Here is a 487,587-nt window from a genome sequence, read left to right on the forward strand (position 1 = left end):
TTCTTCTCTTTCTCTTTCCTCCTTCTCTTTCCTTTTCCTCCCTCTCTTTCCGTTCTTCTGTTATTGTGTCTAAGACTCCTTTGACGAATACTTCATCATAATCTCTACTTTCAACAATTTTCTGTTTTAAATCGACTATTTTCAAATCTGCAGTCACATGAACTCCCAGTTCAGCCGCGAGATTTTGCAAATCTTCTTAACGAGCTCTTCCCAAGTAAGACATTGTTTCTATGTTTAAAATTAACGAACAGTATGTTCTTTATACTTCCTCAAAATAGCTCAAATCAATTACTTTAATTAATTAATGCAGTCAGGAATCACGAAATTAAATGCACTCTGTTAAATACGTATACCTCAAAAATGAAATATTTAAATTATATGAAGTTCATTCTCTCTACCACATTAATTGTGACTAAAATAAGAATAACGATATAGAGCAATATATATATCTACCGTCTGGACAACTAAAATGAATATTAAAAATAATATCCAATACGGTAATAAAATAAGACAATTGAATATTAATAGGAAGTAATAATCTGGTATCGCTAATATTGCGTTCAGTGATGAACTAATAACATAAAGCAATCCAATATTAACAGAAAGTAATAATCTGTTATCACTAATATTATGTTCAGTGATGAAGTAATAATCTGTTATCACTAATATTATGTTCAGTGATGAAGTAATAAAATAAAAATACGCACGATTATTCGATCTCGGTCGGTGCCTCCAAAATAATTAAGACTGTAATACTTCTTTGGCAATATGAAGCAATTCCAATGATGGAACACAGAAAAAAACTTTATTTAACACTCAAATGGCGAGATACAAAAAAAAAAAAAAAAAAAAGAATTCTAACATTTTAAAAATAAATAACATTCTTCGTGCGAGAGTCGCACGTGGCACTCGAGTCTGCTTCCAAATATTGCCATTCACAAATACCTTAATGTTCATCTATTTAAATTATTTAAACTACAAGATTTTAATAATATTTAAAGCTGTTACACCCTGGTTGGCGCTGTTAAGAAACATGCGCCAAAGACTTCAGTTCTCATCTGAAACTTTGCAGCATATTTGATGATATCCCAGTTGAACGCAATTTTATGAGCTATGCCTGATTTTTTTACTCACCATTTAATGAGAGCCAGCAGTAAATAAATTTACATGCTATAAGAAAGGGTATATGGAAACCCTAAACAGATGTTAACATGAAATCTTACACTTTGGATGGCTTCGAGTCGGGACTTCCCGATTTGGAATTGCAAATCAGCAAATCGGCTTAGGGTGTTTCTAAATGAATATCGGGGTTTTAACGCTTTGTAGTATTTATTAGGTAAAACTTAAAATTATAATAAATACATGAAATGAAATTGCAACTCAAGCAGTGTCCAGTTCTTCCCAAACGTTGATTAGTGTTTTGCGGTATAATTGTTGCAACAGCTGCCTCAATTCTGTTTCTTAGGTCGGGTAGGTCAGCTGGTAATGGAGGCACATACGCACGATCCTTTATAAACTCAACACTCTCTTCACTAACCCTTGGTCGTCCCGTACTCTTCCTTTTGCAAAGGCAGCCGGTATTTTCAAACTGATGATACCATCTACGGATGTTATTATCATTTGCGGGATCCCATCTGAACTTGATCCGGAACGCACGTTGCACAGTAACTATAGGTTCGGTCTCTGCAAAGTGCAGAACACAAAAAGGTTTCTTTCCGCTAGTCGCCATTTTTGCTTCTGTGATATGTGCAGACCAACAAACAGAACTGTTCTCTTTCATTTCATGTATTAATCATGATTTTAAGTTTTAAATAAATACTATAAACGAAAATCGGGGTTTAGCGTTAAAACCCCGATATTCATTTAGAAACACCCTATATATGGCCCCACGATCAGCAAGCATCAACCAGTAATGAATTAATTAGAAGAAAAACACCATAACTTATAACCTTACTCAAGTGAAATCAGAGCATTGTGTTTGAAAATTAAATCCGTATTTCTCAATATAACAAATCTCTTCCCTTCAATACTTAAATACTTCTTCTTCTAAGAATACAACACATAGTACAATAAAACTCCTCGTAGTGGCTACTTTCTTAAAATGACCTTCTTTGAAAGTAAATGGTATTTCTAAAATCATTAACTAGCATGAATACTGAATATCATCTTTCTAAAATGATCCCTATCGCAGAAAACCCAAATCGTCTGAAATCATGGATGGTCGTTTTAGAGAAGGCTGATTCACTGGCACATATAAAATAAAATACAGAAATGTGTTGACATTCTTTTCTCCTTAACGGTAAAATGTTAAGAGTCAGCTATATTTTATTCTTTTATAGTCTCAACCTTTCGAACCGCTAATAGCGAAAATAAAATAACGATTTTAAGTGAAGCTTACTGTAATAAATTGTTCTATTCTTCCGTTTACGACTGATTGAGTTACAGGTTGATTACTCAATTTACTGAGAGTATTAAAAGTTATTTGAGTCATTAATGACAAAACAGTTTTATGTTTCTTTCAATATAAACAAATTTCAGTAGATAATTATCGCTTCTGAACCTCAGATAAAAAAGAAAATATTAACTGTGCATGTAACTTCATAATAGCCGCTTCAGAAACTTCAGAAAGTTAAAATGTAAACAAAAGACATGCCATTAAATGATGAAATGTTTTACCAACGCAATTGTCTGCGCAGCTATAAAATTAGAGCACGGAAAGTGATGTAAACTGCTCTAATTTGAGTGAAATTTATATTGGTGACAGTAAGAAATAGAAGAATTTATCATAGCATCTCGAAAATCGTTTTGAAACTGATGTTCAACTAAAACGTTTAATAGCACAAAACAAGAAACAATTAAACGGCATGTAAGAATTTTACTGCCTTTAGATTTATTATTCGACGCAGATGGTATTGCATAAGAACAGTCAAGGAAAATTTGTATAGCGACGTACAAGTGAAATACAATGTACTCTAAAACCCACAGCAACGGTTTAAAATGATTTTGCTTTAAATTTAAAATTTTCTTTCGGTTTAATGCCTTTAAAATATAAGGGATGATTGAAAATTGTCGATTAGGACCTTGTCGACTAGCAATTCGTCAATATCTTCAAAAGACAGGTCATCGAATTCTTCTTCACCAACTGTGTGTGCCATTGTAACGATACTGGGAAATTCGGTCGCATTAAGGATCATGGGATCTGTGCTTTACACAATGTGGCCAGACTGTTTTCTGTCATGCATTCGGAGATGCTGGTTTTAACTCAGAATTGCTGATTAATGCAGTTAATATTTATCTTCTCAATGCTAATACAACTTGATTGATACAATCCATAATTTGTATGATTGTCATTGATATTATGGCTATATATGTGTTATATATTGTTATATGTAATCTCATCGATGTGTGGGCATCAGTGACAGTTAGTAATTCATCAACCAATTTGTCCAAGCCTGTTGGAATGTTCGCTTTATGTAGTATGTTTTAAATATTGCAATTATGCCTTGGTGTAACAGTTTTGATAAAGATGTAGTATTAGGTGACAGAAATAAAATTCGTTCGTTTGAATGTTAAAACATTCAATTGACAGGATTGGTGCATTGTCAAGAATCAGAAGAAGTTTAAATTTGAGAACTTTCCTATAACATCTGTCATCTGAAACGACATCTCTGTTAAACCATTCTATAAAGATAATAAAATTCTATAAAGATAACAGAGGTCACCAGGTCTTCTTATTTGGCACCCAGTGAACAGGCAGTTTATTGATAGCGATAGCTACACCTTTCACTGAACGTGGATTTAGCGCTCAGTTTACCAATAGTATGTTCAACATACGATCTCCTGAATCGTTGGAGCAAAATAATTAGGTTGTAAGATCTTTAGCTAACTTAAAACCACGAACAGTTTTCTGCGGTTTGGCTGTTGGGCATTCGTTTCCAGATGAGAAACCTTTCATCTGCATTCCACACTTGATGGGAAGTATATTTTCCATCTTCTGTAATTTTATCAAATTCCTGCGGGAATGCTGCAGCAGCCAATTCATCGGCCAATGTTGTTTCCCCGTAAATTTTTAAGTTATAAAAAGTATGTCTTTTAAGAAAGTTTTCAAGACCCGTATTTGCAGAAAATTCTTATTTTCCGTTTAAATTAAGTGCACGTCTCCTATTCTTTAATTCTGTCCATGAATTCTAAGTGCTGTTTACTTAACGTCATTTACACCTACTAGCTCTCTTTTCTGTGACTCATACATATTACCATATTAAGAAATGAAAGATCTAAATATAATATAGTGTATTCCACCTTCGCACCAATGGTACACAGGAATATTCCCTGACTCCCTGCTGGAAATCAAATACGATCATGGCTCTCAGACTGCTCTGATTAGGGCCACCTTAAATGTCTTTCCTTTGATAGTGGCAGAAAAATCCACCCCGCTTGTAAGAAATGCTGTGACTATTCGACTTCACCGGATCACATACTCAGTTGCATCGGACTTTCTAAGGGGAACTTGACATTCGTGCCAGCACTGTTAATGACTTTTTGGCGGTCAACAACCTTCTGGAGCTGATCTGATATATGTCAGATCTTTCGAGGATAAGCAACAACAACCATATTACTAGAGCCTTTTCATTTAGCAGTATCTCTTGTATATGATGACGAATTGACATTTGCTCCGCATTTGTTCCAGAACATATTGACTTCCTACTTCCACCTTCATTTTCTAAATAGATATGATGGCCTCATGGCCTTTATGAAGGCCTATTATTTGCTGGCGGAAGACGGAGACATCGTCTATTTACCGTAGTCAGTTTTGATGGCTTCTTTAATCTTATCTTAGGGTACTACATATGTGTAGTCGTTTTCTATTATTCATTTGGCAGTAGGCAGGCATATTATTTTAATTTACATACTTACACTGACAAGTTCTATGATTATATACATAATAATACATATAACAGGATACGGTATAGAATGCAATAGAATTAACACAATAAAACACAATACGTTAAGTACGTTAAATACATACAGCTGTTACATAAATGTATAGGTAAATTAATAAATGCTTTTTTTTTAAATTGTGTGTAATATATGTGCATCAAACAAGTATATATACAGGGTGGTAATAAAAAACTTCCCTGATTTATGAATGCCTAGTGGCTTATCCTTTTAACCAATGGAAATGAAATTTCAGATGAGGTTGTAATGATTTTAAAAAATAGAGCTTTCACGGTTGCGGTTACGTTGGAAACATTTCGAAATTTTTTAATCGCAACACCCTCTTTTTTCCAGCGCAAATTGATCAACCTAATGGAAAACCATAAAGGACGTTGGAATGATACGTATGACGAAAACTAACGACGTAAAACATTTGAAAAGAAGAGACCTGTAAAGGAGCACTAACAACTCAAGGGAGGAAAAGGAAAAAAAAAAAAAAAAAAAAAAAGCTTTTATTCGAATTATAAAGTTTTCAAAGGGTACATTTTTGCTTACGATAACGCACTGTATGTAGGACATTGTTGATAACAACACTAATGACAAGGATGACGAACATAATATTGCAGGAGGAATCTATACAACTCTATTTTTTATGGCATCTTTCAATTCTGACAATTCTCGTGGATTTGATGTGTACAACTTAGACTGCAGATAACCCCAGCAATCTATCAGATTGAGTTGGGTGTCGCGGTGGCTATGAAATTACAAAGTAACGAGATATCTGGATGCTAGTTCTGGAGTTATCTGAAATCTAAGATGTACACAAACGTAAAGTTGTTGAAGTCATAAACCGTGAACTTTCACAAATTCCTCCTGCAATGTTACGTTCGTCATTGTTGTGAACATTCTCCTGCATGCAATGCGTTATCGTCTGCGAAAGTTGCAATACAAGTTTTTTTCTCTTCGCCTCTCTTGTGTTGTCATTTGTGCTTTACAATGCTATTCTTTGTAAATGTTTTAGGTCATTAATTTTCGATATATGTGCATCGCTCGAACCCATTTATGAGTTTTAAGTGCACTAATCAATTTGCGCATAAAAAAATTGGTGTTGCTGTTCGAAAATTTCGAAATGTTTTCACTATAACCGTAATCGTGAAAACTCTATTGTTTTAAATCATCGCAATCTCGAGCGCATAACCTTCAAATAACAATACCTGAAATTTCATTTCGATTGGTTAAGCTTATATGCCTCTACGGGTTCATATAATCAGAGAAGGTCTTTTATGACCATCCTGTATACCGTGTTTACTCGCATAATAGTCGCATCTTCGTTTTGAAGCAGACGACATCGTCAAAATATATTCCCCGCATAAAAGTCGCAATCGCGTATTTGACCTTCATCTAGAAAACAGAAAATTACTAGCGGTACTCTTTCCAGAACTAGTACTCCTAATGGATTCATCTATTCTGTCACTCCCATCTCAATGGTCAGTCCATAGCGTGATAAAGAATTGCCTACTTGGATACATCTTGGATACATTGTTACTGGCAGGATGGGAGAGCTCCCTGGAGAAGGATTTCTTATCCCTCCCCCTCATTTTAAAGCTTTCATCTCGTTCTTCATTAAAGAAAGTACGCATGGGCTCTAAATTTATTGGGCTGCACATATCTAAAGTTACAGAAATATAATCTTTGCCGATATTTTGTTTTGCGGTGAATTTCGTGCTGGTGTGTTTTGAACATCTTTTTCTTTTCCTCGAATAAAGGAAAGTTTAGCTAGAATAATAGTTATACGGCGAGATTTAAACTGAAGATTATTGAATATTCTGAAAAGAATGAAAAGAGAGCTGATGAAAGAGAATGGAATGTAAGTGAAAAATCAAAGGATGCAGAAAATCCAAAAAGTCGCTAAAAGAACCAAATGTAAATAGGCGAGCATTCAGAGGACTAAATCATGGAATTTTCCCATGATAGAAAAAAAACTGCTTTCTTTTATGCAAAATGAGTTACAAAATGATGGATGTGCGGCATATCCAACGCTTTAGATGGAAGATAAAATGACATTTTATAGAATGACGGAGATTCTTCAGACACCGATTCACATGACAGTAATGTTTTAGCATTAGAGTGTACAATATTGTGTAATAGATTTCTACGCATAATAGTCACTCCTAAACTTTCACTAAGGAAAACTGGCAAAAAAAGTGAGACTATTTCGCGAGTAAACACGATTTATACAGAACATATGATGGTTATTCGATATGTACTATTAAGTTAAGTGGTGATTATGAGGAATTTCGAATATTAAACATTAGGTTATGCTAATAATGCTGATAAATTCGTAGGAATAAAAATAATGTATAAAATTATCATGTGGTAAATGTCGTTAGATGTACCATTAGAGGGTGTTTTATGTGCATGATAGGACGCATTAATTCCAATATCCATGAGTTTAAGTCACATTAGTTCAATAGGCTCTTTATGCTCTAAAGATATTAAGATACTATTGCACTCTGTCGTATCCCAAGTTAAATTGTTACGCAGCATAACACGTGCTGGAAGAGCACATCTATTATCTTGCCATGCAAACTTTCGGTATCAGGCGAGGTTTCATGCGCAGGTCTTGGAACGTCCTCCACGAAGGCATCCCTCCGCTTAGGCAGATAGCCCTAGCGTGCTTTGCTATAATTAAATAAACCAATCATGCGCAGGTATCTCCAGAATGCTTGCAGAATGTCATTCGGGTACTTTGTTAGCATTTGCAGTCCTTCTGTTTGTTGTTTAGCAATTAAGTACAGCTGTACCTTTTTACACGAATTTGATTTAACATGAATTGAAAGCAAATATGTCATTCTCTTTTTACGCATGTCATTTGCATTTAAGCCAATATTTCTTAGAAATTTTGGGGGGCCTAAATTCCGAGAAAAACAATTTTTTGTTTGTGACACAGTAGTACGCCTACGCGTGAAGAGACTGCATAACAGTTAGTGAAGGAGAATGAAGCTTCTTCCCACGGCCAATACTTAAACTTCATGCATTACTTTTTACTTTTGTTTCCAAGCTGTTCGCATTTAGAATTTGGAATTTAAACAGATGCTTTGTACATTCCAGAGACATTTAACATGTAACTCTCTTTCACACAGAAAGCAACTTTAGTGAAATTTATGCACATATAAATTTATTAATTTTGCCAAACTCAATAAACTACAAGTTTGCACAAGTTTCATAACTTCGTAAGGTATCTCACTTTGGAATTCTAAGTTAATGTTGGAAGAACCTAAGAACTGATAAGCGAATAATCGATACAGTTCGATGGCAGGAAACAACAAGAGAGAAGGGTAACTAACCCTTTATTATTTCGATAAGATTTAACAAAACTCCGCCTGGGAGTGTACAAGTAAAGCCCGCACTTTGGACTTGAACTTAAAAGACTAAGAATTAAACTAAAACTAAGATTAACTAAATAAGTATAGTCAAAGCTATCAAGGTTCAATTAGAGTTGGCCCCTTAACTTATTTTACTACGAAGCTTAGCAAGGGCCTGAGTACGGCCGAGCGTAGAAGCAGCTTTGAGAGAGAGAGCGGCCAAAAAGGCAGACGCGCGTAGTTCAGAAACTCTGATTCTCTCTCTGTCTCAGTAAGTAACTTCGTGGTTTAAATACCGCTCCTTCTCATTAAATATTCAACAAATTCCAAAACTACGTTCTGGCCGGAAGTAGTAAGTTGAAGTTAAGAATTTGACAGGAAAGGAACTTTAACTTAAAATTTAACTGTTAATAAAATTAACATAATCCTTACATAGCTTCCGACCAGACTTTAAATACTCGAAAAATAAGGTTTCAAAACGACCTTGTTTAAGACTTTAAAGTCTGAAAACTTACTCCAGCTACACTCTTCCAACTTTTAAATTAACTAAATGACTTTAAAGTTTCGTTTTTAGGGCCAACTTTACAACAATTCTAAAAGCTAGACTAAAGGTAGGAAACATAAAATTTACAATGTGTCCTTTCTGGACATTATATCTTGACATATATCTTCTTCCTACATAGATTCTTTATTCTGCTAGACTTATGTCAGGTCTTGATCCTTCCATATCTGGAAGGAAATGTCATTAGTAATGCATTTTACAAAACTTTAAATCCTAACTTTACGCTTTTATTTCATCACTTGGCTCTTATGCACTTTCATTCATACTACAGTTTTATTTCACCCATGCTCTCCAGCAAATGTACTGAAATGTACTTAGGGTCTTCTATGTTGTGTTACCGCGAACAAAACTACCGCTACGCAACACCTAACTTTGTTAAATTTGACACACTAGACCTGCCAAGACTCCCTACACGAAAACTGTTTTCTACTGTAGGAAGCAAAAGCTTATATTTTACTTTTAAACGTGTTAACTGGAGAGCCTAACATTAAACACATATATATAAACATTCCATTCTTCCATAACTCCCATACACAGAAATAAAAATTTATTTTCTATGTCATTCTAATCTTTACGATATTTCAACACAAAGATCAAACATTTCTACACGAACATGAACATTTAAATATTTACACATCACTTTTGAATTAATTCATTTTACATCAACAGTCATAGTTGCTTAATTACACTTTACCAATATTTACACGAAATCTTAACTTTACGTTAACAGATTTTAGTATTCCAATAGTCTTCCGACTAAACTTATTCACAATTTACTTCTCGCAACTTGCGAGTTCTTAACAAAACGTATTTACCGCTAGTAGCTTCTCGCCAAATTACTAACATAAAAATCTATGCTTACGAACATTTACAATCAAAATATCGCTATCTGCGATTTAAGTTTTCTAAACATATTTAGCAACTTATAACAAGATGATATAATTTAAACTTCAAAGAAAAATTAGCAAAGAAATTTTCACTTATTTTATCTGTATTCCTGCATCCTGTCATTACAGAACTGTTCAAATGTAAAAAACCTGATGACCTCCAATCTTCTTCTCGATGTTTGATGTTCCGTTCCGTTTAGTTCCAGTGCTTTCCTTTTTTCCCCTTATGTAGGAATCTGGGACTCTTGCGGGAAGGTTGTGGATTCTGGAATGCCAATTTCCTTTTTCTCTCCGGTGGTGCTATCCGTTTTTCAGGGTCTTTGAATCTTCTCTTGGCCCTTCTAACTTGTTGCTCCGGCACGGTTGTGTCTACTGGTCTTTTCTGGCTTTTCGATCTCCACGCTGGTCCTCCTTGGGTCTCCCTTGTAGTTGTTGATGCTGGAAACTGTGCTTTACGTCTAGTTTTAATTCGTCGTTGAATTTTCTCCTTTCCTGGAACCTTGTCAGCAGGCTTCTCTCTTGTGGTCGATGGCACTTGAGTTTTTGCAGCATCATCGGTTCTGACTCGTTGATCTGTCGGTGCTAACTTTCTCCTTTTTTGTGCGCTTGTAGCATTAGTGGTATGGGTTTCCCTGGTCGAAGTTTGCTGGCTCTGCTTTCTTTTTTGTATTGGGGGACTCTAGCTGTACTCCTGAGCTGGCGAGCTTCTCTCCTTACTTCCAGGATCCTGTAATAAATCCTGCAATATTTTAAAGTCAGTGCGGCTGTAATAAAGTTTTAACTGATCGATATTTGCCACCAGTTGTTGGCCATTTTCGGCCTTTAAATAAAACGTGGCTTCTCTTATTCTTTCCACCATGTACGACCCTTCAAACCTGGGCTCAAACTTCGCAACTCTGTTTTCTGGTGATGACGATAACGAATATTTCAACTTAAGAACTTTTTGTCCCACTTTATATTCCAATTCCCTTCTATTTCTATAATAATAAACTTTTTGTTTTTGTCTTACTATATCAGAACTTTTAATTGCTTCGTCAATAATTTTTTGAACGTCTTTTAACTTGAATTCTTCTTGTCGCTGTTGTACAAAGAATAGCTTATCCAACGGCGTTATGATTTTTCTTCCTAAAAATAACTCCGCGGGGTTTTTCTGCGTAGTATCGTGCTTTGCGATTCTCAAGGCAAAACCTAACTCATTGACACAGCTGTCCCAGCGGTCATGAAAATTTTTCACATATCCCCTGATAATTTTTACAATATTCTTATTTACGCGTTCCGCTATATTCGACTGCGGTCTATATGGTACCATTTTTAGATGGCGTATGCCAAGTCCTGTGCACAAATTTTTAAATATACTGCTAACAAACTGTTTTCCGTTATCTGATATTACTTTTAGTGGGGCCCCGTATTTTAATATATATTTATTTAAGAACGAATCTGCAACTATTTTAGCTGAAGCTCGTTTAAGAGGGTCTATTTTTACCCATTTTGAAAAATGGTCAACGATTGTTAAAAGATCTCTGTGTTTATTTATTTTTGTCCTAGGGTAGGGTCCTAGCAAATCTATTCCAACTATTTCGTTTGGAAAAGTGGTCTTTATGTTTTTTAAATACCCGGCCGGGCTGTAATTAACATCGTTTATTAATTGGCACATATGACACGACTTAACATACGCCGTAACAACTTTCTGTAACTGCGGAAAATAAACCGCTTCGCGTACCCTCTTTAGTGTTTTTCGTATTCCGAAATGTGCGGCAGAAGGTAGATTGTGCAACTCCTCTAAGATACTTAAACGTAGACTCGCTGGGATTACTGGTCGGTATTCCTGATTTTCATTAGTTACCTTTGTGTAAAATAACAATTTGTCGATTATTTCGTAATGCTTTGCCCTATTGCGAATAGCCGTTAAATCTATATGTTCAAATTTTTCAGGGTCTTCCAGGTATGCTTAAATATCTTTAAACTCTGGGTCCTTTTTTAATTCTTGGATTATTGTTTCACGGGATTCAATAATGCTTGAGGTGAGCATGGCACACTTGATTGTGTTTCCCTCTTCATCAATTTTTATTCGCGAAAGGGCATCGGCGACCAAGTTTTCCTTTCCCGGAGTGTGTTTTATAATTAAGTTGAACTCTTGTAATTTTAAAGTCCAACGTATCAAGCGAGGCGATAAATGTTTTCCTGAATACAAGCGACCCACTGCCGCATGATCTGAGTAGACCGTTATCGGTGAACTTCCGAAGTAGACACGAAACTTCTGAACTGCTAATAACACAGCGAACGTTTCTCGCTCAGTAGTGGAATAGTTCCTTTGAGTATCATTCAAGGTTTTCGAAAAGAAAGCTATAGGTTGCCCATTTTGGGAGAGCACCGCTCCAACTGCATAATCAGATGCATCCGCTGAAACTTCTAGACCTTGCTCGCCTTCTGGGAATTTAAGGACTGGGGCATTGATTAGGGCATTCTTTAGTTGTTCAAACGCGGTGTTCGCTTCGGCTGTCCAAGAAAATCTACTTTTCTTTCTTTTTAGCACTAGAAGAGGCTCAACTATTTTCGCAAAGTCTTTTATGAACATTCTATAATAGGAACATAAGCCCAAAAATGAAGACAATTTCTTAGCCGTATTTGGGGAAGGATAATTTTTAATTGACTTAATTTTTGAATCATCAGTCTCTATTCCCTTATTAGAGATTTTGTACCCGAGGTATCGTAATTCCTTCGCCGCGAACTTGCATTTTCTTGCATTTATTTTGAAACCGGCCTCGTTAAGTAAGGCAAAAACTTCTTCCAAATGTTTCAAATGTTCCTCTAATGTTTCGCTGGTAACTATGATATCGTCAAGATAAATAATTGTACTTTTACCTAAAACTGGCTTTAAGACTATGTCCATAGCTTTTTGGAACGTAGCTGGCGCTCCGCTCAAACCGTTGAAAGGGCATTCTTAAAAAGGCATAGACTCCTGACTTTGTTATAAACGCGGTCTTCTGGACATCCTCCGGCTTGACTGCGATTTGAAAGTAACCCGACGTGAGGTCTAAGGTTGTCATGAATTTAGTCGAGCGAATGTTTCTAATTATTTCGTCAATTATTGGTAGGGGATATGTGGGATATTTTTTTATACTGTTCAACTTACGATAATCAACTGCAAACCTATACGCGTTCGGGTGTTCAGGTGGTAGTCCGTTCTTTTTTTTACAAAGGACCACCGGACTTGCGTACGAACTCGTGCTAGGCACGATTATTTTGTTTTGTAGCATTTTTTCAATATGCTTCTCTATAATTTTTTCTTTAGTTTTGTCATACCTGTATGGTTTCGACCGGACTGGAGGGGCATTCCCAGTGTCTATGGCATGACTAACTACCTGACAAAAACCAGGTTTGTCGTTAAACAAAAAATTGAATTTCCTTACCAGTCCTTCAATCTTCTTTTCCTCTTCAAGCTTCAAATGTTCTAGATGCAATTCCGGCATGGAAACGTCATCTTCTACCGGGTCCATGTGCACCTGAAACGTAGAATTCTGAAAATTAAGATTTGCGCCGGATGCGCGTAAAAAATCGACCCCCAATATCACTGATGTGAGTAAATTTTTCACGACTAAAAAATTAATTTTTATGACCTCGTTTTTAATCTGAACATGCAGTGCGGTTTTCCCCAAACATACGCACTGTTTGCCTTGGGCGGCAATAACTTTTTGCCCCGTCGCTTTAAACAGTCTGTAACGACGAAAATGTTTTTTGAAAAAATTTTCCGATAGGAATGAACATTGTGCCCCTGTGTCCAGGAGTGCAGTGGTTCATACATTATTTACCAAAATCTGTACCTCCGGCATAGCAAGATTTTGTACTACGACTGTATTTAAACAAATTTTTGAGGAGTCTTATGTCCCACTCGGTGACCGTTGCCCCTTCTCGATCACCGGTTTGCGTTTAAATTCTGGTTACCTGCCGCCTCTTTTCGCTGATTTTTATATCCACCGCCCTTAGATTTATCTACGCTCTTGTTATTAAACTTTTCACATATTCCCGTCTGCCGATACGCCTTGTACTGAACTTGCGGTTTCTTTTGGAGAGTAAATCTTGAGTACTGGCCAAACGGACTTGCACGCGCTTTCTCTGAGTTTCTTCTACTTTGAAATTTCATTGCAAGCTGGAATAGAATTTCCAATGTTTGCGGATTACGCACTTCGAGAAAATCTTGCGCTGACGGTAGAAGACGTGGCAGAATTATTTCAATAATTTCTTTATCGGGCTTTTTCCCGTATAATAGATTTAAAATATGAACTTTTCTTAAAATGAATTCCGTCAAATCCTCGAAACCGCCTTGGTATTTGCTATATAATTCTAATTCAAGCTTCGCACGATCTTTAACAACTGGAAATGCTTTTATTAATGCAGATTTGAAATTTTCCAGTTATATGATTTAGATCCTGGGTCCCCCAACAAGAACTTCCCTATACTCTTCTTCCAGCTAAGGGCTTGACCTTTTAAGGCTGTCGTAGCGATGATCACTTTTTGTAGCTGATTCACAGGGTGTAAGGTGAAATGTAGGTCTAGTTGCTCCAAAAATGTCAGGACTGAGCCCTTGCCATCAAAAGTGGCTGTTGGTTTCATGGCTGCATGCAGCGTTTCCACGAGGAATCCAAACCCTTCTACTGGATTCGTGGATGTTGTAGGGACCTGAAAGGTCGGAGGGGTCAACGTAAACTTCCCGGATTCTAACGACATGCTCCGTTTAGAATTCTTTTCGGGCGCCAATTGTAAGGTACCTCACTTTGGAATTCTAAGTTAATGTTGGAAGAACCTAAGAACTGATAAGCGAATAATCGATAGAGTTCGATGACAGGAAACAACAAGAGAGAAGGGTAACTAACCCTTTATTATTTCGATAAGATTTAACAAAACTCCGCCTGGGAGTGTACAAGTAAAGCCCGCACTTTGGACTTGAACTTAAAAGACTAAGAATTAAACTGAAACTAAGATTAACTAAATAAGTATAGCCAAAGCTATCAAGGTTCAATTAAAGTTGGCCCCTTAACTTATTTTAATACGAAGCTTATCAAGGGCCTGAGTACGGCCGAGCATAATAACAGCTTTGAGAGAGAGAGCGGCCAAAAAGGCAGACGCGCGTAGTTCAGAAACTCTGATTCTCTCTCTGTCTCAGTAAGTAACTTCGTGGTTTAAACACCGCTCCTTCTCATTAAGTATTCAGCAAATTCCAAAACTACGTTCTGGCCGGAAGTAGTAAGTTGAAGTTAAGAATTTGACAGGAAAGGAACTTAAAATTTAACTGTTAATAAAATTAACATAATCCTTACAACTTTTTACATTAAAAATAACTGTAATTTCCGTAGCCCTTATAAAATATCACATGATTAACCTATTATTTAACAGAAAAGAAAGGATTTCTTTGGAACTTAAAATTAAAATTTTAGATCATCTTGCACTTTGCAGATGGACAATGTGGCTACGCCTTGTACCACCTACGGAGTTGGACTTGTGGCTACGCCTACAAGAAGTCATGAAGTACATTAAGGAACAAACCCATAATGGTGCAACCTAGTATAAATACTATAAGGATTTTGTTAGGATTTTAAATAAAGACACTGAAGCCCAATTCTCTGCTCGTGTAAATGGGGACTTCTTAAAAGTCTTTTCCAAAAGTGAAAACGATCATCGGATCATTTTATTACGAAGTCTATGGATGACAAACAAATTGATTACTATGCAGTTAGTCAAAAATTCGAGAAACCGATAAAGGTTAAAATAAAAAGTCTTCCGATGGATCTGTCTAAGGATGAGGTCGAGGAGGAAATTAATAACTTAGGTTTAAATAAAAAAAGTTTAAAAAAAAGTGGCTAAGTTTATCAGGTTCTGTGTTCCTCCTTACTTGCTTTGGGAACATTAACTGTCCTCACTCGGAACAGGGAGCTTACTAAAGCTATGTTCAATAAATTTGGGAAGTAGACAATACACACAGGAAGGGTATACGAAACCCTTTATTTTTCTCTCTTTGCAATGATTTCCGGACTTCGGAATACAGAGACCAACCACTTGTGGTCTGAACGTAAGAATATAAAAATATTAGCTAAACTCTAACTAACTAACTTTGGATTAATCAAACAAGTGCCTAACTCCAAGATTGGCCGTATATTAACAAAAAGCCGTATGTAGTACAGAGAACTGCTAACACTACGATACGTTTAAAATTATCAAGAGGATTAAACCTCTGGCCTTGAAGGCAACCAGCAACCGAGTAAAACTACTACGGCAAGCGGCCTGCTTCTAGTAACTCCTTCGAAATACCCTTATATGCGGTCAGGTCGTAAATTTAGAATCCCTTTTTTCACAGGGGGGCTGAAAAGTAGGGAGTAATCTTGCTCGGGGTCTTGGGGGTCGTTTAAACATCTAACTTCTCCACATTCAGTTTTATACAGAGGAAAATACAAATTGAATTCTTCGAATGAATGCAGTTTTGTACAATGAAAATGTATTACTTAATGATAAACTGTAAGATAAATAACATCTTTTTTTAAAGCCATAGGTGTAGAAAGACAGATATTTGTTACACGAATGAATTTGTAGTAAATATTGAGTTTTTCATTTCGAATGCTATGTTCCATGTATGCGAAGTAGCTGAGTATGTGAGATAATAGTCATAACCGAATGGCTTTCAACCTTTTCACGGCTAAGGACTGTTTCTCAATTACATTGTGGTCGCTGCGTTTTGGTTAATTTTCTAATGACATATAACCAATAATTGTTTTTATTTGAGACTTATGAATAAAATAACGCAAACTAGACTGCCGAAAATTCTTAAGAAGGAAGTTAAATAATACTGAAAGATACATTATTGATGCACTTTTGTGTTTTATATGTAGTAGTATTAACTACTACTATAATCCTTAAATGAAATCCTTAAATTATATATATCTATGTATAGGTATATATAAATGGAACCATATATAGAACAAGGTATAAAATATCTTTATTATACAATGTTCATTACCATACGTATATTTACGTAATATCAATATAAATGGTTAGTTAGGTTTCGTACATATATAATTTATTTTTATATTTTGTATTTTTTGTATTAGATTCAGTATTGTATACGTATCTGAAGTTTAATTTGTTCTCTTTTTGGGTTACGACTTTAAGTGAGAAAGAATTGTTAGGGCCTTCATAGGAATTACATTATATACAATCAGTTAGGATCCTACTTTTCCTTTCTTTTAATCATTATATATATTGAAATATTACTTGATAAGTATACGTAAAATATAGCAGTTTTTAAGCTACTTATATCTATTGTTTGGTCTGGTTTCTTTGATTATAGCAAAGCATTCGACTGTTATTTGCCTAAGGGTAAGGGTGCCTCGTGGAGAACTTTCTAAGCAAAACTGACTCTTATGCACGTTACACGTGGGGAAAACCTCGAAAACGCCAATACAGCCATCCCCGTCGATCCGGATTCGAACCCCGGATCGATTTGCCAGGTTTTACAGCTCAGCCGCTAGTGAGCTACACACACACACATCCACATATATACATTAAATAGTATTTACATGTCGTTTATAAAGTATAATTGAGTGCAATTTAATCATAAAGAGAAAATATTCTACGGAATTACTTCACTTCGTAGACTTTCTGCTAAGCTTCACCATATTTCTGAAAGAGAATCTCAATGCTAGTTCCATTTCCAAGCTGTTTATGTACCTTATTTTTCATGCTTTGAATTATATTTAGAAAATTATTTCACTTGGGTATAGCTGAAAATGCAGTTTTTTTATTGAAGAATTTAAGGGTAAGAAGAGAGTTATGCCCTTTTCTAATTATTCTTGAAACATTTAAATTTTTTTAAAAAAAAAGCGCACATTAATACGGATCACTGAACTAAAGTGCTCGATACAGGACAGATTAATTAGCTACTAAATTTTGATTTTCATTGAGTAAAAATGAATTTATCTGCATTCTATAAGAAAGTAAATATTCAAAAAATGTTTTTTTTTTTTCCTATTCTCGCAGTCATAATATTTTTCTTAAATATTCAGCTAATTCATATTCAAATATTCCAATCCATTAGAATTAATAATAAATCGATACAGTAAATAAATAATTAAAATCAATTAAATGGAATTTTAATTGATTTTAATTGCCATTTTCCCTCTGATAAACCCCTCTTCAGAGTTTAATAGCATCGATCAGCTTTTGTTGGAGGTTCATTTTTCTTTATGGTATGCTTACGTTATATATGTATGTATTATGCATTGCTCATACTCGTCAATTGCAGCTTTTAATATCTTTTGGAAAAAAATCAATATGAGAATCCAGAAAATGATTCTTAGTGACGCTAAAACTATTATTACTAGGCACTGTTATGCCACAGTGTTTAAAAAAAAATCCCATTTTTTAAAGGTAGATTCTATGCTCATATCCTAGTCTAAAATTAAAAGCTGCGAGTCAAAATTAAGGGGGTTGCTCTTAGAAAGCCTCAATTAAAAGTAGTTATATGAAATGTTAATCAATACTTATAATCTTACGGATTAAACACTTATTCTCTATTTGATCACGTGTATGGCAAACAGATATTCGTCATTCATAAAGAAAAGAAAGGTGAATCAAAATTAGTTTTCAAGCCCTATCGCATACATTAGCAATACTTATTCTCGTAATAACAGATACGTATGTGTTATTCTCTTCGTAATTTTCAGTACATATATTTATATTTATAATTAAGAAATGAAAGCAGCGTCAAACAGCTGTGAAAATTATATTTTAAAATTATTATTTAGAAATGCGCTTATAATGGTTTTTATATTTACGAAAGATACTTCCCGTTTACTCAGGCTCACTGTATTCAAGTCGATAGGACCAATTGAATGGAAAGATCGATTAATTCATTCCCAAGTTTCAAATCGGATGAATGGACTCGCGAGTAAAATGGCACATTAAAATACGGTCACTGAACTACAGTGAGCTATGAAAATTTTAACAAAGGCTTCGTACTTTATCTTATGAAAACAAAATATCAGAATTTAATTAAATGTTTCACTTATTAGAAAAATAAAATATAAATATTTGTGAATAAAAAGAAATTATCTTTAAAAAAATAAAATTTAAATGAAAAAAATAAAAGAATTACAAAATATTGCAGAAATTACATAAAATGGCGAATAAACTTATTCGGCACAAGCTCGCTAAATGTAAAACAGATTGTACAGTCAGAAAGCTCGCCTTGTCACACAAATGTACTGTTCATCGGGTTTAAAGGTTATTCAGACTAATGTGCGAAGTTCAGTGAGTAACTTGTATTTTCCTTTGAATGTATAAACTAGCCAAAAAACACTTTAAAAAAAATATATATATCCCCTTATGATCCCTGACACAGCCGTTTACTTTCCCCTTCCGTAATTAACGTCAGTCTCCTGCTCTTGACCGCATTTGCCACGCCACCACTCCTTCCTCTCTCTTGCTTGGCAAAAAGCCACAACTTAAGTACTTGGCGTTCGCAAGACAAATTTGCATAAATAAGTTAAAGCTTTTAATTCTGGCCGGAAGTAGAAAATAAGAAGTGATAGTAAAGATTTAAAATAAAATAAACGTTAGTAAAACTTAGGATCCTTACAAGTTACATAGGCTCAAAACAAAAGCTCCAATGCCTATTTTCCAAATGCAGCACTAAAATGATCACGGCGTTGAACGTATATATGAAATTAAGAATTTAATATTTTTTAATGTTTCTATTGCACAGTTTAAAGTTAAAGGAGGAGTGTTTCAATGCCACACTTGTGAACATTTTAACCATTCGCCGGAAGTTTGCAATCTTAGGCAGTGGTGTGCAGGCTCGCACAAATCGGAAAACTGTATTGCTAAACGCATAGGAACCGTCAAATGCTGTAACTGTAGCCAAATAGGTCACACTGCCAACTACAGGGGTTGTTGTAAATTTCCTAGTAATCCCCCCCCCAAAAAAACCCGATTGAAAACAAAACCCAGAATGAAAACGTTATTCAGGACTCAAATAGACTCAAGCCAGGTACCTCTTCCACTCTTCCTGGTATATCATATTCCTGCGGTTCTCAACCTTTTGACTAACGCGTACCATCTAAACAAAAATTGGAAAACTTTAGTACCAACACTACAAAGTACTACTACCACCACCACTCTTGAACCACGCAATATCGAGAGTGTTAGAGACAAAATCAGAAAGTTGGGGTTTTAATATTTGAATTTAATGGTTAAAAATACTTTACTTCTTTGCGTACCACCTATTTTTCTCTTGCGTACCACCAGTGGTACGCGTACTACCGGTTGAGAACCTCTGGCATATGCCAATGTTGTGGAAGGGAATATTCTCAAAAGTGCAAGTAGTAATAATAAGAAATTCTCTGCTCAGCCAGTTTTCTGCACGTTTTTTGATGTTTTCAATAATATTATGAAATTTATAGATGAACTTAAAAATTTATGTAGTCACTCTTTACTGTTATTAAAAAAGTAGCTGCTAGATTATATGAAATACACGAGATAGAAAATTCTTGTTGATAAGCTTTTCGTACCTTTTTCAACATTCGTAGATGTTCTCGATCTCCTAGCTTAACTGTTAATGAATAATTCTATTTATCAATCTTTGTCTATTGTTATATGGAATGCAAGTGGATTGCCTCGTAAGATTAATGAATTACGAGATTTTATAAATGTGTATACCCCCGATATTATGTTCCAACAGGAACACAGGCTAGTGCGGCCCATTCATTGTTTATTGTAAATTATAATGTGCACATCTCACAGAGAGTTCCATGATCGGCGGAATAATCTATTGGAAGGCACGGCAATTATTATCAAGGGCTGCATTCCTCATTATTTGATTACAATTCCACAGCTTTTAGCTGTTGAGGCCGCAGCTATTACACTTACAATAAACACTGCTGTGGCATACACTTTTATCTCCACTTATCCCAAACTTGTCACACATGTCAGAATCTCACACTTGTCACTGCTGACTTGCGAACCTTACTTACCCTTGGCAACCGCCTTATTATAGGTGGAGACCAAATTGCACAGCACAGAGCGTGGAACTGTTACAACCCCAATGCATATAGACGCATAATTCATGACCTGGCCAACTCGGCTGTTTTACGCATTGCAGCTGCACACACCCCAACACGGTATAGTTCTGGGTCCTGTGGTATTATACACTTCTTCCTGCTTAGAAATACTAGTGATCCACTGGATATTTCTATGCTGGATGAACTATCTTCTGACCATAACCTGATCAGAATTACCATGGACGTCAGATATTATATAACACCACACAAGAGAGCCGTTACCATAGAGTGGGTGGCTTACGACAAAGCTCCAAACAACATTCACTATACCTTACAAACAGTGCATACGGAGAGTGACATTGATAGCTCGATTAATGAATTCACGAATGCTATTATCTCTGCCCGTAAAAATAATTCCAAGGAAATCTCGTAGCCAAAGCCTGCTAGGATTTGGGAGCTGAAATATCTGGTTAAAAGGGGAAATGCAGCAAGAAGGACCTTTCTACGCACCAGACATCCAGATGATAAATCAAGATTTAGTAGACTGAATGGTGCAGTTAGGTCTCTTTCTAATGCACAAGCAGAATTCAGCTAGGCTAACTACATTGAATCACTTTCCATGGATTATTATTCCGTTTGGAAAGTAGTTTCTGGGCATGAAAGATGCAACTATAAACATTCCGCCCCTTAAAGGCCCCTACAGGATCCACTGCACTGAAACTGAGAAAGCAGAACTTTTAGCTATGCACCTGGAATCTCAGTTTATCATTAACAATATTCACGACGTAATAACAGAACGCACAGCCTCTGACTTTCATAACAGGTATTCAACAAATACACTCACGAACAACATAGTTTTCAGTTCGTCTGTCGGAAGTACATGGCTGCATCAAAAAACTCAAACCCAAGAAAAGTCCTGGTATGGACGAAGTTACGAATAAGATGTTGAATCACTTTTCACTCAAGATCGTAATCTTAGTCACCAAAACTTCAATGTTGCACCACTGTGGCAATATTTTCCATCTGACTGGAAGCCTGCGTCGCTTACGGTTATTTTCCAGCCGAATAAATCTACCTTTAAAAGGGGAAAAAATCCCTGAATCATATCGCCCTATCAGTCTACTCCCCTGTCTTAGCAAGCTTATGGAAGCGGTCATATTGAAAAGAGTCCGGGATCACCTGGAGGAAAATAGAATTATTATTCCCCAACAATTTGGATTTCGGAGTAATCTGTCCAAGACGCATTAGCTCTACAAAATAGTCGAGCATGTTTCCCTGGGTCTTCAAACTAAGAATGTTACTGGCGGACTATTCATCGATATAGTCAAGACCTTCGATCGTGTCTGGTTGGACGCACTCATCTACAAAATACGCAATCTGGGTTTCCCAGATTACTTAAGACACATAATTAAATCCTTCCTAACAGGTAGACACTTTACTTGTAGTAGACAGGTACTTGTACAGGTAGACACTTTACTTAACTTGTAGGTGTTAGAGAGACTAACGCCTCTCTAACACCTACTCCACACGCCGAGTTATATCTGCAGGCGTTCAGCAAGGGTCACTTTCAGGACCCACACTATTTAACATATATGTGCACGACATTCCTCCCACACCCAAAACTGCACTAGCAATATACGCTGATGATACAACGATCTTTGCCCAATGTGCATCTGTTAGTTCAGTTATATTCAGGCACTGGAGACCTGGCTACCCAATAGAAAATTCAAGTGAATATTAACAAGGCAGTTGCTATACTCTTCACCAGAAGGAATAGAATTATAAAAAACCTACAATTCTGTTGATCTACTCTGCCCTGGGCTAAGCCAGTCCCTTATCTTGGGGTGATCCTCACTAAAACTCTTTCATGGACCCCACACATTACATCTGTTATCAAAGTTATCAAAATGTTCCGTGTACGTAAAGCTCAACACTTTCCTATAATTGCACGAAACAGTATTTTATTTATCGACAAAAACTTACTCATTTATAAAGCTATTTTGCGTCCCATGCTCTGCTGTTATGCCTGCCCGGTTTGGGCTTACTCCTGCAAGACCAGCAGGAAAAAATTACAGACTGCTCAAAATTGTATTTTACTACAGATCACAAATGTCCCCCTGATATTTTAGAAATAATAAGATTCATGAGGAACTTAAAATTCTTCAAATCAGAACCTATTTTTATCATCTAGCAAAAACCTTTTATACCAGACAGCGCAATTTATTTAATCCTGTAATACATATTTATAATTATGACTATAATGATTCACGAAATAGCAAAAGACCCATGTATATTCTCAGTAAACAAGTTATATGTGAATAAGTTGTTTTTGTATATTGTATTATATATTTTTACAGCTTGTAAACCTGTATATAGTTATTCTACATCACTACTAGCTCATAGCATTCACACTTGTCATCAGTGGTTCGACGGCATTCTAGCTTACACTGTCGTAAATCCTTCTAAATTTTTGTTTTAGGGTAAAAAAGTTACATTAGTAAAAATCTCAGATTTCTTATTTTCTTCAAGTTATGGCCTTAATCTATTTCGAAAATTTTAACTTAGTTACAAAAGGGATAGTGCGCTATGCACAGGCACCCTGGTGTGTAACACATTTACACTGGATGGATAAACAGAGACCTATTTGCCCTCAAAATCTGTCTGGGCGGCAAAATGTCTGATGCCGGCCTTGACTGTATGTAAAAGATGCATACATGATACGATTTCAGTTCGTAGAAACATTCGACAGCATTGTTAACTGAAATACTCAGAAATATTCCTGAAATTGACTCTTAATTACATGTATGCTTAAATTTTTACTATGCTATATAAATGCTAGTAATTTTTTATTTAATTTTGAGTACACTTCTGTTATAACTTAGATTAATTTGCGCGTTATATTTTCCCCGTTATATCGGTAGCTTTTATCTCTCCAGAAAACTTCGTTCGTTTCGGTTTCGATTTGGCTGAACGCCAGAAGAAACTTAATCTTGCAACTGTGTTTTTCTTGTTTTGTAATAGAATGCAAAAGTCATTAGAGTACATGTAAGAATTAATATAAAAAAAATTGCAACTTAGGATCTACGGCAAAATTATCGCGCATCTAGCACCGATTGCGTTGCGCCCTTGAAATGGCGAAGGTCAGTAGCCGTGGTGAATCAAATAATAACCAATCAAAAAGCACTTTAATGCGAAAATAAACGGCAAGAAAATTCGGAAGGCGTTGCACCGGTCAGTTGGACTCAATATCCTCTTATAAACTGGGTTGTCCTTGGATTTAGAAAACGAGGTTTGTCTGAAGAAAAGTGCCGAGCCTTCTTTTCCTCGGGAATCGAGAATTAAAAAAAGCGAAATTTGATTTGTCAGTTTCTTGGAATCGGTGCGCTTCTTTTGAAGGAGAACCAGTTAACTTCTACTTCTTCCAGCTGTTGAGGCAAAAACACGAAACTGAAACCGTAACGAGGGCAATTAGCAACAGATGAAACAACAACAACAACTCACTTTTTTTTCCCTCCCTCGCGCGCGTTCTCCAATTTAAAAGCCAAATGATTTCTTTTACCAGGTACGTAACATATGGAGTATATAAGAGATTAGAAACATCTTTCTAATAAATATGAGTAGCCATTTGCGCGGTTAGCCACCTAAAATAGTAATTATAAAAAAAGAAAGAATAGATAATGATTTTAATAAGTCTAGCTAGTTTGTTTTCATAAAAACATTTAATATTTCTAATCAAACATCTCATGATTTAAATGCATTATTATTTATATCAATCATATTAAAAGAAGTAAAAATATTCTTAAGAAGTGCCTTTTTTGCTTAAAATCGCTTAGTTTGTTACTCAGTAACAGACAGATTAATGAAAGTTAAATATCTATCACTTAACTGAATGGCAACAGACTGGTGCGTGGAGGATAAAAGTATTTTATTTCCGGCAGTGGCAACGCATTACCTTTCAATATTCGAGGTTTCTGATTAAAATTGAAAGATAAATTGTATTGCATTTTGCCTTTGGTAGACGGTTGCACGTATTTTGGCGAGCGATACGACTTATGGTAAACTCATTGCTGGACAGGTTATTTATGGTAACCGATACTTTTGTCATTTTATTTAAAAAGTAATGCGTTTTTTTATGCATAAATTCCGTGTTTTAAATATTATTTATGGCTTCTAAATATTAAAAATCAATTTAATTTTGCATTTTTATTTGAAATAAAAATTTTATTGTTTATGATATTTTATATAATTTTATGTTGTGGATGATGTGATCACCTTGCTTTAAAAGTAATTAGTTTTAATATCTATAAATTTAATCTAATGTTTTAAACATTATTCATGGCTCTTAAATATTAAAATACAATTTAATTTTGCTTTTTTTTAAAAAATGATTTTATTGTGTATGACCATTTAAATAATTTTAACTTTTTTCGTGATGTAATCAGCTCCCTGATTGATTACAGAATATTTGTGCATTAACGAGCTGTAATCAGCTCCCTGATTGGTTACAGAATATTTGTACATTAACGAGCTGTAATCAGCTCCCTGATTGGTTACAGAATATTTGTGCATTAACGAGCTGTAATCAGCTCCTTGATTGGTTACAGAATATTTGTACATTAACGAGCAGTAATCAGCTCCCTGATTGGTTACAGAATATTTGTGCATTAACGAGCTGTAATCAGCTCCCTGATTGGTTACAGAATATTTGTACATTAACGAGCTGTAATCAGCTCCTTGATTGGTTACAGAATATTTGTACATTAACGAGCAGTAATCAGCTCCCTGATTGGTTACAGAATATTTGTGCATTAACGAGCTGTAATCAGCTCCCTGATTGGTTACTGAATATTTGTACATAACCGCGCCATTTTAAAACTTTATTATTCATCTCTTTGAATTCCTTAGATTTCACAGGGAATGGATATGTCCCTTTCAAAGAAAAATGATGTTATTGGTAAGTACCAAGAATTATTGGTATCGGAATCAAAAAATTGTCCTTTGAGACCTTATTTTGACCAACCTGGCTTTCCTAATCAAAGATTTATTTATAAATTGTTACAAGGGTTAGAGGAAATTTATTTTTAATTTTTGGAGGAAACCTCGCTAATTGCTTCTTCAATGTAGTGTGAGAAATGTGAATCACAGATGAAGATCGTTAAAAGAGCCGATTCTGATGACGGCCGTATATGGTATTGTGGTTACGATGGCAGAAATAACCGCTGTAACGATAAAAAGAATGGTATTAGACATTTCTCCTTTTTTACCGGCAGTCTATTGTTTTATTGGCAGTTTATTGCTGTCATTTTAGCTCTAGTGTACGAAACGTTCTTATTTACTTATTTTAAAGTATTTGAATTTAAGTAATATTTTAATTCTTTTAAACGTTGGCATGATGGTTTTTAATTCGATATTCAATTTAAGTAATATTTTAATCCAATTAAAAGTTGACGCAATGTTTTTATAGCGGTGTACGAAACGTTCTTATTTACTTATTTTAAAGTATTTGAATTTAAGTAATATTTTAAGTCTTTTAAACGTTGGCATGATGATTTTTAATTCGATATTCAATTTAAGTAATATTTTAATCCAATTAAAAGTTGACGCAATGTTTTTATAGCGGTGTTTTTATTCTATTTCTTTGCTATATGAAAGTAATAATGTAACCTTACTTTAGTATTTTATACTCGTAGTAAATGTATTTATTTACATTTGCCAGCCATCTTAAAAAACAAAGTTTTCAAAACAAAATTAATCCATTATTTTTAACGATATTTATTTTTTTATGGTTTCGAATACTTTACTACGCGCAAAATACGTAAAAACAGCGCTTTTCAATATGGCTGACGATTGTATAAACCGCGCCAACAATTGCGCCAAAGTAAATTGCCAAAAATCCGTACAACAGTCTACCAAAGTAGCACCAATTACATTTTGGTTTTTGAATCAATTATCATGTATCGAAAGGACAACATTTTCACAGAAGACCAAAATGATTTCGAACCGCGAAGTCTGTGTAGTTTTGCTCTAACATGTCAGCAACATATTACCTGTTTGAAAGTAATCTAAGACTATGCGTGAAATAAAGTGCCCCTTCTCTATGTTCGCCGAAACTATCCTGTCCTGCTTTGAGAGATTACTGTAATGTGGAATAATAGCTATATAATAATACTATTTAAAGTTGGCTTTTAACGAAGTAAAAAAGAAACGAATGTGACCATCCACAGTTCCAGATGATTTTAGCCTTTTTTAGAGACGATCTTCTAGATTAGTTCAGTATAGTGTTACGTGTGTTCCCAAAAATAATGGTCACTTTCAAAGGTTAGGAAAGTGATTGCCACGAGAGGATAGTATATATTGTTAGGAATTTTCTACATATGTAAATAATTTTAGTGACAATATACGTAAATTGTAGTATTTCTTGTATAATGTAACATAAATGCCGAATCCGAAAGTTCGCTGGGAAAAATGAGGTTACAGGGTTACATTGAGGTAAATGGCGAACTCGAATTGGACAAGAAATCGCCAAATGTATCCAAACTTGGCCTACGTTTAGAGATTTTGATCCGATCCCTACGTAACTGTAATTAGTCTATTCCTTATATAACTGTACTGTATCTGGCTCTATGTAACTGTACCGGCAATTTCGAGAAATCGAAGGTACTGGAAATGTCTTGGCCACCGGAGGAAAACTATAGAAGACCGGAAAGATCATCAGTTTTCAATTTAGTTCAGAGTTGAGTTCGGAGTTCAGCTCATAGTATTGAGTCACTGTACGAGCTTACGCATTTGAGGCTTTTGTACTGCCTCGTGTTTAACGCTCTTAGTAGTTTGCGTAGTGGTAATTGCTGATTGTTCTTTTTTTTTTTTTTCTCCCAGAATTGTAAAGTGTTTCTTTTGGGAAAATAAATTTCATCAAGCTGTCGTCAGTTATGTGTGCATTCAATCCATTACGAATCCGTACGCACGTAACAATATTAACTTCTAATATTAGGACATTCTGAAATGCCTCTCGAACGAACTGCAGTGAAACTTGTCTAAGACGGTTACAGACGATTCTTCTCAACAGTTACAGACGATTTTGGTCTTGTGTGCTATGAGAAGATTCTCACCGAGTTATAAATCTGAGGACTAATGTATACTCGGACGTTGACCTTGATAGTTCACACCTCTTGACGTTATAATTATAGCTCAGACAATAAAAGTGTAGCAACCTCATGTAAAATGTATTTCGAGACTTAATGTATCATCGTAAACTAGATGTAGTAATTACAAGGTTATAAATTTTGTGAATTACACGATATCTGTCTTTTTACTTGGGTACCTTTACAGTATAACTGGAAAGTGACTGGCATCAATGTAAAATTTATTCAGACCGACGCTATGTACGCTGGAGGGCCCTGTGTATGTAACAAAAGTTTTCCATTATTTAAAAATACACAATAATATTTATAAAAATCCGAGCTTAATTAGGTATATTTCTAAATTATTAATAAGAAATTTGAACCGCCACCCGCCAGGGAAAACAACTGAGAAATATTGAATTTAACTCTCTCTCTCTCTCTCTATATATATATATATATATGTTATATATTAAAATAAGGCACAGAGGTCACTTTTAATTAGAGCATAATCATAGTTCTTTCTGTCTCATTTAATTATTTCTAAACATTTCAAGTTCTGTATTTGATGAGCATGGATCATTATCGTAGTAATCGTTTCCAACTTCCTAGACTTCTTGTACGTCTTGACGATATGATGTCATCATTTTAAAATTTGACATCCTAAAATTGTTTCAGTATTTAAATATTCATTAATTCCATATGTGCCATACTAATGGTTTCTTCCTGTCTTCTTCGTATCATACATTTGACATATCTGATATTTCTTATCATGTTGCTTAATTTCAGTACCATTTTCTTTTTAATTTAAAACCTGGCTCAGAAATTCATAAGACATATTAAAGAGACATAAGTTCCATAGACGAAGGGTAGGAAGTATATCAAAATTGTAGATAACTTAGCCGCAAAGTGTTTCCAGGGTGCACCACGAAGATGTGGGTCTACCAATGTAACATAAATGCCGAATCCGAAAGTTCGCTGGGAAAAATGAGGTTACAGGGTTACATTGAGGTAAATGGCGAACTCGAATTGGACAAGAAATCGCCAAATGTATCCAAACTTGGCCTACGTTTAGAGATTTTGATCCGATCCCTACGTAACTGTAATTAGTCTATTCCTTATATAACTGTACTGTATCTGGCTCTATGTAACTGTACCGGCAATTTCGAGCATTCAGTCAATTAGTAATTAATTAGCTAATTAAGTCAATTAGCTAATTAATTGACTGAATGCACAGCATTCAGTCAATTAATTAGCTCTGTTGAACATCCATTAGCACCTTAAATTTTGAAATGTCAAGAATTCCTGAGCTCTCACTTTAAAGGGAAACAAATCGTTCTCCAGTGGGTGCCTGGTCGTTGTGGCCTTTGGGGCAATGAACAAGCGGACTTCTCTGCAAAAAGAAGTGCCAGCTTACCACAACATTCTGATAAAGTCATTTCGTCATTGGAGAATAAAACTTTTAAAAAACATTATTTTCGCCTAATATCTTAACGAAATCATCAGACACGTACAGCCTTAAAAAGTTGGAGAATGTTAAGTCATTTTCTTATTCCCTATAGCCCAAGACGCAATAAAGTTGCGGCTTTCCGTCTGTCTACAGGACATAATTGCCTTGCCACCCACCCGCACCGCATAGGCTTTTCAAGCGATCCTACTTACCCACTTTGGGATTTTGCAGAAGAAATGACACCTGCAGGACAGGGACCACCTGCTCCGATGTGGGGCTCTTCGTGGTCTTACAGAAAAAGAGATACTGGGCAAGTACTCTCTTTAAGCATTGACTTCGGTCTTTTTGTTCTTAGTTCTATTGTTCGTAACTTCTGTTTTCAAGATTTTAGTTCCATGTAATTTCTTGCCTAACCACTGGAACCCACCCACTCTCCCCAAAAAAAAGTCTGATGTGTACACCACATATCTTCTTTGTATGAAATATTAAATTATATGCATTTTTTCCTGAATTTCATTTAACTTCTTGAATTGAATTAAATCTACTTCGCCGATAGCGCATAAACCACAACAGAAAAAAAAAGCGCTTTTTAAAATTCACTATATTTATTTACCATGGCGATACTTTGGCAGTAGGTTCACTTAACATCTCATTCATTTTATAACTCAGAATGCAAAAAAATAATTTATCTGAAGAATTATCTAATCGTTCCACATGTTCTATTCAAATACTATAATAAATTTAAAACGATGTATCAAAGAAATTAAACAAATACAAAATAAACAGTTTTTCACATACGATACAGCACAGCTTACCTTGTGCGCATGCGCTACTCGCAAACATTGTCCTCTGTCCGAAACAAACTGGCGACAATATTTGCTGCTAATACGAAACACTTATTTCCTCGAATTTCATTACAGATGTATTTCTCATTCAATTATTTCAATTCTCACATCGCAGCAAAGCAAAAATAATGAAAGATGGTTGCGATTGAAGGTGGTATATTAGTTGATCTGACTCCAAAATTGAATGAAACAGCATTCAATATAAAAATATATTTTATTATACACACAGGACTAAGACTCGTACCGGGAGCATTGCGTAGCGATCTCTTTACTCCAACGGCGCCGGCCAAAAAGAGGCTGTGAGGTGAGACAGAAGTTGTGACGTAACAGGACAGATATTGTTGCGCGTCTTGCTGATTGGCTGCAGAGTATGCCCCCAGTGACGAAGTCACGATTATAAATTACAATAAATATTTACAATATATACAGAAAATAATGATATAATAGTGCAATATAGAATATGAAGTATACACTAAAATAAAAATATACTGTACGTGGTATAGATACAGTAGAAACATATGCATAATACAAAACGTTATAGTATAGGTTTCTACTCAAGGAATGTAGTCTGTGAATAAATGCTTTGGAAATCGGATTTTACGCCCACTTTTAGTGGTAGACGTTTTATTAAAGCATAGTGGGGATAAAGTTGAACTGGAGGTAAAGATGAGGTATGAGTAACGTCATCTGGCAGGAGGTAAGCAGGTTTTACGCGATCAATTGAAACTGTAGTACGTTTGCCATTTACATCAATAATCAAATTCTCATCATTTCTGTCAACGATTAAATGAGGTCCAGTATAAGGTGGTGTCAATGCAGGATAACTTTATCAGATATGTGATCTTAAAAATATGTGAGAACAAGTTTTTAATGAGGGATTGGTGAACATTTTAGGACTACCGTGTAAGGCAGTAGAAATAGGATTTAAAGATCTCATTATTTGAAGTAAACTATTTACATATGCAGAATTTAAGGTCTGATTTATGGCATCACTCGTTTCTACATAGGAAGGTAATCTTAATGTTGTGTCATAGACAAGTTGAACAGAAGTTGCTTTGACATCATCTTTAATAGCTGAGCGTATGCCTAAGACGACAAGTGGAAGAGTGTCAATCCATTGTGCGGTGCCCACCAGCGGCCGAGCGGTAAAGACGCTGAACACTGGTAGTTCGGTCCGAGGTTCGAATCCCGCGAACGGGCTGGCTGCATGAGCGTTTTCGTGGTTTTCCCCATGTGTAACGTGTATACGAGCCAGTTTACCTTAGAAAGTCCTCCACGAAGGCATTCCTCCCTTTAGGCAGATAGCCCTCGTGTGCTTTGCCATAATTAAATAATCCAATTTGTTTACGTACCTCGTATTAGAATGGCGCCGACATGGATGACGCAATTTCGACATTAAATATACTTAATAAATTCAGTCGACTCTTGTTGTATTTAAATCAAACTGAAGACATTTAATGATATAACATTCACACGTAAACATTTAGTAATAATTCAGGAGTACAGATAAGCATAAAATAAAAATTACAACAGTTACATGCCAGCTACGCTTTTAGCGACCGAATCCTACGAGCGACAAATCTCAAAAGCGTGTTGCCAACGCAGGGCAACGAAAAGGTAGAAATTAATTCGATAGGCGTGGCAGTGAACACAGTCCAAAATCCATTGTGCGGTGCTATGTGTTTTAAGGGCTGTCTTGAGATGCCGATGGAAGCGTTCGATAATTCCATTTGACTAGGGGTGGTATGCAGAGGTTCGAATACTGTTACAGCCCAGTGTGCGAGTAAGTTCTCTAAAAAGATTAAATTCAAAATTTTTACCCTGGTCAGATGTAATTGTAACTGGGCATCCAAATCTTGATATCCAGCCACGTACTAATGCACGAGCAGCTGTTTCCGCAGTCATATCTGTTGTTGGAATAACTTTCAGCCATCTTGTGTCTATGATAGTCATGCAAAACTATTTTCTGTCAGATGGAGGTAGAGGGCCTATAAAATCTATATGTATGTGTGCAAAACAAGCATCGGGTTCAGCAAATGTGCCGATAGGTGACAGGTGACGGAAGACGGGGACACCTGATGTCTAACAAAGGTAAGCAGGTATATGTCCCACGTCCTCCACTATCTTGAACCGGCAGCTCCCGAGTCCCAGGAGGCCTTCACCGGAAATGCATTTGCTTCTCTGTAAAGTCGCATGAACGAACAGGGACCTGGATGATGTTACATGAATACGTTAGCTGCATGAATATAAGCTATTAGAATGCGTTGGTGATGCTCTTGGGCGCACGTTGCCAAAATTCTTAGATACATTAACAAATACTAATAATAATACGCATACCTACAAAATAATACATATACATACAAAATAATAATAATATATAAAATGCTAATATTAATAATAGTCATACTAGTACCAATAATAATAACAATAATTCTTAAATGCATGAAATATGATCCAGCAATAAAATACATTAATACATTGGATACACTATAAAGTTACATGAATACATTAGTTATGTACTTGCCAGCTTGATTACGGCAAGACATACCTTAGAGCTGTTTACATTCATTATTTGGGGCTTGCTTTATTTGAATACATACATGCGTTGTTATAATAGATACATCCTTATGTTATGAATACCGTTTGTACATTTAAATACTATTTAGTTATACACTTGAACACTTGATTGCAATAAAAACATAATAGATACATAATTATATTATGAATACCGTTTATACATTTAAATACTTGTTATATACTTAAATACTTGATTGCAATAAAAACATTTGATTAGTTGATTACATTATCCTATATACATTAGTTATGAGTACTTAGTATGGTTTTTGACACTTATATATATTGTTGCGTTCTTTCTTACTTCTGACACCAGTTGTTACGTTATTTTCTACCTTCACGTTCGTACGAGGTTCGTGAGGATTTGGAGTGAATAACGACAACACTTGATGAAGTATCGAAACACACTTTATTGGCCAGTATTGTGAGGACAGCTTCAAAACACGTTTCTACAGTCGGCGATGAACTACTATAAACACGCTGACACGATCAGCGACGCAGCCTCCAGGTTATCAGGCTATCACAGTGGAGACAGCTTCACGGCAAAGCACTAGAGTACAGCTTCCGACTCTGCTTGGTCGTTCTCGGAACTTCGCGTACTCTCGAGACTCTCCATGCTACAACTCGCGATGTACTCGACGACACACAGAGCACAGCTCCCGACTCTTCGGTTCAGTCGTTCCCGGAGCTCAACACGCTCTCTCGACCATGCACTAACCGCGATACACTAAGACACTCCTTCGGTGCACTCGACGACCTACTCGGCACTCGCTGCCCGGCTCTCAACTTGATCGATTCCGCACGTTTCGCTAAACGAGGCACACTCGATACTAACTATATCGCACTCGCACTCTAGACGAGGCACACTCTCACTAACTGACTGCGGACCAGCAGGGTTTATATAGCTTTGGGCTTGTGTTCGAGAACATTCTGGGCTAAACCAGCAAGAATTCGTTCCAGAAGGTTCTCCATCCGTCCATGGTATATCGCAATTTTGTCGCCAAATAGTGCCAAATGGGTGATTTCTCGCCAAATGTGGCAAACCTGCCTTCCTTTAACCCTAAAACTGCTTTGCGGGGAAGCTATCTCACCGCACCTGTACATTTCGTAACAATATGTACAATAATTCTTGAATACATAAAAGTACGTATGTATCGTAGTTTACATTCAATGCATAAATTCATGTAAGCTTTGAATATTTATATACCTCACTGGATTACTTGATTAATTATTTTTACTGCTGCAATTCTGGCACTAGTGGCACTGTCGCTGGTGGAGTAAAGCATAAATTTGCTCTTACAAAACGCCACAGAAACTTTTCAGGAAGAAAATTGACATAGATCTTACTTAGTTCGTGGGCACAATAACTAGTCCTGATGACATTGGCAGGTTAATGATGTTGTAGATTCTCTGTCGTAGGGCTTTAGTTCTCAATATAAACCAGTTATTGTGCCGATAGGAGATTTGGTGTGTTTGGCGATTTTAGCTCGTTGATATTGATCACAGCTCCGCATAAAAGATTTTATTTCTTTTCTCATGCCTGCCCATACAAAACGTTTAGCGATTAAATCGATGGAGGCTGAGATACCTGGATGGAAAAAAAAAATGTAAAGTTTTGAAAGCTGTTAATCTCATAGACTGAGTAACAAAAGGACAGGGATGTTTTTGTGACATGTCACAATACAGATGAATATCCTCGAGAGGAAAATAATGTTTCTCTAATTTTAGAGAGGATATATTTGATGCAAAGAGTTGTTGAAGTTCTTCATCGCTTGATTGTGCAGCAGCGAATTTTTGAAAATCGATCACAGTAGAGGAAATATCATCTATCTCAATTCGGGAAAGTGTAACGGCGACAATATTATCAGAGCCTTTAGTATATTCAGTATGAGTAGTAAACTGGGAGATAAAATCCAAATGTCGTAATTGGCGAGGACTGCATTTATCAGGATGTTGCTGGAAGGCAAATTTAAGCGGTTTCTAATCAGTATAAATGATAAAATTTCTCCCTTCAAGCATATGTCAGAATTGTTTTACTGAAGAATACATAGCATAGAGTTCACGGTCTAGACCAATTCCTTTGAGATTTACTTAGTTTAGCTAAATAGAAAGTTATAGGTTCCCCCTGTTGTTTAACAAGTTTTATGAGCGAGCCGCCGATTACTACATCAAACGCATCGACCCATAGACTTAATTGTGCACCGGGCATGGGATGCTGTAACAGAGTTGCTTTAGCGATACCTTCCTTAGACGCTTTGAAGGCGAGTGTTGCTTCATAGTCCCATTGTAATTGCTCAGTAGAAGCTTTGGAATGAGGATGTCTCTTTTTATTTGTGTGGCCTTCAAGGAATTTGACTAACGGTGAGTCTATGAGCAGCTTTGGGAATACAACGTCTATAAAAATTAAATAAACCTAAGAATCTGCGTAATTGTGCGAGAGAGTGGGGCTGAGGAAAATCTAGGATGTATTTGACACGATAAAGGAGGGGTTCAATTCCTTCTTCCGATAACTTAAATCCTAGGAAATCTACGGTAGATTTATTAGGTTCTATGTTCCTCCTTACTTGCTTAGGGAACATTGACTGTCCTGACTCGGAACAGGGAGCTCACTAAAGCTATGTTCAATAAATTTGGGAAGTAGACAATACACACGGGAAGGGTATACGAAACCCTTTATTTTTTTCTCTTTGCAATGATTTCCAGACTTCGGAATACAGAGACCAACCACTTGTGGTCTGAACGTAAGAATATAAAAATATTAACTAAACTCTAACTAAACTTAACTTTGGATTAATCAAACAAGTGCCTACTTCAAGATTGGCCGTATATTAGCAAAAAGCCGTATGTAGTACAGAGAACTGCTAACACTACGATACGTTTAAAATTATCAAGAGGATTAAACCTCTGGCCTTGAAGGCAACCAGCAACCGAGTAAAACTACTATGGCAAGCGGCCTGCTTCTAATAGCTCCTTCCTCTCTCTTGCTTGGCTAAAAGCCACAACTTAAGTACTTGGCGTTCGCAAGACAAATTTGCATAAATAAGTTAAAGCTTTTAATTCTGGCCGGAAGTAGAAAATAAGAAGTGATAGTAAAGATTTAAAATAAAATAAACGTTAGTAAAACTTAAGATCCTTACAGATTGACCAAATTTGCATTTTTCTACATTTATACATAGACCATATTCCTGAAGTTTAGAAAATGGCAGGTTTAAATGTTATAAGTGTTCTTGCTCATTTTTAGAAGCTACAAATAAATCATCAATAAATGCGTAAACAAAAGGCAAGTCTCTAGTGACTTCATCGATAAACCGTTGAAAGGTTGAGGAAGCATTACAAAGACAAAACTGCATTCACAAACTTTCAAACAAACCAAAATGAGTACATATAGCTGTTTTATGTACATCATCCGGATTTATGGGAATTTGGTGATACGCTTTTACGAGATCAATCTGAGGTAAAATCAGCTATGCAAGGAATAGGATATTTTTCTGTCAACAGTCTGTGCATTAAGAGATCGATAGTCGCCAACAGGTCTCCAGTCAATCTTTCTTGGGCACCATGTGCAAGGGCGATGAATAGGGGCTTTTTGAAGGTCTCATATGACCCAATTGAATCATACGCTAAAATTCAATTTTTGCAATTTTGAGGCGGTCAGGAGCTATTGTGTTTCACAGGTTGATCGGGATCTGGTAATTTAGTAATATCAGAATACTGTAACAATATTTTACCAAATACATTACAGAAGACTTTACAGAAAAAATATTACAATTTGGCAGGTACTTTAAAATTTGTAGTTAAATCAATTAGACGCTTGTTACGTAAATCAGGAGATAAGTTAAAGTAATATAAAAAATCTGCACCTATGATTAAGCATGTAACATTGCAAATATAAAAAGAGAAAGTAAAATTGTGTCTTAAACTAAAATTAACAGTTATTGTTTTGCGGCCATACACATTAATGGACGAACCATTAGCAGCACGAAAGGTTTGAAGTACTGGTGCCTTCAGTTCATATTTATTTGCAACAATTAAACTGGCATCATTCCCGGAATCTATTAGAAAACATCTACCTGTTGATTGGTCACTAATGAAAAGACGACGCTATGTGTGAGGATGGGAAGAGTCGGTCGCCTCTACTCTTCCGATTTCAAGTTTACCTTGTGGGAACATGGGAGAAACACATTTTTTTTTGCACTATGCTTGAATTCCCGATGATACCACCACAAAATTTTGTCACGCGATTTGGAACGCTCGCGGCCAGAAAAATTGGTACGAGATGAACTCCTGGAACGACGAAGTTTGGACACTTTTTTTCGAAGAGCTTTGATTTCTTCACGAAGTTGAGCTGAAGAAGAACAATTGGCATTCGCCGAAGAAGATTCGTTATTAGAGGCAATGGCGGATATATTGGTGTTGTTCATAGCTAAAATTCGATCAGCTACCTTCGCAGCTTTATCCGAAGTAATAGGAGAGATGGAAGCTAAAATAGTCCGAACAGGAACAGGCATCGCCTGATTAAAGAGTTCAAATAAAAGTGAATCGTCTATGTTGTGATTATCTACGCGACGTTTCATAATGCGGAAAAGTTCGTTAGGTTTTCTATCTCCGAAGCTTTCGCTTGCTAGCAGCTGACGAATCTCTTAAGTCTTGGATTCCGAACATCTTTCTATAACTTTTCAGATTCAGATTTCAGATCATCATATGGGTTAACTTTACCAGGATGAATGATGACATCACGAACAACAGTTGCAATATTAGCTGGTAAGTGAGCTACGACGTAGTTGAATTTTCTCTTTTGCTCCATTATCGGTTTGGGAGCAGCTAGTTCAAAAGTAGATTCCAACATGTAAAAACAAAGAGGTGGATCAACTTGAATAAAAGGAGGAATCACCACAGCAAAAGTTTAGGTTTCGGCCATTTTTCAGGTGGAACACGCTCCAGCGGGAAGAATCAAAACCAGAAGTATCCGTTACTGTAAAGGAATTTTCATCCGAAATCACCATTGAGGGATGGTTGCTATTGAAGGTGGTATATTAGTTGATCTGACTCCATAATTGAATGAAACAGCATTCAATATAAAACTATATTTTATGTTTAATAAAATATATTTTTATCACACAGGAATAAGACTCGTACCGGGAGCATTGCGTAGCGATCGTTTTACTCCAAATTTCTTGCCAAAAAGAGGCTGTGAGGCAAGACAGAAGTTGTGACGTAATAGGACAGATATTGTTGCGCCTCTTGCTGATTGGCTACAATAATAAAAACACGAAATATCTTCTTTACAAATTTAAAGATATAGAGAAAAACATAAAACACCAAATACAGTTAAAAATTAAAAAAAAAAAAAAAAAAAAAAAAAAAAAAATTCTTAAGTTAAAATTACAGTTTCTACGCAAAAACAAACATTCGACCAGCGGGGAAGAAGACAGATTTTTCTTTGCATAAAATTGAAAGTTTACTTTTGGTCTCACTCGGCAAAAAGACACTGAAGGCATAGAAACTGATTTAATTTGTTGTGGACGCTGCGCTGAATCAATATATGGGATAATTTAATACCTTAAATTATAATTAAGTATAATTTAATTCGCAGTAATAAAAGGAGACGTTACTTTGTTGTTGGGAAGCTTAGTTTCTCTAGATTAGCAGGAAATCCACTATTCTGCTAAGTTTCAAATGTAAACAAATATGGCTGCTATGGTAAAAAGAAATAGGCTTAGTCGCATTTAAATGACTTTTAAATTGTTGATATTCTACAATAATATGCAGATTAACCAAAGGCATAAAAACCTTAACCGGAAGACAAGAACAACATAATTCAATAATTTTTAAGGCAAAAAATGCACAGTTCACCAACATATAAGAAGAAAATAAAAACTAAGCTCACGGAGCCGAGTAACAGAGTGAACGAGTAACGAGTAACATATACTTTTCGTGCGGCCGATTGCAACCAAAAAAAGAGGTGCACATATACAAATCATGTACAATCCCACATACAAAATTTTAACGTTATAAGGCTACTCGTTTTTGAGTTATGCGAGATACATACTTACATACTTACCTACGTACGTACGTACAGACGCCATGAAAAAAATCTTTTTAAAATTCATTTTAAATCAGTTTTATAATTCGTTTGGGGGAAAATAATCCTTTATTCTGTCATTACGTACAGATGTCACCTAAAAACATCGTTAAATTGCATTCGATACCGATCAAAATGGATATTTTCGTTGAAATATGGTAACCGGAATTTTTCGTGATTACAGTACTTCCTTTACTTCGTACAAGGAACCAAAAAATTGAAGAAACTTTTAACACACTCTTTCCAAGCCGTTCTAGTCTGCGTTTAAACTTGTTAAACTGGACTTAGGATAACCGGATAAAGTAATTTAGGTAATTTAGATACATTTACACTGTAATCTGTGATTATTAATAAAAATAAAGACATTATATTACAAAGAAATCTTCCACGGGGATTATTACTCCTAAGAACATAAAGAAACATCGGTATTAGGCATTATTGACAACCAAATTCTCTAAACTGTCTACCTCTAGAGAAAGCTAAAATTGTTTGGCACGATGGTTTCATTGTATTAAGAAGTTCGTATGTTACTTTTTTAATAAATAAAAGAATAAAATTATAAGATATTTAAAAAATAAGGGGGGAATTTAAAACCTCTAATGGTACTTTTCGTTGTAATTAAGGAACAAGGAATATAATTATATTCGTTATAATTATTTCGTTATAATTAAGGTTATAATTATAACAAGGGATAAATTGTAAAGTATCATTTGTTTAATTATTTAAACTTTATTTTAATTTAATATTAATTTACTCATTTTCATTTAGTTTTTATGATATTTTAATTCATTATTTATTGAGTATTATTAGCTAAATTTATTAATATTTCTATCCCTTTATATTTTATTTAATCTTTCATTATTTGTTGCGAACTGTGGCCCAGGGCCAGGACGAGGGGGAGGCAGGTGAGGCACTTGCCTTAGGTGAACAAATAGAAGGGGCGCCAAATTAGCTATTCGATTAAAAATTCAGATTTTTATTTATAAAACTTCTGATTTTTAACTTTTAATTTCGGAATACATCAGTGAATATTAAAAGAATTTTTTTTATAAGCTATCCAGCTAAAAAAGGGAAAAGAAAAACTAATAGCATTAATTTATTCTCAAAAGACATGCGCTTTCACACTAGTGTATATAATATTTAACATTAAAATTTGTTATTGCTTTAAGGAACTAATTACACTTTCTGTAACGAATTGTATAGACTAAACTTTCATAGAAAATGTTATACTGCCGATATTAGGTGTTCTTTGCTGTCTCTCATTAGTTTGACTTCTTTACTTAGTCATAACAAACTTGCCAAAGTCCACTAACTGATCATGAAACGGCGACATCACTACTGAGTTTTGCAATTTCGTGAACCGCCTTTTGGAATAGCTTTTTTTTTTTTTTTTTTTTTTTTTTTTTCCGTGAAATTTTCCAATAAACGAGGCGCATGAATCGAAGTTTTGGGCTTGTATTCACACTCATGTTGCACGGGAACTGTGTGGATTGTTTCATTTCTACTTCTAAAAACCATGCTTTTTCAATAATTCCGGACACAAAAGCAGCTACAAGCTTAGAACTTTTAAAAATAATTCACAATTATAATTTAGTTCAGTCCTAGTCGAATTTGGAAGCAGCGTTAAGAATTTTTTTAACGTTGCCACTTATACAGCTAGTGGCGAAAGAAGCTTTAGCAAACTTAAAATAGTAAAGAAAGAACTATATGAGATCTTCACTAGGCCAAGAAAATCTTTCAAACACTGCCATTCTCTTTATAAAAATGAGTTTAGTAATCAAATAGACATTGAAAAAAATATTGATGACTGTGCTTCTTTAAAAGCAAGTAAAATTAAATTATAAATATGCTTGAAAAGTTTATGCCATAAATTTTGAGCGGATTTTATTTGTACTACTTAATATTATTTGCCTTTTTCAAAAAGCATATTTTTAATGTTTTCAATTTCAAAATTGTTAATCATTACATATGTTTCACTTTGTGGAATATGCAAAGTTATAATTAAATGTTACTGTAAGAGTTATTGTATTTTCACTTGAAATAGTTCCTTTTAATGAGCATAAAATATATATAAATATAGTTAATTTGTTCTATATGTATGATTACATGTATATATACGCAATAATGCACATATATATATATGCAATAAACGCAAGGAAATGATGGAACACTGTTGATGCATAATAACTATATAGGGTAGATCCATACTTAAGAATTCCGATTGCGCAGTATGCCAACACGTTGAGTTCGCAATATCCAAAAAACCCGGCAATTTAATTCCATTTTTATTTGCAATGGATATTTGTGGTCACAGTTCGATTTGCACTCCATCAGTGCCTATTCAAAAGCATTTACATTTTTGATATTATTGCAATAGGAAGCAGCATAGCGAAATTACGTTATTAGAACAGAGACAAAAGCTGAAGTGTGTAGTTATGCAATATGGAAGCCCATGAAGAGAAAGGTTTTGGTCTGAGTTAAGAGTATCAATTCCCAATTATTACGTCATCAGCGCTGCGCCATGGACCTTATAAGAAATAGACTAACCCAGTGGGCGGGGCGCGCATCACCGACATGTCCGCAAGAAAGAGTAGGGACGATCTGGTTTACTTTAACATTGAAACCTATGGCGTTTGTATCACATAATTTTTTTTAATTATTAAATGTGATACGTTGTATAGTGATGAGATTATGAAAGCCACAGTTTTTTCTAAATAGGATTTAATATATCTCATTAGAGCACTTTTTACTGCATTTCGCGCATTTTTTTTCACGCTTAATTCTTGTACAAACATCTTTACTTTGGTAAAACGGTAAAAACTATAGGCACAAAATTTAAGAACATAATTTTGCGTACAAATACCGTAAAATTTAATAAGATTGATAGCACGTGATGCTTTGAAATAAATAAGGTAAAATAAAATAAGAACTGATAACTTTTTTTAAAAACTTTAATGACCGTTTCCAGACAGTGATTTTCAAAACTATAATAACATTACAAAACAATCATTTATTTGATTACATCATCATTAACTTCTTAACATTAAAGTGGAATATTTATTTTGGTAATTTATAAAATTCGGAGCATAAAATTTTCTGAGTGTAATGAAGGGGGGAAAAAGGTAAAATAAAATCTAGAAGCATTCAGATTTTATATTACGCCCAAAAGGAACTTTTTTTAACGTTTTGTGTGTTACCTATATTTATTGAATATCATGTTCTTCGTCCGTAAACCACATACATTTGACAACGGCATATCTTTAGAATTTCCGCACTGGAGATAAAACTGTTATTTTCCGTACAGTGCTCTCTCTGAACTCGTTGAGTTTGTTAAACAAAAATTCGTTAAAGTTTTACAAAATATGAAATAGATTAAAAGAAATTCGAAATTCAGCCGTCCAGATGCCCATGTTCGGGTGGAGGATTACATTATTCAAAATTTGATGGCCTCTAGATACTGTCGTTTTTGTCACAGAACGAGAAACATACATGTAGTCATGCAGATTCTTCTTTATTTAATTTCTTTAAATATAATACAGGGCGATAGTATTTGGTAACAACAATTTACAAGGAGACACGGCCATTTATAGTAAAACAGCGTAAAATGCCGCTCCGAAACTAACAACCTTTCTAGACTACCGCCCCTATGAGCAAATATATTAAATTAACAGTAAATAAAAAAAATCTTAAGCAGAACTAAAAATAAATTTAAAAAATAATCACTATAAAATACAAGCAAAATTAATTATTACGGTTAAATACAATTTTAATATTAGAATTAAATGTATAAAAATTATTAAGGAGTCAAAAGTGTTTATCACTATGATGTATTATGAAATATAATTGAAATGAAATTCCTTTGTAGAAATTGTGTTATAATATTCATCTATAATTTTAAAAAAGTAGCACAATTTAGAATTTTAAACAAAACTTTCAAAAATTCGTTTTTAAATATTTTAGTACTTTTTGCTTATTTACATCAATAAAAAGCATAATAATTGCTTGTTTGAAATTTTCTATTAGTTAAGATTTAAAATATTATTTTCTAAAAGAAGTAGTTATAAATTTCCTTACAGTATAGGGAAAAGCTAAAAAAATATCCAGCCCTGAAAGCATGCAATAGCTTTATAATTATTTGGAACGTTAATTATGCTTGTTAAGTATGCTAAATTTTTAAAAATCAATCTCAATTTCAAAAATAAAAATATGGAGAAATTCTAATTTGTGAAATGAGAAGCTACAACCAGCTTTTTCTTGACAGTTATACACGCTGCAATAGGCAACCACTGTTAAATATCTGCAAGTCGTCCCTACTCCTCCGGATGTGATCAAGTTGACAGCCGGGAATGCCTCAGAAGAGGGAGAAGGTCCATGCGCTGCGCAGGCCATGCAAAAAGGAATGATCTAGAAATGGCGCCTTCGAGAGAAGTTATTACGATTTTTGGAACCGGGAGGGAGAATTAATGTTTTACCCGTTAGTTTAAATTATAATTTTGATTTACATATTCTTTTATCTTATATATATTGCGCATGTTTGTATAATGTTATGTTTTCAAACATATTTAGTATTATTTATTTATTCTCCCCCACGCTCCACAAATTAGGTGAATAAATAATCTTCCATTGTATACAGGGGCGCACATTTACTGCTTTGCCACAGGTGAAAAAATATGCAGGCACGGCTGAAATAATAGGTAGCGCCCCTACCTATTATTTCACATATCAATTTCTTTTGCCATTCTTGATGGCATTCTATAGAGTTCCAGCATTTTTAATTTTAGAAATTAAGTCCTGACTGTAATATTAGAACAAGTTTAGAGATTTTTTACGTACCAGGATAAAGCATACATCTTTAGTAAAATAAGCAAATAAAAATACCTGAAAAATTTTATAAAGGTGCGATAAAAAGGCAGTAAAACATCTAATCAATTTTTAAATTATATAACATGCCTTCATAAAACATGATGGGACTTTGCAGCCCTCGATTAGCTGCTGATTCCACAACAGATAAAACTGCGTAATATTAATAAATTTAAGTAAGAGTAAAAAATGTAGGCACAATTTAGCTTGGATCTTTCTTATTGCTTAGGATGATTTTATAAACTGCACTTAAAAATAATGTTATGCTATATAAAGCAAGCAGCAATTTCTCAGTTTCTTTCAGGCAAAAAGCTCAGTGACAAGTCACAAAAAGCCACTACACACACACACACACGCGGGGGGGGGGGGAAACCGAAAGGTTTCAGCTTTTAAATTACGCCCAAAGAGACTTTTTTTAATGTTTTGTGTGTTACCTTTATTTATTAAATATCATGTTCTACGTACTCAAACTATAAAATTCAGTTCAATAGCAATATCGCAAATTAATTTTAAATTGAGCATATCTTTAGAATTTCCGGTACACAGTCTCGCGCGCTGGAGATAAAAATGTGTTTTCTTTCTCCGTACAGTGTTGCCATTGCTCGCTTTGAAGTCATTTAGTTTTTTAATCAAAAATTTGTTGAAGTGTTACAAAATATGAAATCGATAATAAAACAAATTTCAAATTAAAATTAGGTCTCATATTCTGTGGAAGGTTACGTTATTCAAATTTTGATGGCTCTAGGTACCGTTATTTTATCATAATGCGAGAAACATGCATACATTTATGTAGATTCTTCATTATTTAATTTCTTTAAATATAATACAGGGCGATAATATTTGGTGGCAAAAATTTGAAAAGTGATTCGCCGTTTATAGTTTTCAACGCGAACGGCCAAAACGAAATGAATAATCCTTCAGGGCAAATTGTCCCCTTTTCCTTCTCCAAACAGAATGAGCGCTGAAAAAAGGTAAATCAGTTATTTATTTTGTAACTCTATAATATATCAAGAAAATATGTAAAACGCTTGATTCTAATAATAATTTACGACCTTTCGAACCCAGAGAAGTTTCCATTTTCTGTTTCTAGTTTTTCCAAAATTTTATTAAATATGTTTAACATTAGTTCTATGAATGGTTTGAATCGAATGTTCTCTATTTTTGAGTTTGAAAATAAACATTTTCGTAAATTTCTACTATGCATAAATGCCAGCGGAATTCGTAACATAAAATGATACTTATAACTGAGCCGCTGATTTCCACCAGTATCAACATTATTTATGATAGTTTTCTCCTTTTATCTTTCACTAAGATCAGGGCTTAATTTCTAAAATTTGAAGTGCCGAAGCCTTATGTAAGACCATCAGGAAAGAGGAACAAGAGTAAAATAAATAAATTGGCCAATAAAATCATTACTAATTTTAAAATTAAATAATTAATTATTACCAGATTAATCAATAATTATTAAATTAATTTAAATAATTAATATTTGTATTGTTATTTAATTAATCGTTGTTGTTCAGTTAATTAATAATTAAATATTAAAATAAGTAAATGATTAAAATTAAATTAAATAATAAAATTTAATAAGCGATTTCTAATAAAATTTTATTGCTAAGAATAAAATTTTTGAGATCAGATTTCTACTGAAACTGTTATTCAGTTACATAATACAAGTGCTGGAGCCTTCTTTAGGGCTCCTTTGCGCTCTATGAGCTCCGGCGCTATTTAAGCTCTGACTAAGTTGAATTAATACTGGATTTATATACTTGATTTGCTGATTATGCTTCGAAATATACTATAGTTCGATTTGTATAAATCAAGTAAAGCTAAATTATGACCATAGATTTGATGAATATATGCATTTCATTATTTTACATGTTACGCAACCAGATTCCGAAGGCTTGTAATTCGAACTTCCATTTATGAATATAATTTTTTAAAAATTTGGTATTCAGCAGCATGTCCTTAATGAAAAGTCAGGATTCTACCCTGGCTAAACCCGTTATATCTTGTAGCCCATTTAGGGACATAATCAACGATTGCACTTCCCTAACAACGACTGTTCCATTGTAAATCGCGAGTACTTGATACCGAATCAACGGATGCCATCGCTCGACCAGGGTGATCAGTTCTAGTACTTTCAAGGAACGAAGAATTTGACCGTTCCTTAAGAAGCTGTAATTAATTTATTGCAGTGCTTAAATTGCGCCGGAGCCCACCGGAGCGCGGCTCCGGTACTTCTTAATTTTTAAAATAAATTACAATTCCAGCCGGAGCGCACCGGAGCCCTAAATAAGATGTGCTCCGGTACTTCTTTTTATACAACTGAGCCACAATTTCAAGGAAAAAAAATTTAGAATTTCTAACATTTTAGTTAACAATAAGCAGATCTTGCAACACTTTATTTCCTTAGAAATACGAACTCATGAGAACATGAGACGTTCAAGTCCCTTCACTCACATGCGGAAACCTTTCCCTTTAAGAAGGGCAATAAATTTTGGGGAGTTTGTTTAGGAATGCGTAAATTTCTCGCCATGCCATCGTATCTAGTGTATTGTTGTCGATGGTTATAGTTATCCTCGCAAGAAGGAAAATTTGAGTTCTTAAATGTGCGTTAAGTGACAGCGAGTACAATAAGAGTGAAATACTGAGATAAACTACTCAAGCCCATCCTTCTTCCCACAGTATCCACTAATGTAACCAAATGCGGAGGGGGGGGGGCGAAAAGGGTAACCAGCAACTTTACATTCATCCTTAGGAGTCAGATTCAGGACTTATTTTACCCCTGACATACTGCTTGATGGCTATAATTATATCAGCAAAGAGCCGCGGTTAAAGAAAACGTTCTCTCTCACCAAGAATTCCCTCATGCTTTGCTTCCACCCACTCCTACCCTCATTCTGTTTCACCCTATTTTTAGCATTATCTGAATTTTCATCAGCTATATTTTAAGTATATTTAATTTTTGTGATGATAAAAGAACTTTTTCCCCCTACGATCAGAGCTTAAATTGCGCCGGCTTCCGGCTTCTTAGCTTTTGTAATAAATCATAATTCTAGCCGGAGCGCACCGAAGCCCTAAATAAGAAGGCTGCAGCATTTCTTTTATGTAATTGAATAACAATTTCAGTGGAAATTTGATCTCGAAAATATTATTTTTAGCAATAAAATTATATTAAAAATTGCTTATTAAATTTTAATTTATCTCTTTACATTTAATTTAATTTTAATCATTTAATTACGTTAATCTTTAATTATTTCAATAAATAAATAATTAATTATTTAATAATTATCAATTAAATCATAATTAATTAATTATATAATAATTATTGATTAAATAACAATTTATAAACATTAATTAATTTGATAATAATTAACTATTCAATTTTAAAATTATTAATGAGTTTTATAGTCATTTTATTTATTTATTTACTCTCGTTCCTTTTTGCTGACAGTCTTCCATAGGGCTCCGGTACTTCTAATTTTAGAAATTAAGCCCTGATTTATTGCCTTTTCGACTTGTGCGTGGGATTTTTCTCTCCTTAAATGTCTAAATTTCTGTTCAAAGGTTTGATTTCCAGAAAAATCCCAAGCATGCATTCAGATACTATAAAAATTTTGCTAAGACTTCGAAAAATTTTATGAGATGAAAAGAATTTTCTGTCGTAATTGTGGTTCAATTTCATAAAATAATTGTGGTATCCTCTCTTATTTAAGGCTGCAGAGCGCTGCAGTTTAAAATTATGATTTATCTCAGACACTAAGAATTGGCTAAGGATTAAATTAAATTGTGAATTAATCTATATAAGCATATTAGCTTACCTTATTTATACGTATTATATTAATTAATAAATTCTACTACACCAAAATTTAATTTAAAGTTTTAATTAGTCTGTTTTGGTAGGTGCTGCCATCTATCAGCTTCAATTAAAAGCAAAAAGAAATGTGGCAAAATTCCAGCTGTAGGTTGACAGTTCATTAGAAGACTCTATTGATGCTTTCGATCCTTGAAGAACAGGAGATTTCGTTTTTTGACACCTTCAAATAAACATATTCTTATTTATATATTATTATTTATACCGCCTTTCTGTCAAAATTAAATTAATATCCTCTTTTAAAATAGCAATTTGCTCTTTATCAACAGTCCATAAAAAAGAGCTAACTACATACACTGATAGTTAGTACTTAAAATTTTTTTATATAATTATTTGTTAGGTTATAAAATAAAATATATATGTTCTTTTGGAAATCTTCCGTTTCTATGGGCATTGCATTTACTTCGTTTCGTGGCGCCATCTGTATACGAACCCAGCAGATAATTTTTTGAATTGACTAATATGATTTAACTTATATCAGTGGTTCTCAACCTTTTCTCTCTAGCGTACCCCTCAATACATTCCAGATTCTGCTCCGTGCAGCCCTAAGGCCTCCGGGTGCACTTCTCAGGGGCTTCTCGGCAGCAACAGCAAAATGAAAGAAATAAAAACTCAGTAGTAAAATTAAAGAACAAGGAACGAAAGCAAAATATTTAGAAACTATAATTTTGAAAGCAGAAATTTCGCGTCTTCTCTAGCAAACGGTGCTTTTTCATTCCTTGGAACTACATACAGTAAGACTCCGCTTAACGCTATTTCGCTTAGCGCTGTTTCGGTTTAACGCTCTTTTATTTGAATCATGGGATTCCCCGAAATTGCACGCAGCGTCTATGTAAAGAAGGAAAGGTTTCATAGACGTAATGTAAACCAATTTGCTATTATGGGGCCACTGGAAAGCGGATGGAAAATTCGCGTTTTGGGAAAAACTACTATATCATGAATGCTGTAGAAACCATAAATCTTTCTTGGAATGAGGTAACAGAAAAATGTTTGAAAGTTGTGTGGAAGAAGATCTAAGCAAGGGAGGTGACTGTGGACACTCTGTCGATAAAAATGAAATAGTGGAATCAGCGAAACAAACCGGTTTAGATGAAGTAAATGTAGAAGATGTCGAAGAAATAGTGCAAGAAATAGCAGCAAATCTTTCTAATGATGAGCTCAAGGAATTAGCGGAATAAGAACACAAAAATATTGAAAGTAGTGATTCTGAAGAAGAGCAAAAATCACTTTTAACAGCGTTTCTAAAATCCAGTTTGAGCACTATAGCAGAATTTATGGGCCAATTTATTGAAAATGACTCAAATTTTGACAGGAGTTCAAAGGCAAGACGGGGTGTTATGGATGTGTTATCCACTTACCAACAACTTACAGAGCGCAAAAGGAAAACGTAAATTACATTAGATGCCTTCTCGATAAAAAGGCAGAAAACTGGAAATACAGAAGAGACTGAATGATCTGAAATGTAAACATATTGACTTAGAATTTTATTAATTTTTATATGTATATTCATTTATTACGTTTCTATATTTGTAAGAAATAGATTTTTGTTTTATTGTTATAAAAACATAGTTAATAAATTTAGTGGTAAAATACCTGACCAATTTTCTACCCATCTCCCCTAACCCCATTATTTACATGATGAGATAACTTCGTTTAACGCTGTTTCATATTACGCTCTACTTTGATGGAACATAAGCTTCTTGCTCATTCTCGATCTTTCGAGAGTTCCTGAAGACCACATGAAGCTTCTTGAAACTTAGCCTTTTAGAAATACAAATTGCTAACCAATTTGGAGTCATTTCACAGTGAATATTCATAGTGATAAATATTGTGGTTTCTTCGCGATTTTTGCACAAGTTTTATGTGAGTTTCATTCTTCGTGAGGACTTTGTGGTGGCGTAATTAATGAAATTTAACTGCGTAGCTAGCTTATCAGTGAAAGACATTAATAAAAGAACACATTTTATAAAATCGTGACTTCTTAAAAATAGACTCCGTATACTAACGTGTGAACAAAATTACAGGGTGATCAGCGAATAAGCCCTGATTTCAAAATTAAATATCTCTGCAACAAAGATCGATAGAATTATGCGGCAAACTGTACGTTTATTAGCAAAACTGTAAAAATGGTGTACAAAAGTTTAGAAAATTTAGTTAAGTAAATCATTAACAGATGGCACTCTGCGCTTAAAACTCTTTCTCTGAAAGGAGTCTAAAAGAACAATAAAGTGAAGCGGGAGTAGCGGGATTGTTTCGATAGGCAGTGTATTTCAATGCGTTCCACAGAAAGAAGTCACAAGGACTTAGATCGGGAGAATATGGAGGCCAAGCAATTCCTGTGTTAGCAAATGCGGATAATCTAACGCAATTACTCTATTCCCAAAGTATTCATGAAGAAAGGGAAAAACTTTATATGCTCGATGTGGTCGAGCCTCATCTTGCATAAACTAATCGACACCTGGTCGATCCTCCAACGCTAGTTGAGTGCTGACAAACTGTTCCAAAATCGTAACGTAACGTTCAGTAGTTATCGTTTCTCGTACGAAAAAGCGTCCGATAATGCCTCTGGCGCATACCGAAGCCCATGCAGTAACTTTAGGCGAATGCAGTGCTTCCTCTTCACACAAATGAGGATTTTCGGAACACCAAACTCTCCAGATTTGTTTATTAACAATTTCATTCAAATGAAAAATGTGTCTCATCTGTGAACCAGATGCAGCTCACATCAAATCTGTCGTTGTCGATCATTGTTAGAATCTGATTCGCAAAGTCAACCCTTTGTTGCACACCTTTCATGATGACTTTGGATTTTGTATGGAAACTATTGTTTAATTTTTTAATTTTTTTTTTATTTTTATTTTTATTTATTTATTTTTTTTTTTTTTTCTGCGTTCTTGTGTACTTTAAACCTGTCTCTGATGCAATCCGTCGGATGCTTTTCCTAGGATTTTGGTGAACAATTCTAGAAACTTTGGCTGCATTTTCAGGAGTGACTACAGTTTGCCTAGGCCCAACATTTTCTTTCGATCATTAGCCACGCTGCCAGTCCGTTCGAATTTCGCGAAGAGCATGCGAATGATTTTCGCATCGGGTCCAACTGGAACATTGAATCGGTTTTGAAAACTGCGACGTGTTGCCGTAGGACTGTGAAATACTGTGAAATTCCAGAACAACAACAACAACAACAACAAAAAAAAAAAAAAAAAAAGGGTTGTTTAATGGAATACATTATTTTACTTTCTACGCTTGCCTCTTTTCACTAGCCAACAGTCGTACTGATCACTTTCAAGGTTTCTCAAGAAATTTCAGTAAACTATGGAGATTTAAAATTTACTCCTTAATATGAATTAGGAAATGCAAGACCCTGTCGATTGTTTTTCTGTTCCTTTCATTTAAAATAAGTGACTAAATGGCCATAATACGTTCGAAATTGGCCCCTGTAGCCCACGGGAAAAGGTTAAAGGCTATTGATAGGTCAATGCGATTACAGCGCCCTCTGTTGACGATTTTCGTAACTAAATTTTCTAAACTTTTGTACACCATTTTTACAGTTTTGCTAATAAACGTACAGTTTATCACATAATTCTGTCGATCTTTGTTGTAGAGATATTTAATTTTGAAATCAGGGCTTATTCGCTGATCACCCTGTATGAAGCCGCCGTGAGTCCCTCCTATTGATCACTAAAGTAAGATGGTTGTCTCGAGGAAACGCGTTGCCACATTTGATAAAATTTCACGTGCCCTTAGTAGCATTTTTAATAAATCATACCTCTAATACTGGCGGCAATTTAAAATGGCCATGACGGGGTGTATTAAATGGCGTATTGGCCAAAATTTTTATGAAATCTGAGCGAAATGAATCTACCATTGTTAGACAATACCATAGTTTTCCATTCAAACATCAGAGTGCCTCTTTTTAAGAAAATACTTAGGTATTTAATTGAAAAATCCGTGTTAGAAGAAAATAACATCAAAACTCAAGAAAATATTCCGATGTATCTGGAAGCTTTGAAAGGTCCGTTTGAACTTCGGCGCAGAAGCTTCGATGGGTAATGAATAAGTTAGAACGAATAAGAAAAACTATATAACTCCACAGAATATAAGATTCTGATAAATTTGGTGTCTCACAGTTTACAGCAAACTAAAAATCTTGTTTCAAAACCATAGTGTACTCGCTGCGTACAAGATGAATTCAAAATTTTGTGTCAGAAAATAAAATTAATGCTGCTGTTCCCAACTGCATATCTCTGTATTGCAGGAATCTCCGTATATACAGGTACCGAAACAATTTACAAAATCTATAGGGGTTGAACAAAAATACATAAACACCGAAATAAAAATATATTCTGTGACTAATACGGTGTAGGAAAACCATTGGCTTTCAAAACAGCTTGCAGTCTTCTTGAAATGGATAAATAGAAGTCTTGCATGCTTTGCAAGGGATTCTTAAAGCGTTGGAAATTTCAGTTAACGATGATGGCGGCAGATAGATCGCACGCAGATTTCTCTCAAAAATAGCCCACAAAAGCTCAATAATATTGATATCTGGTAACTGTGGTATCCATGTGATGTGAAAGTTTCCCCTTACGCTCAAAAAACCAGTTCTAGATGATGTGAACTGAGTGAACAAGAGCTCTGTTGTCTTGGAATATGCCTTCACCATTGGGGAATAAAAATTATACCATGGGTGCACGTGATCAGCCAAATGGTCACATAATCCTTGGCAGTAATGTGACCTTGAACAGTAATGATGGGTCCCATGTCACGATTTGGCTTCCCTAAACCATAACCGAATTCCCGCCACATTTCACTCCCGGCAGCAAGCAGTCGCTATCATACGCTTGGAACGGCGTACGCCAGATGTAAACTCGCCCAGAAGTCGGGAACAGTGTGAAGCAAAACTCATCTGATCAAATAACAATCTTCCATTGTTCTGCAGTTCAGGTTTTATGACATTGGCATAACTTTCTCCACTTACAGGCATTTTGATCACTGATGAGTGGTTTTTGAATTGCAGCTCGCCCCAAGATACCCTGTTTGTGGAGCTTCCTTCATATCGTTTTGCTGCTGACGGGGATCGCGAGTGTGACATTCAGTTCAGCAGTCACTTTTGCGTCTGCAGTCCTCTTATTTTTCATCACAATCCTCTTCAATGATCGTTTGTCATGATCATTCAGTGCGCATTTTAGTCCGTGCTGTGATTTAACGAATGCGGTTTTTCTGCTTTCCTTGTTATGAGTTAAAAATGTTAGATACGTTTTTTTTAATGGCCGAGCGCTTCATTTAATAGCCATTAGCTTTTCGCCACTACAAGGGCCGAAAGTGGCGGCCATTTCATTATGGAATCACCTAATAGGTGGTCACCGTTGCCTTCTATGAAGAGACGGACAATGCCTTCTCCGGGATTCCAAGTCCTGGCCACTAACCACTATACCGGCTGGGCGGCAAAATCTTAGATTTTGAGCCTCTTGAAACACCAAACACTTCAGGTACCTTGGTTACGGAAGCACCTACCATTAATATTTGCTTATATCATTTGTTCCTTTATTTTATATTTGTACATAACAAAATTGTTTATATTTTTATAGTTTATACAAGTTTTATAGTTTATACATTTTCTGTATAAAACTTATTAATATGGCAAAGAGGCAACTGTGTTTTTGCATTTTTTTCAAAAACTTCCAACTACCTTTATTACGGTACAACGTTAAAAAATACCGAATACTAGTAATGTATTTTTGGTCTGATATTGCAGTCATTGGTAAAACAATTTATTTAATTTATTGAACACCATTTAGATATTGCACAACATTTAGATATCTCCTTATTTTACGTTCCCTTTACTATCTATGCATTTCTTTATTAATGTAATACTATTCTTAAACATCATTAATTTGTAAAGCATAGGATATGGCTAAAGAACTCCGCTAGAGCAGTTAATTCTAAATAGGGTTCCGCAAGCCAAAAAGTTTGGGAACCGCTGCTTTAATACGTCTTTGTAATGTAGAGTCCCCCTAACAGCTTTTCAGAACGAAAACTCCTCCCTCAACCCCTTAGAATATTCCCGCAATTTACTGTACTACTCTGTTGTTTAATGCTATAAAATTAAAAGACCGCGATAATAAGGTCAGGAAAATGTAATGAAACAGGCTATTTATAGCATTATTTGTTTTTAATTAGCATTGTCATAACACATATTTTAAGCTAAACTATGACATTATTAATGTAGCATAATTAATTTTAATATAAGTTTTTCTAAAACAGAAAGGAAAAAAATTAGTGAATTGATGAATTTGATTATTAATGAGATCTAGGTTTTTAATAAAGCTTTAAGCATTCTTGATATAGTGTTGTACCACAGTCAAATATTAAACTTATAATTATATTAAAATAATTTATGATAGCTTCATATACAGGGTGATTCTAAATTTGTTTACAAATTAAGAAGGATGATAATACTCATCCAGATGAGCAATAATTATCATAGAACATCCAGATGAACAATAATTATCAGGTAACAGAGTGGGTTATATATATATCCACTCTGTTACCTGGCTCAGTGATCTCAGTTTCTTTACTCTTATATGTTTGTAAATTGCATATTTTTTGCTTTAAAAATGATTGAATTACGTTGTTCTTATCATCCGGTTAAGGTTTTTATGCCTTTAGTAAATCTGTATGCAATATTTTTAGAATTATCAACAATTTTAAAGTTGTTTAAGTGCCGCTAAGCCTAATAATTTTTTTGATGACGGCCATTGCTTGTTTACATTTGTAACAGCAGAGTAGTATATTTTTTGCCAATCTAGAGAAACGTAGCTTCGCAACAACAAAGATAACGCCTTTATTTATTATTGCCAATTAAATCATGCTTAATCCTTGCTGGAATTTTTTCGAGGAAATAAGTGTTTAAGATTTACTTCGTAATTTTTAATATTTGTAATTTTGAGTTTTTATGTATTTTTGCCTTCTCGCGAAGTGAGAACTGAACTAATTGAATGAGAAATACTGAATCGTCTGTGAAAAACTGTTTCTTTTTTGTTTTGTTTGCTTAATTTCTTTTATACATCATTTTAGATTTATTATAGTATTTGAATAGAACATGTGGTAACGATTAGATAATTCTTCAAATGATATAAATTTTGTACATGTAACCCTGCTAGCGCCAGAGTGTCGCTATGGTAAACAAATATAGTGAACTCTAAAGAGTGCATTTATTCTGTTATGGTTCATGCGCTGTCTACGAAGTATATTTAAATCAATCCAATAAGTTTAAACTAAATGCAAGAAAAAAGGCATATAATTTAATATTCCTTACAAGAAATTCATGTGGTGTTCACATCAGATTTTTTTCATTTAAACAGACATTATATTTAACAGAAGAAACAAAAAAATAATGTAAAACAAATCTCCACACTCAAACAAATTTGAATGCAATATAAATTTAAAGAAAGACAGCTATATAACTCATTTGATGATTCTCTCAATGTTAAAAATATCTCTTATTGGCTGCCAGTCGTTTTATATGACTCGCTGTGACAAAGCCGGAAAGGGAGAGGTTACTTACGATGAGTATGGAATCAAGCTATATGAATGGCATGGGTACAACTGCTTACCCCTTATTAAGCCATTGCATATCCTCAGGTCTACGCGTACCAGAGATTAAGAACCTAATTTATGTTCTCAATTCTTATAATTATCATGCAAGCGGCCTAGTCAGTGTTGTCACCGAACGAGACAAAAGACCATTGGTCTTTCAAATCATATCTACAGCGAAACTTCTATTGCCATTCAAGTTATAATTTGAGTAAAACCCCCCATCCCTAAGATCACTGAAAGTAAAAACCTTGTGCCCTTAAAAAATACTTTTGAGATCATAAATTAATATGATCTCAAAAGTATTGCTTACTTTCAGTGATCTTAGGGATGGGGGATTTTACTCAAATTATTGAGATCATAAATTAGTATTGAAAGTAAACTTTGTAAGGCCTGCAAACTTTGTGCCCTTAAAAAAGACCAAAACTGTTTGGAAAAGTCAGTGGTCGCAAAGAAGATTTACCATACGAACAATTTAACAAATTGGGCGATTTAAAAGTAATGCATCCTCCACAATTTAAATTAAATGCATATGCATATATAATTTATTATATACCCAGCTGTTAATTACTGGCATTTGCAGCATTATTGTAATTAATAAATGATATTTCTCAAGCCATATATTACTTACTTGACGCAGAAACTTCACTTCTAAGTATAATTTTAAAAAAGGTCTATACTGAAATTTCTTCTTAATGATTTGTCTCAAATAAATATCTATCCCAATTTACCAGTAGATCCATTTACTGGAATGTACAGGATATGTTATGTTTCTTTCGCACTACTGAAACAAAAATTGAGGTGAAGCTAATTAATATGAAACCTCTTGCTAATTGATATGAAATGAAGGTAATAAATGTGAAATCCCTGCGTGCCTAACACTATCATCTCTAATTGATTAAACCCAAATAAACATCAATATTAAATATCAGCTGTTTAAGGTCAGCAGAAAAATCGTCTGAAATTGTAGGCGAACCTTGGTGAAAGCTCTCTATATTTAATTAAAATGAAACATGCTATTTATTAGTCCTACTAGTTTATATATTTACTCGTTACGTTAACCTTGTCTATAAAAAGCTCTTCGTAATTCATATCTTAAAGAGTATTGAGACGTTTTTCCTTCAGCCTACGCATGGCAGAGAGCTTTTCGATTTGAATAAGTCCAAGAAGTGTCGAAATCACCAGGCAGCATTATATTTTAACTTTTTCACCATTTCTGCCAGAACTAGAAAAAGGAGCTCCGATCATTCAGACTTGTTGCTATTGTTGTTACTTACGCTCATTTGTCTCACAGTAACATCAGCCCAAGCCCATGAAAATTCCTGATGGTAAGGAGCGCAAGATACGCCTGCCTTTAGCAACAGCCTTGAGCACCTTGCAGGTGATAGTGCGATTTAGCCCAATGCTCAGTGTTTTATCCATTGGATCATTGCTGCGTAATAGAGATAATAGCAATTAAATCTAAATTTTGCGTTGAATCAATAGAAACGCATATCACTTTTCAAATTGTTGCTACCAGTTCAATTTTTTATTTAATTATTTTAACACAGACATTGAAATCAAAGCAAACAGGGGAAGAAGGATTAATTCAGGAATTAACATAAATTAAATTATATATGGTAGTCAGGGCTTCTCGCGAGCTAATATTAATAATGCAGGTCTTCTGAAATTTCAACAATCTCGTTTTCTTTTTAATGGATATTTCTACTGGATTAATTAAAAAAGTTTAATGTTTCTTCAGGTCAGAATTCGAAAAATCTGAATACGAAACATTAGCAAAAATTCGAATTTTTGAATTTCGAATATTTTCCAAGACTCGTGGGATTCAACTATTTAAATGTTCCATTTATAAAAAATAATGATTCTTTTTTTTTTTTTTTTTTTTTTTTTTTTTTGGTATAAAATTTACATAACAGCGATATGTTTTCAATGTTTTTTTTTTAACATTTACTTCAGGCTTCTGCAAGGGGAAATGTTTTTTTTTTTTAATTTGAAAGTTTGAAAAACCATCGGTTTAGGGTACTGTGGCGGATTTTCAAGTTTAAGACGAAACAGTTCAATAATCTAAGTTAAAGAGAAAATAGTTTGATAATAACTAAAAGTTGACGAGTTTGAGATGGTCAGACTCAAAAAAGCGCTGATATTGAAAAGGAATGAGAGTGCTCTAACTTGATTTCGAATCAAATTAAAGCCTAGCTTGAGAAACCTAAAGTAAACTTGTATTTTTCATTCTGGTAAAATATGCAAGTCGATCAGAAAATCTACTTTTCTAATAAGAAGAAATAAATTCTTGTGTATGAGATGTAAACTATACTGAAGTACGTTCTTTGCCAAGGAATATTTATTTATTTATCACCATTGAGAAGGCTTCTGGCCTAAGGTGCATACCAAACAGAATAGTACCTGCTCAGCGGGAGATCAAGTACAATCCAGCAGCCGCCGCCACCAGGGTAGGGCTGTACCTTTTTTTCTTTTTAACAAAGTCAGAGAGTACACATAGTGGTAGTATTTCATAAACAAAGATAATTTGCATTCATATGCTACATATAATTCAGAGTTATAAATTGGTACCTAGTATAATAAAAACAAAGTTGCTGATTAAATTTTACAAATACTTAATAAATGAACAAAAAAAAAATATTCTATACAATAATCGTGTAAAATGTATCGTGTTAAAAATACTCTATTTCATTCAGGGGGGATGTAGAGGCAGTTGAGGAAGGGGCCCATCTCGAGAAGGACCTCGCTGTGCGTAAATACTAATAAGGCTGGACTTCTCGCTGAATCAATACTTTTGTACTTTAAATTTTTGAAATCTTGCTCATGCACTGAAATTCCATCTCAGCATTTTAATAAAACACCGCAAAAATCGCAGCTATAATTCTTTTGTCAAAATGTCTAGAATTTTACAATCGAATTGATGCTGCTCATTTGCCATCAAACCAAAGGAATTTGAAACCGATATTGAAGTTTTATACTTCAGACGTATTGATCCGTCAGCGGTCTCATTAAATAATTTTCATTTGCGCCACCGAAGTGGGAGATTACTAAAAGTCCGATGGATATTGTTAGTTCAGTATCAAAAAGGCCAACCAAATTATCCATACAAGACAATCGTAATTGATTTTTTCAGTTTGTTTCCGGATGTGACGCTTCTTATTTTCCTACTTTTTGATATAAATATTTTCTTTTTTTCCTATTTTTATTTTATTTGGTAGTAGAGATTCAGCATATTGCTTTCAGTTGGCTGTGAGAGGTATTAATTTTGTGTAAGAGAAGATGATAAATATTTAAACGAATTTTATAATATTTCTGCAATTATTGAACGCAAAATGATACAAATAAGAAAGTATGAAAATAACCTCCCCCCCCCCCAGAGTTACGATCTTATATCAAACGATGAAATGTATCTACGAATTTTTATATTTTATATTTTTAAAACTTTAAAAGACTAAGAAGATAACTTTCAATATGCTATTAGTTTATAACTATAATTTTCAGTTTGCAAGTTTGTTATTATTATTCTCATATCTATCATCATCATTTCCTGCCTGAAAGACACAGACTTTGATTGTCTTCGAAATATAATTCGTATATAAACTTTATTTACTTTCTACATTAATTAAGGCTAATATCTTGTACATGTATATATAGACGTATCCCACTGGATTTAATTACTATTATCATTTACTTTTTTGTTCATTTTGCTTTATAAAAAATTTAAGTTAAATACACTAGTGAAAATTCTTGTTCCTTTTGTTTTACATTTGAATAGTCAAAAAACTCTAAAACATAAAGATTTGTAATAATTTGAGTTTACATAGTACAGGGTGTCTATAATTAAAATGCCTATTTCAAAGCTGCCTACATTGCGAAACCAATGATCAGAAAATTGTCGAATTTCTTTCAGCGAAAAACAAATTAAAAAAAGTTTTAATTAGCTTTCCCAGAGGGCGTTTTACTTTGGAAACCTGTAGTAAAAATGTAAATCTTACATCATGCAGCAGCTGTTATAAAACCTAGAAGCATTCTCGGAGACTTTGTTTTCAATGTGCTTGGTACTCACAATGAGAATAAGTTTAAGAGATCTTTTAGTAAAATTATCTTACCAAATCAATAATTCCGCAGTAGCTGCTCTACGGACATTTCGGTCTTTGAAGAGAATTCTAAGGGTGGCTTGGCAAATGCGGTCAAGAGCAGGAGACAGACGTTAATTACGGAAGAGGAAAGTAAACGGCTGTGTCAGGGATCATAAGGGGAGATATATTTTAAAAAAAAAGTGTTTTTAGGTCTCATTCAGTATCAGTATATCAGTATATCATTAACGTAATTAATGAAAGCCATTTGAAACCAAAATAGGATTTGCATTAGTAAATTATAGTTAAGAATAATGGCCCCCATTGTTCTGATTATTACTGGAATAATTTAAAGATTAAATCCGATAGTATCTTAAGATGTTTTTGCAGTTGGAAAAACAAGAATATAAATCATTTTGATTCACCTTTCTTTACTTTATGAATGACAAATATCTGTTTGCCATACACGTGATCAAATAGGGAATAAGTGTTTAATCCGTAAGATTATAAGTATTGATTAACATTTCCTATAACTACTTCTAATTGATACTTTCTAAGAGCAACCCCCTTAATTTTGACTCGCAGCTTCTAATTTTAGACTAAAATATGAGCATAGAATCTACCTTTAAACAACGGGATTTTTTTTAAACACTGTGGCATGAGAGTGCATAGTAATAATAGTTTTAGCGTCGCTAAGAATCATTTTCTGGATTCTCATATTAATTTTTTTCCAAAAAATATTAAAAGCTGCAATTGACGAGTATGAGCAATGCATAATACATACATATATAACGTTAGCATACCATAAAGAAAAATGAACCTCCAACAAAAGCTGATCGACTGCTATTGAACTCTAAAGAGGGATTTATCAGAGGGAAAGTGGCAATTAAAATCAATTAAAATTCCATTTAATTGATTTTAAATATTTATTTACTGTATCGATTTATTACTTATTGTAATGGATTGGAATATCTGAATATGAATTAGCTGAATATTTAAGAAAAATATTATGACTGCGAGAATAGGAAAAAAAAAATTTCTTGAATATTTACTTTCTTATAGAGTGCAGATGAATTAATTTTTACTCAACGAATATCAAAATTTAGTAGCTAATTAATCTGTCCTGTATCGAGCACTTTAGTTCAGTGATCCGTATTAATATGCGCTTTTTTAAAAAAAATTTAAATGCTTCAAGAATAATTAGAAAAGGGCATAATTCTCTTCTTACCCTTAAATTCTTCAATAAAAAAATTTCATTTTCAGCTATAACCAAGGGAAATAATTTTCTAAATATAATTCAAAGTATGAAAAATAAGGTACATAAACAGCTTGGAAATGGAACTAGCATTGAGATTCTCTTTAAGAAATATGGTGAAGCTTAACAAAAAGTCTACGAAGTGAAGTAATTCCGTAGAATATTTTCTAACTCTTTATGATTAAATTGCACTCAATTATACTTTATAAACGACATGTAAATACTATTTAATGTATATGTGTGGATGTGTGTGTGTGTGTTAGTGGCTGAGCTGTAAAGTCGTTTAACTCTGGCAGGTCGATCCGGGGTTCGATTCCGGATCGACGGGGATGGCTGTATTGGCGTTTTCGAGGTTTTCCCCACGTGTAACGTGCATAAGAGTCAGTTTTGCTTAGAAAGTTCTTCACGAGGCACCCTTACCCTTAGGCAAATAACCGTCGAATGCTTTGCTATAATCAAACAAACCAGACCAAACAATAGCCATATAAATAAGTAGCTTAAAAAACTGCTATATTTTATGCATACTTATCAAGTATCAGTATTTCAATATATATAATGATTAAAAGAAAGGAAAAGTCGGATCCTTACTGATTGTATATAATGTAATCCCTATGAAGGCCCTAACAATTCTTTCCCACTTAAAGTCGTAACCCAAAAAGAGAATAAATTAAACTTCAGATACGTATACAATAAATACTGAGTCTAATACAAAATATAAAAATAAATTATATATGTACGAAACTAACTAACTATTTATATTGATAATACGTAAATATACGTATGGTAATGAACATTGTATAATAAAGATATTTTATACCTTGTTCTATATTTGGTTCCATTTATATATACCTATACATAGATATATATAATTTAAGGATTCCATTTAAGGATTATAGTAGTAGTTAATACTACTACATACATACTAAAACACAAAAGTGCATCAATAATGTATCTTTCAGTATTATTTAACTTCCTTCTTAAGAATTTTCGGCAGTCTAGTTTGCGTTATTTTATTCATAAGTCTCAAATAAAAACAATTATTGGTTATATGTCATTAGAAAATTAACCAAAACGCAGCGACCACAATGTAATTGAGAAACAGTCCTTAGCCGTGAAAAGGTTAAAAGACATTCGGTTATGACTATTATCTCACATACTCAGCTACTTCGCATACATGGAACATAGCATTCGAAATGAAAAACTCAATATTTACTACAAATTCATTCGTGTAACAAATATCTGTCTTTCTACACCTATGGCTTTAAAAAAAGATGTTATTTATCTTACAGTTTATCGTTAAGTAATACATTTTCATTGTACAAAATTGCATTCATTCGAAGAATTCAATTTGTATTTTTCTCTGTATAAAACTGAATGTAGAGAAGTTAGATGTTTAAACGACCCCCACATTTTCTCAAGACCACGAGCAAGATTATTCCCTACTTTTTAGCCCTCCTGTGAAAAAAGGGGTTCTAAATTTACGACCTGACCGCATATGAGGGTATTTCAATTCTAAGATATCCAATGAATGTTCAAAACCTTCGGAAAACGAAAACGAATTAAGAAAGTTGATCATTTTCTGTTCGTCCTGGAAGAGAAAGAAAACCTGTTCCTGCAGAAGCAATACAGGTTGTTGCGCTTCAGGTGGTAGAGGACCCACAGCTTATGCACATTCAATAGGCTAGCATCAGTATTGAATAGCAGAGGCGCATTTGACAATTAGAAGATCCGTACTCTATCTCAGAGGTTCCACTGCATTCACCAAAGTGAGGTTTGGTGTGGATTTTCTGCGTCATTTATTCTCGGCACGTACTTCTTCTAGGAGCTAAATTTCACAGGTGTAGTGACATGTTCCATCACTGGGCAGTGATATGCGTCGCTGTTAGAGAACGAAATTTTGCAAACACGTCAGTGCCTGGCACGCACAGTCTTTATGCATCTTGCATAAAGACTCCACGTGTGGAGTTCCTCCACACATTGCACGGGGTCTTACAGTGGCGTAGCGAGCATAATTGGCGCCCGAGGCAAAATACCTCTTTGGCCCCCCCTTCTCTCCCGAAAAAAACACAGTGATATGATGAAAATCTTGTTTGGAGACCATTTGGCGCCCCTCTGCGAGCGGCGCCCGGGGCATCATACACCCCCTTGCCCACCCCTTCGCTACGCCACTGGGGTCTTACGAATATTCGTAAACGTCATTCTACAGAACAACGTCTCATTAGCCAGCACTTTCGCAATGTGTGGCTTCTCCGATTCCCAGGCCTCAATCCAAACGATTTTGGGGGGCTGGAGACATTTGAAACATCTGGTAAGTCGTCAAAATCCAAGAATTTAACCTGATCTTAAAGCCAACATTTCACGCCATGTGCTAAACATTTCCCAGTACAGACTTTGGTCAACTATGGAACTTTGGTCATCTTGCGATTTCCGATGTTAGCTGAAAATAGTGACCATCATGTGGAACATGATTTTTGTAACGAAACTGATAAAATTATTGTAAAGGTGTGGCTAAATGTATAATTTATTAATATAATGTCCTCTGGTGGTGCTATTTGTAACTTTTTCTTTCGTTGAAAGAAATTCACATCCCCTCATTAAGTCCGCCACAAAATTTCATAATTTTGTAATCACTAGTTTCGCTTGCAGGCAGCTTTGAAATAGGGTTTTTTAATTATAGACACCCTATACATAAAGAAAAGGTGTAGCTTTTTCATGCCATGTAAACAGCAGAATCGAGATAGATGCCATTTAGAAGTAGAATTAAAAATAAGTAAATTTGCATAACTTTTAAATTAAAAATTTAAATATATAAATAAAGCGCGGGAAATGAAAAAGAAGAAAATACGAGCAAATTTTATAAATGATCAGAATAAAAATCAAAAACAGTTAAAAAGGAAATTATGCATTCATAAATATTTCTGCACTTTAATAAACATTTCCATAGACATATTGAAAGCAGAACTTTTATAAATAAAAAGTTCTTAATACTTGATCTTCGGGTCAGTTTTTCGCTCATGTGTTAATGTTCTTTAATTAAAAAACGCCATGCCAGTTTGAGGCAATTTATAAATTCTTTTGTTCGAATCTGATTGGAATCTATTTGGAATAGCACTGTAAATTGGTAATATTTGACCAGTGGCGTAGCGAGGGGGAGGCAAGGGGGTGCATGATGCCCCGGGCGCCGCTCGTACAGGGGCGCCAAGTGGTCTCCAAACAAGATTTTCCGGAAAATTTCAGTTTTAATTTTGATCGATTTCTGGAAAATATATTTAAAATTAATAACTATTATAATTAATTATTTGTCTGATAAAATGTGTAATAAAATCTTTGCAGTACATCAACCAAAACGTTTTTCCTGACCACTTTATTTCTCCAAAGTAGAGGTATATTTTTTTAAAACGAAATGCACGTATATATTCCGCTTTTTATTTTAAAACAATTTCTCAAACATATCCACTTTCCAAAATCCGATTCCATAATCTGGAAATGACATTTTAGGAAAATCCTAATGCTTCCGCTACAATGGATTGCGTTTGACTCTCCTGTAAACGACTGATGGCCTTCCTGGCTACCGATTCAACTAAGTCATCTTGCTGAGACATCGTATATTCACTGCTACGAAGCATTCAACGCATGTCAATTGTTTTTAATCTCCTATTACAAAAGGAATACTGCAAGTCGCTCCTTACTCCTTATCTAAAACTCATAGATTTCGACGTCACAGACTAAATTCGCATATTCCCAACTTGTAAACGTTATAATTTTCCTTTATAATCTCTTCAATTTCATTTTGTTGAAAACGGTTGTCCATTATATGGTTATTTCATACCGAACCCACAATATCCCCTAATTATGCCCACAAGCGGCCGAGCAGCAAAGACGCAGAACACTGGTAGTTCGGTCCGAGGTTCGAATCCCGCGAACGGGCTGGCTGCATGGGCGTTTTCGTGGTTTTCCCCATGTGTAACGTGTATACGAGCCAGTTTCCCTTAGAAAGTTCTCCACCAAGGCATCCCTCCTCTTAGGCAGATAGCCCTCGAGGCTTTGCCATAATCACACACACACAGTATAAAACATCTAAAAAGAAAGGATGTCTGAACATGGAATCAATGTTCAGTCACGGAAGTGAAACATTGTCATCTTTTGGCCAACTTAAAATATAAAAATTTCTCAACTCGGAATATTTTTTTCAAAGAGTATGATCATTATTTTTACAAGTCCAGAAGCTTCTTAATATATTCCTTCTAACTTAAGATATGCATTTCAAATTGACAAACACTGAACTCTTACAGCATTTTGAGAAGGAATTTTTAAGTTATGAGATATAGCAAGTAAAATCATGTGCACCAGGAAATATTGACATGAATTCCAAATAATAATCCAACTTAACATTATTTGGATTATTATTTGGAATTTGATATATTCAATTTAACTGAAGATACGTATTTCAAACTGACATTACTTTACTTTACTTAGAGTTCTTACAGATCTTTGAGTACATCTAATAATTAATTTTTCACAGATATCAAAAACATTTTGCATAAATGTGGATTCTTAATGTGATCCCACCATTTACCGCAGACCTTTATAATCACTGCTATATTTGAACTTAACACCGCCATAATTTTTTAACAAGCTACAGAATTTTTAACTACACAGAAAAATATCCACATTGTAATGTAATATTTTAAATTCACTATAGAGCCATATTTGTATAAAACATCTAGGCCCACCAGCGGCCGAGCGGTAAAGTCGCTGAACACTGGTAGTTCGGTCCGAGGTTCGAATCCCGCGAACGGGCTGGCTGCATGGGCGTTTTCGTGGTTTTCCCCATGTGTAACGTGTATACGAGCCAGTTTCCCTTAGAAAGACCTCCACGAAGACATCCCTCCCTTTAGGTAGATAGCCCTCGTGTGCTTTGCCATAATTGAATAATCCTAACCCCTAATCCCCTAACTGTTTTGAGCACTGAATGTGAATGCATGACGTTACTCCGCAGTAGAAAAGAAACAGAACTTAAAACTCCACTACAGATCTATGGAGTAAATGTTTTTCTAAGCCTAAGAGTCGCACTTCAAATACTACTTACTACTTCATTATCAAATGCTAACTATGAACGTTCTTTCAGCAAATTAAAATAAATTTTCACATATTTACATTCAGCGATGGGACAAAATCCCCTAAGTCATCTAGCACTTTTAAGTGTGGAAAGAGAAAAATTAGAAAGGGTCGACTTTGATGAAGTAAATGATAAATTTGCTTCATCCAAGGTAAGAAAAATGTATACATAATAATTAATTGTATCCATGTATTATATTATTATTAATAAATATAAGTGCCCGACCAAGTCGAGGTGCACGTGACTGAAGCGAGATGAGGGCAAATTAAAATTTTTAAGTTGGCTGGTTGTGTGTCTGACAATTTTAGATCTTTGGCCCTCCAATCACGAATGTGTCCAGTTGGCTATGTCCTTTTGCATGCTAGGTCATACGAAACGTTTCTGTATCAGTTTCTTCGAAGCCTTGATGCCAGGATGTGACAGACGATGTAACTGACTAAAAATGGCATGGCGAAATCCGGAAGGAACATAAGGTCGAAATCTTGAATCCTGAACTTCACAATAAAGTGATTTTCCAGTCGACAGCTGCTCAGGCTGCAAGTTGAGATTGGTGGAAGATTTGCTTTTCAAGAGGGTTTGCAGTTTTGAATCTCGGTGTTGTTCATCCGCAAGGGCAGCTAACTTTACTGGCGAAGGAACGGCTAGTTCTTCAATACGAGACAAGGTGTCTGCAACAATATTCTGCAAACCCTCAATATAACGGATAGCTGTTGAAAATTGCCCTATGAATTCTAGGTGTCTCATTTGAGGAGAAGTTTTATTCTGTTGAAACGCATAGGTTAAGGGTTTGTGATCTGTGAAGATCATGAAAACGCGTCCCTCTAGCATATGTTGAAAATATTTGACAGCTTCATAAATTGCTAATAATTCGCAATCGTGAGTGCTATATCTGGTTTGTGCTGGTGAGAGTTTTTTAGAAAAATATGAGTCTCCATAATTCTTCATCTTTCTGTTGTAAAACTGCTCGTATACCTGTTGTTGATACGTCAACGTGTAGAGGTTATTTTTTGGAAGCAGAAGAGATGAAAAATATGCAATTCCTTCGCCGGGAATCGAAACGCGGACCTCTGGAATACCGGCCCAGCGTGCTACCGTTACACCACGAAGGCACGCTAGGGAAGTGGTAAAAATAGCTTATAATGTATATAATATATCGTGTATAATGCGACTGGTGTTTTTAGGGAACCCAATCGCCAAATCCTAGGTGTGGAGAATCCTCATCCAACACCCCTTTCAGTTCGGGCGTCACTGTAGTGACATTAGGACTTTTGGGAGCAAAAGAGATTGAAAAATTAGCAACCGCCTTCGCCGGGAATCGAATCTCGGACCTCTGGAGTACCGGCACAGCATGCAGAACTACTACACCACGAAGGCACGCTAGGAAAGCGGAAGAAATACCTTATAAACGTAGAGTGATAATGGTTTAAATGCGGAAGGATACTGCAGATTTGTTGCCGAAATTAAATCCTTTTTGCATTTTTGGAACGCTTCGCGAGATTCTGTGGTCCAGGTTATAAAGCGTTTATCGCTTTTCTTGCTTCCAACCGAAAAAGAATTCAGAGGTGATTGTATGGTTGCTGCATGAGGTAAGAAACGTCGATAAAAATTGAGCATAGCAAGAAATAATCTTAAGTCCTTCATTGTAGATGGTTCGGACATATCGCGGATAGCGGTGACTCTGGAACGGGTCGAACGCCATCAGCGGAAATTTCATGCCCAAGAAAGGATACTCTTGATTGGCCAAAAACGCAATTGTAAGGATTAAGACTGACACCGTACCTTTGAAAACGTTCAAAAACTGTTCTCAAATGTGATGTGTTCTTGCTCTGAAGACAAGGCGATTAAGACGTCATCAAAATAAGGTACACGAAAGTCGAGGCCGATTAACACCTGATTCATGAAGCGATGTAACGTTTGAGCAGCATTGCATAAGCCGAAAGTCATGACCGGAAACTCAAATAGTCCAAAAGGCGTAATAACCCCAGTTTCAGCTGGGTTAACGGGCACTTGGTGATACGCCCGCTCAAGATCAAGGGTTGTAAAAATAGCTTTTCCCTCTAAAACTTGCATACAGTTTTGAATGTGCGGGACTGGGTAACGATCAGGAATGGTAGCTGCATTTAACCGGCGATAATCGCCACTTACCATTTAGATGGAACGGACTGGCCCATGAACTTTTTGAAGGACGACAAATTCCCTGTTCCATCATGTATTAAAATTCCTCTTTGGTGGCTTTAAGCTTGTCCGGAGGTAAGCGTCTAGGTTTAGCGGCAATTGGCGGTCCGTTAGTTTCAATATAATGTAGTACATCGTTCTTGGGTTCGGAAATACCCATAACTGTGCGCGTGATTGTAGGGAATTCTCTGAGAAGTTGATGCCATGGGGAGTTACTCGAAATCAGTTTAATGCTCAAATATTGACTATTGCGAATTACTCCCGGATAAGTTAAGTTGGTTGCGGAATCTATCGAACGGCGATTCTTAAGATCGACAAGCAAAGAAAATTTTTGTGAAAAGTAAGCACTAATAATAGGACAGTAGCTAATAATGAATGGCTATTTGGAAGTTGCAGCGCAATCCTAAATCAACAGATATCAGGCGTTCACCAAAAGTTTGAATAGGTGTTCCATTTGCTACATAAAGTTGTAACTTGGTAAGGCGCTTTTGTTCGTGAAAATGTGGTGAAATGACAGAAATATCAGCCCCGGTGTCTAGAAGAAACCTTAAGCACGAAATTCTCTTCTATGACGAAAAGGCGTGCAAGATTCCGGTCGCTGTCATATATGACTTCAAGCAACGGCCCTTCTCGTTTCCCTGGTCGTTATAACGACACACGGTGGGTGGCATTTGTTTGCCTTGTTTCCAAATTTGTGGTGGTAAAAAACAAATACCCGGAAGAGGGATTTCATAACGTTTCCTCAGTGGGCTACGACGTGTATTTCGACCACGTGATGTGGAGCGGTTGCGCGAAAAGCTTCAGCTTGAATGGCTACTAACTGAGCAACCTGTTTGAAAAAGTCATCAATTTGAGCCTGTAACGCCACAATACCTGACCCAGGAGCCTGCACTGCGTGTATTTGCGCAGGAATGGCCAGCTTGTGAATTTTATCAGCGATTTCGGGAAGATTTTTAAGTGGCTCGCTACTGGCCGCTAAAATGGTTTGCATATTAGATGGGAGTCTATTCATCCATAATGTTTTAAGAATGTTATCCGTTAGGTTACCGGCGACTAAGTCTGACATTTTAGACAGCAATTGAGAAGGCCTTATATCACCCAACTGTAAATCGTGCAACAACTGCTGGATTTTAACTGTCTCGGATTCTTCATAAACAGAAATTAATTTTTTTAAAGATGTGTATTTGTCCGTCGTCGGTGGATTCAAAATTATTTCACGAGCTGATTGAAGTACCTCTGATGCTAACACGGCGATCGCTGTATAAAATCGAGTTTCGTTGGCAGTAATGTGACTCAATTTAAACTGCGCATCCAATTGAATGAACCATAACGATGGGTCTCGGCGACAAAAAGGTGGTGGCTTAACTGCCACTCGCGCCAATTGTGAAGCAGCACCGTTGTCAACCACTTTAGATCAATCAAATATGCACAGTAATAATATGTATAGAAAAATAATATTTATATAGTGACACAGTTTCTTTGTACTTGAAATCAGAGAAACTGGCGGCTCAAATGCAGCAGACGATACATATATCCGCTGAAATTATGACAAAAATATGTTGACTCATTGGAATATGGTACAACGCTTGAAATCACATGTGAAATGTCTTATTTGAATCCCATCACACTGGGTAACTTACTGCTGTTCAGAATTTTGATATATAAACTCCATATTTGTGCAACATTGAAGATTGCTATTCGTAATAAATACGGGTCACCAATTATGGTAGTACAATTTTTTGAGACTGATCGTTAAATAATTATAACAATTGAATAGAATAAATATTATTTTGTTTTTGGTTGCTATGGGTTACCAGACTGACAGAGTTGAGTTGTAGTAGGAAAGTTGCCACATATCTATTTATTTATCTATAATGTATATTAAACTTTTAATTGTTTAAAAACACTTATATAAATATGTAAAATAAATAACACCTTTTTAACTAATTCTAGATCATCGTATGTCTGATTTTTTCGCCGACACAGATGCATTTCCAAATTCAAGGATAATGTAGTTAGGTAGTGACTATTCTTAATATATTTTTGAGTATTTTATGGCAGATTCAGCATTTTATTATTATTTGCATTATTTTCTTATTACGAATCTATTCTATACATTATATTACTGAAAGTGTTTTTTTTGGGGGGGGGCGCCAAAAAGGTATTTTGCCCCGGGCGGCAGTTATGCTTGCTACGCCACTGTATTTGACTTCTTAAATTAGTAGTATTTAGTTTTAGTTTTGTTTTATTAAAAAGCTGTTTTACGACTACTAAAAAAAATAGTAAAAAGTATTATGGCGGCTCTTGGAAGATTTAGTAGCGGCTTTCGATTATTCCTGAATTCTCTCATGCAGCTATTGGCCCCCCGCTCTGGCTTTTCAAACAGATCGTGTGCGATCAGCAAACAGCTGTTAGCGACTCGAACAAATGAAAACGGTCTCCATGTGTCAGAAAATAATTTTCAAGGGCTTTTTGAGAGTTTAATTATTAGCAGTAGCTTTGAGAGGGGAAAGCAAAATATGCTTTCCAGTAAAATTTGAAAGTGATTACTTCCTTGGACTATGTACATGTAAAACATTTGCAGGGAACTATATAGGGGGTTCGCGTGAGTGATTTGAAAAATTTGTTTTTAGTTTGAAAGCCTTTGTTAACCCAAAGGGTCATTAGTTCCCAATGGGATATTAATCTCGAAACAGCATTTTCACTAAATCACACAGAATCACTAAAATGACATGTCACTTTTCAAGTTGCTGCCACCGAATATTATCGCCCTGTATCATATTTAAAGAAATTTTAAGAATCTGCATGAATGTATGTATGTGTCTCGCATTGTGAAAAAATAACGGTACCTAGAGTCATCCAATTTTGAATAACGTAGTCTTCCACCGAATATGGGCACCTGGAAGCCCGAATTTTGAATTTCGCAATTGTTTTATTATCTATTTCCTATTTTGTAAAACTTTAACGAATTTTTGGTTAACAAACTCAACGATTTCAAAGTGAGCAGTGGCAACACTGATTTTTATCTCCAGCCGTGCGAGATTGTTAATCGGAAATTCTAAAGATATGCTACTTTTAAATATTTTATGATTTTATTGTTGAATCGAATTTTATGTGGCGTAAGCGATAAGAAGGCGATATTTAATAAACAAAGTAAACACGCAAAACATTAACAATAAAGACAAAGTTTTGTAAAGCCATCTTAGTAAAAAAAACTTAACATTGTTAACATGATAAACAGATTGATTGGGGGGGGGGCATTAGGAGAAACGATTGGTGGGGGGCAAAAAGAAAGAAAATAAAAAATATATACCAACACTTAACGCTCCATCAGGAATTCTAAGTGTATACTGTTATGCTGGTTTTAAAGTTTTATAATTTTGCTGTTGAATTGTACATGGTGTAAAATTTTTAAGAAAATAATGCTTAAAGATAAAGCTAAAAAGACAAAAAAGGGGGGTTAGTAGAAGTGAGTCTAACAGCAGACGGGTAGATTGCGAGCTCAGCGAGAGCGTAAAAACCTTAACAAACCCTTTAAGGTAACTGTTAAGATCTGAAAACCTTTTTTTTTTTGTTTGTTTGTTTATGTTTGTTTACTTATTCTAAGAAAAAAAACATACTTTGCGTGTCGTAATCAGACTTCGATTCTGTATAATTTACTTGTTCATGTCAGCAAATTTAACAATAATATATAATTAAAGTAATTGGCATATAACTAGATAAGCATATATTAATTAACATAGTAATTAATACAGTAGTAACAGTAATTAGCATATAATTAGGTACTATAGTAAAACTTTTAATTGCAATGTTATGGGTTATTGAAGAGTACAGAAAGTGAACTAAAGCAATTACATCTGTAAGAGGTTTTGTTGAATCTCAGATCTCAGATGTAGATCTATAAAAAGCAGTTTTTTTTTCGACCCACTTCAGCAGAAAAAAATGAGTTAGTTACTTGTAAACCTTTTTAGTGTCGTAGTAGACACTGCGCCTATATCGTTGACAGAAAGATTTGATCGGTTAAGCCGATGATTTGATGTGTTTAGTGTTATTTGCCAGATTAAGGACTTGCGCAAAAATACTAAGTATCTGAACAGTAATTGTAAAAGAAGCTTATAGATGCTCTAAGTGAGCCGAAATAAACTCAGATGGTATAAATGCCTTAGATTTTTCTGATGCATTAGAAGTGCTATCCCTCGCGTTATCACCAATTGTCAACAGTTTGACAGTACTTCAGTACATTTGCGACAAGAATTTGGAAGTAACTTTCCAAAATGTGTCAGTTGCGCTGAGAATTTGTTTGTACATATGCCAATGCAATGATAAGTCATAATAATTTATGAGACAGTCTGAATGCTATAGAAATAGAAAATATAATATTAAAAAGGATCCCGGTAGGAGACCCGTCATCCCCAGCTTGCGGGGAACTTCGAAATTTTTTAAACCGGACCTCATTTTATTAACTACATTAATGTTGAAGTAGTCGAAAATCATGAAACAAACGGATTACAAATTGAATGCATATTAATTTATATCAGTTGTTAAAAAGTGATATCCGTAAGAAATAAAATTAAGATTCAAAGAATATGTACTTTATAAAAATTACGAAATCTAACTTTTCATGCGATACTCTGGTCTCTATAATTATATTTAGGAAAATTTTATGCATATTTTAAAAGATAAAACCGCAATTTATTATTATAAATGACTGAAAAAACTATTCCTGCAATGAAATGCTCTTACCTGAATTTTTATAAGTACTTTGCGAAAACAAGAAGGGTTTGTATGTAAGGTCTGGTATGTTAAAAAGTTCGTTTCTTTTTAAACATTCGATATATAATTTCTTTAAAAATAATAAATGGCGATAATATTTAGTGACAACATCCTTTTATTTGCGTTGACATGTATTTCTTTATATTCGCTATATTTCTCTAAAAAAAGTACATAGCGATAACATTTAGTGGTAAAATCCTTTTAGAGAATTTCATTTAAAAAGTTAATTTTCATCATTTTTAATTGAAAAGTGATACCAAGCATATTAGAATAAATGGAGTAAGCCTTTACCGTATGCCCCGTGCAATGAAAATAAAACCATGAAACGTCACGGAATGACGTGACGACTTATCATGGCCGCTGCCATAAGCGCACTTCTGGTTAGTTTAGTTTGCATTCTAATCGGTGTTGTCTACATGTTAGCTTTCATCACTGAATGTTTATGATTTTCTTACTCTACTTTTGATATTAACATAAATAATTTTCTACTTAATTCATAGAAAGATCACAAGGATTGCAGGTAACTGTTCAAAATTCAATAAAATCTTGGTATATGAAAATGTGTAAACGGTAACTATACGACAGGGCAAAAATCTAAAATACCGGTGGAAATTTCAATAGTATTTTACGCAAATTTTGCTTAAAGACACTTTTCTTAGCCTCCGGCCATTTATATTTGCTCTCATAGTCAGTGTAATTTTGTTTAACAATATGTTTCGTAGTTTTATCCGTACGCTGTATGGCGGCCTGATAAGTGGTGACGTCACGTTGTTGACATTTCCTTTGCTTCATTTTTGTGACATCATACTTAATTCATCTATTCTAAACTCCTTGAGTCATAACAGAAGAAAAATGAAGATCTAGACTCATGTAGCACCTCTGGTGCCTAATAATATTAAGAAGCTCTTTTATTGTTTTTAAATCTCAGAGATTTTAACCAGTCAGGTATTTCAAATTTGGCAAAAATCAATAGAATTTTATTTAAAATTTACCCCAGAATAAGGCCTAACTATAATTTTTTTTTGCCTAACTATAAATTGTGCATTAATATATTTCTGTTCCGTTTAATCACATGTTGATTAATTTGAAAGCTGATTTAAAGATGGCAATAATCAGAGAATCTGTTATTTTGCAAAACTGCGTGAAAGATACACTGAAAATCTTATATTTTGTGCAATAAACTTATCATATGAAATAAATATTATCGCCATGCTACATTTCTAATGTAACACAACACAAGTTAACAATCCAAAACGTTTTAAGAAACTTCACTAAAGACATTAGCATTAAAATGCTTTCATAATAATAGAATTATTTATTAATGCATATTTGTGGTATTAGACTAAAGTTCAGAATCTTCGAATTTTACGTGGTTTATTTTTTACAACATGTTAACGGAAATAAGAATAATTTTTCTTATAAAATCCTCCAAGAAGGCATCTCTTATGATAATGTGAGTTCTGAGTATTCAATATAACATTCAGAGTCATCTTTCGTTATAATTTTATGAGTAAAATATGAAAGTTATAGGGTTATAACTTTCAGATGTTTTTACCTTAATCAGTTAGTGAACCAATCAGTCGAATTATACGAACTGAGTTTTGGTTTTCCCCACGTGGAACGTAAATATGATCCAGTTCAGAATCCTCCACGTAGAATATCCCTTTCTTTAAGAAAAATAACTTGTGTTATTTGTAATAATCAGAGAAAATCAAACAATCAGAAAAAATTCAAGCAAATAGAAAAAAGCTGATGTGTACATCACATGACTTCCTTGTACGGAATATTAAATTTAACGCATTTTTTCTTATATTTCATTTCAACTTATTTCCTAGAATTTCAATTAATTCAGTTCTCACTTAGCGGCAAGGCAAAAATATTTTCATTAAAAGTTGAAAGATATAGAAAAGCATGAAACAATAAGTTAAAACAATTAAAAGAATTTGCAATTAAAATTACAGTTTCTACGCAAAAACAAGCAATTAGGCCAGCAGTCAAGAAGGCAGATTTTTCGGTGCACAAAACTAAAAGGTGCAGAAAGACTTAATTCACTATTCTGCTAAGTTTCAAATGTAAACAAACAAACAAAAACAAAAAAAAAAAAAAAAAAAAAAAGCCGCATTTAGGAAACTCTTAAATTGTTGATAATTCTACAAATATTGCATGCAGATTGACTAAAGGCATAAAACCCTCAACCGGAAGATAAGAACAGCATAATTGAATTATTTTTAAAACAAAAAGTATACAATTTTCTAAGAAATAAGAATTAAAAAAAAAAAAAAAAAAAAAAAAAAAAAAAAAAAAAACCCGAGCTCACGGAGCCGAGTAATAGAGTAGGTATCTCTCTCTCTATATATATTTATACACTTTTTGTACGGCCGATTGCAACCAGAAAGGGAGGTGCACAACTACATGGTATAGCAGTCCTATACACAAAATTTCAACGTTCTGAGGCTACTCGTTTTTTGAGTTATGCGAGCTACATACATACGTACGTACGTACAGACGCCACGAAAAAAATCTCTTCTGAATCCATTTTAAATCACTTTTATAATTCGTTTTGGGGAAAAGAGCCCTGTATGCTGTTGTTACGTACAGCTGTCACGCAAAAACATCGTTAAATTGCATTGGATAGCGTACAAAAGGGCTATTTTCGTTGAAATATGGTACCCGGAATTTTTCGTGATTACGGTACTTCCTTTACTTCGTACCAAAGTAGTAAAAAGTATCAAACTATGGTTAGAAAGCTCTTCACTCTTTGTTCTTTGAATTACCGTTTGACTAATTACCCTTTGAACTAACACAATTACCCTTTTGAATAAAAGTTAAAAATAATGATAGAAGAAATAATCTATTGTAATCTGTATATATTTCTACAGAGTTTTGTTAGTATATTTATTTTTGCTGCAGACGGTACACACTGCGCAGAAAGTAAAATTAGAGATTTTTATAATCCAGATATACATTTTTTGACGTTAAAACTTATTTTAGTATTTATGATTATGACATAAGCATATATTATGACATAAGCATTAATAGCGTCTACAGCATAAAATGTTAACACACACTACTGTTAAGAAGCACAACTTATTCTTAAATGATTAACTATGAAAACAAGAAACACTGCGGAAGTGAAACTTCCTAGTTAAACTAACAGGAATTTTTACTTTTCACGTTGTCAAAACAATAACACCTGATTTTAGGAATTAAAAATTTCTTCTTCAGCTGTTATTTCAGCTTGTAATTAACCCAGTTTCTTAATGCCTAATATAATTTATTCCCATGAAATCGAAGCAGGTTTTCTGTAATTTTTCCAAATCAAAGTGAAAGATTGATAAGATCTAGAAAGGTGAGGAGATTGCCGCTTGTGTTAGTTATTGAGTTTTTTTTTGTGTGTTTCCAAAAGACTGCGGTCGATGATTATATGATATCATACATAACAATTTGCCCGCAAGCACACAGTCTGTAATTTGCTCTAGCTGTTCCAAACGATTAGATCTTGAATTCATATCGCCTGAACGTGATGTGGCAGTTAAATAATTGCGTCTTTTTTTTTTAATTCTTAGATACCCACTTATTATTCATATCAGGCGAAATATTACTAAGAACTAAACGCATTCTGATGCTGGGTACACTTCCAAGATACTTCTGGCATCATTTCTAACATTGATGGAGTCGTTCTGCACACTAATATCATATCAGGATCACTACATAACTGCTAAACAGTACTTTTTTATATGACTGGACGGGGCCGTCCAGACTGTATAGTGGTTAGGGGAGGCGACTGCGATACCAAAGGGCCCGGGCTCGAATCTTGGAGAAGGCATGGTTGTAACTGTTCGCCCTTTCATAGGAAGCAGAGGTAATAAGCATAGCTCATTGGTATAAGTCCGCGTCGTTGATAAGCTACTTTACGTTACTTTAGGCTACTTGTTGGCTGCTACTTTAAAACTCACTTTTCATTTTCGACTCCTCGCACTACCCGGTCCAGACACAGCACCGTCATGCGCCCATAGGTCTAAGTATCATCGAGCCGGACACCTTGCCTGTTAACAGTGACATCCAGACGAAAGAGATATTAATTGATTGACTGATTGAGGAAGCAAATATGGCGAACCTATTAGGTGCCTCAACAATAAAGTGACCACCACTTTTGGGCTTAGTAGTTGCCAAGCTGAAGTCGGCTGAGAGCCCGTCATTGGTTAAAAAAAAATGATCGGGCAATACTTTGCCAAGGCGTAAATCTCCATGATGATGTCCTGGTGTAAAGGTGCTTGCGCGTTTGTAAAAGTTTTCGGCTGTATGAACACAGACTGACCTACGTGGCATCTTTATGACGGGGCTTAATAATGAAAGGCGTACTATCATATTATTCAAACATCAGCTGCAAGGTATTAAGTAACCAGTTGTTTTATGGTTCGAACCTTTACTGTCCCTTTTCCCTTTCCGGTTTTCTGCCAGAATGCAAATTTTAGCTCGCGTATATTTAAGGTTTGAGATTGCTCAAGTCACAGCGTGTTCCGCCTGTTGAAGTCAACATTACTAGTTGATATTCTACGAGAGCATTCTTATCCAAGGCGTTGCTTTATTCTTGCAAATACTGCTGTCATGCTGCTGTAGGTTAGAGTCAGCTTGCGCGTTTAAATAGTCTATGTGTAGCCTTTGGCTAACTAAAACTTAAAATTAACTTTAATTTTAAATTCTGTTTTTGATTTCACACCATAAATGGTCGCTGGCACAGGACGTCGACAGCGGTCGACATGCAATAGATATCGACATAATATAGAAAAATTATAAATAACAACGAAAGCATTTGTTAATAAAAGGGAAAGAATAATTAAAAGTGAAAGAATTTGATTAAATTATTATTTTGGGAGGAAATTTGTGCGGGATCGATCCAGTAGAAGATTTTTTAGTATCAGAAGTGCGTAAAGATATCTTATTAGATATTGTAATGTTAATATATTTTTCTTGGAATGTAGGTTTCATTTAAAGAAATAATATTGTGATAACCTGCAGTTTTTTTCATGCCTGCTTTTAATTTTATATATTCTTTTGTAACCACGTCCTTTGAAAATTAAATTATTTGCATAATTTTCTTTTTCGAATTTTGGGATGAAAAGATTGTGGTAAAAGGGGGGATCCATGAGGGAATGTGGTATATAAATATGGTGTGTATATATACATAGATACATAATATGTGTGTGTCATATGTGTACGTAATATGTGTTAAGAGTCAAAGTTTGTTGTGATGAACCTCAAGGTGTTGAAAGTTTGTCTCATCACATCTGTTAGTTCTCCCTACTTAAAATCACACAAAAAGGGGATTATGCTGTTTAAAAAAAAAAAAAAAAAAAAAAAGTTTCTTTCAGTTTTAATTATTCGTCTATCGGACAGCAATATGTTTTGACCGCCGGAAATAAAATAGTATTTTCACTTATGCGCCAGGTTGTTGCTATTCAGTAAAGTCTAAGATATTTAACTTTCAAATTTAATTTTCAAGGCTATTGAGTAAAAAACTAAGCAATTTAAAAGCAACGAACACAGTTTTTAAGAATAAATTTGCTGTTTTTTATGTGATTGATTTAAATAAAAATGCATTAAGAATATGAGATGTCTAATTAGAGATATTAAATATTTTTATGAAATTACACTTGTTAGACTAATTAAAATCATTGTATACTTTTTTTTATGATAACTATTTTAGGCGGCTGGCTGCACAAGCAACTAATGTTCAAAGAAATAACATAGCGACAATCTTAAATATATAAACAAACTTAATTAATCCTCTGGTGCGATGTTAAAAGCTGAATCCTTTCAGATTTTTGTTTTGTTAGTCCAAAGGGGCAATTTGCCCAGAGGGACTATTAATTTCGTTTTGGCAATTTGTGTTGATTCACTATAAGCATTGTTTCACTTTTCAAATTGTTGCCACCAAATATTATCAATCTGTATTATATTTAAAGAAATTAAGTAATGAAGAATCTGCATAAATGTATTATGTTTCTCGCATTGTGATAAAACAACGGTACCTAGAGCCATCCATTTTTGAATAACGTAATCCTCCTGCGAATATGGGCATGTGGAAGCCCAGATTTGAAATTTGGAATTTGTTTTATTATCGATTTCATATTTTGTAAAACTTTAACGCATTTTTGTTTAACACACTCAAGGATTTCAAATCGAGTAATAGCAACGTTGTACAGAAAAAAAAAAAAAAAAAAAAAAAAAAAAAAAGCATTTTTATCTCTAGCGCGCGAGACTCTGTGTCGGAAATTCTAAAGATATGCCCATTTTAAAATTATTTTGCGATATTGCTGTTCAACTGTGTTTTATCGTTTGAGTACGTAGAACATTATATTTAATAAATAAAGGTAACACAAAAAACTGTAAAAAAACGCCCCTTTAGACGTAATTTAAAATCTGAAAACTTTCAGATTAAAAAAAAAAATCATTTATATTTATTTATTTATTTATTTTTGCGCAGTGTGCAATGATAATTCGCTTAACGTCTATTTAGATTTTGATACTAGTTTTGATTAGTTGTTGTTAGCTGTAATTGTTGATCCTGTGCCACATTCCTACTTCTAAGTTCTACTGCTCGATTCATCCGTATCGATCGCAACCAGCTGAAATTATTGCGGCACAGTTATAATGGTGCTGAACAGAGGCTTTATTTTCGTTATTAAATGCGTTTTGGATATTGTACAGATAAGTGTGTAGCTTAAAACCTCACGTAAGAAATGTGTTTAAATAAGTCAAATTTCGTGTATTGTCAGTTCATAATGAATGTATTAATGATAGACTTGAAGCTCAGAAAGTGGATCTCTTTGAAATCTTGAAAAGTTATTTGTAGTCAAAACTTAGTTATCGAGAAAAATTGTAAAAAGTAAGTGACAGGTGAAATTTCTGAAAAATCTCTTAAAATACAGGGTGTTTATAAAGTCCCAGACCCATTTTGATGTTTAATAACTCATAAAATAATGAAGATATAAACAAACTTATGGCATTTATTAATGGAATAACTTATATATTTTCCTTTTCAGGTTTGAATATCTTTACTTTTGTAAATATCGTCTGCGCGTGGGGTTAATTTCAGATAATTTCATTTTCCAGTCTAAATATCTGTACTTTTCTAAATATCGTCTGCTTATTAACTGCATTTTTCTCTCTTTTGTTTCTTTCTCTCTTTCTGGCATTGTTAATCGCCATAAAGTGCGCATAGGGGATCTGAATACCGTGAGGCACAAAGGGATTCCCCAAAGGTTAATGTGTGGTGTGGACTAATGCACGACCGAGTCATTGGGCCTTTCTTCTTTACAGAAAAGACGGTCTCATCAGTCGTATACGTAGACATGTTGGAAAACTTCGTATTTCCACAGCTAGAAGAGCTTCAGCCACATGTCTTTTTGCAACAAGATGGTGCACCACCTCATTGGGGTAACATCGTTCGTAGTTCTTTGAATGACCATTTTACAGGAAGCGAGACCATTTTACTGGACCATTTATTCGGCGAGGAGGTCCAATTCCTTGGCAACCCAGATCACCTGATATAACGCTGCTGGACTTTTTCCTTTAGGGATTTGTAAAGGACAACGTTTACAGGAGGAGAGTGTCAAACATTGATGACCTAAAAGCCAGAATTAGAACCGCAATAGCCTCTGTGGATACCGACATGCTTGCCGGTACCTGGCGTGAAATTGAATATCGACTTGATATTCTCCGTGCGACTAAGGGGGCACACGTGGAAGTTCATTGACAAGGGTCGTGAAACGTTTTGAGTCTATCTAACCATTTATGTTATTAATTTTAATCTATCTTTATTATTTTATGAGTTATTAAACATCAAAATGGGTCCGGGACTTTATAAACACCCTGTATAATAATAAAAAAATTGCATGTTCACGTTAAAAGCATATTGAACAAGAACGGTAATTCTGAACAGTTCTGATGTTTCTAAAGTAACTGGAATAACAAATGGGAAATTCTGAATAACTATGTTTCTTTCCTCTGTATTACATTAAATACAGTAAATCCTCTTTTTGGGACATCTCAGAAAGTGACCAAAATTTATAAAAAATTAAGTTCTTATATGTCTCAAAATTCTCGCTTTCCTCTTCGTGATCTTGAAAATTTAGCATTTAGAAATTTAGTTTGATTGCCCACTAGTTAAAAGAATATTTGAAAAGGTTAATATTTGATATAAACTTTGATTAATTAATTACTTTTGTTGCATTAAATATTCTTTCAGTTTCAGTAATAATAATATAACGTATGAAACACAACAAACGTGTAAAAAGTCGATTAAGCAAACACTATAAGTTTTAATGATTTTAGCACCATGAATTTTATCTTATAAACAATTTTTGAAAACATTTAACTTTACCTTCATTACTTTCTTCCGATAACATTTTTTAAATAAGCGTAATTTCTCAAAACGTTAGAAACTTATTCAAGCACCTGTCTTATAAAGTATTTCTCCCGCCTTCTTAGAATGCCTTCGTAGTGCAATGGTCAGCACGCTCGGCGCGTATTCGAGAGGTTCATGGTTTGAGTCCCGGCGACGGTATTGCTCATTTTTCACGTCTTCTGCTTCGAAATAACTTAATGTCTCTACAGTCTTACTGTCACAGATTTTTAAATATCCTCTAATTTCAGATTCTTTTTTAGTTTCCACTGATTAAGAGGTAAAGAAAGTGTTATCAAGTTAAAACTTCGATTAGAGTCACGTGTATTTCGTTTTAGCATTTTAAAATGGACATTAATTTGCAATAAAGACAGATTTCAGTTCATAGTTTAATTTTTATAAAAGCAAGAAAATATTTATTTTTTGTTCAGACGCATAAAATTTAGGTGCATATTTTGAATAATTGTTTCTGCTATGCTTGGTTTCTTGTTTCGAAAAATAAACATAAATTCTCTACTCAAAAATGAACTTGAAATTAAGGAGAGGAGTGCCTTAATTCTTGCACATTATTATAATTCATGCACGTAAACTAAATTTAATAAATCATTGGAAGGAAATTTTAATGTAGCTGAAAATTCGAGGGAAGAATACACACAAAACTTGTAGCTGAAATTCGTATGTTAAATTTTACATCTGGATTCGTATTGGATATCGGTATTACGACATTCTACCAAAGTAATCTTTCATATATCTTGGGTAACTTCTAAACTGCATTAGCAAATGACAGAAACAGCGAAGCAATCAGCTCTAAAATTATCCAAAATTCTACCTTAGAGTGGCATAAATTTTAAAGAAATTTTCTATGCATTTCTAAAGAATTTCAAAAAATTCTCTCTTCTTTTTTTTTCTTCATAGACTAACCTTTTTTTGGTTTATTTATTTATTTATTTATTTATTATTATTATTATTATTATTATTATTATTATTATTACGTTAACTGTACATTAAACCAAAGTTCATGCATAAAATTTAGTAAATTACGACCATACGTTAGCATTAATCTTGAAGAAATGATGACGGGACTCGGATGTTTTTTCTGTAGGCAGACCAGTGCTTGAACGATTAAAACCTAAAAAATTTTAGTTCTGTGACAGAAATGCCTGCGTGTGTGAGTTTTCCAAAACTTTCTTTGTGTGAAGAGTATGTTTATATGGTTGCTGTTTTGCCTAATTATAAATGTATGCACTGTATTTGAGTTAAGCATGAAGTTACATGTAAACCAAAACGCTCTGTTATTAATTACCAGCTGCAATAATTCAGAGTACTTTTCTGCTGACTGAGTCATTTATATTTTTATTAATATGGAAACAGAATATGTCCGCTTTTTACTTGGTATTCATTCCATGACCGCTGTAAAGTTTAAAATAATTTTTAATGAAAATCTGGTAGTAGAAAATCGTGCATAAACTTCTAATTCTAGTCCTCTATGCGTAAACTTGTAAGATATAACCATAGGGTGGGATATTAGCTTTTCTATTATAACTTTAAAGCAGTTACTTGTTTATTTCACATGACAAAAGCGACTCCATTAGTATTTCTTGTTTAGTTGGGAAAGAAAGAATATGTTAGCAAAAGGTTTTCACTCGTTTTGCGAGCTAAGCGATATTTAACTTTAAGCAATAATGTAGCAATTATGAAACAATAAATCTGAAGTTATTCAGCAGTCATAATTGTAGTGGAGCTCTGCAGTCTGGCCATAAACCAATGGCTTCTTGACAGACAGAATGTCCGTTTGAAATTATCCTAACTCTTTATTCAAATAGTATTTCTTTCAGTAATATTTTATCTTATCTTCGCAGAAGATTTAAAAGGCAGCTGAAAAGAGAGTGTCATCAGTTTTGCTTCTTTTCAGAATTAAACATCTATATAAACGCATATAAATGTGATATAAGTGTGAATATAAATTCATTATGTGACATTATTTTTTAGAAATTCTTTTAACATGTTCTGTATCAATTCGTGTCTTAGCGCCTTTATCGTTACCCAACACGGCTTAAATGCTGATTTGTTTTCAAAAAGTCTGAATTTAAATCTGATATCCTATTACACAAATAATTAGCTTTTTTTGGAGAAATTTTATTTTAACAAATGGACTCCCGCCAAGGGCTGGCTATATTCCTGCGTACGAAATACTGATCGCAGTACTAAGAATAAAACCTTAGTACGAAATTCTTACAAGAGCACTTCATTACAGCAGTAAATATTGTGGTTAACTTTTTGCAGATGTATTTACCTTCTCTTTATGAAAACAAAAAAAAATCTTACTACTAATAGCGTCAGTTTAAATCTTGAAAGTGTTGTGTGTTAAATTCTTGGCAAATGTTAACTTTTTGTAACAGTTTCATGTTTATTCTATAGTAGCAAATATTAATATAAATTATAATATACACACGTTTGTAGAGATTATTAAGCTTTTTGATGCAGGAAGGTATGTAAGTGGAATGGTACTAATTCTTTGGGCTATACATATGCATCAATCCGTGTGATGTCTTGGAATGTTTAAATTATTATTACTAAATTGCATCTTTACTGTTAATATAAAAACGTCAAAGGGGCGCTTATGAATGTAGCCTTGCAAGCTTGTTTGTTAGTGTGTTGTGGAATGTTGTTTATTGCGAAGATGTATCACGTGTTGTCAAGTTTATAACTAAAAACTTTTGGATGCTTTAAAGATTTTTCTTTATTGTTTTAAACCTTGACTATAAATTTTCTATGGAACTCCTCCATGTATCATAATTGCGTAGTTATGTTACATAATACATATTCATTGCGTAGAGTTCTCTGTTATTTGTACTGTGTGATTTAGCTATCAGTTTTTTGAAATTGCTACGAATTCTTCAATATATTTATTAACAAAATAAATAAAAAATTGCACCGTAAATACTTCAGAGACAGAAAACATCTCAATTAAAAATCTACCATACAATTTAAAAAAAAATTAAAAACGATTTATAGTTAAAAATTCAAACACGATAAAAGTTTTTAAAATTCACGATTCTACACCTGTCACGGAACATGTAGTATTACAAACACCTTTTATTAGCTGTTAAAATGTTCCCAAAAATTAGCAGTTGGTTATAGTATTATATTTTATTTGACATTTATTAGATGTATTATTAAATGGTTAAAATAAAGTTTTAAATTATTAAGAAGTGCTTTTATTTCTTTTTAATTTCTCTGTTTGTTAATCGTTAATAGACATTAAACCTAGGAGAGAAATTGAAGAGCTTATATTACTAAATAGCAAAACTCAGGAGAAACGGCTATGCACAAGAACGGGCATGGAAAATAAATTAAAGGTCTTACGTTTTCTGCGTAGCAGCGCTTCAACCAGGTTGGTTCTAGCTTTTAATCATTTTTCAGATGCGTGAGTTTCCAAAGTACGATGGTGCTTATGGATTTTATGTGCGATGACACGCTTTTATATGCAGGGAAACCTCTGTAAAAAGAGACGAATCGGGAGACGAATCTAATTTGAGACGAATTTGGTTATTTGGAGAGCTGGTTATATGAAAAAGGAATATTCATCATTGATGTTTTACGGGTGGTCTCAGAAATACCGGTCGCTTTTAAAGGTGGTCATTTAACGTGTGGTCTCTGACAAGAGAATGCTCACTGCACTGAGTATAACCAATGCACTCCTTTCGAGGTAGAAGAAAAAAAGGAAAATCCCCTTATATGTTGACCCATTCGTTTCAAGCACGCGAGCTTTAAATTTCAGCTGTAGCAGTTACTAATTCTGGAATTCCCAAATCTTGAGGACAAATACAATGTTCTGGAAAGCAAAATGAATAATCACATTTCTATACTCGTACTTCTACGAAGAGAAGTATTCTATGGAAAACGTAAAAATTATTGATTCATTTGTGGATTTAGGCGTGTCTGACTAGATATACATTACTATATCTAACGGCTTTCCTTCTTAATGCCCATAAAATCAGATGACAGATCTCCTGGGCTAAACGTTTTTATCCGAAGATGTCATTTCCCCATTTTTCATATCTGGCAACCAGTTTCCTGTCGTCTATAGATTCCATTCATCACGGCTGTGTATCACATAATGAATAATAGAATACGATGATAACCGTCGAACGGATATTTGAAGACATTAAGTGAATAGGTCTCTATCTTTCCTGAAGCCTGTCTTTGAGTCTGGAGCAGCCTATGAACAAGAGGTCGTGCCTTGGTTAGAGGATTACTTCATGGCTAAAGGAGAAATATTTTATTAAGAAGACAAGATCTGAAAGAAGAAAATCAATAGTCTGTGTGGGAATATTTTATTCTGATACGAGACATATTGCAATTGTTTCCGTGATTTCTTCCTCAACTTCAAAACAAACTATTTTAGATGCTATTGTTTTAATTTTGCTAAAACCTGTCTCAAAGAACCAAAATAGAGCTGCTACCAATCTCTGCGACATAAATTCTCTTATTTGGTTTTTATAAAATAGCAATACGTTGCCTATCAGTGTAATAAACTAAATCATTCAAAAGTAATAAGTATACTTCAATTTTAATGTCAGGTACTTGAGAAAATTTGTTGGATTTATAAACAAGAGAAACTTATTGCTACCTATTAAAAAAAAAAAAAAGAGATTTTATAAATTTAAGAGGATTCTTATTTATTTCACAGCCATAAAAAGCCAACTTAAATTATAATTTAAAAAATTAAAGCAACATTTTTTCTAATATTTTGTCTAGTGCTGAAAATTTAATTTAATTTACTTGTATACGTCTGTATTTGTTTGAGAACTATTACCTGAATAACAGTTCAAACAAAAGAGTCTAAAACTTTCAAGCTCAGCATGGGATGCCGTAGGTTATAGGATCTAACTCTCTTTGGCTTCATAAACTCTATTAAATCCTACTAATGAACCTGACAACTTCTCGCGCAGGCATGAAATAATACCAGCACAGAAGAAGGGTGAAAGTAACCCTTTATTAATTTCAAATATGAACAGAGAGGCATGTACTTCCTGCTTTACAATAACACCGACAACTTGCGGTGTTACTTTAAGCGTTGTTACACAAATCAATCCAAGTGTAAAAAGCGTAGTGCTGGATTAGCACTTTAAGTTACAGCTAACTAGGTTGACTCGACAAACCTACCCGGCGTGCTAATTATTCAAATGGCCAAAAAAGCGTATCAGCAACTCTACGTAACAGCAAGGTCAGAAACGAAACTTGCGCTGGCTAGCGAAAACACGCTATAAATAAACTCCGAGATTCACCCGTTTAAATAATCACTTTACTTAACTTTAAATTTACATCTTGGCGAGGAAATGCAAGGGGAAGTTGAGGAGTTTAGGAAAGATAACAAAAATTTGAATATTAGATTAATTGAACTAAGGGACACCCTAAAAGATATGACATCATAAATTCTCTTGAAATCTCTTACTGTTATACAGTGACTTTATGAAGGGGGCCTTGATGATATCCCTAGGAGGTCAATGATCTGTCCGTCCGGGGATGCAAATATTGCGGGCGCGCTGGCCATTTCATACGCCCTGTTCTGAGGCTTCTGAGTGATTGCAAAATGCGCTATTTGTACTTATTGTTTTCTTCACATTCTTGATAATTTTGGGAAGTTTCGTGGCAACTTTAATCGAGAACGTCGATGGTTTTCCTCGTTAGCAGAAATTTTGCGCTATTTTGATACTTCTAGTTTTATGCTGTTTCATGTTCTAAACCTTCCAAAAAGAAATGCTGAAACAAAAACTGGAGCTTAAACAATTTTTTTAGACGAGTTTTTTATATTATTCAATAGAAAAAGATTTAGTTTAGCATATGTCCGCCCAGACGGGAAAGTGGTTATTTACTCTGACTTCCGTACCGAAGGGCCCAAGTTCGAATCCCCTGGAGAAGGATGTAAATTGTCTGTCCCTTCAATAAGAGGTATCGGTGGCCACCTGTTAGATACCTTCATAATAAAATGACCACCGCTTCGGGTCTTAGTAGTGGCCAAACACTAAAATGGCTAGTGACCGCCATAAACAAATTTTTAGATGTTGCAACATTTCACATTATATTTTTATTTGTGAAATACTATTTTTACGAATTATATGTTCAAAGTGTTCTTACATACTTAGACTAAAGAAAAAAATAGTAAAATCTTTTTCGAGGTGTAGTACCGCAGTCTGAAATATTTAAACTGTGTTCTTTTTAATATTTGAAACATTTTTAATGGTAAACTTCCCTTGACTGTATTAGCCTGTAACCTGAAGCTTTCAAATGCAGTTTTTTAAAATTTAGTTTAATAGCTTTTGATTTATTTTATTAACTTTTGGTTTAGTATAGTACTCTTAGTTTATGGAGTTTTTGTTTTCAATATTTATCCTAATGTTGAAACATTATATGACAGAAAGAATGAATAAAACGACTAACAACCATCTTTAATCATTTTCGCAAAAGAGGCTTTAATACCTTCAGTTTTTATAAAAGAAATTAATAATTCCTTAAAAATTCACACTATGCCACCTACGCTTGACGAGTTTAATAGTTCGAATATTCGTTTTATGAAGCATTCTTCAATTGTTCTTTAATTGCCTTCCTTGTTCCAGTCCTTTATCAAGGCATGTCGTCATACTTTTAGAAGATGTGCATGACGCAGGCATCTATTTGTGTTTGCATAAATTTCTGAAACTCGAGGTATTATTTAGCTCGTGATTTCCCGTTTCTTTCCTTTTTTTTTTTTTTTTTTTTTTTTTTTTTTTTTTGTAACCTGTTCCGAGCGGTAATCCGAGAGCCAAATGAATCACTGATGCAGCTGGAAAATTCCAGCTGTGGATCAGAATAAGGTAATTTCTTTTCTGTTTATATCCCTGCAGTTGCAATGAAAGAACACCTCAGTGGGATGTGTCTCTCAGAATCTCTTGAGTTCCAACGAAAGGATTATAGCTGTCAGGTAGAATGTAAAAGGAAACATATTTTGATTTATGACACAGAAGTAAATCTGAAAATCTTATTCTCTTAATTTACCGACAAGAACTGAATGCAAGAGAAATAAATAATAACGAAATAAAAATTGCAAACCTAGTATTCAGATGCTTGAAAATTTTATCTTATCGATTATTAAAACCTTTTTTTATTTGCGACTGTTATAGTATAAAATAATATTTATTCAAAAATATTGTTAAGAACTCCTTACCTATTTAAGTAACTTCGTTAATTATACAGAGCAGCGGTTTTCAAACAGCGCACATTAAAGAAATATTAGATTAAAAATTGGTTATAATTTTAATTATCAAAATTTAAGTTATAATACTTTAATTTTAACATTTAGTGTGAAATTTGAGCCTGTTAAGAGAGATAAATTTCTTTATGTCTCGTCTTAATTTCACTTAGCTGTAACCGTAAATTAGAATTCACTTCCAATTTTGATCTGTATTTATTTTTCAAATATAACATGGAAGAAAATACTTGTTCACACAAATAGGTTATGCATAAAAGCAATAACGATTTGATAGCTTTATTTGAAATGCCTTTAAATTCTTTTTTTTTTTTTTGGTTCAGCCAAATGTTAACAAGCGTGTTATTTTTGAAATCTTCAGTTAGAGTTCGATCACAGAAAATTTCTATCAATTGTACTTTTTCTTTACAAGATTTTTAAATTTAATTGTTAAAAATACATTGCTTCTTTTGCGTACCACCTATTTTTCTCTTGCGTACCAACAGTTGAGAGTCGCTGATATAGAGCATTGTATTAATCAGGGGATAACTGAAGGTTCTTTTACATCGTTCGTTAGCAACAATATCTATTTCAGATGAACAGAATCTTATTGCACATGAAAACAATTACAACACTTTCAGTAACAACAAGTTTAAATAATATCTGCTTTTGACTCATAAAATTAATCCCTTATCGTTGAATAAAATTAAAATCCAAATCAGAAAGCTTCAGCGTTTTATATTTAAACGTAAAATAGTATGAACCGGAAAATGTTTTAAAGAATAACTGATATAGATAATAATTTTATGTAACAGATAAATGTACGTTTTAATAAAATAAAATGATTAAAAAAACATATAGAGAGAATTGCAGTTTTTTAACGACATTTCATCGCCGCTTTATGACCATTCGAATTTATTTTGGATGTAAATGACAGTGAGTAAAAGAAGCAGAATTTAGACATTTTGAAGTTGGAAAATTAAGGAGTTTATGTATTTTAAAATCATTTAAGGAACTTGATGGACGATTTGAAAAACTTACTTCTTTAAGAACTGTAATCCCAAACTCTAAGCACGTAAAAACATATGCATTCATGATTTTTAGTTATAGTTCTATAATTTAAGAATTCAATTTGTGAACGACGAATAATGGTTGGTAATTCCTTCATTGCATTTAATATTATGATTCAAAACCAATATCGTAAGTTCTGTATTCTCTATTACACATTACAGGCTCACTTTAAGTTACTTTAATCATCGACTGTATAGTTGGTTCGCTAGAGATATAGGTGCATATCAGCCTATATAGTCCATCTAATTTTCACCTTACAGTGCGATATATTGCTCCTACAGTGCACTGCATTAATCGTAAAATCTTACAATACAATCTAGTATCCTAACAATGCTTTTCAATACATTAACTTTGGAAAACTATAATCATTAATTGTGCATTTCAATACAAATCCACAATATTATACAACAGCTATGCAACGTAGCATCTCTTACAGCACAATATGCAATTAATTAAATAATATGCTATTAAAAATATACTGACTGAATATTGTGACATTATTGAAGCAATATTTGTCCTGACCCTTGGGTTCCCTGCATATTATTGATAAAGCCATGTTTAAGAGCTGGTTTCCGTAGGTGCTGTTGCTGAGTGTTAGGACATTCAAAGATTAAGTGGTCTGCATTGCGTTCCTGGCTACAGGGACATGCTGTTATGTCTATAAATCCTAAATAAGTGTGAGCGGAACGAATCATGTCCCAACGGTGACAAATGAGTTAGTAAAGCATTGCTGCTCCAAAGTACTATGCTGACTTTTGATGTTAATGGGTGAGTGCTTTGACCTGTGTTAGCACTATTCCAATGTTCTTGGAGTTTGATTAGCAGCGCTTGCAAAGCATATAAGATAAGAAGCAGATTACTGAGTAGGGAGCTCAATGAGAGTTACTTTCACAGGTACACTATAAACAATTCAGGCCACATGCACAGGTTAATATCTAAGATTAATACTTATTTAAATCCTAGTTCTCTTCTGTTGCTCTAGTTGGCAATCTGCACATCCAAAATTGAAACCTGAAGATCTAGAACTACTCAGAATCAGAATGTTGTTCCTAAGAAATAAGAACTTGTTACTCTATTATATATAGTATAAGTCATTTGGCTAAAGGCAATTAAGTTTCAAATCTATATCGAAACTGCAACTATAAGAGAAATAAAAGCTTATGGATTATAGCGGAATTAGGGATGTTATTTTTATTTTCTGAGAAGCATTACCATCTGCGATTCCGTTGAATTACTTATCACGGTTCTGCGATTACATTGCTTTGGTGGAGGCGATTACCTTAGTGTTTAATCTGATGTTTATTTATATTCTGAGAATTTGTGGTCTGTTTTAAATTTGGTTGTCTACGAGAGGCAGTCGCCTAGTTGCTGTAAGAGAATTCGTTTGTAATGTTATTTACAACGCTTAAAATAAAATGTATTGTTAAAGAAGAATATACTCTAGCTACTCATGATAGCACCGCCGAAAGTATTATAATTTGCAAGTCGAAAATATGGTGTGCTTGGCAGTAATCATGGAACTGTGTACGACTAGCTCAGTTGGAATAATAAGGACATTTAAATTTCTTGTTGAAGCGACATGTATCTAAGCTTGCACTGATTACACGGCTGATAAACTGGTATAACTGCTCTACTCAAACAATAGGAATTCTCGATAACATTAGAACATCGCCTATAAAAACATTTTAATTACATTGAAAATAGCAACCATCAATTTCAGCATCGTGACATTAGGGCTTTGCTGTGGAATTAAATTTTTAGATTATTATTCGGTTTAATTTTTACGTGAGAAGTGGAATATAGTCATGATATATTTATGCAAAATAAACTAGTTATATTGAATAACAATGATGATACCGTTATGAAAATCGCTATTTTGAGTTAAAATTTAATCTTATAAATGGGCTGGCTCTTTAATGCCGAGGTATATGCTTTGGCGCACGTTGGCAAAAATTCATAATGATGCCGGTACATTTACGTTAGGAAATATAATAGCATACAAAATTCCAACAACGACGAATTCATTTTTCAACATATATCCATGAAATTTTTGAAAAGGGCATTTTGTGATCAGTACTATGAAAAGCCAACTCAGTAGAACGGTGATGCACATGTCAATATCAACATCAGGGCGTCAGGGAGGGTACATCAGGGCACGCAGAACTCGAGGCATCAGCGCACGTAGTACAAGGCAATTTAAAAAGAAGAAAAGAGGGCACATTTACAGGCATTCTTCTGCAGGTGAAAGTAAGTGAAATTAGACTGCACGTGCAGCATGGCTGCAAGAAAATATCAGGATGTCTTTACACTTGGTAGAATGCTCGGCAAGCTTGAGGAGAGGCGTAGTTTGACGTCTGTCGTCCAAGAGTTTGGAATTGATAAAAGTGTTGTTTTAGAAGCTTGGTTTTTCGAACGACAGTTACAGCTGTAAGAAAGACTGGTAGTGATCGGGCAAGAAAACCAGCAGTGATTAATGACCGGTATATCGCCCAGAAGACGAAAAGAGATCAAAACCAGACAGTAGGCAACATAGTTCAGCAGCTGCGCACGGCAACGGAAAGACAGATGTTCCAGTTTACAGTTACGACTTCATAGAGATAGCCTGTTTGCCGCCCTCCTAAACGCTGCATTCCATTTACAGCAGCCCATCGGAGGCACCGTTTACAGTGGTGAAGAAAACACAAGGAGTGGACACCTCGTCAATGGAGTTTCGCCCTCTTTACGGATGAGAACCGTTCCAGTCTAACAAACTATTCTCGGCATCAGTGTCAATTGATATGAAGAGAGACATGGACACTTTTTGAACCCACCAACATCAGGAAAAAGGAGCGCTAGAGGTGACTGATCTTGTTGCGCGTGTATGGAGAGGTATTATAATGAACGGACGGAAGGAGCTCCACATTTTCGATAGAGGTTCTCTTACCAAAGCTCATTACTGTGATGAATTTATCCTTCTCCCACGTGCGTGCTTTTGGGGGTGCTATTGGTCCCGACTTTTAAATTGATAAAGGATTTATAGATGACAAAGCATAGCACACGGAGTCATGCTGTTGAGGAGCTCCTGAAGAATGAAAATATCCACAGAATGGATTGGCCAGTGCGCTCCGTTGATTTAACTCCCATTGAACATTTGTAGGATACTTTAAGAAGACTCCTGGCGGTACGATATTACTCTCTCGAGAATACCAGACGACTAAAACAGATGCTTCTAGAAGAATGGAAACTCTTACCTCAAGAACTCTTAGATAGTCTGGTTTTGAATATCGACAGACGATGCAAGGAACCGTTGCAGTTAGGGAAGGCCGTATTCTTTACTAAGGCTCTTTGGTTTGTTGTTCTGTTAGTCATACAATTTTTCGTACCAATGCTATTCTGTCAATAAAGCCTTTTTCTATTAGTTCCATACTGTACGCGTCTTATTCTACCTCTCTGTTTATTATTATTATTATTATTATTTTATTTGCTAGTATACTTTTCTAATCCTTTAAGTACAAAGTTGTGCCTCTGTAGTATGAATATTATGTCTCCCAGTTGACTTTTTGCGGAATTACAGAAAGTTGCTTAAATTTTGTACGCTATTATAGTTTTGAATGTCTATGTGTTGTCGCAAGCTAGGTAATTTCCCTAAAAGTGTTATGAAGGGTCTCTTGGCAGACACACTAAGGAAGTGTGTCACTAGTGATATGTCATTTTACATTAGTGAAACATGAAGCAGAATGATTACCAAATATACTGTGACAATAACATAACAAATTCCACTGACTTAAACTTCTATGATAAAAAGAAGATTGGTAAAGTTCTATTATTGAACAAAGTTTCAACACACTTTAATACCGTTCACTTGAAAATCCAGGAGAAAGAAATGACTGAAAATTAGCTCACGGTGTTGAGACAATACGTACGATATGAAAGGTATTAAATCCTTCGTGAATTAACCGAATGTCGCCATTTGGATTCTCCTCGACAAAGAAAATGGGTGTAAACTCTATAAATGTAAAGTCAGGAGAACTAAGGAATCCTTTCTGACGAAATATCTAACGGATAAATTATTAGTGCTACGCGCACTATGAACTTAACACTCGGATTTTCTCATGCTGAAATAAACAAATTATGTACTTAGCCCTCTGACCGTCCGGGTTTTTCGCTAAGTAAGCACAAATTTCCCGAAGCTAATGTGAGAAAAAATATTTTCTTGATTTTAATGTAAAAATTCTCCTGGTATTTTATACGTGGATTTATGCACTTTTACTATATTGCCGTAATTTCTTTGACATATTTTAATATGCACGTATATATACATTCTTACAGATATCACTAAAAATATTCTAGGCCGTATATATACGGACGGCCTTGCCGGTTAGAAGGTTTTAAATAATGTATGAATAATCAAATAACAATAATACTTACCTATCATCTTATTAATACTTTACATTGTCCAATTGCATACTTTCTCTAAATAAGTGCGTTTAATCTTCATTTCACAACAAATGAATAGATGCCTTGTTACAATACTGGACTTTCTGTTAATAGAACACACGTATCCAGCCATATTAAAAAACACTATAACATAATAAAATAAAACAGTAAATGAAAAAAAAATTAAATTTTTCAAAATACACGGAAATAGTTTTCGTACTCTTCTGGAACAAAAGAACTGTACAAAGTTTTAATTTATCTGTTAAGAACTGTGCAAAGTTTTTATTTATCAATTCACCCGCAGCTCACCCACCAGTGACCGAGATTCGAATCCCAGCAGTTCCAGTTTTCGTGTTTTTCCCCATGTGCAATGTGTTTCCGAGTCACTTTCCTTTAGAAAGTTTCCACCAAGGCATCCCTTAAGCAGATAGCCCTCTACTTTGCCATGATTAAATAAATCAAACGAAACCATCGCAGCTCATTCACCAACTAGTCGTGAAAGTCTATCAGTAATTTTTAATTATGCACCAGGTCAGTGAGTATGGATATTTTAACGTTGATGTGTCTTTGCCTATCTCTGAAGTTTGAGGTGCAGATGTTTGTACATAAAATTGTGAGTGATCAATTCTATATTTGATGCAAACGCCCAAATTCGAACCTCTTCAATGACACTACAACGGCATAAAACCTCATGTTCAATAGTCGATAATTCTGCTGAACCTTTGAAAATTTTTGGCTGCAAAGCTTATAGGATGCCAATTGCCTTTATTATATAGCTCTGTGATAAACAAGCATAAATAACTCCATTGGAACTAGCGTCACACTGGGTGGTATACGGTTGTTTTGGATCTGGTGTGTCATGTTTTGTTGCTTTATACAGTTAAGGTTTTAGGTTTTAAAATACTGTTTCCTCAATATCTGTCCGTAAAATTATCTCCGGGAGTTTCATTTTGATAAGGTCTGTCTACAGGCGAATTATTTCTCCATAATTCTGTATGTAATTACGATAATAGTTGAGCAGGCCTAATTCAAGTTTTCGGGCTTCTCAGGCAAAGCAATAGCGGGAGAACATAGAATTTCCGTACTTGAAGCGACGCGATTGCATGCTTTTTACTTCCTTGTACGAAGTAAAAAGGAAGTATTGTAATCGCGAAAAGCTTCAGGCAGCATATTTCAACGAAAATATCCACTTTGACCGTTTTCGAATGCAATTTAACGATGTTTTTGCGTGATATCTGTACGTAAGGACAGAATAAAATACTCTTTTCCTTCAAAAAAATTATAAAACTGCTTTAAAATTAATTCTGAAGAGAATTTTTCGTGGCGTCTGTACGAACGTATGTACGTACGCGCGTGCGTACGTACGTATCTCGCATAACTCAAAAACGAGTAGCCTCAGAACGTTGAAATTTTGTATATAGGACTGCTAAAACATGAAGATGTGCACATCGTATTTTGGTTGCAATCGGCCGCACCAAACGTATATAAATATATTTATATAATATTTATCCACTCTGTTACCCGGTTCAGTGATCTCAGTTTCTTTACGCTTATGTTTGAAAATTGTACATTTTTTGCTTTAAAGTGATTGAATTATGTTGTTTTTATCTTCCGGTTAAGGATTTTATGCCTTTAGTAAATCTGTGTGCGATATTTTTAGAATTATCAGCAATTTTAAAGTTGTTTAATTGCCACTAAGCCTGTTTTTAATGGCGGCCATTGATGTTTACATTTGAAACAGGAGACTAGTGGATTTGTTGCCAATCTAGAGAAACTTAGCTTCGCAACAATAAAGATAACGCATTCATTTATTATTGCCAATTAAATCATGCTTAATTTTTTCTGGAATGTTTTCGAGGAAATAAGCGTTTGAGATTTACTTCGTATTTTTTAATGTAGATATTTTGAGTTTTTATGTATTTTAGCCTTCTCCCGAAGTGAGAACTGAATTAATTAAATGAGAAATACTCAATCGTATGTGAAAAGTTTCTTTTTTTGTTTTGTTTTCTTAATTTCTTTTATACATCATTCTAGCTTTATTATAGTATTTGAATAGAACATGTGGCAACGATTAGATAATTCTTTAAATGAAATAAATTTTGTGCATTCAGAGTTATAATATGAACGAAATATAATACTGTTAAGTAAACCTAGCGCCAGAGTGTCGCTATGGTAAACAAAGTGAATTTTAAAGAATGCATTTATTCTATTGTGGTTTATGCGCTGTCGGCGAAGTAGGTTTAATTCACTCTAATAAATTTAAATAAAATGCAAGAAAAAATGCGTATAATTTTTAATATTCCGTACAAGGAAGTCATGTGGTGTTACACATCAGATTTTTTATAATGTCACAGGGCGAAGCGCTCTTTTACTATGTTCCAGTAACTTTCATTTTCGTAGTTGAGAGAAAAATATTTGAACAGTTTGAGTCTGGTGATGAAGTAGCTTCAGAAGTCCGCTGTTCTTTCAGCGATATCGGTGGGAAGGACCACGTATTTAAGTAAAAATTTTTTTTTTATCTATTTTTTTATTTTTTATTTTTATTAAATGGAAGGAATGGGTAAAGTAAAGAGAGTGTCCGTAAATACATAAGTGTACGATGAATGCGGGGTAGTTGTGTTTTTCTTGTGGAAAGAGAGAATAAAGATGATTGGAAATTTCTGCATTATGGTGTAGTTTTATCGAATGAAATTGATTGTTAGCTCTTGGATGCTAGTATTCTTCGATGCAAATAATATTTAAATTGGAGTGTATTGTGTTGTTAGGAATATACCATGGGGTGTTTACAATTTCTGTAAATATTTTGCTCTGGGGGGAGGCACGTTTTTTAGATGAGTTTTTGCTGCATATTCCCAAGCTGAGGATGCACATAAAAGGGTTGGTCTTAAAGTAATTCTGTAAAGATGAGTTTGTTAGTAACTTAAAGTTTACTATTACGGTCAAGGAGCGGTCTCAGTTTTGCTGTGGTATTTTTGAATTTCTCTGCAGTAGTAAAGACGTGTTACCTAGAGGTAAGCTTGTTATCAAGTGTAATTCCGAGATATTTAACCTTGGTGATCCATTCGATGTTGTCCATCAAATAAAATAGGGAATGTGGACGTGTAGATGGAGTGTCTTTTGGGAAATATTATGGCGTTGGATTTGTACGTGTTAATGGTTGTTCTCGACAGTGTGAGCAGTTCTCTAAGGTAGATAGATAATTTTGCAATTGAAGCGAATATGGTTTTATGTGTACTGCTCTGATGAGAACTGCAATGCCGACGGCGAAAAGGGATACTGTTATATCAGTGACAGAGGAGATGTCGTGTGTGTAAATGCTATAAAGTAGGAGGTACTCATACTCTATACTACTAACTGAGCTCTGGGGGACATCTACAGACATATAGACTGAGTCCTGGGGGCCATCTGCATGCAGGTGGTCTTCATCTCTGCAGTGATGGGGCGAGTTATATGCAGATGTCCCCCATCACTGCAGGGATGGGGCAGGTAGTAAAATAGATATTCTGTATTTTAATAGCAAATATTCTGTTACCAAGGTATGAAGCAACTAATGTAATAAGATGGTCTGGGAAATTTAATTTTATTCATTCGTAAATTATGCCACAATTTGTCAAAAGCTTGTGACACGTTTGAAAAGATTGTTCCCGAAGGGATTTTTGCATTTTAGGCATCTATAATGCAGTTAACTTTCCTAAGGAACTAATATGTGGAGCTGTGTGAATACGTAAAACCAAATAGTTCTGAGTGTGTGTGTGTGGGGGGGTATTACTATGTATAAAATAGAGGATGACTTTTCTGTAATTTTAGAAGGGTTGCTGAGGTGGCTTATTGGTCTGTACTTTTGTGGGGAAAATGTTGATTTGTTTTTGTTTGGGGAATACCGTTACAGTTGCATGCTTCCAAGTTTTGAGAAAATATGGAGAATTTAATTACTACATCATTAATGATTTTGGTGATGCAGTGATGAATGTGATGGTGCTTACTGTGAGATTTTTTAGAACATTTTGGGGGATGTTGCAGTGTTCCTAAGCCTTTTTACTTTTTAATATATTAATGAATTATGTTATTAGTGTCGGCGTAGTGAAGGTGAAGTTTAGGGGAGCTGAGAATGTGTGATGTTCTTCACACTGCTGATGTCACATGAAAAATGAGCAATGCTCTCGCCGGGACTCAAACCTGGACCTCTCGAATACGCACCGAGTGTGCTGCCGTTACATCACAAAGACATGCAGAAAGGAAGGGGAAAATACCTTATAAACTCCCTCTTTTAAAGGGCGACTGGGGATTAGGGGACCCAGTTGCCAAATCCTGGTAGTGAAGAAACATCATCGACAACCTTTTAGTTTGGGCGCCTATGTAGAGTCGTTAGGACCTTTTTGAAGCAGGAAACAGGAGAAATAAGCAATTCCCTCACTGGGGCTCGAACGTGGACCTCTAGAATACGCGCCGAGATTAATATTGTGTTATTATATGGTGAAGGGTTGGGGGTAAACGCATCTAGGATAACATCAGCGAACATATTTGTTTTATCGTTTTCTGAAAAAAATGCAAATTATAGGATTCGGAATCTCGATCCTGCTGTGCGCTAACCACTTGGTTAGAAAATGATACTTTTATTTGAAATTACTATTCTTCCATTCGTATAGTACTTTTTAGTAGCGTTATAGCGAACATGATTTGCGTATGCGCTTCATCTTATCTGCATCTCCATTATTTGCATACGTATCCAATATGCAGATGAGATTCTTCTTTCTTGGTGCTGCATTTTGCATAGTTAGCAGCATAAATAAACTCACTATTGAACATTACCGTTCTAAACGGACCACTTCTACAAAAGACCAAAATCGTATGGAATCGTAGATGGTCGTCTGGAGAAGATCCCCTGTATTTCTCTTTATTAGACGAATGAAAACACTTTATCGTCAGTTACATTTCAGAGTTTAACAGCTGCGAATTTATATCTGCTGCGTTGAAAATATTTCATCTTTGAACTCTGAGCTATGAAATGACTCTTCAGCTCGTACGTCAGAATTATTTATAGAACTGCACCAGTTCTTTTGTCACATACATTATGAAAATGCAATTTTTATTCGCTTACGGTGGATGAAACAGCCAAAATAACATCGAAAATAATAATTTATTTTTCTGCAAAACAATGCAGTTGGTCGAAAAACGTTTTCGCTGATGTTTATGGGCGACTTCCAAAAAATAATATTTCAGTACCAAAGGAAGTTTCTGTTTTATGAGATATTTCCATTTTGGGAAAATTTATGTTTTTTTCCGCCTTTTTTATCAGTGTTTGCGCCATTTTCTGGTTAGTTGCTGGGACAGTTACCGAAGAAATTCTGCGAATTTATACCTCTATTTTCACTTATTTTAGGATTGAATGAAAATGAGTTGTTATATATTCATTTAAACCGCAGCGCAAAGAAAAGAATTTACAAATGAATGAGATAAATTTTGCATTTAAAAAAAAAAAAGACTATAAGTAATACACTTGATCTGCAAATATTCAGACGAATGGAACCCCAGCAGTTCCGGGTAATTAAAAAATCCGGATAATTGGGATTTCTTCTTCTGCTAGTAATTTTTTTTAACCAACTCTTTTAATGCTTATCATTTTTTAATTTAAGCAAAGATTATACAGAAAAAATGTTTATATACTTAAAACCAAATGGAGAACAAAGTTTCTTATACAAAAATTAAATAATGGACTTAATTTTATTTTTCCTAAAAACAAAATCCATTTTTATTTTAACTAAAATAAATCAATAAAAATTAATTTTGCTAATGCATTTTTACTTCCTTGTACAAAGTAAAAAAGAAGTATTGTAATCGCGAAAAGTTTCAGGCAGCATATTTCAACGAAAATATCCATTTTGATCACTATCGAATGCAATTTAACGATGTTTTTGCGTAGTATCTGTACTTGTAGCCAGAATAAAAGACTCGTTTCCTCCAAAAAATTATAAAACTGCTTTAAAATTAATTCTGAAGAGAATTTTTCGTAACGTCTGTACGAACGTATGTACGTACGTACCTACGTATCTCGCATAACTCAAAAACGAGTAGCCTCAGAACGTTGAAATTTTGTATATAGGACTGCTATAACATGTAGATGTGCACCTCGTATTTTGGTCGCAATAGGCAAATATTTATATATATAAATATATAACGTATATAAATATATTTATATATATATCCACTCTGTTACCCGGCTCAATGATCTCAGTTTCTTTACTCTTATATGTTTGTAAATTGTACATGTTTTATTGAATTATCTTTGATTGAATTATGTTGTTTTTATCTTCCGGTTAAGGTTTTTATGCTTTTAGTAAATTTGTATGCAATATTTTTAGAATTATCAACAATTTTAAAGTTGTTTAATTGCCGTTAAGCCTTTTTTTAATGGCGGCCTTTGATGTTTACATTTGAAACAGGAGACTAGTGGATTTGTTGCCAATATAGAGAAAGCTTCACAACAACAAAGATAACGCCTTCATTTATTATTGCCAATTAAATCATGCTTAATCCTTTCTGGAATTTTTTCGAGGAAATAAGTGTTTAAGATTTACTTCGTAATTTTTAATATAGATATTTTGAGTTTTTATGTATTTTTGCCTTCTCGCGAAGTGAGAACTGAATTAATTGAATGAGAAATACTGAATCGTCTGTGAAAAACTGTTTCTTTTTTGTTTTGTTTTCTTAATTTCTTTTATACATCATTCTAGCTTTATTATAGTATTTGAATAGAACATGTGGCAACGATTAGGTAATTCTATTCTTTAAATCATATAAATTTTGTGCATTATGAGTTATAATATGAACGAAATATAATACTACTAAGTGAATCTAACGCCAGAGTGTCGCTGTGAGAAACAAATACTTGAGTGAATTTTAAAAAATGGATTCATTCTATTGCGGTTTATGCGCTGTCAGCAAAGTAGATTTAATTCAATCCAATAAGTTTAAATGAAATGCAAGAAAAAATGCGTATAATTTAATATTCCGTACAAGGAAGTCATGTAGTGTACACATCAGATTTTTCTTTTCAGATGAAAGTAAGTTAACTCGACAACTTGAGAAAAGGGGGAAAAGAAAGGGGTAGCATACAACACTAAAAGCATCTTTTATTAATTAAAATAAAGCTACTTTAGTTTTAAGAAAAATTATGACCTGTATTTCTAAAATTAAAATGTATAAAAGTCATTTTAATTTATATTAATTATATATAGCACTGAAAAAAATTAAATAAAGATTTCAGTTATCAAGAATTGCGCTTTTTTTTAAATTCCTTGTACGAAGTAAAAAGGAAGTATTGTAATCGTGAAAAATTTCGGGTATGTCATATATCAATGAAAATATCCATTTTGACCGCTACTGAATGCAATTTAACGATGTTTTTGCTTGACATCCGTACGTAAGGACAGAATAAAATACTGTTTTCCCCCAAAAAATTATAAAACTGATTTAAAATGAATTCTGAACGTACTCTGTACGTGTCTGGCATAACTCAAAAACAAGTAACCTCAGACTAGCCTGGGCGTTGAAATTTTGTATATGGGACTGCTATAACATGTAGATGTGCACCTCCCATTTCGGTTGCAATCGGCCGGACCAAACGTACACACACACACACACACACACACACATATATATATACTCTGTTGCTCGGCTCAATGAGCTCAGTTTCTCTATTCTTATATGTTTGTAAATTGTGCATTTTTTGTTTTAAAACCGACTAAATTATGTTCTGGCTAAGATTTTTGTGCCTTTAGTTAAACTGCATCCAATAATTGTGGAATTATCAACAACAGAAAAGTTTTTTTAAGTGCAGCTAAGCCTAATTTTTGATTACATAGCAGCCATGTTTGTTTACATTTGAAACTTAGCAGAATAGTGGATCAGTTTCTGCACTTTCAGTGTCTTTTTGCCTAGTGGGACCAAATGTAAGCTTTTAGCTTTTTGTACCAAAAAAAATCTGCCTTCCTGCCCGCTGGCCGAATTTTTTTTAAAAAATCTGATTGACAGTTTTGACACATCGACTTAATAGTTTTCAAAATATTCCCCTTCTGCATCAACACAGCGTTTCAAGGAACTCTGACAATCACTGTAGGCTCCCTGGAACACAGAAACCGGAATGCACTTCATTATGGCCTCTTGAATGGCGTGAACCGAGCCGTGATGCCAATCTTTCATGATCTTTTTCAGTCGGGGGAAGAGGAAGAAGTCAGAAAGAGCCACATTTGGGCTGTAGGATGGTTGGGGAAGCTGTGTGATGCCATGTTGGGTCAGGAAGTCCATGACAGCAAAGTCGGTATAGCTCGGCCCATTTTCGTGATGGAGCCTCCACGATCCAGCGATTGCTGAAAGGACGCGGGCGTCTCAGAATTCAAAAGATTTCCCACTTTCACTAAGTTTTCGTTACTTTTTGCTGTTGAAGGGCGTTCTGACTGTTGCTCATAATCAACTTGCTCTCTTCCTTCCGGAAACAATTTATGCCACTCAAAAACACTTTATCAACCCAGTGCTGGTTTAAGCTCATTTCAGCCCCTGGGCGCAGAAGATCTACGGGCCCTCTTGGCATTGGCGGATCCAAGGAGGTTAACAAATGAAATAAAATTTTAATGCTTAATTTTTATTGTAAAAATATATATATAAAAAATCTGAAATATTTCAGATTTTAAATTACGTCCAAAGGGGCGTTTTTTTAACATTTTGTGTGTTACATTTATTTATTAAATATCATGTTCTTCGCACTTAAACCATAAAATTTAGTTCAACAGCAATATCGCAAAATAGTTTTAAAATGGGCATATCTTTAGAATTTCCGATGCAGAGACTCACGCGCTGGAGACAAAAATGTTTTTTTCTGTACAACGTTACTATTGCTCGCTTTGAAATCCTTTGAGTTTGAAATTGAGTTTGTTACTCAAAAATTCGTTAAGGTTTTACAAAATAGGAAATCGATAATCAAACAAATTCCAAATTTCAAATTTGGTCTTCCACATGCCCATATTCGTAGGAGGATTACGTCATTCAAAATTCGATGGCTCTATGTATCGTTGTTTTATCACAATGCGAGAAATATACATACATTTGTGCAGATTTTTCATTATTTAGTTTCTTTAAATATAACACAGGGCGATTACACTTTGTGGCAACAGTTTGAAAAGTGATTCGCCGTTTGTAATGAATCGACGCAAAATCGCAAACTAAAACAATAGTCCTTCAGGGACAAAGCCCCTTTGGACTAATAAATAAATAAATAAATAAAAAGTTTTCTTATAAAAATATTAAAAATAAAAACAGCATTCTAAAATATAACATAAAAAGGGTAAAAATAAAAATAACATTCTAAGATATAACATAAAAAAAATTATAACATTCTTATTTATTCCTTGCTATCCGCTATCCTGCACCCCAGTACAATAAATCTATCTTTTTATTTGTCTGGCAGTCCCCACTCCATTATTTATTTATAACGCGTTACATATTTGGTAAGGTACTGTCTGTAGTCTAATTCATCTGTCTACTTCTTGACAGAAGGCGCATTGTAGTTGTCATCCCACTCTTACCAACTTGCACCACGCCGGCCTTAGTTATCGGCGGACAATACGGACGTGGACGTGCAGGTGAGAGGCGCGGATTATTTTCGCAAAATCATTTACTATTTTTCTAAAGATTTTTTATTTTCAACTATAGAAATTTATAACCAGAAATTCTGGTTGTGTCCAGCTTATTCGGGCCCCCGGCCCCTGAGCGCCAGCCCCAAGCGTCCAGTGGATAAACCTACCCTGGATCGACCCATGGCCATCATTCCCATAAGCAGTCTAGATCAAGTCATGGGTTTCACTAGCAGTTTTACCCAGTTTGACGCAAAACTTCACCACGTTAGGCTGCTTTAACGAACGATTTATTGTGGAGAGAACAAGGAACCTTGAAAGGTGTTCTACACTCCGTGAAGGCTTGGAGACGACTGGCGACTAGTGCGCTGGTAGCTAAGATCCTCTACAACCCAACCGACGCAGTGACATCCTTATTTTTCACCATGCTTTTAACGCAAGGAAAACCTACTCTTACTACTTCCCGGACAAACCCTGCATATTAGCAATATTCCATTTAATTTCATTTTAATGTGTTAATCCATGCCTATTAATAAGATTGCTTTAAGTATATAGTAGCTGTTAAGTTATTCTAATACTTATAAGTGTCTCATGTTTTCTCTTAGGTATGCCCCACTTGTGGTAAAATGTTTACAATGAAACGAAGGTTGATTCGATACCTAAAGAACGAGTCTTTCATTGTGTGTGGAGTGTGAAACGTCTTTCATTCGACAAAGTCTTAGGCAAACAGGGATTTATACTAGAAAACATCTTTCCAATGCAATATGTTTTCTGAACGGTTCACTCGCGAGGATTATTTAAAATTTCACAAAGCGATATATATTCTGAATTCTACTTCTGTGATAAGTTTAGAAGTTTCCCCGAAAGCAAGTGATTTGTATAGACAACTAAAATCTCATGAAAGGACTTGCAGATGAAGTGAATGTCGTAAGAAATTTAGCGTAGGAACATCACGAAGCTTCTCATTTTAAAAAAATGTACTGAATGTTCGGAACGTTTTACAAGTCAGACGGATTTAAGAAGATATATAAAAATTCATAAAGCTAATTTTAAATGTAGATCATTCTCAAAGATATTTGGTGAACCTGATAATTTAAAACAGCATGAAGCTTTCCATCTTTAAAGTTGTATTGAATGTGCGGAAAGTTTTACTAGTAAAAGAGATTTGAAGATGCATATGAAAACACATGAAGTTGTTTTTAAATGTTTTCTTTTTTTTCCCCAATGGCAGATTGTGAACAATTACAAATGTAACCCAGTCCATTAATCTATACAAGGTTGTTTTTAAATGTAGTAACTGCTTAAAGATTTTCACTAGTGATAATGCTTCGAAACAACATGAAGCTTCTCATCTTAGAAATTGCACCCAATGTTGAATGTTCAAAAGAAAAAGTGATCTTTTACATCATATTCGAAGGGAGCGTAGTATTATCAAACCCTGGAAAAACGAAGAGATGCTGACTCTGTCAATGCATTCACGCCTGCTAAAATTATAAGTATTAAGGATATGTTTGCTACTGTGTCAATTTTCTCTAATGCAGAGAATGATAAAGACCTAGACGTGTTTCTTGAATATATAAAATTGCAACTTTTAGAAAAATTGAGTGAGAATGTAGCTACGTATCGGTGTCTGAAATGGTATTCAGTCTGAATGTTGGTGATGTTCCATGAGTCATAATTTCTAAGGTGTTTCGTTTTCAGGAAACAGGTTGGGAGAGCATTAGAATTTGCAATCAAAACTTCAAGACTTCACAGAACACAGAAATAACATTTATTAACGATAAACTTAAAGATATAATATATTACTTCCGCCTATAGCGGCCATGAAAACATAATCAAGCATCAAAAAAGGTATGACATGCGTCATTCTTCATGTTCAAGCGTTATTGCGAAAGGTGGTTCTAATTCTAAATGAAGTGAAATACTTCAACAATCTACAAAAATAATCATTTTATTTACAAAGCAACTTTCGTTGCATCGAAGGTTCACTGCTAACTAACTACGTCGCAAACTAAAAACTAACATTCCTTTTCAGAAGCGAAGCGCCCTCTAACGGCGATACATAAATCATTTGGGGGATTTTTCCACACTCCCCACCTGATAATTTCTGCAAAAATTATCACTATTTCAGCATACAAATAATAAAATATAAGAAAGCAACTTACATATCAAATACATTCAACTGATGTAAATATAAACTGCAAAAGGAAATTCTATAAAATAAACAAATATAGTTAACTGCATCAACTCAAATGTTACTCAATACGTAAATATTAATTCAAATTACAAACAGTAAATTATTAGTAATAACTAAACTAATTATCTAAAATTAATGTTAGTGAATATGAAATACAAGAAGTAAAATTAAAAGGTTACAAATTTAGTTCATTTTCAGTCTGATAGTTCAAGGGGGTATATCAATTGTACAGGTCTCTTAAAGTCCCCTTTTTTAGTTTTTACCGCACATGATCGTACAAGACCATCACGTCCTTTGAAGACTTGAATTACTCGACCTAAATCCCAGAGGAACTTAGATTTAGTTGTTCCTTCAAGTAAAACTATATCACCAATTTTAAGATTTTTCTTGGCTTCTGGTGTACCGAAGAAGTGAGCATTTCTTAACTCAAGGAGATACTGATTTTTCCATTTTTTCCAGAACTGTTTTATAAGTGTTGTCTGATATTCCTTTCGTTTTATTAGACTCTTTCTTGTTGGAGAGTTATTCAGGATCTCAGCAAAGTTGTATGGATATTCATCCTTATGTCCGATCAATAGAAAATCAGCCGGTGCAAGCGGTTCAGGTTCATGTAAATCGTTGTAAACGTAGGTCAAAGGACGTCTATTCACAATATTTTCGACCTCTGTCAACACAGTCATAAATTCTTCAAAATTCAATTGAGCTCTGCCTAATATCTTTTTCAACGGTTCCTTTATGGTTTTCATAAGGCGTTCATAAAAAGCTCCCCACCATGGAGCAAGCTCGACGATAAATTTCCAAGTCAAGCCTTCATTTGCTAGAAATTTTTGAAAGTCTGTACCTTTAATTATGCTGTAAAAATACTGTAAATCTTTGGCAGCATATTTGAAAGTTTTCGCGTTATCTGAATAAAAGGTGCGACAGTTTCCTCTTCTCGAAATGAAACGTCTGAGAGCCAAAATGAATTTGTTTGCAGACATGTTGGAAATGAGTTCTAGATGTAACGCTCGTGTAACAGCGCACGTAAACAATACGATGTATGATTTCTGAATGTCGTTTCCAGACCTGATGTAAACTGGACCTGTGAAATCCACGCCTGTAACATAGAAAGGTGGAGTTTCAACAATTCGATCTTTAGGTAACTGAGCTGTCATTTGTTTCGCTGGTTTTACTGCGTATTTCCGACAAATTAAACAGTTCCCTAAGACTTTCTTTACCAACTGACGGCCTTTAGGAATCCAAAATTTCTGTCTTAGTTTGGCTAAAGTTGCTGCAACTCCCGCATGCAGAACGTTATTATGTTCCCTTTTTACAATTAATTCATTAAATTTGGAATCTTTAGGAAGAAGAACTGGACGCTTCTCGTCAACTGTATATTCGGTTTCCTCTAATCTTCCCTAAATTCGAAGAATTTTATTTTCATCAAGAAACGGTGCCAAGCTGAATATATCAGAGCTTGGAGAAATTGACTTGTTAGATTGAAGAGCCTTAATTTCAGGTGTGAAGAAATCCATCTGGGCTTTACGAACACAAAAAATTTCAGTGTCCTGAATTTCAGAAGCACTTAATGTTCCACTATTAGCAGGCAGTTTTCTTGCCTTAGCAACGAAACGTCTAACCCATGCCATAATTCTGAGATATTTCAGCACATTACTGAATTTTGTTATATCCAATAGTTGATCATCTCTTTTCACAACAACGTCATAAACAGATATCTTACTACGGAGTTCTAGTTGGTTATCGTTTCCCACGTCAAACTTCGGTTGAACTGGCCAGTCTATATGTTTGTTTTGCAACCATTCTGGTCCAAACCACCAAAGTGAACAATTTCTTAAATTAGCAACAGTAGTTCCTCGTGATATGATGTCGGAGGGGTTATCTTTCCCACGGCAATAATGCCAATTATTGCTTTCAGTTAGTTTCTGAATTTCATAAACTCTGTTTTTGATGAAAGATTTAAATCTTTCGGGAGATCCCTGAATCCAAAAATACGTTATTTGAGAATCAGTCCAGTGGAAGGGGATTACTTCGTATTTTAAAGATTTTGCTATTTTATCACTCAATCTAGCGGATAAAAGCGTACCCAAAAGCTCCAATCTAGGAAGTGTAAGGGATTTCAGAGGTGCAACTCTACTCTTGGAAGCAACAAAAACTGTTTGAAAAGTTCCATTGTTCAAAACTATTCTCAGATATACCACGCATCCATAAGCTTTCAAACTAGCATCAGAAAAGCTATGGAGTTCTATTTGTTTCACATCCGCATCTAATATTCCTTCTAAATAGTAGCGGGGAATTCTGAGGTGGTTCAGTTCTTCAATTTCTTCGTACCAGGCTTTCCATTTATAACTAAGATCAGATGGCAGTTCATCGTCCCAATCAATTTTGGCAGACCAGATTTCCTGAATCAGACACTTTATTCTTATAGTGAAAGGGCCATAAAATCCGACAGGATCAAAAATACGGCCTGCGGTTTGCAATAGAAAACGTTTTGAGTTGATTGACGAGGAAATGAAATTTGTCAAGTGCTGAGTGTCAAAATAAAAATTATCATTATCCGTATCCCAGTTAATCCCTAACACTTTGATCGGGACAACTTCAGGAGATTCTTGCATCGAAAATTCTTTGCGATGCCAAATATCTTTGAATTCTTTGGAATTAGTATGCCACTTATGTAGTGACATGCTAGCTTCATTAAAAATGTTCACAATTTCTAAACTTGTTTTCAGGGCTTGTTCTAAATTTTGTTGACCACCAATAATGTCATCAACATACAGGCAGTTGTTTAAGAGTTCTACTGTTTCAGGATATATTTCTGAATATTTTTTAAGGTGATGCTTAATAGTAGCAGCGAGAAAAAAGGGACTAGATTTTACTCCAAACAAAACTCTTGTAAATCTAAAGATTTTCAAACTCTCATTGTTATCATTAGGATCATCTTTCCAAAAGAATCGTGTAACGTCCCTGTCTTCTTCATTTAACTCTATCTGTAAGAATGCTTGTGTAATGTCCGCTGTAAAGGCTATCGAATTTTGTCTAAATTTTATCAATAAATCAAAAATATCAGGATATAGGTTCGGACCAGTGTATAAACAGTCATTTAGAGAGAGTGTTTTTAGTTTATGGGCTGAAGCATCATAAACTATTCTTAGTTTGCTTGTTGCTCTATCATTTCTGATGACTGCTCTATGAGGTAAATAAAATAGGGTTTTATCATTTTGATTGTCTTCTTGAACTGGTTCAATAATATGTTTTAACTCGTAATCCTTTAAAACCTCTGTGTATTGAACAAACAAAGAGTTATCAATTTTAAATTTGTTACTCAATTTCTTAAATCTTTCAAGTGCTATATCCCTATTATCTTCCATTAAATGTTTTGAATTCGGTTTCCAAGGTAATTTTACTTGGTATCTGCTGTTCTTATACCTGATATCAGATTCGAAAGATTTCATAATTTCTAAATCAACAGTTTTGTCGTTTTGAGTATCACTTTCCAAACCCAAGTTTTCTAGCTTCCAAAACTGTTGTAACTGATCCGATATCAAGTTTTCATTTACAATTACTTTCATAGTTAATAATTCACTATGATCACTATTTACTTTACCCTGCAAACACCACCCAAATAAAGATTCTGTGGCTACTACATTTCTTGAAATTCTTTTAATTTTACCAGTAATTATAGAATAGTAGAAATCTACCCCTATGAGAATATCAATTTTGTCACTTTTTCTACAACAATCTGCTAATTGTAGATTTTGTAAAATTTTATTTTTCTTAGGAAAGTTAAAATCTGGAGGAGAGATAACAGTATTAGATATATTTTCGGTTTCAAGAAGCTCAATACATATATTAAGATTAGGATCGTTTACATTTTCTAGTTTTGCTCTAACAACATTAAAGGTTTTTTCTAACGCACTTTATCACCAAAGGAATAAACAGAAAGTGATTCTTTTCTAACAATCGGAAGTTCCATTTTAGTAGATACATCTTTGGTTATGAAAGATCTCATTGAGCCATTATCAAAAAGAATTCTGACATTTTCAGATTTATCATTATTTCGAATCAATGCAGAAGCCGTTTGTAATAATATTTTATTAGATTTATTTTCATCGGAATTATATGACGAAACAGCGGAAATAACGCTCGAATCCGACGTTTTCTTTTTAGGTTTTTCATTATCTTTTTTCTGATGGAATGAATAACAAATGGCTTTCGAGTGTTTATTAAAGCAGAAGGCACAATTTATTTTTTGTTTACAATTTTGGATCCGGTGATACCGACCTAAACATAAAAAACACCGCGATTCACTTTTTAAGATCTCCTTTTTCTTTTCTACACTTAAAACTTCGCAATCCGCAGATTTATGATTTGTGTTCCCGCAGAACAGACACTGCGATTCGGATGACGCCGCTAATAACTCAACTGTAGACGGCTTGCTCGTTATGGCTGGAGAATGTTTATGTTTGAAGGGCAAATGCTTTTCCAATCGCGAATATTTTTCTCTAGAATTATAATTAACAGAAGCCGCGCGTTCTCTACTGAATACTTCGTTCCTCAAAAAGGCTAACAAACCTTTTAAATCCCAATTTTCGTCTTTAATTTTTCGGCTATAATCAAGAACGAATTCATTAGGAAGTAATTTCAAAATTAAAGGCGTTAAGAGATTTCCGTAGGTATCAGAGTCTATTTTTAATGCTTCAAGATTTCTTATCTGTACTTCGGCGTGATCTAAAAGTTTTCTTAATCCGTTTATATCATTAGGATTTCTAACAGGTGAAGTACTTAAGAGTTGTCCTAAATGCGAATTAATTAAGATGTTCTTTTGACCAAATCTGGAACGTAACAGTTCAAGAGCAGCTTCGTAATTATTTTCGATGAGAGCGAAACCAGAAATAGCTTTGGCGGCTGAGCCACCAAGAAAGCTTTTTAAGTAAATTAATTTTTCTATTTTTGATAAATTCGGATTTTTATCAATCGCATTTTCGAACTGACCTATGAATTCTAACCAATCCGAAGAATCACCATAAAATTTAGAGATCGTTAATTTTGGAAGACGAGTGAATTTGTTACTTTCGTTTTGGGATTCTGTAACGGTTTCATTAGAAATGTCCCTACTTGCATTGACGGAATTTTCTAGCTTATTCAATTCTTTCAACTTTTTCTTTCCTCTAAACTGCCACACTTGAATTTTCTCTTCATATTCCAAAGCGGATGAGATTTCAAGTTCAAATTCATCCTCTTCGACTTTTAATTCTCGTTCTATTTCAGCGTCTAAATTGCTCAAGGATTTTGATTTTTCGTTTAACTGGTCTAAAATTTCTTCTAATACATTTACATTTATACTACTATCATCTTTACTCAGTTCAGTTTCAATTTTCTTTAGTATCTTGGACACTCCGGTCCTCAATACCTTTCGTTTCGATTTCAGTTTAGCAATAAGATCTTCCATATTATATAAAAATAGAAAATACAGGCTTACCTTGGCTGTCTTCGCATAAAATGATATCCAAAATTAAAAAACACAAACTTCTAAATTGGCCAAAGGTTCTCGGCACCGATGCGCCATATTGCGAAAGGTGGTTCTAATTCTAAATGAAGTGAAATACTTCAACAGTCTACAAAAATAATCATTTTATTTACAAAGCAACTTTCGTTGCATCCAAGGTTCACTGCTAACTAACTACGTCGCAAACTAAAAACTAACATTCCTTTTCAGAAGCGAAGCGCCCTCTAACGGCGATACATAAATCATTTGGGGGATTTTTCCACAAGCGTCAAGTGGAATATTTTTTATCGGCCACCTATCTGCCAAAAAGACAGAACACAGTTGTTATGGTTGAAATGGATCACGAGTGTGAAAATCTAGAAATTTAAAAATAGTTCTCCACATTACCGTAGCAGCTCTTTGCAGTTACTGAAAGGGTATGATATAGAAAGAGAAATTAATGATTAAATTAATCTTTCGGAAAAAATACAAAATAGCTATTACGAGTTTCGATGGATTCTGGAAAAAGTTATTAAATGTGCACTAATTATTCTCAGATACGGAGCCCTTTATCACAACAATTACAAAGAATTGTTAATAACAAAATTTCTACTTTTCACAAAAATGGAGAATTTCTCTTTTCGCTACAAATAATAGATTTGCCAACCTTTATGCCGTACCAAAATTTCATAAAACTCCTGTCAAATTGAGATTTATAGCCAATAGCATTAGAAATTCAAGAAAAATTTTGATAATATTTTTACCAATCTACTTAAAACGATTTGTGACATAGTTTTTGAACAAGTTAAAGCTGACAAAAACTTCCGCTGGATTATTTATGACGACTTGAAAATCATTGAAGAAGTTAAAAATCTTAAAATTTACAATATTAACTGCTATGACTTTGAAAACCTCTACACGTCTCTACCACTTAAAGAAGTATATGAAAGTCTTTTAGAAATGACAGAATTTTTTCCTGAAATCTATACTATTAAAATCTGTGTGCCTCTGTCTGTTTGTGTGTTTGTAACATCATCTCCTCGGGAACGGCTGGGTGTAGAGCTTAGCGGAAGGTACCGTTGGATTCAGAATTCCCGTGGCTCGCCATATTGACCATCGGCATCTTCGTGCGACTTTAATTAGCCGAGATATTAATTAAAAACTGCTTTTTCCCCTACGTTTCCCTACGTTTTGCACTTTCTTTCACCCGTTTTCCCTGTTTTAGGGATTTGGCCGAGTGCCAAATTCGTTTTTCTCGAATAACTTGGGAACGGCGCCGAGTCGGAATTCGAAACGCATATCTCCGGATTCGAAAAAAATCAACAAATCCATCGATACCGGTCCCATCTTCGTACGACAATAATCCGCGGAGTTATTAATTAAAAACTGCGAAAACAATAATTTCGGCACTCAGTCTTCCGAGTGGCAACAGTCTCGGCAGTCGTCGGAGATAAAAATGCTATGGGAACGCCAAGGCCGTTCGCCACTAACAAACTAAGAATAAAAAATTAAAATAACTTAAAGGAATAAACTGAAAAGCTAAAATAAAACTAAAAATAGAAACATTCTCTTCATTTAGTTGTCGTTAGTTGAATGTAGATTGGTTTATGCCCTTGATAAGTCGAGTAAATGACGTCATAGATAAAATAAAAAGTTTTGTTTCCCGGTCTGGCAACAGATCAAATAGAATCAAAAGTTTAGTTTCCTGGTTTGGCAACAAAAAATTTATTTACGAATTTTGGATTTGGAAGGAGACCGTCGCAATTTTTTCCAGCATTTCAAATTTCGTAAATATTCTTATTATTACTCATTGCACTTAATCTTTATTTCTTTTTACAGGATATTTGATTGTTTTTTGCATTTATATTTGTAGTTTTAGTAATTTAAAGTAGTATTTTAGACTTTTATATGCTCCTGTTAGTTTAGAACTTGAGAATTCTTCGGAACATTAACTTGGTGACTCTTTTTATATATTTAATGTATTATTTTGTATTTTTTTAAAGATCTATTCATTCGTGTTTTATATTTCTGTTATTGTTGGTCGATAAATTGCATTTACATTTTATATTTTTGACATTTTCCTGTGTGCGATAACAATTATCGTTTTAAGGCGATCGAATGTTCTATATTTTATTAGATTTGTTATTTTGTTAGGTTTGTTATTTGAATTTCAGAATTGATTTCAGAAGTTCCTAATTTATATTTGTATTTATACCTTTTATTTATTTTGTGTTTAGGTTTTCATTTTCTGTTTATGTGCATTGTTCTCAGATTGACCTAATTATTAGAAATATTTTCATAATTTTTATCTGTGCTTGGAATTTTTCATAATATTACCCATATTATTTCTTATTTGCCAGCAATTTTTTAACAGGGAAGTTTTTGTTTTATATTTTTGATTTTTTAAAATTAATTTGCTCTTAAGTGGAAAATTTTTCATTTAGTCTAGGATTATTTTAAAATTTGTGTTGTATACATATAGAATGCATTAATTTTTTTTCCAGCAGTATTGGTTTAATGAGCAATTTTTTTCTTTCATCTGCGTAGTCAATTTTTTGAGTCGAGTTAATATTTTAGTAGTGCTTTTTTTTAACGTACTGAAATGCCGAAACGGAAAAGAGGCATTACAGGAGATGCATCAAGAAGACGAAGAGCTGAAGCACAGAGTTTACGGCGAGCTGCAGAAAATGAAGAAGAAACTGCTGCGAGACTGAGCACGCAAGCGCGTCGGCAAGCAAACCTACGCGCTCAAGAAACGGAAGAAGAAACCGCTACGAGACTCGGCAGGAAAGCTCAACATCAAGAAAATTTACGTGCTGCAGAAACGGAACAAGAAACCATTAGGAGACTCAGCAGGCAATCCCAATGTCAAGAAAATTTGCGTGCTCAAGAAAGTGAAGAAGAAACCAGTAGGAGGCACAGACTGGACTCTCATCGTCATCGTCAAGTTCGAGCGGAAGAGTCGGAAGAGGACGCTGCTACACGAAGAACGCGAGACGCTGCACGCCACAGACAAGTCCTATCCGAAGAAACAATGTCCGTACGAGAAGACAGGCTACGCATGAATGCAGCACAACGTTCACGCAGCACTCTTCACAATGCAGGAAGATGTGGACTCGAAGTTTATGTTGAGCAACACAGCGCCGGTTCAATGGAAGCTTCCTGCGATCTCTGCAACGGATTGTTCTTTACGGGAGAAAGGAATGCAAGAGGAAGATACATGCACTGCTGTAACAATGGGAAAATTGTCGAAGCTGAAAGAAGATATCCAGAAGAATGGCACAATTTAATGAATGGGAACCACCCGTTTTCTGAAGAGTTTTTTGCCAACATACGTACTTACAACTGCCTGCTCAGTTTTGCTTCATTGGGTGCCAATATAGAAATGCCTTCGGGTTCGGGTCCCTACTGCTTCAGGATTCACGGTGCCATATATCATCGAACGAGCCACCTTCATCCGCCTCATCCCGGTCAAGAACAGTATGCTCAGCTGTACATTTTAGATTCGGATCAAGCCCTCAGGCAGAGAATGAACATATTTGGAAATGTTGCCCTGAACGCCGAACTCCTGAGACAGTTGGACACAGTTTTAAGGAACGTTAATCCATATGCGGAAGCCTACAAGATGCTGAAGGAATTCGAAGAAGAAACTGTACGAGAGCAAGGTTCCGAAACTGCTGCGGATATCCGCATGTACATCAAGGGTGAAAGTGTTGCTGCAGGCGAGCACAGGGGACGTTACAATGCTCCGAAAGAAAATGAAGTTGCAGTCGTCTTCAAGAGTACGGACGGCGCTCCTCCATCGAACCGAGACATCGTGATCCATCCGAGAGGTGGCGGTCTCATCAACATCAGTACCTTAAATCCCAACTTGGAACCCATGACGTACGTACTTTTCTTTCCTCACGGCGAGCAAGGATTCAGAGTCGGACAGCAATACACAGAGTTACAGTTTTACAGTCACAGGGTGTCCGTACGACGAGATTGCTACAACCCGATTTTGTATGGCCGGAAATCGTTTCAGCAGTATCTCGTGGATGCATACGTAAAAGTTGAAGGCAACAGGATTGCGTACCTCCGGAGCCATCAGACGAATCTGAGAGTGGAAACTTACATGGGTCTTGCCGATCACATTTACAGAGTTGGTCAAGAGACGGGCGTCCGCCCTGGAATACCGGTTATACTTCCGTCAACGTTTATAGGAAGCCCTCGCTGCATGCAGCAAAACTATCAGGACTCGATGGCCATTGTGCGCGACTTTGGTAAACCGGATCTGTTTTTGACTTTCACGTGCAACCCTAAATGGCCGGAAATAACAGAAAACTTATTCCCAGGACAGAAGGCTCACGATCGCCCGGACATCGTTTCGAGGGTATTTGACCTGAAGAAAACGGCTTTGATGCAAGATTTGACAAAGAATCACATCTTAGGTGCGACCATTGCAGATATACACGTCATCGAATTTCAGAAGAGAGGATTGCCTCATATGCACCTTTTGTTGTTTTTAGCGGAAGAAGACAAAATAAGAGATGCAGAGTGCATCGACTCGCTGGTGTGTGCTGAACTTCCAGATGCTACTGGACATCCGGAGCTACACAACATTGTGAAGTCATCGATGATTCACGGACCCTGCGGTGAACTGAATAGAAACTCTCCCTGCATGAGTGATGGTGTATGTTCGAAAGGATTTCCGAAACCGTTTCAGGCAGAAACTAAAGAGAACGTGAATGGCTACCCACTCTACAGAAGAAGGGACGATGGAAACTTTATCGTGATCAAGGGTCATGCCATCGATAACAGATGGGTCGTTCCTTACAATCCGTATTTATCGAAAAAGTACAACGCCCACATAAACGTTGAAGTATGCAGCTGCATAAAATCGGTGAAGTATTTGTTCAAATACGTGTACAAGGGTCATGATGCAGCTAAAGTTGTTCTGGAAGAATCTGGAGATAGAACTTTAATGTGGGACGAGATCAAATGCTTCTTAAATGCAAGATACGTGTCTGCCCCTGAAGCAGCGTGGAGGCTGTTTGAAAAAAGAATGCATTCTAAGTCGCACTCCATCATACGACTACCGGTTCATTTGGAAAACCTGCAGCCCGTCTATTTTGCCGAATCCGAAGAAAGGAATGCTTTCCAGAGAGCTGCCGAGAAAAATACCATGCTCACCGGATGGTTTGAACTGAACAGGACAGTTCCCGAAGCGAATGGTTACCTGTATGCCGAAATTCCTAAACATTTCACCTGGAGGAATCATGCCTGGCAGACACGAGTTAGACTTGGAGATTACATCATTTCAAGAATGTATTCTGTTAGCCCGAAAGATGTTGAGCGTTTCCATCTGAGGTTGCTGCTGTGTCACGTTAAAGGAGCGAAGAGTTTTGCCGACTTAAGAACTTACGAAGGTGTGGAGTATTCAACGTTCAAGGAAGCCTGCCGTGCAAGGCATCTGCTGCAAGACGACGAAGAATGGAAAAATACTCTGGCAGAAGCATCAGCTTTTCAAATGCCACCGCAGCTAAGACAGCTTTTTTGCTTCATCTGTGTTTTCTGCAACCCTGCGGAACCCGTCGCTTTGTGGAATGAATTCAAAGAGTCCCTTTCTGAAGATTTTGCGAGATCTTACTCCTTAGAAGACAGTTTCAGCCTTGCACTGAGAAGTATAGAAGACCAGTTAGAAGTGCACAATGTTTCGCTATGTTCTCTTGGTCTCCCGCAACCAACATTGACTGATGCTGTTTCTCTCGAAGTCCCGCAGTTCGATGTCCAGTATGAAAACGAACAAGCCGAAGTGTTGAACGGGATGTTGAATCCTGAACAGAAATTAGTTTACGACTTGGTTTTGGAAGCTGTACGAGATGAGAATCCTAACACACCGAAGACATTTTGTGTTAATGCGTTTGCCGGAGCTGGAAAAACTTTCCTTTTTAGGACGATCCTTCATGCTGTTCGAGGAATGGGCCACGTTGCCATTCCCGTTGCGTGGACAGGCATTGCTGCTGTGCTGTTGACCGGTGGAAGAACTGTACACTCTACTTTCAAGTTGCCCGTTCCACTTCTGGAAAATTCTTCGTGCCGTGTGAGACAAGATAGCGCTGAAGGAAGGTACTTGAAGACTGCGAAACTTTTCATATGGGATGAATGCACCATGACGCCTCATTACGCTTTGGAAGCTGTCGACAGATTGCTGAGAGACTTGACCGGACTGGATGTTCCTTTTGGCGGTAAAACCTTAGTTTTAGGAGGTGACTGGAGACAAACATTACCTGTTGTCGCACATGGAAACCGAACTTCTGCGATCGAGAGCTGCCTCAGGAACTCCTTTTTGTGGCCACATTTCAAACAATGCACGCTTTCCACCAATATGCGATTGAATCCGGAAGAACAAGAATTTTCAGAATGGCTTCTGCAGTTGGGAGACGGTCGTCTTAAAAATGACAGTGGCTTGGACGAAGACATTATCGAAATTCCATCTTTGTGTGTGGTCAACAGATCGATAGTAGAAGAAATGTTTGGCTGCGGTAATGAATTCGACTTACAAGACTTGGCCAGTAAAGCGATTTTATGTCCAAAGAACGAGGAAGCTCTGAAGCTTAATGAAGAAATTCTTTCCACGTTTCCAGGTCAAGTTTTCACGCACTACAGTGCAGACTCGGTTATTTGCGATGACGAAGAAGAACAAGAAACGTATCAGCTGGATTTCATCCACAGCCTGACGCCTTCTGGAATGCCACCTCATCGTCTGAATTTGAAAGTTGGAGTTATAGTTATGCTTCTACGAAATCTACATCCATCGGTTGGACTCTGCAACGGAACAAGGCTCATTGTGAAGAGAATTATGCCAAACGTTTTAGATTGTGAAGTCATCTCTGGACAGAATGCTGGATCGAGAGTTTTCATTCCACGTGTTGAACTTTCACCATCAGATTCAAACCTCTCCTTTCAGCTCAAGCGAAGACAGTTTCCCATCAGGCTTGCATTTTGTATGACTATTAATAAGTCACAGGGACAGACACTTAAGAAAGTTGGGATTTATTTACCGCAACCAGTTTTCAGTCATGGAATGCTTTACGTAGCTTTTTCAAGATGTTCGTCTATGAGGAATGTTCGTGTTTTAGTGAAAGACACCAAGAAGCAAGGCCGTTTGATGCCCGCATGTTCTAAAGTATTCACAAGAAATATTGTTTACAGGGAGGTTCTGCAGTAAAAAAGTTACTCGAGACATTGAAACAGTGAGATTTTTGCAACACAAAATGAAGTTAATCAAGCCAAAGCAAAAATGAAAAAGATTTGAGGTTTTTGGATGACTGGGATAAATTGAAGCAAGTCAAGATGAAGCTGAAACAGTTTGAGAATTATGCATTAGTCGGCTTTTATGTCTGTTGTTACAAAGTGGAATTTGTAGTAGTTAGGCAATCGGAAGCTGTATTATTTTTTCAATGTTGTAAATATTTTTTATAAATTTTCCTTTTCAGGTCTACATACAATTGCGTTCATTAATTTTAAAACATTTTATGTATTTTTCTTTTTTAGGTATTTATGGAACTGATTTCAATCACATAAAAATATTTCTTTTTCAGGTGTATATAGAAATGATTTGATTCAAATTAAAATGTTTTTATACATTTCTTTTCAGATGTACATAGAACTTGTAAATACTTTTTTTCAGATGTATATAGAAATGATTTCATTCAAATTAAAATGTTTTTCTTTTCAGGTGTACATAGAACATGTAAATTTTTGTAAATAATTTTTCTTATTCATTGCTTGCATTTTTGTAAACACATACAAATATATATATATCTTCATTGTGCGTGTGTGTATATATGTATATACAATTGCATCAATATATATATATATATATACATATTTATCAAGGGCCAATATATTTATCAATCTATACTATTAAAATCTGTGTGCCTCTGTCTGTTTGTGTGTTTGTAACATCATCTTCTCAAGAACGGCTGGGTGTAGAGCTTAGCGGAAGGTACCGTTGGATTCAGAATTCCCGTGGCTCGCCGGATTGACCATCGGCATCTTGGTGCGACTTTAATTAGCCGAGATATTAATTAAAAACTGCTTTTTCCCCTACGTTTCCCTACGTTTTGCACTTTCTTTCACCCGTTTTCCCTGTTTTAGGGATTTGGCCGAGTGCCAAATTCGTTTTTCTCGAATATCTGCGGAACGGCTCCGAGTTGCGATTCGAAACGCATATCCCCGTATTCGAAAAAAATCAACGAATCCATCGATACCGGTCCCATCTTCGTACGACAATAATCGGCGGAGTTATTAATTAAAAACTGCGAAAACGTTATTTCATTTTTCGAAGTGGCAACCGTCTCGGAATTAGCTGAGATAAAATTGCTTTTTCGAAAGCGCCGGGGGGATGACAATTGCTTCCGCTCGAGATTTGTGCTGGCGAAAGGTCACGCGTCAATTTCTTTTTTCTTAAATATCTATGGAACGGCGCTGAGTTGGAATTCGAGGCAGGTGTCTGCGGATTCCAAAAAAATTCTACGAATCCAATGATACCATTCTCATCTTCTTAGGACGTTAATCAGCTGAGATATTAATTAAAAACTGTGAAAACGCTAATTTTCGGGCTCATTTTTCCGACTGCAACAGTTTCTTGAATCGCCGCAGATGCAAATCAAGGTTATATTCTAAAGTTGAATAAAGCACGCGATTGCATGTTACCTAACTGTATTTTAAAAATATTTCGTTAATGTAGGCATTTTAAATAAACAGCTGCTTTTCACAATTTTTTTTTAATTTCAGGTTAGGATGATTGTCACGTTAATTCTTTTATTGATATTGAATAAAAGTTATTATATTACATTAAATTTAAATGATGACGTTCTTGAAGTTGTACAACTTTAATCAGCTGGGATATTAATTAAAAAATCTGAAAAAGCTATTTTTTAAAAATATGTTGTTATTTTTTTAATAATAAATTTGATTTTTTGGAATAATATATTTTTTTATGTTATTAGATACGTGCACTTAATTTAGATATTATCTTTTAATGCAAATGATATTTTAAATAAGTTCGCACCAATAAAAATTAAATTCACACTTTTTTTTTTTTTTTTTTTTAGATTAAAGATTTTTCTTTGCTCCTTTGAGATGGTATACGGTAACTTTCGAATCCCGGTGAGCAGGCAGGCTACACTCATGTTTTTTGTGATTTTACGCATATCTGTTGTGTATGCAGTGTCTTCTGGATGCATAAATGAATAAAGCTGAACTCTGGTAGTTCGGTCCTAATTTCGAATCCCGGCGAACGGGCTGGGTCCATGGGTGTTTGCGTGATTTTACGCATGTGCCTCGTGTACGCAGCATCTTCTGGATGCATAAGTGAATAAAGCGGCCGAAATTCGCTCAAAACCTCTGATTACTGGTAGTTCGGTCCAACTTTCGAATCCAAGCGACCGTGTTGGCTCAATGTGTGTTTTCGGGATTTTTCGCATGTGTAACGTGTATGCGGTATCTTCTGCATGCATACTTGAATAAAGCGGGAGCAGCCCGCGCAAAACTACAGAACACTGGTAGTTCGGTCCAACTTTCGAATTCCGGGGTACTGTACATAAAATTTGGTCGCATACGTGAATACAGCGCGCGGATACCGGGTAAAACCGCTGAACACTGGTAGTTCGGTCAAACATTCGAATCTCTGCGAGCGGGCTGGCTGCATGGGTGTTTTCCTGATTTTCCGCATGTGTATAGTGTATAAAGTGATTTCTGGATGCATATGTGATAAAAGTGGGCGCAGCCTGCTCAAAACCTCTTAACGCTGGTAGTTCGATCCAACTTTCGGTGTCGGCGAACGAGCTGGCTCCCCGGGTGTTTTCTTGCTTTAACTCATGTGTATCGTTTATGCAGTATCCTCTCCATGCTTATGTGTATAAAGCGGGCGCAGCCCGCTCCACAAAATCGCTGAACACTGGTATTTCGGTCCTACTTTCGAATTCCGGTGTACTGTATATAAAATTTGGATGCATACGTGAATACAGCGCGCGGATACCGGGTAAAACCGCTGAACACTGGTAGTTCGCTCAAACTTTCGAATCTCGGCGAGCGGGCGGGCTGCATGGGTGTTTTCGTGATTGTTCGCATGTGTATCGTTTATAAAGTATCTCATGGATGCATACGTGAATAAAGCGGGCACAGAGTACTGGTAATGCGGTTCTGGTAATGCGGTAATTTCGAATCCCGACGAACTGGCTGGCTCCATGGGGGTTTTCGTGATTTTACGCATGTGTATAGTGTATGGAGTATCTTCTGGGTGTATATGTGAATAAAGCGGGCAGAGCCCGCGCAAAGCCACATAACACTGGTAATTCGGTCCAACTTTCGAATACCGGCGAACAGGCAGGCTCCATGTTTGTTTTCGTGATTTTACGCATATGTATCGTTTATGCACCATCTTCAGCATGCATACGTCAATAAAGCGGGCACAGCAGGCGCAAAATCGCTGAAAAATTGTATTTCGGTCCAACTTTCGAATCGGCAGCGGGCTGGCTGGAGGGGTGTTTTCGTGATTTTACGCATGTGTACGGTGTACGCAGTATCTTTTGCATGCACACGTGAACACTGTTTTGGGCGGGCTCCCGCCCAAAAGCGCTGAACACTGGTATTTCGGTCCAAATTTCGAATACCCGCGAAAGGGCTGGAAGCATGGGTGTTTTCGTGATTTTCCGCATATGTATAGTGTATGCGGTAACTTCTGGATGCATAGGTGAAAAAAGCGGGGGAAGCCCGCGGAATGCCGCTAAAAAATGGTAGTTCGGTTCAACTTTTCAATACCGGCCAAATTTAACATAGGATATCTTTTAAAAACGAACAATGATAAGCGGGCTTCAGCCCGCTCAGCTGGCGGGCTTGCCCGCTAGTATATATTAAAATCTGTGTGCCTCTGTCTGTTTGTGTGTTTGTAACATCATCTCCTCGGGAACGGCTGGGTGTAGAGCTTAGCGGAAGGTACCGTTGGATTCAGAATTCCCGTGGCTCGCCATATTGACCATCGGCATCTTCGTGCGACTTTAATTAGCCGAGATATTAATTAAAAACTGCTTTTTCCCCTACGTTTCCCTACGTTTTGCACTTTCTTTCACCCGTTTTCCCTGTTTTAGGGATTTGGCCGAGTGCCAAATTCGTTTTTCTCGAATAACTTGGGAACGGCGCCGAGTCGGAATTCGAAACGCATATCTCCGGATTCGAAAAAAATCAACAAATCCATCGATACCGGTCCCATCTTCGTACGACAATAATCCGCGGAGTTATTAATTAAAAACTGCGAAAACAATAATTTCGGCACTCAGTCTTCCGATCTATTAAACTATTAAACGATCTATTAAACGATACTATTAAAATCTGTGTGCCTCTGTCTGTTTGTGTGTTTGTAACATCATCTTCTCAAGAACGGCTGGGTGTAGAGCTTAGCGGAAGGTACCGTTGGATTCAGAATTCCCGTGGCTCGCCGGATTGACCATCGGCATCTTGGTGCGACTTTAATTAGCCGAGATATTAATTAAAAACTGCTTTTTCCCCTACGTTTCCCTACGTTTTGCACTTTCTTTCACCCGTTTTCCCTGTTTTAGGGATTTGGCCGAGTGCCAAATTCGTTTTTCTCGAATATCTGCGGAACGGCTCCGAGTTGCGATTCGAAACGCATATCCCCGTATTCGAAAAAAATCAACGAATCCATCGATACCGGTCCCATCTTCGTACGACAATAATCGGCGGAGTTATTAATTAAAAACTGCGAAAACGTTATTTCATTTTTCGAAGTGGCAACCGTCTCGGAATTAGCTGAGATAAAATTGCTTTTTCGAAAGCGCCGGGGGGATGACAATTGCTTCCGCTCGAGATTTGTGCTGGCGAAAGGTCACGCGTCAATTTCTTTTTTCTTAAATATCTATGGAACGGCGCTGAGTTGGAATTCGAGGCAGGTGTCTGCGGATTCCAAAAAAATTCTACGAATCCAATGATACCATTCTCATCTTCTTAGGACGTTAATCAGCTGAGATATTAATTAAAAACTGTGAAAACGCTAATTTTCGGGCTCATTTTTCCGACTGCAACAGTTTCTTGAATCGCCGCAGATGCAAATCAAGGTTATATTCTAAAGTTGAATAAAGCACGCGATTGCATGTTACCTAACTGTATTTTAAAAATATTTCGTTAATGTAGGCATTTTAAATAAACAGCTGCTTTTCACAATTTTTTTTTAATTTCAGGTTAGGATGATTGTCACGTTAATTCTTTTATTGATATTGAATAAAAGTTATTATATTACATTAAATTTAAATGATGACGTTCTTGAAGTTGTACAACTTTAATCAGCTGGGATATTAATTAAAAAATCTGAAAAAGCTATTCAGGTTAGGATGATTGTCACGTTAATTCTTTTATTGATATTGAATAAAAGTTATTATATTACATTAAATTTAAATGATGACGTTCTTGAAGTTGTACAACTTTAATCAGCTGGGATATTAATTAAAAAATCTGAAAAAGCTATTTTTTAAAAATATGTTGTTATTTTTTTAATAATAAATTTGATTTTTTGGAATAATATATTTTTTTATGTTATTAGATACGTGCACTTAATTTAGATATTATCTTTTAATGCAAATGATATTTTAAATAAGTTCGCACCAATAAAAATTAAATTCACACTTTTTTTTTTTTTTTTTTTTTAGATTAAAGATTTTTCTTTGCTCCTTTGAGATGGTATACGGTAACTTTCGAATCCCGGTGAGCAGGCAGGCTACACTCATGTTTTTTGTGATTTTACGCATATCTGTTGTGTATGCAGTGTCTTCTGGATGCATAAATGAATAAAGCTGAACTCTGGTAGTTCGGTCCTAATTTCGAATCCCGGCGAACGGGCTGGGTCCATGGGTGTTTGCGTGATTTTACGCATGTGCCTCGTGTACGCAGCATCTTCTGGATGCATAAGTGAATAAAGCGGCCGAAATTCGCTCAAAACCTCTGATTACTGGTAGTTCGGTCCAACTTTCGAATCCAAGCGACCGTGTTGGCTCAATGTGTGTTTTCGGGATTTTTCGCATGTGTAACGTGTATGCGGTATCTTCTGCATGCATACTTGAATAAAGCGGGAGCAGCCCGCGCAAAACTACAGAACACTGGTAGTTCGGTCCAACTTTCGAATTCCGGGGTACTGTACATAAAATTTGGTCGCATACGTGAATACAGCGCGCGGATACCGGGTAAAACCGCTGAACACTGGTAGTTCGGTCAAACATTCGAATCTCTGCGAGCGGGCTGGCTGCATGGGTGTTTTCCTGATTTTCCGCATGTGTATAGTGTATAAAGTGATTTCTGGATGCATATGTGATAAAAGTGGGCGCAGCCTGCTCAAAACCTCTTAACGCTGGTAGTTCGATCCAACTTTCGGTGTCGGCGAACGAGCTGGCTCCCCGGGTGTTTTCTTGCTTTAACTCATGTGTATCGTTTATGCAGTATCCTCTCCATGCTTATGTGTATAAAGCGGGCGCAGCCCGCTCCACAAAATCGCTGAACACTGGTATTTCGGTCCTACTTTCGAATTCCGGTGTACTGTATATAAAATTTGGATGCATACGTGAATACAGCGCGCGGATACCGGGTAAAACCGCTGAACACTGGTAGTTCGCTCAAACTTTCGAATCTCGGCGAGCGGGCGGGCTGCATGGGTGTTTTCGTGATTGTTCGCATGTGTATCGTTTATAAAGTATCTCATGGATGCATACGTGAATAAAGCGGGCACAGAGTACTGGTAATGCGGTTCTGGTAATGCGGTAATTTCGAATCCCGACGAACTGGCTGGCTCCATGGGGGTTTTCGTGATTTTACGCATGTGTATAGTGTATGGAGTATCTTCTGGGTGTATATGTGAATAAAGCGGGCAGAGCCCGCGCAAAGCCACATAACACTGGTAATTCGGTCCAACTTTCGAATACCGGCGAACAGGCAGGCTCCATGTTTGTTTTCGTGATTTTACGCATATGTATCGTTTATGCACCATCTTCAGCATGCATACGTCAATAAAGCGGGCACAGCAGGCGCAAAATCGCTGAAAAATTGTATTTCGGTCCAACTTTCGAATCGGCAGCGGGCTGGCTGGAGGGGTGTTTTCGTGATTTTACGCATGTGTACGGTGTACGCAGTATCTTTTGCATGCACACGTGAACACTGTTTTGGGCGGGCTCCCGCCCAAAAGCGCTGAACACTGGTATTTCGGTCCAAATTTCGAATACCCGCGAAAGGGCTGGAAGCATGGGTGTTTTCGTGATTTTCCGCATATGTATAGTGTATGCGGTAACTTCTGGATGCATAGGTGAAAAAAGCGGGGGAAGCCCGCGGAATGCCGCTAAAAAATGGTAGTTCGGTTCAACTTTTCAATACCGGCCAAATTTAACATAGGATATCTTTTAAAAACGAACAATGATAAGCGGGCTTCAGCCCGCTCAGCTGGCGGGCTTGCCCGCTAGTATATATTAAAATCTGTGTGCCTCTGTCTGTTTGTGTGTTTGTAACATCATCTCCTCGGGAACGGCTGGGTGTAGAGCTTAGCGGAAGGTACCGTTGGATTCAGAATTCCCGTGGCTCGCCATATTGACCATCGGCATCTTCGTGCGACTTTAATTAGCCGAGATATTAATTAAAAACTGCTTTTTCCCCTACGTTTCCCTACGTTTTGCACTTTCTTTCACCCGTTTTCCCTGTTTTAGGGATTTGGCCGAGTGCCAAATTCGTTTTTCTCGAATAACTTGGGAACGGCGCCGAGTCGGAATTCGAAACGCATATCTCCGGATTCGAAAAAAATCAACAAATCCATCGATACCGGTCCCATCTTCGTACGACAATAATCCGCGGAGTTATTAATTAAAAACTGCGAAAACAATAATTTCGGCACTCAGTCTTCCGAGTGGCAACAGTCTCGGCAGTCGTCGGAGATAAAAATGCTATGGGAACGCCAAGGCCGTTCGCCACTAACAAACTAAGAATAAAAAATTAAAATAACTTAAAGGAATAAACTGAAAAGCTAAAATAAAACTAAAAATAGAAACATTCTCTTCATTTAGTTGTCGTTAGTTGAATGTAGATTGGTTTATGCCCTTGATAAGTCGAGTAAATGACGTCATAGATAAAATAAAAAGTTTTGTTTCCCGGTCTGGCAACAGATCAAATAGAATCAAAAGTTTAGTTTCCTGGTTTGGCAACAAAAAATTTATTTACGAATTTTGGATTTGGAAGGAGACCGTCGCAATTTTTTCCAGCATTTCAAATTTCGTAAATATTCTTATTATTACTCATTGCACTTAATCTTTATTTCTTTTTACAGGATATTTGATTGTTTTTTGCATTTATATTTGTAGTTTTAGTAATTTAAAGTAGTATTTTAGACTTTTATATGCTCCTGTTAGTTTAGAACTTGAGAATTCTTCGGAACATTAACTTGGTGACTCTTTTTATATATTTAATGTATTATTTTGTATTTTTTTAAAGATCTATTCATTCGTGTTTTATATTTCTGTTATTGTTGGTCGATAAATTGCATTTACATTTTATATTTTTGACATTTTCCTGTGTGCGATAACAATTATCGTTTTAAGGCGATCGAATGTTCTATATTTTATTAGATTTGTTATTTTGTTAGGTTTGTTATTTGAATTTCAGAATTGATTTCAGAAGTTCCTAATTTATATTTGTATTTATACCTTTTATTTATTTTGTGTTTAGGTTTTCATTTTCTGTTTATGTGCATTGTTCTCAGATTGACCTAATTATTAGAAATATTTTCATAATTTTTATCTGTGCTTGGAATTTTTCATAATATTACCCATATTATTTCTTATTTGCCAGCAATTTTTTAACAGGGAAGTTTTTGTTTTATATTTTTGATTTTTTAAAATTAATTTGCTCTTAAGTGGAAAATTTTTCATTTAGTCTAGGATTATTTTAAAATTTGTGTTGTATACATATAGAATGCATTAATTTTTTTTCCAGCAGTATTGGTTTAATGAGCAATTTTTTTCTTTCATCTGCGTAGTCAATTTTTTGAGTCGAGTTAATATTTTAGTAGTGCTTTTTTTTAACGTACTGAAATGCCGAAACGGAAAAGAGGCATTACAGGAGATGCATCAAGAAGACGAAGAGCTGAAGCATAGAGTTTACGGCGAGCTGCAGAAAATGAAGAAGAAACTGCTGCGAGACTGAGCACGCAAGCGCGTCGGCAAGCAAACCTACGCGCTCAAGAAACGGAAGAAGAAACCGCTACGAGACTCGGCAGGAAAGCTCAACATCAAGAAAATTTACGTGCTGCAGAAACGGAACAAGAAACCATTAGGAGACTCAGCAGGCAATCCCAATGTCAAGAAAATTTGCGTGCTCAAGAAAGTGAAGAAGAAACCAGTAGGAGGCACAGACTGGACTCTCATCGTCATCGTCAAGTTCGAGCGGAAGAGTCGGAAGAGGACGCTGCTACACGAAGAACGCGAGACGCTGCACGCCACAGACAAGTCCTATCCGAAGAAACAATGTCCGTACGAGAAGACAGGCTACGCATGAATGCAGCACAACGTTCACGCAGCACTCTTCACAATGCAGGAAGATGTGGACTCGAAGTTTATGTTGAGCAACACAGCGCCGGTTCAATGGAAGCTTCCTGCGATCTCTGCAACGGATTGTTCTTTACGGGAGAAAGGAATGCAAGAGGAAGATACATGCACTGCTGTAACAATGGGAAAATTGTCGAAGCTGAAAGAAGATATCCAGAAGAATGGCACAGTTTAATGAATGGGAACCACCCGTTTTCTGAAGAGTTTTTTGCCAACATACGTACTTACAACTGCCTGCTCAGTTTTGCTTCATTGGGTGCCAATATAGAAATGCCTTCGGGTTCGGGTCCCTACTGCTTCAGGATTCACGGTGCCATATATCATCGAACGAGCCACCTTCATCCGCCTCATCCCGGTCAAGAACAGTATGCTCAGCTGTACATTTTAGATTCGGATCAAGCCCTCAGGCAGAGAATGAACATATTTGGAAATGTTGCCCTGAACGCCGAACTCCTGAGACAGTTGGACACAGTTTTAAGGAACGTTAATCCATATGCGGAAGCCTACAAGATGCTGAAGGAATTCGAAGAAGAAACTGTACGAGAGCAAGGTTCCGAAACTGCTGCGGATATCCGCATGTACATCAAGGGTGAAAGTGTTGCTGCAGGCGAGCACAGGGGACGTTACAATGCTCCGAAAGAAAATGAAGTTGCAGTCGTCTTCAAGAGTACGGACGGCGCTCCTCCATCGAACCGAGACATCGTGATCCATCCGAGAGGTGGCGGTCTCATCAACATCAGTACCTTAAATCCCAACTTGGAACCCATGACGTACGTACTTTTCTTTCCTCACGGCGAGCAAGGATTCAGAGTCGGACAGCAATACACAGAGTTACAGTTTTACAGTCACAGGGTGTCCGTACGACGAGATTGCTACAACCCGATTTTGTATGGCCGGAAATCGTTTCAGCAGTATCTCGTGGATGCATACGTAAAAGTTGAAGGCAACAGGATTGCGTACCTCCGGAGCCATCAGACGAATCTGAGAGTGGAAACTTACATGGGTCTTGCCGATCACATTTACAGAGTTGGTCAAGAGACGGGCGTCCGCCCTGGAATACCGGTTATACTTCCGTCAACGTTTATAGGAAGCCCTCGCTGCATGCAGCAAAACTATCAGGACTCGATGGCCATTGTGCGCGACTTTGGTAAACCGGATCTGTTTTTGACTTTCACGTGCAACCCTAAATGGCCGGAAATAACAGAAAACTTATTCCCAGGACAGAAGGCTCACGATCGCCCGGACATCGTTTCGAGGGTATTTGACCTGAAGAAAACGGCTTTGATGCAAGATTTGACAAAGAATCACATCTTAGGTGCGACCATTGCAGATATACACGTCATCGAATTTCAGAAGAGAGGATTGCCTCATATGCACCTTTTGCTGTTTTTAGCGGAAGAAGACAAAATAAGAGATGCAGAGTGCATCGACTCGCTGGTGTGTGCTGAACTTCCAGATGCTACTGGACATCCGGAGCTACACAACATTGTGAAGTCATCGATGATTCACGGACCCTGCGGTGAACTGAATAGAAACTCTCCCTGCATGAGTGATGGTGTATGTTCGAAAGGATTTCCGAAACCGTTTCAGGCAGAAACTAAAGAGAACGTGAATGGCTACCCACTCTACAGAAGAAGGGACGATGGAAACTTTATCGTGATCAAGGGTCATGCCATCGATAACAGATGGGTCGTTCCTTACAATCCGTATTTATCGAAAAAGTACAACGCCCACATAAACGTTGAAGTATGCAGCTGCATAAAATCGGTGAAGTATTTGTTCAAATACGTGTACAAGGGTCATGATGCAGCTAAAGTTGTTCTGGAAGAATCTGGAGATAGAACTTTAATGTGGGACGAGATCAAATGCTTCTTAAATGCAAGATACGTGTCTGCCCCTGAAGCAGCGTGGAGGCTGTTTGAAAAAAGAATGCATTCTAAGTCGCACTCCATCATACGACTACCGGTTCATTTGGAAAACCTGCAGCCCGTCTATTTTGCCGAATCCGAAGAAAGGAATGCTTTCCAGAGAGCTGCCGAGAAAAATACCATGCTCACCGGATGGTTTGAACTGAACAGGACAGTTCCCGAAGCGAATGGTTACCTGTATGCCGAAATTCCTAAACATTTCACCTGGAGGAATCATGCCTGGCAGACACGAGTTAGACTTGGAGATTACATCATTTCAAGAATGTATTCTGTTAGCCCGAAAGATGTTGAGCGTTTCCATCTGAGGTTGCTGCTGTGTCACGTTAAAGGAGCGAAGAGTTTTGCCGACTTAAGAACTTACGAAGGTGTGGAGTATTCAACGTTCAAGGAAGCCTGCCGTGCAAGGCATCTGCTGCAAGACGACGAAGAATGGAAAAATACTCTGGCAGAAGCATCAGCTTTTCAAATGCCACCGCAGCTAAGACAGCTTTTTTGCTTCATCTGTGTTTTCTGCAACCCTGCGGAACCCGTCGCTTTGTGGAATGAATTCAAAGAGTCCCTTTCTGAAGATTTTGCGAGATCTTACTCCTTAGAAGACAGTTTCAGCCTTGCACTGAGAAGTATAGAAGACCAGTTAGAAGTGCACAATGTTTCGCTATGTTCTCTTGGTCTCCCGCAACCAACATTGACTGATGCTGTTTCTCTCGAAGTCCCGCAGTTCGATGTCCAGTATGAAAACGAACAAGCCGAAGTGTTGAACGGGATGTTGAATCCTGAACAGAAATTAGTTTACGACTTGGTTTTGGAAGCTGTACGAGATGAGAATCCTAACACACCGAAGACATTTTGTGTTAATGCGTTTGCCGGAGCTGGAAAAACTTTCCTTTTTAGGACGATCCTTCATGCTGTTCGAGGAATGGGCCACGTTGCCATTCCCGTTGCGTGGACAGGCATTGCTGCTGTGCTGTTGACCGGTGGAAGAACTGTACACTCTACTTTCAAGTTGCCCGTTCCACTTCTGGAAAATTCTTCGTGCCGTGTGAGACAAGATAGCGCTGAAGGAAGGTACTTGAAGACTGCGAAACTTTTCATATGGGATGAATGCACCATGACGCCTCATTACGCTTTGGAAGCTGTCGACAGATTGCTGAGAGACTTGACCGGACTGGATGTTCCTTTTGGCGGTAAAACCTTAGTTTTAGGAGGTGACTGGAGACAAACATTACCTGTTGTCGCACATGGAAACCGAACTTCTGCGATCGAGAGCTGCCTCAGGAACTCCTTTTTGTGGCCACATTTCAAACAATGCACGCTTTCCACCAATATGCGATTGAATCCGGAAGAACAAGAATTTTCAGAATGGCTTCTGCAGTTGGGAGACGGTCGTCTTAAAAATGACAGTGGCTTGGACGAAGACATTATCGAAATTCCATCTTTGTGTGTGGTCAACAGATCGATAGTAGAAGAAATGTTTGGCTGCGGTAATGAATTCGACTTACAAGACTTGGCCAGTAAAGCGATTTTATGTCCAAAGAACGAGGAAGCTCTGAAGCTTAATGAAGAAATTCTTTCCACGTTTCCAGGTCAAGTTTTCACGCACTACAGTGCAGACTCGGTTATTTGCGATGACGAAGAAGAACAAGAAACGTATCAGCTGGATTTCATCCACAGCCTGACGCCTTCTGGAATGCCACCTCATCGTCTGAATTTGAAAGTTGGAGTTATAGTTATGCTTCTACGAAATCTACATCCATCGGTTGGACTCTGCAACGGAACAAGGCTCATTGTGAAGAGAATTATGCCAAACGTTTTAGATTGTGAAGTCATCTCTGGACAGAATGCTGGATCGAGAGTTTTCATTCCACGTGTTGAACTTTCACCATCAGATTCAAACCTCTCCTTTCAGCTCAAGCGAAGACAGTTTCCCATCAGGCTTGCATTTTGTATGACTATTAATAAGTCACAGGGACAGACACTTAAGAAAGTTGGGATTTATTTACCGCAACCAGTTTTCAGTCATGGAATGCTTTACGTAGCTTTTTCAAGATGTTCGTCTATGAGGAATGTTCGTGTTTTAGTGAAAGACACCAAGAAGCAAGGCCGTTTGATGCCCGCATGTTCTAAAGTATTCACAAGAAATATTGTTTACAGGGAGGTTCTGCAGTAAAAAAGTTACTCGAGACATTGAAACAGTGAGATTTTTGCAACACAAAATGAAGTTAATCAAGCCAAAGCAAAAATGAAAAAGATTTGAGGTTTTTGGATGACTGGGATAAATTGAAGCAAGTCAAGATGAAGCTGAAACAGTTTGAGAATTATGCATTAGTCGGCTTTTATGTCTGTTGTTACAAAGTGGAATTTGTAGTAGTTAGGCAATCGGAAGCTGTATTATTTTTTCAATGTTGTAAATATTTTTTATAAATTTTCCTTTTCAGGTCTACATACAATTGCGTTCATTAATTTTAAAACATTTTATGTATTTTTCTTTTTTAGGTATTTATGGAACTGATTTCAATCACATAAAAATATTTCTTTTTCAGGTGTATATAGAAATGATTTGATTCAAATTAAAATGTTTTTATACATTTCTTTTCAGATGTACATAGAACTTGTAAATACTTTTTTTCAGATGTATATAGAAATGATTTCATTCAAATTAAAATGTTTTTCTTTTCAGGTGTACATAGAACATGTAAATTTTTGTAAATAATTTTTCTTATTCATTGCTTGCATTTTTGTAAACACATACAAATATATATATATCTTAATTGTGCGTGTGTGTATATATGTATATACAATTGCATCAATATATATATCCTATACTATTAAAATCTGTGTGCCTCTGTCTGTTTGTGTGTTTGTAACATCATCTTCTCAAGAACGGCTGGGTGTAGAGCTTAGCGGAAGGTACCGTTGGATTCAGAATTCCCGTGGCTCGCCATATTGACCATCGGCATCTTCGTGCGACTTTAATTAGCCGAGATATTAATTAAAAACTGCTTTTTCCCCTACGTTTCCCTACGTTTTGCACTTTCTTTCACCCGTTTTCCCTGTTTTAGGGATTTGGCCGAGTGCCAAATTCGTTTTTCTCGAATATCTGCGGAACGGCTCCGAGTTGCGATTCGAAACGCATATCCCCGTATTCGAAAAAAATCAACGAATCCATCGATACCGGTCCCATCTTCGTACGACAATAATCGGCGGAGTTATTAATTAAAAACTGCGAAAACGTTATTTCATTTTTCGGAGTGGCAACCGTCTCGGAATTAGCTGAGATAAAATTGCTTTTTCGAAAGCGCCGGGGGGATGACAATTGCTTCCGCTCCAGATTTGTGCTGGCGAAAGGTCACGCGTCAATTTCTTTTTTCTTAAATATCTATGGAACGGCGCTGAGTTGGAATTCGAGGCAGGTGTCTGCGGATTCCAAAAAATTCTACGAATCCAATGATACCATTCTCATCTTCGTAGGACGTTAATCAGCTGAGATATTAATTAAAAACTGAAAACGCTACTTTTCGGGCTCATTTTTCCGATTGCAACAGTTTCTTGAATCGCCGCAGATGCAAATCAAGGTTATATTCTAAAGTTGAATAAAGCACACGATTGCATGTTACCTAACTGTATTTTAAAAATATTTCGTTAATGTAGGCATTTTAAATAAACAGCTGCTTTTCACAATTTTTTTTTAATTTCAGGTTAGGATGATTGTCACGTTAATTCTTTTATTGATATTGAATAAAAGTTATTATATTACATTAAATTTAAATGATGACGTTCTTGAAGATGTACAACTTTAATCAGCTGGGATATTAATTAAAAAATCTGAAAAAGCTATTTTTTAAAAATATGTTGTTATTTTTTTAATAATAAATTTGATTTTTTGGAATGATATATTTTTTTATGTTATTAGATACGTGCACTTAATTTAGATATTATCTTTTAATGCAAATGATATTTTAAATAAGTTCGCACCAATAAAAATTAAATTCACACTTTTTTTTTTTTTAGATTAAAGATTTTTCTTTGCTCCTTTGAGATGGTATACGGTAACTTTCGAATCCCGGTGAGCAGGCAGGCTACACTCATGTTTTTTGTGATTTTACGCATATCTGTTGTGTATGCAGTGTCTTCTGGATGCATAAATGAATAAAGCTGAACTCTGGTAGTTCGGTCCTAATTTCGAATCCCCGCGAACGGGCGGGGTCCATGGGTGTTTGCGTGATTTTACGCATGTGCCTCGTGTACGCAGCATCTTCTGGATGCATAAGTGAATAAAGCGGCCGAAATTCGCTCAAAACCTCTGATTACTGGTAGTTCGGTCCAACTTTCGAATCCAAGCGACCGTGTTGGCTCAATGTGTGTTTTCGGGATTTTTCGCACGTGTAACGTGTATGCGGTATCTTCTGCATGCATACTTGAATAAAGCGGGAGCAGCCCGCGCAAAACTACAGAACACTGGTAGTTCGGTCCAACTTTCGAATTCCGGGGTACTGTACATAAAATTTGGTCGCATACGTGAATACAGCGCGCGGATACCGGGTAAAACCGCTGAACACTGGTAGTTCGGTCAAACATTCGAATCTCTGCGAGCGGGCTCGCTGCATGGGTGTTTTCCTGATTTTCCGCATGTGTATAGTGTATAAAGTGATTTCTGGATGCATATGTGATAAAAGTGGGCGCAGCCTGCTCAAAACCTCTTAACGCTGGTAGTTCGATCCAACTTTCGGTGTCGGCGAACGAGCTGGCTCCCCGGGTGTTTTCTTGCTTTAACTCATGTGTATCGTTTATGCAGTATCCTCTCCATGCTTATGTGTATAAAGCGGGCGCAGCCCGCTCCACAAAATCGCTGAACACTGGTATTTCGGTCCTACTTTCGAATTCCGGGGTACTGTATATAAAATTTGGATGCATACGTGAATACAGCGCGCGGATACCGGGTAAAACCGCTGAACACTGGTAGTTCGCTCAAACTTTCGAATCTCGGCGAGCGGGCTGGCTGCATGGGTGTTTTCGTGATTGTTCGCATGTGTATCGTTTATAAAGTATCTCATGGATGCATACGTGAATAAAGCGGGCACAGAATACTGGTAATGCGGTTCTGGTAATGCGGTAATTTCGAATCCCGACGAACTGGCTGGCTCCATGGGTGTTTTCGTGATTTTACGCATGTGTATAGTGTATGGAGTATCTTCTGGGTGTATATGTGAATAAAGCGGGCAGAGCCCGCGCAAAGCCACATAACACTGGTAATTCGGTCCAACTTTCGAATACCGGCGAACAGGCAGGCTCCATGTTTGTTTTCGTGATTTTACGCATGTGTATCGTTTATGCACCATCTTCAGCATGCATACGTGAATAAAGCGGGCACAGCACGCGCAAAATCGCTGAAAAATTGTATTTCGGTCCAACTTTCGAATCGGCAGCGGGCTGGCTGCAGGGGTGTTTTCGTGATTTTACGCATGTGTACGGTGTACGCAGTATCTTTTGCATGCACACGTGAACACTGTTTTGGGAGGGCTCCCGCCCAAAAGCGCTGAACACTGGTATTTCGGTCCAAATTTCGAATACACGCGAAAGGGCTGGAAGCATGGGTGTTTTCGTGATTTTCCGCATATGTATAGTGTATGCGGTAACTTCTGGATGCATAGGTGAAAAAAGCGGGGGAAGCCCGCGGAATGCCGCTAAAAATGGTAGTTCGGTTCAACTTTTCAATACCGGCCAAATTTAACATAGGATATCTTTTAAAAAAGAACAATGATAAGCGGGCTTCAGCCCGCTCAGCTGGCGGGCTTGCCCGCTAGTCTATACTATTAAAATCTGTGTGCCTCTGTCTGTTTGTGTGTTTGTAACATCATCTCCTCGGGAACGGCTGGGTGTAGAGCTTAGCGGAAGGTACCGTTGGATTCAGAATTCCCGTGGCTCGCCATATTGACCATCGGCCTCTTCGTGCGACTTTAATTAGCCGAGATATTAATTAAAAACTGCTTTTTCCCCTACGTTTCCCTACGTTTTGCACTTTCTTTCACCCGTTTTCCCTGTTTTAGGGATTTGGCCGAGTGCCAAATTCGTTTTTCTCGAATAACTTGGGAACGGCGCCGAGTCGGAATTCGAAACGCATATCTCCGGATTCGAAAAAAATCAACAAATCCATCGATACCGGTCCCATCTTCGTACGACAATAATCCGCGGAGTTATTAATTAAAAACTGCGAAAACGTTATTTCATTTTTCGGAGTGGCAACCGTCTCGGAATTAGCTGAGATAAAATTGCTTTTTCGAAAGCGCCGGGGGGATGACAATTGCTTCCGCTCGAGATTTGTGCTGGCGAAAGGTCACGTGTCAATTTCTTTTTTCTTAAATATCTATGGAACGGCGCTGAGTTGGAATTCGAGGCAGGTGTCTGCGGATTCCAAAAAATTCTACGAATCCAATGATACCATTCTCATCTTCGTAGGACGTTAATCAGCTGAGATATTAATTAAAAACTGTGAAAACGCTAATTTTCGGGCTCATTTTTCCGATTGCAACAGTTTCTTGAATCGCCGCAGATACAAATCAAGGTTATATTCTAAAGTTGAATAAAGCACGCGATTGCATGTTACCTAACTGTATTTTAAAAATATTTCGTTAATGTAGGCATTTTAAATAAACAGCTGCTTTTCACAATTTTTTTTTTAATTTCAGGTTAGGATGATTGTCACGTTAATTCTTTTATTGATATTGAATAAAAGTTATTATATTACATTAAATTTAAATGATGACGTTCTTGAAGTTGTACAACTTTAATCAGCTGGGATATTAATTAAAAAATCTGAAAAAGCTATTTTTTAAAAATATGTTGTTATTTTTTTAATAAAAAATTTGAATTTTTGGAATAATATATTTTTTTATGTTATTAGATACGTGCACTTAATTTAGATATTATCTTTTAATGCAAATGATATTTTAAATAAGTTCGCACCAATAAAAATTAAATTCAAACTTTTTTTTTTTTTTTTTTTTTTAGATTAAAGATTTTTCTTTGCTCCTTTGAGATGGTATACGGTAACTTTCGAATCCCGGTGAGCAGGCAGGCTACACTCATGTTTTTTGTGATTTTACGCATATCTGTTGTGTATGCAGTGTCTTCTGGATGCATAAATGAATAAAGCTGAACTCTGGTAGTTCGGTCCTAATTTCGAATCCCGGCGAACGGGCTGGGTCCATGGGTGTTTGCGTTATTTTACGCATGTGCCTCGTGTACGCAGCATCTTCTGGATGCATAAGTGAATAAAGCGGCCGAAATTCGCTCAAAACCTCTGATTACTGGTAGTTCGGTCCAACTTTCGAATCCAAGCGACCGTGTTGGCTCAATGTGTGTTTTCGGGATTTTTCGCATGTGTAACGTGTATGCGGTATCTTCTGCATGCATACTTGAATAAAGCGGGAGCAGCCCGCGCAAAACTACAGAACACTGGTAGTTCGGTCCAACTTTCGAATTCCGGGGTACTGTACATAAAATTTGGTCGCATGCGTGAATACAGCGCGCGGATACCGGGTAAAACCGCTGAACACTGGTAGTTCGGTCAAACATTCGAATCTCTGCGAGCGGGCTGGCTGCATGGGTGTTTTCCTGATTTTCCGCATGTGTATAGTGTATAAAGTGATTTCTGGATGCATATGTGATAAAAGTGGGCGCAGCCTGCTCAAAACCTCTTAACGCTGGTAGTTCGATCCAACTTTCGGTGTCGGCGAACGAGCTGGCTCCCCGGGTGTTTTCTTGCTTTAACTCATGTGTATCGTTTATGCAGTATCCTCTCCATGCTTATGTGTATAAAGCGGGCGCAGCCCGCTCCACAAACTCGCTGAACACTGGTATTTCGGTCCTACTTTCGAATTCCGGGGTACTGTATATAAAATTTGGATGCATACGTGAATACAGCGCGCGGATACCGGGTAAAACCGCTGAACACTGGTAGTTCGCTCAAACTTTCGAATCTCGGCGAGCGGGCTGGCTGCATGGGTGTTTTCGTGATTGTTCGCATGTGTATCGTTTATAAAGTATCTCATGGATGCATACGTGAATAAAGCGGGCACAGAATACTGGTAATGCGGTTCTGGTAATGCGGTAATTTCGAATCCCGACGAACTGGCTGGCTCCATGGGTTTTTCGTGATTTTACGCATGTGTATAGTGTATGGAGTATCTTCTGGGTGTATATGTGAATAAAGCGGGCAGAGCCCGCGCAAAGCCACATAACACTGGTAATTCGGTCCAACTTTCGAATACCGGCGAACAGGCAGGCTCCATGTTTGTTTTCGTGATTTTACGCATGTGTATCGTTTATGCACCATCTTCAGCATGCATACGTGAATAAAGCGGGCACAGCACGCGCAAAATCGCTGAAAAATTGTATTTCGGTCCAACTTTCGAATCGGCAGCGGGCTGGCTGGAGGGGTGTTTTCGTGATTTTACGCATGTGTACGGTGTACGCAGTATCTTTTGCATGCACACGTGAACACTGTTTTGGGCGGGCTCCCGCCCAAAAGCGCTGAACACTGGTATTTCGGTCCAAATTTCGAATGCCCGCGAAAGGGCTGGAAGCATGGGTGTTTTCGTGATTTTCCGCATATGTATAGTGTATGCGGTAACTTCTGGATGCATAGATGAAAAAAGCGGGGGAAGCCCGCGGAATGCCTCTAAAAAATGGTAGTTCGGTTCAACTTTTCAATACCGGCCAAATTTAACATAGGACATCTTTTAAAAACGAACAATGATAAGCGAGCTTCAGCCCGCTCAGCTGGCGGGCTTGCCCGCTAGTCTATACTATTAAAATCTGTGTGCCTCTGTCTGTTTGTGTGTTTGTAACATCATCTCCTCGGGAACGGCTGGGTGTAGAGCTTAGCGGAAGGTACCGTTGGATTCAGAATTCCCGTGGCTCGCCATATTGACCATCGGCATCTTCGTGCGACTTTAATTAGCCGAGATATTAATTAAAAACTGCTTTTTCCCCTACGTTTCCCTACGTTTTGCACTTTCTTTCACCCGTTTTCCCTGTTTTAGGGATTTGGCCGAGTGCCAAATTCGTTTTTCTCGAATAACTTGGGAACGGCGCCGAGTCGGAATTCGAAACGCATATCTCCGGATTCGAAAAAAATCAACAAATCCATCGATACCGGTCCCATCTTCGTACGACAATAATCCGCGGAGTTATTAATTAAAAACTGCGAAAACAATAATTTCGGCACTCAGTCTTCCGAGTGGCAACAGTCTCGGCAGTCGTCGGAGATAAAAATGCTATGGGAACGCCAAGGCCGTTCGCCACTAACAAACTAAGAATAAAAAATTAAAATAACTTAAAGGAATAAACTGAAAAGCTAAAATAAAACTAAAAATAGAAACATTCTCTTCATTTAGTTGTCGTTAGTTGAATGTAGATTGGTTTATGCCCTTGATAAGTCGAGTAAATGACGTCATAGATAAAATAAAAAGTTTTGTTTCCCGGTCTGGCAACAGATCAAATAGAATCAAAAGTTTAGTTTCCTGGTTTGGCAACAAAAAATTTATTTACGAATTTTGGATTTGGAAGGAGACCGTCGCAATTTTTTCCAGCATTTCAAATTTCGTAAATATTCTTATTATTACTCATTGCACTTAATCTTTATTTCTTTTTACAGGATATTTGATTGTTTTTTGCATTTATATTTGTAGTTTTAGTAATTTAAAGTAGTATTTTAGACTTTTATATGCTCCTGTTAGTTTAGAACTTGAGAATTCTTCGGAACATTAACTTGGTGACTCTTTTTATATATTTAATGTATTATTTTGTATTTTTTTAAAGATCTATTCATTCGTGTTTTATATTTCTGTTATTGTTGGTCGATAAATTGCATTTACATTTTATATTTTTGACATTTTCCTGTGTGCGATAACAATTATCGTTTTAAGGCGATCGAATGTTCTATATTTTATTAGATTTGTTATTTTGTTAGGTTTGTTATTTGAATTTCAGAATTGATTTCAGAAGTTCCTAATTTATATTTGTATTTATACCTTTTATTTATTTTGTGTTTAGGTTTTCATTTTCTGTTTATGTGCATTGTTCTCAGATTGACCTAATTATTAGAAATATTTTCATAATTTTTATCTGTGCTTGGAATTTTTCATAATATTACCCATATTATTTCTTATTTGCCAGCAATTTTTTAACAGGGAAGTTTTTGTTTTATATTTTTGATTTTTTAAAATTAATTTGCTCTTAAGTGGAAAATTTTTCATTTAGTCTAGGATTATTTTAAAATTTGTGTTGTATACATATAGAATGCATTAATTTTTTTTCCAGCAGTATTGGTTTAATGAGCAATTTTTTTCTTTCATCTGCGTAGTCAATTTTTTGAGTCGAGTTAATATTTTAGTAGTGCTTTTTTTTAACGTACTGAAATGCCGAAACGGAAAAGAGGCATTACAGGAGATGCATCAAGAAGACGAAGAGCTGAAGCACAGAGTTTACGGCGAGCTGCAGAAAATGAAGAAGAAACTGCTGCGAGACTGAGCACGCAAGCGCGTCGGCAAGCAAACCTACGCGCTCAAGAAACGGAAGAAGAAACCGCTACGAGACTCGGCAGGAAAGCTCAACATCAAGAAAATTTACGTGCTGCAGAAACGGAACAAGAAACCATTAGGAGACTCAGCAGGCAATCCCAATGTCAAGAAAATTTGCGTGCTCAAGAAAGTGAAGAAGAAACCAGTAGGAGGCACAGACTGGACTCTCATCGTCATCGTCAAGTTCGAGCGGAAGAGTCGGAAGAGGACGCTGCTACACGAAGAACGCGAGACGCTGCACGCCACAGACAAGTCCTATCCGAAGAAACAATGTCCGTACGAGAAGACAGGCTACGCATGAATGCAGCACAACGTTCACGCAGCACTCTTCACAATGCAGGAAGATGTGGACTCGAAGTTTATGTTGAGCAACACAGCGCCGGTTCAATGGAAGCTTCCTGCGATCTCTGCAACGGATTGTTCTTTACGGGAGAAAGGAATGCAAGAGGAAGATACATGCACTGCTGTAAAAATGGGAAAATTGTCGAAGCTGAAAGAAGATATCCAGAAGAATGGCACAATTTAATGAATGGGAACCACCCGTTTTCTGAAGAGTTTTTTGCCAACATACGTACTTACAACTGCCTGCTCAGTTTTGCTTTATTGGGTGCCAATATAGAAATGCCTTCGGGTTCGGGTCCCTACTGCTTCAGGATTCACGGTGCCATATATCATCGAACGAGCCACCTTCATCCGCCTCATCCCGGTCAAGAACAGTATGCTCAGCTGTACATTTTAGATTCGGATCAAGCCCTCAGGCAGAGAATGAACATATTTGGAAATGTTGCCCTGAACGCCGAACTCCTGAGACAGTTGGACACAGTTTTAAGGAACGTTAATCCATATGCGGAAGCCTACAAGATGCTGAAGGAATTCGAAGAAGAAACTGTACGAGAGCAAGGTTCCGAAACTGCTGCGGATATCCGCATGTACATCAAGGGTGAAAGTGTTGCTGCAGGCGAGCACAGGGGACGTTACAATGCTCCGAAAGAAAATGAAGTTGCAGTCGTCTTCAAGAGTACGGACGGCGCTCCTCCATCGAACCGAGACATCGTGATCCATCCGAGAGGTGGCGGTCTCATCAACATCAGTACCTTAAATCCCAACTTGGAACCCATGACGTACGTACTTTTCTTTCCTCACGGCGAGCAAGGATTCAGAGTCGGACAGCAATACACAGAGTTACAGTTTTACAGTCACAGGGTGTCCGTACGACGAGATTGCTACAACCCGATTTTGTATGGCCGGAAATCGTTTCAGCAGTATCTCGTGGATGCATACGTAAAAGTTGAAGGTAACAGGATTGCGTACCTCCGGAGCCATCAGACGAATCTGAGAGTGGAAACTTACATGGGTCTTGCCGATCACATTTACAGAGTTGGTCAAGAGACGGGCGTCCGCCCTGGAATACCGGTTATACTTCCGTCAACGTTTATAGGAAGCCCTCGCTGCATGCAGCAAAACTATCAGGACTCGATGGCCATTGTGCGCGACTTTGGTAAACCGGATCTGTTTTTGACTTTCACGTGCAACCCTAAATGGCCGGAAATAACAGAAAACTTATTCCCAGGACAGAAGGCTCACGATCGCCCGGACATCGTTTCGAGGGTATTTGACCTGAAGAAAACGGCTTTGATGCAAGATTTGACAAAGAATCACATCTTAGGTGCGACCATTGCAGATATACACGTCATCGAATTTCAGAAGAGAGGATTGCCTCATATGCACCTTTTGTTGTTTTTAGCGGAAGAAGACAAAATAAGAGATGCAGAGTGCATCGACTCGCTGGTGTGTGCTGAACTTCCAGATGCTACTGGACATCCGGAGCTACACAACATTGTGAAGTCATCGATGATTCACGGACCCTGCGGTGAACTGAATAGAAACTCTCCCTGCATGAGTGATGGTGTATGTTCGAAAGGATTTCCGAAACCGTTTCAGGCAGAAACTAAAGAGAACGTGAATGGCTACCCACTCTACAGAAGAAGGGACGATGGAAACTTTATCGTGATCAAGGGTCATGCCATCGATAACAGATGGGTCGTTCCTTACAATCCGTATTTATCGAAAAAGTACAACGCCCACATAAACGTTGAAGTATGCAGCTGCATAAAATCGGTGAAGTATTTGTTCAAATACGTGTACAAGGGTCATGATGCAGCTAAAGTTGTTCTGGAAGAATCTGGAGATAGAACTTTAATGTGGGACGAGATCAAATGCTTCTTAAATGCAAGATACGTGTCTGCCCCTGAAGCAGCGTGGAGGCTGTTTGAAAAAAGAATGCATTCTAAGTCGCACTCCATCATACGACTACCGGTTCATTTGGAAAACCTGCAGCCCGTCTATTTTGCCGAATCCGAAGAAAGGAATGCTTTCCAGAGAGCTGCCGAGAAAAATACCATGCTCACCGGATGGTTTGAACTGAACAGGACAGTTCCCGAAGCGAATGGTTACCTGTATGCCGAAATTCCTAAACATTTCACCTGGAGGAATCATGCCTGGCAGACACGAGTTAGACTTGGAGATTACATCATTTCAAGAATGTATTCTGTTAGCCCGAAAGATGTTGAGCGTTTCCATCTGAGGTTGCTGCTGTGTCACGTTAAAGGAGCGAAGAGTTTTGCCGACTTAAGAACTTACGAAGGTGTGGAGTATTCAACGTTCAAGGAAGCCTGCCGTGCAAGGCATCTGCTGCAAGACGACGAAGAATGGAAAAATACTCTGGCAGAAGCATCAGCTTTTCAAATGCCACCGCAGCTAAGACAGCTTTTTTGCTTCATCTGTGTTTTCTGCAACCCTGCGGAACCCGTCGCTTTGTGGAATGAATTCAAAGAGTCCCTTTCTGAAGATTTTGCGAGATCTTACTCCTTAGAAGAGAGTTTCAGCCTTGCACTGAGAAGTATAGAAGACCAGTTAGAAGTGCACAATGTTTCGCTATGTTCTCTTGGTCTCCCGCAACCAACATTGACTGATGCTGTTTCTCTCGAAGTCCCGCAGTTCGATGTCCAGTATGAAAACGAACAAGCCGAAGTGTTGAACGGGATGTTGAATCCTGAACAGAAATTAGTTTACGACTTGGTTTTGGAAGCTGTACGAGATGAGAATCCTAACACACCGAAGACATTTTGTGTTAATGCGTTTGCCGGAGCTGGAAAAACTTTCCTTTTTAGGACGATCCTTCATGCTGTTCGAGGAATGGGCCACGTTGCCATTCCCGTTGCGTGGACAGGCATTGCTGCTGTGCTGTTGACCGGTGGAAGAACTGTACACTCTACTTTCAAGTTGCCCGTTCCACTTCTGGAAAATTCTTCGTGCCGTGTGAGACAAGATAGCGCTGAAGGAAGGTACTTGAAGACTGCGAAACTTTTCATATGGGATGAATGCACCATGACGCCTCATTACGCTTTGGAAGCTGTCGACAGATTGCTGAGAGACTTGACCGGACTGGATGTTCCTTTTGGCGGTAAAACCTTAGTTTTAGGAGGTGACTGGAGACAAACATTACCTGTTGTCGCACATGGAAACCGAACTTCTGCGATCGAGAGCTGCCTCAGGAACTCCTTTTTGTGGCCACATTTCAAACAATGCACGCTTTCCACCAATATGCGATTGAATCCGGAAGAACAAGAATTTTCAGAATGGCTTCTGCAGTTGGGAGACGGTCGTCTTAAAAATGACAGTGGCTTGGACGAAGACATTATCGAAATTCCATCTTTGTGTGTGGTCAACAGATCGATAGTAGAAGAAATGTTTGGCTGCGGTAATGAATTCGACTTACAAGACTTGGCCAGTAAAGCGATTTTATGTCCAAAGAACGAGGAAGCTCTGAAGCTTAATGAAGAAATTCTTTCCACGTTTCCAGGTCAAGTTTTCACGCACTACAGTGCAGACTCGGTTATTTGCGATGACGAAGAAGAACAAGAAACGTATCAGCTGGATTTCATCCACAGCCTGACGCCTTCTGGAATGCCACCTCATCGTCTGAATTTGAAAGTTGGAGTTATAGTTATGCTTCTACGAAATCTACATCCATCGGTTGGACTCTGCAACGGAACAAGGCTCATTGTGAAGAGAATTATGCCAAACGTTTTAGATTGTGAAGTCATCTCTGGACAGAATGCTGGATCGAGAGTTTTCATTCCACGTGTTGAACTTTCACCATCAGATTCAAACCTCTCCTTTCAGCTCAAGCGAAGACAGTTTCCCATCAGGCTTGCATTTTGTATGACTATTAATAAGTCACAGGGACAGACACTTAAGAAAGTTGGGATTTATTTACCGCAACCAGTTTTCAGTCATGGAATGCTTTACGTAGCTTTTTCAAGATGTTCGTCTATGAGGAATGTTCGTGTTTTAGTGAAAGACACCAAGAAGCAAGGCCGTTTGATGCCCGCATGTTCTAAAGTATTCACAAGAAATATTGTTTACAGGGAGGTTCTGCAGTAAAAAAGTTACTCGAGACATTGAAACAGTGAGATTTTTGCAACACAAAATGAAGTTAATCAAGCCAAAGCAAAAATGAAAAAGATTTGAGGTTTTTGGATGACTGGGATAAATTGAAGCAAGTCAAGATGAAGCTGAAACAGTTTGAGAATTATGCATTAGTCGGCTTTTATGTCTGTTGTTAAAAAGTGGAATTTGTAGTAGTTAGGCAATCGGAAGCTGTATTATTTTTTCAATGTTGTAAATATTTTTTATAAATTTTCCTTTTCAGGTCTACATACAATTGCGTTCATTAATTTTAAAACATTTTATGTATTTTTCTTTTTTAGGTATTTATGGAACTGATTTCAATCACATAAAAATATTTCTTTTTCAGGTGTATATAGAAATGATTTGATTCAAATTAAAATGTTTTTATACATTTCTTTTCAGATGTACATAGAACTTGTAAATACTTTTTTTCAGATGTATATAGAAATGATTTCATTCAAATTAAAATGTTTTTCTTTTCAGGTGTACATAGAACATGTAAATTTTTGTAAATAATTTTTCTTATTCATTGCTTGCATTTTTGTAAACACATACAAATATATATATATCTTCATTGTGCGTGTGTGTATATATGTATATACAATTGCATCAATATATATATATATATATATATATATATATATATATATATATATATACATATTTATCAAGGGCCAATATATTTATCAATATATATTAAAATCTGTGTGCCTCTGTCTGTTTGTGTGTTTGTAACATCATCTCCTCGGGAACGGCTGGGTGTAGAGCTTAGCGGAAGGTACCGTTGGATTCAGAATTCCCGTGGCTCGCCATATTGACCATCGGCATCTTCGTGCGACTTTAATTAGCCGAGATATTAATTAAAAACTGCTTTTTCCCCTACGTTTCCCTACGTTTTGCACTTTCTTTCACCCGTTTTCCCTGTTTTAGGGATTTGGCCGAGTGCCAAATTCGTTTTTCTCGAATAACTTGGGAACGGCGCCGAGTCGGAATTCGAAACGCATATCTCCGGATTCGAAAAAAATCAACAAATCCATCGATACCGGTCCCATCTTCGTACGACAATAATCCGCGGAGTTATTAATTAAAAACTGCGAAAACAATAATTTCGGCACTCAGTCTTCCGAGTGGCAACAGTCTCGGCAGTCGTCGGAGATAAAAATGCTATGGGAACGCCAAGGCCGTTCGCCACTAACAAACTAAGAATAAAAAATTAAAATAACTTAAAGGAATAAACTGAAAAGCTAAAATAAAACTAAAAATAGAAACATTCTCTTCATTTAGTTGTCGTTAGTTGAATGTAGATTGGTTTATGCCCTTGATAAGTCGAGTAAATGACGTCATAGATAAAATAAAAAGTTTTGTTTCCCGGTCTGGCAACAGATCAAATAGAATCAAAAGTTTAGTTTCCTGGTTTGGCAACAAAAAATTTATTTACGAATTTTGGATTTGGAAGGAGACCGTCGCAATTTTTTCCAGCATTTCAAATTTCGTAAATATTCTTATTATTACTCATTGCACTTAATCTTTATTTCTTTTTACAGGATATTTGATTGTTTTTTGCATTTATATTTGTAGTTTTAGTAATTTAAAGTAGTATTTTAGACTTTTATATGCTCCTGTTAGTTTAGAACTTGAGAATTCTTCGGAACATTAACTTGGTGACTCTTTTTATATATTTAATGTATTATTTTGTATTTTTTTAAAGATCTATTCATTCGTGTTTTATATTTCTGTTATTGTTGGTCGATAAATTGCATTTACATTTTATATTTTTGACATTTTCCTGTGTGCGATAACAATTATCGTTTTAAGGCGATCGAATGTTCTATATTTTATTAGATTTGTTATTTTGTTAGGTTTGTTATTTGAATTTCAGAATTGATTTCAGAAGTTCCTAATTTATATTTGTATTTATACCTTTTATTTATTTTGTGTTTAGGTTTTCATTTTCTGTTTATGTGCATTGTTCTCAGATTGACCTAATTATTAGAAATATTTTCATAATTTTTATCTGTGCTTGGAATTTTTCATAATATTACCCATATTATTTCTTATTTGCCAGCAATTTTTTAACAGGGAAGTTTTTGTTTTATATTTTTGATTTTTTAAAATTAATTTGCTCTTAAGTGGAAAATTTTTCATTTAGTCTAGGATTATTTTAAAATTTGTGTTGTATACATATAGAATGCATTAATTTTTTTTCCAGCAGTATTGGTTTAATGAGCAATTTTTTTCTTTCATCTGCGTAGTCAATTTTTTGAGTCGAGTTAATATTTTAGTAGTGCTTTTTTTTAACGTACTGAAATGCCGAAACGGAAAAGAGGCATTACAGGAGATGCATCAAGAAGACGAAGAGCTGAAGCACAGAGTTTACGGCGAGCTGCAGAAAATGAAGAAGAAACTGCTGCGAGACTGAGCACGCAAGCGCGTCGGCAAGCAAACCTACGCGCTCAAGAAACGGAAGAAGAAACCGCTACGAGACTCGGCAGGAAAGCTCAACATCAAGAAAATTTACGTGCTGCAGAAACGGAACAAGAAACCATTAGGAGACTCAGCAGGCAATCCCAATGTCAAGAAAATTTGCGTGCTCAAGAAAGTGAAGAAGAAACCAGTAGGAGGCACAGACTGGACTCTCATCGTCATCGTCAAGTTCGAGCGGAAGAGTCGGAAGAGGACGCTGCTACACGAAGAACGCGAGACGCTGCACGCCACAGACAAGTCCTATCCGAAGAAACAATGTCCGTACGAGAAGACAGGCTACGCATGAATGCAGCACAACGTTCACGCAGCACTCTTCACAATGCAGGAAGATGTGGACTCGAAGTTTATGTTGAGCAACACAGCGCCGGTTCAGTGGAAGCTTCCTGCGATCTCTGCAACGGATTGTTCTTTACGGGAGAAAGGAATGCAAGAGGAAGATACATGCACTGCTGTAACAATGGGAAAATTGTCGAAGCTGAAAGAAGATATCCAGAAGAATGGCACAGTTTAATGAATGGGAACCACCCGTTTTCTGAAGAGTTTTTTGCCAACATACGTACTTACAACTGCCTGCTCAGTTTTGCTTCATTGGGTGCCAATATAGAAATGCCTTCGGGTTCGGGTCCCTACTGCTTCAGGATTCACGGTGCCATATATCATCGAACGAGCCACCTTCATCCGCCTCATCCCGGTCAAGAACAGTATGCTCAGCTGTACATTTTAGATTCGGATCAAGCCCTCAGGCAGAGAATGAACATATTTGGAAATGTTGCCCTGAACGCCGAACTCCTGAGACAGTTGGACACAGTTTTAAGGAACGTTAATCCATATGCGGAAGCCTACAAGATGCTGAAGGAATTCGAAGAAGAAACTGTACGAGAGCAAGGTTCCGAAACTGCTGCGGATATCCGCATGTACATCAAGGGTGAAAGTGTTGCTGCAGGCGAGCACAGGGGACGTTACAATGCTCCGAAAGAAAATGAAGTTGCAGTCGTCTTCAAGAGTACGGACGGCGCTCCTCCATCGAACCGAGACATCGTGATCCATCCGAGAGGTGGCGGTCTCATCAACATCAGTACCTTAAATCCCAACTTGGAACCCATGACGTACGTACTTTTCTTTCCTCACGGCGAGCAAGGATTCAGAGTCGGACAGCAATACACAGAGTTACAGTTTTACAGTCACAGGGTGTCCGTACGACGAGATTGCTACAACCCGATTTTGTATGGCCGGAAATCGTTTCAGCAGTATCTCGTGGATGCATACGTAAAAGTTGAAGGCAACAGGATTGCGTACCTCCGGAGCCATCAGACGAATCTGAGAGTGGAAACTTACATGGGTCTTGCCGATCACATTTACAGAGTTGGTCAAGAGACGGGCGTCCGCCCTGGAATACCGGTTATACTTCCGTCAACGTTTATAGGAAGCCCTCGCTGCATGCAGCAAAACTATCAGGACTCGATGGCCATTGTGCGCGACTTTGGTAAACCGGATCTGTTTTTGACTTTCACGTGCAACCCTAAATGGCCGGAAATAACAGAAAACTTATTCCCAGGACAGAAGGCTCACGATCGCCCGGACATCGTTTCGAGGGTATTTGACCTGAAGAAAACGGCTTTGATGCAAGATTTGACAAAGAATCACATCTTAGGTGCGACCATTGCAGATATACACGTCATCGAATTTCAGAAGAGAGGATTGCCTCATATGCACCTTTTGCTGTTTTTAGCGGAAGAAGACAAAATAAGAGATGCAGAGTGCATCGACTCGCTGGTGTGTGCTGAACTTCCAGATGCTACTGGACATCCGGAGCTACACAACATTGTGAAGTCATCGATGATTCACGGACCCTGCGGTGAACTGAATAGAAACTCTCCCTGCATGAGTGATGGTGTATGTTCGAAAGGATTTCCGAAACCGTTTCAGGCAGAAACTAAAGAGAACGTGAATGGCTACCCACTCTACAGAAGAAGGGACGATGGAAACTTTATCGTGATCAAGGGTCATGCCATCGATAACAGATGGGTCGTTCCTTACAATCCGTATTTATCGAAAAAGTACAACGCCCACATAAACGTTGAAGTATGCAGCTGCATAAAATCGGTGAAGTATTTGTTCAAATACGTGTACAAGGGTCATGATGCAGCTAAAGTTGTTCTGGAAGAATCTGGAGATAGAACTTTAATGTGGGACGAGATCAAATGCTTCTTAAATGCAAGATACGTGTCTGCCCCTGAAGCAGCGTGGAGGCTGTTTGAAAAAAGAATGCATTCTAAGTCGCACTCCATCATACGACTACCGGTTCATTTGGAAAACCTGCAGCCCGTCTATTTTGCCGAATCCGAAGAAAGGAATGCTTTCCAGAGAGCTGCCGAGAAAAATACCATGCTCACCGGATGGTTTGAACTGAACAGGACAGTTCCCGAAGCGAATGGTTACCTGTATGCCGAAATTCCTAAACATTTCACCTGGAGGAATCATGCCTGGCAGACACGAGTTAGACTTGGAGATTACATCATTTCAAGAATGTATTCTGTTAGCCCGAAAGATGTTGAGCGTTTCCATCTGAGGTTGCTGCTGTGTCACGTTAAAGGAGCGAAGAGTTTTGCCGACTTAAGAACTTACGAAGGTGTGGAGTATTCAACGTTCAAGGAAGCCTGCCGTGCAAGGCATCTGCTGCAAGACGACGAAGAATGGAAAAATACTCTGGCAGAAGCATCAGCTTTTCAAATGCCACCGCAGCTAAGACAGCTTTTTTGCTTCATCTGTGTTTTCTGCAACCCTGCGGAACCCGTCGCTTTGTGGAATGAATTCAAAGAGTCCCTTTCTGAAGATTTTGCGAGATCTTACTCCTTAGAAGACAGTTTCAGCCTTGCACTGAGAAGTATAGAAGACCAGTTAGAAGTGCACAATGTTTCGCTATGTTCTCTTGGTCTCCCGCAACCAACATTGACTGATGCTGTTTCTCTCGAAGTCCCGCAGTTCGATGTCCAGTATGAAAACGAACAAGCCGAAGTGTTGAACGGGATGTTGAATCCTGAACAGAAATTAGTTTACGACTTGGTTTTGGAAGCTGTACGAGATGAGAATCCTAACACACCGAAGACATTTTGTGTTAATGCGTTTGCCGGAGCTGGAAAAACTTTCCTTTTTAGGACGATCCTTCATGCTGTTCGAGGAATGGGCCACGTTGCCATTCCCGTTGCGTGGACAGGCATTGCTGCTGTGCTGTTGACCGGTGGAAGAACTGTACACTCTACTTTCAAGTTGCCCGTTCCACTTCTGGAAAATTCTTCGTGCCGTGTGAGACAAGATAGCGCTGAAGGAAGGTACTTGAAGACTGCGAAACTTTTCATATGGGATGAATGCACCATGACGCCTCATTACGCTTTGGAAGCTGTCGACAGATTGCTGAGAGACTTGACCGGACTGGATGTTCCTTTTGGCGGTAAAACCTTAGTTTTAGGAGGTGACTGGAGACAAACATTACCTGTTGTCGCACATGGAAACCGAACTTCTGCGATCGAGAGCTGCCTCAGGAACTCCTTTTTGTGGCCACATTTCAAACAATGCACGCTTTCCACCAATATGCGATTGAATCCGGAAGAACAAGAATTTTCAGAATGGCTTCTGCAGTTGGGAGACGGTCGTCTTAAAAATGACAGTGGCTTGGACGAAGACATTATCGAAATTCCATCTTTGTGTGTGGTCAACAGATCGATAGTAGAAGAAATGTTTGGCTGCGGTAATGAATTCGACTTACAAGACTTGGCCAGTAAAGCGATTTTATGTCCAAAGAACGAGGAAGCTCTGAAGCTTAATGAAGAAATTCTTTCCACGTTTCCAGGTCAAGTTTTCACGCACTACAGTGCAGACTCGGTTATTTGCGATGACGAAGAAGAACAAGAAACGTATCAGCTGGATTTCATCCACAGCCTGACGCCTTCTGGAATGCCACCTCATCGTCTGAATTTGAAAGTTGGAGTTATAGTTATGCTTCTACGAAATCTACATCCATCGGTTGGACTCTGCAACGGAACAAGGCTCATTGTGAAGAGAATTATGCCAAACGTTTTAGATTGTGAAGTCATCTCTGGACAGAATGCTGGATCGAGAGTTTTCATTCCACGTGTTGAACTTTCACCATCAGATTCAAACCTCTCCTTTCAGCTCAAGCGAAGACAGTTTCCCATCAGGCTTGCATTTTGTATGACTATTAATAAGTCACAGGGACAGACACTTAAGAAAGTTGGGATTTATTTACCGCAACCAGTTTTCAGTCATGGAATGCTTTACGTAGCTTTTTCAAGATGTTCGTCTATGAGGAATGTTCGTGTTTTAGTGAAAGACACCAAGAAGCAAGGCCGTTTGATGCCCGCATGTTCTAAAGTATTCACAAGAAATATTGTTTACAGGGAGGTTCTGCAGTAAAAAAGTTACTCGAGACATTGAAACAGTGAGATTTTTGCAACACAAAATGAAGTTAATCAAGCCAAAGCAAAAATGAAAAAGATTTGAGGTTTTTGGATGACTGGGATAAATTGAAGCAAGTCAAGATGAAGCTGAAACAGTTTGAGAATTATGCATTAGTCGGCTTTTATGTCTGTTGTTACAAAGTGGAATTTGTAGTAGTTAGGCAATCGGAAGCTGTATTATTTTTTCAATGTTGTAAATATTTTTTATAAATTTTCCTTTTCAGGTCTACATACAATTGCGTTCATTAATTTTAAAACATTTTATGTATTTTTCTTTTTTAGGTATTTATGGAACTGATTTCAATCACATAAAAATATTTCTTTTTCAGGTGTATATAGAAATGATTTGATTCAAATTAAAATGTTTTTATACATTTCTTTTCAGATGTACATAGAACTTGTAAATACTTTTTTTCAGATGTATATAGAAATGATTTCATTCAAATTAAAATGTTTTTCTTTTCAGGTGTACATAGAACATGTAAATTTTTGTAAATAATTTTTCTTATTCATTGCTTGCATTTTTGTAAACACATACAAATATATATATATCTTAATTGTGCGTGTGTGTATATATGTATATACAATTGCATCAATATATATATCCTATACTATTAAAATCTGTGTGCCTCTGTCTGTTTGTGTGTTTGTAACATCATCTTCTCAAGAACGGCTGGGTGTAGAGCTTAGCGGAAGGTACCGTTGGATTCAGAATTCCCGTGGCTCGCCATATTGACCATCGGCATCTTCGTGCGACTTTAATTAGCCGAGATATTAATTAAAAACTGCTTTTTCCCCTACGTTTCCCTACGTTTTGCACTTTCTTTCACCCGTTTTCCCTGTTTTAGGGATTTGGCCGAGTGCCAAATTCGTTTTTCTCGAATATCTGCGGAACGGCTCCGAGTTGCGATTCGAAACGCATATCCCCGTATTCGAAAAAAATCAACGAATCCATCGATACCGGTCCCATCTTCGTACGACAATAATCGGCGGAGTTATTAATTAAAAACTGCGAAAACGTTATTTCATTTTTCGGAGTGGCAACCGTCTCGGAATTAGCTGAGATAAAATTGCTTTTTCGAAAGCGCCGGGGGGATGACAATTGCTTCCGCTCGAGATTTGTGCTGGCGAAAGGTCACGCGTCAATTTCTTTTTTCTTAAATATCTATGGAACGGCGCTGAGTTGGAATTCGAGGCAGGTGTCTGCGGATTCCAAAAAATTCTACGAATCCAATGATACCATTCTCATCTTCGTAGGACGTTAATCAGCTGAGATATTAATTAAAAACTGAAAACGCTACTTTTCGGGCTCATTTTTCCGATTGCAACAGTTTCTTGAATCGCCGCAGATGCAAATCAAGGTTATATTCTAAAGTTGAATAAAGCACGCGATTGCATGTTACCTAACTGTATTTTAAAAATATTTCGTTAATGTAGGCATTTTAAATAAACAGCTGCTTTTCACAATTTTTTTTTAATTTCAGGTTAGGATGATTGTCACGTTAATTCTTTTATTGATATTGAATAAAAGTTATTATATTACATTAAATTTAAATGATGACGTTCTTGAAGATGTACAACTTTAATCAGCTGGGATATTAATTAAAAAATCTGAAAAAGCTATTTTTTAAAAATATGTTGTTATTTTTTTAATAATAAATTTGATTTTTTGGAATAATATATTTTTTTATGTTATTAGATACGTGCACTTAATTTAGATATTATCTTTTAATGCAAATGATATTTTAAATAAGTTCGCACCAATAAAAATTAAATTCACACTTTTTTTTTTTTTTTTTTTTAGATTAAAGATTTTTCTTTGCTCCTTTGAGATGGTATACGGTAACTTTCGAATCCCGGTGAGCAGGCAGGCTACACTCATGTTTTTTGTGATTTTACGCATATCTGTTGTGTATGCAGTGTCTTCTGGATGCATAAATGAATAAAGCTGAACTCTGGTAGTTCGGTCCTAATTTCGAATCCCGGCGAACGGGCTGGGTCCATGGGTGTTTGCGTTATTTTACGCATGTGCCTCGTGTACGCAGCATCTTCTGGATGCATAAGTGAATAAAGCGGCCGAAATTCGCTCAAAACCTCTGATTACTGGTAGTTCGGTCCAACTTTCGAATCCAAGCGACCGTGTTGGCTCAATGTGTGTTTTCGGGATTTTTCGCATGTGTAACGTGTATGCGGTATCTTCTGCATGCATACTTGAATAAAGCGGGAGCAGCCCGCGCAAAACTACAGAACACTGGTAGTTCGGTCCAACTTTCGAATTCCGGGGTACTGTACATAAAATTTGGTCGCATGCGTGAATACAGCGCGCGGATACCGGATAAAACCGCTGAACACTGGTAGTTCGGTCAAACATTCGAATCTCTGCGAGCGGGCTGGCTGCATGGGTGTTTTCCTGATTTTCCGCATGTGTATAGTGTATAAAGTGATTTCTGGATGCATATGTGATAAAAGTGGGCGCAGCCTGCTCAAAACCTCTTAACGCTGGTAGTTCGATCCAACTTTCGGTGTCGGCGAACGAGCTGGCTCCCCGGGTGTTTTCTTGCTTTAACTCATGTGTATCGTTTATGCAGTATCCTCTCCATGCTTATGTGTATAAAGCGGGCGCAGCCCGCTCCACAAACTCGCTGAACACTGGTATTTCGGTCCTACTTTCGAATTCCGGGGTACTGTATATAAAATTTGGATGCATACGTGAATACAGCGCGCGGATACCGGGTAAAACCGCTGAACACTGGTAGTTCGCTCAAACTTTCGAATCTCGGCGAGCGGGCTGGCTGCATGGGTGTTTTCGTGATTGTTCGCATGTGTATCGTTTATAAAGTATCTCATGGATGCATACGTGAATAAAGCGGGCACAGAATACTGGTAATGCGGTTCTGGTAATGCGGTAATTTCGAATCCCGACGAACTGGCTGGCTCCATGGGTTTTTCGTGATTTTACGCATGTGTATAGTGTATGGAGTATCTTCTGGGTGTATATGTGAATAAAGCGGGCAGAGCCCGCGCAAAGCCACATAACACTGGTAATTCGGTCCAACTTTCGAATACCGGCGAACAGGCAGGCTCCATGTTTGTTTTCGTGATTTTACGCATGTGTATCGTTTATGCACCATCTTCAGCATGCATACGTGAATAAAGCGGGCACAGCACGCGCAAAATCGCTGAAAAATTGTATTTCGGTCCAACTTTCGAATCGGCAGCGGGCTGGCTGGAGGGGTGTTTTCGTGATTTTACGCATGTGTACGGTGTACGCAGTATCTTTTGCATGCACACGTGAACACTGTTTTGGGCGGGCTCCCGCCCAAAAGCGCTGAACACTGGTATTTCGGTCCAAATTTCGAATGCCCGCGAAAGGGCTGGAAGCATGGGTGTTTTCGTGATTTTCCGCATATGTATAGTGTATGCGGTAACTTCTGGATGCATAGATGAAAAAAGCGGGGGAAGCCCGCGGAATGCCTCTAAAAAATGGTAGTTCGGTTCAACTTTTCAATACCGGCCAAATTTAACATAGGACATCTTTTAAAAACGAACAATGATAAGCGAGCTTCAGCCCGCTCAGCTGGCGGGCTTGCCCGCTAGTCTATACTATTAAAATCTGTGTGCCTCTGTCTGTTTGTGTGTTTGTAACATCATCTCCTCGGGAACGGCTGGGTGTAGAGCTTAGCGGAAGGTACCGTTGGATTCAGAATTCCCGTGGCTCGCCATATTGACCATCGGCATCTTCGTGCGACTTTAATTAGCCGAGATATTAATTAAAAACTGCTTTTTCCCCTACGTTTCCCTACGTTTTGCACTTTCTTTCACCCGTTTTCCCTGTTTTAGGGATTTGGCCGAGTGCCAAATTCGTTTTTCTCGAATAACTTGGGAACGGCGCCGAGTCGGAATTCGAAACGCATATCTCCGGATTCGAAAAAAATCAACAAATCCATCGATACCGGTCCCATCTTCGTACGACAATAATCCGCGGAGTTATTAATTAAAAACTGCGAAAACAATAATTTCGGCACTCAGTCTTCCGAGTGGCAACAGTCTCGGCAGTCGTCGGAGATAAAAATGCTATGGGAACGCCAAGGCCGTTCGCCACTAACAAACTAAGAATAAAAAATTAAAATAACTTAAAGGAATAAACTGAAAAGCTAAAATAAAACTAAAAATAGAAACATTCTCTTCATTTAGTTGTCGTTAGTTGAATGTAGATTGGTTTATGCCCTTGATAAGTCGAGTAAATGACGTCATAGATAAAATAAAAAGTTTTGTTTCCCGGTCTGGCAACAGATCAAATAGAATCAAAAGTTTAGTTTCCTGGTTTGGCAACAAAAAATTTATTTACGAATTTTGGATTTGGAAGGAGACCGTCGCAATTTTTTCCAGCATTTCAAATTTCGTAAATATTCTTATTATTACTCATTGCACTTAATCTTTATTTCTTTTTACAGGATATTTGATTGTTTTTTGCATTTATATTTGTAGTTTTAGTAATTTAAAGTAGTATTTTAGACTTTTATATGCTCCTGTTAGTTTAGAACTTGAGAATTCTTCGGAACATTAACTTGGTGACTCTTTTTATATATTTAATGTATTATTTTGTATTTTTTTAAAGATCTATTCATTCGTGTTTTATATTTCTGTTATTGTTGGTCGATAAATTGCATTTACATTTTATATTTTTGACATTTTCCTGTGTGCGATAACAATTATCGTTTTAAGGCGATCGAATGTTCTATATTTTATTAGATTTGTTATTTTGTTAGGTTTGTTATTTGAATTTCAGAATTGATTTCAGAAGTTCCTAATTTATATTTGTATTTATACCTTTTATTTATTTTGTGTTTAGGTTTTCATTTTCTGTTTATGTGCATTGTTCTCAGATTGACCTAATTATTAGAAATATTTTCATAATTTTTATCTGTGCTTGGAATTTTTCATAATATCACCCATATTATTTCTTATTTGCCAGCAATTTTTTAACAGGGAAGTTTTTGTTTTATATTTTTGATTTTTTAAAATTAATTTGCTCTTAAGTGGAAAATTTTTCATTTAGTCTAGGATTATTTTAAAATTTGTGTTGTATACATATAGAATGCATTAATTTTTTTTCCAGCAGTATTGGTTTAATGAGCAATTTTTTTCTTTCATCTGCGTAGTCAATTTTTTGAGTCGAGTTAATATTTTAGTAGTGCTTTTTTTTAACGTACTGAAATGCCGAAACGGAAAAGAGGCATTACAGGAGATGCATCAAGAAGACGAAGAGCTGAAGCACAGAGTTTACGGCGAGCTGCAGAAAATGAAGAAGAAACTGCTGCGAGACTGAGCACGCAAGCGCGTCGGCAAGCAAACCTACGCGCTCAAGAAACGGAAGAAGAAACCGCTACGAGACTCGGCAGGAAAGCTCAACATCAAGAAAATTTACGTGCTGCAGAAACGGAACAAGAAACCATTAGGAGACTCAGCAGGCAATCCCAATGTCAAGAAAATTTGCGTGCTCAAGAAAGTGAAGAAGAAACCAGTAGGAGGCACAGACTGGACTCTCATCGTCATCGTCAAGTTCGAGCGGAAGAGTCGGAAGAGGACGCTGCTACACGAAGAACGCGAGACGCTGCACGCCACAGACAAGTCCTATCCGAAGAAACAATGTCCGTACGAGAAGACAGGCTACGCATGAATGCAGCACAACGTTCACGCAGCACTCTTCACAATGCAGGAAGATGTGGACTCGAAGTTTATGTTGAGCAACACAGCGCCGGTTCAATGGAAGCTTCCTGCGATCTCTGCAACGGATTGTTCTTTACGGGAGAAAGGAATGCAAGAGGAAGATACATGCACTGCTGTAACAATGGGAAAATTGTCGAAGCTGAAAGAAGATATCCAGAAGAATGGCACAGTTTAATGAATGGGAACCACCCGTTTTCTGAAGAGTTTTTTGCCAACATACGTACTTACAACTGCCTGCTCAGTTTTGCTTCATTGGGTGCCAATATAGAAATGCCTTCGGGTTCGGGTCCCTACTGCTTCAGGATTCACGGTGCCATATATCATCGAACGAGCCACCTTCATCCGCCTCATCCCGGTCAAGAACAGTATGCTCAGCTGTACATTTTAGATTCGGATCAAGCCCTCAGGCAGAGAATGAACATATTTGGAAATGTTGCCCTGAACGCCGAACTCCTGAGACAGTTGGACACAGTTTTAAGGAACGTTAATCCATATGCGGAAGCCTACAAGATGCTGAAGGAATTCGAAGAAGAAACTGTACGAGAGCAAGGTGACGAAACTGCTGCGGATATCCGCATGTACATCAAGGGTGAAAGTGTTGCTGCAGGCGAGCACAGGGGACGTTACAATGCTCCGAAAGAAAATGAAGTTGCAGTCGTCTTCAAGAGTACGGACGGCGCTCCTCCATCGAACCGAGACATCGTGATCCATCCGAGAGGTGGCGGTCTCATCAACATCAGTACCTTAAATCCCAACTTGGAACCCATGACGTACGTACTTTTCTTTCCTCACGGCGAGCAAGGATTCAGAGTCGGACAGCAATACACAGAGTTACAGTTTTACAGTCACAGGGTGTCCGTACGACGAGATTGCTACAACCCGATTTTGTATGGCCGGAAATTGTTTCAGCAGTATCTCGTGGATGCATACGTAAAAGTTGAAGGCAACAGGATTGCGTACCTCCGGAGCCATCAGACGAATCTGAGAGTGGAAACTTACATGGGTCTTGCCGATCACATTCAGAGTTGGTCAAGAGACGGGCGTCCGCCCTGGAATACCGGTTATACTTCCGTCAACGTTTATAGGAAGCCCTCGCTGCATGCAGCAAAACTATCAGGACTCGATGGCCATTGTGCGCGACTTTGGTAAACCGGATCTGTTTTTGACTTTCACGTGCAACCCTAAATGGCCGGAAATAACAGAAAACTTATTCCCAGGACAGAAGGCTCACGATCGCCCGGACATCGTTTCGAGGGTATTTGACCTGAAGAAAACGGCTTTGATGCAAGATTTGACAAAGAATCACATCTTAGGTGCGACCATTGCAGATATACACGTCATCGAATTTCAGAAGAGAGGATTGCCTCATATGCACCTTTTGTTGTTTTTAGCGGAAGAAGACAAAATAAGAGATGCAGAGTGCATCGACTCGCTGGTGTGTGCTGAACTTCCAGATGCTACTGGACATCCGGAGCTACACAACATTGTGAAGTCATCGATGATTCACGGACCCTGCGGTGAACTGAATAGAAACTCTCCCTGCATGAGTGATGGTGTATGTTCGAAAGGATTTCCGAAACCGTTTCAGGCAGAAACTAAAGAGAACGTGAATGGCTACCCACTCTACAGAAGAAGGGACGATGGAAACTTTATCGTGATCAAGGGTCATGCCATCGATAACAGATGGGTCGTTCCTTACAATCCGTATTTATCGAAAAAGTACAACGCCCACATAAACGTTGAAGTATGCAGCTGCATAAAATCGGTGAAGTATTTGTTCAAATACGTGTACAAGGGTCATGATGCAGCTAAAGTTGTTCTGGAAGAATCTGGAGATAGAACTTTAATGTGGGACGAGATCAAATGCTTCTTAAATGCAAGATACGTGTCTGCCCCTGAAGCAGCGTGGAGGCTGTTTGAAAAAAGAATGCATTCTAAGTCGCACTCCATCATACGACTACCGGTTCATTTGGAAAACCTGCAGCCCGTCTATTTTGCCGAATCCGAAGAAAGGAATGCTTTCCAGAGAGCTGCCGAGAAAAATACCATGCTCACCGGATGGTTTGAACTGAACAGGACAGTTCCCGAAGCGAATGGTTACCTGTATGCCGAAATTCCTAAACATTTCACCTGGAGGAATCATGCCTGGCAGACACGAGTTAGACTTGGAGATTACATCATTTCAAGAATGTATTCTGTTAGCCCGAAAGATGTTGAGCGTTTCCATCTGAGGTTGCTGCTGTGTCACGTTAAAGGAGCGAAGAGTTTTGCCGACTTAAGAACTTACGAAGGTGTGGAGTATTCAACGTTCAAGGAAGCCTGCCGTGCAAGGCATCTGCTGCAAGACGACGAAGAATGGAAAAATACTCTGGCAGAAGCATCAGCTTTTCAAATGCCACCGCAGCTAAGACAGCTTTTTTGCTTCATCTGTGTTTTCTGCAACCCTGCGGAACCCGTCGCTTTGTGGAATGAATTCAAAGAGTCCCTTTCTGAAGATTTTGCGAGATCTTACTCCTTAGAAGACAGTTTCAGCCTTGCACTGAGAAGTATAGAAGACCAGTTAGAAGTGCACAATGTTTCGCTATGTTCTCTTGGTCTCCCGCAACCAACATTGACTGATGCTGTTTCTCTCGAAGTCCCGCAGTTCGATGTCCAGTATGAAAACGAACAAGCCGAAGTGTTGAACGGGATGTTGAATCCTGAACAGAAATTAGTTTACGACTTGGTTTTGGAAGCTGTACGAGATGAGAATCCTAACACACCGAAGACATTTTGTGTTAATGCGTTTGCCGGAGCTGGAAAAACTTTCCTTTTTAGGACGATCCTTCATGCTGTTCGAGGAATGGGCCACGTTGCCATTCCCGTTGCGTGGACAGGCATTGCTGCTGTGCTGTTGACCGGTGGAAGAACTGTACACTCTACTTTCAAGTTGCCCGTTCCACTTCTGGAAAATTCTTCGTGCCGTGTGAGACAAGATAGCGCTGAAGGAAGGTACTTGAAGACTGCGAAACTTTTCATATGGGATGAATGCACCATGACGCCTCATTACGCTTTGGAAGCTGTCGACAGATTGCTGAGAGACTTGACCGGACTGGATGTTCCTTTTGGCGGTAAAACCTTAGTTTTAGGAGGTGACTGGAGACAAACATTACCTGTTGTCGCACATGGAAACCGAACTTCTGCGATCGAGAGCTGCCTCAGGAACTCCTTTTTGTGGCCACATTTCAAACAATGCACGCTTTCCACCAATATGCGATTGAATCCGGAAGAACAAGAATTTTCAGAATGGCTTCTGCAGTTGGGAGACGGTCGTCTTAAAAATGACAGTGGCTTGGACGAAGACATTATCGAAATTCCATCTTTGTGTGTGGTCAACAGATCGATAGTAGAAGAAATGTTTGGCTGCGGTAATGAATTCGACTTACAAGACTTGGCCAGTAAAGCGATTTTATGTCCAAAGAACGAGGAAGCTCTGAAGCTTAATGAAGAAATTCTTTCCACGTTTCCAGGTCAAGTTTTCACGCACTACAGTGCAGACTCGGTTATTTGCGATGACGAAGAAGAACAAGAAACGTATCAGCTGGATTTCATCCACAGCCTGACGCCTTCTGGAATGCCACCTCATCGTCTGAATTTGAAAGTTGGAGTTATAGTTATGCTTCTACGAAATCTACATCCATCGGTTGGACTCTGCAACGGAACAAGGCTCATTGTGAAGAGAATTATGCCAAACGTTTTAGATTGTGAAGTCATCTCTGGACAGAATGCTGGATCGAGAGTTTTCATTCCACGTGTTGAACTTTCACCATCAGATTCAAACCTCCCCTTTCAGCTCAAGCGAAGACAGTTTCCCATCAGGCTTGCATTTTGTATGACTATTAATAAGTCACAGGGACAGACACTTAAGAAAGTTGGGATTTATTTACCGCAACCAGTTTTCAGTCATGGAATGCTTTACGTAGCTTTTTCAAGATGTTCGTCTATGAGGAATGTTCGTGTTTTAGTGAAAGACACCAAGAAGCAAGGCCGTTTGATGCCCGCATGTTCTAAAGTATTCACAAGAAATATTGTTTACAGGGAGGTTCTGCAGTAAAAAAGTTACTCGAGACATTGAAACAGTGAGATTTTTGCAACACAAAATGAAGTTAATCAAGCCAAAGCAAAAATGAAAAAGATTTGAGGTTTTTGGATGACTGGGATAAATTGAAGCAAGTCAAGATGAAGCTGAAACAGTTTGAGAATTATGCATTAGTCGGCTTTTATGTCTGTTGTTACAAAGTGGAATTTGTAGTAGTTAGGCAATCGGAAGCTGTATTATTTTTTCAATGTTGTAAATATTTTTTATAAATTTTCCTTTTCAGGTCTACATACAATTGCGTTCATTAATTTTAAAACATTTTATGTATTTTTCTTTTTTAGGTATTTATGGAACTGATTTCAATCACATAAAAATATTTCTTTTTCAGGTGTATATAGAAATGATTTGATTCAAATTAAAATGTTTTTATACATTTCTTTTCAGATGTACATAGAACTTGTAAATACTTTTTTTCAGGTGTATATAGAAATGATTTCATTCAAATTAAAATGTTTTTCTTTTCAGGTGTACATAGAACATGTAAATTTTTGTAAATAATTTTCTTATTCATTGCTTGAATTTTTGTAAACACATACAAATATATATATATCTTAATTGTGCGTGTGTGTATATATGTATATACAATTGCATCAATATATATATATATATATATATATATATATACATATTTATATGTAGTAATGCAATTTTGTCTATGATTCTGTAACAGCAGACCAGGGAAGGGGCTGATACCTGGGAGAAAAAATAACCCCCTGGTCGATGAGGTTGCAGAGGAGACCCCAGGTGTCAGGCAGTTTATGCCGTCAAAAGCCCACCAATTTTTTCTGTTTACATTTTTTTTTTTTTTTTTCTGTTCAAGTTTTTGTGTTTAATATAAACTTATAACTAAGAAATTATTATTATTATTATTATTTCTTTTCAGATAAATACGGATTGTAGCTCGCCCATCTGGCGTACTTACTCGGTAGATTTTAAAAATTATTTTCTGTTTTTCTTTGAACTATTGACGCAATAACTGATTTCATTCATATAAAATATTTTGTTTTGCATGATATTTAATATACTCAAGGGATAGGCCTGTAATGTCTTTCCCAAAGTTGTGTCTTTTATAGACATAGGTACAGTAAAATATTTTACGGGTTCACGCGACTGACATTTTATGAAACGTTTGGAAAAGTTTCTGTGTGCTGCCCTACTGTGTTATCCAAAGAACAACAGTTGCAGTAGTTGATGATAATGTGTGTACAGCCCCAAATAATTGGAGACAAGGATATTTTGGAGTTTGTTCAAAGCTAAAAAAATATCATTGATGCAGATTCCGACAAAGAAAACGAAATGAATAATGCAGTTCTTGTGGATGATTTTGTTTCATTGATTTTTTATTAAATACATGCCTATATGCATATCTGTGCAAATAAAATGTACTCTAATAAACTTAATTTTGTTGAAAATATGTTTTTTTTTTTTTTCCCAATATCCTTTAACACGAAAAAATTCTTCAGTCCCTTCGGTTTCGTGTTAATAATAATGAAAGTGAGAAAAACAATTTTAATCATAGATTTAAAATTATTTTTCTGTTTTTGATTTAAATACAAAATATTTCCACAAATTTCACACAGAAACTATTTTAGACACCAGCAAAGAATTGAGTGGGTGCAGCCCACCCATCTGCAATACTTACTCGGTAGATTTTAAAAATTATTTTCTGTTATTTATTTATTTTGAATGCGATAAAAACAGGCGACTAACTAATTTGGTTTATATGTATGTACATATATATTTTCAAATGTATATACAGGGGATATTGGACACATACAACACTATTGACACAATATGAGCTATATCCACACAATGATGGAACAAGGTGTGCAGCAGATGCAAGACATGGGCATGATTCACATGATATTTGATATACTCGAGGGATAGGACTGTAATGAGCAAATGAGTTTGTTCCACAAAGTTGCGTCTTTTACAAACACCCAACATTCGAATCCCAGTGAATGGGGTGGCTGCATGGGTGTTTTTGTTATTTTCCCCATGCCACTTTCCTTTAAAAAGCCGACAAGAAGGCATCCCTCCCCTTAGGCAGATTGCACTCGAGTGCTTTGCCGTAGCTGAATACGCTACACCTCTACATTACACACGGAAGTAAAAATGACACTTCCTGTGGTCGTTGCCTAATTATTCAAAATATTTTGATAATTGTTATCTGTTCTTAGAATTTCCATAGCATTGCACATATTATTATTTAACATTCTGTTATTTACCAGCAATTTTATAATCTGCAAGTTTTGGTTTTACAATTTTTGATTTTTTAAAATTAACACCTTCTTACACAATTTGCAAACGAGTTCAATAGCCAAACATTCCCTTTCATATTACATCTGAAGAACTGTTGTAGCATTATGCAACAAACATTTCGCTGTTCATTAAAATATAGGAACACTTTTCAATCAAATTTTGATTAGAATTTGATGTAGATTGAAAAGTTGTTTTCAACTCAGCTGCCTTTACACTCGCAGTTGTATTCACAATTGATTTTCACGCTGGACTTTTATCATTTGTCATATCCGCTAAATTTTAAGTGTCAGCAATTTTTTCTGCGGTAACAGCATCTACAAATGACCATCTGCCATGAATATTCTTCACACATGCACGAGTTTTATTTTAGAACCGCTGATGCTTTGGGTTTATGATACTACTTGCTAATAGTATGCATTATGATAGCATAAGTAAAAAAAAAAAATTTACCAGTATAATCAAAATAGAACAAATTCACGACTAAAATATTATCAAGAGTCTTAGAAGACCCTTCGAAGAACATTTTTAGAAGGTAAACAAAGATAACTGACGAAAACTGATCAGCTCGAAAACCCACGCTTGAAAAATGTAAACAAACGCCGCCGAAAGCAGTTACAGTTACGACTAAGATCAAAGGTTTGCTCGCAGTTAAAAGTATTACTTCCGAGCATGAAAAAATTGTAACATAATGCTTTTAAATGTTTTCTACTATTTTAAAGGCATTTAAATGCCAGTATATATTTACTGTTATGAAACATAATTACAAAAGAGATGTTAAGTATAAAATATATAGACAGCAGTTGGAGTTTACCAAAAAGAATTTAAATAAAGGAATTTTAACAACGAGTATACTGTTGGAATATCACACCCGAAAATTTTCGCGATTACACTTCGTACAAGCAGCTGAGCGGTAAAATCGCTGAACACTGGTAGTTCGGTCCAACTTTCTAATCCCGGCGAGCGGGCTGGCTGCATGTGTGTTTTCGTGGTTTTCCGCATGCAGTATCTTCTGCATGCATACGTTAACAAAGCGGGCGCAGCAAATGTAAAATCGCTGTACACTGGTAGTTAGGTCCAACTTTCGAATACCACGAAGGCATCCATCCCCTGAAGTAATGGGCTTCAGCCCGCTCAGCTGGCGGGCTTGCCCGCTAGTACTAATATTTTAGTACTTAATATTTAGTACTTAATATTTTGGATTTACAAAAATGGAAATAATTTCCACATGTTTCACTGAACAATAACTATATTAAACATTTAAAATTTCTTTACCTGCAAACACAAGGAATTCCAATGGGAAATTCATATTCAACTCATCTTTGTAACTTCTATTTTCTGAAGAATCTAAATTCCTAAAAAGCCTTTCTGATAACGATTTCATTTAATTTTAACATACTTATAGATATATTGATGACATTATAATTTTCAACAATTATAATCTCATATAAAATAGCAACATCTACCCAAGCTGTTTAAAACTTAATAAGACCAATAAAAACCAACCAGAAATAGTTTACCTTGATCTTAGTATTCATAATCTAAACTTTTTGATAAAAGAAAATAATTTGATTTTTCTACTATTAAGCTTATAAATTGGAACTCCAAGATATCTAAAAACGTTATTGAATATACTATTATTAACCAAATTAGCAGACTTAAAAGACTTAAAAGACTTGCGCTGAAACAGAAACACAAAAAGAAGAAATGCTAATTCTAACCAAAATTTTAAAAGAAAATGAAATTCCTATAAAATTCAATTCCTATAAATAACAGTTCTTTTAAAACAATGTGGAGTAATCTACACCCTATAATACTTTTAAAATAATGAATTTTTATTTGATAGCTCCAAAAGAGAAGAATAAAGAAGGATGTTTTAAAGGGTTTATGGGTTTCTATTTTTAAAAAAATCCTCGTAATATTTAATAACTCTCCTTTTATTAAAACAAGGGCCTCCTATATTCAAAGTTGTCATGATAAGCCCATGACGTGAAGAATTTTTACTTTTCTAACAAAAGTTCCTTTACTTTTTTTCAAGCACTCTTCTGCATTTTTCTGTAATTTTTTAAATAAAAAATTTAAAAATCGAAAATAAATCAACTTATAGACTTTTTCAGCTCATTTCTAAAAAAAATTTATAAAAACTTTTTGAAAACTTTTTGAGCCCCTTTATTCAGTCTACTAATTTTTACTACTATTTTTGAATTAAGTATAATTCTAAAATTTAATTAAAGTTTTACACTGAATCAATCGCATTCTTTATTCTATATTTGTTTTTACAAAGGTCAGAATTTACTTACATTTCATTTTTGTTTAGCAAAATATAAACTTTAAATTAAAATTTTAATATGGTTTCAAAATTATGTCTTCGTTTTGCAGTTTTTCACCTTTTGAGGGATTAATTTCTCGCAATTGAATTTTAGTATCGCCAATTTGGAAAACCTAAGCGTCACTTGTAACGATCTTTTTTTATACTTTCGGATGTGTTCTAATTGAAGTACTCGAAGTTTTTAATTATTTCTTGTGAATTTGTAGATCAGTTACGTTTGGATTTAGGCTTTTTCACTATTTTATAATTTCACTTACGTTTTCAATTGTTTGAATAAAATTCTCTTTGTTTAAAGGTAAAATTTTGATTTGAATATTTCACTAAAGTATTTTATTATTCCACTTCTGTTTTCAATTCTTTGGATAGCGTTATCTTTGTTTAAAGGTAAATTTTTATTTGAATTTATTTTGTTTTTTCCTTGCTTTGGGGAGGAGCCAGAATTTTCGGGTGATCTATTATAATTAAAATACTTTGGAAAGGTTCGTTAGCTAATTCTGGATACAGAAAAGCAAGAATTTTTTATGGAAGAGAGATTTCAATTGATTTCAATTTTCCTCCTCCTGAAGAAGTGGCATTGAATTTGATTGAATTCCTCTTCTTTTATATTCTTTTTTCTTTAAATTTCATTGATTTTTTAAAATTTGGATATTACTTGTTTGAAGTATATTAGTTTTTAACATTATTAAATTCTTTTTTACATTTATAGGATTTTATGAAATTTATTACTTACAAATTTCAAATTTGGTAAAAATTGGTTCTAAATCTCTTATTTTATGTCTTTACTTATAATATTTCAGCAGCTTAATGCGCGAAAATACTAGGTATGAATATTATGTTTTTTTAATTGTTTTGTATTTATATATATATAATATATTAAATTATGGTATTACATTGATTAATGTAAACAACTGATAATATATGTATTAACATAGTGAATGCTCACTTTTATGAAGTCCTATGCATTATTGAAAATATTTTTTGTAAAATTTTAAATAAATTTTCTGTGATACATTTAGGAACTCAGCAGCATCTAATAGACTAATTCTGGAAGCATTAGCATGTAGTTATTTTGTTACATATGTAGTATAATTTTTTTTTTTTTTTTTTCAGAAAATTGTCCGTGAAGGCAGAAATAGTCGTTGTTAGCACAGGAAAGAGGCAAACGAAATTTTGCTTAGTCACTACATTTAAAGTGTAAAAACAATGGTATGAATATAATCAATTAGCGAAAAGTACTGAATTAAATGTCGGAACGTAAGAAAAATAGTCTTATGAGTGGATGAATCATTCAGTATGGTTCTAAAATTATATATGAAAAGTTTGACTTCTGATTATATGAAATTCGTTATTAAAGATAATTGAGGTTCGAAATTAAACATTGGTAACATCTAAGAGCTTAAAAACATGCATTCAGATATAAGTGATATTAAAAATTATAAGAAAATATCTTAATATGCAGCATGTTATTAAGGTTGGGAATGCAAATGAAGTTAATAACAGCAGCTCGATGAAGCAAAATATAGTTAATAATGGTAAGATGAAAAACGAAGAATGAAAAATTGTAGAACATGCAAATTGAAACAGAACTATAAAATACAAAGTAAGTAAGGACTCTTCCGTGAATTATAATATATGCATAATAGTTAATGGTTATAAAATAAAATGCTTTAATAGAAAAATATCAGCAGGTTTAGGTTACCTTACCTGCTGGTTTAGGTTACCTTAGGTTTAGGTAAACACGTGAAAAATCATGTAAACTTAGGTGAATAGTAAAATAAATAAAATTAAAAGCATTATTACGATCGAAAATTATAAGAAATGAGTTAAAACTCAGAGTAATTATAAACTAGAAAGATAAAAAACATCAAAGAAATTAAAAATGATATTTAAAATGAAATAAATTGCTAACAGAAAGCCTGCATGTGAATAATTACACTTAATAAGTTAAAAATAGAATAATTTGAAAATTACGTGGGTTAAAAAGTTCAAAAGAAGGTATAAATTGCATACATAGTTAAAGAAATCATATATATTGTTAGAAAATGTAACAAATTAATTAAAAATTTAGAATATGTTAAAACTTAAATTTCTGTGCATAATGGAAAAATAATAAAAATAACAATGCAATTAAGACTACAGAAAATAGTAAATATTTTGTTATGAACTGAAAATATGAGAAATAAGTTAAATTAAGAATCCATAGGAAACTATAAAACTTAATATGTAGGGCCACAATGTTGTGGAAAATTGGTCGAAATGCTACAGCCCATCATCTTACTAGCGCTAAATATGATACCGCGTTGAAAATAGCTTAATTCATTATTACTTAATATTCTCATGGTGTAAACAGCCTTGATAGCTGGAAAGGGATGTCTATCGTTTTACATACTCATTGGCGCACACAATGGATTACATGCATAGCGGACGTTACTATGTATTTTTATGTGGGGGAATTGAAATAGTGATTGCTAGTTTTATGTTCACCTTTGCAGAGGGCAGTCAGCCTTCAGTTCATTTTTATCAACAACAAAACTCGTTCACATATAATCTGGTGGTTGATTTTCTGGAAAGTAAAGATATTAACTAGATGGATTGGGAAGCTTGATCTCCATACCTAAACCTTACAGAACATGTCTGGGATGCTCTTGAAAGAGCAACAGCAACTCGCCTTTCTCCTCTCAGAACCCGTGAAGATATGATGTTGCTGCTGGAATGGGATCGGCTGTCACAAAAGCTCATAAACTACCTCATTTCCAGTATGAAGTGACGCTGTGAAAGCTGTGTGACTGTTAACGGGAGCCATACCTCCTATAAGCTTCTTTTTCTTTTTCTTTTTTTTTTTCTCCGATTTTGCAAACACTGTTTTAGACATTCATGCGCCATACAGCTTTACGGAAGGTCATGATGCGTATGTGCCATGACTATTGTATGGTATTTTTTTTTTTTTTTTTTTTTGTGATAAGGTAGCGTTGGTCACTCCAGTAAAAGAAGCCTTTTCACCAGGGTCAGGAGATGGATACTTTGTCATGTATGAGTGAAAGAATCATTCCTTCCCTGGAAATTCAGCGCAAGTAAACACAGGGAGATATATAAGGTGGTTTCCTGAGAAGAGAGAAAAACTCTTTCCTGTTTAGAGCTATAGGCATGTGGGCCTGCTAAGAACGATCATTCCTCGTGTATAATGCGTTAGAGCATTTTTCCTGTAACAAAATTCTGAAATTACGGGACTAAATATATCAAAGTCCCATACTGTCAAAATATGCAACTGTTAAGGTTTTCATCTTATTAAAATTCATGTTATTGTTAAAACTTGAGTTTGAAGTTCATTTCAACCCTGTGTCACAACCCAGGGTTTGCGTAGCGGTTTCGGCCACTCCACCACATTTTGTTTGTTATGTATCAACCTATGCCATATCAAGTTTCATTAAAATCTCTCCATCTGTTCTGGAGATAATTCAACAAATGTGAAAACACTCTTAATTTTGAGCACAAGTTTATCTGAAGAGAACCCATAGCTAACAGCAGTTCACCAGAGGAAGGATATCCTAGACCTGGCGAGCAGGTACCTGCAAGTCTTACAAAGTTAGCACCCCAACCTCCAGAGGCCATCCGAGGGGGTGCCACTCCCCCGTTCAATCCATGAGGATTTTAAATATCTCAAGTCTGGGAAAGTATAAACAACGCTCATAAGAACAGAGTCAACGCTCATGAATGTCACATGTCGGACTCCGTCCGTCTTGAAGTATTAACTGAGGGAAGCCCATCCCCGTCGGCCAACCTTCGATATCTGACGATGTAACGTCCCCACAACCAAGGGGCAGACAAGACAGTATCAGTATGGTCCCTGCTAAGCCACCAAATAAACGATGGCTGTAGTCCTGTTGTAAGGTTTATCCTAAACAGTTATTTTAAGTTAAAGCAGCTCCTTTCTTATAGCTCCCAATTTCAGCTTACAATTTCCTACCAGAATGTGTTTTTAGAATCGCGTTTAATGCAAATGAGTAAGAGTAGTATTTAAGTTCCACTGACTTCGAGACACAGTCTCAGAGTTTCTGACTAGAGCGCATTTGCCTTTCGGGCACGTCTCTCTAAGCTGTTACTACGCTCGGTCGTATTACAGGCTCTTGATAGCTGCGCTAGCTAAATTCGATATTTAGGGGCCAACTACTTAGAACTGCGATAGCTTCGGCTATATCTCTTTAGTTAAGGATTAGTTAAGTCCTTATTTCTTATTATTTTGAGGTCAAGCCTAAGTGGAGGCTTTGCGGTACGCCCTCAGAAAGAAGCCATCTGTTAACTCTTATTTTTGAGCAATAAAGGGTTTTTACCTTTTATTGCTCAAAAATAAGAAAAGGGTAATCAACCCTTTTCGAGTTCACGTTTCTGTTCCTGAACTTAGCGATTATTCGCTTAGGTGCTTGTTCACTAGATTCTTTTACACTCATTTAAGTGTTAGATAAAATGGTGGAACCCTACATTGTGAAGACTGTTTATTTACCCCAGAGGTCGTGACTGTCTAGACATAGGTCTAGGCAGTTGCCTGGATACAATCCCGGGTCTCCTCCCATAAATGGGTCGGTTCCGGAAATTCCAATCCAGTCGAACCCCAGGGATAGGTATCCAACATCATCAGCCCAGGCGAACCTGGTTGCCGGCGGGGACCACGAGGAGGCCGATGCTGGACTGGGACAGGAGAGGTAGGAGTACCGGGTCACTGCTCCGGCAGCTGCACCCACTCTCAGAAGGTCCAGACTGGACCCCAGGTCTCCTCCCATAAATGGTCGGTTCCAGTGATCCATTCTTTTTAACTTCAAGGGAGAACCCCCCCCCCGCCGTAGTTAATAGCAATAAATTTTATTGATTTATTTTATAACATATTATGTCTATACTATTTTATAATTTTTGCAATTAGTAACTGATTTTTTGCGAAGCCGTTCGTGGCGACCACCTTCGTAAAATGACAATATGTAAACGTAAAGTGTTTTTGAGATCATAAATAAACATCGATACGGAATAAAATCTGTCTAAAGCGATCAATTATATAGAGGAGCAAAACCGTCTGGAACCGTACGTGACCGTGTATAGTCCCAGACCTTATGTCTTACTGAGGTTCATTGTATTTATTTTGATTATTATTTTTGGTGTATGCGCATATAATGTCTATTTTCATTTCTTTAAATAAAGGTTGGAGAGTGTAAATGCAACAAATAATGCAATTTGAAAATCAATCATCAAAAACTATGTCAATGGCCAAAAACAAATAATTGCTGTCCCTCCTCCAATGCCCATACACCTAAACAGCTGGTTATATTTCAGCTGTAAACGTATATATTGTGTAAATAAAACTAAAAATAAAGGAAGGAATGTTTTTTTCCATTCTGATGTTAAACTCGAAACTAAGAAAATAGAATTAAAAAATCTCGGTGCTTGGTTTGTTGCCAACAAATCTCTTGGACGATAAAATGCTAGAATTCTAAGAATATGAAATTTCTTTTGATTTCTGAACGATGGTGAAGGCGTGATATGATGGCAGCAAATGATTTAAAGTGTTTTTGAGAAAATAAATGTGAGGTTGTAAATATTTCTTTTTTACCGTCTTCAAGCACTTTTTTTACCATATCACGAAATATCATGTGATGTTAAAAATGAGTTATGAATGATGCTAGCTGAGATGAGAATTTGTCAATAAAAAGTATATAAAATCGACTCGAATTTCAATTGTAAGATATTGAAAATAGCGCATGCGCAAGAAATTTATTTCTGCACATGAAGTTACTGCAATCATCAAATGAAAAGATGTGTCATTGCTTGAATTTACTATTATGAGCGATAGCTATTTTTATTGTAAAAACCTTGTTCAGTTAAAAAAAAATTAATGTTTTCAAAAAAGTCTTTCAGTTTTACAGTTTTGCTTTCTTGTTTCGTAGCATTACATATTATCTAGTATTTTAGGATTTGTATCTGAATTTAATACTTTAAAGATTCACTTTTGAAAGAATTTATTTTTTATTTTTCTAGCTTAGAAGTACAGAAACTAATTTACAGACACCATATATTGCTTTTAAAAATGAGACATTTTCAAAATAATAACAAAACTGTTGTGAAGCGGCTTACAGAGGTGGATTTAAATCAAAGCTGTCAAGAAGAAAATTAAGTAATCTTTCTTACATACACCATTTTTCACACTATCTGTTATTCCTTGAAATTATGTTAATGTTCTAATCAAATTCTTTAATGGCCGCCCCATGATTTTAGTTCTATATTACGAAGAATATTATAATAAGAAAATTCCGTTTTACTTTTTGCATTTTATTTAAATTATGTAATTTAAAATGTGTTTATATATTTAATTTTATGCTTTTTAATCTATAGAATGCGGGAAAATTGCAAAGAAAGGATCTTATCGCCTGTGAACTTAGGATAATTATTCCTTCCATTCGTATGGCAAACGTCATACTTTTCAAGGATTTCTGATCTGACCGATGAGGTAAATTTATATTTTCATCATGGAATTATTTGCAATGAATCTTTTGATTTACAAATTCATAATTGGTAGCGGCTGATAATCAACTAATTAAAAATCAAACGATTTTTGAAAAACTACAAAATTTGGTACAATATGTCAAAAATTTAGAAAAGCCTTCACTGGAAAATTAATTTTTAATCTATCTGGTGGTTATCCTCCAGTAATTAGTTTATAAAAATCCTCCAGTAATTAGTGTGAGCCTTCTCTAAAAAATATACGATTTTTTTTAAATAGCTTTATTATCATCACAAATAAGTATGTGTGAATATTTTCAAAAAGAAATTAGCTTCATAATAGGAGGCTAAATATTAATTTAAAAATTTGACCCAAACAAACAAGCAGAGAAATTAAATTAAATAAAACCATGCAAAATGTGCGAATGCATACTACCTTTAACCTAAAACCTTTAACCTTTTTTTAGGTTAAAGGTAGCTTTAACCTTTTTTTAGGTTAAAGGTAGTATGCATTCTTATTTGTAGTATGCATTTGTAGTATTAGTATGTAGTATGCATATGCAAAGAATAGGCAACCTTTTTTTTTTTTTTTTTCTGATGGCGGGCCCGAACCACCCACAGACGTTGACCACAACTAAGGCAAGAATCTAATAGGTGGGTCACCTTTGCCTCCTTATAAGGAGATGAACAAATACACCCATACCATACGGTATTCGAGATCGAGCCCTTTGCTATCGCAGTCGACTTCCCTAACCACTGTACGACCTGCGCGGCAGTCCAAAACTAAAACCATAAATTTTACATGTTTCTAGTTTTCTGCACATCCTCCACCCCCGTGTTGTTAACCTGTCCTGCCTTTCCGAAGAAGCGAATTATTAAGAAATGATCAAAATATCAATAGCAGAAATAAATTCCAGATTGAGCTGTTATTTTCCTGCATTTGATGATTTATGACTCTTTCTTCAGGAAACTATGGGAAAAAAAAAAACAAAAAAACTGAGGGGGGGGGAAACGCGCCTTAGTTACTTTTTGATAATCTGAAAAATGAAATTTTTTTTTTTTGTTTCTTTTTTCTTCGGATGCTGCTCTTCTCATTATTTCTTTAATACAGGTTAACAATAGCATGTCGCTGCTCGCATTTCCTCGCCAAATGGAAGCTTGGAAGGGTTGGTTTTATCTCTTTTTTGGCGTAGAGATGGATCATTTAGGTCAGTAGCTTAATGACGTTTTTCGTTATAATATAACCCCATTTATTCGAACATCTCATATTTCCACGCATATTTTTAGCACCTTAGCGAGACTTTAAGAATCGAAAATCGAAGTATGCGAGTTTTTTTCGCGGATCGGGCTATACAGGTTGTTTATTCCTACATAGTACCTTTTCAACGATTTCATAAGACGATTTTATGACAGATTTAAACGTATAAATGTTCTGAGCAATTAAAAAAAATTCTTAGCATAGAACATGTTAAACAGTTTCACTTTTGCCAGGCGTAGGTATTCGAAAAATAAAAAGAAAGTTGAATTTATATTAATTATTGGTTCCTACTTACATGGATGGTTCCAGCGGCCGAGCGGTAAAGTCGTTGAACACTGGTAGTTCGGTTCGAATCCCGCGAACGGGCTGGCTGCATGGGCGTTTTCGTGGTTTTCCCCATGTGTAACGTGTATACGAACCAGTTTCCCTTAGAAAGTCCTCCACGAAGGCATCCCTCCCTTTAGGCAGATAGCCCTCGAGGTTTTGCCATAATCACACACACACACACACACATACCTATTTACATGGAACAAAAATTATTAAAAAAGATAATTAACTCTGCTGGGCGATACATTAAAGGAAATATTAATGGATTCCTAATTTTTCTGGTCTAATGCATTGTTTTCTCCGATGCCACGGATAAATCTATTAAAGCAGGAGTGTAAGAGGGGCGTGCAAATATCGCACGAAGGAAGGAATGTGGAAAAGAAGGACAAGAAAGAAAGAGAAAAAAAAAAAAAAAAAAAAAAAACGAAAAATATTCGGTTCTTTAAAATTAATTTTATTTTATGAAGTCAATCCGAGTTTCACATTTCAAGCTAAAGGCAGAACTAGTAATACCACGGGTACTCCGCAGATGATATCGTAACCATGGTAACGAAATGAAACTAAGAATCAAAAACAAAACTAAGAATAGGCACCTCGCACAACAACCGTAATCGTTCCGTAATGGTTTGAGTTGTGTATGGCACTGTCTCGCCCAGCCTACTATGAAGAAATTTTTATGTGTTCCCCATGCCCAGAAATCGAAATAAATAAAAAAGAAAAATAATAAAAAAATCTGAAAGGTTTCATATTATAAATTACGTTCAAAGGGGCTTTTTTTAACATTTTGTGTTACCTTTATTTTATTTATTTATTTATTTATTTTTAAGTTCGTTTATTCTTAACCTTTTGAGCTTTACACTCGAGGTAGAAAAATCTGCGCATATTCCTTTAATTGCGTACCTTCCTTTAGTTTGGGGGACAGTCCAGATGCCAAAAGTTTGCTTTAGAACAGAGATTCCCAAATATTTTCTTGCATCGCTCATTTTAAAGGCGTATTTTTTAGCAACCCGCTTACATTTTTTTTTCTATAATATACAGCATACAATATAATCAGAATAGAAATAATAAGTGATTAAGAATATAAACAAAAATTTTGAGAAAAAGAGTTTGTTTGTTATGTTTAATTAATTTTTGTATTATTATTTTTTTTTAATTTTACACGTATAAATAAGTTTTTTGATATAAAATCACAGATTCTAATTGCAGAAAAATTCATTATTAATTAATGTGATAACTACGGCTGATGTAATGATGCATTTTTTTTAAATATTTGGCACAAAACTCCTAAATTAAATTTTTAAACCACCACTTTCAAAAATATTCTGCCTGTTTCTTGTTCCCCATTTAAGTTCTTCTTTCTTTGTTTTTAAATTGTGCTTTAGCGTGTTCTTGCGTTTTACTTTTGAATATTGCAATTATAGCATGAAAATTTGTATATTTAAAAATATTATCGATTTAAAAATATATATTAAATAATTTGAAAATAAATTCAAAATAAAAGTAATTAAAAGTAAATTAAACAGTCTTTAATTTAATTTAATTTAATTTAAATTCTGACTAAATTTTTTTCATTCATGGTTTTTAAATTGAATTTGTATTCCTTGGAGATGGTATATGGAAAGTTTTATTATTTTAAATTATTATGAATTATTAAATGATTTGAGTGTATTTTCCCCTTATATTTATATGAATTCTTTCTTACCGTATAATGCAGCGTTATTCCAATAGACAATTAACTTTCAGTTTCGTTAAATTCTTTAAAACACTTTTTGTAATCAACGGGATCTTGACTATGCCAATTACTCCTCAGTGCTCTCAACCCCCAAAAGCCAACCACAATTGGCTATCAACCACCCCCATTCTCACTGAGCCCTTTTTTAAATTTCATCCATCCCCAAGAAGTCATTATCAATCCCGTTGGGAACCCCTGGCTTAGACGTTGTCTAAGTGGCCTGTTTTTTATTCAGCAAGATCTTGAAATAATGTATGACATTGTTATTAAACGAATCAATCACCCTATTAATCTTGATTTGTTCAGATGCCATTACTGCTGTGACATGACCCTTTTTTTCACATCTAATTAAATAAATTTTTGTTTAAAGAATATGGAATCCGTCCAATTTTCGTTTCTTTTTCTTCTTCATGCAAGGCACCGACTGTTTTGACTCGTTCTGATTATATGGGGATTTGGAGTCATAGGGATCAGGGATTCAAGGGTTCCCAGAGAGCGGAGAATCCTGAGGCGCAGAGGGGGGAGGGAATTGAGCACGCGAGGGTTGCTACGTCATGAACCACGCGGCTTAACCCAGTGCCTCCTAGATATAAAGCCGTCGGACTGGTCTGTGACGTCACGAGCACTAGGCCGTATAATATGAAACGGCGGAACTTCCGATAGCGATTTCTCCGTGCATACGAGTATGAATTTGCGTTAAATAATGAACTCTCAGAATAATCCAGAAACTATATTTCCGCAATAAAAAATTTATTTTACTATCGGAATATCTTTGAACATTACAATGCAAGAGCAATAAAACTCATTAAAGATGCATTAAAATTTCATATGTAATGTAATAAGATTTGATACTTAGTCCAGCAAAACTTGATCTTGAATATCGAATTTGGCTTTATAAAACGATTAGTAGATGCTGAATTTTCAAATCATTCAATTAAAAATTAGTTCTGAAAACCAAAACTCCTCAATATCTTAAAAATTTCTGATATGTTGTTTTTATCTCATCTATAGACATAATATCATGTTTTCATAAAATCATATTCCTTGAAAATCAGAATTTAAAATTTCATCAAGGAAAATTTACATTTATTAGTCTTAAATATACTCTCAAATGTGTGGAAATTATAACATATACATATATATATATGATATAATTAAATACTCTGGCTATGTTAAGAAAGGATTGGTGGACAGACTTCTTGATTTTCAAGCAGAGGATCATAAGGCAATTTTCCATACATTAAATAAGATTGCGGGAATTTTGCAACACAATGAGGTGTATTATTACATTATTCAGTAACTTGAGGTAACAATTTTATCCATGCAATGTTAGCCTGATAAGAATTTAATTTACAGTTTAATTATATTTGTTTGAGTAACTCGTTCAACTTTACCATTAGTTTGAGGCCCGTTAGTAGTTAATAATTGTTTTACATTATGATTTCTTAAAAAGTGCTTAAATTTGGAAGAAGCAGCATTTCTATCACTTAAAATTTTCTTTGGTACTTGAATTTGAAAAATTTGTCTTAAACTATTTATGTAACTATCTGTAGTTACACTTTTAGAAGCAAAAAATCCGTATTTAATGAGTAGCATGATCAATAATTAAGTGAATATACATTTTAATATAATTATAATAGTTTAAACCACCAACAGTATCAATAGATAATAATTCAAAAGGTTCACATTAAACCAAATCTCTTTTGTTTACTTTTCTTATTAAACTGACATACTTCGCAATGTTTACAAAAACTTTTAGCATCTTGGACAGACAATTACTGACCAATAATATTGACAAGATTAATATGAGCCTTTTAAAGTAATTTAGTACAAAGAGATATTGCTATTATGATTTTGTATAATCCTTGCTTTTTAATAGTTAACACATCATTAATTTCTTTATACTTAGGATTATATACATTATCTAAATTTTGATGCTCTTTAATTTCTTCTAATGAGAATAAATTAACTTCCAAACTTAAATGTTGACAAATAGGATTTCTAGTTAACATATCAGCTTCAATATTAGTAGAACTATTTTCATATTTTATATCAAAATCATGCATAGATAATTTTAAAGACCATCTAAATAACCTACCTGTAAGATCTTTAATGTTCTTAAGCTAAACTAAAGCAGCGTGATCAGTGTGTACAGTAAAATAATTACTGAGTAAGTATTAATAAAATTTATCTGCATCACCAATACAAAACATTCTAATTCAGTAATTGCATAATTTTGCTCACAAGACCTTAATTTTCTAGAATGAAAACCAATTTGGATGTAGGTTCCCATCCTGGTGCATCTACAAACACATAATTACATATGTAAGATATAATAAAATATGATGGCTATGTTAAGAAATAATTGGCGACCTTAAAATTGACTATCTAAATTTTATTTTCTCCCCCCTCCCCAAGTTCATCTGTTCTCCCAAATTCAAGATCTTTCCAAATTATTCAATTATATTTCCGAATTTCTGGGTTTACGCATCCATATTTCTAACCCTGTGATTAAAATATCATGCATGTAAATATATACACATAGTACCTACTAAGTTTTCTCATCGTACAAACTTCTAATATATCACATATATATAATAATATACAAAGATTACTTAAAAGTTACATCCAAGCATACAGTTTATATTTTAAATGAAAAAATATTTTGATGTGAAAAACATTAACATAAATCTAAATTAATTGCTGGTATGTAATGGACAACTATTGCTGTTACCTATATAAAATAATACAGTACAACAAATGAAGTCTTTAAAATTATTTATTTATATAACATATTTAAATACAATTCCATAATTTTTAATATTTTAATACAGAAACAAGAAATTAAATTACAAAAATAATAAAATTACACATATATTTACTAATGCATGTTTAGAGAGCAATTAAAATTAAAAAAGTGAAATGCACTAACATTATTTTCAGGCCAAAAAATTATATTGGTACATTTCTAATATATTCTTTGTTTGTTATGCTTACATAGCAAGTGTTTTTAGTTTTCTTTTATCTGAATATTTAGAAAAGCTATCATTTTTGAATTTACAATAATTGTTTAAAAGAGTATTTGTGCATGAGTATATAAGCAGTTGCATAATTTTACGTGACAAATGGTTTTTACAGGAAATAATTTTAATTTCCTTACGCATAAGAATTTCTAATGTCATAGTGGATATTAAATTACGTTGGTTACATACTTGGAGGAAACTATTTTCATATTCAGGGCTTATGAGCTTCTGTATGACAATAAAATTATGCAGTATTACATTAATGACATCAGCAGATGGGTACTTTAACCCACCTCTATCACAATTATGAATATGTTTGAAATTGGGAGGAATTATTAGTGGTTTTTCAATAACTAAATTACCTCCACAGTCATCACATTTTAGCCTATTCATAACTGAGTGGCAACAATATCCAGCCAAGTATGCAATTAAAGGTAATTTATCAACCATAGTTTCAAGATCATTATCTGTGACATTAATATGCTTGAAATTATGAAAATATTTTACAATAGATTCATGGGAACTATCATTAATCAAATCAAAAGAGTTAGAAAAGTCATCGATAACAATTGTCCCTTTACTTTTCGATATCATAGTTAGATTTAATACAGAACATGCACGTAGTTTGTTTTCTACTTCAAAAACCTTTCGAAGTGATATATGATAATTTGTTCCAGTCATCCTGCGATATAAACTAAAACGATGTTCCAATTCATCTGTCTGAATTTTACCGGGCAAAAAATACGACATGTTGAGTTCACCTAGACAATACCTACACATTTCTATCATACACGTTGTTGTTAATATAAGAGCAGAAAGTGTCTCTTTTGTCAACCTACCCGTATCACTCTTCATTTCTTTCCATTTCATCAACCAATCAAGAAAATTATTTAAAAATACAAACTTCTTGTCTGATTCATTCCATACTAATGGTTTACAGAAGTCATCACAAGAATGTACCCCCTTGTTTGGTGTTTTAACATTCATTATTGAAAACCACGACGAAAATATTTTAATATATGCAGATGTTTCGTGAAAATTTAACAAATTATGCTTTACTCCTAATTCTTTCAGGCCTTGTGATGTTTGATCGTTGAAAATTTGTAAAGCCAGTTTCACACTTTGACGTTCTAAATTTGTAGGCCACAGAGCTTTACGAGATATTGTATATCCATATTTTAACAAATTACCACTTTCAGCTTCATACATATTTTTTAAAGTAAGAAATGAAGAGGTACATTATTTGAAGACAAGTCAAAATTTGGAAAATACATAGCTTGTTCAGGGTTTTTCTGGTTTAACCAGTTGTTACGAACACTTTTAATAATATGAACAGAATCAACTGCATAAAACAATGGACGAGTTGCATCAACAGGATGAGGAAATACAAAATTTGATAATGGATTATTAAACAGAGATATACATCTTCTATTAATGGAATTATTGTCACTAACAACAACAATTACTTTGAAACCTATTGCTTCAAGACCAACAATTATTTTTTTCAAAACAGTGAACAAAACTTCAGCTGTCATTTTCTTCGATGGTAATATATGGACAACATCTTTAAAGCAGCACAAAATACTCTGTATCATAAATACATGTGCACTAGAAGCTAAGTTATCAACTTCCTGTCCAATTCCAACAATATCTCCACTTTTGTAGTCAAGAAAAGGTCTGATGTGAATTTCATCCATCATTAATGAAACATATAATTCATGCTCTTTCAGATAGCAAGCTTTTTGCTTAGCATATGCCAAAAACAACATATCATCTGTTTCCTTTTGGGGATTTACATTTAATTTAGAACTTATTTTATGTATAGTACTTGGATGAGGCAAAATTAAATTACCAGATTGTCGGACAAATTTATATGCTTGGGGCGATAACAAATAAAACATAGAAGCTAAAATTAAGGTATTGGATGAATGTTGACGATTTTGGGGCTTACATTTTACAAGAGAAAGTTGTTCAATCATGAACTCAAATAAAATTTTATCACCTTCATTTGTGAAACTTAAAGATTTCATCAGGTTGATTATAATTTCAATCGAATTCATTAAGTCTTTAGTTTCTAACATTTCAATATGATCAAGTATTTCATGAATTTCATTAATATTACTTACTTTTATAGGTAACTCATTATACTTAGTACTGATATGAGTCAATAACTTATTTTGAAACGATACAGATAATAAAAGATCTGCAGTAATGTGGACTGCATAAAGCAATTTTACACATCCATCAGTGCATTTTAAATTCAAAAACATCAAGATATTGTCTTTGTGCACAACGTTCCAAAATGTAGAAAATTTATATTGCATACAACAGGTTAAAAGTTCATTAAAGTCTGAAAATGTCCTCGATTTATAATACTCAGCAGCTGATAATTTACTATGAGCAATAGCTTTCATCATGAGGTTTGCTTCTCGTTCCATTTTTTTCTCATTCGGACTTTTTCTCGAACTACCAGCTTGTGAAGATAAATACAATGGACAGCCATCAAATACGCTAGGAAAAGCGCCTTCTTTTAGTTTTGGTCTCTGCAGTGAAGCTTTAATGATTTTCCCATTTTTTTCATCGAAAACTGATGTTTCCCAGATGATGTCATCAGGCTGAAAATGTTTATGGCACACCTATTAAGTAAAAGGAAGACATCATGTAACTAACTTCTTAAAACAACCAACTGTAAAGCAAGATTGAATCACTTTCCTTATAAATAAAAACATTCAAGCTTTGGCAATGCTTTGGGCAGGTTAAATTTTAAATGCATATATGCAAATTAAAATTTTTTTTCAAATATTTAAGGATCAGTTAACACTACATATAAAAAATCTGATCATGACAGCATACGACCTCCTGCCTATTCTATGGCTTATACAGCAACGAGCTTCGGAGTATCATTAGCCCTTGATTGTTTGTAAATTAAATGTAATTTGTTGATTCATCAAATAGAAAACTATACACTGAAACCTATACACTGAAACCTATTTATACACGGGAGGTAAAAATTATAGCTTGCAGAAAGTTTCCATAGCAGACTAAGAATATTCTACCACAATTTATTGAATCTTAATAAATTAATTAGGATTACACCTACCCGGGAATATGGAGTTGCTGAGAAGTCCTTCCTAGTTATATTTCTTAGCCACCTCTCTCTAAGAGCATCATTTTTGGGAAAGGAAAATGTATGCACCTTTTCAGTACCTTTATAATTTCCCCGACAACCAGTTACACAGCATTTAAATGCATATTTTCTGTAAAAACAGTACAAAAATCAGTTATATAAATACTAAATGTTATAACAATTTAAATTTGCATAATTATACATTGAAATTCGATACACCATAAACCAACGGTGGAGAATTTCAAATGTCATTCAAACATTTGAATAAATGAGACTTCAAGAAATTCGTATCTGAAGAACACCTAAGCTTCTATTAAGATATCTATTATTATACTGAAATTATTACTTGCATCAATTATGATAATTTTGATATTTAAAACATGCTGAAACAGTCAAATGAAAATAATATCAAACTTCAGGCGAATCATGTTTAGAATATTTAGAATATTGAACAGTAAAATATATACGTGAAATCTGAAGAAAGACTTTGTTTGGTAAACTAAACACTATTTATGGAATGTTAAGATGAATTTACTGCTTTAATATTTAAATACATTGTATGCAAATACACAGTATAAATTTAGAAACCACATAAAATACATCTTTCAATAGTGATAAGTTAATACATAATTAAACTCACAATAGAACAAACGTTTTTACTAGACTGTTCTTCAAATACTGAACGCTTTGATCACATAACTTTAAAAGTTTGCCATTCTCACTTATACTTACACTCATTATACAATGCACTCACATATTAGCTATACATATTAGCTATTATATTTATTCTACACATTCACATATTAGCGTACATACGTTTGTTAACTGATATACGTAATTATTAATTTAACTAGATTTATTGTATAGGTTTACTTTCAATTACATTTTTAAAAACTGTTAAGCTTTGTATAAATGATTAGGTTAAAAATTCGTAAAACAGTAATGAAATAATAAAAAAAAACTTTTATAAAAGAAAATACGTAACATTAGATACTGCACACATAAAATTAAAACTTCGGTGATGCACTTAAACAAAATATATTAAGTAAATTCAGAAATAAGATTAATAATAATAATAATGGCTAATCAATACGGAGATAAACATAATAAGTATACGTGTGTTACTAATAATTAAGCAATTAATACTTAATTTAATTCAACATTAGTAATAGCAAGCGTTTATTTCAATGAACAAAATATAAAGTTATATTTCAATAAATACGAACTTACCAAGTATTTCTTCTCCCCGACAGCACGTGCTAACATTCCAGTCTATGTACACCGCAAAGCAATGGCTTCCCAATTGAGAATCCAAACCTCGAAAACATCACGTGGGCCTACTAACTTTGACGTCACACTTGTTTCTACAACCTCTCCATTGGCTTTATAATCTAGGAGGCACTGCTTAACCCCGGACGTGCTGCATCCTGTTCGTGACGTCATCACGCATTATCACCTCGTATTATCTTGCCATTGCTACGTCAAACACATGTTTCATCCTGTTTGTGTTGTAATCTGGTTTCATGTACACGTTTATCGATTGACGTAGAACTCCCAGCTGTTCTGATATAAATCCGCAACCTGATACTAAATCCGCAACCTGATTGCAGCATGCAGATACATGTTAGAATTTCTAGAACATTCTATTTAGTTCAGCAATGGCCTCTAGAGGGCAGTGGTCTCATCCATATCGCTTTCTGATTGGTTCTCGTAGATCCTGACGAAGTTATTAACCATTATTTTTAATTGATTATACTAGAGTTAATATAGTAGTATTTAATGAAAAACGTTTATGTAAATTTCATGTATTTGTTCATCTATAGCATGCGAAACGTGGACGATAACACAAAGCCGTGCTTTTATCTCTTGAATCCTATTATTTGCTTAGTATTTGATCGTATCTATCCTCTTTGTTCCTCTGACTTTGTGCAGCGTAAACAAGCATCAGGCTGATGGATTGCACATAGGCAATTCTGTTCGAACTTGCTCAGACCTTTGTACATCCTCGATAATGAATGAATTCATAACTTTAAATTTATTTTGTTTCTATTTTAGGTTAAGATATTTTAAATTTCTCATTTCTTTATCTTACAAACATAATTTAAGTAATTGTCTTTTCTTTTCCCCGTTAAATTAAAAATGTACTAATTTTCACACCATATTTTTTATATACAAACATAAGATTTTCTTTTTTTTTTCTTCCCCCCCCACATCTTTAAGTTTTACATTCTTTTCCCTTACGTTTAACTTGCAAAAGTAATAGATTTTATAAAAGTAATACGTTTTCACAATTTAATTTTTTTTTCTCTTTTTATTTTACAAAAGATTTTTTTTCCCTTCAGTTTAATCTTTCCTTTCCGTGTTTTACATTTTTCACTTTATTTGTTTTACAAAAGCTGTAGTTATTTTCATACGATTTTTTCTTTCTTTTTTTCCTATATTTTACTTCAAGAGGTAATTTTTAATTTTTCTTTTATATAAAAGTATTTTTTTAATTCTTTGAATAATTTTCTTTTTTCTTTCTTTTATTTTCCTCTTAAGGTTTTTCTTAATATTTTAAATACTTATTGATGTTACACATCCATTTCTCGAAGCGTAAAGTTACATATATATTTCTCTGTCTATGAAATTTAAGCTGGAACTTACACGCATATAATTTCCCTCTAGAGGCTTTCATGATAATATTTTCTGTAAATTTAAACCAATAAGTACGATGTTCCTTCCATATAGCTTACTTAGCATATTATATTTCTTCTTATTTTTTTTTACGCTACTAATCCTTAAGATATACAAAACGTTCTCTCCTAATGTATTATACCATACTACTAACACTTAACAGGTGATATTTCTAACGTATTATCCTAACTTTTTGAAACACTATACAAAAAACGCCGCGTATTCTCTTTTACACATCTCGTTTTTGTTCAAAGGATTCACGAAATGTGTCAAACAGTAGTAAGCCCCCGTAACCGGGAGCCCAAAGGATACCTCAATGACGTAATATAACAATAGATGACGTAAGAGAACAATAGATAACGTAACAGGAGGAGTGTCTTTGATGTGCCGCCGCCGACATCTTGGATCACGTGACAACTGGAAGGGTCGCCGCCATATTGGATTTATCCGGAGGTGACGTTGTCGGGTAGGATGACGTAATCGTGCTGAGTTTCGCTTTTATGGTGTGGCAACGATACTACCTTTTGAAAGTTTTTTATTTTTTGTGGCAACGAGCTCTTGAACCACGTGTTTGGCATAACATCACTTTTAATTCATTGTTTTTAATTATTTAATACGTCATTAATTTTAATTATTTACTCTTACATACCTCCTGTTACGTTATCTATCGTTCTCTTACGTCATCTATTGTTCTATTAAGTCATGGCGGCATCCTTTGGGCTCTCGATTGCGGGGGCTTACTACTTCAAACAAATGTAAATTTTTAACTTTCTATTTTCCATTTAGACATTTTGCCTTACATTTAAACTTCATCATGTTTTTAAAACATATCCCTGTTAACATTTCTGATTCTATTTTTTTTTTTTTTTTCCTAAAAATAAATACAGACTTATACGAATTTTTTAAAGATCTACTGACTTTGAATTAAACCTTCTAATTCAGAAACAATAAATTTTCACAACATAAAATCTACTTGAACTAATATTTGGACATCTCTAGCCAGTTTAGTTCAAATACATACGAAAAAATACGAAATTTCTTATTATTCTCTACGCCAGTTTAATACGTACCAACAGCATTTACATGAATATATTCAGAACACTCCTTTTTATTGAGCAGGAGGTTTCAGATATATTACTAACACAGATTGACTCTTTGAAATATTTTACAAAAATATCTTGGAATTTCTTGTACACATTGTATTTAAATCACCGAACATACGTTAAATTTTGATTTCTATCATGTGAATTCTTCACCCGGATTCTTAATGTGATCCCACCTTTTACCGCAGACCTTTATAATCACTGCTATATTTGAACTTAACACCGCCATAATTTTTTAACAAGCTACAGAATTTTTAACTACACAGAACTACACATTGTAATGTAATATTTTAAATTCACTATAGAGCCATATTTGTATAAAACATCTAGGCCCACCAGCGGCCGAGCGGTAAAGTCGCTGAACACTGGTAGTTCGGTCCGAGGTTCGAATCCCGCGAACGGGCTGGCTGCATGGGCGTTTTCGTGGTTTTCCCCATGTGTAACGTGTATACGAACCAGTTTCCCTTAGAAAGTCCTCCAAGAAGGCATCCCTCCACTTAGGCAGATAGTCCTCGAGGCTTTGCCATAATCACACACACACAGTATAAAACATCTAAAAAGAAAGGATGTCTGAACATGGAATTAATGTTCAGTCACGGAAGTGAAACATTGTCATCTTTTGGCCATCTTAAGATATAAACATTTCTCGACTCGGAATATTTTTTTCAAAGAGTATGATCATTATTTTTACAAGTCCAGAAGCTTCTTAATATATTCCTTCTAACTTAAGATATGCATTTCAAATTGACAAACACTGAACTCTTACAGCATTTTGAGAAGGAATTTTTAAGTTATGAGATATAGCAAGTAAAATCATGTGCACCAGGAAATATTGACATGAATTCCAAACAATAATCCAACTTAACATTATTTGGATTATTATTTGGAATTTGATATATTCAATTTAACTGAAGATACGTATTTCAAACTGACATTACTTTACTTTACTTAGAGTTCTTACAGATCTTTGAGTACATCTAATAATTAATTTTTCACAGATATCAATATAATTAATATAATTAATTTTTCACAGATATTTTGCATAAATACCATACAAGACATATAATATTGACATGAACTCCATATCATGGATCCAACATCGATAACTTAAATGACCTTTTAATACATTTTAGTATAAGTTAATATAAAAAAGAAAAATTCCAATGCAAGTATTCAAAGAGAAATGCTTCACAAATTTCAGATAAAATAGGAACGGAATGGACCTAATTGAAAATAACGAAAAAGCATTCAAAGGACTAGGAAAAGATGCATTCGTGAAAGACATTCTAAGGCCCTATTTAGCACATGGGCTGCATTTTTCATTTTTCACATTAAGCAGACATTCAAGATAATACCTATATATCCATAGATGTTATTTACACTAGCTGGTAATGTAATTTATTAGAACAGTCGCAGACGTATAGGAGAGGTATGCAATATCCACGAAAAAACTTCCTCCCAAGCCAAAGAGCAATAGTGAAATATAACATATAAGAAGGGGAAAAATATCTGAGTATGGAAAACGTGAACAAGGAATGAATATTTTTTCTGAAAATGTCCCGAATGCAATAAGTCAGGGGTTAACCAGTTTCAACATTAACCAGTTTCAGGAATAGGGCCTGAAAAATAATTTTAATCTTATTTTTGTCTTATTTTTAAAGTATTTTGAATCTAAAGTATTTTTAATTTAAAGTATTTTTAATCTTATTTTTGTCTATAATGTTTTATTATATTTATATTTATACTAAAATATTCTGTTTGAAGAATATATTCTACACTTAAAAAGAATTTGAAAAATCAGAATGATTTCGTTTTCTGAAGATTCAGGTTCAGAAATATTAATACTCAAAAGAAAAAAGGTTAGAGCAAGAATGAAGTATACCGTAACCAATAAAAAGTGTTTCTCTTCCTAAAAAAATTAAAGTGAAACTTTTTCGACCTAAAGAAATCTAAATGAACTTTTTTCGACTTTTCAAAATCAAAGTGTAAATTTTTCCCCTTGCATTTTGAATTTAACATGGGCTTTCCCATAGACAAAATAAAAGTGCAGATTTTTCTCCCTAAGAAAATTAAAGTGAAATTTTTTCGAACTAAAAAAACTTAAATGAATTTTTTTCGACGTTTCAAAATCATAGTGTAAATTTTTTCCCTTACATTTTGAATTTAACATGGGTTTTCCCATATACAAAATAAAAGTGGAGATTTTTCTCCCTAAAAAAATGAAAGTAAAACTTTTTCGACAAAAAAAATTTAAACGAATTTTTTCTTCATGTTTTTAAATTCAAAGTGTAATTTTTCTAACTACATTTTGAAATTAACATGGGTTTTCCCATAGAGGAAATAACAGTGGAAATTTTTCGTCTTGAAATATTAAAGTGAAAATTTTTCCATCTCAAAAAAGCGAACTGTTTCTTTTGAGCCCTTACGGAAATTGTAGTGAACATTTTTCGCCTTAAAAAAAAACAAACACATTCAGATATTATCATCAAGATATTCTACTCAGATATATTTTTCTGCTTTTCATGCCATTACATTTCCAATCAAATTTCATTGCCAGATACTTAAATGTTTGTTATTTGTTTTCGCATATTTGTTCCGGAATGAAATGTACAGTATTTCAGGAAGTATTCACCTAACTTCTAACTTGGTTGTAATGAGCATATGTGAGACACGAAATGCATTCGGATGCGAAAACAAATAACAAACATTTAAGTATCTGGCAATGAAATTTGATTGGAAATGTAATGGCATGAAAAGCAGAAAAATATATCTGAGTAGAATATCTTGATGATAATATCTGAATGTGTTTGTTTTTTTTTAAGGCGAAAAATGTTCACTACAATTTCCGTAAGGGCTCAAAAGAAACAGTTCGCTTTTTTGAGATGGAAAAATTTTCACTTTAATATTTCAAGACGAAAAATTTCCACTGTTATTTCCTCTATGGGAAAACCCATGTTAATTTCAAAATGTAGTTAGAAAAATTACACTTTGAATTTAAAAACATGAAGAAAAAATTCGTTAAAATTTTTTTTGTCGAAAAAGTTTTACTTTCATTTTTTTAGGGAGAAAAATCTCCACTTTTATTTTGTATATGGGAAAACCCATGTTAAATTCAAAATGTAAGGGAAAAAATTTACACTATGATTTTGAAACGTCGAAAAAAATTCATTTAAGTTTTTTTAGTTCGAAAAAATTTCACTTTAATTTTCTTAGGGAGAAAAATCTGCACTTTTATTTTGTCTATGGGAAAGCCCATGTTAAATTCAAAATGCAAGGGGAAAAATTTACACTTTGATTTTGAAAAGTCGAAAAAAGTTCATTTAGATTTCTTTAGGTCGAAAAAGTTTCACTTTAATTTTTTTAGGAAGAGAAACACTTTTTATTGGTTACGGTATACTTCATTCTTGCTCTAACCTTTTTTCTTTTGAGTATTAATATTTCTGAACCTGAATCTTCAGAAAACGAAATCATTCTGATTTTTCAAATTCTTTTTAAGTGTAGAATATATTCTTCAAACAGAATATTTTAGTATAAATATAAATATAATAAAACATTATAGACAAAAATAAGATTAAAAATACTTTAAATTAAAAATACTTTAGATTCAAAATACTTTAAAAATAAGACAAAAATAAGATTAAAATTATTTTTCAGGCCCTATTCCTGAAACTGGTTAATGTTGAAACTGGTTAACCCCTGACTTATTGCATTCGGGACATTTTCAGAAAAAATATTCATTCCTTGTTCACGTTTTCCATACTCAGATATTTTTCCCCTTCTTATATGTTATATTTCACTATTGCTCTTTGGCTTGGGAGGAAGTTTTTTCGTGGATATTGCATACCTCTCCTATACGTCTGCGACTGTTCTAATAAATTACATTACCAGCTAGTGTAAATAACATCTATGGATATATAGGTATTATCTTGAATGTCTGCTTAATGTGAAAAATGAAAAATGCAGCCCATGTGCTAAATAGGGCCTTAGAATGTCTTTCACGAATGCATCTTTTCCTAGTCCTTTGAATGCTTTTTCGTTATTTTCAATTAGGTCCATTCCGTTCCTATTTTATCTGAAATTTGTGAAGCATTTCTCTTTGAATACTTGCATTGGAATTTTTCTTTTTTATATTAACTTATACTAAAATGTATTAAAAGGTCATTTAAGTTATCGATGTTGGATCCATGATATGGAGTTCATGTCAATATTATATGTCTTGTATGGTATTTATGCAAAATATCTGTGAAAAATTAATTATATTAATTATATTGATATCTGTGAAAAATTAATTATTAGATGTACTCAAAGATCTGTAAGAACTCTAAGTAAAGTAAAGTAATGTCAGTTTGAAATACGTATCTTCAGTTAAATTGAATATATCAAATTCCAAATAATAATCCAAATAATGTTAAGTTGGATTATTGTTTGGAATTCATGTCAATATTTCCTGGTGCACATGATTTTACTTGCTATATCTCATAACTTAAAAATTCCTTCTCAAAATGCTGTAAGAGTTCAGTGTTTGTCAATTTGAAATGCATATCTTAAGTTAGAAGGAATATATTAAGAAGCTTCTGGACTTGTAAAAATAATGATCATACTCTTTGAAAAAAATATTCCGAGTCGAGAAATGTTTATATCTTAAGATGGCCAAAAGATGACAATGTTTCACTTCCGTGACTGAACATTAATTCCATGTTCAGACATCCTTTCTTTTTAGATGTTTTATACTGTGTGTGTGTGATTATGGCAAAGCCTCGAGGACTATCTGCCTAAGTGGAGGGATGCCTTCGTGGAGGACTTTCTAAGGGAAACTGGCTCGTATACACGTTACACATGGGGAAAACCACGAAAACGCCCATGCTGCCAGCCCGTTCGCGGGATTCGAACCTCGGACCGAACTACCAGTGTTCAGCGATTTTACCGCTCGGCCGCTGGTGGGCCTAGATGTTTTATACAAATATGGCTCTATAGTGAATTTAAAATATTACATTACAATGTGTAGTTCTGTGTAGTTAAAAATTCTGTAGCTTGTTAAAAAATTATGGCGGTGTTAAGTTCAAATATAGCAGTGATTATAAAGGTCTGCGGTAAAAGGTGGGATCACATTAAGAATCCGGGTGAAGAATTCACATGATAGAAATCAAAATTTAACGTATGTTCGGTGATTTAAATACAATGTGTACAAGAAATTCCAAGATATTTTTGTAAAATATTTCAAAGAGTCAATCTGTGTTAGTAATATATCTGAAACCTCCTGCTCAATAAAAAGGAGTGTTCTGAATATATTCATGTAAATGCTGTTGGTACGTATTAAACTGGCGTAGAGAATAATAAGAAATTTCGTATTTTTTCGTATGTATTTGAACTAAACTGGCTAGAGATGTCCAAATATTAGTTCAAGTAGATTTTATGTTGTGAAAATTTATTGTTTCTGAATTAGAAGGTTTAATTCAAAGTCAGTAGATCTTTAAAAAATTCGTATAAGTCTGTATTTATTTTTAGGAAAAAAAAAAAAAAATAGAATCAGAAATGTTAACAGGGATATGTTTTAAAAACATGATGAAGGTTAAATGTAAGGCAAAATGTCTAAATGGAAAATAGAAAGTTAAAAATTTACATTTGTTTGAAGTAGTAAGCCCCCGCAATCGAGAGCCCAAAGGATGCCGCCATGACTTAATAGAACAATAGATGACGTAAGAGAACGATAGATAACGTAACAGGAGGTATGTAAGAGTAAATAATTAAAATTAATGACGTATTAAATAATTAAAAACAATGAATTAAAAGTGATGTTATGCCAAACACGTGGTTCAAGAGCTCGTTGCCACAAAAAATAAAAAACTTTCAAAAGGTAGTATCGTTGCCACACCATAAAAGCGAAACTCAGCACGATTACGTCATCCTACCCGACAACGTCACCTCCGGATAAATCCAATATGGCGGCGACCCTTCCAGTTGTCACGTGATCCAAGATGTCGGCGGCGGCACATCAAAGACACTCCTCCTGTTACGTTATCTATTGTTCTCTTACGTCATCTATTGTTATATTACGTCATTGAGGTATCCTTTGGGCTCCCGGTTACGGGGGCTTACTACTGTTTGACACATTTCGTGAATCCTTTGAACAAAAACGAGATGTGTAAAAGAGAATACGCGGCGTTTTTTGTATAGTGTTTCAAAAAGTTAGGATAATACGTTAGAAATATCACCTGTTAAGTGTTAGTAGTATGGTATAATACATTAGGAGAGAACGTTTTGTATATCTTAAGGATTAGTAGCGTAAAAAAAAATAAGAAGAAATATAATATGCTAAGTAAGCTATATGGAAGGAACATCGTACTTATTGGTTTAAATTTACAGAAAATATTATCATGAAAGCCTCTAGAGGGAAATTATATGCGTGTAAGTTCCAGCTTAAATTTCATAGACAGAGAAATATATATGTAACTTTACGCTTCGAGAAATGGATGTGTAACATCAATAAGTATTTAAAATATTAAGAAAAACCTTAAGAGGAAAATAAAAGAAAGAAAAAAGAAAATTATTCAAAGAATTAAAAAAATACTTTTATATAAAAGAAAAATTAAAAATTACCTCTTGAAGTAAAATATAGGAAAAAAAGAAAGAAAAAATCGTATGAAAATAACTACAGCTTTTGTAAAACAAATAAAGTGAAAAATGTAAAACACGGAAAGGAAAGATTAAACTGAAGGGAAAAAAAATCTTTTGTAAAATAAAAAGAGAAAAAAAAATTAAATTGTGAAAACGTATTACTTTTATAAAATCTATTACTTTTGCAAGTTAAACGTAAGGGAAAAGAATGTAAAACTTAAAGATGTGGGGGGGGGAAGAAAAAAAAAAGAAAATCTTATGTTTGTATATAAAAAATATGGTGTGAAAATTAGTACATTTTTAATTTAACGGGGAAAAGAAAAGACAATTACTTAAATTATGTTTGTAAGATAAAGAAATGAGAAATTTAAAATATCTTAACCTAAAATAGAAACAAAATAAATTTAAAGTTATGAATTCATTCATTATCGAGGATGTACAAAGGTCTGAGCAAGTTCGAACAGAATTGCCTATGTGCAATCCATCAGCCTGAAGCTTGTTTACGCTGCACAAAGTCAGAGGAACAAAGAGGATAGATACGATCAAATACTAAGCAAATAATAGGATTCAAGAGATAAAAGCACGGCTTTGTGTTATCGTCCACGTTTCGCATGCTATAGATGAACAAATACATGAAATTTACATAAACGTTTTTCATTAAATACTACTATATTAACTCTAGTATAATCAATTAAAAATAATGGTTAATAACTTCGTCAGGATCTACGAGAACCAATCAGAAAGCGATATGGATGAGACCACTGCCCTCTAGAGGCCATTGCTGAACTAAATAGAATGTTCTAGAAATTCTAACATGTATCTGCATGCTGCAATCAGGTTGCGGATTTAGTATCAGGTTGCGGATTTATATCAGAACAGCTGGGAGTTCTACGTCAATCGATAAACGTGTACATGAAACCAGATTACAACACAAACAGGATGAAACATGTGTTTGACGTAGCAATGGCAAGATAATACGAGGTGATAATGCGTGATGACGTCACGAACAGGATGCAGCACGTCCGGGGTTAAGCCGCGTGGTTCATGACGTAGCAACCCTCGCGTGCGCAATTCCCTCCCCCCTCTGCACCTCAGGAGTCTGCACTCTCTGGAATCCCTTGAATCCCTGATCCCTATGGCTCCAAATCCCCATATTATACTACTCAAATGTAATCCAGTCCATTAATCTATACATGGCCGGATGTGGTGGTCTCTTTATTATTAAGGCACCTAATAGGTGGGCCACAATCGCCTACGAAGGGACGGACAGTTACAACCTACGAAGGGACGGACAGTTCCTACGAAGGGACGGACAGTTACAACCATGCCTTCTCCGGATTCGAACCCAGGCCCTTCGGCACCGCAATCAGCTTCCTTAACCACTATACCAACTGGGCGGCTGAAGCTGAATCTAGAGTTTTTAACTCCGAATGTGGAATTCTTGCATGCGAAATAAAGAGCTGCAAATGCAACATGTCACATTACTCGGAAATATGTTCCATCTGAAAACATTCAGTATTCGTCAAGCTGCATTCTGCATAGATTAAGGCGGATGTGGTTTTACAGTGCGCAGTATGAAGTGGTATGGGATTAATAACTCATGCCATCAACTATGATGAAATGCAAGCTTTTAGAGTAATTTTCCATGTTGTGTACTAGATTGTCCAGGAGTTTTTGAGGCAACTAATTGCATTCATGAAGAATTGCACCTTGAAGTTCCTGCAGAATGTTAGGTGGGTGCTGCAGTGATGCAAGTCGCGTCCTAGTGAGTTCCACACATGTACTATGGAATTTAAATCCGAAGAATATGTGAACTACTCTATGCGCTGAATCCTTCGCCCTTAAAATAATCGGTTACTACAGCAGCATGATGGGACTTCAGCAGAAATTATTACCGATTGCACCTCTAAGCAAATTAACGTGACGATCAAGAACCTCACCTCTGTATATTTCAGTACTGGTAGCTGCGTTGGTAAAATTGTGTTATTCAGTGTGGCGGCCATATAAAATGATGCCCGTCTTACCATGATTGCGTTACCTTTGTATCGATGCTTTCCATGGATGTAAGGATGTTTTCAGGCTTACTGTATGTGTTTGCTTCCTCCAGATTGTAACACGTCTGGAATCATTCTCCAAATAAAATCGTGACTAATCAATAAAGAGAACTTGGTTTCTGTCAGTATAACACTCACGAATGATCTTTGTGCTAAAACGGTATGCATTTCGTAGCCCAGTTTAGTGGGACACAAATCATCAGTTTTCTTGCATACAGCCCACTTCTATACACTCTGTCTTTTGTTTTGTTTTGTTTTATACGGGTGCTAGCAGCTTAACAAAACAAAACAAAACCAAAAAAAAAAAAAAAAAAGGGTTAGTAAACTAAAAAGAATAACACGGCACATAAAAACACAAAAGCATTTAAGATGTCCCTGCACCTTTGCACACAGTCTTTCTCTCCCTTTAAGGGTAGTTTCATAAACTTAACGCTTTCAGTATGTTAGTTCGATCAATCAGAGATACCGATCACATGTTTATGAGAATTGAGGACTTTCAGAATGTCTTGTGCAAATTTTACTCCTTTTTTATAATTTTGAATCATTTCTCTTACATTTCCGATTCCATGTAAGGCTCTTACCCCCCCCCCGGTGAGTGTACAACTTTCAATAAAATGAATGCAGTCACCGGCAGTATCACATTTAAGACATAAATTTACCCCCTGGAGGTGGAATCTCTGTAAGTACATAGGAAAGCGTCCATGCCCTGTTACTAATTGATTATAGTCTTTATCGCAAAATATAGGCATATTCTTCTTAATTATTATATTTGACAAGGCCTCTGATCTTCTAGGAGACACATTCCATTGATCAGACCAGCTTTTATACATGTGATCTTTCATTTTGCTAACTGTAACTTTTTTAGAATGTTGTAGATCACCATCAGAGATCCCATCCCCCAGGGCAGCCTCCTTTGCCAGGGAATCCAACCTCTCATTCCCAATGATAACAATATGGGTCTTTACCCAATGAATATCGATTGACATTTTATGTTTTAATTCATATAATCATTTTTATGGTCCGGCCGAGAGAGGGCGACGAGTGCTGAATAGGCATCCGAGTGTATATGAACTGTACATTTATAGGTCAAATTGGATTTAATCCATTCCAAGGCTTTATAAATGGCGTATAGCTCTGATTGATAAACTGAATTATGTTTCTCCAGTATATATTTTGATAATGAATCTCCAAACCATAAAAATATGCGACAAACGTATATCCCACACCTCCCTCGAAACCGGACCCATCTGTATAGATTTCATATTCGCTGGTAGGCAATACATTGTAATCAAATAAAATACCATGTCTCTGTCTTGGATGAATCGAATTATTGTCAATTTGGGCAAATGCGTTGCTCTCAACCTGGATTCCATCCAGAGTAAGAGAGCTTTCTATTGAATATAGTAATAGGAATTTATTGTAGAAAAATTTATAATGGATGGAAAGAGGGGAAACCCCGGCCAAAATACATGCGACTTCAGATGAAACTGTTCTAAAGCATCTAGTGATAAGCAGAAGCCAGCCTCTTTGTATTGAATCAATCTTAGTTCTCAACCTGACAAGCTCCCCTGCCCGGCGGCCCCAAGCTCCGATACCGTACATAATCTTAGGTATAATAACATTGTCATACAGATTTTTCAGAATATCACTCTTGACCTGTAAAGTATTAACATTAAATTGAGTCCTGTAAAAATTTAAGATTTTGTAGGTTGTTCTATGGATATTCTTAAAATGTTCTATAAAAGACAGTTTTTCATCCAGTGTGACACCCAGATATTTAATTGTTTTATAAAATTTTATGTTTTTGTCAAGAAATTTGAGTCTTGGATTCCTTACTTTTTTCCCTTCTTTTAGGAAAAAAATTTCACAAGTTTTATCCATGTTAAATAAAATATTTTCTTCTTTAGTCCAACTATTTAGAAAGCAACCCAATTTCCTGAAATGGGACTCAATCTTATCCAAAGAAACATCATAGATTAAAAATAATAAGTCGTCTGCGTAACAATAAGTGTAAATATTAGGTATATTTACATCCTTGAGCAAATTATTTACAATAAGACCCCAGAACAGGAGAGCGCTACAGGAGCCTTGGGGACAACCTTTATTCATGGCATATTTAATGTTGAATTCTCCAAGTTCTCCCTTGTAGACCAAATACCTGTCACTGAAATAATCCTTGACTGTGTCAAACATTTGACTTGAAACGTCAAGTTTCTTTAATGTGTACAAAACAGAAGACCATTTTACTGTGTCGAATGCACCCTGGACATCAAACGAGACCAGGGCCACATGATAAAGTATTCGTTTACAACTTATTTCTTCAACTACTTTATAAAGTGCAAGATCTGCACTTCTGCCCTTAAGAAAGCCATATTGAGAGTCTGAGATATAATTTTTGCTATAAATAACGAATTGAAGTCTATTAGTTATCAGTTTTTCAAGTAACTTACCCATAATATTCAGTAAACATATCGGTCTAAATTTATCATTTGTTTTTGGTATAAGAATCAGCTCTCCAGTTTTCCATGCTTTAGAAAATGTATTTAGATTTAGACATTTATTGTAAAGAAATAGCAATAAGAAAGGGCAGGATGAATATAATGTCTTAACAATAGTAACCCCGATCCCGTCCGGCCCAGGGGCAATTTTTTCACGAAAAGAGGCAATAGCAATATAAATTTCAGTGTATGTAAAGTCCTGTTCTTTATTAACCTGGGATTCATGTAGAAAACTCAGTGTCACTGAAGTTTTCATCCAAATTCAATATGTCTTTTACAAGTCCTCTACAGTGGTCTTCCAATGTCATATCTTCCTGTCTTTTATAGAGGATGGTCTTTTTTCTCCTTTTCTCTGCGGCAATTTTGTAGAATTGCTCATAATATTCTTGGCTTCGCAGAAATAATCTCTGCCTAAATTCGTACTTTGTCCGTTTTATGGTCTTTTTGTATAATGCCAAGTATTTTTTATAATTGACTTTCCGTGTTAATCTCAAGAACTCTGACAGACCCGGAACCTGACTGCTTTTAATAAAGGCTCTAACCTGACGTTTCAATTTCTGAAGAGTCGGCATCCACCATGTAACATCATTGTCTTTTCTCCTGGTTTTGACAACTAGCCTTCTTGCCATCTCCCTCTGAATACGCAATTCCATATCAAAAATAATTTTATTCAACTCCTCAGCATCTTGATAGTTGTTAATATTATCCTCCAGATCCTGAAAAAATGGAAGTAGACCCTTCATGAACCTCCCAACTCTTCCTTTAGGTCTAGAGTAGATAACACGACTTTTTATCGATTCATAATTACTCTCCAAATTGACTGAAACATAGCGATGGTCACTCAAAGATTCACAGTCTAGAATCTCCATATTAATATTTTTCATGCTTAAGTCAGCTGAGCCCAGAACCAGGTCTGTCCAGCCTGTTCCAACAGGAGAAACGAAAGTAGTCGGTGAATCACTTTCATTAAAAAAAAAAAATGAACTCCAACTCTAAAATAAATTCCGTGGTTAAAACACCCCGTTGATCAACAATAGAAGCCCCCCAATTAAAATGTTTTGAGTTAAAATCACCAAGAATTAAAAAAAACTATTGTTAAAATCTCTCAGCAAGTTCTCCAATTGAATTAAGTGTTCACTGATATTTTCCGCAGGAGAAAAGTAGACCAAGATAATAGAGAACATTTTCCCTTGTTTGACACTGGTAATACAAGTAATAATGTCAGAAACATAATTGACATAGAAATTTATATTTTTATTGGTAATAATAATAGCAGACCTGCCGTTTTTGACGTTAACTGATCTCCATTCATTTTTCTGATATGCCAGGTTGTCCCCAATATAATAAGGCTCCTGCAAAGTCAGGATATCAAGCATGTATTGTATAATCTTTTCTAAACATGTAAGCTGGGCAGATGCAATAGCGCAGTGATTGAGGTTGATATTTAAGATCTTCATAGTAAAATCAATATAATTTAAGATGGTATAGATCAAAATAAAACAGTTTACAATAAAATTCATTAGCTAATATCCAAATCTCTATATACAGTTAAAACTCCAATTCAAAATTAAAATTTCTATATACAAGTAAAAGCAACTATATACAAAATGTAGTTACTCGCAACCGGGAGGGAATCAGAGCATTCAATCTTTCTAGAAAAATCTTGAGCAGGAACGGTATTCAAACAAAATAAACAAAAATAAAAATTACAATATTTAAGTCCCCATCGCAGTGAAACTGTTTAATAAAACAGAGATCAAATGTCAAGGTGATCTTTTAAAAAAACTTTTTTATAAACCGAACAAAAGCGTGAAAAGGAATCATGAGCGCAATCATAGTTAGTACCGTATCTCTCGTTATATTCTAAACAATTACCGCAACCAAGATTGTTATTTTTACAGTCTTTTTTCTCATGATTAAGAGAGCAAGTTGAACAACGTAAGTACCTCTTAGGGTTGAGGTAGAGACGCGCGACGTAAGATTTCCAACCGAGTGCCAGTCTCTCTTCTTCGAGAATTGTGCTTTGGCAATCTGAGGAAATAACATAAATACGGTGAGTAACACCTTTCTCCTCTGCAGGAATCCGAAAGAGCGCTCTGGCACATTCTCCAGAACAATGACATTCTTCTTTCAATTTCTTCATAATATCTCCATCCTCAACATGATCTCTCACATTATATAAAATTATCTTAGGTTTAATAAATTTGTATTTTGATTTCTGTAAAAATCAAAACACACCGGAATATAAGCAATTTAAGAATCACACTTCAAAACACCAACCAACATGGAAGACAACCTGCGCACAACCGCGCATCCGGTCTTTTATGCATTCATGATATACGATATATCTCGATAGAAGAGCTCCTACAGCTGCAATCGAACTCTCTTTCATTCTAAAAAACCTCGAGGGCCGCATGCCATTGTCGAGATAAATTTTATTTTTTCTCGGAGCAAGAAACGAGAAGAATGCGGTAATTCCTTGTAACATCCTTAAATTGACTACTTCTGTCTGATCAATATTGCCTAAAATGGTGCGTATACAGAATTCACTGCGTTCTGTTGTTAAATGATATCAATATTTATACACTCACGTTTGTGAAAATTGCAACACCATGAAGGACTTACGCGAGTGAGCTGAAATTTTCAGGAAATGCAAAGTAGCGCATGATATGCAAATGATTAGAATTGCAAATCCGTAGCGCATGCGTATGCTGAGCAGCGCCCTCTGAACGGCTGATGGATCCGAATAAATGGACGGCTGTAGCGAGGCGTGTATGGTTATCGGTGGTTATCTGCTAGTGGTAAACGTTAACTCAATCTGTACTTATGCCTCGTCGACGAAAGAGAGCGAGATTTGAACAACTTACAGAGTTTGAACGAGGGAGAATCATCGGCCTTCGTGAAGCTGGATTGTCGTATCGTGCAGTAGCCTCTCGTGTGCAGCGTAACAGCAGCACAGTGATGCGCGTTTGGAAGCAGTGGACGGACGAGTGTCGGACAACTCGGAAATCCGGGAGTGGACCCCGAAATGTGACGTCAGCTCGCGATGATAGACACCTGGTCCGCATGGCGCGGACGGACCGTACAGCTTCCTCTAGACAATTGGCAGCACTGTGGTCAATAGCTACAGGTGTTTCATTGTGTGCTTCATCAATTCGTAGACGTCTGCTGCAGTGTGGACTGCGCGCACGGACTCCTTTATACAGGATCCCCCTAACGCACGACCATCGCCGCCTGCGGCTACAATGGGCCAATCAGCATAGAGACTGGCGTTCTGATTGGCAGCATGTCGTGTTTTCTGACGAACCCCGCTTTAATTTGTGGTACCATGATGGCCGCATTCGTGTCAGACGCTATGCCGGTGAACGCCACCTTCCGGAGTGCATTATCGAACGCCACAGTGGACGAACACCCGGAGTTATGGTCTGGGGCGCCATAGCATATCATAGACGATCTCAATTGCTACGAATTGTGGGCAATCTGAACAGCAACCGGTATATCCGTGAAGTTCTACAGCCCGAAGCTGTTCCCTTCCTTCAAAGCTTGCCAGGCGCTGTATTTCAACAGGACAATGCCCGCCCTCATACTGCTCGGATTGTTAAATCCTTCTTTGCAGCGCAGCAGGTACAGCTTCTTCCTTGGCCTGCGTGTTCCCCGGATATGTCGCCAAATGAACATGTGTGGGATGTCATTGGTCGGCGTCTTGCTCGTGATCCTCGTCCTGTTGCGTCTGCAGACGAACTTTGGGTACGCGTACAAACGATATGGAATGCTCTTCCTCAGTCAGACATTCAAACTTTGTTTGACTCCATGCCACGTCGTGTAGCAGCACTTATTGCGGCGCGTGGTGGCCACACAAAATACTGATTCTGATCTCTTGTTCTTGTTTGTTTGCTTTGAACATTTAATCATTTATTTGTACCACTACCACTCAACTGTGTATTAAATTGCATTCAATTATGACGATTCCTTCTTGGTGTTGCAATTTTCACAAACGTGAGTGTATAAATGTCTGCAAATGCAAAGAACCGGTTTTCAGCATTTAAGTTCTGTACATATAGTTTCAAAAATTTGTTTGTAAAATCGGAGGTTAATGAAAGTTCAATATTTTGATGTATAAAGCAAATAAATCAAACATAAAACACGTAATTAAGATTTTAATAAGAGTAATTTCTGATTAATATTGTTACGGATTTTGTACATTTGTAAATAACGTTAGTGAAACTATATGCGAAATTGTAGTTTTTGTTTGTACAATGTAACATTAAATGCTTAAAAGAGACGAAGCTGTGTCGGAAAAATAAGACTACAGGGAAAAGTTTGTTTTTAACATTGAGATAAATGGCCATCTTGCTAAATTGGCGAAATATCGCCCAGCTGGCCAAGGTTTCGTGATTAATTTTTGTAGCGAAATTTTGCGCGAAATCGCCAGACCTTGGAGACCATGTGGCGACATTCTGGTTTAATCCCTGCATAACTGCAATTGATACTGTAATTGGTCCCTATAATGTAACTATAACCGTATCTGGTCCTCATTATGCCTTTTAATAATTTCGAGAAGTGGAAGATACTAGAGATTTCTTAGCGGGCAGTGAAGACTATGTAAGATCGAAGAAAGCTTCAGTTTCTCAATTCCTCTAAATTACAAAGTCTTAGACTATTCTTCTCGACCATTCACAGTCCATAATCTTAATATGCTAGAGAAAAACCTTTAAAGTCCAATTTCCCCCTCACCAAGCCTTAATTCACAAAAACTCCATCCTACAAGTCAACTAATTTTTTTTTTTATTTAGAAAAATTAATTTATCTTATCATTCACCTTATTTCTGAACTCATTTCTGTATTTTTCTCACCTACGATTATCACGCTACAAATAATTTCAAGATGGAGAACAGTGGTGGAAAACTGCTTCAACATTTGCAGGGCCCACCAGCCGCCGAGCGGTAAAATCGCTGAACACTGGTAGTTCGTCCAAGGTTCGAATCCTGCGAACGGGCTGGCTGCATGGACGTTTTCGTGGTTTCCCCAAGTGTAACGTGTATACGAGCCAGTTTCCCTTAGAAAGTCTTCCACGAAGGCATTCCTCCCCTTAGGCAGATAGTCCTAGTGTGCTTTGCTGTATTTTCAATACACCACCAACATTTGCAGTCAATTTAAATGACGAAATTATCGATTTTTCTTGCCAACGAGTTCTCTCGCTACGAGATATCCCTCAGGCAATTTTCATCACAAGGCTCATTGAGGAATTAATGCAGGCTTGCATGAAATTACTGCTGCTGTAAATTACTGCTAATCATTGGTTCTATGTGCATTCAAAACCCGTACTCACACGACAGTATTAATCCAAATAATTAATAAACTAATGGTACTTTTGTCCTTGCTTCTGTTTATTAGATTGTTCAGTGCTAAGTATATTTGGTTATTTTGCATCATACAGATTCTTAAATGCACAAATGTTAAGCAACTTTTCTTTGGATAGCTTTGAATCAACAGAGAATCGTACATATTCAGGTATGAGAAAATTTTTCATTTGTATAAATTAATCCAAAACCAAGAAGTGGAGTTAATGCAGCTTCTTCCGATAATAAATAACAACTGGCTCTACCGAGTGGTCGAGTGCTTAAGATTTATAGCTACTAGTAGTTAGACCCAGCACCCGATACCAGGCGAATGAGCTGGCTATAATGGGTGTTTAATGTGCTTTCTCTCATGTGTAACGCGAATACTAGCCAAATTTCCCTTAGAAACACCTTCGCAGAGGCGTGTTACAATTATTCACTGAATTGTGAATAAATTGAATAATATACAAGCGTTTATTTTCATTAAATGAGCGAGTTGTACTGTTTCCGACTCTCAGATGATCTCGTCTGCAATGCTTAACAACTATCGGTTTGAAGGATAAAAATCGGAATACTCTCACATTTGTATGCGACCAAAAATAATCACTGTATTTCAGTTCACTCATATGCCACAGAAAACCGTATCATGTGTAACGCTTGGCACTCGGGTTCATGGTTTGTCGAAGCCTAGTCCAACATCTCAAAAAAGTTTACATACATGTTTTTAACATACATGTTTAAAAATTTTGAATACAAAAGATCACATTAATATTTCGGTTTTCTTTTAAAATGAAAATAATATAGACTTTTGTCAATTCGTAAAACTAAATGTATATTGTGGAATAAACCTGAAAAATTAAGTCTCAAAGAATTTTAATTGCAAAGACTGGGGAAACTTGGGCATTTATTTTTGCAGTTCTTTTCTGAACATGAAAGCAGTAAAATATCAAAATACCGCAAACCATCTATCCATTGTTCCACATGACTTTGATCCATGAACATGGCAAAGACTACGGATCTACCCAAGAGAAAGAATGCTGTCGTATAGAATTTGCTAAAGAAATGGGCTCATATTTACATGAGGAAACCACGAAAACCCATGCAGCCAGACCGTTTGACAAGATTTTAAACAGAGTCAAAAAAACGTTTAAACGTTGTTCGATCGCTACACACTAATCGAAACTGTGGGCCTGCTGTTGGACCCTATTCCAGATAATTTTTAGATACTCTAAGATACTCGTAATTAAAAACATGAAGATACTCGCCTTGCATAGGTGATTTTCTGCAACGATGTTTGCGGCTCAGCTGGTACCAAACTGCAAATATTTTGACTTTCTCTGAACATTTCTGAAAGGGAATAAGTTTTTTTTTTTTTTTTTAAGTATTATTTAAAACTTGTAACTGAGTTATTATAAAATGTAAGGGGAATAATTCTTTTAATTGAATATGATAGTATACAGAAGAAATTATGTCTGAAATTTGGCTATCGATTTAGTTCGGGTATTAAAAGATATAGTGAAACTTTCCTTGCAATATACTTTTTTAAGTTTACCTGCTCTGAAATGATCAGTATTTATGAGAATTCAAATAAACATGAGCACTTTTCCGAAGCGATCATGTCCCACGAAGTTTAAAATCCTCTGGAATCGAGGACGATTATATTAGAGACAATTTACTGCATTTTACTTATCATACTTATTGTATAAAACAAATTTTGCTTCGAAATGTTAAGAAGAAGTACAGATATACGAACTCTTAAACGCTTCCTTATACCTTTTAAACGCTAATGACACCATTTGATAATATCGAAAACATAAATAAAGGTTTTATCTATGTCGAAAACTAAAACATGTAATCATGCTTGTGATTTTCCAACGAACAGGATTTTATCACTTGCTTTAAATAATTACACCTTCTCAAAATATTGCTAATGAATTTTAAAAAAAGGGAGGGTCATATAATCAATATACCAAATTAATGAATGGCATGAGGATTTAACACTTAGAGTGCCAAAATAAAAAGGAAATCTCGTATTTTAGTATTTGTTTAATTGACTATGGCAAAACACTTGAGAGTTAACTGCATAAGGGGGACGATGTGTTCGTGGAGGATTTTATAAGGGAAACTAACTTATAATCAATTTGCATACGGGAAAAACCATGAAAGTACTAACCAGATACTTTATCTAAGATATTTAAATCCGAGTGAGATTATTACGTTTCAGTGGTCTTGGCCACTCAATCACCGTGGGACCTCCATCCCGTGCATCAAACTTTTTTTTTTAATTGAAATCAATGACAAACAGTGTAAAAGCAATATATCGAATTTCTTTGCCTATTTTTTGTTACATTTCATCACCAAAAAAGCGTTAATAAAAAAAAAAGCTGCCTACACAGACAACTTTCTAGTTTTCTGTATATGCAGCCTAAATATGAACAAGTTTACTCCAGAAAGTTGTCCATGAAATCGTCTCTCTTCTTATCAGATTATGGAGGTAGGAAGTAAGATGGAGTTGCCCTAAACAAGTTTCTTCGTACCCTGCTCTGAAGCACCGGCGATCCCTACGTGGTGACCAAAACATTGGGTCATTTACCATTGAGTTCTATGGGATTTGACGCGTTCGGGTGTAAATATTTTGTAATTACGTCGTAAATATACATATAAATGTATATATTTTCTTTTTCTACCACAATTCAGAGTCCTAAGTATGTGAAAACAACATATTTTTAAACAACATTTCATTCTGAACGGAATTAAATGCTATACATTTCACAGGACAGTTTTCTCAGAATGGATTAATATGAATGAAATATTTTCACAAGTTTTCGTTAATTACATTAGAAAAAAAATTAAGGTAATTCAATTTTATTCGGTTAAGGTACAAAAATTAAGATCTAAGTTTATTGTATTATTAATATTAAAATTATGCATTATTTCTTTTCTATTTATAGAGCTTCTTCCTAAAATACTTTCTTAAATATGACATGATTTTTTGGCTTCTGAGGCATCTTTTAAATCGAAAAATGTAAGTCAATTTATAATTAATGCTCTATTCGGTTCATTTTAAATTAGAGAATTATTAGGAATTAGCGAAATACTTTAAATAAGTATTTCGCTAATTCCTAATAATTAAATAGGTATTAAATAGTACTTGACTTTCTCTGAACATTTCTAAAAGGGAATAAGTTTTTTTTTTTTTTTTTTTTTTTTTTTTTAAGTATTATTTAAAACTTGTAACTGAGTTATTATAAAATGTAAGGGGAATAATTCTTTTAATTATACTTATCAGATTTTTTTTTTACTCTTCATTTTAACAATACATATTCCAAAACTCTTTATTACGTTCTTAAGTGCGCATCTCATAGCATTTGCTTTACAATACCTTTTAACAGATTGCTTTCCAATACGAACAATTCTTGCTTAAATAGTTTTATAACGTATTTGTCAACAGGATTTCAATTTATGTTTACAATTCAATATTAAGGTTATTATATATTTAGATAACATTTATAATCATTATAAATTAGATACATTTAATAATTAGATTTCTTCACAGTACTTTCACAGTTGTTTATAAGTGAATAAATTTTTCATTTCAAATACATTTATAAATAATTTAATGAATATTTAAGTATTTTGACAAGGGCAGATACATGCTTTTTGCAAGCACATGCATAAATACCCATTTCCTATTTTTCATTTCCGGCATGTGCAAATCTTTAATTTCTGTGCATTCACTATATTTTTCGTGTAAAGTAATTTACACTAATTTAGCATACACCCGAAAGTTTTACATAAAAAATATATATGAATATAATTTGAATGAAAATTATAAGTATTAATTTTAATATCCACTCAAAGGTCAGTTTTTCTTCAAAATTCCTCCACGATGGCATCTCTCTCTTTAGGCAGATAGCCCCTGCAAGCTTTACTCTATTTAATAAAAACTTAATCTGACCTATGTGCCTAATTACAAATATTTTAACATACATAATTTTATATTTATAAAACGTGTAGTCCCAAAGTGATTATTTTTCAGATATATAAAATTAAAACGATGGGTTTAAAATGAGCAGCAGTAAAGCCTCTCCTACATGTTACAATAATATATGGATGTGAAAAAAATTAGTTTTATTTAAAACATTATTAAATTTTATTTAAAACAGTAGCGAATAATCAAGGGTATCGAAAGACGTATACAATTTTAAATGTACCCTAAGTTATTTTTCATTCTTCAAGCATAACATTTTTCTTAAAATCTATATTTTTGTAGTGCAACAGCTTATAATTTTATAAAACAAATTCATAATCAAAATCGCTGTTGTTAGTTATCGAAAAATAATCAAGATGTGATTTTTGCGTAAATGTCACTAAACTATACAAATTGCTATTATCCATCACACTATGAATGTTTCTTTCATGCGAAAGTGTCCCTTTTTCGATTTCTATGGAACTGTTGTGTGTCGAAATACTATCAGAATCTTGTCAAGCGAGCTTCTGAATGTAAACAAAGAACACCCCGTCTGGTGACCCAAGCTTCAAAGCAGTGCTTCACTTTTAGCGCGGGTTGGCCCCTCCTCCCTTTCCTACCTCCATGTATCAGATCATATCATTTTAAAACATTTCGGAAGAAAACACTTTAGAACAATTTTTGTGCTTTGTCAGATGACATGAAACAGCAAATCATCGCGGATCGTTTGAGGGTTACCATGTAAAGAGGAAACTAGTTCTCCAATATAAATGATGATTGATGACGGGCGAGTCGATGCTGATAGCTGATTGGTTGCTGAAAACGAACAACTTACAATTTTTTGTAAAAGAAAAAAAAAAAAAAAAACGTGCGTCTTTCTCTCAGCGCTAAAAGCAGGTAGAAAAATTGTGTAAAACAAATGGATATCTGATACCTTAGACAGATAGCCTTCAAGTGTTTTATCATAATCAATTAAATGTACATATTCACTGAAAATAACTATGGAGAGTTTTAAGAAGCTGGAACATTGGTGATATAGATGGATTTGACTGTGATATTTAATCTGGCAAGACCCTCAAAATTATGATGTTTATGAATTTGTGACATGAGGAAAGTAAAAACGATGCATCAGACCAAAAAAGTCACGAATTCATTAATACGAGTATTTTGATTTTATACAGTGAACATCAGAGTTAATTCTTCCCATCTTTTATAAGTGTCTTCATTCAGTCTTTAGTTCAATGTTCTTTTATTTTTTAGAGTAGTCTCATCTAGCTAAAATGGATTAATTACGTGCTACTTGCTTAAAAAGTTTTCAGTAAATAGTATTATGGAATTTTAAAATAATAAACGTGCGCAAAGAAACGTGATTTGAGTTAATGAAGATGACATGAAAGAATGGTGAAAACTTCACGTGTTTTTCTCATTTTCGAGCAGTAAAAATTAATTTAAAAAAATGCGAGGAAAATATAATATCCTTAATCCTTAAATCAATAATGCTAGCTTCTTTTCAGATTTAAAATATTTTTCGATATCCATTTGATTTAAGTAGTGTCTAGACTATTTAATTTTTTGTCTAGACATCTGCCTTTCTGCTTGAGAAAAAAGGATTTTCAACTTTTCGATATTTTCCTGATACCTAACAAAAAGAGCTGATATAAGTTTTCTTATCAATTGTTTAATCTCAAGAGCGAATTTATGGACTTACCTGCAATTAATAGAAAAACAACATGTTTTATATATCGAAGTTCCAACTCTTGGAAATTCCTATTTCAAAATCTTGATGCATGCATTCATGTATAAAACCTTTGTTTCTGCCACAGAATACTGGATTTATTTCTCATCCTTTGATTTCTCCTGATCCCATGTTAGATGTGTACATATTATTCACCTTGGAATTGCCGCCAGATCGGACAACACACAACGGCCTATGAGGAACATTACTGACCATGAGATACCTTATTCGAAACTTTTTGTTTAAATGATTAGCAGTTTTTAACTGGCATAAAGTCAAGGCTGCCATAACACAAGTATGCGAGAACATTTCCTGCGAAATTTTGGTACACTTGGGCTAAATCGATGTCGGGTTCACATGTTCGAATTTATTAAAAACTGAAATGGTTATACAGTTTATTAATCTCAGTTTACAAAGTTACACTACGTAATTTGTGTCGATTTGCAAAACAAAAGTTTTAAAATTAGGTCCTCCTACTTTGTTGCTTTTACAAAAGCACTGAAAGGAATTTTTTCAAAAACGTTTCGGATGTTACAATACGTTATATTATATATGTTACATAACTGCGCTCTTGGAAAGAGTTGCCAATTACACAAAATTTATTTATCTTTCACGTGTCGTTTCGCGTTGCAGTACTTAAGAGTACAAATATAAAAATCAGTGTGCAATTCGTGTAGCAAATAGATTGAAAGCAATAAGCATGTCTGTTAATAATTTAAATTTTAATATTATTTTCAATAATACGTTTAACTGATATACATTGCAATACCTTTAATTTATATTTAATTGATGATTTTTAAGAATATTGCGGAATTCTTTTAAGATAAAAAGTCTTTTTCTTAGATGTTGAGATTAGAAATGTCTTCAGCGGAGGCATTCTACACTTACTACTTATTCTGAAGGATAATTCGGAGTCACACGGAAATCGAACTCTAAAATAAATATATCACCTGTAAAATCACTACTCACATCTTCAAGAATCATATTCAAATTTCAGGAAGTAACAAGATGACACCGATGGTACGTCACAATGACGAGAGTGTAAGAGAGTGATATATAAGGAATACAGGCAAAGAAGTAAAATTGTTCCCAGGCGCTTTATAAGCATTTCAGTGCAATAACCGAATAGTTATGACACAAAGGACGCATTTGGATGATTTTTCACGTGGTAGAATTATCGGACGTCTGGAATGTGGGCGTACCCAACTGGAAGTATCAGACGAACTTGGAATTGCCCAGAGTGTCATCTCCAGGCTTTGGCAAGGATTCCAAGATGATGGTAATGTGAGTAGACGTTACAGCACAGGTCGCCCCAGAGTTACAACGCCGAATGACGACCGGTATTTGGCAGTTACTGCCAAAAGAAACAGGCGGAGCACAGCCTCAGTACTGCTTCGTCAGCTCTCTTCAGCCACTGGTACGACAATTTCAAGGCAGGCCGTGTACAGACGCTTAGGGTAGATTGGTCTATATGCTCGTAGATGCGTTCCACTTACTGTAACTCACTGTCGCCTGCGGTTAGCCTGGAATAGAGAGCATGCATTGTGGACACCGCAACAGTGGGCTTGTGTGATGCTTTCCGACGAATCCAGGTTTAGCTTGCACTCTGATTCTCGCCGGACGTTCATATGGAGAGCTCCAGGTACCCGTTACCACCAAGAAAAGATCATTGAACGGCACCGTTACGGTGGTGCAGGAGTGCTCGTTTGGGGTGGAATTATTCTGGGTTCCAGAACTGACCTGCATGTTGAGATTGGAACCATGATAAGTCAAATCTATCGGGACGCCATTCTGGAACAACATATACGTTTGTTTCGGGACGCCATGGGCGCACAATTTGTGTTTATGGATGACAACGCCCGTCCTCACCGTGCAAACATCGTAAGCGAATGACTTCAATCGGAGGATATCACCCGTATGGACTGGCTAACATTCTCACCGGAATTGAATCCAGTAGAGCACCTGTGGGACATGCTTGGCCGACGAGTTGCAGCCCGTCAACCTCCTCCTACATGTCTATCGGAACTTCGGAGAGCATTGCTTTTTGAGTGGTGTAATATCCCCTAAGATCAGATCGATAATTTGATACTCAGCATGCCTACGAGTTGTACGGACTGTATTGCATCGTCTGGGAGACATACAATGTATTAACAATCATACCAACCATGTAATATTAGTTTTTTTTTTGTAAATAGATTTTTTTTTTTTTTTTTTTTTGTTGTTGTTGTAATTTGCTCCAGGGAGAAAAAATCGCTAATTTTTTTAGTAATATCAAACATATAGCATCCGTTTTTGCTCTTTACCTTTTGTTTAATAAATAAGCTTTACAAATAAGTCAAATTTGTTTTGCTTCTAACTCTTCCTTTGCCTGATTTTGCACTATCCTTAATTTATGGTCATGAGTGTAAATCTGTTAGATCGTCTTGTTCATTTCTTTACATTAGCACATGACATTTAACATCCATGAGAATTGAAAACTGTTGCCATTGCGTAAAATAAGGTTTTTAATTTATCATTCATGCCCTCTCGGAAATAATCAGTTGTCACATTCCGTTATTAGCCAAATCGTAAGGTTTTTGAGTTTATCATTCCCATTTAAACAATCTGTAATTGTTTAACAAGCTCGGCGAAAACAATAAATATAATTCTTAACTATGTAAATCTTATTTTTTTCTTAATAATATATATATAACCAGTGCAATCTCATATACGCTTAATTTTTAATAAACCTGTTAGATAATATTTAGGAATATTTTAACACTGTTGTAATTACTAAAAGAAGATATTTCTGATGCCATGTATTATGCATCTGGTCCAGAATCGTTTGGTTTACGAAATTAATTTAAAGAACTGTATTACCAATGGGTGAGTGGTGAAGTCTATTGAATACTGTCTGTTTGACCTGGGTTTTAGCTCAGATGAATGGGTTGTCTGTACGATTAATTTTCGTGGTTCCTTCTTCCCTGTGTAATAGCTCAACAGCGGCCGAGCGGTAAGCATATTTCACAAATGCACATCTGTGTAGCCACCATGGGAGGGGCTTCTAGGATGCACCAATGGGTTTTCAGGGATATTTCTATCATGTCAAATAACCCTTTGGCGCGCTTTAAGCAAGATGGTTGGAAACATTTTGTCACGCAATTTCCTGTACAAAATAATTAAAGCACAGTCGATTTCATCTGAAAATGTTCATTGTGAAGTTAGGTCAATGTAAGCAACTGTGAAGATTTCGCTAACTTATTGAAAGAATTTAAAAAGAAATATCCATACACATGTTGGATACTCTTCAAAACTTCGATTGATCAATCTCGGTTTCTGTTTTCAAGGAACTGCATTTGTCAGCATTCCTCATATCGTAAAGTAAAGGTATGCTCTTAAAAGTTCTATAACAGTTATGTAGCATTTGATATTTAAGCGTAATTGACTGCAAAATGTAACCAATTTGTAATTATTATTTAAAATTTGTTTCAGTTACTGCATTCAGTTCAGACGAAAAAACATATATTTCTATACATTTGTGGAATACAAATTGCCTTACAAGTTTTAAATACAACTGCGTTAATTTATTGAGAGTAATTTAAAAAATCTCAATAAAATTATGCAATTGCATATTATTATTATATCTATATTTTGCATCTGCGTGTAGAAATAGCATTTAAGCTAGATTCATTTAATTATTTTCAGGCTTCAATATACTACTTAAAATATTATTAAAGCCCTTATTTTGGAAAGAGAAAAACTATGCAATGAATAAAAGAAAAATAAACGCAAATTAAAAATGTTACTAATATTTAAGCGGAACCATACCTGTACTAAAAAGTACCAACATTTTTCATATAGAATTTTATTTTAATTAGAGTTACTCATGGCTCATCAGAATTAGTTTGAATCTGTGAATGCTATGTCAAATTGAAAAAAACTTGAAATACATAACCACAGATCAAAATATGGTTTCTCAGTGTTTTTTTTTTTTAGGAATTTCATTCGTGCTGCTACAGTAGCATACTGGTGTTTAAAACTTTACTTCAGTAAGCAAAGTTCTTCTGTATTAATTTCCACTAAATGATTTTGATTTAACATTAAACTACCTTTTAATCAGGTCATACAGAATATATATTTTGAATTTTAAGCTTTCATTTAAAAAAAAAAAAAAAAAAAAGAGCAAGCACTGAAATAAGAAAATACTAGATTTATTGTAACATTTCCAGGCCTTCTCAGCTTAATAATAATAATAATAATTAATATATATATATATATATATATGCACTTGAATTCCCTTAATCCACAGGTGTTAGTTAACGCATAATATTCGAGGCTAATTGTAGCTTGAGTCACTATCTCGATTCTTCCGAATATCAATGCGTGATAAAAATCGAGAAAGTGAAAATGTCAGCGATTAAATAAACTCATAAAGCGAAAGCACTACGAGAATTTCTTCTATGACGCTACATATTTATGACTGCGAAAGAAATAGAAATTAAAACGTAAACAACATATGCCCATATGCCCAGTTTCAAACATTGACCGTTACAAGAGCAATAGAAGCTGACGGGTCCATTTTCAAAAATCCTCCCTCAGTTGCTACGCTGATGTACACTTGTGAAATTTACGAGCGGTAAATTCGCTTAACGCTGGCAGTTCGATCCGAGGTTCGAATCCCGCTAACGGGCTGGCTACATGGTTGTTTTCGTGGTTTTCTGCATGTGTAAAGTGTATACGAAAGGCAAGTCCTCGACGAAGACATCCCTCCCTTAGTTAGATAGCTCTCGTGGCTTTGCCGTAATCACATAAACCAAACCAAAACCTTCCCTGTATAAAGTCAATTAACGAACCAATTTCCCTTTAACGAACTTGAGAAATGTTAATACTACGCTAAGTATTGAATTATCCCACAAATAATACTACTTTTCAATACTAGATTATAAAATAAGTAAGTAAGGTTCCTATTTAATCTAAAATATACTCTCCTTCATCCTTTGCAAGTTCCTTAAATTTTGTAATTTGAACTTTTAAGCCTTTTTTTGGATTCATAAACGATTTATGTATTTATGAGAGAAATTCCTACACTCCACAATCTTCCGCTTCACAATGTTCCACAAGACCTTCCGCATCCGCTAGACAGGTAGCACGAATATTAGTAGTTTTAATTTCATCATCATGTGTATGCAAATGTTAGAAATATTTCGATGCAGTTTATTCTCTTACCGAGCTAAAAGCATTGTAACATTATAATTTACATCCTAATAAAAGAAAATTTAATGTACTATTAAATTGGCTCAATGCATTGTATCCTGATGTACAGAAGAGTTTGCAGATTTTACCCATACAGTATAATTACAATGCAATCAGTTGGTATCATAACATACCTCCAAACGCAATAATAATAAATTTATAAAAGACAGTGGTAGTCTACTCAGATGGGAATATGTTTATTAAACGCAATATATACACTTGCAATCTTGAATCAAATTATTCTCATATCAAGAGCCTGCAGTTCACTTGCTGAATTTGATGGGAGGGAGAATTCAGGTTTAAGAACTTTCATAATCTGCTAATTGAATAGTAATAATTTCTTTTATATTCCCGAGGTTTCTAAGACTTTTTGACAGGAATTGGAGATACCGGAATATATATAGAATAACAATTTTCTAGAATCAGATCTTCACATTCTTTTATTAATCTCAAAGTTCCCGGCAATAGGACTTTTCAAGAGCAGTCGTTAAAGGCAAAATGCAGTAAAACTTCCCTAAGAAAACTTCACGCGATTAAGATTTTGGTCTTCTGTAGAAGAGATCGTTTTAGAGAAGTCATGTTTATTTATGTATTCAGAAGTAGTTGTCATTTTCAAAAATACCCTCATGGAAAGTAGACGCCTGGAGTTGGTTTGTCCATCTGAATACAACAAAACCCATCAAATCTCTCGTCGTTGCTCCAAGAGGGCGTCATTGTATTCATTTTTACTTCTTGGCAAATTATACATTATATTTTATACAATTAAAGTCCCCAGAACACCGTTTTACTATTTTTAGAATAATATAAGTCTGTCTGCACAGACGGTATCTGCCAGACTGCCCAGACGTTTAACGACGCTGACTGCTATATCCATGGGCCCGAGTTCGAATCCCGAAGAAGAGATGGATGTTTGTAAAAGGATTATCACATCTAGCGACGGTCTCTGCTAGACGGGACTTTTCTGAGAAACGAGATTTCTGGTAACTGGTTTAAACGGGAGGATTCCTAGGAAAAAAAAAAAAAAGCTCCGCTGGAAGCGAAGTCCGGCCTAGCTATGGAAACCATGTCCCGGTTACGCAGAATTTTTTGAAACCTCGCCGAAAATGTTTCGGTTGCAGCTCTGTCCCGAGTTCTGCTTCTGAAAGATCACGTGATCCCAATCTGAAGCGATAATCGATTATTGTTTGACGTTCAAGTCTTTGTAATAAGCGAAAATGATAACCTAGCTACGTAGGTTTCGCGGAAATGTGCGGTTTTTGAAAATTGTTCCTTTTGACGTCAAATTCCTCGTAGGGGAAACATATGTGATTGGCACTTAGGTGTGTGTACCGCAAAGGGCATTCAATGCACAGTAAACCGAGTTCTCTCGAATGCTTGCTGTCGATTGTTCCACCCTCTTATATGCATATGTGTATGCCTGTGACGATTTTTTCATCCACTATAACTCTTATATGAAACTTCCAAAAATGTTTAGTTTCCGTAGTTAAGCTTCCTGCTTTCATGTAAAAAGTTGGTTAAATTTTGAGTAAAACTGGGCATTCGGAAGTGGAAATTTCCACGAAGCCTGAAATAATTTTTAGTGGACAACCGGAAGTGGTATATTAATTGAAACACATAGCAGTTCTTAATGGAAATCTATATTAAAATATAATTCAAAGCTTACCAGTTTTAGTATTTAAAACTCTAATATCGATGGGACAATGTATTAGATTTTGCCTTGAACTGATAAACCACAAGTGGTACTGTTTTTGAAGCTTTGAATAGATTTTCGTGCAAAAATATATTAGATAATCCAAAACTTCTCAAACTTGGTATATGAAACATGAATGTGATCGAGAACAACATTTTACATTTAATAGCATTAAACGTATTCTTGGAACTATGCCAAATACAATGAGAATAAGCTCATTATGAAATTTAGCCTCAATCCCAAATTTTGTGTCCGTTTCACTCTTGTGTCGAATCACTTATCAAATAAAAAAGATGCTGCCACCGATATTATCTCTATGTATTATATTTATAAAATAATAACAAATATAGCAAATAGCAGTAGTATAGCGAGTGTTTAAAAAAGTGTATGGCAACACTTAACACTACACTGACTACCAATAAGTATTTGGACTCCTAATGCAAATGACGATATCTGCGGTCCCAAGGTACGCCACGGACTCCGCCGGTATATGTCGTGTTGGAAACAGCATCGGCTTTCGTCGCATGCAAGATGCCTCGCAGTTCGGAGCTCTCTGATTTCGAGAAAGGTATAATTATCGGGTATCACAGATTTGGCCGATCCTTAAGAGACGTATCTAGCGATCTGAAGTACCCAAAATCGACAGTGGCCTATGTGATTAAGAAGTGGAGGGTGAGCGGTGATTGTCTGAATGTGCCCCGAGTCGGCAGACCAACGAAACTGGGAGAGAGAGACCGACGAGTGCTGTCCAGAGAAATTCGGAAGAACCGCACCCAACCGATGGCCTCATCCGCGAGGAGTTTCAACAGGCATCCGGGAGTATTGTTTCAATGAATACCGTCTGTAAGGAAGCACGTCTGCTTGGGTTTCATGGTCGTGCTGCTACCCATAAGCCTTTGATCACAAAGTCCAATCGCGCTGCTCCGTTAATGTGGTGCAAAGCACATCGAAATTGGACCGTAGATCAGTAGAAACGGGTTATTTGGAGTGACGAATCAAGGTTCACCCTTTACCGTTCGGATGGCAGACGCCAGACCCAGGTCTGGCGTCTACCTGAAGAACGTCTCCTGCCAGAATGCATTGTGCCAACAGTCAAGTTCGGCGGAGGTCGAATTATGGTCTGGGAGTGTTTCTCCTGGTATAGGCTGGGACCCTTGGTCCCCCAATCATGGTAAGCTCAACTCCGATGCCTACTGCACTATTTTGGATGACAATGTACTTACTACGTTGTGGCAGTTTTACGAGTTGGACCCCTGTTACTTTCAGGACGACAATGCCAATTGTCATGTTTCGACATTAACCAAGGCTTGGTATGGTGCCAATGGAGCTCTTCGAATGGGCTGGCCTGCCCAGAGTCCAGACCTGAACCCTACCGAGAAACTCTGGGACGAGTTGCATCGCCGAATTCAGAGGTGCACTACCCGTGCAAAATTGGTGAAGGAACTTCTATGTCTTCTCCAAGCCGAGTGGAAGAAAATACCACTAGCTGTCATACAAAGACTTGTGAAAAGTATGCCCCGGAGGGTCCACGCTGTAATTACTTCTCGTGGAGGCTCTACCAACTATTGATTTTGTATAAAGTTAGTTTTTCTTTTCTATCACAGGTGTCGAAATACGTATTGGTAGTCAGTGTAGTGGGAATTCCTAAGATATACTGCTTCTAAAGATTTTGGGAATTTGTTATTAAATTTTATGTGGCATTATATATGTATGATATCTTGGCAATCGGGCACATCAATGAAGCTTGGCGTCAAAATACGGACATGGCTGATTGGCTGACAGCAAAAATGATGACACCGAAAGATTTCATTTTTTAAAACTCCATAGCTTTATTCACTTAAAATTGCAGATGATTATTCTTTCAGATTCTCCAAAAACTACATATCCAATAATGATTTAAAGTAAGATAAGGTTAAATTTACTCTTTCGACGTCATAACTATTCTAACAAAGGGAAGAAGAAGCGACAGAACAGCGCAAGGTCTTATGGCGCGATGGCAGGGAGCAGTCTCATGAAAAATGGCGCGAACTCTTCATTTATAGCAGTGGTTACGTATCATGCCAGAATGTTCTCGAAAGTACTGGTCTAGGGGGTAAAATCTCGAAATCGCGCAAAGTTAATTAAAAGTTGCCTGTTTGCGTAGAGTAAAGCCATTGTATTTTTTATATTTTACACATATATATATATATATATATATATATAAAGGATATTTAAAAATCTCGCCCTATTTTACTGAAAGCGTTGATAAATTTGTTTTTCTTGTCCTTAAAATGAATTAAATTGACCAGTGAAGAAAGAATTGATTTTTCTTTTACATGTCTGAGAAGCTTAAGCTATGCTAATTTTCATAATTATAGTTTCAGCGGCATTTCTATAAAGCATATTTATTCGACAAGAGTCAATTATTTGTCAATAAATTTCGAAGATCAACGTAGCGCTGGATAGCCTGGCATAAGGAGGCCATTGACATCAATAAAAGATTAGTTAAATGACTGAAGAAGCAGTAGAAAAAAGCCTTAATCTTTCTTGCGCAGATTGTAGATGATTCCTTGATGACTGATGTTCCCTCACCCCGGGCAACTGTTCGGGAAAATACGGTATTCGTTTAAAAACGTTACTCACCGAATTCAGGTATTCCACACACTTCCTGATGAAGACCTTTATACCTGGCTTATATATGTATGCTGATCACCTTCGGATTACTGCAAACAAAGACTTCAAGGAACATGTTTTGTTTACTGATGAGATTAAATTTAAGGTTTATGGAATCATCGCCAGAACAGGAAGACACAGGTTGATGAACAGCTTATCCAATACTTGAGTGGGAGAAACTGACTGAAGATTTGGCTTGAACGTAATAAAAAAAAATTCTGTGAGCCGATAGTGACACAAGGTAATGATTATTGATGTTATAAAGTTTTTTAGAGCCTCGACTAATTTCAGACTGCATTTGCCATACAAATGTTTTTCAGTGGGACCGCGCATTAATGCGAAATTGTTTCAGTAGCGCGTTTCCTAATCAGCGGCCTCATAAATACATGTATTCCATTTTAACCAAATTGACTTTTGAGATATTATGGAGGCACCGATACACAGGATGAAGATTAAAACCATCGGCAAATGAAATTTCGCATTTCATCATCCATGAATGAAATTGCTTCTCCTATGCTACAGTAAATTTTCACGTTAGCTTAAAAGAGGTGGGGTGGATTTATGTGTAAATGAATGGAAAACGAACTGAAATGTATTAAAATGATTTGATAACGACTATTTTATTATTCTGAATCGTTAGATTTAAGCTTTTAAAACATCCTGCATTGTAAATAACATATTATCAGTAAACTTGAATTACATTTTAATCACTGCATATTCGCTACATATTTGCATTTTATTTTTAACATAGACTGCAGCTCATATCTGGTTGTATACAAATGTCTTTTTATACCTTATAGTTTTCCTATATACAGACAGTTTTTTTCGGTGTTATGCCATATGCATTTTGTAAATGATTGATATCATTTTACACTGCATTGCAAATATATATATATATATATATATATATGCACCCAGAAAGAATTGAGCCAGAACTACAAACCTCAGCAGTAGTAAAGTATTCGAGTAAACTGAGGCAAAAACAGCGTTTTATTTATAAGTAACAGTTCAAAGAATGTGAAAATTAGTAGATGATAAAACCACCCCTGGCAGCTATACAAATCGATACTCGGCTGGGCATAGAGTCTATTATTAAGTTACCAATGTCCCTCTGCGGTAGATTGGGCCATAAATGGAGCAAATGGTCAGCGAGTTGGGACGTACTTGTACACGGTTGAATTTGCCTGCCCAACATTTCCCAAAAATGTTCAATAGGTGAAAGGTATGGAGACTTGGCATGCCAGACGAAGACATTAAGGAGACGAAAACAATTTTAGAAAAGTCGTGCTGTATGTGGCCGAGCGTTGTTCTGCGGAAAAACAGAATCTGAGCAACCTGCTCGCATAGGCAGTATGATCGACTGCAGTATGTTGTTAACGTACCTGCGAACAGTCAGAGTACCCCGCAGCACGACTAATGGTGAACGGCTGTCCCAGTTGATCAGTCCCTCGACTGTCACACCCAGTTTTCTGGCTGTGTGCCGTTCGATAACAAATGGGACATTGGACCGCTCACCTCTTCGTTCTCAGAAACGTATGCGGCGGTCATCAGCATTGAGAGAAAAGCGTGATTCGTCGCTGAAGATCATATTTGCTGATGGACACTTTTCAGGACCATGTAAGATGACATTGCTTATGATGTAGTGACAAGCAAGCGTCTTAATGTACGTCGAGATTTGAGCCCAGCGTCAACTAATCTTCCGTACATAGTGTCCCTGAATATCCTGGGATCCCTGCAAATTGGCAATTGGCGTTGTATCTTTGGGTAGCGTAACTGTGGGTGCGGATATAGAAGCTGTTCTAACTATGCTATCATCTCGCGCACTGGTGGCCCGGGGACATCATGAGCCACTACGGAGGTTGACTATGCCTTCGCTGAGCCATTGGTACCTACAACGGACAACGACCATATCGCTTCGACTAATATGTCGGCCGATCCACCTGCTAAATCAACCGGCGTCTTTTAGCCGTATGATGCGGACCCTATGAAAAGTCTGACAACTGTTCATAACACCGTCGAGTACGTCTTAACATCTTTCGTTTCAATGTAATGTATCCAAACCATCAGTTCGGTTGTAAATGCTCGTCACTCGCCGCACTTGTCCTTTTGCATTTTACCAGCTGCGCAATTCTGATGCGCGATGAATAGCTCCACAATGCTGATTAATGCTACAATTCGCCAAGCCATGTTTGCATTCTGCGGTTTAGTCGTAGCTCAGTATTTTTCTGTGTGCAATTTTTTTTTTCCCCCAGCAAACTGTATTTCTGATGCAATTAGATTTAATGAGGTACCACCAGTGGCTACGTTGTTAAGGCTACTGAATACTGGTAGTTCGACCTGGGCTCGAATCCAGGCAAAAAGACTGGCTGTATGGTTTATTTTCGTGATTTTATCTGTATGTTATGTGAATGCGAACTAGTTTTCCTTACAAAGTTTTTCACAGTGCACCCCTCCCTTAAGCAAATAGCCCTTGTATGCTTTGCCATATTCAAGTAACTTAACCTAGATTTACTGCGTTTCTAACATTTCTGTACACTCCTCTTGCATCTGATAGATTGTGTTATGCATTTTGTCTCCTGCAGCTTGTCATTTTATCTGCACACTGGTAATATTCTATACCATTATTTATTTTCACTCAGTGCTCTACATTTCCCGTCCCGCTTTATAATTTTCCGTTCCTATATTATGTTATAATTCTCTTTTGTTACTTAATCAATGTAATATTACCGTTCCTCACTATTTCACTGGCAGACATTGACACCCTGGAAACTGCTTTTAGTGACTGGACGCTAAACTGATATAAGGGTTGAAGCTGTTCATCCGCTATCATAAAGAATCCTGAGATGGTGAGAGAACAATTTTTAGAGATGCATTAATGTTGTGACGGAAAGCTTCTTAACACTACTGCAAAGGGAAATTTGTTGTTGTGTAATTAACATACAAAATAAGGGTGAAGAATTCTAATTAAGTATTTGTCCATTAATGTTTGATAGAGACTGCGAAAATAACTCCACCCATTAAGCGCAGCACCGAAAACAACCCCATCGAAATTTGAAGCATAAAGATTTTTAATGCTTGCAATGAAGCTATTTAGCTTTCTACGAAGAGAGCAATAAATGCAGAGAAAGTGAATTTGTAACAATTATTTTGCTTGGGTAGATTGTGGAAAGCGCACAATTAAGAATAATGAAGTCTCGTCCCGGACGTCATTAGAGAAAAGGAATTGGCGAAAACAGGAAGGAAAAAAAAAAAAAAAAAAAAAAAAAGGATGCTAAAATTGGTGCTTCCACTGTCCCTTTTTATCTCACTGTTTTTTCTTGGATTTTGAAGGAAAGGAAAGGATACTTTAAGATTTTCAAATAAATCATTTTTGGGAAATCCTATCAGCTATACTCAACGATTGCATTATATTTAATGTGAAAGACTTTCTCTGCTTCCTGGGAATAGGACTGATTAATTGTTAAAGACAAATTTATATGAAAGCTAAAAAGAATAACTTTAAGAAGGACTTTCTAAAGTGAAATGGTTGGTATTTATGGTGAAAAACCATAAAAAATCTACAGGAGTCTATTTGCCTGTAATCAAATCAGAGTCAATGATTACCTAAATTCTATATAAAATTAGGCAATCATTGCCGAAGTTTCACGTATTTATGTTGCAAATTCTACCCGCTTTAATGATTAATACTGAAGCTAATGGAATATGCTTTAGAATTCTTAGCATATGTAAAGTTTAAATTAAGGCAAAATTAACCGGTGGATTCATTTATGTTTGAAAGAAAAGCTGTGAATTTCGAGGGTACAGGCATGGGGATCTCTATTCAAGAAGCAGCTAAACTACTTTGCAATATTTTTGTTTCTTGAATAGAAAAATCTTGGGCCTATCTCCCTAGAAATGCACCCTTACTTCTATAAAAACGTTGTTACTGAAACAGTGTCAATAGAAGGACGAGCTTTCCTTTAATTAAAATTTTAAACTGGCATGATATTTCGCTCATGCCTAGATTTTTATTTATTTATTTATTTATTTACTATTTTATTATTATTTCTAAAATTGTAAATCCTTGCAGTATTAGCTTAACTCGGATTCATGTATAGCAGTCTGCTATTTATTCTGCCTGCTTTAACTGGGTATAGTATTCAACACCCCCTTCTTCTGCCAATTAATTTTCGATGCCAAGTCTAGAAAAATGTACAGAGCATTGTAAATAAAATTAAATAACAGCATTATTTATCATGTCTTTGAAATTTCTTGAGTTTTCATTGATTTAGTGTTTTGATACTATGCCCTTTTTGATAGAAGTTACCTCGTGCTACCTCTATTAGCTTTTGGAATTTAATAATTATTTTTTTTAATTACAAACTTTAACGAAATAAAAAAAATATTTTAATGTGCAATCTATAAATTCTCTTTCGTGTACTTTTTTTGATCAACCAGCCGTTGGTTTACCTGGCCTGAGATTTGGCTCCATAGAATCCGGCTTATGGGGAGTTTATTGTAATAGCAATAATTACCATTAATTATTTACTACTAGTTTAAGACACCGTCGATTTAAGATGCAGCTAACACTAAAGAAGGAAGTAAAAGGGCCAACTGCTCAAATGATGCTTTTCCTTGCAAAATTGATTTCACAAAGAATACTTTCCTTCCTGTTAGACAATGTAGGGGTCTTCATATTATTAGAAGACGTCTAACAAAGATCTGCCATTTTACGAAAGCTCAAAGGTTGGTAGGTAGTAAGTTATACTATTCGAAATGTGTAACGGAAAATGGTTTCAATTGCATATTTATGAGCATTGTATTTCTCTTAACCAGTAATTCACTTATACTAATTGTGATTTAAAAAAAAAAATAAATAAAAAAAAATAAATAAATAAAATAAAAAAATAAAAAATAAAAATATCGCAAACGGTTCCTTAAAATCACAAGATACAAAATATAAATTTATTGATTAATATTATTTGCTGCCCTTTCAAAAGTGAACTCCTTTTCGACTGTAGTGTATCCATGCCGATGTTTTCTTCCTAGCTTCAGAACATATTATTACGAAATATACAGGCGCGGTGAGATAGCTCCCCCGCAAAGCTGGTTTAGGGTTGCCATAAGATGGCAAGGGAAGGCAGGATTGCCACATTTGGCGAGAAATCGCCCATTTGGCGACACAATTGACGATATGCCGTGGACGGATGGAGGACCATCTGGAACGAATTCTTACCGGTTTATCCCAGAATGTTCTCAAACACAAGCCGACAGCTATATAAACCCTGCTGGTCCGCAGTCAGTTAGTGCCTCGTCTAGCAAGCTGATAGTCAGTCATTGAGCGAGTGTCTCGAAGTCTAGTGCCGAATTGGTCGTTGAGTGCATTGAGAGAGAGTCTTTAGTGTATCGCGAGTGAGTGCATCGTCGAGTTTTGTCTTAGAGTGTGCTAAGCTCCGGGAACGACTGAACTCTCTGTGTCGTCGAGTGCATCGTGAATTGTAGCGTGGAGAGTCTCGAGAGTTTGTGGAGTTCCGAGAACAACCAAGCAGAGTCGGGAGCTGTACTCTGGTGCTTTGCAGTGAAACTGTCTCCACCGTTATAGCCTGATAACCTGAAGGCTGTGTCGCTGATTGTTCCAGCGAGTGTATAGCAGATCTTCGACGACTGTAAAACGTGACTTTGAAGCTGTCCTGATTAATATTGGCTAAATAAAGTGTGTTTCGATACTTCATCAAGTGTCGTCATTATTCACTCCAAATCTACGAACCCCGTACGAACGTGAAGGAAGAAAATAACGTAACAATATTTTAAAGTCATTTTCATAAAAGTCTATCAGCAGTCACAGTGAATTTCCTTTTATTTTGTCAATAGTTTAAAATAGTAATTACGAAACAGCAATTTAAATCGTGATTTAAAAAAAAAAGCCATCCAGGCTAATAACATCCGCCGTTATTAGGCGGAAACGGTGCTTGCAGGTGCGTATACGTTGAATTTCTGTTGAAATTTTACAAAAAAAGAAGAACCATATGAGCAGATGAGTTATCGTGGGGCGAAATCTATAAGATATCTCGCCACAGCTCAAGTCGTTTCAACAAATGCTGCAGAATACTTAAATAATATTCCCTGCTGACAGTTTGGCCAGTAAGTGGAAATTCATGATGAAAAGCACCATGATATTTGAAAAAAAACAACCAATACTATATTGTTTCTGATCGATTTGGAGGTAGTAGTTTCGGTCTTGCTTCACCTTTTTAAGCGTCATTCATTCGCTTGTTGGTTGGCAAAACCCACGATGGATATCTGCTTTAAAGGAGGGAGGCTTTCGTAGAGTCTTTCTGAAGGAAACTTGCTCGTACTCTTGTTAAGCATAAAGACTACCACGGAAATTATCTATGCATCTGGTCCGTTTGCCTAGGCTCGAACCTGGGTCAAACTATCAGTATTCATTGGTCTAAATCACTCAGTCACTGGTTAGACCACTCGATAGTTGAGCTGCTTCTACATCAAAGCGCAGATTTTTGCAATTTTGTAAGTTAATTACAATTATTGTTAGCTGGTAAACTGGAATATTCTGACTATGTTAAAAAAAAAAAAAAAAAAAAAAGAGTTCATTACAGTTCTTAGAATATCTGCATTTTCAGTAAGAACAGGAATTTAGAGCTGTATCTAATTATTTTGTATGTATATCGTGTCCATCACAATTGGGTATAAGTTTCTGTTTTCCAGTAGATTAACTATTTTAAGCATTGTGAACTATTACAGCCAATTCAACTTAGAGCGGATTTATTTTATTAGCTGGCAAATTGGAATATACTAAATGTAATGAAAAATTGGTTGCAGTATTTGAAACATGTGCATTTATATAGTATGATCTATTGATAACAATACTAACTGCAATGAAAAATTAGTTGCAGCATTTGAAACATGTGCATTTATATGGTATAATTGATTGGTATATAATATGTACTGAATAATTTTGGATATTTCATGTTTGTTACAATTGGGAATTGATTCCTGTTTTTCTGTAGATTTTTTTAATTATTTGAAGAAATTGGGCACTATTATAGCCATTTTACAAGAATGATTAGCTATATTTGAATATGTGTTCTTATGTTGTAGGAATACTTGCCAATTTGTACAGATTGAAATTGTTTATTTGTGCTATTTATAATTGTATAATAGAAATTTATTATTTTAACTGCCATAAAAAAAAATTAGTTGCAGGGTTTTTTTTTTTTTTTTTTTTTTTTTTTTTTTTTTTTTTTTTAACATGTACATTTGTAGTATGTTTGATTGGTAAATATTCTAACTGTAATAAAAAATTAGTTGCAGCATTTGAAACATGTGTATTTTTATGGTATGATGATTGGTATATAATATGTGCTGAATAATTATGTATTTTATGTCTATTTTAATTGGGAATTAGTTCCTGTTTTCCATTACACGTTTTATTTTAGAATATGTGCTTTATATTTTTGGAATACCGGTCAATTTTTATTGTCTGGAACTGTTTAACAATTGCACAATTTAGAATTGTATTGAAAAATTTATGAATTAGTTTCCTTTTTTTTTTATCAGCTGGGAGCCAAGTCATTATTTAGAAAACATTTGCTTCTGTGGATAATAGTAAAATAGTGTACATATTACAGTGAAATTCCCAATTGCAATTTCATGTTTGTCTTGTGGATAATTGCGACACAGTGTGCAAATTGCTATGGACGCACATAATGAGGTGTGCTAACTGTTAAGGACACGAAGTTATGATGTATCAAAGTGGACAAGTAGTATTTACTTGAACGATGAATTTAACAAAAGTGAACATAGAATAGCCTACACAACATCATATACTTTGGGCTATGGAACTATCAATTGCCTGAACTGATGTGACTGGCTTACTCTGTGGATAACTGCAAAAATAATACGGACACACATCATTAGGTGTGTAACTGATAAGAACATGAAGTTATGATGTATTGAAGAAGACATAGGTTTAAAAACTGGTTAATATATAAGTTCCACTCTCCACAACATAGATCCTATCCATGACAATGTAATTATTAATTGATCGTATATTTATTTTCATACGGATTATTATGTAACAATTGTTGCATAGATGACACTGTCAATTTAGCATTGTAATATTACTATCATTGATTCAGTGAATGCCGCTGGCGGTGGATTGTAGATTCTTTTCCGTTGCATGGACATATAACTCTGATTGGTGTAGAACCTTAGGTCGGAGGTCCATGCGACTGCGTATCAGTATCAGTAATATCCATGGTTATTAAATAATGGTCACTGTACACCTACTTTCTGACTTAATCAATGTGTTTCTGATTAGTTAAAGTATATGATCCACCAAAGCGCGATTCATTTTCAATGCATCTTCGGTCTTACTTAATCATAAAACATTCAAAATCTCTTACTTTTATCAAAATATTGTTTTCAAATCTTTTTGGCAAAATTACAAACCTTTCCATCTCAGAATTCAACTGCAAAAATGAAATTTAATGCATGGTCTTTGCTCCACTGCCACTTTGAGAAATTTACAATTCTTTATTCATTAAAAAGCAATTTATTTGCAAATGATAAAAAAAGTAAATGAAACACGAATTGTTGTCAGATCGTGGTAGAAGTCAAATGACCTTTCAATAATAGCTTCTGAGGTTTAAAAAAAGAAAATGTAATTTCAAATTTGTATAAAGTAAAGAAAATCCTATAAAAAATTTTTCATCTCATTTTTTACGGTTTCATTGATTTTGTTGGACATTAATAAAAATGGAGCTTATGATATTAACATTAGAACGTTAACAACATGACAAATTTAAAACATTTCGGAGGAGCAAATTTAATGCAATTTGTCGCATGGTATAACTCAACCAGTCATCACGGATCATTCTTGGTAAGCTCTTCATTACAAGCGCCGAATCTTCCAACGAAGAATTCCCATTCAAGTTGCTTAATTCGATGCTGATTGGGTGAAAACTTAAAAGCTACAACATTTTAAGGAAAGGAAGGGAAAAAATCCTACGTATTTCTTCGAGTTATCGGTAGAAAAACTGTGTGAAATAGTTGTTCATTCGAAACATCGAAGTGTGTGATAACAATAGCTCATATCATTATCTTAAGAGTCCGAATCCCGTAAGTTAAATCCAGAGACATCTGGTGGCAGTAAATGCAACTGATTATCGAAGCTTGTTAAGCGCAAACCGATTGCAGTAGGGTGAACGGTTATCCGTCTTCGAGTGCATTTCTCTTAATGAAGCTGCGCCTTCGCACCAACCTAATGGAAACGATGCTTTATGATCTATTTGCAGAGTTAGCAGTCTTTGTTTGAGTAATTTGTTATCCTTAGAAGCCATTTACTCCACAGTCATACAACTCAAAAGCAACACCTCGTTTGCAGACAAGATTTTTATCGCAGAATATGAATCCACTCCTCCACCTTATAATAGACACGTAGCTGAACCTCACAGCAAAATTAAATTTTCCAAGAATGACATTTTCACACCACGGAATGCAATAATCTCTTATACTGACGGCTCAAAGATTCAAGAAAAAGTCGGCTGAGCAGGTCACATTCCTCCCCAGAATATAATGCAGAGCACAATAAACTAGAAAGGCCACCTCAAATTATTTAACAGCATCCATCACGCTGAATTATGTGAAATTAAAGCAACAATAGAATTAGCGAATATTCATAATGTACAAACTTCAAATATAAAATCCAACATTCAAGCTGCCATATTCTCTATTTTAAATTCGAATAATCCATCCCTCATAGCATTTGAAATCAACCAATCTTTCAAAAAATTACCATACCCTAACATCTCCATCTCTTGGATCAAAGACCATAATAATGATTTGGATAAAACCAAGAAGGAACGCCCCAAACCAAGAAGGAACGCATTTATCAGTCAAACTTCCGAAATCTTATCTTCGAAATATAATTTATAAAATAATTCACAAAATCTGGCAACAGGAATGGGAAAATCCCATCACTGGACACAGAACCTATACTTTCTACCCAAACGTCAGCACAACAAGAAGTGTCCAATCCTATCTCGCCCAGTACTTAACAGGACATGGACCGTTCCCTGAATATTTTCCGAAAAGAGGAATCGTAGCAACAGATGTATGCATAGGAAGAGATCATAGAGATGCCGATCACTATGCCTTTAGCTGTCCATTAACCCAAGACCTTCACCTACGTTATCCGCCAACAATCACTCCAGCATTCAAACGTCTTCTAATTAAACAACACAACTTCAACCACATGATAAAGAAAATAGTAGATAAAGTCAACTCATATGGAACAGAAATTTGTCAAATTACTCCCGATATCACAGAGCAATGAGGCATATTCTTACAAACCAAACGGGTTCAAATATAGACTCAACGTACTACGTACTGACCAACGAACTTAAACTGATGGACAATGAATCCAGAACCTAAGAACAGAACTCTGTACTGAGAACAAATGATATCAAGTGACTCAGAGCACTGTATATCTCCATAGCACAATAGGACCCTTCAAAAATACAGAAATTCCAAACTCTATATTTACCTACTCCGCTTAACATGTTCCTGAAATCACCAAATCCGTATAAGAAAACTGTATTGTCATTTTGTATAGTTGTAATTTAAGATATCATATTTTGTTTAATATGTACTTCGATTCCTCCTCCTTTTTAACTACTACTTCCTTATTAATGTAAAATGTATGTTATGAATTACCTATATTATCTGTATAATAGGTACGTTCAGTATCCCCCAGTATTGATAAGTGATTATTATCAATTTTTATAATCAAGTACCAAATAATTCTTCAATCTATTGCAATATCACCCTGATAAAGGAAAATAACTGTATATGTATTTAGAACCTAAGCAACGGTATCACCGTTACACCACAGAGTTATGTCAGTGCGTTTGCAAGATTTATCCATTAAATAACAATGTAAGCTCCACTGAGTACTCTGGGCAATATTCCCATAAAGATAGCGGAACGCAGGCTTTATCCGGTAACTCACCAGCTTAAGCACCCAGTACCTAAAGCTCTTAATTTTCTCTCAACAGGGCTCCCGCGAGACACACTGGAAGGGTCTTTCGTCATGACGGTTAGTGTGAGAGAACAATACCTGTAAAATCTCGTAGTGAAGTTCTGGTGTCCTCCACATTTTCACCTGTCACCTGCCTGGAAAGAAAAGTCCAAACTTACTCGACCAGCAGAGCAGTAAGTGTCAGGTGTGAACCCCAGGGTACCGGCACTTGCTAAAAGCGACACTGCCTTTGTTGCTTCTCTAACGGAGACTGCGGTAGTTCCTATAGGAATTGACATCCCCAGTATGGCTGAACACGAAGTACAGACACAATGAGATACACACATTCGACGGAAACACAGCCGGAAAGCGTTCGCAGTTAGAAATGATCAGAAGAGTTAGCTACACTGTCTGTAAATATATTGAAAATAGTGGCCAAACAAAACACATAAATCGCAAACCGAGAAAGTTAAATACAATAGAATCAAAGTGAAGAATATTATCATCAAGAATTAATAGAAATTAAAAGAAGAGAAAAGAAAAAGAAACATACACCGAAAAGTTAGCTGAACCACTAAGAAACAGAAGTAAATCAAAGTTGAGAGCGACTGAAAAGCAGGACATGTACTCTTAGTGTAGCCTAGAGATGAAGGAGCGACGCCAGAAGACGTAAAAGAGAAAATAGGAAAGACTATAAGTCCCACCAAACTTAAAATAGGAGTTTAAAGAGTTAGAGAGATAAGAGAGGGGACAATGTTCATTCAGACCACAAAAGATGTCTATCTTAAGATCCTTGAGGCCGCGATGAAAGCGAACGTAGTATTTAAAGACTTAGTGGAGCCCAAAAGGCCAATTAATGTACGTTCTAAAAAAATTATTTATAAAGTTGACGAAGAAATCAGAGAAGAGAATCTATTAAAACTCCTTAAAACACAAAACCACAAGTTAAAAGAAGTAGATATAGGGACAAAATTTAAAATGAAAGAAAAATATGGAACGAACTAGGTAGCATCCTTAGATGCAAAATCATTTGTTAAAATAATGCTCTCAAAGAACTTTAATATAAAATAGACAACGTAAAGCATCCGAGAATACATAAAAGTGTTTAGGCACACACACACACACAAAAGAGTGCAGAACAGACCAGTACTGCATTAAATGTTGAAAAACAGAACACACGGCCATAAAGGCTGTGGATCCAAAAAATAAAAATTGGTTACTCACAAAAAAAGCAAATGCAATGTGTAACTTATAATTAGAAGTTTATCATAGTAGTATTGATAAAGATTGCAGAAACAAACTAAAAGTATTAGAATAACTCAAATAGAAAATTAACTATGGATTTTGTTAGAATAACAACAGAGCGCAAACCTACAATTAAAAGTGGACTTTGAAAATTTAGATAAATTGAAAATCGCTTGTGTGCAGGAACCATACTTAGTTAAAAGTATTCTAAATCTGTTCCCATTAAATTACAGAATCTACTACCACAAGAAGAATGTACAATCTGCAATTATTTTTAAGGGCAGTGCTTTACCAGAACTTGAGGTATGCACCTCAGAGACAATAATAGCAATTAAAATACATGGGATATACCTAAATTAACTACTAATATTCCTCTAAATTTCTGTCTATTGCCCACCGAACGAGGATTGAGACCCCATTTTATTCAACCTAGAAGTGTTAACAAATCAAACTGCAGATCACCCAAATATAGTTTGTGGAAACTTTAACTCGCAACATATAATGTAGGGCGCTAACTCAACTGACCCAAAAGTTTCCAGGATCGGAGATTTTATAGCCGCTACTAGCCTTACAATCGTGAGCGATTCACAGCAGCCCGACGTAACATGATATTAAAAATTCTCTATCAGCGACTCAAAATGAAAATAAAAAAATGTAGAGTGGCATTAAGGCAAGTGATAACAAACTTAACACTGATAAATAATGCTGTCAATTTAAATGAGGATATACGTAACTTAGTAAGAGATATCTCGGAAAATCTAATAGCATTCCATAGACAAATTTAGTGAATTCCCAAAAATATAAAGGCATATAAAGCAGAAAACGTGGTGGAACTACTCCTTTTCACAAGAAAGAAGGCAGTTAAAACTACTTAAAACGAATTATCGAAATTCAAAGGATCAGGAAAAGAAAGATAAATGACTTAATGCATAATAAAGCCGCAAAAAGCGGCATACAGAAGAAACAACATACACTGCCCAACATTGAAAAAGTTGTGTGAAGTGAAGAAACTCGAACAGAAGTGAAGAAACTCGGTAAACAGAAAGAGACAGCAACAGACAGTAAGTTATCTTTATTTCGAAATCATATTCATAATACAGAGCGAGAACAGCGTCAGCTCAGTAGGCTCACTTACTTACCACCAGCTGAGTTGCTGTAGCGCCTGTTATATAACTATCAGCATTTATCCTCAATTGGTGGAGCATTCTATTATCGCTAAGCCTAGCCAAAAATCTCTATAGAATATTGAAATTTAATTAAAAATTAAATAAATTTGTAGCTGAATTTATAAAGTTATTTCCGAAGATAGGTATTTGTGACCTGTGGTTATTAAAGAGACTCTGTCAGCACTTTGACTGTACTGAATGTTTTTTTTTTTACTCTTTTGGAGTTATTTCAGCCATACCTGGGCATTTTCGGCTGTGTACGACCGGAAATGTAGGTCTTTCGTTGATTTCACATTCGAACTTGTAGTGATCGATGGTGCCTGTTGAGCAGCATATGCATGAGTCTGTGTGGTGCAATCCAAAGCGAAACCGATAGGGTGCAAAAAAGCTAAGCTCCGTCAGGAAATGTATCACTGTTCTGCCTGTAGTGGTTAATTCCCTTGAGGGAACCGGGAGGAAATTAAGTATCATCTTGCCTGTTAGCTCTGTTTGTAAGGTGTCTTAAATATAGTGCAGTGTTCAATGTAATATGTATTACAAAAAATTTAATGTATTGAGTCTTTTATATATAGCAGTGTGTTAACGTGCAATGTGACCAGTAGAATGTTTAATTACAAAGATATTTTTGGTGTGTTTTAAGAATACAGCAAAATTTATGCCACAGTGAACTTTAAGCATAATGTTATATAATCAAAAGTAATATGGGCTGTACTGTGTCCTCAAATCTGTTATTTGTATTTTGTATATTATAAGTACAGCATAAAGTAAACAACGTGTATTTCTGTTTGTGTGTAATTTGTAATTTTGCTCTTTATTTAAGCCTGTTGTATCAAGTTATTTATTTAAGTTAATTATATTACGTATATAATCAAATTATGTACTATATAATCAAGTTATATCTTATTGAATCAATTACATTGTTCAAAATCTATGTTGAATTGTCAAGAATAATGTTCAGCGTAATATGTTTCAAAGAATATATAGTGTATTAAGAGTAGCATTGAGTTGTAAATGTGTCTTAATTACAGTGCAATGATCAATGCAATGCATATTATAAAATGTATAGTATAGCAAGTATGTGTAGCAATGTGTTAACATGCAATGGAGCCAGGACAATGTTTAATTCCGCATGGCAGAAAAATCTATACTTTGCCCTTGTATTGATTTCGGAGTGTAGCTTCAGATAGTTGCGGGATCCGGACCGATACCCGATTAGTCCATGCAAGCCGCCCCTGTGTCGGATCTTCTCTCACCTGTCACATGTTTGTTAGCTCTTGTGTCCAGTTAGTTTTCCACAGGTACATAAGGTCCTCAGTAGGCTAAGTAAGTCAGCTCATTAGGCTGTAGGACCACCTTGGACGGTGATACACGACGCCACACATCTAGGTAAAGAGTCGATGAGACTACGGAAGGTGTCCTAAGGAATGGCTCTGCCTTCCCTGTCAACCGTTTGCCAAAGTTCGTCTTCTGAACACAGAAGTGCCAGGGTCTGCAAATGGCTTCCAATCACACCCCAAATGAGTTCAGTTGGTGAGAGAACAGTGGCCAGAGAAGCATCAGTACACCTTGCAGAGCACGTTGGATGATGCGATCAGTGGCCTGTTGATAAAGGGCATTGGGCATTTCCTGAAGGTAGGGGAGTGTCACCGTCTGCAGCACCTCATCCACGTATCGTTGGGTAGTCGTAGTGCCCTGAATACGCACTAGAGGTGACTTGGAATCGTACGCAATTGCACTCTAAACCATGATACCGCATTGTCGCGCTGTGGGGCATTCCACAATTGATGCCGGATTGGAACTACTTCCACATCGACGCCACACTTGTAAGCGGCGACTATCATTAGAAAAACAGAAATGTGACTCAGCTGAGAACACGACCCTATGCCATTCCGCCGTCCACATATCTTGAGCCCAACACAATTAAAGACGTCGGTGTCTATGATGTGAGGTCAATGGCAGTCATCTTAACGGACGCCACAAGTGCAGGCCACTAGCCACCAATCGACGCAAATGGTTCTGGTCGATATGAGAACATGCAGGGTGTACGCGTCTAAGTGTGTGTCGCTGTTACAAGGATCCTCTGAAACAAGAACAAATTTTCTACGATGATTTCCTTAGCTGAAATAACGGCACGAAAATTGAACATTCTACAGGTTCCTTATATATTCTTCAACATGTACTGGACAGTTGCGCGTTTCACATCATTCGCATAACTCGGTGACGTGCGTCTACCATGAAATTTGCATAATTTTGGGGCCACTCCTTCTTGGTATTACATTCTAAATGTCGATTAGTGTATTCAACGCTAAACTGGCGCATAGAAAAATTGTTGGGAAAGCCCCCAGATCAAATCTTTATTTAATACTTACTATTTATTATGATAAAGGAAAGGTATACAAGCCGTTAAAAATACGTAAAATTAAAAAGACAATGAAGAATGGGTAGATGTAGTAGAAGACACAATTAGGTGTTTAATTAGCTTTCATTTTCCGCAAGATAGCATAGAAAATGACATGGATGGACACAGAGAAATCAGGCGCAAAACGACGGCCCCCCCAAAAAAAATCTAATTCAGAAAATGATTCTCCTGTCACAATAGAAGAGATTAAAAGAACATCAAAGTCAACAAAGAGAGGCAAAGCTCCAGAGGACGATGAGCTATCAATTGACAGTACAGAAGAGCTATTCATGGCCATTCAAGATTTTGTCTGTAAATTACAGACACATGCTTAGAAAACGGTTATTTCCTAGACTCGTGGAAGATCGGCAACCTGGTCCTCTTCAATTAAGAGGGAAAGACAAAATATCGCCAAGTGCTTATGGGCCCACATGTCTACTCTCTGCATGGGGCGAGGTGTTAGGTAAAATCTTAGCAGAGATTAACTCACTTACTAACATCTAATAAAATTCTCAGTAGCAATAAGTACAGGTTTACCCCAGATCGAAGTAAAATAGATACACGCAATGCTTAATCGAAGAAATACATAATAATTGCAGCAATAATCTGCACACGTATTTAATATCTTTAGATGGGGGGTTGGCATTTAATAGCGTTTGGTGGCCGGGATTTCTAGCAAGACTTGGTGAAAGTGAAATGACCGAAGAACCTCTTTAGACTAATACTAAGAAATAGAATCATCCAATGTAAACGAGAGACAATACGTACATAATTGAGACAATGCAAACAAGACATCAGAAAGGAGCACCTCAAGGGCCATACCTGGGTCCGATCCTATGGAATATTCTAGCGAACACAGCACTGAATATAGATATCCTTGATTAATATGTGTCGCTGACCATATAACCATATGCTGCTGCTATTGATCCTGGATTTCTTCTGATGGACGACAATGTGCGACTGCACCGAGCTCGGGTTGCTTAAGCATATCTTGAGGGTTACAGTATAGAAAAGATGGAATGGCCAGCTCAGTTCCCGGACTTGAATTGTTTTATGTCACTCCAACACTCACTAGACCTTATCCCTTTTGGAATTTTGGCTCTTCAAAATTTAAAAGTCACTCTGACTTCATCGTCATCTTTGCCTGAGGAAACAGACTTTGGCTTAAAGACCATTAAAGTTAGTATTGAGTAAACTAAATTAATTCACTTCCCTAAAGACTCGAAACTTCATAGAAAGCCGCCAAGAATAAAATCGGACAATATTCCAATCCCAAAATGCGACACTCTCAAATACGCAGGTTTTACCTAGACAAAAAGATTCGCCATCTAGGTGAACTCAAAGAGAAGACAGAATCTAATTAAGTTACGCCGAATAATACCAGAGAAATGGAATCTAAAAGGTAAACTATTTAATCTCTTATATATCAGCAGCGGTGGTGTACGAAGGAAACCACAGAATGAACAGCTGTTCCGTCTGAAAGACATTCAGCTTTTTCTGCTCATTTAGCGGCTTTTATTTTTAAAAAATTCTTTGGATGCAAATTTTTGATATAGTGGTGATATAAATGTTATACAGAAATTTTTTTCTTTTACAAAAAATGTCACACTGTTTCAAAGAATATTACATTTTACTGAGATTTTTCTGCGAAGCATAAAATTGTTATAAAGCATTTTGAGACTGTAAAATTTTTGAGAAATTAAAGCACTGCTATAGAGTATTTTACCAAGAGCAATACAAAGTTGATGAGCAGATTTGTTAGTGGATACTTTTGACATAAGATCTGAGATTCTGAGAAGATTTTACAATTCTGAGAAAATATTTTGCATATTCTGAGAAAATTAAGCAATTTAGAGAAATTATTTAACAAAATCAAATAATGTTACAAAAACAAAAATGAAACTAATAAAATAACAAACTAAATAATGAATAAATAATAAAATAAAAATGCAATAATAAAATAAAATGAAGCAGTAATAAAATAATATTACAAAAGCAAAACTTTTATCATTAAGGTTATAAGTATACGAGTACAGAACGTTGAAAGAAGCTTTCATAAATAAATACAAAGGGCTGCACTTCTGTGTATCATCAAAAATTTCTCAACAGCTTCAACATCAGCCTTGCAGATCCTTTCCGGCTTCATCTAGATCTCAAGCCGACATAGAAAGGAAAGCATTTAGATTAGGCACTTCCAAAGAAAATCTGGAACTAAAAAAACCTAATTAATTACATGGAGCAATGCAATAAAAGAAACATTTCCTTCGGTCACAATCATTCAGCGCTGGGAGGTGTGATTACATGGCGCTAAACATTTCCCAAAATGAGAACACCGTAGCCTTCACAGATGGGTCGAAGATGGACTGGAAAGAGGGAAGCGGTGTTTATCATCTTTAAGGGTAGGCCTATAGGCTTAATGACATCGCCACGGTTTATCAAGATAAAGTGCAAGCACTTAAAAGCGGCCTCATTTGAATAAAATCATCACAGCCTCAGGATACCCCAATCAAAATCTACACGGACAGTTTCAATACCATACACAACCTAAACTGTATTAAAATCACAAAAAGTAGCACTTCAGTCTAAGGGAACTAATCAAAACTCGAAAGAATTCATACCAAGTAGAGAAAGAGTGGACAAAAGTACATATAGTCTTGTCGGGCAATGAGCAGGCGGATATGGAAGTCAAAAGGGCAACCAGATGGACACAGTAGGAATAGAAGTTCCTTCGATGGAAGATAATGCAAAGCATCAAGAATTGCAAGAATTCCTCCGCTTATGGCAAGACAGATGGAACGTAAAATAACAGGAAGACCAGCTTACGCCTTCTTCGCCAAAAGGGTCAGCCTCGAGGCTCTTCTCAGATCACTATCTCAATCAAATTCTTACGAACCATCGGAAATTTCCTCTGTAATCTCAAGAGGTTTTCGTAAATAAGCCGTCCGGTGCATCTGCGGGACTAGAGGGAAATTAACCAAAGCAGTTCACTAAGTAACTTATGTCCTAACATTAAAAAAAAAAAAAAAATACGACAAACCCTTCTTCTGTCTCCATTTCTATCCCTGGAGACGTTGGAAAAGCTTCAACCCTCAAAGACATGAGAGCATTCATGCAACTAATTGTGAGCAAGGAGCAAGAATATTAATCGATAGTAATATTTAGCACACTGGTGTTTTTTGTAAATGTCAGTAAGGCATATCACTTTCAGCCTTTGTTGTATTCATCGGGATAGACTTATTCTGTAAATGTCAGATAAGGCATATCTTCGATCACTATATAAATATAGGAATAAATATTTTTCTTTGCAGTTTTCTCTTATATTGCATTGCAATTTTATTTTTATTTTTATCTCAGTTTTGTAATATTAATTTATATAAAGAGAACGGACCAGTTCGAACGAGATCCAGATAAAAGATTTGTTGCATTTTAAGAATTCCCGGTAAATCTTTTAGTCAGAGTACTCGTAATTAGTGATCCTAACTTCCCTCCATTCTTAACCCTTTCATATAAACTGCAAAGGCTTATCACCTGTATTAGCCGCAAAGCCCTTCTCATAGACCAAAGGCAGCTCTTAATAGCTCTCACTTTCTTTCAATCTTAGCCGAAAGACTGACAGGAATTTCACCGAAAGGCCACTCTTTGAGGTCCCATTCCTTAGTCGAAAGACTCCTCTCCACTGCCTCGTCCTTAGACATAAGGCAACTGTAGAATCAATAGGGATTTTGATGCTGGAGACGAGAAAAATGTACAGTGCCCTCGAAGGGTTTCGAACCCTAGACCTCTCGAATACGCGTCGAGTATGCTTCCAATAAGATCATGAAGGCATGCGGAAGCAGATAAAAAATAACTTATACAATAAAAACCCACCTAGTGGAACTGAGCACCTTTCTCCTTCTGCCGAATACGGAGTTGAGACAACCAAGTGTACCGAAGCGTGAATTCAAATACTACATACTGACAAAACGACATACTGACAAAACATGCCACAGTTACTTTCAGTAGCAGGAGTGGTCTAAATAATTTGTTGTTGTTATCCTCAGGGAGTCACTGGATTCGTAGCCCTCCTTGTAATGAACGCAGCTGGCAGGATGTTTACAAGGATGATAAAGCATAATGGAAGCTCAGGCAACGATAATATTGCTCGTATTCCTTCTACTACCGAGGTACTTTGATTCTCAAATACATCAGATAATGGAGCTTATATATAAGATATAATCTATCGTTTTCCTTAACTGAGACTGAGGAAAAGAAATACAGGAGTTATCCTGCCAGCTCTTCTTTCGGAAAAGCTGATAGACTCTCTTAATGTTGAATCCTTCGATCAAGTAGAAGTTTATTTTGCATTATCACCATTGAAATGTCTAAAGGAAAGCTGCGGATAAATTATTTAATATCCTTGTTCTCTCTGAGAAGGTAAGTACGGTATCAAATGTCTTTGTATACAGGAACTTGATGACCTATCATTGCGTCACTGCGGCGAGGGCTTTTATTTCAAACTCATTCTGAGCGTATATTTTACTTTCTACAATATTATTTTTCTTGAATAGATCAGTGAGAGGAGGCTAGCTGAGTTTGCAATCCTTTATGACAATTGCCAGAATTTTCGACGAACGTCCCCGGTACAGGATATTCACTAATATTGTCTTGTTTGAGTTGATTCGTAGCGTCCTGTGGTGAAACATCCACAAGAAAGGTTCCTTCGTCATTTTGGACCCTTCGTCCTGCTCGTATGTCATTTCTCATTAAATTGCAACGTTGCGTGATCAACATTTTGTGCATTAGTTGCGTGATCAACATTTTGTGCAAGTGTTTTATCATTTGGCTTCCTCTGAGTGCTAGTTTTCTAATTTTTCTTAGGTTTAATCACCCAAGAAATTTCTAATGTTTTTTGCGACGGTTACCCAGCTGTGTTTTGTTTTTATTTTTCCATCTACCTAAAAAGGAATTTTGCTGTATTTTTTAAATTATCCATTATATCGCTTTTCTTGTCTAAAACCAAGGATTTGCCGCCGTTTAATATTTTATTGGAGTTCGAAGCAGGATTTGGGAATTCAATTCGTGGTTTATTTCCCATTACGGGATTCCAAACCATGTCATTTTTAGAAATATCGTTATCTACAATATTAGCTTCCTTTAAATTAGCTACTGTGTTCTCAATGATGTTTATTTTTCGGTTTTGCAACATACCTGTTCCCATTTCTAAAAATCTTTATATTATTATATCTTTATATTTATGAGTCCCCCCCCACCGCACTGTACCAAATTATTTTCTGTAAAGCAGAGTCATAGTTAGGCACGCTGTATATAAAATTTATCTCTTAAAAAGAGAAGGCAGGTAGTAAAAGCACCGTTGATTGCATTTTATTAAAGGCAATCTGCCTTCACGGGTTTTCCGAAATGGGACAAATCTCATATGCGACTGATTTACTCGTCTTACAGAGTGTCGTGGTGGCGCATTTGCGTCCTGTGCTGATCTTCTATCAGAAAGGTTTATTGATAAAAAGAAAATATTCCCGGACTGTATTTATTTGCTATTGCTATGAAAATATTCTTCATCCAAATATCTTCTCTATAGTATCTGCATTTTAAAAACAATAAACTTCAGTAAGTAAAATTCATCTACTTCGAAAAAATTACATTCTTTCAACTTTACTCCTAATGAATAATATAAGAACTCTGCTGTGAAAGAAATGTTTCATGTTAGTTGGATCCCTATGACATACACACTGTCACAAAAAAAAAAAAAAAAAAAAAAAAAAAATATATATATATATATATATATATATATGCACTCAGGAGAAATCGAGCCATCGAGCCACAATAATGAAACTGGGCAGAAATGTAGTCTCGTAAGAGCTGTGAAAATAATTTAAATTTCTACATCAACGAGACAAGGGTAAGCGCGCTTTTGCGCATATGAGATGCGCAACTTGGAGGGTTTAAAAGCATTATTGCTCGTGCCATAGGGCTATTCAAACGAATCTGTCGACTTGTATGGACGATATTGTGACTAGAGATGCCTCGGAGACGTAACCGGCATCCCAGGAACACAAATGAGCGCGTAGATCGTGCAATCATAAGAGCGGCCACTTCCGCACCAATGACCTCGCTAGCATCAATTCTACGCAATTTACCACCTTTCAGGTATCTAGCGGTACCAAGAGAAACTACTCGAAGACGACTACTGACGCTGGTATATGTTGCCGACGTCCATTAAGACGTCTACCACTGACCCCACACCTAGGCAGTGTAGACGGGATTTTTGGTGAACGCGGGCAAGTTGAAATGTGACGGACTGGAGGCGTGTGATCTTTAGCGATTAATCTCGATTGAGTCTCAGTGCTGATGACGATCGCACACGCGTGTGAAGGCGTCTAGGCTAGCAGTCCGATCCGGCACTTGTTGTTGAACGGCATATGGCAATTACACAAAGTGTGACAGTGGCAGGAGCGATATGTTGGGACACACGATCACCTCTAGTCGTGCTTCAAAGCGCTATAATAGCTCCCAGTTACGTGAACTACATTTTAACGTCGGTTGCACTGCCTATGCTATCAAGTGGCCTAAGTGCCATTTATCAGCAAGACAATGCTCGTCCACATACTCTGCGAACTTCCACAAATATCTTCAAGAATATGACGTACTCCTGTGGCCTACCAGGTCTCCAGATCTCTCACCAACAGAGTACGTTTGGGACATGCTTGGAAGGCCCAGAATATTGGTGAATTAATTGCCCAATTGCCAAGATCTTCCACAGAGGGGTCATAGGTGACCTACCTGATTCGGGGCCACGCTGAGTTTCGGCTTGTATAGCTGCCATAGGTGGCCAAACAGTTTACTGATTTGTACCTTTTTCATGCCATAATTTCTTAATAAAACTATCTTTTGCTCTGAATTTGTAATCATTTGTTTATCGCCTCATGCACTTAATACATGTTAGGTTTCATTATAGTAGTTCTTTCCTTCTGGGTGCATATATTTTTTTGTGACAGAATGTATATTTTTGTATATATCCCATCTGTAGTGCAATAAATAATCAAGATAATGGTACTACGTTACGAATATGTTTTCTTAAGTTTCGCTACGATTATGAAGAGTTCTATATATCCAGAGGCAGATTTAGACTTGATAAGGCCCTAAGCTATTTGAGATATGAGACCTTTATAAGTCTGTTATAATATATTTTAATACTATTTATATTATATTTTAAATTTTTAGCTTGTGTAACTTGTACGTAATTCCGGCCCTGGATGTGCCCTACTTAAATCTACCATGTTTTGAAAGATATAATCCAGTATACTTCATAAAAAATTAAAATTTATAGTCTTAGTAATCAAAACACCTAACAGACGATAAGAGAATTATTGCAGTGTCTGAAATGAACTGCGGAGTCCTGAAACGGTTAAAATAATCTTCTTTTAAAATCGGAACTTGAACATAAAGGCACGTCTCGCGCTCACAATATCAGCCACCACTTCTAGTAACATAATTTCAAATAACAGTCAAATTCAAAAGGTAAACTAGGCATAATACTCAAAGACTATACAATTGATCTTAAATTCTAAGCTGGCTCAGAACTTCTCACTCACATAACAATTAACTGTCGACAGCAGTAACACAAAGCTGAATAATATATGTGGCTGTGAGAGGCAGAAACACACTTTATCTTATAATCCGAAACACCAAACTTAAATACCAACTGATTTGTGTTCTGGTGAAGAAGCGAAAATGATAGTGCAGGCTGAAATTATAAATAACTGGTTAATGCAAAATAATAGTATCCGTACAAAATGTTGTGAAGCAGATGGTGTACATTTTACAGGAGGTTTGTCGTGAAGTTGCGGAGGATGAGAAGATATGTTAAAGAAATAATTCACCCGAATCTCGAAATTGACTTGATTTTATCCGAAAAAGCCTGCATTCCAATAAAAATTTCTTAGATTTTGTGAAAGTCTTCTCCTATAAATTAATAAATTCTTTATTCTTAACGTTTATTTATTCATTTAAAAATCACGTTTTTCATTCAATGCAACAGAGCTACGGATGATTATCTCGATCAACCCATGACATCTGGTAACCATAAACCTACAGGTTGACGAGACGAGGATCGCCTAGGTAATTCAAGAGGAATTTTACTGTCGAAATAATGCATACACTGTTCGTGTATAAGCATGCTCAGAATTTTATTAGTACCTTTTTTTTTATAAAATCTTGAATTTTGGCTTGCTTTTTATTTAAATGCTAGGTCTCATTTTTTAGATATATTAGGCCCACTGATTTCGAAAACATTTTGCAAATTTTGGTTTACTGGGATGTGTCTTTCCAAGCGTTGCATTTTTGATATAGTCAGAAATGTATTTTGCAGAGAGGGAAATTCAATATCTTTTTCCCTTTCTGATTGCTTTACGGTGTAGTGTCATTAGGTTTCTTTCGATGCTGGAGGTGTGCAGTGACCTCGCCGGGAATTTGGACCTCTCGAATACGCATGGAGTGTGCTTTCAATCACACCCCGAATGCATGCGGAAAGTAGGGAGAAAATACTTTATAACAGAATACAACGAGAATGGCTGTGATATTTCTCGTTTTCTGACTAATAGAGTAAAAAATGCAGACATTTCCGTTCGCTAACATTAACTGACAAAGCACGCCGACATCTTATAACTTGGATCATTACTTGTAGTCAAGCTAAGTAAGTCAAGCTGTGTAAAAAGATTCGCGTTATAACGGATAGCGTTATATTGAATATGAATTACCTATATTATATCCTTTGCAGAAAACCGCTGTCGCAGTATGCGTTTCGCAGAACTTAAAAAGTTATTTTTGCCTCACTCGCAGATGTTGAATGATCGCCCAATGCTCCCAATAACTTCCGCCCTTTCTCCCTCTTCAGCTCTTGATGACAGCAGGCATCAACATTCGTTGTATCTTTTAAAAGCCAGTGGGTTGATTTTTAAAAGAGGAAATGATAACTTGCTTCCTTATAGTGCAGATGACTAAAGAGAGAGAATTTTTTTATATGCTTTGGCAGTATACGTGACAAAACTCGAAGGATCATCTCATTCTTTTTTGTGAAATTTTTAAAAACAGTTTTCCGAATTTGGTTTTGGATTTATTAAAACTGTTATCAACTTTTATATATTTTCACTCTGCAGGTAAAATTTTAATGTAAAATTCACGAACCCTTGCCTTAATTCGGGAGTTTGTTCTTAACTCTAGGTAATCGCACTCGTTCCGCAACCTATATAAATATTTGGATAACCCAGAAAAGTGTCTTTACTAGGAGGTGAAATATTAATTTACTGTAGTGCAAGTAAAAGAATTTTATGTTTTTGTTCATCACATTTGGTTTCAACAAAGATAGTACGTATAAAAAATAATGAAGTGTTTGTATTTAAGTATACAAAGCACGTTTTCTGGGAGAAAATTTAAAAATAAAAGAAATTAAATCATCTGTGGTTCTGGATAACTTTGGACTTCTGTGCAGGCGATTGCTGTAGAAGGGTCATACTCGAAATCAATGTTTATTTATACTCTAAAACATATTGGTCTTTTCCGAAGGTGATCATCACATGGATGTGTCCTCTATGGTAAGTTTCACTGTATATTACACCACTTCATATTCATTCATACAAGCTTTACCATTATCATGCAATCGGTATACTGTATAAGTATATAGCTCTCACTCTTAAGAGCATGGGTATAAAGCTCAATAAAGTGTGCATGTTTGTGACTCTCTGTCTACTTAGATTGCAAATAATTAAGTTCCTTTGTTTCCGAGCAAGTTTTGTAGAACAAACTGCACAAAGTACAGCGAGACTCTATTCAGTTTTTGATGTTAGTAATTCCTGTTGCTTAGTCTTGCAGATGTTCAAGTCCTATTACTGTAGAAGATGATGCTAACTCCACGCGGCTTGGCAAATACTGCTATTCAGCCGGATACCACCATCTATAATTTATTATACGCGCGACCTGGCAAACTGCTAATTCTCAAAGTGTTGCTGTTCGACGTTTCAGAAGACTTTTGATTTATTTTTTAAATTAAAACTATATACGAGTTTGTGACTCTCTGTCGTATAAGCACTAGTAAATGTCGTATAAGCACTAGTAAATGTCAGCTCAGAAAAGGATCTCAAGCATAAAGGCCCAAGAGTGGTTTGGTGCAAAATTGTGCTGAGCGAACTAATTGATAAAGGAACGCACAGCGGAAATAAGAAATGACAGCGTTTCTCAAGCTGTGGCCCTGCCTTGTTGTCCTTCTAGATTTCCTAAAAAGACACAAAATAAAATTAAATTAACTGCGTATACCACACTCCAACTGAAAATCTCAGAATTTGGAAATGACACATGGTCATCGTCTGTCATGTTTTTTTTTTTTTTTTTTTTTTTTTTTTTTTTTTATCCCAAGACTGACATTGTATGAAATTTATTACCAGTTACCTTACTTTTGCACTTCCCATTCTAGTCTTAGCCATCATTTGATATCATATAGACGGCAGATGATTCACGATGTCTGCTCTGTGCTAACTTCAGAATTTACTACTATGTGGAAATCAACTGTCCTTTCATTCATTTCGAAGTTATGCCGGAGAAAGTTTTTAATTTATACTGGCTCGTATGGTGTACTAGAAGTTTTAGAACAACGTTTTGTCTACAGAATCCTCTAGTTGTGGAAATTCTAATAAGTAAACTTAAGGAATCGTGGGTACGAGATTCTTTACTGCTGGGTTCCTGGACATGTAGGAATAAAAGACAACGAGTTGTCAGATTTACAGTAATGTTTGGCTGTTGAACTGTCCAGTGGGTTTGTTTCTATAAGAGATATCAGTGCATTCATCAAACTAAAAGTCTTGTGATCCTAACCAAATTCTTATCCAACTTCTCAGGAATGACCAGCTGAATAATAAATAAAGAGCATAAAGCCTACAGTTAAATACTGGAAGGCGATTAGGAATCGGAAGGGGAGGTTCTTTTAACTCGTCTCAGACTCCCAAGTTATTAATAATTACCCGTTAAAAGCTGAGGACGCTCTGTTTGCATAAATTATACTGCATAAATTATACAGATTTTACCTGAAGTTTTTTTTCGATGTGTGACATGCGATTCTTCATTTTTTAATTAGAAAAAAAGGTCAGTTTTAACGTATTTAGGTTTTTAAAAGAAACCGAATTTTACCATTTAATCTGATTTAGTTTTAATGCAGTTCAATACATGGACAACGCATTTTAATTCATTTCATGTTTTGAGATTTTACATTGTTTTATGCCAGCATCTCGAGATTTTTACATCAACGCGTAGTCATGCATTCGAATTCTTAACAATGCATATTATTAGTCCAAAGGGATTTGAATCCCGAAGGACTATTAGTTTCGTTTTGGCATTTTGCGTGGGACTCATAAATGTCGGTTCACTTTTCAAACTGTTGCCACAAAATGTTAGAGTCCTGCATTATATTTGAAGAAATTAAATAATGAAAAATCTGCATAAATGTATGTATATTTCTCGTATTGTGATAAAACAACGGTACATAGAGTCATCGAATTTTGAATAACGTAATCCTCCAACGAATATGAGCATGTGGAAGACCAAATTTGAAATTTGAAATTTGTTTTATGATCGATTTCCTATTTTTTAAAACTTTGACGAATTTTTGATTAACAAACTCAAGGATTTCAAAGCGAGCAATGGCAACGTTATGCAGAAAAAACATTTTTATCTCCGGCGCGTGAGTTTTTGTATCGGAAATTCTAAAGATATGCTCATTTTAAAACTATTTTGCGATATTCCTGTTGAATTGAATTTTATGGTTTAAGTACGAAGAACATGATGTTTAACAAATAAAGATAACGCACAAAACGTTAAAAAAACGTAATTTAATTTGGACGTAATTTAAAATCTGAAACATTTCAGATTTTTTTTATTGGTTTTATTATTTCACTCTATATGCTAACAATGTGTATCCCACTCACCATGTGTTTGAAATAGTACGGCCTTTAAGTTCATGCGCAGCTAAATCCATTATCTACTCTTAGCAACAAAAGACGGCTGTTTTTGGTATGCTTTTATGTGATTATGGAAAAGCCTCCAGGGCTATTTGCCTAAGGGGAGAGATGCCTTCGCAGAGTACTTTTTAAGGGAAACGGGCCAGTAAACACGAACAAAAGAGGGTTGTTTTATGTTGTAAGGGTTATGTTAATTTTTCTAACAGTTAAATTTTCTTTCCTATCGCTTCTTAATTTCAACTTACAACTTCCGGCCAGAAAATATTTTTAGAATCCCGTTTGAATGCAAATTTGAGGAGCAGTATTTAACCGCGAAATGCTACTGTCTTAGTTAGAGAGAACCAGTGATTCTGGCTAGCACGCGCCCTCCTTTTTAGTCTACTCTCTCTTAAGCTATTGTTACGCTCGGCCGTACTTTAGGCCCTTGATAGCTTCGCCGTTATTCAGCTTTAAGGGCCAAACTCGGATAGAATTTTGATAGTTTCGGCTATATCTTTTTAGTTAAGATTAGTTAAGTTAATTTCTTAGTTTTTTTAGTTAAGATTAGTTAAGTTAATTTCTTAGTTCAAGCCCGAGTGGCGGCTTTACAGTAAAACTCCAAGACGGAGCTCTGTTAAACTTTAATTTGGAATAATAAAGGGCCTTTAACCCTTTTTAAGTCTTATTCACTGTCTCATGAACTCAAGCGATTATTCGCTTGCCATTTCTTAAGATTCCTCAAATTCAACTGTAACTTAAAAGTAAACAGTACAGAATCTTACAATGTGATTATGGCAAAGCCTCCAAGACTATCTGCGTAAGGGAAGGGATGTCTTCATGGCGGATTCTCGTTCATGGCCGTTCGCGGGATTCTCACCTCAGACTGAACTAGCAGTGTTCAGCGACTTTACCGCTCGGCCACTGGTGCGAACAAAAGAGAGATTAAGAGGACTACGATTACTGTGCTTCTCGTTCTCCTTTCGTTGCATATCTGGCACCGCACATGTAAGCCAGTTGGAGACCATCCTAGTTCATGAAAATACACTGAAGAACCGAACCTTCTGTTCACGTATTAACGATTTACTTAACAGTTTGAGAGACGCACCGAAATGTCACCTACGTCAATAAACTGCATCTTGTTGAAAATCGGCAGCTCTATTAGTGCAGAATATGTGCATCTAAATAGCTGTTCAAAGAAAAAAATACTTTCATAAATGTGTCAAGAATTTTTGGAATTTGAATTTACGTGGAACTGGCAATGACAGTAAATCACTTTTTACTTTGTATGTTACGAAGTGCTTGCAAACGAGTGCATGCAACCCGTGAAATTGAAATGGCACTTAAAGATGAAACAATGCAAAAGAAATATGTCAAATGCTTTCGAAGGCGTGCTGAAAAAACTTAACAAAGCAATCAAAGTTTTTTCTAATGTAGGTTCCGCAATTAAAAAGGCCTTAGAAGTTTCATATTAAGCAAGTTTTCATGTCGCAAAGAGCAGGAAACTCCATTCTATTAGTGAAACCTTAACACTTCTAATACGAATGATATAATTAAAACAATGTTTTCTGAAAAACTGTCTAAGGGCACGTATTTAATTACCAGTCTTAAAACAATACGTGTCGAATCACGTGCCGAATCAATATCATGCCATAACATCGAATGTTAACTTCTAAAAATGTAAAATAAATTATGATATTTTATTAAGTTAACAACGGATGTTGTTACAACCTGAAGTCGATATTTTGATTGTATTGCATCGAAACAGAAAGTACCAATAATTTTTAGAAACAAAAAAAAAAAAAAAAAAAAAAAAAAAAAAAAAAAAAATAACACTATCTCAGTTTTGATTGAGAATAAATATACCAAAATTAACTCTGCGCGTTACACGCGTTGCATAATTAGGCGCGTAGGTGACAGGTGTCACACACCTATTAAAATGCATTCCGAATAAGAAGAATTATTTTTGTGCTATTGCCCTTACAACAAATATCACCAATTAATGTTCACCTATTGAAAGTCCTGACACACAGTGTTCCTAACTTGCGACAAATATGACTGGGAGACACTTCTTATCCACTCGTTTCATCTAAGGATAAGTAACCGAGCCCAGTTCTCCTCTCTCTTCTCCACCTAAAACCCATTCGAGAAAACTTTAAATTGAAGCAAATAGAGGAAGATCCTTTCTATTTATAAAAATAACTTCATTATAATCATCGTAGTTTACATATTGCCAGTTATGAAAAATGCCCTCATCGCCGCATTACTAAAATAACGAAGGTGACACATCACAAATAAAATGCATGGCGTTCATCTGATTTTTATAAATTTATCCTCATTTCAAAACATAACCGCAAGTACACTTAGTCTGTAAGTAATAGCACTACAACGAAGAAATTTATATATTCTTCAAAATTATTGAATTTGATTTTAGATATACAGATCCGATTTATAATAAGTTTAAAGAATAACTGTATATTTATTTGCTCCAGATATTATTATTTACATTTGCAAAGTAGCTTAATGAAATGCGTACACATCTATAATATGAACGCAGTATTTAAGAATCACTCCATATGTTATACAACAAAATAGTTTATTATGAATTATATAACATGTTCATTATACAGCAGTGCCGGATTTACGTATAACCTGCACAAGCTATAGCTTAGGGTTCCCACTTTCTTGGGGCCACCTCCAAAAATTGTACCATATCCCATATAAAAAAATTGACTTATATACACAAAGGGCCCCATATCTCAAACAGCTTATTACCATCTCGTCAAATTTAAATTCGATCCTGTTATGCAGATAAGATAAATACGAATTAATAACAGTGAGCACTGGCCAAAGCTTCAGAAAATATAAGGACCTAATATTCCAGCAAATTTATTTTATTCTTCAATGAGCCACTGTAGATAAAGACCCGAGAGCCAGAGCTTAAATTGCCCGGAGCTCGGCTCCGGCACTTCTTAGTTTTTGGGATGAATCATAATTCTTGGCGGAGCGCACCGGAGCCCTAAATAAGAGGGCTTCGGCACTTCTTTTACGTAACTGAACAGCAATTTCAGTAGAAATCTGATCACGAAAATTTTATTTTTTTGCAATAAAATTGTATTAAATTTTTGTTTATCTCTGTACATTTTACTTAATTTTAATTAAATAAATAAATAATAAGCAATTAATTTTATCTAATTAAATAATAATTAATAAATAGTAATCATTAATACTGATTAAATAATTATTAATTAATGTGATAATAATTAACTATTTGATTTTAAAATTATTAATGATTTTAATAGTCATTTTACTTAGTTATTCACTTTTCTTTTTCTTTGCTGAAGGCCTTCCATAGGGCTCCGACACTTCTACGTTTAGAAATTAAGCCCTGCCGAGAGCACTACAAAAGGCCAGGCTTCTGAGTTTAAGACTGTCGTAATTAATATTCTTCAGAGATGGATTAACCAATAAGCAAAACAAGCACATGTTTCAGCAGCTCAGGGATAGGCGATACCACAAAAATTCTTTTTTGCCATTTTTACCATCGCATGTATAATATAATTAAACCAAGCCCGAGAGAAAAAAAGGTGTAAACAATAAAGCACCGAAATGTTTTAAATGCTTAGGGCCTCTAAATGTTTTAATCCGGCCCTGTACATTCTGATAATTGCTAATTAACAGAATTTATTGCACGTCATTTTAATAAAATAATCATAAATGTAGAACAGTATAAATAATTTCTTGGAACAGAAGTAAGCGAAATGGGACATCAACAAACGAAAGCGCCGCCAATTCACTCCGGTATTTTAGTCACTCTGGCGAGAAAAATCGGTGCTATTTGATCGTCTGGATTTCCGTCTTGGCGGTAGAATAATTTCACATTTGTGCGGCAACCATACATAGCTTCAAAGTTTGGTGTGTGTAACACAGTCTTCTTGCAGAATGAAATTTAGATTGTGCTAATTTTTAGGATCTTTTATTTTGTTTTTACTCTAACCGTCAAGACTTTGGATAGATCATCCTCTCTGCATATTTCATTAGATACTCGGGTAAGTCTAAATTTATTTACGAATTTTCAAGCTTCGGATGGCGGGTCTTTTACCTGAGGTTTCTGTAGGCTTAACCGCGCCATGTTTGGTACGTGTACTACGAGGCGCAGGGTGTGTGATGCGTTTGGACTGCGTCTTCCAGAAAAGCTAGCAAAAAAGATTTGCCTATCTTTCAGTACCGTTTACAGCCACGCAACTCGAGAGCAACTGCACCGAAGCTTTTGCAACACATGTAACATTTTTTTGCTAATAAAATGGCGGAGCACCGTAAGTGCCACACCCCCTCTAAATCGTAAATATGTTTTTAGACCAAGCAACAGATAACTAACTTGCAGTTTCGGAAAAAGAAATATTAGAACTAAGTAAACTGATGTAAAAAAGTGTTCATCCTATTGCAAAACTGCATCAATAATATTAACTTACGTGCATTTCTACCCATTTGCTATAAGCAAATATTAAACTTTTTTTACGTTAATGTTTATAATAGTGATGCAGGTTAAAACACAGTTCATTCAGATTAAATAAAATTTCTACCGAGATGAATGGGATTTATGCGAAATAATTGGTTGGAATGGAAGTGAAATCCAAATGTAAATAAAGGCATTATTTTTATTTATTGTATTAATTTGAAGCTGATTATTAGCGCATCCAAAATTTATTCGTTATGTAATATATTATATTCATATCAAATAGTATAGCTGTGTAATTTAACAATTTGGTAGGAGCAACATAATGTACTTGTTTCGTTTTATTGTTTTTAAACGAATATTTTTTGCATATAAAAAATCGTAGCTGTTAATGTTTTGAAAATGTAACTTAAGCTGAAATTCTTGTGTTTATGTCGGAATTCGAGTGATACTGCTTTATAATGTTAAATTAATAGTTTTTCTCATTAAAATATACTAGACATGTACAAAATATTCCCTGTTTGCTATTTCACGTATTATACGTGTGTAAGTGCTTAAAATTATTTCATTTCTGTAGGAGATTTTTATGAATCAAAAACAAAGGGAGAGTAGAAGAAAATAATGTTTGAAAAAAAAAAATGCAATATAAGATAGTAATCTAATTTGATACGATTTTTAAAACAAGTAAAAGATGTTTCATACAATTTTCAGACATCTAAATTAATTTACTCCAGTTTATTTTTTGCAAAAATATTAAATTATTTTTCTTATCATATCTTAGTGGGTCTTTCACAAATAAAACAAACAGTTTAGAAGTGTTTTAAATTCTTTTATATTGTAATATTAAGAATTTTATGTAGATTTTTAAAATATTTATAGTAATAGAAAATTTTTGTAAAAATTCAATTTTAGCTGCTTGTTATAGTTTCTAAGTGAAAGCATTTAAAAAAAGGTTATTTAGAATAAAACTAGTACTTCATTGATGCAAATTTTATCATACATTGGGAATAAAAATTCAAATTTAGCTGGGTGTTATAGTTTCTAAGTGAAAGCATTTAAAAAAAAAAAAAAAAAAAAAAAAACGTTGTTTAGAATAAAACTAGTACTTTATTGATGCGAATTTTATCATACGTTGAGAATAAAATCCTGTTATATGTTGTCCATGGTCTAGTTTGCATCAAATATAATTTTAGAGTTATGTATTTTTCAACAATTTTTAGTCAGTATTGAAAATTAATGCAAATATGTGTGCTAAAAATTTCTATAGAATGATGTCTTAACAGTTTAGAGATAGTATTTCATAAATTGCCATTTGTAATATTTATGTAAATTTCTTTATTAAACTTCTATCATAATATAAGGGAGACTTTATATTAAGCTTCTAAATAGTTGGAAAAAAGTAAAACTACCCATATAATCATAAATTTTTTTGTTAAAACTGTGATATGGAAATAAGCTATGAGATGCATTTCAACGTTATGGTAAATTACAGAAGCATTATTTTGAAAATTGGAAAATTTATTATTAATAGGGAATTAAATTTTTAAAATTTTTTGAAACTGTACAGTTACCTATTATTTCATATATGTATTTTTCCCAACATATTGGTAGAATGCCTAGAATAGTAATGCTATTGTAGATATTTTATCTAAGATGTTAACGTAAGGTGACATTCTATGGTGTTAATGTAAACAAACTATCGAATGCACTGCTGTCCTATTTCAGACTACAGAACACATTTTGTAAAGGAAGGAGGTCAGTGTAAATTAGTGAGATTGATCTAAATGAAAATAAAATATTTCTATAATCCTTGGTTTACCCTTAACAAAATCTTGGGAGACTTAGCTTAATGTTTTTCTGATTTTAAGGAAAGAAATTACAAATGTTGACGCATATACAGTTTGCACATTTGTAATAGTATTCTCTTTTAGTTTTATTTATTTGTTTACTTATTTTGTTTTGAAGTTCAGAGGAAGCTTAAAACCTTTTCCTATGTAAATTGTTAGTATTTTATCATTTATGTCATTTCAGGTTTTGAAAAGTTTAACAAAACTGTTCTAATTTTGCAAAGCAAAGGAAACTTGTAAACAGGATGAGTATCACAGGGATGGATGATAATAGCATGTTTTAATAAAAATATTTTAGATTCTTATAGCAAAAAGCAGCAGCACATAAAAGGCAGTAAAGAAATATTACCTAAATTTATATTTTGCGATATAAAATGGTTTAGGTCAGTAAGAAAGTCATGAGCCTAAAAATTTTTTAAATTGATGTATGAATTTTGTAATTTAGTTTAAAAAAAATAGCATTTAGATTTTTATTAAAACTTTACACATGATTAAATATAGAGTTTTATTACATTTCTTATCTAAATATATGTAATTTATTTACTCAGTTAATTATCATTGTAATTTCAAAAAAATATTTTATTGAGTTATCTGTATTATTTAAAAATGTGCATCTTTATGTAGTTTTTAAATTATATAAATTCAAAAAATGTAAAATAAGTTTAGGAATAGCATTTCAGTTTATAAATGTAACAATTCAGCCAGTGTGGGTTTTTTAAAAAAAAAATTTATTATTAATTTGGAGATAGAAAAGTATCTTGCAGATAAAGCACAGGGCATGAAGAATTAAACAAATTTTTTGGAAAAAAATTTTATGTATTTAAAAGCATGTATCTGAAGGGTATCATTTAAAATCTTTTTTTTTTCCCAAAATTAATTCCATAACTACATAAAAAGCATATTTTCCAAATATATGCCTCTTATATAATTTTTTATAGACATTCAGAAATGTTTTAATTTGAAATAAAATTAGAAATAGCAGTTTATAAATCTAACAACTCAGCTGTTTTTTTTGGGGGGGGCCAGAAAAAAAAGGACATGCATATACTTAAAAGCATTTATTGGAAGGCTATCATTTTTGATCTTGTAAAATTTCTTCCCCAGAATATAATTTTTTAGAATGTTCCCAGAATGTAATGAAAGTGGTTTTTTTTTTTTTTTTTTTTTTGTGTGTGTGTGTGTGTGTGTGTTTGAAGTGTCTTTCTTACTATGCTGGAGCACATTTTGAATGAAGTTAGAGCAAGTGCTGAGGGAGCCCAAACAAGACCATCTGTTGTAATTTATTGTACAATTCAATTGCATTGTGTAATAAGTAGTACATTTGCTTTAACAGCAATAAAATTTGTATTGGTGCTGGACACAATATATGCCTCACTTTTCTCTGGAAAGAGCAAAATTGGTGGAAATATTTTACCAACAATATCAAAATGTAATCTAATGAGGAAAAGGAGTTTTTTACATTGTATGCATCAGAAAGGCTTGAGCTGTATTCATCACATAGATAAAGAAGGCTTTGATATGGCTAAGAAACCATATTAAGCATCCAATTTTATCTGGCAGCAAAGAATAATATTTAAAATACCTACCTCTTACCCTGAGTTACTATATCTTGTTGCTATTAATTTACATCTCTTTCATTTATTTTATTATTTTATATAATTTTTATAATTTATTGTTTACACATGCATCATTAATTTGATTAATTTGTTAATTTATTTTTAGGCTTTTATTTAATTGTAATTAATTAATTTTTTTGATCACTGTTCCTAATGATACTCATTAGCTTCTAATTTTGGGCTGTAACTTCTAATTTTGGAAACCAAGTCCTGTATGTGATATTTTAAACAAGTAGTGTTTCATACTTGGGAGATGTTAAGATTATTTAAAATTAAAATTCCTTTACTTTTCATCGTTGAAAAAAATCTCATTTAATTAAATAACAGAGTGCATTGAAAGTTAAAAACAATTCAACTGGAGAAAGACAGACCTTCCATGCAGCTCAGCGGGGAGCCACAAGATAAAGATGATTGATCTCAATTAATTGGGTTTAAGTGCATTACTTAATTACAGTTTGTAATCGTATTCTACTTTCTAATGTCTGTCTCAATTTCTAGAAGCTGCTGTCTAATCATTTTAGGCAGAGTGCCAGGTGTTCTCGTTCTACTTTTGAAGCCTGTGCTTCTTGGGTGGAAGGTTTTTCATGCTTCAAAAAATTTGTGTTTAAATCTAATAGTATCGCAGAGGTAACTTATTAACACATTAAAATTAGAACTATATGGGTAAAAAATTTAATTTTTAAACTTGCTTTGTAGCTTCAGAAAATTAAATTTATTATTTAATACTCTATGAAACTAGTTTCTAGCTAGTGCCAGTGAAACAGCTAATCAGAAGAAATATGGAAATGGAAATTGAAACTGTTTAGAATACTGACATATTATATTTTTACTTACACATAGGTGCACAGACATGATTTACAATTTCAAAAGCATTTCAAGACCAAAAACAGTTGCTTCATTTGATTATGTAGTGCTAAATAGCTTTTATCTTTGTACGAGGGATATTCAGAAAGTAAGGAACTTGTACGAGGGATATTCAGAAAGTAAGGAACGTTTTGGAATTAAAAGGAAACTAAGTACAAGAAAAAAAATTATTATATGCATTAGAAAGAGCGACTAAAATTCTACTTTTCTACGTAGTCACCAAACAAATTGAAGCACTTATCAAAGCGGTGGACAAGCTTTGAAATTCCTTCGTCATAGAATTCTGCCGCCTGCAATCTCAGCCACTCAGTGACGCGCACCCGCAGCTCCTTGTAGTCGTCAAAGCGCTGTGTTGCTAGCCAGTTCTTCGGAAACAAGTGAAAATCACTAGGTGCAAGATCGGGACTATAGGGCAGATGAGGAAAAACCTCCCATTTGAATGAATTAAGGAGTTCTTGAGTGCGGTTTGTCATGTGAGGTCGAGCATTGTCGTGCAAAAACAAAATTTTGGACATAAACTTTCCTTGGCGCTAGTTTTGAACTGCTGTCCTAAGGTTGCGCAAAGTTTGACAGTACCACTCAGAGTTTATTGTGGCACCGCATTCGAGAAAATCAATCAGAAGCACATTTAGCCTATCCCAAGACACAGTCGCCATAATCTTCTTTGGTGTCAAGATTTGCAAACATTTTCTTGGTCTTTTGGGGTAACTTGTATGCCCCCACTTGTTTCACAATTCACTTGTCTCACCCATTTGTCACTAGTTACGATTCGATCCAGTAATGAATCACCATGCCTGCCATAGGCCTCCAGAAATGTCAAAGCTGCCCCCATTCGCTGACCTTTATAGTGGTCTGTAAGCAATTTCGACACCCATCTTGCGCAAAATTTGCGGTAGCCTAGTTTTTGTGTGACAATTTCAAACAACAAAGTCCGTGAAACTTGTGGAAAACTTGGCAAAAGCTTTGTTATTGTAAAACTGCGGTTTTCATGAATCTTTTCATCAACTTTAGCGACCAGTTTGTCAGTCGCAATGCTAGGGCGTCCACTCTTCTCTTCATCGTGAACGTTAGTTCGGCCATTTTTAAACTGAATGCACCATTTCCGGATTGAAGTTTCATTCATTATGTTGTTTCCGTACACTTCACACTCTTGCCAATAAATTTCCATAGGTTTTAGGTTTTTTGCCAACAAAAACCGTATCACAGACCGCACCTCACAACTGGCAGGATTTTCAATTGCAGCGCACATTTTAAATTTGAATATCGAAAAAACGGGCAGCATGGAAATGTTCTCGTTGTGATGGCTGGACGCCAACTGAGATGCCGAGCATGCAGACACCAAAATATATGTGATCGGCGCGCGCCTGGCGACATCAGACGGAAATGTTCCTTACTTTCTGAATAGCCTACGTATATCATAAATTTAGGAAGGGCCAAAAAGATTTTCATTAATTCTTTATGAATAATAGAAGAATAGGCTAGAAAGAGAGTAGAAGTTGTCTGAAAGAGAAACGTTTTAAGTTGCGATTAGAGATAATTTTTTTTTCATTGAAAACGCTTGGTAATATTAATCTTTTTAGTTTTTTCAATTAAACTATGAAATATTATTATATAGAGATTATTTTTATGGTACAGAAATATGAGTACTTGCGTATCATCGCAACCAGGTTGGCGTGATTTGTAAGTTTGAGTAAAAAAGTATGAATAGAAAGAAAATGTACATTTATTAATTACAGATAATTTTTAATACAGTTTTTGACTGAAAACCGTCTTCGCCATTAACAGCTTGAGCTTGGCGCCATATAAATTTGTTAAGGTATGAGTCAAGATGATGACGGGCTGTTCCTCTGTGCTTTTTGTTGCGCCATTTGGCTGAGCCCTACATGTGCTCTACATGTTGTGTGTGAACGCCCGTGTTGGGATCCACAAAGTTATATTTGTGATTAACAGTTCCATGCAGAAATCCAGCATTTTCGAACTCACTTGTATTGTATCCTTTCCAGCAATCCGAATAAATGATGCTTCCTTCCTTGATATTTTCGCAAATTTTTTACATGAGAGTAACGGCGCTTCTGTTAGGTACAGTAACCAAAAAAGTAATTAAAGTATTTCAGGGCATTCAATCTAACCAGTAAAAAAAATAATTTCTTTACGAAAAACTACGTATAACATGTAGGGTTGTCATAAGTAGGGTCGCCAAATTTGGCGATTTATGCGAATTTTGGCCTGGTTGCGTTAATACATAAGTACCGAAATATGTTCATCTCTCAGCTATATACTAATATCAATGTATTTTGACATAACATATAAGTCAATTTTAAGCTGATGAAAGCTCTCTTCATTCACACTCTGTATATATGTGGGGAGTATTTGGCAATGGTAAATTAGCTGCTTTCACAGGACATAGGGAGTCATTGTTCCTATAGATATTTGTTCAGGTATAGCAGGGACTTGAAATGGTACTGTCAAGTCTTAAATTCAGATTGTGTGATCACTAGATGTTTGAATATGAAAAAGTTGTCATCTAATGTTTCAGCCTCCTTTAGAAGGCCTAAATGCTGATGTTACTCTTGGTGAGGCAAATGTTATCTGGGTTTGAGCATGACCTCTTGTGATCTCTCTGTATCTCCATATTTATTGGTAAAATTTGTGATAATGTGCAGGTTGGTTTCACATGTTTCTCAGTTTCTACTCAACAATTTCATGATTTCTTTTCTGATCGTGATCATAGCTTGGTTATGGTGAGTAATAGGCAGCTGTTTTGACAAGTCTGTAAAAATAGTGTATTGAAATAAGATTAAATAAGTGAAATGGCCAAGTCCTGTTGATATACTTGGTTGAACAGATGTAATCTAAATACTTTGTCACACATACAGTTTTCTAATAAGTACTGCTGGTGAGGGAATGGCTGATTTTTCAATTCCTCCGGCTGTATTGCTCAAACTAAGGTGTAGGTGATAGCACTATCTGGATTTTCCCAGCTGAGTCTCACTTCTTCCTCCATTCACCTCTTAGGAAGGGGGGCATGTGAATGAATTATGCCCATATATCCTTGTGAGATAGTAGTCAGCATATCAATATTGCAGCAGGAAGGTCTCAGGCTTGACTCCTGGTGTGGGAATTGTTGACTTCTTGAAAGAGTCATCATGAAAAAATATCTGCATACTAATGTATAAATGTAGTTTTTGTAGCTTACATTGTATTTAACTTGTGTTTTCAAAATTATTTCTTTAAATTTCCACAGAGATTTTAAAATTTTAGAAAAGCTGTCGACTCCTGAATCTTCAGTATATATAAGATATTAGCAAATAGCATAGTATACTATATGTTATTGAGTGAACAGTAGGCAGTAATAATTCAGTTGTGTAATTTATTTGTGGCAGACAGCCACAACTTTTGATTATTGAAATCCAAGATCTTCAGTAAGATTGAATTATGTGATTTTGACAGAGTATATTGGAAGTTTTCCATTTTTGCTTTTTTTAGTTCTTTACAGGAGAAACAGATCTATATAAATGTTGCAAGAGAGAAAGCATGAAAATCTTATGCTATAACTTTAACAGTTAGACCGTGGTGGGAAATACACATGTTTGTTACCACTAACTGGTTCCAAATCTTTCTTTAGGTGTGTACTTTAACACGATCACTACTGATCATGTGCTGCCATACAATGTGGTGGTATTATCTAATAACTAGTCACAGTGCATAGTGAGGTTATGTTTCCATGTTACTCAGCTTCTGCTCAAATTTCAGATACCTATCCTGGCAGCAAATTTGTTATAAAAGAAGGTGCATGAAAAATATTGAAGTAGGAATAGAATTAATTATTAAGATTAATGGAATTTATTTCATGATTTAAGGGGAAGTTTGGTGCAAAGAAAAGTGAAAATTTGGAGAAAATATCTTTGGAAAAGTCATGTTAAATTATAATTGAAATTTCTCATTTTTGTCAACTCAGTTATGTCAAGCATAAACTAAATACTTAAAGATTACTTTTTAGGGCTGATTTTAGCTATTTAAAGATAACTTCTGTGAGATTTATAATTGTGATAAAGAGGGAATCCTGTAGAAATTTTTTATATTTTGAATCTAATCTGCCAGTTCAAGACCAAATTTATTATTGAAATATGTGGTAATAAATCTTCTGTAACAAAATGTTTCCATTTTTTGAATGTGTCTTTCTGTCTTTGTACAAAAAAATAAAAACACTAATTTTTCAGTAGTGCTATTTTTATTCATAATTTTTTTGCTGGTGGTCATATTTTAACTATGTAATTTAAAAAAAATATATTTGTAGCAGTTATTGCTTTGAAATATCTTCAAGATCTACTCTTAAGTTTGAATATAGCTTCATTTTAATTTTTATATTAATCATCATAAACACATTGGGGTTCATGTGGGCTTGACACTGAGAGTAACATTTTTACATTAGTAATGTATCATTTAAAGTGAGTATGCACCAAGCCTGATGATGATAAAGATTGTTTTCAGGTAAATGAATTTTTCTTTTTATTGTGTATTGAAAAATGAAATGACTAACAGCAGGTGGTTTCTTAGCCTTATGCACTGGGTTTTATTTTAAATTGAAAGAGCTGCAATGGAAGAAATAATTTTGAAAATATCAGTCTATCATTTTTGCAAATCATTTTTCATCCACAATATACATGGAGTATATAAGTATACTTCAGGATACATACAATATTTAAATTACTGTTTTTGTTTCCCCCTTCCCCACTTGAACTACGTGAAAACACAATTCCTAGAAAATTTTAAGAATATTCTGACATTAAAATTAAAAAAATTCGTATTTGGTTATTGAGACACATTTTATTGCTGTAGCATTGATACAAAAAATTAACTCAAATTTGATAACAATGAATAATTTCTTGTAATCCTATTATAAAATGTTATCAACCTCAGTTCTAGGAAAATGTTACAAAAATTTACATTCATATTGATTTTAAAAAATCCTAATGCTCTTTTTCAGATTTATTACTTCACATAAGTTATTGAAGCTACCATTGAACATACAAAAGAGCAAATTCAGAAATGAACTAGCGATACAGTGGGCTATTATCTTTTGAGAAAGAATATATGTTTTAACATTTGGTATTAGAAAAATATTACTTCTCTTTCGGGGGAAATTAAGATCGTTATAATGCTAATATATCAAAATAGTAATTGCAACAAATTGGGAAACTGCGCTGTGAGAGCAATGTGCAAAAGGTTTATGTGTAGTGAATTTATGATATCATATATGACAGGCTCAATCTCCGAGTTCCTGAAGTCGAAGATCGCGGAAACTTGCAAAATCATCGGTTTGGCGACAGATTTCCTTCCCACCGTATGTTCCAAGTTTTATTTGGAAACACTATTTTCTTCTCATTAAGTGCCATGTCGTGTCTCAGGGAGAAGCTCTTAGTGACCGTTCCATTCAGCGGTTTTAATCGATGGTGTACATGACCGGAGCGAATGTAGTAGAAAGAGAAGGGGGGAGGAACATTAAACGTGATTTTCCACTTCAGGTAGGAGTCAAAAGTGGGGCGTGGTCCGTGACCGAGAGTATCTTCCGCGGTCGATTCTTTTGTGCCAAAGAGTTCGGATCTCCGAGCCGTTGGTTGCGAATGTGTCTTTTTCTCTTGTCCCATTCTTCCTCTGTTCCCCCCCCCATAATAATAACCAGTTCTGTGGAAGTTTTCAAGGATCTTTTTTAAATATGTTAAAGGAGGAATTCGCTCTTGAAATGCTTTGCTATAATTTCATTATTTATAGTATTTAAACTCGGCGTAACCCATATTTGCGAGAAAAAAAGTGCTATTTGATTGTTTTGCTTAAAAGGAAGTTGTCATTAAATTAATCTTTTTAATTGCATAATAATTAAAATAAAATATTTTGCCTGTGCTAACTTAAGTACGCATCGCATAATCTCTCCGAAAATTTACATTCTTATCTTATTTCTTCCTAAAAAAATATTACAGAAGTAGAACTTAATTGAATCAACTCCCTTCTTCAGAATTAACAGATTTTATTGCAATACTAGCCGATTTTTTTTCCATTTTTAAAAATTTTAATCATGGCAATTTTCGTAGTAAAGTACTGAATTTTTAAGCAGTTCTTTTACTGGAATGCCTTCAGTTTTTCTCAAATAACTGTCAGGTATTTTTGCATAGATTATTTCAGAAACTTTTGAAAAAAACATTAGTATTTTTTATCGTTCGTGCATGGATATATGTGCAGGCCCATTCTTGGCATTGTACAAAGGCGGAAATAAATTATTAAATTATATATTTAAAATTGTATAGGGACCCACCCCTGCAGGAAGGGACCTGTATATTTAACACCAAATTTTTAGAGCATTTTCATTATTTTAATTTTAGAAGTACTTTATTCAGCTAGTGTTCGCATGTAGTATTTTTGTGCAGCAAACTGAAACTGGTTTTTGCTACTTATAAGGTATTTTCCTGAGAAAATTCTCCATGAAACTGCCTCTGCTTTCGGTAAATAAGCCCTGGTGTGTTTTGCTGTATTCAGTAAGAAGTTAGCATAAGATATTCTGCGAAGATACGGCCAAAGTCCGACTGAGGGCCTGAGATTTTAAGGGACTTAAAAGATTTTTTTTCCCCCTTGGGAAAAGTGGTCTTCGGGATCATCTGACAAAACTGTGATCCGATTTATAAAGCCTGGAGCACAGAGGTCTTTCAGAGAGAGCCTCAATGCTCCTTCTTTTCTTGATAGAAAAAGTATATTATAAGGATGTATAGGATAATTTTCGGCGCCCGAAAACCTTAGCTTTAAGGTCAGGGTCTTGTAGACCTAAAAGCAGGTTTTAGTAAACACAAGAAAACCAGCCGTTGGAGTGCTCTTGAAAAAAAAACGGAGTCCCTTCCTTCCCAAATTGTCTTAATCGAGCACTGAATTTTGCAATTTATTATTCTCTCAAATTCTAATGAAGGCAGAATTAAAACTGTTTAAACATGAAATACACTCTATCACAAAATATATATATATTTTCACCCAGAAGAAATCGAGCCACAATCACGAAACTTGGCAGGAATGTAGACTGGTAAGAGAATATGCAAATGATTTAAATTTCGATGAAAATGAGCCAAGCATAAGTACGCTCTGCGTATATGAGATGCGCAGCTGGGAAACGAGTTTTTTAAAGCATGGTTGCTCGTGCCGTAGGGCCACTCCTCTACAGCCCTCAAGATCAACTATGTCTCTAACCCCTGTTATATTTTGGCCCCCTTTTCTTCTTCATCATGATGTGTTATTACTAGATTACATATTTTCTTTTACTTTAAAAGCGCCACAGAGCATCTTTGCTTTAATTAAGCTGTCAAAAAGTTTGACTGTTTTACTAATTTGGCGTGGCATTAACGTCGGCAATAAGTAGGACTCTTCAAACGAATCTGTCGGCTTGGATGGATGGTATTGTGACTAGAGATGCCTCTGAGACGTAACCGGCGGCAGTGCGAACAGTTGTCGTATTTTGAGAAAAAGCATATAGTAGGCCTTAGCGAAGCAGGTTGGTCGAACTGGCGTATCGACCGCCACCTCGGTTGGAGCGATATGTTGCTGTGTGTTGGCGACAATGGATCACGGAAGGGATAGCCTAACCTAGCGGAGGATCAGGGCGTTCCAAGAACACAAAAGAGCGCGAGATCAGTAAGAGCAGCCACTTTCGCACCAACAACGTCGCTAGCATCGATTCGACTGCATTTACCACTTTCCCGGTATCCAGTGGTATCAAGGGAAACTATTCGGAGATGACTGGCCGACGCTGGTATGTGCTGCCAACGTCCATTAAGACGCCTACCACTGACCCCACATCATAGGCACTGTCGATTGGATTTTTTCCGAACTTGGGCAAGCTGTAGTGTGACCGACTCGAGGTGTGTGATATTCAGCAATGAATCACAATTCAATCTCAGTATTTACCAACGCATCCGCGTGTGGAGTCGGCCAGGCCAGCGGTCCGATCCGATATTTGTTGTCTAGCGACATTCAGTGATTATACGAGGTGTGACAAGTGTAGGGAGCGATTTGTTGGGACACACGATCAACTCTAGTCGTCCTTCAAGGCACTGTGACGGCTGTCAAAGAGTGGAGATTTAAACGCTGGTTGTATTGTCTGTGCTATCTAGGCGCCCAGGTGCCATTTATCAACAAGACAACGCTCGTCCACATACTGTGCGACACTTCCAAACGTGTCTCCAATGATATGGCGTACTCCCGTGGCCTTCCAAGTCATCAGACCTCTCGCTAATAGAGCACGTTTGAGACGTGCTTGGAAGGCAACTGCAGCCGTCCTGGAATATTTGTGCATTAAACTGCCCAGCTGCAAACATTATGGCATGATCTTCCGCAGGGGGTCATAGGTAACCGACGTGATTAGATGCTACGCCGTATTACAGCTTGTATAGCTGTCAGAGGTGGCTAAACTACTTAATGATTTGTAACTTCTTAACAAATCAATCTTTTGTTCTGAATTTATAATGATTTGTTTATCTTGTCATACATTAGATACATGTCAAGTTCCCTTCTGAGTATGTATACTTTTTGTCATAGAGTGTATAATCCAACAGTTAGAGCAAAAATTAGAGAACAAGTAGAAAAACTTAGTTTTCCGAATTAATTTGATATTGACTGAAAAAAAGTATTCTCGAAATCTCGTAAAATTTTGCTGTACAAAAATAAATGCCTTATATATATAAAACTTAAATGACGAGTAGTTTTGAGATCTAATGAAAGATGATCCCCTTTAGATTTTAATTATTTTTCTTAGCTTTGTTTAATTATTTATTTAATTACGTTTCAAGAAGGGCTTTACAAAACTGATTAACTTAATAAATAAATTTAGTGATAAATCATTGGTAATTATTTCTGCTTTGGATTGAATTCTATTAATACCTTTTTCTTTCATGATATTAAGCATTTTTCTTTTAATTGAAATTTAACTGAAGCGATTTGCTCAGAAATGAGAATAATCGCGCAGCGTACGGTTAGGTTAGGTTATTTAATTATGGCAAAGCCTCGAGGGCTATTTGCCTAAGGGGAGGGATGCCTTCGTGGAGGACTTTTTAAGGGAAACTAGCTCGTATACACGTTACACATAGGGGAAACCACGAAAACATCCATGCATCCAGCCCGTTCGTGGGATTCGAACCTCGGACCGAACTACCAGTGTTCAGCGACTTTACCGCTCGGCCGCTGGTGGGCCCCGCGCAGAGCACGGAAGTGACTGATGCAACGTTTAATGTTCCTAATTGTGTTTGCAAGAGTTTTCTGAAGAATACGTCACTGTTTTTGCACTGTGCATGTAAATTATTTTATAAAATATATTAATACCTACCTATACCTGATTGCAGTCTTTCACCAAAAAGGTTTTGTAATTGTTGGTAACGACGTAATTTGTCATCGTTGTATATATTTCAGAAAAATAACGTTGAAGGTCGCTTCGTAGAGTTAATTAACGTCAAGAACTAAAGGAAAATTATCAGAAATAAATATTGATAGAAAAGGAGCTTAGAATTATCCCAGCGTTGATCTTTCCGGAAATAAAATTGAGCCATCAAGTGTGAAAAATTGAAGTTAATTACTAGTCCTTTTGCTTTTAGTTGCTTGACTTGTGAAGAAGCAGGAAGATGCACTAACATGATGATGCCTTATTACATCATGCTATATTTTTTTTATCAAGTGAGTTAAATTTGCTTAAAACCGTTTATTGTTATTTGGCTGCTTTGGAATGCGGTTGGAATTAACAGTTAAATGCGATGCCGCTCGCATTCACCCCTCCCTTATTTTAAACAGTTTTCGCTGTAGATGCTCTTGAGTATAGATAGAGCCACGCCGTAGTCTGTAATTCTTTGCTTATTGCGATACTAAACAAGTTCCTGGTCGTTTTGTGTTTGCTGTCCTGATATTTCTGTAAAACTGTTATTCCCTTCTTTAGTAACTCCTTTTAAGAAAATATTTTAGATTTTAAACCAAATCTGTCCGAAATTATATTTCAGCCGTTTATTTTTTTAGTTATCTTAGTTTAAGACTGGATGTAGGGATGAAGTATAAGTAATTTAAAATTAGATAAATTTTAAGCTTAGTCCAGAGGGCTTTGTCCCTGAAGTACTATTCTTTTTATTTTGCGACTTTGCATTGAATCACTATAAATGTCCGTTTCGCTTCTCAAACTGTTGCCACCAAGTGTTAGAGTCCTGCATTATATTATATTTGAAGAAATTAAATAAAGAAAAATATGCATAAATGTATGTGTATTTTTCGCATTGTGGTAAAACAACGGTACATAGAGCCATCGAATTTCGAATGACGTAATCCTCCTACGAATATGGGCATGTGGAAGATCAAATTTGAAATTTGGAATTTGTTTTATGATCGATTTCATATTTTGTAGAACTTTAACGAATTTTTGAGTAACAAACTCAACGATTTGAAAGCAAACAATGACAACAATCTACGGGGGGGGGGACCTTTTTATTTCCAGCGCGCGGAACTGTATTGGGAATTCTAAAGATATTCTCATTTTAAAATTATTTTGCGACATTGCTATTGAACTAAATTTTATGGTTTAAGTGCAAAGAACTGATATTTAATAAATAAAGGTAACACACAAAACGTTAAAAAAAGCCCCTTTGGACGTAATTTAAAATCTGAAACCTTTCAGTTTTTTTTTTTTTTTTTTTTTTTTTTAAGTTAGTTTTTATAGAAGTCTGTGTACTTGGAAGGAGAGGCATACAGGAGTCAGTCTTGAAGGAAATAAGTTTGCTGAGAATACGTGGAGTAATAATTAAATGGAGACAATATTCTGTTATATAAAGTAGGCATAATATGATTAAACATATTTGGGAGATACGGTTAAGATAAGGTTTGGGAAAACCGGAGGAGCGGGGATTTCGAGTCTTTGGTACTCCCCGGGAGAACTTTTCATTTGTAGAGAAGTTCTGAACTGTAGTTTTCAGATCTACGGATAGATAATAGTTAAGAGCCCGCGAACGATTTGCATATAAAATTTTATTTAATATTTAACATCATGATGACAAATTTCATTATCGAGAAATCAAAGTCTTGACACAGTTATAATGTTGTTTGTCAATGACTAAATGTGTGCACACTGAATTCTTATAGTTCATTCTTTCTCTCCGTAGTAATAGAGCTGGCTGCATATAGTTTTCTTATATAACATGAATGTGAGCCAGTTTTCCTCCCACAAAAGCATTTTTCTCGTTGGTAGATAGCTCTAGTAAGTTTTGCCGTAATCAGTAAAAGATACAGTGCAGTTTGACGGTTCTAACAAATTTGTCTTCAGTAGAATAGCTTTTCCGACTTTCGGGTTCATGAGAGATATGTATGCAAAGCTAGCAGAAGACTGCATTCAGTTTCTTATGCACAGCATGCGGGGGGGGGGGGACTTAAGCTTTTCACACTTAAAAAAGTATTTAGATTTCCTAGTACATATTTCAAATACTGACTTAGTTATTTTGTATGTGACTGTAAAATGAAAAGAAATGCGCCATTCTACTCTTAGCAAATATTGTAAATAGTTTTTACTTTAATAAGAAAAAAGTTGTAATTGAAAATCTATATTAAATTATTATTAATTTTTCAAAGTTTGTAAACCTAACTGAATATTTCAATAACTGTGCTATTGGAACTAAATAATAATATAAAATATAAACAATAACTATTATGCTGTGAAATATAAATTTCTTTATAGATTCCAAACTATTTTCTTATTTTGCTGCATGCAAAAATATAAGCTCAATCGTTAGAAGAGGCCAGCTCAATATTGAATCTGAGCAGATGTACAACCATTTTGCATCCTTCAATCGCTCAAGTACCTCAATTTAAAATTTCCTCATTCCATGTCAAGTGGCCTTGAACTGTGAAAAACAGAGTTGTAAATTTATTGGCTTTCTTGGGTCAAGTTTTTTCCCCCCCCCCTTTTATTTCTAGTTCTATAGCAATTTAAAGCTCTATTTCCAGTTTAACTTCTAGCGTAGAGCAGCAGTCTCGTGTCTAAGTTTCATTTCCAAAAAGACGATTTAAATGCAAATTTTAGGTAAATATTGGAGTTAAAAATTCCACCGCATTGATATTTTTTGCATTTTCAATTATACTTTTGAGAACTTTTATTCCGATTTTAGATTGCTTAATATATTATTCATTTTTACAATTAAACCAAAGTGCTCTCACAACAAGCATCTGTGGTATACTGTTTCAAATACTGTAAGCACTATTGAAAAACTGCCATTATTTATTTATTATAGGAGTATTAACAGTATTATAGTATGGATTTTGAAAAAAGTTATGCATTTAGAAATTTGCCAAAAAAGTTGAAAGGTGTAAATATATTAGGGGTTAGAAAATCTGAGTGAACGGTCTAGTTTTATGGGTTATATGAGATTTCAACACGTGATAGTGAAGGTGTTCCTTGGAGTCTTCCACGAAAACATCCTTTCTCTTAGGCAGATAATTCTCTCGTACTTTTTCAAACGCTCGGGGGAAAAAAAAAAAAAAAAAAAGAGTAAAGAATAAGTCATTTATTTTTCAATCATGCGAAGCATGAGCTTTGATGGCAGCTTTTATTTGGACCTATCCAGTGGGCTTGTTAAATAGAGAAACGCACGTTAAATTTAATCCTTTGAAGGATCCTGCCAGAAGTACAATAATATGTTGTAGTTGGCAAATAAATTTATTGGAATTGCGCATTATTCGGACAGATGCGTACAGTATTTCTCGGGCAAGATGCGAAAAGAAATGCAGAGACCGGAAATTCTTGATGTAATTCGTACACTTTCTACTCCGTATAGCAAATTTTCTCCGTTATCAAGGTACACTTTGATCATAAAATTTTAATGTTTAATGCGCGGATAAAGTCATAATCAAGTCTTCTAAATGCAACAAAATGATCGAATGCAGGGCTTTTATGGTGTGTGTTTCCTGCAATTTTTTCCCCTTGAATTACGTATAAAATCCCTTAAGCATCGTTTTGTAAATGCCGCAGGAGTCGATGAAGCATGTCTGGTTGGTCGAAAATGTAAAATTGATCCGTTCTCGAATAGAAATTGCTAATGTAGTAAATTGGTGTCAAAATTACATCATTGCATCGCTGATTAACGATTGTATATCAGTGCAGTATAATATCTTGTATCGGCTCGTATATAGAGTTCCGAGAAATTAGGTTAACAAGGCTACTAAATGATTCTTCGGCTTCCAAAAATTAAACACGCCACTGTAAAATTAACAAAATAGGAAAGTAAAGCTTAATACCGAATTACACCTGAAATGTAACAAATGTATTTATGCATGGGGGGGGGGAGCATTTTGTAGAAAGATGAAAACCGTATTTAATTTTCATAAATTACGTGATGAAGTTTTATTTGTGTCATTAACAAATTGGTGTTTAAAAGGAGAGAATTTATATTAATGAGGTATATGATCACCCTGGACTTAAGCAAACTTTGAAGCGATTGCCCATGCTTTGTGAGGTGATCAACTACCGCAGATGCTAGCAAGAGCCATTCCTCAATTAGGGCAGCTTTTACTTGTTTGAGACTGAATGGAGGATGTAAATGTTCAGACAGCACACCTATGGGCAACCCAATGATTTTTCTATTGGATTAAAGTCGAGGGAAGCCGGCAGAAATGCGCAAATTTTGTCAGCCATACGTTGAATAATTTTTCAGATTTAGCGAGCGTTGTCGCCGTTTTCATAAGCGTTTATTCTGTTTTGTTCAAATAGCTTTTATAGAAAAATCGTGATACTTTTTCCTCAATAAAAAAAAAAAAAAAAAAAAAAAAAAGCACTCTTTTGGTATTTGCTTGCAGTGAAAGAAACTGTAGCAAAATTTATGCAGGAATGCCGTATTTTGCTGCAAAATCCCTTAAAAGAAGCAGTTGCTTTGTTGAATTCTTGTTGTTGTTCCATTCTTGAAGCTGTCGTCACAAAATTTTCATTAGCATAAAAACATAAAGAAATAATAATAAATGAAAAAGAACCCCACTTGATAATAAGTTGTTAATCTATTTCAAGGATGAATACCTGTTTAAAAACCTAAATATGTGTGTAATAATATATATGTATGAAAATTTTTTTTTTTTGGGGGGGGGGACGTTATAAGTCATTCTGTTTTCTGTAAAAAATCGCGAGATTGCAAAAAGAGTTTTTTTTTTTTAAAGTTTTGTGTTTTTTCGTCCTACTGGGCCGGTTCACGAAATTTAATTAGCCTTTTTGATGTATTTTGACACAAAATCAGACTTCTCCCGGAATGACATACCGATTTCTTTTCATATTTCTATTCTACAACTAAAATTAGGGCTAAATATTAAATTTTGAAAAATTTGGGAAGAAACCGAGAAATTTAAAAATTTAGCTTGGCGCACTTTTTTTCGGTTCGCGTCAAAAAATTCTCTTTGCAAAATTCTTAATTTGTGGTCGCCCATTTTCTTTTCCAGTTCATTGTGCATGAGCATCATTCATTCTTTGACATAATTTAACAAAGTGCGTAAACCACGTTTGTGTTGTTATCGCTTATATGCCAAATTTATAAACGCGCCAATATATAAATTCATGTATATCTTGGGAAATTTTGAATAAAAAAACTCTCATTTTTTGTTATGACTAGAGATACGTTTATTAGCATTACACACTAACATTACACTGTATACTAGAAATACATTATAATTCCTTAATGACACTGAGTGCTAAAAATTGAAACATATGTAAAATTCTTTTTATTACTTGCACTTTCTAGTCGCTGATAACTAAAGCATTAATATATTTTCTGAAACTGTATATCCTTCGACGAACCTCGCAGAAAGAAATTTCTAGTACTTGTTAATTGATATTTTTCTTATCCTTGCTTCCTATTAAGAATTTAATTAATTTTTCCGGGTAAAATAATTATGTACCTTCCAGAAGTCCTCTTTTTAGCATCCTTTTAAGAGCGTTTGTCCATCTAACCTACGCGGTGATAGGTCGACCAATGACTAGCATCGATTTTCCATGCTTTCAGCTTAAGCTTGTTAAATGCTCCTTTGAATCTCTCATCTCTCAAGCAGTAAAAAGGAGGGGTGTGGGTAAGGATTACAGAGTTCAGTGCCAAGGTTTCAGGGATGATTTTGCTATTCGATTAACTTATCTCGAGAAAAATTGGGAAATGAAATTACTTATGAAGATTTTTATAGCTAACTCCTTCGACGCTCAAAGGGGCGTCAATCCCGAATGGGATATAGTCTCGAAACAGCATTTTGCGTTGAATCACTATAAACGGCGTATCATTTTTTAAAATTGTTCCCAGCAAATATTACAGCCCTGTATTATATTTAAAGACATGAAATAATGCAAAATCTGCATGAATGTATGCATGTTTCTCGCGTTGTGGGAAAAAAAAAAAAAAAAAAAAAAAAAAAAAAGGTACCTACAGCCATTAAATTTTGAATAACGTAGTGGAAACATGGGCACATGGAAGCTCGAATTTGGAATTTGTTTTCTTACCTATTTTATAATATATTTTGTAAAACTTCAATGAATTTTTTATTAATAAACTGAACGATTTCAAATCGAGCAGCGTCAACAATGCACGGGGGAAAGAATTTTTTTTTTTTTTTTTAAATCTGCAAGACTATTTATCGGATGTTCTCAAGATATGCTGTTATTAAATATTTTGTGATTTTGCTGTTGAATCAAATTTTATGTGGCGTAGGCGCCAAGAACGTAATATTTAGTAAATGAAGTAAACACACATAATGACCTAATAATAACGGACTTTTTGTCCAAATCGCTTTTTATATTGTTGTCACCAAATGTTATCGCCATTTATTATTCTTAAAAGACATTAAATTAGGAAGAATATGTGTATGTATGTTCCTTGCATTGTGGGAAAAGGCATCACCTAAAGCCACCAAATTTTGAATATACGCTGTCCTCCACCCGAACATGGGCACCGGGAAGCCCAAATTTTGACTTTAAAAAAATTTATTTCATAATTTGTACAAATTTAAGGAATTTTTGATGAACAAACTCGGTGATTTGAAAGCGAGCAGTTGGAATTCGGTTCAAAATGAAGCATTTTGATTTCCGGCGCGCTAGACATTTGCCATTCGGTAAAATGTGAGATATTTACCTTTCAGTTTTAATCAAGGTTTCTAAAACATCCTAAATAAGAAGTATTTTACTGATCTTGGTTTTTAATTACCAAATTCGGCTATTTGAAAGCGGTGCGTTGCCAATGCCGGAAATAAAATACTATCGCGTTTTTACGGGTTCGCGGATTTGGAGTGATTGATGACAACACGTGATGAAGAATGACAATTTATTAGGCAGTATTACTCCAGACAAGATCGGAAAAAAAAAGTTTACAGTCGTCGAAAAAGTGCAAGCACGCTGAAACAATCAGCAACACAGCCTTCATAACGGTGAAGACAGCTTCGTGGCAAAGCACTAGAGTACAGCTCCCGACTCAGTTCGCTTGTTCTCGGAACCCAACGTACTCTCGAGACTCTCCACGCTACAGCTTGCGATGTGCTTGACCGATACACTCGATAGCCTCAACGATCCATCCGTCTGTGGCATATCCTTAATTTTGTCACCAAATGTCTCCAAATGGGCGATTTTACGTCAAGTATGGCAATCATGCCTTCCTTTGCCATTTTCTGGCAACCCTAAATTCTCCTCGCGGGGAAGTTATCTTAAGAATATTTTGATTTTCCACGTGCAAAGCTGTTACCATTCAGTAAAGCCGAAAATATTTAACTTATTTATTAATATTTATTAATATTACAGATTTAATTTGGAATGTTATTGAGTAACAGGCTAAATGATTTAAAAGCAATAAACGCAGTTCTTAAGAATATTTTTTCTGCATTTTAATATGATTGATTTATACAAAGTTGCATTAAAATCATAAGATGTCTAAGCAGAAATTAAGTATTTTTATGAAATTACACTAACAGAAATCATTATACAATTTTTCTGTATGTTAACTAAACGGTTAGTTTTAAAGAAATAATGTAACGCAGGTATAAAAAATGTATGGCAACTCTTACACTGTATCGGGAATTCTGAATATATGTTACTGTTACATATTTTATGATTTTGTTGTTACATTTTATGTGGTGTAAGTGCGAAGGGTGTGATGTTTAGTAAATAATGTTCAGTGCGCAAAAAGTTAATAAGAAGATCCCCCTCCCCGAAAAAAAAAAAGTTTTGTAAGCATCATCATAAGAAAACTAAACATTTATGTGATAAACTGACGAGAAGACTGAAAAAAATGGAAAAATGTAGGCCAACATTTAATTCTGTATGGGAAATTCTAAACATACGCTGCTACGCTGCTTTTAAAAATTTTGTGATTTTGCTGTTGAATTGTATGTGGGTAAGTGCGAAGAAAGCAATGCTGAATAATAAAGCTAAAAAGAACAAAAAATTGTGTTAGCAGGAGTGTGTTCAAGATGTGATTAGTAACCTGCGATTCTCAACGAGAGCAAAAAACAGTTAACGCAAAACCTCTAGTGCGAATTAAAATCTGAATTTTTTCTTTTTTCCCCTCTGAATTTTTTTAACCACAAAATCTCTTTATTCCGACCGCTAAATGTTTTCTTTTCCCACTAAATACTCTGCGTACCATATACAATATCAACTATGCAGACACAGTGCTCGTTGTACTATGAGAACTCAGTAGGACATCAGCCGTAAGAATTCCTACTAAAATTAGTTCCCTTGGTGTCTGTATGTCGTAGACATTTTGCAAAATATTGATAGCATAAACGTCATAACCCTTGTTTTGCTGTTATTAAATAAACCATCAAACAATAAGCGATAATTTTCTGGAACAAGAAGTTTGACAAAATCAGAAAATTACTGTTGCCCGAAAAGCTGTGCAGCGAAGGTTGGGGATTAATGCGCTGGGAGCTAATCTGCATAAGCGAAGGTATGCACGTCATGGCATATATGGCCTTTCTAAGAAAATGTGATTCGTCCGTAGAGTGTATACTGTTTTTATGTGCATGTTAAATCTAATAGATAACGAAGTGTGGTTTCTGTGTTCAAAAATCAGGAAAAGACAATTCAAATAGGAAGAAAAAGAAAGACTTTGTTGAAGACGAGACATCATGTCTGGCGGATATGGAGGGCGGCATTGTTGCCAAAGAACTGGTGAAAGACAAGAAAACAAAAAGAGTAAGAGCAAAAAGTTGGTTTCAAACTCTTAGTTAACTTCAGAGTTAACAGATGTTTAGTTACAGCATGTCATCAAGAAAAAGGAATAGAAATATAAAAAGTTTAAACACCGAAGCAATTAACCTGCTTTTCAACTCAGGTAGCTCTTCAGGTGTTGCTGGTGGAAGGCGTATAAAAATAAAACCACCAGTGGTGAACTAAATGTTTCGACGTGTGCTGATACAGTTGCAGTCATGGATGCGTTTGATCCAGGGAGGGAAGGAAAAAAGTCCATTCAGAGTCTCTAAAAACTACTTTCAACTTCCACCCTTCGTATTTGAAGGAGTTCAACAAGCATGAGTTCATGTAGTCATTAAAGAGAGCTTCGCCGAACTTTCCAAACGTCATGCCTGTTTCCAGCGTTACTGAAATAAAAGAAGGAATTCTCTCTCATCATCATGAACAATAAAGTAATTTTCGGAAACTGGCGCGTGGCTGCGATGTTGGAGGCGGTAATGGCAGTGCCTGAGTAAGATGCCCACACACAGATCGCTGCGGCTATCAGCCCCACGTAAAGGCGGCTTTGCCGCAGCAGAAGGTGGCATATTTTTAGAACACGGGGGTTGATGAATGGCCTGCTTAACGGAAAGGTTGAAAAACCATGCGCTGGCTTGTGGAAACGCAATTTCTTAGATTATGAGACCCAAATCCTTTCCTTTTCGAACCGACAATCACAGCTCCATTTTTACAGCAGAGTTTAAGTACCAAGAGAGGAAGCAAGAAGGGTTATTTGCAACGATGATTTTGAATTGCTGAATCAAATGAGGAAATGTCTTCGAAAATTTCCAAATAAATAAAAGTTGTTTTAGTAAAACACGAGTGCTAATTATATAAATTTTTTCAAGCAAGTTTTAGCACAGTGCCATAGTTTACCGTAATAAGTATCATAATTTTAGCATAATCTTATGCAGTATAGTATCTCTCACTATTTTTAAATTGAGAGTAGTTACCTTTAGTCCGATTATGTGAAATCAAACTACAGGGTGTGGCCAACGGTAAGGCATATTTTATGGTGGATTTGTCAGCTGTTCCAGGAGAAAATAAGTTTGAAACGCGCCCATTCTCAAATGGTCATAATTTTTACTCTTAGGTAATACAGTTATGACTGGGAATTCTCGTTTATGTGAGCCTGAAATGTTGAAAGTATTCTACAAGAAAAGTGATTAAATAGTCTAAAATTGTATCTTGAAGTAAAATTAAGTACTCATTTTATATCTTAAAATTTGTCTTGAAGTAAAATTAAGTATTCGTTTTCTTTTTTTAAAGTAAACCTTTTAAATTATCTGTATGCATTTTTGAAATGTTAGGCTACGCTTAAAATAAAGATATGATTTTGCGACGAGCTTTTTAGGGAAGGGGGATGTCGTCTTATGTTCCGGTTAGTACGCAGTTAGTTACACTAACTTGAATATGATAGATGTTTAAAATGTTGCCCACTGAGTGCAAGACAGTTGTTAATCCCTTCAAATGTATTATAAGAAGTCATAAAGCATAATTTTGGAGAAATATCGTGAATAATATTTCAGCTCAAAAGTTGATATCTGCTATTCTCACCTCCCTACCATTGTACTACATCTTTTTAATGATGTCTCATAAATCATCCTAAAAAGATTTGTGAAACTTCGGTGATCGTAACGGTGTTCGTGAGCTGTCTGGTGATCGCGACACCGCTCTCAAATAAATCACGTTGACCTAGCCCCCTTCCTTTGAAATCCGTATCCGACTATTCTGCGACGGATATAAAATTTTATGTGATAGTCGACGGAGCATATTTTGCGTGGTGTTAGCCGAAAATATCTAAACATCTCGGACGAAAACACCACGGAGAAAGCAACTCAAAAAACATCGTCTTATTACATTGTAGAAGCAAGAAAGCCGTTCTGAAATATCGTGATATGAAGCGTAGTCGTAGAAAATTAAGTCTTTCAAAAACCTAGCGGTTTTAAAACATGGTCATGGAAAATATCGTGGTGAAAAATAAAGTACTTGCAAATCGTCTTAGATGTGTGTTTTCAGACTTTAAAAGTTTAAAATGAATGTTCCCGCTTCTAATTCAGGGTTATAAAAGAGAATAATTAAATAATGACCTTAATAAAGTTTAAAACAAGGAGGTTTGAATAGAAGGAGGGAAGGTTCAACTTAAACGGTGAAGCGTGGCGGCCATCTTCCTGTTATCACCGTGACTTGTGCAAGGAAGTCTGTCATTGCAACATTTTTTTTCTTTTCTTTTTGAAGCATGTCAGCTTGTGTTGCATATGGATGCACAAATAGATTCTCGAAAAAAATTCCGGGCATAACTTTTCACACGTAAGTATAGATTTTCTTTTTTTACGTAATATGACATTTATGTTAAAAAATATCACAATGTCATGTTGTTTTCTTTCCAGATGTGAAAAAAAAAAGGATTTAAATAATCAAAACATGTTATGTAATATAACTATAATCAAAAAATGTTAAATACATTTTAATGTTTCTGTTTATAGCTGGTATCTTCCTTCCTTAAGATACAATGATATATGGTAGGATTTAAATTGTATAATTTGAATATTTTAGGTGATTCGTTTTATAACTTTCATGAAAAGTAAGAAATCAATTGTTACTATTTTTATTAATTGTAAAGGTGTTAAATAAAGCAATGCTTTTCTTTATATATTCATTATTATTCACTTTTTAAAGTTAAGATAAACTGTTCTGTTGTTAAAAATTTTTTGCATAAACTTACAAATTTCTGGGCAGTATAGTAATAAAATTAAGTAAAATATTTACACAATTGAACATGTGGAAAGATGTATCTAAAAACTTATATAGGTGTTGTGATGATTGTTTTTGAAAGGTTCTTTGGTTTGCTGTCATCCGTGGTGTTAATCCAATAATGGGACTTCTTTCTTCTCACACATTATTTTATTTTTTTTATAAGAGGTATTAAGTAGATTACAAAATATTTGCATAAGATTAACATTAATTAAAGTCAATTGCAGAGTACACGCCTGCATATTATCGTGTAGTCCTATTAAGACATACGGTGCGTGCACGCCTGCGATAATCGTGCAGTCACCTTCGACGCTATCTAAACCCCAACTGACTCTTCCCTGCGGCAATCAATCGCCAGAGGGAGTTGTACAAACTTTTCCCCTCGAATACCATGGAGGTAGGAAAGGGAGGAGGGGCCAACCCGCGCTAAAAGTGAAGCACTGCTTTGAAGCTTGGGTCACCAGATGGGGTGTTCTTTGTTTACATTCAGAAGCTCGCTTGACAAGATTCTGATAGTATTTCGACACACGACAGTTCCATAGAAATCGAAAAAGGGACACTTTCGCATGAAAGAAACATTCATAGTGTGATGGATAATAGCAATTTGTATAGTTTAGTGACATTTACGCAAAAATCGCATCTTGGTTATTTTTCGACAACTAACAACAGCGATTTTAATTATGAATTTGTTTTTAAAAATTCTAAGCTGTTGCACTACAAAAATATAGATTTTAAGAAAAATGTTATGCTTGAAGAATGAAAAATACCTTACGGTACATTTAAAATTGTATACGTCTTTCGATACCCTTGATAGAGTATTCGCTACTTTTATTTTATTTTCCAAACGTCAAAATGTTTTAAATAAAACAAATTTTTTTCACATCCATATATTATTGTAACATGTACCTTTTAAAATTTTTTAGAGGAGAGGCTTTACTGCTGCTCATTTTAAACCCATCGTTTTAATTTTATATATCTGAAAAATAATCACTTTGGGCTTACACGTTTTACTTATTTGGGTTAATTAAAAATAAAATTACCATCAAATGCTGAAATCCTCGTCGAAATTAATAAATATACACACAGGTATGCCAACAAGTTAGCTTTCCCTTGATTTGGAACCACACATTTGTGTAAAATTATGTACAGTTTTACACAAATGTGTGGAACAGAAGAGGGATACATTTGCGAATTTGGCGGAAGTACCATGTGGGGTCAAGATGATGTGACCATGTGAACGTGCTACATCATCAAGACAGCTTATTAAGAATTTAGAATTAGAATAGGTGAAAACATTTGTATATCCTGCCAAAGGAGGTCCGATCATGAATGGTCCTCTTATTGATTCCAGACTTATAATTTTCACTCAAATTATATTCATATATATTTTTTATGTAAAACTTTCGGGTGTATGCTAAATTAGTGTAAATTACTTTACACGAAAAATATAGTGAATGCACAGAAATTAAAGATTTGCACATGCCGGAAATGAAAAATAGGAAATATGTATGGGTATTTATGCATGTGCTTGCAAAAAGCATGTATCTGCCTTTGACAAAATACTTAAATATTCATTAAATTATTTATAAATGTATTTGAAATGAAAAATTTATTCACTTATAAACAACTGTGAAAGTACTGTGAAGAAATCTAATTATTAAATGCATCTAATTTATAATGATTATAAATGTTATCTAAATATATAATAACCTTAATATTGAATTGTAAACATAAATTGAAATCCTGTTGACAAATACGTTATAAAACTATTAAGCAAGAATTGTTCGTATTGGAAAGCAATCTGTTAAAAGGTATTGTAAAGCAAATGCTATGAGATGCGCACTTAAGAACGTAATAAAGAGTTTTGGAATATGTATTGTTAAAATGAAGAGTAAAAAAAAAAAATCTGATAAGTATAATTAAAAGAATTATTCCCCTTACATTTTATAATAACTCAGTTACAAGTTTTAAATAATACTTTAAAAAAAAAAAAAAAAAAAAAAAAAAACTTATTCCCTTTCAGAAATGTTCAGAGAAAGTCAAGTACTATTTAATACCTATTTAATTATTAGGAATTAGCGAAATACTTATTTAAAGTATTTCGCTAATTCCTAATAATTCTCTAATTTAAAATGAACCGCATAGAGCATTAATTATAAATTGACTTACATTTTCCGATTTAAAAGATGCCTCAGAAGCCAAAAAAATCATGTCATATTTAAAAAAGTATTTTAGGAAGAAGCTCTATAAATAGAAAAGAAATAATGCATAATTTTAATATTAATAATACAATAAACTTTGATCTTAATTTTTGTACCTTAACCGAATAAAATCGAATTACCTTAATTTTTTTTTCTAGTGTAATTAACGAAAACTTGTGAAAATATTTCATTCAAATTAAACCATTCTGAGAAAACTGTCCTGTGAAAAGTATAGCATTTAATTCCGTTCAGAATGAAATGTTGTTTAAAAATATGTTGTTTTCACATACTTAGGACTCTGAAGTGTTGTAGAAAAAGAAAATATATACATTTATATGTATATTTACGACGTAATTACAAAATATTTACATCCGAACGCGTCAAATCCCATTGAACTCAATCGTAAATGATCCAATGTTTTGGTCACCACGTAGTCATCGCCGGTGCTTCAGAGCAGGGTACGGAGAAACTTGTTTAGGGCGACTCCATCTTACTTCCTACCTCCATGTCGAATACCAGGGGGAGGGAGGTATCAGACATTACAGGTGTATTTCTTCTATGTATCTAAGGTTTAGTAAATAACCCGAAGTTAAAAAAATACTTGGTTGCATGTTTCTAGAAATGATTAATATATATATAATGAATATTTTATTATACTTACTGTTTTATGAAGAAGAAAGTGTTGTAAATTAATAAAAGGAATTTGCTTGTAATTTTGTATGTAAACTTCTGAATTCTCTTTAAAACATCATTTTCTCACTCAATTGCCAAGGATAGAATTGAATATAATTTATTTTTTTAAACATCTTTAGATACCTTTGTAATCTATTAGGAATAGCTGTACTGTGGTATTGTGATGATTTTAATAAAAATTGGCAAAACGTTTTTCACTGCTGAATTTTTTTATTCAATACCAGACAAAGACATTTTCCCATTATGCGTAGAAATTTTCTGATCAGGAAAGCATATCAAATAAGTTAGAATATAATTTAAATAATCTTGTAATTTTTTTTTAACTTGGAGATGCACTGAGCTGAGCAACCATGTAAATCCATCGTCCCTTAATGAGCTGTCACTTTTGACATGTATTATGCAAATCTATTTGCTGTTTGTTTTTATCTGTATTTGTTCAGCATTTTTAGATTTTCTGATTCCATGAAGTTATTTCCTTTACCGTAGGGGCCCACCAGCGGCCGAGCGGTAAAGTCGCTGAACACTGGTAGTTTGGTCCGAGGTTCGAATCCCACGAACGGGCTGGCTGCATGGGTGTTTTCGTGGTTTTCCCCATGTGTAACGTGTATACGAGCCAGTTTCCCTTAGAAAGTCCTCCACGAAGGCATCCCTCCCCTTAGGCAGATAGCCCTAGTGTGCTTTGCCATAATTAAATACACCAACACCAACACCTTTACCGTAGCTTAATCAAAATTAACACTTTTCTCAGGTTTCCACAAAAACAATCTTCCCTTCCCCTAAAATATTTCTAAAAATTGATAAAAGGATAAAAGTCACAATGTGTTTTCTAATTGAAATTAAGAATTATTTAAATTTTTAAAGTATGCCAATAAGTGCTTGAAAAAAAATGAAATACTATTTGCATCAAGTACCAGTCTCCTGAAATTAGCTATTACAACTGCTATAGCCAATAAATAATATGTGAATTTCTGTTTTAGTGTATTACTAATAAAAGCTGATGTATATAAGCATAGTAAAATAAAATAACTTTCTTTCCTATACCTTAAACTTTGTATATGAAATGATTCTTTAATAAATTATGATAATATTGTGAATAAATCAGAAATATCACTTTTCAAAGGAAAAATTGGGAAGTACACCCAACAGGTTGCTAATGAAACCTAAGCAAATCCGTGAAATATGCAGAAACATCATTTTTTAAAGGCTTTAATGTTTTGCGCATGCATTTAGATTTCGAACTATTTCTTAATAATCTGCTGTACATAGTAAATTATGGATATCATCTTTTTAAAGTATAAAACAAAAATTCAACAGTAGCGAGGCATTTCATTATAAATTTAACATATTTTTACTGGAAAATACATGCACGGAACAGCTTAGAAACACGTACATGTCACTGACGTAATGCAATGTTTTGAAGTCACAAACATGGACGCCGCTTGCTCGGCGGAGGTTTCATTCCCCGATAGTGGAGGAAACGGTGCAATAGCAATCGAAATAGCAATCGTAATAGCAATCGAAAGTTGTTTAGAAATCAAAGTATGGAATTATCTAAGGTCCAAGTAAAGCCTTTATCAGGTGAAAGCGATTGGCTTATATGGAAATACAGGATAAAATTTGTTTTAAATTATCATCCTGGTGCTTTAGAAATTGTAGAAGGAACTATAGTGAAACCAGAAATTCTTCCTGTAGATGCTCCGATTGCTCAACAGGAGAAATATAATGAAGCTGTTAAGAAGTTTCAAAATGCAAACACTAGTGCTATGATGGTATTAACGAATTCCATTACGGAAGAAACTGCAAAAATTTATGAGATTTCAGACTGCTAGAGAAGTGTGGTTGGAATTACATAAGTTATTTGAAGCATCATCAGAAAATTAATTGTATAATATATGCATGCAATTTTTTCAATTCAAGTGGAATGAAAATGATAATATGGAAGCTTATCTTTCCAAATTAAAAAACTTATGGAATGAGTTGAATTCAGGACTTGAAAAATGAAGTAAATAAGTTACCTGACATGCTACTCAATTGCAAGATTTTAGATGTCTTACCAGGACAATACCATTTGTTTAAGTCAAGTTGGTTACTCTTGGGTGAAGACAAAAGAACAGTTGATGAGTTAACAGCACAGCTTTGCTCTCATGAAAGAGAATTTAAAAGTCATGAGAAAGGCAATACAAATGAACAAGTGGCATTAGTAATGTCAAAATGTGAAAAACAAAAGCAATAGGAAAAAGACAAATTCAGAAGAAAACCAAGAAAAGAAGATATTTGCAATTATTGCAAAAAGAAAGGACACTGGGTAAAAGATTGTAAACAGTGGATTGCTGATGGAAGACCACCCAAGAATAGGTTAACAAAAACCAATGAAGGAAATACAGAGAGTGTGATACTGATGCCCATTGACGAAGAGGCTAAGACTGATCAAACATCTTTTTGGATTGATAGTGGAGCTACAAGACATATCATGAATTGTTTCACATACTTTATTGACTTTATGAAGTTTGATAGTCCCTGTAGCATCAAGGCTGCTGGAAAAGAAACTTTAGTTGCTCTTGGTAAAGGTACAGTATGTGTCAAAACAACTATTGGTAGTAAAATCCAAAGAATTTACCTTAAAGATGTTTGGTATGTCTCTGAGATAAACAGAAATTTATTTTCTTTACTTGCTGCTCAAGATAGAAATCCGAATAGTAAATTTATTTCAACAGTTACAGAATGCTGGTTAAAGGTTAATGGTCAAGTAGTGCTTTTTGGAACTCGCAAAGTATATAGTACTTCATACAAGGCAGCTATCGAACATATTATGCCTGATAAAATTATAGAAGTGCATGCTGCTGAAGCAGACAATTCCTTGTTAGAGTTATATCGTCAGAGATGGGGACATCAAGATAAACGTCACATTAAGAACATGCTTGAGAAAGAATTAGGAATTAAAATCCCATTTGAAAGAAAATTGTGTGAACCATGCATTTTTGGCAAAGCACACCATTTACCATTTGGCATAAGAAAGCCAGCCAGCAAGCCTGGTGAATTAATTTCAGCTGATGTCTGTGGACCTTTTGATGAATCTTTCCAGAAGAAAAGATACTTAGTTGTGTTTAAAGATAGCTACACAAAGTTTCGTTATGGTTATTTTATCAAGGAAAAATCTGCTGTTGTAAATATGTTACAACACATGCTTGCACACGCTAAAATTTTAGGACATTCAGTCAAAGAATTTTTCAGCGATAATAGAGGTGAGTTTGACAATGACAAAGTGCATGCTGTTTTGCATTCTGAAGGTATAAATCAAAGACTAACAGCACCTTATTCTCCTGAACAAAATGGCTCTAGTGAAAGAGACATATGTACAATAATCGAAATGGCAAGAACATTTAAGTACTCAAATTCTGAAGCTCATTTTCCTGCAGCAATGTGGGCTGAACTAGTCAACACTGCCATATATGTGCTAAACAGAACTGGCAAATCATCAGTAGAAGGCATGAGTCCTTATGAGCTATGGTTTAAAAAGAAACCTCGAATTAAGCATCTTCGTATAGTAGGATGTGTGTGTTATGCCCATATTCCTAAACAAATAAGAAGGAAAATGGATAATAAGGCTACAAAAGCTTATTTAATTGGTTATGATGGAGACGAAAGATACCGACTATGGATCAAAGAAACCGATAGTGTGATCTGTTCACGTGATATTATATTTAAAGAAAAGCTCACAAATTGTGAAGAAAGGGTGCAGTTACCTATTCAAGATCAAGATAGCCTAATTTCTGGCTCTGTGAACATCAACAAAATTCAAAAAAAGATAAGTCAGAAAAGTTTCTTTGTAAAGAAGATAATTCAGAAAAAGAATACAACAAAGAAATATCTGGAAATATTGCTTGTCACCTTAACCGGAAAACAAGAACAATATAATTCAATCATTTTTAAAGCAAAAAATGCACAATTTACAAATAAATAAGAGTAAAGAAACTGAGTCACTGAGCCGGGTAACAGAGTGGATATATATATAAATATATTTATATACGTTTGGTGCGGCCGATTGCAACCAAAATACGAGGTGCACATCTTCATGTTTTAGCAGTCCTATATACAAAATTTCAATGTTCTGATTCTACTCGATTTTGAGTTATGCGAGATACGTACATTTGTACAGATGCCACGAAAAATTCTCTTCAGAATTAATTTTAAAGCAGTTTTATAATTTTTTTGAAGGAAAAGAGTATTTTATTCTGTCCTTACGTACAGATATCACGCGAAAACATCGTTAAATTGCATTCGATAGCGGTCAAAACGGATATTTTCGTTGAAATATGCTGCCTGAAACTTTTCGCGATTACAATGCTTCCTTTTTACTTCGTACAAGGAAGTAAAAAACAGCGAAGTTCTTGAACCGCTTTTATTTTTTATGACGATGGTTTTTATCCTTGCTTTCTGTTCTCCAACGATTGTTTTCTCCTGCAACCATTTCCCCCCTCTCAGGGTGCCTGAAAATTAAAGATCAAAGAATCATTATAATGAGGGGTTTTGGCAAAACACAGAGGGCTGTTTGCCTTAAGAGGCGTGCTTTTTTGGAGACCTTTCTAGGGGAACCCGGCTTTAAAATAACATCTTTTGGATCTGTTGTCTGCTAGCTGTGAACCTAGCCTGAAACGAACTGTCACCGTATAGTAATGTTATGCACTCGGGAACTGATAATCAAACTGGTTAAAAAAAATTTCACTTTTGCCGCAGTTTAGTTATTAAACGATTATTTATAGTTCGAATACGTGATAGTTGATTTCGTATGTGGGGTTTTGCAAGCAGGTAGCCATTCAGTTATTTTAATTAATTTTTTATTAATTCCATATTTTGTGTGTGATGATTAACAAACTCAAACTGAATTAATAACAGGTTTATAGCGTAGTAAAGTGAAGGTTTATGCTGATATTAGGAATTAAATTAAAATCTTGTAGCGCCTCCTCTGCATTTGGAATTATTTCACGCTTTACGCCATTTCACTGTTATGAAAAGTATATGTGCTTATTTACGCAACCAAAAACAAAACAAAAAATCCGATCACGATTTTTGCTTTCCGAATGATGGCCGAAAACTAAGCTAGAGTAACTAATTAAAACTGATTAATTCAGTAACTAATTAAAAAAGCATTTGCTTAGAGGATTGATCACAAATCATCAACTATAAAAGGATATTTAAATAATAATAACCAGCTTTTGTGTTCAAATTTTTGGGTTAGCCAGAAGAGGTAACGAAGTAAATTTTCGACTAAAGACAGACAAATAATATAAAGGTTTAGACCAACGGTTCTAGACGTTTTAACTAACGCATACCATCTGAACAAAAATTAAAAACCTTCAGTACGACTACTACATTCTGCAATGATTATTTTTCAGTTTCTCAGTAGAAATATTAAGAAAATATTTTGACGTTCGCACAACCTATGATGGCTATTTATATTAAATTTGCACGCATAACCATATTAGATTAAAAAATGATTACCATTTTTACTATCAAAATTTAAGTTATAATTATTTAATTCTAAACTTTAATATGAAATTTGGACCTGTTTAAGACAGATCAGTTTCTTTATGTCTGTTAGTCTTATTTCACTTAGTTTTAACCGTAAATTAGGATCCACTTTTAATTTTCGCTATGTATTTTTCAAATATAACATGGAAGAAAATCTTGGTTCACACAAATAGATTGTGCGAAAGGGCAATAAAAATTTAATAGTGACGACATTGATGTTCGAATGTGCAGGTGCTGCGTGGTGTTGTAACTAATGTCAAAAAACAATTCCATATCTGACGTTTAGAATTTTTTAAGACTTCTTTCTAACCTGGTGTTTTGTCTTTAGCGGAGAGAATATCATTGCGCATGTTGAAACTAAAGGGCGTTGATCTTTCCATTGGCAGGTGGCACCTAATTTCTCCAGTAAGAAAGGTAATGTCTCAGTTACGTTTATCTCAAATTACGAAGGTCTTGAAAAGAAGTAAATGTGTACATTTATGGATAGTGTGTTAAGCAGAATAATAATTTGTTTTATGGATTCTGTAACTTGATCCGCTTTGTAACATGATTACGGCTTAGCATATCTTTTTGTGATATGATGCGACGATGACATTTTGGCATCAATCGGGGTTTGAGCTGATATCAATAGCTTTATAGTATTGCAGGTGTATGAATACCAGAATATAATTAGAAAGATCTCACTGAAGTGTTCACATAGTGGGTATTCAAAAACGATTGCTGTTGTGATCATTTCTTTAATATTGATTCTAAACATGTGCATCTAATCATTGTTTCTCAAAATAAATTAGATAATTTTATGAAAGTGATTTCGACAGTTATACATGAGAGGGTTCTGTTAATATAAAAAACCTAGCATTTTTATAGGGTTGCTATAGAGCAAAAATTCTCACCTGATAGAGAATTTTTTTTTCTCCCCTATTTATTCGTATTATTGTTTAATAAAACATTCCACGTCTTTCGCTCAAAACTCGCGGAGATATTCGAGAACGAATTTACTGACTTTGATCACTTTTCGCTGTTGCTGAGAGCTTAACATGTTGTAGTTAAACCTAAGGAGCAGTTGCAAAAAGTTGCTTGTTTTCACGATTAACGATTCTCTATTGAGTAAAAGAGAACTTTTTATGAAATATGTTTCTGTGCTTATGAAAGTGTTTATTTAGTTGTGGATCCTCAAATTTCTTATTAAAACGAATGAAATAAATTATAATGAATTTAGTAAGGCATAACGGATATTGCAGTCATTGGAGTTTTTGCTTTGTAGAAGCTGCATGAAACGTTAGGTGTTACATATTTAGAATTCTTCCAGCCAATGGGTTGGAAATTGATTTTATAAAGTTGTTAGCTTAATTTTGAGAAGCTTTGTAATTAGAAGTACATGCCTGGGGTTAGTATTACGGAAATGGATTGTATAACCAAATTTTGCTAAACACACGGTAGGTTGATTGTTCCCTGTTCAGAATTTGGAATTTTCTTAAAATTCGAGACTTTAATGCTGATCAGTCAGGCGAGTCATATTTTTACTGTTTAGCACTTACTTTTCAATAAAATGACTTTTTCCCCTAGTGTAGCATATTTCTAATAAAGAATTAAATCTTTAATGATTCAGTGTTAATTTGTTTTCGAATAATAAAAAAACGAACGAAAATATTAAAAAATATTCTATAAAATTTCCATTGGACTGTGTTAATAAACTGTCTGCCTGTTGGCAAAATAAAAATTTTTAGACGAATATTGCTTCTTATCTAGAATGATGAGGGAAACAATTTGAGGAGATTTTTTATTAAAATTTAAGTGGATTTAAATTTTAATTTAAAATGTAAAATAGATTGGACCAAAATAGGAGAAACAATAGTTTTCATAGAAAAATATTTGCCTAAAAACGAATATTTAACAATGAAGAAGGAACAATTCGACGAAGTGTCATATTTGAAAAGTATGTAAACTTTGAAAACGGAATAATGGGAAAGGAAAAAAAAAAAAAAAAAACCGCTGATAAGCTTTGGACTCAGATTTTAAATTACGAGGGTTGGAACTTTAATAGTGGCAACACAGCTGAAAAAATGCTATGCAACAAAACCAAAGAATATCGCGTATACCACACGTAAACTACATACCTACCTTACCTCTCAGCAAAAAGACTCGTTCTGCCTACGTCACGCGCATGCGGAGTGACGCGAAGAACGAATCCTTGTATTAGCTCGCGGTCTAATGTAAGTGTTGTCAGGATGTTTTCAAGACAAGAACTACGATGTTGGATAAAAATTGAATATGCCAGAGGTCGTACAGCACAACAGTGTCATCAAGGGCTTGAAGAGGCTTGCGGAGAATCTGCATTGCCTTACAGAACCGTAGCAAGATGGGTGAAAGCATTCAATGAAGGACGCCAAAACGTGGCAGACATGCTGCGGCCAGGTCGTCCGAGTATCAGCAATGCAGATGTGTAAGCTGTTGCCGCACTAATGGACAGTGATCGCCGCCAAACGATTCGTCAGCTGGCCGGACAAACAGGACTGGCGCATACGACTGTGCTGCACATTCTGAAGGAACGCCTGTCCATGAGAAAAATTGCTTCACGATGGGTTCCACATCAACTGACAGAAATGCAGAAATGCCTACGATACCATGCTGCCCGAACCCACCTGGAGGGCTATGAGCGCGAAGGAGATGCTTTTTTACGCCTTATCCAGTACCTGGATGAAACTTGGGCCCGATCGTACCAGCCAGAACTGAAACGCCAATCAAACGAATGGTGTCATCACGGGTCACCACAACGTTCGAAATTTCGTCAGAACCCCAGCTGTTTACGTACCTCGTATTAGAATGGAGCCGACATGGATGACGCAGTTTCTACTTTAAACATATTTAATAAATTCACTCACGTCTATTTAAACCAAACTGAATACATTTAATAATAGAACATTCACACGTAAACATTTAGTAATAATTCAGGAGTACAGATAAGCATAAAATAATAATTATAACTGTTACAGGCCAGCTACGCTTTTAGCGACCGAATCCTACGAACGACAAATCTCAAAAGCGTGTTGCCAACGCAGGGCAATAAAAAGGTAGAAATTAATTCGACAGGCGTGGAAGTGAACATACTCCCACCCTATCAGGTTTAGTCCTGATACATAGGCTACGGTGAAAGTTTATTAATTCCTCTTTTGAAAACACCAGTTTTAGTTTTGACAGTGGCTATGCGAGTTAAGCCGTCCTTGCCCGTATGGACATCGATGATCCGCCCTATAGGCCAAGCTAGCGGTGGAGATCCATCTTTGATGATCTGGGTCTCTGGAAAGGAAGTGAAAGTATCACCTGTAATGAAATGAGAAGGGGTTAGAACATTAATACAGTCAATATCAGTATCGTTCACGTAAGTAAGTGGACGTGAATTCAAAATAGCCTCGATTTGGATAAGTAGCGTTGACAACACTTCGTAGGTTAACCTTTTAACTGTCATGCCCGAGATAATCTCTATCTCGGGTACAGCACTGGTGTTCGAAAATGTATACTCGGGGTAATTTTTTTTTTTTTTTTTGAGTGCATCGTATTGTTATACCCGAATATATATTGGGAGACGTTTATTTCGGCTTCATCTTTTTGTCAAACCCGACTGTATCTCGGGAAAAATTTGACAACTTGTGTACCCAAATCATCAAAATAACTTGACAGTTAAAGGGTTAAAAGAGTCTCTTTCGATACTCTTCTCAGATGAAATTTCGCTGAACGAATGCCGGCTTCCCATATTCCTCCGAAGTGGGGCGAAGCAGGCGGTATAAAATGCCATTTAATAGATGACTTAGTTAGTTCTCGGGAAACTGATTCCGTTGCATACAAGGAAGACCAAATCTGATTTAGTTCTTGTAGTTTTCGGCATGCTCCCACAAAATTGGTACCGTTGTCACTGTAAATGTGCCATGGGGCACCGCGACGTGAAATGAAACGTCCAAGTGCAGCGATAAACGAGTCTGCCGTCAGGTCACTGACTGCTTCTATATGCACAGCTTTAGTTGACAAACAAACAAACAGAGCTATATATCCTTTCGTTGTTTTAGAGCCACGACCCTTATTAAATTTCATGGTAATAGGACCAGCGTAATCCACACCAGATGCGTGAAAAGGTCGTTCCAAAGTCACACGATGTTCAGATAAGTCACCCATCAATTGCGGATTTGAAGCAGCTTTAAATCGATGACATATTAAGCAATGGTTGACACAACTGCGTATCAGTTTCTTTCCTCCAATTATCCAGTAAGATTGTCTGATGAGGTGTGATAATAAAGAAGGACCAGCATGAAGGTAAGTAATATGAAGTTCTTTCACTAGTAATTCGCTAAATTTATGTCGAGAAGGAAGTATGACAGGATGTTTGATGTTAAATGCTAAAGATGAATTTCGAAGACGTCCTCCCACCCGTAAGAGACCATCTTTATCTACGAATGGATACAAAGAACGTAGTTGGCTCTTCTTGGGTAAAGGTTTCTCTTCTTTAATACATTGTAAATCATCTTTGAAATGATGATTCTGAATCCAACGAATAATGAAATTTTCTGCTACTCGAATCTCTAGAAATGTTATCTAGAAATGTTAGCGGCATAAGGCAGCTGGAGTTAATGCCACTACGTGAAATGTTCTGAGTAACATGATGCTTCTTGCAATTAGTAATAAATCTTTGGCAGTAAGGCAGAATACGAACAATTTTACAACGCGAAGAATAATGCTCGAACAAATTAGCTAATAAATCATTCGATTCATGTATATTAGAAATAAAAATAGGATCAGATCTTTGTTCGGCCGTTACTTCAGTGTCATCTTCAGATTTTAATTCATATTCAGGCCATTTTTCCTCTTCCTGACGGAACCATGGTGGACCATTCCACCACAAAGTACAATTTGGTAGGAGTTGAGGTTCTCAATACCACGAGAAGCAATGTCTGCAGGATTCTGTTTAGAGGGAACATGATTCCAATGTTTAATAGGTATCACTTCTATGATTTGAGATGTTCTGTTTGCCACAAAAGTTTTCCACTTACGTGGATGAGTTGATAGCCAAGACAGATCTACCTTGGAATCCATCCACGCAAAGATTTCAAAATCAAACTTCTTTAAAATGTTCAATAGAGATCGCATTAATCTGGTCAACAAATACGCTGCACAAAGTTCTAATCAAGGAATGGATACTTGCTTTATAGGCACGACTTTAGTCTTTGATACCAAAAGATTAACCTTAACCGTACCATTGCATTTTTGGCGACAGTAAATGGTTGCTGCATAAGCCTGCGAAGATGCATCAGAAAATCCATGTAGTTGGATAACACTGTCCATTGTAAGTATGACACATCTCGGAATTTCACAATTATTGATTTGACTGAATGTCTCTTGAAATTTAAACCAATCATCTAAGATATGCTGGGGAACAACTGAATCCCAGTCGCCTTTAACTAACCATAGTTTTTGATAGAATATTTTAATCAGTATAGTGCAAGGAGATAAGAGACCTAAAGGATCGAAAATGCGAGCAGATTTTGCTAATATGCGTCTTTTTGTTATAGGTGCGTTGATGTGTAGTGTAGCTTTAAAACTGAAGGTATCAGTAGTTGAATTCCAAAAAAGTCCTAAGACTTTCGAACTCGAATTAGGAGATATCTTAAAATCAGAATTCAATGAACAATGTTCTTTAATTAAGTTAAGAGTTCTACAGAATTTGAATTCCACTTCCTCAAATCAAAACCACGTGCATGTAAAATTGAAGATATTTTCTTGCTGACAAATACTGCATCATCAACTGTATTTGCACCCGACAGTAAGTCGTCCATATACATATCCTCTTGCAGTATACAAGATACATCTGATTCCTCTTTAGACTCTAAAGCCTGCTTCAGACATCGAGTTGCTAAAAATGAAGCAGAGGAAAGATCATAAGTAACTGTTTTCAACTTGTACGTGCGCATTTCATCACTGGAATTGTATCGCCAAAGTATCAATTGATAATTCTGATCTTCAGGAGCTACCATCACCTGACGATACATCTTCTCCACATCGGCTGTGAAAACAATTTTAGGAAATCGAAAATTAATCAAAATCTCAAAAATATCTCTTTGTAATTTCGGACCTACCCCTAAAAGAGAATTCAATGATATACCATTTTCAAATTTGCAGGATGCATCAAAAACTACTCTTAATTTTGTCGTTGTGCTAGAAGGTTTAATTACCGCATGATGAGGAAGATAAAACTTTTCTGTATCCGATCTGTTAGATAAATCATCATTAATCCCAGTCATATGTCCTAACTGTTCATATTCACGTATGAAATCTTTATACTGTTTTTCAAATTCCGGATTATCTTTGAATTTTCGTTCCATGAAACGCAACCTAGAAATTGCTGCCGGTTTGAATCACCTAACTTCAAATGCGATTTATAAAATGGAAGTTTTACAACAAATCGCCCATCTGAATTAACAGCATGAGTGTTTTGAAAATATGATTCACAAAATTGTTCCTCAGATGTCAGAAATTCCTTCTTCCCAACATCGACAATATCCTCCATTTCCCAGAAACGTTTAAGTTCGTAATCAATATTTATATTATCTTCTAACTGCAGTTCCATTTTATAAATGTGTGTGCATTTGCTGTTTTTGAGCCTTCCATATTATTTCCGACCTTCCCAGCAATCACCCAACCGAAAATTGTATTTTGAGCTACAGGCTCATTTTTCAAACCATATATTTGGCCACATCTTAAAACGGAGAAAAAATAATCAGCTCCTAAAATCAAATCAATTTCTTTGGGTTGAGCAAAATTCGGATCCGCTAACGGAATAGATTTAATGTATTCTATATGCTTTACATTAATCACTTGTTCCGGCAATGGCAAAGTTAACCTATCCAAAATGTATGCGTTAACATCAATTACTTGATTATTTAACTTTGACCGAACTTTAAAATCAACAGAACCACGAGTTTTGGACGCTGGCACTCCGCCAATTCCACGCAAAAGTAACCTTTGATTTGTTCTTTTTAATCCTAATCTTCGAACAGCTCGTTCAGAAATAAACGAACTTTCACTTCCGGAATCCAATAATAATTTAATTTCGATAGTTTCGCCACTGGATGAAAATGCGAGTGCGAGAACTGTAGGCAAAATCGCCGAGTTGCAATTTTGAATCGTATTACTGACAACTACCTGACATTGACCCTCGCATGATTCATTCGAAATTCTCTCTGAAGTGCTTTCGTTTTTATTTGGCGCTGTTAAAAGCTGTACGTTGTTAGCTTTAATATCTTCATGCAACAAACTATTATGTGTTTTTGAATTACACAAATTACACTTTAACTGTGAATTACAGTTTTTGATTAGATGTGAATTTAAACATAAAAAACATAATCCTCGTTTTTTCACAAAGTTCTTTCTAGCAGTAACATCCAAATTCTTAAATTTAACGCATTTATATAACGCATGAAGTCCGTTACATTTCGAACATTTAGTATTACTAAATTTAGAATTCTGTAATGTTTTAGAACTAACATTACTACTTTTATCAACAACTTTAGCTTCCGCTTCTTTATTTATGATAATTTCGAGAGAAGAACACCTTAAATTTAAAAATTAAAAAAATGATTCCAATGTAGGAAAATCATCTTCCGCTGTTTTCTGTGCCCATAACTTTCGAGTTTCTGAATCTACCTCTTGAAGCAACATAAATATTAACCATGGATCCCTAGAAGTTGCTTTGTCACCATGAGCTTTTAAACCTCTGATAACTTCATCGGAAGTATCAGCTAATTGCCGTAAATTAACATTATTAACATAAATTAACGATCAACCTGTGAAATACATTTTTGATCCATAAATGTTTTAATTAACGATTGTACGATTTGTTTCTTTTTATTGTACCTAGCGAGCAATTTTGCCCATGCTTCTTCATGTTATGTAGAGAAATTATCTGATAGCGTTATAAAAACTATGTGAATGATTTTATGATTTATGGAAATCTTAATTTTTATTTGATTATGAATTATTTATTTTAAGGCTTTAATTTTGGGGAAAAACAGATGCTTCTGGAAATATTATTTAGTTTAAATGAATATTATTTATTTTCTTTTATTTGCAAATCTTGTACAAACTTTTATTCATTGTGAAAGAAGCAAGGAAAGGGAGGCAATTTTTTGCCTAGTCATGATTTCGCGCGCTTTGTCCTTTAGAATGTTCGAGAAAGAATTTTCATTGTTAGTTGACCTTAAGAGAGGAAAGTACGTGACAGAAAGGTCAAAGGTTGCTACTTGTCTTTCAATGTAAGTCATTCAGGTTTTTTTGGCGATTGAGGGTCCGGTTGTTGGCTAAGTGAAGAAGGGCGCGCATGCGCGATCACCCTTATTGCCGCATTCTGGAGTTGAAAACGAAGATTTTGCCATAATTAAGGGGGCGATAAGTGAAGCCATAGTGGGAGCCCGTTTTGTGAAGGAGACGAAGGAAATTCGAGTTGGATACACACTTACTCTTGACACACTCACTTCTTGGACCGACTGACACTCGGACTTTCGGGCTTGCTGGACTTGTGGACGTTGCTCTTGAAAACCGGCTGGAAAGAGATCGACAATATGTAGTTCACTACGAGAGATGTTTTCCGGCGGGGAGCGGCAAATATGCTCCCCGGCCGCGTTTTGGGTTAAGAGGCGACTCTCTCTTGCTGACTGGCGGGTGGAACTTACTTGAGACGGTACTCGTGAAGCTTGCTCTTGGGATGAGTAAGAACAGGCGAGCCGTAATTGCCTAAAAAAAAAAAACGTTTCTGGCCTGAAGCTGAAAACTCTCTTCCTTGCGGCGTGCTGGTAAAGAGGCGAAATTTGAACGAGTTACCTGCGGTTGACTGAGGACTTTCAGGACCAAGCGGATAGCCGTCCTGGGCAGCAGTGCTCCTGTTTCTGTTCTACAGTGGTGAAGTGGCGTCGACATCATGAGAACCAGTGTAAAGATGAGCCCGGCCGACGTCAACGCTTATTAAGATACAAGATGTCCACTCAAGATAAGTTTTATTATTTTTTTTTTTTTTTGGTGTGTTTGAACTTTAGGCAAGTTTTTCAAAAACGTCCTTAGCAGTAAAAACAATGTCGAATCTACAGTTTAACTCTCAGGCCTTAAATTGTTTCCCTTTCCTTTCTTTTAATTTACCAGACAAACCTTAAGTTTTTTTCATGAATTTAAATGAAAAGACTCTCAGATGAGGTTAAGATTTTTCTTATTGTGATGTAATTGAATAAACTGATATTTAATCTGGAACCTCTTACAGTATGTTTTCTTTATATATTTAATATGTTTTTTCCTATATTTCTTGTATATGTTTTTCTTATGTTTTCGATCCTCTCACGGCGCGGTCCCAGGATGCATTTTTTTCACAACGCAAAAATGCTGTACACGTTTCACTATACGATCACTAAAATTTTGTTAGTTGGCAAATTCTTAAGAGTTTAGTTTTCCTCCCTAAGAGGAAGTAGAAACCTTTTCACGGCAAGTAGTTTCATATTTAACATTTAACATATCGAAATTTAAGATATAACATTGGTGTCAAGAGCAGATAAGTCAATTTTTTTTTTTTGTGTTTGAATTTTCACGGTATTTTCTTCATAACATTGGTGCCGTGACCGAAACTTAACATAACATTCATAAGAATGATTTGATAACGGAATATGTTTAATTATAGAAGCTGGTTCATCAGCAAGTGATCCGATTAAATACTGAAATTTCTGTATATTCGATAAAGAAGTATTATGCACTGTTGCAACAAACAAATCTTTAAAATTCATCCAGTCATTAAAGTTACCCGAAAAAATAGGAATATTCAACTTAGGTAACTTAAAGTTACTAATATTAGAATTTCCTGTAACATTTGGCACATTAGCCACATTTAATACATCTAATAAATTTTGATACTGAAGTTTCAAACTAAAATACTTCGATTCAAAATCTTCAATTTCTGACTGTTCTTCTAGTAATTGGGCATCAAATTTATCAAAATCTGAATAAATCCTTTCTAAGCGCTCCAGATGCAAAATTACTTCATTTTTAGATAAATCGGAAGAAATAGTATTCTGAAGCCTTGTGAAGGCCGCTTTTGCCCTACCACGCAATCTAATGACAGTAGCTTGATCCATAATAAGTAATCGAAGTATTCAAGTTCAAAATCAAAATCAATACAAAATAGATATAAAACTTCAAGAATCAAATTTAGATGTAAATCGAACTAAAAAATAATCACTTATCTGTACTTGAACTGCTGACGAATTCTTGATCTGATCTTGTCGGCGTGCCTCCAAATGATGTTTACGTACCTCGTATTAGAATGGCGCCGACATGGATGACGCAGTTTCTACTTTAAACATACTTACTTAATAAATTCAGTCACTCACGTCTATTTAAACCAAACTGAATGCATTTAATAATAGAACATTCACACGTAAACATTTAGTAATAATTCAGGAGTACAGATAAGCATAAAATAATAATTATAACTGTTACAGGCCAGCTACGCTTTTAGCGACCGAATCCTACGAACGACAAATCTCAAAAGCGTGTTGCCAACGCAGGGCAACGAAAAGGTAGAAATTAATTCGACAGGCGTGGAAGTGAACACCAGCAATGTGAAAGTTATGGTGGTTCTCGTGTACGACTGTGATGGTGTTATCCTAACGCATACCGTTCCCCCACAGCAGACCGTCACTGCGCAGTATTAATGCTAATTTTTGGAGCAAAATCTCCGACCAGCTTTGAGAAAAAAACGGCGACACTTTCTGCAGAACGCTCCTCTCATTTTGCATGACAATGCTCGGCCGCATGCAGCGCAAGCTGTGACTGAGTTGTTCAAGCGATGGGGCTGGGAAGTGCTTTACCATCCACCATACTCCCCAGATCTAAGCCATTGTGACTATGACTTAACTTCTAAGATGAAGGAACCACTTCGTGTCACTCGCTTCCAAACTGTCCCTGAGATTCTTGAGGCAGTAGACCAGTCCATTCAAACTATCAACAAAACAGGCGCTGCTACAGGTATTCTGCGACTTCCACATCGTTGGAAACGGGTTGTATACAATGCTGGCGACTATATTGAAGGACTGTAAAACATGGTGACATGAATCACTTTTGTATTCCTTGTAAATAAATAGTTGCCACTATTAAAGTTCCAACCCTCGTATTTTAATGAAAATCATATTCCTTGTGTGCATCAATGCAGCGTACTGAAAGGGTGTTTTCTGTTATGAATTATTTGTGGACAGCAGAAAATTCACAGTTGAACATTGGTACTGTGAGGTCAGTGGTTATAAGTAAGTGCTATTTCTAGTGCAATACTTTCGAAGAGTTCAAAGGACAACAAACTACTTAAAAAGTTCAATCTGTTTCAATATACATTTCATCATTTGTACGGATTATTTATAATTTAAATAACTTTTTTATTGTACTTATTGTTTCATTTTCATTTATTTACATATTTTAAAATCTTTTTTAGTTGATTTGAGGGGAGATAATTTCCCGGATAGGGCCACGGATAAAATGACTACCTTAAAATAGATTCACACGTCATCATTTTTGATTGCACTGTGCACCCCACAATTTTATGGAGCTTGCATTTTCAAACGATATTGTGCAGCTTGCATTTTCAGGAGGAGTAAGCGACAGCCCCAAGTAGTAGCAAACGAAATAGTAAAAAGAACTGTGCAGTTAGTAACAGCGGTGTTTGTAGACTTAGCTCTTTGTTTAAATTTTGAACTGTGATTGGATAAAAATATCCGCAATGCTACTGTTACGTAATGGCATGATGCAGATTAACTTTCGGATGAAGCACTTTAGATTCATATATTAGTAGTTTTAAGACGGGAAAGGAACGTAGCAAAAAAAATTTTTTAATTCAACAGCTTTCTTTCATATTTTCAATGTTATTGTAGGTATGTATGTGTGTGTTTGTATTTCCTCATATTATGGAATATCTATGAAATCCCTCTGACATCCTATCCGATCTAGTTTAGATGGATCATACTGCAATCCGCATTAATTAGAGGCGAAGATGACTCTTATCGGCCCATCTATAGCATCGAGCTCGTGTAGCGTATCGTTAGCAATTCACGCTAAACGCCTAAGCTTAAGTACGTAATTCCTGGAGAAGTGATTGATTTGAAACTTATGGGCTACGAGTATTTTGATTTAGGAAGAAAGGATTTGTAGTTACGGACCTCTCGTCGCAGTCGTTTAATGATCGGATTGGTAATTGATGGTGTGCTTTAATGTCTTTGAATCGCTTGTGATTTGATTCGTTCGTTTGCCCTCTGTCATTCAGTGATTATTCTTGTATCATTATTTTTCGGTCAACATGTGTTGGATGTTCTTCGAATTCGAGGCAACACAATTGGCTTATGTAGTGATAATTACAGCTTAATCCTATTATCATGTGATTCGTTATACAGCTAATCCGCTTATGGAGCGATACAAGAGTGGCATTCAGAGTTTAAGAGGAGTCGGAACTCCAGAGTCAAGTCAGTTTGAGATTATTATGTTTTTAAATCGCATTTTCATATGTACTGAAGTTAGCAATGTCAAATCAATATTGGGTTCCATTCACTAAAGGGACGAAAATATCTTTCTCCCCCAAAGTATGATTTTTAATGGCGTATCTTACCTAGTAAGATATTCCTTTCCTCAGGAACTATACCTCACATTTTTATAAAATCTGCATGACGCATTCTGTTTGTATCCTAATATTAGCTGAAATAAATATTAAGTACTTTATTTATTAATTTTTTGTTATATAAATGAAATTACGTAAATAAAGCCTATTTTTATACAAGTGCTGTATGAAATATTTTTGTAAAATTTGTAGAGTTGAAATTTTGTAAAAAGTTTATTTCAGTATAACATTAAGGAGTTCTTAATTAAAAAAAAGAGTATGCATTTTTAATTAAGTGCTGGCCACCCAATCTTCAAGGCAGCACCATGAAGGAAGCATCCAAACAGTATGAAATTTGCATTACCACGATGGAATATGCACCTGATTAAGATTTCAGCGCGCCCGAACATCATGGGGTCACCATCGAGATAGATTGATGGTGGTCACAAACATCACCTTCCACATATGCGACTTAACAGCCAACGTTGCATCTGAGTTCTTGCGACCTGTTCTTTTTCTCTAGGGCGGCCACCTTTCAGCAGAACAGTGCTCGATTACACATTGCACTGAATCTTGAAGCTTTCTTTTAGGCCAACGTATTGGATTGTTACCGTGGCCTGATCGTTCTTCAGGTCTATCCTCCATTGAACATGTCTGGATATGATTCGAGAACGGCTAGCCCTGCATGCCGCACCAGATGAACTTCGGCTACGTGTGGAGGCAATATGAGATGCCTATCCGCCAAGAACACATCCATAGCCTCTTTCAATCTCGCGGTGGTTATTGACAAACGTGGAGGCAACACTCATTACTGATTTTCTAGTCTTCCTCATCCTCAAGGCTGTATTTCAAGTCGATTGACATTGATAATCTGTCAAATAAATTTGACTTTGATATCTTTTGCCGTTCTTCGTGTTTCTTTTGGATGGCCTGCACTGTAGATTCTGAGAAAAGATGCTCCGATAATTATAGATTAAATATTGTTGCTATAGGGAGCTCTGATACCTTTCCGTCGCTCGTCAGCAGACGAGTCAGCACTTTAATTCAACCAGGGCTTGATTCTGAGTCAACGGGCTGACTGTATAAGCGTTTTAATACTGTGTTTGTAACATGACAATGAACTAATCTACGAGAGGTTGAGTGTGTTACGCTAATATTCATCCATAAATGCAATTTGTGCTTGGTTTATCCGCATAATTTGCTAGGGCATTATCGTGGTTAATAAGACCAGCTTATGATTATCGTTAAAATTAATTATTCTGTTCTTTGTTCGGATTTCATTTACTGTAAACTTTTATTAATTTAAGAAAAATTGTTTATAATGTGGATAATGCGGAATAATAATGTGGTAAGGCCCGCTTATTCGAACTCCGGAGAATTAGGAATTCTTTTGTTTTAATATTAAACAAATGCAAAGTATTTGAAACGCGTAATATTCCTTCTATCAGTTGTGCCACGCATAAATTATTGGAGAATGCTAGCATAAAACTGGACTAAATGTGTCAGCTTTCGTAATGCTCTGAAAAGAGTAATTTTTTAGTTCATTTTTTATAGTAGTTGGAAATTAAGTCCTTGAGTCTTATGTTTTTATTTCCACCATCGGTGTGTGTGTGTGTGGGGGGGGATCTTTCGAAGTGGGTGTTATGTTTCTGCGAGAATGCAGATTGTGACAAATGACAGCTCGGCGCATATGTTTTGAAAGCACTTGTTCCGACTGTTTGCATACCAAGTACCACTGTTTTGTTACAAGAAGTTTGTTTTGCAGAGATCGGAGTAGTAAAGGATTTCGCTAATGCTGTTTCCGCGTAATAAAGTCTAAATCGAGTAAATAAATCTGTTTTAGACTCAAATTTTTTAAAGGAAGCGAATATTTTAATAATTTTTATAATTTTGAATGCAGGGAAAGTTATATGCGATTTCTTCTAGAGAAAAAAAATTTTCCTCAAAAAAGCAAAATATGTGTGAATAATATGTAAATATAATTTAGTTATTATTATCGTGCTCTCTATTTAATGTAAAATACTGTTTTTTAATGCACTGACATTTATATCTCTTTTACTAGTATCTTTCATTCCACCACAGTAAATTATTAAATTCACCTGTATGAAGGGATAATAATTAAAAATTATCTTAAAAATAATAAAAAGCTTTTCGCCTAAATAAAGATTAAGTAAAGCACTTTTTCTGAGAAACTTCATGTTTTTGTGTAATAGAAGTTGATGCATTCGCAGTGGCGTAAATATATCTTTTCCTGTATTCATCAAATTTGTGATTATAGGAGCTCTAGTCTAGAAAGCCTATGAGGTATTTCTCCTGCCTTCTTAGCATGCCTTCGTGGTGTGGCGGTCTGCACGCTGGGCGCGTATTCCAGATATCTGCGGTTCGACTCCCGGCGAAGGCGTTACTCATTTTTTCACATCTCCGGCTTCGAAATAACCTAATGTCTATACAGTGGCGCCCGAACTCAAAGGGTGGTGGATGATGATTCTCCACACCCAGGATTTGGCAATTGGGTCCCTTAAAACCCCAGTTGCCCGTTAAAAGGGGAAGTATATAAGGTATTTCTCCCGCCTTCGTGGTGTAGTGGTCTGCATGCCGTCTTCGTAGTGTGGTGCTCTGCACGCTGGGCGCGTATTCCTGAAGCCCGCGGTTCGATTATCGGCGAAGGCTTTGCTCATTGTTCACATCTCCGTCTTCGAAATAACCTAATGTCTCTACAAGCCTTATTGAAACTTTTTTTAACCTTTGAAGTATAACCCTTGAGTAAGCTTTGCAATATTTTTCAGATCATTTGGAACGGTAATTTTAAATATTTTTCTGTGTTGCTAAATGAAATATAAAAATATAATCAGCAAGTTGTAATCCAGTATTCGTCGCAGTGTTGTTTTGAGCAAAACAATCCTTCCATATCTTTTATTTTTTCCTAATTTAGCTTCTTCCCCCGCCATATCTTCTCCCTATCGCGGAGAACCGTAGTATCAATCGCTTTCGAATCAGTCGTGTATATAACTGATAGATCCAGTCTTTTAAAAAACACTGCTATCAAGGATTGAGAAGCAAGCCATGACTGGACTCGATTTGAAGGTACAACTTCCCTTCCTGAGCGAAGAATACGACTTGTTTGATTAGTCTGCTGTTTTTATATGTTCTTATAAAATTATTATCAAAATTCATGACTAACAGAAATGTAACAGAGTTTATAAAATGACTAAGCAGCTTTTGGTTTAAATTCTTACATGGTATTAAGTTGGCGAAACATCTCTTTGCATACTATATACTGAGATATTTTTTTTTGGGGGGGGGGGTCATAGAAGAACCTCAGATGATGAAGATGTGCAGAAAATCCATTTTTTTTTAAAGTGCCGTTCATATATTTTTAGAATGGATTTTCTGCAATAAGAATAATGTTTTAAATAAAATTACGTGTTTCATAATCTTTTTTTTTTTTTTTTTTTTTGTAAGGTAGCTCATTCTTTGTAAAACTACTTATTTTATATTTAGAAATACTAAAATATACTTAATATCAGTGTTGAACGTAACGACTGTACAGAAGATCAAAATAATTTAGAATCAACGGGTAGCCATTCAGAATGGTTATAAATTCTCCGTCAGATTGTTTATAAAATTATATAAACAACTTTTGTATTTTGCAAATTTGGTTAGAAAGTTAGTGTTGGTCTTTGTAATAATCAGTATATTTTTGTGTATGAATTTATGAATTTACTTTGAATCAGACTGTTGTAATTGTCCTTAATTCTTCATCCAGCTTGAGATGTTACATTTACTTACATTAAATTGCTTTGGTTTAATAATTAATAGTTTTTAATGAAAGAACTGTACAGTGTGATATAAGTCTGTTTTTTTAATTTTATTTAAAAAATTTTTTGTTATATTAGACAGTTAAGAATGACTACACCGAAAATAACTGACTATCAATAACCGTGAGAAAAGCTTAAAATAATAGTATTTTATTTAAAAAGTCGCCCTTTATACGTGGAAGAAAATCAATATAAAGGAAAATACAATAATTTTTATTTAACTTATATGAAAAAAAATGCTCACTGGGCCAATCCTGCCCTCAGAAAAAGTGCCCAAGACCGTTGATTTAATGTAACAAATAGAGGTGCTATTTTTGTTATTCTTTGAAGGCATCTGTTGAAAGACAAGTGTCTGCTAGATTGATCGTAATATGCATATCACCACGAGATTAAAGAGATTTAGTTTTATCTCTTCCCACAAGTACTCCTGTCTTCTCAAACACTGGATCCTTCCGTGATAAGTGTCTGAATGATCCATTTGTTAGTTTATCGTGTCGTGTTATCTTGGCATGCAAAACGAAAAGTAGCGGGCAATCGTGGGTGAGGAAATGATGCGTGAGGTTGACATTGATGTCATTTTGGAAAACCTTGTGGATGTATTGTGGCAGGCCTTGGGAGACAATTCTGACAATTGCTCGTTTTCTGTCTTTTCTCTTTTGTTCCTACCACACGCCGGAAATGGCCCTGCCACGCTTATATTAGTATTTGTTATTATTAGTATTATATTAGTATTAATAGCATTTGTTTTTCCTCGTTTTCGAGTTGCGTCTTAGAAGAAAGTCCCGAAAGCTCTACTAAATATAGTAACACTTTGGTACATATTAACTCGTCAGTGACAATGTAGATAAGCAGAGGGTGGATTGATTTTTATTACAAGAGCGAACAATATGGATCTCTATAAAATGTCAAATATTCTGTAATTTTATTTTCCTGGAACAGTTCTTCCTCAGACTCTTTGTTCTACTCTTGAAATATTTTCAAATCGCACATACTCTAGCCTAAATATTGGAGGTAGCAATAGAGAATTCTTCCTTCCTCCGTGAACCTAAAGGAAATAGACTGCTAGTTTATTCTACAGCGAAATGGTAATTTTCTAAGAAATGCGAGAATTTCTTCGTCAAAATGGAGAGAAACCTTAACACACGTCAAGGTTAATCTGCAGATTTCACCGACTTTCAACAAGTCCATTTGTTTCAGGTGAAGTATGGCAATAATCATTTATATTTGAAGCTTTTCCATGTGCTGATAATGTGGATAGTCATTCGTCCAATTCAGAAGTATATTCAGATATCAGTTATGTAAGAGTAACGTTTAAAATATACAGTGTTTTAACTACAGTAGATGTTGTGGTTAGTCACTTGGGAGCAAGTTCTGCTTTGTTAATTGACTGTTATTCCGAGAACCACTTTTTTGGGGGTAAGTGTAGGTTTAAGAGGTATACGTGTGCGTAATTCATTGATTATTTAAAGCTGTAAATTAATAGCGGCTTTAGTCCAACAGATGTTATGTGCATTAGATGTTGAATGCACATAACATCTGTTGGATTAATAACACAAAACACACACAGATAACAGAACAGATAACACAAAATCTCTAAGCTTTGTGTTGCACATTATTTTAGGGCCCACCAGCGGCCGAGCGGTAAAGTCGCTGAACACTGGTAGTTCGGTCCGAGGTTCGAATCCTGCGAATGGGCTGGCTGCATGGGCGTTTTCGTGGTTTTCCCCATGTGTAACGTGTATACGAGCCAGTTTCCCTTAGAAAGTCCTCCACGAAGGCATCCCTCCCCTTAGGCAGATAGCCCTCGTGGCTTTGCCATAATTACACACACACACACACACACGCACATTATTTTAATTAAACACATTAAGTTCAATAACAAACAGTGGTTCAAATGAAGTTAGTGTTAATTTAGTTGCTTTAAGTTCTGTATTCATGTGATAGATATAAGTTGTATAGCTAAGATGAACCGTTATATTCAAGACAGTTTGACGGGAAAGGAATTTGAATTAACACGTTGAGCCCGGCGCCGAATTTGCTGTCCCTTTCCGTTCAGTCTACCGTCCTTTCTGCTATTAGTTAAGCTCCCTGAGCGACCGTTTCTATAGAAGGCTAAAATCATCTGAAACTGTGGTTGGTCATTTTTCTGCAACGCTAATTATAATTAGTACTGTACGCACATCTTGAGGACTGGGCGGGAGAGATGCATAGAGTTAATTGTATTTATGTGGGACAGCAAAAAATCTTTGAATCTTGGGCGTTTGATAGCATTTCGCAAGAATGCTTCATCTCAAAATCTCGAACCATTGTTTCCCCGCCTTCAAAATTCCAAGTTTAGATAAGCCGTAGGATGAGAGTGGGAGGGACGCACGGGTTTTCGAAGCGCTTCCCTCTGTCTGTCTTTCTTTTTTTTTTTTTTTTTTCCCCATAGTATTTGGATAATTTCATTTCTCTAATGACGTCCGGGACCAGACCTCATTACTCATAATTGTCTGTTTTCCAGTCATGCTGAGTGAAGAACATCGAACACGGTTATTATAAATTCATCCCCCCCCCCGCATTCACGCCTCTCTTAAGAAGGAATGCTTTCTTCAGAAGTAAATAAGTTCGTCGCAAGCTTTCGAAAGCTCTTATTCTTCGAATCTAGAATGGATTATTTTCAGATGCTGCACGTAATTGCCTCAGTTATTATTTTTGTATCATCTTGTGTATATTAATAGAAGGCTGATACACTTATGGTTGTAAAGAATTTTTTCTTTGAACCAATAGCACCAAATTGTCACCAGTTTATGACGTTTCGACTTAACGATCTTTCCATGGTGTAGAAGCGGTACGCATTTAGTAAGAATAAAATGTCGAATTAAAATTAATTTTTTTTTTTTTTTTTTTTCTGATAGGCAGTATGATAGGATGCCTGCAGCGCATACGAGAAACAATTTCTGTAGTTACGATACCAGGTGATAAAAGGTGCATAATGGGGAGAAACTAGAATTCTTGAAACTTTCCATCTGATATGTAGATAATTGGATTTTCCTTTTTCTGTTTGCTGAATATGTATTTACTGGAATGCAGGTGATAGAATATTATACTAAAATTTAGGTATCTCATATTTCATTTTGGCAATTTCTTTAGATGTTTAGAATGGATTTTATTCCTTGCTTGATGGTTGTTACTCATTTTTATCATCGTGTTATAAAATGGAAATTTTAGCTTCAAAATCGTTATATTCACCTCTGCCGTAGGAAGGATAATTTTTTTTTTTTTTTTTTTTTTTTTTTTTTTTTTTAAGTTTCATAATAGCGTTTTGGTTGCATAAGTTTCTTAATAGCATTTTGGTTGCATAATTGCAGATGATCTCGTGAATTTTTGTTTCGGATTTGCATGAAAAATCGAACTAGGTTCCTTCCTCTAGAGTTCCTCCTATAACTGCACAAATATCGATTTTGTTTAAGGCTGGGACAGACAGAGTTCCCATATATTTACTGGATCGACACTGCTTAATATCGACTTCCAAAATCAACACCGACGCAAGATCAGCACTTGCATAAGATTACCGGTTACCGGTATACGATCCACTTGATAGGAAATATTCTCGTAATGATTTAATAATGAGTAAGAGGATTACTCCATATTTTGCCACTAGCATAAAGGTGTGATGGATCGACAGTGCGTTAGGTCGATAAGACAGGAAGAAAAGGGTGAGGTACAACATTTCACCAGTATTTCTATAGGTATAGTATTTATTGTAGACTTCCGTCCTAATTTTGATAGAGGAACCTTCAGGACGTATCCGAGAATCTGTCACCCATCTGCCTCTACCACCAAACCACTTTCGGCTCGTCAGTAGTTTTAGGTGTCCCTCAGCACCCATACCCTACACGTATACAAACATTCAAACCTTTTCTGGGCTTCATATTCTGGAACAGCGTTACGGCAGTCAGCATAGCTAAATTAATATACCAAATAGGGCTGCGCATAGGATCGGCACAAGGTAAAATAGACACATAAATTGACATGGATAGGCTTATGATTAGTAAAAGCAAGCAATTAAGGAAGAATTTGTTTAAATTATGCTTTTAATGCTGTCTGCGTTGGATGGAGACTGGCATAGGATCGGCGTGAGCATAAAATCGACATCAATTAATCAAAACCGGTTATTGAACTGTCCTATCGATCGTATGCCGGGAGAAATGCTGTCGATTCTGTGCAATATTCCTTGGGCACAAAAATACGGATTGAATTAAGTCAAAGTAGCTTTAAGTTGAAGTGTACTGCATTTGGAATTTTTCTTTTCTTTGCTCCCTCTTTTTTTTTTTTTTTTTTTTTTTTTTTTTTTTTTTTCCGCTTCTCAGCGTAGGTTTGTTTCGCCCCCCCCAATACCCGTATGGAGAGCTAATACTGCATTTTTATTTTAAAGATTTAAATCCACAGATGAGTTCTATTTTTCTCTTGTTTACCTATGAAAAGCAGGACGAAAATGTCTTCTGGGATCTTTCGGTGTAGACCACAGTTTCAGGGTCGGCCTCGAAGATGAGCTACTTAAATGCGCTTTAAAATAGCTAGGCTTCTACATTTTTAAGGGGGGGGGCGGACACTCCTTTTCTATGTATTTTTATCGTCGCTGAACACTGGTAGTTCGGTCCGAGGTTCGAATCCCGCGAACGGGCTGGCTGCATGGGTGTTTTCGTGGTTTTCCCCATGCGTAACGTGTATACGAGCCAGTTTCCCTTAGAAAGTCCTCCACGAAAGGCATCCCTCCCCTTAGGCAGATAGCCCTAGTGTGCTTTGCCGTAATTAAATACACCACACCTTAGTGTTAAGTTTGAGTTCTGTGTGCGCACTGTTGGAGTTGCTGCTAAATATTGGGCTTGAACGCATTTTTTAACTTGTTCTTTTCGTTCACTTCTTTTCAAAACGTCTCAAAGCTCTTAATACAGCTTATTTTACACCAAAAGATTCTCACGTCGAGGTGAAGACTAACAGTTAGTGTTATTTCTCGGTGTTCTGGTAAACGTTTTCGCTTTCATATTATTATTATTATTCCCTCCCCCCTAAAGAAAAACTGTGTCTGTAAAAACATCCTGAGAACAGGCGTTGCTTTAGCGTTAAACATAATTTTTTACAAAGCATTGCTTTTGGGTTGTGCGTAAGGCTTCAGTTGTGTATTTTTAGAGGTAAATTTCAAGAGCGATTTTAACGTTAGTCATGGTCATCTGACCTGCCCTGTTGAATTATCTATGGCAATTAAAACAAGAAAAACTCTTTTTCCAGTTGGTAAGCCAAGTGCATAATTTCAGATATGTAGTTACAAATGAATGCTTCAAACCTGTCATCTTGATGTAGGAATTTATTAGCATAAAATGGAGTAGAAAATGGTCATTCGGCAGCCTTAGAGAACCTCATTAAAGCTCAGTCATTTCTAGGGGAAATTTGGTAAGGTTTATTACCATGATTAGACGCTAAAAAGTCGCGAATACGAGTAACAAAGCCAGAGCTGTACTTAACTCTGCACTTTTATCCTAAATTCATTAACCTAAATGCCTCATTCGACGACAGTCTTGTTAGCAAAAGATGTCTGGGAATTAATTCATATAAAATATGTTTCTGTTTAAAAGTTATTGTGCTTGCTTATGCATTTGTTTTTGGAATTTCGAAAGATTAGAATCAAACTCTGTCAAAATATTGCAAGAAATAAATGACCCCTTACTAAGACGATTACCCATAGCTCTAGGCGATTTTGGTCTTCTGTTGATTATTATATTGAAACATTTAAATTAAAAGAAGATAGCAACGCACAGACATTTTGAGTCTGTATGTTGTTCCAGAATTCTCTCATTATCATGAGTGTTTATCTTGAATACAGAAAGTATTATGCAGTAAAAGAAATAGAGAAAAATTCCCATAAAATATACATAATATGCGGCGTCAGGAACAGCTTTCTTTATACAATAATATAAACATTAATGGAACGTGATGCAAATTATTATTTAGTAAATGTTATTTTTAGATGTCTTGCTTTGTTTTACATTAATAACCAGTGCATTTTTTTAATATAGAAAAAAACTAGAGATTTTTATCTCGTAGATTGGCAAAAACTTCTTTCAGGACTTTGGAGTTCCCTCGAAATAGAAGGAATAACACTGAAAGAGAATTTTAGATTTAATAAACTTCAAATATATTCCCTTTGGTAGAAAATTGAATTTAGAAAAGAAAAATTCTAAGGAGCCATAGAGATAAAAAAGGAAATTCATAGCACTTTTAGAGAAGAGCGTACGAAAGTGTTGGCTGTAAATAAGATCTTATTGTCTGTCTTTCAAAAATCATTTTAGGCAAAAAAAGTCGAGCAGAAACACTCTATCCGCTAATTTTCTCTCTATCACTTTTGAAGCCTTCTATCGCGTGAAGGTCACAAACAGGAAGGAAACAAAAAGGATTTCGTTATATCCATGATTGCAAACTATGAGATATGATTGCTTATGAGATGAAAACCCTGCTCTTATCTCAGATTTTCTTTGTTAGTCTACGAAACTAGTTTTTTATTTTAAAAAAGTTGACTTTTCCAAAATGTTAATTTTTTTTTAAATAGAAAATCTCGACCGAAACACACGCATGGGCACGCCCCCTCCTTCCCCCCAAAATATGTGAATCAGAATAATATATCATTTTTTATGATTTGTCGATTACGATAAAGCAAAGCACGCGAGTGCTATCTGCTTGACGGACGTCTTCGTGCACGATTTATCTACGGAACGATTTCTCATACTTAACGTTTTGCATGAGGAAGATTCCAGGTAGCTAAGCTGTTCGCTAAGAATCGAACCCTGATCGGACTGCTAGTGTTCAACAGTCTTAGCCACTCAGTTTATTGACTGGCTGTTTTTTTTTTTTTTTTGTGTGTGTGTTTTGTTTATGCTATTAATAATAAAGCTAATAATAATGATGTTGTTAACGCTGTATATTAACGTTCCTGGAATAAGAATTACTATTTTGTGCCTATACCCCCACATACGGTCTAGGAGTTAGTGTCGCTGACTGCCATACCGGAGTTCGAATCCCGGAAAAGGCATGGATGTTTGTAATCGTGTAGTATCTGTGCGGCAAGGGAACACTTACAACAGACGCGAGCCGAAATTCTCTTGAGAGGAAGATGGTATGAAAAGAGGGGTAGGAGACCGCCGGACACACCCTAGTGTGTTCTCCTTCCTTATTCCATCCCAAATCGGGAACTTAGCAGTTAGCTAGGCTGCCGGTCCCTAATGTGCCTACTTGGATGCACTGGTACTAACTTTGCTTCAGCCTGTACCCGTCTTGCACCTGTGCACTATAATGCACCAAAAATGAAATGAATTAGGTGACGATTGAGACAGCTGTTCTTTAAAAAGTAAAACGATCATTTGAAGTGTTCAGTGTGGATGAGACTTTAAAAGTGGCTGGCCGCATTGAATTTTTGGTTAGGGTGTCAATGGTCCAAAAGTCTTTTTCTCCCCGTATCACCTGCAAAAGATTACCAACCCCACTGTTCATCTAGTTTCGGCCCAACGTGCCTGATGGGAGTATTCTTCGCCTGTCTGCCCATCAGCGGGCAAGCAGTAAATTTGCTGAGCTCTGGTTAAGGGCTCGAATTTCGGCGAATGCGCTGGGCTGCATTGGCGTTTCAGTGGTTTTCCTCATTTGTAACGTGTATACGAGCCAGTATATCTTAGAAAGTCCTCCACGAAGGCATCCCTCCTCTTAAGCAGACGACCTTTAGATGTTTTTCCGTATCGAATAAACGCAAACCCAACCCTCTTCTATCTTATCGTTTCATTCTTTATTTCATTAATCTCTAACTTTTATTTGTATTTTTATATCAGTAACTCACATCTAAAATTATTAGTGAATTATTTTTAACTGAATTTCAATTCATGATGTTAACGCTCTCGTAGAAGTATGAATGAATGAAATAAAAGACAAAATCTGAAAGGAAAAATTATTATTAAGTAATGAAATTTTGTTAGAGAATTACATCCATATTGTAAGATACTGCATTTCTTTAGAAGTATAAATGTTGTAATGTAACTAAATTTATGTGAATACATGTAAATAAAGTTAACTGCTTATTTTTACTCTCTTGTCCGAATTAAAGGAATTATTGTAATATCGAAAAATTCCGGGTATCATATATCAACGAAAATATCTATTTTGACCGTTCTGGAATCCATTTGAACGATTTTTTTACGTGACATCTGCATGTACGGACCAAATAAAGGATCCCTTTTTTACAAAACGGATTGTGAAATGGATTCAGAAGAGGTATTTTTTTTTAACGTCTGTGCATGCGTTTGAATAATCTCGCATAACTCATAAATGAATAGTCGTAGAACGTTGAAATTTTGTATAAAGGACTGCTGTAACGTGTGGTTGTGCACTTCCAATTTTCGTTGCAATCGGCCGCTCCAAACATATATAAATATATACACATATATTTTCATTCTGTCACTCGTCTTATTGAGATGAGATTTTTATTCTTATATGTTGATAAATTGTGCATTTTTTGCTCTAAAAGTGTCTGTATTTTGTTCTTATGTTCCGGTTAAGGTATTTATACCTTTAGTTAATCTGCATGCAGTGGTTGTAGAATTATCAACAATTTAAAAGTTTCAAGTGGCACCAGGCCTAACGAGCCTGCCATTTGTTTACATTTGAAACTTTTAGTAGAATAGCGAATTAAGAATACCACGTAAACTGCAGAATTTTTTTGAATTTTTGTCTGCGCAGAAAGCTACGTTTTTGATATTTTCAAATTATATTCGTCATCATAATATAATGTTTAAATAGTTAATCTACGAGTTAAACAAGCATTTTGGTTTACAGAAAGTCTAGTTTTCTAATTTATTTCACATTATGGATACTTAATTGTTATAATCCTTATTTATTTCTGAAAGTGGTGATAATACTTAAAATGTAGCTCTCATATTGCTTAAAATTTTTAGAGTATCGCCTATGTTTATTTAGGGATATTTAAATATATATTTCATAAGAATACAAAATCAAATACTGTTTGTGCTGTATTTTTATATGTAGGCCATTTTTATGCGAAGTTGTGGGAAGAAGTAAGATAACGTTTTGCATCCAGGTGAGTCAGAGGGGGAATAGGGATTGGTTCACAAAAATTCATAGTGCTCGTAAGGGGATTTTGTTGTTTACTTACACCCTATCCCTATTTGTAAAACGACAATGGTCTAGTTTTCTTTGGGAAGTGCTCCATGCAGCTACCTATAAGGCAGTTAACAGGCAAGAGCTTTGCCATAATAAATAACCAAACTCTTGAAGGGAAAATGGAGATTAACCCTTTCAGGACGGGCGTCCCATATACGCATTCCCTAAGAATGTCTCTTACAGCCGGGCGTCCCATCCACGTATCAGTAAAAATCGCATTCAGAGGACGGGTGATGTGTATACGCATTTTAAGGTGGAACGTTTTTCTGAAGGCCACTAGATGGCATCCAGTGTCCATTACTTTTGAAATGAACACAGTTTTAGGTTCCTGACCTTGAGTTTGATATATTCTGCTTGACTTTGATATTTTACTCATCAAGTGTTCGAGGGGGGGGCGGAGGGAAAGCGTAAACAGAGGTGGGCTCTTTAAATCGCTGCGTGCTAATGAAAACATTCTCGTATCTGATTTATATCCAGTTCTTTTTTTTATTATATTTTTTTCCTCTACTATGTACGGTCTTTTAGGGTTACTGTGCGGAGTTTTTTTACGTTTCGCATTGCCTTCAGATATATTTCCGTTCCTTCTTTTTTTATTTAGGAAAACCTCACCTCCAGTCTATTATGGCGGGAAGGCGCTATTTATCAGAGGAAGAATACCCTAGTATGGTTAGTGAACCATTTACTAACGCAAATGAGAGTACTGATTCATTTTCTAAAAAGTGATACTTTTTCTAAGAGTTACAAAGTGATACTTCTCTGTGCTTCGAGATTTACCACACTCGTTTTCATTTTAAATTTTATTACTTCTTACTGTAAATAGTCTTTATTGTGTTCTTTTTATTAATTTTAAACTTTATTGATAGATTTTATCAATTAAAACTTTGAAATAATTTGAATAGCGCTTCCGAAAATTATTTTAGAAGATAAGCAATTTTTTAAGTATATTTTCATGTAAAATAAAGAAAAAAATGTTTTAAGGGCTAATTTTAACATATATAAGAGCTCAAGTAATAATCTAAAATGATACCGAAAATTACGATGTTAGAAGCGAAACGAAACTTTTGTTTTTCTGATTTTTGTTATAAAATTAGGCTTAGCGATGCAAAACCTCCGTTCTGTACGGTGACTGCCTTCGATTCTCTTCCGTCCCGCACGAGCGTCTTAAACAAAAGGTGCGCCGTCGCGAAAAGGTTAAATTTCTTTAGGAATACTTAAAAAATTATCCGACATCATCCTGCAAATACATTAAAGAAGAATATTACACTAAATGTTGAACCTTAAAGGTTTGAGAGCCTTCCTATATCTTGTCGTAATTCCGTTTATCCTTGCCAATAAGTCTATCGTCTGGAGACTTACAAAAAATCAAAGTTTTGCGTGCCTTTACAGCGTCATAAATCTCGTAGATTTCGAGAGGAGTGGGAAGAAGTAGGTGAAGCACCCATCATCTTTGTTGATTCAACTCCAGCTACTGGTAATCTTTGTGGACAATCGATTCTTTTTTGTTGGAGGACAAACATTGTCTGTGGAAAATTAATAGTGGTGCTGATTTATCTTCCACAGTTTAAAGAAATCGTGTTCAAGGTTCAAATCATAAAAATCGAATGGTGAAAATGAATGGTATTTTTTATGAATCCCTTGTTTAGTAGGTAATGGCACACAGTCGACGTTTTCCATGCGCCCGTCATGCTTTTAGTGAGCTAGCGTTGAACGATAATGTTAAGAATTTTTCTTGAATCTGAACATTTTGAATTTTTTTAATTTTTAAAGTACGTGCGATTTGTAATATGATTTTTTAATAGTAAGTATGAAGAGAAAGAAAGATTCTCGGTGCTGCAGTAAGTGCAATTTCAATTGCGGAATGCGCAAGTTAATCTCTAATTCTGTGCTTTGTTTCAAGAATATTTACCCTAAGAAGGTAAGTGTAATTATTGAAGTATGTGTATTAAACTGCAGGTACTGAAACTTTTTCTTTCGTAGACATATGGCCGAGTTTTTGTGTTTTTCATAAACTCCTTCTTAGGGGTCGTTCCAAAACCACTCAGTCAGTATAATATTTATACTCGAACGTTCCAAAACAGAGAGAAACTGAGGGTAAAGTTGCACCCAAGGCGTTCCAAGGGAGCATAATATATGGCCAGTTTCAGACACAAAAATTTTATCTTTGGAGGAGGGGAAAACAAATGTTTGACTTTAGTAGGGCGGTGAAGTTGTTAAATGTGATGAGACACAGCAATTCAAATTTGATTCCCGGTGTAAAAACCTGAATTTAATCTAGGTAATTTTAGGTATACAGGATGTGTTTTAAGTTGGAACATTGTTTTTATCAGGATCGCTAAATAAAGTTATTCTGCAAAATTTTCATTTTAGAAAAGTGTTAAAAACAATTAAAAATTCTATCTTGTTGTTCACCACAAAATGTCTTAATCCTTTCAAAAGCAAAAGGTAACTCATTGCTCAATCTGAAATTGGGTTATACTCGTTATAATGCAAAATAGTGTGTTGGTTGTTAAAGAGGGATGTTTCGTTCCCACAAAACATAAACAATACGCAGAACTACTTTTGTTCTTATTCTTAACGTGACCGCGTTGAATTTTAGAAATTACGCGTGATTGTAAACATGATTGGCATCTTTATGCAATCAAAAGACTATTAAAAAAATTACTTAATTTTCTGAAAGTTCAAAGAAGATAACTTTGATTCACTTTAACTTCTGTATACTTAAATACCTATTTATTTTTTTGAAAATATTTTATCTTTTTTTCCTTCTTATTCAGAAAACAAATGCTGTGTTTGTTCATAATTAACACAAGTTTACGAAATATACTTAATATATAATTAGTTAATTTGTACGACTGTTATATAAACATTGCGTAAGTACAGAAATAAGATCTGTGTTAGATGCATTATGGCATTTACGGAACGTCTAAATTTTGATGATGTCCTGTTTAAGAGGGATCCAATCTTGTAGAGGACCCTTATTAGCATCTCCTCCACCTCCAATTTTTTCTTGCTTTCACATGAACCCCTTGCAGATCGGAGTAGACCCCTGGGGGTCCATACAGACCACTTCTATAATCTGTGACGAAATCAGTGCTTGTTTAATAACTTCGTTAGATCAAGTGTACATTTCGGAATTCGAGCATAATTTAATTTCACCGATTTATTCCTCCTTCATTTATCTGAGGCTGTTGAGTAGAAAGGCCCATGAGGAACGATGGATGGTAGGGGGATTAATCTTTAGGCACCGTCGATGGACTAGTAATTTAGCCATCGACGACTATAATTTCCCATAATAACCTAGTCCTTACGGTTTTTTATTGAAAACATCATTTCATTTCCTTCTTAATTTTCTGCAAGACTCTCGACAGGATTGTTTCGACGGCGAATTTTAAGTACCTTATATGTCATAAATTTCCATGCCTTGTCTGAGATTTAGAGCCCTATCATCTGGCGTGTTAAGTTTGTACTGAACACTATGCCAATACGGTAATCTTTTTCTTTTTACGTGCCTGAATTTGTACATCGATTAGAGTAGCAATAATTATTCATGCCTGGAATGAATATTTAGAGTGCAGAGACTTAATGAATTTCAGTCGGTGAATATAAATGCCACTTTAAATAATGCAGCGATTGTTAGTAAATTTGACTTTTGACATTTAGTAACGTTGCCTACAGTATACAGAAGAATATAAAAGAATTTTTTTTTTTTTACATCTTTGAAAGTAATACAGTTTCATTGACTAAATCGTAAAGATAGCTTTCTGCTTTTATTTACTTCGTATCCAGCAAGGAAGTCTTATTTTAAAAAGTCTATTTAAGCTAGTATTTTATTGCAATTTGTTATTCAAGAACTCAAATCTTACGAATCTTTATTCAGATGAAAAATAGCGCTTCTAAATTGATGCAGTCAGTTCTTGGAGCTGCATTCATTGGAAGCACATTTAAAGTGAAAATAGAGCTTGGAGGTACATTTTGCCGACGATTGCTGTAATAGTTAAATGCGTGTCACTTTTGGAAATATTCTTACAAACCAATTAGATGTTGAAAAGATTCCAGAATCCCCCGCCTTAAGGACTGAATGGCAGTAACTATACGTGCAAGTCTGTACCTTCGTGTGGACTTTAATTAACACTTGATTATTTTGTGGCGTTAATTTTCAGTCTAAGAATGATAAATTACTGTTGCCATGGCGAGGGAAATGTATTTCCGTATGTTTGATGTTTTTTCGCTTTATTTGGTGGGTTTTTAAATTCGTGACATATTTTTTATTCTACTGGAATAGTCAGTCATCTGAACATTACTAAAATTATATTATTCTATGTTTTCGAGGTTATTACTGGAATATTTTATGCATGTTCCAAGCGATAAGAAACTCATTAATGGCCGAATGGACAAGACGCCAAACGAACTGATGTGATTTTCGTGGTTTTACCTTGCATGTAACATTAATTCGAACTAATTTCACAAATTGGTATTCATGTAAGCCCTGCCTGCGCCTGTAGAGCAGAACTTTTTGTATTTTTGCAACAAGCTCACAAATATCCGAACATGTTCAACAGAAGATATATTTTTAATTTACTTGGTATGAACTGTAGTGCTATTTATTAGTTTTTTTTTTGGGGGGGGGAGAAGCGAGAAAAATAAAAAATTAAGTTCACCTTTGCTGGGATTCGGACCACAGATTTGCTATCCATACATACTACCAGTTACACCACAAGAGCACACGCGAAAGAAGGGAATAATACCTTGCATTCCCCCTTTACTTAAAGGGCGACGGGGAAAGAACGAGATAATTTGGCAAAATTCAACCGGTGATAAATTATCGTCCATCACATTTTATTTGAGCACCACTGTAGAACTATTAGTCTGGCCTTCCACCTTGAAACAGGAAACACAAAAAAATAAAAAATAAATAAATAAATAAATAATAATAATAATAATAATAAAAAAAAAAAAAAAAAAAAAAAAAAAAACAGCTATGCCCCCTTCAGCATTCGAACCATCGATCTTGGATCTTTTGGCACCCATACTAGCCGGATTTACTACTTATTACGCGAAAAGAGCACGCACACATAGACTTCATCTACTACGAATTTTCTGTAGTTTCTACGAATATTCTTAAAAACTGCGATCTACAGAAAATATCTAAAGAACTACGTATTTTACTGAAAAGGGCAATACAACTAGTATGCAATACCGAACCAACTTATTTCTCTGATGATAGGCGGAATACTCGTGTTAAATTCATAGTCTTGCTGATTTTGAAGAGTTATCAATCAGCAAATTCCAGCTTTTGTTTTTCCAGTAAAGCAGTTGCAATGGAGGGCTTGTGAGGCCCCGTTTAATTATATTACGATGAGAAACACTTTTCTTGTGAGTTGTGATTAAACTGGAAGTTTTTTGCGTTCGTAAATTATGCCTTTTCAGAATAAGAAGTTAAAATTGTGAAGGCAAAAATTTAAAGACTCGTATTCTGAAAATTTCCATGTATTAACGCTTCTAAAATTTCTGCAAGTCATGCGCATTGCACTAGTAACAAAGACATTTTAGTTACGCATAGCGTAACTGGCATGTATTTCCTGTACATGTACACTGCGCAAATAAAATAAAGGGGCAGTTCTATATCTCTCGTTCTACTGGAGCGATTGACGAAATTCAGCTTGCGTTTTTCATGTCTCGAAAACGCGACTTAGAATATGTATTAGATTTATATATAGCATTTTTCTAATATAGGCATTTTGATACAAAATTGGACTTTTTCTGAAATGACATACCGATTTTTCCCCCATATTTCGATTCTAATGTCCCCCCCTTTTTTTTCATTGTACATGCATAAAAAAACATTAGTGCTATAAAATCGAAAAAATATCAAGTTGCTTCATAAAAGACGATGAAAGTAATGCTATAATAGCCGAATGCTATGTAATTTCATTTCTAATTGAATACAACGTTCCAGTTTCAGTTTCAGACCATTCAAACCGGCTTTTAAACCCATTATTTTCGAATTCTGCCATGGGGGAGGAAGGAAGGCAAAAAAACACCCATTTAAATGCAACTTGTGAAAGTTTGTTTTAATTATTAAAGAGAAATGTTTATTGGAGATTCTAAAGATATGCTCATATTGAAATTATTTTGCGATATTGCTATTGAATTGAATTTTACGGTTTAAGAGCGAAGAACATGATATTTAATATATAAAGGCAACACAGAAAAACCTTTAAAAAAATCCTCTTTGTGCGTAATGTAAGCTTTCAGATTTCCTGTTAAATTTTTATTTATTTATTTGTTTATTTTTTAACTTTAGAAATGGCAATCTGCGCGTCATTTAAAAATTTTTTTTGTAAGTGGAAGTAAGTATATACGACCAACACTTGCGAAAATAGACCAAGGTAAGGATTTCAGTGGATGCAATGCGTATATAAACATAAGTGCCTAAAAGCATTTAATGAAGCACTCATAAAATGACATTAATTAGATATAAATTCTATTACTGGCTGAAAAATTATTTTTTACTGGCAGAGGGGAAGTTTTGTTCAGGATAGTGTTCTGCAGTGACGCCAATTTTTTGCCATGTGTCTGCTGCATTTTTACATTCTCATTTTGTTGTGGGGGCCTTGTCTTAGAATACCGCTGTAAATTTTGGCTGAATTGAAAGAACGTCAACTAATCTTTGGAACAGATTTTTAATACAGTTAAACCAGTGATCTTATCTGGTGTTATTTAGAGATTGTTCACAAGCTGTTACGGCATTATCTGATGCAAAAACGATTTCTTTTAAATTTTCCTTTATCACAGGAAATGAAATGAGTCTTTTGAGTATAAAACAAATCAATATAGATCAATGTAATATAAGATTGCTGCTTTTAACGTTGCAGAAATTTCATAGTTCTTGTAGCTGAGTATATGCAAGTACATTGTTAAATGCTACCCACGAAGACTAGTTCTTTAGATCTCTTTTATAAAGCAGTAAACAGACGTTTGCGCCACATTTGTGTCTTTAACTAAGCTGCTCAGTGCGATTAATTTTGATGAGATTAGTGTCTTTCCTTCTCTGTCGGCGGTGTAATATTAATCGAATATTGTTTCATTATGGTTCATATTTCGTCAGCACAATAATCGTTGAAAGACCTTAATTTTTTTCGTTATCTGTTCCATCCGTCGCCTTAACCACGTTGCTGTATCTGTTCTAAGTGACAGAGAAGATGGGCATCTATCTTTCTTTCTCTGTATGGGAAAGTTGAGGTATCTATCTTCTAGAAGATCGTTGCCTGAAATCAAGGCATTCCAGGGTAGGGTAGTGATTTTATACCAGCATGAATCGTCACGAATTTTTGTTAATGTGCTGATATTTCACGGAAATTATTTAAACCGGAGATTTATGTTTTCATTATTTTTGTCAATTTATACTCGCATTTATATAATTTTAATATGCCCGTTCATAGACCTTAAAGGCCCGTCCACACGAGGACGCTAGCGAACCTTCTTGCTTACCCGTTTCAATATGGCGTCAAAACCACACAGAGATGAGTTTTTGCTTAGAAATATCATAACTGTATACAGCAATAAAATTATCTGCATTGTTCACGCCATCTTCAGATTTCTCAAACCGTATATATTGGTATAAATTTAAAATTCTTATTAAAGGGGAAAACTGTATATTTATAAAGAAATGATCCGACCAGTATATCCATATGCTTCACCTATTTATAACACCGTAAGTAATAGGAACCTAAATAAATTACAGTGTTTACGAAATCAAAGTTTCGGCCTTACAAAATTCTCCTTAATTATTATAAATATTGGCTACATCATGTGTAATAAAAAGCTCTATAAATAGCCCAATATTAAATACACCAAAAATTAACTTCAGCAACACAACTCCTTTAATAAAGCAGTTGACTGTGAAAGAGTATTCAATAAAATACGATTACGAAATTTTGGAGGAAAGTTACAACTTGCGTCATACAGCAATCGTTTATTGAAGTTGAATTAAATTACCTTTGCAGCAACTTCTATTTGTTACATTATTTTTCACGAACCCTGCTATCACAGATAGTTGAGTGGTCAGTGCGCTGCTTTGCAAATGGAAAGGTGGCGAGTTCGAACTTCACCCATAAACAGTATATAATTCAGTTAGCTTTTCTCATTTTGAAACGTGTTTCTTATATTTAATCATGAACCATTGTACAGTTATAAGGCTTTTTTTTCTTATTTTACCTATTTCTTATTTATTTATATTCTTATTTTACCTATTATTATTGTTTGTTTTCATTTCTTATTTTATTCATTATTATTATTGTTTTTAATTTAGTTTAAAAACGTGCATTTCAAATAGAAATCATTTGTAATAATATATCTGCATCTCTTTATCATATATCATCTAAATTCTCTATTTTTACTTTATTGCATATTTTATCATGCATATAATTTCTCATAAACTGTACAAAGTTTGAACCTCATTCTAAATTCAAAAATAAATAAAAAGAAAAACAAAAGACCAAGGGAGGGGGAGTTAAAAAAATATGAAGTTGGTTTTATTATATGGTGGATGTTGTATATAAAGAGAATTAAGTAATTTAATTCTCTTTATATACTGTATTCCAAACCAATTTTATAAATCCTAATTTTCATACAATATAGAATCTGTAAGTCTGTCAAACTGATCGATACTCATCCTGGAGTAATTAAAAAACAAGTAATATACAAAAAGGGGGGAAAAAAGTCAATTCCTACTTAGGTCCCCCCAAAAAAATTAAAAAAATACAATAAATAAATAAATAAATAAATAAATAAAAATACAAACAGAATTTTTTGAATTAAAAATTTTGATATGTGATAAAGCTCAATAAAGTGTCATTCACTACAAGTTTAAAAAATTGTATTTGAATTTGAGTGGATGAATAAAAAGCATTTTATGTACAGAAAATTTGAACAAGATGTAGGGAGAGTGTGAGCTAATAATTCCGGATATTCATTTCGCAAACGAGGCAGGAAAAAAAAAAAAAAAAAAAAAAAAAAACTTTGAACAGGTCGCTCTAAATAAATTTTTCGGACCCATTCTTGCCATTTCTTGCGGTTTTGCCTCTGCTTAATAATTGCACTTAATAGTAAAGTTTCAGCTATATATATATATATATAAATAAATCATCTGATTCGGACAGCTTGCCGCAAAACGTACAGAAGCACAGCGAAGTAATAAGATACAGCTCTGTTGACGCTATATTGCAGCATCACGTGATTTTTGCGCAAAATAATTCTATTGGTTAAATGCACTCTTCACAAGCGTACTCGTTTGGACGCTTTTACGCTGGTAACGTAAAAGCGCGTTCGTCAGCTACGTTTCGAGCGTACTCGTGTGGGTAGGGTACGAACAGCGCCAAATTTGATCAAAAATCCTCGTCCCCCTCTTTTCTAATCCACGAACTGCGTGACATTTCCTGACCCCAATTTCTTTCAAAGAAGATTGAGTGCTACAAAAAGTCGTTTATCGCCATTAATGGAACATTCTATTGAGACTGCAAGCCTTTATTTTCGTTTATCAATATTGTAAAAATTGTGCCTGTAAAACAAATATTAATTTAAAGTCTGGCGTGTGCTAAAAAATAAATTTCTTTTACCTTCATTTTAAAGTTTTATGATGCTTAAAGAAATGATGAGCCAGATCTCTTTTATTCTCTGTAAGAATTAAAAACTTTCCAAGTTGTAGATTTTAGTCGCTCATATATATATATATATATATATATATATATATATATATATATATCAGTTTTGAATACTAAAATTGAATAGATTAATGACATACACAAAACTGATACATAATCAACGTATCAAATATCGGATTTGTAGCTCACCTTAAATAAGTTTCTTGTCTAGATAAATGTTAACAAATCTTCTTAGAAAGCGGGATGGTTTTAACTTTCAAATTTACCATTTTAGGTAAACAGTTCTAATTTAATTATAAAAATTCTCTTTATTAAATCTAAAAATTGGACTCTCAAGTCGTTCTAAATTCACACTAATATTATTGCAATATATTCCCGTATTAAGCTTTCCATTTTTAATCATTGAAGTTATTTTAAGGTTATTTAACTTTGTTACAAATTCCATATTTTAATACTAGAAACGTTTAAATATTTATTCTGTTTACTGCCTGATGTACTTCAGCATACATTTAATTTCTAATACACATTTAATTAATAAATTAATAATTATGAGCGTCAGCAGAATTTTCATAATTAACAAAACAAAAAAAAAAAAAAAAAAAACTCCCTTATATTCATATCCTGGGATTTTCAGTTCCCTTTTAATATATTCCTTTTTCACATATTGTTGCACTGTACTCAAGTTTTCATGTATGTAGAATTTATATACTTTGTATTGTATTTATGCCAATTTATATTTAAATGATAATTTTTACAAATTCTTGCATCACAACTCTAGTTAACAGAAGATGTTTCTAACACCTTGGCAAAGCTTAATCTTCAGCATGTAGCTTATTTTCCAACCTAGTTTCAGGCTGAATTATTTGTAAAATTAATTACTTGAAATTATTTGTTAACAAAGATGGATGCTAAATCACGGTAATAATATTTCTAACTGTTATAATTTATAATGCAACGAGTTCATGTGATTTATAACATAATTCATTTATAATTTTTTTAGCAGTATTGAAATTAATAGCAGATAGTGATAATGATATACATTTAGATTACAGTGATTTAGATTGCCATTGCCTTCTTCACTCATGCTTTTATGCTACATTCCTAATATTTCATAATGGCATACAGATAAGTTTAACTCATTCACCAAACATGTAAATCTCTAATTCAGCCCACTTTTGTTCTTACGTGTGCTGTATCTTCTATTTTCTTTAATATATTGTTCAGCCTAATTTCAAAAGGTCTTGTGGAAAAGTCACTAAACATTGGTAGTTCGACCTGAGTTTCTAGTCCCAGTGATCCCCCAGCTCTTTCTTTTTTTTTGTACTTATTTACTGTATAAAAATGTAGTGTAAAAATTTCAGTTCATGAAGTAAAAATACTTTTTAAATTTATTCTTAAAAAATATTGCAAAAATTTTCACCTTTACCTTAGCATATCTTTTTACAAATCCCTCTAATAAGAAAAAATAAGGAAAGAAATTAACTCGGTTTCGGTGGAAATTATATGTAACATTTCTCCAAAAGCATAGAGTTTATATAAATATCAATAAATTAAGGATTATTTTTCCATCTAATTTTCTTAACATGTTTATTCCAGAATTTTCTTTTCACACTGTAGCGCTTAACTTTATGAGTTTTCTATAACCATTCAATTTCTCTAGCCATGGCAACTTTGCATACCTTCTGACAAGTAGTTATATTTTTAACCACTGTATTTTAATTCCTGTTGGTTATCAGTATATTATTAACTTGTTTCACAAGTGCAACTTTTATTTTATACGCAAATCTACGTAAAATAGCATTAAAACTTCAGTTATGCGGAGCTCCTGATCGATTGCTTGTTTTAGATTGAATGAAATTAAGCTTAATGTTACTGTTAACTAGCTTGTTATTAATTTAATTGTATGTTTCTAACTAATTATATGTTCAGATATTTCCAAGTATATTTCACAAACTTTTGCATCTTAATTTTTAGTTTTTGGTTAAAAAAATAAGCTTTTATTTATTGAGAGGCCTGATTGATTATATTAACTTGCATACTTGCATATCATAACTTGCATATGATTATATGAACTTGCATAACTGTTTATCTAATTCTTTTCTTCTAGATAAATAAAGTTGTTATAATAGATTTCATGTTAAGGTTTTTTTATATATAACTAAATTTAATTTCTGCAAACATTCACACGATTACTTTAATTAACAAAAACTATTTTTAGCACACTTTAAGACACTTTGATATGTAATAATTTTTTTGCACGCTAGTGAACTCTATTAAATTTTCCAGTCTAGTTCAGACACCTTGACTATTATTGATGTAATTTATGATATTATCATAAATGAAAGATGTTTGTAATGCTAATATGTATGTTTACCAATACCTTTTATTTTCTTCGTTAGCTCTCGCATTTATTACTGTTATTCAAGTAATCAGCCCTCTTGTTAGATATTTTTTACTTGTTCTTGTGATATGTAATTCTATTTATTTATTTTTATTTTCCTCTTGGCTACAATTGGCTTCGAAAAGTTAAATTGTAAACCTGTAGGCAGCAGGGGGAAGAAATTTTGATTGGCGCAGTTGGACTATAGCTCGACCCGGGGGGGGATTTTCATTAGCGCGGTTGGAGTACACCCCTCGTGTGGATGGGCCTTAACACGAAAAATGTAGACCGCAAAGTAAATCTTGTATTGTAAAATCCAAATTAGAACTGTGAAGCTTGAATCACCCCTGAAGTTTTCAGTTAGCATCTGATCAGCTGAAGAATGTATATGAAGGTTTTTGATGACACCCATAGTCTGATATTTTGAAGGACCAAGCTTGCGAAAGAATATTATCACACTCTTCCGCCAGAAATTAGTTTGTTTTGTTTTACCATTAGTATGAAATATTGCTTTAAACTCTTCAGTTGTGAAAGTTTTCTGTTTGTCGTATTAATGATAGCAGAATCGAAATTCTAATTCTAATTTGCCTGTAAATAAAAATATCCAGAGTGGTTGGGATTTCTAACCCTGTAAGTTGACAGCGAAGCATGCTTTGCTTTTAATCGCCGCTGCCTTTAGTTGCATTTGTTAAAGGTCCAGACAACTGGCTAGATCTGTGTCTAGACAGCCTCGACCTCTGGGGTAGATAAACAGCCTTCACAGGACTAGAGCCTCCGATTATTTGGGGGTAGGTTCGAGCTTGGCAGGGACCGTATTGGTACTGTCGTATCCGTTCCCTGGGCTGCTGTGGAGCGAAATTGTGGTGTCGTTCAGACTGAGTCCTTGCGGGTTGGACCTCCGCAACGCTGGTGACGGGGACTGACAAGGTGGATGAGCATTCAATCGACATTTAATCGATGCCGATGGAGTGGTGCCCGGAGACAAACTGTATAAAGTTAAAATAAGCTTTGTTATTTTATTTAGTTTGATTAAGCTCTATCCTAGGCTTTGTATTTAGCCGAACTGGGGCTGTGGGGATCGTGCCCGCATGGACGAGGTCTCTAGACCTCGGATACGATAAACTCAGAGAGGAAGATTCAGGACGGGGGTCTGAGTGTCTGGTGCCATGCCATGCTATGCTGTGTGTGCTTAACGTGCCTGTATTAGTGAGGGCCAGTGATTACGTTAACCATCCATCGCTTTACCGGCTCGTGAGGCACTTTATTTCCTTTCTGTGAGCGTTTTATCAAAAAGAGACGTCAAAATGGTAAGAACGTTTTTGGTCACCTTTTAAGTGGCTTGTTTTCCAGCTTTTTATTCCATTTGTTTGATTCTAAACGAGAACTTAACTGTGTGATCATATTGTGGACCGTAAAAAATAAAGATAAGTAGCAAATATAGCACTGTCTTTAGAAGCGTTTTGCCATTAACTTTTGCATGCGGCTGAGTATACAGATCAAAAGTATGGTAATCACGTAAGGTTATCTCCGTGGTTATAAATAGTTATATTGTTCCCGACAGTGTCAGGTTACTTCGGAATCGCTCTGTTTGATTTCCTTGTGCCACTGTTGGTGTTAAACGAGCCTAACAAGTTCATCCTGTCTCCCTGAAGTATCATAAAACCGGCAGTTTGAAAAATCTCTTCTTTTTTCCCCCGCCTAAGAGAAGTTCTAGCATACAATTGAGATGGCCGTGTGATGGGTCCATTTGAGAACTCCATCTGTCACGCGATGCGGAGCGTGACCTCTTTTGAGAGATGTAATTCCACCCGCTTCGTGTGTGCTTCGATCATTCATTCGTACTGTGTGCTTTACGAGCAGAATGACTTTCTTGAAGATAGCTTTTGAGCTCAATCTTTTGTTATATAACTATTAGTTATTTTGCTTATTTTGTTTTCAGTTGTTCTTTTTATTTCAAGTGTTTGATATCTTGTATTGTTATGTATTAATTATTGGTACATTATTCTTGAATTTTTCATAATGATTTATCTTTTGAATGAGAGAGATTAATGCAAGAATATTTATTCCCAATCGTACAATTGTTTTTCCGTATCAGAAAGACTTTAACTGTTATTTTGACTGAAGTGATATCTGGGACAGTGGACCCTACTTGTCTTCCATAAAATAGTACTTTTGCGAATTTATGCGTCTTAAGACCTTTCATTTTATATCAGAATATCAGAGCTTATTAAAGCAATGATTTTAAAACAATAATAATATGCAAACCTCTTTTTTTTTTTTTTTTCCAAATCACATGAGGACAATCTTTCTAAAGGGACATTTGCCCTCATGAAAGAATTTCTGAGAGAAATTTGCAGTTGTTCACGATATACAAGTGTTGAAAAACCAAGAAAAATATTCATTATAATATATTAGTATTTTAATACGTGACATTAACAAAATATTAGTTTTTAGTGGATTCCATTGCATATAGACATCAAAAACAACAATATTGCTCAAAAATTGGCAAAAGAGAGCACACCAAAGCTACTACCTTCACTTATCCACTTACTCTCAAGGACTTTATCATTAAGAAAATGCTTACTAATTAGTACGTAAAAAGTCCACGATTTGTATATGTTGTATATCACAGGGACTGTACTGGAACTGGAGTTGCATGTGAATGTGGCAATTAACGGTAGAAAGTTATTTCAAGGCTTATTCAGCTATGATTTCTTGCAGCTGTTCTCATGTTCTGTCGGGACAAAATGTTGTTTTTAATTTGCATAAAATGCCACACCAAATGGTCTCCCAGATTGGTAGCAGGTAAATCTTCACTTATACCGAATTTAATATAAAATTTCGTGCAGATGTTTGAAATAATGGGTTTGATCAATTTTTTTTTCGTGCTCGACCTTGAAGAATAAGCAACAATAACAAATACAATATGTTTTTTTGAAACAAGATTTCTCCCCCCCTAATTAGCTTCCGATTTCTGTCATTTATACTGAATAGGAATATGAGGAAACAAAAATTCTTGCTTTTGAAACTGAAACCTATTTTAATCTTTGTTTAGATAATAAATGGTAAAGTGCTTCCTACAGAACAGTGTGAAGGTAGAGAGAGGAAAAGTTGCAGCTTTTAATATTGTCTCATGCCGAATATATATGCCTCTCGATGCTGGAAGTAATTCTTTGTTCCTTTGACGGCACATCTTTCATGTGATATACCATTCGTTTGGTAAATCGTTGTAGTGGTTTCTGCTGAGTTAGTGGAACAACTAGACCATCTTCTGGATCTTTAGTAACATGATGCGGCTTACCAGAATTCAGTATCGAGAAAATAGAAATTCGTAATGAATTCCAGTAACGCATTAATTTCGGAGAACCTGGATCCACCTGATACGCCTAGCCCTTTCTCTTATGAGTTTGTACGGACATCCCATGAACTTTCAAGATTTCAAAAGAATAGTGCCGATGAGATTAGAAATAAATTTTGATGTTTTGACACTATGCCGAGTTCCCCCAAAACAAACAGCTAGACGTCAGCCTGTACGTTGTAGAATGCATTTCTAGTATCTAATGTTATAAGGGTTCATAAGTAGCAAGCGCCATCTACCCCAACATTTTTAAGTGGTCCTCAACGCTCATTTTCCTTAATTGTACGAAGGAAAAACAGAATTATAAGAAATTATTGGAGGATGTTGAGGCCTTAGGCTTGGTCCATTTTTAGGACCTAGGTAGTTATCAGACTTTGAAGGATGTATTCGACTTGATGCAGGGTAAGTTTCCAGAAATTTTTTAATCTGTGCCAAAAAATTTCGATTCAGCTTCTGCATAAGTGGTGCATGACCAGTTTCACTGAGAGGGTTCAAACACACTATGAAAATGAAACTCCTTTCACGCGAACTTTCATTTTTAGTATCAAATTTTAATCTTATTCGCATTCACTGTGCATAAAATATAACGTGTTCGTCGAATTAAAATTGGACGGACATTGTGACGATAACCCATATGTGCTAGAGTATAAATCTATTTTTCCGTTGTTATTGTGCCGGAGAAAGGAATATTTTGCCAAGGGAAAACGGTCAAGGTAGTCTCGGTTCATTTGTTCATTTTCTTTCTTTCTTCCCCACCGCATGAATTGATTTTAGAAGTCATTTTCGGATACAGTTCTCGTTTGACAAGGAAATGCCGTAAATGGTAACTGAAATAGCTTATTATTCTTATTCAGTAGTGTGAAATTGATAGCGACTTAAGCAGAAGATTTGTAAACAAATGCTTCTTTACTCATAGTAAGGTTATATGCTGATAAACCTATTATAAACGAAAAATGTCCTCAAATTCTAACCGCTATAATAGAAAATTCTGTGCATAATCAGCATGATCCGGTCTTACTGGACACATACATAAAAGAGCGCTTTATGGGAATATTTTTAACATACGTAATCATTTACACATAGAAATGATGTATAATATTATCTTCAGATAAATTGTGACCCGATAAAAATTGTTAGATAAAACATCGTGTTCGGTATTTGGTTATAGTTTTGAAGGGAGATACCTTATTTTTACAACCAGTTAAGAGAGCACCCTTAAGATTAGTTTTCATTGCATGTAGTCAGTATGCATTAGACCTTTGATAATAAGTAAAGTGCGAGAACTTAGCATAATCTCGGCTACTTAATTCTTATGTAATGTGTGTAATCCTGCATATAAAGTGCATGTTTGATGCTGTGAAAATATTTGGTCTTCAGTCTGCATGGAGGAACGAGTGCTCTTTTTAGAAGGCAACGGAAAGAAGACTTTTTAGAAAGAAATTTTAATAAATGGAAATAGAAATGGAAAGAAAGCTCTAAGACAGTGCTTCTAGGTGGCAGGGAGTATAAATTCTGTGTACCTTAATTTAAAATATATATATATATATATATAGAAAATCTCCTAATTAATAATTTTTACTATTCTGGGGGGAAAAAATTTGGTGGGCAAACCAAATATATATTTACTGTTATGAAAGCGAGGCAGTTTTTTTAAATAAGTTTTATAAGTAATGGTTAAACACCTTTGAAAGTGACTAGTATTTTCAATAATTTAAACAATTATTGCTATTGAGCATTCTTTCTGTAAGATGGTCATTTCTGCTGAAACCAAAAATTCCCTGGAACCATGGATAATCTTTGTATAGAGGGTTTATTTTATTTTTATTTCCGTATCCACCAAAATGCTAATATTTTTCATCAAAATTACACATCAAAGTTATTTTATCTAAGCACAAATCTTATTCAGCTTGCAAGGTATATTTCTCCCGCCTTCTTGGCATGCATTCGTGGTGTAGTAGTCTGCACGATGGGCGCGTATTCCAGAGGTCCGTGGTTCGATTCCCGGCGAGGGCGGTGCTCATTTTTCATCACTCCTCCTTCCAAAATACCTAATGTCTCTATAGTGGCGCCCGAACTAAAAGGGTGGTAGATAATGATTCTCCTCACCCAGGATTTGGCGATTGGGTCCCCTAAAATTCGCCCTTTAAAAGGGGCAGTATGTAAGGTATTTCTCCCGCCTTTCTTGGTATGCCTTCGTGGTGTAGTAGTCTGCACGCTGGGCGCGGATTCCAGAGGTCTGTGTGCTTCTAAAATACCTTATGTATCTACAAGCTTACAGCAATGAAATGAATTTTCGATATGTGTACGTAATAATGAATTTAGATTGGTTGACATAGAAAATGACGTTGGTGCTAATGATTATTTTCTCCTCCCCTTAATCAGACATGTTGTGACTGTCACAAATCATCATTATTGGAACATTATTCGTAGAAATGTAGTTAGTACTGCAAGCGCTTAGACTGGTGCACCCTTTATTCAAAATTATAAGTAACCGTATCACTTATTTAGGCTACTATGGTTAGCAGTAGAGGGTAAAGAAACTGCAGTCTACATATTCGTGAATTAAAGGCCGTTAGAGTGTTACTCGTGTTGTATTAAAAATGGTGAAGTTACTTTATTTTTCAGTGTAAAGACATAGTATCGCTTTGTTATTATTGGTTGATAAAAGTTTCCCTTTAAGTATTGTCGGGTAAAACAGTTCAGTTTTATATAATTGCTTGTGTCATTTGCATTATGTAAGAGGGCTCAGCTGCGGGCGAGTAGTTAAGACTATCGAACACTGTTGGTTCGACCCGGGTTCAAAATCTGGCGAATCGGTTAGTTGCATGGGAGTTTTTTTAGTTATCCATATGTAAAACCGCTGTCAGCTTTGTTAGTTACCCTTAGCTACACGTCGAAATCGGGGGAAATATTCGGGAATCTCCGCTTCCAGGAAATCTGATTGGTTAGCTTATATGAGAGCATGTTCCAGAAATACATTCCATCTTTCTTCCTACACAGAGACAGCATGCGCAGCGAATCATTTTTTCTCGTCGTAAAATTTTTCCGCAACCCATTGTCGAGTGGAACCACTAAAAATCTCGTTCAACTAGTGCTAGAAGAAACCTTTTTATTGGAAAAGTTTCTTGCAGCGTCTGTTGTCGCTAGATGTGAAGCGTTATTTATGATTGTTGTGATAGAGATTAATTTGTAAATCTCCGAGAAGATTAATTATTATTATTTTTTAAGATAGCAAGGAGAAATAACAAAATTTAAAGGGGAAAAAACTTGAGGGATTATTAGAAATGAAATTAGTTGAAATTTTATTTTGCATGTAGATCCTAGAAATAAACATTATAATTTTGTTTTTATTTTTGATATACGTATGCAGGAAAAGAAGATATTACTTTTATTTGAATGAAGCAAAAGAAGTATGAAGTAAAAGGAGTAACCTTTTGCTATTCAACCAAAACTAAACACGGATATTTTTCTCTTATGTAGAATAAGTCTGTAAACAAATAAAATAAATATCCTTTAACCCCTTGCTATCCAACCAAAATAAAGCTCAGGCATTATTACTCCTTTTGGAATAGAATAACAGTATGTAAACAAATAACATAAACAAAACTAAAATGATAATAATAAAATATCCTTTCGTATTAAATTTAAGTAAACGAAAAATTAAAAATGCGTAACTAAATTTACAACAAGCTGCATTTTACTTGACTAGAAAGAATTACAAGTGATCTGGTTTGTTGGGCACGCGTTTGATTTAAAATCTCCCGTCCAAGTAGTGGGCTGATATCCTAAAAATACACTGACTACCAATAAGTATTTGGACACCTGTGATAGAAAAGAAAAACTAACTTTATTCAAAAGCAATAGTTGGTAGAGCCTCCACGAGAGCTAATTACAGTGTGGACCCTCCGGGGCATACTTTCCACAAGTCTTTGTATGACAGCTAGTCGTATTTTCTTCCCCTCGGCTTGGAGAAGACATAGAAATTCCTTCACCGATTTTGCACGGGTAGTGCACCCCTGAATTCGGCGATGCAACTCGTCCCAGAGGTTCTCGATGGGGTTCAGGTCTGGACTCTGGGCAGGCCAGTCCATTCGATGAACTCCATGGGCACCATACCAAGCCTTGGTTAACGTCGAAACATGACAACTGGCATTGTCGTCCTGAAAGTAACAGGGTCCAACCCGTAAAACTGCCACAACGTAGGAAGCACATCGTCATCCAAAATAGTGCAATATGCATCGGAGTTGAGCCTACCATGAATAAGGGACCAAGGGTCCCAGCCCATACCAGGAGAAACACCCTCAGACCATAATTCCACCTCCGCCGAACTTGACTGTTGGCACAATGCATTCTGGCAGGAGACGTTCTCCAGGTAGACGCCAGACCCAGACCCTGCCATCCGAACGGTAAAGAGTGAACCTTGATTCGTCACTCCAAAGAACCCTTTCCACTGATCTACGGTCCAATTTCGATGTGCTTTGCACCACATTAACCGAGCAGCGCAGTTGGACTTTGTGATCAAAGGCTTATGAGCAGCAGCACGACCATGAAAACCAAGAAGATTGTGCTTCCTTACGGATGGTATTCATTGAAACATTACTCCCGGATGCCTGTTGAAACTCCTCGCGGATGAGGGCCATCGGTTGGGTGCGGTTCTTCCGAATTTCTCTGGACAGCACTCGTCGGTCTCTCTCTCCCAGTTTCGTTGGTCTGCCGACTCGGGGCACACTCCAACAATCACCGCTCACCTTCCACTTCTTAATCACATAGGCCACTGTCGATTTTGGGTACTTCAGATCGCTAGGTATGTCCCTTAAGGATCGGCCACATTTGTGAGACCCGATAATTATACCTTTCTCGAAATCATAGAGCTCCGAACTGCAAGGCATCTTGCACGCGACTAAATGCGATGCTGTTTTCTACACGATAGGCGGAGTCGGTGACGTACCGTAGGACCACCGCAGATATCGTCATTTGCATAGGTGTCCAAATACTTATTGGTAGTCAGTGTATTCAAGATCTTAAAAGTGGTGTAAAATATATTTGTCGAAAATCTGTAATAACAAAACATTTTTAAAGTATTGTATTGAAATGACGTAACTCACAAAAAATATGCACTTTTATACGAAAGGTAAAACAATCCCTGAAAATGTTTTACGTGCTTCGAATATTAGTGCTTTAGAAAGGTAAGTCTCTTACAGCATTCGTTGTTAGTAAACACTGTTTTATTTCAATATTTGATCTTTGTCCCCTCCCGCCCGTATTTGTCTTTATTTATACTTCACACCTTTATCTTAACAGTGAGTAGAGCCATACAGACGTTTTGAAAAATTAAGACGTGGCGAACTTTTATCTTATCACTGGACTATTTGACATTCATCCCAGCTAGATTTTTTTCCTCATTCCTGCGCTTGAAGAAAACTACATGGCTTCCACCAGATGGCGTTGAAAACTAAACATTTCGAACGATGATGCCTTTTTTTTTCCCCCACAGTAGCCGGCGAAAATTCATTTCTTTATCTGATCATCATGAAGAAGATACTTCAATAATAGAAAAAATTTTATTACTGTCTTGCTGCGTTGTGAGTAGTTTTATTACTCTCTTGGTGTTTGGCAACACTGTTATGGCATCGGAGGTAAGTAGTAGGGGAATTTCACGCGCAATGTACCGAAACTTTCATATACTTTTTCTGGATATCATATATAGGCTGTAATGATGAAGCAGATAGTTGCCATTTGGAAGTCTGTTGTGTTTTTTAGGGGTTGCTGGTAGCGATGTTATCTTCTTCTCAGCTGTATTTACTCAATTGGAGATGGCTGACGGTGATATGCGTGAGAGGTGATAAGAGCTGTGTTTGTTTGGTTTCCTTACTTCTAGATTTTCGAGAGTTGGAGGATTTTTAATCGATTTTTTTTTTACTACGTATTCATTTTTCTCTTTTCATATCGTCTACAGCTGTGAGAGATATGGTTCTATCTAACAGTGTATGATTTATAGATGCAAGGATTGGAGATTTTTCGATTGGCAAGCGTGGTTTTTTAAAAGAATCATTTTATTTTTGTGAGAGAAAGATGAATCAAAGCATAAGCAGCACGCCAAAGAATAACTCGAAAGACGTGCGAAAATAAGTGAGTGTCATAATGTAGTGAAAGGATTAAGTTTTGCTTATGTAACGTCATGGGGACTGTAGAGGTTTAAATGGCAATCTTGAAAAATTCACTGACACTTGCTCGGAGTTGAGCATCGAATCTTAGAAAATGGCATGGCTTGTTGTGCTGACTATTAGATACCAAAAGCACACTGAAAAAATACTGCATTTCAGTGACGTGCCGTGGATTTTACCGAAGAAGGCTGAGTATGAAGAAAATTTGTAAACCAAGACCTCCGCGCACATGGGTAGTTGTCTTAAAGAGGTGAAATTAAGTACTATTGTAAGAAATTAAGTAAAGTGTTTATTTATATCACTGAAATATTGGGCACTTTTAGAAATGGTCATCTTAAAGAGATGCTGGTCACAACAGGTACATTTTAAATATGAAGGTTAATATGTACCATAATGGTTAAAATGCTCTGAGTTTAAAACGTTTTATTTCCAAAAGAATACAAGGCCAAGAAAACAGATTCTTATTTTGCATGCCATTAATCATTTTGAAATTACTTAGTATCCCGCTTTGCAGTCCAGATGATATAATGATTAGGGGAGCCAACTGCGATACCAAAAAGCCCGGGTTTGAATCCCGGAGAAGAGATGGTTGTATTTGTATGGCCCCCATAGAAGGCAAAGGTGGCCCACCTATTAGGTGCCTCCATAATAATGTAACCACTGCTTTTGGCCAACATCTATGGACGGTTTGGGCCCGCCGTTGGAGGGGTGGTGAGACTTTGCAGTAAGGAGCTTTATACTTGCACAGATGAGGGCATGTAGAACGGATTTAATTTTTGACATTATTTTTCTGTGTTTTGACAATATATTATCCCCAAAAACATGGTAGACAAACGATCGAGACCATACGATTGTGATGCTAACAGCTGATCAGCGCGTTTTCGTAATTTGCTTGCGCATGCTCCGTAATGATGTCCTGTGTGAGGACTAGCTTATCATACCGCTTCTTTCTCCAAAGTTCAAATTTAGAAATAGTTCAAATTTAGAATTACTGCATCAATATACAGGGTGTTTATAAAGTCCCGGACCTATTTTGAAGTTTAATAACTCATAAAATAATAAAGGTAGATTAAAATTAATATTATAAATGGTTAGATAGACTCAAAAAGTTTCATGGCCCTTGTCAATGAACTTCCACGTGTGCCCCCTTCGTCGCACGGAGAATATCAAGTCGATATTCAATTTCACGCCAGGTACCGGCAAGCATGTCGGCATCCACAGAGGGTATTGCGGTTGTAATTCTGGCGTTTAGGTCATCAATGTTCGACACTCTTCTCCTGTAAACGTTGTCCTTTACAAATCCCCAAAGGAAAAAGTCCATAACATTGCAATAGTTGCCAAAAACAAAAGAGAGAAAAATGCAATTAATAAGCAGACGATATTTAGAAAAGTATAGATATTTAGACTGGAAAATGAAATTATCTGAAATTAACCACACGCGCAGACGATATTTACAAAAGTAAAGATATTCAAACCTGAAAAGGAAAATATAAGTTACTCCATCAATAAATGCCATAAGTTTGTTAATATCTTCATTATTTTATGAGTTATAAAACATCAAAATGGGTCCGAGACTTTATAAACACCTGTATTTAACTTCTTATTTCACGTACCATAAAAACGCTTCCATAAAGTGGAAATAAAATATAGCAATAAAAATTAAATTAATTTCGCTTATTAGAATCATGAGAAAATTAAAATTGCTTATGACCTACTGCCAATAATTAGCATCATATCTAAAAGCAGTTAGGGGAACAAATGAAAGACAGCTAGTCATTCCTCGCGCTTAGCCAACGAGACCCAAAATCCTCCGTATTCCCGCGAAAACAAGACTACGCTGTAATGACTCACGATTTCAAAAGAAGTGAAGTGATGTCTCTTTTAATGCTTTTGAATGTTAGGTAAAAATATATGTTTTAAGTGTTAATGCGTAAAATGTTAGGGGAGTAACCTAATGCGTTTAGTGCATTGATGGCATGCTATTGTAAATTCTTGAACTACTTGAAAGGAATTAGGAATGGTTGAGATGACCTCTAGTCTACTAATCCAAATTAATGGCGAATTCCGTATGTAATTATTATTTCGTGCACCAGATATATAGATGGGAGTCTATAGAGCACTTAGGAGGCATGCTTTTATTTTATTATTATTTTCCCCCATCCTTTTCACGTGGGGGGAGGAAGTTTAATTTCTAGGTGACCAAAAATCCTTATTGTGTCAAAGAAATGTCGTCCCTCGAATAGTAGGTTTGGCGTACTAACAAAAATATGCAAATGTTTACTTTTTGCTGAAGTAAGAATTTTTTTTTTTTTTTTTTAATATATATTTATATAAATTTTCGCCATAGTACGATTACCGGATATAGGAATTTGCCATGCTAGTAAGACTTTCTTATTGGCTGTGCCAAAGATAGTCAAGACTTAAAAAGAAGTAATGTGAAAATAAAAAATTATACTAAATAATTATTAACAGTTAAAAGTAATAAATAAATAAATATGTGTATTTATACATTGTGTTCAAGAGAACTACATAATCTATTTCCTTAAATATTAGTTCTGTATAGGTACTTCCAGGTACAAAGCCTCATGATAAAACCTGCAACAAAATTACATATCCTTAAGGCCCCACACGGAGGGACCCTTTAAATCTTGAGTCGTGACTCACACTTTGGCAATTTCCGTTTTGGAACTGGATTACATTAATTCTGTAACAACAGAAATTTACGGAGCGGAGCTAAAATCACTTTATAGAATGAACATGCGTACAGCTTTAGACATTTTGTGTTGAAGTTGGATGACATTAGCCGTTTTGTTGCCTAAATGTAAATTTTTAAGAATTATAAAGGAGAAATTGACCTAAGATCGCCTCAATGGATGATTTAAAAAGTTTGGATCATAGCAACAGCTCAAGGTAAGTACTCAAGAGGATGAAACTATTTTCCGTGTTATGATTTTTTTGAAAACTGTTGTTTAAAGAGCAATACCAGAAAACGTTGAATAGTGTGTGGGTTTTCACGCGAAGCGGCGGTGCGTAAAATTCTTGTTTCACGCGACCTTGAATGGAGCATGCGATACTCGGAAATGTAGCACTTTTTGCGTTTTCGAAATCATTCTATCATTTATTGTGTGCATCAGCTTTATTTTCGCTGCACTTTGCGTTTTGAAATGGATATGTATATTGGAGATGTCTCGTTTATACGTTGTAATAATCGTTAGTTAAAAAAATAATGGGGAATATTTATTCTCCCTCCTCTTGGTTGACAGCATCTAGTGTGGGGGTAACGTGCTGGAACTTTTTTGTTCTTCGAGGGTATGGAAGACTCCATCACATCATCATTATTAAAATTTTCAAAAGTTATGCAAGGTGTTCTGCCCTGACGAAGACCTTGATTCTGATACCTTCTTGTGCAAGAAAAGGTATTTCGCTGCCTTGTAGGCATGAAGACATCTAGCTGCCAACCTTGGGTCCGGATTCGCGAACCCTATAGAAGACATGAAATGTTCGTAAATGTTTAAAATCTTCCCGACATCAAGGCCAAGCTTGAAAATTCTGGCCAGTGGAAAGGGGAGAAGAATGAGAGAGATTTGGATTTGTCTTCCGAAGTGCTTTTCAAAATTGGAGCAGAAACTGTCACCCATAAGGTGCCCACGAGAGGTGCAACCCTGTGCTCATGTCCACTATAGAATTCGAGGACTGATTCGATTTTACTGTCTGATAACTGAGATAAGTGACAACAGCAAACATTTGCTTTTCTAGAATGATAAATTAGACTAAAAACTGAGGACTCGTTCTTTGCTCTCCAAGAGTATTCAATGATGAGGACACAAGCTCAAAATTAAAAAAATTTTAGTGATATTTTAATCTTCTGCCAGCTTTTATTTTTTCATATTTCTTAGTCATACTTCTTATTCATTTCATAGCATTCTGCTTATAAAATCTGAAAAGTAATGGTGAGCTTTTGTGATATGGTAGCATGCATCCAAACATGTTGGAGTTTAATTTTTTTTCTTTCTCAAAGGATTGAATTGGATCATTTGATTACGACTAAGCACATTATAGTTTTTATGGCTGAGGGAAGAATGAATTTTATGAAGATTTTATTTTATTTTTATGTACAATTTTTTTTTTTAATGAGAACAAGCCGTGTTTTACAATTGCCGCTATTAAATTGATGCATACCAGAGGCACCAAACAACTTTTCCTGAAATTGCGCTCTGGCCCAACCAGTTTGAAGGATAGTCTTCAGCCGTAATACTTTGTCTCAGAATTGATTTGCAGGCAGCTGAAGCAATCAGGAGCGATGTAGAAGATGATTGGGAATTGTATTCCTTTTGTAGGAGTGGTAAAGCATCCGATTCAAGCTAACTTGATGATGGTAACTTGCAGAGTTCCAAAACGCGTTGTGATTGGTATGGTATTTTCGTAACTTGTGCATGTCTATAATAGCTATTTAGACATGAAAAACGGGAAAAAACACGTACCTACTAAGTATTTACAGCTATCGGATATGGAACCATGGGTTAACTACTAGTGTTTTGCAGCTTCAGATATTCCATTACTGGTCAACCTCCAATAGCGGTGATACGATAGGATCTTATCATAGTATTTTTATTACGGCATAGCACTACCGCAGTTTTCAGCGAAAGGGCTGGATGCATGATATTCCCACCTAGGGTATTAAAGCGAGTTAAATTTCCATTTTTTGGTGAAGTTAAAATGAGATTGTAATGCCAGAACAATAAAAATAATTAAATTTCATGAATGGTATTTTAAAATAGTTTTCCTGTATGTTGTGATAGCAGTAAAAAGAAAGGTACTTCAAGTTCTCAGTAACTGAAATTATAATCTTTGTAAAAAAAATTTTTTTTTTTTTTTTTTTTTTTTTTTACTAAGCCACATAAAAGTGCAAAATATTTCGGAGTTGAAAGGGAATTTTCATTGCATCTTCTACCATTGAGACGTGCTTTTACTTGGGTTAGTTCTAACTTTACATGGGGTTCATGGTTAGCTTTTATCTGACAGCATTTGATAACGTGGTAACCATGTCCTTGGCAAGAAAAAAACGAGCAGTTAACAAGGCTCATATTAAATGGCTCCACGACACGCAAGACAAAAATACCCAATAGCTTTCATATGACAATATCGTCTTACACATGATAGATACAATGTAAAATTATGCATATATTACTAAATTATATTTTAGTAATGCATACATTGAATGCCTTATGCTTAAAATTGTTTAAGAGATTTGATTGTGTTGTCATCATCTTGTTTCAGTATGTGCATGTATGACAGCTTTCTTGCGATTGTCTGTCGTAGTCATTTGGCAGTGACCCCCCCCCCCAATCGTTTAAATGGGTCTTCATTGTTTGCGGAAGAAGGCTGCAATAAAAAGGGCGTGTTAGACTTGCAGAATACCAGAAAATACCAGAAAAACCCTCCGCCTTCTATTCATTTTTCTGCGAGAGGAATTTAATTTCCGTAGCAGGAAATGTGTATTGTTCGCTTACAAAATCTTTTGAGAGGGTTGCATAATGAATTTATTTTCTATGTTTTCCAAAAAACATTCTTTGGAGGAGAGTAGAAAATGAAGTGTTTTCAAGAATGAGAATTTTGTGTGTGTGTGTGTGTGTGTGTTTGAGAAAGGCTGTGCTGCTCTTTGGGTCCCCTCCCCCGTGCGATTTTGAAACTCTTTCAGCTTTAACGTCATCTTTTCTTGAATGGGAAGAAATGTTAACATGAGTAATGAAATTATAGGCGAATCAGGTAAAAACATATGACAGGGAGTGCAAATAAAATTCAAAGTTCCTCTCCCTTTCTTGCCCCCTCTTCTCTTTCTCTCTCTTTTTAATTATCAGATTAGTTTTATTAATTTTGGTGAGTTTCTTGTGTACGTGAGTTAAATTCTATATTTTTCAATGTTAAATCATTTTGCGAAAAGCCTTGTACATCATTTGAATTTTTTGACTGTTATACTTTGAAATGAATTTTTTTAATTAATCGAAAAACTTGTTCAGTTATTTTTAATCTCACTTTTTGATTACAGGAAAATTTTTATGAAATACATAGGATTAAGTTAGATGCACATATGCTACAAAAAATTTTTGTTCCCAGCATGAAATATTTAGATTCAAAAAACAGCACCCCTGGTTTCAGAACCTGCGTATGTGCTATTCTAGTGTACTTGGAACCATTCGCCGTATATTTAACCGTTACTTCGCTGAGCAATATTCGTTAAGTTAAAAAAATGTAAATTCGGCCATCTACATTTTTTTTAAAAAACTCTTATAAAATGTGTGAAATGCTTCTTTTTATTATTATTTATGAGCAGAGCAGTATATAGATAGCCTTAAAGATAGCCAGACGAATGTGGTCTGCCAAGTTTTCAATAAATTGGCTACTTTTCGTGCCGGGGAGGGCGATGCGGATTATCAGAAAATACCGTTGTTCCTAACTCACATTCATTTTGCTTTGTTAATCTCAATTATTAAATCGAAACTTACATATTTTTGGGATGTAACAGAATATGTTATTGACGTTATTGTTCCATGTCAAAAGCCAATTTAGAGGACGTGGACGGTCTGTTATCTTAGCCACTATCTTAATTTGTCAAAAATGTTGCCAACTTTTGAATTTGGCGGAAAGATTTATCTTGAGATTAAAGAGATGGGTGTACTCCAACTGCGCTAATGAAAATCCCCCCCGGGTCGAGCTATAGTCCAACTGCGCCAATCAAAATTTCTTCCCCCTGCTGCCTACAGGGTTACAATTTAACTTTTCGAAGCCAATTGTAGCCAAGAGGAAAATAAAAATAAATAAATAGAATTACATATCACAAGAACAAGTAAAAAATATCTAACAAGCAGGCTAATTACTTGAATAACAGTAATAAATGCGGGAGCTAACAAAGAAAATAAAAGGTATTGGTAAACATACATATTAGCATTACAAACATCTTTCATTTATTATAATAATATCATAAATTAAATAATTATAAAGCATTCCATATCAAAGTGTGTTAAAGTGTGCTAAAAATATTTTTTGTTAATTAAAGTAATCATGTAAATGTTTGCAGAAATTGAATTTAGTTAAATTTAAAAAAAGCTTAGCATGAAATCTATTATAACAACATTACTATGCATTTGGAACACTGACGTATAAATTGTAAATAAATTAAAATTATTATGCTAAGAAGTTTTTTTCTAAAATTTATCTAGAAGAAAGGACTTAGATAAACAATACTGCAAATTAATATAATCAATCAGGCCTCTCAATAAATAAAAGTTTATTTTTTAACCAAAAATTAAAAATTGGGATGCAAAAGTTTGAGTAATGTACTTGGAAATATCTGAACATATAATTAATTAGAAAAGTATAATTGAATTAATAACAAGCTAATTAACAGCAACATTAAGCTTAATTTTATTCAATATAAAACAAGCAATCGATCAGGATCTCTGCGAAGTTTTAATGCTATTTTACGTAGATTTGAGTATAAAATAAAAGTTGCACTTGTGAAACAAATGAATAATGTACTGACAGTCAACAGGAATTAAAATACAGTGGTTAAAAATATAACTACTTGTCAGAAGGTATGCAAAGTTGCCATGGCTAGAGAAATTGAATGATTATAGAAAACTCATAAAGTTAAGCGCTACAGTGTGAAAAGAAAATTCTGGAATAAACATGTTAAGAAAATTAGATGGAAAAATAATTCTTAATTTATTGATATCCATATAAATTCTATGCTTTTGGAAAAATGTTACATATAATTTGCACCGAGGTATCAATCACCGAAACCGAGTTAATTTCCTTCCTTATTTTTTCTTATTAGAGGGATTTGTAAAAAGATATGCTAAGGTAAAGGTGAAAATTTTTGCAATATTTTTAAAGAATAGATTAAAAAAGTATTTTTACTTCATTAAATTTCAAGTAATTAATTTTACAAATAATTTAGCCTGAAGCTAGGTTAGAAAATAAGCTACATGCTGAAGATTAAGCTTTGCCAAGGTGTTAGAAACATCTTCTATTAACTAGAGTTGTGATCCAAGAATTTGTGAAAATTATCATTTAAATATAAATTGGCATAAATACAATACAAAGTATATAAATTCTACATACATGAAAACTTGATTACAGTGCAACAATATGTGAAAAAGGAATGGATTAAAAGGGAACTGAAAATCCCAGGATATGAATATAAGGTAGTTTTTTTTTTCTGTGTACGGGTGAGATTCGACCTCGCTATGTTTCCATTTGCAAAGAAGCGCGCTGACCACTCAGCTATCCGTGATAGCAGTGTTTATGAAAAATAATGTAACAAGTAGAAGTCGCTGGAATACTGTTTCACAGTCAACTGCTTTATTTTAGAAGTTGTTATATTGCTGAAGTTAGGTTTTGGTGTATTTAATATTGGGCTATTTATAGAGCTTTTTATTACATATGATGTAGCCAATATTTATAATAATTAAGGAGAATTTTGTAAGGCAGAAACTTTGATTTCGTAGAAACTGTAATTTATTTAGGTTCCTATTACTTACGGTGTTATAAATAGGTGAAGCATATGGATATACTGGTCGGATCATTGCTTTATAAATATAGTTTTCCCCTTTAATGAGAATTTTAAATTTATACCAATATATACGGTTTGAGAAATCTGAAGATGGCGTGAATAATGCCGATTATTTTATTGCTGTATACAGTTATGATATTTCTAAGCAAAAACTCATCTCTTAGTGGTTCTGACGCCATATTTAGACGGGTAAGCAAGAAGGTTTTCTGATTATGACACGTGATAAGAACTCGGTCGGCTATTGGCTATACGCGCGCGTCGCGGGCGAAAAAGCTGAACGGGAGCGAACTCAGTTGTACGTCTTCTGCGTCACGCGAATTTACGCCGGCGTCATAAACGTTGCGTCGAGTACGTCGCGAGCGTACTCGTGTGGCCGGCCCTTTGCACATGGGGAGAACCAAGAAAACTCACATCCAGCCAGCCCATTCACCGGGATTTGAACCCCGTTCACGTGCTTTACCGCTCGTGGGCGTTCAACAAAATGAAGGCTGCTTATAGACTTTTCGACTCTATTGCGGTCAACCGGATTTGCAACATATTTCTCTCGACTTTCTGCTAATCCTAAAATTTCTCACGATTCTTCTGTAGTTTGGCATAGTTTTTATTGTTTGCACCTCAAAACCCGTATTCTATCATCTTAAAATTGTCTTTATCTGATTTTTCATTAAATTACCCGGAAAATAACCCATGAAAGCTGTTTCATCACAGAGCAGTTATGCGTTTGAGAGCATGTGTATCTGAAATCGCCTTGTTCCATTTCTTCAGTGAGCATCAAGTACCACTTCGATCAAGCTGGCGTATATTACGAATGAGCAGAAGTTCGAGGTTGTTCGTTGCATTTTCCTCGTCGTTAAACAATGTAAGTTTCACATGTTTCGAGAATGATTGAAGAATTTATGAGCTTGTGTCTTAGTTATATTATGAGAAAAGTAAAGTGCACCTATGCATTTATACATTTCAGAAATCGAACACGGAAGACTGCATTTATTTTGTAGAGGCATTAGTTTTTTTAGTCCAAAGGGGTTTTGTCCCTGAAGGACTATTGTTTTCGTTTTGCGATTTTGCGTTGAATCACTATATAAATGTCCGTTTCACTTTTCAAACTGTTGCCACCAAATGTTAAGAGTCCTGCATTATATTTGAAGAAATTAAATAATGAAAAATCTGCATAAATGTATGTATATTTCTCGCATTGTGATAAAACAACGGTACATAGAGCCATCGAATTTTGAATGAAGTAATCCTCCTACGAATATGGGCATGTGGAAGACCAAAATTGGAATTTGTTTTATTATCGATTTCTTATTCTGTAAAACTTTAACGAATTTTTTATTAACAATCTCAAGGATTTCAAAGCAAGCAATGGCAACACTCTACGGGGGGGGGACCTTTTTATCTCCAGCGCGCGGAACTGTGTATCGGAAATTCTAAAGATAGGCTCATTTTAAAATTATTTTGCGACATTGCTATTGCGCGGAACTGTGTATCGGAAATTCTAAAGGATAGGCTCATTTTAAAATTCTTTTGCGACATTGCTATTGAACTGAATTTTATGGTTTAAGTGCAAAGAACATGATATTTAATAAATAAAGGTAACACACAAAACGTTAAAAAAACACCCCTTTAGACGTAATTTAAAATCTGAAACCTTTCTTTCTTTCTTTCTTTTCTTTTTTTTTTTTTTAAAGCAGGAAATGCAAAATGTGAAAAGCCCTCGCTGAGACTCAAACTCTGAACCTGCCGAATACGCGTCGAGTATGATTGAATTGCACCACGAAGGCATACGGAAAGGAAGGAAAAAATACATTATAATTTCATCAAGGAAATTTTAATACAATTATTATATTACGTGGTGTTTATGTTTCGTTTCGCTTGGTGAAAAGGCCGATATTGATAACTGAAAAAAAAAATCCTCTTCTTTTGGTATGTTTTTATTCTTGAGAGTATTATGATTTCTTAAAACTCCCGATTTTTTGTTTGTTAGATAGGCCTCTTACAATAAGTGTAAAATAAGTGCTGCTTCTTAATAGAAGTGATTGTTAGTAAGTGTCGTTGCTTTTGTGGCATGCGTGTAAGAATCATATGAAAGTATAAAACTTTTACTAATCAGTGTCAGTTATCACACATGTAAACCACACTTTTATAGTATATAGAGGGAATAATGAAAAGTGCTGCAACTGTGTTTAAAATTAATAGCAGGGGGGGAATATATTTATCGTTAAGATACAATAACACGCCGAACAAATATTAATTTAGAAGTCAAACAACAAAAATCAGCGTTATATTTTCAAATTTTCACAGGACTAGTTTCGATGGTTTTAATGAAACATCATCCTCAGCTGCAAAAGCTGTTATATTTATCGTATTTATTGAAATGTTCTGGTATGAAACTCTTGGGATTAAAGGATATTTGTTCAGTTATAATTTTAGAATTTTTTTAAAGAATTTTTTCTGAAAGCATTATTGTTTAGCAGTTTTATATACGAAAATATTTTAAGCTTCCAAAATAAACACTTGCAATTTCCTAGTTAATAGATCTTCAGAATTGTTTATCTTTGTAAAAATAATACAAATTTTCAAATTTCAGAAACTGATTGGAATGTACATTGGAAATGACCTCATTCCGTAAATTGAGAACGAAACGCATATTTTTTTTTTTTTTTTTTTTTCTTCCTGTGCTTTTACTTCGCTGTTAACTGTATTTAGCAAAGCTGCACTTGAGAATATAGTCAGTCTCTCTTTTCAAAACAAAACGAAAGACTGGATACATAAAAGGTTTTAAGCCTTACCTCTAAAACCAGACAAGAGTACTTTAAAAAAGATGCATCTCGGGAATTTCATTGAGAATGACAGTGATGATCTTATATGTGATAGGAACGTGAAAAACATATTAAATATATAAATAACTTAGCTTTTAGTTAATACCTTGACTTTAAATCAAAGTTTTAATCTGGCAACGCTGTTAACCACGTCGAAATGCGCACGAGCTCACTGTAGCTATTTAATAATTTGTGTGATGCAGTGCAATTATTTGTGAAAAAAAAAATCATAATTTAATTTGGTGCAGCTTCTTTGTCTTGCACAGTGATTTATTATACAGCACTATGAAATTTTTACAAAAATCATATTTATCTCAGGTGATGAAAAAATGTAGTTTTTCTGAGCTGGAACTTTTCGTTTTTGTTATGGCAACGGAAGCCTCGATTGAGTTGTTAAGAGAATTATTCTATCACGCGTGCCTTTCTCATTTTGTTTAGCGAAGCGTGTTGAAATTACAAAAGCTGTGTCTCTTTAATGCTATTTCAGTTCAACTACCGAGCTTCGTATCTCTTCTTTGCGTCTTGTAAAAAACTAAAAATATGTAGTGACATCATTATCAGTGCATTATTTTTAAGCTTTCGGGCAAATTTATTTATTTATTTAGATTATAGTTAACTTTAGTTTCAGTTAACTGCTGAGTGCTATCGAAGCATTCATTGGAATGCAGTTTTATGTATTTTGTAATATACAATTTTAAATTGTGGGCTCAAAGTGGTAATGACGAAATAAATGATTAGTGCTGACTTCACACATAAATATTTACATAAGAGGTTTTACACGAACGTTTCGCAGGAGAAACCTTTGAAGTAATTAATTTAACTTCGCGTAATTAATATTATTAAAAGCGAAAATTCCACCGAAAATAGTGAAAAAGGGGAAAAAGAGCTCGCCAGTCTGCTGTTACACTCACTGGTAGTGAATTTTTATTTAAGCTTTATTATTAAGCATTATTTTCTTCGCACTTGCGCTATATACAATTGAACAGCAAAATTACAAAAAATTGTAAAGGACCATAGCAGTATATGTTTAGAATTCCCGGTTGTCTTTTCGCTTCAAGCTTTTCTCAGTTCATGGTATCGATGTTCAGTTTTTTACTTAAATGGTTTTACAGAACTTTTTTTTCTCGTCTTTTTATTATTAACGTTTTGCGTGCTTACTTTCTTAATTAAATATCACGTTCTTGGCGCTTACGCCACATAAAATTCGATTCAAGCAAAATATTTAAAAACAGTGTATTTTTAGAATTTTTGATACACAGTCTCACGCGCTTAATTTAGAAGATTAATTTTTTTTGGTACAGTGTTGCCATTGCTCGCTTTTAAGTTGCTGAATATTTTAATCAAAAATTCGTTAAAGTTTTACAAAATATGAAGTAGATAATAAGCTAATAAATAATATGAAGTAGTATCGAATACTCAAGTTTTAGGCAAAACAACAGCCTTGTGTTTATAGCAAATTTTTGGCTTGTTTCTCTTCTCTCGTGAAGCCATCTGTTGCGATGTAAATGTGAAGGAACTCAAAACACGTCCTCGTTTTAAACATGAAACTTATATTAAATAACTGCACAATACAAGTATAAACAAGAAAATAACATATAACACTTATAAGTACGAGAACAGAACAAAAAACAGTGAAGAATAGACAGCATAGCAGCTGCCTTGCGAATGCGTTCGTCTGAGTCTGACTCTTCAACTGAATTAAATGTTCTTTGGCATAGTTCCAAATGCAAAAGAGTGAGGTTGAGTTGTTCTGTTCCGGCGCACCGAAACATACTCCCACCCTATCAGGCATTAGTCCTGATATATGGGCAAAGGTGCTAATTTATGAATGTTTCTTTTGAAAACAAGAGTTTTTAGTTTTAACCATGGCCACACGAACTAGTCCGTCAGCACCATGATGAAGTTCGACCACTTGTCCTAGTGGCCAAGAACCTGGAATATGACCATCATCTAGTAACAGGACGATGTCTCCATTTTTCATATTCGGCTGAGTGTCCTTCCATTGCTTTCTGGTTTGAAGAGAAGATAGATATGCTTTGGTCCATGATTTGCAGAAGTCCTTGCGCATCTTTTGAAGGAGATCCCACCTATTCCATATATTAGCAGGACTAGTAAGAGGTAGTTCAGGAGGGGATAGGATCACGTCTCCTGTAAGAAAATGTGAAGGAGTGAGAATATTAATGCAATCAATGTCAGTATTGTTTACACTACATAACGGACGAGAATTTAAAATGGCTTCTATCTGAGCCAATAGAGTTATAAGTGTTTGACATTTGTTATTGGTTTTGCACTTATTGATGAATCTTAAACAATATGCTAAAATGCGTATAATCTTAGAAAATGATGAATATTTTTCAAATAAATCACTATATAATTCATTTGATGTAGCACTATGAAATGAAAATATAGGATCAGATCTTTGTTCAGCTTTAATTAGATCCTTAATTTCTTTGGAAGCGAATTCCTCTTTCGGCCAGTGAGACGAATCCAAAAAAAGCCAACTTGTGCCATTCCACCACAAGTTGCAATTAGGAAGACATTTGGGATCAATACCACGCCAAGCGATATCTGCTGGGTTCTCTTTGGAAGGGACATGCCTCCAGTATTTTGTTGGAAGTACTTCGATTATTTGAGACGTCCGGTTTGCAACAAAAGTCTTCCATTTACGGGGATGTGCCGAGAGCCAGGATAGTACGACTTTGGAGTCAGTCCAAGCGTAAACATCAAACTTATATTTTTTTAGAGTGTTCATGACTGTACGATATAACTTTGAAAGCAAATGAGCACTGCACAGTTCCAATTTAGGAACAGATACTTGTTTAATAGGTGCGACTTTAGTTTTAGAAACTAAGAGAGAAACCTTTATTTCATTTCTGTGTATTTGTTTGCAATATATTGCAGCAGCGTAAGCAAGTGTTGACGCGTCGCAAAAGCCGTGCAATTCAAATGTGTCAGAGGAAATAAGCGTGACACCTCTAGGAACGGTAAAATGTTCAACTGCATTGAAAGATTTCTGAAATTTAAACAAATCTTCAGCAAGACTTTGTGGAATAGGAGAATCCCAGTCCCCTTTTGTAAGCCAGAGCTTCTGATAAAAATTTTCATTACAACAGTACATGGTGAAATTAAATCCTAATGGATCGAAAATGCGTGCCGATTGGGACAAAATGCGTCTTTTTGTCAGCGGTGAGGTGAGTGCAAGTGCGGGTTTGAAAATGAATGTGTCTGTTGAAGAGTTCCAAAATAATCCTAAGACTTTCGTGCTTTCCTTATCATAAGGAATTATTTCTAAATTAATGTCCGTTGAACAATGTTCTTGAAATTCTGCAAGAAATGTATTTGAATTAGAATTCCACTTTCATAGGTGGAAACTGTGTGTTTGTAAAATATTGGTAATTTCCTTACAAAGTGATATTGCATCACTATCGGTACTTGAACCCGATAGCAAATCATCCATGTATACATCGTTTAGTAAAGTATGAGACACAGCACTATTTTGTGAATAATCTAGTGCAATTTGCTTAATGCACCTAGTGGCTAAGAAAGAAGCTGGAGCTAAACCATATTTTATGGTGTTTAACTTGTATGTGCGTATTTCTTCGTTAGGATTAAACCTCCAAAGAATTTGTTGGTAGTTCCGATCCTCATCGGACACTAAAACTTGACGGTACATTTTCTCTATGTCTGCTGAAAAGACTATTTCCGGAAATCGAAAATTAAGTAAAATTTCGAAAATGTCTCGTTGCAATTTAGGACCAACACCCAAGATAGAATTCAATGATTTACCGTTGGAAGTTTTACATGAAGCGTCGAAAACGACTCTCACTGATGCATCATGGATTGACATCAACTCGATTTCAACACAACCTTTTGTAACTGCGACTTCTGACTCAGCTAAACCCTTGACAGGAAAACGCGCATTTTTCCTTTTAAATCCCAATAAATTAATACAAGATTCAGATAATAATGTTGATTCGGAACCACTATCACAAAGCATTCTAATATTACGTTTTTGACCCATTGAATGAATCAATTACATTTACATATGCAGTTGGCAATAAGCCAAAAGTTGTTTGAACGCTATTATTTTGAATTACAGTTCCGTTTTTGTTTTCATTCGTAGACGCAATGTTTGGTATTTCATTCGCGGTTGGATTCTTTCTTTGCTGTTCTGACTGAAAACTGGTCTCAGAAAGAGACGCAGATGTTGAATAACTTTTTAACTGATTTTCACACAGAGTACTATGATGCAATAACTGGCAATAATGACAACGATGTTGAGACATACATTCAGATTTTTTGTGCTGACTAGAAAAACAATTTAAACAAAGATTATTTTTCCTGACAAATTGATTTCTTTCTTTGACAGTTAGTGCTTTAAATTTGGGGCATTTGAACAGAAAATGATCTGATTTACACATAATACATTTGATACCTTTGTTCACAGAAAATCTTTTAACACCAGGTTGAGTTTTTTCCCTTTCTTTTTCGTGGAAAATTTCTAATGAGGAACATCTATCATTTATAAATTGAATAAACATTTCAAAAGTAGGAAATTCCACTTTTGCTGAAAATTCAGACCACCGTTTACATGTTTCGTTGTCAACCTTCTGTAATAAAATATAAATTAGCCAGACATCCCTTTCACTAGCTTTTGGATCAATAGATTTTAAACCTCTGATAATCTCATCAGAAGTATTGGCAATTTTTCGCAAATTAATTGAGTTTGCATTAATTACACAAGATTGTTCCATGAAAGTTTTTATTAGTGATGTGACAATTTGTTTTTTCTTATCATACCTAGATAATAATTTTCCCCAGGCTTCCATATAACTATTTTCTGAAATGGGAATATGTTTAATAATAGAAGCCGGTTCATCAGTTAATAAACCCTTTAGATATTGAAATTTTTGAATGTTGCTTAAATTTTCATTGTTATGCACTAATGATACATATAAGTCCTTGAAAGACATCCAATTTCTGTAATTACCATTAAAAGACTGCATATTTATTCTCGGTAATTTAAAATTGTTAGCAGTATTTGTAGTACTATAACCTGGCATTTGACGTTCATTAACATTAGTAACTTGCATATTAACAGTAACATTTAATTTCTCAAGTTCTTGTTGTAGTTTGGCTTTGGTTTCATAATATTTTTTCTCAAATTCTTCCATTTCAGAACTTTCCGGCGGAAGTTCTGAGTCTGCCTTGTCAAAATCAGAATAAACGCTTTCAATTTTTTGAAGTTTATTCATTAAATCGTATTTTTCGAATAACTGCTTATCATCATTAATGAAATTTGAAATTCTGGTAAGAGCAGCTTTCGCTCTACCTCTACTATTTTTTGCAATCTTAACCTTGTCTTCCATTACGACGTAATGCTGCAATGAGGAAAACCAAAGTCAAACTTGTAAAAAAAGAAAAAAAATACTTATCTTGCTTGGTCTTTAAATGAAGTTCGATGCTAAACGTATCCAGTAGTATTCATTACTGTACTGAATGCAGCGTTGCAGTGCTGACGAAACCGAAATCAAAAGTCCTTTAATCTCGCTGGTGCCTCCAAAATTATTATGTTGCGATGTAAATGTGAAGGAACTCAAAACACGTCCTCGTTTTAAACATGAAACTTATATTAAATAACTGCACAATACAAGTATAAACAAGAAAATAACATATAACACTTATAAGTACGAGAACAGAACAGAAAACAGTGAAGAATAGACAGCATAGCAGCTGCCTTGCGAATGCGTTCGTCTGAGTCTGACTCTTCAACTGAATTAAATGTTCTTTGGCATAGTTCCAAATGCAAAAGAGTGAGGTTGAGTTGTTCTGTTCTGGCGCACCGGAACACCATCTTTTGCTTTTATGAACAAATATCATTACCACTGTACTTTTTTTCTTACATTTTGGAAAAAATGATAAAAATTTTGGACCTGCCTTCAACAGAATAAATAGCAAGCAGTAAATTATTTTAAAAATTACGGGATCCTGCCGTCGAAGATAGTGTGTATTGATGCTCACGATATAGTCAGCTAAATATGGCTTGGAACAATAACCTGCAGGAAATTTGCACTCATAGCGTTTTAAATGGAACTTCCGGTAAAATCGGAATGCGTAACAAAATTTAAGCAACGAAGCGGTTCGAGTATTGATTTTTTATTAAATCAAGAAGCATTAGTCCTTCAGAACTCCGTAGAAATGACTGGCACAACTTTAGCGGCACCTCTGTCAACTTCACCATCGTCTAGATAATATGCAATTACCGTTATTTTCGATGAAGCGGAATAATACGTAAGTACTGCTATTTTCAATTAACTGTGTCAGGGAATCATTTGCATATATTTTTTGAAGTTGGCTATAGCATTTTACTGCTGGTCATTAAATTACTATTTATCTTCAGCCTTGAATTGTTTATTAACGGAAACTTTGCAAAAGACTAAAATAATACGTCCAGGGATTTCAGACATATCCTTCTTGGACAGCCTTCTTCTGTTCGCTATTTAGTAAGCCTAGTCCTACTGCGCATTTAATCTAATCTGTGTTCCATGCAAATGAAAGTCAATATTATCCCTCAACACGCATCTATCCATATCTTACGAAAATGAGGTTGTGAAAAATATGCGTGAAACTATATAACATGATAGATGATATAAATAAAACTTTTTAAGTTCCTTTGGATGAAAGTTTTAAAAGTAAGTCGTTCAAAATGTAAATGGGAATGACTGCATTTTCTCTGCGAAGTTCCTCACCCCCCCAAAAAAACCCCTTAAAGTAAATATCTGATTCTACATATAGCGCGCAGTAATGGCGAATACTCAGAAGTGCTGAAGCTCTAGACAACACACCTCAGCTTTACAGCATATGTTAAGCCAAAATGGTGGCCCAAAATTTTTAAACCTTCAGATAGAAGTCGATTATTCATTTTTCGGGGATCTTTTCAGAACTGTCGTAACGTTTCGATGGAATGGCAGTTATTTAAACGTTTTTCAGGCTTCCATATATCAGCTGCTGGCACAAAAGCGTGTAAATCGAGTGATATAAAACAAATAATGGCATCCTTTTGTATAGGTTCCAGGATTTATTTGCTTGCTTTCTGCTCTTCTTATCGCTTGGAAATGCAGATCAAGAATTTTATTAAAGTGAGATTTTCTTTTGTTTTTATTTATCTGTGTGGATAAAATATACAGTTATATAATATGCAGTTTATATAATATTCGATTTATAAAAATTTTTGTTTGTAAAGATGCCGGCAGATACAAATTTAAGTAAAAAATTGTCTTTTCCGAAAATTACAAATTTAGATGTCGTCTGATAAAACCATATTATTGCAGTTCAACACAACTGTCCGTGATCATTAATTGTAACATAATGCTGTTTATATGAATTAAAAATATTGACGATTTTTTGTATGCATGCTGTATTTGAATTTTAGTATTGATACATTTTATTTATTTGATGCTGACGAATATATTTTATTTTTGTTGTGGATAGGGAAGTTAGAAATTATTTCTATTGTGGATTAAACATATTATATGCTACTAGAATTTTGTATTAGTTGAAAATGTTAAGATTTATGTTTTTATTTAAATGGCAGAGACATTATTACACGGGTAACTAACATATAGTTATTACTGAAAAACAAAATAAAGCTAGTAATACCTGAATGATTCGTCTCTAAAATTGATTAGAGCAAAATCAGATCACAAACATAATTTTAGATTATACTAGCAGCTACGCTGCCAGCCTTTGTCTGGCTTTTAAATATACCGTAAAAATGCCTGAAGGGAACACAAAACGTTAAATTTAAAAACTGCGCAAAATTTTACTCTGCAGAAAACTTCCCGGGGGGGGGGGAACACAAATTTAACAAAAAAATGTATTACATATAAAAAAATTAACCAACTTTCCGTTGAAGAAAAAAAAATCATGCAAAACTTTTCAATATCTTACAAATAGTGAAATAAGCAAAAAATAACAAAGAAACTCAAAAAAACAAAAAATTCCGCGCAGAATTTTACTCTGCTGAACAATTTAAAAAAAAAAAAAAATCAATAAAAATGTATTATATATACAGTCAAAAGTTTTTAATCCGAACTCGTCGGAGATTCCGGATTATAGATCATCAGTTTAAATCTGGTAAGATGGCATGCAGAAATTATAAAATTAAAAATATGAAACCGTAATTTATGAAATAAAGAGCAATTATGATCTAAAGGGTATCAATATTTACAAAAAAAAAAGCTTAATATTTATTTGTTTACTTTATTAAACATTTCTTTCAACGTGCGAATGCATAAAGCATGCATTACGCATAGTTGAAATTAGAAAATTGCAACGAGAAAACTATTTGATGTGTATTCGAGATATTTGTAATGATGAGGAATTTGATTTAAATCATATCAAAGACGGAGTACATCGAGATGAAATACTACATTTAGTAAGGAATTATAAGCCGAATAAAATAAAAATATCTGCGCTGAAATAAGGATAGTGCTGACAGATCAACTTTCAATTCATTGCGTGCCGCGAAGCCCCCCCCCCCTGCGCAGAGCAGCGTGAAATTGATAAACATATTTCGGAATGGTTAGAGAATCAAAAGATATGCCTTTATCCATTTTTTGCTGCAATTCCACTTTTTGTCTGATGGACATCGAAACATGCTTTCGCTTTGTAGATCCTTTGGTAGCTCCAGAATCGGAAATTCTTTTTGACATAATCGAAAGTTCAAGCTTACTTTTATAAAATTGCTCTAACAGTCTACAAGAAATAATAAGCCGGATCCAATGAGAAGATTAAGGAACAACGCAATCTGCAACATTAACTGAAGTAGATAATTGCATAATTTTAGCTTAGTTTATACATTAAACGCGCATACGTAAAGGTATGATGCACATGCATAGACGCACATGCGTAAAGATATTATGCGCATGCGTTAACGCATGCGCATGCGTTAACGCATGCGCAGAAAGTTTGTAGCTTTGAGGTCCGGATTATAGATCATTCCGGATTATGGACGTCTGGATTAAAGACTTTTGACTGTACAATGAAATATGCCAATCTCTTAAAAACAGTGACATAAGAAATATGATGAAAAAGTGTTGCCAAACCCATATATCTAAAAGAATGAAACTATTCAAAATGATGCGATTTCATCAAAAATCTATCAACAACAAATAAGAAAGGAAAATTGTTGCCAAAATCACATTTTTAAAGATGTGAGAAGTGTACTCAGAAGCTTCATTTAAAAATGTTTTTAAAAATACAAAATATTATCATTCTTCCAAAATTTTTCTTGTAAAAGCAGTCGCAAGGATGAAAGTTTAACATGTCCAAAAATCAAAGAAAAATAAACTGTACATTTTAAAAAATAAACTCTTTTAGAAAAAGTCCCGTTGAAAAGGTGTTAAGCTTTGTTAAATAAATTCCTATTTAATCGATTTATTGAAACACAAAATTTATTTTAAGTTCGTAAAATAGCTAAGTGCCTACGTTTCATGACGATGGGAAAATGGAGAATGTAGAGTATGATCTCGCTTTCCTATAGCCCATTATGTCTCAAAATGACGCAATTTCGTCACAAAACATAAAATAAAAAAAAAAATTCGAATTCGAATTTCGAAAAAATCGCTTCGAGTTGCACTTGCTCTTGTCTAGATGCACCTATGTACCAAATTTCGTAGCCGTGGGTCTGTTAGCTTACGCGGAGCACGAACTACACACACACAGACTCTTTCTTTTATTATATGTAAAGAAGAGATGAAAGATAATGATCTATTCTGTTTGATTAATGAAAGCGGTAAAAATTGTTACGTTATTTGAGCATGGTAAGTCACATAAGAGCTACGCGCCTAAGGGAAGGATGTTTTCGTGAAGGACTTTTCTAGGAAAAATTTGCTCGTATTCGCGTTACACATGGGAGAAAACATCTACAATGGCTCACAAAAATTATCGGACGTTTTGAATTTTTAATGAACAAAAAGGCTTTTATAAACTAAATATAGCAAAAGGCTAAAATAAAACAAAAAGGCTTTTATTTTGATTTTCGAAATGATGAAAATTAAATTAAAAAATCAATATTGTTTGTTTAATGAGAAATAAGACACAAAAATAATCGGACACTTTTAGTTACAGCTGTCATGCAGCTAGGCGTTCCCCAGGATTCGACCCTGGGTTCAATTGTCAGTGTTCAGCTTCCGGTGAGCTCATTGAATTTCTTAACCAGTTAACTGTGATTGACGAGTATACTCATCACGCATATATTATGTTAATGAAATGGAAAGATAAGAGGGAGGTGTATTTAGTAAGTACTGTACATAATGACAACGTAATAGAAACGGAGAAAAGAAAAATAATAATAAAGAAACCGGAACTAGTGATTGATTATAATAAAAAAATGGGTGGAGTGGATATGAGCGACGGAATTATCATAGCGTACTCCACAGCAAGAAAACGACTAAAAAAGTACTACAAAAAGATATTTCGCCATTTCTTAGACATTATATGTCTGAATGCATTCATATTATATAAAAAAAAAATAATAATGAAACATTATCGCGTATCAAATTTTTGCTCAAATTTATTGGACACTTTTTCGACGTATCTAATTGAAAGAAATAAATCGACACAAACTCGGCCATTTAGGCCTAATATAAGCTAATTAGACGGGAATCATGTTCCGGATTATATACCCGGAACATCGAAAAAAAATCAACCCTGCGCGAAGGTGTTCGCATTGCTACAAACGTAAGATCAGGAAGGAATCGCTTTACAGGTGTCCGATTTGCAAAGTCCCATTGTGTATAGTACCATGTTTCGTTGAATATCATCCACAGCAGGAATTTAAATTCTTACTTTTATATGTATAATATTTAATTTAATATTAGTAATAAAGTTTTCAATTTTGTAAAATAAACCCATCTTTTTCATCCAATGTCTTACCAGCGCAACTGACGAATACACTCGTCATGGCTCGATTCTGGTGACACAAAACGGTGCGCACTCTTAAGCGAGAGCACCCCACAATTAACTGGTTAAGTGAAGCATAGTTGCATCTCTATGCAGGCAACTCCATTAAGTCCTCGAGTGGTTTGATCGCGATGCCGCTTTCGATTTGAATGGATGTGATTGAAAAAAATAAAAAATAAAAAATAAAAAAAACTGTGCCTGAGTTAATAAAGAGTTAATGAAATAATATATGTAAAATAAAAAGGAATACATTTTTAACTTTTTAAATAACTTTTTTAATTTTTTTAATTTTAGCAGCAGTCATCATTTATTATACAAATAAAATTCTGAAAAGCGTTGTGTAAACAAATATGCGTTATAAATTTTAAATAAGTTCTTTTACATTGTATCTGATTTCGTAGTTTTTTTTTGTATTTTTTTAAAAGGTCTGTTTGTTAAAATTTCCAATATCTGAATAGAAATAATTTTCGATGCTACTTTAATAGACGGTTGCACCGATTTTTGGCGATTTATGTTGGCGCGGTTTTGACAATCGTCAGCCATCTTGAAAAACGCTGTTTTTAAGCATAGTAATGTATTCAAAACTTTTAATAAATAAATAAATATCGTTAAAAGTAATGGATTAATTTTTTTGTTGAAAATGACGTTTTTTAAGATGGCAGGCAAGTGTAAATAAATACATTTACTATGAGTATAAAATACTAAAGTAAGGTTATTATTACTTTCATATAGCAAAGAAAGAGAATGAAAACACCGCTTTAAAAACATTGTGCCAACGTTTAATTAGACTAAAATATTACTTAAATTGAATATTGAATTAAAAACATTATACCAACATTTAAAAGATTTAAAATGTTACTAAATTCAAATACTTTAAAATATGTTATATAAAATATAATTAACATTAAAACATATGTGACAATAATTAATTATCTCAGCAATTTTTGAAAATAGTGTATTAATATGTTTAACGAAAATTGAAGTATACAATTATGAACTAAAAGAAAAATATGTACTTACATTTTTTTGAGTCATTTAACCTGTCGTTTATTGATAAGTACCACAAAAAGAAATTGGAATCATAATTTAGATATCAATTAAAAAAATTTGAAAAATGTAATATCAAGGGCAGGAATGTAAAAATTAAAAAAATAGATAAAGCAATTTAGAGCCAAATTATCATGAAGATTAAAAATAACAAAAAAAATGGGGGGGGGGAAATCTAATAATAGGTGTTTTTAAGATTTCAAAGATCCTTTAACCGCCCCTCGCTGAAGTACAAAGGACAATTTTTTTATTCTGATGCCAATAATTCTTAGTACTTACTAATAACAACATTCATCTTTGAAACAGACATCTTTGAAGGAATTCGAAGATATGAATTAAATTTTAAAATGGCGCGGTAATGCACAAATATTTTATAACCATTCAGAGAGCTGATTACATCATGCCTAGAATTAAAATTATTTAAATAATCATACATAATAAAATCATTTAAAAAATGCAAAATTAAATTGTATTTTAATATTTAACAGCCATAAATAATGTTTAAAACATTAGATTAAATTTGTAGATATTAAAACTAATTGACTTTTAAAGTAAGGTGACGTCATTGATTACATCATCCACAACATAAAATTTCATAAAATATCATAAACAATAACATTTTTATTTCAAATAAAAATGCAAAATTAAATTGATTTTTAATATTTAGAAGCCATAAATAATATTTAAAACACGGAATTTATGCATAATAAAATTCATTATTTTATAAATAAAATGACAACAAAGTATCAGTTACCATAAATAACTTATCCAGCAATGGGTTTACCATAAGTTGTATTACACGCCAAAAGAAAAATCGCCAAAATCCGTGCAACCGTCTACCAAAGTAGCACCTAATGTTCTAGTCTTTTGATTGAATTTGTAATGGTTATTTAGATGCTTTAAATTTAGAGCAAATTTTCTGAACCAAATAAATAACAAGTTTTCATTGCTTCATAAATTTATTCCATAAAGTTTAGCTTTTATGAAACTTATTTATTACATTGTTATAGTATTCTTTTATTATGTTGTTGTTTATTTTAAAGCTTCCTCCTTTTAAATCAGTTGTAGATAATTCAGTAGAACCTATGTTTTCTTTCTTTTCGGATAGTTGCGGTAGCAAGCTCGCTGAAATTGAAAATTTTATATAGATGCACATTTGATAATACGTTGTAAGACGTTGCATTTTAAAACTGGTATCCGTGTTGATACTTCTCTGTTAAATCTGCCATCATATCCCCCTTTCACGATATTTGAAATTTATACATACAGATTGGGTGATTAAATTTGGCAGTTTTGGCAACTTAAATTGTTAGCCGTTTTAACAAGGAAGTACCCTAATATTTGAATTGAAGTCATTAGCGAGATATCTATTCAGTGTTTAGTTAATTATTGCAAACTATACTAGGACTATCTGCTAAAAGGGAGAGATTCCTTTTTGGAGAGCTTCGTAAGAGAAACTGGCTCGTATACACGTCGCATGTGGAGGGAAAAACCACGAAACGCCCATGAAGCCGACCCGTTTACCTGGAATTGAACCCAGCTTGGAACTACCAGTATTCAGCGATTTTACAGCTGGTGGTCTCCAGCGAGGTATCTAAAAACCTTAGTCCAGTAAACTTGGATCCTTGGATCTTTGCATTTAGGGGAAAAAAAAAAGAATACAAAAACTAAAAAAGTGTATCCAAAAAATGATTTTGAGTTCTGGTGCAGTCAATGGATTGTCGAATGGACCTCTCTTCGATTTTGCGTCCGTGAATTTTTTAAGTGACGGCTATGATGGCTGTCCTATTGCAGGTTTCGTAGCGATCCTTACAAGTGCTTATAAGTTCTTATATTTGAAAAAAAAATATAAAAGCCCTCATAGGTGCTTATTTTTTCTCTAAAGCACTTTTTAGTGCTTATTTTTTGTTTTTAGTGTTTTTTTTTTTTTTTTTTTTTTTTAAACGAACGCACATTTTTTCCCCGTACCAAAGCCGAAACTAAATAAACAACTTTTCTTCCTTATATGGAACATCAGATGGTGAATCGTACTCCCTGAAATAGCTTTTCGTCCCTTTCTCTGCATTAACATAACCCTTTGGCAAAGAGCGTCTATGTATTCAACAATGTCTATGTATGAACAATATAGATTGTGTTTCAAGTCTTTTTGCATTTTATGTAGCTTTATAGATGACGTAGATGATGGCAGTATTATTCGCGTGCAAACTTTTCACCCCCAACTGTGTTTGGAATCGCGAGTCTATCCAAAACATTACATTACGTTGGGGCAAAGCGACCATTGATACAGCATTTACAAATCAAAAACGCAGATAATAAGAAGAAATAAAAAGAACTGAGGTTTAAAGCTAATGGTTATTTCGGGGGGGGGGGGGGAGATTAGGTTAGGACTGAAATTTGAAGGATAAGGTTGCAATTTTAGTTTTCCTTATTCTGTTCTTTGCTGAGAAAGCAAGATTAACTTTAGCAAAGTTTTTAAGTAGCAGTAAGATTAGATATAGTATAACTAAAAATAACCTTCGGATATAGGTATTATCTTTAGACATCAACAATGAAAATTAATTCTGTTTCGAAAGAAATTGATTTCAGATGGAAGAAGATATCCAAGTTTTTCCAGTCCGGTGAAAGGAGATTAATTTGATAGATTTGAGAAGGCAAAAGTTGTAAATCTGTGGAACCATTAAGAAACAGAAGTCACCTCCCAGATAAAAGCCTGATTTAACCCAGAATCATACTCGTTATACCCACAAACAAAATGGAATGATGAGTTAGTTCTCTCTCGTGTATGAAACTCATTACTGAAAAATTGTGCTAATGAAATTTTTGATGAAGTTCTGTTTCTTGTCGTTGCATGCATTACAGAAAAATAAATTTCATATTTTTGGAGTTCCTTTGAATTTAATGGTTTGAATTAAGCGAGTGATTGGTTTCTTCCTGTTTTCCCTTTCTTGTCTTTTTTTTTGGAGGGGGGGGAGGAGGTCATTTAAAAATTTACAGAACACTTTATTTGAACCTAAAAAGGGCAGAGGCGTTTTGAATTGCACCCTTGCTTTCGCCCCAAAAAAATTGAACAGTTTGTTTTAATGTGAAGATAAGGAAAAAAATATGCATTAATAATCAAAAAAGATTATTGCTTTGCATTGTATGTAGGTATTATTTTATTTGAAGTAATGAGTGTTCTTTTTTGTTTTCTCAATGTTCGCTAACGAGCGACTAATGTTATTTCAGGTACTCCGTCAGAATAGCTCAAGACAATATATAGTCCGTGAAAAAATAGCCTAAATCAAAGACTTCTGAACTGTGTCCCATGAAAAGTTCTTAACTATAAAAGCACTGTAACTATATAGCACTATGAAAGAATATCACGGCATATCAATATCAGTAATTACATCTTGCACTCAAATGCATTATAAAAAATATACACGGTCAGATTTGATGTTGTAAACATATTTACATATGTTGACTTATTAAAAATGTTTCACAGTCATTTATCAAGTAGGGTGGCGTAGTAATAATTTCCACGTACTGAATCCCGTGGCGTACAAAAGTTTGTTATGCTCTGACCTATATTTTAAATTATAATTGTTATATTTACAAAAGCTTTACACGGTTTGCTTAAAAATGTATCGTAAGTATCCCAGTGATCTTGAAATATGAATGCTAATAAACTCTGATTTTTTTTTTTTTTGTTTTTACTGGTCTTATATGAACTTGTTTTCATTTTAAAATGTATATAAAGTATAGAAAATATTTATTTTTAGGTATTAAAGTTTGCAAATTTTTTTGAATAACATAAAAAGTCGATATTCGCTTAAAATGTTTTTAGAATTGAAACTAGAAATAAGATACTTATAGCCATATTTAGGCTATTTTGTCGGGTCATGGTCATGCCACAGTCGTTGAGCGAGCAAATATTAATTAGGCATTCATCAATTTGTATAGCGAAATGTAAGGGTATCTGAAATCGGAAAAAAGTAGTTCCTTTTGTTGTTACACCCACAGTATTATAGTAAAATAGTTTTCAAAGTCGATATGTACATAAACCAAAAATTGGTAGGTGTGGTAGAATTTCATTGCGCCCTTCCATACTATCATTTAAAAGCTCTTAGCTCATATTCAGGCTTTGGTATTAGCTTATTAGTTCATATTCAGGCTTTGGTATTAGCTGGTAGCCCCATGTTATGAAAACTGTATATTTTTTAAGCAACTACTGTTTAGGTCACTTCGCTCCTTGAATTAGAACTCTCCAGCGGTGGAATAGTTAAAGCAGCAGGCACTGGTAAATCGATCTGAATTCGAATCCGTGGGGAGCGAACTGGTTGCGTGTTTGTTTTCAATGGTTTCCCAGTGTTTCAAGTCCCAACATTGATCGAGCTGATATGACAGCAAAACACTGGTAGTTCGGTCAAAGTTCAAATCTCAACGAATGGGCTGGCTGTATTTATTATTTTCGTAGTTTTCTTCATGTGTTACGTGAATATAAGCCAGTTTTCTGTAGGTAGTTCTTCATTAAAACATCTCAGCCATCAGGAAGGTTAACAGTCGTGTGCTTTATCGTAATCTATTAATTAAGCCTAATCCACTGAATAACTTAAATATGAACTAATTTTCCTAAGAAAGTTTTGCACGAAAGCATCCTCCATTTTTAAGTAATTTTTGTGTGCTATCCTGTATTTAATTAAACATTTGATGAATCATCAAAAAACTCATTACTGACTTTGAGAGAAAATAGTAGTTTAGAAGTAAAAACATTAAAAATATTTTGAAAATTTGTTAAATGAGCATAAAATAATCTTGAAATTCTGGTTATACTTGTAACTTTTGTTGGAGCATTAGATAGTCGTTAAATCAGGATTCAGCTGTTTTAATATAGTGAAACCTTTTTAAAGGTGTTCATCAACGATTCCTGTCGATTTTGCATTTTGTGGAGTTTTTTTTTTTTTTTTTTTTCTTTTCTAAGAGAGGTGGTTATTGTACAATCGTTGCTACAGAAAGGTTTGACTGTAGTTTTTTAAACGATTTCTAGCTATTGAAATGTGTCTGCTGAATTATATGTGTGGTACTAGTATCAGTCTCTTTTAGTCAGTGTTTAGCAGCCCTCCTCTAACTTAATAATGTAGTAGTTTGCTTTTTTTTTTTTTTTTTTTTTTGTTAAATTAAAAATTGTTTTTCTCAACGATCAAGAAATCTAGTAGTATTGGGTATACCTATGGTAGATGAGATCTTGATGAATAATAAGTAAGACATCTCAGGTGATTTCGTCAGACGCTTTTTGAACTCTGATGTTTCACATTGTTATTAGGTAATCGTGTCTATTATCACGTATGTGTTGGAGGAGTAAAGCTCACGCATTTGCCCTGTCACTTGCTCGTAATGCAATCTTCGCATTTTCCTGTTCTGAAAGCTCTTAGATAACAAAAGATCAAATATTCAACAAGTTCGATCTTAGTTTTGGAATGTGTTACAGGAGATTAATTTCCTGTAACACATTAAGCTTCTTATTTACTTATCTTATCCACTCTCTGTTTTTAATTTTAGTTCAAAGGTGAAAAATAGATAAAATGAGTTGTTGTTTTCGTATCTTCTCAAAAATATTTCCAGTAGCAATAAAAACTTGATTTTATGTGATCAAAGCAGAAATCCAGTTATAAAACTAGAAGCCGAGGTCAAGTGTATTGAGTTTGACATGACTTGGTGAACTTATAGTAGACGTTGAACTTTGAGCGAAGGTTCAGTTGAACTCCCACCGACTGTTTCCGATATAATAGTGCAGGAAGGGTCCATAAAGAAACCGAGCCTGATCTTCGTACCTGCCAACTTTGTAAGAGGAAAAAATCAAAAAGAGTTTTGGAAAACATTTACAGGAGCGTTTTTGAATTTGCTTGAAGGTACTTTCGAAACTTATAGTATTAATTATTTTGTTAAAATTTCAGAACATAATGATAAAAAATTACCACAATGAAGAATAAAGATATAGGGTCTGTCCAGAAAATAATGAGAATGATTCCATAAAATTCTTTTATTTGAAGATAATTTTACGGATACTTAATATTCTTCAATATAGCATCCTGCTGCATTAATTCATCGTCACCCCTTGATGCTTATCAGGAAGCTTTCAACTGAAAGGCTGTTCTAAACTGTTGTTACCTTTTTTTTTTTTTTTGCAAGTTCTTCAGATTGCCAAAATGATGATTACATCGGTGCCTGTATTGTAACCTCAGGAATAGAAAAAAAATCTGGTGTTGACAGATTGAGTTGGAGCAGCTTTGTAACGTTGTGTTTTGCCGGGAACTTAGTGACTGAAAGATGTGTGGACTGGTGCATTATCGTGGTGCACAGTCCAATTGTTTGCGAGCTCCGGGCGGGCGCATGCGATTCGATCTGCAACACTTGCTTGTAAAAATGTGCATTAACTGCCTGTCCGGGTGACACGAATTCTTTTTGCACTCTTCAGTAGTGTCAAAGAAGACTGAGTATGGGCTTTTAATTTTGATTTTTTAACTCGAGCCTTCTTTTGACTAGAAGTTTGGGGCTCGTGCCGCTCTGCCATCTGACTCTTTGTTTCAGAATCATACTGAAAAACCCATGTTTTGTCACCGGTAATCACTGGTTTCAAAAAATTAGGATCACTTGTAACACACTCTAGCAATTAACTCGCTGTTTCATTCTGTCCGTCGGTCAAAATCTTTGGAACCAGCTTGGCACAAATTTTCCGCATTTGAAGTTCATCCCTAATGATTTGATGTACAATTGATTTTGTAAGTCACAACGACGAAAACGTTTTAATTTTAGCCACATTATTTGAAGTTCGGGAACTTGTTGGATGCCCAGCGTGTTGTTCGTCATGGACGCCTCTATTTCATTTTCGAAGGCTTTGTGCCATCTAAACACTTGAGCCTTGGGCAAAGAATCCTTTCCTTAGGCTTGGTGTAATATGACAAGCACCTCAAGTAGCCTATTTCTTTAATTTTACAGAAAAATTATGGCGTAGAGCTGCTCGACATTCCTCTGCATTCTGATAACCTAATGCCACTTTTAAACTCGTGTCTGCTTCAGCAGCGATCTGTGCACTTGCAGAGTCTCAAGGACCAACTGATATCTGCCAGATTCTGCAGCTAACAGCCTTGACATTCCACTCCTACCTTTTGCTTGGCGTGAAAAATTAAGTCTCAATACTTTCTTTACAGACCTTGTACTTTAAAACACTACAGAAGGAAATGAAATATAATTTAAAAAAAAAGATTTGTTTATTATAAGCTTTTATTTAAAATGAATTATTCATTATATTGTTACATGTGTGTGTGTTCATGATGAATTGAATACAACATGGAAGGGATGTTAGCTTAATGGAATTTGTTTTTTCTAAAACACTTTCCAGTTCTAGAACTCTTTGCACAAAAGTACTTGTACAGTTGTTCTAAGTATAACAGAGAGCACAATCAGTAGTTAGCACTTCAGCCTACTAAGAACACCTAACACAAGACAATTCAAAAAGCCTCAATTGCATAAGCTTGAACAATCGCTGCGCACAATTAACTGGAAGTTTATTTGTCAGCACTATCCTTATCTTCAGGGCACATGTTTTTATTTTATTCGGCTTATAATTCCTTACTAAATGTAGTATTTCATCTCGATGTACTCTGTCTTTGATATGATTTAAATCAAATTCCTCGTCATTATAAATATCGCGAATACACATCAAATAGTTTTCTGGTTGCAATTTCCTAATTTCGTCTTCAATTTTCTAATTTTCTAATTTCGTAAAGCATACATTACGCATGCGCGCGTTGAAAGAAATGTTTAATAAAGTAAACATTAAGCTTTTTTTTTGTAAATTTTGATACCCTTTAGATCATAATTGCTCTTTATTTCATAAATTACGGTTTCATATTTTTAATTTTATAATTTCTGCATGCCATCTTACCAGATTTAAACTGATGATCTATAATCCGGAAAAATCGATAATCCGGAATCGTAGAAGTCCCGACGAGTCCAGATTAAAGACTTTTGACTTTATTTGTATAATATAATGGGTCTTATAGGTTTCTCATAGTATTCTAAATTTCATGTTGTGGTTGGGGCCAAATAAAAATCTCTTTCCACTGAGTAAGTATATAGTAAAGATCATGTAATGAAATTCAAATTATTATTACTTGCAGTGTTTAAATGCTGGAACTAGACAATCTGAATTACATCTTATTAAATTTTATAACGTGTTTTTATTCCCTTTGAAAATGCTTAGTTCAGAATAAAGTTTATTATGAAGTGTAATTAACACCTTCATCATTAAAGAGTTAGATAATTTTTCAGCTATGTATGTTAATGTCTTAGTCTTTTGCTGACTGACAAATTCATAATTACAGTACAAAGTCTGTAATTCGGACATCCATTATCCAGAATGATCTATAATCCAGGCCTCAAAGCCACAAACTTTTTTTTTTGGGGGGGGGTATGCTTTACGCATGCGCGTTGGCAGGATGTGTCTCCAGATACGTTAAAAAATACTTGTCATAATTTATGACCAGCTGCAATATTTCATTATGAGGACGATGAAGATGATAGCTGCAAAGTTGAAGGTTTTCAGACATCGCAAACTAAAGGTAAAATTTTCCAGTTATTGGATTTTCTAAGAAATGTGGAGAAGCAGTAATAAATGAAGATGATATAATAGAAGTTTTTCATTGTGACGACAATGCTCCAATCATTAATCGATTAACGGACGGCGAAACCTTTAGTATGGTTCTAGATTCAGAAAATGCCACTTCCAATAGGTGGAACTTTAAAACTGAACAAGAAATTACGTTTGTTTATAGAATTAAAGAGAAAGTACTAGCACAAAAAGCAAAGCAACTTAAACAACTTACATTGAAAGAAATGTTTAATAAAGTAAACAAATAAATATTAAGCTTTTTTTTTTTTTTTCCTTCTTACTCTAAATTTTGATACCCTTTATATCATAATTGCTCTTTATTTCATAAATTACAGTTTCATATTTTTAATTGTATAATTTCTGCATGCCATCTTACAAGATTTAAATTGATGATCTATAATCTGGAATCGCTGAAGTCCCAACGAGTCCGGATTACGGACTTTACTGTACATATTCCTTTATTACTTTAATCTTGATGTACAGAATCCACCTTTTTCAAGAGTTATTTAAAATTACTGTTTAATGCAATATTTTTTGTTCTGTGAAAAATATGTGGAAAATAAAAATTAAAAAAAAGGTGGGATCTTGATTGTGCTATTTTGAGTTCGAATCCTGTTTTTACTCTAAAGATGATAGGACTAATGATCTTTTTCATGGAAATTTCCTGTACTGCTATATGTTGTATAAACATTCTTAACAAGTATTTATCATTAATTACTGAACTAATCTATGAAATTTCATAACATAAATTAACATATCACTTCTTCCTGAAAAGCTGACTTAAAAAATGTTTTCCGATTAAGTTTTCTAAGGTTTGAAAGTTTATAAATACATTTAATATTAGAAGAAAACAGTAGTATGCAGTATTTTTCTAGAGCTTACTCATCTGCAGTACAGTAGAGTCCCGCAAACTCGACTCCTGATATCTCGACATTCTGTATGACTTGACAACTTTTTAGGAACTTTCTTAACATATCTCTAGGCCAAACAAAGCAAATATTACATACAGTACATATAATTATTATTTATGCATATGTCTTTCCTGCTCTGCTAAAAAGTTTGACTGTACTTTTTCTGTAATTTTTGCTGTTTTCACATTGTGTCATTGAACTGCCTAACCAAGTTCAAAATGTGTTATAATACTTGGCCATGCTGTTTGCATCTTTCAAGGATATGAACAAAGTCAGGTAGCAGCTGACCGCTGGCTCATGTTCTTTTTTGTTGTTGTGAAGCATTAGGAGACTTATCTGAAGTTTTGTGACTGCATCTTATTGCAAATTAAACTCACACCAGTTCATTGCAGGTATCGTTCTTCAGTTCACATCCAGGCATATAAGTGTTAACATATTTTTGGGAACTTTTAATATTCTGTGAAGTGAAAATGTCATTCGAAAAGAAAAGAAAACAAACTGACATGTCAATGGAAATGAAACTAAATGCCTTAAAGAGACTGTACAAAGGGGAAAGTATAAACAAAATTACCATGGTTTTAGTTGTTGGATGGACTATTTTAAAAGGGTGGAAAAAGAGATCTGTAATTGAGTCTTGATGCATGAAAAGAGTATGTACAGATAGTTTAAAGGAAAGAAAGGGTATGAAAGATGGTGAATACTAAAGAGTGTGCTTTATGTTTCAGGCAGCAAAGGGAATCATTTCAGAACCAATTTTATAAGAGAAAGCCATAAAATTTTATAATGAATTTCAAGAGAAGCCTGCTAATTCTGGCCAGCTCAACAGATGAAAAAAGCAGTACGGCATGAGGCAGTTAAACGTTTGTAAGAAAAAGCTATCTGCTAACTTAAAAAATGCTGCAATATTCAAAATTTCCACAAACTAATTGAAAAGAAGGGTATATATGGAGATCAAATTTATAATTGCAATGAGAGTCTGAATTTTCGAATGCTGCCTTCGAAAACGCGGACATCCAGAAGAGAAAAATATGCATTTGGCTACAAAAGAAGCAAGGAGAGAGTCATGATCTTGGTGTGCAGCAATGCAACAGGTATCCATAAGCTCAAGCTAGTGCTTATAGGCAAATCAAAAAACCTTTAAAAATGTAAAAAGGTACAGTTATAGGAACAAAAGCAACTGTAATCTTCCGATTTGGTAATGGAATTGGTCAAATGCGTGGATGAATGGAGCAATATTTAATGATTGGTTTCATCAGCAGTTCATTCCATCGGTGGAAAAGTTTCTAAAATCGAAAAATCTACCAAGGAAGGCGATTCTCATTGTAAACAATGCCTCATCCCATCCTGGTGCAGAACAGCTATGAGACGAAGAGCCATTTTTCTCCCTCCAAACGTAAGTTCAGTGTTTCAACTGATGGACCAGGGTGTTTTCTAGGCTTTAAAGAAAAGAAAAAAAAAAAGAAAAAAGAAAAAAAAAACAAGAAAAAAAAAAAAAAAGAAAGAAAAAGAAAAAAAAGAAAAAGAAAAAAACAGACACAAATCTCTTGACCTAGCCATACAGGAAGATTGTAATATGATTGAGAAACTAAAGAAAATAGATATGGATCTTGTTGGATGAATAGTTTATTCTTGGAGTGAAATCGAGCAGATAAGCCTTGTTCATTCCTGGAGAAAATTGCTAGACCATTTAGGAAACTAATTTCATGAAAGCAGAAAAGAGACAGTAAATTGTGAAATAGTTGACTTATTTAAGAAAATTCTAGACTGCAAAGAAGTTACTGATGGTGATACTGATAAGTGGATGGGATAAGATGAAAATTGTGAAATTTTTCGACATGCTGAAATAGGTGCATTGGTGAAGACAATGTGGATAAAAATGAAGATGAATCAGAAAATGAGAAGTATGAAGGCAACGGAAAATCTAAAATTATGACCTGTAGTGAAAGACTGAAGACAGCTGAAGGAATGCTGTGTTACATGGAAGAGTACGGTGCATCTGGTATAGACATTTTGTTCCTCCATCACACACGGGATGAAGCTGCACGATGACGGAATGAGTGTGAGAGAAAATTTACCATCATACTATATTTTCTACCAAGAACTACTAATATTCTTCATTTTTATATGTAAGGTTTTATACTCAATTTTCTTAGGGTATTTGTTCTTTTTATGACTCCTATTTTGCTAGAATTAGGCAATAAAAAAACATTAATTTAATTTTATGCTGTACTTTTCTGTGTCCAATATTGTGCTACAAATGTCTAGAGTAATTTACAGTTAAATATTAAGACTTCTGAAAAACCCACCATTTATTCTGTAAAAGTTGACTTTTTGGAAAACTCATCAGTCCACATTATGTCGAGTTTGCAGGTGTCTACTGTATGAGTATTGACACATATATTTGAACAATTATCTATGAAAACTGAAGCCTAATGCAAAATTTTGAAATGTGCTACTTTATAATTTTTCTAAAATGAAATACAGTCAAAAGTCATTAATCCGGACTCGTCGGGACTTCAGCGGTTCCAGATTATCAATTTTTCCGGATTATAGATCATCAGTTTAAATCTGGTAAGATGGCATGCAGAAATTATAAAATTAAAAATATGAAACCATAATTTATGAAATAAAGAATAATTATGATCTAAAGGGCATCAAAATTTACAAAAAAAAAAAGTTTAATATTTATTTGTTTACGTTATTAAACATTTCTTTCAATAAGTTGTTTAAGTTGCTTCGTTTTTTATGTGATAATACATTCTCTTTAATTCTATAAACAGACATAATTTCTTGTTCAGTTACAAAGTTCCGCTGTTCAAGTCCTATAATTGCTAAGTCGAGAATACCGACTAATTTGTCAATCGAAATTTTTTCGTTTTCAGTAAACTCTGTCACTTTCTTCGCTATCGGAAGTGAATTATAATGACCAGGAATTTGATTTAAATCATATTAAAGATGGAGTACATTGAGATGAAATACTACATTTAGTAAGGAATTATAAGCCAAATAAAATAAAAACATATGCCCTGAAGATAAGCATAGTGCTGACAGATAACTTCCAATTCATTGCGCGCCACGACGTTAAAGATAAACAAAGTTTAGATAAACAAGGGATATGCCTTTATCCATTTTTTTGCAGCAATTCCACTTTTTGTTTAATAGACTTCAAAACATACTTTCGCTTTGTAGATCCTTTACATATTTAGTAAATATATATCAGAAATTCTATTTGACATAATCGAAAGTTCAAGCTTGCTTTTATAAAATTGCTCTAACAGTCTGCAAAAAATAATAAGCCGAATCCAATTCGAAGATTAAGGAACAACGCAATCTGCAACATTAACTGAATTAGATAATTTTAGCTTAGCTTATACTGTCCGTTATACATTAAACGCACATTCGTAAACGTATTTTGCGGACACGCTATTCGCAGCCGTTAAGGTCTTATGCGACGCATGCGCAGAAAGTTTGTAGCTTTGAGGTCCGGATTATGGGTGTCCAAATTAACGACTTTTGACTGTAGCTAGATAATTTTTTATGAGAGTGTAGCTTTTACTTTAGTGTGGTTTTACCATTTTCTAAACTAAATACTAAATATGTTTCTTACTGAAACTTCCATTAAAAGAGGTAGTTTCTGTTTGCTTTGCTCTTGTTATAATTATGTAATTCTTTTGAAACTAATTTTTACTAATTCTAAACCTTGCAGTCCAGGGCAAATAAGAGTCAAATAAATCCATTAGTAAGTTGGAACAAAAATATGCCAATGTTAAATTTTAAATTACGCTGTTTGATATCTCCACCAAACTGAGTTTGCTCTGCCTGATTTTGAATCCATTGTTTGATAAATATATTTTTCTTATAAGAATTTTGCAATATTGATAATGAGGAAAATAATATATACTTTTATATGTATTAAAATATATATTTCTCACTGAGAAGTATTTATGCAGTAATAAATTTTATTTTTCAGTCGTTGTTAGTCATGGCTGAGGAAAAAGGAGAAGCAGAGGATCAAAAACCTGCGACAGATGACAAAAAAAGTGTTCAGGAGGCTGAAACTAATTCCTCAAACAGTTCTCCAAAAGGAAGGCGTTTGTCTACATCTGGAAAAAGTAAATCTGGTTTATGTAAAGTCAGACTCTTAGATGGAACTGATTATGAGACTGAAGTTGAGGTAGGTATTTTTTCAATTTAAAAATGCTTGTAATATTGTTTTGTGCATATGGGTTCATAATATAATAGATTAAATGCACAAGTCCAATAAAAGATTAATAAAATTTATTTTTATCAAAAGAAATATAACAGAACGCTGGAATTTTCCTCAAAGATATTCATACAAGTGTTCACAATATCACAGAATATAATCAATAGTTATACTTCAAAATATTAAAAACATTAAAATACAGCACAATGCAAAGAGAAAGCTAATCCACTCTTGCACTGAATTTGCAACAGTAACAATAGCTGCTAACTAAACAATTGAACTGAGGCATTCTCTCTTTGGCTTTTATAGATTTCAATCTGTTGCGAGATATCTCTAGTAATTTCTAAAATTTCAGATTGCATTTTTAACATCTCAAAGAGTTTACCGTTAAAGTTTCAGAAAGTCCTCCTTTCCCCAAAAAATATGTTAACATAAGACTGAATAGAGTTTGCAATCTGATCTTGGTATGTGGATTTCAAATAATTTTGAACTAAGCAGTTAAAAGTCTGGAATATGAATTTTCTATTAGTCAGGAGTTATTTGCATGCATGAGAAACATAAATTAATTATTAGTAAATGACAATTTTATTGACCATATTTATTTCTCCTCATGTGCAACAATTAATATGAATTGCATTATTATAAATCATGCTTATTTATGCTTACTTCAGCTGTATTAATATGTATTTCCATTTAAATTAGTTACATCAGTTGCAATGTGCAACTGTCTAGATTTGCTCTTTCACAGCAGGAATATGGCTTGTGGAGAATGGGAAAAGCATTCCTTTCCAGATTTTTCAATTTTAGAAACTTTTCTATCAGAGGAATAAACTGCTGATCAAATTAGTTCTTAAAAATGGCTTCCATCATTCACCAGGGATAGGTTTAGCTGTCCTGGAAAAGATAAACAATGATGCATCCAATTGGGGATAAATTTGCTAACACCAACTTATTTGAAAATAAGGCGATGCTCTTTGCTGTGTATTAGGTTCTGCTATATGGTGGAAAGTACTGCATTTTTTGAAATGCCTAAAGTTGAAAGAATGTAATAAATAAAGTTGAGATACTTTTAAGCTGCCCTTCAAGCTCAACAAGAATAGAGAAAGTGTTCTGTTCTTTTAGATTTATCCATTCAAAATTACAAAATAGAACATTGCATATAATAGCAAAGATATTCCTTCCCCATTTTTTAAATAATAATGTGGCACTGTGCTAATGATAATGTAGATTTTATTTTGTAACAATTCATTTATTCCCCCCTATTCTTTCAGAATAAATATGTTAATTTTCTATTTTAATTGCTATTATAATATTGAAATTGAGTTTTAAAATCTATCCCCCCCCCAAAAAAAAACTATCATCAGATTCCTTAGATAGTTCTAAGGCTTAATATTACTATGGGAAGGGGATAAGAATTGCAGAAGTAGAATACCATAACAAATCTTTGAATAGAACAGTAAAGCATGCCAACATTCACGTGCACAAATATGTACTGTAATTTCAATAATACAGTAATTAAAATACATGTATACTACACTGGTCATCAAAAGTAAAGGATAATGAGAAAAAACATGCTCGTTAAGTTAATGTTGGAACCAGTGCTCTAATTGTTTATGTTAAATACAGTTGAATGCAAAACTGCATTTCTTCCCATATGTTAATGCAGGAAATATGAAAATTCGGTGATTGACAGTGTGGTTCGCAGTGGACGCACGTTGGAATTCTGATTTGTAGTGCTTTCTTAAGTCAGTGTGGTTTCTGAGAGTGATCAGTATTCAGTAGTTATGGCTCAAAGGCATCGTTTAAGTGAAGGTCAAAAGTAGCAAATGATTGGTAAAATCAAGGGAGGTCAAACTCAAATGAAGGTCGCCCAAGATTTTAATATCACTCAAAAGTGTCATATCAGGAGTTTTGAGCCGCTTTTAACGTACAGGATTAGTTGATAGTCAGTCTGGTCGGGCAACCGAGAGCAGCAACTACACCAGAAGACCATTTTCTGTCACCATCGGCACTGAGAAACTGTGAAGCTACTACAAAAGATTTGGTTTTAGGCCTGCATTAGATGAACTAGATTTAGTGTAAGATAAGACCTTGAATTAGCCATTCTACTGTTGCACGAATGCTTAACGAGGTTGGACTGTACGTGAGAAAGCCAGTGGTTTGTGTCCCACTCCAGCTTCCACAGGGGCCCGTTTAAACTGGTGCATTGTCATATTCAATGGATCCAAGACGACTGGACCTGAGTATTGTTTATTGACAAGTTCAGATACAGTCTGAACAGTTATTCTAGACATATTTTGATCTGGAGAGAGAAAGAAAATGCAACTTGCCTTCCTTTGTACATAAAATATCCTGTTTCCATGATCACGGTTTAATGGTTTAGAGAGGAATTATGATAGGTGGCCACACTAAGCAGCACTTTCAGAAAGGTTCTCTAACTGCTTGGAGATATGTGGGTGAGGTACTGGAACCCCAAGTTAGACTGTTTAAGGGTGCTGTTGGCCCAGCGTTTTTGCTAGCAGATGACAATGCTCAGCTTCATCGAACATGCGTGATGTCAGAATACTTGTAAACAAAAGACATCACTTGAATGGATTGGCCACCTTACTCACCTGGCTTAAGCCCAATTGAGCATGTGTGGGATGCCTTTGGGTGCCAAATTCCAGCACGCCTAATTCCTTGCCAGACTCTGCAGGAGCTGAAAAGTACATTTTAAGAAGAGTGGCATGTAATTCCATAAGACTTGATCAACACCTAAAGCCTATGAAATGAAGATGTTAGATATGCATCAAGGTGACCATACACCATATTAAAAAAAAAAAAAAAAAAAAAAAAAACTTACCACAAGACTTCTTATCATTTTCCAATTTCTATAAATTTTGCTTTAATTTCAATATTTTGCAAATAATCAGCTGCCATACATTGCAGTTTATGTTATCTAATGCTTTTGTACAAATTTTTATTAATAATCTTTCATTAAGTATCAGTTATGTTTTATTTCTGTCATTATGCTTTAATTTTGATGACCAATATATTTGCACCTTATAAGTAAAGTAGTTCAGTGATTCTCAACCTTTTTTGCCTCATGCACCCCTTTCACCACTACTAGATCATTCCCTTCTCCTTTCAAAACTTTGAAAAATATACATATGACATGATAGGATTGATTTGGAACTTGGCGGTGGCGTAATGCATAGTGAAGAAACTTGGCAATGCAGACATGGCGGGATTCAGGATAATTTTATTATTAAGGAAAGCAATCCTGGATTCACAATATTTGGTTCACATACGGATGGGCATCTTATGCGCCCTACATTTTTGTTAGCTCAGCACGTATTCAGTGAACAAAGAAGGTAGTTGCAAAGCGTCTGGCCAAGAGGAAAGCTTAAGCGAAAGTGTCGCAGCAATTCAAAGGAAGAAGAGAGGGTTTCAGAAATTTCAGTTCAAGTTAAAAAAGTTTTGGTTTATAATTTGGTGATTGGGCAAGAGGTGTATCTGCATTAAGCATTACGTAGGATTGCATGATTAATTTGAATGACTCAGTTTAGACTTATAACACTATTTTTAAGATAATGCAAGTCTCCAAATTAGAAGAAAAGTAAAAGAGGTTGTAGCCAATTCAAATTAAAAGTTTGCTTTCATATTTTTTATCTTACATATATGCATTTATGTAGATTTAGAATATTTTCTAACATGTTTTATAAATTAAACAGCAAAAGAATAGAAAATTATGATAAATATCAAAACTTGAATAAAGGTAATTTTTTATATTCACAAACTAATACTTAACAGCTAAATAAAAGGTCGATCTCGTTCTCGTTCCTGAAACTATGGAATTTCTCCCTGGGGGAGTATCATTCTGGTGAGAACCCCTGGGCTAGTTACTTATAAACTTCCACATTATTTCAAAGATAATGTTCTGCTTTTCCAGCAAAAATCGTTCAGCTGTTAAAATAACTGCAATACAGTACAAAGTCCAAAATCCCAAATCGTCGGGGTTTCGCCAATAAATCTGGTAAGATGGCATGCAGAAATTATACAATTAAAAATATGAAATCGTAATTTATGAAATAAAGAACAATTATGATCTAAAGGGTATCAAAATTTACAATATATATATATGTTTCCTTTTATTAAACATTTCTTTCAATGTGAGTTGTTTAAGTTGCTTCCACAAAAAATTCAAAAAGTTCCTTTTTCTTTTGTCTTATGTCATATACAGTTGACTTTCCAATGCCATACTCCTCGCATAATTTTGAGACGGATTGTAGATCCTTTGGCAGCTCCAGAATTGGAAACTCTTTTCGACATAATTGAAAGTTCAAGCTCGGTTTTTATAAAATTGCCGTAATAACAACAGTCTGCAAAAAATAATAAGCTGCATTAAATTAGAAGATTAGGGAGCAGCAGAACATTGACTGAAATGCCTTAATTAGTAAAGATAATTTTAGTCTAGTTTAATAGCGTCCGTTAAACATTATTGGCTGTGTATTACAAGATTGGTGATGAAAGCCAAGTTGTTTCGCAAAATTATGTCTTGCTCCTAAAATGTACTGAATTAAGCCTGAATTGTATTAGTTTAGTTATTTACTATACCTACGTTTATTTCTTGCATATGCTTAAAACTAATCTGAGTCTTGAATAAATAAATTCCCACATATACTTAATGCTTTATCTAGGGTCGGTGCTTAATACCGCCCGGTGCAGTCTCTACGGGTCCTAAATTCTGCTACAAAGTGCCTTCCTAAGTTCTAAATTTTCACCGCACCTAAACTTTGGATCCCAGTGCTTTCCCTAAATCATAAAAAACTTCTCATCCCTTAATTTTGCCGTTCGGTGCTTCCCCAAATTCCAAAAATTTTGTCTTCCCTAAATTCTGCCGTTCATTGCCGACATATTCTGCCGCCGCTTATGGGTTTATGGTGAATAAACATATAAGTTATTCTTAATTAAAATAGCACTAAATGTAATCTTTTGGCCTATGAGTTTCATCAACAAAATCCATTTTTAGCATATGAAAAGAAATTTTTATTGAATTTTTCCTCGTCAACATTTCTTGGAGCATTTAAAAATCTATAATCATGGCCAAGTGTAATGTTAGTGTTCAGGAACATGCAAAAACTCAGTTAATACACAATAATTTAATATGTTCATTATAATGTAGATTTTTTGTGGCAACAGTGATGTTTTTATATAAATTACTTTGAGTGTGATAACGCATGGAATGTTATTCTTTTTGTTATGTTTAGAATGCTAAATAAAATAGTTTGTTGTTAATTAAAAAGGTTTTCTCTGTGAAATATATTACCATTTGTCCGAAGTTATTAAATAAGTAAAAAAATTGATTAATTTCAAACAATTGGCATCCGGTGACAGGACGGAATGGCTATTTGAAGAAAACGAAACATCAATTTCGTATTGGAATTTATCAAGTGAGTTTATGAATTATTTGATTATATTGGACATATTGAATTTAAAATCATGGAATTTTTATTACGAAAGCGTAAGCCTCTAAGGCAATCGTTTACGATTACTGCCAATGCTTTAAATGCTGAAATTCTAAACCCTTATGTGGAAGTTAATCAACTCCAAGTATTGAGCTCATAGTTGTAGAGAAAATTCAACAGATTGGATGAAGTTCAATCACAAATTTCCAAACTTTTGTTGAAAAGTGAAAACGAAAGTGAATATTTAGCTAATTTTGACACAGATGAAACATATATGATAAATGTATCAGTTTAAAAACAAAAGTAGAAAATAGAACTATGAATTCCACTCCTGTAATTACACCTGGGACTTTAGAAAATTCCACGAAAAGAAACTTTAAATTACCAAAGTTGGAGCTTCAAAAATTTAATGGGGAGACCCGAAATTGGTTAGGATTTTGGGGACAGTTTAAGAAGATCAACGAAGATGTAAATATAGATGACGATGAAAAATTTCAGTACTTATTGCAGGCAACAGTCGTTGGATCCCCAGCGAGAAAGCTCATAGATATTCTCCCTCAGGCACGAAGCAAAAAAGGAAATATAACTTATATGATAAGTTAGAGATGCAACTCAGGGCTTTGGAGACGTTGGGGGTAAAAAGTGAGATTTATGCAGCTATGCTGTATCCCCTTGTAGAGTCTTCACTACCTGAAGAAATTCTGAGGGTATGGGAGCGATCTCTCCAGCGTAGGAAAAGTGTTGCACACACTGAAAATGTGGAAAATTTATTGCATTTTCTCCAAATTGAAGTTGAAAGTGAAGAGCGTCTTCAGTTGGAACGTACAAGTTTTTCTGCTCCAGACAAATATGACTCGGTTCCAGCCACAGCAGCTTGTATTTTATGCAGGAGATTCAAAGAAGAAACAGCTTAATTTTTGTGTTAGGTGTGACAAGGAAATACATAATTCTTATGAGTGCTTTAAGCTGCACAACCTTTCATTGGAAGATAAGAAAAATTTACTAAGAAAGAAAAAAGCTTGTTTTAACTGCCTAAAAATTGGGCATGCTGCCGAAAAGTGTAAAAGTTCTGTGAAATGCCTAGTTTGCAACAAACATCATGTAACGGTGATGTGCAGAGAACTAAAAGGTTCTAGAAGTTTAAAAAAGGAAGCACCTGAAGCAGCTAACGAAACGAGTGAGACTTTATTGTCTAACCAAAAACTACAAACAACTCTTCTCCCAAACTATTATGGTGAAGATTGTCCATAATGGAAAAAAGGAGCTTGTGAGAACGCTTTTTGACAGTGGGTCACAAAGATCTTACTTACGGAAAGACATCTTAAAGAGATTAGATTTAGTCCCATTAGATCAAGAGACTTTGAGCCACAATTTGTTTGGTGGAGTTGAAACTGAATCTCAGGTCCATGGTGTTTTTGATATCGAAATACAAGGAACGGAAAATAAATTCAAATGTGAATTACTGGTTTTAGGTAAAGACAAAATTTGTGGATACATTCCTATTGTGAGTGAGGAACATAGTGTTTGAGTGAAACTCGAACATATATGTTCCTCACTTCGAGAACATAAAATCAAAATCAGTGATTCTGGAAGAGATATACCAGATATCGGATTGTTAATAGGAGCCGACTATTCCGGACTGTTGATGATGAATAATAAATATCATTCCATTGAAACAAAATTGAGTTGGACCCTACAAGGCCCAGTGCAAAGTCATAATACCTTGCTTGATACCGTCGGACTTTGTTATTTGGATCTCGCAGAACTATGGAATTTAGAGACAATTGGCATAAAAGATCCGGTGGAAGTGAAGACTAAGGAGAATTTAGACAATGAAACGATCAAATTTTTCCTAGAGAACATTAAAGTAATCGAGGGCAATAGGTATGAAGTCTATTTGCATTGGAAGGATAGTCATCGGATTCTTGAAGATAATAAAAATAAAGTGGAAAAAAGACTTTTCACCAATACACGAAGACTGCAGAAGATGGGATTTTTTGAAGAATATGATGGTATTATTAAAGGCTGGCACGAGGAAGGTTTAATTGAAATAGCTCTGAATAATAGTGATACTGGTCACTATTTATCTGATCAAGCAATAATCAAGGATTCCAGTCTGACTACGAAAGTGCGACCTGTAATTGATGCATCATTGAAGGATGAAAATGGGAATTCCTTGAATGCTTGCCTCGAAAAGGGGCCAAATTTAATAGAAATGCTTCCAAAACTTTTGATAAATTCCGACAACATGCAATTGGTGTTACTGCCGATATACAAATCAGTTTGTGTGTCAGAGACAGAGACCTTTTGAAATTCCTGTGGTGGAAAGATTCAAACAAAACCAAGATTGTTACCTACAGACACTGTCGTGTCGTGTTCGGCATTTCTTCGAGTCCATTCCTGTTGGGAGCAACGATTTCTTACCATTTGGATAATGATCCACAAGATTTAAGAGGAATGGCATTTATATTGAAAAAATTCTTTTATGTCGACAATTGTGTAGCTAGTTTCGAAACCGAAGAAGTAGTCAAGTTCAAAGAAGAGTCCCAAACTCTAAATGTCTTCAGGAGGTTTTGACCTTAGAGGGTGGACTTGTGCACCATTCAAAGATAGAAGCATGACTTCCGATCAGAAGATCATTCCAATTCTGGGACTGTCATGGGACACCGAGAATGATGAAATCTATTGCAATTTAACCCCTTTGACATTTTCGGAGAGTGCCCATACAAAACGATCTCTTCTGTCAGTCTCACAGAGGATATTCGACCTCATCGGATTTACAAGTCCAACTATGTTAATTCCAAAACTCATTCTGCAGAAAACATGGAAGATGAAACTTTCCTGGGATGAAAATCTTCCACAAGGTATAGAAAGAGAATTAGAAAGAGAATTTCAGGCTTGGCTCAAAAGACTACACTTCTTGAACTAATGTAAAATTTCAAGAAGACTTGTGATTGGATCCTTCGATGACTGCTCTATCTCTCTACATTCTTTTAGTAATGCTAGTAAGGTATCTTATGCAGCATACATTTTCTTACGTGCATATTTTGAGGGCAAAACTTCAGTACAATTGGTATTAACTATTCCCAGATTAGAGTTGCTTGGAGCACTTATAGCTACTCGGCTGTACCGTCAAGTCATTGTTGCTCTTAAATTGACAAAGTGCCAAGTGTACCTTTGGAGTGACTCGTCTGTAATTCTGACATGGATCAAAAAGACTCCCACTGGAGTGTTTTTGTGGCAAATCGTGTAGCTGAAATAAGGAGATGCACAAATCCGGATGACTGGCATTATGTACCAAGCTTAAGCAATCCAGCTGATCTTCACTCTAGGGCAAGGATGTCAAACTCGCAGCCTGCATGCGGCCCACAACAAATATTCTTGCGGCCCGGCCAATATATCGGCAAATAATAATTTATAATAATAAAATAACATATCGATGAAGAAAAATATGAAATGTTTACTGCTAAGTAATTAACGATAATTTATTCAGTGTTGTTAGATTACTCACAGCGAGCTGACACACACACACTACTTAAATTACAAATGTGTGTGAGTAGCTTGCGTTCAGCTACCTTCGGCTGTTGGGAGACACGTGCACTCAGAACTTGTACGCATCTCCCGATAGCCGAATGTGGCCAAACTCATGGTCTCAGTTTTCCAATCGTAGTTTTGTACGATATATTGGTACATGCATGTGCATGCACTTTGCTTTATTATTAATTATTACATAACTCCTTCGAGATGGGTAGCGAAAATGCACGCTTATCGCTGAAGCCGGCAGTGTCTTACGCGAGCGTCTCTCCAGGGCCGGGGTCTTTTTTGCTACTAAGCCTAAATCCATGAAATTTCCGAAGTATCAACGCATTGTTTAATAATGCTCTATAGAGTATTTAAACGGCTTATGCTTTATAGATATTTATATATATATACTTTAATTACCTTATTTCTTGTTTAAATGCATATTTTACACATTTTATTTTAATTACTCACCATTTTATGAATTTTAACATTATACATCTGAAAACTAACTATATTATTTAAAATTCTCTTTTCGTATGAAAAATTTGAAAACAGGGATCTACACACAGTCCTACGTTACATTCCTTGAACTCGTAATAACTCATTTGCCGTTTTGGAGGATTTTTCCGGGAATGTGAACAAACGAAGCATCGTCGTCTCATTTTCTTATGTCTCTTCTGAACAAAGTTTTGGAAAATGTCTTTCAATTAATCTTTCAGAATCAATATCAGAATTTAAGAATCAATATCTGAAATATTTTGCATCATTTCTGCTATTTCATGCTCTGTTAAACATTTTCGACGCTTCGACATTGCAACGGTAAAAACAAAGAATTCACGTCTAACAAGATCTAATTATTTTCTAAAAACTGAACTGCAAACCGAAATACCCAACGCTTTAGAGTAAATAAAACTTCTCTACTTACAGTAAACAACTACCACGTGCGAATAAAGTGCGATTTAAAGAGACGTCATAAATCACGCCATTCGGAAACATTTATTTCCCTGTTTGTTTATATACAGCTCGTGCATTTAATACCTAATAAATAAATATCTCGTAATTGCTGTTGCCATCCACAAAAATCCAGATATTTATAGATGTTTCCAGTATATTCGAGAAATTAATTATAAAGCTTATAAAAGCCGAGAACAAACAACTCATCTCAGTAGTAGCTGTAGTTCCAGCAAACTGTGTGATTACTTAATGCTGTGATTGATTTGTAGTGATTTCGCTGTGAGATAGAATTAGTTTCTCTGTGTTGAATTGATTTTTGCTAAACGTTTGACATTTTGTGATATTGTTAGAATATTTTTGAAGAAATATTTCAGCATTTTGATTTATCTCTTCTGAAAAGAATAAATTTTTGTTAACCTTTTAACATTAACCGTGTTTATTCCAGCCCTTTGTATTCAGTATGTCTATATCAAAACCAAGTGGTAGTAAAATTAAACGAAAAATCGCTGACGAACATAGAATATTCCAAGTAAAATGGGAATTAGAATATTTTTGCTGTGAAATAAAAGATAAAATAATCTGCTTGATATGTAATAATACTATTAATGTACCAAAGTTATATAATATTAAACGTCATTATGAACAACACAAATTGAAATATAACAATTACGAAGGATTAATGAGAGAAGAAAAGTTGAAAGAGCTCAAGTTAGGAGTGAAAAAGCAACAGTCCATGTTTAGTAAAGTATTGCAAGAAAGTGAAGCGGCGGTGCATGCAAGCTACGTCTTATCCGAGTTGATAGCTAAACATTCGAAGCCTTTTACTGACGGTGATTTCATCAAGGAATGCCTAATGAAAGCTGGAGAAATTGTTTGTCCTGGAAATGTGAAGGCTTTTCAATCAATTTCATTGTCTCGAAATACAGTTGCGGAAAGAGTTACTGATTTAGTCGCGAATTTAAGTGATCAGATCAAAGCAAAATCATCTAGTTTCGAAAGTTTCTCCATTGCTTGTGACGAGAGCACGGACGTTAGTGGCAAAGCTCAATTAGCAGTGTTTCTTCGTTCTTGTGACAAGAATTTTAACATTTTTGAGGAATTACTGGAACTAATACCAATGCCTGGTACTACCACAGGAGAAGATATATTTACTTGTGTTTTTGGACTTCTGCAGAAATACAATCTACCTTTTGCAAAATTAAATTCTGTAGCTACAGATGGTGCTCCATCAGTGACCGGGAAAAACAAGGGCTTCGTAACATTACTAAGAAAAAAACTTAGTGAAATTCACAGTTCAAACATTCATCATATGCATTGTATTATACATCAAGAAGTTCTATGCATGAAAGTAATAAATATGGAGAATGTTTTGTCATATATAAAAAAAGTTATAAATTTTATAAGATCTCGAGGTTTAAATCAGCGTCAATTCACTGCTTTCTTAAGTGAGTTAGATAGTGAATATTCGGGTTTGTCCTACTATACCGAGGTATATTGTTATCTTGCTCCAAGATTCTCAAACAATTCTGGGATTTGAAAGAAGAAATATGTCAGTTTTTAAAAACGAAAAATCAAGACGCAAGTTTGTTTTACGATCCAATATGGATACAAGATTTTTCTTTCTTGGTTGATATAACCAAACACTTAACCGATTTAAATTTATCGTTACAAGGAAAAGATCATATCATTACGAACATGTTTGACATAATTAAAGCATTCAAATGTCAACTAGTTCTTTGGGAGAAACAACTTAAAAATGAAGATTTGACGCACTTCCCGACGTGCAGCATGAGCAAATCAAGTTTAGATGATACTTGTTCGTATCAAAAATACGCAGAAAAAATTGCAAATTTAACAACTGAATTTGAAACGAGGTTTAATGATTTTAGTTCCCTCGAAGACAAATTTTTTTTTTTGTTTTCTTCGATTTTCTTAATAAGTATTGACTCAGTACCCAGCCATATGCAAATGGAGGTGATCGAGATTCAATGCAACTCAAATTTGAAAGCAAAATTCATTGAAGTGGGCATGCCTGAATTTTACAAATATTTACCAGCCAGGTTTGAAAATACTCGAAAATTCGCATATGAAATTATTTCCATGTTTGGTAGCACTTATCGGTGCGAGCAGTTATTTTCAGTCATGAAAGGTAATAAGTCTCCTATTAGAAACCGTATTAATGATGCTCACCTTGGGTCAGCGTTGAAAGTTATCACTGCAAACAAAATTTCTCCCGAAATAGGAAAGATAATAACAGAGAAGAGATGTCAAGTATCAGGACGTAAACATTAAATTTTTCTTGTTCTTTTCTATATAAATATATATATATGTTTATTATTGTATTATTCGAAATAAATCTACGTTACTATGAATATTGATTTTTTTTTTTTTTTTTTTTTTTCCCACCTAAAATTAAACCTTGTTTGTTTGGCCCAAGTGTACCTATGAGTTTAACATCCCTGCTCTAGAGGGTGCGATGCCAAAATGTTGCTACAGAGCAGATGCTGGGAGTGGCTGAGTGGCTGGATTGGCTTAAACAAGAGCCAGATAAATGGCCTCTCTCTGAAGAATCAGAACTAGAAACTGATGAACTGAGTAGAGAATATGTTGCAATTTCCTAATATTGCAAGGTGGGAGGATGTTCAGGAACATTCACAAACTCAGTTAATACACAATAATTTAATATGTTCATTATAATGTAGATTTTTTGTGGCAACAGTGATGCTTTTATGTATTACTTTGAGCGTGATAACGCATGGAATGTTATTCTTTTTGTTGTGTTTAGAATGCTAAATAAAATAGTTCATTGTTAATTAAAAAGGTTTTCTCTGTGAAATATATTGCCATTCCTCCAAAGTTATTAAATAAGACAAATTGATTAATTTCAAACAGTTAGCATGAAAGGTTGCCATACTCTTGTTATTCAATTCCTAATATAAAAAAAAGTTTAGACATCGCTGCATGAATTATTACTGAAGCTGTCATGTATTGCTAAACATGCGGTGATGAAAGCAAAATATAATAAATAATGACTCCCAGGTCGGTGTCTGGGATATAAAATAGGTGAATGTTTGGGTTTGAGATTTATGCCAAGCAGATACTCAGCTACGGAACCAAATTATTAATCTCATAAATTTATGCTTACATTATTGTTTTTCCATAACGAGGTATTTTATTTAGTGCGTAAGTGAAATTAAGAATCGGAATTTTTAAGTGAAAATCTCTACATGTTTTATCATGGAAGGATAAATCAAATGCGCATGCGTAAAGTATTAAAAAAAAAAAAAAAAGTTAAAAAGTTTGTGGTTTTGAGTTCCGTATTTTAGATCATTCCGTATTTTGGACTTTGTATTGTAATAATAATAATAATAATAATAATAATAAATGATAATCAAGTTTATGGGACTCAAAATGTCTTGTAGCAAATGTTTTAAATGCGCAATTGTATAATAAAAGTAGATTATATGTATATATTAAGAGTTTGCTATTTTGCAGAGAAGGGCCAAAGGTGGTGAATTATTTGATAAAATTTGTGACACCTTGAACATAATGGAGAAAGATTATTTTGGATTGACGTATCGTGATCAAGAAGATGCAAGGGTATATTTTCATTAAGTTTTTTCCTCCCTCATATAAGCTGTTATTTTAGACTAAAGTAACATCTTTGCTAATTTCCTTTCTTCTTTATCTCTACAGAATTGGCTAAATTTTGATAAAAGGATTAGCAAGCAAATCAAAAGTAGGTTTTTTTACCCATATACACATATTAGAATAAAAAAATTTGTATAAAAGTGTATTTATTGTATACTTTATGACATCTGAAAAAGAGTTTTTTTTTTTTTTTTCGTTTAATTAAAACATTTTTGTGACCTGTTTTTGCGACTGAGTTGCCATTGCAAAAAAAGTTTTGATACATGTGTACTATCAGTCGTAAAAATACTATTCGATTGCATTTGGCCTATTTTTAAATACTAACAAATGAGGTAAAAAAATAATAATAATACATCTCTCTATAGCTGAGAATAGCAAATCACATGTATCAAGGTGCTCTATTTATAAAGAAATCAGACAGAAATTATGATTTAAGAAAATAATATCACATAATAAATTAAATTTGCTAAAACTCCAAATGACTTGCGTTATTCAGTAAGCTAAATGCTGACAGTAGCCATCATTGCTTTTCAAACACTTGATTTCCATATGAATTCCATTGGCTGTCGCCAAATATGTCTTTGATGGTAGTGTCTCTCATCGAATGTATGAGGATATACATCTCGTATGTATCTGGCAAGCTGGAGATAATGTATCCCTTGGTAAACAGATTTGCATGGGTGCCACAGACTTCTAGAGATATGTATTTGAAGATAAGCCTTTAGTCATAGCATTGTAAATGTAGAATGTGCTGCCATAGTACGAATGAACTCAGCCATCGAAAGGTGAATATGCAGCCAAAGTAGAAGTGTAACCTGCTGTGTGTTAATGAAGTGTGGGATGTTGAGTGTGGCTGTGGCCAAATATTGTGCTGTTAGTAGTGGGCTCTTGCATATGTGTGAAGATATGGGATGATGATTGGCAGACAACTCTTGCCATGCCAAAAACAATATTTTCTGTGCCAGGGTGTTTGATCTGGCTATATATCTTAGAACAGGCCATTTGAGATGTCTGTTGTTTCAGACACTGGGACATTGAAGTAGTTGTGACCATGTGTGTCCACTCTATTCATCCATCTTTGACCTATTAATTTCATGATTTGTTGAATTTTGACCAACGCGAATTAACAGTTGGGTTATGCTGTGCTATTATTCTGCTGTAATGGTGTCCGAACATTGTGGTCAAAAACATCGCAGAGAAAGCAATGTAAGGGATGAAAACATCTTGGAAGAAAAGAAAGCAAAGAGAAAACATCACAGTTCTAAAACATTGTAGTACAAAATATTGCTGTCGAAAATAAAGCTGTTGAAAAACTTCGTAGTTTAATAACAGCATCATCTAAAATATCGTGCGTCTTTTGGGCTTTAAAAGCTGTAAATGCATATTCACATAATGATCTTCCTTTTTCTAATCTTTTTTGGACTTTATTTTTCATGAAAAATTAGCAGTAAAACTTTATAAAAAATTATTAATTTATAAATGATATTTTCTATTTAACTATGTAAGTTACATTAATTTTTTACTCATTTTCAGTTTTTAAATGCGTAAGTTTCCTTCTTACTGCTTCATCAAAAATTATTAGTTAATTCAAAAATATGAAATATAAAAGTAAAAATATGTCTCTTTCCTTCTTGTACTCACAAATCATTATGCGAATATGCCTTTACAACTTTTAAAGCCTGGAAAACGCATGTCTGCGACATCATCATGCGATGATTTGTTAAGTGCTTTATTTTTTACCACGATATTTTTTAACGGCTATGTTTTTTAAACTGTGAAATTTTTTAACCGCTTTCTTTTGGGAGAGAATTTTTTATCACAATGTTTTCTCTTTATTTTCTCCCATGATGTTTTGTACAATGATGTTCTTTCCTTGCACTGTTTGCTCCGTGATGTTTTTGTCTGCGATGTTTTTGGCTGTAACCTCCTATAATCATATGTGGGCACATGTTACTATATATTCCGTCTTCTTATTTGAAGCATATTGTTTACTTCTGATTAAAAAAAAACAAGGAAGAAATCTGCCACTGATATAGAAAACCTAGTGGTGTTATAAGCACTAATTTGCATAAATGCACAGCATTGGTAGTCCATTTTAGATTCTATTAGTTATCTGCAGATTTCACATTGATTAGTTGGTTCTTTCATAGTGTTGGAAATGTAATGGTTAGCAGTATATATGTGTGTGTATGTAAGATAAAAATCTGTAAATAAAAATTCTGTCTTTAATTTCAAGTAGTGTCTTATCTGTTCCCTTTGATTTGGATATATTCTCGTTCTGTCCTAAAAATAGTAATTTCTTATAATCAAATTTTCTAAACTGTGTCGTTTCAAAATTAGTCCATGTCACACACGATTCTTGCATGATGCTAATGATAAGTGCCTGCATCATTAGCATCATGCAAGAACTACTTGGAATTAAAGCTAGAATTTTTATTTACGTATTTTTACACTTATTATATACTGTTAACCATTACATGTCCTTCAGTCAATAATCATTTCAAGTTTGAGAGCCAAGAATTTAGCCAGCGGGGCAAATCTGACCTAAAACTAAATCATTCCGAATTAGAATTTCATCTTGGAGATATTGCGTTCACTTTGTATTTCTCTCTCTAGCTAGATCACTACTTTTCTTAACAGCAGCATTTTAAAGATGTCAAATTCATTCCAGAAGAGGCATGCTTAGTGCCAGCTTATCAATGATGCATCAAAATCAAAGGGTTCATCTGCAGTAATACAGTTGGTTTGTCAAGAAATAAAACTGCTGAATTTAGCTATGACTGCAACTACTATTTATGCTTTACATTTTAACATCCAAATTATTCTGTATGTGGATGGGAAGGGAGACTTTTAGGTATAAGCAGTGGTTTCCAAACGTTTTTGGATTGTGACCCATTTTAAATGCATCGGCCATATTGCGACCCCAAATATGTTCGAACCTCTGTTCTGTTATGCAGTTTTTCTGCAACTTTACAACCCCAAAAATCTTTTTCACAACCTCTAGTTTGAAAACCACTGATTATATATAGTACAGTACACTCCCGATTATCTGTAGAATTGGGTGGCGCGGCCGCCACAGGTAACAAAAATCGCAATTAATCCGAAAAAAGCTAAAAACGGGTATAGCAAAAACGAAAACAGTCATTCAAACTTTGAAAAATTGTTTTATGTATAATAAAATATAAAATAAAGAGCAGGAAATGTTTAAATAACGCTTAATATTTTAGTATATCACTCAAAACTAACCTATAATGCATTTTGTTAATGAAAATGGAAAAGTGCTTTGTACTTACGAGAGGCGTCAAGGATACACAGAAAAATTAATACACATGTACTGTTTTAATACTTTAATGTATTATGTAATTACAAAAGCATAACTGTAAAACTACACCTTTTTGGAGAAATCAGTCATTTGTGTTTGCTTCTTGCTTTGGAAGCATTTTCTCTTGATCCGAGATTGCATTTTTCGTAGCATAACTTTCTTGTTCTTCCAAATAGCACAGCAGTCCGTCGACTTGTTGCAAAACCGCTTCGTGAGTCTTCCGCATCTGCACAGTCAGCTCTTCTTCGCTGTCCTTCATTCTCGGTCTCTCCCTTTGCTTTCTTCACAATTTCGACATCTGTCAAGCGTTCGAAGCCAGGTTCGTTGACGTCACACTCCAATCACTAGTTAATGTTTTCAGCATCGACGCTCTCACCTCTCGGAACTGTTTTCACCATATCGGCAAGAGTTGTCATCGGCGTGTCTACATCTTCATTCACTTATATTCCATCTAGTTGTGAAGATTCACTACTCAAAGGGGTTAGGTTGTTGTTGGCTTCAACATTGGGCATGAGTTTTCTCCATGATTTTATGAGGGTTGACGGTTTCACTGAGTCCCATGCAGATGCAATATCATAGATGCTGTCCAAGATTGTGTATTGTTTCCAAAACTCTTTCAGATCATAATCTTCTTCAATTTTAGTCATTAGCAGCTTGGTTCGGTATGTTCTCTTCATTGTTGCAATGACTCCTTGGTCCACGGGTTGGATTAGCGCATTAACGTTTGGGGGGAGAAACTTAGCAAAAATTTGTCCATCAGAAGACATCAGCACGCTTGTTGCTGGGTGAGAAGGTGCGTTGTCAATCAATAGCACAGTTTTTTCAGGTATGTTTTCCGATTTCAGATGTTTCCGCACTTGAAGAACAAAGATTTTTTTCGAACCATTCTTAAAAAATGTTTCGGTTCATCCATCCTCTTTTTTATTTATTTATTTTTTATTTTCTATCCTTGTGACTTTGAAAGATCTCGTTTTTTTTTTTTACTTTCCAATGACAATAAGTCTAATTTTTTGTCCACCCGTAGCGTTACTGCAAGACATGATATTGATTCTTTCCTTGCCGCTTTTATGACCCGTCACTTTACTTTCACTTTCAAATGCTAAAGTGCGAGTGGGAAGACGTGTCCACAAAAGTCCCGATTCGTCGGAATTGTAAATTTGTTCAAAAGATAGCTCTTCTTTTAAAACAACAGCTGCTTGTTGGTCACCACTAAGTTTCTCCCCATGAAGTCCAATTTCTTGAATTTCAAGATTAAGACGAGAGAGGGCGGTGGAGCGGGCACTGCAAGGGTGAGTAAGAAATCACTTACTCATCAGAGGGAAAGGTTCCGAGAAGGCCTGGGATATTTTGGCATAAATAAGCACGATGTTAGCTAATTTAACGTTTCGCTCGGTTTTATAAACATTTTTATTTTCTTTGCTTTACGCTTGTAAAAAAAAAAAAAAAAGAAAAAGAAAAAAAGAAAGAAAACTTTGCACCAGGCGCGGATGATCGGTAGTCTACTGTATAAATATTATTATTTGAAAGTGAAACATTGAAACAATTTATGATGCAAAATTTTCTCTTTTAGATGCCCCATGGGTTTTCTGTTTTGAAGTCAAATTTTATCCTCCTGATCCTGCTCAATTACAAGAAGACATTACTAGGTTTGCTGTGCTATTTTGAATGTGCTGTATTTTTTAACTTTCAATAGTTTCTTTAATTTTCTGAAGTGTGTTATACAAATAAAGTATTTCTTTAAAATTTTAAAAATAGGTACCAGCTGTGTTTGCAGATAAGGAATGACATTCTCTGTGGAAAGTAAGTATATTTTATTATTTTCATTTTGTAAAATCTTGTAAATGTCTTTATTTAATTATTATTTTTTTAAAATGATTTACAGAAAACTTAGTGGTGTGTTTATTGGTACTTTTCTGGTAAAGTACAAATCTTGTTTTCAAGAAAAATGCATCTTTTTTATCTGCCTTTTCTTACTTATTAGTTAAGCCATTAGAATATTTTAGAAGTTTGAGGATGTAACAGTGTTAATATGTTTGTTGTAATCTGAGATCTTAATATTTAAATAAATTCTTCTTTTCAATTCATAATTTGTTTTTTGTGGGGGAGGATGCTTTTGTTCCATCTAGTTGTTATCTACTCGTGTATGGAAGTAGCGAAGCTAATGCAGAAAAACTGAACTTAAAATTTAATAGAGTAATTGATTTAGATATTACTATATTTTATGCATTTGTATTGTAGCCGTATCTGATTTATTTATACCTCTACTATAGTGGTAGTCAAATGTTTCTTTTATTATTGTATTACGAGCACTGCCCCTAAATAAATAACATTTGTTGCAGAAGAGTTTAAGTCACCAAGTTTGGTGACAAAAATTAGTCGCCAAAACCATTGCTCGCTTGGCGATATCTCGGGCAGAGCATCGTCTCTTTAGATTTTCACGTTACATTATGCAGAAAAAAATAAAACAATTTCACATATAATTTCACTCAGATTATATATATATATATATATATATATATATAGACAAAATTGGTAACACTATTCTTTGTGGCTTTATAAGAAATTGTGCTTTATTTTGCAATTTTGTCCATTTTGAAATGGCTTGGTGTGATAGCCATAGTGATTGAACTAAAATAATTACTTGTAAGTTGTTAGATTATTCTTTTTGTGGCCGTGAACTTTCAGGTAATAACAGTATAGTAATGTCATTGTATGCCATTGTAAATATTATTTCCTAGTAGTAATACAAAAACTGATGAAAATAATTCGCACATTGAAGATAAATTGGATATGACTGAAATTTACAAAAACCATCTGGAAAAGTCTTTAGGTGAAGCAGATTATTACCATTTGATCTCTCAACTAATGTTCAACATAGTTAAATAAAAAATGTTTGTAAACTTTCGAGGTCGATTAACACAGGCAAGTTCAATTAAAATGCATTAAATTGCAAGACATTCAAAAGTGTCATCTTGCAGAATATTAAAGTGGAGTACTTTCTATCAAATGGTTGCATTTGAGTCACATTTTTTCCTCTTTTCCATTCCTTCCTTTTTTTTTTTTTTTTTTTTTTGACGGAGACAATTTGGAGTAGTTTATTTAAAATTTTAATATTGAAATTGACCTCCTATTGACCATTAAAACATAGTTTTTCTTACATCCACCCCTTTCAAAAGGATGGTTGTCTTCAATGACCTGCTTATATTTTTCTTTTTATAATATAGAGCACATAATGTAATTGTAATTCAAATAATTGCACATACATAACTCATAAATAACCTAAAGGTAACATTATATAAGTATATAAATAAATTTTTTTATTTGTGTTTTATTTATTTATTTATATTTTTTAATTATTATTATTATTTGTAATTTTATGACTATGATGTTTTCTGAAACAAAATTTCAGATTCTAATTTCACAAATGTTTGATTCATAGTAGTGCGATGGCTGCTCTTGATGTATTGAATCAGTTTTTTTTTAATATTTATCATAGTATTGCTTAATTTTATTCTTGAATTGCCTCATTCAAAAATATTTAACTGTTTTTGTTTTCCATAGTAAGTTATTGATTTGACAGAAACCTACTTCCACTAGGTAAGGAGAGGGAAGAGTTTATGATGTTCGTCTGGTTACAACTTTTATTTTGAAATATTTCTCTCAAATTACTTTTAAATTCTAACATTTAGTTTACCCATGTGTTTTGAGTGACAGTTGTGCTTGATCATCCTGCATTGTTAGCCTACAAGAAGAACTATTCTGATGGAGAGCAAATAATGAAAAATAGCCTTGCCCAAAATGTCAGAGACATAAACATGAGAAATCTGGTTGATAAAACAGCTTTATCTCAAAACACTGTTATGCATCCTACAGATGATATGGGCCAGAATGTTCGCACACAAATTGTCTCTAGTATTGCAAATTCTTTTCATTAACTTTGGATGAAAGCTTTGACATCACAAACAATGCACAGTTAAGTGCATACTTTTGCGTTACACGAATGATAATTTTGATATTGTGGAAGAAGAATATTTGCTCCAAGTAATTTTAACTACAGGTGAGGACATTTGTTAACAAACTTAAAATGTAATTGAAATAAACAAAGAGTAGAGTGGACAAAATTAAATAATTTTTTCACAGATGGAACTTCTTCCATGGTTGGTAGGATAAAAGGTTTTGTTACATACTAGGGAAATCAAGTTTTTAAAGAGCATCATATTATCCATCAAAGATCTCTTTATGCAAAGGACTTAAACCTGTTTCCTTTTGTTGACTGGTAACACATTGTGTCAACAAAAGGCGAGCTTGAGCTCAGAACCATTGACTATTTCATGAGGTTTTCCAGGAACAAATTGAAGAGGAGGGCAAGTTACTCCTTCATTGTAGTGTGCGTTGTCTTTCCAAAGGAAGTTTGCACTCGCGAGATTTTGTAATTTGCAGGAGTGTGTTTTAAAAGTATCTAGAATAAAATAGTGAACTGCCCAGTGAGTGCTTGCTACTCAGAAATAAAGATTGGTTCTGGGATTTAATTTTTCTACCTGTGTTGGTCATATACCCCCCCTTTTGTGTGTGTGTGTGTGTGTGTGTCAACAAACTTTTGCTTTGATGAAAAAAGATTTAACACATTTGTCATTAATGCAGGAGCTATTTATCAAAGTCAAAATGCTCGGAACTATCGAATTTTCAAATCCATTTTATAGGATTCATTCAAAGCTACAAGATAATTTTAAAAAATGATCTTTTCACTAATCCTTTTCCATTGTTTTCAAGACCTGAAATCAGAATCAAAATTATTGACCTACAGTATAATATTACGCAGTAAAGCAAATATATGGAACTTATTTCAAATGCAGATCCAAATTATACTGAATTTCGTTTAGTTTCTACAATAAGCAATTTTCCAAATTTACATGATTTGAATATATAACAAATGTTTTCTATTATGAACATAGTAAAATCAAATATCATTCAAGATTAACGGATATGCACCTGAAACACCTAATGTAGTGTCTTCAAGAACTAAACCTGATATAGATGACTTAAACTATAAATTCAAAAGCCACATTATTTAAGTACTGACCGTTTAATAATTGTTCAGAATTAAATGTTCCAAGTTATTCATTTTTATTTTATACATAACTTGATTGAATTTTAACAATGTTTATTAACAATAAAAACTAAGTTTGTAATTAATTTTATTTATTATATTGTTACGAAATGTACAGTCACAGTAAGATAGCTTATCTGCAAAGCAGTTTGTTTACTTTATTAAACATTTCTTTCAATGCGCGCATGCGTAAAGCATACATTACGCATTATCGAAATTAGAAAATTGTAACCAGAAAACTATTTAATGTGTATTTGTGATATTTATAATGACGAGGAATTTGATTTAAATCATATCAAAGACGGAGTACATCGAGATGAAATACTACATTTAGTAAGGAATTATAAGCCAAATAAAATAAAAACATCTGCCCTGAAGATAAGGACCAACAGAAATACAAATAATACAAATACAAAAGTATAAAAATGTATAAAGAAATCATTTACAATGTTTAAAATAAAAGTCAACAAAATCGTTGAAAACTCGGTAAGCCAAAGCGGAAGAAGATACAAGATCATAACATTTCGGCGACCAATGTATTCCAATTAATTTTAATCTGAACTACAATAGATTTCTTTCAATAGATTCTGACAGATCAACTTCCAGTTCATTGCGCGCCACGACGTCTTCCCACAAAGCAGCGTGAAATTGATAAACAGATTTCGGAATGGTTAGAGAAACAAAGGATATGCCTTTATCCATTTTTTGCAGCAATTCCACTTTTTTTTTTATGTACATCGAAACATGCTTTCACTTGTAGATCCTATGGCAGCTACAGAATAGGAAATTCTTTTTGACATAATTGAAAGTTCAAGCTTACTTTTATGAAATTGCTCTAACAGTCTGCAAAAAATAATAAGCCAGATCCAATTCAAAGATTAAGGAACAACACAATCTGCAACATTAACTGAAATAGATAATTTTAGGTAAGCTTATACCATCTGCTATACACTAAACGCGCATGCGCAAATGTATTATGCGCATGCATAAAGGTTTTATGCACATGCGCAGAAAGTTTGTAGCTTTGAGGTCCGGATTATAGATCATTCCGGATTAAAGACTTTTGACTGTACCATGGACGGATGGATAACCTTCTGGAATGAATTCTTACCGGTTTAGTCCAGAATGTTCTCGAACACAATCCGAAAACTATATAAAACCTGCTGCTCCATAGTCAGTTGTGTGCCTTATCTAGCGAGCTGATAGTCAGTCATTGAGCGAGTTTCTCGAAGTCCAGCGCTGAGTTGGTCATCGAGTGCATCAAAGAGGCTCTTAGTGCATCGTCGAGAGAGTGTGTTAAGCTCCGGGAAAGACTGAATCGAAGAGTCGGGAGCTGTGTTCTGTGTGTCGTCAAGTGCATCGGGAGTTGTAGCGTGGAGAGTCTCGAGAGTATGAGGAGTTCTGAGAACGACTGAGCAGAGTCGGGAGCTGTACTCTGGTGCTTTGCAGTGAAGCTGTCTTCACCGTTATTGCCTGACAGTGTGAAGGCTGTGTCGCTGATTATTCCAGCATGTTTATTGTAGTTCGTCAATGACTGTAACGTGATTTTGGAGCTGTCCTAATTAGTACTGGCTAAATAAAGTGTGTTTCGATATTTCATCAAGTAGTGTCGTCGTTATTCACTCCAAATCCATATGAACCCCGTACGAACTGGTGTGAGGGAAAAAAGTAACAATATTCTTAAATCTCCACCTTTCTGATGTGCATGGGAGCTTGCATGTACTATATGCATAAAAATCCCATATCAGCCTATAAATAACATTTTTTCACCTTTTTATAATATATTGGAAAATTTGGAACTGAACACATGATTTTTTACCCTTAAACCACTCTTGGGATTTCTGCCTTAAAATTGGAGTGGAACTGCACTAAAAAGGATATTAATGTCGATGTAAATATTCCAAAATCTTATTTTAAAAAAAACATTCAAAACTAAAATGATTGTTCAATGGAACCGTGATTATATCTCTTCTGATAAGGGATCTGTTACAACTAGTTTTGAAACCCCAACTATTTTTGAAAGACTGAAAAAGTAAGGACTTGTTGTTCATTTTTAAAGTTATGCAATTTTTGCCTGGACAGGGTAAATTTAAAGTTTATCTTGAACGGTTTAAGCTGACGTCTTCCAATTTGTGTTATTGAAATCTTAGCGTTCAGGAAAGTGTTTTCCACCTGCTTTTTGACTGTCCATTGCTTGATAAAGCAAGAAATATATTGAAGTGCAGATTAAAATTAATTGGAATTCATTGGCCGCCGAAATGTTATGATCCACTTCGGCCTACCGAGCTTTCAACGATTTTGTTGACTTTTATTTTAAACATTGTAAATGATTTCTTTATACATTTTTATATTTTTGTAGTTATTTATTTTATTTTATTGTTATTGAAATCTTAGCGTTCAGGAAAGTGTTTTCCACCTGCTTTTTGACTGTCCATTGCTTGATAAAGCAAGAAATATATTGAAGTGCAGATTAAAATTAATTGGAATTCATTGGCCGCCGAAATGTTATGATCCACTTCGGCCTACTGAGCTTTCAACGATTTTGTTGACTTTTATTTTAAACATTGTAAATGATTTCTTTATACATTTTTATATTTTTGTAGTTATTTATTTTATTTTATTTCCCCCCCCTTCCGTTGTGTATGATTTCATTGTATTACTGAAAATTGATGTTATTACTTACAGTTTTGCCTTTTTTACTTTCGATTTGTAAAACTTGTGGGATATTTTGTGGTGCACGAGGATTTCTTTTTCTTTAAATAATAATAATTAAAAAAAACCTGTATATTAGTGAAGTGCAACTACACCCATAATACCAATGTTGAAATTCCAATGTCCTGCTCACTTCTACCTGTACCTATTGTTACAGTTTGCTCTTTCCCTATTCCTACAGCTACTTCTTCAGTTTTGTCCTTATTAATGGACCGATGGCTGGTGCATCTCTTTTATGAACATTTGTAAGCATTAAAGATCTGCCTTAAATCTGTGATGTTTTCTTAGTACTGTAATCTTCTCGACTACATATAAATAATAGTTTCATGAGTCATGTAAAATCTTGCGTAAGAAAGGTTGAGTAACATTGAATAAAAGGAGTAGCATTTTTTTAACTCATTTTGGGGTCTGCCTTAAATCTGTCATGTTTTCTTAGCTCTGTGATCTTTTCGGGTACATATAATAGTTCATGAGTCATGTAAAATCTTGCATAAGAAAGGTTGAGTAACATTGAATAAAAGGAGTAGCAATCTTTTGACTCATTTTGGAGAGTTTTCAATCACAGCAGTCTTGATAAGTTAACTTTATCCATTAGACTATCTATACAGAAGTCTAAAATCATCTGGAATCTTGAATGAATCTCTTACTCAGGGCTCACTGTAGTTAGCCATTTTTTAAATATTTCAACAAGGTGGTTAATTTAGAAAACTGTAGTGGTTTATAGACATATATAATTGTAGTTTAAATGGCAACATTATTTATTGATTCTTGGATGGAATGTGCATTTTGGATGTGAAAGACTGGTTGTTAATTTATAGGACAGCTGAGTCTGAGACAAGGCAAAATTTTAAGCTCTTTTATTATCCTGTTAATGCAGTGTATATTTACAAAAAAGCATTATGTGTAACTTTAATATCAAATGTAGGTAGTGTTTTTTCAAATGCAAGCATTGAAAATAGATAAGCAAATGCAAAAGCGAGTATGTTGAAAACATTTACTCTTTTCTGTTTTATTTAATTACTGTTTTTGTTTTAGATTGCCATGTTCATTTGTAACCCATGCTCTGCTAGGATCCTATTTAGTACAATCTGAACTCGGTGATTATGATCCCGAAGAACACGGAAGTAACTATTTATCTGAATTCCGGTTTGCTCCCAATCAGACACCTGAATTAGAAGAGAAAGTTGTGGAGCTACATAAGCAGCACAAGTAATTTGTGCATTTTCCTCTCTTTTGTTCTCTGTGATAATACTTATTAATAAGTTTGTAATGCAATAAATAATGTTTAATATTGATATGAATTGGTTTATAATCCAGTTTGCAGTTGTTCTAGACATTGTGAGTACTGTAAATTAAAATAATGTTTTAATACGCAAAACAGATGGCTTAAAATATTGATGCAATACTCTGGATTATACAGCAGGTCCACAGAAAACCTTACCTGATCTGTAATGTCACACTCCTAGTCAAGGCTGCATACTTTCAATTGCAAAAATACACTCACGTTTGTGAAAATTGCAACACCAAGAAGGAATCGTCATAATTGAATGCAATTTAATACACAGTTGAGTGGTGGTGGTACAAATAAATGATTAAATGTTCAAAGCAAACAAACAAGAACAAGAGATCAGAATCAGTATTTTGTGTGGCCACCACGCGCCGCAATAAGTGCTGCTACACGACGTGGCATGGAGTCAAACAAAGTTTGAATGTCTGACTGAGGAAGAGCATTCCATATCGTTTGTACGCGTACCCAAAGTTCGTCTGCAGACGCAACAGGACGAGGATCACGAGCAAGACGCCGACCAGTGACATCCCACACATGTTCATTTGGCGACATATCCGGGGAACACGCAGGCGAAGGAAGAAGCTGTACCTGCTGCGCTGCAAAGAAGGATTTAACAATCCGAGCAGTATGAGGGCGGGCATTGTCCTGTTGAAATACAGCGCCTGGCAAGCTTTGAAGGAAGGGAACAGCTTCGGGCTGTAGAACTTCACGGATATACCGGTTGCTGTTCAGATTGCCCACAATTCGTAGCAATTGAGATCGTCTATGATATGCTATGGCGCCCCAGACCATAACTCCGGGTGTTCGTCCACTGTGGCGTTCGATAATGCACTCCGGAAGGTGGCGTTCACCGACATAGCGTCTGACACGAATGCGGCCATCATGGTACCACAAATTAAAGCGGGATTCGTCAGAAAACACGACATGCTGCCAATCAGCACGCCAGTCTCTATGCTGATTGGCCCATTGTAGCCGCAGGCGGCGATGGTCGTGCGTTAGGGGGATCCTGTATAAAGGAGTCCGTGCGCGCAGTCCACACTGCAGCAGACGTCTACGAATTGATGAAGCACACAATGAAACACCTGTAGCTATTGACCACAGTGCTGCCAATTGTCTAGAGGAAGCTGTACGGTCCGTCCGCGCCATGCGGACCAGGTGTCTATCATCGCGAGCTGACGTCACATTTCGGGGTCCACTCCCGGATTTCCGAGTTGTCCGACACTCGTCCGTCCACTGCTTCCAAACGCGCATCACTGTGCTGCTGTTACGCTGCACACGAGAGGCTACTGCACGATACGACAATCCAGCTTCACGAAGGCCGATGATTCTCCCTCGTTCAAACTCTGTAAGTTGTTCAAATCTCGCTCTCTTTCGTCGACGAGGCGTAAGTACAGATTGAGTTAACGTTTACCACTAGCAGATAACCACCGATAACCATACACGCCTCGCTACAGCCGTCTATTTATTCGGATCCATCAGCCGTTCAGAGGGCGCTGCTCAGCATACGCATGCGCTACGGATTTGCAATTCTAATCATTTGCATATCATGCGCTACTTTGCATTTCCTGAAAATTTCAGCTCACTCGCGTAAGTCCTTCATGGTGTTGCAATTTTCACAAACGTGAGTGTATTTTAAAAAATAACATGTCATGTTTTCATGTTTGAGTGTCATGTTTGAGTCATGTTTTCTTATATCTGTAATAAATTCTGTAAATATCTTGATTATTAGAACATGGCTGTGTAGATACATAAGATTACATTCACAGAATAATATCTGACAGAATATTGTATAGCTTGATTTTCAGACAGCTTATATAGTGGAGTGGCAAAATGAGTAGTAGCAAGTGAAGTGGAAAAAAGAGTAAGTTAAGGAAAATAGAACTTTTTTTAATATGATTGAATAAGAGCTGTCTGCATTGCAGCAGGATTACATAAGAAAGTATGAAATGGATTAATTTAGAAAAGGTTCAGTTCAGGAAAATTTATTATAAATTATTCCTACTTTTAGAATAGAAGGAAAACATATACAAATTAAAATACAAAAAATATATATAATTCATCATTTGTATGTTTTTTCATAGTTTGTATATGAAAAAACATATACAAATGATGAATTACGCAACATTGCTAATTTAAATTATAATTTTGATTTATGTATTTATTATCTTGCGTATTTCTTCAATGAGAAAAAGGTTTGGCCACAGATTAAAAAACACATTAGAGCATTAGTGAGTGAAGATAAATATAATTTTAAAAAGCATTCGTGAAATTTTGATCTGAGTAATTTTTAAATAACAAAATTTTGTATCTGACACTTTTGATAATAAATGCAAACTTTAGAGTTTTAGTGAAATGTTCAGTAGAATTTAAAAAGTTTGAGTTCATTTTTCTCTCAAAATATTATGTAAGAAAGGCCTATGCTAAATTTTGCAAGAAATAATTATAAAATTTCTCATTTCCTGGATCTCATTTCACTGAATGTTGTTTGAATACCACGTATGATTATTAGTCTTTTTTTGAAAGTATTATATAAAAACTGTTGTATTCAATATAAAACCAAAAAATTTGCTTTACATATTCATGAAATTCTATTAAAATTAATAATTTACTCATTATAAAGAAATCCAGATATTGTAAATCAATGTAAAATGGGCTTTAGCAATTAATAAACATAACAGTAAGAAAATATAATTTAAAAAATTCTGAAAGGTTTCAGATTTTAAATTACATCTAGAGGGGCATTTTTTTTACATTTTGTGTGTTACCTTTACTTATTAAATATCATGTTCTTCGTACTTAAACCATAAAATTCAGTTCAAGAACAATATCGCAAAATTATTTTAACATGAGCACATCTTTAGAATTTCCGATACACAGTCTTGCACGCTGGAGATAAAAATTTTTCTTCTGTACGACGTTGCCATTGCTCGCTTTGAAATCCTTGAGTTTGTTAATTAAAAATTGTTTAAAAGGCTGATAAAATATGAAATAGATAATAAAAAAAATGCCAAATTAGGGCTTCCAGATGCCCATATTCGGTGGAGGATTATGTTATTCAAAATTTGAGGGCTCTAGGTATTATTTTATGTCAATGCGAGAAACATACGTACACTTATGCAGATTCTTCATTATTTAATTTCTTTAAATATAATACAGGGCGATAATATTTGATAACAACAATTTGAAAAGTGAAACAATGCAAAATGCCAAACCGAAATTAATAGTCCTTCTGGTCAAATTGCTGCTATGGACTAATAACAAAATAAATGTTGATCAAAAATAGGCAAATTCTCACCAGCAAATCAGCATAACTACTTGCTGGTGACTGAGATGCTTAAATACAATAACACATAAAAACTTCCATTCCTTGTAGAAGGTAATTAGTTTTTAGCATTGTAGAGATATATCAAAGTTATTAAGTATGCAATATAAACATAAAAATAAATACTGTGGTTATAGAGATAAAGGAGCATGCCTTGCTCCGTTGTTGCGGATAAATAAGATAACCCAAAGAAGTATTTTTTAGAAGTGCAGAGAGAACAGGACCACTGTCGAGAGGTGCACATTTGAAGAACAATTTTTAATTTGTTATAATGTCTGATTAAAGTTCTTGATTAATATAGTGATAATATTTAATGTGATATGAACAAATAAGATCTGCATCTATTCCATAATAGACAAAAATTCAAATGTATAAAATTTAGACTAAAAACTTGTATGTTTAAGTTGCATCTTGCAAATTTAGAAAAAAAAAAAAAAATTACATTACCTCAAAATAATAACATGGACCTTGTAAGCATTTATATTTTTATTAGTTGAAAAATTAATAAATTTCTTGTTCATTATGATAATAGAATATTTTAAATTAATAAATTAAAAATTATATTAAACAAATACCGTATTTGACAGCATATAAGACACACTTTTTTTCCTAAATTTGGTCTCAAAAAAAGTTATCTGCGTCTTATACGTGAAGGACACAGGTTAACTTTCAATACTGAATGCTGTTTTTAGCCTGGATAAAGGTAACTTGATACATAACATAACTTTTCCTACATCTACATGTGTGTGGCCTTCTAAATAAGGATGCATCTTATATGCCAGTGTGTCTTATATACTGTCAAATATGGTGCTGAGTTATAATGCTTTTAAATTGTAACAATATTTCACTTCACTCTCTTATTTTTACCTCTCTTTCTCTCTTTTTTTAACTTCCTGAATTAATTTTAAAGACCATATGTAATGTGTTCACCCCATAATTCTTATTTTTAACCCTAAAAACGAATGTGTTTCTCTTCACTCAAAGACATTTAATTGATTAACATGATGCTTTTGATCGAAATTCGAAGCAAATGAGTTTCGTATGCAATACTTTGGATTTAAATTCAAAGCCAATAAATTTTTCACACAGCACTTCACTGAAACGATCACTGGCCTTGGCTCTAGTGCTGAATCACAAATTATTTCGAGAACGCTTTTTCTTTTCTAAAGTAAGTTTCATTAGAGTTTTACGTGGCAGGTAAACATTCTAGTCAACTTAGTATACTGTAATAAATTCTGCAAATATCTTGATGACTAGAAGGTAGTTGCTTAGATACTTAAGATGAAATTCATAAATACAGGTATACAGGCTACAGTTTACCTTATCTATGTGAATCAAATGTTGTTTCATACTAATTAATTGGTGCTCTAAAACTTTCTTTTTGGAAATATTGCTCTATCTCTTTTCATTTTCGATTTGCAATGACTATCTTCCAAATTTTGCCACTAGGGGGCACTACTGTCGTTTGCATTAGGTGGGGGGTAGTCACTTTATTATACTGTTACCTCACTTGCATAGTTGTAGTTCTCTCCATTCGCAAGAATTTTCATGTTAAAGAGACTTTTCTGTGTACCCTGTGTATATATATAATGTTCTTAAACTTACATTTAGGAAAATTTTGTACTGAGAAAAAATAAAACACAAAATAGCTTGTTTTCCGAATGACAAAAATTGACGAAATATTTGGTATTAAACTCGAAAATCATATTCAGGGGCTATACACAAATCCAAGAGAAAAATGTATATATGTAACTAAAGGTAACATATTGGTTAGAAAAAGGTTTCTGATGTTAAGAGATTATGTGATGAGTATTTTTATGCAGATTATTGAGAAAAATATTCATCAATATAAATTTTATTTCAAAATGGGGATTTCATTCACAGAATCTTATGCAATTTGCATTTCTGGAAAACACTGACAGGCTTCAGTATAGGCACATAGCCAACTCATTATTATTTGGATTAAGTAAAAATGGCCCAACAGCTGCTGAGCAGTAAACTCACTGAGCACTGGTAGTTTGGTCCGAGGTTTAAATCCCATGAATGGACTGGCTGCATGAGCATTTTCATAGTTTTCCCCATGTGTAATATGTATAGGACTAGTTTCACTTAGGAAGTCTTCCATGAAGGCATCCATCCCCTTAGTTAGATAGCCCTCGAGGCTTTGCCATAATCATGTAAACCAAACCAAGCAATTTAATTAAAAATGAAAAATATTTGTACTTTTAACTAATTTTTTTTTATGATTACCAGTTTATAATTCTAAATTTAAAAAAAGAAATTCTTAAGAATATTATTAGCATATTTTTAGTCTTTTGGAAAATTATTTTATAGTTTGGAATATATATATATTAGGATAATTGAGTTTTTTGAATTTTAGGGGTCAAACACCTGCTGAAGCAGAGCTTCATTATTTAGAGAACGCAAAAAAATTGGCCATGTATGGTGTCGACTTGCATCAGGCAAAGGATTCTGAAGGCATAGATATAATGCTTGGTGTATGTGCATCAGGTTTATTAGTGTACAGAGATCGACTGCGAATCAATCGATTTGCCTGGCCTAAAATTCTCAAAATATCCTACAAAAGGAATAACTTCTATATCAAAATACGACCAGGCGAGGTAAGATTTTTTTTCTTCTTGAGGTGTTTTGTAAAAATTAAAATTGGAGTATTTTCTAGATTTAGACTCATATTTTACCTTGAAGGGAGACCACATTAGGTTTAATCAGAAAATGCTAAAACTTTTTAAAATTAATGGTGAAATTATTATAATATAATTAATACAAACTATTCTATAACTTATGCATTATCTGTTTTAATAAAACATAATGGTGAGGTTTCATAAAATTAAATCCAAAAGAATTTTTGATATCAGTAAGAAATGATTAGATAGAAATTTTTGACAACTTCTAGAAACATAACATTGTTTTACATTCACTGTGTGTATGTCACATCATGTGCTAGATGAGGTCTTTAATATTTTTTGAATAATTCTTGATTTTTGGATCTGAATAAGAAAAGCAACTTTGAGTAATACAATTTAATATTTCTAATAGCTTAAATCAGCGTGCTCACTGAGCTACGTAATCATTCACTGCTTTTGTTATTATATATGTGGGGAAAGGCAACGACCATAGTTGATAACACACATTTATTACTATTTACAAATATAGGCTACATTAGGATTACAATTAATGAAAATGGTATACGAGCGATCGGGTGACGTCTGCTCCGCTCGCCAGCTAATCCTCGTCTTCCCCTGAAGGCTGGAAACACATGGTGATGCAATGCATACGTCACACAGTAGAGGATTAGGAAATATCATGACATAACATTTCCCACATTTGGCCATCATGACCGGACAGGCGACCTCGCCTGAAGCAACATAGTATATCATCAAATTAAAAAAAAAAAATATTATAATATAGTAACATAGGTATGAAAAAATAATCTGTAGATACAAAGCTGAGGATACGTACACAAATGGAGCAAAAAAATAGATTAAACACACCACAGCAGTTAACTAAAAATAAAAAGAACATTAGTATGACAAACTGAATTAAAAAGTTGATATGAGGAAAAAAAATTATTAGAAAGTTCTCAGGTGTCATCTGTCCAAACTCAGAGGACCTATCATGCTGACAGTTGTATAAAAATCAAGTGATACGTTCAATATTGTTGGACCAGGGCTTCATGTATTCAGCACAAGTGGATGTTTTGGATGGTCGTCGAAAAATGCACACTTTTCCACATCATATGTCTCATTTTGTTTGAGCCTGGTGACTTTATAAGGTCCAAGAAATTTCTGTTTGAGTTTTAGACCAGGGCCAAACTGAATTCGTTTGATAGCCACGAGGTCATGAAGTTGAAATTTTTGTGCCTGTTTTCGTCACAAATTATAAGTACGGTGATTTTCGTCTTGCACTTTAGAGATTTGCTGTTTTGTGTCCTTATGGAGATCGTCACGTTGCTGAATGAATGCAGATTTGATCTCCTCGTCGATTAGAGCAGCGATGTTGATGTCGTTTTGCGATTTCATCTTAGTCCCAAAGAGAAGTTCAAAGGGAGTAGAATTGATGCTACGTTGAAAAGTTGAATTAATAATTTGTTGCACGGCGGGAACATGGCGGTACCATTGCTCAGGGTTGGTTATGGAGAGTTTAGAAAGGACAGCAATAATAATGGAGTTCAAACGCTCAACTTGACCGTTCGATCGTGGGAGGCCAGCTGTAATAAGAATGTGCTTTATTCTCTGTGTGTCACAATAGTTTGCAAATGCAGTGGATTTGAATGCAGGGCCTCGATCAGAGATAATCCGTGAAGGATTTCCGAAGACTGATCTTTGAAATTCCAGCCGACTGATAACTTCATCTGCGTCTGTAGACTTTGTCAGATAAAGCCACACGAATTTAGTAAACGAGTCTATAACTGTCAAAATATGTTTGTATTTCTTTGATGTGGTGGCAAGGGGACGTAAGTGGTCGATATGGTACGTGTGCAAGGGTGCGTCGTCGTTGTCAATGGGGTGCAGAAGTCCGTCTTGTTTGCCATTGCTTTCGATTATTGAGGATGCATGGGATGCAGTTATGGATACACCGCTCAATTTTTTCTTTCAGATTTGGGATAAAATATTCGTTGTTTAAAAGTTCTTGAGTGCGGATTACAGCGAAGTGGCCTCGTTTGTGAGCTGTTTTAAGGACATTTGCCTGCATATCCTCAGGCACCACAAGTAAGTCAATGCCGTTGACATTTTTGTGCAGGAGATTGTTCTTAATGAGAAAGTTATCATACGAAGGCGTTGTTTGAAGGAGTGCTTTAATAGCCGTAATATGCTCGTCGGTTTCTTGTGCTTTGCAAAATTGGAGAAGGACACTGTCTTGGATAGTCATGCAAGGTAGGCTGCGACTGAGGGCATCCACGTGAGCCATCTTTGAGCCGGTACGGTGCTCAGTTTCATAGTCAAAATCCTGGAGATATAAAACCCATCGGGCTATTCTCGAATTGAGTTCCTTTTTATTTAAAGTTTGCACAAAAGCGTTGCAGTCAGTGATAATTTTTAAATGTGAACCAAGGACGTAAATACGGAACTTTTTTAAAGCTTCAACAATTGCAAGGACTTCGAGTTCATAACTGGTGTATTTACGCTCATTGTCCGATGTTTTCTTTGACATGTAGTAGACAGGGTGAAAGCTGTTATTGTTCATAGATTTTTGTGGTAGGACTGCCCCCAAGCCATCAATGGATGCGTCGGTATGAATTTCGATAGGACTCTTTTAATCAAAAATACTTAACCCTTTAACTGTCAAGTTATTTTGATGATTTGGGTACACAAATTGTCAAATTTTTTTATTGCAAAAACCAAATGTTTAGTACAAAATAAAATATACTTAAGTAGTTAAAAATTGATATTTTGACGTACATGGGTAAAATTTTTAAAGTTTTGTAGCCACTGCATATTTTCTTTGAGGCAGCTGTCACTCAACATGGCAGTTGCAAAGTTCGCTTCTAGTGGAGCATTATTTTCTAAAAATGAAAAAAATTAACTATTTTCTAAAACATAAATAAATATAAGTGAATACCTATTAGTAGTTCAGTAATTCAGTCTTATGTGGTACAACTGGAAACACTTTTCCAAGCACAAACCAACTCCACAATCACTACACCAGAATCGTGATTCCTTCCTTATCTTTTCCCCATTTTTATCCTTTTTCGAACAACTCACTTTGCACTATCTCGTAGGCTCACGTTTCGCAGGAATAGGAGGAAAATGGGATATAAAATGTCGTTCAGTAAGACGGGCAGGGTTATCTATTGTAGGTGGTCTGCCAACATTCTTTTGTCCAGAAGCTGCATCATCATATTTATGTAAAAGCTCTTCTACAACTTGGATTCGAAATTCTAAAAATGTAATACGTTTCCCAACTACATTTTTATAGAGCAAATATGAGTTCCAGAGTACCTTGTCTAGTAAATGTAAAAGTATCTTTTTATAATATTTTATCTGACGTTTTCGAATTGTTGGATGAAAGGATATTTCCTGATCACAGCGATCTACACCACCCATAGTTAGACCGTAATTAGAAACAATCTTCGGCTTGAGTATATCTCCATTTTTTATTTTTGAGGCTGACCATGGAAGTATCATGAATACTGCTCATCAAACACACATCCTTCATCTTCGGTTGAAGAATCTAAATCATCTATATAACGTTTCAAAGAACTGGACGCTATTTTACAACAAAAAGAAACCATGCACCTTGAACAAAATAACCTCTAACCTTTGAAATCTTCAGTAAAGTGCTGTCATCTATTGAACTGAGCGCACATTAACTTTTCCCGAGATACAGTCGGGTTTGACAAAGAGATGAAGCCGAAATAAACGTCTCCCGATATATATTTGGGTATAACAATACGATGCTCTCCAAAAAAAATCACCCCGAGTAATACTCAGGCGTGACATTTTCGAACACTAGTGCTGTGCCTGAGATTATCTCGGGCATGACAGTTAAAAGGTTAAAACTGGTTGTTGAGAAAGCAAATATTTTAATTTCTGAAATGAGGTTTTCTGATCAGCATGAATTTGAAAGGGGGCGTCCTTACGAAGGAGATTACTAAGGGGTTTTGCAATGCTAGAATATGAGGGGATGAATTTCCTAAAATATCCCGTGAGACCGAGAAAGCGTTGGACGTCTTTTGTACTCTTAGGTTCAGGGTAGTTAATTACAGATTTTGTTTTCGAAGGGGAAGGAAAAAGTTTACCACCTTCAACGATATGTCCAAGAAATTCGATTTTTTTTTTTTTTTGTGAAGAAATTGACATTTACGAAAATTAACTTCTAGACCATATTCACTAGCAACTTTGAGTACTTGATTGAGACGATGAATGGCCTCATTTTCATTTTTGGCGGGAATAACTACATCGTCCATGTAGGGTAAAACATAAGCTTTGACAATTAAATCACGAAAAACATAATTTATAAAGCGCTGGAATACTGAAGGGCAATTTGAAAGACCAAATGGCATTCGAAGAAACTGGAATTGTCCGTTGTGAGTTACAAAAGCTGTATATGGTTTACTTTCATCCGCTACTGGCACATGAAAAAAGCCGTTACGTAGGTCAAGAGTACTAAACATTTGCGCGTCTTGAAGTTTATCCAAAATGTCATCAATAAGAGGAAGAGGGAAATGATCCTTAATTAAAAGTCGATTAAGTTTCCTATAATCGATGCAAACACGGGGTGTACCATCTTTTTTATGCACCACGAGAACTTGACTGGCATATGGAGATGAACAAGGTTCAATAATTTTAAGTTTCAACCATTCATTTATTTGTCTGTCAACAATTTCCCGTTCAACAAAAGGAAGGCGTCTAGGAGGGTAAAAAATCGGTTTATCATCGGATAGAGTGATATTAACTTTAATATCTGTCGTCTTTGTTTTATTTGGGACATAAGAATTCAGCAAACGTTCTGCCACAGCACGAGTTTCTTTGGAAACATTCAAACCAATATCAAAAGCTGGAACATCGTCATTTATTGCAAAAATGAAGGATTCAGGAGCAGTTTCAAAGCATTGCTCGGAAGGTTTTGAAAAATATATGCTGTCTGGTGTAATAGTTAATTTAGCATTTTTAATTACGTCACATCCTACAATAAGAGAAAACTGCATAGAATGATTTGGAGCAACTCTAATATTAGCCGGAAAGTCCTGGTTATCAATGTTGATAATGGTTTGAAAACAACCAATAATAGGAATTTTCGAGAATCCGAAGCCAGTTAACACTTCAGAATTATTTGAAAGTGGTGGGGAACCAAGTTGAATCCATGTGTTTTCATTCAGTAATGTGACCTCACTTCCAGTGTCAATTAATCCAGAAACTGTGCTATTGAGTATAACGACAGTTTTACACATATTACCGTGAGAGGTTTGTACTGTATTTACTTCGGCAGGTGGAGTGGAAGTCTCATTTGATGTAGTGGGGCGGCAATCCATAGATTTATGCCCAAAATGACCACAAGTTAGACACTTTGGGCCAAGACAACGATTAGGACAGGACCGTGAGAAGTGTCCGACCTCATTGCAGTTAAAACAAGTTTGTGGTTTAGTTTTAGATGGACCAGTATTATTAAATTTCGTGTCGTGTTGTTGGTCTGAATTTTTTCGTCCAGTACCACGTCTGGGGCCATTATTCGTATTTTTAAAATTTGATGGATGAGAGATATTTGTATGTCTAGTCGTAACTACAGATTCATAAGTGCGTAGCTTTTCCTTGAATTCAGAATATGATTTTGCACCGTAGAGAATAATTTACAAGGTACCTAGTATTCCTTGAATACTTGGTATACTGAATGACAGAAGCCTCATCGATAACACCGTCACCACGATTCGCAATTTCGCGCATTGCGATAAAATATTGCAAAGAGCTTTCATTCGAGCGCATTTTTCTTCTTTCGAGTTGTTTATGAATTTCAATAGACGTAATTTTATCGGAGAACTCATTAAGTAATACTGTTTTAAACATGTCGTGTAAATTGAGATTTCGTTGTGAAAACAAAAAAGTTGTAGCAGTACCCACAACAAGTCGTTTCGCAAAAACTAATTTTTGCTGGTCGGTAAGATTTGGAAATAATTGGAAATTATCCTCTATATCGTTGAAAAAAGCACGGACTGAATAGGAATCATTGCCTGAAAAGTTTCTGCAAGTGTTTGAAAGATCTCTCAAAATAAACAATAAATCATGACTCATCTCGCGAATCTCGGTGTTCGCCGTCATATAAACACCGGAGCGACTCGAATTCAAATTTATTACTTCCGCGTCAGAAGAAACAACGCCATTTGGGCTTGCCGCCGTGGAGGGAGGGGAAGGGGGAACAGAAGAACTTAGACCTACAGGCGTCGGTGCACTGTCGGTGTTTGAAATTGAATGATCGTCATCGGATAAAAAAACTAACATCTAGGGAATTGTGAAAATCCATCAGATTAGTGAGCGCATGAAAAATTTTTTCACATAAAACATCTTTATTAGTGGAAGCTTCCAAATGTAATAAATTCGCCACTGATATAAAATCTCATAAAGAGAAATCTTTTAATAGAAGTTCTTTATGTTTTGCCAAATCGAAACTGTCCGGGAACGTAGCAAAATTTCGCATTCGCTTTCGCGAAGAATGATCAAAATCGGAATATCCGAGCATGGTATTAAATAATTTAATAACTCGTCTTGTGCCATATTTGAGAGAATTCGCTATCAATGGGATATCACCTAATTTTAGGGCCATAGTTCTTTAAACAGGAAAATAGGACAATATGAATATGAAATAGGGTATGTATGAATGAGAATTAAACAGTATAAACACAGCTTAAAATCGTAATACTAATAAATTATGAACGAATCCAGGGGAAAATGGTCCTACCTAACGTCGGGGCAGTCCTTATAATCCGATATATTTCTTGGCCAATCCAATGTAATCCAAAATTGAATTTCGATTTAACGTCCAAAATCAGAAGAACGGACAAGTAGCATGTAACATCATTCACATATGTCGTCCAGCTTGAAGAATATTAAATCATCATAAAGGCACGTCTTTACGTCATGTTCACATACGTCGTCAGGCTTGAAGAAGAATATCGTCATAAATAATATATCGAATGATCGGCTTGAAGAATATCGTCATAATCGTCATAAAGGCACGTCTTGCCTTTGTTAGCTTTCTGAAAGTCTTTAGTGATTGCTGGTGTCTAGGGTTCGTTTAACGCATGCACAAAAGGCACGGTCGAGCCCCCAAAATGTGGGGAAAGGCAACGACCATAGTTATAACACACATTTATTACTCTTTACAAATATAGGCTACATTAGGATTACAATTAATGAAAATGGTATACGAGCGATCGAGCGACGTGTGCTCCGCTTGCCAGCTAATCCTACTGTTCCCCCGAAGGCGGGAAACACATGGTGACGCAATGCATATGTCACACAGTAGGGGATTGGGGAATATCATGACATAACATTTCCCACATATATAAGTGCATTAATATATATATTGTTGTATTTTTGGTAACAAGTGTTTCTGTTCGCATAAAGCTAATATTAAATTTAATTTAAATTAAGAAATTTTAATTGCAAAAAAATATATAAATATAAATAAACTATTTATTTAAATTCTGACTATTTTTTTTTTTCGTTCAGGCTTTTAAATTGAATTTCTGTTGCTTGAACATGGTATATGGAAAGTTTTCTTATTATAAATAATTATGGTTGATTAATTACATTAATATATATATTGATGCACTTTTGTGTGTGATTATGTTGAAGTTTATCAAAAGGAATTTTACTAACGAATCTACTGTTTGAATACTATACTCGAAAAGTTTTGTGGTTACACTTGGCAAAAAGCCTGAGCAGTAAAATCGCTGAACACTGGTAGTTCAGTCCAAATTTCGAATCCTGGCAAACGGGTTGGCTCCATAGGTGTTTTCATAATTTTCCGTATGTTTAACGTGTATGCAGTATATTGTGGATGCATACGTAAATAAAGCAGGCGCAGCCCACGCAAACCGCTAAACACTGGTAGTTCGGTCCAGCTTTCGAATAAAGGCGATCGGGCTGGCTGCATCGGTGTTTTCGTGATTTTAAGTATGTTTATCATGTATGCAGTATTTTCTGGACGTATACGCCAATAAAGTGGGCGCAGTCCGCGCTGAACACTGGTAGTTAGGTCCATCCTTCGAATTCCAGCGAGCAGGCTGGCTGCATGGATGTTTTCTTAATTTTCCGCAAGTGTATCGTGTATGCAGTATCTTCTAGATGCATACGTGAATAAAGTGGGTGCAGCCCGCGCCAATCCGCTGAACACTGATAGTTCGGTCCATCTTTTGAATGACGGCGAACGGGCTGGCTGCATGTGTACTTTCGTGATTTTATGCATGTGTATCGTGTATGCAGTCTCTTCTGGATGCATATGTGAATAAAGCAGGCGCAGCCCGCGCAAAACCGTTGAACTTTGGTAGTTCAGTCCAACTTTCGAATACCCGTTAAAGAACTGTCTGTATGGGTATTTTCGTGATTTTACGCATGTGTGTCGTGTATGCAGTATCTTCTGGATGCATACGAGAATAGAGCAGGCGAAACCCGCGCAAATCTGCTGATCACTGGTAGTTCAATCCAACTGCCTCCATGTATGTTTTCATGATTTTCCGCATGTGTATGCAGTATCTTTTGGATGCATATGCGAATAAAGCGGGCGCAGCCCGGGTAAAATCGCTGAAGACTGGTAGTTCAGACGAACTTTCGAATAAAGGCCAACGGGCTGGCTCTATGGGTGTTTTCGTGATTTTCTGCATGCATGTTGTGTATGCAGTATATTCTGGATGCATACTTTAAAAAAACAGGTACAGCCCGCGCAAAACCGCTGGACACTGGTAGTTCGGTTCAACTTCAAATCCCGGCTAGCAGGCTGGGTGCATGGGTGTTTTCGTGATTTTATGCATGTGTAACTTGTATGCAGTAGCTTGTGAATGCATACGTTATTAAAGGGGCCGCAGCAAAGGTAAAATCGACGTACACTGGTAGTTCGGTCCAGCTTTCGAATATAGGCGAAATTCAACATGGGAATTCTTTTAAAAACGAACAATGATAAGCGGGCTTCAGCGAAAATCAGCTGGCTTCGCTTCAGCTGGCGGGCTTGTCCGCTAGTACATTTTAAAAATTGATCTTCAAAATGGAGGAATTTTTGTGGTGCTTGCATTATTTCAAAAACCTTTGGCCACTACACCTGGCATTCAGGGCTTCTTTTTTCTCTATGTTGTTGTTATAAATTTTAATTAAATTTTTTTTATTTTATCTATTTATTTATTTTGAATATTTCTTTGTAAAAGTAGCTAATTTGATCTGTTGCCAAAATCAGAAATTTAGTCACTAATCTTGGCAAATATAACCATCAGATTTTTAATGTTGAACAGATTTGGTTTTCATGTTAATATGATTATGATGATGTGTGTGTGATATTACCAATTCAATATTTCTTTTTCCTTTAAAATACTTACCATTTTTAGCTTATAATTAACTAGAAAAGAAGCAGTAATTTTTATGATATTTATAATATTTGATTTCCATCCTCATTTTGGATCATATGATATGTTCTTTTGTTAATTATTTTCTTTCTAATACTGACTTTTTATACTTTCCACCAGTTGGATGGTAAGTGGTAGTTAGTTTCCACCAGTTGGATGGTTGTTTGACTTCTGAATTAGTATTTATTCGGCGTGTTATTGTTTCTTAATTAAGTGGTAGTTAGTTTGATCATTCTTTGGTATCATGATGCACTTTTCATTCTTCTTTCATTCCTTCATATTTTTGTGAATGTTATTCCCCCTCTCACATACATTGCAGTTTTTCGGTTTTTAAAGGTTGCCATAGTTTCTAATTTTAGCCAAATTAATATTAAATATCACTAAATTTTGCCAAAGCATTTGTGGTGCCACTTCAACAAAGAAGTATTTTATTTTTTAAGAAAAAGGCCATGAAAACTTTAGAACTAAAACCCAGGAGTATTGATGATGCATTTTATGCCAAAATGTTCAGCCTGCTTGTTTCTGTTGGAGGGCAAGATACCATTCCAGCACATGATGTATTTCATATATATGTATTATGAAACCAGGGAAACTTCGAGAGATTCTAAACCATTTCGGTCAGAAGTTAGAAAATTCATTTTAACAGTATTGAAGCATAAATGTGTGAACATATATTAAATTATTTCATTTGATTGACGAGTTATAATATTTGGAGGAAAATAATAGCTTTTGTAGTTATTGCTTGTACATATTATTTTAGAGTCAGTTTAAAACGGTATGCATACAAATAAATGTTTACTTTTTTAATCAAATGTTGCCAAAATTTGATTTTCATTGAAATGTTTTTCTTCATTGGTAAAAAAGTTTATCAATTTCTTAAAATGCTTTTTTGAAGACACTGATGCATATAAATATGAAATTTAACATTTGTAGCTTTTGTAACTGTATAAATTGATTACAATACTTGTTCCAGTTTGACCAGTTTGAAAGTACCATTGGCTTTAAATTGCATAATCACAAAGCTGCAAAACGTTTATGGAAAGTTTGTGTAGAGCATCACACATTCTTCAGGTTAGTAAAAGTTAAGATTTTATTAAGTAAATAAATAAAATGAAGGATTATTGTCTTGAAACAATTTTTTTTTTTTTTTTTTTTTTTCCTCTGCCTGTATAGTACATAAAAAGATTTCTGTTGTGAAGAAAATCACACTATTTAAATCATATTTTTAGTATGTCTTATGAGCGACATAAAAATTTGTTATTTATGTAATCCATTTCCTAAACCTTTAATCAAATGTTTTTTTAATTCCCTGTTGTGTAGTAGAAATGATGGTTTTTAAATCTTGTATAGTTCATCTCTCTAAATTTTATGCAAAGTTAGACTCCATTTGCCTAATATTTTCTGAGTATTATGGTTAGTATGAATCATTTGATGCCCCTCTTTAAAAAAAATAAAATAAAATTCGGAAGATGCTTAGGAATCTTGTATTTCAGTGGAAGAAAATATCCATATATATGTGTTGTATTCTTCTGTATATCATATCAAGTGTATTTATGTACATTTTTCATAAAAATAAAATATTTGAGTTTCCAGAAGTATTTACAGACTGTTTTAAAGAAATGTGATTACAAGTCATATTTCTTTAATGTCATAATTTCTAATCATTAAGCAATACAATCAAATTCACACTTATTTTTTAATTTGAAATATTTTTTTAGTAAGTTTTAAAACATTCTGGTAATTATGAATAACTTATGGCTATTTTAAACTGCTTCACTAAGTAAACTTTCTTTAACATTTAGTTTCAAATTGGTTTATTTTAATACTTTTACTTTTCTTGAAAAGAATCTTTATTATTCAACATGATTTTTATGTTTGGCCTGTAAATGAAAGTTAATTTTCTCACTCACTGTTCTCCCGGAAAAGCTATAAATAAATTTATGTCTTAACAAAGAGCCATCTTTAAGAGCATCATGGCAACCGGCATCACTTTCCAATATTATATAAAATTTAAGTTAAATTTAACAAAAGAATTAAAAAATATCAAAAAAATTTTCTGCCCACTACAAAACATTTATCTGCTATATATCATTGAGATAACATTAGTGGAGGACAAAATTTTAATTAATAATTATTCCTTAGTTTGCAGAACTATAAATTACTCTTAGGAAGTAATTTATATATAAAGGTGGGGTATTCTTGTAAATAAGTTTCCAAGAAGCTAATAGACAAGAATTTTCTTGTTTCCAGTATAATACAGAAGCTGTTCGCATATTTTTTAGACAATTTTCATTGTAATAAATGAAATATTTTACCTAAAATTTTTATGTTTTAAATGCCCCATTTGATAACTCTTATTCTTCACTATCTTTATACACTGTAATTTTTTAGACAATGCCTTTTGTAGTATTGGAAGAGGTATTTTATCCCATTGCTCTCAAACAGCTGCTTTCCAAAGGGGTCTGTAGGTTGGCGTTTGAACCATCCACTTTAAAAGTCCCAACGTGCAAAAATATATGGTTGTAACGAAAGTTTTGTGCCAAAAAACATTCTTAATAAGTTAGTAAAAAAAACATGAAAGCAATACCTCTGTAATGGGTAGTAATCCACCACCCAAATCTATGATTTTCCACCAAAATTTTAGTAGTTTATCAAAGTATTCAGCACGAAAGTTTGGTGGCCCCGAGTCCAAAAAAAAATCAACCTCATGCCGAATAGAAGATCGCACCTGCAAGATGTAGCTGCAGGTGTGAAAAAGGGTAGAAATTCAAAGGAGTGATGTTTGGGGCTATGTTGTGGCTGTGACAAAAGGTCCCATTTCAGTCTATATAGAGTCCAGCCAGTGAACGCAGATGCATGTTGGACATTACCTTTTTGCGTCAGAATTCGGTTCCACATTTTTCCTTGATAGCATCATTAACATGGAATAGCATCTCGCTTGTACAACATATTGTCAAGGGTTTTACCTTTGTCCAGGTAATCTTTGGGGATAATACCACAGCAATCCCACCGGATACAAAGCATGATCTTTTTGTTAGTCAAATTGCTCTTTGCGACACTGCTGATGGTTTTATGCTTTGTGTCTTTGTCACATCAAGTGTACAACTTCTGAGAGTTTTTACCTGTTCTATCCGAGTCCACATAAAAGGCCAATCACGGTTATAGAATAATTAGGGGTCAACTGCACCTTGCCCGAAGGCACAGAAAGAGAGTGCACTGTGCAATCGGTCTTTGGCAGTCAAGTTGGCGATCACAACACTTAGCGAAGGAAAAAAAATTTAGTTCATATTTATAAGGCATTTGATCCCATAAGACATCCAGTTTAGTTCAAGTTCATGAGCTTAGAATTTGTTCTAGATTGCAGCGTAGTAACCCTACCTGAGAGAATTCGGTGGATGTGGTGAGATCACATGATATTAACACAATTCTTTACACAAACACGAGAAAATAATAACATAGAGTCTATAGCCTGCTTTACCAGGCACTAAGTCTCGAGGTTTTGTGCCATTAAAAAATCAACCAACCAACCAGGCACTAAATCCTATCTTGGCAAAATACACTAATCTTGGTAAAATAGATCACATATAATTAACACAATTCTTTACACAATAATATAATAACGTAGAGTCTATAGCCTGCTCTACCAGGCAATAAGTCTTGGCAAAATACACTAATCTTGGTTAAATAAATTTAAATAGAAATAATAAAAAGTAGAGGAGAGCATAATAAAGAAATGTGTACAGTGCGATATATACAATATTTACAATCATCACTTCACGTTATGATGAATTGACGTACTGACTGGGGAGTTATCCATTTTTTTTCAAAAAAATTGTGTGTATCCATGAAAATCTGTTCAGAAATAGGCTTGATTTTCAGATCGGCATGAATAATGGTATTCTTAACAAACCGGGGCATGTTTGTTATTGCTCACAAAATTTTGTTCTGAAGGATTTCTAGTTTTCTCCTTCCGGTTTTATTTGCAACATGCCGAGGCGGGTAGTCATAGGTTTAATCAGGGTAAGGTAGATTGTACGTTTAGCATTTATGCTTAGTTGAGACTTCCTTCCTATTGGATTATAGAGCATCATGAAGACTCCATTTGCTTTATTTCCTTGAGTAATTGCATGCTCTTTGAATGTGAGTCTGTCATCAGCTGTTGATGGGCTCACTGGGCACAGATTAGCCCCCTTTTCGGCCTTTGTTGTTGAAGTAAATCCACTTCATCACAAGTGATAATCCATTCCAGAATTTTATCCTTACGTTGATATTCAAGCAGATTAGAGAATCCGTCTGTCTGTATCTGCTTGAGTCAGTTCCTTGACACCCAGCAAAGTTTATGCGATGCATAGTGCGCAACTAATGGATATGGCATTAGCGTCTAACTCCTTAGCAAGCTCTCAAGTGGTTGCATACTGATCTTATTGCACAAGTTCTCGGAGGCTGTCTACCGCTCTGCTTGTACCGCTGTCTACCGCTCTTCTCGGAGGCCAGCCAGACTGCTCTGCTTCTTGAATATCCTTGTTCCTTTCCTTGTTTTTGAATTTTCGGTAGCAAGCATTGTCATATAAGAACATTAGTACAAGCTGTACACATGATTTGGTGATATTCTGTGGCTGACTTTTTGCAACAGAACTGGAAGTAGTTCCATTTCAGACACCTTGTACTTAATGATAACGATATTTTTTTTACATTTTTCACAGCACAGTATTCTAAAAGAAAACGAATGCCAAAATTAATTTTACAAAATATGATTAAACACGGCAACGTGAACTGTTTGAGCAGACAGTATTTGTAGTGACGGGAATCTTTCATTAAAATCCAATACATTGGTGATAAAACAAGAGAGTAGGGATGTGAGTGAAGGGTTGATACTTGTTTTCTTGTTTCATTTTTTTTTCCAGGAAATTAACAGTAGGTTTTGATTTGTCGCTGCTTTGTCTTGAAGCAGTTTTACTGTTTGATTACACTGTGGGGGAAGAGAAGGTATTTCATGTTTGAAAATTGGGTATAAAATATGTTTTTGACAGTATGTGGAGCTGATCTTAACATTTTTCTCCATTCTCTTTATTTTTAATTTGACTTTATATGAAAACCAGAACAATTATAAATCCCTTAGAAAAACTTTCTTTAGATTCCTTGAACCATGTTTTAAGATTTTTTTTTTCTCCTTGTTGATTATAATATTGTCTATTGTGACAACACTTTTCCATTTTTGTCTGGATAAAAGTTTCTCATAACAAGTTCCACAGTGTGTTCTGCATTCAGCGATATGGTGTGGAAAAAGATGTGCACATTATGTTTTTTCTCGTTTTTAAGATTCAAATCAGCATTGATCACTTTGTTTACAGTTGACACTGAATATTTTAATGATTTTGCAACCCTCCTTTGACTTGGTAGATTCTTGTAACATTAAAGATCTTACTTTTGCAACATTCAGAATGTTCTGTTTTTTCCTTGGAGATAAGTCTTTGGAACAGTTTTTCCACTTGAAGCCAAAGTTTGGTGTTTTTTCCCCTTTGTTATTAACATTAACTATTGTAACCTTATATGTAAAAAACTATGGTTTTAAAATTTTTTAATAACTAGGTATGAATAATTTTCTTTACAAAGAACATAAACATAGCCCTTATGAAGAACTGTACTTAAACTGTACTTAAGTTTTTATAATTAATTATTTCCATAAACTTTTGTTCACTAGGATAATATTTAAATCATTAAATAATAAACCAAAGTATTTTAAATAATAAGGTAATACAATACCAAATGAAAAATCTCATGCCTGGATAAAGATGGTAATGCCACACTCAAGAGATTAAATAAAAGTTTATACCTTCTTCATATAGTAGATTTTGTTTGTGTACATACATATTAAAAGAATACACATGCATTTTTTTCTGAAAAAATTTCCTTTTGTTTGAATGTACTAATTTTATGTGTATATAAAATGTGTAATAAAAATTTTTACACATTTAATTTTTTTCAGATTGATGGCTCCAGAAGTTCCACCAAAGCCAAAGTTATTTTTGCCTCGATTTGGATCAAAATTTAGATATTCTGGTAGGACACAGTATCAAACTAGACAAGCTAGTGCCCTAATTGATCGTCCTCCTCCTCATTTTGAAAGAACATTAAGCAATAAACGGTTTGCATCTCGGAGCATGGATGGTGGTATGTGGTTTACTATTTATGATATGAGTTTCTAAATATTTCCAGCATGCTGCTGTTAATATTCTAAGAATATCCCCACCAAAACACTATATGCAGACATCATTTAAATGTTCAAGATTTGAGTAATTTAAGTAAATGGAAATTTTTTATATTATCGTGCCATTTGTAAATAAAAAAAAAAAAAAAAAGTAATAAGCGATACTCATAGCATTGGTTAGAATTTATACAATTATTTTGTGATAAAGATTTTTAATAAAAATATTTCATAGTATTGCTCTTTTTTTTTTCCTGTTGCGCTTAATTTTCTTTTTTATATTGCATATAAATTCAGAATTCTATTAACATTTTCACACAACTTTGTTATGATGAGTTAAGCAAGTTGCTTGTTGGCTATTGTAACTTCACACCTTAAAAATTGGTGGTTGAGTGTATTTTATTGGGATTAGAAAGGTTCAGATTTATAATGAGGCAAAATAATATTGTTCTCATGGAAAAATTGGAGGAAGAGAACAAAGGTCTGAGGCACTGTCACCTTAAAGTTCATGTGTAAGTTCAGATCCAAAACATGCACTTCAAAAATAAAACGGCCTGAAAACTATACTTTTAATTGAATCTGTATTTTACATTTTGGTTTAATCTTTGTGTGAATGAATACGTGGTGTGTACGAGTTCTCAAAGCGTTAGTCACGTTTAAAATTAGAATCAAAGCAGAAGAACCCGGTTTTTGTAAACAAAAACAACAAAACAGTTAATTTGTCTGGTAGGGGTTAAGTGGAATGAATCTGAATATCATTTATGTACTAATTTTTAAATGTGTGGGAACTGCTTTGCCATACATGATTTCAAAAATTTATAGGACGAATTTTTGAAAAGCTGAGTTTATTTTTTGATTATACTGAAAAGTAAGGTTTTTTGAGGTGTGGTATTATTGCAGCCAACATGCAATACAGAAACTACCTGCACATGCAAACTATTGTATGAGAGAATTTTCTTATGTTATTTGTATTTTTGATGTCAAATACCTTTTGTGAAAGTCTCTTTAGAGTGGCAGTAACTTGTCCTGCTGTTTATAACATCACCTGAATCTTTCCAAGTGTTAACCTCTGTTCTGCTAATGACATATCATAAAGCTTTTTGCTTGCTTATGCAATGTGAGATCAATTTTGCAGTGTAATTATTTTGTGCTTCAAATTTTAAAATATTTTTGCTTCGATTTTCATCTTAATATTTATATCTGTCAGTTTCAAATAAGTTTTAGTTATTTGATTAACTGTTTTAAGTTTCTATGTCTTGTATGTTTTACTATGTATGTAGTTAGTTTTAATGTTAAACTGGTGTTTGTAGAAGCATTTATATGACTTTAGATATAATTACTTTTAAGTAATTATTTGTAAGTAACAATTAAGTTACTTATAATATCATAAATTTATGTATTGTAGTTTTGATACAGTCATACTAATTCTTTTGAAGAGCTCTAAGTGTGTTTCACTGTGGGAAAATTCAAGTGCCACGTTTTCCACTTTCAAAAATAAATTCCATGAATCCACAGATGCTGAATTATTTAAACCACATTTTTCAAAATATTTATCCTAAAGGAACTTTTGAAGTTTTTTCTACTAAGACTTTTGAACTAGGCATATAGATAGCATTTTGGTCAAGTAAATTATAAATTAATAATTCAACAGTCATTGACAATGCTTTATTTTGAACCAAGTAACTAACTATCAGTTAGTTATAACTAACTGATAAGTTATGTATGCATTTTCACTTTTTAAAATTCACCATCTAAATATTAGTCATTGAAGATTCCTTTCAGAAGCATAGAATTGCTGTGTCTAAAAGTAATTTGTGTTTCATGTAAATGAATAACTTGGTCATTTCAAAGGTCAGATGTCAGTTGTCAGTTGTATGGTGTAGGCATTATTAAATGTTCAGGCTATTTTTTGATTAAGGAGATTTTTTTCCCCTTTTCCCCCTTCTTTCCTTTTTTAATGTTGGTCTTTTAAGTGTATATTTCTTTATTTTTAATTATAAAGTCATATTTTTTTTTGAAGAATTTGTCACATTTTTCAGTTATTTTTGTTATGTACTTTTGCCATAAAGAAGTTTTGTACCTGAAATAGAAGAGTTTGCAGTAGTCAGGTCTTTGCAAATATTTTTGATATTTTAAATTTATATATGAACTGTGGAAGAATTTTGAAATTGTTTTTTAAGAAGCTAACAATTAAACCTTTTAGATATCTTTTTAAAAGTCGGTTTTTTTTTTAAAGTAATTTGGGAGGTAATTGCACAAAAAATTGCCATGCATACACTAATAACTATTTTATTCTGGAAAGCCATATTAGTCAAATTTCTATGCTGAAAATTTTATGCATAAAATCAAATACTAAAAAGAAAATGTCAAAGAATTTTCTCCAAAATACATATGTTGTAAATAGGATATTTTTGCATTTCAGATAAAATGCTAGGTTGTTGATTGCTCCATTATTTGAGCCTGTCTCATATTTTATAATTTATTTTTGACTTTTTCAAAGTAAATTTCTCTCTCTCTATATATATATGTGTGTGTGTGTGTAGTATTGTGGCAGTTGGGCACATGAGTGGAGCTTGGCAATCTGGTCACATTAGAATTCCTGACATTGTTGTGGCTGAGTGTAAGTAAGACATCAAACGACGACACCAAAGAATTAAACTTTCTAGCTCCATATCTTTATTTAATGCAAATGGCAGATCATTCAAGATTACTTATGCGATAGCAATTTAGACTGAATATAATTCACTTTAAATTTACTGCATCATACTATTAAAACAAGAAAAGACAGGACAGCAACAAAAATGTATTCGGCAGGCGGAGAAAAGCAATCTGATGGAAAATGGCACGAACTCTTGATTTATAGCACCGGTTACGTTACATGCCCAAATGTCCTCGAAAGTACTGCTCTAGGGGGAAGCTCCTGAAATTGCAGAAAGTTACTTAGTGGTTGCCTGTTCGCGTAGAGCAAAGCCTTTATATTTTATATATATATATAAATTCATGCAATTTTAAATCTAAATCCATGTTATGTTACATGTAATCACAAATGTGATGCATACAAAATTGTAAAGTGGACTCAAAAATGAAACACAAATCGTGTTATTTCTTAATGGTCACAGTAATATTAGTGCAGTGAAATAAAAGTATTTGATTCTCTGTGCAAATGACAAAAAATCATCTTATGTAGTATACGATGCTACATGATTCCTCATATAAGTTAGTCCTTTTTTAGTTAGTTTGTTATTTCTTAGTTAGTGTCACTAAAATGCTATTTTAAAATTCAAATATGTAATAAAATGACAATATAAAGGACCGATTAAAACAGCAACCAATTTTAGTGTTGCCGTCTAAAAATAACTAACTTTAATTAGTTATTTTTAGCATAATTGGTTTTCTGAATCAATAGCTTTATCTAATGTAAATTCAGGTTACTGTATTTGAAATATTTATTCAATTGACTAATAATAATTTATAATATACAGTAAACTCTCACTACAACAATACCCGATACAACAATAACTCCCTCTACTACAATAATGTTTTGTGGTCCCGCTTATTTTGCATATAAACTAATGTTAATCTCCCCTCAATATTGCTATATTCTCTAGAACAATAAACCTCTGTAAAACGATTTTTTTCAATCTAAATTTCAGTATTATTTTCTCCCTTTATAATAATATTTTGATTTCCAAATGCTTTTTTTTTTTCATTTTCTTTTGTTATTTTTTTTTCATCTATTAAGACTCATTGTGGATATTCAACTTATCCCTGAATAAATAGCTATTGTTCAGATTTCAAAACAGATGAAGACCACCCTTTTGGGAATTGGAGTGGGTGAGGCGGGTGAAGTGTAAATGTATGCCTAGTCTCATTTCCCAGTAAGCTTTGGAATTCTGATAAGGTTTAAGGACATCTAGACCTGTCTGGTACCTTGTCACAGAACAAGTGCCCTTTGTTAGAGGAACAGGGGGAGATGGAGGCGGGGTGTTGTTAAGTGACGTACTGAAAAGTGAGTTCAAAGGTTGTTTTATAGTCTTTAACGATTCTAAGTTCTACGCGAAACATTTGGTTTAAACTTTTCTTTCTTTCACGCGATATTGTTCCCTAAGATGGCAGGGCGAAAGCAACCATCTTTTCGAGATAAACTGAACGTTATCAATGATATTGATGAGGGAATGAAGCAGATTGATGTGGCTAAGAAACATGGATTATCGCAATCTACAGTTGCAACGTTCCTAAAGAAGAGAAAGCAAATCGAAGATGCTGTAACTTCAAATGAAATTAACCTAGAGCGAAAACGACTGAAAGTTGTGACAAATGAAAACATTGATGCTGCTGTTTTAAAATGGTTTAAAGTAATGAGAGCAACAAATGTCCCAATAAATGGACCTTTATTATGTGCAAAAGCACGGAAATTTGCAGCAATGCTAGGGAACGAAACATTCAAAGCTAGCAATGGTTGGTTAATGCTTTTTCGAGATCGTCATGGAATAACTTTCCAAGAAGTTCACGGAGAGAAAAAGTCAGCCCCCATAAACGATGCAAATGAATGGCGGCAAAACAAGATGAAAGAAATCTTAGAAAAGTATGCTCCAGAAGACATTTATAATGCAGATGAAGCTGGGCTGTTTTTCCAACTCCTACCCGATCAAACATTGGCATTCAAGGGTGAAAAGTGTTATGGAGGGAAGAGATCAAAGCAGAGACTGACTGTTCTTCTGTGTACAAATAGCACAGGAATGCATAGAATACAACCTCTCGTCATTGGTAAATCATTGAAGCCAAGAACGTGAAAAGTCTTCCCGTGGAGTATAAAGCAAATAAGAAGGCTTGGATGACGTCTAAATTTTTTTCCAAATGGTTACAGAAGTTAGACAATGAAATGAAGAAGAGAAAGAAAAAAATCGTTTTGTTGATAGATAACTGCGATGCTCACACATCATTTCCAAAGCAACAAAATATCGAAATCGCTTTTTCCCTGCCAATTGCACTTCAATTTTACAGCCTCTTGATATGGGCATAATTAAGTGCTTCAAAGGATATTACAGAAAATGGTTGGTGGACTCCATACTTGTAAACTTCGAAAATAAAGTAGAAGACCCTTTCAAAGCTGTAAATGTCAAGGAAGCGTGTGACAATATTGCTGGAAGTTGGTGGGAAGTAACAGAAAAAACCATTTGGAATTGTTGGAAAAAGGTCGGTCTTTGTGTTATGGAAGATAAGAAATCTGATAATGATGAAAATTCCATAGACAATGATCTCTCAGATGATCAAGAATGTGTTTTGCACATCAAAAAATCCGTATCCCAACTTGAGGAAACAAGCGGTAAAAAGTTTGGAATTAGTATAGAAGACTATTTAACAGCAGATGATGATCTTATGGTTTTCGCAGGAGTTACTGATGAAGATATTCTCTCTGAAATTACTGATGAAATAGGAAACAATGATGAAGATGATGATGATGATAATACAGGTCCATTGCAGTCCTTATTGTCATCCCAGGAAGCTCTTCAATCTGTGAATTCTCTACGGACATTTTTTTCAAGCCTTCCGTCTTCAAATGAAGAACATTTTCGTGCACTAGACTCAATGCATACAGTATTGGTGAACTTAACAGTTAAAAAAATCAATAAACAAACAGAATATTGGATTATTTTCAATAAAAAGTGTTTTCAGGTATGTGAATATTTCTGTGCTTATTTTCTGAATTTATCTTATTTATTTATTTAGTATTTAAACCACTATTATTAGTATTTTACAAATTAATTTCTTCTAAATATAGACTTAAAAGTAGTATGTTATGCACCTTAAACTAATAATAATAAAAAAAAACTTATTAAATGCTCAAAATATGTGGGGCCTGGATATAACAATATGCATCTCTACAACAATATATTTATTTGGTCCCTAAAATATTGTTGTAATGAGGTTTCACTGTATTTTCTGTTTTCTTTAACAATGATTTTTGTTAAGGGGGGAAAAAACTTCTTTTTTAGTTAGTTCAGAATTATTATATAAATGAAATTATATGCAGAGATGATTGGTAATTATTCATATAACAATTTTAACTATACAAATTTTATTATTAATTACTGGATTTATATTATACAACATATTCATTCTGAATGCTTCAATTCTTAATGTATAGTTCTGTATGAAAGTGTCAAACATATGTGTTCTTCTTTTAAATTTGAAGATCATTTAGACCACAATATACCTGTTTTCCACAAACCTTGTAACCACAGGCTTCCTGGAAGAAATTTCATTAGATTCACCCAGAAATGAGAAAAAATAATAGTGTCATTATTAATATCACCAATTTTATTTTCAGTTATTAGATTTCAGTTAATTCTACTGAACGTAATGTATAGTTTTAGAGGCTTTATCATCCTGTTGTTGGAACACTTTCCTGAATGTAGGAATTTTGTGAGGAAAATGATAGATAATGATTTAATATTAGATAAAGTTATATTTTTGGATCTACTTTTATTTATAATAGTACCATTATGTCAAAAACCTGCTACTACCATTAATCTTATTGGAGAAACTGTCCTTTATTTTCGGATTTAAACAAATTGATTTAGTCATAAAGGAGACAGAAAGCATTAATCAGGTGTATAATATTTCACCTTTTGTAACAAGCAGATAAAAATTTACTCAAAGAAAACCTTTGTGCATTGAAATTGCACTTGTCGTGGGAAGATAGCTGAACAGTTCAAAACTACTTGTATGTTGACAAGTAGTTTTATATATTGAAAACCCTTGTATATTGAATTTATGAGTAATTTTATTGTTTTGTTTATTCTGTCATTGACACACTTAAACAAATCATGGAGTAAAGTGTGCATCATTGGTCGGGCAAAGTGGGCATCAATCACCGATCAAAGGTCTTGATTGTTAAAGATGACAGTATGACTTTTATATGTTCTGATAAAGATTATTTAGAGGAATGCATCCAAGTGTCTTAGCTCTCACTTTCCAAGAACATTCCATGTGCTTTTATTGTAGATAGACATTATAATGTGGAATATAATGGATATCTGTCTAGTATCCATTTTCCTACTTAAATGCGAGATGTAATGATTATCCAGCAAATTAAATGTGCATGAAAAGAAAAAAATCTTGACTTCTTTTCTTCTTCTATATTTTTCTTTTCTCCCCCCCCCTTTCTTTCTTTTCTTTTAAAAAATTCTATTTAAAATTTAAGACAGTTGAGGGGAATTAAAAAAAAAAGACCAAATTCTTCTAGCCAGATTTGTTCACTTGGAAAAATAAGAAAATGCTTCAAAATTTCTTTCTTGAGGATTTATTTATACCTTTGGCAGTTTCAGAATTTGTAAAGGTGTGGAGTAGATAAAATTCTATAGTGGCTCATTTCATATAATGTACATTCATTTAAAAACAAACAATCCTCTCAGCCTGCATGTCAGTAGCTAGGGTAAAAAATATGTCTGTTAGCTATTTCAGGTTCATAGGATAATTAGAAGCATTCATTTTCCGTCAGGTGAATACAGTAGGACTATGTTTCTCAGAATGTCAACTGAGTTTAGCCGACCTTCTTGACATTCATCATTGATGGACTCACAACCATGACGAAATTCTGCAAACCATTTGTAAACAGTTTTCTTTGATGGTGCTTCATTACCAAAAGTTACATGAAGCGATTCTATGCATTGTTGTTGGGCAAGGCATCTTTTAAAATATGAAAAATCATCCAATGCAAACCTTCACGAGTGATTTCCATTTTTGCACAAACTTGCTTGTTTTAAACATTCACTATCAACAACCTAACTGGTCAATTACTAAATTGCCACTGGCTTCGCACTAACAAACATCAGTGTTCACAAACACACTGATGCCACAACTCACTAATGCCATCTATTGTTCAATTGTAAAATCTTAAAAGGCAACCACACGTATAATTTGTTATTTCCAGATATCCAGCTATGTATTTCCATATTAAGAATCATAGTTAAAAGAATTTTCATTTGATATTGAAAGAAATGTTTTACAAAAGGCATTTTCAGCACTTAAAGTAATAATGAATAAATAATATAGTCTGGCTTTCATGCTACCGGGGTTAGAGATACTGAGTATTTTTATACCCCATAATCTGTTTTGGATCTAAGATTACTCAGGATGAACCACAAGAAGGCCTATCTTGTTATGCCTCATATATAAAACTGCCTGACCGAGAGTCTGTTTATAGTATTCATGAATTCCAATTTTATTAATTAGTATTCAGATTTCTGTGTTTTTAATATCTAATCAAACGTAAGTTGGTGTCTTGCTTGCAAAGTAGTTTTGTAATGCTCTGAAATGGACAATCCCATTGCCTTGTCTTAGAAATGGTAGTAAACTATTTTTCTTAACATATGGTATTAAAGATGGCAGCTGTGCTTAACTAACTGAATGTCTGTGCATGCCTTTGTATTTGCTTCCTTTTCCCTTCGTCTTTCCCTCTTTGAATTGTCTGTGATGTGCCTCCCCAGCCCCAGGCTACTCTAGAGAGCGTCCCTCACCAACTGAAAGACCAGACGAAAGCAAGCGCCACACTCTTTCAGGTCCTCCGAGTAGAGGTTACCCGAGTGATGAGAAGGTGAACGATCAGTCATCAGTATCTGCAACGACAACTCCAGAGGAGGTTTCTCGTTCAGAAAAACTGAAAGAAGCTGAAGCTGAAAAGAAGAAAGAAAGCAAGGTTTGTTACAAGCTTTGTATTTGAATTTGTTAAATTTTAGTTTTTATATCCATCATATATATTATAATTTTCAGGATAAGCTTAAAGAACAGTTTATTGGCATATAATGAAGTGTTTACATTCCTTGTATCGCAGTGCACTTGTTGCAGCCATACATAGAATATTTTAAAGCATTCTTAATAGTTGAGAAATTTGAGATTAGTAGGATATTCTTAATATCAATAGTATAGGTTTCTTTTGGTTTTAGTTAGGAAAATAGTTAATAGCCTTTAAGGGGATGAATTTGTAGAATAATTAGGGAGATTAAGTTCAATAGTTCTTTGGATTAAAAAAAATCCAGTAAGGTCCTGTTATCTATACTATGCCAGGCCTATGAATTATTTCACCAAATTCTGGAAGCCTTTAAATAGAATTCTAAAAATAAAATTTATATATGTGATTGTACTGTAATCAAAGACTGTGATGATGTACCGTGTTGCAGGAGATTACACAGGAATGTTTTTTGGAGTTAGAAGAATCCGTGGCTTCTCCAAATAAACTGTGATGTATTCTTAATGTTTCATTAACACTTTTTGTTCTCACTTATAGTAACTGTTAAGAATTATGATTTTGTTTAAATGAAATCTTCAATAAAATTTACACTGTTTAAACTTAATTCTTGGTATAATCAGACTTGTGTTCATAATGACTTGATTGAAAAGATTACAATGATGGTCAATGCACAAGTCATTATGTTGACATTATGACTTGTGCACTGATCATCATTGTAATCTTTCCAATATTAGTAAAATCATTTAAATTGTTGAAAAGCATTTAAATATGGTAATTATCATCATTATAAACCTGTTTCAGCATACTGTAAATTTATGAGTGAGATTTTCCGATTTCTTAGCTATGTATCTACGAATATTGCAACATAACTGCATGGGACACACTTTGCTACTACTGCTGCAACTTTTTACGCAAATTGTAATGGCTGTGAAGTGTACTAACTTACTGATATAGAAAAAACTTCATTTCATAGAGCTGTATTTATAAATGATTATAGTGTAGTCCTTAAAATTAAGTGATACACTGCTTATACAAGGGTCATTCAATTAGGGGGGAACAGAATTTTTTTTAAAGAATCTATTATGAACATGAAATACAGCATTTATTTTACAATGTAATATCCCTGAAATTCTCTAACCTTGTGCCAGTGTTAGACAAGCTTCTCAGTTTCACGTGCAAAGAATTCTTAAGGCATGTGCATAACCAGTTATGTAATACTGCCTGGACTTCCTCATCACCAGCAAACCATGAGCCATTAAGAGCTTCTTTCAATGGGTTAAAAATGTGAAAATCTAAAGGTACTAGATTTGGAGAGTTTAAGTGGAGCAAGTAGACGAACTTCAAGTCTTTGATGGTATATAATGTGACTCTAGCAATGTGTGGCCTCATGTTGTCATGCAGTAACAGGATAGCACTGCACACCAATCCATGCCATTTCCTCAAAATTGTTAGTTTCAGATTTTTACACATAAGGTTTTCATAGCTTGCACTGTTTACATTCCGACTTTTAAGTATGTAATGTTTAAGAATTGCTCCCTTATGGTCCCAAAACAAAGTCAACGTGAATTTAATGACACTTCTTTCAGTTCACAACTTTTGGGGTTTTGGAGATAAAGAATATCACTATTCCACTGAAGCCTACTTTCTTTCAGGTTTGCAAAATGCATCCAACTTTCAGCTCCCATTATAATATGATAAAGAAATGCCTCCCTTTCAGCCTCGTACTGTCATAGTAGCTCCCATTTTACATCCATGCACCTTTCTTTTATTTCTGATGTTGAATGTTTTGGAACCCACCTCACACACACTTACTTGAACATCAGCATGTCATGTACAATATGATGGGCTGCAATATCACTCACCGTAATATGCCTTTTCTCCCCATAGTAACTCATCAACTCACACTCTGTGACTTCACATACAGAGCATCCTGGATGTAGCAAATCTTCAACACATATTACACCCTGTTTGAACTTATGTGCCCAGTCATATACTTGTGTTCAACTTAAACAACTTTCACCATATTGCACTACCATCCAACAGTGAATTTCAATTAGTTTCAACCCTTCAGCTAACAGAAACGTAATGACACTCCGCTGCTGCATCTTACTGCAAACCTATGTAGTGGAACATAATTTAATGTTTCTATATAATTATTAAGATTTCTTAAGTGGCAACAGGATGTAATGTTTTGAATAGTTATTAAGATTCGCGGTGTGGCAACGAGTCGAGCTAAAAATGTTGTTACTTGGAGTGTCCTTGATAAGCATTGCGTAAGCTTTATTTCTTAAAAGTTTGTTATATTTTTATGTAAAAAATAAGTAACATATTGCAAACAAGAATGGAAATTCTAAAAATAAATATGTTGTTTCTTTTAAGACCAAAATAAGCATTTATTTCACTTATGAAATGCCCTGGCTGATCAGTTTCAATTTTGCTTATTCATCAAAACCACACCTGCAATGGTGTTACCATCTTGTTTCACATCCCGTTCCTAAGGCAGGCATGCCAGGACAGCACAAAAAAGTTGCAGAAAAATACAAACTTTGTCGATGTTTTGTATTTTTTTTTTTTTTTTTTTACATCTTTTCTGGTTATTTATTGAAAGGATGAATATTTAGTGACTAATATTAAAAATTTCTGTTTTTTGATATATCACACTCTAAACCGTGTTCAGTCTTCTATGTCACTGGGATTTATGGCATTTTAATTTGTGCCTCACAGTTTTGATTCTACTAGAATTTTATTTCAAAACTGAAATCCCCCTTTATCACATTTTTTACATATCATACAAATTACAACATATCATACATTATCATACAAATTTTATATTTAAACAAAATGCGCTAATGTAAATTTTAAAAAAGGGGAATTTTGAAATGTGCTAGTAAACTAAAAATGCATTCTTATTGAAATATATAATAGAAGTTATGTGTTATTTCACCATAAAAGTCTTTTATGCTGCAATTTTTATTTTTATTTAACCATTTGTAATATTTTTGTTTAGAAACCAGTTGGTGGGGTAGCAGTGATGTTGCCAATGGATTTACCCAAACCTGGCAGTAGAGGAAAATCCCCTGTTCCTCCAGAAGTTGTAGAAAAAGTTGAAGTAAAAAATTTAAACCAAGAGCCTTATAAAAGAGGAGTTGAAGAGGTATTTCTCCTTTTCTTCTCTCTTTCTTTTCTTTTTTAATTGTTATTTTGATGTATTGCTAGCTTTCAGAAGTAAAGTGAATTAGGAAATTTTAAAGTGTTAAATATTTTATGTAAATAATATATATGAAAAAGTAATAACATTTTGATCTGTTATGTTAGGTATGCATTTGTGTTTTATTAGGTTCGTAAAAGTTTTATTTATATTTTCTATAGTAGTACATTTTTCATGTAATAGGAGTTACGCATGTTAGTTTAGAAAGTATAAATATTTTTTATTTATTTATTTTTGTTTCTAATTTGGGTTTTTTTTTTTTTTTTTTTTTTTTTTTTCCCTTTGCATGACAATGACTTCCCATTGACCTTTCCTGGAAAACATCATCCCTTTTGCATGATCGTGAATTTTTGTTTGAATTGATCTGATTTTCAGTGCAGGGAACAAGTTCCTTCTTCACCAACTGCTCAAAAACAGACAGTCAATGCTCAGGGACCTGATTCAGTTGCTCTTAGAGAAAAAGAATCTGGTAGGGAAGAAGCTCAAAGGCCAACTTCACTTTTCACTGGTAAACCTACCCCGTACACAAAAGAATATATTTATGAAGTTAATACCAATGAACAGAAGACACCATTTAGTCCAGCTGAGCATGGCTTTACATATGAAGGTCAAAAAACTGGGAATACTTCTCCACCTCCTGGTGAAACAATTCAGCTTGAAACATCTCCAGGAAGTAAGCGAGCTAAAGGTCTTGCTTTTACTTATGCTCCACCAGAAACAGAGATTGACAATTCACAGACTGAAGTAATATTACCACCTCAAGTTGTAGATGATAATAGAACTCAGGATGTATCATCAGAATGGAATGATACAACTATTGATGAATCTCTAAAATGGGATGATTCCAAAGAAGAAGAAATGATTAAGAATAAAGAAAATTTGGAAATTTCCGAAAAGGCTGAGCAAAAACAGAAATTACCAATTGCTATTTTTAAGAAAGGTGGTAAAGAAAAAGATAAGAAAAATAAAAAAGAAGAAGAAAAAAAATCTAAGGAAAAAAAAGAAAAGGAAGAGAAAGAGAAAAAGAAGGAAAAGGAAGAAAAAGAGAAAAAGTCAAAAAAAGTAACCAAATCAGGCAAAATATCAACTGAAAATTCACCCAACAAGAGAGATTCAGCCATCGAAGCAGATCTGCAGGTAGATGAAATAGTTGTAACATCTGCAAATATAAAAGAAGATCAAAAGTCAGATAAAGCATTAGATGAGAATATTGCATCTGATGAGGAAGAAAAAGTAGTGAAAGATCAGGCAGAGAAAGAAAATAAATTGAAATTTGCTTTTGCAAAAGGCAAATCTAAAGATGTAGATGATGCAGATGGGAAGAAAAAAGCAAAAGATGATGTAAAGAAACAAAAAGATGCTGATAAAAAACTAAAAGAGAAAGAAGCAAAGGAAGAAGAAGCCAGACGAAAGCAGAGAGAAAAAGAAGAAAAAGAGGCAGTTAAGAAAAAAGCTAAGGAGGAAAAGAAACAAAAAGAAAAAGAAGCAAAGGAAAAGAAGGCAAAGGAGAAGTCTGAAAAGAAGAAATCTGATAGTAAGTTGAATAAAAAAGATAAAGATGCAACTCCTGAAAAAGATAAAATCAAAGAATCTCCAGAAAAAGTGGTTGTGCAGGATTCTAAGCCAGTTGAGGCTGTAGATAGTAATAAAGAGAAAGAGAAAGACATCAAAAGTAAAAGCAAGGAGAGCTTGCAGAAAGAACCAAAATCTAAAAAGTCAAAAATTTCTCTTTCAAAACTTGTCAAAAAAAGCCCTAAAAAGACTAACAAAAAGAATTCAGATTCATCTTCAGTGTCTAGTAGCTCATCTGAAGGTAGTATGATTGAGTATGGCACTAATGTGACCAGTGATGATGGTGTTGATACTGCCCAAGGTTTAGTAACTTCCACACCAAATCGTTCCTTACGAAACAATATTGACTCTTTCCCTCCTGGAAATGTTAAAGATGTTTCCTTCAGTTCTGAAACTGCTGTATTAGAACTAGATGAATCTCCATATTCAAGCCCGAGTGGCAAGCGTCATGGGGATAAAGCAGGCAAGATGTCTCCTGATCTACACATAGAGGTTGATATGTTTAAAAATATTTCTAGTTTTTATAAGTTTGATTAATATATTCATTTATTATTATTATTATTATTATTATTATTATTATTACTGTTATTATTTCAAAATAGTTTGCGCATGTGGTTGGCTTAGATTTTTAGTATTCCCGTTTAGTGAAATTTTGATATATAAGTTTATTTTCTGAAACTAAAAATAATTTTAATTTTTTTTGTGAGCCAAAATCAGGGTCTGATGGGGGGGGAATAGAGCTTGACTGGGTTTATTTAGTTTATGTGAGAGGAAAAAAAGTTGTTCAGTTTCTCATAGTTCTATATAATTTTTATTTTTCTTCTGAAAGCTTTGTCATCATTATTCTAAGTAATTCTTTGAGGCAATAAATCCTTTGTTTGTAACAATAATAACCAAGTCTGTTAGTATCTTGAGAATTAATGTGACTGAAGCCACATCCATTTCTTTTTATCTGGGGTAGCAGCTCAGTTCTCATTTTTTCTTAAAAAATCAAAGCTTCTGTTATTGAAAATCTGCAAGGATTGAACTAATGCTGTAAGGGCATGAATAATGAATCTGTTATTTGAGTAATGCTTTTGTCATTAATTAGGGTTATGCTGAAAAATAAAGTTCTGAAAGGGGCCATACAAGAAGTGATCTATAGATATCTTATTTCTTTGAAATTAAATAGACTTTTTAATCCTACAGAAATCTTCCAGCTTAAACTTGGAGCCAGTGGAAGAAAAAAGTAATATCAGCATATTGATTTTTTTTATCAAGAAGCAAAAGCAGTATAGTATACACTCAGAAGTGCTTAAGTGATTATAATAAATTGTAATTTTAATAAGAGAAATAATTACTTAAACGTTACAAATTTGGATGTGCAGTGCCAGCAGCAATAGAAAATGAAAATTTAAAAGAAATCAAATTATATTGAAGATGATAAGAAACTGTCTGATGTCGCAAAATGCTTTTATTTCTTAAATCAACATGTTTTTATGAAATAGAGTGCATTTATTGTTATAATGTATTATGTTTAAAAGTGAAACATATCTTTTGTTTTTTAGCCCAAAGGAGCAATAGCTCAGAAGAAAAAAGTAATATCAGCATATTGATTTTTTTTATCAAGAAGCAAAAGCAGTATAGTATACACTCAGAAGTGTTTAAGTGATTATAATAAATTGTAATTTTAATAAGAGAAATAATTACTTAAATGTTACAAATTTGGATGTGCAGTGCCAGCAGCTATAGAAAATGAAAATTTAAAAGAAATCAAATTATATTGAAGATGATAAGAAACTGTCTGATGTCGCAAAATGCTTTTATTTCTTAAATCAACATGTTTTTATGAAATAGAGTGCATTTATTGTTATAATGTATTATGTTTAAAAGTGAAACATATCTTTTGTTTTTTAGCCCAAAGGAGCAATAGCTCAGAAGAGCTATTAATTTAGTGTTGGAATTTTGCATCGATTCACTATAAACGGTGAATCAATCACTTGTGTTGCCACCGAATATTAAACATTATATTTAATGTATATTAGTATATTTAAAGAAATTAAATAATGAAGTATCTGCATAAATATATGTATGCTTCTCGCGTTGTGATAAAACAATTGTACCTAGAGTCGTCAAATTTTGAAAAATGTACATCCCCACCCGAATATGGGCATCTGGAAGCCCAAACTTAGAATTTGGAGGTTTTTTTTTTTTTCTTTTTTTTTCATATTTTGTAAAGCATTTATGAGTTTTTGCTTAAGAAACTCAATGATTTTTGAGCGAGCAATAGCAACACTGTACCAGGGGAGGGGGTGCGGACAGTTTTATCTCCAGCGCACAAGACTGTGTATCAGAAATTTTAAAGGTATGTGCTTTTAAATATTTTGCAATGTTTTTGTTGGATTGAATTTTATGGTTTAAGTGCAAAGAGCATTATGTTTAATAAATAAAGATAACAGTCACAAAACGTTAAAAAAAGCTCCTTTGGGCGTAATATAAAATCTGAAAGCTTTCATATTTTTTTTATTTAAAATAATTTCTGTGATTCAGAATTATTTTAAGTTTCAGTGTATTAAAATTTATAGCAATTGATTTTAAATATACAAAATATTTTGCAGCTATCACTAATGCTGTAAGGGCATGAATAATGGATCTGTTATTTGAGTAATGCTTTTGTCATTAATTAGGGTTATGCTGAAAAATATTAAAGTTCTGAAAGGGGCCATGCAAGCAGTGATCTATAGATATCTTATTTCTTTGAAATTAAATAGACTTAGCAGTTCCAAAACATTTTTCAATGTTTTTTCCACCTTCCATTTGTAAAGGCACATGATAATACTAAATCATCTGCCTGATAATGTGGGTTCTTTAGTTTTGAAATCACAATTCATATCCAAACAAAACACATTTAATAAAATATTAATACATCTATAAGATCGTTCATCTATTAATACAGCATCTATATCATTTACATCGATAAAACAACATCTTACATTTCCACTAGTAAAACAAAGTTCTATGAATTTCACTCGTGCAATTCAACAGCTAAAATTTAGACAGCGCGCGAGGAAAAATATTAAGCTATGGATTTAAAATCCCACATTCGGCCTTCCTGCTATGCGTTGACCTCAACGACATTATTCTACTCTTGATATTATAAATCATTGATCATCTTACATCTTCGTTGTCTTTGGTAAAAGAACCATCACAATGAATAAGCCGAAACCTGAAAAGAAATACGAAAGGAGAGGGGAAGATTGTGTGCTAAGGACAATATTGAAAGGAAACATCTTAATTGTCCTTCATCTTTGCAACTATAACATCCTCAACAGTCCCTTCTGTTTTTCAGAAATCTTCATCTAAGCCAAAAAATATCTTCAATCTTTGACATTTTTGGAAAACTTAATTTCATCTTAAAAATAACATTAACTGAAATAAAAGTAATTAACTTTAATTTACATTAACTGATATTGCTTTAGGAAATCTTGTTTTGGGGACAGAAGATTCTTCAAGGAAAGATTTATGCCTCTTATATGACGTTGCCTTATCTTTAGTTGATTTGTAAGTTGAAGTCACACTAGATGGTGTTAGAACAGCAGCAGCATCCCACAGGTCTCTGTAATATCCCAATCATCAGCATTAAGAATTTCTCGCAACGACGAAATTCTTCACGAGTGAAACACATTTTTCTTTCCAATTCTGCTTGTTTAGCAAATAATCTATTCTCCATAATTTTTCTCATGCGATCCTTTTCAAAAAGTAGCTTTTCTTGCATTTTCAGTTTAACATGTTGAACTTCTATTTCTTTCTCAGACAGGATTTTATTTTTGGTTTTCATCTGAAATTTTGCAGCTTTTACTTCATTCTTTGCTTCTGATAGTTGCTTCTGTAACATTTCTACAGTCTGTTCTGATACAGAAAGTTTTCTTTCCAAAGATCTAGCATCCAAATCCATTTGTAAAATAGTTTTTTCCTGTATTAGTCGGACACTTTCTTTACTTTCTTTGTCTATAATTGGTAAACTTCTGAGTCTTGAAGAAATAGGTTGGTCATCTTTTAAAATAACATGCATTTCGGTATTAGTAGGTTTTCCTTTGGCTTTTGTTCCTTTCAGTTTTTCAGACATACCAGGATCCAGTTCTTCAGCTGGAAGTCTCTCTTGCTGTTTACTCTTTTTTTTTTTTTTTTTTTTTGTTGTTGTTGTTGTTGATATTTTTGTTTCTCTATTATTATCTTCAACCAATTTCTCAGATTTTGAATTCTTTCCTTTTCTAGAACTTCTTGGCTCTGAAGTGGGTTTTTTGGAATCATTAATTTTTCTATTACTCTCTTTGATTTCCTCAACTTTCTTAGGTGGATGTTTTCTTCTTTGTTTAAGAATTAAATTCTTTTTATCCTCTACATTTTGCAATTTTCCTTTCCCACTTTTAACATCACGTTTTTCTTCCTGAGACTCCTCTACCTTTAATTCATCTTCAACTACATCTGTTCCTTCTATAGGGTTTTCACTTTTATTAAGAATACGATTTTCAGTTAAGTGTTTTACTTTGGACTCACATGCTTTATTAATATCCGAACAATTATCTAACGCATCTTCTTGATCTACATTTACATACATTAAATTCGATTCATTTTCGTCTTCCTTTTCATCTTCTGCTACTTTCATAGATATGCCGTTCTTGTTTATAATAATTTCCATTTGTGAAAGCAATTCATTTCCAATAACAGCATTTTCTTTCATTATTCCTTGAGGCACAACATAAATATTTGATTTAATTTCACAATCATCAATGCGAATGGAACCTTTAAAATAACCAATAGGCTTTACTTTATTATTACCAAAGCCTACTAGAATCAAGTCAGAAGAATTAATATTAGGTGAACCAATTACTTTATAAATATTTTCCGATACTATATTTATATCACTTCCTGTATCAATCAAAGCTTTATTTTCTACATTATCTATCGATACAGTTTTATGCATATCATTCAACTGCTTGTTTACAAATATATGATTCACTGTGGCAAGATCTTTTATATTTCTCTTAACTTTCATACATTCTGCAGCTACGTGTCCAAATAAATTACAATGAAAGCATTTTTTCCCTTGCTTTTATTTTTGCAGAAATTCTCCACGTGACCAAGATTTCCGCAGTTATAGCAACGAATATTTGTTTTTATTTTAGTTTCAAAATGATCGCTTCTGATTTTAGAATTAGGCTTAACGAATTTGTTTTTATCATTATCTAATTTAATTTTTTCATATATCTTAAGTTTTTCCTGAAATTCTGCCAAAGTTTTACAACCATAAAGAATAGCTTTATTAAATGTAGAATCATTTATACCTTTAATAACATATTCCATTAAAGCGGCGTTTTCAATATTACCTTTAGAACACATATTTTTAATTACCAAAAAATATTCATGTAGGGATTCTTTTTCCTGCATTTTACGTTTCGATAATAATTCGTGTAACTGAGCAGAGTTATACTGAACACCATATTCATTTACTAATAAAGCCTTAAGTGCATTCCACAAATTAATTTTCGTTTCACTTTCAATAAATAATTTTGCTTTACCAGTTGAAAGATCTTTTGGCAAATATCAGTTTCTGTAATTGATATAGTTTTAACAAATTAGATTCATCCTCAAAGTTTTCAGTGAATTTGTCAACCGAATTATAAGCATTACTATCAAATTTAGAAATCAAACTTTCAATATCATTAAAATTTATATACATATTTGAAAACTGTGAAAATGGAAATTTAACTGATGACTTACTAATATTTTGTTTTAACTCATGATCTTCAACAGCAGCAAAAGAAAGAGTCGTTGAAAATTCGAGCAGTTGATGCATCGATTTCACTATTAACAGAAGTATTCCTTCTTTCATCCAATATTGCTTAATATTCCTCTATTTGTTGTTTGTAATTTGATCTCACTTCTGACACCAATTTTGTGGGTTCTTTAGTTTTGAAATCACAATTCATATTCAAACAAAACACATTTAATAAAATATTAATACATCTATAAGATCTGTTCGTCTATTAATACAGCATCTATATCATCTTACATCTATAAAACAACATCTTACATCTCCACTAATAAAACAAAGTGGCAAGAGTTCTATCAATTTCACTCATGCAGTTCAACAGCTAAAATTTAGACAGCGCACGAGGAAAAATATTAAGCTATGGATTTAAAATCCCACATATATAATAAAGAAGAGTGAGTGTTGCAGCATTCTTCATTCATTAAAGATAATACAGGATGGTATATATTTAATTAAAATACATTCAAAAACTACCTTGCAGTACATTCAGTAAATCCTGAAATTTTGTCACTTCCATCTCCATATCAACAAACTCATGAAAAATCATAAGTGAGAGTAATATTTAGTTGATATTCTTGTACCTAGGTTCTTACCTGGGAACAGCATAGCCTATTTCCTAATACTGTTCCATTTTGGATCATAACTTTTCAGAGGATGGCATCTCAAGCTTTCATGTTCCTCCTCTCTTGCTTCCATTGCAAGAAAAAATACAATTCTAGAAATATATATTTCAAGGAATAATTTGTTTTAAAAATTAGGTAATGTACACTTTAAAATTAATAAGATTAGTAAATAATACATTGCAGTTTAACAATCTCTGTTACCCAATATTTTCATAAGTATGAGTATACTATTAACATGAAAGCTGTTGCATTAATTAACTCCTGTTTGCTAACACTTAAATAGTAATCCCAGAATTATATGAATTGTATATAATTGTAGTATTTTGAAAGAACACTATGTCTACTATTCTATTCCTAATAAGGGAGTCATTTTGATTCAAGTTTAGAGATGCTAATCTAGAGATTCACTGGCTCTTCTAAAGCTCTGAAATCTTGATATTCTAGTGTTATTAAATGCATTTTTTTTTTTTTTTTTTTTTTTTTTTTTTTATGTATCTTGAACTGACTGTTTTAGTCTAAATGCTGTTTTGGTTAGGAATTAAACGTTATGAACATTTTCAAAATTTATTTATTTTTTTTCATTTATTTTTTACCCTCTGTAATTCAAAATTTAATTGATTCTAATATTTTTATTTGTATGGCATAGGTATCAGATGGATGGAAGGGACCAACTTTAGTAACAGAATCAACAAGTTCAGCCTCTAGCTCGGTAACAACATCGACGAGTAAGCAGATATCAGGTACGGAAGTGACAACATCTCCAGATAAAAGTGTAACTTCTACAAAAAGCTCCAAAACTAGTATGAATCAAGAGAAAACTATTACTCAGCAAGTCACAAAGAGCACTAGAGTGATGGCAGGCACTTTAGATGATATACAGGTAGATATTTCTTAAAATTATATTTTGTAAAACAATATAAATTTTGTAAATAATTTATTTGAAGTAGTTTAGTCCTTTTTAAATAAGATGACTTATTTGAATTGCCATAGTCCTTTCTAAATTAAGTTCCTATTTATCAAACAGCGCTTTGAAACAATTTTATATGAATGGATCATTGAGGCAAAATATCCATTATATTAATTTTCCGAAAAATTTTGTTATATGCTTGCATTCTTTCCTCTAAAATATTTTTGCATTATTATTTGCAGAAGTTTTCATTTAAGGTTTTTATATGCAGTTTTCTTGAAATATGTCTTGAACTATTTTGAATATTGTACTATTCTTCATTACAATGCTTCTTACTTTAAGCTTACTGAGGATAGATAACAACAAATGAATAATTAACATACACACGAGGGGGGCTCTAATTTATAATAGCTCCTAGTCTTTTCATTTGATTATTTTCCTTTTTCTGGGCTAAAAATAGTAAGACTTGCAGTAAAGCTTTCTAAAGTATATCATTTCAAAATTAGTAGCTGTCCTATGATTTGTATATAACATAAGTGGTGGACACATTTACATAATAGAAAAAATAAAATTGAAGTTTTTTACTTGGTACTATTCAAATCAAAACTCTTATAAACCAATTGTGATAATGCAGTACTATTATCATCTGTTAAGAAAGATAGTAACATTGTTATTCTTAACCTAACTTCAGTAACATAATTTTCTTTTCAGACTTTTTTCAGTTAAGATATGTGCTCTCTCTTCTTTTGCGATGTGAATGTGCAAAATGTTTGCTTGAGATTATTTAATAAAAAATGTGCTTATTTTTTAAATGTGCTTGATTTTATTATTTTCTTTGATGTGTTTTCAAAAATAGTATGTGCCACTGTGGAAGGGCTCTTTTTATTAGCATTTGTGTTCAATGTCTTACTCAGATTTCATAAATAAATTTTCTTCTTCAGTTCTTATTCGGGAATAACATAATTATATGAAAAAGAAAATTTTGTGTGAATTGAGCATAACATGTTTTATTATTACTCATATATTGAGTAAGTTCTAAAATAAACAATTATCCATGTTAAAATGTTACTTAAAGAAAGAATTGAGTTTATTAATTGAAATAAATGTATTAGAATACTTATGTAAGATAACTGATTACATTTGCAAAGATATGGAAGATATTCTTCAAAATTGAGTATTGTATGATATCTTGAGCAATAATAATGAGGTCTTCTGTAGTGTTTCAAACTGGCCAGGTTGATACAGGAGAAAGTATATTGAATAATTTGCTGAGAAAAGGTCTGGTATATTTCATTGCAAGACAGCAGCCTATTTTTGGCAACGGGTAGAGGCGCATACTGAACACATTGTTTTGATATCTTATCCTATATATGTGTATTAACACATTTGTGACCAGTGACATGAATTCATGTCATTTGAAATTCTGTTCATGTTTGTGGCGGATGTGAATTCGCATGACTTCAAATTCTGTTCCTGGTTGCCTCTGACGTGAATTCCATCTCCTGGTTGTCATTACATGAATTCACATCCTGCTATTTATAAACAAATGCTATAAATCTCAAGAGCAATAAAAGGCCCATGGCTTGCAGAATCTTATTTCGTTCTCTTTGTGCCAGGTGCTGGGTTCATCTTTGCTTAAATTTTTGCAAAAAGGCCTGCCCTTGGGGGAAGTAAAATTTAGGTCATAGACTGCCATTCATAGATATAAAAGGATGTGAGATCGAAGAGTAACCGTTAAAGTTTGAAAGCACGCAAAGAGAGATTTAAATAAAATGTAAGTAAAGTTACTGTTGAAAAGTATATTAGGTGATTTTTGCTTCAAGGAAATATTGTAATTGCGAAAAATTTGAGGCATTATATCTCTACGAAAATATCCATTTGACCGCTATTGAAGGCAATTTACGATGTTTTTGCATGGCATCAGAATGTAAGGACAGAATAAAAGACTCTTTCCCCCCCAAAAAAAAATTATAAAACTGATTTAAAATGAATTCTGAAGAGAATTTTTCGTGGCATCTGTATGTATCTTGCATAACTCAAAAATGAGTAATGAAGATATGCACCTCATATTTTGGTTGCAAACGGCTGCACCACCCGGCTCAGTGATTTCACAGTGTTCAGTCTTGATATCATCAATGGACAAATCATCCATAAGGTCTCGAATCCATACTTTAGCAGTGTTTCATTCTTCATTCTAAAAGTACTGAACTGTACCTAGTTCTTCATGAGTTTAGTCAATGCAAGATCGCAATATTTAGCAGAGTAAAAAATAATAGTAATTTTATCTCTTGTCAGCATACCAGTAAAATTCCGTACTCCATGTTTAGTAAAGAGTCATCATAAATCACTCCATTTTACCTCTAGTCTGGAATATATTATTGGAGGCACTCTTTCTTTTTTCTGCTCATGCAAGGGATTTGAAGAAATCTCACAATTGTCATCCTTCGTCAGTAAGTCATTAGCACAGTCCATGGGTTCCATCATGGGAGGATCAGTCAGCACATCAAAGTTATTTTTTTGTAGAAATATCAGTGACTAATACCAGAGCAAGAGTCATCTGGAGTGGAGATTTCCTTGTTTCAGGACTTGAAGCTGGAATCAGCTTGGTTCTGTGGTTTTTAACCACCTTTCATCATCAGGTGATTTCACAGTATTTTTAGCATCTGCCTTGCTCAAAGAAGCAGCAGACAGCGACTTCACTGACATCTTATTTGTTCTCATATTCTGTCTCCGGACAAGTTCTGTAGTAAACTTATCATCTTTGGGAAAGAACTTAACATCATTCATATCATGAAACAGCGATCTTCCTAAGTCCTTTCCATCCAAGATAGCAAGGAAAATCTTTGCTCTTCGTAAGGCTGCTTTGACAGGCGTACCATCTTTTAATTGCTTTTGTAAAACATCAACATTTCTGAGAGCCTGATAGAACTCTTTATCATCATAATTATTTTTAGAATGTCCGAAACAATGCAGAACAGCATAGGCTTGGTGAACAAGAAGTGAGCGGTGAACGTTAGATGTAGCAAAATATGCCAAAATCGTGTGGCAAGAGCCAGGCATTAGCATTAAGAGCACACAACCCTCATGGATGAATGCAACCCCCTGAATAAGGTGTGCTGCCTAACAAGCAGTATCTATTATGTACAGTCTTCGATGAATCAGGCCTCTCTCTAATGGGCAAGCATTGTTCATCTAGAGTATAATGCATGTACAAAATGTTTTCAGCATGAAGTATTTTAGTATTAGTAATATATCTTAGTTGTTTATGTTCCCGTCCTTATTTCTTAGCAGGTGAAATTAAAATTTGATTCCAGAGCATTTCAGATTATTGCACTTTATATTGAGCGGGCATGACCTAGCAAAATGAGTGTCCTATTGATGGGTTCAAAATAATATGTACCATATATTCCGGTATATAACGTGCACTTTTAATACAAAAAGAGATCGAAATTTAGGGGTGCTCGCTATACACCAGATATATATATAAAAAAAAAAAAAAAAAAAAGATAGGTTTAATAAGGAAAAGATGAGCATAAAAAAAATGATTTCTACATGTATCTAAATGCTGTTACTAGCAAATCTGGTGATTTTATAGGACCCAGTTGGCAAGACTTGCTTTTAGGATAGGCCATTTTATTACACCATATTATTTGAGTGGATGCTCAGTGTGGAGCTTTCACTAATATGAGACATCCTTGCTGCGCATGATTTCCATTTTTTTGTTCACAAAATGAATGGCTTTGCATTTGAAACCAGCACTATGTTAGTTTCGTTTGGCTGGAGCCATATTTACTACTAAAAGGAATATTAGATAGATTGCACTTCAGATAAAGCAAATGCGATTTACAAAAGCCGTCAATGTTCACTTCAAAATCACGGCTTCGAATTACTACTGGAAGATAAGACTATTCTGTGAATTCATTCCAGTCATATCCCAAATTATGTCGCCCTTTTCTTGAGAACTTAGAATACCAATCTTCTGCGCATCTGCATTAAATACCAGCCCTTTGTGCAGATTTCGTTTGTCAAGCACTTGTCCCCCATGTACATATTGTTCCCCTTATCGTTTGTCAATTCAGTATACCATTGTTTGAAAGACTGCGAAAAATCTTCTGTTGAATGACTTCAGAAGATAATAGCATCACACATACTGCATACATATGAATGCATCTTTAGGTAATAAAATTCATACATTATTTTTTAAGATTGAGTGGCTTAAAATATGCTTTAGCAAAATCATTATGTAGACAACAAGGAAAGATTTTCATACTATTGGCAGGTATGAGAAAGCATGTTACCTAAATAGTAGCAATGCTGGTTGAAACCTGCTAAATAATGTGCTTAAAATTTATGTTGAAACTTTTCATTATGTACGCTTTTCATTCACTTTAAGCATACAATGTCTAGTGTACAATGACTGATTGATTAACATAATTTTGAATATTTTGATATATGCATATATTATATATCTTTTTCCACATAAGATAACCAGCATAACACATGTATTTTTCAGGTTTCTTCATAAAGAAAAGGGTGTGTGTTATACAGTATGTATACCTAAAAATTAAAAAATGTATTTTGAAACTACAGGTGCACATTATACGCCTACGCCATAATATACGGTATATTATGGCGTATAATGTGCACCTGTAGTATAATGTGTACTGTATTTAATATACAGTAGTCGTCTTGTTTTATAACAGAGTTACCAACTCTCCTGATTTAGGCGGGAGACTCCCGATTTTCGACCGCTCTCCCGCCAACCCGATTTACAATATATTTCTCCCAACTTTTTCTTATTCTTAAAATTTCTCACGATTTTTATGCAACTTGGCTTAATACTTTGTTATATGAATAAAAAAAAGTGCTTTTGAACGTCTGAAAGCAATTGAATTTGCTCTACATTATATCTAAAACAAAACCTTGCGAATCAGATAGCTTCTGCTTTGTGAGTGAGAGCATTATACGTATCCAGAAACATCGTTCTCCAGTTCTCCAATGGCCTTCGAGCTCCACTGCGTGTCAGCTGGCATATATTAGCCAATGAGGATAAAGCAAGTTGTTATTTGGACGTTCTTTAGTTATTTCATTTATTTTGTTCTGAGTTGTGCGAGTACACGTGCCTTAGGGAAATAGTTTTAGAAATTATCATCTTTTGTTACGTCTGCGAGAAAGGTGAAATACTCGTGTACGTTTCAAAAATTGTACACAGTTGACATTCCTTCCATTATTTCCTGAAGGAAATGTAATACATTTGAGATGTGTATTGCCTGTCGTTGCGATTTTTCGATTCGCATGGTCGAAGGGCGGATATTCTCAAACATGTGCGTACACAAGAATAACATGAGTTGTTTTAAAAAAAAACGAAAAATTAAACTTTTCTTCAAACAAAGGACCAAAAAGTTATTAATGCAGAATGTCTGTTCTCTGCCTTTTTACTGGAGCACAACCTGCCACTGAATGCATCAGATCACCCTGCAGCTTTATTTAGAAAAATTTTTCCCGATAGTGAAATCGCTAAGAAAAACTCAAGGTGAAAGAATCAAAACAGGTGCAACTGTTAAAGAAATGAGTTTGAAAAATAAATCTTTAGTTATTGATTGCATTAAAACAGCTCTGTTCTGCCTCTCTATGGATGGAAGCAATAATACCGATTCAAAAGTGTATCCAATTGTTGTTTCTTTTTCTGATCCAGAGTCTTCAGAAATTGAGTGCAGTTTACTTTATGTTCCCACTTTAGAAGGACATTTGACTGGCTTTAATATCGCACAGCTAATTATTAGAACTTTAAAAGAAAATGCAGGCCCTCTGGATAATTGCTTAGCACTTGGTGCCGATAATGCACAGCACAGCTAATTATTAGAACTTTAAAAGAAAATGCAGGCCCTCTGGATAATTGCTTAGCACTTGGTGCCGATAATGCACCAGTATTGGTAGGCTTGGAAAACTGGTGTTGCAGGCATCTTAAGAAAGGAAAATTCAGATTTTCAGATTATGAGGTGTACCTCTCACCTCTTAAGCAGCTGAAAGAGGGGCAGCTTCTTTACCAATAAATGTGGATGAACACATTGTTGATATTTATTATTATCTTGAAAGGAGTTCTAAAAGGAAGGAAAAATTGAAACAGTTCCAATAGCTGCATAAAGGCAGATTACAATTAGAAAACTAGGATGAAGTTATAAAATCAGCTAGGATCGACACCCAGTGGAGTTTAATTTGAAAATTGAAAGGTGATGATGGAATTTTAAAATATAATGAACTGTCTAGAATTGTGTTGGCCATCTTGACAGTTCCCCATAGTAATGCAGAGTGTGAGAGGATTCATTCTCAGTGTTGTTGCAAAAAACGAGGACTAAATTTAGATCTAATATTAGTGATGACACATTAGAAAAACTTTTATTAGCGAAAGCAGGCCTACGTTGGAATTGCTGTAAACAAAATTATGAAGTTTCTTTCTTAAAAAGCCGTCAATGTTCACTACAAAATCACGGCTTCGAATTACTACTGGAAGATAAGACTTCTGATTCCTTATTCTGCGAATTCATTCCAGTCATATCCAAAATTATGTCGCCCTTTTCATGAGAACTTAAAATGACAATCTTGTGCGCATCTGCATTAAATACCAGCCCTTTATGCAGATTTCGTTTGTCAAGCACTTTCCCCCGTGTACATATTGTTCCCCTTATCGTTTGTCAATTCAGTATACCATTGTTTGAAAGACTGCGAAAAATCTTCTATTGAATAACTTCAGAAGATAATAGCATCACACATGCTGCATATATATGAATGCATGTTTAGGTAATAAACAAATTCATATATTATTTTTTAGGATTCAGGGCTTAAAATATGCTTTAGCAAAATCATTATGTAGACAACAAGGAAAGATTTTCATACTATTGGCAGGTATGAGAAAGCATGTTACCTAAATAGTAGCAATGCTGGTTGAAACCTGCTAAATAATGTGCTTAAAATTTATGTTGAAGCTTTTCATTATGTACGCTTTTCATTCACTTTAAGCATACAATGTCTAGTGTACAATGACTGATTGATTAACATAATTTTGAATATTTTGATATATGCATATATTATATATCTTTTTCCACATATAAGATAACCAGCATAACACATGTATTTTTCAGGTTTCTTCATAAAGAAAAGGGTGTGTGTTATACAGTATGTATACCTAAAAATTAAAAAAATGTATTTTGAAACTACAGGTGCACATTATACGCCATAATATACGGTAGTCGTCTTGTTTTATAACAGAGTTGCCAACTCTCCTGATTTAGGCGAGAGACTCCCTATTTTTGACCGCTCTCCCGCCAACCCGATTTACAATATATTTCTCCCGACTTTTTCTTATTCTTAAAATTTCTCACGATTTTTATGCAACTTGGCTTAATACTTTGTTATATGAATAAAAAAAGTGCTTTTGAACGTCTGAAAGCAATTGAATTTTCTCTACATTATATCTAAAACAAAACCTTGCAAATCAGATAGCTTCTGCTTTGTGAGTGAGAGCATTATACGTATCCAGAAAGATCGTTCTCCAATGGCCTTCGAGCTCCACTGCGTGTCAGCTGGCATATATTAGCCAATGAGGACAAAGCAAGTTGTTATTTGGACGTTCTTTAGTTATTAGAAAATGCATTATGTAGACAACAAGGAAAGATTTTCATACTATTGGTAGGTATGAGAAAGCATGTTTCCTAAATAGTAGCAATGCTGGTTGAAACCTGCTAAATAATGTGCTTAAAATGTATGTTGAAACTTTTCATTATGTACGCTTTCCGTTCACTTTAAGCATAGAATGTCTAATGTATGATAAATGATTGATTAACATACTTTTGAATATTTTAATATATGCATAAATTATATATTGTGTTCCACATATAAGATAGCATCGTCACACATGTATTTTTCAGGTTTCTTCATAAAGAAAAGAGTGTATGTTGTACAGAAAATATACCTAAAAATTAAAAAAGTATTTCGAAATTACAAGTGCACGTTATATGCTGGAATATACAATAGCCGTCTTGTTTTATTAAGATGAAATGAGGCCTTATCAAAAAACATAACTTGTCAGTTAAAATGCAAATGTTCTGCACTTGAAAGCATAATGCAGTTAAGACAGATGTAGTTGATAATTAAAAAATAATATTTTTTATTATTGTTCTGTTTAGTAAAAAATAATGAACAGGTTTGCTGCATATATATGAATGTAGATTTAGGTAATAAACAAATTCATATATTATTTTTTAGGATTAAGGGTTCTAAATATGCTTTAGCAAATGCATTATTTAGACAACAAGGAAAGATTTTCGTACTACGTAGCGTATTCGGAAACTAAGTACCGTTTCATTCTAGCGCCGTGGTAGGCGTCCCGCGCATGCGCACTAGTCTTTCTTGTTCACTGACTTTCAATTGTCGCCATTTTGGTTGCTCTATGTTGTGTTTTCAGTTTGCTGTGCACATTCAAAATGTTTAAGACAATTAGTTCTCCCGCTGACTGTGAGATTCGTGCCGTGATTAAATTTTTGAATGCGAGGAATGTTAAACCGGCCGAAATTTATCGTTGAGTGACAGAAGTTTATGGTGAATACGCGATAAGTGTCGGAATGGTGAGAAAGTGGGTAAGAATGTTTAATGCAGGTCGAACAAATGTCCACGCCGAGGCTTTGAGTGGTCGGCCTTCTGTTGTCACCGATAATTTGGTAAGGAAAGTTGATGAAGCAATTCATGAGAACAGACGCTTCACAACGACAACTCTTTCAGAGGCATTTCCACAAATTTCACGTACTGTTTTGTTCGAAATTGTGTCTGACCGCTTGAATTATCACAAACTGTGTTCCCTATGGGTTCCAAAAATGCTCACTGATGTTCACAAAACAAAGCGACTTGGTAGTGCCCTGACATTTCTCACGCGGTACAGTGAAGAGGGAGAAAACTTTTTAAACCAAATTGTGACAGGTGATGAAACTTGGGTGTGTCATTTCACACCAGAATCGACACAACAATTGATGGAGTGGAGACACACTCATTCTGCGAAAAAACAAAAAGTTCAAAGTGACAATGGCATCACAAAAAATCATGTGCATTGTCTTCTGGGATAGGAAAGGCGTTTTGCTTACTGAATTTCTTCCCAGAGGTGAAACTATTAATGTGGCACAATATTGTGAGACTTTAACAAAATTAAGGCGTGCCATTCAAAACAAACAAAGAGGAATGCTCAGTAAAGGAATTGTGTTGCTCCATGACAATGCTCGGCCCCATACTGCTGGTGTAACTCGATTGTTAATTCGACAGTTTCATTGGGAGCAGTTCGATCACCCGCTGTACAGCCCAGACTTGGTGCCGTCCGACTATCACTTGTTCCTGCACATGAAGCGCGAGCTTGGTGGTAAGCGCTTTGGATCTGACGATGACACGAAAAATGCTGTGGAGTCGTGGTTATATCGAAACTGGCGGGAAGTTTCTTTGACGATGGTATACAAAAACTGGTCACCCGCTATGACAAGTGTTTGATCATTGGCGGAAACTATGTTGAAAAATAGTATAAGACATGTATTTTCATGTAAAAATAAAATTGGATTCGAAAAAATTGTTTTACTTTTTTTTTTTCAAAACGGTACTTAGTTTCCGAATACGCCTCGTATTAGCAGGTATGAGAAAGCATGTTACCTAAATAGTAGCAATGCTGGTTGAAACCTGCTAAATAATGTGCTTAAAATTTATGTTGAAGCTTTTCATTATGTATGCTTTTAGTTCACTTTAAGCATACAGTGTCTAGTGTACAATGAACAGTTGATTAACATACTTTTGAATACAGTCAAAAGTCATTAATCCGGACTCGTCGGGACTTCGGCGATTCCGGATTATCGATTTTTCCGGATTATAGATCATCAGTTTAAATCTGGTAAGATGGCATGCAGAAATTACAAAATTAAAAATATGAAACTGTAATTTATGAAATAAAGAACAATTATGATCTAAAGGGTATCAAAATTTACAAAAAGAAAAAGCTTAATATTTATTTGTTTACTTTATTAAACATTTCTTTCAATGTAAGTTGCTTCGTTTCATGTGATAATACTTTCTCTTTAATTCTATTAAACAGACATAATTTCTTGTTTAGTTACAAAGTTCCGCTGTTCAAGTCCTATAATTGCTGTGTTGAGAATACCGACTAATTTGTCAATCGAAATGTTTTCGTTTTCAATAACCTCTGGGTCACTTTCTTCACTATCCGAAGCGAATTATAATGACGAGGAACTTGATTTAAATCATATCAAAGACAGAGTACATCGAAATGAAATACTACACTTAGTACGGAATTATAAACCAAATAAAATAAAAACATCTGCCCTGAAGATAAGGATAGTGCTGACAGATCAACTTCCAATCCACGGCGTGAAATTGATAAACAGATTTCGGATTTCAAAACATACTTTCGCTTTGTAGATACAAATTACATATTAGTAAATATATATCCGAAATTCTATTTGACATAATCTTTCTAATCTATCATAATCTAATAATGAGGTTTCTGCCCCCCCTTCTGCTGCAGAGCAGCGTGAAATTGATAAACAGATTTCGGAGTTCAAAACATACTTTCGCTTTGTAGTAAATATATATCAGAAATTCTATTTGACATAATCGAAAGTTCAAGCTTACTTTTATAAAATTGCTCTAACAGTCTGCAAAAAATAATAAGCCGGATCCATTTCGAAGATTAAGGAACAACGCAATCTGCAACATTAACTGAATTAGATAACTTTAGCTTAGCGTATAACTCCGTTAAACGCGCATGCGCACAAACATATTTGCAGCCGTAAGGGTCTTACGCGCTCTCGTAAACGCCTGTGCGCATGCGTGAACGCGACGCATGCGCAGAAAGTTTGTAGCTTTGAGGTCCGGATTATAGATCATTCCGGATTATGGGTGTCCGAATTAACGACTTTTGACTGTATTTTGATTTATGCATAAATTATGTATCATGTTCCATATATCAGCTTTTCTTATTGATTTAGATTAAGCACACTATTGAAGATTTTAGTCAGGTATATTATAAATCAAATTAAGTAACATATATGTTAGAAAGTATTATTGAAAAACAGTTGAAAGATATGAAGTCTTTACTATAAATTTTCCTTTGCGTATTCTTCACCAGAATGCAAATTAGCTGTACATTTATTTAAGCAGAGGGTTTTGAAACTTTAGTTGAGAGCTTCTGGCAGTCGCATCTTGCTGCCGGCTGTGTGTAAAAGTTCATTCTCACTAGTCGAAGCTGTAATGCATGCATTGGTAAAATATATAAGCCAACTTATTCTATTTAATATGTAGTCTTAGACTATGTTATGGATGCTTGAATATAATTGTCTGTGCTATTAATTTAAAATATACACAAGTTGTAGAAATTCCTTCTGTAGCACGTTGTGTCGTAATGCTGAAACTGAGGATAAAATAAAAGGCTTTAAACCTTCTTCTGTATTTTAGGAGTTGTTCCAAGATGTAGCAATGACTCACTATCTAAGACTGTCTAGAAGGGTCTGCAGGATTTTAACTGTAGTTTCCAGTTATAATAGCAACCCTACAGATTAAATTTACTATTGATTCGAAAATATTTAAAGTGTTATCATATCCTCAGATACAAACAACAGAGTTTTGTGAACACATTAGTTTTAAACTACAAAGCCATAGTGCAAATGAACATTCAGTGCTGTTCTTGGAAGCCAAAGCTGAGAGATAGACTGAAAGAAACTCTATAAATTCAATGGAATAAGCTGGCTCATATATTTTACTAGCATGTATTTAAAGCATCGGCTAGTAGGAATATAAATTTTAAACAGAGCTGGTTAAAAGTACTGACAGCCAAGACACAATTCTCAAAAACAGTCTCAACAAAAGATTCAGATGCGCAAAGCTAAGGATGTTGCAGAAAACAACCTGTTTTAAGGGCGAGTATGGTACATAGTAAATAAAAAAAGGGAGAATGACTGTGAATATATCTGCTGAATGCCTCAAGAAAATTATTAAGGCATTAAAGTTTTATTGAGGCAATAAGCCATTAAGAAAAAAAAGTTAAGGCATTAAAAAAATTATTTGCATAATTTTATTTATCTCACATTTATTGCTCTCTATTTATCCCTACTCGCATCTCTATTTATCTCATTTATATACCTTATCTAATATCTCACATTAATCTATTTATCTCACAATGCACTTTTAATTTTTTATCCATTTATTCAATTTCTAAGTAAACAGTGATAATTAAAGATACTGACCAAGTATAACAGATATCTTATAAAATTTGAGTGTCATTGAATTGTGCAAGCTAAATAGCTACTGATTTTTTTTTACAATGCATTTAAAATACTATTATTACATTCTTGATGATAATAAACAATTAAAACACACACCCTGAGAAAGCACAATCACAGTTAAACAAGGTAGATTTGCTTTTGTTACCAAATGGTTGACATTTTTGAAGACATACAGCTGATTTCTTCAGAAGCCTATACGCACCATAACTAGTCTATGATAACTACATTGTTCAGAAAGCTAGGAAAAATTAGATTTTTATGTTTTGGTTCAAAGGAGATTAGCTGAATTGTGTTTTAGAATACACTTTGCAAGTGATTTTGGAAATTTTTGTATTGTTGCATTTTCTTCTTCTGACAGCAGTTGTTGCATTTTTCTTCTCCCTTCACATTTGTATGGGTTTGAAGTGAATAATGACGACACTTGATGAAGTATCGAAACACACTTTATTGGCCAATATTGTCAGGACAGCTCCAAAACACTTTTTCAGTCATCGATAAACTACTATAAACACGCTGACACAATCAGCAACACAGCCTCCACGTTATCAGGCTATACCAGTGGAGACAGCTTCACTGCAAAGCACCAGAGTACAGCTTCCCGACTCAGTTCGGTCGTTCTCGGAACTTCACGTACTCTTGAGACTCTCCACGCTGCAACTTGCGATGCACTCGACGACACACAGAGCACAGCTCTCGACTGTTCGGTTCAGTTGTTCCCGGAGCTCAACACGCTCTCTCAACGATGCACAAACCGCGATACACTAACAGACTCCTTCGGTGCACTCGACGACCCACTTGGCACTCGATGCCCGGCTGTCAACTTGATCGACTCCGCAGGGATTAACTCGCTAGACGAGACACACTCTAACTCGAGAGACGCACACTAACTGACTGCGGACCAGCAGGGTTTATATAGCTTTCGGCTTGTGTTCGAGAACATTCTGGGCTAAACCGGTAAGAATTCGTTCCAGAAGGTTCTCCAACCGTCCATGGTATATTGCCAATTTTGTCGCCAAATGTGGCAACCCTGTCTTTCCTTGCCATTTTATGGCAACCCTAAAACTGCTTTGCGGGGAAGCCATCTTACGGCGCCTGTACATTTCGTAACAGTATTGTTCATTCACAAACAAGGAATTGCTTAATATTCGCTGTCTTTTAAAAATAAATTTTTAAATTGTTTTTGCATTTGTGCTCATATTACATTTGTTACATGAGGTTTTCATATATGTATTTGCCATATTTTAAATTAAAATATCCCTTGGAAGTCAGATCATTTGCAAAATACTTGAGGCTGTTTTACTAATAGCTCCTAAACTGACAGTGAAGATCATCTGAACTTGAACTCTGTTTTTCTCAAATGTCATTCATCATCTAGAAATACCTAATTGTTATTTTAAAAAAAAGTGCTTATATAGTATAGATAATCTGTGCCTCACTCTCACAGAAAATGCCTCCCCCCTTTTCTGTCACTACCCAATGGCAAACTTTGTGACTAAAATCTTGTAAAATCTCCAAAATAATGTTGCATTGTTGAATGCAGTTAGAATTGTATAATTTCAATTAACAATTTATGTTGATTTAGTGTTTAATGTTATTTATTTCTAAATGACCAAAAATAATTGCTGTTTCCTCTATATTAATTTACTTCCACTTATTTTAATATTTCAGAAAATACAATTCCTTGATTTTTCAAGAAAATTGCAATCTGCAAACTTACTTGAACTTCAAACTCATTCTAGAAGAAAAAATTACTGTTGATTCTATATCCTCAAAAAGAAAGCTATTAAGTTAAAGTAACTGCTCAATTCCTGTAAATGAAATAAAAATGAAGAAACCTAAAAGAAATAAACATTATAGTTAATAAAATAGACTTTTCCTCTTTTCGCTTTGACTCCTTTCGCAAAAAAATATCAGAGTAAATAATATGACATAATAGTTACTCCTTTGACAATTTTTTGTTTTATTTAAATCATCAGATGCTTTCTAATTAAAAATGAAATTTGTATACCTCTGATATTTTTTTCAATTTCTGTGGTGCCAAATTTATTCCTAAGATATAAAATTTTGGGAGATAATAGATTAGACTCTAAAATCTAGTGGTCTGGATGGTGTTTCTTCAAGGTTATATGGTCAGGTATTTGAAATTAATAGACTTTATAGAGATGATAATTAAAAAAAAAAATCTGGTTTCTAAGGTTTTAAAAGAATATGAAAAATCCAAGGGAAATTACAGCTGACGAAAAAATCGATATAGCCTCATCAATATATAATCTCTTATATTAATGAAAATGAAACTGAGAAGACATTTAAAAGTGAATTTCCAGGTGTATTGTCAAATAATAAATTTGAAAAAAGCTAAAGCCTACATGTATCACAGAAGCTTATAGTATGTTCAAAAGGAATTTAAGCAGATGAAAAATTTTTAACATTTTTATTAGTTTGAGAAGAGCTATAAAGGTCTGGTAATTGGGGTGTGCGAGATGAGGAAAGAAAGAAAAACAGAAACAGAGGAACTTAAGCCAAGGAAACTGGCACCTATTATCATTACACATAACAAAAGCCATGAAAACTATCATGGAGTCAGTCGTTTTACTGGATTTTAAGCTGATGAACTACATTAGTTTGGTAGATTTTATCAATGTAGGGCTTGCATTTTTTAAGCTTGTAAGTTTGTTAATTGCAGTTCTCATAAAAATGATTATTACTTTACTCACTTTTTACTGTTCTTCATCTGTGGCATTCATTTAATTCATAATAAGTGCATTTATTATCAAATACATTATATCTTATTTTTATTGCACTAAAATAACTGCAACAATAAGGTACACAACTTCCAAAATTTCTTGTATTCTGGTCTAATTTTCCAAAGATTAAATATCCATCAGTTTCTGTTATTTGTATATCAGCAGCCAAAATATTACCTCATTGTGTATAGTTTTATATTATCATTGTGTGAATTGATCAGCTTTGCAACTTATCAGCTTGCATTTTCAGCATCACATTTTGAAAGTTTGGAAAGTCGCCAGATAGTTAGTGCCTTTGTCAAATTTCATTACTTTCTACACATTTTTAGCTAGTGTCTAGAATATTACCAGATTAATTTTTCACTTTTATGCATTTCTATATGAGCAAATTATTATATACTAAAACCTCAGTTATGTTGTTCCTCTTCATGCTGATTTACTGGGTGTTGCGGTGAATCTACCTGAATATTATTTCATTCAGTCGTTCTCGCCTCTAAATTAAATTTGACTCCATTCTATAGCATTTGAAAAGAAATAATTTAAATAAACAATTGCTTTTTCTTGCTTAAGAAAGCCAAACTTTATTTGCTTAGACACTTAAGGAAATCAAAACATTATTCCTATCTTTCTTACTGTTGCCAAACTACAGAAACAAAACTTCTGTCTAAAAAGGAACACGGCTGTTGAATATCGTTAACAAATATAAATCATGGAGCTCATAACATATTCCCACCTTTTGATTTTCTTAAAATGGTCTATGAAAATCAAAACATTAAATAAAAATAACAATTTAAACTTTCTACTCAATACATTTGCATAGTACTCAATATACTCACAGTATAAGTTAAATAATAATACAGAACATATAATTAAAAAATCACTTGTAACAAGAAGGTTTGACAATTTTTCTGCCATATATTGTTTTTATTTCAAAATCAGTTCCTGTTAAAGTCACTGTTCCTTTGAACACTTTCAGATTTAAGAGGAATGTTACGTTTATGAGAGGCCCGGTGCCGCAGTGGCTAGCGCATCGCGCAGCAGCACCACAGGTCCGAGATTCGATCCCCGGGCGAGGCGAGGTCGACTCAGCCTTTTATCCCTTGACTTCCATCCTTTAGGTTGATAAAATGTGTACCAAGTTCACTTGGGGACTAAACCCTGGGGATTCTGCAACAAGCTGACCACTTGTTCAGGGCATATGCTTACGCACCCCAGGGCCCACAGTCAAGAAAGCAGATTTCAGGGCACTGCATGCATTGGCCTGTTAGGGCTGTTATGCCACTGAGTTTTTTTAGTTTTAGTTTTTTTCCATTTATGAGAAACAGTTGGCACAGAATTTCTTGTACAGACAACTTTCTCTTCATTATATTCTCAAAACTTTTGTAGTTATTGTAGAAATGCAATATCCAGGCTATTAATTGCAAAATCTGTGAATACTTGGAAAATGGTCGTAAGTACCATCGTTCGTCTGACACAGAAGTGTTAACTAAAGCAGTTTCTCCTTTCTTTTGCTCTTCGTAAACTTCTTCACTGTTGGCTTGAATCTGAGATTTGGGCCAGTTGCCTTCGGATTACCTCGGCCACTCTGGTCCCTCCCACCATTTTAATGTAAGGGGATAATGGGAGGTCTGCCGGATTATGACTGCCAGGAATATGTTTCCATGAATCCACTGAAGTGACACTTCGAATTTCCGTAATTCTGTTTTTAATGAAAGTACTCTATTTATCTTCATTCTTAATTCAAAACAAAGTGATTGAAGAATCTGTCCATCATGTGGTTGGGACTTCTGTCAAATTCATTTCTTTTCTAATATAAGATATAATGTGTGCTCCTACACAACAGGCTAATAATTTCAATCTGGGAATTGTTGCTTTCGCCAAGGGAGCAACTCTGCTCTTAGCTTGAATTAAATGAACTTTCACTTCATCACAATTTTCTTTACAAAGAAATACAACTGCGCTGTAAGCAGATTTACTAGCATCTACAAAAGTGTGTCTTAATCCATCTCAGGAACCATTACAATCAACATATCTTGGAATTTTAATTTCCGATAATAAATGGAGGTCTTCCTTCAACTGTGAAAAACTTTTACAAACACTTTCAGGTCATACCTCATCTTAGCCTAATATAAGAGTCCAGCTTTCTTATATTAACATCTTCATGCATACATTTACTGGGCACAACATTCCAGTGGGATCAAAAATAGTGTTGACAGCTGAAAGAATATTTCTTCTTGTTACATGTTCTTTCTTAAAGGAAACATTTTCTAAGTTACAAAAAAGGACATTTTTATTTCTGTTCCATAATAATCCAAGAACGGAAGATTCCTTTTTCCTTTTATCTCCTGTTAAAGAAGTATATTCCCGTCCGCATAAGTCAAAACATGCTGAAGCTAGAATTTGTTTAGCCTCACATACAAATTGCAGTAATTCCTTTTCATCAGACACAGTTATCCACATAAAAGGCATTTCTTAACTTCCGCACAGTTTCTGGAAAATCATCACGGCATTCCTCCAAATGAAAATTAATGACTGCAGCTAAGAGGAAAGTCTTGATCTTCTTCCGCAACAGAAATTTGTAAGGTTTTTCCTATGCCTGAAATGATACGAATCGATCTTTCCCGAATCCTCAGTAGCAGTGGAAGGATTTTCTCTAAGAGGTTCGGTCCTTTCTCTAGAACATCATTAAGTGATGGAGAATGACCGGATCTACATGAAGCATCGAAAGCAAGTCGAGCGCTTGTGGTGGAGTTGTTTTTTAAAACGTCTCAATGGGGTAAATAATGGCATGGGATTTTATTTTCTTCCTCAGATGGTACTTCTTTAATATTATTCTCCGCTAACCATTCCTGGAAAACAGCATCATAATCTGCATATCTGTGTTCCTTAATAAGTTTCCCCACAGTTGATGCACACCTGCTCTCTGCAACCAATTTATTTTCCTTCAAATTTCCTGTTTTTCTAACCAAGGCAGCTTCAAGATGTAACGACCTTCTTTATCCCTTCTCACTGTTCGCTGGAAACTTTGCATAACTAATTGATGCGTCTCTTCTTTAGATTTTATTTCAGTAGAATCTCTGTTGCCTAGAGTATCCAAGTTCCACAGATCAGTAATTGAGAGGTGATTAAGTTTGCAGAGGTGTTAGCAGGATTCTCATCAAACATTTTCCCCATAATCAGCCAGCCCAAAAACGTATCATATGCGACTAAGGCACACTTAAGATAATTAGTTTTCCCCGTAAACAAATGACCACAAAAATCAGTTCCAATCAATATCTCGATATCGGGAAAATTCTCTCCGTAATCATTAAGCCATATCTTCTTTTCCTTTGACTGCTTTTCCCATGATCCTCCTTTCTTTAGTCGCAGAATTTTTCCACAAATAATAAACTGATCTAGAGCTTCTATCTTACAGGAAAATGTATTGTTTAAGGATTCAATGTGAAGTTCATACTGACGATGCTCCTTCATCTCTTGTCATTAATCCTCCAAAAAGTGTGTGAATCAAAAACCTGTTACCATTTGGTTCCATACCCATCTCTTTTACAGTTGTCTTCAATTTGTATGAATGTTGGGAACCACTATCCATGAGTACCTGTACTTGTTTTTCTTTATTTCCTGATTTCAATCTAACCTGTAATGTCTGAAGTAGAACTTCACCAAAGTAACAATGATTTGACAGGCTGTTATCGCTTGGTTTTGATTCTTCAGATTTAAGAGAATTATTAATTAATTTGTTAGTTTTCAGCTCTGGACACATTAAAACCAAATGTCTTTTGCCACAAAGAATACATATAATATTTGTCTTGCAAAATTTTGATCGATGTCAGGCTCTTAAACATGTAAAGTATACTTTCTTATCCTTTAAAATATCTTGTTTCTGCTGGAAATTCAGAGTTTGAGCCTTAAAACAATCTCTGGTCTCGTGTGACTTTTCACAAAATACACAAGCCATGTTTTGTTTTCTCTTTTCGAAAACTCCTGAAAATAAATCTTCAGTTGTCAGTTGATAAAGAGCTTTATTCATCTTTTCTTTCTCCGCTTTATTTGAAAACCCAGATTTCGCTAAGAGAACTCGCTCCTCTACTTCTACTTCAGTTTTCAGAAACAATAACAAGCCTTTTAGCTTCTCAATGTATGGATTCTCTGCTGACTCATCCAGTGTACTAACTATCGGATTTCGCAATCACACCCTAAAAATGTCTTCCGATATGCAAGGTTCAACGAGAGGAACAAGCATGGCAGAATATTTATCAGAAGTCAAACCAATAGATTTCAAAGCTCTCAGATAGGATTCCAGTTTATCGTACAGTCTAATAGTATCTAATTTTCGGTTATTGCCTGTAGCATTTTTTACGACTAACTTTAACAGCTCTCGCACGTAGAACTCAATAAGTAATTCATCTCGACCAAAACGAGATTGTAGGCATTCTACCACTTTATTATAATTTTCACCTGTTGCCGGATAACTGTTAACAGTATCATGAGCTCCCGTGTCTTCCGACATACATTGTATTAAATACTGAATTTTATCTTCCTTTTCTATATTTTCATCTTCATGAATTCTTTGGAACTGACTCCAAAAGGCAAGCCAGTCCTTAATTTTACCGGTATATTTAATGAGTTCAATCTTTGGTAGTTTCCTTTTAACCTGAATGGGAAAAGAACAAACTGGTTACACTGATCCTTCAGAATTCTATTTATACAAATGTCTACTTTTACTGTAATACTATCCATCTTCTCATTGTATTCTTCAATAATCAAATACTCGCGCTCATATTTTTCTGCATTAGCATCTGCAACTAATAAATCACTTATTTCAGAATTGAAAGTAGAAAGCTGAGCATATATCCTTTTTAAACTAGCAAAATTTGATCAAATTTCTACCTCATTAGGTTTTTCCTGATTTAATAAATCACTCAAGGTATTTAGTAAAATTAGGCAAACATTTCTTTACTAATAATTCCATGCTTAAAGGTTTAACGGTATTTACCTTCAAAATCCAGCGAGATCACGTCCGGGTTGTCACCACTAATGTTGCAGTGAATCTACCTGAATATTATTTCATTCAGTCATTCTCGCCTTTAAATTAAATCTGACTCCATTCTATAACACTTGAAAAGAAATATTTTAAATAAACAAATGCATTTTCTTTCTTAAGAAAGCCAAACTTTATTTGCTTACACACTTAAGGAAATCAAAACATTATTCTAATCTTTCTTACTGTTGCCAAACTATGAAAACAAAACTCTTTCTAAAAAGGAAAACATCTGTTGAATATCGTTAACCCCTTGATCTACAATAACGGTCATAGCCCGCGTACGATGGTCGTGCCAAACCTAACTTTCACGGGCATAGCCCACGTATGGTGATCGGGCCAGAAGTGAATATTATGTGGAATATTTGATACGTAATTACAATCTGATGCAATAATTGTGGTAGACGCAAGTATTACAAAATGTTTATTTATACAAAACTCCAAAATACAAAATTAGTAATCTGTAACGGTATGATATATTTCAAAGCATTCTGGTACATGTAACAGAACTTTACACTTTTACACTCGTGTTCTATGTGGATTTTCTCATACTTGATCTGCATACTGATTCGTTTCGGTTACAATATTGTTCCAAAATATGTCATCAAATATTAGATGAAATATATCAAATTCTCCTCTACTTCCTCCTAATTGACATAAGGCTTCCTTCTCTTATGCCAGGAGTCATCGTATAGTCCCAGATTTTTGGACTATTTCTTATTTCTTTCCAAAGCTGGGACTCTGGTAATTGATCATCATCGGATGTATCATCAATAATTATTCGGCTATACTTTCTTCAAAAATTACATAATTCGTCATGTTTATGATTGCCCGGATTAGCATGTAACACTAAGTTGTGCAAATGTCCCGAATGCTGCGCGAGCTTGTACACAATTTCGACCTAACATCTTCGAATCTAAATCGTAGGTTAAGGGTTTAACAGATATAAATCATATAGCTCACAACACTGGGATGCTTTTTAAAAAACTACTTTTCTATAAAGTTCAAAATTTCATAATTTTTATATCAGAAAACAGTTGATTGTCACTTTTCAATGAGAATAATTAAAAAAATATCACTGTGGAAATTAATTGCATATTACTAGGTTGCAGGTACGGTTTGAGAGGGAGTGGCAGAACGGTGATTTTACATTGGCTGCAATACAGAAGAGCAGCATGGTCTTTCATTCTCTGCTCATCATATTACTTAAAGCTTGGCTTGCATTTTACTAACAGATGAGTTTTTAAGTTACTTTGGTGATTTGTGAATTATTTTCCATCTTCATAGTTTCACAAAAAATATTTTTTTTTTTATCCATTACCTTATTTAAGATGCATTTTTCTGAAAAGAGAAAAGTTATTTCATTGGACAGCAGCAAGTCAACATCGCAAGTTCCTTTATGATGGCACCATCAACTGTGAAAATTTTGCAGAATTCAGAGTGAATTAAATCTTTTGCTACATTATCAAGTATGTTAGCAAAAAAAGTGTTGAAATGTGGAAGCTCAGAGTTTTTGAAGAGATGGTAAGGCAGTTCAGCATTTAGATTGATCACTAAACACAACCCAAGAGTACCTTAAATCAAGACATAATTGTAGTAAAATCAAGAAGCATTTTTAATTTTATAAAAAAAGAGATGATATAATATAACTAAATCTTTTCTGGCTAGTTGAGGATTGTTTGATAGGTTCAAAAAATGTAATATTCATAGTTAAAGGATTACTAGCAAGACAGCTGGTGCTAATAATAAAGCCATGGAAAAATATTTCCATAATTTTAAAGAAAATTATTACTGATGGAAACTTTTTCACCACAAGTTGTGTTCAATATGAGTGAAACTGGTTTATTCTGATAAAAGATGCCATTCTGTATATACATTGCATGAGCCAAGAATGCTTCTGGATTTAGAACATCAAACATCAAAGGACAGACTCCCTTGCTTTTGAGTAATGCAAAAGGTGATTTTAAACTCAAGCCTTTGCTTGTACATTATTCTGAAACCGCATGGCTATAGAAGGAAATGGATAAATCAACACTTTTTGCGATTTGGTGATTGAACAAAAAAAAAAAAACTTTGATTATAGAAGTTTTTGAAGACTGATTTATAAATAAGTTTTCTTCATTGGTAAAGAATTATTGCAATGAAAACAACTTTAAATCGAAAACTTGTCTTTTGATAGACATTGCTCCTGGCCATCCTGAAATTTTGGAACCCCTCAATATTTGTATTCCAGTGAAAGTTGTCTCTCTGCCACAAAATGGAACCTTGCTTATACACCTATGGATCAGAGCATAGCATCCAACTCTAAGCATACTACAGTACAAAGTCTGTAATCCTGACATCCATTATCCGGAATGATCCATAATCCGTACCTCAAAGCCATAAACTTTTTGGGGGGGTATGCTTTATGCATGCGCATTGGGAGGATGTTTCTCCAGATACGTTAAAAAATGCTTGGCATAATTTATGGCCAGCTGCCATATTTCGTTGTGAGGACGATGAAGATGATAGCCTCGAATTTGAAGATTTTTGAACATCATAAACTAAAGGTGAAATTTTCCAGTTATTGGATTTTGTAAAAAAATGTGGAAGTGGTAATAAATGAAGATGATATAACAGAAGTTTTTCATTGCGATGACAATGCCTCAATCATCAATCAACGGACGGCGAAATCTGTAGTATGGTTCTAGATCCAGAAAGTACTGCTTCCGATAGGTGGAACTTTGTAACTGAACAAGAAATTATGTCTGTTTATAGAATTAAAGAGAAAGTATTAGCACAAAAAACGAAGCAACTTAAACAACTTACATTGAAAGAAATGTTGAATAAAGTAAACATATAAATATTAAGCTTTTTTTTGTAAAATCTGATACCCTTTATATTGTAAATTACGTTTCATCTTTTTAATTGTATAATTTCTGCATGCCATCCTTACAAGATTTAAATTGATGATCTATAATCCGGAATCGCCGAAGTCCCGACGAATCCAGATTACAGACTTTGTACTGTACTTAGGTAGTATATCACTGTTTAATTGAAACTGAATTCTAATGAAGTTAACAATTTTGGGAAAATTACATCACTGTTGAAGCTTTACAAAATTTAAAGCATGCTTGGTACGAAGTGACTTATTATTGTATAAATAAAGTTTGGGCAGACATTTAGCCTGAAGTTTGTGAAAATGTTGATGAAGCTATGGAGAGAAATGAAATATTACAATTAATGCTTTGTCGTATGAAGCAGTAATGAACAGAGTTGAAAAAGACTTAAGAATTTGTTGGAATCTCTTTGAGAAAATCTATCAAGTGAAAAACTGAAAAGTTTGACAGATAATATAAAAAGATCAGAAGGGAATTTATGTATTGAAAATGCTTTAGAAAATGTTGCTGAAAGAAAACTAAAAGATTTATCTGAAAGAAGAGCATGGTAACTGTTATAAAAATAATGGATAAGTTTTTGGAGCGTGATCTAAATTGAGAAGTATAGTTCAAAGACAGGAAGAGGAGTTATAGACTCCAGTAGTTATGAAGAAATGCTGACTCAAAGACTCAAACAAAGAAACAATCATCTTTAGATAGTTTCTTCATTAAAAATATATATATATTTATAATATGTATTTAATTAATTAAGAATCTCTCTCTTTTGTTAAAATACATATATATAACGCACTGATTTTCTTTAATTAACCGTTTGAGTCCGGCGAAGCGCTAATGAGCTTCACTTGTCGTATGCCAAAAATACGGCGCAGCGCAATAGCGTTTCTCTTGTTTTGTATCAAGAATGTGAAGACGCTGCTGTTGGTTAGTGTACTTTATGCAGTTATTGAGAGCAGTTGTGATATCAGTAGCACTTGTTTTATAGGAATTGGAAATTGTTTCATTTTTTTATTAAGTGTTATACTGATGATTATGAACTAACCCATGTCAAGTTCTGATTCATTTGAAAGTGACTATGTTATGAGAAGTGATAATGAAGAGTATAGTATACCTTGAAAGTGATAGTGGAAGTGACATCATTATTTGTTCTAAGAGATTACGAGTTATTAGTGATAACAGTGATGAGGATGACGTAACTGCAAGTACCTCCGATGACGATATTATTGATGAGTTATTACCCGTGTATACAATTTTTTCAAACGAATCAAATACTTTTTCTGAAGTACCTGAACCAAAGAATGCCCCTCCTCCTGATGCAAAACCAATTGAATATTTCAGTAATTTTTTTTTTTTTTTTTCAAGTATACTAGCCAACAGCAGCATCTTCGCATTCTCGATATAAAACAAGAGAAGCACTATCGCACTGTGCCGTATTTTTGGCATACGACAAGTGAAGCGTGCGCCGGACTCAAACGGTTAAGGAAAAATCACAAAAGTGACAAAGTTACATGTAGAATTTAATTAAACTGACCCACAGTGTACAACACATAATAAGGTATAAAATAATATAAAAAGAAATCAGGCTATTATGGTGTTATAGAAAATTAGCACATGTATAAAATTAACAAGTCAGTTTGGAATAGGAAAATTGTGCTCAATATGGAGTGTGTTCTCTCCTAAAAGCAATATAGCACATACAGCGTTGTGTGATGTTGTGTTATGCGGTCTGTTAGTTCTGTAGGAAATGAGAGCCATTGCTCTTGCAAAGCAGTGGCAAGCTTGGCAAGGGTTTGAAGAGGAGGGTTGAGAACAGTTATACATCTTCCTAAAGCATCCCAAACATGCTCGATAGAATTCAGGTCCGGTAATCAAGCTGGCCACTTCATGGGCTGAATCGTTTGCTACTGAAGATAATCATCCACAATGTGAGCCCTGTGCAGGCTAGTCTTGTTGTCTTGTACCAGGAAATTATCACCTATTAAGGGTGCACATAAGCATCAAGGATGACATGTCTATAGGTTTGAATATTCATGTATCCATGTAGAAAGACATGGAGGTCAGTGCAGTCACCCAAAAAGATACCACCCCAAACACAGACCCTGCCTCCTCCATTTGCATCTTTTTACATTTATATTTGATGGATGATAATTGGTTCCAGGTTCTCTCCAAATCAAATAATGTCTACTATCACTTTGGAGGCTAAAACTGGACTTATCCGTAAACAGAACAGCCCTTCATTGATCAGCCATCAAATGAACATGGTGACGGGCCAACCTCAAACTTTGCCTTCTGTGGCATGATGTGAACAGCAAACAGATGGCTGGTGACCTGGCGTACAGACTTTCTTCTTGAAGCCTTCTAAGCATGGTTGACATTGACACCAACCTTCTGGGACTGCAGCATGGGTAGATCTGAGTTGAGTCGGAGTTGCAGTTTTATTCTTTCATGTGCATAACAACAATACCGGTCATCGGGTAGTAGTTAGCCATACTTGGCTGAACCTCCAAGATGACGAATCTGTGGTTAAAAATTATTGCCAAAGTCTATGAACCACAGGAGGACCCACATTTAGCCATCTGGCCACTTCTTTGTGATTTTGTCCTGCCTCTTCCAGTAACTGTCCATCTCAGTTTATTGGGCAAATAACACCTGGAGATCATTGTTAAGAATTGGCTATCCCTGAAAGTTGCAGGCTTGCCCTCAAACAGTTTTATGCTTTTCACAGATGAAGTGTTCTGATTACAGCACCACTAATTTGCATATTGCAGTATATTAATCTGTATACTAACTCTTATATGACAACTCTTATTAACTCTTATTTGAGTAACTCTTATTTGACAACATATTCAAATTTTATATAGATTGCTTTATTTTTGAACAAGTTATCACTATTTTTGTAATTTTTCCTTAAAACCCATTTACGTTTGATTTGCTTAATTCCTATTTTGTTTCATGTATTAAGAGCATAAACTGAGCAAAACTGTATACATTTTCAGATAATTTTAGAAAAAAATTCCATATGAGCACTCTTAACGTGTAGAGAAACATGCTATATTGGCTGGTAAATAAATTCCCATAACATAGAAAGAAGCAAGGTGCTGGTATATTTTTTAGTAACTGGATTAACAGAAAAGAAGAGAGGCTTTTATGGGTTCTCGCAGAGGGGGGAAAGCAAGCTGTTTGGCACACATTTCTTCAACATCTGAGCATGGAAATCACTTTGAGAGATTGATTCAGACTTGTCAAGACATGGAATTCTTGAACATCCTAATTAAGTCAGTGGAGAATATTGTCTGATATAGCATATAGCATTTTGCTCTGTCTGATTCCTTCTTCTTTTTTTGTTTGTTAGTTAGAAACATCCAGCAGCTAAATGTATTTTTATCCTTTTCAGGTCGGGCATCCCATATACACATTCCCTAAAAACATCTCTTACAGCCGGGCGTCCCATCCATGCAACACTAGCGAACGGGTGATGCGTATACGCATTTTAAGCTGGAACGTTTTTCTGAAGGCCACTAGATGGCATCCTATGTCCATTACTTTTGAAATGAACACAGTTTTAGGTTTCTGACCTTGAGTTTGATATATTCTATCTGACTTTGGTATTTTACTCATCAACTGTTGTGAGGGTGAGAGGGAGGAAAAGCGTAAACAGAGGTGGGCTCTTTAAATCCCCGCATGCTAATATAAATATATTCACGTGTCTGATTTATATCCAATTCTTTTTTTTTTTTTTTTTTAATTCTATTTTTCCCCTCTACTGTATACAGTTTTTTAGGGTTACTATGTGCAATGCAAAACTAGTTTTGCATTGCCTTCAGATATATTTCCTTTTCTTCTCTTTTTATTTCGGAAAGCCTCACCTCTAGTCTATTAAGGCGGGAAGGCACTATTTATCAGAGGAAGAAAAGTGATACTTTTTCTAAGAGTTAGAAAGTGATACTTTTCCGAGCTTCGAGATTTACCACACTCAGTCTTCATTTTAAATTTTGTTACTTCTTACTGTAAATAGTCTTTATTGTGTTGTTTTATTAATTTTAAACTTTATTGATGGATTTTATCGATTGAAACTTTGGACTAATTTGAATAGCGCTTCCAAAAATTATTTTACAAGATAAGGAAATTTTTAAGTATATTTTCATGTAAAATAAAGAAAAAATAGGTTAAGTGCTAATTTTAACATATATAAGAGCTCAAGTAATAATCTAAAATGATATCACAAATTATGATGCTAGAAGTGTTTTTTTCTCGCCACCCCCTGGGATTTTTTTTTTTTTTTTTTAAATATATAAAATTAGGCTTAGCGATGTAAAACCTCCGTCCTGTACAGTTTGTACAGTGACTGCCTTTGATTCCCTTCCGTCCCGCGCAAGTGTCTTAAACAAAGGTGCGCCATTGTGAAAGGGTTAAACCTGCAATTTAAATTATCCTTTAATTGAGATAGCTAGTTACATATGAAAGTAATCATTGTGCATGTAATTTTCAATATTGAGCTTAATTTATTTTCATATTCATATATATTTGTGTATGTTCTTTTTATAGTCTGCCATAGTGAAGACTGAACCTATCAAATATGACCCTAGCACCATAAATAATGCTCAGCACAGTACGACTTCTATCCCTCTGGTTGCAACAGAGACCAGGAAAGTCAACCTCCCTGTGCCACCACCACCACAGTTTGAGTCAGAAGGTGAAATACTTCCCTTATCTGAAGATGGTGAAATACTGAGTTCTTCAACAATTTCCAGCAAAACAAAGACTGTGGAAACAATTACTGTGAGTAAAAAATAGGTGTCTTAATTTTTTTTGTCCTGTTTGCAATAAAGGTAATGATTATATCAAAATATTATATTATTTATTTGTGTACTTTTAATTCTAATTGTGTTGAAATGCTCAATATTTTAATAAAACTATCCTTTAAATCAGGTTCTAGAAATTCATGATTTTAAAAGTATAAAACCCTTATCTTAAATTATATCTGAAAACTCTCTTTAACAATTTTTTTTAATGAAGGTGCAGTACGTAGAATAAATTTTTCAAAGCTCTATATATCCTTATCTTAAATTATATCTGAAAACTCTCTTTAACAATTGTTTTTAATGAAGGTACAGTAAGTAGACTAAATTTTTCAAAGCTCTATATATTCTTTCCCTCTATGTAATATAATTTTTTAAGTTTACAGTTTGTTGTTAGTTAGGAGTTGAAAGATTCTCCTCTGCCAGAGTAATTTTGTGTACATTTTATTTCAAAACTTGATAAGTGAATAATAATAATAAATAAATATAGTAGTGAATAAATAATAAAATAAAGACTGTGTAGTGCACTGTTACTTGCATGCATTAAAAAGAATATGAAGAGCTCTTATGTCCAAGGTCTAATTATACCTCATATCCAAGGTCTAATTATACCTCATATAAATTCTTAATTTAATTCCATTTAAAAATACTTTCAAATATCATCCTGCCATGTTTTTATCAATGCTTGCAAATAGAAAGCAAAAATTTTGTCCAGTGCTTGTGTTAAGAAATTGTAATATTAATTTCAGTATAAAATGGAGCGTGATGGTGTAGTAGAAACTCGTGTGGAGCAGAAAATTACTATTCAAAGTGATGGAGACCCCATAGACCATGACAGAGCTCTTGCAGAAGCTATCCAAGAAGCAACCAGAATGAATCCTGACATGACTGTCGAAAAAATAGAAATTCAACAGCAATCAAGTTCGCAATGATTTTTAGGTAAAACATTTCAGAATTCATTTTAAAAAAATGTAGCGTTCATTCTTTTGTAAATTCCTCAATATTGATGTACTTAATAGAATATAGGATTAGTTTTGAACTAAATGTGTGTACCCTTTTATTTATTATTTGTTTTCTAAATTCACAGAATGGTAAGTTAGTATAAAAAGATTTAAAAAAAAAATAAACATTTTGATTATTAGTTTTAAAAAACGTTTTCCCAGCTGGTGCCAGTTATATCTAGTATACATTAAATGTGTCATGCTGAGCGCCGCCTGAGATAACCAGTGACCTGATTTTGATGTAAAAGTCTTACAGTGTTATAGTCATCCCAGCAGAAGGGAAAATTTCCTCCGTGTAAAAATATACATATAAATATTACATGAGCATACAAGGCCTGTGTATAAGCATAGATATGTTGATTACAATCATTGTCTTGTACAGGTTACATATGATAGATACATAAAATCATGACAGCTATGTGTACATTTAAACATTATATCAATTCATATTTACAATACTTTTACTGAGATAATCAAATTAAACTTGTAATTCATTTACACATTGACTGGATTTTCAATATCAATTAAACTGCTTTACAATATTATTTTTATCAAGTACATACAAACTGGATAGTAATATGCTTACATTACAATAGTTTTGCTCTTACAGTAATGTTATTATTCTACAGGGTGAGCTATTTTCCTAGTGTTGATATTCAGTTGTTGTAGTATTTTGAATTGGTATTAAAATTATGCTGCGAAGATACAATTGTCAAGAGAGGGGGAGAATTTCTTAGTATCTTGCTGAGCAAAGCCTAATGACCTCCTCTATTTTAGTTTTCGTCTGCTTGTTGCCGCGGGTATTCTCCGCCCATTGCAGCCAGTATTCACTGCTTGTCATTTTTAAATGCAGTTTATCGGTTTGTGGACAGTTGAAGAGGAAGTGATCTGCATCACCTACCACACCACATTCACACAAATCTGATGCTCGTATGCCGAATCTCTTAAGATAATGTGGGAAGGGACCATGGCCAGTGTAGAATTGAGTTTGTGCTCCGCTGTATGTATTAACTGAGCACGTGACTTTTGGAAAGAACTTGTAGGTTCGCCTCCCTGTGCTTTCCTTTCCCATCTTTTCTGCCATTCTTGTAAAAGGCTATTCAGTGTTTTTTTTTTTTTTTTTTTTTTTTTTTTTTTTTTTTTTTTTTTTTAAATAGGACTGCGGAACACTTACTGCATTTTCCAATCTACTGGAGTCATTGGGAGCAGATTTCACAAGCAGGTCCACCCTTCATTGTCAGTAATATCCACATGAGCTGGAACCCAGATCGGGATAGGTCTGTCATCAGGTCGGATACTTAGAAGAATTTTCTGAATATCTTGCACCAAAGGACTCCTTGTCTTGTGCCCTCGGATGGACTCCAAACTTGAGGCAGAGTCGCTATATATGTTGACCTTTAATCCTGATTGATATTCTGCCAAATTGATGGCTGCTTTTAATGCAAGAAGCTCTGCCTGAAAGACGGTATTTTTGTCTGCCAGTCGTCTTTTCCAAGTTTTACCCACTTCTCCTTCTTGGAGTACACACTAGGCGCAGCCTGTGCCTTATGATGCAAAAGCCAATCAATCGGCCCTTCGTTGCCTTTGGATCAAGCTTAGAATTTCTTTTAGCCTTTAGAATTCCCACATAGGCAATCGTTCCAAATGCCTTAAGGTGACGTACTGATGGTTTCTGCTTAGTATACAATTCGAATGGTGTTCTATCTTGGCCCTTATGACAAATTCTATTAAATGAATATGCAAAGTACATCACTGCATCTGACCAAAATTAAGGACTCATTCCACTATCATGTAAAATTGCACGTACATTGTTGAGAGCTGTCTGATTGAATCTCTCACAAACTCCATTTTGTTCCGGAGTATATACGTCTGTAAATTCGTGCTTTACACCATTTTTATTACAATATGACCTGAATTGTTCATTATCATATTCTCGTCCATTATCAGTCCTAAAGTATTTCAACTTAAGGTTCAAAGATTTTTCAGCACGTGCTATATGCCTTTCAAATATTTCAAACACCTTTCTATACAGTGGGGTACACTACCACATAACGAGAATATTCGTCAATAAAGGAAACGAAATAACGTTCACTATTCCTACCTGGAATGTTAATAGGTCCCCATACATCAGAAAAAAACCTTTCAAGCGGCCTCTTTACTTGAATTCCTTCTAAGGGTCTATAGGAGATTCGTCTTTGCTTATTGATTTGGCAATGTTCACAAAACAAATTAGGTGAGTGCTTTAACACACGAAGACCTCGAACTGAATGTCTCTTACTAGTCCTGACAATAGCACCATAATTTATATGACCAAACCGACCATGCCATAATTCACTATTGTTATGCTGAACTGTGGATGCCTCAAATTTCAAAGATTTGCCCCCCTTTTTCACTATTTTCGTGAATACGTGATAGTTACTTCCTATCAACTTAGCCTTGTACAAAGTTTCATTTTCATCATCAGTAATTTTAATTTGCCCATTTTTACCATAAAATCTCGCTCCATTGATATCCACCTTAGGTCCAGATATTAAATTTCGTCTCAGTTCAGGTGAGTATAAAACATCCTTAAGCAAAATAACTCTATCCCCAAATTTCATTTTAACAGTACCCTTCCCATGAATTGGAAAAGTTACCCCATCAATAGCTACTAGCATATTCTCATTCTTCACAGGAGAAAAAAGTATCGTACAATTCACGATTTTTACAAAAATGATGAGATGCAGCAGAATCAAAAATCCAACTATCATCATTTTCCTCCAAATTGTTAACATTAGCTTGAGCTATAAAATGGGACTGAGCATGGGAATTATTTTTACCTTTACACAACTTGGGTTTATTCTTACACTTAGGAGATGTTTTATTACTACTAGATACAGCTGAGGAAACAGAAGAAAAGGCAAGGGTGATCTGAAAAAATTGCCTTTCATTCTACAGTATTTTTTAATATGACCTGAACGGCCACATTTATAACACTTGAGACCTTTAATCTGCTTAAATTTGGGTTCACAGTGAGTACTTTTAACTTCTATAGTCTTATTGGAATTTTCCCTATCTATCTCTCTTAAATTAAGACATGTTTCCTCTGCTAGTATTTCAAGATCAACATTTTTAAATATGAACTTTTCATCTGGCCACCTCAAAACATTCTGAAGTACTTGATCATATTTATCTGGAAGGAACCTAAGAAACTGAAAAAATATGTATACATCTCTTACAGCCTGATTAATATCAGCTAATTGTTCAGTTACCTGTTTTAATCTAGAAGAAAAGAAACTAATACTTTCATTTGGCTTAATTTTACAATTTAAAAACTCTGAAAACAAGGACATATGTCTTGATCAATAATCTGGCTGAAAGTATTTGGCAAGCGTATTCTATGCAACTACCAGGTCATCAATTTCACTTATCAAGTTTCTATATTCAGGGCTTACATTCATATAAATTAAAGATAATGCCAAACGACTTCTATTTTGATAGTCAGCAACAATTTCTTTTGTAATACCCTTAACATCATTTAAATCGGGACATTTTTCAATACCTTTGACCAAAAGCCATGCATTTTTCTCATTTAAGACAAACTTCATATCTTTAGACCATGTAAAATAATTACATGCCTCAAGTTTAGCAATATTATGTATAACATTAACAGTAGCCATATTTGAATTTCAACAAAAACCACCACCCCCAGTCTCTTAAGTCCTAAATTAACTTAAAACTTCAAAAGTCTGCACTAAAGATAACTCAGGGGCTGGGCCCATAACCAAAATGATGCAAAAGCAAAGTTTAAAGTTTATAAAATTAAACATTTAGCAGCAGTAGCAATAGAAGCTCCCTGATGTTATGTGTTATGCAGACATTGAAGACAATAAAAAGTTTCAAACTTAACCAATTTATTAACAATATATAAAAAATAAAAACACAATGAATAAATTTAAACAATATCAGTAACTTAGAAATTATAATATAACCATCATTATAAAAAATTTCATATATTAAGTAATATTTTACCTGGTCTCCAAAATACTGGCATTCAATACGCGAAGAACGTATCCTAAACAGAAATTATGTGGTTTCAAGTGAAATTAGCTACACTATCAATAGGTCCACGCTTAATGATCAAGAAAGCACCTGAAAAATTAAATTAAGTCCTTGAGAGCACGCAAATCCGGCCTAACTCCACTATAGTTGAACACGAAGAATCATAGCCCAGTAAAACATCGCTGCTAACTTATGTTAAATTCCGCCGTCATGAAGAACATGGATGCCACCCACGGCAGTCACTCACATTATAGCCTCTTTTGAGAATCCAGGAGAAGTCATCTTGTAGACTGGAACCAAGGAACTTATTCAGGAAAAGTCATCTTGTAGACTGGAACCTCGGAACTTATCCCCGGACTGCATGCATCGCAAGACGTCTTTCAATAGGGGCTGGAAACTGCACACCCAAGAGCCAAGAAAGCAGGAACTAGAAGGAATGAGCAGAGCGACACGAGATACTTATACCAGAAGTAGGCATGACGTAATCTCACGGCAACCAATCAGCTATCGCCACGACTCGGCTTTCCAGATGACGTAACATCACGTTTCGTTTTTGTATCTTAATTAGGCTTAAACAGTCCGTTCTCAACACAAACAGTGGCAGTAAAAAAAGAAGAAGTAACTACTATGTCCCTTTAAAAATAAGAACTAAGCCTAATAAATATTTCAAGGAGGAGAGATGATGCAGAAAAAAGGTTACAATAAGTCATATTTTCCAACACCTTTCTCCGTCTTTGAGCCATCTGTATAAATAGCAAATGCCTACTCATTTGGTGGCGTGTATTGCATGTATATTGTGTGCGATAAATCAGTATCTGCAGGGTGTCCAAGCATGATCGGCTTGCGCTTCTCATAGTCTGTATGGTAGAATGTCTTTTGCCACAGAGAGATGTTATTTTCTAAGCGCAATGTCCTTACTAATAGTGATTCTCTCTCCACTAGAAGATCCAGTGGAGGGATACCCACCAGCACTTGCAGTGCTGCAGTTGGGGATGTTCTATAACCTTTGCATATGATCAAAAGTTGCATTCTTTGTATGGTGAGAAGCTGCCTCCTCATATGGGCAGTAAGCATGTCATGCTGGCTAATCCTAGTTATATAATCAGGATCCACAAAATGCATTTTTGCAACAGTTACAGTAACTATATGTGAGTTAAACATGGTGTATACTGTACGAGAAAGAGTTCTAACGTGAGTAAAGTGTATTTATTTTCTGGAAGTTATATGTTACAAAGTACCAGCGAGCCAGTGAAAAGGCATATAGGTCCTATTTTTTCTCTTTGAAATGTTTCATATGGTTAATGTGTAAAACTATAAATCTCAACACTTTTTTAAGAATCTAAATTAAACTGTAACTGTAAATGAAGGTAATACTTTTTAATGATTAATTTGTAATGAAACTTTTATGTAATATGTGCTTGCCTTAATCTTTGAATAAATACGCATGTATTTATGTAATACATATATAACTTGATTTCTGGGGTAATATACAATTATAGATAGGGCCAACTGTTTTCTTTGTAGTAAATTTTAGAAACTGCGCACTGCAGAAACTGTTTTGTTGCAGCCTCTTTATGATCAATATTTTTTTAATTCTTCAATATTCCCAAAAGATATGTAAACACTGGCATTGAACAACACTTGTATAAGATGACCACCTCTACAGAGCATACTATAAATCATCTAGAACTGCAAGAGATCATCTTAGAAAAGGTTCACTGTGTTTTGAATCATGTGCTTAGTTAAAGTATGTTCCTTGGAACTTCAGTTGTTACAGTGGCATATTTATAGCAAAAATAGCCCATTTAAATTTGTTTCTAAATTTGCATCATCAGTAATATATTAGTGGTATATATTATTTCTACTTGCTTCATATAACATGCGTGCATTAGCTTATTGTTGATAGCGAGTAATTCAAAAGTCTTAACAGATTCAAGTAGTTTGTAATAATATAGGAAATGCTACTTGTCTCACATAAGATATTCTGAATATATGTTCCTAGGAAGGAAGTCCTTAATATTTACTCTTGGATACTTTATAGAAATTAAATGTTTATTTGAAAAGTTTCTTTAAAATTTAAAAATCAATTCTGTAAACAGAAATTGTGTGTTAATAATCAAATCATACAGCTTTTAAATTCTGGTTAACTTTCATAACTGAACAAAAAAATCACCCTCCCCCCCCCCAATCTGCTTTTGTATGAAATTTAAATCTCTACTGTCAAATAAAATTACAATTTCTGTCTTTATTTTTCAAAATGAAATTTCAGTTTTAAAATTTCTACCTTTTGTTTCATTATTACTATAAAAACAGAAAACATTCAAAAAATTTTAAAAAATTTTATTACTATTTGATGTATTTAAAAGAAGTATAATTTAAGTAAAATGACTTTTTAAATTATTACAATTTACTGGTTCAACAATACACTTACATAATACTGTAGATAAATATTCTTATGGCTACAGCATGAATTTATCATAAATGTAATTTATTGCAAACGGAAAAGGATAAACACTTATTAGAGTTAATTTTGTGGTGTTTAATTATTCATGTTGAAGAAGCAGTTTGAATAATTTCCACATGAAAATAAATACTTGCATTAAGTATAGATTTTACAAGAAATAAATTTTTAATGGCTTATAAGGAAAATATTAAAAACTGCATTCAAGCATTTTTAATACTGTTCTGAATCATACATTAGGAATGTTCATAAGTTGACAGCATTGAATATATTTCAAAGGTATATAGACAAAATTCATAATTATGTACAGGAATCAGGTATAAATTAGTGATTGTTATATCCATAACAGGATATTGAGGTGGAATAAATTCTAAAATTTGTTATGTCACTCTTGAACCCTTTGGATAGATATAATAGGAAGAAAAAAAGAAGAAACACCCACTTAATATTAAAAAAGTTCTAATAAAAGCAAAATCTGAAACCTACATTTAATGAAAACAAACTTAAGAATACAATTTTTAAAATGCAATTGGTATTTACAAAGATGGGAAAAGTAAATATTATTTGTAAAACGTAAGGTTAATTTTCTCAACATAATTTGAGAAAGAATATTTGATAACTGTTCATATATTTCTCATATTATCAAAATTTCTTTTAAATCAAATGAAATTTAAAATACAGGATGATTATTTCAAGAATTAATAAATTCAATCATGAAGCTTTAAATTCTCTGCAGGAAAATAAAAAAATTTTAAAAAATATTCTTTCTTTTAAAAGTTCATCACATCTTTTCTGTGGTTGCTGGTAAAAATAAATGCTAGATACTGTATTTGCTTTTTTTTATTGTAAAAGCGAAAATTCTGTTGGCACTCTTTTTTTTCCAAAAAAGCAACTATATTAAGATGCAGGTATTTCTGTAAAAGCAAAAGGCATAATGTGAATGTACATGAAGCAGAAGATGCTTATGCACCCATTTACAGAAAATCGATACATATGCATTTCAATTCAACATTTATAACTCTTGCTTGTATGTGTAAATAACAATGTGCACAAATTTACAGAAAGTGTATGCATATGCATTTCATTCAAGATCTATAACGCTTGCTTGTATGTGTAAATAACAAAATCCCATAAGCTTTCAGTTCATGTCTGCTTTAACAGATTAAAGCAGACATGAACTGAAAGCTTATCAAACATTCATCCTTTTTTTCAAGTCTTAAATTAAGAGTAACATTGGAATGAAAAAATTCATGTAGCATTTATTTTTACCAGCAAGTTAATTATCCTTTTTTTATTGCAAATTCTATTTCATGGTTTACCATTCAATTTGCTGTTCATGTATTCGTTTAAATTAATATTCAAAGTTCATCTGGATTTAAAATATGTGAAATAAAATTTTGTAATTCATGCATTAGTTTGCCACCATAATTTTTTTTTTTTGGTTGTTGTTGTTGTTGTTAGAATTTGATTCTAAAATCAGCAAGAGAGCAGTAAAAAAAGGTATAGTCAAAAGTCGTTAATCCGGACTCGTCGGGACTTCGGCGATTCCGGATTATCGATTTTTCTGGATTATAGATCATCAGTTTAAATCTTGTAAGATGGCATGCAGAAATTCTAAAATTAAAAATATGAAACCGTAATTTATGAAATAAAGAACAATTATGATCTAAAGGGTATCAAAATTTACAAAAAAAGGGGGGGGCTAAATATTTATTTGTTTACTTTATTAAACATTTCTTTCAATGTAAGTTGTTTAAGTTGCTTAGTTTTATGTGCTAATACTTTCTCTTTAATTCTATATAAACAGACATAATTTCTTGTTCAGTTACAAAGTTCCGCTGTTCAAGTCCTGTAATTGCTGTGCCGAGAATACCGACTAACTTGTCAATCGAAATTTTTTCGTTTTCACTAACCTGTCTGTCACATTCTTCATGTCTTTATCCCTTTTTTGCAGCAATTCCACTTTTTGTTTGTTGGACATCGAAACATACTTTCGTTTTGTAGATCCTTTGGAAGTTCCAGCATCGGAAATTCTATTTGACATAATCGAAAGTTCAAGTTTACTTTTATAAAATTGCTCTTACAGTCTGCAAAAAATAATCAGCAGGATCCAATTCGAAGATCAAGGAACAACGCTATCATTAACATTAACTGAAATAGATAATTAGATAATTTTAGCTTACACCATCCGTTATACATTAAACGCGCAGGCGGAAACGTATTCTGCACTTGCGCACACGCATATGCGCAGTAGTCAAGGTCTTACGCGCACGCGTAAAACACCTGTGCACATGTGCCAACGCAGCGCATGCGCAGAAAGTTTTTAGCTTTGAGGTCCGGATTATGGGTGTCCGAATTAACGACTCTTGACTGTACTAATTATATGATGCTTCTCATCTTTCAGCTATTAGCATCAGCCCCTGAAGTATGTATAATACATGCATGTCCGTTATCTGGATTAATACATTTTCAGAGAGTAATAGAAAAATAAATAATAATCTCTAACCCATACAAAATTCCAGTTAGTTCTATTTTTATGCATGCTTTTGCCCATTTCTTTAACCCTCTGAGTGCCATGGCCGACTTTATCCGGTCATAAGATTTTTTGTTACTTGGCATATACTAGCTTATAATTTAAGATACTTTGCTTTCTTACTTTCATTAATTATATAAATGTCATCTTGTTGAATGTAAGTTTATGAAAACAGAGACTAAAATAGGTAAATATACAAATGTAGCTTATATAGGCTGTTTAGATATAGGTCATCATGACAGATACAAAGGCCCAGGCTGCTCAGAGGATTAAATTATTTCCTGCTATATTTCTTACCCCATTTTCCCCCTCCCCTAAATTTATATAAAGATTTCTTGGTAAAAGTATATTTTAGGGTACCCCTTGGTGAAACTTGGCAATTTTTTGGCATTATATGGATACTGAGTTTGTGGAATTCTTTGGCTTATTATTTTGGCTTGCATAACGCTGCTACACAAAGCCAAAATAACAAGACAAAGAATTGCACAAACTCGGTATCCATGCACACATCGACCTATTTTCACTTTAAAAAGAAATTCCTGAATTGCACAAAAATGGCATTGCGCACTCCCTTGACTTTATCCATGTACACATCGATATATGTTCACTTAAGAAGTCAAAGGAGCACCTAATTCTACAATACAGGCAAATAAAAAATACATAATCTCAATAGACTGCATTTTAAACCAAACAATAAAATAACAAAAGGAAATATGTTATACATTTAACCACTACAAAAAGCAAATATCCACTTACCCTATTTAGTAGTTCTTTCGTCTTTAGTCTGTGACATGCAAAATTCCTTAACAGCATCCAAAAACTTCCTAAAATTATCTGAATATCCGTATATCAGCATCACCACATCTGAACCTTTCTTCCTACAAACCCATTCAAATCCATCTAAATGGTTTTTACATTCAACTAGATGCATATCTTTCCTACATGCAGGACACTTATAATTGCTACTAAGTAAACCTTCATTTACACACCAGTCAATTAACGCTCTTTTCCCCTTTCATTCCAAATCGTACAGAAACTTGAAATTAATCTTACTACGTTCAGCCATTCTACTGTCTAAACAATAAAAACCCACACCCACCACAAAAGCACTTACAAAACATCCCATGATTCAAAATTTCCCAGAATCATGCACCCGATTACATCACAATAGGGTTTCCATAACATTCAACTACTCAGGCTACCATAAATAAAACAACAACTTGGCGATAAATTAAACAACTTTGCCATAATACAAGGGGTACCTTAAAGTCTACTCTATCCGATTTCTCTTTTGAACTTGAAAAAAGTATTTGAGTTACAGTTCACACATTTTGCATGTTACTAAAATCCTTTTAAATTAAATGAAATTTAGAGGAGTGTTATTTCAAGAATTAATAAACTCTAAACATGGAATTCTACACACTCTCCAGAAAATGAATTTAAAAAAAAACCTTGTTTATCATAAAAGTATCGTTCGTTAAAGGAATTTTTTCTTAGATTGTTAATTAGCATGAACTGGCCACAAATGTAACTCTGCCAGACATACCTGGGATTTGTATCATTTCTTCTGTAATTGTGTCACTGTCATGCTTTCATTCTGTTAGGTGAATGAGCATGTGAAATTAAGTGTTTTAAGTAACTGCTCAAGTAAGTTCCTTTTGAATAGTCAGATCAATAAAACTAATATTTCCTAATTCCTATTTAATATTTTATCAATAAAACTATTATTTAAATAAGTTTTGAATTAAAACATTTAGCGTGTTTCAAATAAGAATTCAAAGGATGAAAAAAAAGCATAATTGAATTTTGAGTCTTTTTCAAGGTTTGCAGGATTCAAATGTTCTATTCCTATTATTTATATGTGATAAATTTATTATCTTCAGTGAATAAATATTAGCATTCTTTGAGTTTAATCTCATATATTTATGAACTTCTGTCACAGATGGGAAAGGGACCATCAATAAGGTTATGTCAGCAGATAATTGCCATAAGGCTCAGAGGGGTGAGTAAAAATATTTTGTTTTGACAGGCATTCATTCATTTTGGGGAAAAAATTATAGACTTCTATGTGAGAAATCGCAGATTTTCTACTGTGACCTGCCACACACTTTTTCGAAATGCAACAGTGTGAGAAAGGGGCGCGTGATTTTGAAATGTCATCACTTTCTGTCAGAGCAGGAAGATGATAATTTTAGGAAACCTTTCATAGTGCTTTACATTATGATTGTATAGCTGAGAAATTGCTCAATAGTGTAACATATTATATCTTGGGTATCACATAAGACATTTTATATCACTTTGAGATTTCATAGGTTATAACAGTAATTTGTTTTCATTGAGAAGATATTGGATGTAAAATTGCTATTTGTGTTGTGTTCTGAGTGAGTATTTTGTCTGTTATATCCAGCTCTTATAAAATATGTTATTTGTGTTGTGCTGTGAATGAGTATTTTCTCTCTTTTATCTAGCTTTTATAAATCAGTGAAAATGTTGATGTTTTGGGGGAGAATAATTATAAAAGATCCCTTTTTTTATAATGCTGTATAGAATTGCTTCTGATTGCTGAAAATAAGTATAAAATGCCTTCTTTTGAGAGATACTTATTAGGAGTTAATATGTTTAATTTTTCTTATTATTATTTCTTTTGTTAGATTGTTCTGCACAATACCAACACAAAGACTATCGCTTTGCCACAACTTGAAGTAGCAGAGTGTAATATGCATCAGCATTTCTGATAATCAGAGTTGGTTCTAGCTTGTCTACGCAAAATGGCTTACTGTGATTGGGGAATACATATATGTGTTGTTTTCTTTTGTAAATAGACTTTCTTTGCCTCAAGACTGAAAGGAACAGATTTTACAATATACTTTATGTCAAGGTTATGGCTTTTGGTGCATCAGTTGAAGAGCAAGTGGCAAAACTGCCAATCCTTTTTCAAATTTAGAATTTTGAGTGACTGTACTTTGATATTTTTAAAATTTTGAATATATGTAAGTTTCAAAAGGATACCTAAGGGAACACTGAAGTTAAAAGTATTTTTATAAATCTGAGGAAAATTCCTATCAAAATTAGATTACAAACTTTTTTCTTTAAAAAAAAATATTGAATATTTTTTGAGTATTTCTGATAGGTATTTAAAAATAAAAGTCTTTGACAGTGTAGATTTATTTATCAAAGTCAAATAAAGGATTGGAAGGTTTGTTATTTCACCATATTGTTTTTCATGATAATATGCATTCAATTAAGAAATACAGAAGTTTCTTATGCTCTGAAAATTGTATAATTTCATCTCAGTGTTTTTTAACTTTTGTTTTGCAGTCACTAAAAGTCTTTTATATTGTTTATAAGAGAATTTTCATATAAACACTGTCTTATTGCATTTTTGACTTTTCTTTGTATAACTGAGCTTATGTTGCAACTTTAAATTGTGCTTTTCTAAGGTTTTTTTATAAAATCTGTATGATCTCGGTAATAATATCACCCTATAGTAAAAGATAAATTCATTTTTTAAATTTGTGAGTTTTGTTATTGTGTGTTTGTGCAAATCATATCTGCTGATAGAGATTTACGAAGTTCTGAATTTATGTTCATGTTTATGTTATAAAAAATGACATTTAAATGTATGGATGTGTATATGTGTGTGTGTGTGTGTGTATTTAATGAAAACAAATCATAAGAAAACATTTTAAAGATGTCCTGAAATATGTGAAAGTTGCTATATTTCTAGGTTTAAGAAGGAAGTGCAAACCTAAAAATGAACATCTGATGAGGGCTATATGCCCAAGTTTCATTCCAGTTTTGATCATGGGGCCCTGTGGAAGGAAGTCCCAAGTTCTTGTATTTCTTTTCTCATGCACTAAGCTAATGATAAGCAAAGTATATATTTTTGAAAGGAACATATTTCCAAGACATTTAGACAAAAGCAAGAAAGTAAACCAGTGTATTAATTCTTGACTGGTTATCAAAAAGTATTCATATAAATAGGTATTTTCAAATCTGTTTGCTAATGGTGAATTATTTAAAGTAGATTTTATTGATTTAATTATATTACATAATCTGTTTTTTCTTAATTAAGTATTAAGTATTCATATTCAATATAAAAAATAGTAGAACTGTTCTGTTATTATTCATTGCTTTAATCTATTGGCTTTCTTTTTAAACTCATTGCATAACAGTCATCAATTTATAGAAATAGCATCAAGAGTAATGCAGCTTTAAATTCTTCTACCATGAATAAATTCTGAGCTGTACCTTTCTTTTTTGGATTCAGCGTTCAAATTGCCACATGTAGTAGTACAGCTTCTGCTGCAAATGACTGCAGTAGTCATAAAATTGGACCAAGTTCCAATGAAACTACAGTAAATAATAAATGTCATGTTTACTTGTGCTAATTTTTATGTTGAATTTCTTCCCTTCTTTACCACTGCACTTAACAAAATTACATTCCTCATAGTAATCTTAATATTTTATGTTTAGTTTCTGGTGTGGCACTAGTTAGTTATATTAAAAAGTAAATCCGTTCCTAGCAGTATTTTAGGGTAGGTTGTGTCTTCTCGTTAAAAGATCTCTGTAATACTTTTATATCATTTTATTATTTACAATCATACCTTTTGCATTTGTAGTTGAAACAGTCATTCTTGTAGACACTTCATTTCAGAATACTGTATACTTCTTTCTTTTTCATAATTCATTCTTCCCTTTTCATAAGCAGGATCATCTATCTATCTCTGAAAGTGAAAATCAGTAATTTTCCCATAGCATCTTATGCTAGTAGTAGGTAGAGGGAAGGGTATAAATAACAAATGATATAATTTCAAACACAATAATATTGGAAATGATTGATCAAATCCAAATCAAAACCAAACTATCACACACACATACACACATACATATACATAAGGTTTGAAGAGCAGAAATGTTAAAATGATAATAATAGTTGTATGATTATGTAAGTGAATATTTTGGCTCTTGATTGCATGTTCTGCAAGTTTTATTTAGCTGCAAGTTTCATCATAAGCCTGAAAAATATTGTTTAGTCTCTGATCGTTTAAATTTCTACTTTAAATAATAAATAGTAAACATTTTTAAGCTCATTAAATTTATGTTGCCTGAAATTTTAATTCTGTTTCTTTCAGTTGCCCTGAGAAACAGTATCATTGTTAACAGTATGTTTGTATTTATTACGAGTGTAAAGAATGTCAAGTACAGTCATTGCCTGTACTTAAAAACTTCAATGGTGTGGCAGCTTTAATAAAAATTTATCACCCCTCTATTTTTAAGTGACGCAGCAGAAAAAGAGCTAAAGCTAACTAACTATGTAATTTTTGACTTTGGTGCTTTAATATTTACGTATAGTTTCAATATGCTATTGACTGGTTTCAACCACTGTCTTTACTATATATATATATATAATTAACTAAACAGCAAACAGTATATGTCAGTTCATATTTTATTTCACAGTAGATGCTGAAAATATTTACAGCTTGTTAAATTTTGTGCCGTTGATGAGCAATGAGTAGAATTAATTGCTTTGACTTTTTGAGTGATCTGGTTTGAAATGAAATGTAACATAAAAGTAAATATAGCCTATGGAAATAAAGTCTGATTTGATTCTGAAGAATAATCTAATTTTGATAGACTTCCTGTCTTTAAAGTTGGAATTAAAATACTGCTATGTGATTTATGTGAATTTGTGTTTCTCAGAGGCAAAAATATTAACTTAAATTTTTTTACTAAAGTTTGATATTCATTAAAAATTCTCTTTTCCCATTGATGAGCATCAATTTAAACTGGTCACAAACTGACCCAAATATATTTGTATGCATATTTATTTAGTATTAATAATGAGAAATGTGAATAAATAGTTATATAGTGTGATTGTTTAGCAGTATAAACATGGGCTAGAAAATATTGCTGAATAGTAAAGTAAATAATGAAACTGTTTGTGACACCATCACCTGTTTTTGTCATAACTGATGTTTATTTGAAAGCATATAAACAAACAATATCAATTGCTTCTTAAAATTTTTTTTCATAATAGTAAAAGTTTAAAATATGCACCAGAAAATTAACAGGCTATAATATTTATTAGTTTATATGTATGTTTCATGGATTAATTTCTCTATTTTTAAGACGAAAGGTAAAATTTTGAAAACTGTTTTTTTAATTTGCCGTGTATTTTAAATGTTTGAAAAAGTAAAATTTTAAAATATTTTAACATTTTAATAATGGGAACATTATCAACTTCTTAACTAAAATAATTTATAGTTTTGTTGTTTGACATTCCATGATTTATTTTCCTTCATATTCAGTTTATTATGTTTATTTTTACTATCTCTAATTCACAAATTTATTCTTTCTAAATTTAAATGTTAAATTAAAATGGCTAATAAAAATGAACAGCTATTAATAATTACGTGTAACTAATAATATGAGTTAGGATATCTATTAGTATTCCTGTTAACAAAATGTTAATAGTAGCAAGTACCAGATAAAACAATGCATGTAAATGAAGTGATCTTTTAAATTTGTATAATTAAGTGCATGCATTTTTTAATTTAATTAAATCATGATTTATTTGACCGAAATCTCATTTGAAGTCTTTATTCTAAGCATTTAATTAGCAGATTATGCTTATTGAAGTTTATCCATCTTAAAAATGTTCATAAATAAATTGTGCTCATAAAATGGGGTAAGAGTGTGAATTGTAATAGTTAAACGTTACTTTTAAAAAAATTTGCAAACAGGAATATTAAGTATTTTTAGAATGTGCATGTAATACTTGTATAATTTGGTTCCCCCTTAACTGTGCCTATCAATCTTTGGAACAGGGAGTAAATTATAAGGATAGAGATGTGATTGTAAAGTAAATATTTTTAGTGAAAAATTTGTACAGATATGTTAAAATTGAAATTTGTTGAATTTGCCTGGATGATGAATGTATAAAAAAGGAATGTATACTTGTATCTCTACCTATTTAAATATACATATATATAATTAATATATATATATATATATATATATATATACGCATATATAAATAAGCATACATATATCTATAAGAGTGTTGTCAAATTTATTTTAATTCCTAAAGCATTTCTTTTTGATCATTAATTTTGGGCATGTCCATTCAAATATAGTGCCTTTTTTGAAAAATTCATGTTTTATCAACATATTAAACTTTTCAACCAACATTCAAATTTATAAGCATTACATCATTGCTAACAAGTTTTTTTTTTTTTTTTTGTTCTTTGTAATGGTTCATTCAAATGTGTTCGTATAATGTAAACTGTTTAAAACTGAATATTTCAGTATCTGTTTCTGTTGTTGTTTCGGATGTACTTGATTAGAGGTTTTTTCAGATTCAAAGCTGTGAGCTCGCTGTATATTTGTTTATTGTTCTGAAATACTGTCTGCTGCGTATTTGTATGTGTAGTTCTCATTTAGAAGTTTTGCAGCTCAAAAATTGGATTTATCCTGTTCCTAAAAGTTTACTAATATATATATATATACGAATGCTGTGTGCCAGCATTTACTTTTTCTATGGACAAAAGAGGCAGCCCAATAAGACTGAAAAATTGCTCAGAGCATAGAAAATAATTTTAGTCATTGCATAATTAAATGACTTGTGTGTGATATGTAAAATGTTTCATCATAGTCTGTCTACATGTTCCATTGAAAGTTAAATGTTATATGAGCAGCTTTTAAATTTTTAGTATGTATATTGTGTTTTGTTGATTATATTATAACAGTATTTTTCACTCTGTTGACTCTCATTCAAAAATGCCAAGGACATGCGGCAACACATTCTTATGCACATAGGAACATTAAAAAGAACATCTTTGCAGAAGAAATGTTATGTGCAATTTCATTTATGATAGAGAACCATTGTGCATTATTTTTCAAAAATTCTTTATATTGCATACATAAATCAAACACAAGATTTTAGTTTGAATGAAAATATTATTTTAAAAACACAACTTGAAGTTAAAATATATTTCAAGTAGTATATGCTTTTCTTTTAACTGTCTGGAGGTAATCAGGATAACAAATATTGTAACTCCTAATATCTCTGAATTCTCAGGGTGAAATAATGTGCAATTTAAATTTATCAGAAAGGGGAAAACCACTATTCTTTTCCATATTCCTTTGGGCAGTAGATTTACCTACCTCAAAAATAGTTTATTGCATAAAATGCATTATAATAATAAAAAATACAGGTATAAAAATGAAAAATGTGAATGTCAGTTGAAAGGTTATTTAACTGATAATTGGAGTAAGTTGCTAAGAATGTTGAGTAAATGAGTTACTTGAATTAGGGCCTTTTGTATCGTCCTTTACTGGCTTTAATATTTAAATTATACTTTTATAAGAGTTTTCTTAAGTTTATTTAAAAGATATTGACTGTCTATCCTTTAATAAAAAATTTCAGCAGAACAATAACTAGCAGTATATTTGGCAGTTGTATTTAAAATATTTTTCTTAAGTTAAAAATCTGTTACATCCATTCATATATTGTATATTTTGCACATTATTAATTCTTATTCTTGAATTGCCTGTGTGTACAAAAGCCCTACATTATTTTTAAGTATATGTTAGGTTGAATTCCATATTTAATCCCATTCAATTTTTATAACTGTTATCAACTACACAACTTAAATTGTCTGTTCTTTCAGATAATTTTTAATAATTGTATAGAGCACAGCATAAACAAATGATAGATGAAATATTTACCAATTAAGATGCATTGTTTATGTAACTTTATTTACAGCAGTAAAAGAATTGGTAAAATTTTGTTTCAAGTAATTTAGTTTTTTTTTTTTTTTTTTTTTTTTTTTTTTTATTGTCAAGGTCTCATGCAAATTTGAGTCAAATGTTGTTCTAGTTCCTGTCAGCTATTATTGTAAAAATATGAATTTATCAGCATTTTTATATAAACAATAATTTAAGACAATTGAATTCAGGATATCAAGAGTTTTTTGTATTGAGTTTTTACTCTCTGAAAGAGTAGTGAAACATTTTTCAGAATGCAAATTTTATCACATTATAGTTTTTTATTATATAGAGATTATAATAGACTTATGTTTGCATCTTCATTTTGGTAAGGCAAGGAAATCTTAGTGAAATGCTTTGTCTTCTTTATAATTTTGATTTGTATAAAAAAAAAGTTTGGATAATTTCGATAAAATATTTTTAATCTAAAATTTAAACTAATGTAACAGTACTACTTCTTTGAAGAATAACTGTAGAAAGTTGTATTCATATATGTAAAGTATAGATCATATTAAATCAAATACATTGATTATTTTATTCTTGTTAACCCTGAATGTTGTGCTCTTAAAAACAGAAAAAAAATATAACAAATTCAATTAGAAGACATTTTTACAAACCCAAAGCTGATTTTCTCACCAGGATTTAGAAATGTTTGTTAAATAGAAACATACCAAAGATTTATTTATTCTTGAAATTCTTATAGATTTTTTTCATTCAATAGAATTTTTTTTTAATAAATTTTTGGAATATTTTAGTTTTTAGCTGTGAAGCTGTGAATTGGATATATCTGATCATGAAAAATTAAATTAAAAATTTCTCTATACTAAAATCCTCATATTGCTTAAGTGACACTGTTAGCATGAAGTCTGCACTTTTTTCTTATCTACTATTCAGGTAGGTAAGAAAGTTATTAAGTTAAAACATTAGGTAAATAAGGTAAGATAAGAAAGTTATTAAGTTAAAAGTTTCCACATCTCTTTGTTTTTCAAAAAAAAAAAAAAAACCATTAATCAATACTTCGTATTCAATTAAAAAATTTTTTTAGGAAATTGATTTCAGTGCTGTTAAACAAAATGCTGTGATTTTTTTACTAATTGGTACCTGTTAAATTTAATCAAATATCAGCAACTCTTCTTATTCTTGGAGTTTTATTTTACATTATTCAGTTCAGTCTAATTTCAAACACATTTACTGAAAACATGCAAACATTAATTTCCGTAATCAATTAAAAATGAAGCATCATTTTTCAGTGTAAGAAGTTCATTACCAAATTTTGAGAAGTTTAAAAATGCTAAAAGATATTATGTATTTGAAATGAGATCTGGGCAATTTGTGATCTAAAGTGGGGATTCTCAACCTTCTTGCCTTAATCATTTTTGAAAGAATGATTTTATTCATTGACCTTTTTTACATTTTTCTCATTAATATATAGTCTACAACATAATCATTAAATTAAGAATATGATCACTATTTTTGAAAAAAAAAGTGTTTTTTTAGATTTATGTTCTGCTATTATTGGCTTCTTAGTATTTTTAATTTTACAAATAAAAAATTTTCAGAAACAAAACCTGATTCTAATTGCATAAAGTTCGATTTTAATTATTGTGATGGCTGCTCTTGATGTATTGATGCAATTTTTTTTTTAATATTTGGCATAAAATTGCTTAATAATTTAATTCTTAAATCACCTCATTCAAAAATATTCAATTTGTTTCTTGTTTTCCCGGTCTGATTTCATATTTTTTTATTATGTTTTCTTGCATTCTTATGTTTTACTGTTACATTTTAAAACAATATTATTTAAAAATATATTAAATTTTTTTAGTGTATTTCCTCCGTTTTTATTTTATGATTTTTTTCTTATTATATTATATAGTTTTATATCGTAAAGTATTCATCAGATTTACAATATTAATTATTTTTTATAATCAATGGGATCTTCATTATGCCTGTCACTTCCTCTTGCTTGTTTGGCTGCTGACCCCTTGACCTCTCCCTTTAAAATTTCATCGACAACCTCGTTCAATACCAACCCCAATGATCTAATTGATTGACCCATGTCTAGGTGTCCTTTGATCTAAAGTGTTAACTAATTGAATTTTAAAATTACTACATAATGTATAATTAGGAAATACAGTGAACCTTCTCATAGCAACCACCTCTGAAAGGGACCAAAATTTCTAAGTAAAATAACCATTAGTATTGTTAATCATATTTTGTTAGATGATTATTCTGTAACCATACCAAGATCAACAGATATATACAAAGGCACCCAGCAAAATGAGTTTCAAAACTAAAATATTTTTACTACAAATATAGTGTGCTAAAGAAATTAAGAATGTGCGTTTTGAATTTGTATGATAATGGTAAAATTTTTCTGAAAACAATTTTCTTAACCATTAATTTTATTCTTCTCAGCCTGGTATAATTTATCATATAGGCTTTATTTGACAATTGCAATATGCCATTCTGTAAATTCATTTTATTTCTAAACTGTACCATTTATAAATTTCATTTGGTAGAGTTGATAATGTACAACAAATCAGCATTCAAGTTGCACCAAAGAATCATTGGAATCTGTCTAATATATTTCAAAATTGACAGCTGAATACATGTCCGTAACTTTTCAAAGCCAAATTTCATAAATCTTCAAGGATAATTTTAATGTGCACTGTTTTAATATCCTTAGGTTATGATGTCTGGAAAATGTTGTAGGTAATGTACTTTCAAATTTAGAAATGCTATTTAAAGTTATTCAAGATGCCACAGGCAGTTTGTTGCTGCTCTGAAAGTATTATGACAGCATGACAAAGAGTTGATAGTAATAGGTGATTTATTGTTTCAAACTGTTTTAAAGATGAACATGCTTAGTTAATAATCAAAGAAGGAAGATTTCATTGCACACATACTTGAATAAACAGCGAGAATCACTAAAATTATGGAACAAATTAACAATATTAAGGTGTTTTTTGTGTACATATAAGTTATTTTATTATTATTAAATGCAAAATCCTGAAATTGATTGCTGCTGCCATAAGTGTTTTTTTTTTTTTTTTTTTTTTTTTTCCAATCACTGATATTAATGGGTTTAATTATACTTTACTTGAGTAGAGTGGGGATTGTTCATGAAAAATATCTTTCTGTAAAATAATATAAAAAAGTGCAGTACCAAATGTGGTTTTCTATTTACTTTGTCCTAACATATATTTTAACAAATTTATTTGCAACTGATTTTTTCATAAAAATGTTTAAATATTTAAACTGGTGGCGTAGAGTATATTAAATAAATAATTTGTCACAGCTTAAATTTTTATTCATAATTCATAATCTGCATTTGAAAAGGATTAAAGTACAGGAGAGGAAGAGAATTTGATAGAAGTAAATGAAAAGAGAACATTAAAAAAAATTATTATGAAGGAAATTTAAATTGGGATAAATCATGGTTTATTTGGTGTGCCTGATGACAGTAATTTGAATGTTTTTGTGATGAAAGATCATCTATCAACTCAAAGTTGGGGAAAATACAATAAGTTAGTATAAAATAAATTAAAAATTGCTTTTTGTATGAAATTTTAATAGAACTTTTAAATTTTGCATTATTTTTTTAATAAATTTTCTCCAAAAATGAAATAACGTTAAAAGAATTATTAACATCAGTAAAAGAAGCATTGGCAACGGAGGGACTCAGTCTGAGGACTTTTCTTTGAATTTCAAAGTGATACCATCAGGCTAGTTTCATTTGTTGGTTAGCAAAATTAAAAAAAAAAAAATATGAATGTTCTCAGAGTTTTTAAGTTTCAATTTTCTCATTTTTTGAGAGTTGCAGGCTGTCTCTTTATACTTAGGTTGGGTCTTCTGTAGTGATGTTGAATTTTGGCAAAATCAGTGTGTATTTGTAATGCATAATTTTATTAATATAGTGGCATTAATAGGCCAGTCTACTGCAATTTTATTTCCAACATCAGAAGCCTCGAATAGGATAGATCTCTTTTTGTAAATTGACAAAAATTGTTGTTTTGTTATCGCTCATCTTTAATCTTAAATGTGGACAGATTTATGAACGATTATAGCTACGGAAAAAGAGTTATTAGCTAAAATTAAGAACTGTTGATGACTTTTATCAATTTTGTTTCAATTTAGGTGATGCACCAAGGAGAAAGATTTTAGAAAAATAATACTATTTATTTCATCTACTTTTGTCATTTCATTCAGAGATAGATACATGAAGGCCATAAATCTTCGCCATCTACTGGACTACTTTTTAAACCCACACTTTCAATACGAGAATATACGTAGATTATATTTACTCTGTCATTTAATATATGATATGAGCTAAAATGTCCTCGCTTGAAAAGCAAAGAAATATGAAATGTTTAATAATAACCTAAGACGCCTCAAATGATAGGTCTACACCATAGCACTGTGAAGGAAAGAGGAGAGAGCTTTTGTTTCCATTTTGGAAATCTAAAACCATTGCTTCTTATTAAGGGTGAGAAAGAAGTCGTTTCATTTTCTGAAGTAAAGGCCAAGTGTTATTGAGACACAAATTTTCTCTGGGAACTTAAATTAAGTG

The 487,587-nt window shown here is 34.5% G+C and overlaps 3 protein-coding genes and 1 pseudogene across 5 annotated transcripts; 1 reads left to right on the forward strand and 3 right to left on the reverse strand.

Moving 5' to 3' along the window:
* Positions 1 to 34,840: 34,840 nt before the first annotated feature.
* Positions 34,841 to 37,681, reverse strand: LOC146999442 (uncharacterized; annotated as a pseudogene).
* A 140,925-nt stretch (positions 37,682 to 178,606) lies between these two features.
* Positions 178,607 to 180,209, reverse strand: LOC146999443 (uncharacterized). The gene has a single exon (XM_085824624.1). It carries the CDS (start codon positions 180,075 to 180,077, stop codon positions 178,839 to 178,841), a length of 1,239 nt encoding a protein of 412 aa, XP_085680750.1. The 5' UTR covers positions 180,078 to 180,209; the 3' UTR covers positions 178,607 to 178,838.
* LOC146999444 (uncharacterized) lies at positions 180,083 to 183,451 on the reverse strand. Its single transcript, XM_085824629.1, has 3 exons — positions 183,226 to 183,451; positions 181,969 to 182,125; positions 180,083 to 181,504 (listed from the first exon to the last, which is right to left on the reverse strand). Exon 3 carries the CDS (start codon positions 181,304 to 181,306, stop codon positions 180,083 to 180,085), a length of 1,224 nt encoding a protein of 407 aa, XP_085680755.1. The 5' UTR covers positions 181,307 to 181,504; positions 181,969 to 182,125; positions 183,226 to 183,451.
* Positions 183,452 to 249,253: 65,802 nt separating this feature from the next.
* Positions 249,254 to 483,032, forward strand: LOC118193024 (uncharacterized). 3 transcript variants are annotated; one of them, XM_085824643.1, is made up of 17 exons: positions 249,254 to 249,412; positions 367,722 to 367,925; positions 381,374 to 381,478; positions 381,575 to 381,617; positions 386,422 to 386,497; positions 386,607 to 386,651; positions 393,706 to 393,879; positions 399,661 to 399,901; positions 410,321 to 410,418; positions 415,334 to 415,518; positions 424,045 to 424,253; positions 427,312 to 427,458; positions 427,888 to 429,576; positions 436,166 to 436,399; positions 463,953 to 464,186; positions 464,956 to 465,145; positions 476,894 to 483,032. In XM_085824643.1, exons 2-16 carry the CDS (start codon positions 367,734 to 367,736, stop codon positions 465,136 to 465,138), a joined length of 3,855 nt encoding a protein of 1,284 aa, XP_085680769.1. In that variant the 5' UTR covers positions 249,254 to 249,412; positions 367,722 to 367,733; the 3' UTR covers positions 465,139 to 465,145; positions 476,894 to 483,032. The 3 variants fall into 3 exon arrangements, with proteins under 3 accessions (XP_085680769.1, XP_085680780.1, XP_085680761.1); XM_085824635.1 differs by lacking the exon at positions 249,254 to 249,412 and having other exon boundaries at positions 424,117 to 424,253; XM_085824654.1 differs by lacking the exons at positions 249,254 to 249,412; positions 463,953 to 464,186; positions 464,956 to 465,145; positions 476,894 to 483,032 and adding exons at positions 311,127 to 311,141; positions 450,418 to 450,554.
* The last annotated feature ends 4,555 nt before the right edge of the window (positions 483,033 to 487,587 follow it).

This window comes from Stegodyphus dumicola, chromosome 1 (genome assembly GCF_044657685.1).
Source record: "Stegodyphus dumicola isolate Sdum_Otavi_A_Nest chromosome 1, ASM4465768v1".
Classification (NCBI taxonomy): Eukaryota; Metazoa; Arthropoda; class Arachnida; order Araneae; family Eresidae; genus Stegodyphus; species Stegodyphus dumicola.

What these genes read in the sequence shown, in the direction of transcription:
- LOC118193024 (XM_085824643.1), top strand. Translation starts at nt 367,734, where the DNA reads ATGGCTGAGGAAAAAGGAGAAGCAGAGGATCAAAAACCTGCGACAGAT. An exon ending in ATTATGAGACTGAAGTTGAG is followed by an intron (nt 367,926 to 381,373) that starts GTAGGTATTTTT and finishes GCTATTTTGCAG; the next exon opens with AGAAGGGCCAAAGGTGGTGA. An exon ending in AATGACATTCTCTGTGGAAA is followed by an intron (nt 386,652 to 393,705) that starts GTAAGTATATTT and finishes TTTTTGTTTTAG; the next exon opens with ATTGCCATGTTCATTTGTAA.
- LOC146999443 (XM_085824624.1), bottom strand. Translation starts at nt 180,077, where the DNA reads ATGTATGAAGCTGAAAGTGGTAATTTGTTAAAATATGGATATACAATA.
- LOC146999444 (XM_085824629.1), bottom strand. Translation starts at nt 181,306, where the DNA reads ATGGAACGAGAAGCAAACCTCATGATGAAAGCTATTGCTCATAGTAAA.